The following is a 576,716-nucleotide window of genomic DNA, read 5'->3' as shown; positions in this document are numbered from 1 at the left end:
TGATGTACTTAGAAATGCACTACCCAGTCCTCTTTCAAGGAAGTAGTCATTGCACCACTGCAGGTAACCTTCTGCAGGTAACTCTCTGCAGATAACCTTCAGCTCTCAGTCCATTTAGGGATTGGATCAGCTGCAGAGAGCACCTCATCAAAGGCCACGCGTTCCTGAAGTGACCTACATCTAATGACTGATAGATGTGAGAGCAAAAAGGCTCAGCTACTTAGTGCCAATGCAGGACAACTCTGTTGGGACCTTTTAGCCTCAGAGCTCCCCATGGGATTGGCCGAGGCTGTCCTTTGGGTTTGTATTGCAGTTCAACTTCTCCCTCTGCCCAGTCTTCTTTCTTTTCCCTCCCACAGATACTTCCCCAGTGAGCATCCTCCACACTGACCTCCATCTTTGTCTGCTTCCCAGAGAGCTCAACTGGTGATAGTTGGTGCTGGGTGGTCCAAGAAAGCAGGTATTAAGATGGAATTTTGGAGCTAGATGACTTACTACCCATCTGGCAATGGGGACTCCATCACTAGCAGAGCACAGATAGCCCAAGGCACAAGGAGGAAGTTCAGTTACTAAGACTTTCACCGGGGTTGGATTGTATACCAGTGGAAGGGAATGCTGTGTATCAAATGTTTGAGAAATATAGAAGAAATTGTAACTAGAAGAACAATGGAATTGGGCAGCTATTGCTAAGCTCGATTGATGCACTAAACCAGAGGATAGCAAACGATGGCCCATGGGTGAAATTCTGCCCATGCCTGTTTTTATAAATAAAGTTTGATTGGAACACGGCCATACCCCTCATTTACATATTGTTTATAGCTGTTTTTGCACTGCAAAAGCAAGTTGAATAGTTGTGATGGAGACTCTATGGCCTCAAAGCCTAAAATCTTTACTATATAGCCCTATAAAGAAAAAATTTGCTGACCCTTGCACAAGAAAAAGACAGAGAAAGAGTTAGAATGATTAATAAGCAATTAAAAAACCAAATGTGAAACCCAGAAGACGTTTTTGATTGACTACAAGAGGCTCTCATCTCATGTAGTGGGAAAGCAGAGAAAGCTATGGAGCTACACCAGGACTTAATCAGTGGAATAACTGAGCTCCAAAGAAAGTTCAACTCCCCACCAAGAAAGGTCTGTTATGCTAAGGTCAGGGCTCTGGTTAGGACAGAAGGGGACACTGACACATAGGATAGGACAGCTGGACTGATGTGTCTAACAATCTTGAATTTCTAGATTCTTCTGAACCCTTTGAGGGATGAGTGGTCCACCCATCCCTATTAAGAGCTAACATACTCCCTTTCTTGCTTGACGAAAACGCAGAGACCTCTCCCGTGAGAAACAACATGTGTTCCCCTCAGGATATCCCCCCATCTCCCCTCCTGTCTACCTATAACTAGCAGCCAGAAGTGTGCAGGGCCTGCAAAGGAAGGGAAGAGACTACACGTGAAAAGAGCTGCAGGACTTAACCACTATATACTGGCAGAAGCTGGGGGAGTATGTGTGAGACTGGATTCACAGGGTGCTTGATCAAGGGGACTAAGATATATGGTTGGATAAGGGAGATTCTATTGAATTAGTAGTATTCTTCTGAGATAGAAAATTTAGTACTGTGTCAAGGACCCCAGAGATATGGCAGACTTGTTACAAAATCTGGGAGCATGAAAAATCAATAGCCCACACCTAGTGAGGCTGAAATCCCAAAATTTCCATGGAAGAAGCTGGAGGAAATTATTAAAAGACTCTGGAAAGTAGGCATGCTGAATGGATATACTATGTAAAGTCTAGGAAGTAGGCATGCCGAATGGATATACCGTGTAAAGTCAAAAACACCACCAGATGATTCTGTTCCGTGGGAAGACCCAGAAGATATACAATTTGCCAAGGCTACAAGGAAAGCTCTGATGAGAGGGTCACCAGCATCAAGAAGTTCAGTGTTGCCTCTTGTTTATAGGCCATGGATAATGATAGGAGAAACCATCACAGAACAAAGCTCACTGATAGCAATGGGATGATTGGATCCCTAAAACATTTGAGGGCAGGTGGCAGCACTTAACAGTCAGAAGCCAGGTCGATGTAATTTTCATAAAGAACAGCAAGGTTGGAATGACAGCCAAGAAGATGTGATCTGCAGAAAGTTATAAATTGTTAACAGACCATGGCATCTATAGGGGCAGAGTAGATATGCGTCCAACAAAGGTATTATTCAACTTGTACCATCAGAGGAAATCAAGGATGGATCATCAAGAGGCTGAGGGAAGTCACTCCAATAAAAGGTTGTGGTTCTTTGCCCATTTTCTGGACCTGAGCCAGTTTTTGGACCCCGAACTTGTTGATTAAAGAGGAAACAGGGCCTCTGTGACAAAAGCCTATAACACTATGGCAAGGTATGCAGTAATGATTCCTGCAGTTCTTCCCCAAGGGATGTATAGCAATTTACTCAGGGACGTTGTGGAAAGAGAATACTCAAATATTTCAAGGACTGTTGGACACAGTGTTGGAGTTAACAGCTGGAGACATGAAATGTTTTTGTGGTCCTTCCGTTAAGAAACTTACAGGGCCCAGGTAAAACATGGACTTGGACAAAGGTCTAGCTTGTTGTTGGTTCCTTGGGTTTGTGAATCACTCTGTGGTAATTTCCCCAGTCTTCGAAAGTATAATTGGGCTAGATATACTTGCTAATTGGTGCAACCTCACATTGGGTCCTTGGCCAGTGGGGTAAGAGCTATCTATAATAATGGGGAAGGTCAAGTGCAGGTGCCTAAACTTCCCTTCCCCTGGACAAGATATTAAGTACAAAAAAAAGCATTCCAGGGATGGGGAGAACAGAAGTTAGTGCTACCATTAGGGATCTGAAGGAATCAGGAGTAGTAGTGCCCATCATATCTTTATTTAAGTCACCAGTCTGGTACCCATAGAAAAACCAGACTGATCCTACCACACATTCAACCAAATTGTACCCTCTATTGCAACTGCCGTGCCAAATGTGGTATCTCGTGCTAAAAAATGTTAACATGGCCTCAGGTACATGAAATATGGCCAATGATTTGGCAAATGTTTGGTTTCCTATCCCTGTTGGAAGAGGATCAGAAACAGTTTGCGTTTCTGTGGACTGGACAACAATATTATTTGCATTTTACCTCCAGGGCTATGTTAATTCTTCTATCTCTGTCGTAATACAAACCAAAGAGATTTGAGTCATCTAGATATCCTGAAGAACATCCCATTGATATGCTATATCAAACACATTATGCTAATCAGGTTGAATAAGCAGGAAGTGGCTAGCATATTGTAGACCTTGGTAAGACACATGCTTTCAAGAAAGTGGAAGATAAACTCTATGAATATTCAGGGGCTTGCAATATCAGCAAAATTTGTAGGAGTACAGTGATCAGGGACATTCTATGACATTCCTTCCAAAATAAATGGAAATTATTGCATCTTGCTCCTCCCATCACAAGAAATTACAGGCCTATAAGCCTCTTCAGGCCCTGGAAGCAGCATATTTCACACTTGAGACTACTGCTTCATCCACATAGTAGGTGATACAAAAGGCTGCCAGCTTTGAATAGGGCTCAGAGCAGGAAAGGGCTCTTCAGCAGATCCAGGCTATGGGCCAAGCAGCCTGCCACTTGGGTCATACAATAGAGCAGACTTTATGGTATTAGAAATATCAGTGGTGAGAAAAGATGCCATGTGGAGTTCATGGCAAGATCCAGTAGGAGAATCACAAGGCACCCTGGGGTTCTGGAGCTGGGACCATGCTATCTGCGGTGAAGAATTATACTACTTCTGAAAAACAGCATCTGATGTGCTACTGGGCCCTGGTAAAGACAATAGGGATGCAGATCATGAAGCACCAAGTGGTTATGCATCTAGAACTTCCCATCAGGATCTGAGTTTGTTCAGGCCTACCAAATTGTAAGATTGGACAGGTCTGGCAACGATTCGTTGTAAAATGTAATTGTATATTGCACATCTGGATCAAGTACAGGAAGGACAAGAGAGCATGAGCAAGCAGTATGAACAGGTAGCCTAGATCCCATGCCTTCTACCACTATTGCACCAGCACCCCTCTCTCAGTTCATACCAATGGCCTATGAGTCGTCTTAAAACTAGCTCATAGAAGGAGAAAATAACTGAGCTTCGTTTAAGGATGGGTCAGCTCTTTATGTGGATGTATGCTGAAAATGGATAACAGCTGCAATACATGGTCTCTCAGGTGAACTTGAAAGATATTGGCAAGAAAAATCTTCCTAATAGGCAGAACTTCAGTCTGAGCACAGTCATACACTTTGTGTTGAGGGAAAAGTGGCCCAAAGTTAGAATTTATATGGATTAATGGGCAGTAGAAAATGACTTGGATGGCTTATGAGGAGCCTGAAGGAAAAAATGTGAAGATTGAGATGAAGGAAGTGTGGGCCTGAGGCATGTGGATAAATATATGGGAGGGGACACAAAGTGTGAAGATCACATGTTAAAACCCACCAGAGAGCATCCATCATGCAAGAGACTCTAAACAAACAGGTAGACAAAATAACTTGTCCAGTTGATGTCAACCAGCCTCTGCCATTGATCACCCCAATGCTAATCCAGTAGTCACATGTATGAAGTGATCGTGGTAGCAGAGATGAAGGCTATGCATGGTCCCAATAGCATATGCTTCTACTTTTCAAGGCTGATCTAGCTACTTCCACAACTGAATATCCAGACTGCCCACAAAGGAAATCAATGCATAGCCTCCAGTATAGCACCATTTCTGGAGATCAACTGGACACTTGGTGGCAAGCTGACTACATTGGGCCCCTTTTGTCCTGGAAGGGAGAGTCATTCATTCAGACAGGAATAGACACATATTCTAGGAATAGATTTTCTTTTCCTGCCTGTAGGACCTCAGACAACACCATGAGGACTTACAGTGTTTGGTGTGCTCACATAGGATCCTATATAACATCACATCAGACCCAGGGACCCATGTATAGTAATCAAGACCTTCATATGATGTTCTGTCCCTATTAGCAAGAATACATGAGTCTGGGAACCAGAGAGTGGAAGCAGGAATGGCCCTGGCTACCGTCACTTCCAATGACCCACTTGGGGAATTGGTGCTTCTGGGAACTTCAGGTTTAGAGATCTTCTTCCCCATTGGGAAACACTTTCATCAGGTGATATAGCAGGAGTCCCATTGACCTGTAAGTTATGATTACCACCTGGGGACTTAGGATTCCTTGTGTCCAACTAGGGAAGGGAAGAGGCCAAGAAGAGGCATCATCTTGGCAAGAGTAATTGACACTGATCCAAGAGGAAGTACTGTTGCTGTTACCCAAGGAATCTATTTGGTGACCAGGTGATCTGTTTGGGTACTTCATTATTCTCTGTTGTCCAGTTTTAATAAATGGACAAGTGTAGAAAACAGCCTGAGAAAGTCATGGTGACCAGGAACTCAGACTACTCAGGGATGAGGGTCTGTGTTACATCATCAGGTAAGCCACTGGGAATGGCAGAGGAGCTAGCTGAGGGTGAGGAGAATCTAGAATGGATAGTATAGCAGGGACATGATTAGTATCAGTTTTCACTCTTAGACCAACTACAGTTTATACCATTAACCAGGGCCATGACTAGAGTGTGCCAGCACTCCAGTGGAAAATTTAGGGAGATACTCTCTCTCAAGGTCATGCATGTGTTGATTGTGTACTTGCATTACTCTGGGAGTGAGTGTGTGCTTAAGAATGAAGAACCTCCAGTCCATCAGGAAGGCATAACAATTATAAACATACATGAACCTAAAAACAGAGCCCCAAAATACGTGAAGCAACGACTGACAGAATTCAAGGGAGAAATAAACAATTCAACAATAATAGTTGGAAACTTTAATACCTCACTTTCAATAATGGATACAGGAATTAGGAACAAGCTCAACAAGGAAATAGAAGACTTGAACAACACTATATTCCAACTAGATATAACTGACATCTATAGAGCACTCCATTCAACAACAGCATGATACACATTCTTCTTAAGTGCACACTGAATGTTCTCCAAGTTAGATTTATATGTTAGGTCATAAAACAAGTCTTAATAAATTTAGAAAGATTGAAATAAAGTGTGTTCTTCAACTACAGTGGAATGAAATTAGAAATCAGTAACAGAAAGAAATTGGAATAATTCACAAATATATGGAAATTAAACAACACACTCTTAACCAATGGATCAAAGAAAAAATCACAAGGGAAATTAGAAACTATATTGAGATAAATGAAAATGACAGCACAAGATGCCAAAATGCATGGTATGCAGCTAACACAGGGCTTGGGGGAAATTTATAGCTGAAAATATGTTAAAAAAGAAGAAAGAGAGCCAGCCCTGTGGCTTGGCGGACGAGTGCGCGCGCTCTGCTACTGGTGGCCCGGGTTCGGATCCCGGGCATGCACCGTCGCACCGCTTCTCCAGCCATGTTGAGGCCGCGTCCCACATACAGCAACTAGTAGGATGTGCAACTATGACATGCAACTATCTACTGGGGCTTTGGGGAAAAAAAAGAAAGAGGATTGGCAATAGATGTTAGCTCAGAGCTGGTCTTCCTCAGCAAAAAGAGGAGGATTAGCATGGATGTTAGCTCAGGGCTGATCATCCTCAAAAAAAAAAAAGAGAAGAAAGATCTCAAATCAATAACCTAACTTTCCACCTTAAAAAGCTGGAAAAAGAAGAGCAAACTAAACCCAAAGCAAACAGAAGGAAGGAAATAGTAAAGACTAGAGTGGAAATAAATGAAACAATAGAGAAAATTAAAAAATAGAAAGTTGATTATTTGAAAAGATCCAGAAAATTGACAAATCTTTAGCTAAACAGACCAAATAAAAAAACAGAAAAGACTTAAATTACTAAAGTCAAGAATGATATAGGGGATATCACTACCATCCTCACAGAAGTAGAAAGGATTATAAAGGAATAGTGTGAGTAATTGTATGCCAACAAATTAATAATAACCTAGATGAAATGGGTAAATTACTCGAAAGATAAAAACTAATGAAACTGAATCGAGAAGAAATAGAAAATATGAGTAGACATAAAACAAGTAGTGAGATTAAATTAGTAAAAAAAAAAAAAAAAAAGCCCCCAATTAAAGCCCAGGCCCAGGTGGCCTTACTAGTGAATTCAAAAATATGTTTAAAGAAGAATTAACACCAAACCTTCACACAATCTTTCAAAAAATTAGAAGAGGAACTAATACTTCTACCATTCTATGAGGCCAGCATTACCTCAATACAAAAATTATCTCAAAAGGGAGGCGATACCGAAACATGAGAGCTAAAACTATAAAATGCTTAAAAGAAAACATAGGTGTAAATCACCATAACCTTGATTAGGCAATCGTTTCTAAGATATGACACCAAAACAAAAGCTACAAAAGAACAAAATAGATAAATGGGATCTCATTAAAATTAAAAAAAAAAAACACACCTTTTGTGCTTTAAAGGACATCATCGAGAAAGTGAAAATACAGGCCGTATGATGGGAGAATATATTTGCAAATCATATGGCTGATAAGGGTCTAGTCTTCAGAATATATAAAGAACACTTACAATTCAACAGTAAAAAGACAACACAATTTAAAAATGGGCAAAGCATTTGAGTAGAAATTTCTCCAACAAAGATATACAAATGGCCAATAAGTACATGAAATGATGTTCAACGCCATTAGTCATTAAGGAAATGCAAATAAAAACCACAATGAGATACCACTAGACACACACTAGGATGGCTATAGTAAAAAAATGGAAAATCAAGTGCTGGTGAGAATGTGGAAATATTGGAACCCTCATGCATTGCTCTTGGGAATGTAAAATGGTGCGACTGCTTTGGAATATAGTTTGACAATTCCTCAGAAAGCTAAATTTAGAGTGACTAGATGATCCAGAAATTCTACTCATAGGTGCAAGAAAAACTAAAATATGTGTCCACGCAAAAACTAAAAACTAAACAGAAAAACTAAAAACAACTGAGATGTACACTTTAAAAGGTTGAATTTTGTGGTGTGTGACTTATAAGTAAATAAAACTGTCCAAAAACAAAAAAGGGAGGCACTGAGGGTGCAGAATTTAAGGAGGCACTTATTCTCAGGCAAGTACCTCCTTAAATTTTGTGCCCTAGTTGTCTTACTTGCCTCACCCTGTTCCTGGATCTGCCACTAAGTTTCCCTTCTGTTTCCTACAGGAAGCGAGCCCATGGAAATGCTAGAGAAGCTGTTCCCCAAGAGCATATGCAAAAGTTGACCAAGTGATACAAGGGGTGGGTTGTACTGGGCGTGGGCACATGCCGTCCAGATTTTTTGAAGGAGTGACTTGTTGCACTAGTAGTAGAGAGTGCTGTGAGCAGTCTGCAGCTGTCAGCCTCTTCAGAGATTGCCTGAGCTGCAGAAAGCCACTTTGCTCAAGGTAGTGCTCTTTCTGAGGCATTCCGCATCCAATTGTGGATAGAAGAAACAATCTAAAGGCTCTGCAAGTTCAGCCCAATGTGGGATAACCCTGATGGGTCATTTTGGCTGCATAGCTCCCCTATAGAGTAGGCTGAGGTTGTCATTCTGGCCACCATCAGGGCTCAATTTCCCCCTCTCCCAATCCAGCTTGCTTCTCTTCTTTCTGCTGTTGTCATCCCGAGGGTACTTCTAATAGACATTCTGCACAGTAAACTCCATCTCAAATTTGCTTTCCTGAGAACCTAATCTTCTACAGGGTCTAGGGAAATTATAAGCAAGCAAACAAATAGATGATCAACAAACACACAGAATCCATTAGAGTTAACCATATCTTTTTCTTCAGAAATGTGATACTCGCTTATGAAGGTGGCAGACCTCAGAATTAGAGGTTCATCCCGCCTCAGTTTTTCATCAGTCATTCAGAGAAATCGCCTGAATTCCTTTTCAGAATAAAATGAGGGGAAGGAAGCAATCAGTAAGTAAATAATTATAGATACTGAGTGCAGCCACAGATGCTGGCAGGGATGGTAGAGCATGGTGGGAGGGATGTGGTGTAGGGGCTGTGAAAGGATATGTCACCTTTCCTGCCCTGAAGGAGCTCACAGTCTTTGATAGATGTGGGTAACGATCTACATAATTATACACCTTTGGTAGAGAGCTAATGATTATAGTCTGGAACTCCTTTTTTAGAGGTTTTCAGCTACTTCTCCTGTTTCTTCTCCCCTTCCATCTTCCTCCACTCACTCACCTACTGTAGACCCCATGGTTCCTGCTGCAATATATATGCTTGCCCTGAGGGTTAGGTGGCCTCCCAGCAGATCTGTAGAGCAGACTACTGTGTCATGGACTTAGATGCAGATTCTAGGAGAAATCTATCTGTGATGAGAAGCTGTGGTTTTTTGATGAGCAGGCCATGGATCTCAGGGCATCAGCCAAGACCCTTACTCAACATATTAATGTGGTTTTGTAAAGAGTTCCCAACATCTCTCATTCCATGATCCTTGCTTATAGACTAACTCTCACTACATATTTAATCAAAGAATCTGGAATTGGTTACCATCTTACCTCTAACTAGCCCTGGTCAGCCATAGGTGTAGGGGAAGAGAAAGCAGTCTAAACAGCATTATTTGGTGGATTTAGAGAGGTCCTTTTGGCTATATTCTAGCTCCATGATTAGTACTGCTTTCCTTTTAGTTTTAAGGTTTTGCTTACCCATCCAAGCATAATCTTTTCTTTTTTTTTTTTTTGAGGAAGATTGGCGCCATGCTAACATCTGTTGCCAATCTTCCTCTTTTTTTTTTTTTTTTCTTTTTTTCTCTCCAAAGCCCCAGTACATAGTTTGTGTATCATAGTTGTAGAGCTGTAGCTCTTCTATGCGGGATCCTGCCTCAGCATGGCTTGATGAGCAGTGAGTAGGTCCGCGCCCAGGATCTGAACCGGCGAACTCTGGGCCACCAAAGTGGAATGCGCGAACTTAACCGCTCTGCCACAGGGCCGGCCCCTAAGCATAATCTTTTAAAAAGTGAAATGGAAAAAAATTTTAAAAAGAATCTGAATTGAAGTTCTACTGATTGTTACTTATATGATTCTGGCAAAGTTACTAAACTTCTGTGAGCTGAACTATTCTCAGGTGTAAAATGAAATGAGAGTAGCTGTGTGGCCCAACTCAAAGGGATTGTTGGAAAGATAAAGATAATGAAGGTGAGAGTTTCATAAACTGAAGAGTACTATATAATAGTAAAGGGTTATTATTTTCAGCTATTCCCACTTCATTGTAAATATTGTGAATAATATTATGTGTCACTTTTTTTCTTTTTATCTCAGGACATTGAAAGAATGGGAGTTTTGAAGACAAAGAAGGAAAGGGTGATTTGGGAGAAGTTACATGATTTACTTGTCGAGGGTATGTCTGGGTAAACCCAAGACGTAGTGAATTGGTGGTGGGGAATTGCTGGCAACAATGAATTTAATCACGTTGCAGTTCTGCAGGAGAGAGCCCTGGACTACAGTATCTAAAAAGAGCCAAGTGCAGATAACTTCACTCATTTATTCATTCATTCATTCAAAAAACATTTAGCCGCCTTTCATTTGTGCTTGATACCAGGAGAGCTGAATAAAACACAGTTGCACAGAGTGGTAGCAGAGACAGGCTAAGAGATCACCCATTTCAGCATAAGGTGGCAAAGCTGTGGCTGAGGTAGCAAGGCTGCGAGAGGAGCACAGAAGAGGAGCATCTATATCAGATTACGAAGCTCCAGAAAGGTTTCTGGGAAGAGGTGAGGCTTGAGCTGAATTTAGAAGGATGAGCAAGTCTTAGATGACGTGGGGGCAGAGAGAGTGTTTTCCTAGATGAGATAACAATATGTGCAAAGACTTGGAAGCCTAGAGCAGCCTGTTGTATTTTAAGGAACCACAAGTAGTTTCAAATGACTGTTTTGAAGGTGTGTGGTGCAGGGTGGGTGGAAGGAAGAGAGGGGTGTGTGGAGGTGGGAGAACAGAGAAATAGGGGAGGGCATAGTCAAAATACCTGAACTTGATCCTGACAGCTCCATGGAACCTGAAAACAGGGTGACAGTGACATGGTCAGAACTGCATTTTAGAAAGAGGGCAGAATTGATAGGAAGGAGTTAGTCCCAAGGCAGGAAGCTTAGTTAGGCGTCTGAGCAGCCGCTATGAGAGCAGGAAGGAAGGCAGTAGCCTGGCCATGGGGATGGAGAGAAAGGAGTAGAGCGAACAGAATCGGCAGGAGTTGATAGTACAGAGCGCTGTGACTGAATATGGAAGTATTAGTGTGACAAGTTAGAATGCCTCTCAGAAGCTGAAAAGTACAGATAATTTGGGTTTGGTCACTTGAGACTTTCTAGTAAAATCTTCCTTTACTCCATTGGGAGGATAGGTATCTGCTGATGGTCTACCTACTTTCAGGTTCTGGGAGGGGGACCAAGCATCATCTCCAGCTCCACTCAGCTATAGAGGACCAATCCCACCATCAACCATGCCCAGTCCATTATTTACTCTAAGAAATCAAGCTCATTTAAAGCAGACTGTCCCATAGGGGTCTCCAGTTTCTCACATTCTCTGCAAGGCGCCAGATTCCCCACTTCTCCCACAGAGCAGTGGGTGGTGACCCAGAGCAGCCTTCTCCATGGGGTCATCTTCTCCAGCTTACACTCCCCCTCCCAGCTCACATGCCATCCTCTGTTGTTAGTGATAGATGACTGTTTCGATCTTGGGATTTCCTCTTCAGAGTCTGTCTGTCACTTCTCCAGTCTGTGATGAATGCATTAAAGAGCTTAAAGGCTGTTTGACTGGGGCTGAGGCATCTATTTTAGGTTGCGATTGCTGACATCCAGGAGCATTTTTTTAAATAGAAAGAACAGTGTTAGAAAGAGCTGCCCTGCTCTCTTTTACATAGCAACATTTCTAGGCTACTTAGTGATCTGGGGTGGCATGGTACACTTTGGAATCCATAAATTGTGGCATATGATGACTTACAAGAATGGCCACAATGTCTTCCCAGTATCCATGCCCCTGCAATGTGACTTTGTATTCCTCCCATCAAGAAGGGAAGACTTTCTCTTTTTCTCAGAACACTGAAAGAATAGAAGTTTTGAAGGGAGAAAAGGAAGGGAAGATTTGAAAAAAGTTATGTGACTGACTTGGTGCAGCATTCAGCAGGGCGGGTCCGGGTATGTGTCTAACTAATTGGGAAGTTGCTGGGGAAAATAAATTAATTGCCTTGCAATTCTCCAAGAGAGAGCCCTAAACCACACAGTGTCCAAAAAGAGCCAAGTGCAGATAACTTCACTTATTCATCCATTAATTCATTAACTCATTAATTCAAAACACATTTACCAGCTTTCAATTTATATCCCTCAGGCACTACGAGAGTTGAGACAGGTTAATAGATCATCCATTTGAGTGTAATATGGCAATCCTAGCTGAGATTCCCTGAACCACCCCAGCCCCGGCCAAAAGAACCACCTAGAAGAATCATGAGTTAAACAAATGGTGATGTTTCTAATCCTCTGAGTTTTGGAGTGGTTGATTGTGCAGCAAAAGCTAATTGAAGCATGATCTAAATCTAAAGGATAAGTATTTTGGTCTTTATTTCCCTAGAAACCTCCCTGGGCCTCCTCTGAAGATGGGTGATGCTAAATTTTAAAGTAAAAATGTTCTAGGCGGTAGAGCAGAGCAAGAAAATTTCATGAAAGCAGAGGAAAATGCTTGGACGACCATCACTGTTTGGAATATAGAACACAACCAGGATTAATTTTTAAGGATATGCAAGGAAGGCTCAATAACCTTTAGACTTTAGAAGCTTACAAATGTAATTAAAGATATTCTTTTAATTTTTTTATTGCCCCAGGTAATAATTGATTTGGTGATTTTTTCTATTATCTTTTTATTAACATTTTAACTCATAAAAACTATACGCTAAGCTTATTTATCACAGAAAAAATTACCTTTCCATTTCTTCTGGATAATCTGCAAATTCTATGTACTTTACCAAAATGAACCATGTGATACCCTGGGACACTGTGAAACTTTCAAAGGTTCTCTTTGAGAATAATAACATAAAATAAGGGAATAAAATGTCAGCTAACTATTATTGCAAATTTACTAGGGACCGGGCACACTTCTTAGGGCTCTCCATTCATTATCTCATTCAATCATTTCATCAACTCATATGAGGTAGAAACTACCCTCATCAGTGATTCCACTTATGAGGAAGATCCCAGAAGGCAACTGTGGCATCCGACAGTGTTAAACTCTGGATGCCGTGCTCCTCGCCATCACTTTGTACTGCTGTATTTGACCAGGATTGGATCCACACTCTGCCATTGTTCTCCATTACTGCTTCTGGGCCAGCCATTCAACTTCTCTGCACTTCAGTTTCTTCATCTATAACATGGAGGTAACAATATACAGACGCAGGAACTGAGAGCTGAAAAGTGCCATTTTATATCAGTGTAGCAGCAGATATTTTGTGTCCCTGCAGAGATTGCCAAGGTAAGCAGTTAGAGCCTGGATCTCAACAGATCTCCACATTTTTCTGTCTCTTCGCTCTTTCTCCACACTATATTTAAAGGATGTTCTATAAATATGAACCAGTTCCTGGTTCTGGTCCACTAGACTGAGACTTAGCCTTCTTTGACCCTAACAGAAGACAACCCCCTTGTCTAGAAGCTCAGGGACTCCGAATGATCTGTCATTTTCCTATGAGAGATGCAGAGACTGGTAGCATCAAGGATGTTCAGTGAGGGAGAGTGGAGGCAAAATGTCTGTGAAGATAAATGGTACTTACTGAGTGGGAAGGTTCAGGAAGCTCGCAGATGTGGCCAGTGTATACAGCAGGAGGTAGCTGTTCTTTTTGTGCTTCCTGAAGAATGTAAACCTGCTTCAGGTGCACAGAGGTTGAATGGGATGGGTGCTTAGAGGAAACGGAATATTTTTTATCTAAGACTAGTATTTGTCCCTCGTGTGGTCCCAAGTGGTCCCAACCACTCAGACACACAGATGCACACGCGAACACACACGCATACACAGCTGCATAGGGATAGACATATGCACACAGACCCATGCACACATCACAAAAGACGCACTCAAGAAATATTTCTTATTTTTTTTAATATTTAGCAAATATAGTAGAAGGAAAGGAAAATCAATAGATAATACAAGATAAAATGAATCCTCAATTCCTTAACAAGGAAGAAGGGAAAATGTATAAAACATTGACATCAGGCTCAAGGCCGGTGATGAGGGCTGCCCCACTGGTCTCATAAATCCTACGTAACACGACAGAGATTACCAGCCATAAAGCATCTTGTTTTCACCTGGTGTCATTTCCGTAAATAGAGTATATAAAGAACACAATGATGAGTGCGAAGTCAGGTCATTAGGGAAAACAAATGTTCATAAAGGAGCTTTTGTTGTCAAATCAAGGTTTTAGAACTTGTCTCAAAAGGATGTTACGAAACTGCTATGAAGAAATAAATACGTTCATATACATGTATGTATATATATATATACATACATGTGCATAAATATATATATGAATAATTGTTTTTCTTTCAGTATTTCCCTATCAGCAGGAATCTAGACTGCTGAGTAAGGAGGCAAAGGGACATGATCCTTGAGTTCGCAGCAGCACTAAGTGTTCTTTTTTTCCTTATGTGTGTCCTAAATGATGTCACTGATCTCTTTTTACCAGGTCACACTCGGGTACTGCTGGAATACAGTTCAGGCTTGTTGGATGATTCTTGTCCAGGTCACCAAAGCCACCTTTTGGTTAATGATGGTCTTTCTAATTAAGAGAACTTCCATCAGCACTCCATGCCCATGAACAAGAGGGGACCCTCTATAAGAGGAAGTGAAGCCAATCTTCTAAGTCTGTTATTTCCTAGTGTTTTTAACCCCTTGCCACCTCAGACAACTCCTAATATTCCAGGCTTACCTCTGGCCCTGTCAGGTATTTCATAACTTTGAACAGCTGATTCTCTCTAAACTAGAAATGCTGAGGGTGTGGAGACAGCTCAGTTAAGCTCCCTCTGCCTCACTTCCAGAAGGCTGTCGGCTGACCTCCCATGGACAGCTGCAGAATCACGTAGATCAGGCAAAGAACAGTTTCTTTAAGAAAGTTTTTCCTGTGGGAAGAAACATCCCTTCCCCCACTCCAAAAACAAAAACAAACGAAAAACAATTCTGCCTGCGTGCTTAACTTTTCTGCCTATCTACCTCATCTGTTCTTTCCTCTTCTGTCCTAGGACAAGAGCAGACACCTGACTAGGGGGCTCAGGTTGAGTTCCCGTATTCCCTGAGCATCCCTTAAGGTAGTTGTAGTAGGGGTTCTGATCAAACTTGGGTATCCAGGGCATTTGGCAACAGACCCAGATCCCTCCTCACTTAAACCTGTATTCCCTCCCCTCCCCACAACCCCCACCCGCAACATCTGCCATCACACACACAAACCATCCACACAGAGCCCAGGGACACCTAGGCAACCTGGGTCTCAATGAGGGTTCCAGAGAACTGGGGTGACACACACTCACTCTTTCATTCACTCATCCATCCAACGGAAATTTATCCCGGGCACTGTGCTGGGTGCCGTGAAGTTTCAAAGATAAAGATGATATGTCTCTGCCCTCGATGAGTTTAAACTCTGCTAATGACTTGGGATTACATTATATCTGGACTTTCCATAAGAATGTTTTCAGGGACTCATTACAAGGGGGAAACACTCACTGATTTAAAGGACAGATAAAATTGGAGGATTGGAAAATGGGGATTATTAGGGAAAGCTAGAGGGAGCACTACTATTTTTTTTTTTTTATAATTTTATTTATTTATTTTTCCCCCCAAAGCCCCAGTAGATAGTTGTACGTCATAGCTACACATCCTTCTAGTTGCTGTACGCGGGACACGACCTCAGCATGGCCGGAGAATCGGTGCGTCGGTGCACGCCCGGGATCCGAACCCGGGCCGCCAGCAGCAGAGCACATGCACTTAACCGCTAAGCCACGGGGCCGGCCCAGGAGCACTACTATTTAGCACAGAAGGAAAAAGCTAAAGTGATGACTTAATAAGAGTATTTAAGTGTACAGAGGATGGACTCTGTTATGGACCTATCATCCATGAATTTTTCTAAAACCCTTTTAAACCAAATTATCTTTTCTTAGTCTGTGCTATCGCTAAGGGTAATGAGTTCCTTACATAGTCTGCCTGCTGTGTAAAATAACACATCCTTTTGCTTCCGCAATTTCGTCCTTTAAACTTATAGGAATTCCCACTAATTCTGGGTTTCCAGGATTTGGTGAGTAGGTCCTCATGTTGCGTGCCCTACCTGGACCCTGCAAGATATTGCAGGGTTTTTTTCATATCCACCCTCAAACCCCTGTTTTTCTGAAGAGTCCTTGTTTTTCCTCATAGAGAAGAACCTCAAATTTTATTATTGATTTTAGCTACACAGTTTCCTGGGATTTCCCTAGCTTTTGTTTGTCTTTTTTAGGCATATGCTAAAAACAAACAGGTTTATCATTTAATCTAAAACACATTTCCCCCCACATTTTAACATCTCTAAAATCAAGATATGTTCTGCAATTAATGTTAAGAAAACAATGTGTCAAAGTTTAATTGGTAGCATTTTTTTTTTCTTAGCAGTAAGGAAAGATAATGGTGTGTCTTGACTGTTGCCTTCAATTTCATGAAATAAGGTATTAATATATTGTTGGTCTTTGTGGAACAGTGGATGCTAGGGCACAATGGTAATGTTTGCAGGATGCCTCTTGGATGCCCCAGGATTTAGTTAATTTGGGTTTTTGTTCATTGTTTATTCAGGTGCTTTTTTTCCACCGATGTATTTGTTGTCTCAGAGGCCAAGCCAGCTTCTCTATTATTTAAAACTCTTGGTATAATACAACATATCCATCAGTACTTAAATGATGCTAGGCAATAAGACTGGTGAGGAAGCACCTGGAACCTAGCTTCAATTCCTAACCTGGCTCCCTAGGCAAACCTCACAGAACATTTTTACCCTGTTAGTTGTATCTAGAAGTAGAGAGAAAGAATCTCTACCCCTCATCCTCCGAACTGGGTTTGAAAATAAAAGCAAAGACAATGTTGGGATGGTACTCTGAGTTCCTTGGGAAAAGGAATTGTCGAAAACAGCATGATATCATTATTGTTATCACATTGACCACGTCCCTTGAAATCTAAGCCATTTCGGAGAATGGATTTTCAACTAAAGTACAGCTCTATAATCGGAACTTAATTGGAGGCAGAGTCTGTTCAGCAAGCTTCTCGGCGTGATTCTCCTTTCTAAGGCAGATTGTATTTCACTTTGTATAATGAGGCAATCTTTCTATTTACTGATTATTTCCTTATATAACTTGATCACTGAAAAGAAGTCACCACCAAGACCTCAAACTGGCTAAGAAACATATTCCCATCTCCTGATGTGCAGAGCACTTAAGGTCTCTCTCTCGCTTGCGGATTAAAGTTTGTGCACACTATATGTCAGAGGGCACATTTTGCAATAAGGCACAGTTTACGTTCCTGACATTTTATATAGAAAGCCAGTAGGAAAAGAACAAGGTAATGTCTCCATTGCTGGCATCTTGAAGGTATGAGATAGGATGTGAAATTCCTGGGGTTGACCTATTAATAGCACAACTGACATCTGTATTGCATTTTGTAATTTCATATTAATTTGCTCCTCACCACCACCATGATAGAAATAAGCAAAATAGGGCCGGCCCTGTGGCTTGGTGGTTAAGTGCACACGCTGCGATGCTGGCGGCCCGGGTTCGGATCCCGGGTGCGCATCGAGGCACCACTTCTCTGTCCATCCTGAGGCCGAGTCCCACATACAGCAACTAGAAGGGTGTGCAGCTATGGCATACAACTATCTACTGGGGCTTTGGGGGCAAAAAATAAAATAAATAAAATCTTTAAAAAAAATAAAATAAAATAAGCAAAATAGGTGTTATCCCACTTTGTGTATCAGAAAAGCAATAATTGAAGGAATTGACTTGACCAAAATCACAGTTTGCAATTGACAGAACCAAGAATTGGGTCCAGGCATTGTAATTCATAACCGTGAGTATCATGCTGCCTCCCCCTGAAAGCTGACTATATTCCAGGCCTTATCCCAGCCATGTCTGTCTCCCCTATGGAATGTAAGGTGCCTGTGGGTATATATTGTTACATACCCAGGGCCCAGTACAGTGCCTGACACATAGTAGGCATCCAACAAATATTTGTTGAATGAATGGATAAAAGGTGCTTGAAATGGCTAAATTTCCCAAACAACACCAAAGTTAACAGCATAGACTTTTGTAAGTGAGCCATTTTATATAGATTTTATTTCCTTGAACAACAAATCTGTGTTCAAGGTGGTCATGGTATTTTGTAGTGTCAGCCCAGTTTCTTGAATTGTACTGCCAGGAATACCGTATCATCTACATTTAATTATACATTTACAGTATTATAAACCTTGGTTATCTCATTACAACTAGAGGGAAATGAAAAGGAATGCCAAACAGCACACTAGGGACCACTGCAGCGAGATAGTCTAGACTTCAGAATAGCAGTGGTCATGTTTATGGTCTTCTTCCTGAATTCAAGTACTTTCATAATTCTTGATATTAACTCAATGAACCTTCCAATTTTCCCAAACTTATGTAAGCAACCTTGGCAACGTGGTAAGGAAAAAAAAAAAAAACCTGTATTCAATGTAGCATGTATCTTGTACATTCAGCAAAGCTAGCTCTCTCTTCTGCCCATAAACCATTTCTTGTAAAGCTCAGCAAAGCTTCGGGAAAAAATCTCTATCCTCTCTCAACAGCATCAAGTCCGTCTGTGCAGACACTGTGCTGTGTTGGTCGATGTGCTTGTTAAATTGACCCCGTGCTTACGTTTTAGTTAGAAGTGATGACACTGACATAGTCAATATCACTGATCACTGTCCTGGATCTGCTCCTCAGGATGGGAACTGCATGCATCTGCTTCCAACAGGTTGGACGGACATCAGTAGTAAATGATAAATTATAAACATAGGTCACCTGCTGATTGCTGGCAGCCACTGACAACTGTATGCTTGCTTCCCAGACTGCTGAACCAATAATTCTCCTTCACCCATCCTTCCAAACCACCCCCCTTTCCAAATGTATCACTTTGTTTTTAAAGAATCTCATTCATCTCCCAGTAGAAAAACACAAAATCTAACTTTAACCCTATCTGCCTCCAGGAGTATGATCCCTAATGCTGAGACACTTTAGGGTGTATAAACATATTTTTGCTAAAAATAAAATTGCTTAGGGTCCTCAACTTATGAGAATAACAAAATTGAAACAATGTGCTTGCTTTAAAATCATGGTATGTTTGAGGAAGAGAAGTCCACGATAATTCATCTGATCTAATAATCCAATATTCGCTCATCACAGATGAGGAAATGGAGACCTGGAGGAGTGAAGTGGTTTGTCCTAGGTCATGTGGTTACTTAAACACAGGAATGGTGTTTCTTTATGTCCAATTCAATATGATTTGTGGATGCTAGAAAGGAGGATATGGCTGGGTTCGTAGATTTGTCAGTCTTCGGCTTGTTCTACTCCCTGGGAGTAATATTTCTAACATTTCTTTCTGAGTAGTCATTCTTAGTTTTTGTGAGGCTATGGCTCGCTTAACTATGACCTCGAAGCTGCATGGAATTAAGACAGTCTTTGGGAACTATAGAGGGTCTTTGTTGTCATCTGAGGAGAAAGTTATCTGAGTGAATTGCCTTGTGTTTGTGGTGGGGGCTGAAGGGAGGGAGGGGGCAAAAGGAGAATGAAGAGAGAGCCAGACCTCTGTGGATCAGGGAGAATTAACCCTTAGTGGCAGAGAATGCCTGTTCCTTGTTCCAGCTGTGTTACTAGAACAGACATGAAGAAGAATCCCTTTGTTATAGCTCCTGTTGGGCCGGACCCAGGAATAGGAATGGCTTAAAAGGAAAAACTTGCCTGTTATGTCCTTCTTCAGTTTCAGGCTAATTGCAGAGGCTTCGCCTGCTGGTCAGTGCCCTTGATTTCAAAAAGCAGCTGCTGTGGGGAAAAAAATTTCAGACACATCCCCAGCATAATTTGGTTAAATCCTTAGGTCATCCTCAGGAGATTTATCCATCTGCAGCAGACTTTGGTTTTCTCTTATTTCCTCAAAGGATTATGCCTACAATACTTTATGCCTCTGGAATTTTGGCTATTCCAGATTCTGTCTGCTTCACGTCCTCAGCCACTTTACCGTATAATATGTCAGTGGGCTGAGCTGAGTCATTGACTCGCTGAAGTTTCTTTAAATGTGAGCGTCTAGTGACTTTGGGCAGAATTAGCATCAATGAAGTGATAAAACTTGGTGCAATAACAACTCTGTAAGTCTTCTTTAAAAAAGAATTAGTCCACCACCTCAACACCTAAAACGTAACATTCCAAAGTGTGATTACGCTGAGAAGTCAAAAAGCATGGCTGTGGCACCAATTAGTCTGTGTATATGAAAGGGTCAGAACTTACCCAGTTCAAACCAGCCCAGAATTTGCCAGGGTTACTTTGTTGATGATGAATGTCTAGGATGTGATGAATTGCTTCACGGGTAACCTTTGCTGTGGTGGTGGGGACTGGCTAGTCTTTGGTGGCCCTAGGCTGATCCTAATAGAGATCCAATATGGGTGGATTTTGGAGAGAAGGTGTAGCAAAGTGGTCAAGAGTTTGGACACTGAAACCAGACTGCCTGGATATGAAATGTGGGCCCACTGCCTATTAGATATATGACCTTAGACAAGTTGTTTGTGCCTCAGATTTCTCACCCATTGTCCATAAGATAGAATCAATAACATCACTAACCTCATAGGGATGTTGAAATAATTAAACGTATTAATACATGTAAAGCATTAGAACAATTCCTGGCACACAGTAAGTGTTCAAATGTTACACTTAGTATTAATGATAGTTAGGTCAAGCTGTCTATCTAATAGCAATGTCGAAGAGGAAGCAAACCATGAAAATTCGTCAATTTCTTGGCCTTCGTGAAAACTGCTGTACAAGTGCAATGGAAAAATCATTGATTTAGACATTACTTCCACTGTGCTATCTTGGGCTCATTACCTTACCTTTATAAGATGCAGTTTCTTATTTGTAAAATAGAGTAGTAATATCTACCTCATAGGGTTGTTATGATGATTAAATAACATCATGTATAGGAAACATTGTCCCTGATACAGAGTAATGGTCAATGTATGTCACTTCCCTTCTCTTGCTCTCCCCAGCCAAATTGAGTCAACCGGGAAAAAATGTGATGTTTTTGAATCAGAGTTTTTCAGAATGAGGAGGAAAAATGCATTTAATTATTAATCCAATAAATACTTATTGAGAACCTGCAGTGTGCCAGGTGCTGTGTTGGGCACTTGGGATACAATGGAAAATGGGCCCTGCTGTCTTGGAGCTTGCATTGTACTGGAAATGGCCAGCCTTAGTGGGAAAGAGACCCTCACTGTGATATTTTAGGTACAGAAAGAAACATTGGTGAGTATCATCTCATAAAAGATCCAAGGAAATTTTTGTTTGAGAAGGAAGTTGTCTTTGGATTCTTCTCTCTCCTTGAATTGGACTGCCAAGCTCCATCACGCCACAGCACCTGAGCTGGTAACTGCATGTCACTTTTTAAGCTAATTTCAGTGTCCCATCTGTCTTCATGGCTCAAGATCTTCAGTCAGAGTTCCAGAATCCTTCAGAACTCAAGACCAAATATTGGTTCTCACTAAGAGCTTACTGGCTGATTTAGCAGAAATTTGAAAAGGTGACTACATGCCCAAGTGCTTTGTAGAGCTCAGAATCACGAAGTTTTTCTCCTAGGAGCTTAAAGTTGAACTTCATCAAAGCTATCTCAAACCAAATGAGGAATTTACAAGAATAAAAACTGATTTGTGGGAGGGAACATGTGGTAGTATGGAAGAAGTATGAGCTTGGAATTGGAGGACCTGGAGTCAGGAGAGGAAAGTGGTTAGATGTACAGGCTTTAGAGTTGGAAATACGTTGGTTCCATCGTCTTACTAGCTGTATGACTTGGAGGATGTTACTGAACCATTCCGTGCTACAGTTTCTGGATCTGCAGCATGGGCATAATATTAACAACTTACCATTAACTGGAAAGACATAATCTAATCAAGATCCAGTTGAACATGTTCTAGGGGAGAGGAAGGAGGTGCTGTTCCAGGATCATTCTGGGCAATGTAAGTGGGGAGGGTGCTACAGCAGGGGGAAGCCACATGTTTATTGAGTATCTACTATGTGTTATGTTCTTTGCTGTGTGACGAGGAAAGAGGAGATACAGGGGAAAAAGAAAACAGTAATTGAGTAGCTGCTTGCCAGACACCTTACCTACATCATTTAATTAAATCTTCACAGTTTCCTTAGTAGGTGGTAACTTACGAGAGCTATAGTTTGCACATGAGGAAATGGAGACTCCAAAAGTTTATACAGCTGTTAAATGACAGAGCTATAACTCAAACACCAGAAATCTGTCCTCTGCCCACTCTTCAAAAGATGTACAAGACCAAATCTTTCTTCTAAGAAGCTCATAGTCTAGTACAGTAAAAATGCACTATAATTATGTACCTATTTAAGGTAAACACAGTCACTTCTACTCTTTTTCCTCCCAAGTTTTTTGGGTAAATGTTCAGTCAGTGTAGAGTTTTTTTCTCCTTTCCTTTAACCCAAAGGTGGTCTAAAGTCCAAACACTCAATTTCTGGTGTTTTGTGTGTGGCCGTTTTCTGATGTTGCACACCTTTGCTGAGGAGAATTCACCCACCTCTATACTCACTGCTTCTCTGCTGATGCTCATCGTCCATCACGGTCCAAGCCCCATCTCACTGTTGTGATGACAAGACTCCTTCGTGATACTCACACAAATGTCCTTTCCTCGTTAGACTTTCAACACATTGCAGTTCTTCAGGAAAATGTTGGATTCATCACATACGATAGTTGATGACTGGGAGTATAAACTGTTAGCCCCTAAGTTGTGACTCTGGGCTTCACTTGAAAAAAGGAGAGCCCTGCATATGCCTACATCAGACCTGTTTTACTGTCCTCTCACACTTAATGAGCAGTATTCAAGTTTCCACTTACATCTTGGTCTCTTCCGCAGAAAGAAAGAGTCTTCAGGTCAAGGACTTTGGGTGTCTGGCACGTGGCTCAGCAGCTGGTACACGGTGAGTGCTCAATGTCTGTTTTAAAACAATGTATGTATGAATTCACAAATACCGAAAAAACACCTAAAAACCAAAGACAGATCTTCCTGGGAGAATGTTAGTGATATCCACAAGTTCTTCTTTGATGATCTTATTTTCACTTCGTTCATCTCAAACGAGCGAACATAGGGGCTAAGTTAAGGAAGAAGAGTAGAAAATCAGGGAGATTACTTGGGGGAAGAAACAAGGAGACCAACATTGAGCGCTAACTCCATGTGAGACCAATGTTAACTCTCTGCGTTAACTGTACAAGGAAGGCTGTGCCTGTGCTGATGAAGTTATGATTAAAAAAATATAGCTGAAAATTTTTTATTCTTAGTTCAGATAAAATGATTTTGGGCTTCTTTTTAAATGCCTTTTATTAAAACTTGAGGGAAAACATCATGACAAACTATCTCACCTATGTAAGCATACAGATTTTCCAGATGATAGATGTTAAATTCAAATTGGGATGAGATTTTGTTATAAATTGGCTTTGATGTGAATGTTTCCATGGTACTACACTTTGAATCAAACTCACTAAATCCTGAAGCCCAAAGGGTTAATTCTAGCTGGTTTTTCTCTGGTGAACTGTGTCCCTGGTAGGCAATGATGTCAGAGAGTCAGCATGAGCAACCATCTTGAACACTAAGCAAAGACCAGGTAGAATATCCAGAAAAAAGGAGAAGAGAATAATGTTTATTGGGTCCCTATTAAGAGTATGCGTCTTAAATTATTTCATTCCTACAACTATAAGAAGAGTATTATATCTGTTTTACAGGTGAGGAAAATAAGGCTCATAGAGTTTAGAAAACTTGCTCAATTAGTAAGTGGCAGAGCCAGATTTCGCACCTGAGGTCAGTGTGTGGAGAATTTAGACATGCTGGGAGGCATAGCCTGAGTTGGAAAGCCAGGCCTGATGTTCAGAAGGCCCAGTTGGAAAGAAAGCACAGGCAGAAACCTGGCCAAAGCAGACCTCAATATTCAGAATCAGAATTTGTGTACAGATGAAGCCTGATGAAAGGATTCAGGCTAAACACAAGGAAAAAAGCAGAATTCAGACTTTACCAGCTTGAAATAGAGTGCTTCATTCAGGGCTTAGAATGCTCCAAAGTAATATCTGTCACACTGAGTACTGATCCTGGGGCAGGGACCACCTGCCTCATGCCTGGATTTGATGCTACTTTCTTGGCGTGAAGGTGTAAGTCAGGTAGGTGGATGAGGCAAGTGTCTAAAGAGGCCCCTCCTCCTCTGAAGCCTCATAACGTCTTGGGTGACACAAAAATGAGTTTGATGAAATACAGTAGTTTTAGCATTAAAAATGTAAATTTGGGTAAAAGCTTGTCTCCAAGATAGGAAACAGAAATGTGGAGGTCAAGGGCAGAGCAGTGCAGGGCCTTTGAATCTGCCTAACAAGAAGGTGATGAGGAATTAGGTCAATGATAGAACTCTTGACCTGGACTTGGAAGTTTCAGGGGAGATCAGTGAGGGTGGAGTATGGGACATAATTTACTTGTCAGGTAACTGATAAAAGGGAACATTTATATCCTGGATTTGGAAGGTATTCTTAGTATCACCTGTGAAAACCAATAGCTCCTATTGTTCCTCAAGGGTGGTGTTTAAATAAAATGAGCTACCAGCTTCAGTGTGAACTAATTATAATTGGAGGGATAGTGTTATGACATGGATCATTTGCTATAGAGATGGGGGTACAGAAAAGACTAGGTTGTGCGTCCAGATTCAGAAAGGAGTGCTCTCTTCATCCTTTGTTGATGACAATGGGGAGCCTTTAATTTGCGAACGACCTAGTTTTTATAAAAGTCTGAATTCCCCAATTTTGTCTGGGGCTGCTCCTAAGTTTTCCCCTTTGAGAAATGAGATAATGCTACCTTTTCCTGTATCCACTAAACAGATAAAATACAGAAGCCCACCCAATAGGTCATTTGTTAAAGCCACAACATGTCAGCCCACAACCGGCTTACCTGGTACCTTCTATACTTAGTGATGTGAGCATGAGCCTTCCTTTAATGGTAGAAAAGCCATCACTAGAAGAACATACCTTGGCCTGGGGGTGAGAGTTTCAATTTTCTATGAAACATCCAACTCACAATCCAGTTTCTTCCCCATCCCCAGGCTGGAGTGTTGCTATTGGTTTGACTGGAGAGGTGGTGTACTCCTCAGGTGGTGTTTGGAACCACTGTACTGCTTTATTGAATACCAGCGAGAGCCTCAAGTCCCTGCTCTGGTGTTTTACACATCTACCACCAACATCAGGTTTTATTAACATGGGAGACCTCTTTCTAATGAAATATGGCCCTTAACTTCTTTTTATATTTGGTAACATCCTCAACTCTTTATCCAAATGAAGCATAAAGCACTTACAACTGTGTTTTGCCATTGCACTGACCGAGGAATATATTCATTTGCAGTAACATGGGATTCAATGGAGTGGAAAATAAGCTCTGAAAATTGCTCTTGCCACCAAATTATATCAATAAATAGGAAAATCCCATTTAGATTTCACTAACCAATCTCCCCCCTGTGACAAAAATTAATATGGCCAAGTGGTGTGTATTGAAGGTAAGAAGCAGGAGGCGCCAGGGGCTGGGCAGCCACGTGTTAAGGCCTGCCCGGTGCAGCTAACCCATTTTACTGTTCACAGAGCCAACTGAGGGTGCCTTTGTGGATGGGTATGGGGGCAATGAGTGGGAGGTAGGCAGAAGCCTCCGGGCGTGAGGCAGGAGGAGAGGTGCTGGAAGCACCCACCTAAGGCCATTGACCTCGCTCTTACCATTGTATCTCGGAGTCTGCACAGACTGAAACCTTTCCCCACAGGTGTCCAGCCCAAGTGAAGAAAATGAAAAGCAGTCTCATATTCTTCTTCTTTGAGTCAGTGTGACTTCTGGCTGCTAATTTCAATACACCATATTCTCATAATAAAATTCTAGCAGACACATCCGAAAATAAACACATGGTTGATCTGTGGCTTATTCATGTGGAGATGAATAAAACATCAAGTTCAGGTGTAAAATAGTCAATTATGATGTTAAAAATTTGTGGAAAATAGAAAGACTTGTGATTGATGGTATGGAAGTAAAGTTAAACTAAGAGTCAGAACTGACAGTTTCTGCGTGTTTTTAGGCAAACCATATAATCTCTGTGAACTCAGTTGCCACATTTGTAAAATGGGCCTCATAATGGCTGTGCTGCTTGCTTCTTGGAGTGGTAATCAAATGAACTGTGTATGTGAAGGTAGTTTTGATGGTCTGTAAACATTTAAGTTACTCCTATTACTCTCCATCAACTCACCACTGATGCTGATGGGCAGTAATCATGGAGGTAAATTACACCTTTCAGAACTACTCCTTTGTGCCATGGGCAGTAATCATGGAGGTAAATTACACCTTTCAGAACTACTCCTTTGTGCCACTAGAGCAGAATTGTGTGGTAAAAGATGATGGATCCCGGAACCTGATCCAGAACCTGAGGATCCTCGGTACCTGAGGATCTGGATTCTAGTACTGCCTCTCCTGCTACAATGCAGCGAGCCCTCGAGCAGCTAAGTTAACATTTCCACTTTTCGCATCTGTAAAATGAGATGGCTGTACTGGATTATCTCTAAAATTCATTTCCAGCACCAAATTTTGTATGTATTTGATCAAAGAGATACTATAATTGAAATCCAGATGGTAATCTAGGAATGAAAGAGCAAATGTTGTAATTTCTAAAATAAAAAGATCACAGCTCTCTTGTAATTTGATGTTAAAGGACAAGGTGATGGAGGAAATTTTGGAAGAGTTTTTAGAGAGCTGTACTCTCTAGGGTAAACTTATCCTGAACCAAAATCACAGCACTTGTGCTGTTATCGGAAACCTTCACATTTCTCTTTTCTCTCCCTTTGAATCATCGGTCCAGAGTCAATGAAGCTTGCTAGAGGTGGTAAACTCTCCTTTCCAGATACCCACTGAGATTCTTAAGTCTTGGCAAAGAAGTAAGAACTATGTTTGCTTGTGCCCATGGCCACCATGGTAGAAGCTGGCTGTATTACCTCCTCTTCTTGCCAATAGAAGTGCCTTGGGGACCTTCTCTTATTCTGGATATGCAGAATAACATACAGGAGAGCATCCCAGGCCTCTTTCTTGTTGACTAAGCCCCTCCCAGCCCTTTAAACGCTTGTCAGGAAGCCTTGACAAGTAGTAATTCCATGAGGCACTCAGCATGGCAGAACAAGACCATCTTCTCCCTCTGTATGCTCTTGCCAGACTGCCCCTTCCGCCCTGCAGGGTTTCTACTGCTCTCATTAGTCAGAGTCTAGCAGATGATCACACAGACTTGTAGCAGGTGGAACATGGAAGGGAACATTGACTTGTAGTCTGTGTCCCATTAGCAACGTGGGTGAAGAGAGTCTGTGCTGTGTTCTGTGGCTCCACTTGCCAGTTATGCCAGTTATACTCTTGGAGAAAGTGCAACTCCTCAATCAAACTTTGAGAAAATTTATCAGTGCAGAGTCAGTGGTGCTCAACACAATATGGTGGTCAGGGTTGAGATTCCAGCTTTGGCTGCCTTGGTTAACCCATCCATGGTATCTCTATAGGCCAGTCAGTATTCATTTGAGTTAATGAATAAAATTTGTGAAAACATTCTCTTTGCAAAAACCCAAACAATACAGACAAACTAAAGTTCGTTTACCACCATCCCTGTCCCTACCCAGAGGAGAACACTATCAATCAATTAGTTTTTATGAACATATAGCTATATGTAACAGGATGATGAATGGGAGTGCAGCTGGGGAATCATTGGGGACCTCTCTGCAGGTTTCTATAAGAAGCAGTAGAAATAACCCTGCTACCATCACCCTGCAAGTCCCTCCTCAAGATATCTAAGAAAGGAAATGGAGATGTGATTTGTTGAGTGAGAGAGAGAGAGAGCTGTGGGTCTTCCCTTCCATCTCCATGGGGAATTAGAGGAGGTGCTTTAGTCTAATTCTCAAGGCAAAGGAGGAAGGCTCCAAGAGAACCACTTACATTTGGAGGGTGTCTGAAAGAAAAGGAGACTGGCCTCTAATTCCCTAATTGGACATCTGCTTAGAGAGTGGACTTGCTGATCTTCACTCAGCACCTATAAGAGTAGGATGAAAAGAGAATTGGATAGAGAGGGCAAATGAAGCAGCTACATGTTGTTTGGCTTGGCAAGGAGAAAGGAGTTTTCTATGCCTCAAGTGGACATGAAGGAAGGTAGCTTGAATGCTATTGTTGTTACCCTGATCAAGATGGCTGACTTCCAGGAGAGGCGACCCTGTCAGCAAGAAAATGTGGTTTAACCTACCGGGAAGGTAAGGCAGAAGAGGTCAAATCAGAGCTTTTCATGTGCAGTAGTCCCCCCTTATCCACGGTTTTGCTTTCCATGGTTTCAGTTACCTTCAGTCAACCATGGTCCAAAAATATTAAATGGAAAATTCCAGAAATAATTTATAAGTTTTAAATTGCATAGCATAGCATGATGAAATCTCACACTGTCCCACTCTGTTCCACCTGGGATGTGAATCATCCCTTTGTCGGGTGTATCCGCACTGTTTACGCTACCCACCCATTAGTCGCTTAGCTGTCTGGATTATCAGATTGACTGTTGCAATATCGCAGTGCTTATGTTTAAGGAATCCTTATTTTACTTAATAATTAAAAGTGCAAGAGTAGTGATGCTGGCAATTTGGATATGCCAAAGAGAAGCCGTAAAGTTCTTCCTTTAAGTGAAACCAACATAGTATGTATAGAGTTCAGTACCATCCGTGGTTTCAGGCATCCACTGGGAGTCTTGGAACATATTCCCTGTGGATAAGAGGAGACTACTGTATTTCAGGAAGAACTCACTCATGTATCTCAAGAAAGATGCCTGCCGACTCAGTGACATCAAAGGCCAGACCACGTCAACCAAGAGCGGACCTCAAAGGCACAGAGACTCCCATTCCACCTCTCTACTTCAGTACACTGGAGGAGAGAGAGAGAGAGATCTAGAAGAGGGGGGAGGAGGGGAAGAAGCAAACGAACAGACCAGGCATCCTCCCAACTCTTAGTTTCCTCCAGCTGGGGTCAGGCTGAACTAGGTGGGAGGAAGAATGTGAGATTGATGGTTTAAACTGGGATAAATGGGTAAGACTAAAGTGGAGTATTTAATGTGTGAAAGTGGTCAGAAATTTTTGCGATCTGTCCTGCACATCATTAAGGGTTTGGAAAGTGAGATTTACACAGTTAAAGGCAGTGAGTGAAAAATAATAATAAAACAATTCCCTATTTGCAGAGCAATAAATCAGATTTTTCAATAAATCAGTTGTGTACAGAAAGATATAGTGTGGCTTGTGTTTTTTAACATTGATAATGTCATAATGTATATAACATACTGTAACTTGCCTTTTTCCCACCAGAAATATGTCTCAGAGATCTTTACATGTCAATACACTTGGATTTTGTTGTTATTTATAACTGCTGCATAGACTTCCACAGTACAGCATTCCTAGAGTTTATTTAGCCTTTCTGTGGCTGGTGGGTCTTCAGCTGTTGAGGAATAGCCTGATGATTGGGCACAGTTAGACTGTAAGAGAGGCCAGGGTTTGGCATAAGGTCTCTAAAGTAGGGCAATGCCTTCCGAACTGTTTAAGAACTTGTCCAGGATTTCTGAATCCCTGGTGCTCTCTAAGGTTGGATTATCTATAAGAAAATCTCTAAGGTGGAGATTTGGGAAAGTGGCAGAACAGGTTGCATAGCGATAGAATGTCTTCGCCTCTTCATCCTCCCAGTTATTGTTCTTCAAAACCTCCATCTTAGTGAGGTAGAAGCAAAGCCAGTGATTTCAGGTGAATGTTCTGTTTCCTCACCTAAAAATTGAAGTGAATTCATTCCTTCTAAGTTTTGGTTTTTGGCAATTAACTAACAATGTCAGAAAATACTTGGAAAATCTTAAAATAGAAATTTATTACAAACTCAAGGATTTATTAAAACATTCTTTTACCAGTTAGATGCAATATTTCATATACATTTGTCAAATACATATATTTTATCCTCTAACTTGATTTTAAAGTAATACATGCTCATAACAGCAGGATATTTTTCTGGTGATACTTTGCCTCATTGCCAGTAATTACTGAGCAGCTGTAAGGATATCCAAATAACTATATGCAATATCAAACATACGATGCTGAGTACAGAATATATTAATGATTTCACGTTTTGTAGGACTCCAGTCATCATGGTCAGACATCCATAAATACATCTTAAAATTTAGTGAACTCCTCCTCCTAATTGTAAGAATTTGTTTTTTGATTGGCCTTTTACAGGCTCCCTCATGAAGCTTTAAAATGAGAGTATCACACTTCCAGCCAATGGAACTCTCTGAAATATCTCTTCTTCTCTGTTTTCTCCTAAGAGTAGAAGAATCTGGCATTGTCCATTCTTCCTGGGCAGTTTTCATTGATTTTTCACATTGTCTTTTGTATTTGGTTCTGTTCACGTTCTAAAACCTTTGTGTTAAATTTTTAGCAACAAATACATTATTGTTATTATCATGCACTGACCCAGATTTCCTGATACCATGACTGTGTTCTTAGTCAATGTTAGGAAAAACGGCTGCTCCAGATATATTCTCTTGACTTATAATTCTATTCTAGGTTCTCATTTGCAGGTGTCAGTCAAGTCCACAGGCTGGCCATTGGGTATTTATTCAGGTGAGGAAAGGCCTCCTTTCTCCTGAAAACTTGGCCCTCAGATGAGCCACCTGCTAGTGATTTTTAGCTTTTTTTTTAAAACTCAGAGTAAAGAATAAACAAAAATTACTTGGTATATCTGACAATCTTCAATTAGAAGGATTTATAGAGTCACAGGGCCAGAAGGGAACCTAAGAGCCCATGGAGTCCTTTCCCCTGCCTTCATGTAGGTCGGCAATTGGCATCCCAAGTAGACTGGCCCTCTTCTCTCTTTACAGCTTTTCAGAATGAGAAATTGTATTCCTCTGGATGAATCATTCAAATATTTAATAATCCTCATTGTAGGATATTTCTCTCTTAACCTCTCTAAGAAGTAGAGTTGGAAACTGTTGACTTCTTGTCTGTATAGATCCACAGCCCCTGGCTGAGACTTGGCATTGGCAGGGGAGGTAATTTGCTATATTTGAAGACGTTATCTTTTTTCACTCAAATAGGTTTGTGTTTTTATGATTTTTGTGGTTTTCTTGGCTACTTTCTCCAAGTGCCCAGGGTTAGATCTGGAGAGGCTACCCCTGCCGTGTTGCCGTGGGCAGAGTGGGCCAAATGCTAAAAGGACCCTCAGGATTTCCTAACAATAGGTGTGTGTGGAAAAGACAGATGGCTTCCTTTGTATCTGATAGATTCCCACTGACTGAACATCTGTGAGAGAAATGGAAGGTATTTACTTTGAGATCCCGTTTGTATCAGTAGGAAATCAAATGTAAACTTTTGAACAGTTTCCATGGAGGTGAAGGCAGAAGGCTCTGCACGTCTGTTGCCTCATTCCACCTTCCAGCCACCATTTCCCTCACTGCTTGATGTTAGCAGAGCTTGCTCTATTGTCACATCCTTTGTGATGATACCAGCCACCTAAAGTTAGTTAGCTATAGGACACAGGTCAAGCCAAAAACCATCCTGACGGAGTCACGTGACCTATGTCCTGGGGGTGTATGCCACAGTTCAGAGCTTGATTTTTCTTTTAACATTTTATCCCCTCATCTTCATCAAATCATCTCAGAGGAAGCAATCTTAGAATTGATTTATGATGACTGATTAAGCATAGAGTTTGATTGATAACTCAGATTCTTTTTTACAATGAAAGTTTGCATTATTAGTATTAGGGATGCTTATGCCCTCTAATCTAGATTTCTTCTCAATATCAAGGTAGCAGGGTACAGGAATAGTAATTTGAAGTTGCTCAGAGAGCTTGGAATAAGAAGGAATTGAAAAATTTTATAAGAAATGTCACATACTCTATGAAAGACCAGAATTTTGAAATTGAGCATATTCCTATTGAGCTGCTGTTACGTGCCGCACAAGACATAGTACCTATCTTCAAGAGCTTAGCCTAGTCAGAGAGGACCTTTACAATATGTGGTATGTAGTGTTAAATAATGCTACGGGAAGATGTTTCAAATCAGGTGTTCCTGAGTTGAGTCTTGAAAGATGAGCAGGATCCACTTAGGTAAAAGAGAAGAGGAAGGGCCAGGGCAGGTGGTGAGAGAAGAGTGAGTAGCTTCTCCAGGGAATTAGGAATTGTCCAGGATGGTGGGATATAGAGTAAAGGGGAGGAATGAGATGATGTGAGGTTGGAAGGGCAGGATTAGGGGAGAGTTTAGAAAGAATTTGGGAGTTAGCATGAAGGCATTAATGAATCATTGCAGGACAAGGGCATCATCATATTCATGGTTTTAAAAGTCATTTGGGTGGTGGGGGAGAGATTTGAAGAAGAATGAATTGATGGAAACAAAGTTGGAAGCAGGGAAAGCATTTAGAAAACTGTTGAAATAATTCATGAGATAGCATTTGTGTATTAGCATTTGGGATGGAAAGATCCATATTGGAGATGGAGTTTGAATCATATTACAGAGGAAGAATTAATAGAATTTGATTGATTGGCTGTTGCAGTTGAGGAAGAAGGAACTCCAAGTTTGGGTCATGGAGGAGATGGCACTGAATTCAGTTTTGGATCTAGGAATTGTGAGATGTCTATGGGATATCCAAGTGGCAATGTCCAATAGGTCTGGAGTTTGCTTTGGGAGTCACCAGCATATATGAAGCCATAAGGGTGGGTGAAATTGCCCAGGAAATATGCAGAGAATGTACACTGCCCTTGCTTTACCCTGTAGCACAGCTCTCCAGGTACTGAATATGGTGTTCAACACTTACAGTGTCATTTTCTCTTGGACAGTGGTGGGCAAACACTCTTACATTGTTATTCTGCTTTCTGGACTCTACACACTCTCACCTTCTGTTATTACAATCTCATCAATATTTCATGATCCATTCTAGTTTTCAGGATGATATGGACAAATGTCTTCTTCTTGACAGCATAACTAGATGTCTTTATTTGGCTGTTAGCCATGCTCATGCACCAAAGTAAGATGAAATTAAAGAAAAGCCCTTCCATGGTATGTTGATGCCTCTGAGGCAGCTTACCAGTGACAATTCCGTGTTACTAGATGTGGAGATGGTTGTTTTACTTTTAGTTCTGTTTCTTGACTACCAGAACTAGGTTCTGAAACCTTTGTCATTGTGTTGGTCTCCACAGAATAGTCTATATATCTATTCATTCGTGACCACTTGTGAATTGTTGTGAATGTTTTTAGAAAAGGGGGTGGGGAGAAAGAGGGGCTTTCAAAACTTCATTTTATAAGGCCTGACAAAAGAGTAAATATTTTTAGATTGAAAAAAACCGAACAATTTAGAGCAGCAAATGAATGCATCTTAGTGTTCTGATGATTTGAATGTTCTAAATGAGGAAGCAGTGGAGCAGCATCTGTGCCTGTCTCCTTGCCACATCTCTGATTCCCTTTGAGACACAGAGAAGTAAGATGACTCTGAGCACCAATTGCTCACAAATTTCTTCTTCTCTTCTGAAATAAATTCATGCCAGCAGATCTCCCAATATGCAGATGCTGCCTTGTTGAGTCAAAGAACATGCTAAGTAGAAGCATTTGCATTCTGGGGATTGGGCTCTACCCTTCTAAAATGGGACTCTGTGGAGAAGGCAGACATGCTTCCCAAATCTGTTAGGTTGGATAGAATGTGATTCCATGCCCATTTTATGCTAGTTTACTTGTGCTTGATTTGAGACCCTGTTGGAGATACATGCCTATGTATGAGAGATGAGCCTTGCCCAGATTATCTAGGTGATTATACCAGTTCTCTGCCTTCCTTGACTAGTGAAGACTGGACACAGCTCTGCCTGCACATGTGGGAGATGTGGGGACAGGATAGTGTTTCTGATGTGAACTGGACTCTCATGACTCACCCCCAGCTAGTTTGACTTTGAGGACATGGCTTCTGTACTATAAAAAATGCTGTCAATGAGAGTGTCATATTGAAGGGTTCAGTACATTGTGTCTAGAATATTCTTTATTTAAATAGCAAAAGTGTTGGGAAAAAAGAGCACAACCTGAGTCTAATGGGTTGATTGAACTCAAGACAGAAGTAGCTAACTGGAAGCAGGTAGAGGGGGAGGGCAAAAGAACAGTTTCTAGGTGGAAATGTGTCAGTCAAGACGAGTTCTGGGGATGGACGAGTCATTTATCATGGCAAAAAGACATACGAACTCATTTTGGAGTTCAGAGTGGCCCTGGAAACAGAAACTAAAGAACTGTAAAAATGACTGAAAGTTTTAGTAAATGTGTCTGATTTGGTATTTGCACCCAAACAGTTAACTACGTAGGTTAAGAAATGGCCGACTCTCTGCAACCAAAGTGGAAGTTGATTAATCCAGAAGTAGCAGCCTAGCATTAATGATGGCATCAGTGCCAGTGAAGATGGCAGGCAGCTTTCCGGGGACTGGTGTTGCCAGGGGCGTTGTTGGTACGTACCCGTGTGGGTGTTTGCATAAGTTGTAGTAGCAGTGGGTACATGCAGTGGCCTGAAAGCTGAGAGCATTCCCAACGAATAACTGGCTTTCCTGACATTATTCCCAGGCTCAGCCTGACAAATTAATTTTTACTTTAGGTTATATGTACTGTGTACTGTGCTATGGCAGGGCATGGTTCAGGTTCAGCCTCTCTCTCTCTCTCATACACACGTACACACACCTGCACGTCACATGGCTTTATTTGAAGGCTATAAGACTTCTCTGGATAATCCAGAATTTTACTGGTATAAGTCACCACAGAGTATGATTTCACCTGCCTTAGAATAGACCATGACCATCTAAACAGGTGGTAGGGGATCTGGAACACTTGAGCCTGGTAGACTGAGAAACGTCAGCTTAAGTGGGAAAGTCAGCTGTATAAACCAGGACAGTTAGTGCACAAAAGAATTCTTGGAGCTAGATTCAGAAATGGTGGGAAAACCACTACGACTCCTTTACCTCTGAACTACACCCAGTTATGTTTGGTCACAGCCCTCTGGGGCAGCTATTATTCTCTGTCTTAGGTTAGGTTTCCTAAAAGCAGAGCCTAAGTCAGGGATTCGAGTGTACACGATTTATAGAGGGGACGCTCTCAGGAGAAAGAGAGTGAGGGAAGTAGGATAGGGCAGGAGAAAGAGCTAAGTAAGCATTTGGTCTCAGCTTGATCCCACAGGAGCTCTGGAACATAAATGGCACCATGGAGTTGTTATACCTTGAAGGGAAGGGTTGTTTTTTTTTTTTTTTTTTTCCTTGTACACTGCCCTCCCTTCAATCAGTCATTGGCTGCCCCCAGGGTAGGGGTGGGCATGCCTTAACATCTTAGATGAGGCAGCTTCTGTTTGGCTGAAGGCAATTCTCCAGAGAGGATCACCAGCCAACACTCACGGCTGCTGGGAGAGGGTACTATAACCCAGGACAGAGGATCTGGCAGGGGGAAAAATAGTGTTGACCCTGTCATTTATTTTACAGATGGGGTAACTGAGACTCAGATAAGCTTTTGCTTCCAGCTCTTCAACCAGTAGCAGAGCATGGACTCAAAAGGAGTTGTGAACATAGATTACAGGATGGAGGTTGATTGATATTTGTCCTATACCATTCTGTCTATGCATGTGACCCTGGGTCCACAGTTAGTGTTGGTACCAAAAGCAGAAATTAAAGTCCTACATGAATCCTAGCTCTGGCAAAGGCCAGCACAGAGTGGGCAAGGTTATTTTATGTTGTCAGGACACAGTTCTCCATGAATCTCTTGCATTTCTGTACTCTTCTGAGAAGAAGCACTGACTATCTTTATTCCTGTCTTTTCAGTGATGTCGTATAGCCAAAGCCTTGGAAGATAGAGATAGTGTCTCTTCCCATAGGAAGGGCAGGCATGCTTATTATCTATTGTATAAGGTTTGGGTTTCCTAAGCTCAATATTCCTCTCAAGTAATGCAACACATGGAGTACACAGATGTCACTTGGCCCTCTGAGCATTGCCTTATGGGAATTAGGCTCAGGGAACTGATGCAAAAATGATATTATTCTGGCTGCTGCTATTGCTGTGAGTAATAAAATGTTCTTTGTTTCTGATCCAGGAATCTCATGTCTTCCACCAGTATGCGTGAAACTATGGCAGGCTAACTTGTTAGCATGCAAATAAGGTAAAATCTTAGACCTGTCAAGCTATTGACCAATATATTACCTCTTCTGGTTTTGTAAAAAGAGATTTAACTTTGTGATTGGTGATCTGACTTTCTAGGAAGGCTTTAAAAGTTCTTTTCTCCAGAAATAAGTATTTATTTCTGCGCCAAACAATGGTATATCTGTGATGTGCTTTAAATAATTATTTGCTTTCACAGGGATGAAGAGCCTCTTCATTGGATTAGTCAATTAGATTAATGCAATTAGGTAGATTGCATTAATAGCCCCAGTTCTTCATTCCTTTGATCAATGAGATGTTAGCAGATGTAACTCAAGCAGAGCTTTGAAAATGCTTGCACTTGTTCCTCTGCCATCAAGATGAGATGAACAAGTCTGGATTATTCTTCTGGTTCTAGGATGACGATTTAGAGGCACATGGAATAGACACTATCCTAGCCTTACCTAGGCTAGGTCAGCTGAACCCCCGCTGGCCAAAGGCATGTGAGAGAGCCAAGCCAAGACCAGCTAAACATTTCTGCTAAGCCCAGCCTAGATCACTCAACTTACAAACTTGACAGCTAAGTAAATGGTTGTTTTGAGTCATTAATTTTGGGTATAGTTTATTACACAGCTTCCCAACTGAATAGATTGCTTTCTTTTTTTCATTTTCAAAGACTTGACATAAGGATGTTCAGAGTGAGCTGCTGCAGCCCCAAACTCTGCATCTCAACTCTCAGAGCTTCATGAACTCTGCTAACTCTTTATATGCTTTATATGAGCAGATGAGGAGGTTATTTGCCTGCCTGCTGCCTGCCTGCCTTCCTTCCTTCGCTTCTTTCATTTATTGGTTAATTTATTAAAGATTAATAAGGTCTCACTTTTAGTGCACAGGTGCTGGGCATGCAAAGATAAAAACTCATAAACTAGTGAGGACATCGATGGAGGAACATATTACATAGATTTAATAGGTGCTAATGAAGATGTGTGCAGTCTGATGAGAACACAAAGCACAAATCAGCTGCCTCTGAGGATTGGGCATGAGTAGCTTCAGTGAGGAGGTGTGGTTTCAGGAGTATTGAGTAGGCACTGCCACAGTTATTCCCCAGCTCACTTGCTGGTGCATTCAACATAGATTTTCCAGCTCAGAAAACTTACTCTGTGCTATGTACTTTGCTAGGCATAAGGCATACCAATACTAATTAGATTCAGTTCCTTCAAAAATTTTATACTTTTAGCTTAATTCCAGTAGCTTGGCATTTTCCCGCTTATTTATAATACAGCTATCTCTAAGAGGAGTTGCACTTTAATCTGATATCAATTTTTTTAACCTTATAGTGAATGTTTCAGTTCCTTCGTCCCTTCCTCCCTCCCTCCCTTCCTTCCGTCCTTCCTTCATTTCAGTTGTTGACAAAAAGGGTCAGACTGGGTTGTTGCAGGATGGTCCCCTCATACTGGGGAAAGGCAGAGGCTCAGAGACTATATAGATTCGGTGGGTCTAAGTAGTAACTAGGAAAGGTCTCCATTGTAGACTGGAAAACCTGTTTTTAAGTCCTTACCCTTCTGACTGTTAAAGATGGTTTAAGTATACTGTACTCTATCTTATTAAGTCGGTCCCTATAACCAAGGAAATGGCCCTCGTTCTCAACCCTAAGATACTGTGAGATGGTATCTCAAGGACTTATTGTCCTGATAGCTGGTTCGTTTGCTGACACGTGTAACCTCAGTTCACAGATTACTGCTTAACATGTTCTGTGCTCATTAGTAAGGCTACCTAAGGCTGTATCAACAGCAGCTATTCTCACACTTTCTGTTCTGCCTCAGCCAAACACTGACTTGAACACTTTCTGTATCTTATTAGTTAGCATTTGGAGGAATAATTATATCATATGTACAGACTAACCAATTTCGTTCAGTTGTAAGTGACAGAATTCTTTTGAAGAAACAAACAGATTTAATTACCTAGACAACCAAATCATGATAGGATAGCTCTGACCCTTGGAGAAACTGGAATCAGAGCCATCGTGTACAATTGCACATATTGTGCACTGCAGAGGTGCCCAGCCAAGGAGGCAAATAGGAGCTGGAATCCAGCCCTTGCTCCATTCTCCGATCTCTGTTCTTTGGCACAAGGTTATATCTACCCAGAGGTACCTTCTGCTCATCTTTAGGGCTAGATCCTCCCAGAGACAGTGCATTTCTCTAATTGGTCCCCTCAGAGGAGATGCCCATCTTCAACCTCTCCTCTGTTCATCTTTTGTTCTTCTGTTTCAATAGGAGCCTCACTATAGAGCTTATGTGAATGAGATTCTCACAGCTCAAGCATGTTTGCAGGATCTACCTCAGTAGCTAACCAAGTGTGATAATTGAGTTGGCATGGTATTAGCATTAGTGTTGGTGTCATTCACAGTCATTAGATGATCTTTAATACTAGTTTAGATCATTACTGTGATCATGAAAAGAAATATCATAAAAATTGTGGGGGTGAGGAAGTACAAGTCTAGGAACTATAAATCTGGGTCTCCTGTGGAAGAATTTGATTTTGCATCAGAGGCACTTAGGAACAGAATTGATGCTGAGAAAAAAAAAGTGAATCACAATTGGCAAGAGTAACTTGAGAAGCTCTTCAGATATGCGGAGGAAATAGGGGAAAAAATGAGAAAGAAGATTATGAATACAGATGATAAAAGCAGCTTTACCAGATAATTAGAAATGCTTCTCAAAAGGAAACCCAAACCATTGGAACTAGATTAAGTTAGGAAAGATATTATTGAAAATGTTTCTTGATTTGAGAAAAGATCTCACACTGGGATGACCAAAATTGCTTACCTTTATAGGTAAAATTAATAAAATGATACCTACATCTAGATATAGTCAGGCACAATTTTTGAATTATAAAGGTGAAAAAAATCTTATGAGAACCTCTGACAAAAGGAAGAAAACAAATGGAGAGTTTATCTACAGAGGCATTAATATTAATCTGGTGACAGCTTATTTTCTTCAACATAAATGCTAGAAGAAAAAAAAAAAAAAGGGCCGGTCCCATGGCTTAGCGGTTAAGTGGGAGCACTCCGCTGCTGGTGGCCCGGGTTCGGATTCCGGGCACGCACCGACACACCACTTCTCCGGCCATGCTGAGGCCGAGTCCCACATACAGCAACTAGAAGGATGTGTAGCTATGACATACAACTATCTACTGGGGCTTTGGGGGAGAAAAAATAAATAAATAAATAAATAAAATTAATGCTAGAAGACAATGGAACAACATCTGGAGTTTTGGTAGCTGTGAGAAGAAGGATTGTCAGCCCACATTTTATACCCAACTAAACAGTTGTTCAAAACATTTTCATATAGAACTAGTAAATATACTACCCACTAACCTTTTTTGAAGAAGTTAGTTGAAGACTTTCTCCAATTGACTAATGAATTTTTAATAATTACATGGGAAGTCGTTATTAAAATACAAATCTTAATATAAAACTGCATAGGGAACCATTTGGCACTGGTAGATTTCATATGTATGGTTTTAACTCTTTTCAAGCAGTCCTAAAGACCTATGATATGTAGCAGTTTTTAATTGTGTTGAAAGGCGAAAAGTGAATCACAGAGCTGGGGAGCTATTCTGATCAGCATCTGCGTCTTCATGTATGTAGTGTTTCCCTTAACTGAGTAAACGTTAAACTCTCCTAGAGGGATTAAAAATAAAATCATTTCTTTGTTTAAAAAAAATGACCATCAACTGAGAGAAAAACAGTAGCAAAATTCAAAAGGCAATTAAGTAATGCGGTGAGGATATGTTCAGTAAACACATACTACATGTGTGTCAGTTATTTTATTCTATAAGTATTTATTGAGCATTTACTGTGTACTGGTCATTGTCCCAAATCTGGGAAAATGACAGTGAATAAATCAGATATGATATTTGCCCTAATGGAACAAGTGGAGCAAACTCTTCTCACAGTTAAATAAACAAATGATTATAAACTGTGAAAGGTTCTTATTTAAAGAATAAGGATGGAGACTTACATTAGATAAGATGGTAAGGAAGAGTGGTCAGGAAAGGTGATTTTCAAGTTGAGTCTTGAAGGGTGAGATGTTTCATCATGGAGATAGTTGGGACCCTCTTACACCGTATGAATTTGTCATTTGTTCAGTCATTAAAGCAATAAGCAGTGGAATAGGATGATCTGGTTTACATTTTGAAAGATCACTTTGTCTACCATAAGGAGAAGGGGCAGAGGAGGGGAAAGATGGACTCTGTATTCCAGGTGAGCGATGATGACAATCATGTGAAGGTAGAAGAATGGCATAGAAAAGGGGCATAGCAGTGGAGAAAAAGAGATAAAGTGTTCTAGCTTGGGGCGTAAATCTGAGATGTCTCTGACGCATTCAGATGGAGATATCAAGTAAGTAGTTGGGGATGCAATTCCTGAGGTCAGAGAAGAAACTGAAGGTACAGGCAGAGCATATAGTTGAGAACAATTATCATAGAGATGACATTTGAAACCATGAAAATTGATGTCATCGAGAGTGTGGGAAGACAAAAGGACGAGAAATGAGTACTGAGTACCATGCAAAACAGGGCAAACAGCAAGCCAGCAACCCTACTAGGCTTATCGGAGCATCATTCCTTGGAAAAAACTCTTGAATGTAGGTTATGTAGCAGGGATTCCGGTTCCCCATTGCTTGCTGTATTCTAGGTCAAGGCCCAGAAATTTAGTAGGGCCAAATATTGGACTCCAGCCCTTGTGCAGTGGGACTTTTACACTATCTGAGAAAGCATCAACCACTCACCTGGTACGACCAGTGGCCTCTATTCAATAACATCTGAGTGGTGGAATTTTGCTCTAGCCCAATTCTGCCAGCTCCACGTTTATGGTTGATGAAGCACCAGCCCTACGCCTGATATGAACAGGGAACTGAGATCTAACACTTGGGGTTGCAGCCATGTGACATGGTGATTTCCTGGCAAGATTTCCTACATCAGCATTCTTGATTGGAGAAGCATCAGACCCTCCCATGGTTTGAACGTGTTCCTGGAGTCCATGCCTTCTGGTTGAGTAACATTGATTGACTGAAGCCCTGGGCTATAGCCAGTTTCTATGGCTCTTTGCTGGAGTCCTGCAGGAGATGAGCCTCAACTCTCAATCTACCTTCTGATTCCCAAAGGTACATAAAGGTCTACACACTTTATCACATTGTCAGAAACCTATATCCTTTCGATCCTGAGAGCTCTGAGGCTAGTCACTGACATCACTTTAACAGACACTGGAAGATGATTAGTGACGGTCAATTTACTACCCGCAGGAGGCAGGTCCTTTTCACCTAAGGCATACAAGGAAGTCCGCACATAAGAAAGCTAGGAGGGGCATATTCTTCAGTCTGTGAGTATAGCTGGGTCAGCAACATCTGCAGCCGTAGCCCAGGGGTGGAGAAATGCTAACTAAAGTTTGGAGCATTATTCTCAAGCCTCCTCCAATGACTCCTGAAGGGAGAAGAGACATCTTCCATGGCTTGCTCAGTCTCTAATCCTTGGATTCATTGTTGATACTTTCATTGGTAGGGTGCTAAGTAATTCAGTGGAGTTTGCCAGAAGGCATCAGAAGTAGGCGAAAGCATTGGTGTTATCAGCACACACCAAAATGGCTACCAAGTCTCCCCCAGCACAACCAGTACCAAATAGCAAGTCCAGCATCATGACAGAATAGCTGAGGTCACCATCTGTGAGAAACACACCGAAGAACTCGTAATGGCTTACGTGACAATTCTTCTGGAAGTATTCAAGTTCAGTTATTATGTACCCCCATTCTGTCTTTCATAATTTCAGATGTTTCCTTTTGGATAGGTGAGAGGCTTCTCCTTCTTCTGGAAGTATCCTTGCTGTCTGTCCCATACTTGGGGCCAATCATCTTGGCGGGGACATTGGTGTCATCCCATCATCTCCATACTGCTCCAACCCAGGGTTCTCTGATTGTCGAATGCACTTTTACACTTAAGATGAACAAAGTGGCATCATGCCGGTACATAGAAAGCACATGGTCAGATGCCTGGGTCCAGAAGGTCAGTATCACATAGGATAGGGTAAAAGTAATGTGAGTTCCCTTGAGTCACCTGATTGGCTGGGCTACGCATAACCAGTCGGGAGAAAGCAGCGCCTCTCAGTGGCGTCTGCCCACTCCTTAGCACAGAGTGTGGTGTGAATTTCACAACCCTCTGAGGGAGTCAGGGTGGTCAGAGTAGTTAGTGCCTCTGATTAGCAGAATCTAACTGGAAACTGGCTTATAAGGAAGTCTGAAAAACGTTATTTTAGGCGTTACACCCTTAAGTAGAAGAGCTGAGAATGGCAGCAGAGGTACAAAGTGTAATAAATAATATCTGGTACAGTCCTCCCCTTTGGCTTCTCGGTGTCCAAACACACCTTTCTATCCATATTCAACCTCTAGACAACAATATCAGCCTCATGCACCCACCTAACAGCATAGATTTATAAGTTGTATGAATAAGAAGTTACTCTTCCTCTCCCTAAAAAAGGGAGATCCAAAATCCCATGTACACATGTGTGGAGGATGTTCATTCCAAATTCCTTTTGATATTCTGTAATCTAAAGAGTAAATTAATAACTACCAATATACCATATATAAGATAGTAGGGAAAGAAAGTCCTGAAAGTGGGGTAAATCATTTCTGCTCACATTCTGTTGGCCAAAACTAGTCATCTAGGCCAGAACCTAGATGCAAACAGCTGGGAGGGCTGTACTCAGGAGAAAAATAAAAATTGTTTGGTGAACGATAGCATTGCCTGCCATACTAAGAAATCAGAGTGCTTTAGGAAAGAGAGACTTCTGATTAAGCATTCATCTTTTATTTCCCCAACCCTGGAGTAATCCTCTGAAATGATGATAAAGGTGTAAAAAAGGTAGAAGTTGGGAAGGGCAAAGAGAATGGGAGGGTGAAAAACTGTGAAAGAGAGATTATAACAAAATTTGAAATGTGAAAATCAGATGGAGAAGTGGTAAATGTTTGAAAAGAAGATGACAAAGAGAAAATAGATGATATTCCCAGCCACCCCACTCCCCTTGAAAACCTCAGGTACTGGAGGAACAAGGTACATTGGTTAGGTATAGCCACAATAAAAGTGTGTAACAATCATAAAACCCCGGTGGCCTACAATAGCCTTTTGTTGTTCACATGGCCGTAGATTAGCTGGATCACACGTGCATTTGTAGGTCAGCTGGACGCTTTTTCAAGGCTGGGTTTGGCAGGGGCTCCTCAGCTAGGGCAGCTTTGCTCCACATGTCTCTCATCCTCTTCCTGAGGCCAGCGCACTAGCACAGTCATGTCTTTCTCATGGTGAGGGCAGAGGCACAGAGCACAAGTGAAAAATTCCAGACCTCTTAAGGACAAGGTTCAGAACTGGCATGCTGTCACTCACACCTCACTCTGCTGGCCAAAGCAAGTCACATAGCCAAGCTTAAGTTCGAGGGGTGGGGGAATAGATTCTGGCTCTTTAGTGAAAGGAACTACAAAGTCACATGGCAAAGGCCATGGATGGAGGGAGGGGTGAAGAACTAGGTCCATTAATACAATCTACAACAGAGGATGAGAGGGTGAGCTGAAAGTGAGCAAACTGCATGCAAGTCCTATGAAGAGCAGTTAGAACCCCGGATTTCTCTGTCCATTTCCATAAACAGAAGAGGGTAGTGAAGTGATTACTCATACAAGGGGAATAAGTAAAGGTCTGTATTTAGAAAAGTAAAACATGGGCCTCCTTTCCCCATTTATCTCCAGCAAGTCTGGAGAACAAATTGATGGTCTTTTCTGGAGAAACTGAATGAACCCAGAGAAAAGACCTACAGATAATGCTCCCTGGGAGCTGAATTTGTGGAGGTACATGGAAAATGAAGTAAAATTTTAAAACAAGCAATTATTAATTATATATGTAACTATATTACTAATAATTATAATTAAATAAATAAAATATAAAGTTATATATATACAGTAATTTTAAAGCAATAATAAATTAGAGATGAAGTGGCATCAGCCCATGAAGACAATTCTTTCAGGAGGTGGAGATGAGAAATGAGGTGGTAGGTGGAGGAATGTGTGGGTTTAATTAAGATTTTTAAATCTATTTCATGATGCAGAAGAGATAGGGAATAAATGAAAGCTCAGAATCTTTGAGGAGATAAGAATCTGATGTCAACTAGAGCACAGGTAGTTCTGGAGACTTCAGGAGCCTCAGCAACATGTATCTCTGTTCAGGAATTTGGAGATTCGTAAACGTTTGTGTTTATTACTTTGCAATGTCATTGATTTATCTCAATATATATGTACACACACATATATATAAAGCATGAAATCAACATATGAAATGCTAATAATGGTCATATCTGTGCAGTGGGTTGGGTGATTTTGTTCATTGTGCTTTTCTGTACTTTCCAAATTTTATATAATACACATGCACTAATTTCAAATCGGGGGGGAAGTATTATCCATCTATCTATTTATTTACTTATTTCCTTCAGAAAATGGATGTTCCTGAAAGGGCAGGTAGACTACCAAGGAAGTGGTACTTTAACAAAGTTGGCATAATTTAAAATAACCTGTCTTTTTAAGAATGATTTTGCCTGAGGGGATGAATGGATGGTTTAACAGAATTCCAAAAAAACCCGTTCCATCTCTTCCCTTCACCCGCTCCTCTCTCTTCCCTTCATGGTGCCCTCTCTCCACTACATCACAGTTGTCTCAGCCTCCCTCTCACTGTTCCACATGTGTTGTCTCGCACTCCCTCAGGCTATTTTCGGTTTGCCCCCTCCCACTGCCTGATCTATTTTCATGTAAAGAAGATGATTTCTGAGAGTCCTGCTTCCTTTTTTCTGATCCCCCTGTGGACTGGCCTGAATGTATGTCATCAGAGAATTATGTTGCAGCAACTGCAGAGGATGAATTAAATTACTAATAGATCATTCTCTCTCAGGACACAGAAAAAAAATGCAAATAAACTGGCTGGGTCGTCTCAACTCCCTGTGATTCCGCTTTGGTATGCTGGGATCCCAGACTCTGATTCTCTGGCTCTCTGGCCTCCTTGCTGAGCTCTGAAACCAAATGGACTTGGATTAGAAACTCTGCCCCCCATTAGGCTGGGACTTTGGGGAAGTTCTTATGCTCCGCAAGCCTGCGAGTCCTTCTTTATAGATGGGCGTAATAACACCCACCTCACTGAGTGCCGGGGTGGAGAACAGCTGCCCTAGCCAGAAGAGGCATCCAGGAAATAGCCATTTCCAGCCTTTGCTTCCTACTTGAGCTTCCTACTTCTTCTGCTTCAATTTATTTTCTTAACTAGCACTCTTGTGCTAGTTATGATGCTCCTGTCACAACATAAGGGATGTCCTGCCCTCATCTCCACAGCTGTGTTTGGGCTAAGCTCAGACACAAGTGGAGACAGAAATCAAGGCTCTTAGCTCTAGGGGATGGCAGTTGAGAGCTGCCCTGTTAAGGAAACCTTTCTCAATGAAAACAGACAGACACACGACAATCTGCCTCTTCCACACTTCCCTGGATGATGTTAGGTGTTTGTTCCGACCCAGGTACCGTGATAGATTCTTTTTATATTTAACCTTGTTTAAACCTCAAGCAACCCTGTGAGATATTATCACCCTGATAGCACAGAGAAGAAAGTGAAGCTCAGAGAGGTTGCTCAAGTGCACTTGCTAGTGAGTGCTGGAGATAAGATCTGAACCTACAAGAAATTTGTACTCGACATAATATCTACATGGATTCACCTGCCTTGATTTTACTGCTATTTCCTGTCTCTATTTGCAGGTAGGGACACAAGAGGAAACCAAGTTTAACAACACTAATTAATCCAAAACACTGACATCTCTTTAGTTATTAGCCTGTTCTCTTTGAAAAGTCTCTTCCCTCAAGTTCTTATTTATTACCTTCCTCTTAATAACTTGTGATTCAGTGGGTTGGCTTTTTGGGGTTACCAAGGGCTACATCCATTCATTTGTTCATACCTTCTACATCCATCAAGCTGTGGTGTGCTGGGAACTGTGCAAGACACAAAAGACACACAGATATGGATGAGGTCCCAGTCTTGTGGAGAGAGAGAAATGTAAGTGTGCTGTGCCAAAGTCCTATGGAAGAAGAGCGTAGAGGAAGGCTAACTGTCTCAAGGCAAGTGAGAGTGGATGCCTTAGGTAGGAGGCATTCAGCTGCAAGTACCAGAAAACCCAAACCAACTGAATTAAACAGTAAGAAATTTATTATCTCACAAAACACATCTAAGTCATGGTAGGCAAAAGTTAGTATGGCCAGGGCTCCAGCTCCATTTCTCTGCTGTTCTCTCAGCTCTGCCCTTTTTTGTGGGCTGAATTTGACCTCAGTTTCCCTCTTCCTGCAAGATGATGGCCAGCAGCTTCCTTGTTTGTGTCCAATAGGAGAGAGAGAAAAATCTCTGCTCAAGAAAATGTCTTCCCTTCAGTTAGTTCAGGTCATATACCCACTCCTGGGACTGTGACATTCACCTGGGACATTGTAAGGGAAAGCGATTATCCTGATGGGCTTTGGCTAAAAAGACCTTTTCCCTGAAATCAGCATCTCTTGAGTCATATGCGTGGTATAGGAAGTGATACAAAGGAGAAATAGATGCTGAATGGGTAACCAACCATGTCAACAGCAGTAGGATTCAGAGTGGAAATGACATTTGAGCTGGGTGTTGATGGATAAATAAGAGCTCACCAGTCAGAGAAGGGTCAAAGTGCATTTCCAGCAAAGAAAACAGCTTGTGCCTTTGCCCAAGGACCTGACACCCTTGACATTAAATTGACATCTGTGGTGGCAGTTACGTGGCAGCAAAGTGGAAAGAGACAAAGAGGGCTTAAAAGAGGCGGGGGCAGCCTGGGTAGGGTTTTGCATCCCTTGTAAGGTGTTTTCAGGTCACCAGCAATGGAGAAAAAATGGCAGTTTTCATTTTACAACAGGGAATGTGAGGTAAAATTTCTTTTTTTCTTTTGAAACTTTATTTATTTTTCCCCCCAAAGCCCCAGTAGATAGTTGTATGTCATAGTTGCACATCCTTCTAGTTGCTGTATGTGGGACGCGGCCTCAGCATGGCCGGAGAAGCGGTGCGTTGGTGCGCGCCCGGGATCCGAACCCAGGCCGCCAGCAGCGGAGCGCGTGCACTTAACCGCTAAGCCACGGGGCCGGCCCTGCGGTAAAATTTCTTTCAGGATTGTTAACTCCATAAACTTGAGTGTAGAAGAATGGAGAGGTTAGCAGCAAGAAGACAGCTACAAAGTTTCAGGTGAAAGATGGTGATTTCCTGGCTAAATCAAGGTAGGCATGGATGCAGAGCTAAGGAGGGAGAGGGGGGCCTTTGTGGGGTCACATTTCCTCCTGAAGTCCCTAGTCAGGGTTTCTGAAACACAAGAATGAATTGACTGTGATGACTGCGTAGGAGAGCAAGGCTAGCAGTGCATACATCTAACCCCAGCCGGAGGGCCAGGGATCTCGGTGTAGGGAGGGAGGGAGAAGAGGATCGCATTCAGCTTCCTTCCTGCCTGGGTTTGTCTGGGTCTGCTGTGTTAATCCTTTGCAGAGGGGCTTCTGAGTTAATATTCTGGGCCTTGATCTCAAGAAGAGATGGAGAGAGCCTCAGCACCCACTCGGTGGAGCATGGAGTTCCTCTCTCTGGTTCCTGGTTGGATGTTTCTTCTCTTCACTTTCACTCACCCTGGCAGATTGCTGATCTTGTTACCTGAGGCTGTTTCTGCAATTGCTGAGGCTGATATAATAGGTGGTCAGGATGGGTCTGGGATTTGAGGATTGAGCCAATTAGAACACATCTCAGGCAAAACCCACTGCCAATGGGTAACAGAGGAGAAGGCTCTCATCCACTCCTGGCCTGTGATCTAGAGGTGCAAGGACTGGAGTATGTCTTCCTTGGTGGTCTTTTATTTTAGAATTCTAATTCTGGAAATTTTTTTTCCACCCCAATAGATCATTGAGCAATTTCTACACCTTTACTCTCTAGGATGGAAATTTAGTTTGGTGGCAGGCAATTTACTAACTGCAATGGAAATAGTGAGTAGGAGCGGTGTCCCACCCATGGCATAGCATCAAGAGGGCATCTTCCTTTACTTCCTGAGTTTCTTCTCTGTAGTGGCTCTTTCCTGCCAGTGTACAAACATGCTATAGTATCTCACGTAGAACAAACAATGGCAATCAAAACAAAGACCTCTTAGACCTCTGTACTCTCCAACTACCACGCCATTTCTCTTTTTCCCTCTATAGGAAAGCAAATCCAAAGAGTTGTCCAAACTCTGTTTCTGCTTCCTTGCCTCCCATTCTCTCCTTAACCTACTCCAGTCAGGTTTCCATCTCTGCTGCTCAATGGCAACTACCCTTACCAAGACATCCGTAATCAGTGGTCAGTTCTCAATCCTCATTACATAGCCTCTTGGAACATTTGACACCTTCTGTCATTCCTCCTTTTTGAAACTCTTTTTCCACTTAACTTTCAGGTCAACAGACTTTTCTGTCCGTCTGCCTATATCACAGGCCACTTCTTGATCTCCTTAACTATATCCTCCTCCTCTAAGTGATCCCTAAAAGTTGGAGTATTCCAGGTCACAGTCCTTGGACTTCTTTCCTTCTCATATTTACTCCCTGGATGAGCTCATCTAGTTCCATGGCTTTAAGTACCATTCATATGCTGAGACTCAAAAACGGACTCCTGCAGTCTTGAGCATCATCCTTGGGTATCCAGCCACCTGCAAGATGCCTCCGTGTGGATGTCTACTAGGCAGGTTGTGATATTGTCTGTCATCTACTTTATGATACTGTAACATAGAGAGTGCACTCCAAAAGTGTGTGTTAGTTACTTCAAGGTACAGACAGTTGCTCTAATCAGGAATTCGCACTACAGCTGGCTTCATTGCAGAAAGGCCATTCTCCAGAGGCAGCTACTACAAGCACTTCAGCTATCTTTAACTCTGATCAACACCAGACATTTTGCTAATTAGCATGCTGAAGTAAAAACCGGGTTTTCATTTGTGAAATTAGTGGCTTGTTAATCAGCATAATGGATGTTCGAAATGGGCTTTCATAGGTCAAATTAGAGGTAATCAAGATATGGGAATTGGCTAAAATATTTTACAGACATTCTGTACCCACATAAAAATAGGATATAAGAATCTAGCAAGGCCAATAGGCTGTACCTTTAGGGATAGTACCTGAAGCGTGATTTTTAAGCAGTTCTGTTTCCAGCCATTAGGGCAAAGGATTTCTGGATGTCTGACCCTACCTCGGAATATGATCCTCTGCTGAGTGAACTCCTCATAAAATGCAGTGGTTGGAGCACTGGAAGGCCAGTGAATTGGGACTATGCCAGGTTTACAGAGCAGATGTATAAATTGCTCTGTACCTACTTGTAATGACATTATGTCTGTTTGTGTGGTAAAATCTGATCTAAGACTTGCTTTCATTATAACTTGGTAATGAGGTTGTGGGGAGAGTAACTGATTCACTCATTTCAACGTTTTTCATGGCTATAGTTGTATACCACAATGAACCTAAGAGTTGTGCATTATCAAACTGGTTTGTGTCAGTTTTCAATACAATTCAAACATAACATGGCCAAAATAGAACTCTGTATTCACCACCCCCTGCAGTGTGCTCTCATCCAGGCTTCCTTTTCACAGTAAACGGCACCAGCATTCACCCAGTTGCTCAGGCCCAAACATAGCACCTTGCCCAAACCTAGCCCCACACCCACAGCCTATCCACCAACAGGTTGTCCCAATCCTATCTTCAAAGGATATTCTCAATTTGTGCACTTTTCTCCGTGTCCACAGTTCATCTCCCATCTCTACTACTATAATAGCCTCCTAACTGGTCTTTCTATTTCTACCGTTGCCTCTGGTCAATTCCCACAGAACTGCTAGAGAGACTCTGTCTGAAATGTCGATGAGATCACACTACTCTCCTGCTCTAACCCCTACAAAGTTTCCTGTCATGCTCAGAATAAAATTCCAACATGTTACCATGCCCTCTATGACCCCCTGCAATCGGGGCCCTGACCACCTCTCCAACCTCGTCTTCTCCCACTCAGTCTCACTGCACTCTTGCAGTCTTCAATCTTCCCTCTAGTCCTTTGACCTCTCAAACTCTTTCCTGTCTCAGGGCTGTTACACTTGCTGCTCCCTCATCAGAAATGCTCTTCCTGCATCTGCTCACGTGTCACCTCTTCAGAGAGGACTTCCTTACCAACCAACCACTCCACAATGGCCCCATTCCTGTCCTTCTGTATCCTGTTGTCTGCTTTGCTTTTCTTCTTAACGTATATCTTGTAGAATAATGTCATAATATATCTTTACTTATTAAATATATTGTGCTCTGTTTCCTCCATGAGAACAAAAGCTCCGTGAGAGCAGAAACTGTACACCTTGTTAACTGCTGTGGGGACAACAGTGTTGTTAAATATTTGTGGAATGAATGAATGGTTCCAATATTCCAACATATTTCTCTGTTTCTCCCATGTTCTAATGTCCAATCCCATTGCAACTGGAAAGGCAATTGGGAAGTGAGATGTCTCTCTGTGAGGTGTGCTCATATCCACCCTTTCTTTCACGTGACTAATCTTTATCACATGCCTTCGATCAGTCAGACCCTGTAGGAGGTAACAATGCAACTGTGAGCAAGCCAGACAAATTTTCTGCCCTCAAGGAACTTACCATCCAGTGGGAGTCAAAAACATTAAATAGTAAACAAATAATTACAAATTAGGATGAGAGTTATAAGGAAAAAAGCAATAGAGTACCAAGATAGAGAATGGCAGGGAACATTATAGAAGCTGGTTAGAGGCAGCATCTCTGAAGAGATGACCTTATGCTGAGGCCTGAAGGATGAGACTGAGGACGTGGTAAAGAGGACGGCAAGTGCTGAGTCCCAAAGGCAGGAAAGAGGTCAGCCAGTTCATAGGACTACATGGCTGGAGAGTTGTGAGTCATGTTTGACACTGAAAAGAGAGGCAGAGGCTGGGCAGCCAGGTCTTTCCCAAGGGGTATCATATTTTATATTAATTGCAAAACAATTGAAATATTTGGGGCTGTAGTGAAATTATCATATTTTAAAAATTGCACTTGGGGCTTGGTGAAAAAGGGATTGGGTGTGAGGTTTGGGTCAGGGTGAAAGCAAGGTTAGAAGGCAATTGTGATGGTGAGCTAGAAATGCTGGAGGCTTGGACTAAAGTGGTGGCAGGGGCCAGGGAAAGACGTAGCCACATTACAGATCTGTTTTGGAGGTAGAATCAATAGGAAGTGGAGAAGGATGGAATGTGGGTAACCTGGGCTAGATGCGTGACAGATCTTCAATAAATATGTGATTATATTGTATTTGGGGGGAAGGAGGAGAAAGGAGAATACTTCCCAGATTTCTGGCTTTCACAACAGGGAGGAAGGGCATTGTTGTTTTCTGAGAAGGTGGGGAAGACAGAAACAGCTGTGAAAGGAAAAATTCCTTCTGATTTAGACATATTAAGTGTGAGATGGGTGCAGCACGTCATGTTAAGTAGACAGTTGAATGTGCAAGTGCAGAGCAGCAGGGGTCTGACTATAGCTAGCCAGCTTGTATCAGTGAGAATGTAGATGGTATTTAGAGCTATGGGAAAAGATAATGTTATGAAGGAAAGACTAGAGAAGAGAACACATCCCAGAAGAAGGTGCTGGAGAAGTCTAACAACCTCAATCGATTAGAAGAGGAGACACTTAGGAGAAAACTTGATGAAGGTGAATAAAAGGAAATCGAGGATAGTGTGGTATCCTGGAGACAAAAGAGGAAAGTGTTTCTAGTCAGAAGTTTGTCTGTTAGGTTGAATGCCGGTGAAACACTCAGAAAGATGAGGAGAGAACAGTATCAGTTGCATTTGGCAACATGGAGGTTGTTAACTTGGACAAGAGAAGTTTCAGTTGAGTAATGGAGATGGCAGTCAGACATCATTGGGTGAAGAGTAAATTGGAGATTCAGAGAGTGAGACAGCTTGTGTAGAAAAACCTTTTAGTGAGTTTGACTGTGAAGAGGAGCAGAAAAATGTTGCGGTAACTAGAGAAGTAGGTGGGGTCAAGGGAGAACTTACCAATATGTTTTTAAGATGGGAGATTATAGAACTTGTTTGGCACTGATGGGACTGTTCCAGTAGAGAGGGGGAGATTGTGCAGAAAAGAGAGGGGAGGATGCCTTTAAAAGTCCACAGGGAATGGGATCCAAAGTAGAAGCAGAGACTGACTGGCTTTTGGTAGGAGGGGAGTTTTTATTTTATGGAACTCAGACTGTAAAGAGTACTTATTTTCCTATTTCGTTGCTGAGGCCCAAAAGCTGAGAATAATAGATGGTGATTATTCCTGCATCCTCAAGTGAGGCATGGCATCATTTATGTAGGACTTGGAAAGAGGTGAAACAAAACCTGTTTTGCCCCATTAACCAACTCCAGGCAATACAGGAGAAGCTGGTGGTGAGTGAGGAATCTTGGGCGAGAGTGAGTTTGCTGTTCCACTGGACATGAGAGAGCAGAGTGGTGCTTTCCCCTCCATTTCAAGCCAGTGAGGGAAAGGCTTCATATAACCACTTGGGAAGCTTGATATGTTTCCCCTGGAGCTTGGGGCACTCAGGGACCTACCCGACTACACCTGAAAAAGTCTGCAGATGAAAGGCTGTGTGGAGTGGTCAGTAGCAGCAGATTAAAAGAGGGCTTTGTTGGAATGGCCTGCACTTCTCAAGTTACCAGGTTCAAAATGTTTTTGTTTTTCCTGTGGGCCATATGTGGTCCCCACAAAAAGTAGGTAGTCTTAGGCCTTCTTAAAAGGAACTTTCCCAATAGGACAGTCTGGAGAGCTGAAGCACACCAAGAGAGAAATTCTGTGTCACTGGGCCAGAATCCAGGGGATGACAGGGGAATCATAAAAGTCCCACAGGAGAGGATATTTCCCACATCAGGGAGTTGCAGATGGGGAGATATGTGAAGGACCCACAAAAGCGGCTTATAAGGGAAAGACTTACATTTGGGCTTCTGACACACAGAGCCCTAATACCATGATACAAACACATCAGCAAAGGAAGATTGTGGCTTTGTCTCTGATTGCTCGTCTCCTGAGCCCAGCTCAAGAGGGGCCAGAAACAGGGTTTAGAGAGTGAGAAAGAGGCAGAGAAGAAACTTAAAAGTAGAATTGGACAAAGAGTGAAGAAACCCATCTCATCCTCCTCCTCCATTGCAGGCTTCTGGACCTGAGTGAGTTTCTGGCTCATGTGTGGGGCAGAGCAGTGGGGGCACCAAAGTTGCAGGAGAGACTGAAGCTTTGATGTCAGACTGGATTGGATTTTCTAAACACTTTAAAACCCAGATTTTTCATTTATGCCTAAGAGTGATGGGAAAAACCTTAATTGTCCAGTGGTGGGGAAGAACAATTCCACAGACGGAGTGTAAAGGGGCAGTGCTGAGAAAGAATAAAGTTGCTTTCTGCCTGCCCTTTTTCCTTCCAGCTTGTTCAATAAACTGGTTATAGTTTACATTTGTTTCTATCTTAAAACTTTGTGATATTTACACTGTTGCAGTCCAAATAAAACCTGCATGTGACAGTTTATAAGCACTGCCATATTTCCTGTTCTATCATGTTTTAGACCAGGTTTGCACATTTAAAAGTATCCAGAAATCTAGCAGGTAGCAAAAATGAATGACGCAGGTCAGGAGCAATCCACTAGAGAAGAAGGAGGACTGGAGAATGCATGGCTTCTGAAGGCTTAGAAACCCGCTCTCGGTCAAACAACATACACGTGGAGACTACCAGTTTACGACTTTGTGTTAGATGTTAGATACAATTCTTCCCCTCCCTAGACATTGCAAGCCTACATTGCAATGAGTGTGGCCTTGGGAGGGGGCTGGGGGATAAGGCAATGTGACATGCCCTCACCTCACAGTCATACATACTAAGCTAATGCCATTTACTGGGTAAGTGTAGAAATACTTTGAGATTTCCCTAATCTGTAATTTATAATTTCTTGTCAACGTTCTTGGTACAAATAGGAAAGCATCAACCTGTCATCTTAACATTAACAGGAGGATAGATGAGAGAAGAAACAGAAAATGTGCCTCACAAAACTCCTTTCCCCATCGTATGTCAGATCCTGGTAATGAACACCAATACAAGCCCTTTGCTTTAGCAAGGAAACCACTTTTTAAAAGGCTTCTGTTCAATTCATTAAATATTTACTGAGCACCTACTAGGTGCAAGAAAATATTAGGAGGTCAGCTTAGACCAGAAGGATCTGAACTCTCTGGTATATAATCTTGTCATTTGGAATTATGCCTGAGTGACAATATGCTAGCCTCAAAGCAAAATATCCTGTCAGCAAAATGAGAGATTCCTTAACCGAAAGCAAAACATATGAGAGAAATATAAAAACAGAATTTCAGAAGGAGAGTATTCATAAGCTAGAGAAAAAGAAATGTATTTCACTAAATGTTTGCTTTCCAAATGATTCTCTAAAAAGGAACCTGGGATTCATTTTTTTACATTGTATCTGAAAATACCAGAGTCTTGGGTATTGGCAGGGTCCTCAAAGGCCATCCATATGACACTTCCATGTGGGGCAGGTGTCTCCCTTAGAGTAGGGCCCTTTCCAAGTGGTTCATCCCACCTACACTTGGCCACTCATGATTATCATAACCAGGTTCTGGTGCTGTGAGTTGTCCCAGACCAGATGCAACTAGGTGCTGGAATCTAGAAAGATCTGTGGTGCTGTGCAAAGGTTAAGACTGGTTATACAAGACACGTGGATGTGAGTCTGAGAGTTGGTCTATAATCAAGAAGTAACCGCAGTTATAGCAAGAAAAACATTCCTGAAGACCTGAGAACAAGGCAGGGAGCCAGCATTTGGGAAAGCAGTCTCCCAGAGAACAGTAATATCTTTAACACGAGTGCCCAGAGGCAAAACCCTGAGCAACCAATAAACATCTCCCTGTCCCTTCTTCAGCATCAGTCCTGATCTTTGCCTGCTGGTAGGGTTAAATTGCTTTCCTCATCCAAAAGAAGAGAGATGTGGAACGGTAAGGGCTTCACAGGGGACTGTGAGATTCCTTCCATGGTAGGAAAAAATGTAATATTTTTTTTTAGAAATAAGCCGTGGGCCTCTTTTATTTATTTATTTTTCTTATTTTTTATAAGTTTATATTTTTTTTGGTGAGGAAGATTGGCCCTGAGCTAACATCTGTGTCCATTTCCTCTATTTTTTATGTAGGATGCCACCACAGCATGGCTTGATGAGTAGTGTGTAGGTCTGCACCCGGGATCCGAACTTGTGAACCCTGGGCTGCCGAAGCGGAGCACACGAACTTAACCACTATGCCACAGAGCTGGCCCTGGAAAAAAATCTAATTTTTAAGGAATTTTCCTTAAATGGAATGATGACTTCTTTAAATACTTCTTTTGATTTTCGTTATTCCACCTTCTCCTGGTTTTTATCCTATCTTATTAGCCATCCCTTTTCCTGACTCTGCCTCTTCTAACTGACCTCAAAAATTGAAAGTTCCCGAGGCTCAGTTTTGAGGTCTCTTTTATTTCCTTCTATCCCTAGTCCCTTGGCTCATATCCCATCTACATGTTGATGACTCCCATTCTTTGTTTCTCCAGCCATGACCTCTTCTCTGAGCTCCCGACCCATGTATCTAGCTTCCTACGTGGTATATCCACTTGTGAGTCAAACTGGGATTTCAGCAGAATATATCCAAAACATAACTCTAAATCCCCTCTATTGTCCACAAGCTGCTCCTCCCAGTCTTTCCCATCTTAATAAATGGCAGCACCACCCAACTGAACAGTTAAGCCCAGAACCTAGGAGTCATTCTTAATTTTCTTTTTCTCACTGCCCCCACCTGCCCAACATCCAGTTCGTCAGCAGCTCCTGCCGTTTCTATTTATAAATGTTTCTGGAGTCCATCCAGTTCTCTCTATCTGTGGCGTTACCACCCTGCTGCAAGCTACTGTCCTTTGTCCCCTGGAGTTCTGCTCTAGCATTGACTCCCCCACACTCCATTCTATGCCCAGTGGCCAGAGTGAAATTTTCAAGTATAATTCAGATAAGTTTACTGCCTGAACAAATCCTGTCTATTCAAAACTTGTACAATAGTCTCCCATCACACTTGAGATAAAATGCAAAGAGAATTTGTATGAGCTTCCTCTGTTGACCTACCTGACTTCATCTGATAACCCAGTTGCCTTCCTTCAGCCCCAATGGCCTACCTTCTGGTCCTTGGTAGCCCAGGCTCAATCCTGACTTACAGCCTTTTCACTTGATTTTTACCCTGCCCAGAAAGCTCTCCCCAAGACTGGCTTCCTGTTATCATTCTGATCTCAGAATGTCACCTCCTTGGAAGGGCTTCCCCTGCACCTGAACTGATGAGCTCTCCTCACACCCCATGCTTGTCCCCTTGGCCCTACTCTCTCTGTACTGCTCTCCTTTCCTCATGGTACCTGTCAGACGTAGCTCAAGTCATTTATCTTGTTGATTATCTGTCTCCCCATCACTAGACTATGAACTTCAGGAGAACAGAGACTTTATCCATCTTGTTCCTCGTTAGATCCCTGTACCTGTAGCTAGAACAGAGTCTACTAAACGTGGGACCGTAATAATTATTTACTGAATAAATGTGAACTCTACCTGCGTATAGATTCCTCTCATTGATCTTCTGGAGTATGATCATTAAGTCTATTGTTTATTCTATGTGATGGCCCTTTAAATATTTGGAGAAAGTCTTTATTATATATGCAGATATATCTGTGTGTGTGTGTGTGTGTGTGTGTGTGTTATGTATGTGGTTCTCCTGGATAAATCTCTGCAGGTATTTGAATCAATCCTCATATGAAACAATTTCCAGATACTTCACTGTCCAGGTCACTCTCCTCTGGATAAATTCCAAGAGAAGATTCTCCAAAGTTAATTCCAGTGGCATCTAAAAATAAACCGAATGACACCAAAAATAGGTAGTGGAAAAAAAATGCTTTCAGGCTGGGATTAACAGCCAACTCCTGTCTTGGTCTAAAGCATTTTTCTATATTGCAGAATTTAAGGCATAGAAAATCTTAAAAGATTTTCTTTACTCTTCTTTCCTAGCTCTCCTCCATGATCCCCAAGCAATCAGCCTTAGACTTGTATTATTTACTTCCTTGCTTACTACTTCCCAAGCTCTGATCTAAGAAAGGAGAACTACAAGACAGAGTCTCTGCTTGTACTTCCAGCCCTAGCCTCTCCTCTGAACTCCAGACTTGGACATCCAGTATCCTGTTTGGCATCTCTCCCCGTTGTCCCACAGGCACTTCGAATGCAACACATATCCCGAATTAGCCTTTTCTTCTCCTGCTCCTAACCTTTTCTCTTTCATTTCTGGTGCCTGTAAATGATACCACCATCCACGTAGACTTCCAAGCCTCAAACTTCAGCATCATTTTAGACTCCTTCTTCTCTCTCAATATTCACATCCAATCAATTTCCAACTTGGAAATTTCACCCTTTCCTTCCCCTTTATTTCACACCATCTCTCAGTTGTAGCCTCCTGAAGTGGGCTCCCTATATTCCCGCCTCCTGCCTTGTTCCCTACATTGCAGTCATGGGGACTTTCAGTGCAGCTCCTTTATGATGGGGCCTAAACCTCCTAACATGGTGCTCAAAGCTTCCATAGGCCTGACCTGTCTACCTCTCCAGCAGCATCTACCATTTCTTGACTTCCACTTAATTCTAAGAAACTAAAGTAAGAATTCCCCCCAAATACCACGCACTTCTATCATCTGGGCCTTTTCTTTTCTCTCTACCTGGACTTCCCTTCACACCTTTCTTCACCTCACTAACATTAATCTTCCAGGCCCAGAGGTCTCCTGCTTCTCTAGGGAGCCTTTCGAACCCTCTGCCTGGGCTATGCACTCCCCTTTTCTGCTGGGATGGTGCTGTGTGATTCTCTGCCTAAGAACCCACATTAGTGATTGAAATCATCTGTTTTGCCCCCCTCACAAGGCTGACAGTGCCTTAAAGGCAGGAAAAGTGTCTTAGTTATCGTAGTACTTACTCCATAGGACCCAGCTAAGTGGGCAGCACGTAGTAGGTGTTGCACCCTTTAAAAGGCTGAAACTTGAAGAGTTCTAGATATGGAGCTTTTAGACCTAAGATAACATCAGAATACCCCTACATTACAAAATGAAGGTGTTCGTAGTTCTCCATCATTCATAGTTCCTGATATTTCAAACCTTGTATTCAAAATCACTTCTAATATGATTTCTCCTGCCACAGCAGCAGGATTCAGGAGACTTAGGGTGGCTAGTGCCACAACTATATGCTGTCTTTCACTTTTTTATCTGTGGCTAAACCCATATTAAATAAGATGGATGGTAAGATATGTGTCCAAGGCCAAGGCAATGAAACTTCATGTGATCTAACAGTAGGTAGTTATTAAACAATAGAGACTCCAGTGTATTATTGTTATTTATGTACGTGTCTCAGTCCCTACTACGATATTTCCACCTGGAAGACAAGGCTTAGGACTCATTTATCCTTGAAACTCTGAGAGTCTCTATCACAGCGTCCCACACGGAGAATGACCTCCATAAATGTGTACTGAATAGAAGTGAAGCTGCTAAGTGGAACAAAGCTACTTGAGGCACCACCTTTGTGTGCGATGGTCATGGGAAAATATGTGGTGACCATTTCTTTCTCTTTACAGTGAGTTTTCTTGTCAAATGCCTCTTTAAAAGACAGGTGAAGATAATTGCAAGTCAGCTGGAAGTGCTGCCAAGATATGACCTCTGGGAAGGCCTGGAAGACAAGTGGTGTTGTGCAGCACTGCTAACATGCGGTGTCCAGCTGACTCAAAGTAAAGAATCAATTTGAAATTAAGATGAATAACAGCATCAAGCACTTAGTCATAGTGAAGGGCTTTGTCCCCAGGCCCTGGGAGAGATCAGGACACCTCTCTTCCTTTCTCAGTCTCCCCTTGTCCTGTCAGAATCCAGCTGCTTGGACTCTCAGATGCTCGGCCATCTAGAAGTGTTTGCTAGGAAAGCATAGCACCTCTCCTACCTTTTGAATTCAACAATATCAATCTTTCCCAACATTCATTTATTCATTTGGTCAAAAGTCATCCATCAAATGCAAGTCACAAGTGAAAATGTAAGGAATTTATGGCCAATATTCTTCATGGCATTTGCCATGGATTGTCTGCAGGCACATAAAATGTAAAATGAGGACACTAGTCTAAGGGATGTGGCATGCGATGAAATTGGGGAAAAAGTGACTCTGAGTTCAAAAAGTTCTCATTTTTCTAGAGTCTGCAGGGTTTCCTAAAGACCCCTGGAAAAAAATTTGTAGAGTGTGTGAATATTAACTTACTCTCGCCTTCACATGAGGAATCTTTCCAATATATAGAAGAGAAACAGTGACTATTCTGGATAATAGAGCCTAGCAAGAATTCTCAGACTGATAAAACCCTATCTCTATGTACCATAAAGGCAGCTGGTAGGCAGTGCTTCTGGAGGATGTAAGAATCACACTTTTCTTTTCCTCCTTGTCTCTGGAGGCTGGAAGCACTGTTATCTTGCTGTAATGTAATTGAAACAGAGCTGGATATGGAACCAAAAGCCCTGATTTTCCTCCCTCCTTTGTTACTTAAAAGCTGATATTAGAAATATTATTTAACTTTTAGCCTCAGTGTCTCATATGCAAAAGGGGATTATAAAATGTACCTCACAGGCTAGCTATGAGGATTAAATGAAATGAAAAAATACTTGTTTGGTATTGAATCCTGGTTTGGTCTAGTTATCAATAAAGCTCATTAAGATATAATGTTCAGGAATCCACAACATTTTTTTTCTTTTTTTGCCAATTACTGATGTTTGAACCAAAAAATGGACTAGAACATCTAGAATTTCTACAGAACTTTAGTCCATGAGAACCCATTTAAATCTCCATTTTCACACAGGTGAAGCAGAGCTCAAGCAAGCCAGCCAAGGAAAGACCTGGGCTGCTGCAGCTTCTGTGGCTTCTCAAGACGAATGACATAGCAGCATCTAATGAGGACACACTCTGGACCAGGCACTAGGCTGTGCACTTGACATGCGTCCTCTCCTCGAATCCTCAGTGTAACCCCAGGAAACTTGAGCTCCTCAGCACAGCACCACGGCCCCAAGTGGAGGCCACACATATGGCTAAAGCAGACCACAGACAGCTGGCTCTAAGAAGGCAGGCTCGTTATCCCGAGACTGAACCCTGAAGGATGCTAATTAATGAGCAATCGGTGTCCCTAGCTACCTTGTTTCCTTTTTACTTTATTCTCTTTCCCGATCTAGTATGGCTTCATACAGGGGCCTCTTGGCCATCTGCCTCTCTCTTATTGCCTCTTCCACAGCTGCCAGGGTGATCTTCTGAACCCAGGCCACCCATGGTGCTGGGAAGGTCTCTGGAACCCCAGGCCTTCGGTCTTTCCACCCTCTGAGCTTCCATGGCACTTGGCAAACAGCACTGTGGTTGCTTTCATGACTTCCTTCTCAGGAGAACAAGAGATCCTGGAAGACAGAACCTATCCCTCATTTATCGCTGTATCTGCTGGGCTGCGTTGGGGGGCACCTTTCCCCCTCATTTCCTATTAGGTGATTCTCAACCCCTGGATGACATTTAGAATTCCATGGGGAGTTTTAAAACATATCCCCGTTCGTGCCCATGCCCAACCAAAGTCCAATGGAACCAGAATCCCTGGGTGTTTGGGGACCAAGTCTAAGTTTTGCTAAAGCTCCCAGGTGACCCTAACCGATAGGGCTGAGAGCCACAGTATTTGTGCATATGTCCTGGTCTCTCTCTCTTGCCCCCTCATGCATCTGACTGAGTTTAAGAGGAAGACTGGTCTGTAGCCAGCTCTACCCCTCCTCTTCCTCTCCAGGCCCTGCTGACCTGTAAGGAGCCTGCCTTACTCTGCTCTTGGCCAGGCCTTGACATAAATAGTCAGTGCTCTGCCGTTGTGGGCAAGGCCTGCCATCCTCCAGTGCTGCCTGTGCTGGCAGATAGGCCTGTTTAATTCTGGAGTTCACCACTGGGAAACCCATTCTCACCCAAACCTAACACTGGATGCTGGAGTATTTGTTTTTAATAGCGTATTTGACGTATCTGCATTTACCTGACCCCCACCCCATCAATTGATTTAGAATTTAAGAAGGGAAGATATTTATTATTTCTCTCAAATCAACAACATCCTCTTTGTCTTGCCTGGTGCCCAGGCCATAATAGATGCTCAATAAATATTTGTTGATTGAGTCAATTCCCTGTGCACTTCGAGTAATATCCATTCTCTAAATTCCAATCTCACTTTCTCTCTGTCTCTTTCTTCCTCCACAAACTACAGATGGTATAAATGCTGCAGTCCTTGTGAAGACTGAAAAAGCAGTCAGACAGATGTGTTGTTCATAGCTCCCTAGTCAGGCATAACTAAACATTTACATTTATTACCAATTAGAGGGGAAACAGACTGTAGTTTTATGCACTGTATATGGCTGGATATATTTCTTTTTGGGATCTCACTAAAAACTTCAAAATGTATCATTGGATCTCATTCTCTTACCAGCTCAAACCTCACTGAAAATGCCATTTAAATAGAGGTCTGCCAGTGACAGTACAAATCTACACGTCATTCTCCTACCCACTCACGGAATGCCAAAGGGGTGGACAAACAATGTCACAGAAGGACAGCTGACCCAGTGTGATTGCGTTAAACCCACTCCACTAGGAGTCTGTAGCACATGCAGATTGATGGAGTTACGGTAGACTTTGTTGAAGGGGATGCATGTAAAATTGTTGATGGTACACTGTGTACAATAGTGTGTGTGAGCACACAGAGTTTTGCTGTGTTTATAGCCGTTTTTTCACTTAGGGAAAAATAGAAAGCGTGAAAAGAATACTAGAAGTGACTTTGGAGTCATCAGTTCCACAGAGCATCAGACCCCATGCTGGAGAATTCACTGTTTTTAGCTGAGTTCCACCTAATCTGCTATACATCTGACATATAAAATACTGACCCAACCACATCAAAAAGTTAAAGGAAAGCACTGGCTGAGGTAGAGACAACCTGAGTTCTGACCTCAGCTCCTGTTATCTCAGTTTCTTCACCTGCAACATCAGATGACTACTTCCAGGAACTTTTGCTATGGAAATGAGATTTAATTAGAGATTTATATATTATATAAGAATTTATCACTACTCATATTTTATATTCATATTTCATAGCTATTTATAATAAGGACAATTTCAAATCAACCTGAATGGCAACCACAGGGTAGGGACTGGTTAATATATTATGAAAAAAACAGATGACATTTAAAAATTATGGTTTTAACATAATGAGGTACCACTTCACACCCATTGTAATTGATGACTATAATGAAAAAAAAAAAGCAGAAAACAAGTGTTGATGAGGATGTGGAGAAATTGGAAACCTCATTCATTGCTGGTAGAGATGTAAAATGATCTGAAAGCCATGGAAAACATTTTGGCGGTTCCTTAAAAATTTAAATGTAGAATTACCATATGACCCTGCAATTCCTCTCCTCAGTGGATACCTAAAAGAATTGAAAATAGGCACTCAAAGAAATACATGCACGGGGCTGGCCCTGTGGCGAGTGGGTGAAGTTCTGCATGCTCCTCTTCAGTGGCCCGGGTTTGCAGGTTCCGATCCTGGGCGCAGACCTACTCCACTCATCAGCTGTGCTGTGGAGGCATCCCACAAACAAAATAGAGGAAGATTGGCACAGATGTTAGCTCAGTGCTAATCTTCCTCAAGAAAAAAGAAAAAAAAAGGGGAATATTGCCAGTGGATGTTAGCTCAGGGTGAATCTTCCTCACCAAAAAAAAAAAAAAAATTACATGTACAGACACGTTCACAGCAGCACTATTTACAATAGCCAAAAGATGGAAATGGGCCGGCCCAGTGGCACAAGCGGTTAAGTGCGCACCCTCTCCTGCGGCAGCCCAGGGTTCGCCGGTTCAGATCCCGGGTGCTCACCGACGCACCGCTTGTTAAGACATGCTGTGGTGGCATCCCATATAAAGTAGAGGAAGATGGGCACGGATGTTAGCCCAGGGCCAGTATTTCTCAGCAAAAAAGAGGAGGATTGGCATTGGATGTTAGCTGGTCCTCCTCACAAAAAAAAGAAGAAAAAAAAACAAAGATGGAAATAGCCCAAATGCCCATTAATGGATGAATGGCTAAACAAATTGTGGTATATACATACAGTGGAATATTTTTCAGCTATAAAAAAGAATAAAGGACTGATACATGCTACAACATGGATGAACCTGAAAAAATTATGCTAAGTGAAGGAAGCCAGACATAAAAGGTCACATATTTTGTGATTCCATGTATATGAAATATCCAGAATAGGTAAATTCATAGAGATGGAATGCTGATTGGTAGTTTCCAGGCATTGGTTGGGGGGGAAGAATGGGGAAAACTGCTTAATGGGTATGGGGTTTTATCTTGGAGTGACAGAGATGTATTGGAGCTAGACACAGGTGGTAGTTGCGCAACATTGTGAATTTACTAAATGCCACTGAATTGTTCATTTTAAAATGGTTAATTTTATGTTGTGTGAATTTCACCTCCATAAATTATTTTTTAAATTGTAATTTTTGAAGGATAGTTACTGACATGGGAAAATTCACATCATGTACATATTGTTAAAAACTAGACTTTGCATATAATCTCAGTTTTGTAAGCCTAAAAATGTCTGAGTATGTATATGTGTGTGTGTATATATACATACATATATATATATGTATGTACACACACATGTATTTACCCATATATACAAATATTTATATTCATGTACACCATCCTCCTCCCCTCAAAAAAACTAAGAAGAAATTCAGAACTCTGATAATTATAGGTTATTTCATTTTCATACTAATTTTTATACTCCTTAAAATGAGGACATGTCAATTTTATAATTTTACTTGATTTCCCACTAGAGGTTGGGCAAGAGCAGATAAGCCTTTGGGTAGGCACCTAGGAAATGATGATTTAAGGCAGGCAGGCAATATTGAAGCACAGAGACATTTAATATATATACAGTTGTAGAGGCAATCTGCATGCAGGACTTCAGTCCTTGTCACATTGTTTATAAGTGGCCCCACTAGAAGGACATACATATCCATTATCCAGCTCCATAGCCCATTCTCTCTGATGGCTCCTTTAAGAATGATGGTAACATTCATGGCTCTCATGTGGACTTTTTCCATAATACATGCATCTGAAAATAAAATAAATGTCCCTGTCCTGCACAGCTACGCTAGCTGAATTCCTACTAGTAAAAGCAAATTGAGTTGCTTGACTTTTTCTTTTCTTTATTTTCTTTAAATAACGTACTCCAGTTGCTGTATTCCAATAGGTGTCTTCCCAAGATGATCATCTCTTGTTTGGCTTGTCACTCATTGTGCTAACCTGAACTTTTTCCTATCCTCAGTTCAACCTCTTTCTCTTCCTATCACTTGCTATCAATGTGATTTATTAAGAACACTGAGAATTAAAAAGGAGAGTTTGAGTTAGTGTTCACACAGTCTGAACATTTTACTCCATATTCACAGATTTTATTTGTCTGTTTTTTATTTTTACCATTTAATCATCTTCAGTGATTCTCCTCAAACGCTAATTATCTTTATGGATTAAGAATCCCCACTCGTTATCTCACTACCCTTGGGTCAGTAGGTATACAAAAAGAAGCTGGATTATTAAAATATTTGTGCTAAGATGGTAGTAGGAGGTTTATTTCTGCTTCTGGAAAATTCCTGTATATGGAAGGACCATGTGTTTGGACATGTGAGAAGTGTAACACTTCATTTAGTGTCTCCAACAGAGAGAAGATTCATAAAGAAAATGAATTTAGGTGCTATTTCAGAAAGACTGAGAGTCCAAATATGAAGTAATTCATAACAGAAGAAGATGCAAAAGGTTGAGAATGTTCACAAAAACCTGAAAACACAGACATGAAGAGTCATTGACTTTTCTCGTATCCACAAAAGAGGAGTTTCAGGGAAGTTCTGTTGACAGAATTTAGGAATGTGTCCAAGCTGAGTTTTGAGAGGAAGGGAGGTGAGCCATTTTGAGCTCTACTAAGCACTAGTTCCATAAAATTGGGAGACAACGGAGTTGGATTCCTCAGTCACTAAGAAGTCTGAGACATTGCTCTAGGTTCTACCTAGAGAAAAAGCTGGAAGGACAAATGGAGGTGTTGTCCAAAACCTGACATATGCAGGGGCCAGCCCGGTGGTGTAGTGGTTAAATTTGCATGCTCTGCCGCGGCGGCCCGGGGTTCACAGGTTCGGGTCCCTGGCGTAGACCTACGCACCGCTTGTCAGGCCATGCTGTGGCAGTGTCCCATATAAATTAGAGGAATATGGGCACAGATGTTAGCCCAGGGCCAGTCTTCCTTAGCAAAAAAGAGGAGGATTCGCAATGGATGTCAGCTCAGGGCTAATCTTTCTCACACACACACACACACACACACAAAAACAAAAAACCTGGCATGTGTCAACTTCATGTGTGTCAAACTCAAATGAATAATAAGACTCATTTCTTATCATTCTAGATTGGATTGGACTCCATGCATTCTTTGCCCTAAGACAACACTTCACAGTTGTCTACACTAAATTACACTTTCTTTTCTCCAGCCTCAGGTCACCCAGAAAAAAATTGTTTTAAAGTCCCTCTGGATCCAGCACATGGGATCTAATTAGTTGCTTGATCTGCAAGTGTAGTTTATCAAGAGGAAGATTTGATACTTTCGAGTTGATGTGCTCCTCCAGCGTCATTTCCATGTACAGGTTTTGTGAGCTGCTGTGCTGCAAGAGTGGCATATTGTGTGATTTAAGCAACATCAAAATCGGTGTGTGTTCTCACTGGCAGCATCACAGATATATGCTTCTCCTGTCGCATTACTCAGAGAGCCTTCACTAGTTATCTGGAAACTCATTACTAAAGTGAAGAGACAGGAAGCAGTGCCAGGCACAGCAGCTCTGAATGGACATCACCCCAGTGCTAACAAAATCTCTCGTTCCCCAGGATTTCTCTGTGTTAGTAATACCAGGATATCTTCCTCCCATGGTGCTGTCTTTACATTTCAAAGAGTTAGTTGAGGGCAAAGAACAAGAGAAAAATGAGGGATTTGCTTCCTCCAAAGTGTCTTCATTTTAGAAAATGAATTGGGCTGTCCCTCACATCGGATCTGGATGCTACTGGCTCATCCTTCATATAGTGTGTTTGGCTTTGTTTTTCTAGCAGTCAGGATGGGTTTATGTGGAGCCAAACACACACTGTCTCTTCATCTCCTTTGTGACCAAGGCTCTAAGACAGCTGGTTGGAATTAGAATCAGAGTACGTTATCATCAGAAGAAACAGAAGCTGCCATGCCCAGCGTTACACAGAACTAAGATCAACACCATGGGACATTCAGGTTTGCCCCAGGGAACCAGAAAGGCGTTGAACTCAGTTAATAATCCAAAAGGCAGGGTCAAATGATGGGAGGGCACTGGGAGATGATGGGACAAGCCAAATCAGTCTCGAGGGGTAAGAGGAGCAAGAACTGGGAGCAAAAAGGGGGAAAACAGCTGGACTCAGAGAGACAGGACCTAAGGAGATCCCAGTGATTCCCCCCATGGCATCTCCTTGGCATGGCTCAGTTTTTGATGGGCTGGGTGTAGTGTAGCTACTGATAATTTTTCTACGTCAGATGTGATGCTGAAAGCTAGAGTGGCTATGGGATTGATAGCAACAGTCAGCTCTCTGCTGTCAGTGTAGGGTCATGAATACCACATCCCTGACTCTCAGGCCAGTGCTTGATGCAGGGCTGGTTGGGGGGCTTAGCATAGGGATTTTCCTCTGGAAAAGGTGACATTATCAAAGGCTCTTGAGATCTGCGGGATCTGAGGAGGTTAGTTATCTATTGCCTAGCTCAGGAGGGTATGTGCCTCTTTCCTCTTCCTCACAGGCAGAGTAAAAATGAAGCATGGTAGTGGGGCAGAAATTGCCGGAAACACTCTGAAGGACCAAGATAGAAATGGCTGCATATGACTGTGGATGCGTTTGTCTCCACTATGCATCAGGGATCCTGTGGCCTGAGAAGCCCACTCTGTTCAGAAGCCACGGGTTCCAGACCCTTCCGTCAGACCCTCTCCTCGTCTCTTCCTCCCACAGCACTCTCCTTTTTTCTCTCCTCTGCCCTCTCCTCTACCCCTCCACATACACTCTTGTTCTTTCTTTCTATTGATTCTTAGCCTTATTTCCCCAAAGCTCTAAGTTTATCTTTGGATTTTAGCTTTATCATAGTCTTGCATCTTTTAACCTCCATGTTTTAATCTCTTACCTTGATAGCTCTCAGCTTCTCTTTGTTTTCTCTCCTGATATTTTGCTCTGCCTTATTTTTCAACTCTTAATCATTTGAAATGTTTAGCCTAAGATTTAACTCTTTCCTTTGTCTTGTTGCTTTCAGTTGTCTATAACTCATTTTAAAGTTTCTGGTCTTTCGTTTTATTTCCTAGTCTGTATTTTATCTGTTTTTTAAACTCTTTGCTCTTTTTTTTCCATTTTCTGTTTTAATTTTTATCTTACTGTTTGCCATGTTCTGTGATGACTCAACAAAATACCAGCTTGGAGGATGTACAGTATAGAGGGCCCACATTACTGAAAGGGAAATAAGAAGCCTCTCTTACTCCCATTTACTCCCAGCTGCCCCTATATATGTCTTTTCCATTTCCCTCAATAGATTTCCTAGCTTAGTTGAAGATGACTTGGCAAAGAATCTTGCCCTAGGAGACTTGGGAGACTTAGGGGTAGAATCGCCTAAGAGCTCAAATCCCACTGTTCACAGAGCGTGTTTTCCTTGCTGAGTATTAGTTATTTATAGCTCATGCTACCCAGGCATTTTCAGAAAAGTCATGCATTTTAAAATCTATGTTCTCCAAAGTTCCATCCTTGGCTTATGAGTAAATCATTTGAGTGGTTTGCCCTGGGTGGGTTGGAAATGGAGCAGAGCAGTGGCTCCCAGGCAGTGCTTCTGGCCTGACTAGGTAAGGACCCAGGTGGGGCTGGGTAGAGAGAATAAGGATGGCATTCTGATACCACATTGACATCTCTTTGCTCCTCTCTGAGCTGTTTCTCTGCCTGTCTGGGGAGGATCATCGGAGGAGCCTAACTGAATGGGACTCCTGCCATCCTACCATCTTTTCTTCATCATGAGAACAAGGAGAAGCTGTGTATAACAAACACAGTTATGAATAGGGTTTCTAAATGCGGGCAGATGTTGGCCCTGCTAGGTGCTTCTTTCAAACCACCAGGCCTCATACCGGACAACAGAGACCTGCCAGAAGGGCTTCATCTACTGCTCCTCTCACTTTCTGATATGGCTAGGTTTCCCAGTCCCCACCGCCTCCAAACTCAGGAAATCCACAGTGTACAGGAGAATAGTTGAGGGTGGTGAAGTCTAATTCTCTATTAGATTATCTGAGGAAGAAAGGATGGGAGTCCCCATCACCTGCATATTATGACCCTCATCTTGTCAACTAAGCCAAGTGGCCTAGCGAGATATCCCACCTGAGGGCTCGTACTTTTCCTCAGAGTTTGACGACTGCAACACATCAAGATGGGGTTCTCCTCAGTATCAGCCAGTAGGTATTGAGTGCCTGTTGCAGACAGGTCTTAAGATTAGGTGCCAAAGAAGTGACATGGTGTGTGTTTTAGTCCCTGTCTTCAGGGATCTTATGATGTAGTTGGTGATACAAGAAATATGCATAAAATAGTTACATGACTTACAAGGTCCCTACATCTCCAAGCGGTTCTCTCCCTCCTTCCTCCTGCAACTCATCTTCAGGTCAAACTTCAAGGTTACTTTCTCAAGGAAATTGGCCTTTCCTGGGCCAGGTAACCTTCTTATTGGCTTTCACTGAACCCTTTCTGACTTTCACCTTTGCACTTTGCAATTTCCTGTGTTTCTGGCTGTTTTCCTCATTAGACTGGAAGCTCTTTGGAAGCTCTTTAAGAGAAGAGACTGACCAGCACAATGTTTTATTACCAGCATTGTGTATAGAGAGATGCTCAATAAATATTTTTTAACGAATGAATCAATCAACAAACAAGAGGTAGTATATGTCACATGCAAAAAGTATCGAAGAGACAGCAAATTCTGCAGGAATTTAGAAGGGAATGGAGAAAGTGATTCATTGAGGTACTATGGGGAAATTGTGGAGCTCAATGCAGTATGAGTGAGTGGCAATTTTTGTGACCCTAGGCACCTGCTTGCATGCACAGGAACTTCTCACCTGGTGTCATGTTAAGTTATGGAGTCCATTGATCACAGGAAGTTGATTAACATTCCTCTAGAAGAGGTGGCATTGTGAGTCTAACTGAACTCAGTACTTCCAGATCTCTGTGTGTGTGCGCCTGTGTGTGACAGTGACAACTGGGCCAGATGATCTCTTTCAGCCAACTTCCATCACTAGCACTTCCTGAAAGCCTCTGCATGTAGCCGTCTGTGGAGTGACAGAAAGGACCTAATTACCACAACGCTCCAGCTTATGTTCTGGTGAGAGAGCTTGGGCATACGTAAAACAAAAAATGTACAGAAATAACTCTGAGCATAAGTGATGCACACAGAGAAATCTTCACAAACAAGCTCAGTGCAAAAGGGACGTAGACATGAAAACAACCAGTGGGCAGCTGGCTCAAGTTGTATAAATAGATCACAAAAAAGAGGGAGAGAAACGTCTGGAGACGTAAGGACCTTGTAAGCCGCGTAACTATTTTAGGCATAGTTCTTGTATCAGCAACTACATCGTAAGGTCCCCAAAGGCAGGCACTAAAACACACACCATGTAGCTTTCTTGGCACCTAATCTTAAGACCTGTCTGTAACAGGCACTCAGTACCTACTGGCTCCTGCTGAAGAGAATCCTATTTTGAAATAGGCCACATGGAAGGAGATATGGTGAGGGTATCTGGTGGGCTCCTGCTGAAAGTGACTCTGGGCACAGTTCTAAATGGGAGAAGGACCTGGTTTGCTGAAGGAGACCAGGGAGGGAGGTTCTGTGGGGGTAATGGCAAGTAGAAAGGGTAGTGGAAGTGTGTGCAGGATTAATAGGGAAGGAGATTCCTGCTACCAATCCAGGGAGGGTGAGTGGAGGTGTGAATAAGAGGGGAGCAGCTACAAGAAAGGAGAAGAAGGATATGTCATGAATGCCCACCCCCACTGGAAGTGCTGCCTTTATCCAGTGTCATAGACAATATTCCATGGAATCTGTGGATGTTAGGCTTGGCTGGGAATCTGTGAGCATGTGTGTAACAGCTGAGAGGGGAAGTTGGAAGGGTGGTTACTTCGTAGGGTTCAATATGATTCCTCTAACTTAATAAATTTATATTGAGGATCTAGTGGGGGCTTGGTACTATGCAAAGACCTAGTAGAGACAGTGATAACTGACATAGTCCCACCCTACCCAACCTGGGGCTCTGCAAGGGTGGGGGGCATGCATTAAGAGGTTCAAACTCCATGAAGGGGGCTTCTAGGCAAAGAAGCAATCAGAAGCTTCTCGAGGTGTTTGAGAAGAGCAGTCATCTGCTCACATGATGCTTGAGGAAGATGATTTAACATTGGAGTCCAGATTGGATTGGGGCAGGGATGACTTGAGCCTGGAGGCTGGCTGAGTGCTGCCACAGTCTTCAGCAAAGAGGGGTAGCATCTGGCCTTGAGTGAGGATAGAGACAAGAAATGACTATGAAATGCTTCCAATTCTGCTTTGATGTGGGGACGCTGCATGATGAGAACAGAGAAGGGGGAAAGGCAACCCCATAGTTTCCATCCTTACAAGACTCATCTGCCGAAGGGAACTTCTAGGAGCTGCTTCATGGAAGAAGCACAGGCCAGGAGGCTGAAACATAGCTCTACTCCTGGCTGTTGGACCTTAGGAGACATCATTTTACATAATCTTTGGCCTATTTATCTTAAGATGAGGCCATTTCAGCCTTAAATGGCCTATGATTTACAACAGTACTTTGGTGAGAAAAGTATGTAATGGATTACAAATTAATGATATGCTAACTTACACTATTGATGGCAATAATGACTGAGATTTGTACACTGCTTTACACTTTACAAAGCATTTTTGCATGCGTTATTTAATTTCATCCTTACCAAAACCACTGAGGTAAATATAATTGTTTCATTTATATTTTGTAAGTGAGGAAACAGAGACTCAGAGCCTTGTCCTAAGGCCATAAGGGTAGTAAGTGGCAGAGCCAAGACTCAAACCCCCAAAATCTTGGCCTTCTGTACTGTGTGGGAACTCAGAGGTCTCACTTATTTATTAAACATCAGCTATGAATTCTTGCTGTATGGAAGACAGTATTAGACTTTATTATCATTTTTATTATTATTATTGTCTCGGGACATTTGTTTATTCATTGATTCCCCCATCCAGTCATTCCTTACATGTTTGCTGATCACCTACCATGTGCCAGGCATAGAGCCAGGCACTGGGGACACAGTAAAGAATAGAGCACAGTCCCTACTCAGGAGGATCCCAGCCTAATGAAGGAGCCAGACTTCAAAGGTAAATGGATATTGACAATACAGCGTGCCAGGTCCTATCACTGAACCACACATGAAGGGTTCTGGGAAACGGTGTGTGTGTAGGTCTGTTTCCTCTGGGGCTGGCACCATATCATTCCATTCAGAGAACAAACCCCTGACGACCGGTGCACAGACCCCTCCTTGATCAAGGCTCCCCTGAATTCAAGTCGTCACACTCCACTTGTCTCAGAACCCTGCTGCACACTCTGCTACCCCCATTTGGTCTATGGTGTCTCAATTTTCATTTTCTCTTCATCTCTTTACTGTGCACTACATGTTTTCAGTGCTGCTTCTGTAGAAGGCTCTGTGGTAGATACGCAGTATTTTTTTGTAGGTGGGTACCACAGGTAACATTTGTTTTGTTTTTTCTTTTTTCAGGATGTAGCTCCTTTATATATATATTTTTTTTTTTGTGGTAACGTTGGTTTATAACATCGTATAAATTTCAGGTGTACATCATTATACTTCTATTTCTGCGTAGATTACATCATGTTGTCATGTTCACCACCCAAATACTAATTACAATCCATCACCACACACATGTGCCTAAACATCACTTTCACCCTCCTCCCTCCCCACTTCCCCTCTGGGAACTACCAATCCAATCTCTGTCTCTATGTGTTTGTTTGTTGTTGTTTTTATCTACTACTTAATGAGCAAGATCATACAGTATTTGACCTTCTCCCTCTGACTTATTTCATTTTGCATAATACCCTCAATGTCCATCCACCTTGTCACAAATGGCTGGATTTCATCGTTTCTTATGGCCGTGTAGTATTCCATTGTGTATATATACCACATCTTCTTCATCCATTTGTCCCTTGATGGGCACTTAGGTTGCTTCCAAGTCTTGGCTATTGTGAATAACGCCGCAGTGAGCCACAGGGGTGTGTGTATCTTTATGCATTGGTGTTTTCATGTTCTTTGGATAAATACCCAGCAGTGGAATAGCTGGATCGTATGGTAGTTCTATCCTTAATTTTTTGAGGAATCTCCATGCTGTTTTCCGTAGTGGCTGCACCAGTTTGCACTCCCACCAGCAGTGTATGAGAGTTCCCCTCTCGCCACATCCTCTCCAACACTTGTTTCCTGTCTTGTTAATTATAGCCATTCTGACGGGCGTGAGGTGATATCTCATTGTAGTTTTGATTTGCATTTCCCCGATAGTTAATGATGTTGAACATCTTTTCAGGTACCTGTTGGCCATCTGTATATCTTCTTTGGATAACTGTCTGTTCAGGTCTTTTGCCCATTTTTTAATTGGGTTGTTAGTTTTTTTGTAGTTGAGATGTGCGAGTTCTTTATATATTTTGGAGATTAACCCCTTATGAGATATATGGTTTGCAAATATCTTCCCCTAATTTTTAGGTTGTCTTTTCATTTCGTTGATATTTTCCTTTGCTGTGCAGAAGCTTTTTAGTTTGATGTAATCCTATTTGTTTATTTTTTCTGTTGTTTCTCTTGCCCGGTCAGACATGGTGCTTGAAAATATGTTGCTAAGACCAGTGTCAAAGAGTGTACTGCCTGTGTTTTCTTCTAGAATTTTCATGGTTTCAGGTTTTACATTCAAGTCTTTAATCCGTTTTGAGTTAATGTTTGTGTATGGTGTAAGATAATGGTCTACTTTCATTCTTTTGCATGTGGCTGTCCAGTTTTCCCAACACCATTTGTTGAAGAGACTTTCCTTTCTCCATTGCATGTTCCTGGCTCCTTTGTCGAAGATTAGCTGTCCATAGATGTGTGGGTTTATTTCTGGGCTTTCGATTCTATTCCATTGATCTGTGTGTTGTTTCTGTGCCAGTACCATGCTATTTTGGTTACTATAGCTTGGTAGTATATTTTGAAATCAGGGAGTGTGATACCTCCTTGTTCTTTTTTCTCAGGATTCCTTTGGCTATTCAGGGTCTTTTGTTGTTCCATATACATTTTAGGATTCTTTGTTCTAGTTCTGTGCAAAATGTTGTTGGAACTTTGATAGGGATTGCACTGAATCTATAGATTGCTTTAGGAAGCATGTACATCTTAACTATGTTAATTCTTCCAATGCAAGGGCACGGAATATCTTTCCATTTCTTTGTGTCTTCTTCAATTTCTTTCAACAATGGTTTGTAGTTTTCAGTGTACAGATATTTCACTTCTTTGGTTGAATTTATTCCTAGGTATTTTATTTTTTTTGTTGCAATTGTAAATGGGATTGTATTCTTAATTTCTCTTTCTGTTGCTTCATTATTAGTGTATAGGAATGCAACTGACTTTTGTATGTTGATTTTGTATCCTGCAACTTTACCACATTCATTTATTACTTCTAAAAGTTTTTTGGTGGATTGTTTAGGGTTTTCTATATATAAAATCATGTCTTCTGCAAATAGTGTGTTTCACTTCTTCCTTTCCAATTTGGATCCATTTTATTTCTTTTTCTTGCCTGATTGCTCTGGCTAGGACTTCCAATACTGTGTTGAACAGGAGTGGTAAGAGTGGGCATCCTTGTCTGATTCCTGTTCTTAGAGGGATAGCTTTCAGTTTTTCACCATTGAGGATGATACTAGCTGTGGGTTTGTCATATATGGCCTTTATTATGTTGAGATACTTTCCTTCTATACCCATATTATTCAGAGTTTTTATCATAAATGGATGCTGTATCTTGTCAAATGCTTTCTCTGTATCTATTGAGATGATCATGTGATTTGTATTCTTCATTTTATTAATGTGGTGTATCACGTTGATTCATTTGTAAATGTTGAACCACCCCTGCATCCCTGGCATAAATCCCACCTGAGCATGGTGTATAATCTTTTTAATGTATTGTTGTATGCGATTTGCTAGTATTTTGTTGAGGATTTTTACATCGATGTTCATCAGTGATGTTGGCCTGTAATCTTCTTTTTGTGTGTTGTCCTTGTCTGGTTTTGGTATCAGGGTAATGTTGGCTTCGTAGAATGAGTTAGGGAACTTCTCTTCAATTTTTTGGAAGAGTTTGAGAAGGATAAGTATTAAATCTTTGAATGTTTGGTAGAATTCACCAGGGAAGCCATCTGGTCCTGGACTTTTATTTTGGGGGAGGTTTTTGATTACTGTTTTGATCTCCTTACTGGTGCTTAGTCTATTCAAATTCTCTGTTTCTTCTTGATTCAGTTTTGGAAGGTTGTATGATTCTAAGAATTTATCCATTTCTTCCAGATTGTCCAATTTGTTGGCATATAGCTTTTCATAGTATTCTTTTATAATCTTTTGTATTTCTGAGGTGTCTGTTGTAATTTCTCCTCTTTCATCTCTGATTTCACTTATTTGAGCCTTCTCTCTTTTTTTCTTGGTGAGTCTAGCTAAAGGTTTGTCAGTTTTGTTTATCTTTTCAAAGAACCAGCTCTTGGTTTTATTAATTTTTTCTATTGTTTTTGTAGTCTCTATTTCATTTATTTCTGCTCTGATTTTTATTATTTCCCTTCTTCTACTGATTTTGGGCTTTGTTTGTTCTTTTTCCAGTTCCTTTAGGTGCATTGTTAGATTGTTTATTTGGGATTTTTCTTGTTTGTTGGGATAGGCCTGTATTGATATAAACTTCCCTCTTAGAACCTCTTTTGCTGTATCCCACAAATTCTGGCATGTCGCATTTTTATTTTCATTTGTCTCCAGGTGTTTTTTGATTTCTCCTTTGATTTCTTCATTGACCCAATCCTTGTTCAGAGCATTTTGTTTAATCTCCACGTATTTGTGGCTTTTCTGATTTTCTTCCTGTAGTTGATTTCTAGTTTCATACCATTGTGGTCAGAAAAGATGCTTGGTATTATTTCAGTCTTCTTAAATTTATGGAGACTTGTTTTGTGGCCTAATATGTGATCAATCATGGAGAATATTCCATGTGCATTTGAAAAGAATGTGTATTCTTTGGTTTTTGGATAGAATGTTCTGTATACATCTACTAGGTCCATCTGTTCTAGTGTGTCATTTAAGGCCAATGTTTCCTTATTGATCTTCTGTTTGGATGATCTATCCATTGTTGTAAGTGGAGCGTTATGGCCGCCTACTATTATTGTGTTACTGTCTATTTCTCCTTTTACATCTGTTAATAATTATTTTATATATTTAGGTGCTCCTACGTTGGGTGCATAGTTACAAGTGTTATATCCTCTTGTTAGATTGTTCCCTTGATCATTATGTAGTGCCCTTCTTTGTCTCTTGTTACAGTTTTTGTTTTAAAATCTATTTTGTCTGATATGAGTATTGCTACCCCAGCTTTCTTTTCGTTGCCATTTACATCGAGAATCTTTTTTCATCCCTTCACTTTCAGTTTGTGAGTGTCTTTAGGTCTGAACTGTGTCTCTTGTATGCAGCATATATATGGGTCTTGTTTTTTTATCCAGTCAGCCACCCTATACCTTTTAATTGGAGCATTTAGTCCATTGACATTTAAAGTAGCTATTGATAAGTATGTACTTACTGCCATTTTTTAACTTTTTTTTTTTCTCAGTGTTTTAGTAGTCCTTCTCTGTTCCTTTCTTTTTCTCTTGCTTTCTTCCCTTCTGGTTGATGGCTTTCTTTAGTATTATGTTTGGGTTCCTTTCTCTTATTTTTTTGTGTATTTATTATAGGATTCTGGTTGTGATTACCACAGGGTTCATATATTGTAACCTATGTATATAGCAATCTATATTAAGTTGATGGTCTCTTTAGTTTGACCTCTGTCTGAAAGCTCTACTCTTTAACTCCTCTCCTCCCACATTTTATGTTTTTGATATCACATCTAACCTCTTTTTTGTGCATTTGTATCCCTTACCCTCTTATCATGGAAATAGATAATTTTTCCTATTTGTGGTCTTCTCTTTCTCCCTTAAATAAGGCCCTTTAGCATTTCTTGTAGTACTGGTTCATTGTTGACAAACTCCTTTAATTTTTGCTTGTCTGGGAAACTTTTTATCTCTCCTTCCATTTTGAATGATAACCTTGCTGGGTAGAGTATTCTTGGCTGTAGGCTTTTTCCTTTTAGCACTTTAAATATATCGTGCCAATCTCTTCTAGTCTGTAAGGTTTCTGCTGAGAAGTCAGCTGATAGCCTTATGGGGTTTCCTTTGTATGTAACTTGTCTTTCTCTTGCGGCTTTTAGGATTCTCTCTTTATCTTTAATTCTGGACATTTTAATTATGATGTGTCTTGGTGTGGGCCTCTTTGGGTTTATCTTATTTGGCACTCTCTGTGCTTCCTGTACCTGGATGTCTGTTTCCTTCCTTAGGTTAGGGAAGTTTTCAGGTATTATTTCTTGAAATAGATTCTCTGCCCCTTTGTCTCGCTCTTCTCCTTCCGGGACACCTATAACATCGATGTTAGCGCGCTTGATGTTGTCCCAGAGGTCTCTTTGACTGTCCTCACTCTTTTTAATTCTTTTTTCTTTTACCTGTTCAGCTTGGGTGATTTCTTCTAGTCTTTCATCCAGCTTGCAGATCCATTCTTCTGTATCCTCTACTCTGCTTTTGCGTCCCTCTAGTGAATTTTTCATTTCCAGTATTGTAGTCTTCATTTCTTTTTTTTTTTTTTTTGAGGAAGATTGGCCCTGAGCTAACATCTGCCAATCCTCCTCTTTTTTGCTGAGGAAGACTGGCCCTGGGCTAACATCCATGCCCATCTTCCTCTACTTTATATGGGACGCTGCCACAGCATGGGTTAATAAGCGGTGCGTCGGTGCACGCCCGGGATCCGAACCAGAGAACCCTGGACCGCCTCAGCAGAGCGCGTGCACTTAACTGCTTGTCCCACCGGGCTGGCCCTATGTATTCTTCATTTCTGATTGGTTCTTTTTTATATCTTCCATTTCTTTGTTGTCGTTCTCACTGAGTTCATCCATTCTTCTCCCAAGATCAGTGAGCATCCTTAACACTCTTTGTTTGAACTCTCTGTCACGTTGGTTGCTTATTTCTCTTTCACTTAGTTCCTTTTCTGGGGTTTTGTCCTGTTCCCTTACTTGGAACGTATTCCTTTGCCTCCTCATTTCACCTCTTTCCCTGTGCTTGTGTCTATGTATTAGGTAGGTCAGCTATGTCTCCTGCTTTTGGAGAGGTGACCTTATATAAGTGATGCCTTATGAGGCCCAGCAGTGTGCTTCCCTCAGTTCTCAATGTTCCAGGCGTGACCCCTATGTGGGCTACGTGTGTCCTTCTGTTGTGCAGGGTTGCTCTTCCTGTAGGTGCCTAGGGAGGCTGAGCTGTCCCCCTGGCCAGCTGTTGTAATGCTCAGCTGCTTGTAGTTGTGGTGGGCCCTTCAGTCTCTTTATCGGGTGTGGGGACCCCCAGCACAGTTGGCTGCAAGGTCTAATAGCACATTCCCGTTGCAGTCTTTCTGTTAAGTGAGTAGGCCCCCAGCGTGGCAGGTTGTTAGGCTCAGGGGCTTACAATTGCTATAAGCCTCCAGCCTTTAAGTCTCTTGTCAGCTCTCTGAGGATTGCAGCTGGGTGGGGCTGACCTCAGGCACGAGAGCACCCAATTGTTTCAGGCTTTGGAAGGTAGGGTCCAATCCCCTATATGGCTCTTTGAGAAGCACAAGTCTTCTGCAGCTGACAAGCCCTGCCGCCCCCAGGTCCACACACACAGTCAACACAGTCCTACCCCATGCACATGCCCCTACCTCCTGAAGTCGACCCAGTCTCTCCAAGGCGGGAGCTCCACACACTCCACCACCACCCCACACTCTCCCCCCACTCCTTGCACACGCCCTGCCCCACAGAGGTAGACCCACTCACCAGCCTGCAGAGAATCCAGGCAGTTCACTTAGCAGGCACACAAGTTGCCCAAGGGCTTGTTGTTGGGTGGGGCCAGTCCCTAGGGTAGGCTGCCTGCCCTGGCTGAACTGGATTAAATTGGTGCTCTAGTGGGTGGGGTAGACCCTGGGCTAGCAGGCCCGGGGAAGTACTCCAATGGTGCCTGCCAGCGCCTGCATAAGCACGCCCACACCAGGCCACAACAATGGCTGCTGCCAATGTCCCAGTCCCTGGAGAGGTCTCACCTCTCACTGAGATGCACTCAGAGCCTGTCAGGTGAGTCTCTTTTCACCAAAGGACTGTGCACCTTTCTTTCTGGTGATTTTAGGTTGCTTTCTGAAATGGGAGAATTTGTGTGTGGGCCCTTTAAGAGCTGGCTTTAATTTCTTTGCGAACCAGCTTTTCTGTGGGTATTCCCCAATACTGTTAGTAGCAAAGAAAGTCAGATATTATGCCACTCGGTTCAGTTGTGCTGGGTCCAAAAATTGCCTATAGCAGGCACGATCCCCAGTTCAGGTCCCTGCTTCTCCAGGGAGGGCTGCGTACTTCTGGGTTGCTCCCGTGTGGCTGTGAAGCATTGGGGCTTGTGAAGATGCATTTTTTCCTCTCCAGAAGGGAATTTCTGCCTCTTCCACCTCAACTAGGATTGTTGTTTGTTGCAGGGGTTCCTCTTATCCAGTTTTCAGTTCTCTCTTGGGTAATTTTTCCAAGAGTAGTGGTAAATTGTCCTGTGTCCATGGGAAGAGGTGAGTTCAGAGTCTCCCTATGCTGCCATCTTGACTCCTCTCTGCATAGGTAATGTTTGTTATTCAGTCATAGCATTAGGTCTGAACATGGTAGACAATCAATAAACATTTGTTTGATTGATTAAAATTCCAAGATTGAGAATCTACATGGTTGGGAGGTGCTGAAATGAGTCCCCTTAAAGCACTGCCATTAGACCAGGGGAGTGAAGTCCAGAGTGGCTACAGTCCTGTTAGGGAGCATTTTAATGTGATGACTGGAGTCCACAAGCCCACCTGTGACCTCCCTCAGTCCATAGTGTCAGGGGCTTAAACAAATGTGTTCAGAGTGTGCAAGCTCACTGTATTGGGGAGAAAGGGAGACTTTGGCTCTTTAAAGTAAAGTAGATCTTGATCCAGCAGGGAAGATGTTAAGAAGCAATAAAAAAAGAAAGAAAGAAATTTATTGTTGTTATTTTTACCTGCATTCTGTTTCTAGCTGTGCCACTGCTCTGTGAAGGGGCCTTGGCACATATGCTGCTTTTGAGTGCCAGTTTTCCCATCTGTAAAATAATCCCTGTCCTTGATTCTCAGCTCACAGGGGTGTTTGGAAGCCCAGGGAGGTAATGCCTATGCTGTGCTTGCAGGATCCTGGACAAAAGGCATTGTATAAATAAAGGCGAGCACTCCTATTATAGTGTACATAGAGGTTCAGAAGTGTATTTACTGCCCTGTCCCCTTTCCTTACGTCTCCTTGCCCTAAAGTCTCCCCTCTGCTTGTACCCAGAATCACAACTGTTCTGATTTAGCCGCAGTCAGATTAATTGAACAAGATCCTTTGAAATCCCATCCAGTTTACCCAGCCTGCCTGTCTTTCAGGGCTTTCGCAAGCTCATCTCTTTATTGAGAAAAGGAAGAAGACCTCACTTGGAATGGCAACTCCTTGGTTCCTTATCAGGTCAGCTTTTCTCCCGAAGGCTCCCCCTGCCCCTCAAGCAGTCTCGTCTGCAACTCCCTTCACACCCCGTGGCTGGATGCCGGACTCTCTGGTTTGGTTGCCTTGGCAACAACTTCTGTTTGTTTTGAGTGCAGTTTAGTGTTGGGTCTTATTGTTTTCCCCTCTGTCTCATAGTACAAGAAGGGCAAAGAAACTCTGTGGAGTAGGTGAAACAAAGGAAGCAGTCCAATAAGTGACAGGAGAAGGGGAAGAGCAGGCACAGAAAATGTCTAGAAAGGCCACCGTTGGGCCTTTCGAACCTACTGGGTAGTTACACATTTAACAAAAACTGTTAACACCAGGAGCAATTTATCTAGAATGATTTTAAGGCAGATACATAGAGACCTTGACATGACGGACCATATCCTATGAGAATCATCAGAACAGGGGACTTCATAGGCAGAGCTGACTATCTCTTCAGAGTAGACTGTAGAACTGCACTTGATATATTTTCCTCCCCCTCAGAGAACTTAGACTTTGGGAATCCGCTGCCATTTACTGAGGGCCTGTTCAGAGCTAGGCCCTGTGGTTAACTGTACAATTTGGCAAAAACCTCCCCTAGTGTCCACATGGCACACATCCTTAAAGCACAAACATACTATTCAAATGATTTTACTTAGCGTTAGCTTGGTATTTATTCCTGTTTTGATTTTTGATTTTTCTTCATTTGGAAGACTTGGCATAGCTGTGCAAGAAAAGAGAACTTCAAGACTTGTGAGTTTGAGAGAGAAGACCATTCTGACCCCTTTCTACTGCTAAACTTTGACACCTACATATGTAAGCAACTGTGTACTCTTCGTGTTGTCACCAAGAACAACTCCTGTTACAATAAGAGCAAGGTGGATTTAATGGACATGAGTTAGTTTGAATGTCAACTACGAGTTTAAAAAATGTATATTTACAGACATTTTATCCTTTTATTCATTCATTCATTCACCAAATATTTATTGGATTCTAACGTTTGCCAGGCACTGTACTAGGCACTAGAGGTATAGTAGTGAAGAAAACAATAGAACGTCCCTGTCTTCATAGATGTTGTGTCCTCTTTCAGTCCCATAATCAATGTTGGTGGTCACATAAATGCTTCTGTGTTAGCAGAGAGATTAGATGGGGGATATAGAGTTGACACACCAAATTGACCATAAAATTACATAACTTTAGGGTTGGAAGGGTCTTCAGAGACCGTTATCTCCAACCTCCCATTTAAAGCAAGCATTCCTGCTTCAAGCATCCCTTGGAGATGGGCACTACCTTCCCTTCCACTCATTCCCTCATCCATCACTTCTTATCTAGCAGCAACTCCACCTCTGGAACTTTTCCCAAGTCTGTCCACCACGTCTCCCACCTGTCTCACTCCAGTGGTCTCCTAGCCGGTCTACCTGCTTCCGTTCTTTTCCTACCCCATAATCCGTTCTCCACACAACTGACAGAGTCATCTTCTAAAAATGCAAGTCAGATCATGTCTTGTCTGCTTAAAACGCTCCAAAGGCTCTCTGCACTTAGATTAAAATCGTAACTCTCCACCCTGCCCCATAAATCCCTGACATGCTTCGGCCGGCACTGCCTCCCTGACCTCACTTCCTGCATCCCAGCACAGTGCTTACCACTACCTGAGACCCAGTGGTTTGACTGCTTATTTTCTGTTACTGCCCCTAAACCACCACACACACACATGCACACATGCGCACACACACATACACCAAAACACACACTAAAACCTAAGCTCCTTGGCACCCTGTACTTTGATTTTTTTAATTCTACTTATAAACATGTCTCAAATAGTAGGCATTCATAATTATTTATTGAATTAAAAAAATATCTAGCCTCTTTAATGCCCCTTTGAGTGATAAGGGACTGTCTGTATAAGAGTCCCCAATGTATATATTATTCTAATATTTTGTTTAGTTTTTTCTTATATTGTACAAAATTTTCTTTCCCTGTCATATCCATCCATTTGACCTTGTTCTCTTACGTGAAATTAACCTGTTTCTTCTCTGCATAAGCTCTTTATATGTTGTGTGTAACTTTTAGGTCTCATCATGTCTTCTGTTTTCTAGGCTAAACACTCAATTCCTTTAACCATTTGACCTGTGCTGATTTTCAAATCCTCTTCTCTTGTTTGTTTTCCTTATAAAAACTACCAGTTTGCCTAGTGCTTTCTTAAAGTGTGGTGATGGTTTTGTTTTATATCGTAGCCACCTAGGGAAGACAGGATAAGCCAATTAACAGGAAACGTTTGGCTGGTGAAAAAGAAGCTTGATCCAATGTTATAAAATGTTTATCGATCACTTGCATGAAACTAGTTTAATGTCTGACCAATTAAACGTAATTGAAAGCTCTCCTCTGCCAAGCCAAGTGCACCTTCCATTAGATTTTGAGCAATGAACCAATGTGCATATTCGTGAGAGGAGGTGAAACTAATTCTCTGTTCTTAATCACTCATAATACATGCTGGTCCTCAATAAATATGATATCAAAATAATTATAATAAGATTATGAAGAATCTAAGACATGGTAATTAATGAAGAAGTATTTGAAGTGTCAGTGATGTCTTGAGCCCTAAAGGGAAAAATAATAACCTGACAATATAAGTGAAATGTGAGATCAACCAATTAATTAGCAGAATAATTTAATCTGATGCTCTGAAAGTAGGCCAATTAAAATGCACTGTTACTATTTAACATTGATTAAGCAAGGTGCTAGATCCTGAACACAGTTTGAAAATAGACCTTATTCCTACCTTCAGGGAACTTAAAGATAATTTAAGCTGTTGTATATAAAAAGACAAAGGAACAGGCGGTGTGGTGCTGACTGGATTTACTTGTTGGAGCTCCTTCCTCCAGTGTTGGGCAGGAGGAGAGAAGGGCTATTACCACCACTACCCTTTTCCAACCTTCTCACTCCTTCTCCAGCCTCCTTCTTCTAACCTTCATTTGAGAGTGGGAGGGGTCAATTTGAGGTCAATGGAAGACCAAAGAAATGACTTTAAAAAGAAAAGCTTTCCAGAAATGCAAAGTTTTCTATACTTGAGCTAGTCAGTGGAATATAGGAGCCCATATATCATTAGTGCCTTTGATAATTCATTAGGAATAATTCATTGGTTACTAATGAAACAACAATAACAGCAATAAATACAAAAAAACTGAAACCATCTTGCCTTCCAGCATACTTAAGGGAATGCAGGTACCCTCTCTGAAGTTTAATGGTGATACAAAGATAAGCCACAAAGTAGCCCATTAACTGCTCATTTAAATTTAACAAATTCTGATCTCTGAAATAAATAATAATAATAATATTTATAATTTGCAAAATGTTTTTTAACCTCTTGTAAGCCTTCTCCTTGTGAAATACTTAAGTGTTATGGTCTCCCCTCCAGCACCTTGCTCACAGTGTTGGATGACCAATATGTTGGTGTCCTAACACTGTCCCAAAAAGAGGATCTTCCATTCCTTCCATCTCACTAGAAGGAAACACGGGAGAAGGCTCTCCCTCTCTCTCTTCTGGGTTACATGTATGCTGCTGGGGTGTCCTTTGCTTTTGTAGCAGTTCAAGTAGATCGTGTTGAGGCGTTCATCCTCTTCTTTTCTCCTTGGGAGCCAATGGCATTCATATAGGAGATGTGGGGGAGAACTGCTTCTTGCTGGACCAACCATGGTTCTCTGTCTCAAATGATTCCACCCTAAGGCTGAGGACTGACAAACAGCGTACTTTTTTTAGAGCATTCGGCTATGTAATAGGCCAAAATGGATGATAATTTGCCTAAATGTGTTGTAGGTTGTTCAGACACACTAAATTGTTGTGCGTAAGCACAAAAGAGCTCTGAATTCATCTACTGAAACTATTACCAGCTCACAAAGTAGCATTCACCAACATGTATCTATGTTCCACCTATGTGTCCATGACTCTAGGTCAAGAAGTGAGTATTTGCCTAAACCAGTAGCACTGTCCACAGCTTGACTTGATTTCTTGGTGCATATTTATGTGAAAATGGAATGGCAACACTAATAAAAACTATGAGTAATTGAGCTCTTAATAAAGTTTACTAAAGCTAAGTACTTTCCATGCATTGTTTCATTAAATCCTCACAACCTATGAGGTAGACATTATCATTAATTCCTACTTTATAAAGATAAGAAAATTGAAGCCTAAATATTAAGTAACATGGTAATTAGCAGAGGAAAAATCTCAAATCCAAATCTGTCTGGTATGAATTTTCCTTTTCAGAACCTCTGTGCTTTATTGCCCCCTTGGGAATAATATGCCAGCATATGAAGGCTATAATCCATTGCTTGGACATACATGGTTTTGATAACTTATACAATCATTGCTCTCCCTAATGCACTCATCAGCCCTTGTGTCCACTGACTTAATCTCTCCTTATAATCTTTACACGCAATGTACATATACTTAATTATTATAACAATTGTACAACAAATTGCTGAAACCTAAGGGTGTTCAGCATCTCCATGGTGACCACTCTTTCTCCATTGTGTCCATGGTTGCTTTTGCACTATGTTCTCAATCATCTAATTAATTGATTTTACTTATTTAAAATTTTACATTATTTTCCTCATCAGCCTAGTCTGAAATTAGCAATTTGTACCTCTACCTCTGCTCAGAAAGAAGAAATAGAAAAGAAAATTGAGTAGGGGTTTCTTTGGAATGTTTTTTTTTTTTGACAGTTGCAATGTATCACTTTATTTGTCCTGAGGGATAAAATAATGTTTGAAATTGGGATCTCACAGCGAAATCTATCTTCCTCTGTAGAGTTTTCTACTCTTCCTTGGAATTCCCTGGGGTTTCCCATTTATTTAGTGGTGCAAATTTAAAGTCCAGATCCCCCAAGTAGACTGTACAAAAGCCCCTCTCTACCTCAGTTTCCCAGCCCTGCAACCACAGGCCAGACAGCCCCAGGGAAGCTTTGGTTTGCTTATTTTTTACCTGACACTCTTGAATTTAATATTTCTTACCACTCAAAGGCGAAAGTCTAGGGCGCAAATGACATGGAACGTGGAGGAAATTATCTGAGTGTTCCTTGGCTAGTGAGGTAGTAGTGGACTTGGGTAATAATGAGTAAATTATCCAGTTACTGCCTCCATTCTCTGAGACTGTTGGTGGAGAGAAATTGTGAAGGAATAACCAGAAGGCCTTGATGACTGATGAAATGTGGAAGACAAGGGAGAAAGAGGAGTCCAGGATGATGGAAATATATTGAACTTAGATTACTCGGAGAATGATGATGCTGTTATCTGAAGTGAAAAAGACAGGAGGAGGAGCCACAAGGGATGAAGGGAGGAGGGAAAAGAAATGATGAATTCAACTATAAAGTTGTTGATTTTGAGGTGATGCTGGAAAGTTAAGTACCAAGTGTCTGGAGGGCAGTTTGAATGGTGGAAGTGGAGTTTAGTGAAAAGGTTTCAGGTAGGAGATGAAAATGTGAAGGTTATGTGTATAAAAATGGATGCTGGAGGCTGGCCTCATGGCCTGGTGGTTGAGTTCGGTGCGCTCTGCCTCAGCAGCCCAGGTTCACGGGTTCAGATAGCAGGTGCGGACCTACACCACTCGTCAGCCATGCTGTGGCGGTGACCCACGTACACAATAGAGGAAGATTGGCACAGATGTTAGCTCAGGGTGAAGCTTTCTTAGAAAAAAAGAAAATGGATGCTGTCTTTGGGGTAGAGAAGAGGGAGGAGGCTTGAACTTTGAGAAATACTCACCCTTAAACAAGCAGCCAACACAGAAAAGCCAGTTAGGAAATTAGAAAAGGAATGGACCACACGTGGAAGAATACATACAATAGTGCTATGTGTTGGAAGCCAAGGAATGCGAATGGGTTTTTTTCTGATGGGGCTGTGAGGACTCAATCAAATTAAATGTGTTGAAGCAGTTCGTAAGCTGTAAAATGCTATACCAGTTTTCACTTGTAAAGTTGTTATTTAAAACCAACATTTGATGAGGAAATAGAATGTATTGAAAGGAATCAGCACCAGAACCTCTAAGACCTGTCTAACTACCCATACCAACTCGACCCTTTGCTGAGGAGGAGACCCAGTTAGGACACTCCAGCAAAAAACACACTTTATAACTAAATTGAACCAAATGAAATATCCATTTATTTTGTCATAGAAAAATGGCCCTTTCATATAATTCATCCTAATACCTTGAGCATGGTTTGCCAAACCTACTCTGATGAGTTTGGCCACCTCTGAGCTTTAGGAAGTGGTTTTACCTGATCTAGACCCACACCCCTTTCTCTTGGCCCTCATCCTCGTTCCTCTGGTCATTCTACCTGGGGTCTTCTGAGCACTGGAGAGGGCCTATGATTGATTAGTGTTACACAACTAAGTAGTCACGAGACTTAGAGCAAAAACCTGTTCTCCTAAATCCTACCTCATTCACTCTTTTGGCCTCCATTCCATATCCCTTCTCTAAGCTAAATGAGCATATTCAAGAAATCAAGACTGTAGAAAGTAATGACTCTGACTCTATCTTTCTCCAAACTGAACACGAGAAAAATTCTCAGTGATCTAATATGCCAGGTACACCCTTGCCACCACAGAGCAGATAACCAGATAACCTGGAAGTGCAGCTTGGGCAGAGGAAGGGTTAAGGAGTGTCATCATTCTGACTGACATGCAGACCCTCATCCATGGCCCCGTGAGTTTTATGGTCAGAGTGAAGCAGAGCACCAAGGGAATTACTTCAATTATGCAAATCAACGACCCAATTAAAAACTTCCTTTTGTACATAGAGTCCCAGCATTTGCATGCCTGGTCAGTTGTTCAAATGACCAAATTTTACTTGGTTTCATTAACATGTAATCCTTAAAATGGATATTCACCCAACTAATGTAATAGCTTGGTCTCTGCAAATGGAATTCTTCCCAAATGTGTAAGTGGCTCTAAGTAGTTTAAAAAGTTTAAAAAGCACTGTAAGTACCTTGTACATAGCCTGTTGATCATTAATAGAAGTTCCAGGAAAGGGAAGTCAGCAGAGAGAACCATTGAAGCGCAAATGGGGCAATTACAGACGGACTGCCAGCCTGACTCTCCCTGTCGCTGCCTGATTGCTGCTTCTTGCCAACTCCACTGCAGTTTGAGGAAGGTGACATATATTCTTGATTCTTTGGTGTGGTTTCAGGGAAGGGAGATATTCCAAGCCACATCTTTATAGCTGGAGCAACACACAGAGGTTGAAATCATGCTTGATTATTCAAAAAAGTAAGGCTGGCCTTATATTTGACCCTCGAAATGATCATTGGGTTCTGACTTGATCTTTGCCTCTTCGCTTTGGTTTCTTGTAATATTCACCCTTCTCTTCCCCTATGGCTGCTTCTTTTCATAAGTGCAATTTCATGATGCAAATTTGAAAATAATGTGGCAGCGACTGATTGCCAGGGAAGGCAGTTACCTCTGCCTTTCTCTTCTTAGAGACATGTTAATAAAACACCAGTGAGCTTTTTCATTTTAAATAACCAGAAAGAAAGATGTATATGTAGAGAAATTGATATCGTGTCACATATGTAATATCATACCATAACTGTATTAACAACTGTATATAGTTTAAATTTGTATACATTTAATATGTAGGATGCCTATTTTATTTAAATATACAGTCTTAGGAAAAGCCAGCAATATATTTTAGAAAACTGAATGTTAATTTTAAAAAAGCCTGTAATTTCTGCACCTATAGGATACTTCAGAAAGTTAATTTTCTCCACAGACTGTGGTAATTTTAACAAGAATATCCTAATATGACTGAGATGCTCATGAACAACTTCCATATATTGAAAATTGGGTTTGAAATAGGATTTGGGACTGTCATTTTCATAAAGGAGATTATATTTTGTGCATGTAGTCCCATTTTTAAGTCTGAAGTTAATAAAAAACTCCATTGAAGTTTTTTAAGGGAAAAGGCACTACTTACCTTCCTCTGATTGCTTCACTCCATAAATTTCTCTTAGGGCTTCATCTAGGCATTGCACCTTTTCAGCAGCCATATTACTATTACTTTCTTCCTGTATTTTATAAAGAAAATAAAACCAAGTATATAGATTTGCTGTAGGTCGGAAGTTGCCTAGCAAGTTGTCTGGCAAGTCATAGCTTGTTTCTGAAAACATCATAATTAAATTATTCTTTGAGGGATGTTGAATGCTTGTTTTGTCTACATCTGTTTAATAATAATTTAAACTTTTTATAGTACTTAAATACTTATTTGTGAGGTTTGAGCTGAGATCACTAGACTGCTAGGACAGTAGATGACTGTTTCCTGTTCCTGAAGAGTCAAGGACATGATTGGTAGACGTGCCTCCATGTCAGTCATTCCTGCAAGTGAAGAAAGGATGAATTGAAGGTAATGACCAGGCTTGAGGAAGAGAACGTTTTTATGGGATTAGTTTCTCCATCTTTACCGTAACCTCACACCTTTATTTCAGTGATGTTTGTGAAATAAAGAGGCCGGCATGGAGGGCTTGTGAAGTATGCATTGTTACTTTCCTCCTCTCCACTTCAGACTTCCTCCTGTGGTCTTCTCTGCAGATGGTTTAAGGTCTTCCCAGGTTCTGGGCGTGCAGATTGTTGGATGCATCACCTCAAACCATATCAAGCCTGTTTGTATATTATGTATGTATTTAATGCATCCACATCCCATATTAAATCATATTTATACATGATTATAGAACACTTAAATTATAGTTGACTATTTAATATAATAACTTCTGTAGATATTTAAACATTTGTTATTTTTGCTTTCAGTTTTCTTTTCATATTTTAGAATTTTTTTTTTTTTTGGTCTCAAATATTTTTGAAGCCCTTGAAAAGCCTGTAGGTCCTAGGCACTGAGTCTAAAGGTCTTCGCTTCTCTCCTGTCTTAGAAGAAAAGTATCATTCCTGCTGACCAAGACCAGCCCCTTCTCTTATGCCTTCAATACTAGCCCTGGCACCCATCAACAAGCATTTAGAGAATGCCTACCATGTGACCACATGACTGGAAGCAATGGTGATGTAGACTGAGAATTCCTATGAGAGAGAACAAGACTAACTTTTCTTAGGACATGGCTTAGGATGGCTTCACAGAGGAAGTGGCATTTACTTTGAACTTCATGGATGAATTGGAATTGGCTAGATGGAGAGGAGTAGGGTGGAGTAGGCATTCCAGACAGAGAAACAGCATTGGCAGAAGTGCAACTTTCTCTAAGATCTTGGTCTATAAAGTATCTCTACCTTCCTCATTTTCAAAGACTTGAGAGACATTGGACCAATTTTATTTTCTTCCTACCTCTCAGGCAGCCCTTTCTCTGGATGTCATTTTACTACTACTCTCATGAAATTAGATCCAGCCCTCAAGAGCCTGTCCTTGTCTCCTTTTCTTTCTCTTTATGTTCTTCCTTAGTAATCTGAAGCTTTCTAAAGGCTGTCAACCATTACCTTATGTAGAACTCTATCCTTCTCAATTTCCAGGGTGAAACTTTCTTCTAAACTAAAGATGTTTTTTTCTTTTTTGGGTTTTTTGTTTTTTTGCATGATGGGCATCTCCGTGCATCCCAACTAAGCATATCAGTTCTTCCAGAAAAGTCTGCCCTTTGTCCTGTGTTCCTTATTCAGGTTACTATGAGATGTTCTTAGGCATTTGGAGCTAAAGCTTCAGAGTCATCTTTGACTTCTTCCCCCCTTGGCCCACCATATCCAATGAGTTAATTGTCCTTCAGTTAACTCCTTCTTATCCCTTCCCATCCCACTCCCTCCCCCCACTAGTTGATTATTCATTTTCCTCTCACCTAGATTATCACCTAGCTTCCTAACTGGTCTCCCAGTCTCCATTACCACCAATACAGGCTGCACACACCCCTAAGTTACAAAATGCCCATTTATGATCATATCTTTCCTCTACTAAGGATTTTAGGGACATCTACTATCTAACAAATAAGATTTGAAATGCTAAGGTCATATTTGAGGTCTCTACTATCTACCTTTCTGATATTAAATCAAATATTCACTTTTATATACCCTTTGTCCCATCAAAACAGACTCCTTTGCTGCCTCCTATAAGCATGTAGAATTTTTCAGTCCCCATCTTTTTGTCTAGAAGACTTTTGCTTCCCATGTTGAAATCTGACTTCTCCTTTAAGATTCAACTAGAAGGCTCCCTCCTTCCCAGAGCCTCTCCTTATGCTATGCTTTCCTCCCTATCATTCATTCCTCCTCTCCCCCAGCCCCACATTGTATTGGAAGACAACGGTCCCTCTTTTGAATTCACACTTAATTTTTGTGTGTGTGTGTGTGAGAAAGATCAGCCCTGAGCTAACATCCGATGCCGATCCTCCTCTTTTGTGCCGAGGAAGACTGGCCCTGAGCTAACATCCGTGCCCATCTTCCTCTACTTTATATGGGACGCTGCCACAGCATGGCGTGGCAAGTGGTGCTCACCCGGGACCGAACCCGCGAACCCCGGACCAAAGCAGAGCACGCGCACTTAACCACTGTGCCACCGGGCCGGCCCCCCACACTTAATTTTTTAATTAATAAACTTTATTGTGTTTTTCTCTTTATAATCCCACAGCATCTCACCCATAGCTCTTAGGGCAATTATTGCACTTTGCATTGATTCCGGAGACATTCCCCCATAAATATCTGGTGGATGAATCAGTGCAGCTTATATAGATTTTTTTTCCTCTAACAAGTCTGCCTTCACATCTCTAAGTCAATTGAAAGAATATTTTACGTGGAGTGAATTTATGTATGCTTGCAACAAGTTATTTTAAAGGATAATTTGACAGAGTGCCTATTTCTAGTGTGGAATTGTAATGATCTATATAACTATAAAAAGAGAATTAAGCTGGTGATTGGATAATTTTTGTGATATCCTCTTACAGAATATTTGAGTTAAAATTTTGTGTAATGAAGCAGGGGATGAGTCAAGTACAATTAACATCAACAATAATAATTATTCAATAACTGTTGTTTATTGAGAACCAGATAGGTGCCATATACTGTTCCAGATGATATGTACACATTACTTCTATCCTTACATTTTACAGATTTACAAATTGAGGCTCAAAGAGATTAACTTCTTTAAGCACTTTATTAGGTACTCAAGATTACTATTTAAAATCCACACTTAGGTCTTATTTCTCTGGATCAGAATCTACTCCTCAAAGTACCTCTAGTTACTTAAACATCATACAGTTCCAGGTACCTCCCCTTTTCTCTGGTAAACCTATTCCATTTTTGGTCTACCTCTTGGGACTGTTGTGAGGAATAAATGAAACAATCCTTATAAAGCATTTAATACCATGCTGGCATGGAGTAAATGATCAATAAATTTAGGGCAATTATTAATATTGCTTTCAATCCATAAACCTATAGAGGTATGATGACAAATAACACCAAGTCCAGGCCTCAAGTGTCTTACAATCAGGCTAGTCCCCACAGTGTCTTGGGTTGTGTTCTGTCCAAAGAAGGAACTCAATACCTTGGAGGTGACTAGCACTAGGAGTGGGCTGTGAGCAGATCCAGGCCATACCTATAGTCCCCAGGGGTACCACAGAAGAATCTAGGTGCTTTTTTTACAATCCCAAGCACAACCTGGAAAATCATGCTACCAGCACAGAGCCACTATGAAGATTCTCAAACTTGTTTAAGAATATGAATCACCTGGAGGCTATTATTAAAATACAGATTCAGAGCAGACCCCCAAGATAGACGAGGCACCTGGTCTATATTTCTTCAGCACCCCACACTCTGATCCTATTCCAGTTATTTATGGGTGTGTAACAAACTACTCCAAAACTTAGAGGGTCAGAACAACAACCGTGTTATTATATATGGAGGTTTTGTGGGTCAGGAATTTGGGCAGGGCTTGCCTGGACAATTCTTCTGTTCCGTGTGGTGCTGACTCAGGTCCCTTGGTGGTATTCAGTTAGCAGATAAGCTGGGCTGGAGGGCCCAAGGTGGCTTCACTTCAAACGTCTGTCACCTTTTTAGGGATGCAACTCAAGGCTCCCAGAGAGAGTATCGCAAGAGACGGGAAGAGGAAACTGTCAGTTTCTCAAGGCTTGGGCCCCGACACTGGCTTAGTATACTTCCCCAGTATTCTATTGGACAGAGCAGTCACAGAGCCCACCCAGAGCCCAGAGGAAGGGACACAGCCCACCTCGCAATGGGAAGAATGCAAAAAACTATGATTAAAACATGTGTAATGTGCCACATAGCCTAGGCAGAGCCAAGAATCACTGTTTTACAAGAATATTAAATGGCTAAGGTCTCCAATATGGACAGTTTCTGGGTGTTCTAGAAAAGAGGTCAGCACACTTTTTTTGTCAAGGGCCAGGTCTTAAATATATTAGTCTTTGTGAGCTACATGTAGTCTCTGTCACATATTCTTCTTTGTTTTATTTCTAGTTCTTTAAAAGAAATGTACAAACCATTCTTAGCTTGTGGGCTGCACAAAAGCAAGCTGCAGGCCAGATATGGCCCATGGACTGTAGTTTGCCTGCCTCTGTTCTAGAATAATCTTCCATGACACAGAGTCTGACTGAACTGTATGGTATATGGTGAAAGCCTCTACCCATTGTGTCCCCTGAGTAGCAATAACTCAGAGAACCTTAGAGCTGGAAAGGACCTCGAGAGTCGCCTACTCCAATCCATTCATTCTCTTTTATTTTTTTTTGTTTGTTTATTGCAGTAACATTGGTTTATAACATTGTATAAATTTCAGGTGTACATCATTATACTTCTATTTCTGCATGGATTACCTCATGTTCATTCTAAAGATGTGGAAACCGAGGTCCAGAAAGGTTTAGAGACATGGCAGAAGAACCACCACTGATTAATGGTAGACCCACAGAGATCCCTAGGCCTCCTCTCTTCTAATCCAGTTTTCTCACTGCATCAGACTCTGTCTCAAAATGCTGCTTTTGTAGTCAGCAGAAATAGCAGATATCTAGGAGTGAGGGTTAAACATAGCAGCAGGGAAATAAGCTTGGACCCCACGCACTCGGAGTGTGTTTACCCCTGGCCATGGCCCAGGTGATAAGGGGAGGCAATCTTGCAGCAGCACTGCTTGGCCTGCCTCTGCCTACAGGCTGGAGAACCAGAGTGCAAGCTGTCATTCCTGTTAGGACGAATCATCGGCACGGTAAGGATGCAGAATCCGTAAGGACAGGGGTGGGGAGAGGTTACACGCAGATCTGCAAGAGGTCAGCTGGGTTAGCCATGCCTCCCCTGGAGAAAAGCAATCAGGGCTTTAAGAATCACTTCTCATCTCCTTAGCGGGTGGTGCTGTTTAGGGGAGGTTCTCACTTGGCGGAGTACCTCAAGAAGCCTCTGACTGACTAGTGGTGGCCTGCAAACACCATGCCTTCTCCCATCTCCACGCCTCTGTGCGTGCTGCCTCTTCTGTCGGGGATGCTCGCAACCCTGTATGCCTTTTTAGAAAACTTAAATATTATCTCCTCTGAGGAGTTTTCCCTGATCTTCTTAGGAAGATTAAGACACTTGTTCTAGGCTCTCTCTCCTTTTTTATTGTACATAAATAACCTGACCCTAAGTCACCTAGTGAGCTTGGCACAAGTAGTAACTATTTCTTCCATACATCTTTTTTATAGGTATTATCTAATTGTGTTGTGATCATTTATTTTCATGTCAGTTTTCTTATTAGATTATAAGCTGATTGATGGCAGGGATCATGCCTTTTTTTTTTTTTTTTTTTTGGTCTCTCCAGCCCCTACTATAGAGCCTGGCACAAAGTAGGCATTCAAATGTTTGCTGAATGAAGGAACACATGCATGCATTTATGAAAGTGGGCTATATCTGCAGTAAGCAGAAATACATTCCTCCTGGGTCGGGGTGCTGGACGACTCTGCCTGCCTGGTTGTTCGTGCCAACATTTTCTTCATTATTGGCTCTGAATAGCTGGAATCAATTGAAATAGTTACCATAAGGAGCTTATGAAGTATTCTCCTTTGGGTCTTAAATGTTGGAACCATTTCTTTAAAGAGTTGCTCAGGCATAATTCTGTTCAGGTGGCCTGGCAAGGCCTATCTTTTAAGTTGTGATTTGGGTAGATCCATCTTCCCTCCTCAATGTCCTAGATACTGAGCCTCTGAGGCAATCATATGTTTTGGCTCTTCCTAAAGGAAAGCACACAAGGTCAACAGTTGGCTTTGGATAGCTTGGTTCATGAAACATTTGAGAACCTTTGCTTCACATATAACTCATACTTTAGAGGAATATAGTCACAGACTCCTACTGGGATGCTCTCAGATGTATCTTGGCAGTCTTAGCTACTCTTCGTATGATCATGTATTTTGATTCAGAGTAACTAGACTCTGGCTGATCATTATCCCTTTCCACATATCAATTTTATCTTTATATTGATTCCTGCCTTTTGCCCACATAATGTGAGCTTTTCTTAAATCTGTCCTGACCTCTTTGCAGTTGCAATGCAGAGTAGCAAGGCATTATTGTTTGTCCAACAGTTTTCGGAGACTTGACCAATTGTTTAATACTGATATGGATTCTAGGCCCCTGGAGGGATGAATTCTCTGTGCAAAGGAAGGAGGCTTTGCTTGTCTGCTTGCAGGAAGAAGGGATGTTTGGTGATTGGTACAGCCCTTCATGGCTGCCCATCCCTAGAGCTATGCTGCTGTTGTTTTGCTGTGGTTAAAAATAACTAGTTGGAGGGAGAGTGTGGGCTGGCAGTGGTATCAGACTCTGTAGAGAGATTTAAAATGCTCGAGACATGTTCAAACTTCCACCAACTCTCAGAAATCTCCTTTTGCTGATTGGTTTCTTTGCAGGTGTGGCTCATTCGGCAGGGAGCATTGATCAGAGGGGGAAGGACAGCCCCAGAGAGAGAAGACGACTTTACATTTGTATTTACAATGTGTACTTGTCTGTAGTTCTGTAGTTTTGCTTGTTTTAGATCTAGTCTAACTTGTCCTACCCCCAGAACCTGGGAATGGAAGTGGGGGAGACTTAGAATATGATGTTAATTTAGCATTTTGGCAAACGTTGTGGCTATAGAAACCCAAGAATGCCCACCGAGGACAAATAAAGTAACACACACTCACCCAGGACTCCTGTAATAGCGACAAAGGACTGGTAATAGAGAGAAGTCTTTTTGATTTTCTGCTGCAGCTGGATTTCATGTTCCTGTTGTGGTCATATTACTTCTTGACTTTGAACCTCAGTGTCCCTCTCTGCAAATTGGGGGTAATATAACACTTTGCTTGGCCCCTCACATATCATTTAGCTCTGGTAAATGCTTTTAGCCTTAGAAGTCAGGGTTGGCCTGAGGCAAAGTGGTACCCCATGCAATATTCATGCGCAGCATCCTTGGAGGTCCACTTCCAATTCCAGCTCAGTGCTGGTGGATGAGAAAACCAGAGGCAGAGATGCGGCCAGTCTCTGAATGTCTCCCTTTTGCCTCCCACTCACAAGGGCGGCGCGAATGTCAAAGTGGACTCTGGAGATGCCCCAGCAGGGAATTGGTATGGGGGAGTGTTAGTACCTATGCTTTGTGAGACCCTATTCAGGGGCTCAAATGGCTGATCACGTCCCCTTCCCCCTCCATACATTCCCCAAAGGGGTGGCTCTGGTTGTATTGTAGGAACGTGTAAAGGAACATGGGCGATGCTGAGGTACCAGTTCCCTAAAGGCTTTTGCTGCCTCCCCGCTCCTGAATGGAATAAAGGACTCCTGTCATCTGGAGGCAAGAAGCAGCTTGTTTGATGAGGGTGTCCAGAAAGGCATTTCTTCAGTGGCATTTTCTAGAGGAAATAACAGAAATCCCCACGCTAAACGACAACACAAACAAAACAAGGACGCCACAGATACAGAGAGAGTGTATCTGGCATATCAGTGAGCCCCTGATAACTGTGGGGGGTGGGACAGGCCGAAGCTGGGAGGTGGAGAAAGGAAAAGGAAGAAAAGAGGTAGAGAGGGGCAGAGAGGAGAAGGCAGGGCAGGGAGAGACTGACAATAAAACATTCATCATCAGGGTCTGCAAACTACTGCCTGCGAGCCACATCCAGCCTGCCACCTGTTTTTGTATAGTACACAAGCTACGAATGGTTTCTGCATATTTAAATGGCTGAAAAAAATCAACAGAAGAATAATATTTTGTGCCATGTGAAAATTATAGAAATTCAAATATCAGTACCCATAAATGAAGTTTCATTGGAACCCAGCTTTGCCCATTTGGTTATTGCCTGCTACTGCTGTCACGCTGCAACGGCAGAGTGGAGCAGGTGTGACAGAGACCATACGGCCCCCAAAGCCTAAAATTTACTATCTGCCCCTTTACTGGCAGATTTACTATCTGCTGACCCCTGCGCTAGACAGTATCTTAAACGCTGGTCTGTCGATTCGATTTAGTAGTCTACATTTCCCCACCAAGAAGCACTTAGCAATTGTCTGTTATTGTGTAGGGCCCTCGCTGCAAAGGCAGGTAGAGAAAGGCCTTCTGCATTCTCTCTCCAGCGCTGCTCTGCCCTTCAGCTGCCTGCACAACTCCTTGCACAGCCCGTGCTGCTCTTTTGGAAGCCAGTCTGCCGGTGGAGCTCAATGTACATGAGATTTTCATTTGAGCAATCACATGGGGACTACATCCAACTTTTTGAAATATCACAGGAAAAAAAGTTATATATGGAAATGTGTGAAATGTGTTACAATGATTGCCATCTTTTATAAAGAAAGGATAAGCACAGCACAGCCATATTTGAATAATGGGATGTGTATTAATTACCGTGTGGTATGTGATGTTATTAAACTTCATCATGAAAGCGAGTTTCATATCATACGGTATAGCTGGTCTTTGGCTAATTGTTCACACCCTTGGCATATTCTTGGTGTTGCTGCAGAGAACACCACTGTCTTTGACCCAGTCACTGTACTCGGGAAGCACGAATCAAGTATCACGTATGCGTATTTTCCCTGGTAGCATTTTTTATCCTGTTAATGCTTGCAAAATGGCTGTTGGACAAGAAACTAACATTTCCCAGCCTAGAATTGCCTTATTCCCACTACGTTCCACCAACTAGATCTTTCTTTAATTAGGTTCCTGTGTAAACTAGCCATTTTTTAAAATAGCTTTTTTTATTTTGGCAGTTTGCTTTACTTCTAAGTGACTGGCTGAATCCTCATGTGTTCCCCAAGGAACTTATTACATAATCCAAAGTCGGGTTTTTAACTCAGGGGAATCTAGTTCAGTTGGAAGGACAGGAATATATTGAAAGAGAGACGGAGCAATAAAATAGTGATAAGATTGCCTCGTGTAGAAGCTTCCTGTGAGCGCCAGGAATTGGGGGCACTGATGTGGCTGCTGAGAGGTGGAGAGAGAGAAGAACGACAGTGGAGGTGGGGGTCGGGGAAAGGGGGAGAGGCAGAGACGTTTCTCTGAAAGACTGGGTGAGAAAGGAAGATGGAGCAGGTTCAAGGTCAGAGAGACAAAATGGCAAATGTATGTGTTTGGAAAGAATGTGGATGGAAAGAAGAAAGAGGCTGTGGGTGTAGCTGTGATCTGAGAGGGCATATGAGTGTGTGGTACACGTGTGAATGTGGTTTCTCCTGCAAGTGTACTCTGCGAGAGCCACTGTATAAGGGAGAGCATGCTAGAAGGTGGAGGGTATCAGAGAAAGAGCTTGTGAGAGAGCATTTAAGTGAAAGCAAGAGATGGCGCCGGGTTTGTGTGAGAGTGTTGTGTGGGTGCTGGGAAGGAGAGACAATAGAAGGACAGGGGCAGTAGGGAAGGCATTCATTGCTTCCCTCCTGTTTCTGTAACCTGACCATAAACACAGTTTCCCCATCAAGCTTTTTAATGGACCGCTGAGGTGAACGTGTGGCTCTGTGCCCTGTCAGGAGTGATGGTATTGAGGTGGACGGCCCTGGGGCTCTGCTTTCCCCCTGCAGTTCATCATGTCTGAATTAAAAAGGGAATTGTTTGGACAAGCCTGTTAAGTGAATGTTTTTCCAGCATTAGTGAGAGAGCTTAAGGAGCTCCCATTGGATGGAAACAGCATCTAACCACCTCAGGCTGTGCTGGGAGAGAAAATTTATATAACGACATTCACATAGCATCTTTCCTTTGCTTCCTTGGTTTCCTGCATTCAGGTTGGTCTAAGGGGTTGGGCACCAGCCCAAACCTCTCCCCCGTTGAACCTACCCTGCATCCATCTCCTAAATTGTCCAAAACCATAAGGCCTGTTTGCACACCCTGATTTGGTTCTGTTTCAGTAAGTTTCTGAGTGAGCATGCGGACACGTGTGTGTGTGTTTGTGTGCATACACAAGTGTGTAGCACTGAAGAGAGAGGTGCCCTGGTTATGGAGACTCTCCCAGCAGCAATTGCTATGGGAAAGAGTTCAAACAAGATTATCTACATGAATTTTGTGCTTCTCTCTGTAGGAGCTACACTGAGCCACAGGAATCCCAGCTCCTGGGATGTTCCCAGTTATTCCATACCCAGGCTGTTTCCAGCAGAATGCCCCAGGGGAAGCCAAAAACAGTAAGTACAATTGTCCAAGCTTGTCTTATGTAGAAAAAAGAAAGTCATGCCATAAATAGTTTGAGCTGTTTATCTTGGGAAGGGGAGGAGGAAGCTAATAGGAAAGAAGGTAAGACCCAGCTGCTCATCTAAGGGGAAAAAAATGCTGGGATTCTTTTGTGCCTTGGATCGGGCCTCTCTCAGGCTGCCTAGCCAGGGGCATCTACACACCTCAGCAGCAGAGAGGCCTGAAGGAGAAGTTGACATGGAACTGGAGAGAAACCTGCTTCGCCAGTAGAGGAGGTGGGGCCAAGGAGGACAGAGATTGTTGTTGTGGCCAAAAGCGTTCCTGGGTTCTGCTTGCTCCATTAAGTCTGCAGAGGGAGGGCCTCGGTCCCAGGCAGTGCAGGTGTGAACACTCAAGTCATCATTTGGAAAATTGGGCCCTGGAGGCGGGAGCTGCCAGCTGCTCGGTGATGGGCTCGAACGCCTTCCAAGTCCAGGCTGTGCCCAGCATCTCCACCCCTGCTCCCCTTTCCCGGCAGTGTGCTTGGGCCCCCGCCGCTATCCACCCCCCCCCCCTTTGCAGCTTCCCATGTAATTTGCTTGTAACAAGCTTCATAAAGTTTGATTGTGCTTGCTAGGACTGCAGACGGACAAGTGGAATGAGCTCATGTTTCTGGCAGTGGAGTACAAGGGTTAACGGACGTGCCAGAGGGAGCTGCCTGCCTGGGCTTTTTCAGGAATGGGAGGCAATTTAACAATCTGCAAACTTTCAAAGGGTCAGGAAAGTAAAACCTGGCATGCTCTTGGTGGGGAACATATCCCTGTTCTCTGAATTCTTATGGTTTATCAGCTCCCTTTTACAAGTCCAACCCACTCTCTTCTCTGCCCCCAGCTCCTGGGACCTTCAAATCATGGTAAAACAAAACCTTTATTGTCATCTTATCCCCTTGAACCATTAGGCCCATCCAGTGTTTCACTGTTTCCAGTCACTCTCCAACCTCCCAACCTCTCCTTTCTCCCTCCCCATCGTTGCCACATCCTTCCTCTTCCTTCTTTCCCAAGACTGCTTACCTCCTCCTCCCTTCCCTTCTTCTCCTTCCTCCTCTCTCTCTCATTCTCTACTTTTTTGAACCTCTGCCATATGGCTTATTGGCTTGGCATCTCAGTGGTACATGGACAGATGGACAGAGACCCGAGCAATGAATAGGCAGTTTTCCAAGGTGAACTAAAAAGCTTTGCTCTTGATTCTTCCAATACACCCAAGGCACGTATCAATTTAACAGTGTGGCACACCATTATGTACAGCCACCATGTTAAATACTGGGGCTCTCTCTATTGTATACCTTGGAACCTGAATTATCACAGCCATTATTACTGATATTATCACTAAACTGTCTTTTGTAAATAGTACTATTATTAATAACTACATTTTCAGGCTTATTAAATAACTCCCCATATATTATTCATTCACATAAATACATCTTTATTGGGTACCTTCTATGTGTCAGTCATTATGCTAATCATGCAGATATAAAGTGCCCTTCATGGGACTTACAAAAATCTCTGGAATAGCCAGGCAGCAAGATGTTCATTGGCTAGCCCAAGGTTACAGAGCTAATGAATGGACAGCTCAGGTTTTTTTCAGTTACAGCTAATGCTCGTTCTTTAGCATGGTTTCTCAAAGTTGGCTGTACATTGGAATCATCTGGGAAACGAAAATATCCTGATGTCTGGGTCCTGCTCCCAGAGACTCTGATTTCATTTATATGGGGTATGGCCTAGGCTCAAGATTTTTAAAAGTTCCTCAAGTGATTCTAATATGCAGCAAAGAACCACTGTCTAGAGCACTTTGTACCATCTGCCATTGTGTTCTCTTGTTTTCACACTTATTTGCACATAAGTCACCCTCGTTTCCTCTGTGAGGCTGTAAACAACGTGGGTACACAACTGTGTCTCCTGCATTTTCTATATGGCCTGTAAGGCTTAGCACAATGCTGAATGAACCATACATGGACACCACATACTTGATGGATTACTACAAGTATTACAACAAGTTGTGGGGTGGGGTTTGGTGACAGGAAAGACTAGCAAAGGAGTTCCTAGTCCCTCACCTAGTGGCAGGGAGCCTGAGCCATTTTTTCTGACAGCTCTTACAAACACCGTGCCACAAAATGCCCCTCCTTTAAACTTCAGACAAGCTCCTTTATCTGCCCTTTCTCTCAATTTCCCCCACTTCTATCTCTTACAGGATTCCTTTAAATTTCTCTCTCCATTTTAAATTTTCTATTTTCCAAACTGCAAACAGATGCCAGGTTGGCTTTCCAGAACCCTTCCCGCTTTCAAAGCTGGCACCTAGAAGTCAAGTTTTGCCACCAGGACAAGGAGGAACCAGTCCTTCTGCCTTTCTTTCCACCATTGCCCATGCTACAGATGAAGGACCTCCATGTAGAGGAAGCATAGTTGTGAGCAGATCTCAAAGCCTTCAAAGGAAGATGACCAAGCCAGTTGCTCCCACACTGTCTGAGTTCTCATCAGAATCACCTTTAACATCCTTTCATGGCAATATCAGCTCTTTCTAGCACGCACCTCAAAACTCTTCCGGCCTCTACCCATTACCCGTTCCAAAGCCATTTCTACATGTCTAGGTATTTAATTACAGCAGCACTCCACGATCAGTACCAATTTCTGTATTAGTCTGCTCAGGCTTCTATAACAAAATGCCATAGACTGCCTGGCTTCAACAACAGAAATTTATTTCTCACAATTCTAGAAGCTGGAAAGTCCAAGATCAAAGTGCTGGCTGATTCTTTTTAGTGAGGGCTCTCTTGCGGATTGCTGCCTTCTTGCCGTATCCTCACATGGCAGACAAAGATCTCGTGTATCTTCCTCTTCTTAGGAGGGCATTAATTCCATCACGAGGACCCTACTCTCATCACCTAGTCTAACCCTAATATATCTCCCAAAGGCCTTATCTCCACATACCCTCACGTTGAGGATTAGGGCTTGGGGGGATGCAAACATTCAGCCTATAGTACCCTATATCTGTGGGTGGGGGATGGGATTAGAGTATTTAGCTTTGATAAACTCGAAAGATCACCTGTCAGCACTGGTCCTCACCCCAAATATCTCTTGGTTATAGGAAAATGGAAAGTACTATAGCTCCGTCTCCCAAAACGTAGAGTTGTGAGAGATTGGGGGAGAGGAAGGTGGGAATTTTACTTTTAAGAAGCTGCTTGAAAGGATGCATTCATCGATTCATTCAATGAGTCAGTCAGTTAACATTTTTGAGCCCCTTTGAACAAGTGCTAGTTCTAGGAGCAGAGATGAATAAAGCATCAACTCTGCCTTCAGGAGCTCCCGGTTTAATGGGGGAGAAAGACATGTATATAAACAAATACATCTGTGAATGAAGTGTTATGGCAGAGCACAAAGGAGAGGTTCCTTTCCAGTTTGAGGGGTAGGAAGTTGGGTGGTTATGGAGGTTTCAGAGAAAAAGTGAGGTTAAAGGTTAGATGTGAAAGAGAAGCAAGTGTTGGCTAGGTGAGTGGGTGCAGGGGGACAGTGTGGTGCCCCACTGTGACCACACAGAACTGCATTTGATGAGTGAGGGGTACAGTGAGTTGTGGAGGAGTGGGACAGGAAGAAAGGATAAGATGGAGAGGTGGGCCTGTGGCATATCAGGAAAGGTCTCATGTGTCACTCTGGGGAACTTGGGCTTCATTCTGATTACTTGTCATACCCCTAGACTTGGAGAAGTGACTGGCCAGCCTCTGCCACAGGATCTCTTCTGCCACTAAGCTTTTAGGTTGTGAAGGTGGCTTCAAAAGCAACTGCTCAGGTATTCAGTTGGTTATCAGATGACAGTACCACTACCTCCTACAAAGACTCTCTCGGGTTGTAAGGTTCAAGGACATTCCCCCCATTGTGTTGAGCTTGTCTGCAATAAAAGAAAAAGTAGGCAATTTCTGGTTGGGTGTTTTATCCTTTTTGAGAACTGTAGTTATGCCAACAACAGGTCACAGGTCCACCAAGATATTTTAAATAACAAAGACTCCCCAAGGGAAAAAAAAGAAAACCCACGTTCCCAAAGGCACCTGCCATATCTGCTCTCTATTGATGTCAGAGATTTTTATGGATGAAATGTTCCATAACTTTATTTCTTAAAGTTCCACCCAAAACATGGGTCAGTTGTTCTCCCATCTGACACTGCAGCTTCACAAATCATTTCCTCCCCTAAGTCCCTTCTTAGCAGAATGAGTGCAAAAAACATTCCAGAGCTGAGGCCAGAAGAGACCCTACTGAGTATACCTTTGTTTGCTTTTTAACATCATCACAAGAGCCTCTGGACATTCCATGTGTTGTGTTTGCTGAAGGGCCGTGAGCTCTCAATAAAGCTGAGTATGCAGAAGCCCCAAGGGAATTCTGTGTCCCTGGCCACACACCCAGGGATGGGTGCCGCTGTCTCATTTCTGGATACATATACGTATATTTTTAATGAGAAATCTGTTGAGCTTTTGGAGCAAGTAAAAAGCTTATTTCTGTTCATTCTGGGTAAACTTCTACTAACCTGATTTTTGCCAAATACAATGGAGACTTCAGTCTCTGTCATAAGACGGTCATTGTCAACTGGAGGAGAAGGACATGGAGAAAGAAGAGGGACAGGACCTGTAGGTGAGAAGAACCAGGCTCCTATGAAGTAGTAGGACTTAAAAGATTTTATCCTCACGGCAACCAGGGAGGCAGGTAAAAGCATCCCCATTTCACAAATGAGGATATAGAAACTCAGATAATTTGAATAGTTTGCCCAAGATCACAGAGGTGGGAGGTAGCAGAACTGGGTTCTACAGGTCTGCACACAGGGCAGGCTCCTAATTAATGTCTGTGGGTTTGAAATTCCATGTGCAAAATTAGCCAGGAGAAGAGAAACCCTTCTCTGATTAATTTGGGAGAGTGATTAATGAGGGATGTAAAAATTGATAAAAAGAATATGCCATCAGATTTGTAAAGTGCTTTTCTACCTTACAAAACCTTCTGCAGCTCTTGTCTCATAGGATAGAAGGAACAAATGAAGTGTGGATTTTTCAGGCAAGGAAGCTGCAGCTTGACAAGATCATTTAATGAATTAGCAACAGACTAGGGGAGGAACCCAGGCTCCCACACCTAAGTCAGAGGCCTTAACACTACGTTTGTGCTTCTCGAGCCTGACGTGTTTCAAAATCAATACAGATTTCCAGATACCACCCCAAAACCACTGTATCACCATTTCTGGAAATGGGCCATAGGGTCTATATTTTAAGCAAACTCCCCAGGTGATTTTTCCTGACACCAAAGCTTTGTGAACACATGCACTATTTTCTTTTGGTCACATAGACTTCGTGAGTTGGAAGACCTGGTTTCTCCCTTCCAGTGAGGTAGAACCTCCCTGTGCACCCGCTAGTCTATTGGTGTCTTAAGAAAATACTCCTCATTCTCTCTCATTTTTAACAAGCCTCACTGTTAGTTAGTTCTTCCTTGTGTCTAACTATAGCTTTTCTTTATTCAGTTTTTTTTTTTATTAGGAATAGAGCACATATGGTCTCCATCCCTCGTGTAATAACAGTCCTTATAATTGAAAGCAACTCTCATGTCTTTCTTTAGAATCCTCTACCTCAGACTGAATACTCTGTCCTTTTAGCATCAGAATTATGAAATATTTTAGACTGAGGCAGTCCTGAGTTATGGACCCCAAGGATAGCATCACAGAGAAGCTCCAAAGATATACTTTTTTCCAATGCAATATATTTTTAACAAATGTTATTTAAGATTCCCACTGATTTCACTTAAGAATGGAAACACATTTTCCATTTCTTCTTGTTGCCCTACATTTTATTAAAAAAACACTTAACATAAAGTTATAAAGCATATAAACTGAAATGATAATTTATAAAATCCTTGATCATAATGATATACTACTAATGCAAATCAATGAAAGTAATTGGACTAATTTTACCCCTTGAGCAGTCAAGATTTATAGCTGCCCATTATCTTGGGGAAAAGGTTGGTCAGACAAGCTCACATTTTTTCCCACCTTTCTGTGGCTTTTTTTTTTCTTTATAAGAAAGATAGTGTCAGTAAAGGTGGGAAAAACACCCTCTCTTTCTCTCATCCTTGCTCCTCCTCCCCCCAAGACAAACTATTTCTTTTTCCAAATCCCTGGGAGGTAATTACAGTTTGGGCTTAAAAAGACGACTCGTGTGTCTATTTTCTCATGACACAAAAGATCATAGAAATGCCCTAGGAAAAAAATAAAAAACAGCTTGGAAGGTATGACGAGGTTAACAGAAATGAGCAGAGGTCTCCATACATAGTCAAGTCACTTTGACAAGATGTCCCTCTTCTAGCACTTGGCTAATATTTGTGCTCGCTTATTCTGTGACACTTCTGGTACCACAGGGAGCTTGGGACTTTCTTGTCTCTATTGTTGAATTCTAAAAAGTTTGTATAGGCAGTAGGGCTAGATTCCATACCCAGTCAAATTCTAAGTTCTGAATCTAGTAAAAGAAATGAGTAGTTAGCGTCTGTTTATTTCCTTTTGTTCTACCTTCTTGTCTTACTTTGTAGAAAAATGGAAACATTTAGAAATAGCCAACTAAAAAGTAAAATCACTGAGAAGGTGTTGAGGTCAGTGCACTCGTCCCTCCTAGCTCTTCCAAAGGACCTTCCACAGGCAGCATTACTCAGCCAAAAGACCTGGATGCCCCGTGGAGAAGGAAGTACTGACATTAACGCATGGGATTGGCACACAGAACAAGTGCCTGTCAGCAGGAAATATGTACAGACACAGGGCTTTCTGACCCATAGATGCCACTCTTCCCATCACCAGCCAACTTTATCTGGAAAGACCATTCTGCCTGATGTCCTAAATATCACATACAAAGGGGCTTTTTTGTTCCTAAAAGATCATTTCCTTACTCAAGGCTTTTGGCCGCCAATGCAAAAAATCTACAAAGAAAAACAACAAACCATGCCTGGGAAAGACATCAATAGCAACACCTTCCTCTGGCTCAGGGGATCAGGGCAGTAAAGGAAGACAAGACAGAGGTAGCCAACCCCTTTCCATCACAGCCAAGAAACAAATGTGGTTTGCAGATGCCTTGGACAGCAATGGACATTTGGCTCAGAATTGCCTACATTTGTTTCACGGTCAACCTCAACATACTCTGATGGAAGCAATCAAATGCTCTCTCTTCTGCCCTTCCCTGACCTGAACACATGTATACTTAGGAGAGCTCTGCACATACATACCCTGCTGAGCAGATCGGACATTCCACCAGCCACCGTGGGAAACGTCATGAAGGGAAGATGCTCAAACGTCCCTTCAACCCAATGAGTCCTTTTTGAGAACCATGGCTATAATATCTCTACAGAATGAGGTGGATAATTCAAAAGCAGTTTCTTCAAAATAAGACATTACTGTTCCACTGGGGCCTAGAATGCCAAATTAGATCAGAACAACACAGGGAGAGTCCTTGGCTCCTTCAGATTGTAAACTGATGAGGTGTTATTGTGTGGTTTCTCCTGCTTGAGGAAACGCAGTGTCTTTAATCTACATATGCACATGTCCTCACAGAAATGTACTCAAGAAGCATCCCCAAAGGTTGGCCTAATAATACAACATTTTCTATTGGCTCCCTCACTTCATTCCTACTTCCCTGCTTTCCTCACCTTCTATGTTTTTGTTCATGGAGGGCTCTCCCTCCTTAGATCTGACCTTTGTTCGTTCCTGAGGAGATTCCTATGGGAATCTAGTTTTCCACCTGGTTTTTTATCAGCCTAATTGGAATTGAGTTCGGGATGGCTGGCAATAACAGTGTGTATATCCTTCCTAGATGGCATTTATTCTTTAAAAGCTTTTGTTGATATTCACAATCTGAAGACACGTCAATGGTGGCCATGCCAAGTATGGGGTTAGGGCCCATAGGAACCCCCACATAAATCATGGTCAGGGGTTCTCATTTCTCCAAAGCCTCCTGGATTCTAAAGATTTTTTTTCAGAAGATGGTCTCTGTGTGAAATCCCTCCTTTCAATTCAATTCAGCAAATGTTTTGCTAGTGGTAACAGAACCATGTGCTCAGTGCATCACTGACCCAGGTACTGTGGAGGAACTAAAGAAGTGTGCCTCAATTTCTCCAAGATACCTGCTGGTGCAAATGAGACTCAACTGCACATGTGATAGCCACAAAGCAGCAGGATAAACTCATAATCAGACACTAAACTCTGATGCAGAGTTGACAATACTACATGAGTTCAAAGAAGGATAAACCAGTGTGACAGCTGTTCTGGAAGGTTGAGTGGGTTTGGGGTCAGCAGGCAGAAGAGGAAGGCCATTCAAGGTATGGAAAATGTGCTCGGCTATAGTAGAGATCAGAGCTAACCTAAAGCTGCTTCTCTGAGCCATCTCTAAGTACTAGTGGAAGGCTGCCTCTTGGATTTTGTTTTGCCCCTTTAGAAGGCTCCCAAGGTGAAGGCATGGCAAGATGCCATTTGCCATGCACAGGCAATCAAAACAGACAGTGCTGGTGATCTTAAGGCCTGGTTCTCTAGGCACAGCATGAGTAAATATCTGTCAAAAACTTGGGAAGTGAAATATTTCCAAGTGATCAAGTGCCCAAGTCAAGGGTTCAGTCCTGGGGAGGCTAGTTAGCTTTGCTGTTTCATTACATGGGTTTGTGCTGCTAACCCTGGGCCAACTGTTCCTTGTTAGTCATAAGAAGCCTGGACAAGAACATAAATGGATTACCATAAATCTGCCATCACCATTAAAAAATCCACACTTTAATACTCACCGTGTTTACTGATGTTGTGTTGGCATATCTCAAAATTTGTGGGTTTTTTTGTCCGTTTGTTTTTGTTTTTATAGAGCACATCATTAAAATATACTCATAGTAGCAGTATAGCATAGTGGCTGAGTGTAGGCACCAGAGGCAAATTGCCTCGGTTAAGATCCCAGCTCTACTCCTTCATTGTGCCTTAGTTTTCTTAATTTGAAAAACAGGGATAATGATAACAATCATACTTCCATAGGATTGTTTTGAGGAATAAATGAAATAGTACATGTAAAAGCATTAGAAGAGTGCCTTGGTATGTATTGGGCATTCAATAAATATTAAGTCGTCATTATGATAATGGTCATTATTGATCCAGAATGGATCTTAGAGGGTATCTAGTTAAATACTACAATTTTACAAATAAGGAAACTGAATTCTGAGAGGTAAAGTGACTTACTGACAATCATTATTAGCAGAATGGATACTAGTACTCTCAGCTTCTGACTCATGAAAGAAAAATTTACATTTGTGTTATCTTAACTGTTAACAAACAAAGCACATTCACACACATCATCCCTAAACTCTCCGTGTTATTCCACGTTGCCTCTCCAAATTGAATTGCCAAAGCATTTTTCAGGCACCCAAGTATGAGAGTTCCACAGGGAACGATTCTCAGTGAGTTCCAGAAAGAGGCGCTTGTGTAATGAGATGAGGGAAGGGCATAGGGAGGGCACGTCCCAACAGTGCAACAGACAAATGTGAGGCCTTCAGTGCTGTGGCAAAGTTATGTTCCATTATTAATTTGATGCTGTGTTAAATTAGCCATTTTTATGAGCAGCAGAGAGAATTCCTTCAAGGGAAGCTGCACTGTATTCCATGAGCCCAACTGTCCCAACAGGCTGTCAAGACAGTGTCTGTTTCTCTTTGATGATTAGGAGTAGGGGACTAGAATGACACCAGGTTTGCTTCATTTCTTCTTTCTTGAAGAATTTACTCTGGCCTTTGGGAAATAATATTTGCTTGTCTTTGGTAACTTGAAGCCTACATCTCCCTCTACGCTTGTTCCCTGCTTGAATCAGCCCACCATCCACCAGTGACTAACAAACTGGTGTGCCACAGTCATCCACCTGGGGGTGTCCTTTTGACTGAGTGTACCTGTCTTGTACAGACATCAAACTCCTTTAACAATTCTATTTTTCTTGAAGCAAATGGAGATAAGTATGTTTTACTAGAACTTCTCTGAGGGAGACCACTGTGTGTTGTTTGATAAATCACTTGGGTTGGTGGGCTGAGACTTCATATTTCTGTTATATTAAATAAAAGTAGCCTGATAAGGTATTCAAGTTAGGGGCAGAATTACTTGGGACAAGAGAGGAACAAAACCCGACTTTGGGTGTGGGAATTCTGTGTGAGGACCACACAGGAGTATAGGGGAGTTATAGCTGATGAGAAGACTTGAAGTATTTTGCTATGGGATGTGCAATGTAAACTCTCCTTTCTGTTTCTCTTATGATTCTTCAGTAAAATCTGTTAACCAACCATGAACTGGATTTCTTTTGCAAAACAGTGAAGGAGTCAGTATTGATATATAATCTGGTAAAGACAAGACAAAGACATTCTACATGGTTGATGGGAACCAGAGGTCAGGAGGGAAGTTGGATAAAAAATATGCAACCTGAACAGTAGAACAATTCTTCTTTCTACCAATAGCTGGCTAATCCTTAGGAGGAATGGCCATCCTGCAACTTCTCTAATTTCGGAAACATTTTTCTTCTTTTTGTTCATTAAATGTGTTTTGGACTGAATTGTGTCCTTCCAGAATGCATAGGTTGAAGCCTTAACCCCCGATGTGACTGTATGTGGAGAAAGGGATGTGGGGGAGGTAGTTAAGGCTAAATGAGGTTATAAGAGTGGGGCCCTAATCCAGTAAAACTGGTGTCCTTATACGAAGAGGAAGAGACACCAAAGATTTCTCTCTCTGCACACACACAGAGGAAAGGCCGTGTGAGGACACAGTGAGAAGGCAGCTGTCTACAAGCCAGGAAGAGAGGCCTCTTCCTGAAACCAACCCTGCTGGCAGCTCGATCTTGGACTTCCAGTCTCCAGAACTGTGAGAAAATAAATTTCTGTTGTTTAAGCCACCCACTCTGTGGTATTTTGTTATGGCAGCTCAAGCAGACTAATACAATGTGTTGTTCCATTAAAAGAACACCCTTTTCCTCACTGTTGGACATGGCTTTCTATTAATTTTTCCTCCCCGTTCTTTTATTTAGAATGCTGTACCAGTCAGTGTCCCTTCCTCTCTTAGAAAGGCAATTCCTTATATAAGCCTATTTAGCTGGTGGACAGGGCTGGCCTTCAAATGAGCTTACTGTGCTGTCCCTCACTGTTTGTATCAGTCAGAGTATAAGCAGAGGAGCAGAGCCAGTAGGAGATGTACATGTGTGTGTGTGTGTGTGTGTATCTATATATATATGATTTATTACAAGGAATAGGCTTATGCAGTTGTAGGAGCTGGCTTCATAGTGCTGAGGTCCGCAGGGCAGGCTGTCAGGAAGGCGAGGAGGAGCAATTAGAGCTCCAGCTGCTGCTTCATGTCAGAGAGGTGAGGCAGCAGATCTGCAACAATGAGGTGAGTACAGAGGTCTCAGAATGTAGAAATATTTTACAGTTTACCTTCTCCTCTCTTGCTTCGAATCTTTGATATTCAAGGAGGGCTTAGTCCCTCTTTAAAGGCTTCCACCTAATTAAGTCAGGCCCTTCCAAGATAACCTCTCTTTTGATTAACTCAAAATCAACTGATTTGAGACTTTAATTGCATCCAAAAAATCCCTTCACTGCAGCATCTAAACTAGTGTTTGATTAAATAACTGGGAGAAGGTGTGCGAATATTACAAAATGGCTGCTGTCTCCCTTTGGCACTCCAGTGTCAGTTTAGCTTAGCCCAGTTGACACATCACGAAGCCTTCACAGTGTTCAATGCTTACATGTGTCCTTCTGCTTTATGCTCACGTTTTTGTCCCACAACACATCCAGGGCTGGTCTCTGCCAAAAGAATCTTCCCTGAATTCCATGGAAAACACCACCAGGCTTTAGAGAGACACATTCTCCTCTCTTGTTCTTCCTTTAGTTGTCCTCCTTGGGTTTAAATTCTGTCTGGTCTCACCATGTCAGTCTTTGGCCCTGTTTGCTGGAATGTCCTAGGGAGGAAGGATCTACACTCTTATCCTTGTGGTTTGCTTTTTTGTAGTCCTTCCAGTTATAAACTGGGATTGAATAATGGCTTTCCCACTTACAAGCTGTGTGAAGTTGGGCCAATCTCTTACTTCCCCAGGGCTCAAAGAATAATCATCTCTTAGGGTTGCTCTGTAGGTTAAGTGACCAGATAAAGGTAAAACACTGTATGTGGCCTACACACTGTAGAAGTTTGATAAATGATAAGACATCATAATCATTATCATTTCAATATTATTTTTTATTATTTTCTCAAAGTCTTTAAAGACAATCACAGAGTAACTTCTTTACCCAAACCCAGAGCTGAAAATTTATATCAGGTGGTTTGCTCCCCACGCCGTCAAGAGTTACCTCAAGTTTCTAGTTATCTTAAGACATTCACTTAGAGGTGCTAACTCATATCAGCCCTTCATCCTCTTCTCAGAGATATTGCCTACAGCAGCAGCAGCAATGATAAATATAATAATGATAATTCCACAAAACCTCAATGTGTGCTAAAGGATCCAGTGACAATCTGAACAGCAGGAGAGAAAATTTCTTCCTACCAATTAATGGGAAGCCAAGTCTAATTTGCCAGCTGCACAGCACTTTTGAACCTGTCAGGGAAAAAGGAAACCAGTGAACCTTCATCTTGTCACTAGTCTTCTTGGGGACTGTTCTCTAAAGCAAATGAAAATAGCATTCATGAGAGTAAAAAATAGAAAGCCTGTGTCAGTCCCCTCTGTTCTCTTCTTGGCTAGAGGCAAAGTCCATTATGGTCAGTGAGGAGGTGGCTCTGAAAGCCCGCTGGACCTGTGCGCTCATCTCTTGATGCTGGAGAATGAATATTCCCTTAAACACTTTAGAAAAGTTGCGAGTGTTAAGTCATTAGTTCTCCAGTGACTTATGAGTCAAAGGACATGGTAAACATAAGAGTTCCACAGTTTCAGAGTCCTAAATTGAGAAAATTCTCTAAAGGCCAAGATAAATTCCAAGTAAAGAAGATAGAACTTATGAGATGGGTTTTCTTTGGCTCTCTAGAATCATCTAGAATAACAATACAAATGTTTATACACTCTATTGTTAGTGGATTCATTATTAAAACAAAAAAAAAAACAAACCCACAAACCCCTTCCCAGTAGTACTGACTAATACTTCAAAATTGTGAAATTTCTCTTCGTTTGGCACCTTGCTCACAATTAGGAAGGCAGATGAAAGTGTATAATATAAGATCATGAGGTTAAAAATATGGATTACCCCTTATTCATTCAGTAATTCATTAATTCCACATGTAGTAATAGAGCTATCCTGCCAGGAACATTGCAAGGTGAAACTACTTACATCCTGGCAAGTTTGCCTTAGACGAAAATAAACATATATTTATTGCTACATTTATATAGAAACTTTATACTATCAACTTCTAATTTATTGATGACGTACCTAATCAGAAAGAACAAGCTCTTATAGAACATTTCTCACAAATTATGGTAATCTAATTCTCATCTTCTCCTCATACCTTGATTAAAATTACCTCCTTCCTTTGTTATGAACTCTGCATCCCATCACGGTGCCGCTCTTGTGACCTAGCACCTCACTCTGGAACCTCACTCTGGAACCTTTTTGCCACAGCAGTCCCTCTGGGGCCTTTTCTTAACTGCCAGAGACCCAGGGACTTTTTTCCCTTTGTCCTAGGATTACTGATCCATTCGTCATGTTTGGAGTTTAGAGCAAGGTGCTAGGCCCAGGAGCAACCCAGTGCCCTCTCTGCCCTGACTCACCCCCCATCTCCTAGAGAAGAAGGGGAGACATAGATGCACCCAAGTCAAGGAGATTTATTGAGCCAAGGTCTGAGGCATTCTCTTTATCTCTTTGGGGCTATTTCTTCTGAGGTCCCCTTTCTCATAGGATGTCACTTAGAATCTGGGACTGCTCTGAGAAGGCCTGGAGTATGTGGCTTACACCAGCTGTAGTTTCTGCACTAGGGGCACTTAGAATCTAACTCCTTGGGAATTCACAGAGCAGAGTGGGTGAGGAAAGACAGACTGCTGAGTCCTGATTGTGTCCAGCTGTTTATTATTATCAGTTACCCAACTTCTTTTGAGTTAGATGGACAGATTTTATCTGTCCTTGAGATCTCTGGGTCTCAGCTCTGTTTTTCCTGACACCCTTGTGTCTTCTCTCCTGTAGGCTAGGCTGACACCGAGTGAGAAAAGCCACATAACAGAACCTCAAGACCCCTCCCCTTGCAATTACAACAGTTTTCCTTGCCATATATATGTGTGTGTGTGTGTGTGTTTATATATATGTATATTTTTTTTTGAGAAGTGCTTCAAGTTTCTGTCTTTCTGATCAATACTTTATTCACAATCAGTGACTCAGGTTGCCTCTAGCAACAGCCTTAGCTTAAGCATATCATCAGACATACCTTCTTTCAAGATTTGCTCTCCATAAGCTTGTATTTCTCACCACAGAACATTTTTCAACGACATTTATAACCAGTAGACTTAATGAGTCTTAATAAATGGGAGACTTAAAGTATTTTTGTCAGGTCAAGCTATCACGATAAGGACATTTTATTGGGCCGAGGCATTTATTATGGGATTATCTCTCAATTTATATATATATATATACACACACACACACATATATACGTACATAGATATGTACATATATTACATATGTATATGCATATGTAATATATATAAAATACCTAAGAAAATGAGAATATTGCTTTTGCCTGTCTGTAATACTGGGCATAATAAGGACATATTAGAAATATACTAAGTTCATAAGATGTTAGGATGAAGAAATAAAAAGGTAAAATATGAAAAGAAAAGATAATTGAGTATATTTATCTTGCTACTTATTTTCTCCAAGGGTAGAGCATGAATGCAGCTAGTAGCTTAGGACTTTCTTTGGCTATGTGGGCATCAGTAGATATACCATATGGGCTCCTTTGTGCATGAAATCAGAATATTCCATACTAGCACCCATTTAAGCCTCTGGGCTGCCCAGGTCCAAGGAAGCTTAGGGTAAGAAGAGTAAGAGTATCTTGAAATCCAGGAAAGTCTACTGTGAAGGCAGTCTGTCCACAGACCACTCCTCTTATGAAGGAAAGATCAAAGAAAACACCCCAAGTTAAGTATATTCTAATTTGGAACACCACTTGCAATTGGATACATAATTTTTTATTTTCAAAGGCCATTTAGAGCTCTGCCTTAAATAGGTTTCATTTATATATCCATACGTATATTCATATATATGTATATATATAGTTCTGTTTCATTGGCAGAAGGCTTTTAAGACAGTGAATCATGATGGGTAAAACTTCAATAAACTTTATATCTCTCACTAGTTCTAGAAAAGTCTAGGAATGACTTTGAACTACCTAAGAGACTTATAGGTCAAGAGTAGTAAGGCTGAACTCAAAATCTCAAGAGAACAAAACCTCCCATGATTTGCTTTGTCCCTTTTCTTATCCGAGCAGGACTGGCTAAGATGGACAGTCAGAGACTTCAGGCCCCAGAGGGAGCCCTTTGACCTCATTAGTACCTTCCAACTGCAGAATTTCACTTACAAGCCCTTCAAGAGATAGCATAGAGTCCTCCTACAACTGTGGTTAAAAATCCCAGGGAAGCTATCTAGACAGTGGATGAGGATTACTTCTGTTAAAATATAAATGTAATATCTTCTTGACTTTTTAAAATCTTTCAAAGATATACAGGTATTAATTTTTAAATGCAAAGTGCTATGAAGCCATGAAGGAGAAATCCCGAGTTAAAAATGATCTCCAGATTGAGGAAGGAGTTGAGAGGCAGCAGTGCTGATTCCCTTTGGACAGAGAGACAAGATATTACAAAAGTAAAACTGAGTGTAGAGTGGACACGGGAAGAAAGGAGTGAAATGGGAAAAAAACAAAAGAGAGGTTTGAAAGGAATGACGTGGTAAATAATAACTAAAATTGTGGCTGAATTATGTAGAAGCTAAACACAGTCTGCATGAGGACTCATGTCACATGTTGAAGAAAGGAGGCAGATAAGTCAAAATGTCCCAGGTAAGAACCAGGTCCACATGCTAGGCTGGGAAGCCCCAGTGCTATCAGCCTACTGCTGACCAGGTGCCGACTGGTGAACTGATGAAACAGAGGAAATGGGATTCCTGAAGGAGTATTATTTGTTGAGCTATTTACCAATATTAGCAACAGCCTATTCTATGCTTTAACACCTGAACATGTAGAAAACATTAACTTCTTCTTTTGTAGAAAATATTAACTTCATTAATATTGAATGAATATTTATTGAGAACTTGCTATGTGCAAGGCATTACGGTAGGTGCTGGAGACACAAAATAGAACAAAATAAAGCCCTTGCCCCGTGGAATTTTCTTCATGTAGGGAAGATATAATACAGTAAATCAATGAATGTATAAGAACATATGCTGTGATTAGTGCCGTACGGACAACAAACAGGGAGCTAGATTGAGAAAAAAGAGCAGAGATGGGCCTACTGTAGAAGTGTGGTTTGGGAAGGCCTCCCTGAGAGAACCGAAAAGTCAGCAACCAGTCGTAATAGAACTGTGGGGAGGGAGTTCCAACCAGTGAAGGCAAAGGAGATAGCAGGCCCAGAAGCCCAGAGGGTGAAACAGCTGGGTATATTCTAGAAACTAACAGAGGGAGCCTGGTAGGAGATATGTGATACTGTTGAGGTATGAAGGGACAATAGGCAGCTGGAGATCAAAATGGCAGCTTTATTGCTGAAAAAAGCTAGATTAGAGGGTGAGGCATAGGTCTCTGGGTAAGAGGCTTGCTAACACACCTCGGAATTAAACTTTTCTACTCAGGCCTAGTTGGAAGATACCAGCCTCCCTGGTTGTACCTGCATCTGCAGTTTACCCTATGGAGAAACAGAGAATGAGTCTTCCCAGTGAGCTGCCACCCCAAAAAGAGAGAGAAAAGAAGGGGCTGGACCACATAACTCAGTTCATTCTCCCAAACCCACTCATCAAAGAAGTCATTCCTCTTCCCGTGAGGAGCAGAGGCAGGAGGCTTACTCAAATGGCAGTCCCTTCATTTGGAAACTGGAAGCCAAAGAAGGTGGTTCCTTCACAACAGCTTCTTAGATTTATGCCTGTCTGTTTGGACTAGAGAAGGCAGAAAGGAAGAAATAAGATCCTGCAGTGGAATGGAAAGGACTGTGACTTTTGATGGGAGAAATCCCCCACAATCCTCACCAACATGTTTTCCCTTTGCATGGTGCCAACCAACAGCATCCATTGTGGCTGAGACGGGTAAGGTAGAGCTCTGTTTTGGTTTTGATCACAGTTATGGGTAAACTGGATTTACAAGAGGAAATGCTGTCCATTCAGGATTTAAGTGAGGCTAATGTCTTAGCTGATTCCTAGGATTTGTAACTGACGGAATTGCAGTTATATGCATGCAGGCAAGTGCCTGGCCCGCGTGCATGCCCTGCCCCTTCCATTAGTATGTAAACCTCGTTGGCTGCTTTTATATCTATCCAGAGTGTCTGGTTCCATTATAGAAATTCAATTTTTGCTATTTGACTTACTGATTAATAAGGTTAAGAACAAAGCTATTCAACATTGTTGAGTTCAGGCCAATGAGAACAGTTACCGCTTCCCTATTTCATCTGAAACATTTATCTTCCTTCACTAAACTTTGCTGTTGCTGGGGAACAACCCGCACAGAAGGGAAATATCCTAGTTAGAGTGAAAAGAGCGCTTCCTCCTTTGGGAAAGCAGACCGGGCTCGGTCTGATTCACACACAGTGAAATCCTGCTTACCCCAGTGTTTCCTGTGGTGTCCCCTAGGATCCATTAGCAGTGGATTTCTTGGCATTTGTGGCTGGCAGAAATGAGATCACCCAGGCCCTACAAGCTCCAGCCCACTGAGGGTTGAATTTCAGCACAGCGGGCTGAGTCCCCTTCTCTGTTACTGGTTGGGAGCAGCTCCCGCGCTGAAGGAGCTGTAGTAGTTCTGTCAAAATGACCCTTTAGCATCCATTGGATACTGCCTTCAGTAAGACAGTTCTAGTTCTTTTTTAAAAAACATCTTAATTATGACAAGATGTGCATAGTTCAAAAAGTTCAAATGGTTCTATAAAGTTTACAATAAAACCCTCAGTCCCCTGCCCCACCCCCAGATTCTTACTCCCCAGAGGCACTTTCAATTATTTAATCCTTCCTTTGGTAGTTACTTCAATAATTTTCAATAACATTCTCACACTGCTAGTTTTTCAATTTTAGGCATAATCTATCAATTTCCTCCTCTGAAAATTTGAGATTTGGCTCTCCAATGCATACACACATACACACACACACACTCACACTCACACACACACAACTTCTCTTCCCCTCATTCTCCCACTACAGTTACATCACGATTTTTCACTGGATCAATATGCATCGTTGACATTACTGTGAGGTTATAAATAAGATGCTTACACTGCTGACTTACATGGAGTCCTATGATTTTGTTTTCTTGTACAATTTTTCCCCTGAAGTGAATAATTTGCCTGAATTTTCTTTTCATTCAGTTATACATACAACTATCTTTAATTCATCCCCCAACCAGATCTCCTCTCAACGGCTTCAAAACCCATGGGGTAATCTATTGGTGTCATTCCTTTCCTTGGAAACATCCCTCCTGGAGCCATTTGATGGTTGCCGTCCGGGGCTGCTGCCAGCTGCCCTCCTGGCTCGTCTTCAGCCTACAGAGCACTCAGGAGTTACACTCTCCTCCATGTTGGGTCTCTGGTTTCCTAGATCACATTTCTCCTTCTTTCTTTATTTACTCTCAGATCTTCCAGGAGCTTTCCAAAAAGGGTACATGAACTGGAGATAAATTTTAGATAACTTGTATATCTGAAAAAAATCTTTATTCTATTCTAATAGATTGAACATAGAAATAATTTTCCCTCCAAACCTTGAAGTCATCTCTCCGTTGTCTTCTAGTTTCCTATGTGACTCTTGAGAAAGTCTCAGATTGTTATCCCAATTTTTTATTTTTAATCTATTCTTTTTCTCTATGGGAAGCATTTAGGATTTTTATCATTTTCCCAGCATCCTGAAATTTCATAGTGCTGGGCCTGTACATCTTTTTTTATCCTGGTAGGTACTTTCATTCTAGAAACTCAGGTCTTTCCGTTCTGGGAAATCTTCTCAAATTACTTCTCTAATAATTTCCTCCCCTTCATATTCTCTTTTCTTTTTCTGGAACACCTATTTTTTTTTTTTTTTTTTGGATGGACCTGCTGGGTTGATCTTATAGATTTTTGTGCACACGAGTGGCTTTTGTTTGTTTGTTTGTTTTTATTTTTTCTCTCTCTGTGTTTTGCTTTCTGGAATACTTCCTCAACTTTATTTTCCAGTAACGAATGTTTCATTTCTGCACTTGTCGTTTTAATTCCCAGTAACTCCCTTTGGTTCTCTGAATGTTCCTCTTTAGGGCCTCTCACTCGCTTTAGAGCAGCATAGTTTGCATGGCGGTTGAGCTTATGAGCTGAAGAAGCAGATTACCTGGGTCCACACCGCAGCTCTACAGCTTAACCAGCTGTGTGCTATTCGACAACATAGGTAAACCCTCTGTGTCTCAGTTTCCTCAACTGGAAGTGGGGATGATAACAACACCACTGCATGCAGGGTTATTGTAAGGATTCAACAAGTTACTGTGAAAGCACTTGGGAGCAGTAGCACATAGTCAGTGCTCACTACGTGCCAACTCATTATGTGGATGTTATAGCTTTTCTCATCTTTCTGAAGATATTAATTACAGAGGTTTTTCTTGAAAATATTTTTCTGCTTCCTGATTTGTCTCTGCATTTTTTTTTTCTGTTTGTTTCAGTCCCTTTCTTTCACGAGGCTTTCCTCAAACATTTCATGATATTTTCACAGTGAGGAATTTAAATGCTGGTTGGATGCTCTGTGTGTTTGTACCCGGCTTGCGGATGGGTGGGCTTCACTGTAGGTCATCTGCTGGACATGTCATTGTCGAGCCCCCAAGTAGGATAGGTCTTGGGCTTCTTAGGCCCTTGCCTGGGTCTAAACTTGGCAGCCAGGGTTCTTGGAACTGAGCTGGGGAAGGGGCCCAGGCCCTCTAGTGCGCTGTGCCAACTCTCCCTCCAGCCCACTGTTTTCAGCGCATGCCGCTGCCTCTGCCGGGCCTCACATCCCTGAGTCTGGAGCCCCTCCTCAGAGACTCCACATCTGGCCTTCCACAGGGGTTAGAGCTGACAGTTGCCTATTTTGCAGAATAATAGAGGGGATCTGGGAACCTATCTGCTTCATACATAGACATTTAACAAATACTTTTGTTTTTAGCCCTGCCTGCACTCCCACTCCCAGAGGTATCATTGCCCACAATTCCTGGGCTTTTCTGGGCTTCTAGGGTACAAACCTGCTGGCTTCTGGACTTTTCTCTCTGCAGGCTTTGGTTTCGGCCTTCTCTGACATGCCAAGTTTATTGACCACTTGTTCATCTACTCTCTAGTGCTAAAATTTTGTGGCCATTTTCCCGTTTATTTTTTCTTGACCCTTATGACTGCATGCAGCCTTTTAAAACTCCTTTTGTTGTCCTATTTGTGGAGTTCCAGGAGGATGCAGAGATAACACAGGTGTGTTTATCTACTACTCGTTGCAATTATACTTCTCAGTGCATCTCCTGTGATTCTGGATTCTGCACAGTGAACCATAAATAATGAGGGCCACAATCCAGATAATTAATAAATAGATTCCCTTAGTCTATGAAGATGCTGCTACAAGTCATCAGTAATCAGAGATTGGAGCTTTGAGTCTTGAGAGAGGATTTCCCTGACCTGCCAACAAGCTCTCAGTGTGTGATCAGCAACTCACATTTGTGGACTGGCTGGCAAGGTCAGGTGAACAGTATGTTTTCCCCTGACTACCATTCATTGGCTGTATAACCTTGGGCAGTTGAAATCTCTGACTTAATTCCTCCCCTTGTGAAGAAAACATGTCTCTGCTTCTAAGTTTTGTGTCAGGCTTAGAAATTATAAACTGTAAAGCTCTGCACAAATAATGAGAAACATTCTATTTTAGTTGCTCCCCCTTCTTGTCTCCCAAATGTGTCAATGTGTGCCCATTTATTTCACAGCACAAATCACACGAATTAAATTTATATTGTGCTGTCCTCGTACATGAGACTGAGTGGCTTCTGGGCACATGTATTGGCCGTGATTAACTCAGCTTGGGATCATCAAGTCCTAGCTCTGTGCATGGTACTTAATAGGTGTCCACTAAAATGTTGGCTGAATAAAGAGGAGATGGAGCTATCTGGCACCAGGATTGAACCTGGTCAATAATCTTGACCTCTTTAGTTATAACTTCTAACCAACTACATATACCATTAAGAGAACCCACTTCCATGACTGAGAAGACCCATTCTTCATAGGCTCTCAACAGCCACAGGCTGGTTGGCACTGCTGGCCTTGAATACCTGGGGGCAGACCTGAAAAATGAGACTCCTGCTAAGCCTGACTCCACGTCCTGTTACCCATCCCTTGAGCCATATGTTTAGCAACTTATATTTAATAAATACAGCAGCAGAATCCGATTATAGCGAGCCCAGTGATAGTTAAACTCGATTGCCAGGGAAATAGAGTTAGAATCCTGAATTGTTTTTATGTATTGCAGTGGGCAATTGGAATGCCTGTTCCATATGGCGCTGACTCTGTCTGTGGATTGCACAGCCCATTCCACGTCAGATGGTCCCATTTTGGGTCAGTGATGATGGCAGGGAACAATGTGTAGAGGCAGGTGATCCCCAAGGGGTCCATTAGATTTCAATTGTTTCCTCTCCATTGCTGTCCCACTGCAGACCAATGGACTTTGGCACAAGTGGGCTTGCCTCCTTACATTTTTAATTGGCACGTTGGTATTTATGATGCTGGCTCTGTCTGGGGCTTCAGAAAGGCAGAGACAATGGTAGGAACAGAACAAATGCCTCATATAAAGGTTAGCAGAGATTGTTTTCATGCTTCCAAAGGCAGGAGTAGGTTCTTTTATCTGCACCAGTTCACCTGTTTCCAGCTGTCAGAGTTCTGAGGAGCATCCGCAAAGCTGCTGAATGCTCAGCCAGAGGGGAGAGTACTGCCTGCTGCTCAGCCTTCAGAGTGACATTTTTCCTTCTCAGACCACCCTGCCAACCCCCAGAATGCCTTCTCCTTCCTTCTTGAGGTTGCCTGGGGAGCATTTGCCATCTTCTGCCCTGGCAGGAGGAAGTGGCTTCCTCTCCCGTCATTGAATGGAAATTATGGAAACTTCCTTAAAAATGTTTCCCTCTGGCTCACCTATTCAGCTTATTAATAAAGCAATTCTGCAGCTTCTGGGGGGAAAATGGCCTGGTCTGAGCCTGAGGTCACTCTTTGAAAAAAAGACTCCATTCAGATCCCAAGAAGAGACGCACACCTCTCTCATGCCGCTTGCTAAGGGTTTTGTGAATGCTTTTAGAGTCTATGACAGGGAGGCTGGTTTGGCACATTATGAATATCAATAGAGTTCATGTCACCATTCTCCCCATCATAAAGGAGCATTCATTTAATATTCACCAGCATGGTAGAGACAATAAGTCTGCTTCCCTCCCTGGCCCCTTTCCCTTCCTTGTCAAGAGGAATCAGCTCATTGAGGAGCGTGGGCAGTCTAGCTTTCAGTAATTGCTCTGAAACCTGGCCTCTTGAGCCAGCAGCCGCTATTTTCCGCATCTGTCACGTGACCTTCATGGGTTCCTTCTTCTCTAAACATTCTTTCCATCTTGCTGTTATCTTTCTTTCTTTCTTGCCCAACTTCTGTGTTTTTTTCTAGGAATTCACAGCCAGGCTAACGCATACAGGCTAACTGTTGAAATGTTTTGGTGACCCACTTGCTCAATGGCCAGGACACCAAGTCCTTTGCCCTCCCCAGAAAGGCTGAATACCTTCCAGCTAGAGTTTACAAATGTCTTGAAGTCATAGAACCTTCTTATTTAAAAATAAAATTAAGCCTCCTTGCTTGAGCGGTAAAATCTTAATGGCCTACATAAGGGAAACAGCAGTAAAGCAAAACAAGTGCAGCTTTATAGCCAACCATTCATGTGAAAGAGGTGTGTGAAATAATAATAGTCACCACAACAAGCAGATATTAGGGAAGGAAAGCTGGAAATGGAGGCTGTAATAAAATGCATCTTTCCCATTGTGGTTGTGGTTCTCTTTGTAACTCCTACAAAAGGAGTGATGCACCTCCTTCCTGGTTAGGGGAGGGGGATACTTGCCCTGTCTTTTGCCTCCGTTTTGACTTGGTCCTTGATTATGCACAGCTGCATGGTGAGGACGAGGCTGTCATCTGGAACCAGGTGAAAGGAAGAAGTGGGTCTCTTGCTTTCTACCATGTTTATCTCTTGCACTAATGCCAAAGGTACCCTGCCGTAGTTGGACACAGTTACTCTATTGAGGCCCAAAGGCCATTGTCCAAGTCTTGGTCATTGCAGAAGAGCCATCTCAGAGAGACTTCCTGCACAGGTGGGGCTTGGTCTCTAGTGAGAAGGCTAGAAGCATTTCAGTATGCTCTAGGGTATTGGAGTTTATAGATGTTTTTGGCCATATGGCAGTGGTTAGGAGCTAGGCAAGGCAATATCCCTACATGCACCCACCCCAAAAAGTCCTTTGGCTGCAGGATCATCTAGTTTTATGTTTACATCCCTCTTGTTTTTCCTCTTTTGCTACCCCAGCCTTTACAGAAGTCTTATTTAAATATTCCCCCTGGTCTTAGCCATGCTACAGAGTTGGCAGGACAGGATCCTGGCTCATGCTTGGTCAGAACATTAAGTAGGAGGAGCTCTGTTCCCAGATGAGCAGTGGTGGCCCTAGTAATTAACAAAAGATTTCCCTCAGGCAGCATTTTCCGAAGTGGGTTGCATATAATGTGAGTTCTGTTTGGATATTAATAAGCCTTATGGGGAAAAAGAGTGCCATGGTCAACCAAGTTTGGGGAATGTTGGGTTAAACATCTTAAAGGAGTTGACTCCTAGCAAGACTTCTCAAGGCCATTTTACTAGTTCCCTGTGGCTGCTGTAACAAATTGCCACAAACTTGGTGGCTTGCATTCTCTCGCAGTTCTGGTGCCCAGAAGTCCGAAGGCAGTATCACTGGGCTGAAATCAGGTGTTGGCAGGGCTGTGTTCTCTCTGTGAGCTCTAGGGGAAAATCTGTTCCCTGCCTCTTTCAGTTTCTGCTGGTTGTCCGCATTTCTTGACTTGTGTCCACATCACCCCAGTCTTCAAGGCCAGCAACTTCAGGTCTCTGTCTGCTCCATCTTCATATCGTCTTCTCCTCTGTGTATGTGTGTGTGAAACCTCCCTCTGCTTCCCTCTTATGAGGATACATGTGATTGCATTTAGAGCCCACCTGGAAAATCCAGGCTAACCTCCTCCTCTCGAGATCCCTAATTTAATCACATCTTTTATGCTGTTGGGTAATACAGGCTCCAGGGATTAGGCAGTGAATATATCTTTTTGCAGGGTCACTATTTAACCCTCCACAGCCTTTAATACGTCAACTCTTACCTCATCTCTAGGATGAGGTAAGAGTTGAGAAGTGTTTCTCAAACTCCTATGACAAAGAAAGCCTAATTTCAGGAAATTTTTGTGGTACTGTTGTTCTGAGGAACACACTTTGGGAAATTTCACCAAGTTAAGACGAATCTTGGGGAAAAATCAAAGCTCATCAGTTCAGCTGCCCTTCTCCCTGTAGATCTGGGTTTTATTTTAATAAGAAAGATGGCACTTGCCTTGCCTTGCTTCCCCTCAAGGGATAATATTATTGCACAGATAAAATATGAAAAAATGTCAGCAATTTCACCAGGACTCCACAGGTGAAGTGTCTCTAGGGAATAGTTAAAATAGCATCATATTAGGAGTTTCAAAACCTGGATTGGCTACCCGGTCCTCCATACAGGCTAAATGATGCTGGGGAAGTAGTTAAACTTTTCTAGGCCTTGGTTTTTTCATCTATGAAATGGGGATAATAACCATACCTACTTTGTTGTATCATGTGAATGCCATGTGTAAAATCACTTTATTAAATGTAAAATTTTATGCAATGTAAGGAATTATTTTTATTCTGTGAAACCCCAAATTAAAAAAAAAAGTCCTGGTCCTATATGATGATGGTGGTGGGGGTAGATTTCTACTGGTTTTGTCTAGGTCAAATTGTTTTTGCTCAGTGAGAAACCATAGCAACATGACTGTGCTTTCTTATCCACTGTTGTATTTCCAATACTTGGCATCCAGTATATGCTCAATAAATGTGAGATGAATGAACTCTCCTTGCCTAGATCACTGCTCCCCAGTGTCAATTCCGCAGAATCCTGGAATCCTTGGGTTGGAAGGGCCCTTGAGATATCATCTAGAACAGTAGTTCCCAAATGCTGCTCTGGGGACTAGCAAAGGCTGGCTGCATGAGAATCCACTGGGAGCTCAGTAAATACAGTTCCCAGGCACCACCCTGGGGATTCTGATTCAGTAATCTGAGGTGGTGCCTGGGAATGTGCATTTTTAACACGTTCTCCTGGAGATGTGATGCAGCTGGTCCATACAGCAATCTAGCCTTTCCCACCATCTTCATACAGAACCAATCCTAAAGCCTTGCACTAAATTATCTATTTTTTTTAAAGGTCTCCATGGAATTTTTGCAACTTCCTTCACTAGAGATGCTCTCTGTACCAAGTGGTCATGTGAGATAGCCACAACTCAGGGCATCTTGGTTCATTCATTCACTCATTCATTCGTTTATCTATCTATTCACGTGAACAATTATTGTGCATCTACTATGAGCCTGGCGCTGTGCTAATTTACTCCAGTGCATTCTTTCTTAGGAGATCCCTTGTCATCATGAACCCCATGATTTGAAGCCTCTTATTTCTTCTTTTTTGCCTTGAATAAGTAGAGCTATAGGAAGACTCGCCCTCTGCTTCACTATTTGCTTTTCTCTTTTCCAGAGATTAAAGTAAGAAGGAAGCTTTTCTTCCCTTAAATGATGAATCCTTGAGTGCCTCAGAATCATGGATCATACAGTTGGGAGGGGCCTCAAGAGACCCAGTCCTCAGAAACGTAAGGTAGCATCATCCCCATTTCCCTATCTACAAATAAACTCAATAAAAGTCAGAAACATGAAGTGATTTCCCAGCATCAGAATCAGGAAACGTAGGGCTTAAATCTCCTATCTCTCCCCTTTCATTTCTTAAAATAATGTTTATTCAGAATTTTTTATTCTAAAATAATGTATGTGAGAGCAACATTCTCCCTCTTAAAAAATACTAACTTTCAAATATTCAACTGGCTGGCTTAAGGATTGGGCCTTTTCTTCTTTTGCAGGGCTCATAGTTACTTATTGACATCTGATATTCACCAGTATATGCTTATAAATAAATATCACAGGCCCCCAAACTGAGCCAGCCAATTCCTGTTAAATGGTGGATGAGTAAAATGTTGTTAGCTGTAGTACCTTATTTTCCTAGGCTCCAATGGGGCCTGTAGTTTTTTTCAGAGTCTCTCCAGCTCTGGAGGGTGAACGTACCTCCCCGTGAGCCCCACTTCTGTCTTTACTGCATCTCTGTTCTAGGGATGCTCCTCTCATCCACCAGCAATCTCCAGAGTCGATGGGGAGGCAGGTGTCCAGGTAGTTCTGAAAGCTGTCCTGGGATCTGCTGGAGTAGGGGTGCAGCAGCTGGGAGCCCCACTATCCCTTTTCCTCTGGGTACTCAACTCAAACTTCCTAGGGTCCAGGATGGTACTGCCCTCCTGTGGCAGGTCACATCCTACGGGGGCAAAAGAGGTGGACCCATACCTCTGACCTATGTGTCAGGGGATCAGGCTCATCACAGAATTTATATGTTTCATTTTAAACAAAGTTCTACCATATCTTATTGTATTCTTCTTTTTAAGGGTTTCTAGATAGAAGTGCTGCCTTCTTTTGCTCACTTATCCAGAGGTCAACAGAAGGGATGTGTGGGCACCAGAGAAGGCCTCAGGGCCAACAGCTGGGGACTCCAAGTCCTGGGATAGATTATGGGAATAGGATTGTGGTGGTCTTCATAAGGGCAATGGAAAACTTGAGATTTGCTATATTTTCTGGGCCAAACAAAATTAGGTGGGTCAAGGAAAGGGCAAGATACCAAGACACTCTACCTTTGTGTGTATGTGTATGCCTAGTATACAGAAGAAACTCTTGATTTGGTGAGCCTGGTGGTCTTTTTTCTTTTTCTTTCTATCTTTCTTTTAAATTGTTGATATTTTTATATACAATTAATATCATGAATTTTCACTCCATTTACTGGGAATGTGATCATTCAAAATAGCCCCTTATGCTTTTAGCAGTAAAATCTGAAATTCAGAGGATCTAAAGAAATTAGCTGTTTGAATGTCAACAAATAGTACTAAATATGAAATATATAAAATTCCCACCTTTTTCTCTCCCTTTTCCCACTCTCTCACTTCATCCAGTTATTCCACATCACTTGAAAAGTGATAAAATTGTTTCCTGTACAAATATACAATGCCTTCCTCTTCTCCCCTCCCCAGCCCACCACCATCCCCCACCACCTCCCCTATCCCAAGAGAGCCTGGATTAGGAAATTTTTTGCTCTATTTGCAAAACTGTGAATTTGGGACCAGCCCAACAGCAGACCTGACCCTTGGTGTTTGTCCCCCTGAGTGTTCAAAAGGATATTTGCATATTTCCTGAAGAGGAGAGTCATAGAGAGCCACCAGGGTCAGCCGTCACCCTTCCAGGATAACTAGAGTGGAAGGACATGCCTCATTGTGTCTCAGCTTTGGATTTATTTTGATGCTGGGTAATGGGGATGGAAGGGGGAAGTGTAGGGCAGAAGGCAGACAGATGAATGGTTAATGGAGGCTGAAGTTGCAGATTGAGAGAGAACACAAACACAATAGACACACCGATGGATTGATAGATTGGACCCGGAGATGTAAATGGGATAGTTTATCTAACCTGTTTAGGGTCTCTCCTTCTTATCTGTCTATCTATTTATCTATCTGCCGGGGGCAGGGACTGATGGGGGAACAGACAGATTACATGAGGAGGATGGATTAGCGGCAGGCATGGGAGCCCCCTGGCATCCCGGACTTCAGGAGAGAGAAGAGGCTTCGCGACCTGGAGGGAAGATGACAGGTGCTTCCCTGGAGAATTCCTGTCCCTTCTGTGACAGGTGCTTCCCTGGAGAATTCCTGCCCCTTCTGTGCCCCAAATAAAAACATGATCAGCGCCCAGCCAGAGGAGGTTACTCAGGCATCAGAGTGCCCCACTCACCCGCCTTCCCACTCCAGACCCCTCCTCTAACAATTTGCAGGGGCTCTATTCTCGGAGCCCAGAAGCAGACAGCTGTCAATCTGAGAAGGAAGCTGAGAGAGCAGGGCTTGGTGCTAGCGTACATTTTTATCCCAAAGCATTGCTTTAAATTCCAGTCAGGCTTCCAGTCTTACAGCAACAAGAGGGGAAAGGGAGAGGAGGAAAAAAGAGAAGGAAAGCTAACCATGCTCCGGCTGTTCCGGAAAGCTGTCAGCTGTCAGGTCTGCTTAACTGACAACCTGGTCTCCAGAGCCCTGGGAGCCCAGCCCTTGGAGAGGTGATGGCTGGCCTGGGGCTGGGATGGGGGTTGTTGCTGGCCGCCACACTGCATGGTGGGCTTCCTCCCTAAGCTCACCCTGCCTAGGCTTGTTGGGGGCAGGGCCCTGGGCCAATATGCAAGCCTGGGAGAAGGGCACAGGGAGTGAGGTGGGCATGTTCTCTGTTCTACCAGTCATCCTGGGGAAGAGGGTGCCACAGGGCAAAGAGGCAGCTGTGTTGCAGAGAAGTCAGGCCATCTCAGGACGTCCCTCCTTTGTTGGCATAGGAGAGGTTCCTTAGGGCTAGGGAGGGGTGGAAGTGGAGGAGGAAAGCAGAAGGAGGAAGTTGAGAGATTTCCAGAGCTCACTCCAGGCACACAGGTGCAGGGGACTGTCACATTGGGATTGAGTAATAGCCATCAGACTAGCTGGCAGCCACTCCAGGGACTAGCTGGCTCTCTCCTTTTCTCGTCTACACAAGCTGGCTTCCAGGATCCCCATCCTTTCCCCTCCTCTCTTTCCTTCTGCAGGGCCCAAAAGCCTAGTCATGAAATTTCTGTGAATCGCAGGATCACCTTTTCAGGACAAACTCTTGTGTCAAGTGGGAAGGTGTAGCTGGGCTCCATTCTGATCCCCACTGCTTACTCACTATGTGACCTCAATGCCAGTCCCCACGACTTAGTATGTGACCTTGATCCTAGTCACCGCTGCTCACTATGTGACCTTGATCTAGTTCCCACTGCTTACTAGGTGACCTCGATTCCAGCCCCCACTATTTGCTACGTGACCTTGATTCCAGTCCCCACTGCTTACTCACTATGACCTTGATCCTAGTCCTCGCTACCAACTTCTGTGTGATTTTGAGCAAATAAGCCTTATCTCTAGAAGGGAGATCATCTTTAATCCACTGATCAAACAAAATTGCACGTATGGAGACATTTCATAAACTATAGGAGTCTATAAGACATTATTCTTCCCTGATTTATCTTTGTTTCCTTGACAGCCCCTAGCACAAAGACTTATACAGAGTAGGCACTTAATAATAGTCAAAGGAACAAATAAATAACTGGATGAAGGGATGAGTAGAGAAATGTTTCTTTAAGTTTGATCATGGATCTTCTGGGCCCCACTGCAGATCTACAGAATCAGACACTCTGGGATGGGGCCTGGGAGTCTTCACTTCAGCTGGCAGCACAGGTAGTCAGTGTTGCAAAACCGGGAAGTTTCTCTTCTAAGAAGAAAAGTAGAGGGCATATAAGAAGGTTTTGTGCTATTTTTTAAGGACTATTTTTTTATGGACCATGTCATTGTCAAGTCCCCAGCACACAGCACAGTGCCTGATAAACAACAGATTGATACCTCAGGACAAAGTTTTATTTCATGAGTGTCACAATTAATGTTCTGGCAGAAAGCAGACTGCTGGACTTTCTCTAATGAGTAAAGCATGGTCCCTACCCTCAAAACAATCACATACAGAGGTAATTTTAAGACATTGTTGAAGTGCAGCAGTAGACTTACACGGGGGCATTACTGGAGAGGGAGACAGGCGGGGCAGGGCCAGGACTAGGGTGAGACCAGTGAGGCACCGCCCGGGACACCAAATATAAGGAGGCGCTACTCTCAGGTTTGTGGAAGCACCATCCTATATGTTGTACCATAGGGGCCCTTCCTGCCTTACCCTAGTCTTGGCCCTGGGGAAAGGAGAACAGTTAGAGAAGGCTCCTGGAAGGAGTCATCAAGTCTGGAAACATGAACAGGGAGGAGTTTTCCAGGGGCCTCCTAGGGGGAAAGATATTTCAGGCAGAGGAAGAGCATAAACAAAGCAGAGGTACTAGAAACATTATGGGGTGGGTGAGGAATCACCCACATTTGGACATGGCAGAAGCATTAAACGTGGAGAGTTGGGAGACATGAGAGAGATGAGGAACAGAACGTGGAGGGTCCTGTTAGCCATGTTAAGGACCTTGGAATTTATCCTACTGGCTATGGGAGCAGGAGAGTGACATGGTCATTTTGTGCTTCAGACAGCACATTCTGGTCAATCTCTAGACACTACACCATCTAATTCATAGATATTAGGAACCACAAATGCAAGCCACATGTGTAACTTTAAATTCTCTAGAAGCCACATTAAAAAAGGAAAAGGAAAACCTAATTTGAATAATATATTTTATTTGTCTTAACATATCTAAATGTAATCATTATAACCATTTCAACATGGAATCAATATTAAATAATATTAATAAAATATTTTATATTCTTCCTTATTATACTAAGTTTTCAAAATCTGGTGTGTAATTTATACTTATAGCACATCTCAATTCTGTCTAGCCACATTTCAAGTGCTCAGTAGCCACGTGTGGCTAATGGCTACAATATTGAACCATGCATGTCTAGAGGACGGAATGTAGAAGCTAAATCACAGAGACAGGCTTTTACAAGGTTCAAGGGAAGATGATAAGTTTCTAATCCAGGATGTTGGTAATGGGAATGGAGGGAAGGTGATAGACAAATTGTCAAGTGAGTTAGCTTTTCCAGCTTCTTTGTGAAATCAGGATACAGTATTTACCTTCCTGGGTCATGTAAAGATTCTTTGAGATGATATATATAAGGGATACTCCCAGGCTGACATGGAAAGTATGCTCAGCCAGCGTTCTCCCCACTACCCAAGCTGTGTACTCTTCCCAGGAACAAGAATTGACATCCCACTTGGATAGGTGGTGGTAAAGCACTGAAATGGTACCGTACCAGGTGTAGACCACAGGCGCTATAAGAAATCCCTGCATAGTAGCCACCCCCCCACCCCACCTTCCCAGGTGTCTCTCTTGATAGCACCCAGGTGAAGGGAAGTTAGTGCCACACTGTCATGGGGAGGCTGGAAGAGTGCAGTGAAGCCAGTCCAGCAGAGGCAGAAAAGCAGAATTGCTGACATTCCGGCAGCAGCCGCTCTGACTATCAGCAGCCAGCAGTTGGCAGCAGCTCCAGATGATTGAGAACTGAACAGCTTAATTGGAGGAGCACAAATTGTGGCATGCCAGGCTGGCATGGTAAGTGCAAGAATGCTTCCCCAGAGCCCACCTTCCTTGCTTTAGATTGATGTGCCCGTATCCTCTTGGGGAATGCCCCCAGCCAAACCTCTCTGCACAGATCAACAGCTTCTATTTCCTTGGAAGAAAAAAAAAGTGCATTTCTGAGTAGATATAGGATACAACCCTCCAGACAGAGTTGCTCGTGGTGATGAGAGAGGCCGGGGTAGGGCGGAGGGAAGATAGGTCATTCTCTACTCCATGAGAACTCCATGCAGGGTGTCCAAAGAGTAAGACAGAGGCTACAGAAAAATCTTACCTGCATTAAGACCCTTCTGATCACAGGGAAGTCCTGCCTACCTCCTATTTCCACCAAGGTGACTTTCAGATGAATATTTGTTTATTTTCAAAATGATTATTTTGGTCAGCTGAAGTCACTGGGTGGGTGCTGAGAATCTAAAAGTGTTACCAAGTAATTAGCAGCTAGAGCTGGTGAGAAGCACACCTCAGGTTCCCTTGGGATCCTTCTGACTCATGTTAATTTGCTATCTCTGTATTAGTCAGCATAAGGCAACTGTTGTAACAAACAGCCCCCAAATTCCCCTGGGATAACATAACGAATGATTATTTGTGTAACAGTCTGATTTGTAGGAGCAGCTCCCCTAAACAGCTTTCTTCCAAGCAGACATCCAAGGACCCTCTTAACTTACATCTCCTGGCTCTAACCTTGATTTCTCAGAACCTTTTCTTGTCTTTTCAAAGGAGAGGAAAAAAAAGGAGAGTTGCATTTGGGAGCATTCATGGGCTAGGCCTGGGAGGGGGTACATCATCTCTGCCCAATTCCTTTGTCCAGATTTTAGGCACATAGCTGCACTTAACTTCAAGAGTTAAGTGGCAAATACAGACTAACTATGTGTGAAAGAGAAATAGGAAAAAGGTTTGTTGGATATCTAGTCGGTCTTTGCCACAGTTATTCACGATCGCTCTCTCTCTCTCTCTGTCTCTCTCTCTCTGATGAGACTAAGATAGACTGTTTTGGGCTCTGACTTGACCCTGGAGGTTTGAGAGTCAGGATACTGCAAGAGAGGGGCAACATTAATTAGAGGGTGATGCCCTGGAGTTTCAAGGTGATGATTAATCAGGACAGTGTCATGGTCAAGAAGTTGTAATGCCAAACTAAATTTTTTCTCTCCTGTATTCCAGATCTATTTCATCAGTTTCTGAGCCGAAGAAAGGAAGGTGCTACAACCAGAGTGCCAACAGTGTGGAGGGCTAGGCTAGTCTTCCCGTCACTAGTTGGCACCAGCTTGTCACTCATGGCCCCCACTTGATAGCTGAGCTTAGTAGATCGTTTGTGGTGGTGACTGTGGCAGCAGAGTTTCCTTTTTGCTTTAAAAAGCAACCCTGAATGTCCAGAATAAGCAACATATGCAAAAGTGTGGAGATTCCAGCCTGGTAAAACACCGTGAAAGACAGGCAGTGGTCCTGGTGGGGTGATAAGAGAGATGGTCATTGTAACAGATGTTCTGGTGTGCCACAGAGGTCCCCTCTTCAGGGTTGACACACACATCTCCTCGCTTCTTGAAACATTGACTGCTGACTGCTCACAGTTCATAGTTATGCCTCTCGCTAGGAACTGCCTTGCCCAAAGTTATACCTCCTTCCATGCATAACTCCTCCCAGGTAACCTATGGCTAATGACTGTCGGCTTGGAGATTTAAGAGCCTAGCCCTCTTGCCTCAATTTGGGACAACTCTTAAGGGCTATTCAGGCTCCAGAACTCCCCATACAATCTACTTAGGTCTCAGTTACAACGTCATTACAAGTCAGCTTCTCCTTCTGCCCAAACTTCCCTTCTTCACTTCCTCACATATGTATCCCTCAAGAACTCTTCCCACTAAGCCCTCTGCATGCAACTTATCTAAGTAGTTGATAAAGTGTTTTTAGGAAGCTAACTTCCTAATGGGGTTTCGGAGACAAGTCAATCATTGGCTCTCTGGCAATGCAAACCCCATCACTGGTAGTAGGTGAAGTAGAGCTAGCCCCTGAGATGTTATAGCAGTGCAGTTGTTAAAAGCAGGGAAGTTTCTGTGCAGTTGTTAAAACTTTCACCAGCGGTAGACTGATATGGGATATCCAGAGAAGGAGATACATGTCCTGGTGCAGTGTTTCTCATGATTGAGAGGGATAGGGAAAATGGTAATTATAAGGACCATGGAATTGGGTAGCTGTTGCTGAGCACCATTGATTTTTGAAAGCTAAATAGTGACAGGCTCAGATGACTAATCACCATTTCAAGGCAAAATATGAGAGCTAGAGGGCTTCCTTAGCAGCATTTAGGGAAACCCCAATCTCTGACAACCAAGTACCAAGAGAATAGAAAACTAGGCTCAGGGCTTATCATTAAAGAAGTTGAGCTGCAGGTAGGATTGAATTCTCAGCCTCAGGAAGTCTCCTATGCCAAGTACAGGGCCCTAAAGGGGAAGAAGTAGGATGCTGAGACTTGGAATGGGCTAAGTAGATACAGTTAAGTACCTTGACTTGCTGGGCCTTCAGAAGTCCGCTCCTCTCCTCTGCCTTATTAGAAGACAGTAGCCCTCCCCTTGCTTGAAGATGATGCAGAGACCTCAAATGAGGCGCGCACTTTACAAGACAATGCTTGCCTGCTTCAGGATCACACCACTTTCCTTCTAGCAACCAGTCCAATAAGGAAGATGGAATCTCGGTACAACCAGACGAGAGATATGCTGGGTCTGCTATGGAAGGAGAGAAAGCATACACCAAAGGAGCTGCAAGACATGGCTAATATGTACTTGTAGTAGCTGGTAGCATATACGTGGGACTGAATCCTGGAGTACTGGATCAAGAGAGGCAGAACATAAGGTTGGACAATCAAGAGTTTATCAGTATGGAAACAGTCTCCTTTTTATATGATTTGACACCTTGGCAAGGACCCAGGAGATGATACCAATATGTTGCTAGAAGGGCTGTTAGGATCTGGAAAAGGCAAAGGCCTGCACTATGTCAAGTAGAAATGCTAGAACTACCATGGAGAATGGAGAACGAATAGATCAAAAGTTTCAAAGAAGTTGGCACACTAGAATATATATACTACATAAGGCTGGAAAGCTACCAGTTGAATATGTTCCACAGGAAGGCCTGAAGGACACTCCCAGTGTCAAACCAATAAGGAATACACTAGTGAAAGTGGGATCGGCTTAGTGATGACTGTTCTCCGTAGGCCAAGGCTGATGATAGTAGAGGCTAATATAGAACTGGGCTTCCTAATAGCCTGATTAGATCCCCAAACAATAAAGGTCCAGGTGGTGGCACTCAACGCTCAGAAGCAAGGTAGTTCCAATTATTGTAATGAGGCAAGCTGGCCACAGATACCACATTATGTGGCAAAATCCAAGTTGCATTTGGGTTGGGCTGGAGAGGGAATCTAACTATTAAGGAGCTGTGGCGATATTAATGGAACTTGGTGTTTCCAGAGGCAAGTTAGGGGGTAACTAGGCAAAGGGGATATTTCTTAGTTTACACAAGCAAATATGTCAAAGATGGATGATAAGAAGGCTAAAGGAAGCCTTTCAAATTAAAATTCATGTTACTTTGTCCAGTTTCCAAACTTGAGTCAGTTCTTAGACCCAGAACACAGGGGACAAAAAGAGATGCTGGTTCTCTATGAAAAGGAATACTGCAACTCCATAGCAATTGTATTCAGTTGAAATTCCTCCAGTCCTTCTCCCAAGGACTATAGCTATTTACTCAAGTGATGGTGCATTTGGGAAAAGGGAATACCCAAACTCTGCAATGATTGTTGGACAGAGGGTCAGAATTGACATTGATACCTGAAATAGGACCCAATGTGCCATAGTAGGTCTCCTCTTAGAGTTGAATCTAGAGATCAATTTGTGGAGTATTGCCATACAGTGGGGCTGTATGGGCCAGGAAATACATGAAATCCTTGAATTCTAGGTCTGGCTCACAGTGAGTCCACTGGGTTCACAGACCCACCTGATGGTCATTTGCTGGTATAATTGGAGTAGACATACTTGGAATTTGGCAGAAACCCTTGGAGTTGGCATTGGTTCCTTAATCTGTAGAGTAAGAAATATCGTAGTAGGGAAAGCTGAATGGAAGCTTCTGCAACTGTGCCTCCCCCCAAGCCAAGATAGTAAATAAAGAGATAATATTGCACCCTGGGGAGAGTGGTAGACGTTAGTGCTACCTTCAAAGATATAAAGAATGCAAGGGTGATAGTCTGTGACAAATCCCCATTTAATTCAGTAGAATGGCCCCTATAAAAATGGGATGAATTGCAACTGAATGATTCACTACTGCAAACTTAATCAACTAGTGGCCCCCAACTGCAGCTGCTGTGTTGGATGTGATTTTACTAAAGCAGATTAATATAGCCTCCAACACGTATTGAGTGGCCACTGATCTGGTGAGTGCATTCTTTTCCATCCCTATAAGAAAAGAGGATCAGAAGCAATTCATATTCATGTGAGATGGATAAAAGTATACAGTTATGGTCTTGCTCAGGTTTTGTTAACACTTTGATCTTTTTAAAAATATCGCTAGAAGGGGGATGAAGTGTCTGACATTCCATTGAACATCACATTGGCCCATTATATTAACAATGTCATGCTAATCAGACCATATGAGCAAGAAGTGGCAAGTATGTTGGAAGCTTTGGGAAAACAGATGTGCTCCAGAGGGTGGTGATTAAAGCTTCAGAACCCCAGCACATTAATGAACTTTTTAGGGATCCGAAATTTTGAAGAAGGCCAGAACATCCTTTCCAAATGAAACAACAAAGTATTGTATCTTACACCTCCTGGTACTAAGAAAGTAGCATAAATCCTAATAGCCTTTTCAGGTTCTGGAGGCAGCATATTCTGCCTTGACCCATTTTTTGGGTAACACTAAAGGCTGTGACCCTGAGTAGTGTCCAGAGCAGGAAAGCTCAGCAGAAGGACCAGGCTCTGGTAAAATGGTCTTGACATTGAGCCGTATGACTGAGGAGACTGTATGGGACTAGCAGCATCTATGGTGGGAGAAGACAGAGTGTACAGTTTATGGAAAGCCCCAGTAGAAGAATCATAATGTAGACCTCCGGGGTTCTGGAGAAAGTCCCTGCCATCTACAACAGAGGACTGTCACCATCAGAAAGCAGGGACTGATGTGCTACTTGGCCTTGGTAAATATAGAGCTTCTGACCATGAGATAGCAAGAGACCTTGTGGCTAGAGCTATCATGAGCTGGGTTTGGTCAAAGCCACCAAGTCTTAAGGTGGGGCCAGTCCTGCAACAATCCATTCTAAGATGGACATGATACATCCAAGATTGGGAACAAGCAGAGCTGGAGAGCACAAGTAAGCTAAGCAAGCAGGTGGCCCAGAGCCGAATGCCCTTCATTAGTGTCGTGCTAGCATATCTTCCACAGCTCACATCTGTGACCTAATGGGAGGGCCTTTATGACCAGATAACAGAGAAGTAAAAAGGCCAAGCTTTATTTGTAGGTTGGCTGTGATGGATAGTGATGAGGGGAAGTCCTCTCAGTGGGCAGAGTTTTGATGTTAGGTGCAATTAGTCATTGACTTTATGTAGAAAGAGAAGTGGCCTGACATATAGATGAACTCATGGGCTATGGTGAATGGCATGGTTAGTTGATCCAGGGCCTGGAAGGAGAAAGATTGGAAGATCAGAGACAAGGATGTCAGAGACAAAGGCATGTGGATGGATCTATGGAAGTGGACAGGAAGTGTGCAGGGTTTTGAACTGCATGTTAACACTCACCAGAGAACATCTACTATGGAAGAGGTACTAAACAATTAGACAGAATGACTTGGTCAGCTGGTGGAAGCCAATATCTGTCATTGACCACTCTGGTGCTGGCACAATGGATGCCTGAGCTAAATAGCCATAGGAGCAAGTGTGGAGGCCATGCATGGATCCCATTCATTAAGACTGATCCCATTACTGCTGCTGTTGAATGGTCCTTGGAGGCAGCTGAGAACTTTGAAGATGGGCTAAGGACTTTGAACAAACACTCTAGATTATTGATTATTCTCACTTTTTCACCATGTTAGCTTTTGGATGCCTTTGTGTGCCCACAAATAGTGCTGAGAGTGATACATTTTCTGTAGCACAATCTGACTCTGCAGTGAAACAGTTTTCTCCATCCAGATCTTACTGGGAGCATCTGAGAAAACAAGATCAATATGTGAAAATCAATTGTTCTATACACAAATAATGAACGATCCAAAAATGAAACTAAGGAAACAATTCCATTTATAATAGCATCAAAAAGAATAAAATACTTAGGAATAAATTTAGCAAAAATGTGAGACTTTTAAGACTAAAACCTACAAAATATCATCAAAAGAAATTAAAGATTGGGGCCGGCCCGGTGGCATAGCAGTTAAGTTCGCACACTCTGCTTCTGTAGGGGGAGGTTCACTGGCTCGGATCCTGGGCAATCAAGGATCTCTGCTCATCAAGCCATGCTGAGGTGGCGTCCCACATGGAGGAGCTAGAAGGACCTACAACTATGATATACAACTATGTACGAGGGCTTCGGGAAGAAAAAAGAAAAAGAGGAAGATTGGCAACAGATGTTAGCTCAGGGCCAACCTTCCTCAAAAAAGAAAAAGAAAAAAAAAGGAAAGATGTAAATGGAAGACGTTCCATGTTTATGGATCAGAAAAGCTAATATTAAGAGGGCAATAAGCCCCAAATAGATCTACAGATTCAACACAATCCCTATCAAATCCTATCTGCCTTTTTTGCAGAAAATGACAAGCTGAACCTCACAATCATATGGAAATGCAAAAGACCCAGAATAGCTATAACATCTTGACCAAGAAAGACAAAGTTGGAGGATACACATGTCCTGATTTCAAAGCTTACTACAAAGCTATAGTAATAAATACCAGTGTGGTACTGGCATAAAGATAGACATATAGATCAATCAAATAGAATTGAGGGTCCAGAAATGGAGCCATCCATTTATGGTCAACCAATTTTCAACACATGTGCCAAGATAATTCCATGGGGGAAGAAAAGTCTTTTCAACAAATGGTTCTAGGACAACTGGATATCCACATGCAAAAGAATGAACCCCTATCTCACACAATATACAAAAATTAACTCAAAATGAATCAGAGGCCTAAATGTAAGAACTAAAACTATAAGACTCTTAGGAGAAAATATAGGCATAAATCTGTGCGGCCTTAGATTAGGCAGTGGATTTTTAGATATGACACCAAAGCAACAAAAGAAAAAATAGATAAATTGGACTTCATCCACATTTTAAACTTTGTGTTTCAAAGGATACTATCAAGAAAATGAAAAGAAAATCCACATGATGGAAGAAAATATTTGTTTTGTAAATCATATGTTTGTGCATCACACATATTATATGATTCCATTTATATGAAATGCTTGGAATAGGCAAATCCATAGAAACAGAAAATAGATTAGTGGTTGCCAAGTGCTGGGGGTTGGGGAGGAATGGAGAGTGACTGCTAATGGGGACAGGATTTCTTTCTTGGGTGATGTAAATGTTCTGGAATTAGAGTGGTGATCTATGCACAACTTTTTGAATAAAAACTACTGAATTGCACACTTTAGAGTGGTAAACTTTATGATATGTGAATTATATCTCAATAAAGCAGTTATTTTGAAAAGAATGAAGAGCATGAGGGTGGATATGGAATGAGAACATTAGGCTGAGTTATCATTGTGTCTATGAATATTCGCCTGGATATATGCTGCTCCCACTTCTTAGAACATGTTCTCCATCTTTCTGCCTATCCACCTCTTATACTTCTAATATAACTGGAGTATAAACTCTGCTTTCCTCATGTCTGTATCTGAAAACCTTATGGCAGTACTATACTCTGATTCTCCATCAAGGAATTCAACTAGGAATTGACTGCAATCAGGTGCTTGCTAAAAGTACACTTAGGATGTGCTATTTGAAAGAGACAGTCTAATGGGCATGTTAACTAGCCATTCTCTTAGATACTGCAAGGTCCATCACTGTAATAAGTTATCGCATCAGAAACAATGTACCTGGGCCACATGATTCAGCCAGGCACAGGCATTTTGGTGATGGGTGATGTTACTATATTGTCTCCTTTTATAGCAGGTCTATATAAGAAATATCCGTTTGATGGCTTATCTATGTCTGCCACAAAACTGTAATTGAAGACCTTTTCCATTATATTACTCAATGATCCTATGTAAGGGACCAGATGATAAATTTCTTTTGTTTCCAGGGAGAAGTTTGCTTCTGCAAGTAAGTAACATGGATATTTCTTTTTCCTTTCCTTTGCTTCCCTTCCCTTTGCTTCCCTTCCCTTTCCTTTTCCCCAAACACAGGAACTATCTAGCAATAATACAACCCACATGTATGGAGCATTTTCTGTAAGCCTGCCCCTGCCCTTTATATGCTTTACCTTATTTGACCATCACAACATCCTGTCATATACATACTGTGATTGCCCCTCTTTTACAGAGTGCAAACTGAGGCTGAAAGAGGTTCATGACATATCCTGCCCCTCACAACTTGTAAGTGGCAGAGATGGGATTTGAATCAAAGCAGCCTGACTCCAGAAAGCATGCTGAGCCAGCTTCTGCTTTCACTTAGCTGGATAGCCTCTCCTGAGTTTCATCTTCTAAGTCATCTGCAAAATTTTTGAATTAAGGCAGTATACATACTAAATACATGTTTTCTTTATTCCCCACATCTCCTAGCTGAAAAAGCTCAATAAATAACGTTGATTGATTTACTCCTCCAAGTTCTGTGATCCTTGGAAGAATGACCTCACATAAATTCTGGTGGCTGTTTTTATTAATGATGTAAGGGTGGTAATTGCACAGGCTGGAGGAGAGGAAGACAGAACTGAAAACAGAAATAATTCATTTTCCTTCTTAGATAAGGTGCCTAGAGGTTGCATGCACCTTAGCAGTCTAAAGTTTGGGGCCTCTGGGTGCTTGCACGTTGCTGGTGTGGATTTAATCATCTCATTTGATGTATGTTTCCACAGAGTGACAGGTGCTCCCTGTCCCGCTTCTGAGCAGATTTACTCTGATAGCCTTGCGGGAAAAGACCTTTCTTCAGCCAACATGATTCAGCTGGTCTTTGGGGCTGCTTGTCTGTAAACACATTCATAAGCAAGATAGTTCTCAGCCTGTAGAGTTTGATTTATTTGTTTCCTTTCTTTTCTTTCTCCTCTCTCTTCTCTCTTCTGACCTTACTCGTATATATAGGTCAGACGCCTGGCCCCTAATTGGTTGAGAGATTAAAGGCCAGTAGAGCACCAAGATTTTCATAAGTGAGGTCCTCACCTCCTAGCCAGACGTTATTGACCTTTTGGTTTCTTAGCCCCTGTACTTCCTGGGAGGCTCCCGTTTTAGAGTCCTGAGCACTGCAGGAAGATGACAGGGACACTCTCTGCGGGCTTGCTCCTCAAAGTGTGGTCCATGGACCAGCAGCAGCAGCATCACCTGGGAGCTTGCTCGACTTGCAGAATCTGGGCCCACCCCAGACCAGCTGAATCAGAATCTGCAGGGGAATCATTTGCACATTAAAGTCAGGGAAGCTCTGGTTTTAGGACACTGCCACCTCGCTTGGTAGTCCCTGGAGTGTGCCTTGGACTAAATAACAAGGTGCTGACGTGGTGCACAGGAGTCATAAGTAAGTCATAAGTCACTGAGCAGATGTAGCATGTGCCTTCTGTGGGGCTCTGCTGCTGCTGTTACTCTTTTCTGCTCCCTGACAAGGGATGCACACTTATATGTTAGATCTTTCCCCTAACTGATATGTAGAACATCTGGAGACGTGGAGTATTGCTTCCATGGTTATTAGAAGGTTCACAATACATGTCATTAGTGTCCAGGGAGTGATTGCTTCCTTTCTGCGCTCCATCAATACTTTGCTCTTCTCTACTAGAGAATGCACTGCTCTGATTTGTTTATGCATCCCCACACGACCCCCCACATTATATTGTACAATTCTTCATGGCCCAGAAACATGTTCATAGAGTTTGAATATCCTGCACTTAGCCTAGTGCCTAGTGCTTAACACATGAAGGAAGGAAAGAAGGAGGAAGGAAGGAGGAAAGGAGGGAGAGAAGAGATGGGATTGAGTTTTAAGGAATTAAGGGTACACGTGTATTCTGGAAGTTGGTAGATAATGGAGCAAAAGTATGCAGGGAGGTGAGTGGTCAGAAAGAAAAAGGAAAGAAAAATCTTAGGGAGATGGGGATGAAGCAGTTGGGTTACAGATTAAGGGGACAAATCAGGAATTAAGGTCACTTAAATTTGTGTGGCGCCAACATGCAAATCCAAGTCTGTCTGACTTATGGCCTACACTGTCTCCTTTACCACACTGCTTTTAACACCATAAAAGGATAGTGCTAGAAGGACCCCCAGCACCAGCATAGGAAATCCAACTCCCTCATCCACAGGGAGCAAACCGGGGCCTAGAGAAGTGGCATGACTTGCTCACAGCTGCAGAGCTGGCTGGTGGCAGAACCAGAACAAGAAACCAGAAGAAGGGGTGTGTCTACAGCCCATCATACCACCTTAATTTTCCAACCTATCCTTCCAGGCCAGGAGTGCAGGCCACAGCTTTGTGGCTTGGGTGTCTCCTCTGGTCCACGTTCTCTTGGTCTGCTGCTGGAAGGAGCAAGAACTCTCAGTGCACAGCAGAGCCTTGCCTCGTTACTCTTCTCTGCCATGGCCCTAGACCTAGGTCAGACACTTGCCATAGTGACTGCACAACCTAAGGCCTTTGGATGCTGGTGGTACCCAGATGCCTCTAGCTTTCACAAGGAAGATGTTTTGCAGAAGTTATCAAATTTATAAAGACATTCAAACTCTAATTGGTGGTCTATACAGAACGTCAAAAAATTGGAGGCAGGATGTTGTAGTTTAAAAACATTGAGCTGACAGAGTCATCAGGAAACCAGCAAGTTGATCCCTCTCTCTCTAGCCTAGATGGAAACACTCTACTCTGTGCTTAAAGCTTCTCAGGGGAGAAACTTCAGTCTTTTTCTTTCACCTGTTATAGCAGCTAGCAAGCCCTGCGGGTCTAGTCGTTAAGATTCAGTGCCACTGTGGCCCAGGTTTGTTTTCTGGTCAGGAACCACACCACCCGTCTGTCAGTTGTCTTACTGTGGCGGCTGAGTGTAGCTGTGATGCTGAAAGCTACGCCACGTGTATTTCAAATACCAGCAGGTCACCCATGGTGAACAGGTTTCAGCGGAGCTTCCAGACTAGAAAGACTAGGACCTGGCCACCCATTTCCGAAAAAATTGACCATGAAAACCCTGTGAATAGCAGTGGAGCATTGTCTGATGTAGCGCCAGGTGAGAGGATGGCGCAAAAAGGCCGGGCAGCCTTCCGCTCTGCTGTACACAGGGTCACTAGGAGTCAGAATCGCCTGGAGGGCACTAACAACAAGTTAAAGCAGCTGATTATTTCCTCTAGAACCAATCCCAGAGAGAGATGTGAAGATACTCCCACCTCTTAGTAGTCCTCTTCTGCTTCCTAGAAAATTGTCTTCCCTCCTCCACCCTTACACTCCTAAGCCCTGAACTGGGTCCCTGTTGTCTCCCAGAACCCAGATATCGTATAGCGGCAGAGAGAGGTAGAGAAGGAGGCAGATTAGACTGCTATTCCTGGCTCTGCTAATGGATGCAACCTTGGGCAAGTTCTGTAACCTCTTCTTCCTCATGTCAGAAATGAGTAGACTGGATGACCTCTAAAAACCTTCCACCTCCAGAAATCTAATCCTCTATTTTGCCAGTGGGTTAACTTCTAAGACTTATTTCTTCCCAAGGGCATTTTAATTTTCATACAAAATATAATGGAAAAAAAAGATCTCTCTCATATGCAAGAGAATAGACTTACATGATGAAATTACAGACTTTGGAGGCGATATTTTGGGGCAGGACATCAGGTAGGCAATGTATTCCATCTACTCATAAGGCAGCTCTGGCCATCATGATGACTATTTTCATATTTGTGCAAAGAAGCCAAGAAGTGGATCTGAACTATTTGTGATACCCAGTATTTGAAGCAATCTTCATTTATATTTTTGGCTGTGGATGCAGGAGTGTGTTTGCAGAGCAGAGCATTATATTATTAGCAGCAGGTATTAAATATATTATTTAGTATTAGAAGTATTAGTCTCAAGCATTAGGGCAGATTAGCATTTGATGTATTCGTTCTTTGGGGTTACAATTAAGGCTTGAATTCCTGATTGTTATATCCAGTAACTGAATTGCAATTTGGTTCTTAATTCCACAACAAGTTCACCAACATTGACAACCCAGTACTAATTAATTAATGACAATTCTTTATTTGCAACTGTGTTTTAGAATAGGTGCTTCACATCTTCTGATTATTATAGACTTTCAAGGTGACAATTTTGACTGGGGACAGCCTTTACTTATTATGGCATTCCTCAGCCTAGCTTTCTGAGACACTCTATGCTGAATTCATGGTTTCAAGCCTTTAAAAGCTTAAGGAATCCTGCCCATCCTTTATTCCCCTCTCTTCTTCCACCTGCCTTCTAGAAGCAAAGTCTTTGGTCTGCTACTTTGACTCAAGCTCTTCTACACCAGACACCCATCACTGTCTCAGAACAGAGGGGTCAGGCATCCATCACAGGTAACGGATGAGTAGGTCTAATATAAACATTTCTACTATTGTAATTAATTAATAATGTCTTTTAGGCCTTCCATCAATATGGTACTTGCATCTTGGCTTAGAAGGGCACTCCTAAATATTTACCAGTGTGTAATGGTACATTTAGATGGAGTCGATACACTCAGCCTCATGGTTTTAACTTTCAAGCAGGCAAGAAGTGGAAATCTTTCTAACTGGCTGCGTATATTTCTAAAGCCATAATACATCACACCGTCATCACCCTGGAGCCTTTCTTAGACGGGAGTCTGATAAGGAGACACGGAATCCTTCCTTAACTCTATAGGTGTGCTTTTCCCCACATCTGGTCTCTGATTTAGAGGCTGACATCTGAGGTTTTCTACCCCTCAGCTGTGGGACTGGCCCAGGCGGGCATAAACCCTCATGTACTGACTCAGTTCCCACCAGGGCAATTACCTTCATGGTACTGAGGGTCCACACTCCTAACTTTGTGCACAGCACATTCTTGATTGCTTTCCTCCCCGCTCTGAATATTGCTGTGCATGGTGGGTCTTTAATTCATGGGTGAAAGCCTCTGCCCACCCAGTCCTACATACTCAGTGTAGACATTACACTCAGAGTGCTAAAATCAGACTCTAGTATCCACCTTACACCTCTCAAACCCCATCACTGGAAGGTATCAAAGCCTTCCCACCACTTGCAACCCCCTTCCCAACAAAAGCACATTCCTCGGGCAAATCAACTCCCCCACTGATGAAGACGACATCTGCTGGTTCCATCTTCCACAGATCAGGAGCTTGATACAAACTCCCCAAACTCCCAGTAACTCTTGTTCAGTGGCTGGACTAGAAATAGCCAGCCAGTACTTGTGTGCACCCCTAGATCATCCCTTCACTCTAGATTTCTACCCCCAGAAGCCTTCAGGGAGTTGTGAAGAAAGAAATGCCCTGGGCTGCTTATCCACCAAGGATTTCAGGTCCTTGTAGACTGAAAGAAGGTGCAATTAAATAGAATGCTGAAGTCTTCTTTATGCGACAATAAATGTAGAAGGCTCTCAGGCAGACAGACATGACCATCCTTCCTATCTCCCAGTTCATTTTGTACCAACTGAGATGAACCACAGGTCGGGAATGAGGTACTTAGTATTTAGGCGGTGACTTCCACCTGAATAAAATGGGGGTTGTCATGCCTACGCATTGTACTTGGAACATGAGAATAGACAGAGAAGTGATTCTCCAAAAGATTTGCTATGAAATGCTTCCCATACCACCTGGGGAGGCACTAAGGGGAGAATGATGCCTTGTTCTTTGTGGTGTATGTCAAATCTGCGTTTTAGGCTGAGAAAGTGGCAATCAGACAGAATGGAGAAAACCAATACCACATCTGCATCTTTCTCAAGTTCCTTGGACGGTGATCCTAGACCGTAAGATGCAGAGTCTGGGAAATTCTCCTGATGTCTGCCGCAGTATAGGCAAAAAGGAGCCCCCCTGAGCAGGCAATTGCCCAGAACAAAGGCTGCAGTTCCTCTTGTGAGTAACAACTTGCAGTGCACACTACTCTCCTGAGAGTGGGAAATCCTGGTGTAGGATGTGTGTTAGTCCTCACTCCTGGGAAAAAAGGAGATGGGAGTAGCCAGATAACTCTAGGAGAGGTCTGCCTCACTCCATTCTTCATTGAATACCCGCCCCCACCACACCACCCACCCCCAGTCAAGCCAGACGTGCATTCCCTTGTGTATACACTCATCAACCAGCCTCCCACACAGCAGTATCCACCATCCATGGACACCCACATTTCACACAGAGAGCAATTTAAAAAAAAAATCCAGGCAGCCCCGGGAACTACACTCTTTTTTTTGTTTTCGCTCTCATTTTTCCCCTAAAAAAAGGCCTTTTTAAAAAATATATTAAACCAGGTAAATTTTTACTCATATGTTCATGTGGCTGGAGCAGATTGACAAGGAAAACAATCACAAAATAAATATTTTTGTTTTTTGTTTTTTTCTAAAAAAAAAAAACATTTCCCTGTACATTGTCTCCCTTTAACTTGACAGAGCTGGTTTCTTGGACAGAACGGTGCTGTTGGAAGAGGAGCTCTGGCTGGACCACAAGGGGGACAAGGAGCAAGCCAGGGCCCCAAAACTGGGGAGGCCGAGGAAGCAAGGGGGCCAGAGGGAGGGAGGAGTGAGGAGGGGCAGCCAGCCTGGCCGCCTGCCCTTGGAGGTCTTCTGTGGGTGTCACTTCTGAAGTTTCCCAAGGGAGCCAGCTGGAGGAGCAGTCAGTGTCCGGGAGGGCACAGAGGAGGCAGTGTACAAAAAGTAAGAACCAATGTGGGGAATCACGAAACAACACCATTTTAAGAAATCTGGTTAAAAAGAATACAAAAGTGACTCCACAGAGGGGAGGAAGAGCTCCTCCTCTCCCATGGTTGTCCCCTCTGGCTTTCTTGAATGATAAGAATCACTTTTAAGGATTTGTTTGTTTCATGGTTTGGCTGGTTCTTTTTCTTAATCTCTCCCTTGGCCCCTCTCCTTCAACTGCATTCATTTTAGAAAGCACTGACTTGACAGATTCGAGGCTGCTGGGTTGTAGCCTTCCCATGTGAGTGTGTGTGTGTGTGCACGCGCGTGGTGAGTGTGTGCACGTGTGCAGTGGCTGTTTCTTTCTCTCCTGCCTGCTTCAGTCCAAGCCCTGAGGTCCTTTCTGCTGGGTGCTGAAAGTCTCAGCGGAGCACCCTGTTGGCGCTAAGGTGAGGGCTTGGATGATCTTTGCACTCCTGATTCATGGATCCCCTCCCTGCCCAGTACTGGAGTAGGCCCCCCATTAGCTACAGAGTTTGCCTGTCTCATACTCCACAGGGTTTGGCAGCTTGGAATTGAAAGCCCTCAGGGAGGACTGGATTCTGCCCACCTCATTGTTGGCCAGCTTGAGCCGATGCCGGAGCAGGCAGGAGAAAAGGTCAAGCCGGACTTTGCCAGGTGGAGAAAGCTGGTTCACCCGGTCCCTAAGCTCTATGAGCTGCAAGAGGGCAGAGTCCTGGGAACCTTGAGTATACGGGTAGTCTAACTGGAGAATTAAGTCCCGGATAGCATCCGGGTCAAAGGGCAGGCTGTAGCCAAAGACTTGCAAGGTGTTGATTTTCATGTAGCCCAAGTTCTTGGAGGGATCGGTCATCTCCAGGGGCTCGTAGTAGATTGTCTCGTTGGAGCTGTCATCCAGGGACTTGATTCGGCTCCGCAGGTAAACATGGACTGTCTCAAAGAAGGTCTTCCACCTGTTCCCCAAGGTGATAGTCCAGTTTTGGCACTGGGCAGCTGCATCCACGTTAGTCCTCTCCCAGTCAGGGAAGTTGCCCTCATTTACGGGCATGAACCAGCTCTCAGAGTGGCTGCCCCCAAAGGGGTTGACGTAGATGGCCATGACAGGCTCCAGGGTGCTGTTCTTGGTGAGGCAGATCTGCAGGGACAAGGCCAGCATCACGTGCACCAGCCCAGGCTTGTACTTGTTGCTCTTCAGGGTGAGCAGCATGCGCTTCCTCCAGGAAGGGTCAAACCAGCTGCCCAGACGCATGTCATTGCTGATAAAGATGGAGTGCACCTCGATGCGGCTATCCCGCTTCTGCAGCAGGTACTTCAGCTCCAGGTCCTGCAGGTCTGTCTCTAGCCCCAGAAAGTTCTCCAGGGACTCGGCCACCTCTGGCCGGCACAACCCCTGGGCCAGCACATAGCCCGGGTTGCAGCTCCCACAGCGTGTGCTGTTGTCTGGAGCACAGTGGGCACAGGCAGGCCCTTCACCCAAGGCACATGGGATGGGGCCCTGGCAGGAAGATTGGTCATAGGGGCAGGTGCAGCTGTGGCTCTGTTCCAGGAAGGTGCCAGGGAAGGTGCTTTCTCCACAGTAGAGGAGAGACTGGATTCGGTTCCACCAGTAGGACAAGGACCTTTGGGAAGGGAAATAAAATGAAGCAAGAGTCACAGGAAGCCACACACTGCTGTCTTCCCTGAGGGTAGCAGGATATTGACTAATAGGCAGGGAAGGTGATGAGGAGGATAAAAGGCCCAAGTTCTCTGAACGATGGAAACCCTACTGCACCACTTTGGAATGATTGAGTAAAGCCGGGAGCTTGGTGTCGGACAGATCAGCACGAAAAATATCTGACATCAAACTTGTACTGGAAGCAGCCTAGCTCATCCTCCCAAGTACCACCTCATTCTCTATTCAAAAGCCTACAGAAGATCTCCAATATCTTTCGTATCAAATCTAGTTTTCAGCCTTCTAAATAAGATCTTCCAACAACTGGCTCTCAAAATTTTCCAACGTCATGCCAACTTCTTTCCCACTTCACGGTCTCTGTCCTTCCTATTCTCTCTGTTTCTATCACTCTTCCACCAAGAATAGGAATTTTCTATGGCTCACTCCCTCTTGAGATTTAGATTTCAGCTCTTATGATACCTCCTCAAAGAGGCCTTCCATGACTCCCCTTTCAAAAGAGCCGCCCAGTCATTCTCTATCACATCATCCTGTTGTTATGTAATCCACAGCAATGAGCAGTATCGGAAATTACTGTGTTTATTTGTTGTTTTCTTGTTCACAGATGACCTCCCTGCAAATGCCATGAGAGCAGGGACACTGCATTATTCACCAGTATATTCTCAGAAACTAGGATTGTTCCTGGTGTGTGGTAAGCATTTAATAATTATTTGCTGAAAAAAATAAATGAACCCTTCTCAAAAGCCGCTGATGGTCTGTGCTCTCCATACATGCTTCCTTCTTCCCTGTCCCTCCATTAGAGTTGCCCCTCTGAGTTGCTCTGAGGGCAGCTCCCCCCTCCTGGAATGCTCCGACTCCCAGTCCATTTCCGTCTCCTCCCACACAGTCTGGCCAAGACTTCCTTCTCCAAAGTGGCTTTTCTCCTTTGCTTTTACTATACCATGCCTTTGATTTATATTCCACAAATGTGAATTTAAGTGGCTTTAAGTGGCTGCCACATAGTTTTAATTTTCTAGTTTTTATGTTTCTGTATATTTATCGTATCTTCCCAATTAACACATATCCCCCACTGCATAATATTAGGACATACAATGTGGTCTTAATAAAAATTGTTGAATACATGAGTGAATGAGTGGCAGAATGAGTGAGTGCCTATGAGGATACAGCCCCACCCTGTCCTCGAGGCCCTGGGGCCTCAGCTTTCTCTCCTCCTGCGACTCAGAGCAGCCACTTGTTTGAAACAGTTCAATGTGCATATTCCCAACATATGCAATTGGTGTATGAGCTTTAACTCCACCCCTTTTTTTCCTAAAAGACTTACTAAAATGGAGATGAGTGAGAAGTAGAGTATTATTAGGATAACAGTTGAATCTACTATAATTTATATAAAAGTAAAATTAGCCTCTCTCTTTTTTCTCTCTCAGTTCCCACACAACTCATAATGGAGAAGGACACACAAGTAGGTCAAGATAACAGGAGACTCAAAAAGGCTGTGTGTGGCTCACCACTCCCAGATCCCCCATGTTGGACTGAGGGTTCTCCCTGGGGAAGATGCTGAGGTCTGACTCTGGGGTCTAGGGTGCTCACCGCTCCTTGGGCAGGCGGAAGCGAGGCTGCCGATGGCAGCGCTTGCAGAGGTTGAAGAGCCGGCGGATGATCCGATGGGTCTTCTTGAATAGCACTTTCAAGCTGGCTCCCAGTTGCTGGTAGCGGTGCTGGAGGCTGGTGTCCATGGCCCAGAACTGGGAGATGGCTGTGGAGTTCAGGAACCTGTCATCTGGCAGCCGTTTCAGCAGGGCCTGGAATTCCTCTGTGGGCAAGGACACAAGGGCTGAGCTGAAGGGGAGCCATGCAGACTCTGGGAGGGGCAGGAGGACACTCCCCAGACCCAGCTGGCCCTTCAGAGTCACTGCATGAGGAAGGATGCTTCACATCCTCACTCCCAGACCCTATATTTCTTTTTAAACAGCTTTATTGAGAAATAATTACCATGCCATAAAATATGCCTTCAGGATTCTTTCCCATCCTTCCTGTCCCTATGTGCTTCTGAATTTCAAAACAGATCTCTCTCACCACCCAAAGGGCCAGAGGTCCTGCTTTTGCTGATGACATTGGAGCACATCTCTTTTCCTTATAAGTCATTCACAACACTGTCTCAACCAATCTTCTTCAGTAATACCACAACACCCTTATGGACCATGTGAGGCACTCATGGTGGTGACAGTGCACAAGACTGGCCAATGTGGACACAGAGAAGATCAAGCACCCAGCTCAGAACTCTTAGAAACCTTTCAGTCCCTGAGACCAGCCTACCTACCCCGCCCCGCCCCCCGCCCCTCCCAATCCTTCTCTTTGACTCTAGGATATGCTTCTTCTCTTTCGAGCTTCAAGTCTTGGCCAGATCCCTGTCCTTTCCCGAAGCTAATCCAGAAGCAACACACTTGCTGGTTCTTGGCTCCTACTGCAAGTCTGAGTTCTTTTCAGAGCTTCCTGGGCACAACATGTTTTCTGAATTCATGCTCCGATCTCTGTCCATGGCTCTGCTTTTCTTGGGACCTGCAGCCACCCAGTCTCCTGGTGGGGGCCCAGATAGCCCTCATTTACTCATCAGCAGTACCGTATGGTGGTGAAAGCCCAAAATCATCTCCCACACAATTAAGAGTTATCGAACACATCCCACCACCTTTAGTCCAATGCAGCTGGGTCGGGGGACTGGACTGTGATATTCTCCTTAGCTACTAAACACCTTCTCTGGGACGTGAAATGGCAATGCCTGGGGCCTCAGCTCATCTTGATTTCCTAAGCACCTGGTTCTTCATTCCCCCACCAGGTGATTGGAGAATCACACCTAGTAATGACATTAACAACTAGCATGTGCATAGTTCTTTTTATAAAACATTTAAGCATACAAAAGAGCATGGAGAATAACAGGGTAAACTCCCATGTGCCCACCACCTAGATTTTGCCATTTTGCCATATTAGCTTCAGATTTTTTTTTTTTTTTAAGAAATAAGGCAAAGCAAATATACTTGAAGGCCCTAAACTTCCCCTCCTTCTCTATCTAGATGTAACTGCTCTCTTGGATATTTTTTTATCATTGTCATATATTTTTTAATGTTTTCTACAAATATATTTATCCATTAAAAATATTAAGTACTGGCTAGTATGTTTTTAAACATCATATAAATAGTATTAAATAGGTACTATATTAAATAATTTAAATATATAAATAAATATTTATTAAATATTTATTAAATAAATGTAAATATATAATACATAACCTTTTTCATTTTGCTTTGTTTTATCCAACATTATGTTTTTGAGATATATCCCCATAACTGTCACTTATTTAGTATTGAAATGTATGAATATACCATGCAGAGTTCTTTATGCGTTAATTTTATCTACATTATCCCATATGAGCCTTCCATCCACCTATTATTATCACTTTCCCTCTTTTACAGATGAGGAAACAGAGGCATTGAGAAGCTACATGGCTAATACAGCTGGTCAGGTAACAGAGTGTCTTAGCCAGTTTGAGCTGCTATAACAAAATACCACAGTCTTGGTGGCTTATAAACAACAGAAATTTATTTCTCACACTTCTAGAGGCTGGAAGTCCAAGATCAGGATGCCAACATAGTCAGGTTCTGGTAACAGCCCTCTTCTGGGTTGTAGATGGCTGACTGTGTCCTCATATGATGGAAGGGATGAGGGTTGCTCGGGGGCCTCTTCTGTAAGAGCACTAATTCCATTCATGACTCTCTGCCCTGATGACTTCATCACCTCCCAAAGGCTCCACCTCCTAACACCATCACCCTGGGCATTAGATTCCCAACATACGAATTCTGGAGGACACAAACATTCAACCCTAACACAGAGCAAGGATTCAAAACCAAGTCCTGTGAATCTAGGTCTCAGGGTGACATTGATATTAGTTATACCTGCAACAAGCAACATGTACTGGGTCTCTCCTAGAACTAGTCTATGTACTTCATTCATTCAAGAAATATTCATTGTGCCCTCTATGTGCAGGTACCGTGGAATCTGTAGCAAACAAGACAGACAAAGCCTATGCCCTCCTTATGCTTACCTTAGCTTATTAAGTCCTTAAAACATATCTTTGGTAGGGATTATGTCCATTTGCATATACAACAAAAAACAACAACTTGAGACTTGGGGGGTGATTATAACCTGCTAGAGGTCACTGAGACAGCAAGTGGCTGAGCCAGGATCCAGGCTGAGTTCCCCATGTTCCTGTCCTGCTCCTCACCCATTGAAGGGAGGAAATCTGGGCTGGCTGACTGCTCACCTGAGTCCTCAAACTGCCGGTTGTGAGTTGCCCAGGAGACCTGGATCTGCAGCAGGCTGTCCTCCATGGCCTGGATGTCGGTGTCAGGGCAGTTGCATTCCGGGAAGGTGGGGCTGCACTTGCACCAACAGTCATTCTCCTTGCAGACGAGCTCGCCTTCAGAGCTGCACGTGATGTAGCTGAGCGCTGCGGCCACAAAGCGCTCACGTAGGTACTCGGGCAGCAGCACCTGCAGGCCTAGGGAAAGGATGCATCAGGGAACTGCTGGGCAGGACCACTGGGGACTCAGTTTCCCACACCCAAGGCTGCAGGATCCCCAGCTGGGGTTCTGCTGACTTGTGCCTCCTGGGCCCAAGAATGGTCACCCCAGGGCCTGATCCTGCTGAGCTGGTTGGGGGAGAGGGTTACTGCTGCCCCCGTGACAGATGGGGTAGGATCTGAAAATGCAGATGAGGAACATCAAAGCCCAAGGCTTAGTCAAGCCCCTCACATCAGCCAAATTGAGGGCATGTATATCATATGAATGAGTTTATTGGCTACACATCAGCATTTCTCAGATGGAAATGGGAAGATGTTTCAGATAAAAGAACTTACAGCCCTCGTGGGGGAGGAATCAAGGCTTGATGGGCTCTGCCTCTGATAGCCATCCTGTTTCTGGCTTCACTGAGATTGGCAGGAAGCATCCTAGGATGTTACTGAATGCTGACCCTCCTGGCCTCCCACCCCAGCCCTGATGACCGAGGAGGCTGCCCTGGTTAGGAGGTAGGGACAGGTATGTAGTGGCCAGATGCTAGACCAAGTACTTTCCATATACGATCACAAGCCACACTTGTGGTCACACTGAGGCTCTCATAGATGAGGAAATCCAAGCCCAGTGACCTGCCCAGATCACAGTACTAGTAAAGTCAGCTTGATGTCAGACCCTGTCCTTGTCCCATCAGGTCAGACTACATAACTGGGACGGGCTGCCCCATCTCAATATGATTAACTCTTAAGGAGATCTGAAAGTAGGATGGTGGTAGACACCCCAAGTTCAGTCAAGCCTGGATAGAGATGAATGGCTCTCAGCTCTTTTCTAATTGGCTGCCTCTGATCTTGGCCATAATCTGCTAAATTGCTCCAAGCTTCACTTTTCCTAACCATCTGTGGTGGATATTAGTTTACCGAAAGCAGAATATACTCCTAGTTGGCTTCAAGCCCCACAGGGTGGCTGTTGGAAGCCTATCAAGAGATGAATGAAGGACAGGCATGCCTTTGGACGCAGCCTGGGGCAGGTTTGAGGTCAGACCTGTGGGAGGCTCCCCCAATAGGGACCTTGTGAGACACTGTGCCAGGAGAGCGAGGGACATGAGCTCCCCTTTCCTCGGATGTCTGCCAGCTCTTTATTTTCACACCCTTGACCTTGTCCTCAGCAGGAAATCAGAGAGCCCAAAGTATGTACCCCAATCTCAGCAGACCTCACAATAGAACTCGGAATTGCAGCGGCAGTGGAAGTTTGTTGTTCTCATTTGAGGTCGACCTCCTGTTCGGAACTGCTCCTAAATTTTCCTTTCTTGACGTGGCTGCAGTGGCCCTTGAGCAGCCCTCCCCACACACCCTGTCCACATGCTGGCTTTCAGCACTCACCCTTTTCCAAGTCCTTTCCGTTCACCTCCCCCATTACCTCCCTCCTCCTCACCATAACATTTCCCATTGCTATAAAATAAGTGCCCCGAGCAATGTCTGCATGAGTGATGGGCTATAAAATTAAATGGCATAAACTATTCCAAATGAACCACCAGACATTCTGAACTTCACTCGTCGCTAATTTCGCGACACAAACCCAGCCCATCCAGGGACACAGGAGAAAAGGGATGCTAATTGCATTAGGTGGCTCTAAATAAAGGAGTCTTTTACTCCTTTTTATTATATATTCCTTGGTTCCTAAAGCATTGATGGGTTGCATCTGGCTCAGGTTGCCTGGAATTTGTAATCGTAGATCCTGGGTGAGGGCTATTGATTTTATAATACCAAGACAATAATATCTTAAACAGAGTCCAATTCAGTTAGGCTTTAAGAAAAATGAACTTTTCCCACTGCCAAACAGCTCTGTCTGAATCAGTTTGCATAGCTCTGCCCCCAGGATGCTTGGGGGACAGAGAGCAGGAGCCCAGTGCCTCCCCTTATCTCCCAGCCTCCAGACCTAGTATCATTCCCTTTCCTTGTGCTTTCCTGTTTAGGCTTCTTCTGTCTCTAGTCGAGGCTCCCGTTCCTCTCAAACTCTTCTCCTGGATTTCTCTCCCATGGAAGACCGCAGACTAATAACAGAAAGCAGGCACCACTCTCCCAGGGTAACCAATGGTCCCACAGTTTGTATAGCTCCTAGTTGAGCTAGAGATGGTGGCCCCGTAACCATTCTGCAAAGGCTAGCTGTTCCCTAATGTGTCCTTAGAATAAAGCAGAGGGTTCTTTGGATAACGAAGGACATCATCGGACTAGATCAAGGCTTATAGGGATGGATGTGCTGGTGCTGTAGGATAGTGACAGAGGTCTTGGGAAGGACCATGAGGTAGGAGGATTTCGGTGTCGGGTGGTATAAGCAATGGTCTTGGGTGCAGGGTAAACCATGTCAGAACTTTTCTTAAAAGAATGATGGAAAGTCATAAATACAGGTCCCAGAACTCTTAGTAGTTCTCATCTCAAGAAAGATTTAGCCAAATGGAATGGGCAGGACTTTTTCCTGCTCCTTGGTGATCCAAGTCTTACACCAGGTGTGAAAAGTGTGAAAACCATCACTATGCAGCTTACCAAGTAACTGCACTTTGTTCTCCGGACTCTGCACCAGGACAGAGCTGACAGAGTCCAGATTGTCATAGTTGCTGCAGCCCAGAGGGCCGGTCCTGGTCTCCGAGACCTAGAGAAAGAAGGGCAGAGTGTGGATTTAGACAACAAGCAGAAACTTTCCCTTTGCGCCTCCCTTCTCCAGTCATCCAATCTCAGGCTCTGTGTCCTGCCTTTGACCAGCCAAAGGAACAGCCTGTGTTTCCCTACCCTACGAGCATAAGGCCACTTTTCTTCTTTGGTCTAAGACAGTGAGTATCAGTGGTGCATGGCTGGCAGCAGCAGTTATACACAAGTGGGAGCCTTTCAGAGGGCGCCAAAGGGAACTTGTGTCTGGGAAGAGAAAATTCAGTGTAGTCAGAGGAAGCTGGATGTTTAAGCAGGAGTCCCCCATTCTCCTCCCCCAGAGGAATACAGGAGGCCAGATGTGGACGCTGTCAGCCTGCTGGCAAGCCCAGCTGCATCCACTTGATGTGGTGCTCACAGGCTTTAGTGATCCTGAAGATGAAAAGCACTAGAGAAATTTGAGTTATGAGTATTATTATTAGTATTAAACATTTAAGTCCCACCTCGGCACTGAGACGTCCTTAGAGAAAATCAGCCGTGGGCTTACTGCATATTTTAATAAGTATATTAAATATACATAAAGTCTTAGAGCCATGTAATATTCCAAAACAGCATAAAGCCATTTTAAAATATTATAAAGTTGGCTTATCAGTTTTTCCCTGATGCTTAAAGTATAAGATGAAAAATGGGGAGCTTTAAATGCACTGAAATAATTATGTAACAAGAATGATGGGGACCTGAGGCCCTTTTTTCTCAGGATCTCTGAAGGCTTTGCCAACAATCAATCAACCAATCAACAAGTATTTATTGAGCAGCCACTGTTCAATTCCATACAATTCATCAAACATTCAGAGAGTGCCTTTCTGGGAGTTCTTCAAGGAAGTCTGCCCTGGTGCCTTTGACCTTCTCTCCCAGCTCCAGGCACCTCTGTTCTGCAGCAGGCATATGAGTTGCAGTTTTCTAACCTTTTCTACAAGTATTTGATTAAAGTCTGGGTCCTCCACACATTAAAGGCTCCATAGAGGTGAGCTCACATTTATCTTGCTCACTATGTTGTCAAAAGCAATTAACATAGTGTCTGGCACATAGTAGGTTCTCAATAAATTAGAGAATGTATGAGTAATATGGTCCAGGCTTTGGGGGGTGGAGAGGTGGGAACAAAGATGCACAAGTTATATACTGTGTCCTCCAGGAGATTACAGCCTGTGGGGGAGGCAGGTACATACGCAACTGACTGATACACATGCAAGGGGAGCAGAAGCAACGTGTCATAATGAGCACTGAGAAAGCACAGCGCTAAACAAAGGAAAAACAAGGGAAGAAGTAGCAGAGGAGACATCAGCTGAGTAGGTTCATAAAGATAAGTAGGAATAGGACGGGAAGAGAAGGGAGGGAAAGGTACTACAAGGAAAAGAAGGGCAGCATGATCGACAACCCACCATCTCAAAAGTGTGTAGTGCGTGTGTCTAGTGCCCTGCTATTTATCATGGTGAATACCAAAGTGTAAGTGACATCCTTATAGGGAATTTAGTATACTTAGGCTTAAAAAATACACATGGAACAGAGTAATCAAGTGAGAGATGGTGTGATACTGACTAAAATTATAGTAGGGAGAGAGATGGGAGAGATCCTTGTAGCTTAAAGTAGTCTGAGAAGGCTTCATGGAGGAGGTAAGCCATAAGTTGGTCTTGAAGGATGAGTGGAGATGGGAGGGAAGAGGGGAGAATTGGGAGGAAAAGAGGTAACTGCAGACAAAGACCAAGGGGCAGCGATAGACACAGTGCATGAGAAGCAGTAAGACCCAGCCTGAAGGAAGAGTGGGACCAAGACCATCACAGGGGCAGGAACAACCTCTCTACAGTTTTCCAGGTCATCCTCCAGGATCATCCCCTTTAACCTTCCCAGTAAGTCCTTGACATAAATCTCACTACTACCACTCTGCAGAGGAGGAAACCGAGGTTGGGAGAGTTACAGAGCCCGAGATCGCAGAGCTGTTGTGTAGCCGAAGCAGAATTTTAGCTTTTGAGTCCTCAGACTCCAGTTCACTGCCCCCCAAGCCTCCTGTGAGGGCACGTCAAAGGACGGCAGAAAATGAAGTGAGTTAAACCCCTTTAGATGACATCACTCTTAAAAACAAATATTTTAAACAGACCAGTCCACCCAACATATTTTAGTGATCTGCCCTCTCCTCAGAATGTGAACCTGGGGCAAAACAAACTGTGTAGACTTGAGATCGTAGTATCCTTATATTACAGATGAGGAAACCAAGGCCCGTTGGTTAGATGACTTCTTCAAGGTCACACAGCTAGTCACCTGCAGGGCTGGGATTCATTCGACTCATTCATTCATTCTTTCATCCACTCTTTTGTTCCTTTAACAAATATTAGAGCAACCAGAACTCACAATGAGTAAGACACATTCACTACCTTAAGGAGTTTACAGACACGTGGAGACATGTTTCCATAATCCCAGTGGTGGGGCTGTTTGTTATCCATGGGCCTGCCTCCCTCCAAAGGTGGGGACTAGGTGCTGAATAATGTCTCTATTGAGTGAGTGGGTGACTGGCTAAGTTGCCCCACTGGAGTGGTGAAGGCAGAGCCAACCTTTTTTCAAAGTAGAGTCTTCTTTATCTATATGGTGTAAAATCCCTAGGAGACGAGTCGTGGCTAAGCACAACCCGGATATCCTGGGGAAGCCTGCCCCTCTTGGAATGAGGTGGGCAAGGTGGGATGAGTGTGGTATTTGGGAGACTTCCCTGTCCCCACCTCCAGGCAAGCTGGCCACTACACTGTCACTGAGGTCTGCACTGGATTTTCCATCCACCCACCCTTGAGTTGGTCACTCACCAGCATCAAGTCCAGGCTGAGAGGGAACTCTACACCTTATACAGGAGTAGGATGACTCCTAAAGAGGAGAACAGAGACCAGCCCCTTTCCTTTCCTTTGTCCCGCCACTATCCCTACCCATCTACCACCAACCCATCTGCTTCCCTGCCACCACCACCATCTTGTTCAGCATTTTTGAGCTGGCTCTGATACTGTTACCTTTACTTCGCTATTACAAAAGGTCAGTTCCACAAGAGGATAGTCAATTAGGTAAGTCACTGAAAGGGTGTGAGTATCTTCCCTTTGTTAATTGTGGCAAAAGGATGGGAATGAGGACGAGACAAAGGCCATGATCCCCCTGCTCCTTTCCTGTTAGAGGGAAGGATCCAAGCCAGATCTCCACGAGTGAGGAAGGCCCATCAGATTTCACTACATCCCCAAGTCATTGCTCTTGCCACTGCTCTTCTGCTCTGAGCCACCTCTGTCCTCCCTAGAGAAGGAGGGAGGTGGGAAGGACAGAGGGAGCTGGAGAGGGTCCTCCCACAGACAGTGTCTGGGCACGGACGTGATAAGCAGGATGGCCTGAGGACCCCCTCCCCCAAGTGCTGAAAGTCACAACGTCTCTGGAGGGTTGGTGCAGAGAACCCTGGGCCTTTCTCTGCTGAAGAGGCAGACAGCTTCGGCAGATTATAAAGAGGGCCCATAGAGGTAATGGAAAGTGCAGTTCACTCAGGCGTGTGTGTTCAAAGAGCGCCTCAGATAAGCTTTCAGAAAGGGAAAATAATTGTGTGCTAATTGGTCTGTTGACAGCGTCCTGCCTTCAGAAAGCCCTGATGGATCTCAGGTTCATTAGCACATCCAATTTTCCATAAATACCAGATCGTGCAAACCCTGTTCCAGCGAGCCTACTCCCTGCAGCCGCCCTGCATTTCCCGGCTGCTCTTGTCCTACCTCGGGGTCACCTGCAAAGCTAAGAGCCCAGCAAAATGGGCTTCTAATTGTGAGCGATGGGGCCAGGCAGGAAGAGCACAGCTGATGGTGTGTGTGCTTGAAAGAGCTGAAAATTGAAGCCCAGGCTGCTGCGGTGAGGAATGAGGACAAGTCAGTTAAGGATGCTTTGCAAGAACCGCTCCCTTTCGCCATCCTGGGATCCACCTGGACTTGCGTGTGGGCTCTGTTCAGTCAGCCCACGAGCATCTCAAACCCTCCCCACCAAATCCTTCCTCAGCCTTTGATTAAGTACAGGGTGAGCTCCAACTAAGAAACGGCCCCTCCCCTCCTTTATGGCTCTGATCCCTTCCCGGGAATTATGGACAGGAGGTATAGGTGTTCAGCCCTTTACAGTTTGCAAAGTGTTCCATGTGGACTATATCAATCATGTGGTGTCACCCCAACCCTATGGTAGAGTCAGGGGTGATATTCACAATATTTATCAGCAGGTAGGACCAGAGTGTGCTGATTAATCAGAAGAGGGGCCAGCCATAGCACCGACGCAGGGTTCTGGAGGCCTCCCGAGGTGCATTAGCCCTTTGGTTACTAAGAAGGGGAGATCTGCGGGTTCAGGGAAGGGATAAAGGTGGCTAGGGTGGCACACAGGGGTCGGGGTGAAGACTATCTACCAGCTGGTATGAAGATGTTTTCATATTTTCATAATTGGTGCAGCCATATCCACTGAATGTAAGCCCTGGGTACAGGTGGGTCAAATAGTTGGTAACTCCATATCAAGGAGTTCAATAATTTCTCAAGGTCGTAGAAATAGTAAGCATCAAGGCTGAAACCCAATCCCATCTTTTCACTTGAGTAAGTTTGTTTCTCACTAAACTATGTAGCCTGCCTTCACCCCTCAAGCATTTTATTGAGTGTCTCACCACATGCCAGACACTGTGAAGGGACCTGGGACTGTATGATGCTGCAGAGTCTCTACTGCTCTAAGCCCTCCTGTCGTGGTGGGGGTGGGGAGGAGGATATGGGCATGTAAACAGCTGCAATATAATGTGACAAATCCTAAAATAGAGGTGTGTGCTGATCAGAGTAAACCTTGCAACAGAGGGGGATGTTCAGTGGGACTTGTGGGGGTTAAACAAGGAGGAAGTGTCTGGTAAACAAAAGGGGGCAGACTGCCTCTTTCTCCATGTTGGTGAAAAGAAGTTTCTAACAAAGGGTGACAAGTAGGAACACACCTGCTTAGAGAAACAAGAAACAGGCAGATATGCTTAAGGATTTTTCCTTCACCAAGGCTGAGCAGGTGAGTAGAGCCCCTCACCCCCCACCCACCTCCATCCAGAGTAATGACAGTGGTGGAAGCCAGCTCCACTACCGCTAAGGTGTGTTCAGTAGAGGGAAGTAGGTGACAGGTGCTGCAGCACTAACAAAAGAGTGTAAGCTAGCAAGGATGTGCTGCAGGGTGCATCCAGCCTGCTGGCCCTGGCTATATGGATCTGTAAATGCTAAGTATGTCAGAGCAAAGAGATGCTTTCTGGTGGAACACCTTTACTGTCAAGACAAGATGGGTGGGTCAACCCTATCAAGTGAGCAGAACTGTGAGATGGGATGCCAACACCTCCCTTTGCTCCTAGTCTAGCAGAGTGTCCTTGGACAGGTCATACAGGTCTCTAGACCTCACTAAGTTATGTGGCGACGAGGACCTGGAGGAGTGGAGGTGGAAGAGAACACTAAATGATCCTTGTTTTCTCATGGTTCTCTGAATTGCATGCCCTGGGGAGAACCCATTGTACTCCTCCACAGAGAAAACTCCAGGTCAGCAGCCCAGTGGAAGCTGAATAGTCATCTCACATTCCATGTGTGACTGGAGGAATTTGAAAAAGAGGCTTCCAAGGATGATGACCTGTCTCTTGAGGAGATGGGAAGCGGCTCTAGTTCTGGAAAGTGCATCCACAGGCACTATAATAGACGTGACTTTGGGTGCCTGCCCACCTCTTAGTCCACCACCCCGCACGCTTTGCTAAAGAGGTGAGTCCCGTAAGCCATGTTGAGACTAAATCACCCCTACTCTTTGTATTGGACTAAGGTGGACCCTGAACCACATTCTTTCTCCAGGGAATTTAGAACTGTGATACTGAGAGAAAAAATTTAAAGGCTGACTGTGGACACTTAAAATTCAGAATAAATCATTATCAAGCACCTACTATGTACCAGGAACTGAGGATACAACAGTGAACAAGAGAGTGGTCCCTGCCCCAATGGCCCCGGCTGAGAGATAAAACAGAAAGATAATATTCAGTCAAGGCCAGAGTCAGTTCCAGAGCAAGGCAAAGCTTAATGTAAGCTGATGTCATTGGGGTACAAAAAAGTCTAGAATAAACAGAGGACAGAACTTGGACAAGAGAAGCAGGAAGATGAAACAGATGGAGATGAAACAGTAGAGACGTGTTCCAACAAGAAACAGAGAGAATAACCCGGGAGTGTTACTGTCCTGTTACGAGGCCCACATGTCTGGATTGGATTTAGTGTCTTGTCTTTGGAGACTGTGATATTCTTCACCAGACTCCTCTTAACCCATCTTTATACTCAAGCTATCTTGAGTAGGTTTGTTTCTTTCAACTCAACCTGCTTATATGCACTTGCACACACACTGAGAAAAGCCTAACCCATGTGGAAAATGGGGTCAGTGGCTCATTCATTTATTCATTCACTCATTCAACAAACCTTTACTCATTACCCATAATGTGGCAAGCTCTGGAGTCTTACTGGGAACTACAGATGAATAAGACCCAGTCCCTCCCACAAGGACCTCATAGTCTCAGAGATCATCATGTTAGCTAGCAATTATAGTTCAAATGATAAGCCCTACAGAAGAGGCATGTGCTTGAAACACTGAAGAGGGGCATTTGATTATCTTGGGAGTCAGGAAAGGCTTCCCCAAAGAGTTATCTTTTTGAGCTGAGCAAAGAAGGATGAGGAAGAGCCACTCAGGTGCACAGACAAGCATTGCAAGCAAAACAAACAGCAGGTGCAGGGAAGGGTGACAAAGCATGCGATATTTGAATGAAGACTGGTAGATAGGACTGCGTTACATGATATAAATGGTTAGTGAAGGGTTAGGAGGGAAACGGGTCAAGAAGAGTGTAAAAGGATTTTTTGGAGATGAAACCGAGAAGACAGCAGGGATAGACCTTCAATGGCCATACAGTTTTGTTAAGAAGAAGAGGAATTATCTCTTTTCAAGCTCCAGTTGTGCTGTGGCTCATGCTTTCTCTATATTTTCTTATTTGATCCTCACAGAAATGCTTCAAGGTAGAAATTCTTCTAATTGTTTGACAATTTTAGGATGAGCAAACTGAGGTTCAGAGACATTTGGTAACTTGTTCAAAGCCCCGCCATGAGCAGTGGCAGAAGTCAGACTCTTGGGTTTGAGCCTCTGTTCTTTCCATTGCAACACACTGCCACCCTGGCTGGGGTACAGTGGTGTGGGCTCTGTCGCATGTACAGTCAGGAGCCACTGAAGGATTTGAAGCAGGGGGTGATATGATATGATGATTTTCACTCATGCAAGCAGCATGGAGGGTGAATCAGGGAGAAGAGCTGAGAATGGAGACAGGAAGACTAGTTAGAAAGATAATGCAAGAAAACGAGGTCCCGAATTAAGGGAATGGCAGTGGGTAGGAAGAGGAGGCAAAGGGCAAATTGAAGATACAGGTAGGGGAGTGATTATAGTGATTGATCAAGGAATCTAAGCTAGGTGAAGAGGGAAATGAGGCCATGAAGGGGTGATAGAAAGTGAAAAGTTGATCAGGTCAAAGGATAGGGAGGAACATTAATGGGATCCTTGAGTTGTTGATCCAGGCCTACCTTTCATGTCAGGATAAGATTAATTCTTCTCCAACTTGGACACAGCCCACTACAGGACTGAAAGGGGCGGGGGGCTTCCACAGAGGTCTATCTTCTTGGTAAAACCCACTTCATGCTACTAACAGTCGTCTTTCATCATTTTAAGCTGCCTGAGATACTAGCCTCCCAAATGTACCATATATCGCTGTTAACGTCAGGCATCCTCCTCTCTCAGACTCTCACTCCAAATGCTATATATCCCCTAAATGGCCCCTTCTCTTCAGTTAACTTCCATCACGCTCTCTGAATCTCATGATCAGTCCTCAGCAAGATCTCCTATCAACTCAATCTCTCCTCAAGAGTCTGCTTCACTGTTTTGTGCTAAGCACAACCTAGTGGATCCTGAGGACATGGTTTCCCCTGCCGTCTTCTCTAGGAGTGGCTGTCTGCTTCCCCACACCTCGCCTCCTGGGCATGGAAGTGAGGAGGCTCTGCATTGTTATCCTGAACACTGTTCCTCCTTCCTCTCTAACGTCTCTGGCTCCTTTGAAGCCGGAACCATCAGGACTCTATCACTCACGACCCCTCCTTGTTGCAGTCTATTTTTCTCCTTACTCCCCCCACCCCGCCCATTGAGGATTTTCAATATTAAGCTTGCTTATCACCATCTTCCTTACCACCACCAGGTCTGTATCATTCCTGTTGACTTCAGCATCCATGTAGATAATACTTGACTACCCTGGCCTCTCAGTTCTCTGGCCTCCTCACCTCACCTCCTCATCTTGTCCTCCAGCCCCATCTTAGCCACCCACACCCATGGCCTTGCCCTGGAATGTAATTTTTTTGGTAACTGCACTTTCTCTATAGTCTCAATATTGAGCATCACACACTTGCACCTCCTCTAGTCTCTTCCCTTTAACAAGTCATCAAACCTACTTAAACTTTCCATCTTTTGACTTGACCAACTTTTCACTTTCTATCATCCTTTAATGGTCTCAAATCCCTTGGTCCATCACTGTAAACACTCTTTTCTATATACTCTCAACTCCCTTGCATCTTTTTTCTTTTATCTTGTCCACGCGCACGCGCGCGCGCGCTCACACACACACACAGCATCTTGATTAAATCCAACTCTCCATCTATTCCATGCCTGCCTGAACATGAAGTACTGAATGTAACTGATAAAACTCACAACTCTGCTGACTACTCTCATGTAATAATTACGACTATGAGTCTCAAATGGGCCCTCAGTGCTGCCCAGCAATCCACCACATTTATCTAGTCAATTAACATACCTAACTCCTACTGTCTGAAAAGACCCTTTCAAAAACTGTTTTCTCAACAATTCCTTCTTCCTTTTAGCCAAGGACTTTGCTTCTTGTTTCATCGAGGAAATGGAATCAATCAGAAGAGAACATCTGCTTCCTCCCACCACCACATCTACCATCCCACTGCATTTGCCCTTGTGTATTCTGTAATGCCTCCTGTTACAAAGGATGAAGTGTTTATGCTCCTATGTAAGATCAATCCCTCCACTCATGCATGGAATATCAACCTCTCTCACCTACTCAATCGCTTCTGCCATTATCTCCTATCTCTCCTGCATCGCCACTCTCTCCCTTTCTACTGAATCATTTCAATCAACATACCAATATTCTGGAATATCTTCCATCTTAAACAAAAAAACACAACCTCCAGCTATCACCCGTTTTTTTGTGTTTGCCTTTACAACAAAACCCTTAAATCATTGTCTCTACTCATCTCTGATTCCTCACTTTGCTTTCTCTCTTGAACCTTCTTCAGCCTTTTGTACACTTCATGCCACTGAAACTACTCTTATCTAGGTTACTAGTTACCTCTATGTTGCCAAATTGAAGGTCGATTCTCAATCTGACTGCTCAATAGCATTCAGTACAGCTGCATGCTCCTTCATTTGTGAAACACTTTCTTCACATGGCTTTGTGATCTGACCTGGGTTCTCTTCATACCTTTCTGCTCTGTCTCAGCCTCCTTTGTTGGCTCCTCCTCCTCTTCCCTATTTCTGAATATTGATGTGCTTCACAACTCTGCCTTAGGGCCGCTTTACTAGCTACATTCACTCCCTGAGTGATCTCATCTCATCCTTTCCCATAGCTTTAAATACCAACTACACATGTGTATATATTTGTATACCAAATTTATACCTCAAATCATGACCTTTCTCTTGAAATCCTGGTGTTTACATCCAACTGCCTGTTAGATATCGCTACTTAGATGTCTAATAGGAATGTCAAATTCGATATGTCTAAAACCAAACTCTTGATTTACCTCTTTCAGATCTGCACCTCCCCCCAGTGTTATCCTTCTCTGTAAATGGAATCACTCTTCATCTAGTTGCTCAGGCCAAAAATCTTGCTGTTAATCTGGACTCATTTCTTCCAATTCATTAACTAATCCGATAGGCTCTGTCATCAAAATATATTCTTAATCTGCCAACTTCTCACTACCTCTATACAGCCGGTTTTGTCCAAGCCACCATTATTTCTCACCTTGACCACGGCAATAGTCACTGCATTGGTCTTCAGGATCCCCCTTTGCCCTCTCTTCCCTAATCAGTAATGCCCTCATGATCTGGCCCCTGCAACCTCTGCAGCCTCATCTCCCTCTTCAACCCTCTCTTGACTCCACTCCAGCTACGCTACACAGTGTTCCCGGATCCTACCACGCACACTCGCACTTTAGGACAATTGCACTAGCTCCTCTCTCTGTCGAATGCTCTCACTCAAGATCCCCATGTGGCTCACTCTCTCACTTCATTCAGACCTCTGTTTAAATGACATTTCTTCAGACATATCTTCCCTAAAGTACCATGTCCCCATCATTCTCTGTCCTCTTCCCTGGCTTTATTTCTTCATACCGTTAATCCCACCTGACACTGTATATTTATTTTTGTCTCCACCACTAGAATTTAAGCTTCATGAGGGCAGCAACTTTATATGTTTTGTTCACTCATGGATTCTCAGTACCCAGACAGTGCCTGACACATAGTTGGTGCTCAATACATATTTATTCAATGAATAAATGAACAAAACTTCCTCATGAATTTTGGGTGTGATAAAAGCAGGCTATAAGACAAAATTGACCTCAACTCACCCCCCCTAACTTTATATTTAAAATTTAAAAATCCAGCATTCTCAAGTATTTTCACTGGTCTTCTCTTCCCTAAAACTATGAACTTTCCTAGAAATCTCCTAGACGTGAGGAGAGAAGATGGGATGGAGGTTATAGTTATTAAAGTTACAGTAACTCTTGATCTTTTTCAAACATACTTGAGATCATATCTCTCCTCTGTTTAAAACTCTCCTATTGCACTTTGACATATTTAAGTTCCTTTTCGTGGCCATGTAGTCTGGTTCCAGCCTACTTCTGAACCTCGTCTTGTACCAGCGTCTTTCTTGTTCTTCTTACTGCAGTCACAGCAGTCTTCTCCACCACAGCACCATGCTGGTTCCTGCCTCAGGGCCTTAGCACTTACTCTTCCCTCTGCCTGAACACTCTTCCCTCAGATCTACACACAGCTGGCTCCTTATCATTCAGATCTCAGCCTCAAAGTCTAAACCCAAAGTGCCCTCCCTCGACCCATCTAGCTAATATTAGCTGCTTGCTTCTCTCACCCCAGGAAATCTGTATCTTATGACTCTGTCTTTTCTTTATATCATTATCTGAAATTACTTTGCTGATTTTTACTTGTTTATTATCTTCATCCCCCACTAGAATGTAACCTCTGGAGAGTAGGGACCTTGTCTACCTTTCACAACAGTCCCTTAGCTGGCACCTGCCTCAGACTGGACAGCACATGACTATTTGCTGTACAATGAAGCCCCAGACCATGTTTCAGGGCTGGTTGTGCCCACATCAGAAAGCTTCTTTAATCAGTCAGTCCTGGCTGACTTGGAGCTGGTTAAGACTCTTGCCTCCCCCTTGGTTTCTCTCTGCCTGTCTGCCCTCCCTCTCCAGGTACCTCTCAGGCCGTTACCTTGATGGCCCCTGTGGCTATCTGGATATGGTGCAGCCGTCGCAGTGTGCTCTCTCTGTCGATGAAGTAGGAGGCTGCCAGCTGGTGCAGAATCTCCAGGGTCACGGCAGAGCTGTTCCCACTGCCCCCGACTATGGGGCCACCTCCTGCTGTCTCTGTCTTTCGGCTCAGTTTCCGCTTGTCCACAAAAATGGTCAGGGACTCTTCTCCTACAGCAAACAACATGGGTTCATTCGTGAGGCCTTCTGCTCCTTAATCCCCTACCAATAAGAACATGAAACCCTTGGCCAGGATAGATGGAGCTGAGAGTTTGGTGCCCCTGCTGATGTCCTCTTCCCTACCCCTTGCCATCTTGAGAACACTCTCTCCTGACTGTGCCACAAGGTAAGAGGCGTCACTGCCTGAGAGGCCCTTCTCCACTTCCTTAGTTCATCTCCCAAATCTCATGCCCCTCCCCCTCCAGCTTATCCGTTTAACATCCTTTATTGATCTCCGTCTCAGGCAATCTGCCTCCGTGGGGGAGACAAAATTCTCTCTCTCAAGTTGTTTACGAGAAGTCACCCTGGATGTTTCTGCTCCCTCAGAAAGGGCGAAAGCCTTGAAGCTCAACCTCCCTCCTCCCATCAAACATTCAACGTCTACCACATGCCAGCAGCTGGCCTGAACTTTTGGAGAGCTCCTTTTCGTCCATCAGACAGTAAGCTACATGTTATAATAAATCCTGCTTTCGTCTTCCCAGGGCAGAGAGAACTCTGCCTCTTCAAGGCTTTTGATTCTGCCCTGGGTCCCAGCCACAGGTTGTACCATCCCCACTCCCAGCCTCGCCCCCTTCCAGCCCAGAATCACTGGAATTGGTTTGGCCGGTAACCAGTCTTTATAGAGAGGAAGCAGGGGTCAGGGTCTCAATGGACCTTTACGTCTTTGCCTATGGGTCTGACAACTGCAGCCACAACAAATATTAGGATGTGGAGAAGCCTCGGGGTTAGATGCCTCGGTCAAAAGAAAACTGGGAGCGCCCCCTGCTGGCACATGCTTAGTAGGAGCCTGTCTGTCCCCCAACCTCCTTACCCCACACCCCCTCCTCAGGAGGATGCTTATAAGCAAATACAATGTTTTGGGGTGAATTTGGATGTCAAGAGACTATGCTGTTCTCAAAGACATCAGAAAGAAAACATTTCTCAGGCAATAATAGGCGAGGAAGAACAAAGACCCAGGAAGACTACTGAAGCTGTACTCAAGGATCTTAAAGCTATTGCCAATGATCTGGCAACTGATTAGTGTGGGATCATGATGTTGCTTACCTCCAAGGGTGGCAGAAAGTAAGAAATGAGTGCCGTACTTTTTGATCAGGTTTTCGGTAACCTGTTGCAGGTTGGGTCTCCTTCCAAGGAGGCGGATGTTCCGGATAAACTCTGGGGCAAGAGGCAGTGGCAAACTGAAGAAGTCCTTCCTTTCCAGAGCCAAGTTGTTCACTTTCCAACGGGCAAACTCCCTACAAGAAAAGTCAAGGGATAAGGAAAAGCTCATTGTATTTCGGAACAGGAGGCATAAAATCTGAAGTAGGTAATGTGCTTCCTCCACTTGCATTCCTCATCTCCTCTCTGCACACGTCTCTCCAGATGGAGGCACCCAGTGCCTGAAAGAGACCCTTTGGCCTCCCAGCTGGCCTCTCATTCCCAGGCTGTGAGACAGCTCTATCTCTGCTGACCTCCATCAGAGCCTTCTCCCACCCAGCTTTCTCATTGGAGAGTAGCTGTTCAGCTTATTCATATGAAAGTAGTCACGGGAGTAGTGTAGTAGGGGAAAACAAACAATGAAAACACTGGAACAGTGGTTTGCAGAGATATGATCTAGTCACAAGTGCCACTCAGTGGATGAGTCACCTCACCTGTCGTGGCCTCAGTTACCCATTTGTAAAGTCAAGAAGTTGGTGTAGAACAGCAGTCCTCAAACTTTGTGGTCTCAGGACCCCTTCACATTCTTAAAAATGATTGAGTCCCTATATGTATGTGGCTTATATCTATTGATAATTACCATTTTAGAAATTAAAACAAAATTTAAATTTATTTATTATTTCATTTAAAGATAACAGCAATAAATCCATTACATATAACATAACATTTTTATGACAATAATTCTATGTTCTGAAACAAAACAAATTTCTCAAGAAGAGTGGCATTGCCTTGCATTTTTGCAAATCTCTTTAATATCTGGCTCAGCAGAAGACAGCTGTATTCTTGTGTTTGCTTCTGCATTCAATCTGTTGTGATAATTGTGGATCTTCTTCTTTGGTACCACACCAAACTCAACATATGTAGTTTCTTAAAGGTTAGTTACACTGTGGAATCTGAAACTACATCAATGAACTTTTCATACTCTGTAACATTAAAATCCAGTGTTCTATATTGTACTTTGAATGGATCCTTTTACCCTTCCTGATTTTGTAACATCATGCATTGCTCATCTGGAAAATATGAGATCACTGAGGTATTCAGATCTTCCACATTTTGACATTCTTCATTATATAATATCAAGACATAATTTTTGTTAATATCACCACAAATCTCATCAGAAAAGTCTTTAACTATTGGAGAGGTGTCAAGCTCACGATGACAAATATGAGTTTTCCAAAATTCTAATTTTTGTTTGAAAGCTCAAATTTTATCATTGGTAACAAATGCTGTCAGCTGTTTTCCTTGAAGAGGCAGGCTTACTTCATTCTTTTTTTTTCTTTTGAGAAAATGTCTGCCAAACACTAAAATCTGAATAACCATAGTTTGCCTGTTGGTTGTTCTTTCAAGAAAAATTGAGTTCCATGAAAAAAATGGCTAGTTCAGCTCACAACTCAATCACAAAAGTATTTTTCCCTGAGAAAATCATCATTCTTCAGTAGCCTCAGACGTGTTCTATGTGTACTTCCCATTTCATCATACAGAATATTAAAAAGACATGTACTCAAGGGTCAAGATTTAATTAAATTAATAAATTTTACTGCTCCAAGGACATTCTTATGTGAAGCTAGCATGCATATATGAGTGCATGCGTTTACGTGCAAGTGAGTAATGATGAGAATACTTGACGACTACCGTCATTTGGTGAGACTGCCTTTATTCAAGTTAAGATGCCAGCAGTTTTATTCACCTTTGCTTTTGCACCTTCAGTGAAAATGTCAACATGGACATCCTGAAAGGAACTAAGAGGACCCACATTGCAAGAAGCCCAATTTCAGAGGATGGAGAAGTTCCTTTCCAGTCCCATCTAGAATTTTATTCTTCATGCTTTGCTCTTCACTGAAATGTATGTATTTTAAAGGGGACAGATTTCCAAGGGGAATCTGTCCTGGGAATTAATTGAAATGACCATATCCATTAGTAAGAGAGTGGTTTTCCATCGCCTCCCAAATTATACTAGTAAAGACCAGCTCCACTGCCTTAGGAAACAGCAAAGTGGAAAGTCTTCTCAACCTTCTTACTCATCCCAACTCTGCTCTTCATGATAGTGCTAAACCTTGACCTAACTTTCCCCCAAACCCATGGAGTACAAGTGACAGGGCTGCAGAAAAATAAAGAATTCAAAATAAATAAATAAAAATCCATGTCCAATTTGAGGCTATAGAATCCCCCTATCTAACTCTAGAAACTAAGACAGAGGCGGGGGGCAGGTGCCAAACATTACCAGCGAAACAAAAGAAATGGGATGACTAATCATTCGTGCTTCCAACAAAGTCTTTTTAAAATTCCCACTGTGTGGTTTTATTTATCTAAGCAGGTAAGTTCATAATAATACATTATCATTTATTTCTTTTGTGCAGGAAATGCTAAACTTTAATTCAAGTACAGGGTATTTGTCAAAATGTTTTCTATCCCAAATCCCATTGCAGCGTAAAGAACAGTTGCTTGATCTCATTTTTAATTGGCAGGATGGCCAATCAAAAGACACAGAATGGCTTAATAGATAAAAAAACATGACCCAACTATATACTGCCTACAAGAGGCTCACTTCAGCCTTAAGGAAACATATACAAAAAGTGAAAGGATAAAAAAAGACATTCCAGGGCCAGCCCCATGGTGTAGTGGTTAAGTTTGGCACATTCCATGTTGACAGCCCGGGTTTGCGGGTTCGGATCCCAGGCACAGACCTACACCACTTCTCAGCCACGGTGTGGTGGCAACCCACATACAAGGTAGAGGACGATTGGCACGGATGTTAGCTCAGGGCAAATCCTCCTCAAGCAAAAAAAAAAAAAAAAAAAAACCAGAAAGATTGGCAACAGATGTTAGCACAGGGCTAATCTTCCTCAGCAACAACAACAACAACAAAAATATTCCATGCAAATGGAAACCAAAAGAAAGCTGGGGTAGTTATACTTAAATCAGACAAAATAGACTTTAAGCCAAAGATTGTAACAAGAGACAAAGAAAGTCATTTTATAATAATAAAGGGATTGGGGCCGGCCTGGTGGCGCAAGCGGTTAAGTGCACGTGCTCCACTGTGGTGGCCCGGGGTTCGTCGGTTTGGATCCCTGGCGCGCACCGACGCACCGCTTGGCAGGCCATGCTGTGGCGGCGTCCCATATAAAGTAGAGGAAGATGGGCATGGATGTTAGCCCAGGGCCAGTCTTCCTCAGCAAAAAGAGGAGGATTGGCAGATGTTAGCTCAGGGCCGATCTTCCTCACAAAAATAATAATAATAATAATAATATCAATAAAGGGATCAATTCATCAAGAAGGTATAACATTTGTAAATATTTATATTTCTACTCAACATAGGAATACCTAAACATATAAAGCAAACATCAACAGATCTGAAGGGAGAAATAGACAGCAATACAGTAATAGTAGGAAACTTCAATACCCTGCTTTCACCAATGCATAGACCATCCAGACAGAAAGTCAACAAGAAACATTGGACTTAAACTACATGTTGGACTAGAAGAAATTAACAGATATTCACAGCACATTCCATCCAATAGCAGCAGAATACACATTCTTCTCAAGTGCACATGGAACATTCTCCAGGATAGGTCATATGTTAGGCCACAAAACAAATCTTATTAAATTTAAGAAGATTCAAGTCATATCACGCATCTTTTTTGACCACAATGGTATGAAACTAGAAATCAATTATAAGATGACAACTGGAAAATTCACAAATATATGGAGATTAAACAACATGCTCCTGAACAATGGATGGGTCAAAGCAGAAATCAAAAAATATCTTGAGACAAATGAAAATGGAAACACAAGTAACAAAACTATGGGATGCAGCAAAAGCAGTTCTAAGAGGGAAGTTTATAGTGATAAATGCATATACTAAGAAAAAATAGGGGCCAGTCTGGTGGCACAGTGGTTAAGTTTGCGTGCTCCACTTCAGCAGCCTGGAGTTCATGAGTTCAGATCCTGGGCGCGGACCTCTACACTACTCATCAAGCCATGCTGTGGTGGTGACCCACATACAAGACAGAGGAAGATTGGCACAGAAGTTAGCTCAGGGATGATCTTCCTCAAGCAAAAAGAGGAATATTGGCAACAGATGTTAGCTCAGGGCCAGTATTCCTCACCAAAAAAAAAAGAACGATCTTAAATAAATAACCTAACTTTACACCTCAAGGTACTAGAAAAAGAAGAACAAACTAAGCCCAAAGTTAGTAGAAGGAAGGAAATAGCAAAGATCAGAGTGGAAATGAATGACATAGAGACTAAAAAGACAAAAGAAAAGATCAATGAAAGTAAAAGCTGATTTTTTGAAAAGACCAAAAAAAATATAAACAAATAATTAGCTAGACTAACCAACAAAGAAAAGGATAGAGGACTCAAATAAAATTAGAAATCAAAAAGGAGACATTACAACTGATATCACAGGAATACAAAGGATCACAAGAGACTACCATGAACAATTATACACCAACAATCAGACAACCTAGAAGAAATGGATAAATTCTTAGAAACATTAAAACCTACCAAGACTGAATCATGAAATAGAAAATCTGAACAGACCAATTACTAGTAAGGAGATTTGAATCAGTAATCAAAAACATCCCAAAAAACAAAAGTCCAGGACCAGATGGCTTCACTGGTGAATTCTAGCAAACATTTAAAAAAGAATTAATACCAATCTTTCTCAAACTTTTCAAAAAAATAGAAGAAGAGGGAAAACTTCCAAACTCAATTTATGAGGCCAGCATTACCCTGATACCAAAACTAGATGAGGACACTACAAGAAAAGAAAATTACAAGTCAATATACCTGATAAGCATAGATGCAAAAAGCCTCAACAAAATATTAGCAAACTAAATTCAATAGTACATTAAAAGGATCACACACCATGATCAAGTGGGATTTATTCTAGAAATGAAAGGATGGTTCAACATCCACAAATTGATCAATGTGGTACACTACATTCACAAAACTAAGGATAAAAATTGTATGATCATCTCGAAGATGCAGAAAAAGCATTTGACAAAATTCAACACCCATTTATGATAAAAACTCTCAACAAAGTGGCTATGGAAGGTACACAGCTCAACATAATAAAGGCCATATATGACAAGTCCACAGCTAACGTCATACTCAATGGTGAAAACCTGAAAGTTTTTTCTCTAAGATCATGAATAAGACAAGGTTGCCCACTCTCACCACTTTTATTCAATATAGTACAGGAAGTCTTAGCCAGTGCAATTAGGCAAGAAAAAGAAATAAAAAGCATTCAAATTGGAAAGGAAGAAGTAAAATTGTCTCTATTTGCAGATGACATAATATTACATATAGAAAGCCCTAAAGACTCCACCAAAAAACCGACTGTTACAACTAGTAAACAAATTGAGTAAAATTGCAGGGTATAAAATCATATATAAAAATCTGTTGCACTTCTATAAACTAATAACAAAATATCAGAAGGAGAAATTAAGGAAATAATCCCATTTACAATTGCATCAAAGAAAATAAAATACCTAGGAATAAATTTAACCAAGGAGGTGAAAGATCTGTACACTGAAAACTAGAAGACATTGATGAAAGAAGTTGAAGACACAAATAAATAGAAAGATATTCTGTGCTCATGGATTGGATGAATTAATAGTGTTAAAATGTCCATATTAGCCAAAGAAATCTACAGATTTATTACATTTCCTGTAAAAATTCCAATGTCATTTTTCACAAAATAGAAAAAACAATCCTGAAATTTGTAAGGAGCCAATCAAGACCCCTAAAAGCCAAAGCAATTTTGAGAAAGAAGAATAAAGCTGAAGGAAATCAAAACTACAATGAGATATCACCTTACACCTGTCAGAATGGCTATAATTACCAAGACAAAAAATGACAAATGTTGGAAAGGATGTGGAGAAAAGGCAACCTTCATACACTGCTGATGGGGATGCAAACTGGTACAGCCACTAGGGAAAACAGTATGGAGATTTCTCAAAAAATTAAAAATAGAAATGCCATATGATTCAGCTATCCCACTACTGGGTATTTATCCAAAGAACTTGAAATCAATTCAAAGAGACTTATGCACCCCTATGTTCATTGCAGCATTATTGACTATAGCCAAGACATGGAAGCAACCCACGTGCCCATCAACTGATAAATGGATAAAGAAGATATGGTATATATATACAATGGAATACCACTCAGCCATGAAAAAAGACAAAATCGTCCCATTTGCAACAACATGAATGGATCTTGAGGGTATGATGTTAAGCAAAATAAGCCAGACAGAGGAAGACAAACCATATGATTTCACTCATATGTGGAAGATAAACGAACACATAAAGAGAACAGATTAGTGGTTACCTGAGGGGAAGGGGGTGGGGGGGGTGGGCAAAAAGGGGTAAAGGGACATAAATGTATGGTGACAGATAAAAATTAGACTATTGGTGGTGAGCACACTGCAGTCTATACAGAAACTGATATATAATAATGTACACCTGAAATTACACAATGTTATAAACCAATATGACTTCCATAAAATAATTGGAAAAAAATAAGAATAAAGCTAGAGGCATCACACTTCCTGATTTCAAACCGTATTATAAAGCTATAGTAATCAAAACAGTTTGGTACTGGCATAAAAAAAAACACATTGATCAATGGAACAGAATAGAGAGCCCAGAAATAAACCCACATGTATATGGTCAATTAACTTATGACAAAGGAGACAAAATATACAATGGTGAGAGGATAATCTCTTCAATAAATGGTAATGGGAAAACTGGATAACCACACGCAAAAGAATTAAACTGGACCCCTACACCATACACAAAAATCAACTCAAAATGAATTAAAGACTTGAACTTAAGACCTGAAACCATAAAACTCCTAGAATAAAACACAGAGGCAATAAGCTCCTTGACGTTGGTCTTGGCGATGGTTTTTTTAATCTACAACCAAATCCAGCCTCCTTGCTTTGCAGTAGGCCACACCTAGACTTCATTAACTAATAAAGAATTTATATCTTATCATTTAGATTGCTAGGGGGAAAAAAAGCAGGCATTCTTCCATTTTCCATAATTTCTTACAATGGTCAAAGCCCCTCACTGAAAGGAAAGGCCATCTTACCATAGTGGTGGCTCTCACTTTAGTTAAATCTAATAAATAAAAATTGGTGGTCACATCACATGCTCAGTCATTTCATTCAGGACTACTGAACAGTATCTCCTACAAGAGGCTTTCCCTGACCTTCCCATCCAGAAGAGCACCCTCTCTCTCTCACTCTCTGTCCTCATGCTCTGCTTTATGTATCTTTTTAGCACTTATCACTACCTGATGTAATGTATTTTTTTAGTTTTCTTTCTCTCCCATTAGAACATAAACTCTTCAAGGGCAGGATTGATTCTTTCTGTCTTATTCAACAGCAATAGAACAATGTTAGATGTTCTAACAATAGAACAATAGTAGATGTTCAATATATTTTTGCTGAATGATTGAGAGATTCTCTCATTATTTTATTTATTTAAAATAGTCATCTATTTCATGTCACAGTTCTCCTAATCTTTTGGTCGTTTGCAAATTATTGACAACTTGATAAAAAAGAGTTGCAGGATGAGAAAACATAGAAGCAACAACCAATTAGTGATTGATCTGAAATGAAAGTAAAGCATTCTAAATGTGTATACACACCAACGGGAAAATTAGGTTTGATTTAAAAAATATATATAGGCATAATTTTGTGCATTTTTTAATACATAAATCAAGGCACTGATGGTATTTTCTTATGCTTTGGTGAACTGAGTCTGGGTTCTCTTCCAGTGTCTCTAGTGGACATGGACAACTTCCATGACTGTCCACAGTCCACACGCTGAAGCCCAGTGAGTATAGAGCTCCCACTCCTACTTTGCTGTGCTCTATGCCCAGTGTTAATCATCAACAGCTCCAATCTTTTACGCTGGGTCTAACAACAACTTCTGCGACACTCATAGTGTTCTCAAGTTCCCCCCGAAAAGCAACAAGCTTGGAGTTTTGCACTTTTCCTTAAGTCTTAATCTTCTTTTTTCCAACATCAGACTTGGAAAGTCATATATTTTATCCAAAGCATAGTGAGTTTTTGAGTATATCTTACTAAAATGAATGAGGATACCAAAGTTCAGAAAGCTAAGTAATTTGCCTGATGTCACATGACTACCAACAGGGAAATTTAGGCTGTTAGAATTAGAAGAAACATTTGAGTACTATTTGCCAGTCTTTTTCATGTTACCACGTAAATTGAAAATTCTCTTTTTGTGATACATCAGAATCAATGAATGAGGCTGCTCAGACCCGAGGAGACAGGCACAGGGAAGTCCTGCTACCCCAGATCTTGCCCAGTCGCCCCAAGGGCTGAAGGGATCGATACATGGCCATGCATTTAATCCATCTGCAGCGCCGCCAGGTGCCAGCAGGCGTACCCGTTGAGAAGTCTATTCCATTCCTCTTATATTATGAGAAAACCATGAAACAGGGAGGGAAGGGTTTGCCTAAAGCAGTATGACCAGCTGGTACCAGAGCAGAGAAAGCTAGTGTCCTGGCCTCCCGAGTGCAGCAGCTACCATGATGGTGGCAAGAGCAGCAAGGAGGCCCAGAGAAGTTAAGAAAGTAACTGGCACGAAGGCACACGGTAAATGGCAGAGCTGAGATGAAAACCCAGGTCAATGCCACACTGCTGTTGCTACGACACTACTTTCCCTCGTGTAGACTAGTTTAAGTGTATTTTATTGCGTTCCAATTGTTTTAAATGCTCACCATCTTTTAACAAGAATATTTCATTACCCAGAACAAAATTTCATTCCTTTAATTATCTACATGAAACATGAATTTCAAAACACAGTGCGACATATACACCAAAGCAAAACCTTTTCAGATTAAGGTAGTTTCAATCCACCCATTTGCAGGAGGAGAAATTGAGACCTCGAAACAACATCAAATCCATACACAGGGTACTACGGGGGGAGTCAGAGATGAAGGCCTGACTCCAGCTCCCGTGGCTGCTTAGGATATCATAACACAGAATAACAAATGACTTAGAAAAATGAATGATACTGTCTAGGAAGCTTTTTATGAGCAAATAATAAAAAATAATGGTTAACATTTAATGAATTCTTAGTATGTGCCAGGCATTCCAAGCATCTTACAAGTATTAACCAACATAACATGTGAAACACCCCTATCAAGGGAAAATATAATTATCCTTATTTTATGGATGAGGAAATTGAGGCACATATAAGTTAATTTGCCCAGTAGGTAACACCCAGTAGGTGGCAGAGTCAGGATTTAAACACAGGCTGTCTGGCTCTGTGATCCACAGACTTTACCACCTCCCCTGTGAAACGCAAAGGGGCAAGCAAGATTTTGTGAGTGGAAGAGTGAGTGTGTGTGGGTATGTGTGTGTGCATGCACGCGTGTGAGTGTGAGAGAGACAGAGAATTTCATTGAGGAAAAAATAGATGCAAAAAATATATTTCCAAAATAAAAACCACCCCCCAAAACAGTAAGCAAAACCTGCTTCCATAAACTAGAGTGGGGTGTCAATTCAGAATAGGCATCAAGCTGGCTGCAGGAAGGCTCAGGCTCTGAGGGCACCCGGTGGTTTTCTCTTCTTTTGTATCTTCACTGCCTTTGGGGCCATCATTGAATCAGAATAATGGGGGAAACATCTGTGAATGGAGTTGGAGCCAGAAAGTGGTAAAAATGTGCTGACAGAACTTATTAACCTGGTTCTTTCCAGTATCTGAAAACCTCAGAAGGCAATACTGGAAGGCAGCCTGTGCTCTTCAAAGAATAAATGTTCATTTCTGATTTTTCATTTAGTAGTTTTTTTCCAGTAATAAAATAATCAAGGTTCTTTTTTTTCCTAGGGATAGGATGTTTTCTATATATCAATTATATTAACACACACTACTTCAATTAAGCCATCATCTTTGTTTCAATTAAGACATCAAGTAAATCTCCATTTCAATTTAGCCATTTCTCCTAAAATCTTCTCCCACTGTGTTTGTTAGGCGGTAAACAATCTGAGAAAGCAAACATTTAGACAGTAGTGAAGCCCCTATGGAAAGTGCCTTTAGAACAGCAGAAGCCACTAAATAAAGGGCTCACAGGTTAAGGGTGATCAGAGCTCTCCAATGTAGACTCTGCCTGCAAAGGTGTTCACATAGCCCTTGAAAAGGGTGCTTCAGCAAACTGCTATAATTAACGGAAGTTTAGTCCATTTTTTATCATATTTTAGATGAGCCTAGAGTAAACAACATCTATTTCTGTCAAAGGGTTGACATACCTATAAAATCATTCAAAACAAAGTTTAGGAAGGTATAATCCAGATTAAAGGGTAAAATCCAGTGTGTTATAGCAGCTGTGCACACCGACACTGAGAATGTTGTAGACATAACACAAAATCCTTCTATATATCTATATTCTGAAGTGATCGTAGTTATCTTTGCCCCAAACTGCCTTATGCTAATGGTCCAGATTGCTAATAAATGATGCTTCTGGTTGTACATGAGTTTAGGGATTTTCCCAGAACCCAAAGGGGCCAGCAATAAGAGAGGTGAACCACAGCCATGCCAAGCCTCAGGCAACAGGAGCTTCAGCAGGGCTTTGGGACTGGGCCAGCTCTGGGTTTGAAGCAAAGGGGTCTCCACTGAGAATACTAATGGCTACAAGGTGTTCCGAATTTGAAAGATGTAAAGAAAAAGGGACGCCTCCAAGTCATAGCTACCAACTCGAATGTTGCCAACCACCCTACAGCACTGTGTTCCTCCGCGTTACACAAGGTCAACCAGAACTCTGCCAGCAAGCGTCCCCTGTAGGGTCCCGCGCTCCTGGTGATGAAAGATTCAGGAAGAGCTCAGCTGGGGTCTTCCATCCCAGGTGCTGTTTCCAGCAGCTGCAGGCTGAAGCACCACCTTTCAGTCTTGTAAACTGAGAACACTGATCCGGCCTCCATGAAGTCTCCCTCCCGATGAAGCCTTAAGGGAGAGAGTATTTAAAAAAAAACCCATAGTTTAAAAACAAAAACAAAACTATACTTCAATGAGGCTGAAACCTAGTAGTAATGAATACTGCAACCTGCAATGTGGGTGGTTGTGCTGAGACCTCATGCTAACAGCCAGATTATTGTTACCAGTTTTCCAATAGACATATCTTTCCATCTTTGTGTGGGAAGCACATTCAGGCCCATTTCCAAGGCCACCAATATGGCTGTCATTTGGAAAGTCACATTTCCTGTATCCTGAGTATGCAGCTCTCCCTACCCCCCTCTGCTGTGGCACCCCTGCAGGCTTGGCACCATCCTATCCCCGTGTCACTGTGCCCCTGAGTGCTGGAAGCCCGTTTGTTCCTCCTGAGTTAGACTCCAGACTGGGTTTACTAGAGAAGGAATCAATGCTCTTTCCAGCAGAGCCAGCCAATCATCACCTGCTCACTCAGGCGGCAGTTCTCAGAATAGGTTCTGGGACTCCCTGAGAGGTTGGGAAGAAGCCTTAAGGCAGCATGGAGCCCAGGATGTGCAGCTCCAAACACCACTTTGGAAGCAATGGCAGGAAGAGTGGGCTGTCATCATAGGGAATATTGCCCTTCTCTATTCTTTGGCCCTCCTGATCTATTTCCAATAACCTTTTTTTGAGGGGCACCTTTCTCCAACCTTTGGTGTTCAAATGGACTGCTGTGCTGAAAGGGACGTGCTGTCATTCTTCAAAAAGTTGTTTTGGTATGAGCCATACTTGTAAGAAAAAAATATATGACTGATTTTCCTTGACAAATGAAGGAAGACATAGGACAGGTCATTGAATAAAATATTTAAGAACTTTAGAGGAAAAAAGATGGAATGGCCTTAAGCCAAGGACACAAATAGTTTTCTCATCATTTTTCCTGTGACTTGACTTTGTCTATGTAAACTGTCAACCAATGACCATGGAAAATTTTCTCACATACCAACCAGATCTGGATAAATGCAAACATCTTTGTTCTCAGAGCCCACCTTTCTCTTGGAGAGTTGCCTGTCCCTAACTAGCTTGAGACTTGCCAATTTGACCTAGGGGTCTCAATAAACACCACTGAGTATTGCACTGCTGATTTTCCTGAAGAGTTCCAGACACAAAGAAGCCTTCTCTTTCCTCATCCTTCTACTAATATACCTCACATCTGGGGCTACTGTTCCCATCACAGAACTCAATCCACCAAGATAAGACATGACCATTTTTTTTTCCACAATGCTCACATTCTTCATCTTGAAAAACTCACATGAACGAGAATAGGTAAAGCCAACATATACATTGAGGGATGCCAGTTATTTACCTCAGCAACTCAGCTAAGATGGTTTCATGTTCTCTAGCTGGACATTTTAGAGGCTGGGACATATAGCATGCTTTGGCTCCTGTACAGAAGGCAGTATTTCTAGACACTTCACATCATCAGGAGATTTCTATCTCAACAACAGATGACTGTAATGTACTTGGCTATTAGAGCCTTTACTGCTATAATGAATAAGACATGATTAATATGAGCTATAAAAAGAAATTATAATAAAAAACATAATCTCATATTGGTGTAGAGCTTTCCTTTAGTTTTTTAAAAAAATTGTACACAATTTTCACACAAGCTCAAGTATTTTATCTATATAAGGACCTTGGGAAAGAGGAAGCAGAAATATCATTACTCAACTATTAACCTTTTATAGAGACCATAAGTTTGTTTGTATAAGTTTGTTCTTATTAACAAACGAAGAGACAGAGAAACTGAGAGGAGAGACCCACATCTCAGTTGGTCGGTGGCAGAGTTTGATGAGAACCCAGACCATGTTACAAATGATTTCTGCCTTTGTCTATGACCTGTGCTCAAGTTCAGAGGCCACTGTACTCCTTTGTCACACTTTCTAGGAAATCCTTTTGCCTTGTTTACCACTGTGGCTGGGAGAAATCCCCAGGCAGGAAGGCTGCAATCTAAGAACCCTTTGGTTAAATAATATCTCGGGCCCTGTAACTCTAGGAGGCACAAAAGCAGAAACAAGGCTGGCCCTCCCCCAATGCCCCAGTGTCCCCATCCTTCCCACTGTCTGGAAGAATTCAAGAAGCCTGGCATGGAGGTAATTTAGCAGCCTGCTGTGTTCTCAAACAACGGCCCACAAACAATGATTGGCCAATTGCATTCTAATCTTCCCAATTTTGCTCTAATTAAAATCAAGCTGTAGCTTTCAAACAGTTTAATTAAGGCTGATTGGGAGAAATGGGGAGGGGAGACTCAAGCTTAAAGAAGGAGGAAGAGATCACTGCTGGCGAATCTCACACTGCCCGGTTGGGGCTTGGGGGCGTGGAGAGGGCACTGAGTGGGGTGTTCGTAGAGTCAACATGAAATGCAACAGACACATTGGAATGAAGGACTGTGAATCTATGAGACCAGAAGGAACTGAAAAGGGAGCTAAGATCTGTGTTTTCCCAGGCACAGAAACCCCAGCTCTGCCTTGACCTCCCAACCTGCTCCCCACAGCTCATCTGTTCCACTGTGGAGAAAATAGCTCTGTTCACCACTCATCGCCTCCTGTTGTGCTCATCTTCGCTCAGCAAGCCGACAGCCCATGCCATGCTTCTCCCCAGCAAATGTCCATGGGCTTTCCATTATCTACTTAACTCTAAGAGAATCCCTCCAGACTGGCAGTTCCTTCCATTATCCTACAAGTTTATTCCTTTTGCAATGAGATAGCCCTTCTGGCATTTGGGTGCATTTACTTTTTATATGGGCCACTCTTCTTTGGACTAACTATTTTTAGTTCCTTCCATACAGTTTCCAGATCCCTAGGCCCTTATGCTCAACCTTCTCTGCTTGCAATCTAGTTTGTCAATGTATTTTCTTTTTAAAGATGGCAACCAAAATTAAACCCAATCCAGTAGATGTGTTCTGAGCCACCAAGAGTAGAGAATATACAATATCTGAATATATCATTATCATCAGCATTGTAACTATCATCATAGTGTCTATTTACTGAGCCCCTGTGTTGCCAGTCATGGGACTGGATGCTTTACATATTTTTTAATCACCACTACAATCTTACAAATGTCAGTGTGGTAGAGTGAATCCTCATTCTCGCCTGTGTTAGAATGCCCTTTGACATGTGACTTTGCAGTATCACACACTGATATAGATGGAGCTTATTTCCCTCCCCCACTGACATTGGGCTTGGCTATGTGAATTTGCTATGGGCTCTGTGAGAGTGGACAGATATGGACAGAGGTGAGAGTGTTCTGGGCCAAGACCTCAAGAGGCACTGCATGTTTCCACTCTCCTTCTTGCATCCCTGCCCTCGCCATGAGAATTGCTTCCCGCAGGTAGCTGTAGGTGCTGCCCTTTTAGCCTGAGACCCATAATAAACATCATTGGAGTAAAGACCTAATGGCCCCCTTGCAGACCTGCAGCCTGCAGAACAGTTATCTCAGCCAACCTATAGATAGATGCATGAGTGAGATAAATGATTATTGTTTTAAGCTACTGAGTTTTGAGGTTATTTTTATATCCATAATTGTGGCAATAGCTAATTGATACACTGATACACAAGCTTTAGTCCTATTTTATAGCTCAGCTAACTGAGGCTCAGAAAATTTAAGTATCTTAGTCAAGGACACATAGGTAAACAAAAGTGAAGATAGTCTATCGTCTTTCTATTATACATATTTCCTTTATTCATGCATCTAAATATTGCATTCCTTTTTTTTTTTAAAGACAAAAATATTCCTGGCTAATGGTAATCTTATGGTCAACCAGAACCCCACATTTTTTCCAACCCTAGATATTTTTTTTCACAGCTAAGCCAGGCCTCTTATATTCTATGTTTGTGAAGTTGACAGTTTGAACTTAACTTTAGGGCTTTGAGTTTCACCTTCTTCTTGCATTCTACCCTTTGTGGCAGAGACTAGAAAGTTATTCTCTGAGCTATTTCTGTTTTCCTCCTGGGCTCACAGACAATTTTTCCTGGCTTCTTCTTCATTTAAGAGTAGCCATGTGACTGAGTTATGGTCAGTGGAATGTGAGCCCAGGCCTAGCCCTTAAGACCTCCCAGAGGAGGACTCTGAGGCCCTAGGTGATTACACAGTGACCAGATAGAATGAGTCTTTGTCCTGAATGATTTCATGAAGCAATCTCCTTTTAACTCTCCCATAAATTATATTGGACATGAGCAAAAAAAAATAAGCTTGCATTAAGCACTGAGATTTGGAGACTGTTCGTTCCAGCAGTTAGCCTACTCTGACTAATACTACCTTGATCTTGCCAATCTCATATTCCAGCCTGGCAAAATAATCTTCACTCTGCGTTTTATTGCCTAGCTGGATGAGGGTCCCTTTCAATTACCTGATTTTATTGCCTATATGGTCAAACATCCATGCTCCCATTTCTCCTCAGCTCAGTAACATTCCCATATGGGGTCTCTCTTCTTCTTGTTTTCTGAGTCTAGATGGAAATGGTGTTGGTCTTTAGGCCTTGACTTTTATGCTGTGGGATCATGGTGTGAGTCGTGCTCTATGGGGAAAGCACCTGTCCCTGGTAAGGATTTATTTTGGACTATCTATAACTATAAAATCAATGAATAGTTAACTCAGGCTACAGTTAGGGAGAACAGTACGTGGATTTTAAGTGATAAATTTAATTGATGTATGGAGATTGCAGTAGAAAGAGTTTGATAGAGTAAGACTGCCCCTTCTTTGTTTCTTCTTTCTCAATTAACCTCTCTGCATTTTCTCTTCCTTCCTCTTCTAAAGATTTCCCACTCTATTGTTTTCCATATTTATTCTCAGGAGACTCCTCACAAAAAGAATAAGCACTTATCTTAAAATAAACCAAATTTGTTTTTTGGTTATCACCAAATAATCCTATAAAGAAAGTCCTATTATTCTACCCATTTTACTGAAGAGAAAAATGAGGCTCACATGCAAAATAACCTGTCCAAGTTCACACAGCTAGAAGTAGCAGAACTTCAATTTAAACCCACATAGTATGATTCTAGACCCTGGGACCTCAGCCACTTGCTTTCTGCTGCATCTAATTCAGTTCCAGAACATCCTACTCTTACTGAGGGGTTTCATTCTCTTATGATACCCTTACGTGTGGCCAACATGGGACTGAGAGCTGGAGATATAAAGACGAAATAAAACATGTTTTTTGCCTGAAGGAGCTCAGAGCCAAGTGAAGAGCAAATAGAGATAGGTAAACAAATAAATGAATGCACAAAATAAGTTCTATAGCAGAAACATGAACAGATTGATGGGGAATCATACGTAGGAATAACTAACTCTCTTGCAGGAGCCAAGGAAGATTTCATAGGGAGGTGATATTTAAATGGGTTTGAAAGGTGAGTAGGAGCTCAGCTGGCAGAGAAATTGGAAGGAGCTTTGCAGGAAGAGGGAATGGGAAATGGAAAGAGCCTTCTGTGTCTGGTGAATCTGGAGCTGTTCACTGAGGCTGGAACAAGGGATAAGCAGGAAGAAATGGTGGTGCATAATCAGTGGCACAGGGTGGGTATTCATTGAATGTTTGTTGAAATAGTGGATGAATGGATTTGGAAGGGACTTTCATATTAAAAAAATGCATTTGGGTTTATCCTTTGGACACAGAGAGACCAGCAGAGGACTTAGGCAGGTTGGATTGGAGAAGAGAGGAAAGTCCAAGTGGTAAATGATGAAGCCAGGAGGAGAGAGAAGAGGCTGGCTTTGAAAGACAGTTCTGAGATGGAAGCCACACAACTCAGTTGGGGGATGGGGATGGGGAAGAGGCAGGAGTTACAGCAGCCAGGTGGCTGGTTATACCAGGAAGCACGGCAAAGAACATGGGAGATAGAGTAAGTGTAGTAGGAAACATGCTGAGTGCCGTTCTGGCTATGATTTTACCACAGATACTCAACCGAGGTGTCCAAAATCAAATCAAGTGAAGGTAGATGCAATTCTTTGAGAAGCTGAGGAAAAAGTCAGGATTTTTTCCCACATTTAACTTGAATGAAAAACTCGTATTCTCTCACCATTAGCCCAGCATATATTTCCAACTTTTCTGAAAGCACTGATGCTTCAGTTCCAGAGCAGAGTCACCACATTACCCGAGGTGTGCTATGACCTAGAACCACCATCACTAACCTTCAAGAGCTGCCTAGAATTCAAGGGGTTAAAGAAGTCTGTGGGAATAAAAATGCCTGATCTGAGAAACTCCAGAATGGGGAACTGATATTGATCCGTGAAAAAATTTTTGAGTATTTTGAAAGATGAGCCAGCAGCAAGAATTTGTTCAGGAGGAAAATCTTATGTCAAAATAAATTTCTTATATTTTCCTTATGAAGAAAGATCGAAAAGGGAGAATCAGAAAAAAGAAACAAGGAAAGCTTGAAAGAGAGAATGTGAGAGGAGGGGGAAGAGAGAGAAAAGAACTTCTAGAGTGCTAACCAGTCTAAGAATCGGGGAGAATAATAACTATCCTCAAATATCTAGAGACCTGATGTGAAGAAGCAGCATTTAGACTTACTTTACAGAAATTAGAGAAAGCAGAGTCAGGACCAATAAATGGAATTATGGTAAGAAAGACTGTGGTTCAATTTTAGAACGATCTTTCTAGTGTTTTGGGGTATTGAATGGAAATTGGCTTCAGTGAACATACAGGTCTGGAACTGCTCAAGCCAGGCTTGGTTGACCACCTTCTTGGGGATTTGTAGAGTGGTGTCTGCTTTGGGTAGGAAATAGATGATTTTAAAGTTTCCTTCTAACTCACAGATTCAAGCATCACTTGGTTCTGTTCTGCCATCCCACGTGGTCAGGCTTCCTTGCACAGCCAGACACTGTCTTTGCAGCTTTGGCCTCTTATCCCAGGCCAACGACTAAGTGTGGTTCCAAGATTAGTCTCCTGGCCTACAGGCACCAAAATGGACACTGCTCTACTTAGTGGTAACAGAAGATAAAAGAATGTATCAGCCTCTAAACCCACATTTCTTCTATCAAGTCCATTTGAGTCTGAGTTTCTAGATGACTAAGGCTGACATTCAAGGACTTGCACAGCCTCCCTTCCTCTCCATGCCATCTTCATCAGACTGACAATTTAGAACACATACAGAACAGCCAAGCAAAGGCTGGCTTACCGTGCTCAAGTTTACCTCCGTTACTAGTAAACCAACCATGCAGCCCATGTCGAGGGATCAGTAGGTGTTTACATGCCTCTGTGGATCCAGGAGAACTTACTCCCCAAAGAGTCTTCCTTCCTGTCCCTCCTCCGTCACTAGCATGTCCCCAGGTAAGGCACAGGCTCTGCCAGCACACAAGAAAAATGAGAATTCTCCCAGGCCCTGGGGCTGGTAATGAAGAGCTTGGTGCAGCACGGGTTCTGGCTACCTCGTTTTTCTCCCACCAGGGCCTCCTGCCTCGCCAGTGAGATTTCGTGCTCACTCTGACTCATTCTGACGTCCAGAGCTTGTTTGTTCTTTGCATGGGGGGCAGGGAGAAAGAGGCACATTTCTGGACTCAGGGGAGAGCCTGGCATGGCAGCAGAACCGGGAAGCATTAAATAGGTGAAGAGGAAAACACCACAGGCAGAGGGAGCTCTGCCAGATTCCTGCATCTTCCCCAAACCATGTCCCAGGTATGACGGCCCTAATCTGCCCACACCTATACCTACGAATCCTAAAACTGACTCGGGAGTCCCAGCCTCTAGGTCTCTTTCAGTGCTTCATCTGCTTCTATGGTGCTGTGGGTGCAGAGGGTAAGCGGGAGGGACCCAGTGACATATTGTCACTCTAAGAAAAGCCAAATTTGCGAAGGAGCCCAATAAGCAGAGCTTATTTGCATCACCAAAGGTTTCTTCTGGCTTTATGAAAATATTCCTTGAAATATAAGACATTTCCAAGTGGATATGTGTGATCCTAAAGTCAAGGGCTAGAGATTTACTTAACACTGAATTTTTATAAGTCACTGCCAGGCAAAAAAATAAGATACCGCATTTTAGAAATGTCATTAAGTGTCCCTACAATAGAGGATTCGATTTACAGAAATTCAATTTACACTGCACCCTTATAGAAAAACACCAGCAGTGCAACGCCGACACATACAGAATTTGCAGTGGGTGAACTGCTTCAGGAAGATTCCTCTGTAACTTCCTCCCACTAAGGGTTCCCCAGAGCCCAAGTGCAGGTGGAGAACTCTGGTGGAAACAGAGGACTGCAGGATCTTTGAGTGGGATGAGCCACCCTCCAGCCACCTGAGGCCCATCTTATGTATCCCAAAGAGCTACTGGAATGCCAAAAGGAAGAGTAGGAGGGGCAGAGGGCACAGGTGGTTACAACTGGAAGCACCATTTCTCTCAGAGCGTTAAGAATCCCAGGCTCAGAATGTGTATTTGATTCAATAGTAATCACTTAATGGTCAGACCCTCTATTGTAGGGGTTGAATGTTGGCACTTCCTCTTGCCAGTTGTGTGACACCCTCTAAAACTCGGTATCTTCATCTGTAATATATGTATACAGAGGGTATCTCCCTTGTAGATTTCTCATAAGAATAATTTTAGTTGCTATATATATATATAGCAACTTAATAAAATGTTGGGCATATGATGAACACTCAATATATGTAGTTATTATTATATATTAATGTTTTTAATATTTCATAGTATAGAGGCAATACTCGGCTTTCTTTCCCTAAGTTAAATAGAAACTTTGGCCAAAGTGTTTGCCCTCTCAGAACAATCTATTTTCCTTGCTCCCTTACTCCTTTCATCTCATGGGGAAGTCGGGGAGATTGGTGAGAGCCTGCTGTCCTGTGGTCCAGGCTTCAATACTGTGTAGTCGATGCACTGAGATCCTTGCTTACAAAAATCTCTTGTCTCTTGGACATCAGTGGACGGTCCCTCCAAGGGTTTCCTCCTCCTCACAATTAACTCACTTGGTGCAGCTCCATCTGAGGCCACCTGCCCAGCCCATCTGCAGTATGCAGCGATGCCTTCTCCAGCTGCTTCACTTAGGGTTGAGCAAATCAGTCCGATGGACCAACCGGCTCCAGCCATCTTTAATTTAAGTGAGTGATGGATTGTAAGGATAGGAATCCTTGTCTCCAGTTCAGGTCCAAACCTTCATCTCCAGCCCAGCTTTATGGTAATAAATCTGTCCCACCTGGCCTCAGCTCCCTGTGATTGCATTCACCTGTTTCTAATCCTGGAGGAGAAGATGGATGATTGGCATAGGAACCAAACTCCTCACACACCACTCGTTACTGCTTCACAGACCTCAGCCCACTTCCAGCCATTTGCTCCTGTGGGTCCTCCTTGAGGGCAGAGCTCCCTGAGGCCTGGGCCATGTCTTGTTCACGGCTGTGTCTCCAGCACTCATGGGAGTGGCCAGCACACACAGATGCTCGATAAATATGTGCTGAGTGACTAAATGCCCCGCCACGAGCCACTCACTGTTCTAAGCAACATGGACTGAAATAGTTTTCTTGTGGGAGATGTGGGAAGCCCTGAGGTAGGATAAATGTGGTAGAAGCTGAATAAAGAAAAAAAAAATTGAGAATCTCTGACCCAGATAAAGCTCTTCTCTGGAGGAGAAAAAAAAGAAAAAGGAAAAGAAAAGACCACATGACTAGCCAGTGTCCCTGTCTGCCTGCATGCGTGCCATGACGGTTTCTAGACTAAGCCTACCTCACTCCTTTCTACATATACACGTCTCTAAGTAGCAATTCATTCATGAATAAAATTAATTATTTCTCGAAGCAAAAATTAATCCTCTTTTTTTCTGCCTGATTGACTCAAGATCTCTCTACTAAATCTCATCTGAAAACAATACTAGTCTTGCCTTCTCCCCTTGGCCATTCTGGATTTTCTCTTCATTTCTTGCACATTTTTATTTTTACATTTTCTCTTTACAGACTATCTTTGCAATCCTATTTCAAGCCAGAGTGGATAACCTGGATATAGCCCCAAAAGACATGGGAAAATCTGGGGCAAGAGTCATTTTGTCATGGGGGAACCTGGGACTGGCATCCTGAGAATTCATTCTGACATGGCATCCATGGACCAAATTTATCCATCCATCACTGAGAATGTACTAAATGTCGTCTTCTCCCCAGTGCTTGAGATGCTACATCCCAGTGTGTTTTCTGGTGTGTGTGCTGTCACTCAAGCTGGACTGCCGAACCCCTGGAAATCAGTAGAACCCTGTTTTCTCTACCTTTTGTAGCCTGCTGTAGTGCCCAAAATAATGCATTGCACAAAAGACATGCTCCATAAATACCTATAAGAGGACCAAGTGAGCAAATACACAGTGTGGTAAGCTTACCCTGAATTCAATTTTTTAAGTATAAGTGATGCTGGATTTTCAGTTGAACCACTAGCTTTAAAAGACTTTAAGGCACTGCTTGCCATTTTCTCACCAGGTGAAAATTCACACTCCATTTTTCCTAGGTAGAAACAGAAGGAACTGCCTTTGGTCCTTCCTTCTCCAGATATGCAATTACTTTTCCTTCATTTTACTAACCCCTAATACAGGAAAATGACATTCCCCTCCAGGTGAGAGTTTTTGAAATTGCACCTTGGAAGAAATCAGGGTCTAAGAGTCCCTTCTGGCATTGTGGAGGGACAAAACATGGCAGAAATAGAAGTGTGGGGCAGAGCAGAAGGAGGGACACAGTCACATGCTTCTTGACATTTGCCGTAGGTGCTCGGGCTGGCTGCTGAGTTCCTAAACCACACCCTGTGCTGCCTGTGGTTATACGGCCCCTGTGTCTACCACACCATTCCCCATGCTCTCCACCTGGAGAGCTTCCACTCATCCGTCCGAGTCGGGCCTATTCCTCACCTTTTATTCCAGCTTCCCTTGACCTTTCCGTGCAGAGTCATCTAGCACTTTCTCCAACTGTACTTATCTGTAAATTCCATCAGATCAAGAACTGTGTCCTCCTTGTTCATGGTTTATTATCAGAATCTTGTAGAATCATAAGCACAGAGTTGGCCCTCAAAGATATTGGTTGATTGAATATTGCTCTTCTTATGCTCTTGAATTGCAATTGTTTGTCTATGTGCTATTTCTCCTGCTGCAAGAAAGCAGAACACTTTCTCATTCAGTTCTTTGTACATAAGGGAAGCTTCACACAGGTCTGTTGCACTCATGTGGTATTTTCCATGTCAGAGATGGAGACAGGATTCTGCACCAGGATGAAGATACGCGAGGCCCGAATCAAGGGGCCCTTGTGGAGCTCATCACCAGACACTTCTGGAATGAAATTCCTTGGATGAAGGCCTTATGCTGGGCCTACAGCCTAGATCAGATATTATATGTCAGAGGTGCTGTACATTTAGCACTGAACTCTTGGTTAAAGCAAATTCTAAACATTTTGTTCTGTTGCTCTCCTACTTACCTCTGTGGACTGAGAAACAGTGCCAGGGACCAGAACTGCAGGCTCATCATCGCCACATTATCTCTCACTTCTCTAATTTGTTTTGCTCTAGTGTGCATTCCTTTCTATCCTTCCATTCCAACGAACTCCCTTGTTGTTAAAATATAAACCCAGTGAGAAGTGCAGAGATCACCCAGCTTACTCGGGTGATCGTCGTTTCTCCCGAAGGGCTCACCTCCTTCCCTGCCTGTCCCATCCACCTGAGAACCACGCTTCCCTGTGGTGCCCTGCAGCTGCGAGATAACACAGCCTTTCTCCACCTCAGGAGCTGTAATGGACGCCTAGGAAATCACTGGGATTTACCCAGGCCCACTGAGGTTGCCTTTGATTGCGTTTATGTACGTAGATTGTGATCTCTCAGTTGGAGATGGTGCCTCTCCCAGGGTTCACTGTTTATCCAAATCAGTTAGTCCATGAGACGTGGTCTGGATGAAGAACCAGCTCTGGAGCTCCTCCTGTGACTGCTTCCACAGCTGTTCTCTGCTTCTTCACCTCCCCATCCCCCGGGAGGCAGCCACAGGCTGGTTCTGGGCCCTGCAGCCTTTTCCGCTCTTAAACTTTTCTCCCAGCTGCTGGATCTATTCTTATGAGTTCATGTACCTTGGCACCAATAATTCCTAAATTTAACCTCCGTTGACTACTATTACTACTATTACTACTCTCATATGTAATATCTCTTGTAAATATTCTCACCACCTCAAATGCATTGTGAGGGGTGCTGCCTTACCACTAAGCCTTCTGTCCTTCTCCACCCTGGTCATTTCTGCTCTCCTCCCCATCTCCCAAGCATTCAGTGTAATCAAAGACAGTACTTCTCAGGCTTTAATGCCATACTGTTCATCTGGGGCTCCTGTTAAAATACAGATTCTGATTCTGTAGGTCTGGGGTGAGGCCTGAGGTTCTGTAATTTTTACAAGCTCTCAGGTAATGCTGATGCTGCTGGTCCAGAGACCACACTTGGAGCAGTATGGATCAAATATTTGGTTTTTCCTATTTCTCACTTCCCTCACATGTAAGCTATTGCCAAATCTTATTTTTCATCCTGATGAATTGCAAACAGATTGTCTTCTCTTAGGATCATTGCTCTCGTGCCTGCTGAAAAGTTCTTTTGTTTCAACTGCCTTCATTCACCACATCCTCTGATTCGATCCCTGCTTGCCCTACTGGATCTTTCCAGATGCACCTGCTAAAACACATTCTTGCCTCAACACCACTTACCTTTGGGTACAACTCCACCCTCTTGTTTTTCAGCTTTGTTCTACTTTGGTTCTCAAAATTTGCAAACTTTGCCCAGAAAACGATCAGAATATAATGCCCCTTTTTGTCAATGAAGATATCTATTTAATTTCTTTTTTTGTTTGTTTTCCTCCCAAAAGACTTCTAATGCATCCCCAGACCCTTCCCTTCTAAAAAAGAGGCATATAGAAATGGAGGTAATAATGACTAAGGTCAATAATTTGGAATTATACCTAGCCTTGCGTCTCTCCTAACCACCATATTATGCTCATTGTTCTGTATGATTTCTAACTTTCTCTCTTAATCTTAATTTATTCTTTCCGAGTTTTAAGTGTTTCATCATAGTGGCTTGGATTTTTTCCAATCTCATGATTATCTCTCTATTAAAGTCTTAATACAAAAAGAAATTAAAAAAAAATAAAACCAGACTACTCATTACTTTGATTTGTAGCAAAGAGAGAATGGAACATTACGACTAGAGTGTTTCGAGAAACCATATTTACATTTGCATCAGCTCAATTTAGGTGCCTGATTAAGTTGCGTGTTATGATGAAGATGCACTTACCAGTCAAAGGGAAGTGGCGTGGTCTAGAGTAATGAGCAGGAGACTTCAAGTCAGGAGCCGTGAGCGCTATTTCTGGCTGTGACTGGATACCTCTCTGACCTTGAACAAGTCCATCTCACTGCCTTGGACTCTACTTGCCCCCATCTGCCTCATAGGGCTGCTATGAGAGGTTGATCACTTAAGTGTTTATTGTATTGGGGGCCATAGAGTGGAGCAAGGGGGTTGGGCTTGGGGGTCACAAACGGAATTGGAGATGGGATCTCTGCTCTTATAGTTCTTACCATTAGCCTGTTAAGAGACAGTGTCTGAGAAGTGGGCTGATCGCTTAGATATTGGTCTAACAGGGCTTGAGGACATGCTGAGAGGGTGGTTAATGGAATTTAAAAGCTTGCCAAAAATTGGGTGAGATGCTGAAGCCCATCCTGTTATTTAGGAAGGCTTAACAAGAGTGCATATTGTCTCTCTTCTCGTAATGGGGTATCCTGAGATTGCTCATTTCATCCCTGGGACCAGGGAGCTGACAATAACTGGTTTCTGTAGGATGTCCTAAGGAAGGCCTGCTCAGTTGGCAACTCCTGACTTTAGGAAAAAGATCTTTACTTGTGGGGACTCTAAAACATGCTGGAAACCATCTAGCTGGTAGCCCACAAGACCAGCAAAAGTGTGCCCCAGAGAAGATTTATTCTTTCTTCAATTGAGTTTCTCTCCCAGCAGAGAGATAGATTGAGGGGTAAAGGGTTAATATACATTAAAAAGGAAAGTAGGAGAACAATTTTTTCCTCTTCTAATATAGGTTGTCTAATAAGCCCTCAGCAGACATTATCACAAAGATAGCACTCATGGCTCTCATCTCATTACCATTCTTGCACTGGCTAATATTTGTTGAGGACAATCTAATAATAATAGGTAATATTTATTAAGCACTGTTCTAAGTGCTTACATCAATTAAATTAATTACATCAATTAAATCATTTAATTTTCACATCAATCCATTAGGTGGGCACTGTTATTGTCCTGATTTTACAAATAAGGAAATTGGGAAACAAAGAAATTAAATAATTTGGTCAACGTTATACAGCTAGTAAGCTGCAGCTCCAGGATTAGAACCCAGGTCGTCTGGCCCCAGAACCTTCTCTCTGAAGCACCTATGCCTACATGAATGCAAACTTGAAATGGAGAGAGCAATAGTCTCCAGGGGCCCATGGTTAGAGAGGCCAGAGCTATTCTAGGACAACCAGTCATCTCCTCAAAGTGAGAGCACACTCTGATGTCCAAATAAGAATAGGTGGGATTCGGAGCTTAATATTAGAACCTTGCTGTGTAATAGTTATGATCTGTTCACACAACTAGAAGGGAAGGAGGGTCTCTCTCCTGTTGTGTTTAGGAACTGAGCTTCATGTGGGTGTGTGGTTCTGCACCAAATATCCTAGCCCCATTGGAAAGTCTTATCCGTTCCCCATCATAGTGCATCTCCTTCCTTATATGGAAGGCACAGGTGGATACCATCTGATTTCTATGTACCAAAATGTTTCTTAAAGAATTAAATGAAAGACCAATTCTGTTCGAGACCCAATATTTCACAACAGAGCATTTCTGATATTCTCTGTAAGCTTTTTCTCCCTCTGTCCTTCTAGACAAAATGCCCTTCTGGTCATTGAGGATGACCCTCAGCGTATATTTTGCCAGTTTTCCGTGACTTGCTTTAGTCAGAGTGAGCAAGGTCTTGAATTTGCCAGAGGGAATTGCCACTAGAGACAAAAGGGGAAGGGATAAAAGTGAATTCCACAGGGATAATAGAAAGCCCTACAAGTATCCATGGATCCACCATTTTGCTTAATAACTAAAGGCAAAACTCCCAGAATGCTCCTGGAGCAGCTGTGTGTGACCATTCTCTCGCCACCCCACCGAAGGGTCACAAATCAGAATGCTGCATTCCTGTCAGAATGACTGGTTACTGTTTCCCCAAGTACAGGTTCATGTGCAATAACTGACCCAAGAGAAGCAGAATGGCACAGTGTAAGAGCCTGTCACATTAAATGATCAGAAAACCATTACCAACTGATAGGACAGTCGATGGTGCAGAAGTGATTACAGACAATCCCCAGGGGCCAGCTCTGAGTTGCTGCTCAGGCATCCAGGGGCTGCTGGGCTTGGGGCTGGGGCTTGATAAGAAGAGAAATCTATTGAGGGGGAGAGAAAACTGATGGTTTATTCCCTCTAGTTCCTATAGCCCTTTGAAGTAGATGGTGGTGTTGGGATGCCCAGCCTGATATTTCAGTTCCAATATACTTTTAAAAAACATATTTTTGGTGATAGCAGTGCTTCTGAAAGATTCGGGATAAACAGAGAAGTCTAAGGTAAATTAAGTCTTGTTTTCCTGGACTGGAGGGATTCACTGCTTAAACATTCTAAGGGGGATTTTCTCTCTCTCTTTTTTTGTTTTGGAGGGATGGAAAAAGAAATTCCTTGATAAAGAGAAGCATCACTCTGAATTTACTTTATAGAAAATTTGTGGGAGGCATATGTCTAGCTTCTCATATATTTACTGAAAGTTGAGTTAACCTCTTCTGCTCATTTTCACCTGAGCAGGTGTTAACTCAGTCCCTCCCAGCCTGAGTCAGCTACTCTGCCTCAGTGGCCCTATATGAATTTCCACTGCAGTCTTTGGAGGATGGCAAAGACCAGAGCCACAGGAGCAGAGAGTGTAACCGCAGTCCCTTCCAACACCAGACGGCGTCCAAGCAGAGTGGAAGAGATAGGGCCTGAAAGGAGAGCTGGGCAGAATATTCCTAGGGCAGGATTTTGTTTCCATCGACCTCTGCACCCATCAAGCACCAGACCCTCAAATACCTGACCTTGACCTTCATCTGCATCCGAGTGTGGGAGTCGTGGACCAGGAGAATGGCCTCTATAAATGGCTGCTCTTACCATCTAGGCATCTTCCAGCGCTGAATACCTTAAAACCTTATATCTGAGACCCTGTACTAACCTAAACAGACTGCATGATTATTGCAGAAGTTAAACAACTCTCAGAAACAGAAAAATATCTCTAAATATATTTTAAGAACCCAGACTCTGGAGTCTGACTGCTTGGGAGCTAATCCTGGCTACACCACGTACTAGCTGTGTGCCCTTCAGCAAGTTCCTTAACTTCTCTGACCTCAATTTCCTCATCTGTAAAAAGGGGAGAAAAATTGTTCTTCCAACACAGGGTTGTGGGAAGGATTAAATGAGTTAAGGTACATATGGTTTGTAAAGTGCTAGACCCAGCAAGAGGGCCCAAAACTTTAGTATGTTCAGTTGACTAGAAATGAGGCGTGTGCCAAAAGGCTAACGATAGCATTCCCAGGTGCTGAAAGAATAGGTGATTTTCCGGTTTTGTTTCTCTTTGTGCTTTTTCATGTTTTCTCTCTCTCTCTCTCTCTCTCTCTTTTTTTTTTTTCTGCATTAGAAACTAATTTGTAATTGGAAAATAAATGTCTTTAATAAAAGAAAAAAATTTCAGCAAAGCTCCCAGGGTTGTCTAAAGACTACGGTTGTCTTTAGACTACTCCTCTAAAGTGAGGAGGAAAAGGGAGAGATGATGAGGGGGCAGGAGGGCAGGGGATGAAGGAGAGTGAATTCAAGGATACACTCGTGGGAGCCCTGAGGCTCCCGGGCACCCGAGGTGAGGATTTCGAGGAACCTTCTGCTTTTGAAGTGCTGGTCCAGCAGCCGGGAATATGTGCAGGGTTTCTCCCTCCTCAGACGGACCAGGCAGGTCTCCTGTTTGACTTTGACCTCTGATGCTCCTGAGGGCGGGCCTGAGGGGCCAGGAAGACACAGCCCACTTCCTCAGGCAAGGCCAGTGGAGGCTGTGGTATTGAGCAGGGTGAGGGCAGGCTCATCCCTGACCCTGCAGGGCTCCCCAGACCTCTAAGGCAGGAAACCGGAGCTGTCCTTCCTTCATCTGCATGTCTAGGTAATTACAACGCGTAAAAGTATCTAACCCATTAGTTAAAACCCGGCCCCAGCATTTGACTCTGACCTCCTGCCGCAGCCGGGGGCCACACGCTGACTATGCCGCCAGATTTGTCCTCAATTTATAAGCAGCAGAGCCTATAAATAGAAAGCCTTTTGCTAAGTTCCCCAGGAGGCATCAGCAGGTTTTCCAGCTTGTATGTGTTTTCTTCTTTCTTTTTTTAAAAACCAACACGGTAGGCGCTTTTCCCTGCCTGCTGCTCCCCCAGTCCTCACCCCCAGTTCAGGCAGCGGGCATTCCGGCTGGCTTCGCGGTGGGGGCCCACCCACCAGCGGGGCTTGCCCAGGCTGGGTTCTGAGGGAAGCCCCTGTCTCGGGCGGGGAGCCCCCACTCACCTGTAGATCCTGTACCTGGTGGTGAAACCCTGGCGGTAGCGCTCCATGAAGTCAGCATACTCCTGGGCGCGGTGGAAGGGGCCCCGGTCCGTGAGCAGCCAGTCCAGGGGCGGCTGGCCGGCCGAGGAGGCATGCTGCTCGGGCACCAGCGCGGCGGCCGTGGCCGAGACGGCCAACACCCAACCGGGGAGGCCCAGTGCCAGCAGGGCTGCCCATGGGGCCGCCGTCGGCCGAAGCCCTCTAAACCGAGTGCCACACGGCCACCTCATGCTTCTCCCGGGCGGTTGGTTTCTTCATTCTCTCGCCACACTCTCCCGCTCTGTGCCGCTCCTCCGGGGCTCCTGGAACTAGAGAAGGACAGCACCGACATGTCAGTGGAACCCCCTGGTCTTACCCCACGGGCTTGTGAGCATCAAACATCATGGGGCAGGGCCCGCTCTAGAAATCCTTTCTCCTAGTAACACAGCTTCATTCTAGGCATTGAGTGCTTGATGTATATTTCTCTCTTAAAACAATCCTATGGGAAACATCACTGCCATCATTTTATGGAGGAGAAGATGAGGTTTAGAGAGATGAAGAAAGTTGCTTAAGTTCACACAGCTTTTAAGTGAAGAAACCAGAATTTTGAACACAGGTGGACTGACTCAACTCTTGTATTATATTGCTTCCATGTTTCCTGTGTTGACTCAACACCATCTACTTCTGTTTTCCTCTCTCAAAAATGTTCCCTATGTTTCAGTAATAGCCCCGTAGGTTGTGAGCTGCCTCTAGAAGCTTGGTGGAAGGTGAACAGCAGCCCCCTTTTTCAGATGGCGAATTGTGGGGCAGAGAAGTAGAAGAGTAGCAGTCCCACCGCTGATACGAAGCTGGGTGAACTTGGGCAAATCCCTTCCCTATAGAAAATAAAGAGGCTTGACCAGAGAATATCTAAGACTCCTTCCAGCTTTGAACACCTGATCCCTTCTTTTCCAGAAGGCCTTCCAGGGATGGAGTTAGAGCTGGCAATCGAACCACCCCATCACCATCATCAGAGAGCAGGTGAATGCAGGCAGGGGTCCCTGTGGGGTCTTTCTCTCCTCACCGTGCAGCGTGAATGCTCCCTGAGGGCAGGCTGTATAGCCTTCTATCCTACCTCTTGAGAGCACACAGCAGGCCTTCAGAGACCCTTCTTGAAGGAATGAATGAGTACACGCCCTGTCTTCTCTGAGAGAAGGGAAGGTGCTGAGAAAGATTTTGGCCACAAAACTCCTGGCTGCTTTGTAACTCATCTCAGGCCTTTGATTTCCGGTGCCTGCACCTCGTCTGAGGACAACCAATCACCTTTGTAAGCCTCTGGGCAGATGCATGGGACTGATCCAGTGCTGTGGGGGTTCTTGCAACGGCACACATTTCTTGAATCCTTAATTTCTAGCACGTGCTGTCCGAGTCTCACCCACGTCCCCTTGCCAGCACCACTTCAGTGTGTGCTGGGATGACTTCCAACCCCCAGAACCTGTAATTTATGGCTTTGAGGACTTTCTCTGGCTGCTAAAACCCAGAGATAGGCTCCCTGGAGCTGAAGCAAGGGGTGTTAATTCCCTGGCACTTGGAGAGTCCCATAAGGGTGGGCAAAGTGGGCTTTGGCCTTTGATTCACAGCCCCTTCCAGGGTCCCCCAGTTCAACAAAACCATCAGACTTCCCTTGGAGCAATGGGAAGCCTGAAGAGGCTGCCCAGAGGCTGGGGCCAAGTATTAATCCTGGATACTCCCAGCCTAAAGGCTGACCGGAGTCGGAGAGATCCGAACCTCAGCATTTGTCCAGGATACTTTCAAAAGAGCTGCAGTCGCTGCTCCTAAGGACAGACGGACAGAAACGTGGGTGGCTGGACCTTCAGAGTCACTCCTCCACTCCAGCTAGGGGGTACTGACCACCTACTACATGCTGGGTGATTCTTAGAAGTTGCCCCAGTTAATTCTCACAGTAAGTTTGTTATATAAGCGTCATTGTTATAGGTTTACATTTCACTGGAACTCAGAGGAGTTGAACTAGGAAGATGCAGAGGTAGAATATGAACCTAAATCTGGCTCCGTGTCCAGACCTTGCCAAAGATGCTGTGCAGCCTAAGGAGCTAAAGGGGGCAGCAAGATAGACCCTTGCTTAATGAACTGGGTGAGAGGGGGGCTGGGGAAAGGAGAAGAATGAGGCCACCAGCTCTTAGAACATATTATAACATTCTAGTAATCAAAATAGGCGATACTGGCACACAGATTGGATGGGCTGATCAATGATATAGAACAGAGAGCTCAAAAAGAGAGCCTATTATACACAAGAACGTTGTATATATATAAAAAAAGGCATTGCAGACTAATTGGGTAGGGGATGGAAAATTTTATACATCATATTGGGAAATTAGTTCCAGATGGATTAAAAACTTACATATAAAAAATAAAATCATAGAAGGAAGAAAAATCCCCAAGTGTTTCATAATAAGCATGCATTACTTTTAAATCAGGGGAAAAAGTGATACAAACTAAAAGGAGGAATCCGCCTTGCACGTAGGGAGGTAGGCATTTTTTTTATAGGATGTAATCTGATGAGGATGCCCAAAATATTTCTCATTTAATAAGTCATGCATTCGTTTATTGAGAAACATAAACTGAGGGCTCTTGAGTGCCAGAAACCATGCTAAGCATTGACAGTACAAAAGCTGGTGCTCATTCCGTTATCTGAAACTCTACCGTTAGTGATTAATTCCTCTTAGAAAATATTGTTCCGTTTTTAAAAGCAGATTGATGGAGGGGAGGGGAGAATGTTCATTTTGGAGACTGGGGCTACTTGACACAGAAGCCAAGGCAGCAAACAACGGTAAGGTGGACATGCCCTGACATGAGTGGGAGGGCACTGTGAAAGGCAGGATTCTAAAATGGCCCCCAAGATTCTGTGTCCTTTTGTGAATGCCCTATGTAGTCCCCTCCCCTTGAGTGTGGGCAGGATCTGTAAATATGATGGGCTACTACTCCCATGATCAGGTTACTAATCGGTTGACTTTGAGTTAATGAAAATGGGAAAGTATCCTGGTGGGCCTGACCTAATCAGGTGAACCTTTACAGAAGGTGACATGTCAGAGAGACAAGCTCCTGCTGGCCTGGAAGAAAGCAAATGGCGATGCTGTAACAGCCTATGGGGGTCATGCAGCAAGAGATTGTGGGTGGTCTCTAGGAACTGAGAGCAATTCCCCATCAACAGCTAGTAAGAGAGTAGGAATACCATTTTCAGTTATACCACTACAAGAAAACAAATTCTGCCAACAACCACTTGAGCCTGGAAGAGAGCCCTGAGCCCCAGATGAGGACCACTTCCCTGGCTGACACTTTGATTTCAGTCTGGTGAGACCCTGAGCAGAGGACCCAGCTAACCCATACCTCAACTCCTGACCCACAGAAACCATGAGATGCTACACTCTTTATGGTATTGTTTTATGCCACTAAGTTTGTGGTAATTTGTTACACAGCAGTAGAAAAATAATAGAGACACATAAAAGAAAAAGGAAATGACGTCCCTCTCCCATTCTGCACGAGGCCTGGCCTCTCCCATTCGTGCTCCCTAAAGGAGACTAGTTGTTATTCTCGGCATGACAAAAAGCTAGCGTGGCGGTTTCTTGAGCAGAGTGATGCCAATCATCTCCCTTAAGTCCGATCACCTCCACTGCATCATACCACACCCCCCCGCCTAGATTGTGGACCCCTCAAGGTCAGGGGCCAGGTCTTTGTTTCTGCAGTTCCAGCATTCACACAGTCAGTCCTCAACAATATGTGATGAATCAATCCACGCATTTCACAGAGGGATCACTGCGGGCCTGTGATAACACGTGGCCTGGGCTCAGGCACTGAGCCTCTCGGTGCCCTGTGCTGTGACACGGGGGTGGTGGCCGCCACCTCAGGGCAGGTGAGAGCACGTGTGTGAGAAGCTGTGCGCTCTTTGAAAGGAGCGAGCTATATTAAGTCAACGTGAGCTTCTTGTCATTCTTTGTTTGTAATTACGCTTTTTCAGAGCTCACAATGTGCTGGAACCTGCCTACTTACAGAGTATCAGCTTTAGAATCAAAGGGTTTTGATTGCGGGGCCAAGTCTGCTGAGCGCAGCAAGAACACCCGAATTCAGCGCTGACTGAGCCTCTGAAAAACCTGGCCTGGGAATCACACGGTTTCCGCTTCATTGGTTTTCCTCAGGATCTGAAGACATTTTGACTAAAAAAATCTTTTTTTTAAGAAAGAAAAATTTTAAACAGCCTTTCAAACTTTCTTTAAAAAAAATCCCTGGAACATGTCCCTTCACCTTTAAAAAAAAAAAAGACAAAATAATTGCTGCATCGACAGTTGTCAAAATTAGGTTTTTAAGGAGAACAGCTTTTGGCCATTTCCTGTTTATGCTCCACAAATAATATCACTAGAGATTTTGTAACAGCAACCTGTCAAGCAAATTTTAACCGTCTAAATTCTCACGACTTCTGGTGGAACCGCTAATATTCAGCAGTTAAAACAGTTAGCACCTTCCCCATGAGGCTCCCACAGATCCTTTTTGTCCTAAAGCCGCCTGTGTGAGTAAACCTCCACGTTCCCTGTGAGGCTATCAAAGTAAGGTAGCTCCTCGACGAAAAAATGATAAATTTCCCTGTGAAAGCCGAATACTCAGACCATTTACTCACATCATCCTTAAGACAGAGTTTTACACCTGCACAAACAATAAATTAGCTTGGACCAAAGGTTCAAATAAAATAAGTTGTGCGTTTTCCTCTGTGAGTCCATTAGCTCGAATCTGTCCATTAAGCCATGAATTACATGGGTTACAGTTTTGTCAATAGAGAGGATCAAGTACGGATGAGGTCACATGAGAAGTAGGCAGGGCGGTCTTCAAAATGGGAGAGCTTATGAGAGTCTCACTCCTCCACTCTGAGATTGTCACCCAGTGGAGGATGTGTGGGGACTCTTTTGTGTCCTCCTGTTGGTCTCAATCTCTGTTTATGCGAAGTGGGTCAATAGAGCAATTAGGATTTGGGGCATCAGCTGCTCATGTACTAAATCTTGCTGCGTGAGACAGAAGTAGAGGTTCCTCTTGGTAAATTATTGCAGAGGACGGGTTACATGGTGGAGGAGCAAAGGACATGGCTAAGCTGTTGTCAGAGGCCAGAAGAAAAGGAGAAATAGGTGTGAAATTCTTTTTAAAATTAACAAAATTGTTAATGTTGTCAACAATCATCATTAATAAATGTTAGTGTAAATCATTTAATATTTGTGTGGGAGTTACTGCTTATGAAGCACGGATAACAAAATTATACTCAATCTTCATTTCCCAGATTTTATGTTCCCCTTTTAACAGATGAGAATACTGAGGCTAGGAATCTAGAAAAGAATTGCACAAGGTCATGTCTTTCAGTGGCAGACCCAGGTCTACCTACTCTAGATCTATAGTAATTACACCTCACTGCACCATTTACATGATTCACAGCTATAAAAACATGTAGGCTTTGCCACTTACAAGTTGGAGCCCTTGGGAGCAAGTCACTTCCCTCTGGAAGCCTCCCTGTGGTCATCAGTAAAATGATTCGAGAAGTAAGATGATCCCTATGGTCCTGCCCAATGCTGCAATTCCATAATTCCTTGCAAATATAAGGGGCCCAAATATAAGGGGACAGGCATCAAGATTTTAGTCTTCCTTGGGAAGAATCTCTGTGTTTCAGAAAGGGAGTCAAGCATAAGAGAAGTGAGGTATAAAACAGAAATTCTTGCCTATTGGAGCAGTGACATTTAATAAAGTGATTAGGCAGTGACATTAAATAAGTTTTCAAGCCATTTGAGTGGTTAATTGGCCAACTCTACTGAGATGTTTTCTTGAATAAATCTGAGGGCGTCAGTGGTAAAAACTCACAGAAAGTGTTATTTGTTCTTGTCATCCACAACATCTTGATGTAAAACCTCCTGTTTTGACTAGAAAGGGAGGAAAAGTGACAGCCCATTCTGGGATGGAGAGTTCTAAAGAGCAAGGGTGGACGTGGGGTGCTATCAGTTCAGATCAATGACTTTCATCTTGTTGGGATGATCTGCCAGCCTCCACAGAGACTAACCACGGCCTTTTTCCCCCAATAACATGCACCTCAGAGAGCCTCAGCCGTGCCCACCATGCCCCCATGGGAACCCAGGCAGGGGTTACACCCCTGCCGCCACTGTCCTCTCCAGGCTCTGTGACATGACCTTCAGCTACACCCCTAGAGCTGGCATGGAACTGGCCAGCTACATCTGATGCCTTTCCCCACTGCTAGTCAGGAAACGACTTAAAATAGTGAGGCATGTGGATATTCTCCCTTCACAGAATCAGGTTAACAATATTAATGCTTATTTGTGCAAAGGGAAGAGGAATCAGAATTACTATGTACTAAATGTTCTTGCATTCATCCGAGACCTTTGAGAGGAAAGGCTGGGAGAGGTGAAGGGACTTACTGGAGGCCACCCCACGAGGAAGCAGAAGGGAAACTCGGATATTCTGACTCCAAGACCTGTAACTTAGCTCTCCTCATCCTCACTCATCTCTGTCCTTCGAACAGTCAATCAGTTATTAGGCAATTTCTATGCACCCTTGTGCTAGACAGACCCCGCACTTTCCCTCGTGGAGGAGGAACAGAAAGTAGGAATTGAGGATCCTGGAACGAGCTTAAAAGAATGATACACACACATACAGCTTTAGTGACATTAGATCTTGCAGGCTCCATCCAGCCCCTCAGGGCCCCAAATGTACAGGTTTCTGCTGTGTGATAACCAGGCCTTCACTTATCAAGGACGGTTCATCCGTCAGCGGCAGAGGCTTCATCCCTGCCTGCTGGCTGTCCTTGCCACTGTCCTTGGGGAGACAAGCTAACTGACAGGCTGGCCCAGAGGCTCACAGGATAAAGCCCAGACCACAGTGTGCAGACCCCTCTGCCCCAGAGCTTCCCTTGAGGTCACGGGGTCTCCAGAAAAGAGACAGAAGGCACTGCCAATCAAATAGAACCTCTAAATGAAAAGTTGCACATTTCAAAGCCTTTAAACCCTGATCTCCATGCAGAGTAACCTTCCTCAAAACCATTTCCATTATACTCCCTCTTTAAGAAGCCCCCCAGCTCTTTGTGGGCCTGAGAACAAATCTGCCTTCCTCTGCCCAGCACGGAGCACCCCATGAGCCGCTCCATAGCTGCTGAGGGGTTACGGGCGTGGACCGCAGAGCCAGGATGCCCAGCTTCTCAGGCTGGCTCTAGCTCTCTCACCTCAGCTTCCTTACCTGATGAAAAAAAGAATAATAGTGCCTCCTCATAGGTTGTGTGGATTAAATGAGTCAAAAAGTGCCTGGCATGGGGAGAGTGCTATGTGTGTTCACTGTTATTTCTTCCGATGCTTCAACATAGGTTATTAGAGACAGAAAGAGTCGAGAGTCCACAGGCACCACCTTGGTTTTTTTGTTGTTGTTGTTTCGTTGTTGTTGTTTACAGGTGAGAAAACTGAAGGCTGAGACGGTAAAGTCTCTGCTAAAACATGTGTCCTCATCAGCCCTTGGGGGTCCCTACAGGTCACTCCGAGTGACTTACTGGTCCTCTTCCCCTGATCCTCCATAGTTAATGACTGTAGAAGGGGGCAGTCCTTTTGCCTTTTTCTGTGGCCTCTGTCACTTAACCCCCAAGTGCCTGGCTCTGGGCCCTGCCATTGTACTCACTCCTGCCTTCCTTTCCCCTCTGTGGGTCTACATCTGTCCATCACATCTTTTAGACTCATTTTCTCCAAGACACCTTTCAGAGAGAGGCCATGTGTTGGTTACTTGGTTACTTTCCCTTCCTACAGCCTTTGGTTCCTGATTAATTTCCACCTGATCATGTCATGGAACTGAGGGGGAAGGGGTGAGATCCTAGAGGTTACCTGCCCAGTGGTTCTCAGCAGCCTGAGGTATGCGGTATATGTGTGTGTGGTGGGGGGCGGGGGGTATGGAGTCAGGGAGGGAGGGAAAGAGAGAAATAACTGATACCTTGGGTTGGGATATATTTTGGAATATTTTGAAAACTCCTCCAGGAGATTTTAATACAGTGCGAGCCAGTGATGGAATCCCCTTCACGTTGTACAGTACATGAGAAAACATAGGGCCACAGAAGTGCAGTGAGTTATTCAAGGTCACACCACTGATTTGGGGCAAAACCACGACTTTAACCTGGGTCTCTCAACGCTAAGCCTACAGCTCATTCTGTCTCTATTTCACATGTGTCAGTGGTAAATTGACATTTTCATAAGCTGGAACACATGAGTAGTCCCAGAAGTACCATCATCATCACTGTTGATTGTGTTTAGATATTGGTTACTATGTGCCAGACACTGGTCTAAGCACTTTCCACTCATTGACTCATTTAATTGTCGTAAAACCCTATGAGGCTGATGTTGTTATTAGGCCCATTTTACAGAGAAGAAAACCCAAAAACAGAGAAACCAATAATGTTCTCCTAAGAAAGTCCTCAATACAGTCTAAATGACCTGTAAAACTAAGATGCACAGACTGAACTCTGATAAGGGAGCTGTAGTCCCAGGAGGTTATCCTAGATTCCTCTAGGTCACTCTCACTTAAAATGTTGCTACAGATTGATGAAAAGTGTAAAATCCTAGAATACAAAAGCGGGACTTGCCTAAAATCATTTTCCTGGCTTGGATAAGGACCTTGAAGCCTTCTGCTTTGGAGGAAGCTGTGTGGCTCCTGTTTAGATGGCCTGTCAGCATGGCCTCATGAGAAGACAGTTATATTTCACTTGTGCTGTCCTAAAAACCATCAGATCAGGCATGTTCCCCTAACCTGGGCCCCAGTGGACAACCCACAAGTGCTGGTTTCCCGTGTGCCCCTGAGTTACAGTGCTCTTCCCTCGGACCCCCAAACCCAACTGGGCCTGTGCTCAAGTTCCCCCTCTCCTTCCTTTCTGCTTAGTTCTGAATCCCACTCCTTTCTGCTGCATCTCAGAGCGTCCATCTAAGGTGTAAAGGGCACGTACCCTTGCTGGCTCCCGTACCTCCAGCTCTCAGCTCCCCTACTTCATATTGTAGGAGACTGACCTCCAAGATTTGCCTGCTCCTTTGCCTGACTCCGAACTGCCCCACCACCTCTTCACATACTCCTCTTGACGTATTCTGGCCAATGGATTGGTCCTCTTCTTACCAAGATTGCCTGAATCACGCCATTTGCTCCCTGCCTCTGGGTATGCCCCACCACTCTCCCTGAGTCCAGCTACTGAAGCTGGCTTAGTCGTCCACCCCACACCCCTGGCATACAGCTGGTTCCATCCTCCAGAGAGGAAACCTTCTCTGTCCCTGCCTCTTTCCAAGCAGCCTGGCTTCCATTGCTGAAGCCTCCGCTCACTTCCCAGCAGAGCAAGCCTCTGTATCCACGTAGCAGTTTAAGTGTTTCTCTTAGGCCTGGGAAGCCAAAATAAACCTAAGCCAATCACATAGAAATTGCTCATCACTGTGCAGGCTGCAGAACTGAGGCGGGGCTGGCAAGCAACGCTCTGTTCTGACCTGCAGCCCTCAGTGTTACTCTTGCTCTTGGCTTTCTGCCAAGCCTGTCACGGACTCTGAACTTTCAGTCCAAGCTCTGCCCTGTTTGGGCCTTGGCACAGACCAGAATGTAAAATGATAATACCCTGAGCTCTGCCAAACAGCACAGAGCTCCTGAGATGTTACAGATGCAGCTGTGACCAGCAAACACATTGTTTCCGGGATTGTGTTTGTAAATATATGAGCTGCCCGACAGCTTGTGGAATTAAATATAGATGCTACATCACAAACTCTAGCTAAAATAAACTATATGCTGCTCAATGAATGTCAATAAGTACACTGAGAAAGAATCATTGTCCCTTTTGGTAGTGTCGTCTAAAAAACTCATCCCTAAGTGGATTTTTTTTTTTTTTTTTTTCCTGATGAAGGAGACTTTTTCCCCCAACAGGCTTTTGACTGGTGCTAGTGGGCAGCTGGGTGGATGGTGATGTGAGGAGACAAAGTAGGTGCAATCAGTAAGGTCGCTGTGTTGGTTATGGTGTGTGTGGTGTGGCGGCAAGAGCCAACTTGTAGGTGCAACAGGCACAGTAGGAAATCACAGTGAACCTTTTGGGATTGCTGGCCTTGGGGCACCATTCCTAAAAGTGCTGGTCCGCTGCTGGTTTGGAAAGACCTTCTGATGGAGAGCAAGATTATCCATCACTGTGAGTCCTCTTCTCAGTTCTGGAGCCAAATGACTCTCTTTCCTCACATTGATTTCTACAGGTTGCCTGTATATTAGCACCCTCTTAGATTAATGATGACGGGTTACCAGAAGTTGACATTCATACACTAAAATCAGCACTCTGGAAGTTTACTGAGGACTCTCATTCAGTCTTCAGCTAAGAAGGCTTGTTGCCATGCAGTCCTCTGTGTTGATGCAAAGATCACTCTGCGCTGCCCAGATCACCAAAACCCCCTGCTAGGAGGTGGTGCAAAACGAAGGGTGCTTTGAATTCAGGGCAGCTTTGGTGTTGTCCTGAGGAGTTAAGGTTTTACTTGTGTGAATTGTCATGAATTTATGCAATTGCTATGTTGTTGCCAATTTCATTAATTTGTTTATTTGTTGTGTTCCTCTTAATTCTTTAACACCATGTTCTTTCTCCACTAAGAAGTGGAGCTGCAGACTTCCATAAACTGCAGCGATTTGGGCACTGTCTGGGGGGTCCTTTTGCAAAAAGGTTTAAGAGCCTCCAATGGAAGAACTAGAGTAATTCTTCAAAAATCTTAATTCAGACTTCATTCTGGCTCACACTGCTACTGACTACCTAAACTATTTTTGACAAATTAAACCCTTTGTAAGATGTGGTAATAAGTTTCCCACTTCCATCCTTTTAGGAAAGTTAATAAATATCTACTCACTCATTCCACTAATGTTTATTGGACAAGGAACATTCCATTTAGCAACAATGTAAAATGCATGAAGCAGACGGTAGAAGAAAAGACTAGAAGGCAATGCTTGGATTTCTTTGAAAGAAAGGTAACTGCAAATCCTTGTTATAATTCTCTTATGGTGAGCCTTATTAGCAATAAGTCACATTAGGAAGACTATGCTGACCGGGATCTGCATTCATCTACAACTCAGTGATAACTGAGGCTCGAATCTGCAACTTCTGAATCAAAACTATTATTTTCAGCCTAATTTTGAATTGTCAGTGATTTTCAGCCCAAATCTTTGGAAAAATAGTATAAAGTAACTCTGTTAAGAATTTTAAAAATTAAATCAAATATTCCATTCCTCAAGCATGGTGAATAATAGAGACTATACTTAAGACAGAGCCAGCCATTACTCCAGTGGTTCTCAACTGGGGTGTGTGTATGTGTGTGATACTTTTGCCCCCAGGAAACCTTTGCCAATTTCTAGAGAAATTTTGGGTTGTAACGATTTGGAGAGGGTTGCTACTTCTAGTGGGTTGAGGCCAGGCAGCTGTTCAACGTCCTATAATGCACAGGACAGCTCCTACAACAGATAATTCTCTGACCCCAAATGTCAGTAGTGCTGAGGTTGAGAAGCTCTGACTCAAGCCAACAAATTCCAGTGAGCCTGGACTCATAAGGGGTCTCTCAACAATGGAAGACCCACTTTTTAGGACAGGTTTTCATGCATGTCTGGTTTGCTAATACATGTCGTGGTGACAAACACCAAAATTTCTCATCTCCACAGCCTCTCCTTCTAGGCCTCCTGTTTCATGGATTAATTGGTCCTTGATAAAAATAACAACAAAAAAACAGTGAAAAGTCCTGTTTATTGAGTGCTTATTTTCCATTGGGCACTGAGCTAAGCACTTTGCTTCCATCAAGTAGGTATATTAATCCATGAGCAATTAACATAAGGAAAATGAGATTCTAAGAGATTAAGAAACTTGTAGAACTTCCTTCTTTCCTTTCTTCCTAATTCAGTCAAAAAACCAATAGGCTGGCCTGTGTGAGGAGGTTGATCTAGCAAGGGTCTGAATCCACGTGAAGTTGGTGGGTGAGTGGGGCAGCAGCCCAGTGGAGTCAGGAAATTTGTTACATACAGGGAGATTTAGCCAATAAGTAAATATATTGAGGATAATAGGGGCTAAGTTTCTCAAGACGAAAGAGAGTTATAAATATGGAAAGGGCAAAAGCTAGAACAAACCCTGTGGTGTAACCTTGGGATCAGAGGTATGAACTCATGGTTCTAAATATAGGTAGAGAAGCAGAGAGTTAAAGAGATGGAGAGGTTGAGAGATGGAGAGATAGGGAGATGATAAGTAAAAGTGTGTGTGTGTGGCCGCGCACGCACGCGCTAAATACAATGTGATATTCTGGATTGGATGCTGGAACAGAAAAAGGATATTAGTGGAAAAACTCATGAAATCTAAATAAAGTTTGCAGTTTAGTTAATACTATTACACCAATGTTAATTTCTTAGTTTTGACAAATGTACCATGGTTACGTAAGATAGTAAAATTAGAGGAAGCTGGGTGAAGAATACACAGGAAGCCTGTGCTCTTTCTGACTATTCTGTAAACCTAAAATTATTCCAAATTATTTAAAATTATTAAAATTATTTAAAATTAAAGTGTATATATGCATATATATGCACACACACAATACATATATTTCCTAATGTATGTGTATACACATACACACACACAAGCAATCTTTTCCAGTTCTGTCCACCTCACGTATGCTCAGTAGAGCTCACCTAGCTTCCAGATCTTGGTTTCTAAGTCCTGTTCTCCAGTAAAAGGAATCAGGGATCCTTGGAGAAATGGATGATTACAGGCCTGTGGTGGTTAAGGTATAAGATGAGCCTGGGATATCTTTTTGTGACAAAAACATTGGTGAGCTGGCAAATTTTTAACAACCAGCTCTCTGGAGGAAAATGTTCTGATTATAGCATTTGCCAATTTCCATGGTGTAAATACTCCCAACATGCTTTATACTAAGCTACCAACTTGATGTTAATGACTCGCAAATTTCCTGAAAAATTTACCATGGGCTCTTCTCATGAGCCAATGTAAGAAGCCAGCTCTAGCAAACCACTGGATTAACAAAAATACTCAAAGAATGATGGGTACGTGTCAGAAAGACACAGAGCCAGCTTGAAAGTGTTCCCTTCATGAATTCTAGGACAATTTGAACATCAGAATAAATAGTAATAGTAATAGTAATAGTAATGGATTAGATTCCTTTGAATAAAATGGGAATCCATGAGGCCACATTTTATACACACACACACACACAGGAAGAAAATACTTTTTCTTCTTATAATAGAATGCCAACTAATAAATGTAGAAAAAATGATAGAATTAGAAAATCATCATTTAGGAATTATCACAGTGATAATCCATTCAGGCAAGAAATATAAATCAGTGCTAAACTAGGAGGTAAAATTTGGAAGAATGGGGTATTTCAGAGTCTCAAAATATCTCCCTTGAAATACTTATTAATTATACAGAGAAAGAAAATAACTCCACAGTGGACAAACCTGACAGCCACCATCTCATTCAAATAATCAAAGTTAACGTCACCAGAAATTAGACAAATAGAAATCACGTGCCACCTGACAGGATCCAGTGAGATCACAATATCACTTCTATGATAATCCAGCCAAAAATTCATAACTTGAATTCAGCATGAGGAAACATCAGGCAATCCTAAATTGAGGGATATCTTACAAATTAGCAAGGCTGTAATCTTAAAAAATATTAAGGTTAGGTGAATAAATTAAAGGTATGCAAAAAAATATTAAGGTTAGGTGAATATTAAACTTAGGTGAATAAATATGGAAAGCACGTAGCATAAGGATACCACAAGGGAAAGTTCTTTACAACTGAAAGGCACTAGATGAATGTTAATTGTGCAGGTTATTTTTATTATTAGAGGCCAGAACCAGTGGACAGAAGACATTGCCATCACAAAGGTCAGAGAAGGACTGAGGAACTCATTGTTCCAGACTGAAGGACACTGAACAGACACGACAACTGCATGCAATTGATATAAAAAAACATTATTGGGTCAGTTGCAAAACTTGAATGGGGTCTCTGGGTAAAGGGCATATGGGAGCTCTTTGTACTCTTGTATAACTTTTCTATGAGATTGAAATTATTACAGTGTACAAAGGAAAAAAGAAAGCCGTGCTTGTTTACACAGCTCATGCAGCCAACATTGAAATCCTAGTATTCTAACTCTGACACCTATGCTATTTACCAATCCATGATTCTAAAATGTTTATCTATTGAAATAAATGAGAGATGTCTCAGATATAGTTTTAAGACAGACAGACTCTCATCGTTTACAGCTTAGAAGATACAACTGGAGACTTGCCACATGTGGCTATATCCAGTGTTGTCCAATAAAAATATAATACAAACTACATAGATTTAAATGGACTAGCAGCTACATTTAAAAGGTAAAATGAAATAATTGCAATCAATTTGAATAATATATTTTATTTAACCTAATGAATCGAAAATATTGTCATTTGAACATGTAATTAATATATGAAAATTATTACCAAGGTATTTTATATTTTTTCACACTGATTCTGAAATCTGGGGTGTATTTTACCCTTATAGCACATCTTAATGTTGATGCCAATTTTTCATCAGAAATACTTGATTCTGGTATTTAGATTTGAAATAATTTACAGTTGAAAAAATAAATTCACGTATTCAAGTTATTCCAAGCATACTTAAAAATTTTCTAACAACTGAATTGATATGTTTTAAAATTTAAATTAATTAAAATTAAACAAAATTAAAAAACTTAGTTTCTTAGTTGCACGAGCCACATATTAAGTGCTGAATAGCCACACGTGGCTAGTGGCCACCATAGTGCACAACACAGGGTGAGATAGGTCCACAGTTATCTGCTCCTATATATTGCTGTGCGTACACACCATTGCCATATATAGAGATGCACTGTAACTTTATGAGGAGCAGAATACTCTTTTCATTTTGTTGCCTTAAGCATAAAGATGTTGAGTGAAGCATGGTTCTACATGAGCGAAGGGACCAAAGGTCCTGGCTCGTGGTTTTCCACCTCTGGCTACTAAGTTAATCTCCCTTAAATCATGGCTCCCTCTGAACTAGAACTTAGGCGAACAAATATGGAAAGTTCATAGCAGAATGATACTACAAGGAAAAGATCTTTACAACTGAAAGGCACTAGACGAATGTTAATTGTTCAGGTTATTTTGATTATTAGAGGCCAGAATCAGTGGACAGAAGACATTGCCATCACAAAGACCTTGAACAAGTCAGCGAATGTGCTGTTCGACTTTTCCATAATGATGATGGAAAAAGGAGGCACTACCCTCTTCCAACCATCCCTTCACACACCTGCACTGCCGAATGAATTAGAAAATATCTGCAAAATGCTGTACTCTCCTGAGAAAGGTGTTGCAAGTGAATCTATATTGATAATCGTTGCTAAGTGCTACAATTATGGATACATTTTATTTTCTTTGTTAGGATATTATGTATTCTACAAAACAATGCATTATTTTTGTAATCAGAAAAAAACCTTTTTTCTAATTAAAAAAAATGAAGGTAAGGTATTAGAAGTACTCTTCTGTCTCCATTTTTCTCATCATCTATACAACTGAGCAAGACCCGAGTCTTAGCTGTTTCGACTGGAGAGCGTCAGCCACCAGTTCGAACAGCTGGTCAGACCCTCCTTTCATCTCCAACCATCTCAGCCTCAGGCTTGGTTGCTCCACTTGTGTGAGGCAGAGCTGGGGTTGAGTCGAAACAAACAATTCATCACGCTCATTCACAAATGTCGCTCCTTCAGCTCTCACCTGGCCCCACCATCCTTGACATTCTGCCAACTCTATAGCCTCGCGCTGAATCAGGCCTTGGCCAGGCAGTCAGGGGGATGGTCCAGGCAGATCCTGGAACTGGCACTGGTGATTCAGCAGGACGGGGCTTCCTGTCTCACCCCATCCATCCTCACGCTCTGTCCTAATGAGCTGCCCAAAGTCTCAACCTGCCCTACTGACATCACAGCTGGTGTGGTGGGCCTAGGGAGCAATTAACCATATGCTTTCTGTGCTTGTTGTCCCCTGAAGTTTCAATTAAAGATGGTCTCAGTTCTTGTGTGTGGGTTTTTTTTTTTTTTTTTCCCCATCCTGTCTCAGGACCCTCCCCTCCCCTCCAGGGTCACTGCATAGTGGTTCAGATTGCCCTTGCACAACACCAAGAGACACCATTCACATTGTAGTCTAAGTGAATGGCATCCTGTGTTGTTGAGCAGAACACAACCTGTGCGGTCACATCTGGGGCCCTGCCACATCCTACATTTTCTTATCCTCCAGAACGACAATTAAGACTCCCTCTTGGTGATGCAGCACAGTTGCAAAGAGGTAGGGAGCGTATGCAAGAAAAGACCCAAAAGGCAAAGAAAATCATGAAAGTGAATTTGTCTGACCATGTAGGACATCTCTGGGTACCATCAACACACCCCAAGAAGGGAGTCCTCTGAGGTGGCTTAACAGGGTTAAAACATTTGAGGCTGTGATACAAATATAGAATGTTGTGAAGGAGAGGTCAGGAGTAATGCACACTGGTTATAGATTCAGTACCTGGCAGATATTTCTCTGAAGGGCAGTTCTCAGCAGTTAATGGGTCATAACTGCCTCCGCACAGGGGGCGGGGGGATGGTAAGCACACTTCTTAAAAGACTTATCTTCCCATTTCCGTTGGTTTAACTTATTTTAGAGACACAAAACTATCCCTCCCCAGACTGCCTCTCGACACTGTTCTTGAACCTACTCATGTCGCCCTGCCCCCATTCCACAAACAGCATTAAGCTTGACTTCTTCAAAACCCACAGCAACTTTCCAGTCTCTGAAATGGAGAGACTTTTTAGTACCTGTGGCTAATACTTATTGAGTAATAACCGGGTGCCTGGCATCGTTCTCATTGCTTTACATACACTGTCTCATTTGATCTGAGGACAATAAATAGCATTGTGTTCTAGTGTTATTTTCTTTTTATGGATGAGGAAATTAGGAGCTAAAGAGATTAAGTAACTTCTCAAAGTGCCAGCGTTTTATAGCCAGAGTGGGTTGTCTGGATCCAGAGCCCAGGTTGTAAGCACTCGGGTCTGCCCTCCTCTGTCCTGACTTCTCCACAACTTTGGCACTGCCGGCCTCTCCCGCCTGGCCTCTCTCCCCTTGCTTCTGAATTTCTGCCTTCTCTTGCCTTCCCTGCCTCCTCCTCCAAATACAGCTTCCTGAGCCACTCCCCTCACTTATCATCCTCCATCCATTCAGTGTGGGCCTGTTCTAACTCTCAGCCCCGGAAACCAGCCTTCTTGAGGGAGTGGGGAAAAAGAAACCAACCAGAAAAAACTGTAAATGATACAGATAGAGAAAAATCCCAGGAAGATGGCTACCACATCAGCAACTGACATCTGAAATTCTGGACTTGTAGAAAAAATGGCCCCTTGTTTCACAGAGGAAGAACCAGAGTCCAGAGTATGGTTACAAGGTTTAGGCTGATGTAGCCAGTTAAAGGAGAGCTGGGATTAGAATCAAGGCAGGTTTTTGCACCTCAGCCCAGAGACCTTCATGGCACTCCACTCTTCTGACAAATCTACGGTTCCAACAAAGACCTGAGAGACTCTGTTATCCAACAGGAGTTCTACATGCCCGTGCCTACATATCTGGATCCTAGGGCAACATTTATTTTCAGCAGCCCCACTATTCCCCTTCAAAGCCCCTTTCTACCCTGCATTCCTATCCTCCCTTTGTCTTAGGTTCTCAGTTCTCTCAGAGCCTGTCTTCTGTCTACCTGCCCACCTGCGATCTTGGTTTTTCCAAGCTGTTAGCCACTCTGGCTCTGGGTAACATCTTTCTTCTTCTACAAGGTTGTTTTCAGCAGGATACAAAGGCCATTAGTAAATCAATAACACTTTATTTAGAAAAGAGGGGAGGTAGGGACCTGGAGTTTTTAATTCAGATCTAGCAACTCCTGGGGCATTATCAGGCATTCTAAAATTAGGCCTTTGAAAAGCCTGATGCTGGTACTGTTGGAACTTTATAGCTTCCTGCCCATAAGCAGGAACAGCTTGCTATAGGTGGGATCATTAGCTGAAATCTCCCTCTCCTGTGGTTCGTTATGTCTTCCTCTAACTCCAACACCATATGTACTATCTATTGCCTTGGGCTTTTTGTTTCTTTTATTCTTGCCTCCTCCCTCTTCTCTCCACGCATCTCTTTCCCGGTCTCCGCATCTGTCCTTTTTCTTCCTTCTAGGAATCTTTGAATTTCCGTCTATCAGTGTGTTTCTATCTAACACACCAAATGCTTCTGCCAATGCCTTAAGTCTCTTTTGTCAACATAGCTGCATTGAGTATCCATAAACACATATCTTTCTGATATATTTACAAAGATGGTCCTCTAAAAGTCAGCACATGCCCTAGGACCCAGCATGCTTCCTGCCAACCTTTGGGGACTCCTATTATTGTTCCGTCCTTGCTCCTGTTCCAGTCCAACTGTCTTCACGCAGAAAACAAAGACACAGTTCCGCAGACAAGTGTGCGAATGGGACCAGATTCACAATGGTGTAACCTCATGCTTTAAGGCCAATGCCATGATGTCTCAAATAACACACTTAAGATTTAACCATATAATATTGGAATTCTGCATTTCCTTTGATCTAGCAAGTCTATTTCTGGACAATTATTTTGAAGATGTACACAAAGATTCAGTTACAAGGATATTTATTGCTTGGCAACTGGGAGAGAGAAAGCGCCATTTATGTTTCCAAAGTATATTAATGATCTATTACTGTGTCACAAATATTCACAAAACTTAGCAGCTGAAAATAATACAGAATATTGACTATCTCACGCAATATCTGTGGGTCAGGAATTTGGGTGGTTCTGGTTCTGGGTCTCTCATGAGGCTCCAGTCATGATGTCAACTAGGGCTACAGACAGGCATCTGAAGGTTTGACTGGGGATAGAGGATCCATGTCTATATTGGCTCATTTTCAAGGCTGGCAGGTTGGTGCTGGCTGCTGGTAGGAGGTCTCTGTTCCTCTTCACATGGACCTCTCCATAGGGTAGCTTGAGTATCCTCACCACATGGAAGCTGGCTTCCCTCAGAGCAAGTCATCCAAAAGAAAGCAAGACAGAAGCTGTCGTGACTTTCATGACCTAGTCTTGGAAGTCACACACCATCATTTTTGCTGTATTTATTGCTCATGTAGACCAACCCTGATACATTGAGGGAGGGGACCACACAAGAGTGTGGATACTAGGAACTGAGAATCATTAAAGGCCACCTTGAAGGCTGGCTGTAACAAAGGGGAACACGTCACCAAAAGAAGTACCCCTGGTCTCTCTCCTCACCAAGAATTGCTTGTACTGTGAGTCTGAGAGAAGAGCAGAGCTGGTCTGGCCCTGTTAGTTCTAGACTTCTTTCTCTGTCTGCCTGCAGTGGATGTGCATTCTGCCTGCTCTGTCATCCAATAAATTTAGCATGGCAAGCTTTGCCTCTGTTGCACGGTAGTAGGTTAGAGGGGTAGCGATGGGAAGGCTTGTCTTGTCTAATCTTGATTTAGTTTCAGAACTAGGTCACATTCTCTACTTATCTCTTCCAAAAATGAAGCTGATCGTTACCTGTGTCTTATTCCTCAATTGGATCCCAACTTTCCAGTGCTTTTTCTTGACCCCTCACATTCGCAGTTATGTTTTATATTTTATAATGTGATCTTTATAAGAGTGGAAAATTGAAAATAACTTAAGTGTCAAACAATAGATTGCTTGAACAAATTATGGCATATCCATACAATTCAGTATAATGCAATCATTTAAAAGTATGCTGTATAAGAATATTTAACGATATGGAAAATTGTTTAGGATTAAATGAAGACTACAGATTATAAACAGTATACAAGTTATTATTCTGTTAAAAATAATGTATATCTGCTTAAAAAGAACTCCAAGGATATATATATACACACACACCAAAATACCAATTCTAGTTATCATTGGTTGGTAGGTATATGAGTAGTTAAAATTTCCTTCATTTTGGCTAATCTGCTTTTCCTAAATTGCCTACATTTTACACTCATTCCCTTTGTAATGAGGGAAAAAGGAGAAAAAGTTTGCGGATGCTAGTCCGGGGTTTAATTAAAAATAATTAGAGCTTTCTAATACCCTTTACTAGGGAGAGAGTCAGGCATTTGAGTGTCCCCCAGCCCACTTCCATAAGTTCATTTGACACCATTGACCATTGCCTCTTTCATAAACACTCTCTTTTCTTGGTTTCCTTGACCCCCTACTCGCTGTTTTTCTGCTTTCTCTGTGGCCACTCCCTGTAGACTCACGCTCCTACACCAAGTCACTACAAGTTGGAGTTTATCAAAGCTCAGCTCCAGGCCGTTATCCCTTCTCACTATCTTCTCTGCCCCACGTGACCTCACCCACATTCATGGCTACACAAGGCAGTTACCCACAGATCATATGAAATTCATACCTCTAGCCCAGGCCTCCTTCCTTCCTGAGCTCGTATGATTTGTGTACAGCCTAAGTGAGTACTTTAACCTTCAAATTCAACATACCCAAAACTGGCCTCATGATCTTCAGTAGTTTCCTATCAGAGTAAAGGGCAAAATAATCCGTCTATTCTTGTGGTTCTTAATCCTGGGTGCATATTGGAATCATCTGGAAAACCTTTTAAAAAAGGTTTATGACTAGACCTCCAAAGGCTCTGGTTTAAAAAGTCTGGGGTTGGGCCCTGGAATGAGCATCTTTTAAAAGCCCCCCCATGGGCCAGCCCTGTGGCTTAGTGGTTAAGTGTGCATGCTCTGCTGCTGGCGTCCCGGGTTCAGATCCCGGGCGTGCACCGACGCACCACTTCTCCGGCCATGCTGAGGCCGCGTCCCACATACAGCAACTAGAAGGATGTGCAGCTATGACATACAACTATCTACTGGGGCTTTGGGGAATAAATAAATAAGTAAAAAAAAAAAAAAATTATAAAAGCCCCCCCCAATGGATTTTAATGAGTAGACAATGTTAAGCACCACTAATCTACTTATTCAATAGAAACCTGATAATCATTTTTGACATCTTCCTCTTCTTTGCCCATTACATGTAACCCATCACTAAGTTCCATCAATCTGACCTCTAAAATATTGCTCAACGTTAACTGTAAGTCTTTGTCCTCTCTGTTACCACCCTAATCTAAACTATTATCACGCATCTGGACTTCCAATGCATTCTCATAATGCATCAGATGTAAACATGTCATCTCTTTTTCCCTCCTGTGGTGGATACACCTTAAGGTGGCCCCCAAGGAGTCAGACCCTTGAAAAGTTCCCTCCCCTTGAGTACAGGGAGCACCTGTAACTTCTAACCAATAGAATGCAGCAAGGAGATGGGATGTCACTCTCATGATTACCTTACGTTATGTAAGACTCCACTTTAGCAGACTGGAGAGAGAGATTCTCCTGCTGGCCTTGAAGAAGTAAACAGCCATGTGGTGAACTGCCTCTGCAGGGGGCCATGCGGCAGGGACCCATGGACAACATCTAGGACCTGAAGGCAGCCTCCAGCTGACAGCCAGTAAAAAACTGGGGCCCTCAGACCTATAACTTCAAGGAAATAAATTCTGCCAACAAGCTGAAAGAGCTCGGTAGTGGATTCTTCCCTAGAAACAGTCCTTTATGATACAATTGATGAAACTGAAGTTGCTGGAAAACCCCTATTCAAGCCCATCGTAATTAAAAGAGGGACAAGTTAGGAGAAAATAAACTAAGGGCATAGATGCGCCATCATAATTTAGCTTTCTACAACTCTTAGACATCCAAGTTCTATTCAATGCCTGTTTTATACACTATGAGACACAATAAATATTATTTATATATCTTCTATTTATTCCACAAAATATTGAATAATTGCTACCTGCTAAGCACTAATCAACTACTTCTTTAATTTACATTCTAGTGGGGGAGGTACAGACAGTAAACACATCCACAAATAAATATGTAAAGCATCAGGTGGTAATAGTTCTATGAGGAAGAAGGAAGCAGGGCGAGGCTGGAGAGCAACAGTGAGGGTGTGCTGTTTCTCTAGAGCACTAAGTAATAGGTGTATTTGAGTGAACACTTGAAGCAGGTGAGGTAGGCACCTGAGAGGGCATTTCGAGGATGAAGGCATGCCAAGCCAAGGGCGGAGTAAGTGCAGGCAGGAGCTGGCTTTGCCAGCTAGAGGCTTGGCCAAGGGCTGGAGGGGCTACAGAGCAGTGAGGAAGTGGGAGAGGGGGAGGAATTGAGGTCAGACAGGTAGCAGACAACCAGGTTTTGGAAGACCCTGTAGGTACTTGAGCTTTAATCTGAGTGTAACATTATGTTGTACCAAGCTTGCTCTGGCTGCTATGGTGAGAAAACACTAGGATGCCAAGAATGGAGCAGAGACCTGTCAGAGGTCAGAACAAGGGACCAGGTAGAAGATGATGGTGGCTTGGACTATGGCAGTAGCTGAGGAGATGGTGAAAAATGGGCAAATTCTCTGTATATTTTACTTGTAGAGCCATCAGTATCTGCTGATACATTGGTTGGGAGAATAAAGGAAAGAAAGGAGTTTGGCCATACTCTAGAATTCAGTGCATTTTTTTTAAGAAGACATCCTTCAATCTCTCTTCTGCTCTGCATTCATACGACATTAACAAAACAATCTTGGGACCTGCCTGAATCCCAAATTTCTCAACCTAAATAAATTTAAAAATTAGAATGCTAATAAGCACTTTTTACCCTGAAAATGCTATCTTTTTTGTATCTCCACCAAAGAAAGATGAGATAAAGCGCTTCAGCTGGAGCATGGTGGAGTCTACTTGAATACAAAGGAAATCCAGATCGGATGCTGTGTGGGACTAAATATGGGAATGAATCCTTAAAATAGCCCTCAATTCCAATCTGCCTGGGACATTCGGGGGAGGATTGGTGGCCCTCCAGTTTCCTCCTGTCTCTGTGACTCGGGCTTCAGAAGGAGCTGCTGATCACAATGATCAGATCCTCCTCCTCTCTGCTGGCCTGCTGCTGTGCGAAGTTGCCCTTAAAAAGTCAAACAGAAAGTGCTCCAGTGTGTGCGGCCAAAGCTAGAAACAAAAACCACCACCCCGCTGCAAATAGAGCATTGATTTTCTTCAAGTCTGGCCTACAACTCCCGTCTCTAAGAGAATTATCATGCTGCCAAGTTTAAAGGTTTATGACTTCAACCGTTTGGGAGCAATAAGGTATAAAGGGTGAAAGATCTTTACCTATGCTTAACCCCACCTCCAAACCCATCTTGCAGTGAGAAAAATCTCCAAAGGTGTTTTTTTTTCCTTTCCTAAAATATGACCTCTGGGATAAAAATGGAATGCAACGTCCATGTAAAGCTTCTGTGGATGGTGTGTGTTTGTGCATCTACAAGCGCATATATCTCTTCAGGATTAGGAAGGGAGATGTCAGATACAAGAAATGTCTGAGAGAGAAGAAAATAAAAATAAAAACGGCCTTTCTCTTGACTCTCAGAAATCTCCTAATTGCCAAATTGAAAGGGCGTTTTGCAGGGCTAGCCCGGCTTTTCTAGCAGCATGTGGCATCGATGTCACTCCCCTTGCTAAAACATATTCTTTCATTGCACAACTGTTGAATGACTGGCTGAGCATCTCTTAGGTTCAAGAAGGCCTGGAGGTAGAATGAGGGAGGAAGAATCTGCTTCCTCGGGATCAGGGACCTTCTTGTCCTGCCCCTTCCCTGGCTAGTCCTTCTACGCGCCTATACTTTCTCTGCCCGCCCTTTAGATAGGGTAGGCCCCAGCCTGCCATCCTTGGAGGACTTTTCTCCTCGTCCCCAAGGTTTCCAAACTTTCACAGTTTTTACTATCACCTATACAGCAATGTCTCCCAAATTTACATCTCATGCCAAGGTCTCACACTTCAGTTCCAGAACTGTACGTGTGTGTAAGTGTGTGCACCTGTGATCGTTATTGGGTTTGTTCAAGAATTAAATAGGTACTGCATGCTCGTTGCAACAAGTAAAACAATACAGAGGTATAAGGACATGAGGATTTCTTCTTTCTCTCTTCAGTGTCACTACTCTGACCTCTGATTAAGAAATGTTAACAGCTTAGTGCATGTCTTTAAGCAACTTGCTCCCATCCATTCTCATGTAAATCTACACGTGTCTGTTTACATGTTATATATATACATACACACACACATTATACGTAGATGTATATACATATATATGCATTTCTATATAAATTTTCCAGAGGCATCTTAATATCAAAGCATCTTATATTGAGACTTTAAACCCAAACTTCTATGGCCTTAGTTTATGTTTTCTTTGCTTTGAACCTGGAATCATCTAACAGTTTCCTAACTTATTAAGCTACCCCCCAAATCACCATATTCTGATCCATTCTTTTCTCCCCTAATAGTTATTGTTCTAAAATGCAAATCTGATCTGCCTAAAATCCTTTAGTGGCTCCTCATTGCTCCCATAAAAAAGTTTAAACACCCTTCCCTTGCATACAAGGGCCTTCAGGATCTGACCGCAATCTCTCTAGCTTTAGTTTTTGTCACATCTCACGCTCCATCATGTGCCCCTCATCCAACACCTTATTCCCCATCCTATTCCTTCTATGCTTCAGGGATATTCCATGCTCTCTCTTGTCTCTGCTCCTTTGCACATGCTCTTCCCCCTTCCCGGGTTGGGGTATGCGCTAGTCAGCTTGGGCTCCTATAACAAAACACCATTGACTGGGTGGCTTAAACAACAGATATTTTTTCTGTCACAGTTCTGGAGGCTGAAAGCCTGAGATCAGGGTGCCAGCATGGCTGGGTTCTGTTGAGAGCTCCCTTCCTGGCTTGCAGATGGCCACCTTCTTGCTGCATCCTCACGTGGCAGAGAGAGAGGTCTTTCTCTCTTCCTCTTCTTATAAGGCCACAGTCCTATGGTATTGGAGCTCCACCCTTATGACCTCATTTAATCTTAATTACCTCCTACGGATCCTGTCTCCAGATACAGTCACCTTGGGGGTTAGGGTTTCAACACATGAATTTGGGGAGGACACAATTCAGTCCATAGCAGGACTGAGGATTTTCCTTTCTTCTCAGCACAGAGGCTGAGTGGGTACTCTGAGCCAGACTGCCTGGGTTTGAATCTTCCTTCTGCCATTTAGTCTCCGAGTGACTTTGAGCAGGTTACTTAACCTATCTGTGTTTCAGCTTCCCTACTGCTGTGGTTCTCAAGCTTGCGCACACATCAGAATCAAGGGCTTATTAAGACCCAGGTGACTGGACCCCAGCCAAAGAGTTTCTGGGTCAATAGGTCTGGGGTAGGGACTGAGAATTTGCATTTCTAACAATGTCCCTAATGACCGTGACGCTGCTACTGGAGGCACCACATTTGGAGAACCACCTCCCTATAATAAAATGGGGCTAATGTTAGCACCTACCTCATGAGTTTGTCATTGTAATGATTAGACGAGTTACAAGGTAAAGTGTTTAGAGCAGTGACCGGTTGCACTAATTGTCCAATGAGTGTTAGCTGTCATTATTCTTCTCTGCCTGGCAAAATTGTATATGTTTGTCATGACTCATCTTAAATTGCACATTTGCTGAAAAGCCTTCCTGATATTCCCTGGCAGAATCTGTAGCCTTATACCTAAAGCCTCCTCACACCATTACACTCCAGAACTGTGACACACGCAATTGTAACTACTTAACCTCACATGAATGCCTATGTCTTCCACGGACTGCACTGCTTAAGGATGAGAATTTTGTATTATTTATCTTTGATTTCCCAGTATACGCCTGACACAAAGCAGTTGCCCAATGAATATATTTTGATTGAAGAAATTCATGCAGAGAGTCTCACGCATCTGCAAGTGTATATGCAGGGTTAACTGACTCAGGAAGGGCAGTTGTCTGGCTATCATTTAGCTTTTCATCTAAATTCTAACAGAGGAGATTTCCTCTTTGGGCAGTGGTTCTCAATTCTGACAACACAACAGAATCACCTTTTATACCAAACTGATAGCTGGGCTCCACCCAGACCAATCAGTGCAGGATCTCGGGGTACAGGCCCTGGGCACTGGGAAGTTTTCAAAGTTTGTCAGGTGATTCTAATGTATAGCTAGCGAGGGAAACAACTGGGCTAGGAGAATGCAATCTATTAAAATGTGCATTTCATTCAACATTATCAGTCTTCTACTCCTGACCAGGAATTTGTTTCTCTTATCCCAATATAAATTGCCAGCTTTGAACAGTTTTGAAAAGGGGTAAATAGAGAAATTAGCATTTGTAGAGCACTTTACAGTTTTCAAAGCACTTTCATACTCAGTGTGTCATCAAAATCTTAAAATAACCCAGTGAGGAAGGTATCATTATTCTTTACAAATGCTTTGAGGCAACAGCCTAGGGAGCGGGGTACACAACAAACCGTTTTAAAAGAAGCAACAAATCAGCAGAATGCCATCTGCCAGGCTTTTTTTCTCTTGGCCTATCTGTTATCAACAATGCTCCCTACAGGCCATCTTTGCTGCTCATCTAGCACTTGGATTCCAAACATTTTTCTCCGCTTGGCTTTTGGCGTACCTTGTTCCACGGCTGGTCAATGACTTCTGCTTTGCCCCTTGGCATCCCTAGGTTGGCGTGGCTCTTTGCCAGCTGCTTTTCAGGGACTGACTCCCTCCCCCACTGGCAGGCGTTGGTGTTGGTGTGACTTCACTCTGCCCACAGTCAGCATCCCACAATTTCCCCGATCTTATGGCTGAGGAAACTTCAGTTCAGAGCAGTTAAATGACTTGCCTAGAGGCACAAGGTCAGAGGGTAGCAGGACTGGGATTCAAACCCAGATGAAGTGAGCAACAACTCAGGAGGACTAAGTGCTTTGAGGTAGGGAGTGGGCACAGAAGAGGGAGAAGGATGCTGTAAGGAAAGAGGGCATTGGACACATGCTTGCCCTACACAAGTCTGCCTGGGCCACTTATGAGCGTAGGCGTAAGATTAGACTATAAAATAGTAACGATACTATTTTAAAATGGATGAAAGGGGTCAAAAGGTAAAAAAAAAAAATCAGTTTGTCACTCAGCATAATAAAAGAATCACAATCAAGCCATAAACCTAACTTTATTAAATGTTTCTTTTGATATAGCTGTTAAGTGCTTAAGTAAGAAAATACTATCAGCCTGGAAATAAATATAGCACAGAGATTGGGTAAAAGTAGAATGAAAATACTCATCATGGTGCATTGGCAGCACTTTTTCCACTTAGCAATCAAGAAGTGGGTAAAAACAGGGAAAGTAGCAAAAAAAAAAAAAAAAAAGTAAACAAATAAAAACACATGTAATAAGGCTGTTTTTAAAAGGGGTGATTGTAGGATACTTTGGAAGATTGTCATTTTGGGGAATGGATGTGATAGTTCTTCTGTATTGTATTTAGGGAAGTGTTTAAACACATGTAATAAAAAAATAATAATATAAATGACAGTGTCAGACAGAGCGAAGACCTTTGCACCGCAGTGCACTGCAGTGAAGACCCCTTACTGGGCCATGAGGCGAGTTGTGGGCTGTTAGGGTTTGGAAAGGGAATATTAGACAGCAGCCATCCTTGTAAGCGTTGGCACTATTTGGTGACCTGCTGGACTCAGCTGTGTGTGTGCGTGAGGGCACAGTCAGCACGTGAAGCCCATTCCATATGGTGGGACGAGTCAAAAAATCATGAAACCAATGGTGTAGGTGGAAACGTAAAGATATGAAATAGGATTTAAAAAATAACGTAAAATACTAACAATAGTTTGCTAAATATGCTAGAATTTAAACATCCAAAAAGAGTATTTTGCTCATTAAACAAGTCCTTTAGGTCCACTGTTTTATTCTAGGAATGTGGCAATGACCCAAAAATATTTTTGGAAATGCCTCCAAAACCTGAAGCACGTCCTTGTAAATGTAATTAGTGGTGGCAAATATTTCTCCTTTGAGGGGATAATTTATGTTTAGAAAAAAAGTCATTTAGAATCAAATATGATAAATAAGAAAGATGATGAAGATGAGTGGGGTTTACTTAGAAAAACCCTGTGCCTTAAGCTTCTCAAGAATGGTGAGCATGTCACGTTTAGTTTTATACCTGCAGGCTCTATCATACTGCTTGATAAGTGACCAATAGGTGTTTGCTGAAACAATGAGCAAATTAATAAATGAGTGGAAATATTTTGGTATGAGGCCCAGAAGGTGATATTTTAAAAAGGATACCCAAAATGTTCTAATTAGTAGAGCGTCATTGGAGAGAGTGTTGACCCTCTCAAGGAGACTAGAGGCTATTTGAGAGCCAGCTCTTATGGGGTAACGCAGGTCCTGATGTATATGCTTCACACTTATGCCCACACACACAGACAGACACACACACACACAGCCTCATTCTTTAAAGTCCTACCTTTTCTATCCATATGCAAATACGTATGAGACATCCCTATTTATATGGAAAGAGAGTTAAATCTTCTTAGTCATGGGTAGCTGTTCAGGAGAGAGGAAAAAATGAAGGCTTATTAAAATCAAAAAGGGGATAGAAGGAGATTTGATACACTGAATGGTTAGACACAAGGTTTTGCCTGCAAATTAAGAATGTGTCTTATCCCTACTCCTGATACCAGGCAAATGAACATTTCTCATCTTCCTTGCTATCCTGTCCATTTAAACCATACGTATCCTGGTAAGCTGGGGTCCAGGACACAGCACAGTGTCCTCCGTCTGGACCTAGGTTCTCAGAAACATTTTATTGGGAGAAAGAACCCTATTATCTATCCTCTTTAAATTGTGGATGACAAAACAATGGCAAAGTAAAATATCTTGTTTGTGGAAAGAAGCAAGACTAAGATCATATTATAAAGAGAGATTTTTAGGGTGTTAGCAGGAATAGAAAATTTGCTTTCTTACAAGTTACCATAAAAATGTTACTGGGACAAACAGAAAAAAACTCCCATGTCTTGCCTTTTGAATAATAATGGGAGACAAAGAACATCAGTGTTATTCTTTTCTGCATGGTACAGACAATAAGATATACAGCTAGACATCTCATAAGCATCATTAGCATCTTCTTCACGTGTCAGTCTCTGTCTAGTCTTAACACCAGCACTTCTTTCACAATTGTGGCATGTAGAAGTCCAGGGTCATGGACCAGGAAGAATGGAACCTTGGTTCCAGTTGCAGCTTTCGCCAATAACTAGCTCTGTGACCTCGAACAAGTTACCCCCCTGAGCTTTAGTTGCCTCCTGAATAAAATAAGGTGATGGGAGTAGATAACGGCTGGGTCTCCTTCTAGCACTGGCAGGCTGATAGCCTTTAAACACAGTTTCAACATGTGATGGGAAAGACAGGCAGGAACAATACAATCCTGTAAAGGCCCCAACAGTGTCTGCTGAAAAGACCTCACCTTCATTGAGGGCACATGCTGGACACAACCAGGTTCTCACTGTTAAATTCTACCCGAGGGATGCTTTAGTGGCACGGTTCAAGTTCAAGAAAGGACATATTTTATTTCCTTCCCCATGCAAAGAGAGGCAGATAAATAAAGACTTTGTTAAATTGCCCAACAAGGGGGAAACTAAGAATTTCATGCAAATGTATGGTTTCTGAAGCTTCTTCTAATTGAATTACCACAGGCACCTGTTGGGCATTCCTGGCCACATCCCCTATAATTTCATTAGTATTACTTCTGTGGATCCTATAAATGCCATTAACACAAGGCAGATATTTGCTTTCAATAAGATAACACAGATGATTTTGTCTAATTGTCTCCCTCCCCCTCACAGCCTGGGAAATCACTTGCAATTGCTCAAATTCAGGCATTTATTATTGCCGATGAAAACTGCTTTGGAAACATGACAGCATTATTTAGGAGATTTGGCTCCTTTCCTTCACCCATCATGTACTCTAGTCTTCTGACCTGCTCTTGTCTTCCAGGTGGGTGAAACAAACTGTTGTACTGAGATTCCCACACTGAAACCTAGAGGGAGGAAGGAGAAAGGTGGACAGAGCCTGCCCCGTCCTTATGGCACTGCCTGTGGACACAAGACTGGTCTCATGAGCAGTTTATGCCTCACAGCACAGGTGGGTTTCCTCTTCTGAGGCTCTTCTACCCCACATGAGCACTGGTTTGCTATTGTTGGTTAGTTGCATCCACTGGAATGGACTCATCCACGGGCAGTGATTTGCCATTGTTGGGTAGTTGCGTCCACTGGAACAGGCTCATTCGGCAGCCCTTGGAGGCTGGCTTTTGGCATTCAGTCAAATCTTTGTTATTCTTGGGCTGCTCAATCTTGAAGATTCCTAAATCTAAATTTTTAAGTTATTCAGGGTCTTTGCTTGTTTACCTTATGTTTTCAACTAACTGCTCATTCATTTCTGCACATTGGCTGAGCAGGGTAAAACCTGATCTTTTTTGCTCTTGTTAATTGCTCCAATGAGATATTTGTAGGAAGGCTAGGGTAAAACAAGTTTTAAGTGTTCTGTGAATTGCATTTACTCATGTTCTGACCTACCACTATAAATAATCTAAAGTTGAACATAAGGTCTGGCCACTGGTCAGTGGTAGTAATAAAAGTTGAAACTCAGTTGTACCAGGGAGATGAGTGATGTTCTTAATAAGAATAGAGCTTGGATGGGCTCATTTTCTCGCACAAACCAACATATATGCACACACCCAGGCAGTGTAGTAAGGGGAAAAAAATAAGTTTGACTGAATTTGGGACCAGACGGCTCTCACAGTGGGTCTCTCTAATCTCACCTATATTTCTGCAAAGCACTTCCCTCTTAGACTAATCCTTTAATAATTACCAGGACCATCCGCCCACAGCCTAAGTGGGCATGGGTATGCTGAGAGACATGATGACGTATGCAGTGGGCTGTCAATTAACGACTCCAGGTCTCTTGTCTCAGCTGCAAAAGGTCTACCCTTTCCATGTTCAAGGAGGTTCAAATCAGAACACTCCTTACAAGACTGGTGAGGAATTTCCATCAAAGATGGGAAGTAATGGGAGGAAATGAGGTTTGCAAGAGACCCCTATTATCTCGCTCATAGCAATTATTTGAATAATTGCTCCACTGTGAACAAGAATCTCACACTTAAAGTTGTTTTCCCATTATTTTCATTATTCTAATTGATCGATGCCACTTTCAAACCTATTTGAAAGAAATATGGTCTTTCATTATAATCTTTTTTTAATGTAAAATTATACCAAGATATGTATTAAAGAAAATATTAGATGAAATACGTATTTTATATAACATAGAAAATAGACCTGATCTCTGTAAAGTTTATTCACAGCAAATTTTTAGCTTCAAAATATGCAGCTAAAGAACTGAAAATTTTTTTGTGTTTTCAGTCTGGGTTTCTTCTGTAATTAGAGGTGAAAGGCACATGAATCAAATGAACCAGATTTGGAAAGGGATCACTAGGCCATTAAGTCCTATGTCCCCAAGGGCTATTGTAGTGTGTTCCCATCCTCATACTCTCCAGAGTTTTATCCAGTTTAGTTTGAAATGTCTTAAGCAATGCATTTCCCAGAGGAAAAGGCCTGGGTAACAGAGCTTGCCATGAGAAAGCCTTCCCAACACAAGCCTGGGCTGCTTTTTGCAATTTAGCCCCAGAAATACTCTACCCACAAATTACTACTTATTAAATTAGGACACAAGTTTTGATAGGGCTTTTTAGTGAGGAGATCCTGGATTAGTAAACCAGTATAGGCATACCTTGTTTTATTGTGCCTCACTTTATTGTGCTTCACAGATACTGCTTTTTTTTACAAATTGGAGGTTTGTGCATCAAGCAAGTCTATCGGCACCATTTTCCCAACAGCATTTGCTCACTTCACGTCTCTGTGTCACATTTTGGTAATTCTTACAATATTTCAAACTTCTTCATCATTATTGTATTTGTTATGGTGATCTGTGATCAGTGATCTTTGATGTTACTATTGTAATTGTTTGGGGGCACCATGAATCACACCCATATAAGATAGTGAACTTAATCAATAAATGTTGTGCATGTTCTGACTGCTCTGCCAACCACCTGTTCCCCTGTCTCTCTCCCTCTCCCCTGGCCTCCCTATTTTCTGAGACACAACACAACACTATTGAAATTAGGCCAAGTAATAACCCTAACAATGGCCTCTAAGTGTTCGAGTGAAAGGAAGACTTGCATGTCTCTCACTTTAAATCAAAAGCTAGAAATGAGTAAGCTTAGTGAGGAAGGCATTTCAAAAGCTGAGATGGGTCAAAAGCTAGGCTTCTTGAACCAAACAGTTAGCCAAGTTGTGAATGCAAGGGAAAAGTTTTTGAAAGAAATTAAAAGTGCTGCTTCAGTGAACACACGAATGATAAGACCTCAAAACAGTCTTATTGCTGATAAGGAGGAAGTTTTAGTGGCCCGGATAGAAGATCAAAACAGCTACAACATTCTCTTAAGCCAAAGCCTAATCCAGAGCAAGGCCCTAACTCTATTCAATTCTGTGAAGGCTGAGAGAGGTGAGGAAGCTGCAGAGGAAAAATGTGAAGCTGGCAGAGGTTAGTTCATGAGGTTCAAGGAAAGAAGCCATCTTCATCACATAAAAGTGCAAGGTGAAGCAGCAAGTGCTGATGGAGAAGCTGCAGCAAGTTATCCAGAAGACCTAGCTAAGAAAATCAATGAAGATGGCTACACTAAACAACAGACTTGCAATGTAGATGAAACAGCTTTCTGTTGGAAGAAGATGCCATCTAGGACTTTAATAGCTAGAGAGGAGAAGTCAATGCCTGGCTTCAAAGCTTCAAGGGGCAGGCTGATTCTCTTGTTAGGGGCTAATGTAGCTGGTGACTTCAAGTTGAAGCCAATTTACCATTCCAAAAATCCTAGGATCCTTAAGAATTATGCTAAATCTACTCTGCCTGTGCTCTATAAATGAAACACCAAAGTCTGGATGACAGTATATCTGTTTACAACATGGTTTACTGAATATTTTAAGCCCACTGTTGAGACCTACTGCTCAGAAAAAAAGATTCCTTTCAAAATATTACTGATACTGCTCATTGACAATGCACCTGGTCACTCAAGAGCTCTGATAGAGATGTACAATGAGATGCATGTTGTTTTCATGCCTGCTAACACAACATCCATTCTGCAGCCTAGGGATCAAGAAGCAATTTCGACTTTCAAGTCTTATTATTTAAGAAATATATTTCGTAAGGCTACAGCTGCCACAGATGCTGATTGCTCTGATGGATCTGGGCAAAGTAAATTGAAAACCTTCTGGAAAAGATTTACCATTCTAGATGCCATTAAGAACACTTGTGATTCATGCGGAGAGGTCAAAATATCAACTTTAACAGGACTTTGGAAGAAGTTGATTTCAACCCTTTGGATGACTTTGAGGGGTTCAAGACTTCAGTCGAGGAACTAACTGCAGATCTGGTGGAAACAGCATGAGAACTAGAATTATAAGTACAGCCTGAAGATGTGACTGAATTGCTGCAATCTCATGATAAACTTTAACTGATGAGAAGTTCCTTCACATGGATGAGCAAAGAAAGTGGTTTCTTGAGATGGAAACTACTCCTGGTGAAGATGCTGTAAAGATTGTTGAAATGACAACATAGGATGTAGAATATTACATAAACTTAGTTGATAAAGCAGTGGCAGGGTTTGAGAGGATTGACTCCAACTTTGAAAGAATTTCTGTGGGTAAAATGCTATCAAATAGCATTGCACGCTACAGAGAAATCGTTCATGAAAGGAAGAGTCAATTAATGCAGTAAACTTCACTGTTGTCTTATTTTAAGAAATTGCCACAGCCACCCCCGTCTTCAGCAACCACCACCCTGATCAGTCAGCAGCCATCAACATCAAGGCAAGACCCTCCACCAGCAAAAAGACTATGACTCGCTGAAGGCTCAGATGATGGTTAGCATTTTTTAGCAACAAAGTATTTTTTATTTAAGGTATGTACATTGTTTTTTTAGACATAATGCTATTGCATACTTAACAGACTACAGTATAGTGTCAACATAACTTTTATATGCACTGGGAAACCAAAAAAGTTGTGTGACTTGCTCTTTTGTGATATTCGCTTTATTGCAGGGGTCTGGAACGGAACCCCTAATATCTCCGAGGTATGCCTGTACTCTGTGGCTAAGAAACTAATTGGAGACATTATACTTTCCTGGAGGGATAATGCTGCCCAGACAAGTGATGACAGAGCCAGGGCTCTCTGCAATATGAAAGTGTTGGGGTACTTCTCTTGACTGTTGAGGAAAATTTTGGGCTTTTGTCCACTGGTTTGGGATGATATTATAAAAAGAGGTAACATTTATGAGCCAGTCAACTGTACTAAGCTGTGAATTATCTCATTGAGTCCTCCATAGCCCTAAGAGGAAGACACAGTGACCATCTACATTTTCTATATGAGGAAGCTTAGAACTGTTAAGTGACTCACCCATGATCACATAACTAGTGGAGCCCAGAACTGAAACCAGGCTGCCTGACCCTAGAGTCTGTTCTCCTAGCCACACCCTACTGTGTATCACTTTGTCTGGGTCCAAGTAAACAGACTGTTACCCCAAAGCTCACTTCCCATCCTGTGAAACTGCAGTTCATTAGTGAAGAAGGAACCATCAGATGGGTCCAGTTTGCCTATAGCTGCTTCAAAGGGGATCCACATGCTTTTCTTGACTGACTCCCACCGGGGAAGAAAGAGAGGAGAGAACAGGAGCCTGCCAACCTCGACAGATGGTGTGTAGGCTGTTTTGGAGATGAGAAGAGAGAGATTTTTGCTGGCTGACAAAGAACAAGGGGAAGAGATGGGAGAGAAGTGTGACATAAGCAGAAAGAGCTAAACTTGAAATATATGTGGAAAAGAAGAAGACTGAACGATCGGGACTGATCTAGGGGACAGATGGGTAAATAGGCTTGAAAGGACATTTTTTAAATGCCACATAACTCCAGTCTAGTGAGGAAAAGTGAGTGAGGAGACATGATTAGAACAAGAGAAGCAAGCTCCTCTCCATAGTATTTTTGCCATCTCCCCAATGGAAAGATTCAAAAGACCTGTGATTGGTCCCCCCCTCCAAGGAGTTAAGGATCCACATTCATGTCCAAAGAAAACTTGCCCTAGTCATTCTAGTTTGGAGTCACTTGCAGAATAGCAAAAGATGAGACTATTTTGAGGAAGCTTAGAATTGTATCAGTCCCCATCTGTTGTCAACTGAGTTCCAGAAACGGGACAATACATGTAATGGAATTTCTGTTCAGTCAAACCTTATGGATACACCTGCCACCAAGCTCCAAGGACCTTCCCAAATCTTGGCTGAGAGGCTACTGATGGTGTGATCAGTGCCCCACACATTCCCCTTTCCTTTCCCCTCACAAGCCTAGCTTAAATTATTTATGCACATGACTTAACACTAAGATGGTTTATTCATGAGGTTGCCTTAGGAGACAGGAGACAGACAACCTGCTTTTGTGAGGGTCTCTCTGAAGAGTGGCAGCTGCACAGTGTCTTACTCCTTCAGGCTCTAAGCGGACAAAACATCTCAAGGTAGAGGCCTCTGTTTAAAATAATGATCGATGTTGCATAGGTCCCAAGTTGAGAAGAATTTATATTGACACAGTTGTTTGAAGAAAAAAATCAAAAGATTGTTCAGTACCAGACATGGCAAGTCTGTGTTGAGGAGGACAGATCAGTACCGCTGACTGGTGGGATCTGTAACAAGCCTGAAGGGTAATTTACCATTGTTGGTTGTGGTTCTTCCTGAGATCAGGGGCTACCTAAAGAATCATTCTGCCACCTCTCTACAGGATTCACTGTGGACAGGGGCAGGGCTATCTTGGACTCTATTCTGGGAGGTTTAGTTACTAAAAGACCCGATCACCAAATGGACCTTGTTGACCTGTCAGATAACTCCATGCAGAAAATCATGCTGACTGCATCACAGGAAAATATTGTTTTTTCAGGTATCTTTTTTTCAGCTTCCTTAATAGCAGGCTTTGGTCATTTGTTTGAATTTTTGGAATCAAATCTAACAGGGACGACTGCTTTCAATTGAGGTCACATAATGTATAACTGCAATTCTTAATATGCATTAAGACTTTTTAAATGTCTTGTCACAGTTAGGACTGCATTAAGGACATCAGTGTGTTTCTCCCTTATCCTCCTATACCCTGGCCTTTTTCACCTCTCCAAGACTTCTCTCGAGCTACAGATTTCCCTACAATTAATTTGTGCTTTGTCCTGAATTAGCTTAATTGAAAACATCAAGCTAATAAAACTTAGAAAAGATGAACATTTTATAAAAGTACAGGTGAAAGGAGTGAGTTTTATTATAACCTATATATTGCAGTTTCTGCTCTTAAAAAAAAAAGAGAACTCTCAGGAAAGATAGGTGTGGGTTTATTTTCTATAAACAATTACTGAGTTCTTAACCTACGCATAATACTGAGTAGGGAGCTCTGTGAACTTGCACAAATGTAAAGTATAATACACGCTCTGAGCTCTCAAGGAGCCTACCGTGGGATAAATCATGCACACCCTGGAAGTTAAGAGGTAATATAAGAGTTGAATAGGTACCAAAGAGTTATTAGACAAAATATATTAATTTCCCACTGTAGGGAAAATTCTCCAGATATCCACCTGGCTCATTTCCCCACCTTCTTGTAGTCCTTGCCCAAATGTTACCTCCTCACTGAATCCTAACCTGACCATCCCATTCAATCTTGCAGCCCTCCTCCAGTGCTCCAATCTTCCTGCTATATTTTTTCCCATAGCACTTACTACCTTCTAACAAAAAATACAGTCACTTGTGTATTATGATTTTTGCTTATTTTCTGTCTCCTCCCACCAAAATATAAGCTCCATAAGGGTGGGATTTTATTTTTTGTCTACTTCATTCACTGCTGTATCTGTAGCTCCTAGAAAGTGCCTGGCACCTCAGAAGAGCTCAATAAACATTTGTTATTCTCATTATATGAGCCTGGAATTGAACTAGATAGAATGAATACGAAGCTCGATAAGTTACAGTGCCTGCTGTAAGAACTCACAAAATGATACTAACAACAAAGATACCCAATAATAACAGGACAATGAGAGTCGTTATTTATGGAGCACTTATATGGGCTCATCACTGTGCTAAGCTCGTTATTTCACTATTTCATGTAATTTCCACAATAATCTTTTTAGATAGATATTATCTACATTATATTGATAAGGAAACAAAGACTCAGAAAATTTAAAGCATTGGCCCCAGATACACACACACATACATATATATATGTATGTATGTATATATATGTCTGTGTGTATACATATACACTGTACATATATATACAATGTGTATATATACACACAATGTATATATATACAATGTATATGTGTGTGTATATATATACAATGTGTGTGTGTGTGTGTGTGTGTGTGTATATATATATAAATTTATTCCTTATAACATTGTAGGTATCATTAGTCTCCCTTCTTCTTTTTTTCTATTAATATTAGGAAACAGAGGGCCAAAGAGGTGAGGTAACTTGCCAAAAGCCAAAATTGGAATTGTGTCATCCAGCCCAGCTTGCCCCTTCAGGGACACCTCCCATGCTCAGGTACAATGAGGGGGTTGAGAGTGAGGTAGAGTGACAAGGGCCAGGCTATTGCCTTCCATATCAAGGTGTCAGCAAGATGGTCAGATCTTCAACCCAATCTGGGGATTTGGTAGGCACAGGATTCTGCACCTAATGGCTCTCCATGAATCATCGTTGTCAGGTTGTTTGGCTAAGCATATTTTGTGTTTAAGTACAGCTAAATCTTTCAGAGGTTCAGGCAGTCATTATAATAAATTCTCTGATGAACAAGGGGCAATGATCACACACTCTTATGTTTAGAAGAGAATCCTGAGGCAATGAGGTAGCATGGCTCCTGAACAGGCTGTCTGCTGGAGCTGTCACTTCTCCCTGGCAGAAATTTCCAGAACTTCGCTTCTGAAGGAGAGGCTGTCTGATAGAGTGGTTAACAGGGCAGGCTATGGAGGCAGACTGCTTGGGTGCAAATACCACTTCCTAACTCTGTGATTTTGAGCATATTATTAGCCTCTCATATCTCAGTTTCATCATAAGTGAAATGGGGTTAATAAAAGTGTCTGATTCATAGGTTGTTCTGAGAAGTAAATGAGACAATACATATTAAAAATGGAGAATTGTGCCTGGTAAATAGTAAATGCTTAACAAATTATGGCTATTATAACAAACACTTCTCCAGACTATAAGAATCCTCCGTGATTAGTGATTCCCCCAACTCCACACTCACTTTGTTCATTCTCTCCTTTGGAAATTTAATAGTAGTAAAGCTGGGTTGCAATACCACCCTTGTCCAGTAGGTGTTGCCTACTCCCTTTGAGCAATGTTTTCCATACTAAATTCATGAAAACTTAATAGGTTCTGAGCAATAAAATCAAAATAAAAAAATAAGAGTTTCAAGGTCAAGACATATTGGAAATATTTGGTTAAACCAAGTTAAAACATAGTTCTTTGTTGCTTTGGGGGGGTTTTTTTGTTTTTGTTTTTTTTAATTTTTTTTGTTTATTGTGGTAACATTGGTTTATAACATTGTATAAATTTCAGGTGTACATCATTATACTTCTATTTCTGCATGGATTACATCATGTTCTCATGTTCACCACCCAAATACTAATTACAGTCCATCACCAAACACATGTGCCTAATTATCCCTTTTGCCCTCCTCTGCCCTCCTCTCTGGTAACCACCAATCCAATCACTGTCTCTATGTGTTTGTTTGTTGTTGTTATTATCTACTACTTAATGAGTGAGATCATATGGTATTTGACCTTCTCCCTCTGACTTATTTTACTTTGCATAACACCCTCAATGTCCATCCATGTTGTCACAAATGGCTGGATTTCATTCTTTCTTATGGCTGAGTAGTATTCCATTGTGTATATATACCACATCTTCTTCATCCATTCGTCCCTTGATGGGCATTTGCTTCCAAGTCTTGGCTATTGTGAATAACACTGCAATGAACACAGGGGTGCATGTATCTTTACACATTGGTGTTTTCATGTGCTTTGGGTAAATACCCAGCAGTGGAATAGCTGGATTGTATGGTAGTTCTATCCTTGATTTTTTGAGGAATCTCCATACTGTTTTCCATAGTGGCTGCACCAGTTTGCACTCCCACCAGCAGTGTATGAGAGTTCCCTTCTCTCCACATCCTCTCCAACATATGTTGTTTCCTGTCTTGTTAATTATAGCCATTCTGACGGGTGTGAGGTGATATTTCATTGTAGTTTTGATTTGCATTTCCCTGATAGTTAATGATTTTGAACATCTTTTCATGTGTCTGTTGGCCATCTGTATATCTTCTTTGGAGAAATGTCTGTTCAGGTCTTTTGCCCATTTTTTAATTGGGTTGGTAGTTTTTTTGTTGTTGAGATGCATGAGTTCTTTATATATTTTGGAGATTAACCCCTTATCAGATATAAAAACATAGTTCTTTATTGCAGGACTTCTCAGAACCTCTAACATGCTAGGTGCATGGTAAATCTCCAATTGTTTATGAGGAGGTGGGTGGGATAGGGGAAGAATACCATGTTCCCCAACTTCTCTAAGCACAGAACCTTTTTTTCTACATGACATCCATTAACTACTAAAGGAACGCTGATGTTCTACCACATTGAGTTGGGTATCATTTCACTTGGATTGCCTTAAAATGATGTTTCTTAAAGTGTGGTCTTTCATCATCTGCTTGTTAAAATGCAGTTTTCTGAATTTTACACAAGACCTGCAGAATCACACTCTCTGAAGAAGGGGCTGAAGATTCTGCATTTTAACAACCTCCCCAGGTGCATTCAATTTTGAGAATCACTGCCTTAAAGAAAACACTTCCCTAATTTTGGAATTCTATAAATTTGAAATCCTGAACACTAAATTTTCCTTAATAGGAAGGATACTTGTTGACTTCCCAGAAACCCATATTTTAATGAAAAGTAGGTGCTGTGGGGTGGATGGTGAGGTTTGTTTGTTTAATTGCATGAACATTAAAAGTTTTCCCTGTGCTAGGGATTGTGCCAAAGAGCTGGGGACACAATGACAAATAAGACTCAGATCCTGCCTTCGATGTGTTTCCAGTCTATAATTACGAAAGCAACCAGGGACACTGCTTAGTCTCTCACCTGGCATCACTGTAGGGCCTTGGCTGCAGTCGCCTTAGCAGTCAATTTTACATGGGATACAGGCAGCTCATTCTGGGAATCAGAGGAGGGAGAGAAAGAATTAATTTCTCTTCTAAACGGCTCAGTCATGAGTGAACCACCAAGATATTGTTTTGTTTTTGATATCCTGAAAAAAATGCAGTAGGGAATAGGACAAAGAAGTCAAATGAAGCAAAGGATGAGAGTGGAAAGTAAGGGGAGGAGAAACCTAATAGCTAGATGAATTATGAGAAGGAAAAAAAACCCAACCCTGCTGACTCTGTTCGGTTTAAGGTGAGAAATAACAGGATTAGAATGTCAAATTGCTGAGTCCTGCAGACCTGAATCATAAACCTTCTCTAAGCTGTTCAGCTTTTTCCCTCTGCAGTCACTAATTAAATATTGCCCTAAAAGAAATAAAATAAAATAAAAACCCAACAGCTTTTTTGAGTCAAATAGAATGTGTATTAGCCTGTAATGGGGCTGGGTATCTGGTTGACCTATCCTGGGAGCTGAAAGTGGAAGGGATCAATAGGAGGGACATCAAGATACCAGAGACCATAGCTCTGTCTTAAGCTTTTCATAATCACTTCTTAGGTCATGTGCAACCGTCATAGCATTTTATTGTCATAGGTAATCTCTTTGCCCTAAGTAGCAGTAATTGAGAATATGTGGGATTCTCCTTTCAGGATGATTTATGCAGAGCTGTAAACCAGAGGATCCTAAAGGACACTATAAGCAGTACTTAAAGTCCAAAGATCCTCTATGTGTCCAACAGGAGAAAGGACCAGGCAAAGTTCAGGAGCTGCTTCAAATCAGGGTGGCTCAACAATTCAGTATCCTTTGCACTATTCTCACTTTTTATCCAGATAATATCTTTATAAACTATTAACTTTCTTGCACCTGAAGCTTGCTATATTGGCAGGTTCCTAAGTCTCTTCTCACTCATTTCATGAAGACGCAGTGTTTGTGTCCCAAGCTTGGTAGTTTGTATCTATATGATCAAATATCGGACTCCAGCACCTGAGGCCACAGTGAGTCCATCTTCCATTTCACCCTCCTCTCCTATGTGGACAGGTCTGCTACCAAATAAGAATTTAACTGGCTAAAACTCGAACAGAGATATCACCGGCCCTGTGCTCTTCTGGTGTTTGCCTGAGCAAAATCTATCATTACTCTATATGCATACGGCATGTGTCAACTGTTTTAAAATTAGCCAATTTTCCTAAGCATAAAAATGGATTTTCGTCATATCATATGAGCCATATATCACAGAAACAAACCAATTTTTGTTGTGGTTTTTTTTCTTTCCAAGATGCATTAAGTCTTTTTAAGTCGCTGCCAAATCCATTTTGCTCACTGCATTGAGAGATACGTTTAAAGAAACCAAGAAGAAGAAGAACAACAACAACAACAAAAAACAAAGAAAATCTCATGCAGTGCTGTCACCTGGAAAGAAATCTAGTTCATTACCACACCAACCATGCCTAGGAGGCTGGGTTGCTTCACTTGTTTTTAAATAATAAATACGGCATTTGTATGCTTCCCTGAACTGAAAGGTCGGGATAGGGCAAAAATAATAAAAATAAAAATAAGATGATTAAGATAAAGAACTGGCATTTATTGAGCACTTTCTATGCACCAGACATTATGGGAAGCGCTAATTCTGCATTATTTCATTTCATACTCAAAACAATCCTGTGATATGACTCACGGAATATATCCATTTATAGATGCGGAAACAGAGGCTTACATCATTACGTAACTTGGCAAGGTCACATAGCTAGTACATAGCAGAGCCTGACAAAGATTTGAACCCAAGTTAATCATCCCTAAACCTATCCCCTCGATGATTAGGTTATCTCATGTGTGAGTGAAGGCCCATTAGACTTGTAGACACATAATATTAAGACACCAGTAGGCACGAATGTCAGCTCTTGCATTCTAAGCATCTCTTTTTTGGCCCTGAGCTGACATCTGTTACCAATCTTCCTCTTTTTGCTGAGGAAGGTTGGCTCTGAGCTAACATCTGCCCATCTTCCTCTATTTTGCATGTGGGACGCCCACAGCGTGGCTTGATGAGCTGTGTGTGGGTCCACGCCCAGGACTCGAACGTGCGAACCTTGGGCCACTGAAGCTGAGTGCATGAACTTAACCACTACGCCACCGGGCTGGCCCCCAAGCATCTCTTCTTAATGAAGGTTACATGGGTGTCATCGTGGACTCAGTTGCCTTGGGTTCGTCACAGTCAAATAAATCCTCTTTGAGCTTTGGAGGAGGAGGTGGGAGAGAGGGGGTCTCCCATGTTCCTCCACCACCAGCACAAGGCACTGTTTCTAAGGACTGTGGATTACAGCAGCTCTTCTTTGGGAAACTCTGCTTGAGTCCCTGCATAATGCCTCCAAACATTGCTAAGACCAGGAGCGACGCAGCATATGTACTGAATAGGCAGCTGTCTGTACTGTTCCTTTTGAGGGGCTTACGGTTCTTCTCTAAAGGGAAAAACACGAGTCTCCTTCTTGGGTTAAAATCTGTGAATTTCTCTTTCGAAATGCTGGAGTGTTAATTGAGAGGGCAGCACATTAAATCATTATTAGTCATTAATGCTTCAGCACAAATTAGTTGATCAGGTTACTGAGAGGTGTGAAGGGCCTTGAGGGAAAGATAGCAGTCGTCGAGGTGGAGGGGAGTTGCCGCTGGGGAGGGCTGACTTTGGGTCTACAACATACACACACACACACACACACACACACACCCCCCACACACACACACACACACACCCTCCCTTGTCCATTTGGAGCTTGCAGGACTGTACTTACAGTCAAAGGTTTTAGGAAAGGTACCAGCCACTCCTCAGCCACCTCCAGGTTGAACCTCGCCAGCACCTCTGCGCCCAGGGGCTTGTAACACAACCTTTTGCCTCTAGGGGTCTCCAGTGCCCCGAGGCTTCAGGAGAATGCTGACCTTGCTCGTTATCCCGCAGAGCTCAAATCCCAAAGGGGAAGATTTCGGAAAGGGAAACAGGCGCGTGCAGGGAGCCCCGAGGCCCCCATCACCCACCGGAACACTGCTTATCCATCTCCCCTGCTCCTGCCTGACGGCGTGTTTATAGTATAGTAAATGGCTGAACACCGAGTGCGGGGGAGGCAGACATTAACTGCACCCGCACTCCTTACTGCATGCTTAAGCATTCGTATACCTCAAGGGGATTCCAAGGACTTCCCTCTACAGTCACACCCCACTCTCTTCCAGTAAGCCCCATCTCCTGGCTACCAGACTACAGCTGAGCTAGAATCTTCCCCGCTCTCAGCCAGGCAGCCTCGTGCTCAAGATGCTGCCAAGGTGCAGGAGTGAGGGATGGAGTAGGGTCCCCCTAATCAACAAGGTCCCCGCTGTCACTAGGGCTAGACCCTGATAGCCAGACTCTTCCTGAGGTTGGGAATGAGGAAGAGAAGGGACGATGACCCAGCCTGGGTCCTGAGAGACCTTAGTACCCTATGAAAGCGATCATGGAACGCCAGAGGGTCCAGAGAGGGTTTTCCTGTAAAATCTCACAACTGAGGACTATTGGAAAAAGTAAGAAACTTGGAGAGAAGCAATATTACTCCCAATCCGTGCTTGAAGAGGCTGCAGGGGTTGGTGGCAAGACTCTGGCTCTCTAATCCATCCTATGTCCTGGGTGTGAATCCCAGCGCCACTACTCACTAGCTGTGAGGTCTTAGATAATTGACTTAACCTCTCTGTACTTAATTTTTCTCATCTTCAAAATGGGAATAATAATATCTACTTCATAGCGAGTTGTTAGAATTGACTAAGATCTTACAGCTAGGAATAATGTCGAGCACTGTGCCTGACGCACAGCAGGCATTTATTCATAGGCACTGACTTCCATGCATCTTTAATCATTGAGAACAACAGTAATTTGTCCTAGGCTCACTGAACTTCACAGGTGTTTCGGGGTTGGTGAAAGTCTTACATTTTAAAATCAATTTTAGCATGTCAACTATTTTAAATGAATCACAAGTCTTGCTTTTTAAAGGAATTCTGTAGTGTGGTGGTTTTCAGTGAGCCTTTAGGTTCCAAGGAGGTACCTCAGGGACCACTTGTGGGTGAGGAAAGTGAAGTGAAGGTCCGGGAGCTCCAATCAGGGAGGTCCACTTTTATCTGCTTCATATACGGAGTTCTTGGCAAGAGTTTATTTGATTCGAGTCTTCTACTGCTTTTTTAAAAGGTTAAAAATCACTGCTGCTACGTCCTTGTGTAATTCAGAGAAACCTTTTCCTCCAAGCCTAAGGACACTCAACTCTTATTTTATTTGTTTTGAAAGCCTGCTCTTTTGAAAATGGAGCACACCTGTATTCAGAAACAGAGGCACTTGAAATATTCAGCCCACACATACTAAGTACTCAGTATGTGTAAAGCATTGCACTTGAAACTCTGCAGCATTTCTGAACCTGCCCTAGAAATCCCTAGGGGGTCTATCAGCGCTTCCATCTTACTCCTGACTGAGTTAGCACAGACCTCAGAGCAGTTGCCCCTACCTTGACGGCAAAGGTGCCCTTTCCCCTGGACGTGACCTAAGGCAGTGACCACATTGCAAAGCTCAGTGTCGAAGAGCATGGGCTTTGGGATCTAACAGACCCAGGTTCAAATCTGAGCTCTGCCACTTTCAAGTTGTGTGACCTAGGGTAGTTATTTAATCTCTCTGAACTTTAATTTCCGCATCTATAAACAGAAGACAACAACCCGTCTCAGAGGGTTTAGACGATTAAAGGAGACGATGCCTGGAAAGCACTGAGCACGGTGCCTGGCATACGGTAACTAGCGCCAGGAAGTTCCTGATCCACTGCCTCTGACAGCAGGTACTGAAGCTACTGCTGACTCTCATTGACCACAGCTGAACGCCACCATTGCTTTCCATGGAGGTGAGTGTCTTCTGAGCTTTCACACTCGGGGACACAAAAACAACAGCTTCCACTTTCTGAATGCCCATTGTGTGGCAGCTACTTCGCTGATATTTTTCAATCATTATCTTTAATCTTCATGATGTTGGCACAAGATAAGGGGTTACTGTCTCCATTTTACTAGATGGGGATACCGACCCTCAGAGAGGTTATGTCATGCATCTAAGGTCACACAGCTAGTAAGTGACGAAGACTAGAGTGAAGCTCAAGTTTGTCTGACCCAGAAACCAGAAGCCTTTTCTCTCCGCCTTGCTGATTCTCAGAGCTTTCCTGCGTGGAAGGCAGAGGGCCTGGGGCAGGGGCAAGAGCCTTGGGTCTGAACATCAGCTCCTCTGTGCTTTGTCCTCCTCAATTTCAGTCCATAAACAGGAATGACACTTGATTCATAAGGTTGTAATAAAAATTAAAGATGAAATAATAAAAGTAAAAACAAGCCTAGTACAATTTTTACCATAAAGTAAGCTTTGGATGTACATTAAATAGGTATGAACTTGCCCCACCCAAGTTTTATTTGATCTCCAAATCATTCCTTTTTGTAACTTTGTTATGAGAAATAGTCGTAGAGAAGATACATATGTATACATGTGTATATATGTGGTGTATTGTGTGTGTGAATATGTATGTGTGTGTATATATGTGTATATGTGTGTGTATATATATATACACGTATATATGAAAAATTACAGTGCAAACTGCCACGCTGGTCAAGAAACAGAACACGGCCATCATCTCAGAAGCACCCCCTCTGCGTGCTCCTCCCTGATCAAATTCCCATTTCTCCCTCCAGTCCAATTCACTTCTCATCTTGTTAAAAAATAATTTTCTTTTCCCCTTCTGCTCATGCCTCTGGGTTGTCTCCAGCCTTTTGTCTGTGCCTGTGCCTGTCACTTCACTAAGGTTCTGAGTGACACGTCATTCACAGGAGAGGAGTGAAATAAAGTGGTTCGGCAGAGCAGGGACGTGCATGCATGTGTGTGTGTGTGTCCACATCTCCCACCTTTGTGGAGAGCAGCAAACCAGACGCCTCGTGAGATATGTCTTAACCCAGAAGAACAGAAGGGACAAGTGGACTGATGGGAGAGAGGTCTGGGAACATTTGGACGATTTGCTGCTCCCCAAGACCACCCGGGACCGAGTCTGGCACCGCCAGTGGGGAGGGGGAACATCTCAGCAGCTGGAGCCTTGGTTATACAGAGCACACTATTTCTCTGCTTTAGATCCCCAGATTCTGCCCTACCCTGGGATTACTACCTTCCTCAATTGACAAATCAGATCTCAATTTAAATGTTCCCTCCTCACAGAGACCTTCTCTGACCACCACCTCCATCACCCTCTCCTACAATACTCTAATTGAAGATTCTTCTTCATTATCAGCACCTGAAATTATCGTCTTTATTTGTTTACATGTTTATTTTTCTGGATACCATCGTAATAAGCAATATGGACTCAGGATCTAAACTGGGTTAGAAGGCCACCTACCCCACTTACTAGCTGTGTGACCTTGGACAAACTGTTTAACCTTGCTGGGCCTCGAATTCATCATCTATAAAACAGGAATATAGTTTTCATTAAAATGGGGATTATAGGATCATTAGGTGGAATAAATGAGTTAACGTACATAAAGCCTTCAGTACAGTGCTGACGCATAAGTACTAGTAAAGTGTTAATGATTATCAGCAATGTCAATAATAATCATCATTATGATTGTCATCATGTCTTCCCTCTAGAATGTAAGCAACTTGATGGCAGGGCTTTTATCTGTTGCTCACTGCTGAATCCCCAGTGCCTAAGAAGAGCACCTGGCACATACTCATAACAATATACTGAGTGATATTTCTTGAGAAATACATCTTAGAACCCCAGCCCCAACTCTGCCTCTGAGTGCAGGAGATAGCCATAGAAACAAACCACACAGGGTGGTGGGTATAGCACAAAAAACAGAGCGTGAGTGAGATGGGTAGCAGTGTAGAGGAGAAGGCAACTAATTCTTCCCCAGGGTCTCAGGGAAGTCCACACAGAGGAGATAATCTTTACACAGTTTTGAAGCTCAGCAAGCCCCAGGAGACAGAGAACAGGGAAGGGGAAGGTTCTGCAGGAAAACCACACCACACATCTAACAGCCTTGGAGTTCTGAGGGAGCTGCCTGTTGTTTCAGTGGGGGAAGGGGCCAGTGGAGAGACTGTGGACCAGCTCATGAAGGATCTCCTGTTTGTCATGCTGAGAAATTTGGATTTTATTCTGACAGTAGTGAGGAGTCATTGGCGAATGACAATAAGAGAAGAAGCATAATCAAATTTACATTCTAGAAAGATCTTCCTAGCGGCAAGGAGGAGACTGGACTGCTAGCCTTCAAGACAGGAAACAGGGAGACCAAGTATTGGGAAAGAGCACGTGAGAAGAGATGAGAGCCTACAAGGAGAGGGGCAGGAGGAGGGGATGGCTCTGAGAGATCATGAGGAGGTAGACCTTGTCAGGTCTTGGGGATTGACGGACGTTGGGGCTGTGTGAGAGAAAGTGGAGCCCAGGACAACCCATATTTCTTTTTTTCTTAATTAATTAATTAATTTGTTTATTCAGGTAACATTGGTTTATAACATTATATACATTTCAGGTATACATTAAATTATGCCTCTGGGGGTTTGGTTGTGCCATTAGCCAAAGCAGGGAATTTGGAGAGGGGAATCAGTCTATGTGTGAAATTAGTGGATAATGAGTTCACCTTTGGAGATCTTAATCGTGGCCCTATCAAAGGGAAGACCTTTGGTAGGAAAGAATGATGGTATTTGTTGAGCATCTACCATGTACCTGGAACTGTGTTTGGCATCTTATGTATTTTATCTCATTTAACATTTAGAACAACGCTTTGAGAAACAGGACATGATTATTTTGTATTTTATAGATGATGAAACAGAGGCTCAGACAGGTAGTGATCCCTGCTTTACATAGTTAATATTGAAGAACACTAAGTAGACCAGTTTGATTACACAAGACTGAATAAAGTGCATACAGAGAGGATTAGAAAATAAAGCAATAAAGGTAGTTTGGGGGCTGTTCACAGAAATCTTTGAATGGAGATAATAACCACCCCACTGGGGTGTTGTGAGAATCAGGAGAGAAAAAGCTTGTAAAACATTTTGTAAATGCTGAACAAATATGAGGAATTTGAGTTGTGGCCAAACCTTATTGCAATGGATAATAATTATTAATAAGATAATAATAATGAGTAAATTATAATGTTCAAATCTGTCATTATTAAATAAAATCCAATCATGATATCTTCTCCCCATTCTTCTTACTGATAGGCCCACAAAAGAATCTTTAACACGTAGCAGTGACTTTTCTTTCTCCTTACCACACTATCAACATGTCTGGTTTGGGGCCGGCCCCGTGGCTTGTGGTTAAGTGTGCGCGCTCCGATGCTGGTGGCCCGGGTTCGGATCCCGGGCGCGCACCGAGGCACCACTTCTCCGTCCATCCTGAGGCCGAGTCCCACATACAGCAACTAGAAGGATGTGCAGCTATGACATACAACTAACTACTGGGGCTTTGGGGGGAAAAAATAAATAAATAAAATCTTTAAAAAAAAAAAAAAAAAAACTTGTCTGGTTTGAAGGAAAACTCTCATAAGGAGAGATGATAATGTGGAAAAGATGAGAAAGAAGAAGGGGATTTGAAAATCAAACAGACCCAGCTGATCCCAACTGTTGTGTCCTCACACTTTGGAGTTAGAGCCTAAAATAATTTACTTGGTTATTTCTACTGTCAGGCAGCAACTCGAAAATATTAGGATAAAATTACCAGGCCTCCCATCTGCTAATTGTTTGCATGTGAACTGAGAGCTGCAATGCTCTGCAAAAGCTTTGAGTGGGCTCAATCATAGTTGATAAGGTCCCTCTCAAAGAAAAGCCAGTGCAAGCTATATGTGTCCTCCTGGACTTTAGATTTCAGAAATACCTGCCCAGAGGCTCTATAGCTGCTTGTCATCCCTCTCTCCATGTTTTTTCTCCTTTTATGTCTCTGGCTCCTCCTGTCTCGTGCCCCTGCCCTTTCTCCACATTACCCGTCACTACTCTGCAAGGCCTAGACAACACTGTCCAAAAGAAATACAATGTGAGCGACATATATAATTTCAACTTTTCCAGTAGCCATGTTGAAAAGTAAAAAGAAAAGGTGAAACTAATCTTAATATATTTTATTTAACCCAATATATCCATAAAATTATCATTTTAACACATAATCAATATTGAAAAATTATTGATGAGATATTTTACACTCTTTTCTTAAAACTAAGTCTTCAAAATTCAGTGTGTGTTTTACACTTACAGCACACATTTCAAGTGCTCAAGAGCCACATGTAGCTGGTGGCTAGTGTATTGGTAGTACCGTGCAGGTTAGAGCTCAGTCCTGAGAGACATCCGATTGCCCGCTCCCTTTGCTCAATCCAACATTCCAAACATATTTGCATGTCATGTGAGCCTCAGTAAAAGGAAGGATGGAACTGGCTGTTGAAGATTCCATGCTGTATTCATATTACTCAACTTCACTTCCGTCTGCATGGTGGAGTGACAATTTCAAGAGAGATCAACCTGCATCCTAATTGGTCAGATGAGACCTGTCCACTGCAGCCCCCAGACTGAAGCATAACTGAGCCACCTATCTCTTCACTCCCAAATAGAAGAGGCTTAAACCCACAATCACTAACCACACACCCATGGGCCTGGACCTCTACCTTAGCCCCCAAACATGGCAGTGGATGCTTGTTAATAGTAAAGAGAAAAGGCATTGGTCTCAGCATCCAGCTACATGGCCATTTCACACAGGAAACAAAGGTGACAAGGCCCGCGGGAGGATTTTCAAGAGAAAGTACGTATCCCTCAGGACTTGTCCCAGAGCGAACTCCTGGGGCTAAGCAATCAGACTGCATACTTGGGGATTTTCCTCTTGACCTGAGAGCAATTATGGTGTGACTTTAGGCAAGTCATTCCACTCAGTGCCCGAGAGGAATTTCCTTCATGTTGGAATGGGGCCACCCAAGCAACCAGTGACATACAGGATGAATAGATAGACCAAGTGAAGACCAATGAACAGGCTGGTTGTGTCACCAGTTCTCTCACAGGAACTATGCTTTGCCTCCACCTTTTCTCAAGGAGACAGGCTCACTGCTGGAGCAAATGTGTGTGGCTGACTGGTCACGGCCATTTCCTGGTGGTCTGCAGCCTTTGGCCCTTTCTTGCCACGCCAGGGCTGGCAGACTGCCTCTCCCCTCTGCGCTCAGCTGAGCAATCACAGTACCCTGTGGTACAGCTGCAGGCAGTACCACACCCCACCGTCCTGCTTTGTGGTCTCCTCCTTTGTGAGTGCTACAGCATATGTTTTATTAAAAGGGAAAGAGGAGAGGAGACAGGAGGTTGTGTACATGGGCATGCTCAAGAATCTTAAGATTGAAAATCTCCTGCTCAGTGCTAAATGCCTAAGGGCTTTGGCACTTTGCCAGCTCCAAGTAAACCCCAATAGGGACAGTTGGGTGGGGAAATAGGGAATAGAGGATAATCAAGACTTTCTTTGGCGATTCTGATTCTAAAAAATATGAGAAGATTTTCTTATGTTCTCTTGAAATTTGCCTGCTTTTCCCCCAATATCGTTATCTAAATTTTTTGATATGCTGTTGATAAGCTCCCTGACCTTGAGCACTATTTTCCCCATAATATATGGATTAGACTTGAGGGTGGGTGGAAGGCTAGGTAACTTTCAATACCTAATGAGATGCCCAACATTTCAGAGCCCTCCGCCTGGTCCGAGGGCCGCTTCCTCTAGGCCAATCTGTGCTTCCAAACCCAGGTGTATGGTATTTCCAGGATCCAAGTGAAGAAGCGGTCCTGGATAAACCCTAAGGAGACTTGAAAGCCTTGAAGTTTCCAGCCTTCTCAACTGTGCTGCAGTGAGCATCTCTGTCAGCTGGAGTCTTCTCCCCATTCCTCCCTCTCCAAACAAATCCCACCCCATCCCCTATGGCCCAACTCAAATTCTCTCTCCTTGGAATACTGATCGCTCTCATTATCAGTATAAATCAATTGTAGATTAATTAGGTCAGCCGGTGAATCTCTTGTATTGAACTGCTATTTAGCATGTATATTGTCATGTACCTTTTTCTCAGATGTAAGCCTATTTTCCTAACTAGACTGTAAGATCATTGAGGGCAAAGACAAGGTTGTATAAGACTTTTATCCCTCACAGCCCTTAGGTCAGTGCCAGAGGAGAAGCCCTATGTCCCTGCCACCTCCCATTCCTGTAAAGTACAGAACAACTGAATCAAATTAAACCCTTCCGTAGAAGTCAGCAGAGTCTGGGTTGGTTTAGGAGTGATGAGACCCTGACCCCACTCCATAGGTTCCTTTATTCGCCGTGTGCCCCAGAGTAAAGCAGTTCATCTTTCTGAGGTTCTCTGCCCTCCCTTTCCCAAGAAGGAGGCTAAAATCACTCTAGCTCTACTTCTTAAGGTGATCAAAGATACATGGCACAATAAGCCATGTGAGGATTAATTAGATGAGCTCCCTAAGATGCTCCCAGTCCTTTGGAAAAGGATGCCATTATAAAATGTATACAAGGTCTTCTTATTTAAGAGAAAGAGTTGAATCGCCAAAAATACACTGCACAGTGGAGAAAACAAAACCCTAACCAGGAAACCTCAACACTAAGCATCGCAGTCAGCAGAAAGTGCCCACGCAGATGTCTCCAGTCCCTCCAGATTACCTCTTGTTTGTGAGCTGGGGAGGGATTTCGGAGCACGGTCTCAGAGGGGATCTTTTTCGTGCAATGCTCTCCAGTGGCTGGCCAGTGCCTTGGGAAAGGGGATCAGAAGGAGTTGATGACGCAGGGATGTTCTCTGCCCTCTGGCCTTGCTCAGTAAACAACCTGTTAGGAGGCCAGAAAGGAACACCCAGAGGATGATCGTAAGGGCCAAAAAGAAGAAGATGCTCCTCATCCTTGAGACTGGCCCAGTGCTAGCAGAGCAGGAACCTTCCTCCCTCTCCAGCCCTTCCCTCCTCTCCTCCTTTCTTGTGTCCACACTGCAGCACACATCACTCCATTCTGGGAGACAAAGCCAGCCCCATTTTTGGTGAGGAGGGAGAAGCAAGAGTCAAGGATGCTTCTGTCTTCTCCATGGCTGCAGCCCAGCTGTCAGACCCTTTGGAGCCAGCTGCTTTCCAGCAGGCAAGACCAAGGTCTGAAATTTGCTTCCTTTCTCTCAAACATTTCATTCCATGCTCTGCACCTGCTCAAATCATAGCCCTCCTCAAAGAAGCAAAGCATGCATCTTTCTGCAGAGTAGGCAGCAGCTATGATATTGATGCGATTTCAGGATCATTGTGGCAGCGTTGCTTGGTCATGCCCCCAGTGCTGCAAAGCAACTTATTCTGGGTGAAAGGGAACCCCAGAGGGTCCTGCCTTAAACAAATAACATCCACACAACTGTGTGAAGTCAAGAGGGAAAACACACAAACTCCAGCATCACTTTGCTGTTGCCTGATGTCATCAGACTGCCCCCCAGGGGATTGTGTAAAATACTTTAGCTGCTTGGTTAATACTGGCATAGCATGTATTCTAGAGAGTGTGGTCAGAGAGTGCACATGTCTGGAGAAGGAAAGAGACAGAAATACTTGACTTACAATATACCTTTTATCCTCCTGATTGGTCTATGCTGACATATCGTGGCGCCTGCTGGATAAGGCCCAGATCACCCAGCTATAAGCATGGCTTGTTATAATTGCTATCCTTTTAACAAAACATTTGCTCCTGCTCAGGGCACCTGGCTCCCAGAGCTAGAAAGAGCACACACGCAGTTCTTTACAGAGGGGTCTGTTCAATCATGTTACAGTGCATTAGCTTGATTATTAGTTAATATTTGACCTAGGTCTATATACTCTGGATAAATATGTACCAGGCAGAGGGACTGCTTGGTGAGGAGAAAACTCCTCTGGGCTGGAACAGCAGCTCTCAAGTTCATGCTCCTACTAGGAAGGAACACTCCAGGCATCTGGGGCCCAGGCAGAGAGCCACACATGCATGGTTCTTCTGTCGGCAGCCTGCTTCCTGCATACAGCTGTGAGCACAGGCACACATACAAACACACACACACACCATAGGCAGCCTTAGACTGTGTACCCAGATGATCACAGAACCAGGAGAGAGATCGCTAGATAATCTCAGCACACCCCTTCTTCCAGCAAAGCAATGTTCTCCCCCGTGTCTCCAGTGCACTGCCAGGCTCAACTCAATCAATGAGGTTTCTGCCACCATCCTGGGGAGACTATTTGCAACCTACAGGGTTCACTCTTCAGAATCTTTCTTCTTGGCTGCATGTGCATGGGAGAAAGAGACAGGCCTCTAGAGACATGTCACAGAGCTCTAGGAACATGTGAATATAGCTCTATGAACATGTGAATATAGATATATGAACGTATCACGACCTCAGCTCTTTGGGGTCCTTCCCAAACATAGTGACCCACGTACAGTTCAGTCCAGCATTGGCTCGACAGGCAAAAGTCCTCGTCATCTTCTGCAATTATGCAGCCGATTGGATTTTCGGAAGCTAATGGGAGTTGCACTAACTTTGAGGACTTAAACCAGGCAAAAGCAATTTAGGTCAGGCAGAGCGCCCATGCTGTGTGACGGCCGTGCAACACCAGGAGGCAATAACAAGCAGATCTCTAGCTAAACCCCAAAGTCCACTGCTCAGCTCACAAGACAGAAACTAAGAGGTGGGAGCATTTCCCTTGTCTGCAACTGCCAGGCACCAGAGCAAAGGGTTGTAGGGGGGCAAAACGATCCCCTTAATAAGGGGCACACCGAAGGACAACGAAAAAGGCGAGAGAAAAATCACCGAAACCCTGCACTGTTACCTTGAAGCCTTGCAAGAGCCCTCGTTGTTGTATCAGCTGCTCCCCAAACCTCCACCGACTGGGAAGAGACTTCTGAAGGATTCCGGGTTTTTGTGCAACATCTCCAGTGGCAGCTCTCCAAAGTTTTTACTTCATGATTTCTTGTGGCTCTTTCTCATTTGGGGAAACGCGAATGCCTGCCCCTCAGCGTGTGAGAGGGAGCGGATGTCTCTTTTCAAATTATCTTGCTCCCCGCTTGGCTGCCGCCGCCGCCGCCTCTAGACCACTTGCCTGCTGCCTTTCCGCTGAGCAGCGAGGATCCCAGGCACCCAGAACATGTCTGAAGTGGGGCTTCGGCGCTGGGCCGGAGCGCACGCGGATGGGAGAGGGAAGGAAAGTGCCAAACCCAACCGGGGGAGTCCCCTGTCCTTCCACCGAAGAGAAACCCGAGATCTTGCCTTCCTTCCAACTCTAAAGAGACTCACCCGCCCTCTCTCCCGAAATCACTGCCTTGCACATGGGCAAAGACAGTTCCTCGGCTTCACCGCTCGCTCGGCTGCCTGCAGACCTGCCTCTGCGCTCTCACCGCACGGCAGGTGCACATCCCGGGCGAATCCTAACGGGATCCTCCGAGCTCAGCGGAGGCGCTGCCCCAGCAGCCGCCCGCAGCTTCCGAGGCAGAAGGATTCCATCCCAGGGCTGCAGCCCGGCGCGTCCCTGCTCCCACTCGGCGCTCCGTACCTAAGCAGTGTCACCTGCAGACTCAGACACCAGATGAGTGTCTTAAGATAACAATGCTGCCCTGCCTCTCTTTCTTTCTTTCTTATGCATGTAGGTCGGCAGCCAATGGGACGCTGCGCCACACTCCCCGCAGGCGCCCATTGGCTGGGCGGCTAGGCAGGGGGCGGGCTCGGAGCCTCCCGGGCTGCCTCCTTTGGTTCGCTGGTAGGCTGGGGTACCAGCTTGGTTAACCCTCCCAGCTTTGCAGGGACTTTTTGGTGTGGATAAGGAAGCCTTGGATAAATTCACGGCTGGGGAGTTGGAGAGTGTAAGAAGGCTGAGGAACAGGAAGAAGCTTGGGAGCTAATTGCATTTCTTCTCATCTTCCTGAGTTACAATAATCATTTGTCCCAGACCATTTTGTTTGCTTGCTTAACCAGAACCCCCAGACACAGGGACCCATTTGAGCTATTTTCCTTCTAATTTAAGGTGTTATTCGGTTGTTTTGTGCATTTTAGCCTCTTGGTCCTGAATTACTTAATTAGAAATGAGCTCCCAAGTGAGAAATACCTATCTCACAGTGTAGACACACACACACACACACACACACACACACACACACAGAGACAAAGCAGATAGGCAAAAGATAGCAGGAACTCAGTAAGAAGAGTAGAGAGAGAAACAGATTTAGAGACTCTGAACAGCTAAATCAAGAAACACTCTGTCCCCAAACCAGGATTGTGAAGACAAAGGCAAAGAGGAGAACTTGAGATTTCTGGGGAGAAATTAAGGGGGAAAAAATGTCCAGCTTCCAAAAAAGGGAATTGTTTTGCCTGTGATGTTTTCCTTCTGTGTGTCCCCTTTCACTTCTGTGTATGAGGAAGAGGGACTGTGGATCTCCGTTTGATTTTTAAAGAAAGACTAGAGAAAGCAGAACAGAACCTGCCTTGTTTCTGTGGGGCAGATGCTATTGCTGAGCCTGTGAACTGAGAGGAGATGGGGGGTGAGGGGCCTGGAGAGAGAGGAAAGAGCAAGGAAAGAAAGTATTAACTTTGAATCAAAGGGTGTGAAATATTTTCTTGATTTCCTAACCAGGATGCAAAACTGAATTACGTCTAGCTAACTAGCACACTACACTAAATTTTGGCAAGAGCTTGGGAGAGTAATAGTTGAAGGAAAATCTAATTCAACAGAAGATCTGGGGGTTGGAGCTGGCAAAGGAATTTGTGGGGTTCACTCTAAGTCATGTGGTGGGGGAAATATGGAGAGAAGAATACATAGTCAGAAAGGGAGACAAGTGTTTCAATTTAGTTTCCTTGAATGGAGAGCAATATCAAAGATTATTTTGTAAAAAACTAGAAAAAAGAATAAAAGAACACAGAGGTTTAATGAATGCCAAAGTAATAAAAACTAAAAAGCATCAGGGAGCCACATGTTCTGAATGAATGAGGAAAAATTGGAAATATTTCCCACATACACACCCTGAGCCCCACCCATCCATCACTTTCACCTATATTTCCTCCTCCATATCTTATACAGGTTTGACCTTCCTTCTCCATACTGTAGGTATCTGTTTGCCTGAGCTACAAAACATGTCCGAGAGCGGTGGTCCCAGGGGGTCCCCAGCTCTTTTATTGGATAAAATACCCATGTGAGCCAGCAAAAGCCTGCATCTGTTGCTGTCCAACTGCTGAGTTATTTACTCAGCTTCTTAGAGACAGAGGCCCCCTGAACTTGTCCCAGGTGACAAGACACCAGATGTTGAGACTCTTGTAAAATGGAAGGAGTAGTTGAACAAATGGTTATCAATCTCAATGGACAGAAAGTTAAAATTTCCAAGATTTCTAAAGGAGAAGGAAAGGGGGTAGAGTTAGGAGACAAAAAAACAACTTGTAAAAAGGAAAACTTGACTGTGCTTTCTTCTCCTATGGAGGCCCAAACGATGTAAAAAATAATTTAATGAGATATTACATTAAAAATTTCACAAGTGTACAGTTTGATGAATTTTTGCCTGTATGTGCACCCATGTAACCACTACCCACATCATTTCCAGTGCCCCAGGAAGCTCGTCCTGCCCTTCTCAGCCAAAACCCCCACCCTCCAGAGGTAACCACTACTCTGACTCCCATCATCAAAGATTAATGTCACCTGTTCTTGAATTCATAAATATAGAATCTGAGTATACACTCTTTTGTGTCTGCTTTCTTTCACTTATCCTTATGCGTATGAGATTCATCCATGTAGTTGCATGTTTATTTTTTATTGCTGTGTAGTATTCCATTGCATGACTATATGACATTTATCTATTCTTCTGTTGATGCATATTTGAGTTGTTTCCATTTTTTGTCTATTATGAGTAAACCTGCTCTGAATGTTCTTGTCAACTTCCTTTAGTGGACACATGCAATCATTTATCCTTGGTTTGCACCAAGGAGTGTAAATCACTTAATTTGCTTTTGGCTACTACATGGGAGAAAATCTCATGAAGAAGGTTCTGAAGCCTACTTTCTCTCTGAAATAACTGAAGAAGGGGATGATGTCAAAGGTTATCACGACTGAGCACCAACTAAATGCTTATAAAATGTCAGATCCTTTACATGCATAATCTCATTTTCTCCTCATAGTTACTTTAAAAAGTAAGTAATATTGTTTCTATTTTGCAAATAAGAATACTGAATGCAAGACACTGTATTAGGAAATGGCCCTTGGCCTCCTAAGGTGGTGTGTGTGTGTGTGTGTGTGTGTGTGTGTGTAAGTGCTCTGTGAGAGGAGCTAGGAGAAAAGGAAATGATGGAAGATCTCACTGCATAGATGAGGCTGGAGATTGGTCTGTGGAGATGGGACGATCTGGAGAACACAGAACGGTGCATTCCAGGTGGGCAAAATGGCATGGGAGGAGTGAAAATGGAAAATGGACTTTAATTTGATTGGGATGTATATGTGTGTTGTGGGGGGAGGGGAGAGGGATAGTGTAGGAAGCAATAAATCTAAGAGAATAAATAGTGTGAGATTTGGAAGAGTTTTAAAATTTCCAAACCATGTTTGAACTTTATCCTGTAGGAAAATTTTAGAAAGGCATGATGAAAGCAAGATTTCATGAAGATCAACCTGGTAATTGAGTAAAGAATAGGTTAATAGCAGAGAAAGCATTTGAAAGCTATTATAAGAGTCAAGGAAAGAGGCCATTTGTACTTGAATATAGGAAGTTGGACCTCAGGAGAAAAGTCAGGATTGGAGATAAGTGAACCTGCTATTTTATAGTGCCTTAGCAAATGTAAGTACTTACACTTATATTATCTGTGGCCTGTGGGTTGGGCAGAGATCACAGACCCTATTTTATTGATGGAGACACTGATAAGAATGGTCCAGGCTCACCTGCAAATAAGCAAATTATGGAGTTGAGACTTGAATCCAAGTCTATTGTTTCATTACATCATGTTGCCTGTACACAAAAGAAACGATTGAGATGCATACAAGTTTCTCCCGGTCCCATTTAAATGTAAAACATCACATATTATAGATGGTCTGGTTTTTTTTTTTTTTTTTTTTTCAGGTGTACATCATTGTACTTCTATTTCTGCATGGACTACATCATGTTCACCACCAAAATACTAATTACAACCCATCACCACACACATGTACCGAATTATCCCTTTCACCCTCCACCCTCCCCCCTTCGCCTCTGGTAACCACCAATCCAATCTCTGTCCCTATGTGTTTGTTTATTGTTGTTATTATCTACTACTTAATGAAGGAAATCATACGGTATTTGACCTTCTCCCTCTGACTTATTTCACTTTGCATTATACCCTCAATGTCCATCCATGTTGTCACAAATGGCTGGATTTCGTCGTTTCTTATGGCTGAGTAGTATTCCATTGTGTATATATACCACAGCTTCTTTATCCATTCGTCCCTTGATGGGCACTTAGGTTGCTTCAAGTCTTGGCTATTGTGAATAAGGCTGCAATGAACACAGGGGTGCATGTACCTTTGCAAATTGGTGTTTTCAAGTTCTTTGGATAAATACCCAACAGTGGAATAGCTGGATCATATGGTAGTTCTATCGTTGATTTTTTGAGGAATCTCCATACTGTTTTCCATAGTGGCTGCACCAGTTTGCACTCCCACCAGCAGTGTATGAGAGTTCCCTTCTCTCCACATCCTCTCCAACACATGTTGTTTCCTGTCTTGTTAATTATAGCCATTCTGACAGGCGTGAGGTGATATCTCATTGTAGTTTTGATTTGCATTTCCCTGATAGTTAGTGATTTTGAACATCTTTTCATGTGTCTGTTGGCCATCTGTATATCTTCTTTGGAGAAATGTCTGTTCAGGTCTTTTGTCCATTTTTAATTGGGTTGGTAGTTTTTGTTGTTGAGATGCATGAGTTCTTTATATATTTTGGAGATTAAGCCCTTATCAGATGTATGGTTTGCAAATATCTTCTCCCAATTGTTAGGTTGTCTTTTCGTTTTGTTGATGGTTTCCTTTGCTGTGTAGAAGCTTTTTAGTTTGATGTAGTCCCATTTGTTTATTTTTTCTATTGTTTCTCTTGCCCGGTCAGATGTGGTGTTTGAAAAGATGTTGCTAAGACCGATGTCGAAGAGCGTACTGCCTATGTTTTCTTCTAGAACTTTCACTAGATGGTCTGGTTTCTGTAAACTCCAACCTCTCCCCCTCCTCTAGGTATTTAATTCCTTAAGAGGATGCCACATGACATTGTATCCATGTTTACAGGAATCCAGTGCCCTAGCAAAATACCATCTCTTTTTATTTGTACAGTTCTCTTGCTCAACCTTTTCATAGAGAGATGCCTATAAAGCTTGAGACACCAACTTTTGACAATTTCCAACTCAATATACATTTTAAATGGCCATTTAATCCATGCTTTCCTTTTCTTATAAAAGTGAATAAGAAAACACGTACAAATGACTACAGATAGGCAAAGATACTAGATTCTGACTATCAGAAAATCAACACTAAATGGTTCACTTGGGTTTTCTAAAATGACTCAACACACTATAAAATTAGAAAGAAAGATTTCAAAATAATAGTAGATTATATGTTACTTAAGAGCAGGAGGACTATTGTTTCTCCAGAATCTGTCCATGCCTAGCCTAATGCCCAGTATATAGTAGGTATGCAAATGTTAACTGAATGAATTACTGTGACCCATAAAGTCCAACGATTATCTCTAGGGGCATCTAGATGTACCATAACTGTGTAGTGGAAAGGGCACTAGGCAAAGAAACCTTGTTTGTGGTCTTAGCTCCAACCCTTCTTAGCAGATTGATCTTGGATAAATCACCTCACTATTTCACTGACTTCAGTGTCCTCATCTGTGAAAAGAGAGATTGGACTAATAGATGATCTGGTAGTTTCATGCCATTTCTCACATTCTAGGACTAAGTTGTGTTTTCCCAGCATCCACTCTACTTTTCCAATGGTAAACCTTGCATAGGTAAGTTTAATACTGCTTTTTATGCTAGGGAGACTAGGAAAAAAAGGTTTCATGGAGTCTTTCTCTCCTTCAGTATCTCCTAGGGGAGCAATGAAGATGAGAATGAGTTTTAGAAAGGTCATTGGCTGAATAATCTTTTTTGCAGTAGTTTGCAAAGCTACATGGTAATATACCTCTGGGTTAGTTCTCAGGTGTGTCAGATTCAAAAGACTCAACTTGTAATAAAGTATTTCTGTTGTTTTTTGCGGTAAACAGATTTCATCCCTTAAACATGACCTTAAATATGGCTCATTTTCTCTATTATCCATCAGCTAGAGTAACTTTGTGAAATATGTGGCAAAAACTTTTTTTCTTTTAAAAGATATACACTCTCATATGCCAATAAATTGACACCAGGTAGAATGAGAATGAAATTGTTTCTAAAACGAGGATCCTCTTTGAAAAGGGTGGTGCATTAAATTCCTAGATAGTAGGAACTACCTATAATGCAGTCTGTATCACCTTGTATTTATATCAGCATTGAATAAATGATGTTGCAGGGGCAAACTTTTCAAATAAGTTCTTGGTTATCATGTGAGAGAAAGTTCCGTTAAACATCAGATTCCAGCACACATAAACGTCACTTTTCTACCACTGTGTATTTATTGCATACTGCCATCATTTTGTTAAGGCAATACTGCCCAGCACTAATGGGAACAAAATGTATATGGGTTTTTGTTCTTATCTACCCTGTTCTACTCTTGATTGGGCTGGGATTGACTTGGTCCTTCCCCAAAGACATTCTTTTTTTCCTTTTCCATTTGTTAAGGGTGCTTAGAAACTTTAGTATTTCTCACATTTTCTTCCAGCTCTGTTCTATTTATTGGAGTCTCTAAAATTATAGGCTCAACATTTCTTCAAGCTAGCTCTACTTTTTCTATCAATTATAGCATTCCCCAAGTCATCTTTATATTGGTTACCATAGATAATGTTTGTTAACAGAAATGAAACAGAGGCAGTGAGAAGTTGCCAATAAAAGTTCTGGTCTCCTGCTTAACTGTATGCAGTACATTGGCTTTGTTCTTTGTTGTTCATACCTACCTCTTGTTATATCTATATCTATATCCCAAATATTTCCTTTAAACATTTCTGCAAAGTTAGTGCTGAGTAAAAATACACCCATGTATTTATTCCAGCACCCGCTTATCCAACATACAAATCCAACTAGTGCCTAAAAAAAGACAAGAATGGGACCACCTACATCCACAAAATAATTGGGGGTGGGTTTGCATCTAGAGAGACCCCCCCACCCTCAACCTGCTCTGAGGAAGCGCCTTTTAAGGTGTGTGCGTGTGTGTGCCCTTCCCAAACCAATTGGATGATGATGCGAGAGGGAAGATTTTGCATTGCAAAGACCAATTTAAAAAAAATGCTGGGCAGGTAGTTAATAGCCAAGAGCGTGCTCTTGCTGGGGGATGCAAAGGAAGAGAAACGCAGCAGCACCGGCAGCCTGCTGGGGGCTGACCTGATTCCCTAGAATCCTCAGCTCCCTTCCTCTTTCCTCCGACGTCCTTCCTTCCCCTTTTCTCCTCTTTCCCCCCCTTTTCTCCTCCCCAGAGAAGCAGCTCCCTGAAACAAAGAACGCGGGCTCTCCAGGCATCAGCGCCTAAGCCCAGCACACTGCCAGCGGCAGCTCGTTCCGGGGACCAGGGCTCTCCCGCTCCGCATCCCCTCCCCAACCTCCCCCGCCTCCCGCGCTCGCTCGCTCCCTCCCCGCTCGCTTCCTCCCCCACCTTCGCGGCGCTGGGAGGAAGGCGGCCCGCGCTCAAGATGGCTTTAGCCGGGCTCTGCGCCCTGCTCGCCTGCTGCTGGGGGCCGGCGGCGGTGCTGGCCACGGCCGCCGGCGACGTGGATTCGTCCAAGGAGCTGGAGTGCAAGCTCAAAAGCATCACGGTGTCGGCGCTGCCCTTCCTGCGCGAGAACGACCTGAGCATCATGCACAGTCCCTCGGCCTCTGAGCCCAAGCTCCTCTTCTCGGTGCGCAACGACTTCCCGGGAGAAATGGTCGTGGTGGACGACCTGGAGAACACGGAGCTGCCCTACTTCGTGCTAGGTGAGTCCTCGGGGAGGTCGAGGCGGCCTGAGGCGCTGGCTCGGCGCCCCCACCCCCACTCCGGCTCGCAGTACACACCTACTCGCCGGCGACCTCCCCTCCCCCACTCCTACCTCCCTGGATCCGCCCCAGTGGCACACCGTTCTCCACACCCACTTGCAGGCTAGTGCCTCAGCGTGCTTGACTTCTCCCCAAATCCGACCTGAATACTGGGCCCCCAACCTCTCCTCTGCCGCCTTGCCCCAAAGGAACAGGTTGCATGAGTCTCTGAAACCTTTCCCAGACTTGACCTCCCAGCTCCCATTCAGGAGCACGTTGGCGGAGCACTTCTTGTCTGCTACCAGCTTAACTCCCATAAGCCTTCTCCCCACTCCCTGGCCACATGCTCAGTTCTTTGCTTCACACCCCCTGGACACCCATCCCCACCCACAGCATTTCCTGAGGGAGTTAGAAACAGGTATCCCCTGTCACCTTGCCAGGCGTGTGCAGGCCAGATTGCTCTGGCTGGCTCTCTAGTCTTCACTCACTGAGACCTCTTTATCTGTCACCGGGTTACTGACGCTGTCTGGCCTTCCTTCAGGACACTCAAGTTTCCTTTACTCCTGGTGTCCATCCTGGCAAGTCCTACCTCCACGCCTGCATGTCACAACCTCCTCATTCAGCCACCTCCACATCTCCATGTCACATCACAATTCCTTGGATAAAGAAATTATCCAACTGTAGTCTGTTAATATTGGTATCTTCTTTGTTCCCAAGGCTGCCTTAGATAGGCATAGACATTCCCACACACAGAACGACTTTCCTGGGCAAGAGGCTCTTCCTTCCTTCCTTTGCTTGTTTGTTTACATCTCTCTCTCTCAATACCCCTATTTTAATTTTCTTAAGTCACAGAACTCCTTCAGATAATGGAAACTCTACATCACTTCTAATCTACCCCTCTTTTCCACTGCCAAAGATGTTGCAAGGATATTGTCCTGCTCCAGCATCTTGCAAAGCCCCACAGGTTCATGTGACTTTGTTAACTAGAATTTCCCCCGCTTCTCCATGTGCCGATGTATCTCTCACCTTGCTGTGCACGCCCACCATACAGTCCGTTTCTGTAGTGATGCTGTCCATCATTCTTATTTTGCTCAGGATAGAATTCAAAGATAACCACAAGTAAATCTCTGGATCCAAGAAAAACAAATGAAAGTATCCAGGAGGCTGTTCCATCTACTGCATGCCCTACCAACTAGAATCCACTTGCAGGAACATGGCTTCCTGACAACCATACGTAGGCTAGAGCCACAAGTGGAACACCATCTAACATCTCCCTCTTGCTTTTTCTTTACAAGAGTTGTCTTCACACTGAAAACATTACTAAGTGGATGAGTAGAGCCCCACTCTCCAACCCCTGTAGCAAAGCAATTTCACCAATTGCCTGGTCCTTTGAAAAGTTGGTTTATAGTTCCTGGAGTGCAGCTCAGTCAACCCCATTAAGCCCAACCTACGCTCTTGGTGGGTTTATTTATTTTTGCATTAAAAAATACCAATAACATAATAAAAAGTGGGGGCTGACTGGGAATGGGGACATTGTGAGTATGCCACTCATTAAAATGTACAATTGCTGGTTATTCAGTGGATGTGAATTTCATGTCGAAGTCATGCTGATATGCAAGTACAATCTATTCATCATAGTATATAAGAATGAGAATAGGAATTATGTGTTTCTAAAGAGCCTGTTTTGGGCTCTCCTTGCAGTGTTTACTGTGCGTGAAGAGGGACATGAGGTACATGAAAAAAGGGAGATTGGACTAGCAGGCATTCAAAATTCCACTTCCTTTTTTGCAGAATCCCAAAGCCAGGTCCTAAAGCCGTGATGTACCTACTAGTATCCAGTGTGCACAGCAAAAGCCCAGATGTTAAAGAATGGGTTTTCTGCACCTCTGTGCAAAGCTGCCCACTGCAGCACCCTGCTGGAGTTGCTATGGTAACCTCCTGCAACTTGGCATTTACACACAAGAACAGACTCTCACTTCAAGGCCAGATGCATTTGTTAAATGCATTGATTGTTCCCCTCCATCCCAGTCAATGGGGTATGATCAGAACCAGAGATGTGCTGATGCCTATCCCTTCTGGCCCGGGGAGTCCCAGGGGGAGTAGGAGTGAATCTCAGCTTGAGTGGTGGAGCAGAGCTGGGCAGAAAGGGATGGGAGTCCAAGTTCTTGGAGGGTAGACTAAGGTGTAAGTGCTTTTGAAGTTAACTTTTGTGGTCCTGGATCCTGTCACTCATGGCCAATAGTAAGGGCTGTAGTGACTTTGGTTTAGAGCTTTCCCTACCTTTATCTCTGGAACCTATGGTTTGCTTAATCCATCACCTGGAGGAATCTGAATCCCTCAGTCCTGGGAATTTATTGAGCATTCACTTGCTGGCACTCTTAGGCACTGTTAGGATACAGAAGTTAAAAAAAATAAGAGGTCCTGCCCTCAGGTACTCTCTAGTCAGTGGAAAGGCAGACTGAGGTACCTGTCAGAGCTGTACATAGTAACACCTGATTGTGCAGGGTTGATGTTAAGGGTATAGGGATGCTGAGGAAGGAGATGCTTGCATGGTAAGAGCAGACCCAATGGAAGACATGGGCTTGACTAGGGGCCTTGACCAAAATCAGATCCTTTGGCTTCCTTTTGTCTTCAGGACCAAGTTCTGTCACTTCCATGAGGCAAACAAGGGTCTTCTCTCTGACTGGAGCAAACTTCTCCAGCCTCTTATCCCTGCAACCTGCTGTGGCCTTTCAGGATTCTTTCAAGACTTTGCACATGCTGTTCCCTCTGCCTAGAATGCTCTTCCCCTCTCTCCACTTGGCAGTCATCCCTTCTTCCTTATAAATCCTGCACACATGTCACCTTTCTGTGAAGCCTTCCCTACCCTCCCAAGGCAGTCGTAGTCCATCCCACGTCTGTGCTTTTTTTCGTGGATTAAAAAAACAAAACGCAAATGAATGAAATTAAAGATAGATTAGATTTGGCTTTGCCTAGAAAAGGTGAAGCCATTTGAGGTCATGGAAAAAAAATGAGCAAAGGATGGTGGTGGGAGTGAATATGGGAACGGAGTGTGTACGGCGCCGTAGGGAGATCTGCCTTGTGGTGGGAGAGTAGTGAGGACCCTGCCTGGCTCTGTGGAGTGGGGCGTGGTTGTCCACTTAAAAGCCAGGCAGGAGAGGGCTGATGGTGTAGGAAGCAATGAGGCCTGGCTCCCAGAGGCTAATGTCAGCCATCAGTGTTGTCAATTCTGCTTGGGGGATCATCCTAGGAGGCAGTGAGGGGATGGCGGCATCTCCTGTTCTCTGAGGTCTGGTTTGCAAATTGTGGTGCAGGGGCCATATGTGACTTTCCGTTATGTTTTGTTTGGCTACACATAGTTTTGAAATGTTTTGAATGTGAATGTTTTGGTCAAGGCATGCCGTCTCTGGATCGCCATACTTCCCGCAAATGCTGATCGTACTATGGCTGACCCTCTTTATGCTACTTGTCTGGCAACTCCAAGCCTTGTAATCTAAACCCCTGCTTTCAGAAGTGTTGTAAAACTCTCTACAATATCACAAAATAACTGTAATTTCTAATTTTAGATATTTATTTATTTATTTTAAGATTTTATTTATTTATTTTTCCCCCAAAGCCCCAGTAGATAGTTGTATGTCATAGCTGCACATCCTTCTAGTTGCTGTATGTGGGACACGGCCTCAGCATGGCTGGAGGAGCGGTGCGTCGGTGCGCACCCGGGATCCGAACCCCGGAAGCCAGCAGCGGAGCACGCGCACTTAACCACTAAGCCACGGGGCCGGCCCTAATTTTAGATATTTAGATACATAAGCCTTATTAGTCTCTCAGTAGAATATAAAAGGTTTGCCAAATTAGTTGGTTAAAATTTCGTATCTCAACTAAAATTTCAGCTCTCAAAGCAGTAGACGTTCCTGCTTTGGAGGCATATTTGATTTTGAGACAGCTGGTTAACCTGAAGAGTGGCTTTCACACTGAGGTGTGGTTTTCTGGGCTGTGAACAGAGCATGTTTGTCAGTCTCATTACTATTTGAAGGGGGTGCTCCTCTGTCTCAGACCCAGCTGCTGGGCTTGTGCATGTGTAAGACTTAGTGAAGAAAGCTGTTTCTCTTGTGCCTTGGAGTTTAGTCTAGCTGTCGTGGCTTTTGATTGAAGGAGGTACTCCTGAAGAGGGATCCCTCAGCCTGCAGAGATGTAGTGAGTTCCCCCAGGCCAGGTGATGTTGAAAGTGTCTGGAGCAGTCCAGTGTGGTGGTTAAAAGAACAGGCTTTGAAGACAGATCTGGTGTCAACTCCTGGCTTTTCACTTATTTCAATGGAGGAGGAAAGTAAGGATCGGAGAGGTTAAATAACTTACTCAGCCTCACATGGCCAATAATTGATGGACCCATCACTCGAACTCAGGTCAATAAGCCTTTTTCTTAGTTACTATTTTATACGCCTTAAAATTTTTCGAAATCTGTTCTTTTTCACGGTTGGATAAAGGGAGCCCTGGCGATGTTTAGAACAGGGAAAGCACACTCACCTAGTTTGCTTAGAGGAGTCCTTTATGGTTTTGGTGTAAATACCTTTTGAATTTCCTTGCCCATTGAGTGATTTCTCACATAAGCCTTAATGCAGAAGAAGGTGAACTTCATCAAGAAATATTTATCTAAGTAGGGATACTTTCCTAAGCAGAATTGGGGAAATCTTATTTCATTCATCGTTTCCAGGTTTGGGTAGCCATGTTCCATGGTGTGTCATGGCACCCACAGGGATAATGAACAAGATAGGATCCATGGGGTTGAAGATCACATGTCTAGTGCTCCTCCTAGAAGGGCCCCACAGAAATGCAAACTAGGAATCCCAGAAAGAACGCTCCACTGTTAAATGGAGCCGTCCAGAAGGTGCTTCTTGTCCAAGGCCACTGACCTTCCTGTTAGGTGGCCTTGTACTTAGAGTCTGGCATCAGAGCCCAGTGGAGCTGCTTGAGTAGCAGTCATTGAGCTTTTTGATTGGCATCAAATGTAATATTAGGTATAATTTGCTACTTACTGGTGAGTTTTTGCCTAATAGGAAGCATCCCTAACTATTTTTGACAAATCTCTGCATCTCCCCATTTGAGAAGAAATTTTAAAATTTGTTTCTTTTCCTTCCTTTTGCTCTGAGCTACACTGAGCCCCCTAGGTTAGCAGTAAACAAATTCTTATAGCGTGGCAGCCACATCCAAGCCATAGGAGGATGAATGGTAGCAATCTTAAGGTAGGGTCTTCAGCACTTATATAAGCAGAATGCACTAATTTATAGTATTGAGAGCGTTATTATTTACTGTTACTCTACAGAAATGTAGATTTTTATATCAAAGGAATTTTGAATGTAAGAGTGATGAATTTTGCAACACTTTAGATGCTCTTCTGGATATTCTGATATGGCTTGAATTCAAGTCATTGAAGTTTTGAAGGGAAGATAAAATACAAGCTTAATTTCTTTATTCGTCTTTGGAGGAAAGACTGAGGTCTTGTTTTATAGAGCTTATATATATTTTTTCTTTCTTTTCTTTTTTTTTAGGAATGTAATTAAACCTAAAAGGCTAGTAGTTTCTCAGATTAGGGCCAGTTTACGAGAACAGAACTTGGCACCGTTTCAGCAGGGATGTGCCAAGTCTTTATTTCTTCACTTTTACACCAAGTTCAAATATATGCATGCAGATGGCAGAAAACGCTCTATTTCGAGCAAGTTGATCTCCTAGGACAAGTTAAGGCCTATAGTAATTTCTAATGTATCACAATTTGGATCTATCCCCATTTTTTATTAAAAATATGAAATTGTTTTATTTTATTTTTTAATCACATACAGTTTAAAACTTTGAGAAAAAACAAAGTGCCTCTATTGATCGCTAGGTTTCCAAACAAAATTTGGAAATATTAAATTGTTGCTGATGGTAATCTAAATCGACGTGACAACTTTCGTAATTTTGTATTATGTACTAAAATTGAAAATGTGCATGCCTTATGACCTATCAATTCCACTTCTAGGTATTCAGTACACAAGAAATCTTACATGTATACACAAGAATATTTGTAGCAGCATTGTTGGTCATAGCAAAACCTGGGAGCAACCTAATGTCCAGTAACAGAAGGCTAGAAGTATATAAGACGTTATAGTCATCCAATGACCTATTATCTATCCATGAAAATAAATGAGCTGCAGCCACATATACCAACATGGATACATCTCAAAATGTAATGTTAGGTGAAAATAAGCAACTCAGTGAAACATACTTACAGTACAATTTCATTTATCATAAAATTTAAAATAACAACATATGGTTTAAGGATATATGCAGACGTGGTAAAATTTTTTATTAAAAGCAAGGAAGCAAAAAACACAAAATAAAGAATGGACGTTACTTCTGGTGGAAAAGGAAGATGATGTGAAAGAGGAGGGAAAGAAGAGGGGCTTCAAAGTTTCTGGCAGTACTTAATTTTTTCTTCCTTTGTTAAAAAAAAAAACCTTAATTTTTAAGGACAGTTTTAGATTTATAGAAAAATCACGCAGATATTATGGAGAGTTATATATACTCCACACTCAGTTCCTCCTGTTATTAACATCTTGCGTTAGTATGATACATTTGTTACAATTAAAGAACCAATATTCATCCATTGTTATTAACTGAAGTCCATACTTGATTCATATTTTCTTGGTTTTTACCTATTATCCTTTTTCTATTCCAAGATCCCACCCAGGATACCACATTACACTTAGTCATCATCACCTCTCCTGAGGCTCCTCTGGGCTGTGTTGGTTTCTCAGACTTGTGTTTGATGACCTTGACAGCTTTGAGGAGTGCTGGTCAGGTATTTTGTAGAATGTCCCTCAATTGGGATTTGTCTGATGTTTGTCTCATGATGAGACTGGGGCTGTGAGTCTGTGGGAGGAAGTCATAGGGATAAAGTGTCATTTTCATCACATCGTATCAAGGGTACCTTTCATCATTATGACTTGATGTTGACCTTGATCACCAGGCTGAAGTAGAATTTGTCAGGTTTCTCCACTGTAAAGTTACTCTTTCTCCCCTATTCATACTGTACTCTTTGAAGGAAGTCGCTATGCATAGCGCATATCAAAGGAATGGGGTGTTAATGGTCCACCTTTTTGAAGGCTGAGTATCTACATAAATTATTTTTAATTATTCTTCATGAGAGAATTGTCTCTCCCATTTATTTATGTATTTAATCGTTTATTTATGTCATATAGACTCATGAATATTTATTTTATACTTTGGGTTATAATCCAATACTGCTTTATTGATTTTATTGCTCAGATGGTTCCAGCTTTGGCTAATGGGTGCTGTTTCAGTTGGCTCCTGTGTCCCTTTGACATACCCCTGTCAATGTGGGTCTTTGTTTTTTGAGCACTTTGTTACTTTCTGTCACTACAAGCTGCTCCAGGCTCATCTTGTGTATTGCCTGTCCTCGTCCTAGAATCAGCTGTTCTCCAAGGAACCCTGATTCTTTTCATTGGAGAATGGTATTAGAAACGAAGATCTGGGCACTAGATGGATTTATACTGGGGTGTTATTGCTTCTAGGCCCTCTCAGCTGACAGAGCAAGGAAATATATGTGTGTATACTAACTCATGTGTGTACACATATCTATAAATATTTCTATATGTAACCATCTGTATCTATCTTAAGCTAAGCTTGAGTTCATACCAATGTCTCAGCTCTGATCCATTATCTAATTGTCACTACCTAATTATCATTATGTAATCCCTGGATTATTGTAGCCTCCTCCTCTTGATTATCCCACTCCAACTGTGAGAAACCCAGCTCCCACTATCTTCTATTCATTTAATTGTTTAGTTTTACTGTGCATGTATAGCAGTATCAGAATTGTTTTCCCTTCTCCCCATAAGATAAAACTTTATCAATTAGAGTACAATTGTTATGTACAGCTTCTTTTGTCTTTAGTCTTACTCACTCCACTCATTGCCAAAGTTACTTAGGTCAGCACCTCCCTCCTCTCCCCCCTAAACCTCCAGTGAGGTTGTTTCATGTATTTTTGATATAGTGAGTGTTTTGTACATTCTGCGTTCTATCCTGGGATCACCCAACCTCCCAAATGATTTCTTTTTTTTAATTTGCACACGTTAAGGCTGGCACTTTGTGTTCTAAAGTTCTATGGGTTTTAACAAATGTGTCCACATTATCATTTATCCACAATTATAGTATCATACAGAGTAGTTTTACTGCCCTACAAAATCCGCTGCCCTTCACCTATTCATCCCTCCCCTCCTTACCCCCAAACTCTGGCAACCACTGATCTTTTACTGTCACTATTGTTTTGCCTTTTCCAGAATGTCATATAGTTAGAATCCTACAGTACGTCGCCTCTTCAGACTTTATTTTCTCTTGCACTTAGCATTATTTAAGATTCATCCATATCTTTTTTCTTTTTTCATGGCTTGATGGCTCATTTGTTTTTATTGCTGAATAGTATTCCATTGTATGGATGTACCACAGTTTGTTTATCCATTCATCTGTTGAAGAACATTTTGATTGCTTCCAGTTTTTAGCCATTATGAATAAAAGTGCTATAAATACTAGCATACGGGTTTTCGAGTGCTTCTTTCTTTTGTTTTGCTTTAGTAATCTCAATGCAGAGGTTTGAGTTAATCATGCTCCTCAGTTTACAATACATTTTATCATAGGTCTCTGAAAGCCTTCCTCTTTTCAATGGTTCATCTCTTTGCCTGTTTGTTTCTCTTTGTCTCTATTCCCAGTTCCCACCTACCCTTCCCCACAGGCAGACATTTAATTTTCCTAATGTTTATTTGTGTTTTTTGGGGTATGTGTTCTTGCAAAATGTGAATAGTTGTTTTGTGTTCATGTAATTTTTTAAATTTTTATTTATTTATTTTTCCCCCAAAGCCCCAGTAGATAGTTGTATGTCATAGCTTCACATCCTTCTAGTTGCTGTATGTGGGACGTGGCCTCAGCATGGTGGGAGAAGCAGTGCGTCGGTGCACGCCCGGGATCCGAACCCGGGCTGCCGGCAGTGGAGCGCGCACACTTAACCGCTAAGCCACAGGGCCAGCCCTGTGTTCATGTATTTTTAATTTAACTAAATAGTGATTATATCATCACTATTATATTGTTATTATATGTTATTATATCATAACATTCTGATTCTTGCTCTTTTTAGTCAGCACTATATTTTTAAGATCCACTCATATTACTTGGTGTGAATATAGCCCAACACTGTCCAATGGAACTTTCTGCAATAATGACACTGTTCTATATCTGCCTTATCCAATATGGTAGTCCCTAGCCACATGTGGCTCTTCAGCCCTTGAAATGTAGCTAGTGCAACTGAGGAACAGAATTTTAATTTTTTTTAAATTTTAATTAATTTAGATTTAAGTAACTGCATGTGGCTGGGGGCTACCATATTGAACAGTGTATATATAGAACATTTCCATCATTGCAGAAAGGTTTATTGGACAGCACGGTTCTAGTCTGTTGATTGACTGCTGCAGAGCACTCCATGATGGGCATCCCCCACATTTTACCAGTCCTCTCAGTGATGGACACTCAGGTTGCCTGCAGCTCCCCATCACTATAAATAATGCTGCAATTATCATCTTTGTGCATATTTCCTCAAGGACTGTTGTGAAAATTTCTCTGGGATATAAGCAGGAGTGGAATTGCTAGTTCATAAAGATTACGTATACTTAATTTGACTTATACTAAATACTGTCAAATTGTGCTCAGAATGGCCATACTAATCTGCCTCTCATCAGTAGTATTTGAGGGTTCCTATATCCTCATCTCCCTCCAACACTTGGCATTATCCCGTGTTCTAACATTTGTCAATCCACTAAGTATAAAGTGATATCTCATTGTTATTTCACTTTGTATTTTTAGCAGCACTTTAAATACTAAGGAGATTATCTCTTGGACTGTAATGTGAGTTAAAAATAAATTTTTTCCCAGATTGTTGTATATCTTTTGGTTTTGCCTATGTTTTTGTTTAGTTGGTTGGTTGGTTGGCTGGTTGGCTTCCCAGAACCGTTTGAATTTTATGTAATTTAAGTTATTAATTATTTATTTATTGTCTTCTACATCTTGAGTCTTAGTTGGGAAGTTCTTTCTCACTTTAAGATTATAAAAGCATTCACCAAGTCTTGGCTATTGTGAATAATGCTGCAATGAACACAGGGGTGCATGTATGTTTACGCAGTGGTGTTTTCATGTTCTTTGGATAAATACCCAGCAGTGGAATAGCTGGATCATATGGTAGTTCTATCCTTAATTTTTTGAGGCATCTCCATGCTGTTTTCCATTGTGGCTGCACCAGTTTACACTCCCACCAGCAGTGTATGAGAGTTCCCTTCTCTCCACAACCTCTCCAACACTTGTTGTTTCCTGTCTTGTTAATTATAGCTATTCTGATGGGCGTGAGGTGATATCTCATTGTAGTTTTGATTTGCATTTCCATGCAGAAATAGAAGTATAATGATGTACACCTGAAATGTATACAATGTTATAAACCAGTGTTACCGCAATTTAAAAAAAAAGAAGCATTCACCAGTTTCATTCTTTGCATTTAAATATCTGATATATTTTGAACTTATTCTCGTATATACTATGAGATAAAACCTTATCCAGATGTACTGTATGAAGTACCAACTTTAGCTCTCCAGATGGCTACTTAGATGTCTCAGTGCCATTTATTAAATAGTTTGTGATTTCCCCTCTGACTTGGGATGGTATTGTGGGGGGAAGAGGGTGAATCCCCCTCTGCCCTTTTCTTTAAGGTTCTTATGGCTGGCCAAATAATCAACAAGACAGGTTAGCAGGAGAAAATAATACCAAGTTTAATAACATGTATACATGGGAGAAGCTCAGAAATGAGCAACTCGTCCCTCTGTCTAAGCTGCTTGCTTAAGTATTGCAGCTAAAGGCGAGGAGCGTGTTGGGGGTAGGTAGTGGCCTGGGACTTCAGAGGGCAGGAGGACAATTCTTTTCGGGGTCATCTATAGATAATGTGGTCAGGGAGAGACAGAGTTTTTGATAAAAGGGGCTTGGTGCCCCTCCCATTGTAACATCTATTTTACATTATCTTTATAGCCATCATGATAGAAGATCTGTTCCAGGAAGGAGCCACCATGTCAAATTCTTTAGGCAGTTAGTGGGGGAGGTCAAATGTCCTTCAGAGAAAACAATCAAGGTGAAGAGATATATTTCAGGGTGGCCAAATTTTGATCTCCCACAGTATCTTATACTAAATTCCTTAATACCTTTAGGTTTACCTGAACTTCTGTTATATTACTATATATATCTATTCCTGTGTCTGTCCATATTATTGTAATTATTGAAGCTATGTAGTATGTTTTCGTATCTGGTAGGACTAGTCACCCTTTGCCTCTATTCTTTTTTAGAGTTCTTTTAGCCATTCTCTCCTCTCTCTCTTTTTTTTTATATATAACTTTCAAAGAAGCTTGTCTAGTTCAAAAAGAAATAACAAGAATAACAAAAACTAGTGGCCCTCAAGTTTTCATCCGTTTAATTTCATTTTCTTATCTAATTACACTGGTAGTAACTCCAGTACAATGTCAAATAAGAATGTGATAATGTGAATTCTTTTTTTTTTCCTGACTTTAATGGTAACAACACTGATGTCTTGCAGTCATGATAATGCCTTTTGCGTTAGCCTAGATAAAAATTGTCATGTTAAGAAAGAATTGAGTGTTTTTTTCCCATATCAAGAATGATTTTTTTAAAAAATTAAAAATATTTTTCGGTATCTATAGAGATAATCATATGATTTTTCTCCTTAGATTTATTAAAAGGATAAATTATAAATAGATTTTCCAATATTGAACCATCTTTGCATTCTTTAAATACCCCTCACTTGGTAAATGATGAATTATTCCTTTAATATGGTGATGGATTCAGTTTGCTAATATTTTATTAAGGATATTTTACATCGATATTCCTAAGTGAAGTTAGTCTTAGATTTTCTTTTTGTGTGCATGTAATCTTTGTCAGGATTTGGTACCCATTTTACATTTACTTCATAAAAATAATTTTTGTCTTTTTTCTTTGCATGCTCTAGAGCAATTTAAATAGCATTGAAATTATCTATAGAGCCTATCATCTGAGGGTGTACTATACAGTGTCGTGAATGTAATGACTGAATTAAGAACTGGTTATTGTGTTAGTAAATAATGAATAACTAAATCATACAGGAGACTAGGAAATTCTTTCCAGAGAAAATGATCTAAATTAAGATTAAAGGATGATGAGATTTAATCTGGTAACCAAGGGGGTTCTGAGTTTTGGGGAGAAATTATGAGCTCCAGCCTAAGGGAGCAGGAAGTAGAAAGTATAAAAACCAAAATGGATGAAAGGATGTGCAGTGCAGAAATATTGAAGTGCCATCTTTGGCATCTATGTCAAAAGTTGACAGCCTTTGAGGGGGCATGAAACTAAGCATATAAACCATAGAAATGCCCACTGAAATTCTTTTACTGTTGCCAGTTCTAGGTGGCTTTTGTAATTCTAAATAGTGAGAGAATACTCACAGTGAATATGCCGCACTACATAGCTCTGTGAGGCACTGTTCCCAATGAAATAATGTCCATATAGCATTGCCTGGGGCTGTGCAGTTTGTCTGTGCATATTTAGTGGCCCTGACTGATGACTTCAGATAGTCCTGTTCTCCCTTGGATATATACTTTCCTCCCAAATTCTGAGAATTAAACTTCTCTCTCACTCATTTTCCCCCGTCATAATCTCATCCTGTGCTTCGCCCTTATTCTCTTTCCCATGTCCCCTCTCCTGTCCTTCCCAGTGTGCTCTGGATGGCTCTTTTCAACCTAGCACTAATCATGGATATATCCTGAAAGAGTGCAAGGACAAAGAGTGGCTACTTTATTGAAAAGTGCCCTCTGCACAGTTTCTTGGAACGTTCCCCAAGCACATGGGAGGAGTGGCCATTCCCTATTTTCTTCACAGATGCTCTATACCGAGTGTTCTTAGGCTCAGGACCATGTATGGGCTCCAGAGGCCGTTGAGTATAAAATTTATGTGTTAGTGCAATTTCCTGAAAAATGAGTCCATAGCTTAAATCAGATTTTTAAAGGAGTACTGCAAGTAGGAAAGCAATTAACCTTCTGGAACAAAGAGACCTTAAAAAATTGACTTAAAGAAGAAGAGTTTTTAGATGGCAGTTCTAAGGTGAGTGGTTTGGTTCAGAATGGCAGCTCTACTACATGCAGTTGTCAGAAAGCCAGGATTCTTCCATCTTGTTGCTCTGCCATCCCCAAGGATATTATCTTCTCCTGCCTGTGAAAGCAAGTTCAGCAGCATGTGTGTTTCAGCTCACAGGAAGGGGAAAGGCAGAAGTCCAGGGTAACAATTTTCTTTTTATTTAAGGAAAGAAGGAAGGTAGGAGTGAGGGAAGGAAGGAAAGAAAGGAAGAAAGAATATAATTTTTTGGAGAAATAGCAGTCCCTGTCACAGGGACTTCAAAAAAGTTAAGAAATGTCCTTTTATTTTTTTTTTTTTAAGAGTTTTCAAATAGATTTTTCTTTCTTTCTTTTTTAATTTTTTGTTTATTGCAGTAACATTGGTTTATAACATTGTATAAATTTCAGGTGTACATCATTATACTTCTATTTCTGCATAGATTGCGTCATGTTCACCACCCAAATACTAATTACAACCCATCACCACACACCTGTGCCGAATTATCCCTTTTGCCCTCCTCTCTCCCACCTTCCCCTCTGGTAACCACCAATCCAATCTCTGTCTCTATGTGTTTGTTTATTGTTGTTATTATCTACTACTTAATGAAGGAAATCATACAGTATTTGACCTTCTCCCTCTGCCTTATTTCACTTTGCATAATACCCTCAATGTCCATCCATGTTGTCACAAATGGCTGGATTTCATCGTTTCTTATGGCTGAGTAGTATTCCATTGTGTATATATACCACATCTTCTCTATCCATTCGTCCCTTGATGGGCACTTAGGTTGCTTCCAAGTCTTGGCTATTGTGAATAACGCTGCAATGAACACAGGGGTGCATGTATCTTTACGCATTGGTGTTTTCAAGTTCTTTGGATAAATACCCACCAGTGGAATAGCTGGATCATATGGTAGTTCTAGCCTTGATTTTTTGAGGAATCTCCATACTGTTTTCCATAGTGGCTGCACCAGTTTGCACTCCCACCAGCAGTGTATGAGAGTTCCCTTCTCTCCACATCCTCTCCAACACATGTTGTTTCCTGTCTTGTTAATTATAGCCATTCTGACGGGCGTGAGGTGATATCTCATTGTAGTTTTGATTTGCATTTCCCTGATAGTTAATGATGTTGAACATCTTTTCATGTGTCTGTTGGCTATCTGTATATCTTCTTTGGAGAAATGTCTGCTCAGGTCTTTTGCCCATTTTTTAATTGGGTTGTTAGTTTTTTGGTTGTTGAGATGCATGAGTTCTTTATATATTTTGGAGATTAAGCCCTTATCAGATGTATGGTTTGCAAATATCTTCTCCCAATTGATAGGTTGTCTTTTCGTTTTGTTGATGGTTTCCTTTGCTGTGCAAAAGCTTTTTAGTTTGATGTAGTCCCATTTGTTTATTTTTTCTATTGTTTCTCTTGCCTGGTCAGACATGGTGCTTGAAAATATGTTGCTAAGACCGATGTCGAAGAGCGTACTATGTTTTCTTCTAGAAGGTTCATAGTTTCAGGTCTTACATTCAAGTCTTTAATCCATTTGAAGTTAATTTTTGTGTATGGTGTAAGGTAAGGGTCTACTTGCATTTTTTTGCATGTGGCTATCCAGTTTTCCCAACACCATTTGTTGAAGAGACTTTCTTTTCTCCATTGTATGTTCTTGGCTCCTTTGTCAAAGATTAGCTGTCCATAGATGTGTGGGTTTATTTCTGGGCTTTCGATTCTATTCCATTGATCTGTGTGTCTGTTTTTGTGCCAGTACCATGCTGTTTTGGTTACTATAGCTTTGTAGTATATTTTGAAATCAGGGAGTGTGATACCTCCAGCTTTGTTCTTTTTTCTCAGGATTCCTTTACCTATTCGGGGTCTTTCGTTGTTCCATATAAATTTTAGGATTCTTTGTTCTATTTCTGTGAAAAATGTTGTTGGAACTTTGATAGGGATTGCATTGAATCTATAGATGGCTTTAGGAAGTATGGACATCTTAACTATGTTAATTCTTCCAATCCAAGAGCACGGAATATCTGTCCATTTCTTTGTGTCTTCTTCAATTTCTTTCAGCAATGTTTTATAGTTTTCCGTGTACAGCTCTTTCACCTCTTTGGTTAAGTTTATTCCTAGGTATTTGATTCTTTTTGTTGCAATTGTAAATGGGATGGTATTATTAATTTCTCTTTCTGCTACTACGTTGTTAGTGTATAGAAATGCAACTGATTTCTGTATGTTGATTTTGTATCCTGCAACTTTACCATATTTGTTTATTACTTCTAAAAGTTTTCTGGTGGAATCTTTAGGGTTTTCTATATATAAAATCCTGTCATCTGCAAATAGTGACAGTTTCACTTCTTCCTTTCCAATTTGGATCCCATTTATTTCTTTCTCTTGCCTGATTGCTCTGGCTTGGACTTCCAGTACTATGTTAAATAGGAGTGGTGACAGTGGGCATCCTTGTCTGGTTCCTGTTCTTAGAGGGATAGCTTTCAGTTTTTCACCATTGAGGATGATATTAGCTGTGGGTTTCTCATATATGGTCTTTATTATGTTGAGGTACTTTCCTTCTATACCCATTTTGTTCAGAGTTTTTATCATAAATGGATGCTGTATCTTGTCAAATGCTTTCTCTGCATCTACTGAGATGATCATCTGATTTTTATTCTTAATTTTATTAATGTGGTGTATCACGTTGATTGATTTGCGAATGTTAAACCATCCCTGCATCCCTGGAATAAATCCCACTTGATCATGGTGTATAATCTTTTTAACGTATTGTTGTATGCGATTTGCTAGTATTTTGTTGAGGATTTTTGCATCGATGTTCATCAGTGATATTGGCCTGTAATTTTCTTTTTTTGTGTTGTCCTTGTCTGGTTTTGGTATCAGGGTAATGTCGGCTTCATAGAATGAGTTAGGGAGCTTCCCCACCCCTGAATTTTTTGGAAGAGTTTGAGAAGGATAGGTATTAAGTCTTCTTTCAATGTTTGGTAGAATTCACCAGGGAAGCTGTCTGGTCCTGGACTTTTATTTTTGGTGAGGTTTTTGATTACTGTTTCGATCTCCTTCCTGGTGATTGGTCTATTCAAATTCTCTACTTCTTCTTGATCCAGTTTTGGAAGGTTGTATGATTCTAAGAATTTATCCATTTCTTCCAGATTGTTGAATTGGTTGGCATATAGCTTTTCATAGTATTCTCTTATAATCTTTTGTATTTCTGAGATGTCTGTTGTAATTTCTCCTCTTTCATTTCTGATTTTACTTATTTGTGCCTTCTCTCCTTTTTTCTTGGTGAGTCTAGCTAAAGGTTTGTCAGTTTTGTTGATCTTTTCAAAGAACCAACTCTTATTAATTTTTTCTATTTTTTTGGTCTCCATTTATTTCTGCTCTGATTTTTATTATTTCCCTTCTTCTACTGATTTGGGGCTTAGTTTGTTCTTCTTTTTCCAGTTCCTTTAGGTGGATTATTAGATTGTTTATTTGAGATTTTTCTTCTTTGTTGAGATAGACCTGTATTGCTATAAACTTCCCTCTTAGAACCACTTTTGCTGTATCCCGTAAATTCTGGCATGTCATATTTTCATTTTCATTTGTCTCCAGGCATTTTTTCATTTCTTCTTTGATTTCTTCGTTGACCCAGTCATTGTTCAGTAGCATTTTGTTTAATCTCCACGTATTTGTGGCTTTTCTGATTTTCTTCCTAGTTGATTTCTAGTTTCATACCGTTGTGGTCAGAAAAGATGCTTGGTATTATTTCAATCTTCTTAAATTTATGGAGACTTGTTTTTGGCCTAATATGTGATCAATCCTGGAGAATGTTCCATGTGCATTTGAAAAGAACGTGTATTCTTCGGTTTTTGGATGGAATGCTCTGTATATATCTACTAGGTCCATCTGTTCTAGTGTGTCATTTAAAGCCAATGTTTCCTTATTGATCTTCTGTTTGAATGATCTATCCGTTGGTGTAAGTGGAGTGTTAAAGTCCCCTACTATTATTGTGTTACTGTCTATTTCTGTTTTTATGTCTGTTAATAATTGCTTTATATATTTAGGTGCACCTACATTGGGTGCGTAGATATTTACAAGTGTTATATCCTCTTGTTGGATTGTTCCCTTGATCATTATGTAATGCCCTTCTTTGTCTCTTTTTACAGTTTTTGTTTTAAAGTCTATTTTGTCTGATATGAGTACTGCTACCCCAGCTTTCTTTTCATTGCCATTTGCATGGAGTATCTTTTTCCATCCCTTCACTTTCAGTTTGTGAGTGTCTTTAGGTCTGAAATGTGTGTCTTGTATGCAGCATATATATGGGTCTTGTTTTTTTATCCAATCAGCCACCCTGTGCCTTTTAATTGGAGCATTTAGTCCATTGACGTTTAAAGTAGCTATTGATAAGTATGTACTTACTGCCATTTTTTAACTTTTTTTTTCTCAGTGTTTTAGTTGTCCTTCTCTGTTCCTTTCTTCTTCTATACAGAATTGATGGTCTCTTTAGTTTGACCTCTGTCTGAAAGCTCTACTCTTTAACTCCCCTCCTCCCTCTTTTTATGTTTTTGATATCATATCTAATCTCTTTTTTGTGCATTTGTATCCATTATCCTCTTATCATGGAAATAGATAATTTTTCCTATTTGTGGTCTTCTCTTTTCCCCTTAAACCAGTCCCTTTAACATTTCTTGTAGCACTGGTTTCTTGGTGACAAACTCCTTTAATTTTTGCTTGTCTGGGAAACTTTTGATCTCTCCTTCCATTTTGAATGATAACCTTGCTGGGTAGAGTATTCTTGGCTGTAAGTTTTTTCTATTTAGCCCTTTAAATATATCATGCCATTCTCTTCTAGCCTGTAAGGTTTCTGCTGAGAAGTCAGCTGATAGCCTTATGGGGTTTCCTTTGTATGTAACTTGACTTTGTCTTGTGGCTTTTAGGATTCTCTCTTTATCTTTAATTCTGGACATTTTGATTATGATGTGTCTTGGTGTGGGCCTCTCTGGGTTTATCTTGTTTGGGGCTCTCTGTGCTTCCTGTACCTGGATGTCTGTTTCCTACCTTAGGTTAGGGAAGTTTTCATCTATTATTTCTTGAAATAGATTCTCTGCCCCTTTGTCTTGCTCTTCTCCTTCCGGGACACCTATAACACGGGTGTTAGTGCGCTTGATGTTGTCCCAGAGGTCCTTAGACTGTCCTCACTCTTTTTAATTCTTTTCTCTTTTTTTTTTTTCTGAGTTTTTTTTTTTTTTATTGATGTTTTAATGGTTTCTAACATTGTGAAATTTTTGGGTTGTACATTTTTGTTTGTCCATCACCATTTATATGACTCCCTTCACCCCTTGTGCCCACCCCTCACCCCCACTGCCCCTGGTAACCACAGTCCAGTTTTCTCGGTCCATGTGTTGGTTTATATTCCACATATGAGTGAGATCATACAGTGTTTGTCTTTCTCTTTCTGGCTTATTTCACTTAACATAATACGCTCCAGGCCCATCCATGTTGTTGCAAATGGGACGATTTTGTCTTTTTTTATGGCTGAGTAGTATTCCATTGTATATATATACCACATTTTCCTAATCCAGTCGTCAGTCGAGGGACACTTAGGTTGCTTCCACTTCTTGGCTATGGTGAATAATGCTTCAATGAACATAGGGGTGCATAAGCCTCTTTGGATTGTTGATTTCAGGTTCGTTGGATAGATTCCCAGTAGTGGGATGGATGGATCATAGGGCATCTCTATTTTTAATTCTTTGAGGAATCTCCATACCGTTTTCCATAGAGGCTGCACCAATTTGCATTCCCACCAGCTGTGTATGAGGGTTCCTGTTTCTCCACATCCTCTCCAACATTTGTTGTTTTTTGTCTTGGTGATTATAGCCATTCTAAAGGGTGTGAGGTGGCATCTTAGTGTTGTTTTGATTTGCATTTCCCTGATGATTAGTGATGTTGAGCATCTTTTCATGTGCCTATTGGCCATCTGTATATCTTCCTTGGAGAAGTGTCTCTTCATTTCCTCTGCCCATTTTTTGATCGGGTTGTTTGTTTTTTTGTTGTTCAGTTGTGTGAGTTCTTTATATATTATGGAGATCAACCCCTTGTCAGATGTATGTTTTGCAAATATTCTCTCCCAGCTGGTTGGTTGTCTGTTCATCTTGATTCTGGTTTCATTAGTCTTATAAAAGCTCTTTAATCTGATAAAGTCCCACTTGTTTATTTTTTCTTTAGTTTCCCTAGTCTGGGTAGGCATGTCATCCGAAAAGATTCCTTTAAAACCAATGTCAAATAGTGTGTTGCCTATATTTTCTTCTATGAGTTTTACAGTTTCAGGTCTCACCTTCAGGTCTTTGATCCATTTTGAGTTAATTTTTGTGAATGGCGATAGCACATGGTCCACTTTCATTCTTTTGCATGTGGCTGTCCAGTTTTCCCAACACCATTTATTGAAGAGACTTTCCTTTCTCCATTGCATGTTCTTAGCACCTTTGTCGAAAATTAGCTGTCCGTATATGTGTGGTTTTATTTATGGGCTTTCAATTCTGTTCCATTGATCTGTGTGTCTGTTTTTGTACCAGTACCATGCTGTTTTGATTACTATTGCTTTGTAGTATGTTGTGAAGTCAGGGATTGTGATGCCTCCTGCTTTGTTCTTTTTTCTTAGGATTTCTTTAGCTATTCGGGGTCTTTTGTTGCCCCATATAAATTTTAGTATTCTTTTTTCTATTTCTGTGAAGTAATTCTTTTCTTTTACCTGTTCAGCTTGGGTAATTTCTGCTAGTCTTTCGTCCAGCTCACAGATCTGTTCTGTATACTCTACTCTGCTTTTGAGTCCCTCTAGTGAATTTTTCATTACCAGTATTGTATTCTTCATTTCTGATTGGCTCTTTTTTATATCTTCCATTTCTTTGTTGACATTCTCACCGAGTTCATCTATTCTTGTCCCCAGATCAGTGAGCATCCTTAACACTCTTTGTTTGAACTCTCTGTTGGGTAGGTTGCTCATTTCTGTTTCACTTAGTTCCTTTTCCGGGGTTTTGTCCTGTTCCCTTACTTGGAATGTATTCCTTTGCCTCCTCATTTTGCCTCTTTTCCTGTGCTTGTGTCTTTGTATTAGGTAGGTCAGCTACGTCTCCTGCTCTTGGATAGGTGACCTTATGTAAGTGATGCCTTAGGGGGCCTGCAGTGTGCTTCCCTCAGTTCTCAATGTTCCAGGGGTGGCCCCTATGTGGGCTACGTGTGTCCTTCTGTTGTGGCCTGTTTGCTCTCCCTGTAGGCGCCCAGGGAGGCCGAGTTATGCTCCTGGCCAGCTGTTGTAATGCTCAGCTGCTTGTAGTTGTTGTGGGCCCTTCAGTCTCTTTATCAGGTGTGGGTAGCCCCAGCACAGTTGGCTGCAAGTTCTAATACCATATTTGTGTTGCAGTATTTCTTTTAAGTGAGTAGGCCCCCAGCGAGGCAGGTTGTTAGGCTCAGGGCCTTACAATTGCTATAAGCCTCCAGCCTTTAGGTCTCTTGTCACCTCTCTGAGGATTGCAGCTGGGTGGGGCTGGCCTCAGGCGTGGGAGCACCCAATTGTTTCAGGCTTTGGAAGGTGGGGCAAACCCCCTATGTGGGTCTTTCAGAAGCAAAAGTCTTCTGCGGCTGACAAGCCCTGCCGCCCACAGGTCCACACACACAGTCAACACAGTCCTGCCCCGTGTGCGCGCCCCGACCTCCTGAAGCGGACCCAGTCTCTCCACGGCGGGAGCACCACACACTCCACCACCACCCGACACTCTCCACCTGCTCCTTATGCACGCCCTGCCCCACTGAAGTCGGCTCAGTTGCCAGGCTGCAGAGAATCCAGTCACCAATCTATGCAGGCCCACAAGTTGCCTGAGGGCTTGTTGTTGGGTGGGGCCAGTCTCTAGGGTGGGCTGCCTGCCCTGGCTGAGCTGGATTAAATCCATGCTCTAGTGGCTGGGGCAGACCCTGGGCTAGCAGGCCTCAGGGAGAACTCCAATGGCGTCTGTATCAGCACGCCCACACCAGGCCACAACAATGGCGGCTGCCACTGTCCCAGTCCCTGGAGAGGTCTCACCTCTCACCGAGATGCACTCAGGGCCTATCAGGTGAGTCTCTTTTCACCAAAGCACTGTGCACCTTTCTTTCTGGTGATTTTAGGTTGCTTTCTGAAATGGGTGAGTTTGCGCATGGGCCCTTTAAGAGCCGGTTTTAATGTCTTTGTGAACCAGCTTTTCTGGGGGTACTCCCCAATGTTTTAGTAGCAGGCAAAGTCAGATATCATGCCACTCGTCTCGATTGTGCTGGGTCCACAAAATGCCCGCAGTGGGGTCGCTCCCTGGCTCAGGGCCCCGCGCCTCCAGTGAGGGCTGCGGACCTGTGGGCTGCTCCTGGGAGGCCGTGAGGCTGGCACGTGAAGGCGGCATTTTTCTCTCCAGAAGGGAGTTTCTGCCTCTTCCACCTCAGTTAGGATTGTCCATTGTTGCAGGAGTTCCTCTCATCCAGTTTTCAATTCTGTCTCGGGGGTAATTTTTCCACGAGTAGTTGTAAATTGGCTGTATCCGCGGGAGGAGGTGAGTTCAGAGTCTGCCTATGCTGCCATCTTGACTCCCTCCAAGAACTGTCCTTTTAGATTTAGACAATTCCACTGTCCTTCTAGAAAACGCTTCCTTTTTGGAAGCACACATCTTCAGCTTTGTCACCTTCTGTCCCTCCTTTTTGCGTCCATTTATCAGCTTCCAGGCCACTCACCAATCTGCTTGGCACTGCCCATCTCTGATTTCTATCTCATATCCTGCCTTTATCCAAGAATATTTCATTAACTATATTGACCTGGGTGAGCAAACCTATTCTTAAAGGGTAAGATAGCAAATATTTTAGGCTTTTCAGGCCATATGGTCGTTGTTACAACTACTTAATATCTTCATAGCAGAAAAACAGCCATAGACAATATGTAAATGAATGGGTGTGGCTGTTCCATTAAAACTTTATTTTCAAAAACAGTCAAGTGGCCCACATGCCATAGTTTGCCAACCCCTGATGTGGACAATACATCCAATTTCCTTCTTTTTGTGTGTGTGAGGAAGATTAGCCCTGAGGTATCATCTGTTGCCACTCTTCCTCTTTTTGCTGAGGAAGATTGGCCCTGGGCTAACATCCGTGCCCATCTTCCTCCACTTTATATGACAGGCTGCTGCAGCATGGTGCGGTTCATCGTTGCGTGCCCGGGATCCAAACCCGCGGAGCACGTGCACTTAACTGCTACGCCACCGGGCTGGCCCCTCAATTTCCTACTTTATAATTCCTTGACTCCCACAACTCCATTGACCTTCAAAACTCCATTTCATTCACCCAGAACTATGGTCACAATCCCTCATCCCTAAAAGTTCTGCATCTCTGAAACTGGTCCTACTCATACCACAATTTCTTCTTTCCAGCTTTTTCATGCCCTCCCTTTCACTCTGACTGATATTTGGTCCTTTGAAAGTCACCATTTCATTGATCTTTTTATTTTCCTCATGTCTATTGGAATGCTTCTGGCATCTCTTCCTTCTCCTGAAGTATCTTTATATCAGAATCCTCAATTTCATTGCTTCTTGTCATTACACAGCAGCTACTAGTCAAATGTCCAAATGTGGATCAATCCCCCCAAATCCATATGCTTTGCTTCTACCTCCAGACTGAATGCCAGAATCTGCGTGGAAATTCTCCTGTTTGTGTGGATTGGAGGTACTATAAATATCTGCGTTCTAATCTCTGTTTGGTCCTAAACATTGCTTATTAATTTTTTATTTCCTTGATCAACCTCTCCTCTCATTGCCCTAAGGGACTATTTCAAACCCTTAGTAAGATAGTTAAGCTCCCAAATTAATTTCTACATCTTTACACTTAGGATAAGACCTTGCCTCATACTTTACCTAAAAATTGAGGCTATCAGGCATAATTTCTGTGTACCCTCAACTCTCAAACTTGTAGACCTGCTTTCACATTCATTCTTACCTTCTCATCTCCAGCTGCCAATATTTTCTGAACAGCTGCTAAGTCCTGGTTGTGATACTAGGCTCTCAGGTGCAATGAGAAATAAAAAAGACACAATCCTGTCTTCACAGAACCAAGAATTCTGTCTCTTCTGGGACCTCACTGTATCTATTATTCCTCGCTTCTAGATTTTTACTTTTTCTTTCCCTTTCTTTTTCTTAGATCTTCCCTACCAGCCTATAGATATAGTCATGTCTTTCCTATCTTAACAAATAGGATCCACTTACTTGTGTACCCTCTTAGTGAGCACATTATCAGTCCCTCCCTCTTCACAATGGCTTTTGGCTTCCCGTCTGCTTCGTTGCACTGAGGTTGCCATTGACCCCCTAAAGTTAAATCCAAGGAACACTCTTCTGTCCTCATGTTAATGGCCAACTGTTGCATTTGCTACTGTTGATCTTTCTTGAAATTGTCTCCTCCTTTTCTTGGGTAATGCACAACCTCTTTATAGGTAGGAAGGAACTTTGTAAAACTGAAAGAAAGCCGTTGTGGCCAGGGCGTAAAAATAGAAAGAGTCTTCCCGAAATCAACTGGGGAACCTTCAAAAGCCTGGCTATTTCCAAGTTGGCACACTGTATTGACTCCCAGAACCTGATGGAGAATGCCCAGGGTTCTTAGCAAGGCATGAAAGGTACTCCATGACTTGGTTCCTACCTCTCCAGCACCATCTCAATTATCTTCCTATTGGTTTGGAACTTCTCCATTGCAAATAAGAGAAAACTTGACTCGAACTGATGTAAATGATAAAGAGGATTCTTAGGCTCAGGTCAATGAGAGTGGTAACCAGGCTTGCTTTTAGCAAGGCTCCAATTGCCTGTCTCTGCATTTCCGACGGCTTTGGCCTCCTCTGTTTGTGGGCTTCGTCCTTAGACTGGGAGTAAGATAGCTGCAGCAGTTCCAGGCATCACATCGCTGTGCAAGAATGTCCAGAGGAAGAGTCAGGATTGTTGTGAGAACTCTTTCATGAGAGGAAGAAGGCTGCTCTCCCCCAGCAGCCCTTTGTAAGCCACTCCTTCAATTCTTTGGCGTGAGTCGACTGAGGCCTCCCGTTCCTGGACCCATCTCTGTATCAAGAGGGATGCAGTAACTGGTCAGCTTTGACTACTCAGGGCCCGTTCCTGGAGCTGAGGTCAGACTCTCAGACTGTGTGGGGAGAGGGAGGTGAGGAGGGAACCGCAAAGTCGCTTCACAACTCCCCTCCACTTTATGCTCAGGAATGATGACTTGTTCTTCTCTGTTTTATTTCTTCCCTTAATTCCTTTCATTCTTCCATATACATCTTAGGTACAACCTTCTCTTCTGAGGGTTATGCGCCCCTCTTCTATATTCTCATGGCACTCCATGCGTACCTCCCTGGTAATATTCTGTCATTCTAAAATTATTTTCCTCCCCATTTGCCTACCCTTGAGAGATTAGGCTCTTTAAAGGCAGTTTCATACTTACCTCACTATCTTCAGCATCTAGCACAGTGCTTGTCTGGCACGGAGTACCTCCTTAGTGAGTACGTGTCGAGCTTGGCTTCACTGAACTTCACCAGACAAACTCCTGAGGAGCCCTCAAGTCCAGCTCAGTGGTTCTCTAAGTGTTCCACAGATCTTCCCAGAATTGATGAGAAACTTTTCAGAGGTTCTTTGAAGTCAAAACTATTTTCCTTATAATACTAGGATATTACTTGTTTTTTCCCGGAGTTGATATTTGCACTGATGGTGCAAAAGCAGTGGTGACACTAACTGCAGCACCATAGCAGGAATTAGTACAGTGACACCAAGCCTTTCTAGTAGTCACTGCACTTTTCACCACACTCAACAGGTTTTTTAAAAAAATCCAGTTTTACTTAGGGATATCCTAGGTGAAACAGTACAAATTACTAATTTATTAAATATTGACCCTTGAGTACATATCCTCTTAATATTCTAAGTGACAAAGTACTTTGTACTTAGCACTGTGTATACACATATATACACTGTGTATTCCGCTATAAGCTGAAGTGTGATTGTTTGAGTTGCAAGCTGAACTGTCTGCTTTTGTCTTGTACCACAGTTTTTGTTTGAAAGACCGACTTGAAAGCATACACAAACTATAGTTATTCAGACTTGGGTATTTCACTGACATTTTCTTGACGATGAACAAAGCGAGCTTGGAAAACAACTGGCAATATGTGTTGCCAATGATAAAATCCAAGCTTTCAAGAGAAAAAAATTGAATATTATAAAAACTTATCAATGCCATGGTGAGCTTGACAGCTTCCCAATACTTACAGACTTTTCTCATGAGACCAGTAATGCTATTAATGAATGAGAGTTTGTGAAATGGTATAATGAAACGTGCCAACATTTGGAAGATCTGGGTGACTCCATGAGCCGATATTTTACAAATGACCAATACATGATGTTTCAAAACCGTGCATGAATAAAAAAGTACATTCAAATTTCAACATGGATAATGGATTTTAATGAAGAGTGTACAAAATGTTCAGAGTATGGTTTCTGTTTCCACATTGTCACTCACCTGTAAGAAATTAATACTCATTGAGTTTTGGTGTAGTATTAAAGAATATCCACAGTTATCTGAAGGGGCTATTAAAATACTCCTTCCTTTTCTTCTAACTTCATATTTGTGTGAGGCAGGATTTTCTTCATATACTTCAGCCCCAATAACGTTACAGTGTATTCAGTGCAGAGACAGCGATGAGAATACAGCTGTCTTCTATTAAGCTGGATATTTTAAAAAGTTGCAGAAATGTAGAACAATGTCACTCTTCTCACTATTTCTTTTATCATAAAAATATTTTTTTTCGTAAAATATATGGTTTATGTTAACGTAGTGGATTTCTTGTTGTTGTTCTTCAATAGATTAATACATATTTAAAACGTTTCTCAGTTCTGGCTTCAAATATGGTACACATTGATTATAGCCTAAATAAACAAAAGCTCTTTGTATTTCTCAATAATTTTTGAGAATGGAAAGGGTTGCTGAGACCAAGAAGTTTGATAACTGCTGACCTAGCTCACCTGGCACCTCAGCTGGGAACTGACCCTGAAATCCTAGGGAGAATTAATTTTCTTTCATGTGAATGTAGCAGCACTTGGTTTGCATGTCTATTACAGCAGTCCCCACAGAGCAACATAGTAGTTTGTATGTCTGTTTTTTCTAGCCTGTGAGCCTAGTGCTGGTGCATATCTCATACTCAGTACTTGATAAATGAACAGAAGAATGAACAGAAGAATGAACGAACAAATAAAGTTTCCTGGTCTCCTCATTCCATTGCCAGCTCTGTTTTTTGTTACTGAATTTTAATAAGTATCTTGTGTTTCCTATTGTGTAATAACCTATACTAATTAAATTTGCTGTGTTTTAGCCCCCACCTCCTTCAGCCATGTGGGGAGTTTCTAGAGGTAAGGAAGGAAAAGTGGTTGATTAAGAATCTGCGAATCATGGCACTTTAAGGTGCATTCAGAGGTGCTTTGCTTTAGCCACGTTGGAATTTTGGATGTACAGCGAGCCTGGAAGGCATCCTGTTATCATTACTTAAAGGTCACGGGGGAGGCCGATTGAGAGACTGTTACATTTAAAGCAATTTGGGTTTATTTCCCCAGTGTCTTGAGATTAAAGGCTAGGGGGATGGTTATTGTTCTAGAGCCACTTGCAAGAGTTTGAGCTATTTTAAGACAGACTCTAAATCCAAGGCATTTTCACCTTCATTTACCACCAGAGGATCAGAGCTGAAAGTTGATTTCTCCAAGGTTGCAGGTTAAAGGAAGCTAGTGAATAATCTGAGTTTCTCAAGTCTTGGACTATGCAGTCCTGGGGATTAGACACTTGGAGACTCAGAGATTTAAGGATTTAAGGCACTCTGAAAGCTTCTAGGTCAGTGCTGCACAAACTTTTTCATGGCAGGAGAGCTCTAAAAATGATGCTGTCTCTCTGTCTCCCTAGAGTCAAGTACATGTCTTCTCGTGGCCGGAGGTGATGGGTTTAAGGTCTGTGGTTTACACCAGATTTCACAAGTTATCCCAAGGGTTGGAGGTGAACATCACACACATCTGCAATCCATTTGCAGCCTTACCAGTATGCTATGGCGTGCTTACTGGGAAATTCTTTTCTGGTCTAAAGTGTCTTTGTTGGAAGAAACTGGAAACTCATTTTACTCTGTGTGGATTCCTTATGTTCAATGAGAGATGAATAGTAACCTTCCCAAGCATGTGATCACTATGGCACATCCAAATTGGACCAGATTACCCCTAAACCTTTGGGGCTGTTATCCAGCGGGTTAAACCAGCTCAGAGATAACACTAAACCGTTGGGCCCCACTCTTGCCTCCTGGCCTGTTTTGGGCTCAATCTTAAGTATTATTCATATTTTAGTTCAGTAATCTGCCTAGAGAGCACGTTCCGGAATTTCTCATGACCTCATCAACAACAAGTTATGGTCTGTGGAAACATGTAGTAACTATAATTTCCACAGGGACTTGATAAAGTTCTAGCCTGACCTGAAGGCAAAGAAACTTGACATTTTGTTTACCTGTGGGACCTTGTTCAATGTCAGCGTTGCCCAATAAATGGTAACTTATTATTTTGAAATACTGTTAAGCCTACAGAAAAGTTGCAAAAATAATGCAGTGAATGCCCACATACCCTTTGCCCAGCTTCTCCTAATTAACATCTTGCCCAACTGTAATGAATGATCAAAACTGAGAAATTAGTTGAGAATATTTTTAGGTGGTACATGGGCTATCATTTTAAAAATATAATATTTAAATATATATTATAAAATATGTGTGTTAGAAAATAATAGGCATATCAAACTCATAATTTCATTGATTTTGTCACTAAGATGCAGATTAAGCAAAAAGTTGATTTAAAGTAAATTTTAATTAAAAAGCAGGAAAGTGACAAAAATTTCAGGTGGTATGTGGACATGGCAAAATTAAATTATGAAGGTATTACTTGAATGAGTGACATTTGGGAATCTCTGTCAAAGTAAATGCGTGATTTGGAAATTTTAAGAATTTACCTCCTTCGCCTTACTACCATGGATGCTGGCTTCCCAGGGCGGGCTTTACTGCTTCGGAGTGCCACTCCTGAGTGATTTGTATTCTCCATCTAGCAGGCTGATGATGATCAAGCCTGGAATAACGTCCCTGCACATGTCCATAGCAAAGTTGACTTCCCTATAATCCTCACATTACAATGTAGATTGATGATTATGGTGGTAATCATGGAAGTTAATGTTCTTCCTAAGACTGGACATTGACAAAAGCTTGGAAATGTTCGTACTAGAGGGAGATTTGAGAGGGAAATGTAAATTATCCAGTTAATGGGTTTTTCCCAATATAAATGCAAAAACTGCTTTCATCTTCAGGTCACCGTGTAAATCACACTGCTGCCTGGCAGTTTTACGTTCTCCCAGGTTCTGTACAGAGGTGATTACCAAGAACTTGGGAGCAGGGTAGCTATTTGAGGAGTTTAGATAGCCATGAGGGGTGTGCAGAAGGCTAGGAGTACTTGTGTTTAATCTGGAAGGGAATTTGCTGACCACATCTGTCTTCTGAAGTTCAGCCTTTCTTCCTCCCTCAGGAGTCAAGAACACTTTAAGTAATTTGTGACCCTTGAAACTCAGCCTTCCTTTTTATATTTCCTCCCTCCTTTCCCCTGGCTCAAAGAATCCTGATTTCCCATGTTCTCATTGTTATTGAGTGAAAGCTTGGTGAGACGTAGCACTTACGTTAATGTCCCCCCCGTTGTCATTATAGAAGTCAGGAATTTGCTAGATTAAATAATGACCTCCAGATAAAGCAAAGGTGCTTTTTGGTACAGGGTATACTTCTGGAAGTTTCTTATTTTTTTTTTATTTTTATTTTTTTTGTGAGGAAGATCAGCCCTGAGCTAACATCCATGCCAATCCTCCTCTTTTTTTGCTGAGGAAGACTGGCCCTGGGCTAACATCTGTGCCCATCTTCCTCCACTTTATATGGGACGCCGCCACAGCATGGCCTGACAAGCGGTGCGTTGGTGCGCGCCTGGGATCCGAACCCGGGCTGCCAGCAGCGGAGCGTGCGCACTTAACTGCTATGCCACGGGGCCGGCCCCTGGAAGTTTTTTAAACCAGAGTCTTTCTCAGTAAAAGTAGACTGAGTCTCACTGACTTTCAGATGCTCTTGCTTTTCCCTATTTTATTTTTTATATAAAATCTTGGACATGAAGAGTGACAGTGATGTATAAAGGACTATTTGATTGGTAGTTACTACTTGACAGTCTTCTTCTGTGTTTCTCTTGTTTTTATTGGCCTGGCTTTCCAGATCATTCCACATCATCTGGTATTCCAAAGTAATACCAAGTCCTGGGGTGCTCTGAAATAACAGGAGAAGGATTTTGATTTCTAAATGTCGAGCATGTGAACTGTAGTTAACTCAATTCTCTATTTCTGCATTTGTTTTTATTTGTTTATTAATTTTTTTATTCTTTTGTTTCATTTCCTGGGTTTGCTTATCAGGTAACAACTGCTGGCACTACTACTAAGCATAATTTAAAAAAATACAGCAGCAATTTGACCACTGGGCCTCATGCTCACCACCTTGCCTAGAATTTGTAAATTTGCCGGTAATGTGTAATTATTATTTTTATTGCCTCAAACAACAATAGCTACAGAATAAATATGACCAAAGGGAGCCATCATCGAGCATGTCTACATAACCATTAGAGCTGGGGTTCATGGTATAACAATGCGCACAGTCCCCTGTGGCTGTTGTTATACTGTAGACGCTGATACTGCCCCCTGGATACATGAGGGGCATCCAGTAAATTGGCTCATTTGTTCGTACTAACTTGGCAGATGGGAGCCACTACATTCATGTGCACTGTAATGTCCTGCTAACCACTGACACTGGTACAAACTGATCTGTTGGGTGACTTCATACAGTCAAGTGAGACAGTATAGAGCATAGCTAGGCTTTGGTTTTGCCTCCAGGTACCATTTGTATGTAAAACTTACTGTTGGGCTTGAGTGGACCCAATGAGTCTCACCCAAGTTCAGGACCAATTGAGAGGCAGAGACGAGATAGGCAGTTGGAAATGAAAATATCACCTTTAATACTAATAAAACTATACTGGGATACATGGCTTAGATATGGTCAAAAGCTTATCTAATATTCTTTTTAACTAAATGTATGTTCCCAAATGTCAGGTCTCCCTCCTAGGAAATAGAGCTGGCCCTGCTAAGCCCCCTCAGAGTGTAGAGAGCAGAGCAGAAGATACGCTTTCCCCATGCAGACAGCAAAAACATAGCGAGGAGCAGAAGGGCTGAGCCCTGTCGGCCCAGCTCTTTGCCATATTCGTCATTCAGATCGGTTCCCCCCACTTCTCACGAGGAGGGCAAGGGCAGAGAGACCAGCAATGCTACCCGAATGGAGATTTCTTGCATATGGAAGCACAAAACCTCTACCATTCACTGTGTGCCAGGGCCTGTGCTAAGGACTCTACTTCCATGATCCCAAGCACCACAACTATCCTATGAAGCAAGTGCTATTTTACTAATGTAGAAACTAAGGCTTCATAAGGGTGGTTTCCCCAAGATCACACAGCTAGAAAGTGAGTGAATAAAATCCATTCTTCACTCTGCCTGATCCCAAAGCCTGTGCTCTTAACCAGAGCACAGTGAAGTCTCAGACATTTTACATTTTTTTAATTGATGTCTTAATAGTTTATAACATTGTGAAATTTTGGTTGTACATTATTGTTTGTCAGTCACCATATAAATGGCTCCCTTCACCCCTTGTGCCCACCCCCCCACCCCCTTTCCCCTGGTAACCACCAAACAGTTCTATCTGTCTGTGTGTTGGTTTATCTTCCACATATGAGTGAAACCAAGTGGTGTTTGTCTTTCTCTTTATGGCTTATTTCACTTAACATAATACCCTCCAGGTCCATCCATGTTGTTGCAAATGGGACGATTTTGTCTTTTTTTTATGGCTGAGTAGTATTCTGTTGTATATATATACCACATCTTCTTGATCCAGTCATCAGTCGAGGGACACTTAGGTTGCTTCCACTTCTTGGCTATAGTGAATAATGCTGCAATGAACATAGAGGTGCATGAGCCTCCTTGGATTTTTGATTTCAGGTTCGTTGGGTAGATTCCCAGTAGTGGGATAGCTGGATCATAGGGTATTTCTATTTTTAGTTTTTTGAGGAATCTCCATACTGTTTTCCATAGAGGTTGCACCCTCTTTGCATTCCCACCAGCACTGAATGAGAGTTTCTGTTTCTCCACAGCCTCTCCAGCATTTGTTGTTTTTTGTCTTGGTGGTTATAGCCATTCTAACAGGTGTAAGGTGATATCTTAGTGTAGTTTTGATTTGCATTTCCCTGATGATTAGTGATGTTGAACGTCTTTTCATATGCCCATTGGCCATCTGTATATCTTCTTTGGAGAAGTGTCTGTTCATTTCCTCTGCCCCTTTTTTGATCAGGTTGTTTATTTTTTTCTTGTTCAGTTGTGTGAGTTCTTTATATATTATGGAGATTAACCCCTTGTCGGATATATGATTTGCAAATATTTTCTCCCAGCTGGGTTCAGACATTTTACATTTAATAGTACTTCTCACCTTAGCATGCACCTGAACATAGTGCCATGTGTCTCTAGTTCTCTGCTTCACTCTCTGCTCAATGGGGAGAACAATCCTGGCTTAGATGAGAGAACTCTTATAAACAATAGATAGTAAAGAATGGTTCTAAATTACGGGAAGCTGACACACACATGGATACCCACGAATGCACATATGGATGGATGCTCAGGACTGTGAAGTTCCGTACACACCCGTAAAAGGAACGGTGGTTTAAAAGATTATGATATCTGCTCAGCTATGGTGGCTTCTTGACAGATCTGTTTTCAGCTAGCATAACTCTCATTCTTCTCAGAAACACTTCCACTGTGTTTGACTGCTAAAAGAAAAACACTGTTTCTACTCACAACACTTCTGACACCAAATGTCCCACACTAACCAATTTCCCAACTCTCTGGACACCAGCTGGGTGTGCTACAATTTAATTATGACAGTAACTACCTGGATTTAGTGCAGACTTCACAGGTTAAGGGCTCAGTCCCACAAGACTGCCCCCTACTTCAGATGCCAGTAGCAAGTCCCAGGTTGTCACCTGTACAACCAGCTGCAGATTGGGTTTCCCACAACTCCCTCCTCAGTTTCAGGAGTTTACTGTAATGGTTCACAGAATTCAGGGAAACAGTTACTTACATTGACCTGTTTATTTTAAAGGATATAATAAAGGAAACAGATGAACGTCCAGATGAAGAGGTACCTAGGATGAGGTCTGGAAGGGTCCCAAGCACGAGAGCTTCTGTTCTCGTGGAGTTGTGGTGCACCACTCTCTTGGCACTTGGAAGCTCTTCGAACCTTGTACTTTAGGGACTTTTTTATGGAGGCTTCATCCTGTAGCATGATCAGTTATTAACTCAATCTCCAGCCCCTCTCCCTTCCCCAGAAAATGGGGGGTAGGGCTGAAAGTTCCAAGCATCTAATCATGGCTTGGTCTTTCTAGTGATCAATCCCCAAGAGTCACCTCATTAGAACAAAAGATGCTCCATCACCTAGGAAATTCTGAGAGAGTTAGGAGCTCTACGTAAGACATTCCTATTACCCTCATCACTCAGGAAATCACAAGGGTTTTAGGGGCTCTGTGTCAGGAACCAGGGGCGGAGACCACATATGTATTTCTTATTATGTCACAACTGCCTATAGCATGACCACAATGATAGAATTCATTCTTTCATTCATTCAGTTACATGCTTGAAGGTGGCTGTGAAGCCATATGTTTATTTCTCAAGATTCTCCTGGATTGGGGCCAACTGGAAAAAAATTTTTGAGTTCGAAATGGCAGTGTTTTGGGAATGCTGTCACTCATTTGGTGGTTAGTGAGGTTTGGCTTATTTACAAGGATATTGTTTTCTTTCTATGCCAAATGCAACATCTCTCAGCTCTATATGGAAAACTTTCCTAAAGTGATTTATTTTGTAAGTGAGAAAAATACCCTGAGAAAGAAGCAGTGAAAGTGCTAGGGAAGTTAAGATGGAACAGACCAAGGATCTGGGACTCACCGTGTTGGGAATATTCTCCCAGTGGGACCCTGGAAGAGAAAGAGAAAGAAGAGAGGTTTTCCTGTTTGTCATACCCTCTTGCTGCTGTCTGTAGACAAAGCCTCTGGATTTCTGTCCACTTTTGAGTAAAATTAGAATAATTATTACTATCAGATAAATCCTAAAAACTCACTAGGTTTTTCCCTCATTTCTACTAGACTTCCTGACATTCAAGATTCCTGGTCATTTCCAGTGTATCTCTGCTCCAGCAAGGCTGTCCTCACCACTGCATCCAAAGTGCCCTCCTTGGTTCAAAGTCTAAGCTTTTGTTCAGGACAGATGCATTAGTCCTGATTTAGTTCATATCATGTCTTTCTTTCTGGAATGTTCTTTTTCCTTTCTCTATTCCCTGAAATACTAGTCATTCTGCAAAGACCAGCATTAGTCCCTCTCTTTGATAAAGGCCTCCCATAATTGCACTATCTCACATAGATATTCCTTATTTCCAAAGTCCCACAGTTTTTACCATCTAACTTGCATTATTTTATCTTACTTAACTATTTGCTCTGTTTATTTTTCCTTCCAGCTAGACGATAAGTTCATGTACAGGCAGTACTATTTCTCTGTGTCTTTTATTAGAGCCCTTGCCTTTGTTAGAGCCGAGAACAATGCTCTGCTCATGGCAGATACTCAATAAATGCTACAGAATAAATGCAGGAGTCTTCATCTCCTGAGATTCACTAAATCCTGAGCTCCATTGGTGACTCACACTGGGAAGGGTTTTTCAATGGATTGTCATTTTCTTCCTAGCTTTTCTGCGTGGTAGGGTGAAAAGAGCATAAACTTTGCTGTCAGAGAATCCACCACTTGCTTACTCATTAAATGACCATGGCCAAGTTTTATTCAAAGCCTCTAAACACTGGAGGCCTCATCTGCATAGGAGAGAGAATATTTTTCGCCTAAGAGTGAAGGAAACCACTTTCGTCGGGAAACTGGCACAGTGTTTGGCACCGAGGAGATGCCTCTTCTTGCTACACGCTTGGACTCCACACAGGCTGTGCCTTCTCCTCTGCCTTTAATCAGGTAGCTCCCGGTGCCCATTCTGTTCAGTGATATCCTGATTAATGAAAGCTTTCTAAGGAAGCTCAGCTCGGTGCAAACAAACTCACTAAAACCTCCTCTAAATCTTGTGAAGCAGAGCTGTCTGGGTGCATTAGCATGACAAAACCACCTCAAGACACAGCTATTTGTCCAGTCCCACTGAAGGGGGAGCCGTGTTGGCTCAGCAAAATGACCAAGTGTTCTAAATATATCTGGACTCACAGCCTCTTCTTTCTATGCTTTCCCTCCTCCTTCCCTCCTCAGCAACCAGAGATTCCTCAACGACTTCGCCTCCACCTCGCCATGAAAACTGAGGGATCTGATATAATTAATGCTCGTTGATTAACTGATTATAGTTGAATGCAAATTAGTTGTAGCTAGTGTGTTACCTCCACCAGCAGTTATATTTTAAGCCCTTTCTGTCTATGGTAGTATAAGAAACTTTTTCCCATGGTAAGAGATCTCCAGCATTAGCAAGCAGAGAAATTTTCTGGAGCAGAGAAATTCTACAGACCCAATCTGCAGGCTCTAAGATTGACCTTGAACATAACCAAACTTAGCATTTTTAAGGTGATAGGGTATGTTCTCTCAGAAGGAGCATCTCTCTTTTTCCCCAATGGTTTGGCTCCCTCCTGTCCTGGGGAGAGTTGACATAAGCTGGGTTCTGGAGCTTGGTCTGGTGGCTGGCAGGGACTGAATAAAGAAGTAAGTACTGTATCACAGGCCCCTTGCAGCCTCTGGAGGGTTCTATTCCCTGCCATAGGTATCTTGGAAGGTACCTCCTCCCTTCCTCAAGTGAGGTATCTTAATTCATTCTAAATTCTGTCCTCATTGTTTTCTATTCTAAGACCCATAGATGGACATTTTGTGTTTTCCAATACACTAGATGCTGTTTTAGTTAGTGTTTTATTAACTGACTTTCCACACTTTAAAAATCCTCATAAATCACAACAGGCAGAGTGGCATTATAGAAAGAGTATTAGGCTATGAGGCGGGAGATTCAGGCATAGCCATCATTGGTCCTCAGTATTCTCCAGGCCCAGCATCCATAGCTGGGCCACCAAAGACAATTAACGCTGAGCCTGAGCCTTCACAGACTTTGGAGGTTTGTGTCCCAGCTCTGCCTGCAGGTAACTGTGACCTCGCACAAGCACGTTTACCTCTCTTGGTTATGTGTAGAATGGCGGCATTGGAGTAGGTGAATCTAATGCCCATTCCAGCTATAGATTTTACGAATCTATGTGCAGCCAACCTGCCTCTGAGGATGAATACTTCAAAATGATATTTTCATACTGTAACAACCCTTCTTGTCTGACGTCCTTGAACTCTTTTCTTTGTCTCTTAACGTTATTTGCATCTTAGTTAATAATGTCTGTGACTGAGAAAAAGCCTGTGATGAGGACCTCTGCTCTTCAATAAGAGATGTTTGCTGGAATTAGAGGTAGCCTGTTCCCCTTGGTTTCTCCTTTCTGAATCATGTGTCTCTCTTGATTCCTCCTCCTGTCTTCACCAGGCGCTTGACTTGCCTGTGTTATTAATACCTCTTTGTTTATTTCACCCACGAATATAATTGCTCAGCATTTGTGAATCTTTCGAATCACATCCCCATAGACTTCTTCCTTACGCTTTCCTGATTGTCCACACTAGTTCACCCAGTGGTTCTCAACCAGGGGTGATTTTATTCCCCTTCCCCAAGGAACATTTGGCAATGTCTGGAGACATCCTGGTTGCCACAACTGAGTGATGACTGCTATAGACATCTAGTGGGTACAGGTCAGGGATGCTGCTAAACATCCTCCAATGCATAGGGCAGCTCCCACAACAAAGAACTGTCAGGTCCAAATGTCAATAGTGCTGATGTTAAGAGACCCTTGTATAACCATTTTTAATTACTTAAGGGCAGAAACCAGATATGTCCACTTCCATATGAATAGCATGTAGCACAGGGCAACATAACAAGAAAGGGAGGAATTATTTACTATTGTTTGACTAACCCCTGGGTAGGGGAACAGAGCCACCATGACTGTAAACTTAGTCATGGTACAATCTCGAAGCACGTCCAGGAAGGGAGGTATGCCTAGAACCACAGTTTGATACTTCATGTAATTCTTTGACATGTCTGAAGACTCTTCTGTTGGGATGCTTACCCAAATGCAATAAGGCTAAAGAACCTCAGGCAGTCCAGTTGAGAACTGTTCAAAGGAGGACACTCCATGTGAGAAGACCCACAGGGACTGTGGCAGTGGCTTCTGAGGCGCAGAGTGTCTGCTGTGAGGGCAAACAGCGAGTAGGATGGGATTTAATTTGGTGACAAAGGTTAGCACAGTGTCAGGCCCTCTTAATGGGCAACAGTGATACTTTCTTCAAGAGGAGAGGTCATCTAGTCTGGCATTTGTTTTGCTTTATTTTATAATTCTCAAGTTAGAGCTGATAATTCTGTATAAACCTGTGATAAAATATCCTAGAACAATGCTTGTAAAACTTTAATGTGCATATGAATCACCTGGACATATTGTTAAAATGCAGAGTGTCATTAAGTACTTCTGGGGTGGGGACCAGGATGCCATGTTTCTAATAAGCTATGGGTGATAGTATTTATACAAGTGCTGCTGGGCTGTGGACACACATGGAGTGACAAAGTTTTAGAATGTTAAAGCTGGAAAGTATTTTAAAGGTCATTTAGTCCAAGCCTATATTTCACAAATGGTGAGATTCTAGCGCAGTCATGGCCAGAGTATGGTGACCAGATGTCCGTGCCCAGCCCAGTCCCCACCCCTTCCCCACTCCAGCCTCGCTGCACATCTTTGGCAAATCACATACTGCTGCTGGGTTTCTCTTTTTAGAGACATGTGGGCTGTGGTCTCTGTGAATTCTGCTGTAGCCAGGATGTCATTTCCTCCAAGCTCTGTCATTTGGATGCCGAGGGTCACCACTGCTCATATCTCTTTTCCTGTTGCCTGCTGCCTCTAGGGAATGAATCTGGGAAATGTGGGAAGCAGGGCTGGGTGGGTAGAAGATTGCTGGGGACTGGTAATGGGGTCCTGGCAGGATAAGCAGGTGCCATCTTCATTGGGTGAGCGCACCTCTTTGAGATAGGCTCTAACTTTGGTCACAAATGAATCCCGGCACCCGTCAAGCTGGCTCAGGGCCGCTGCTGATGTGATGAGATGCACAGAGCTTAATGTGAACTGGCATTGCTTGCTGCTGAGACGCAGACAACAAAGCAAAAGCAGCGTCCTGTGGCAGTAAGCACATCTACCTGCCCCTCTGCATGTAGCAAAGGTTCTCTTAGAATCCCAGGGACGGCACTTCTATTAATATTGCATTGAAGGGCAGCGAGGAGAGAGAAGGATGGAGAGAGAGGAGACCTGCACTTGCGTTCACTTGAACCTCTTCATTATTCATCTGCTATAATGTGTTCCTTGGCATCTTGTTGTTTTTCAGGTCATTGTTATAACTAACCACTGTGGTTAGCTTTGGACATCCCTCTGGGAATTACTAAGGCACTTCTCACAACTCATTTGAAAATAATGATTATACTTCTTCTCATAGGATGGTTATTATTGCTCAACTTCTCTCTCCCTCCTGTATGCATTCTTAACACTTCCTCTTTGCATTCTGTAGTAGCATCCAGTGAAACCATTTTTAAAACTTGAGGGAAAAAAATCAATATTTTAAGCAATAAAAATCCATTGTTTTTCACAGGATTTTTCTTTGAGAATTTGTGCAGACATCAGATAATAAATCTCCTTCGTTTCCCTTTAAAGTATTAAGAGAATACTCTTTTCATTCCACCTTAAGTAATAATAAGACTGAAACATAGCAGTTTAGTGTTGGCCTAAATTCACTCCTGTGGGTTGGTGGGGAGTGGACCCACATCAAGAACAGAACCAGCCAGAACTTCAGGTTATCTGGCTGAAGTCTAGATGCCTTGTGATTCTCAACTTCGGGGAGGTTGCTCCCAGTAGTCTATTAGGCAGGACTCCAGGGGTGGGAGACCAGTGTTTTCTAACAAGATCAGGACTGTGAGAGCTGATTAGACCTGTGAGATGGAGCAGGAGTGGGTAATGAGTGGTAGAGAGGTCAGTTAGGTGCTGCTGCTTTCCCGGGCCTGCGTTTCAAAAGCAAGAGGGCACTCAGTGAAATGAAAATGTAACCCGTTTAGTGTTGATGAAATGACATTCTTAGGTTTCCAGTCCGTTACTAATCTGTGGATCTCAGTGCTCCTTGGAAGCACAGAGGCCAGCTACGTACATGGAATGATGAATTTTATAGGTGTTACAGCAATAGGTTGAAATTTGTGGATCCAGAGATCACTGCCCTCATTTCTGCTAGTATTATCTATAACCAATAAATGCTTTCAACATACATTCTCTGGTGACTAACATGGACACAGCACAGTCCTAGGCACAGATGATTTTGTCCCCCTGTGTCTGACACATGGTAGGTACTCAGGATAAGCCCATTGAATAAATCAATGTATGAATGAATTAATATATAAACTAAGGCAAATGAGACCTGTTCCTTACCCTCAGACAGCTTTCAGAAGTGTGTAGTCTGTAGCGAATTAGTCATGTTCTTGTTTCTCATTTTCTCCACTTTAAAAATAAAAATAAACTAGACCTTTATAGGGCTAACCTGTGAACTCATCCATTCGCACCATTTTGGGTAAGTAGAAATGCTTGCCTACAAATTACTGTTAGATGTTTAAGTCTTTATATTAGCTGGACTATAGGTAGAATAATGGCCTTCATCTTTGTTCTGATGGTATTCAATGTGCAAGTAATATTCATCACAAGATATAGCCCCATTCCCGCCCCATCATATGCTTTGCCCATCTCTATCCTTGCTTTACCCATCACCAATTCGAGAGAAGAGAGAGGCAACGATGGGGTTTCTGAGATTATAGGGCAGTGACGCTTACGTGCCACATGGATATTGTACCATGGGTTTTGTTAGGTAGAGGGGAATTTTTTCAGTCTCAAAAACAAAATCTCTAATATTTTTTGAGATAACAGAATGTTGCGGAAAGAGAAGAACTTGGGCTTTGTATTCAGACAGACTGTTGTGAATTCTGTCTATGGGTGATTGCTGCACAGTTACTTAGCTTCTCTGAGCCTATGGTTTTGTTTTTTTTTTGACCATGGGGAAGTTTAGAAACGGTAAATTGCCTAGCACATAATTGTTTATTAATAGCTCTTCTTATTCTGATGATTACTTAGGTCAGTGCTTAGAGATATCTTTGCAGATATTTACGTTGGACAGCTAAGGTGATGAAAACAAGATCCAACAGGATGGGTATATATGTTCATGACTCTAGAATATTAGGGCCATTCTAAAAGCTATCTTTAAAAGTATATTGTGTGGGCCGGCCCCGTGGCTTAGCGGTTAAGTGTGCGGGCTCCGCTGCTGGCGGCCCAGGTTCGGACCCAGGCGCACACTGACGCACCGCTTCTCCGGACATGCTGAGGCCGTGTCCCACATACAGCAACTAGAAGGATGTGCAGCTATGACATACAACTATCTACTGGGGCTTTGGGGGAAAATAAATAAATAAATAAAAATTATAAAAAAAAAAAGTATATTGTGTGATCAATTATGCTTTCTGAACTAACCTAAAAGGATTCTTTTCCTGGAGAATCTGATCCAAGCCGGGTAACACAGAGAGAGAGAATACCAACATTGGAACATCTCCCTCGTCTTTTTACCCCCTTCTCACTCTGAGTATGAATATCCATTAACACCTATAATCCTGCTTGTGATCTGCATAAGCAAACATATGTGATTCCAGGTCTTCAGTGAACAGCTTTGTTGGCGTCTTAGCAGTTTACACCTGTTCAACAGTTTGCTAAGCAAATGCTAGAACATATACTGAGGCAGGGTACTAGGTGGTTTGCAGAGAGGAATTCCATTAGCTTCGTTTTCTATTGGGGCCTTTGGAGTCCAGGGACCCAGCTGGCCTTGGTGGGATTCTGGATTATTGCTTCCAGACCACTGTTTTGGATTTTCTGTTGAAAGTGTGATTTTAACAAAGAATGGAGCCCCTGCTGCTGATAGACCTGCACTTTCCTCCTGATGAGTGGCCGTAGGAGATGCTGGGGTCGGCAGGGGGCAGGCAGGGATTCAGCTCCAGAATCACAAAGCTGTCTGAATGAAGCCACGGGATGGTGAAGACAGACTGTCACCATTCCTCCTTGGTGACTTTATTTGGTCCCTATTGTACCCAATCTACTTGGTCATTATTAAGTCCAAATGGAAGATAGTAATTGGTAGCCTGAAAGGCAGAAGTCAGTCTTCTTAGCCAAGAAAAGAATCACAATTTCTACTAAGGGAGAAAGGAGTTGGATAGATTGTATTTATCTTTGTTTATTCACTTGTTTTTAGAAATGCAATACTTTCCCCACCTCCTTCAGTTATAACAATGTTCATGGTATTTGTGTCAGAAAAAATAGGAAAGCATAAGGAAGAAAAAAAGTCACTCTTAACCTCACCAATCAGAGGCCACCCTGTTGACACACAGGTGTAATTCCTTCTTTTTAAGCATAGTTTTTACCTACTTGAAATACTATTGTATATATAATTTTAAATCTTGGGTTTTTACTTGAAATTTTAAAATAAACAAATTCCCATATTATCAAAATCTAAAAGCATTAATTTTATAAATTCTGAGAAGGCAGTGGATGGGTGTAGATGGTTTACTATTAAATTCTCAATAGCTAGCAAATAAATATTTGTTGAATAAAATGAACAATGATATTCTAACATAGGGATGTCCAATCTTCTACGGAATAATATTGACATTTCAAATTTGTTTACTTTTATATATGATGCTGCAGCGAATATCTTTGCTAAACAAACTTCTTTTGTATTTCTGATTATTTTCTTTGGATAGATTTCCAGAAGTATAATCATACACTCGGTCAAAAGGATATGAGCATTTTTAAAGTTTTTGGAATGTATTACCAAACTGCTTTCCATAAAAGTTGAGTTAATTTATCCTTCCACAAGAAGCGCATTTCACTGTGCCCCAGGCAGACAGCGATAGCGAGGGGACGTGGACATCAAGGACCACTTGGGCAGCTCCGTCCATCTGGGAGGACGGACAAGAGCAACTTCTGGTGAATTGAGGGGAAGGTGTTTTTAAATAGGATCTGAAGAGTGAAGTGTGTGAGGTACTTTAATTAAAAAACCCAATAAGTGCAAACTGAGGCTCAGAGTAGAGAAAAAACGTTTTAAGAAAACTAAAATACATGTAAAGCTTTCTCCTGATCAAGGGACCTAGCAGCCAGCAGCTGCAAGCCTCAGAGAGGAGTTTCCATGCCAAGAGCTACCAGTAACCTTGTCTGCCTTCACCACTCAGTGTCAAACGCTTTAACGTGGCCCAGGCTCACGCCAAACTCTCTTGGTGACACTAATCCCTGATGTAATTACCTTTGACAGTCTGTGATGGGCCTTAACGAGCTAGGGTCCCTAATGAGCTGCATCTTGGGGTTTTAGAGCATTACCTGCTGGGTGTGGTCCTCACCTAGGCTAACTCTGGCAGATGCAGAAAACCAGCTCCCAGCCCAGGGACCCCAATGCGAGTGACAGGGCAGCATCTGGTGACCTGCAGTGTGATGCTTCTAAGTGAGGTGACACATGATATTTTCTTGGCCCTAAACCATTAGAAAGGAAGCACTGCAGGGACAATTTTAAGAGTGTCAGTATTATTGATGGTGCCATGTCACCTTCCCTGTCACACAGTCATCTTTCTGGGGACAAGGACCATTTTGCTTTTTTGTTCTTCATTAAAAGTCTCTTTATTGACTTACCATAGGGCTGGGGTAGGAGGGTGCACCTGCTGACTACTCTGGAGGAGTATCCCGACCTTATAGCCAGGGTCACGTAGACCACCCTGTCCAGCACTGGCAAGGTTTATCCCTGGCCTTCTTTGTTAAATGAGGCAAGATTACTGTTTGAAAGAGGAACTTCAACAACAAGAAACTATAGAAAAAGAAAAAGTCAAATGAATTTGAAAAAGTAGATGAGTTTACAGGTTTAGCCGTGAATGAGGTTGTCTATTCATAAGCTCTATGACCTTGGAACAAGTTAATTAACCTTTGTGGGCCTTAGTTTCCTCATCTCTGAGATGCAGATAATAGTATTCACATTGCAGGACTCTAATTAACATTAAAAGATAAAATGCACAAAGAAGAGAGTAGAGCACCTCTTTTAGCACTTCCGTAGGGCTCAAGAAATGGCAGGAGCTTTGTTGTTGTTGTTAGATTGTTATTATTATTTTGCTGTTCTTTTCTTTATTCAGCTTTTTCCTCAAGTGCATGCTATACAATAACACTACGCCTCCCAGTCTGAGGAAGATTCAGGTTGACAGTGCATCGAGAGCTGGTAGTGACAGATCCTTTCCAACAACCTACTTCCTTGTTTGGCGGGGTCCTCAGATCCTACAAAAGCTGCTCTCAAGTCTTATTTCTGCATGTTCCACCTCCCTATACTATTCTGCTGTCCTTAAACTGATTTTTAGTTTGACTTTGAAATTATAATTATCTCTTCCATTCGTGTCTGATCCCCAATATCCTGGATGTGACTTTCTCACTTGGAATTCAGACAAAGTTGCTTTATGAACTCAGTGATTATGCAGCCCTGAAAGTTATACCCTCATCCCTTACACAAATTTACCAGGAATTTTTTACATTGCCTGAAGCTTGTTCTTCAGTTTGTTTACCCAGTAAGATTAATCCTAGCGTTTGATGAAATGTGGCATCTTCACCTGCTGGTCTAGTTGGGCACATTGACCTCATCTTAAAGCCTGAATAATCCTGGCAGTGGCACCATCTTTTCTTGGAGTTCATTTACACTTTTGACAATCAGAGCTGATTCACTCTCTGTTCTTAGATTCACACTTCTTTTTTGACTGTTCATCACATTCCTATTTCATGCTGATAAGAAATTCCAACCCTCATATCATATTCAGAACAGAGACTGCTGTGTCCTAAAGCCAGTGGCTGATCCAGACTTTGCTGGGCTGGGTTGCTAGTTCTACCCACTTCTCTAGTTTCTCTTCAATCCATTCTGTAAAATTAAATAACTCTTCCCCTTGGGGACCTCCACAGGGGGTTAGTCTTTTAGACTCTTGTCTGATATTCAAAGAGCATAAACACACTGTTGAAATCACAGAAGAAAGAGAAGAGTCATTTTATCACAGATGTTTCTTCTCAATTTTAATTTGGGAGCTGCTTATAGGATCTTGTATTTGGTGCATACACGCACAGACAAACACATACCAACTTCAGAAATAGCCACTGTACTGTAAATTCCCCCAAATAAGGGGGAGAATATTTTAAAAATTGTGGGCTTTCTCAAAAGTAACTTGTTTGACTTTTGAAAGCAATATATGGAAAATTTGAGGGTAAAAATTTTACCTCTCTAATAATGTTTGAGAATTTTGATTCAATTAAGCAAATATTAAATGTGGTTTGCAGTCTTTGAACTCACCATAGAAAGACTGGTCCCAGGCACAGAATCTCTTTTGGGCGTAATAAGAAAATTTGGGGTGAGTATAGCCTAGAAAAGTAAGAAAGAATCTCGAGAGACTTATGAAAAGAAGGATATGGATACCTTTTTGTTTTATATTTTATACAGTACTTGCAAGTTGTGACTCCTTTTCAGAAATGTATTATTTGTTCAAATTCATCTAATGACAAGAAATTATGTGAATAACCTTAAATCCTCATGTAGGGTTGTAATAAGAAATGATGAAGGCCCCCAAGCCGTTTTACTGTTCCACTGAAATTTACATTTGCATTATTATTATTATTTTTTATCAGAACCTGATGATTGCTTCACCAGGGCATTGCAAGTTACTATTTGTAAAGAAATTGCATCTCTCTGGAATAAAGGTCATTTTCTGGTGGTGCATAAGTTGACATGAAAAATTGCATCTACAGCAAACATTTATGTTTTGAATCATATGCGTACAGGATGTGGCTGACCTGACAAACTGCTTAAATAAATCATTAAAATGGGATGCCATCTATCCAACAGTTTTGAAAGAACTTGAGAGTGAAATTGTACAACTATGGGCCACATGTGTCAGATGGCTCCTACAGGAGCAACCTGATTCACTGGATTGCCTCTGTAATGGTCAGAGACACCCAGGGCTGTGCAGAAGGGACCTCTGGGCCATCAGATTACCCTTCCATTGCAGGAAAGAGGTGGAGCACTTATAAGGAGAGGGTCATTGAATGGATACAAAACTATAGCCAGAGTTGAAGGACAGTAGAGTGGTTAGGATCTTGGGCTTCAGACCCAGACACAGTGGGTCAGATATGGCAAAGCTATTTGATTATGGAGAAGGCACTGGGTGTGGACAGAATGGCAGAAAATACTGTGACATGGGTGAAGAACTGGCTTAGATGTCAAGGGAGACGATAAATGGGTGCTTCTCGGAATAAAAAGCATTAACCGTGGGGCCTTCTAGAAACCACTACTTCAAAATTTTTAATTTAACATTTTAATATTTTTATAGAAGAGAGAGGCCATAATGAAATTTCTTTAGTGTGCAATCGACATTAAAGTCTTCCACATACAGGAATGTCAAGCCAATAGAAATAAATTTCAGAAATATCAAAGATTAGATGAGGGAGTTGAAAGGTAACTTTTGTAAACCATTAAAGCTTCGTTCCTTGCCACCCAGATGATCATGGCTTACTTGCACAAGGTTTGTCTGATGCTTCCAATAATTGTTCACACTTCTGAATGCCTTTAATGCCTGTTGTTTATTTGGCATGGAGCATATGTTATCTTTAAGATGTTATTTACCTTTTTCCATATATATTTTAAATCTCCAGTCACATTGTCTTTTTCCTTCTGTATCACTAGAACCTACCAGACAGCCCAGAAGCCACTAATTCTTAATAAGCCTTTAGTGGTATTCTTCATGATTACTTTAGTCCAGATTCCCTAGAAAACAGGGGTGAAGGACTAAGTTCTCATGCTTTATTTGCAAGGCAAGGACCATAAAAAGAAAGAGAAAGGGCAATGAGAGAGGCAAGAATGAGAAGAGATGTGCAATGATGCATTATCATCACGGCCCCTGCTTCATGACACCATAAAGAAGACACAGCGGGTCACTTGGCACTCACCTTTGGCTCTGCCAAATGGGAAATCTTTGGACAGGGCTGTTCCACACCTTGGAGCAGCCCGTGGGAGGGAGGAAGGAGAGAGAATTTTTCTGCCTGGCTCCTTCCCTTCTCCTATTTCTCATTGGTCAAAGTCTGCACCAGAGGAGTTAACTCCGCTGTGTTTCTGGGTTGCGTCACCGGCCCCTGCAATGGCCACTCAGCAAGATCTCAGAGATCTGATCCAGAAGTTGCAGGAGATGCCAAGATTCAAGGGGTGCAGCTAGTTAGTCTGGTTATATGTCCCTAGCCAAGGGGGAAGGTCTGTTACTCCCGGACAGTAAGTGGTTGGCCTTGTGTTGGCTTAGGTCAGTTTGTCAGTCACAGAGATAGCTGAGGTGGGGCAAGCAGCTGAGGGTCTCAGAGGCAGGTGAGGCCAAGGCAATCAGATGAAGCTCCTAAGATGTATCTAGTAGGGTGATGTTGGTGGTGTTGTTGATGACGATGATGATGATAAAGAAACACTGCCAGCAAGAAATATAGCCAAGAAAGCCCCTGAAGAGGCCAACAAGAATCAACAAACAAGTAGAAGAAATTTTTAATGTAAGGATAGGTTCAACACTCTTCCATTTAGAGAGGTGAAAGCCAAGAGAAGTTCTAATTAAATGAATATAGATTTGTTCACATCTTGGAATATTAGAAATAAGGGGCATCCTTTGAAGCTTGAAGGAGATACTTAATTTGGGAGAAATGAAAGTGGGTATTATTATTATTTAACACACAGAATGTATTACCCTCAGAGGTGATACTGTCAGAAAATACAAATTGGTTGAAGAATAATTTAGGTGAGTTTATATTTTATGGAGCCATAATCGGCTACTAAGAGGAAATTAAGGGTATTTAGGGTACTAGCCTTAACCTTTTGAGATTGAGATCACAAAAGACAGTAATGTCCTTCCTTTAATATATTTGGTGTCATTTTCAATGACTGAAGCCTGGTCTGCATGGCTCATTGGTCTGAGCCAATATAGTGTTTTACATACCTATTTTTATCATTAATATCCATGGTAATTTTAGGGACTTTTTCTCTTGAAGGAGGTGTGAGAGATGTGGAGGGTGCATCCGAATTGTTGTCTCCAAATCTTGGGAAGCATCCTGCATTCCCATAGAGGGACAATTTTCACTTTTAAGGATTACTCTGCCTTTGTCAATACGCAGTCTATTAGCATTGAATTCTTCTCTACAGACCAGTGGGGAATTTAGTGGACAGTGAATCCACTTGATCTTTGCATAGTTGTTTGAAACACAAATATAATAAAATATTTTAGTTTCATCACATTCATTCTGATCTCTAGTTCTTTGCCTAAGTCAATCTCTAAATTAATCTGGATTTCCTTTTCTGTTTATCCAGATCCATGCACTGAAAGGCTTAGGCCAATTCCCATTTCTCCATAAAACCTTCTCTGACCACTTCATTCCTCTTGGCCTTTCACTGCTTTAAATTATTTGACATTTATTGTCTTTATCATAAATACTCAGCTTTATGCTGTCTTGAATTGATTGCTAATCGCTTTGTGTGTACATAAGTCATGTCGCTCTAACTAGATTTTAAACCCTTGTAAGACCGGGAGTGAGGTCTCCCAGTCCTGTCAGGTCCCCCAGCACGTAGCACAGTGCCAGGCACTTAGCTGACGCTCGGTGAACACTTGCTGAGTGACAGGTCGGCAGGTGAGAGGAGCGTGTGTGCTGCCATCCAGACAGACTCGGCACAGCGGGCAGCTTTCTCTGTAGCTCCATGTGAAAATGCTTCCTCATTGCTCATGGATAATGAAAGCAGTCCTTAATTTTCACTGAGAGTCATAAAAGTTACTGCCCCTTTTAGTGGCGCTAACTCACTCCCACTCCTCCTCCTCCTCTGTCAAAACATGCTGGTGAATCCTAAAGACCTCCTAATTGATAATAAAGAGAATTTAATCTCCTCCTTGATTTTAAAAAAGAATTTGCCTGCCCTATCTTTGTCCTGTTGTTCCTCTAGGCAGTGGCTTCTGTGGTAGTTGTTAGCAAAATGCTTCAGGCAACAATACATCAGATACGGAAATCCATCATTACTAAGTTCCTCCCAAGCTCAAATTTGCCATGATACCACTGAGTTTAGCCAAAGCAATATCAGCTCACACTCACACTCACCCTCACCAAATGTGTGCTGGGGTCTCAAGGGCCTTCTTCGTCTTCTCTCTCCTGGAGAGAATTTTGAGGGAGGGGATTCATCTGCAATAGGACAAAAGCGGGAATGACGTGAACACTGCAGCCTGGAACATGCTGCCGAACTTCTCTTAGCCTCAGTTTCATTGTCTCCCAGATGCTTCTTGGGAGGATGAACTGAGATGAAAATACACAAATGCACGGGCAAGTGAGGAGAGTTAGTGCTTCGTTGGCAGGTTGAGCCTCCCAACCAGGATTCTGGCTACCTGCTTTAAGCTAATGTGTTCTCCTAGCAGGGAAGAGATGCTGAACTCATGCCCTGTGCTTCTTAGAAAGAGGACTGTGGTGTACTTGGAAGGAAGAGTCAAGCTCTCGGTGGGAAGCAGCTCCCGAAGCCCTGAGATAATCAGATGCGCGGCTGAAAGGCTTCCTCGAAAACATCTCCATCGGAGAGAACGAAATTAAATGCCCTTAAATCAAACCTTTTACACAATGGACCTCTCCCTTCCTAGGCAAGATGGAAATAGACTTACAATTCTGGGGCTTAATTCTTTTATTTCTCCTCTCCTCACTGATCAGCTGGATTCGGCCTCCTGCCCGGGGTTAGCTCACGGTTGATCCTTAGGCCTCCCAAACGCTTGGCTGTGCCAGTTGCTCGCTGCACCACCAGCCGAGATGTAATCAGCTCACAGAGACCGGGTGGGTGAGACGCAGCCTGAAATGAATAACTGCTATCCGTGAAGAGTGTCTGCTGTCAAGAACCCTGAACTCCTAACACAAACAAAGAAGTAGCCCATGGGCCACCGAGAGCCCAATGGGTTGGGTTGAGTGTAGGAAGGTAGGGTAGGAATGTGAGGGTCTACCTTCTGTGATCTGCGATCGCCATCTTTGGGACGTTGGCTTAGGGTTACATATTTTGGAGCCTCTGTTGCCTATCTCATCTGTAAACAGGGAAAAATAGTACCTACCCTGCTTCCTCCATGGGGTTCTGCTGAGGAGCAGATGCTCCAATGCATTTGCAAGAACTCAGTAAACCACAAAATGTGTTGGGCAGTTGTTGGGTATTAGTTGTCATTAGTGGAAATAAAAGTCTGATAATGATCATTATTTGGTGAATTTTTCCTCTTTCTTTTAAATGAATGCTTTGAAAAATTTTTGTGCAAATTGTGTTGACCTTCCATATTTCCCGTTGACTGTTGGAATGAAGCCATCACTGTACTGTGAAAGTTTGCTTAGGACCACTGATAATGCATTCTACTCAGCATATGCTGGTTTCCTTGACTCGCTCTATGAAGCCTCATGGAAGAATGTGTTTCTTTACTCCTGACTGGTAACTGACCCTGTGGTCAAGTCCGACTGCATGTGGCTGATGTGTGGTTTTAGAATAAGTGAGGCAGAGCAGCTGCACTGGGTGTTCCCTAGAGTGTTGAGAGGTGTCCTGGCCTTGAAGCCGGGGGCTGGCGTTCCAAGGAGTGCTTCAGCCATGATAATCCCTAGAGGGAAGAAGGGCGAGGGGTCCAGAAGAGGCAGTGTAGTTTAGTGTTCTGATTCCAGCTCACTATCTCAAGGGATCTCCTCTCTTAGCCTTTTCCATAATTTATGGCAAGCAGCTGAGAAGACCTTTTAGATCCTGGGCATTTCTGCCTCCAGTTCTTTGAAATAAGGAGGATAATTCCCGTCACCTCCCTGTGGGAATGCAGTGAATCTGATGAGTTAGGTAATGTCTGGACAGAACGCTGACCATTGTGAAGTAAGAGGGAGTGTAGGGTGGCCAAATGCAAAAAACCCAAGCGGTGACGCGAGTGGTCAAGTCACCAGGATGAGGAGTGTAGCCCTAGCCTTGCCAGCAGGAGTCTGGGCTGAATGTGGGGTTGTGGGTGGTGAGGGGTGGGATAGGGGAGAGAGAAATGGAAGTGTCTCCATTTTACTCCATAAAAGTCTTCTCTCCAGCACCCTTGACCTTGCAAGCTGAGGCTCTGCCCTGCTGCCACATTCCAGCAGCAGTCAAGTGCTTTTGAGCTGTCATTGCTCAGCTCCAATGTCCCCAGATATTACAACTAATCAGGTTGACAGGAAGCAAAGACAGTCCCATTCTCTGGGTTTTGTTTTGGTGGCATCATGCTCTGCCTCTCGAAGAACAGGCGAGATGTGGCTCCCGTCACTTCTGGTCCCCGTCTCCCTCCTGCTCCAAGCCTCTGGCTATCCACGTTAATTCCCTGGGCTTTCTCTCAGTCCCTCAGTAGCACACGGTTTACCCTCTCTACCACTTTGTTGCAACTCATTTTAAAACCACTTTGGCTCGAGGAGAATGGGATTTGGCAGGTAAGAGTAGGGTCTCCATCGATCTCGTTTTTAACCTGATAACCCCAAAGTGCTCCAGGTAGCAGCAGTACTTCCTTCCCTCAGCATTTATGCCTCAGCTCAAGCCAAGAATGAAACTGCCAGCTCTGTGCTAAGTGGATCAAGAGGTCCTCTCCTTTGCTCGCGTCTGCTTCGACCCTGTTGAAAACACCCTGTTCTGTTCCACCAGCAGGGCCACCCTTCCAGTTTTTCCACCAGGACCCCCCTGGCTTGAACTCTTGACATGTTTACCCTACCTCCTGGCTCAAATCTGGGTCTTCACCACAAAACCCAGGCTCTTGAAAGGGACACGTGGAATATACTCCCTAGGCCTGCCTTTTGCCTAATTTCAGGGCCTCTCGGATCAGCAAATCACATGTCATGTGAGGGCTAATAGAAGCCTGAAGGAGTTGGAGGAAGAGGGGAGGTGGAAACGCTAACTTTTACAGATCACTTCTTTTATGCTATGAATAATAAAATGCCATCTCCCTTCATTTTCACTCCAAATCCCATTAAGTGTAAGAGTAGATAGATGAGAAACTTCAGGCTCAGAGAAGGTAGTATCCTGCCCACCATCACACAGCCACCAAGGGGCAGGATCTGCACACCCAGGTCTGTGTGATTTCAAGGGCTGTGTTCCTCCTCGAATGCTCTTTTCCTGCCTTAAAGTTCACATGGGCCCGTCCTTCCAGTTCCCTGCTGAGCAAACAGAATGTGTATCGCTTGTTCAAGGTCACCGGCCTTTTTTTAGGGACATAGATCTCAGTCTTTTACCCAGTGTCCTTCCTGTAAGGCACCCAGCACTCCCTTCACCTCTGCAGGATTGTGAGGATGTCTGGGGGCCCTATCTCTGAGGCACGATCGAAATTGGAAACCTTTTATCCTCATAGAGCTCACATGCAGTTTACCTGGTGCACAAGGTCAACTTGGATGTTCTGACACTGGCAAGGCTGCTCCTTATATGAAGAAAACAGCAGTGCAGCAACCCACAATAAGCTAAAGCAAAAACAAACAAAACCTTGCCTACGGAGGGTTTTTTTTTGGGGGGTGGGCGCTGAGGAGGATTGTCCCTGAGCCAACATCTGTGCCAGTCTTCCTCTGTTTTGTATGTAGGTTGCTGCCACAGCATGGCTGACGAGTGGCGTGTAGGTCTGCACCTGGGATCCAAACCTGAGAACCCGGGCCGCAAAGCTGAGTGGGCGAACTCAACCACTAGGCCACCTGGCCGGCCCCACATACAGAGTGTTTAATCACAAATCTTCTGATTCCTCTGGGATGAAAATGCTTCATGCTTGTAAGCCTCCATTTCCAAACCTCGGCTCACATTCCAAACCTCTAATGCACAAGCAGTGGGATGATCAGAGGATATATTGGTAGTAGATCCACTGAGCTCAGGAGAGAGAGAGAGGCCCTTGCTAAGGATCCCTTAGGCACAGGCAGGACCCTGGGCCAGGGAAATGTCTTCACACGGTGCAGCTGGAGCACGTCGTCCGGTCACGTGAAAGTCCTCTTTCTAACGGCTGGACGTGCGGCGTGGGCTTCTCCCATTGAATTCCTGCGGCTAAGAGGAAAGCTAAGGCCAGCACCAGCTTAGAAAAACTGAGAGACAGAGCCTGTGTGCGTGAGATAGGAAGGGCGAAACTCATTATACAGGAAAGGGCTGTCTTTTTGCAATGGAGGACCCTCCTTGTGTCTGGGAGTCATGAATATTGCATCAAAAGAATAAGCTTATTTAAGAAAAGGAAAAAGAAACCCAGAAGCTGAGAGAATTAAATAACTCCTGGGAACTGGCCTTAGGAAGGTCTTTTCAGTTTGATTGTGGAAGTAAGTTCCTGTCAAGGTTTTGCCTTGGATTTTTCGCTTTGTGTGAATACAGATCAAGAAAACCCCTGTGGGATGCCTGAGGAGAGGAGAGAGCCCATCGTGAAAAGATGGGGGGCAGGCGACTTCAGAACCAGTGGGGCTCACGACACCGATCAGACACCGATCAGGCTTCTCGATGCTTGGTTTCTATAATGTTTTTATGTAACATTTCCCAATGTTTAGATCTCACCAGGGTAGTTGAGGATGTTTTAAGGTGAATATCATTGTTGCAGCTTAGCATTTTAATACTTTAGTTAAATATCAAGTAATCAAGCAAACATACTTCTAGGGGGCTTCCCAGCACGAGATCGGAGACAAGAGTTCCACTGCTGCTCCATTTCCCAGCTCCCAGGCCATGTTGTTGCTGCTTTTTGTGTAATGTGGAGCAAACAAACATTGGCAAAATGTCACTGCTTTCTGATGTCACCTAGAAGCAGGAGGAGGAGGCAGTTTCCTGGATTATTGGCCAAGTTTTTGACCATGACTCTCTGGTGGCCCATGCAACAAGGCATCTGGCTTCTGTACGAGGGGAATGGGTTCTTTTAACAGCTTCCCCTCAAGTCCGCCCTATATCTTTCCCTGCTACTGTGGGAGTGAGGGGCAGCTTCTGCTTGTTGATAGTCATCAAGAAGAGGCAGGCTGTTAATGGACATACTTGGGGCAGTTCTGTGTCATATTGAGAATGAGGCAAGGTAGAAGGAGGAACAATAATAACAACAGCAACAAAAGGCTGAAGGAAAGTAAAGGAGGTACAGAAGGCATTAAAAATAGTCCAGAGCTAAATCCACAGTGTTCTGTGTAGGCAAGGCCATTCCAGGAGTATATGGAATTCTAGGAGAACTGGCTCCCAGAACTCAGCTGGTTTCAGTTTTCACACTGCTCAAATGAAAGGTTTGGGAGAAAAGGAGAGAAGGAGGGGGAAATCAAAATGCCCCTTGCATTTCTGTAGTTTCTTTTAAGTTGGGAAGGGCTCTTTAGCCAGAGCCACCATCCAGAACCTTGTTTCCATGGCAACATACTTGCAGCCTGCAAAGCTGTGACAGCCCACTCTGGAGCTAGTGTTGCTGAACCAGAGAATGGAATAGGAGAAGTTTCGTTTCCTGGGTTATTAGCATTAAGTGGCTACACATAGAGGTATATGAGAATCTGTGTATTCAGTAGCAAATGCTGTTTTTCTTCCTTGACCTTAAACACGCATTCTGTACATTTCTTCAGCCTTTACCATGCACCGGCACTGGATAGGTTCTGGGCATACAGAGGTGAATGAGACGTAGTCTTTGACAATGATGAGGCTGCTGTCTTGGTGGGATCACTACACCATGAGATCTGTGCTTCAGAGCATTTGCCTGCTGGATGCTTCACCGGCACAGAGGAGGGTGCAACTTTGGTAGGAGTTGGGAAGGCTTCCCAGTGACAATAACATTCAAGAACTGACAAAAAGGAGTGAGTAGGAGTTTTCCAAGTGGAGAATGTGAGGAGAGGGAATTCTTATGGGAATAACATCTATTAAGCAGAAAATAAACCAAATTATGATTTTGTTTCTTCACATGTTCCTGAGATGCCCTGCCCCCCAGTAGATTCTGCCCTCTCTGGAGCTTCTGCCCACCAGCTCCTGAAGGTCTGGCTGCAGCATTACCACTTTGGGTCGATTTAAGTCTGTGGACTGACAGCATATCCCAAGCCTTCATGGGGCTTTCATTTACATACTTGCTGTAAGGGACAAATGCATTTCTAACATTACATGGAAATGTAATACTGGAAACTAAATGCCATGGGGGCCCAGAGGGTAGTCAGGGCTGATTTTTAAAGACAGCTTGTAATTAAGTATTTGAAAAATCATTTGGGGATTAGTATACTTTCTTCCTAAGACATCCCCACCATTAGTTTGACTCTCCATGTAATGACTTTTTTAAAGAGGGACGTACCTGTTCTGAACTACCTTCCTGGTCTTTACTTTAACTAGCTGGTTTCTTTATGCTCCTAGGAATATACTAATTTGCATATTGACACCAATAATATAAAGATAAATTACTTCTTTCAGAGCACTGGAGAGCAAGGCCCACCTCCATAATGTTCCACAGAACCCCCCTCAGATCAATGCCAGTCATCCTGCGAACATTCTATGCATATTAATTGGTGATAATTGAAAAATAACACCCGACATCCTTAAAGAAGAAAATCTCCTCAACTGATTGCACTTTTATGCAAAGACTATTTTTGTTACCTAGATTCACTAAATAATCAGATTCATTATCACACTCAATATTACAACTAATATGTATTTAGTCTTTTATTCATTCATTCAACAGTGATGTTCAAGGCAATGTGGTGAGGATATAAATATGAAAAAGAACAAGTCCTATTCTCAAGAATCTTACAATTTACTTTGTTTGTGGAAGGGAGGGTGGAGATGTATAAATAAATCTGATACAGAGCAGAATGAAGCAATTGCTATATATGTGTGTGTGTGTATATATATTTATATATATATATATATATAAAGCTAGCATTGGCCTCACACGTAACACATTTTATAAGTGTAAAATGATTGATAGGGTAAATAAACATGCTGTAAACATGCAGAACTGATTCATTTTGATGGGTATCCGGGACTTTCAGGACAGAAAGGCTTTATAGAGGAAGTAACATTTATGTGGAATTTCAAAGAGTGAGTGATATTTTGTAGATAATAGAGGAGAAGGGCGATACTGGCTGAGTTGGCAGCCTGAGCAAAGGCTGGGAGGCGGGATACCGTGGGGTGTGCCTGAGAAATGGTGAATGGTCCAGTGAGGAAGGTGGGTTACTGTGGGGTGTACCTGGGAAATGGTGAGTGTCCAGCGAGCAAGGATACAGTGTGAAACACCTGGAAATCGAGTACTGGATTTTGGAGAATCTTGAACGTCATCATGCTTAGCAGTCTGTATTTTATTTTTATGGAGGGGAGGGCGGGAAATGAGTAGCCACTGAAGATGTTTGAGGGGGGAATTGATGGTGGTATGTTTATTGCTTATTGTCTCTGTGCTCCCAGTAGTACATAAGCTCCACGAGGTGAGGCTTTTTGTCTGCTTTGTTGGTCTTAAGGGCTTAACCCAGTGCCTGGCACTCACTTGAGCCTCAATAGATAACTGTTTAATGGGATTCTACCAGGCTTTAGGGACTTATTTCTGGGGATGATGTGAAAGTAAGGAAACAGGAAGGATTTCAGGCAGGAGATGCAAGGTAGAAAGCTTTTCCAGAAGCTCAAGAGAATACCTATGAGACTGAAGTTCTCAGAATTATAATGTCCTGCCCAGTGTTAATGTGCCTGGGACCTACAGTGGTAGTGGTACTAGTTTATATGGGAAAGAATCTCATGGAATTTTATGTGACTGTTCTTTGTTTTGGCTAGCAAGAGAGTAGAGTTGGCATAGAAAAAATGGGAAAACATTTTTCCTTTTTTTTATTAACCAAATAATATCGCCTAATAGAAGGAAGTAAATTTTTTTATTCTTTTCCTGGAAGTTGAAGATTTTATCTTGTCCTGTGTCTTCAGAGTGCTGGGACAGAATTATTGTATAGAAATGTGAAGTTGGCTGAAATGGGAGTGGAAAGGATTCTGTACATTTCAAGGCCCTCTTCAGTCCAGAATCTGGAGACCACTGTGTTTGGATCAACATGGGCGTCTTGGTGTAACAGTTGAATGGAGAAGCACACTGGTAAAACAGAAGTTGTTAGTTTGTGGAAAAGTTTGTGGGCATCGTTGATAAAATGCACCAGGACCAGGAGAAAGACAAAAGGAGCATTTTGACCATGGCCACCCAAATCAGGCTGTTTAAAAAATTGATTAAAAAAATGTGTATGTTTGTGATGATGAAACTGTTGTGCATCTTGACTATGGCGGTGGATACATGAACCTACACATGTGTTAAAGTTGCGTAGGATAAACACACACACACACACACACACACACAAAGGAGTATAAGTAAAAGAGGAATTCTGAATAAGATTGGTGGGTTGTATCAGTGTCAATATCCTCGCTGTGACATTGTACTATAGAATTTTGCAGTTTGTTACCATTGGGGGAAACTGAGTTAAGGACACATGTTATCTCTTTGTATTATTTCTTACAACTGTAAGTGAAACTGCAATTATCTCAAAAAGTTTAATTAAAAAATAAAAAGTATGTGTGAGCCATTCATGTCATGTAAGATCCATTGCCCATGTGGCTCAGGATTCTGCTCTGATAGTAAAAAAAATAAAAGGGTTTTAAACAAATACCTATTAAGAAATTATTATGTATTAGGCACTATGCCAACTAGGTACTTTATATGCATTATTCTCTTTTAATCAGTTAATCAACCTTATGATGGGTGTTATTATCCTCATGTGACATACAAGGAAACTGAGGCTCAAAAAAGTTAAGTAACTTGCCCACGCTCACCCAGCTAGTAATTGCAAAGTAAGGAACCAACCCAGGCTGTCTGACGCCGAATCGTGTGCACTGCATCACCGTGCTGTACTCCCTCCGTGTTCTGTCGCAGAACGTGTGAGCCTTGATTGATATTGGACTCAGATAGTGAGCGGTGTCTTGTCTCCTCCCAGCCATCATTTCTTCACAGTGATCCTTTGGGGCTCGTTCCCCTATGAGTTTCTCTAAATACTTACTATAGTTATTTATATAATCAATTTTACTCTCTCTAGTTTACTATCTCAATTTTACTATCAATCATGCTTATGCCTGCTCTGTAGAGACATGTCTTTTTAAATGGAACTCTTTCTGTTAGGTTTCTATGGGAAACTCCCCACTCCCTTTCCACCCACTAATTAATTGTCCAGGTTAGGTGGGGCTTGTCTGTATAATCTGCTAGTGCGGGGCATGTGATCTACTACAGATGAATCCTGTAGCCGGAACTGGGAGAGTGTGGCAAGGCTGGGAGGACCTGGAAACTGGTATCAGGGCAGAGCCTAGCTTCTGGACTAGGGCAGTGGTTGAGTGCATGCAGATGAGAGCCAAGAAGTGGGTTTAAACCAAGTAGGTGCACTGGAAGGGGGAAGACAGAAAAAATAAAGACGGCAGCAAGGCTAGCTCCAGAACCGGCACATCCAAGGAAACAAGGTGTTTGCAGAGGAAGGTAACTGGGAGAACAAATCCAAGGTCAAGAGGAAACTTTCTCCCCAGGTGGAATTGTCATGGCTGCTTCCCATGAGAAACAGCCAGCTCCAGGACATGGACAGCAATGTGCGTCAACCAGCTGGCCCTGGCTCTGAGTTGGTGTAAGACTTTAATCACTGAACCTTGTCTGTCCTAATATTATAGGATTTTTTTTTTTAGTTCTGGGGGAAAATGGCCTCTTTTCTGCCACGAGGAAGCTGGAAACAATCTGAGGAGTCTGTGTCCTGTTTGGGAGCAAATGCAGTGGTTATGAGTTATTGTCTCCTGTGGCGAATTGACTGCCTCATGCCACTTGGAGCCTGAACTCCTTGCCGTAAAGAGGCGGTTTCCAGGCGATCGCTGGGCAGATGCTGAGCGTGTGCAGAGAAGGCAGGAGAGTGGGAAGGGCTGCTGGCCTCATGCGGGTTGGCTTTGTCTGTGCTCCAGTGTGCCTTTTCATGGGATGCTTTGTACAGGGTTGGGAAAGAATTGGTTGACTAGTTAAAGTTAGCTCTACAAAGATTGCCTTGCAGGGAAAATGAAAGAGAACCTTCACAACTGGTCACAGAGCAGAGAGGTCATTGCAGAGGGAGGAGCAGGAGATGATGTAGGGAAAAAATTAATGAAAAGAGCGCTGAGCATGATAACAGACTGACTCGAAAAAGGGAAAAAAGGAAAGAATTCTGGGCTGCTCTGGGACTGTCTAAGCTGTGTGAAGTGTGGAGATAAAAGGTAACGGGGCCATCTTATTAGAATTGGGGGATGTCTGCACCACATGCTTTTCTCCCCTGCTCCCTTCTCAGGCTAAATCTCAAACCCAGGGGCATTAGAGATGTGAGATGAAGAGAGAAGAAATGCCTGTTTGGCAGGGTGCAAAATCCACTCTTTGTGGCAATATTGATCAAGTGCAGTTTGAAGCCATTTCCCCCATCAGACCTCATTAACCGCATCTGCCTTTGAGTCATTGTTCCCCAGTCTGATTGTCACCGGGTGGCACTATCCCCTGCTGGACATGGGCTGAGTGCAGAATGTCCTCTAGGAACTCCTCCTTGGTGAGGAGAGCTCAGCCGGCCCATGGAGGAGGCGTGACGGGTAAGAGCGAGCAGTTGTGGAAACAGCTGGCGTGTGTGTCATCAACATAGTCCCTCTTTCTTTGATGTGAATGATTCCCTACACAAAAGGCACTGTCAGCCGCAAAAACATGGTAATAAGTATTTTTTTCCTGCTGAAATAAAGCAATTACCGCAGCTATGCAAACACCTAAGTGACCCCGGTGGTAACCAGAGCAATTTGCTGTGAAGTTGGTTTCCACTGAAATAGCAGAACATTCCATGGAAGCCCACCTTGAAGCCGAACTGCAGACATGGAGGAGGGTTGCTTGACATTGGGTTCTGATAAGGGATAAGGAGGCTGTCTGAAACCTTGGAGGGAGAGGGGGCAGGAGGGAAAGGAGTGAAATGCACAGCAGAGCAGTGGAGCCTGCCAAACAGCAAAACAGCTTTGCCCCAAACCCCTCCAAGTTGCCAGCCCCTCTCTTGGCTGAGTGCTGTGACCCCTGTGGATGCGGGCCTGATGCATGGGATTGTGATCATTTGAGAACTGCTGCAGCCTCCAAGATCATAGGGAGCACACCAAAATTCTCCCTGACAAACGGGGACTCCTGCTGTAGAATCTTTCCTTTGCTGAGCAGTTGTCCACGTGTTTGCAGAACTGAGGTCAGGGCTTGAGGTAATATACATAGGGTACACCTAAACCCCCATCGCAATCTTCTGTGTGCCCCCACTATCTATCTCAGCAGCTCTATCAGAGAAGGTTACCATCCCATCACTTAGAGCAATAATTGAATACTTTGGGAAGCACAGAGTTTCTGCTGAGGCCATCTAGCAGAAGAGTGCCATGTTCGGGCACACACTTGTAGGGTTTGCTTTGTAAATACTTACATCATTTCTTAAGAGGGGTCTACAGACCAGCAGCATCAGCATCACCTGGCAGCTTGTTAGAAATGCAGAATCTAAGGCTCCACCCCAGACCTAGTGAATCAGACAGGTGTTTTAGCAAGATCCCAGGTGATTCATAGGCACATTGAAGTCTGAGAAGTACTGCCTTAGGTGTCTTCAATGCTGCTTCTCTCAATGGCATTATTGTGGAGCAAGCCTTGTCTTTGGAATTAGCCCTAGAGCCACGTCTTAGCTCCATTGCTTCATGACATTGATCAAGAAACCTAATTTCTCTGAGACTCAGTTTCTCCAGTATAAAATCATAATACCAGGGTGATTGTGAGAATTAAGTCAGCTAATGCATATCAAGTGCCTGGCAACGAGAATGAATTAACCATATCCCTACTACCAAGTCTTCTTGTTAAAAAGACCTTTGAATAAAATACCCTGCCGCCATCCTAAAACGCTAGCTTTTATAGAAACTGGTGTTTTCAAGTGTTGTAAGAGGGTTACACAGAATTTTACTTTGCTTGATCGATCTTACTTCTCTTAAACTCAGCCAGGCTTTCACAGCAATCTTTTTCTAAATCATGTCTACTTCATAATTAAAGGTGAGATACCAGCTTATTTCCTGGTCTGTTGAGCCCGTGTTCGAGGCAACCTGGAATCAGAGGATTTTCCACATTTCCTTTTCTCTAAAGTGGACCGTGGTGCAACTGCACAGGCTTCGGGCTTTGACAGTCTTGGGTCCAGACTCTAATTCTGCCGTTTACTAATGTATGATCTAGAGGAGTTGTCTGATCTCTGTGAACCTTTGTTTCCTTATGTAGAAAATGGAGCTGACAAGTTCTTGTCTCATAGAGTCATTGTGAAGAGTTAAGTGAAAAGGTATATACAGCTGACAGAGCAGAACACTGCACACAGTAGGTGTTCCATACATATTTATTTCCTCCTCCTTTGTATCAAGAAATAACTCTAACCATTTTTGGGGATAATTAAACTAATATTTATTCTAGAACATCAGTGGAAAAGGAAAGTTTGCATGTCAGGGACACATGCATAATTTTTGATCCTCTTTTACTCACTGGCCACTTCAGGATCAGAGTTAATGTTATGTTAGACGCTGTAGCCAAAAATAGTATAATGATGTATTGGTCTTATGATTCATTTAAATAAATTAACTTTGAGATGTTACCTATTTTTACACTTAGGAACTCATTCTAACTTAGTCCTCATTTGATCTTTATAACTTATTTTAAAGGTCTCTTTGTACGTTGTCTTTCCTCGATAAGTCTGTGATGGCCTTTGGCCAAAAGCAATAAAATCCTGACCTAGTAAAATCCGTATTAATAATTTTTTCATTTGTCTCACATGTTATGTATCATTCATATTTACCCACCAACTTTGAGTTCTCAAAATACGATACTTCGGTGAGAAAGAATCAAATATTAATGTGTTTTACGGGTAGATAAATAAGGTAGGCAAAGGCTGGAGAAGGAGGGCAAATAAGTGAATGATAATAAGTAGTATAAGAGAGAAATATTCAGAAGTATAATTAAGGATGAAAGATGCCTTCAGCTGAGCTTTTCAAGGAAGTGGAAAAATCAGTGAGTCTGAGAGACTTGGCTGGGCTATCTATTTTGGTAGATTGGAAATTGGAAAGATGAAAGCCCTTCCCCCAAAAGCGGTAAAACAGTGGAGAGAATCATATAATATTATGAAAGGAAGGACCCATCTGAGATCTTCAAGTCTGTCTTCTTTATCTTGAGGCATGCCCACATTTGGACAGTTCCAGACAGATGAGAACCCATTTTTGCTGTTAAACAGTGTTAGAGGAAGATATTCTCTAGTCTCTTGATTCCAATCAGCATTCAACAATTTTGAATGTTTTTAACAATTTCGAGTCACAGAGTGCTTTTTCTGAAATCTAACCTAAGTCCCATGTTTCTTGCTCAACAATGATTTTTATAGATGGTATACTGCTAAGGGCTGGAGTTTAAAAATGCCATCCTAGGGCATCCCCACAGTGAAGTTGTCTGTCTCTGGGGATATTTTTATCGTGTGTGTGTGAGAGATTCATGATTTCTCACCTGTAAAACCACTTTGAAAGTTTCATCAGGTGTATCTCAAACATCTTCTAACAATTTGTCACAAATGTAACATCAGTGATTTTATATACACCTTCCTAGTATTTATATTCTTCTACTGTTTCTTGAACAAATGAGCTTCTTAGATTTACTAGCTATTTTCTGTAAGCTTTAAGTAGATAGTTTTAAATGTGGCATACCATATTTGAAAAATGAGTATTCGTAATTTAATGAATTTCAATTGTGTCTATTCTCAGTCTTAGCTTTTACCGAACTAGTGAGGCCTGACATCCTCTATCTATTCCAGATGTTCTTCAGAATTGAATAACCCCACGCTCTGTTGAACGTCTACTTTTCCCTATGCTGTTCTGCCTCCTTTGCTGGCTCATCCTCCTCTACCTCCCCACGAGGTCAGAGTTCTTCAAGACTCAGCACTAGGCCTTTGCTTTGTGCTCTGCCTGTTCTCCATCCGTGATTGCATTCACCCTCTTGGTTTCCATTGCTACCTAAATGCCTACAACTGCTAAATCTATAACTCCAGTCCAGATGTTTATTTAAGCTTGAGAACCATACGTATATTTGTACACTGAATATAAGCATTTCTATATTTCACAGGCACTGAAAGTTAACATGCCCCAAACTGAATTCACCATTTCTCCCTTCCATTACCTCTTCCTTCTGTTTTCTCTACCGCAATAAATGACACCACCCATTATTCAGGTGGAAGGGAAGGTAGAAACCACCCCAGTGTCCATCAACTGGTGAACGGATAAATAAAATATGCTATATACATACAATGGAATATTATTCAGCCTTAGAAAAGAAGGAGATTCTGGGGCCGGCCCAGTGGTATGGTGGTTAAGTTCACATGCTCCGCTTTGGCGGCCCGGGTTCACGGGTTCGTATCCTGGGCTTGGATCTACACGTTGCTCACCAGGCAATACTGTGGTGGTGTCCCACATGCAAAATAGAAGAGGATTGGCATAGATGTTAGCTCAGTGACAATCTTCCTCACCAAAAAAAAAAAAAAGAAAAAAAGAAGGAAATTCTGACACATGCGACAACATGGATGAACCTTGAGGATGTCATGCTAAGTGAAATAAGCCAGTCACAAAAGGACAAATACTGTATGAGTCCACTTATATGAGGTACCTAGAACAGTCAAATATATAGAAGCAGAAAGTGGAGTGGTGGCTGCCAGGGATTGAGAGGAGAGGGGAATGGGAATAGAGAGTTACTGTTTAACGGGTACAGAGGTTCAGTTTGGGAAGACAAAAAAAGTTCTAGAGATGGATGGTGGCAATGATTGAACAACAACGTGAATGTACTTGATGCCACTGAACTGTCCACTTAAAAATAGTTAAGATGGTAAGTTTCATGGTGTATGTATCTTACCACAATTTTAAAAAGACAAGAAAGTAAGGGAACGTGTTAAAAGACACCACAGAAAGCAATCAGCCAAATCTAGAATGTGGAACATACTACAGGACAGATGACTGAGTTTCTCTAAAAAATCAAAGGCATGAAAAAAAAGACAGAAAGAGGGAAGGACTGTTATGGAATAAAGAAGGCCTCAGAGACAAAAATTAATTAATTAATTTAAAAAATGAGTAAATAACACCACTTTCCACCTGGCTTCCTTCTGAAGCCAGGAGCCTAGAAGTCATGCTTGAATCTTTTTGCCCCATATATCCATATGTTTGCACATGTACTCTGCTTATAGGAAATCCCCTGGATTCTGACTTAGAAGCAAGCAAGCTCCAAAGGAGTTGGATAAGAGAGAAATTTTTATGTTTTAAAGTTGCAAAGAAGACTTAGGCGGGCCTGCTGAGGGCCTTGGATGCTGGATAATGCTGAATTACTTAAGAACTGGTTGTTGGAGATAAGATTCTAGTGAGAGGGACAGAATGAGGATGTGGTGGGAACAGTCTTGATGCATGAGTGGCAGTGATGGATGGGGAGCTGCTGGGAAGCCTTTTTCGCTGACCAGCCTGGTCGTGCTGACTTCTCGTAGAAGTGGGCCCTCTGGAGTGGTGTGTGCCATATTCCATTCAGTTGGAGTCACATTTTATTTTGTAGGTAGGCCAATGAGTGTACACATTTGACATTCTGTGATGTAAGGGAATCAGAAAGAAATTTGATCAGATCTAATTCTGGAAGTTTCTGGAAAATAAGGGTCATGCTATGCAAGGAATAGAGGACCTGAACAAGTTGATTATGAAAGGATAGATCTTACAGAAAAACCAGTGACTTTATCTAATCAACTTTGTACTTTAGAAGGGTAGGAGAGGGGACATTTTTAGGAGATGTCTTATCTTGCATGGAGCAAGCCAGATGAGCACCTAAAGGGACATTGCTGTTAGAAGACACAACTAGTATATACTCAATAAATAGAGAATCTGGATTGAAATGCAGTGGAAACCCCATTTTGAGAATTAGTGTTCTTTAACAGATGAAGGGTAAGCTTATTCTTGAACATGTTTGGAGCATGTTTCCTGTGTTTGACATATAATGTGATGGAGCATCAGTCCTTGGTTTATTTGGTTGCAACCTCTTTCCTCCTGGATCATTCTTTATTTTAAGTTCTCTCCCCTATCATAGATTATTGCTTTCCATTCTTTCTTTTTTTGAACCAACAGTTTTGTTTAAATCCATCAATCAGGCTCCCAGCAGAAAACAGGTTATATACTCCGAGTTTTATAGAATTTACTGAGGGATTATTAAAAGGGTATAGGAGGGAATAGTGCAGTATACAGAGGCTAATGACAATGAAGTGTTGTGACCAGCCTTAGGCCTGAAGGGGAGGAGAAGGAACCCAGAGACGGTGAGGGCCGTTTGGAGGAGCTGTGACCTCCACCGAGGGACACAGCCAGCCCAGGGCCAGCCCATGGGGAATCTTACTCTTCTTTTTCCCTCTGCTCTCATACAGGTCAGCCTCTCTGGGCACAGAGCAAGATGAAGAAAAGTGGAGGGTGGATCAGAGCAACAAATGGAGTATCCCCGTTGGGTTTCCTCGTAGATTTCTTGCCATCTCTACTTTGGAGTCACTACATTTATCCTGAGCACAGTTTTTAAATTTTTTTCCTTTCCTAATTCTGCTTTTGTATTATCTTACATGTTACTTATTCCTTTGAATCTTCAAAATGGAGTCTATTTTATAGCTAGCTCGGCCTGCCAGTCTTAACCTGAGCTATGAATCCTCTACCAGAAGCTCTCAATACGTAATGCACTCAGGAGTAACCTGCCCCTAATGTGGGTTCTGATTTAGGAGGTCTGGGGAGGGGCCTGAGGGTCTTCGTCTCTGACACATTCCCAAGTGATGAGCATGTAGCTGGTCCATGGGCCACGTTTTGAAGAGGAAGGCACTGCCTGATTTGAAAATAGTCTTTAGATAAACTACCAGCTGCCCCAAATTAGCTAGGTGAGGTGGTGGGAGGGTCCACCTTTCTGCTGATGGCCCGCCATCTACTGCTTCATTATTTCTTGGCTTTTGCCACTAGTTCCAAGGATTCAGGTGAACCATGTACTTCTCCAAGCCTCAAAATTTCTGCCTTCTACATGGGATTTAATTCTGCTTTTCTTCCTGGACTGGTGAGGGAACAATTGACAGCAAATTACTATGATTATCTTCTGAGAACGGTGTCTTATAAGTCCTGCTATCTGCCTCACTGTTGCTGTCATTTGTTTGAACATCATTCAGCTTGATGCTTACCTGAGCCAAAGAAGCTGATGATGTTTTGGTGATTGGATCAGTGAGTTACAGAAAATGAGGCGTCTGTAATCTTAGGGTAAGCTTTCCTTTAGCAGGGCAAGGTATCGCAGACTAAACTTTTGGGATATCTTAACGTATCCTTGGTCCCATGTTCAATGGAATTTCAGCAAAACTTATAAACAGCACTTATAAAATAAGTGACCAGTTTATCAGCAGCTGAAGCTCTACAAATAGTGGGGAAGGTATAGGGGAGGGGAGAGGGACTTGTTCCTCTGAACTCTGTTTCAGACAGTAAGCTGGTATGTCAGTAAGCAGAACTCTGAAAACCAGAACCTAAGGAAGTCACAAGATGGACTGTAAGGGAGGTTCACTCTGGACGACTATGAATGACACTGGGCATTGTGTCCTTGGGCTGAGACCACAGGAGGCCAGTGGAGTTAAAAATATGGAAAGTTAAGGTAGAGAAGAGGAATATAAAGGATGAATTTGTGTCATAATCAATTGGGAAAAGCAACAGAGTTTAAGAAAATAGCTGTTTTAATCTAAATAATATAAAAATACTATTTACTGAGCGCTTGCAATGTGGCCAGTTCTCCACACATATTCTTTCAGATCATCATGCCAACTCTGAAGAATAGCATGATTAAGAGCCCAGGCTCTAAATTGCCTGGGTTTAAATCTGGCATGCACCAGTTCCTGGAAATGTGGCCTTATGAAGCTTTTAACCTCCCTGTGCTGCGTTTTCTTTACACAGTGAAATGGACACGAAAATAGTAACAGTCTCATAGGGTTGTCTTGAGGAATAAAGAACTTGATAAGTGAAAATTACTGAGAACAATGCCGGCATGGACTAATTTCGCAATCAATGCTAACAATAATTATTATTATCATCTAATCAAGTTCAATTTCCTGCTTAAATGTGAGTTTTTCCCATGAAGCCGTGTTGTCTCTTCCAGCTTGGTGAAAATATAGTTTATAATGGGATGACCAAGTTAGTTAAGATGGAGGGCGAGTCTTAATAGTGTCGAAATACCCATAGGATATTTCCCTTTACGTTTACAGCATAATAAGCATCTACCTAGAAAGGAATATGGGAAAAATGACTTGAGACTGTAAAACATAGTGGTCATGATTCTTTAATGATTCTGAGGAGCTAAGGTGAAGGAAATCCATTCTTTAATGGTATATCAAGGCTCTCAGTTTTTGGCATAGTTCTTTTGAGAACTATGAGAAGATACTAAACCCTCTTAAGCAATCATTTAGCCCTTGAATCTGGAAGGTATTTCGGGTGAGTTCTGTGAGACTCAGAAGGTAATTATTACCGAGTATCCAGTGTAACATCAAGTATTGGCTAAATCCCATACAAGCATATTATTTAATCCTCTCTCACTCTTTCGTGGCAGCTGAGTGTTGTCACATAATCCCCTATCAGTGAGGAAATGATGGGCCTAGAATTCCTAAGTGACTCCCTGGTCAAGGACAAACAGCAAGTCAGAGAGAACCATTGCTTGACTGCAAAGCCAGTGGGTCTCCATTCTGCCTATTAACTCTGTGAGCCAAGCTAAGTAGTCAAGAGGCATGCCCATTTGGGAAAAAAGAAACTCATTTCAAAATGATACTTGGCGAAAGGTAGTGGTGATCAAGAAGGGATGAAGATAAGGCCCAGAGGAATACTATTTTACAGCTGTAAAGCTGGGGAAGACGTGGGCCTCATCTCGCCTAAGTCTTTTCATTGTACTGGTGAAGAAGGAAGGGTCTAGACCTCAAGGGCATTTGCAGTTAGTGTCAGTGAGGAGATCAGAACCCCTTCTTGGACTAATATTCATTTTACTCTCTCATTTTCCTCACAAAATGCAGTTACTGCAGCTGGGAAGGAAATGCTGTGAGTATAAGCATTCGTGGCATCTTTCAGTAGGAAATAGTTAAACCAGGCAAATCATACTTCTTAATTATTGAAATCGTTTATTGATGCTGAGACACTGGTGAACATATGTGGAGAATATTAAGAGATATTATATATTCCTAAAGCTCCCCCTTATTGACTTCTGCATCACAACATAAACACACATAGCCCAATAAAACATGACTTTGTCTTAATAGCATTATGAATAAATTATTAAGGACTTTTTCTTTCTTCTGCAGTAGTTTTACTAGTTTGGTTTTTTTAAAAAAAGTCAAACTTTCCATGAGACCGTAATTAAATGTAAAGGAATGTACAGCAGTTTTTCACCATAATCTTCGGGAGATTAATAAAGAACTGTCAAAACTCAGACTAAAGAATATGCCTGTTTGCTGTGGGGCTCCTTGAAAAGGACTTTCAAGGGGGCCATAACCTCTGTGGTGGCTCATGCATCTCGCCAACTGTGGCTGATGTCTGTGCTGTGGAGAACTTGCCCAGAATGGCTGCCATGCTGTCCTTGTTGGATGCCAATGGGCATTGCCAAGGACAGGGAGTGGGTCTTCTTTTTCTGCATCATCCTTGTCTAGCATAGCCTGGCCCGCAGTAGGCCCTCCTCAAATGCTTGCTGGATGAGTGACTGCACTCCAGGCTATGGTTTGGATTTCTTACTGAGTTGGCCTAGGGATCTGCTCAGAGCTAGTATACACTGTGAATGACTGTGATAAGAGACAGGAGGGCCCAGTTTAATAAGCAAGGGCTGTTGTGTCAGCCAGAGCTATATTTTAGCAATGGCTTCACTATCTTAGGCAAGTTACTATGTCACTTTGACCCTCATTTCTTTAAAAATGATAATACCCACTTTTCAGGGGCTGGTTTGAGGACTGTGTAACAAACGTGTAAAACGACCTAACTCAGGACCTGGGAGGTTGTTCTTATTGTTCACTTCTGCTTGGTGTCAGATGAAAGCCTCAGAGGAGAGTCACCTGATCATGACCCAGCTATTAAGTTTGATATATCAATTGTTTTGCTATTTTTGCATAGCCGTTGAGTATCTACTGGCCTGTCTGTGTAGCTCAGTGTATCCTCTTCTTTGTTCTCACGGTAAATCAGTTTTAGTTCAAAGAGTCTCTGTGGCTGCTCTCTCCTGACCAGCCCTCCAGTGTGGTTTCAGTCAATTTTCCCAGTGCCCAATCCTGCTAACCCTGCCAGAGATAGTGCAGAGGACAAATGTCCATCTTGTGATTTTGCATGCAAGGGCAAGGCTTCCTGTAGATCTCCTCTAGTCTGGCAAACTTCACTCTAATCTTTTTTTTTCTGCTTCTTGATCCATTCAGTCCCCAAATATAACTCCACATCATCTGTTCGCCTTAGTGTCTCATATTATGAGTTAGGAAGTTGCTCTCAAATCTTCTCTGTTGAGAGCTGAGAACATGTGTGATCTGTGCAAGAGCAGCACCAGTCTGCATTGCTCAGGGCTCCCTGCGCTGGTGGTCACGGAGTCTTGGCACCTACATGATGCTTTTAACAGCCTGGAGGACAGATAGGACTTGTTACCATCCTTTTGCAGTGTGGGGAAACTGCAGTATGAGAGTCAGAGGCTTATTGTAGGTCACAGCAGCAGCCATGATGGTCAGGGAATAGCTTTCAGGGGACTCCCGCTCCCAGTCTGAGTTCTGATACCTCAAGGCAGTATATCTGGTTTATGGTTTCTCTGAAGTCTTTTGGGTTGGCACCATTCATTTTTTTTTCTCTTTGGATGTTGGCCAGTTCTATAGTGCTTGGAATGATTTCTTCTTGGGTCTAAGAGAAGTTAGACACGTTGAACATGGACAGCTAACCTTTTGAGGCCTGCTTTTTGGAAGGTCTCTTATAGACCACAGCTTAGAAACCATCAAAAGGAATGTTGGGCTGGATTGAGAAAGTCGTCTACCCAGCGATGACAATTATTATGTAGTCTTATACCCTCACTGCCCCACCGATTTAAGACTTCTTTTTCAGGCAAAAGGGTGGTTGTGTTGTTCCTTGCACTTGGAATGCGTTCTGACGTTAGGAGAGAATTGAGCAGAGTTGAAAAGAAGCCTTTGGTTCTCTTCTCTAGGGAATGTAGACATTTTGTCAAGGGGCTATTGATCGCGTGAGAAGCTGTGTGATATGGAAACTCCCACATTTGAATCGTTCTTCCCTTATTTAGTAGAAGTATAACTTGCATAGGCTTCATCCTCTCAGTTTGTTTCCTTCTCTGGGAAATGAGGCCAATAGTACCTACCTTTGAAAGCTGTTATGAAGATTATGTAAATGTTTAACATTGTATTGACTCATAATATATACTTAAAAGTTTATTCCCCTTCCTGCCTCCCTTTATTAAACCTGAGGACAGAACTCTGTGTTCCCCCAATAGACCTTACAGATGGAGTACAAAGGACAAATGCCCAATTAGTCCCAAAATGATGTATATTCCCTGACTGTATCTGACTTCTCTTTGTAATTAGTGGGATACGTCTCAGATACCAGAGACTGCCAGCAATCAACTTGAAATGACAGATGTGAACTCATTCATTATCCTAATAGGTCCATTTTTAGTATATGAAAACTGAGACCCAATCTTGCCTTGGGGCAAAAAGAAGTGAGTGCCTTGGTTCCTGCATAAGTATGTGACATTTATACATTTGTATAAATGTATAAATGTATTGTTCCTCATTTGCAGGGTGGTGACCAGTTTCATAAGCAATGATGAGGGAAAAACAGGGCAAGAGAGGAAAAACTGCCTGTGGGTGCCGTCAGTCATCTTATTGACGGGACATCTCTTCTATTGCTTTGTCACTCTCACGCTATCATGTTTTTATAGGAAAATTTTTAGGGCTTCAGATTTTTAAAATGACATATACATACACTCATATAAACTTACAAATATTAAGTGTATAGGTCAGAGCATTTTAACAAAGATAGCAACACTGTATAACTAGGACTCTGATCAATAAACAAAATAGCATCAGCCACCGCCCCCCTCCCTTGTGCCCCTTCCAGTCACCACCACCGCTAGGAGAAGCACTAACTTAATTTGTAACACCACACATTAATTGATCAGTTTTAAATTTTATATAAAAGAATCATACAGCGCGAACTTTTTGCATATGTGGCTTCTTTTACTCTATATTATGTTTTTGTGAAAATTTGTTTGTTATTGAGAGTATCTGTAGTTCACTCATTATCACTGCAAAGTAGTATTCCGTTTGGTGAATATATAACGATGTATTTATCCATCCTACTACTGATGGCCATTTGGGTAGTTTTCAGTTTGGGGCTATCTTGAACAAGGCCACTACGAACATTCTTGTGTATGTCTTTTGACTCATATATAAATGCATTTTAGTTAGAAATATACCTATGAGTGGAATTTCTAGCTTATAGTGGATGCAAGTGCTTAGCTTTCATAGCCATCACCAAATAGTTCTCCAAAGCTACGTCTTTGGTTTTTACCAGACAAAGTCATCTTAGTGATAACACTGGGAAAGGACCCCAAGACCAAGCTTGCATCTGTAATCAACTTATACTTAGAAATGGAATCAAATTCCTCAAGTTGTAGTTTATGTGCTACTCACAAGTGGAGTTTTAATACCCAAGTTCTATCACAATATCCTTCCCTAATGGTCATGATTGTCTCTCATCCTGGACTCGTGAAGGCAAACATTTTCCTTGGAGGTACCAGCCTTTCCCTGGATGTGAAAGCCTCAGCTTGTTCATTTTTATGGTACAATAAAAGCCCACTTTTAAAAATTGGCCAGCAGGGGATTAGGGTAGCTGTAGAAAAATTCTGTGTGTATGCAGTTTCTAAGCTATCTTTATCCTGCTTCTTCTGTTCTGGAAATCTATTACTAGGAGCTGTCACTTGTCTTAAATGTTTTAGTGAATGATATTTAGTTGCCTAAGGCTTTTTTTTAAGCAAAGTACATAGATTTTTTTTTAAACGCAGAGAGAGATGGAAAATAATAGATGTTCTGCTTTAACAAAAGCATCACCAAATGCCAGCTAACTGACCTCATTTCCCTGTTTCCAGCACAGTGAAATTTCATTATCGTCATCATCTGCATTAACCAATTTTTATTACCTGTCCATAAAGCACTAAGGGGTTTATAGTAGAGTGCGGTGAAGTGGAATACGTGTTGGAGCTGGAATCAGGGGCCTGGGAACAAGTCTGTTGGCCATTCACTAGTTTTGTATTTTTGGGACAATCGCTTAACTTCTTTCGCTGCAGCTTCCACAATTTTAAAAAGGACGGGTTAGGCTCCATGACGTGTAAGAATCTTTCCAGCTTTACAAATCTTGTGATTTGAATTTTAAGCAATTTGGATATTTTGATCAAAATGCATGTAACCAAATTCTCCTTTTAATGAAATATGTAATTCCTTGTTTTGTTTTACCTTCTAGCTTAAGAAGATAGACGCCCACATTTCTCTGAGCTCAACAACCTTTTTCATGAACATGAATAAATAAAGATGAGAATGCTTCTCCTAAGTGAATTAAGGCCAATAAGAACCCTCCTACTTCCCAGTGGTAGTTTCTTTGAAATTGCTCTTTCTTTATTTAGCAAAGGGAGAAGTGGAGCAGAGGAGAGGAATATCCACTAGGCAATCATATTGGCAAAACATTGAATTGTCTCAACCTCAAATATCTTCTTAGTTTTTATTTTTAATATTAATATTTATTTATTCAGAAAATATCCATTAAGCACCAGCTAGATGTCCGGGACTTATGATGTCGAAATAGGTTAACAGAAACCCACACAGTTAATGAAAGTCTCTTGTGTCTAAAAAACACAACCGATCTGATACTTTACGTGATTATCCTTTTGAAAATAAAAAAAAATAGTGGAAGATAGTATATGTTCATTGCAGAAAACTTCAGAGCTGGCTTTTTTTTAACAGATCATAAAATATAAGCTAGGACTTTAAAGAAAGATTATATGTTAATTTATTCTTTTTTGCTTGCCCGTTTTCCCTGGAATATAATTATATTGAAAAGCTGGTAAGAATGATGTTTTGGGAGGGAAAAAAAGAGTACTTAAAAATTAGCTTTGGAGTTTCTTCAACATAATACTTCGTGTTTAATTTTTAATTATAGCAGTACAAGAGATTACATCCAGTGTGTTGAGAATTGATGTTGCTTAATGGGAATGTATATTCTTCCATAGTAGTATATGTATTATTCATAGAAAAAACAGTCTTTCATGAAAGGGCAGCTGGTCCTTTAAGAGACAGGAACCTCCCGAGTTGGAGTAGCTGCTAAGAGTGGTTTTGATTTGCTGCCCAAAGTGCACTTACAGGCGCATTTAACATTCATAGAAAGTGATCCGGGTTCCTTCATGACCTCTGGGAACCTAACTCACAGACTGGTCATTGAAGAGAGTTGGGTTGAGTAGACAGCCCATTAGCAACAGGTCATGGAATGAGTGTTCTCACCTTTATTTCCCTCATGGATCCACCCAAAGAGATTCACTTCCTCATCCTGAAGCAGACAGAGAGTGGGAATGGAGATAGTTTATCAGAAGAGATTATAAACAATGATTTTTTTTAACATTCTTCTACTTTGTCCTGTTCCCCTTCATTTTCCCTTCTGTATTCCTAATGTTTCTCTTTGCTTCCTTCTTCTCAATTGTTTGCTTATTTCACATTGATCACCACTCCTAATGCCACATAAGGAAAAGTCATGTTATTATGATATAGAAAGAGACCATGAGACAGAGCAAAGTTATTGATCCAGAGGATCCAGCGAAGTAGATAATAATAAATAAGAATAGCTACTATGTGGGCTTTGCTAAGTGCCAGACTGTATGATTTTATTTCATCTTTATGACAAACCTTTGAGATAGGTATCATTATTATAGCCACTTTTAGGTGAGGAAATTGAGGCTCAGATTCATTAAATGAGTTGTATAGAGACATTCAGCTGGTAGGTGATGGGGCTGGGATTTAAACCAGGTTCTACCCCCAAAGACTGTGTTCATGGGAGCTGCAATTGTCAGGCGGAACCTATATCAAGAAATTTATGTATGAAATAAGGTGAAAGTATTCAGCAGGTGGTAAAAAAATAATAATGGGGCTTTCTCTGAAAATACCACAGCATTTTCCTAGTGGTGGTGATGATTGGAGAAATGATAGTGATGTGTAAAAATGGTAGGAGTTTTGTCAAGACTGGGAAAGAGGTGAGGAAACCATTTAAGATCTCTGTATGGGTTGTTCCATACTGGATTTACTCGTAGAAGTTAGCTATGTTGGACCTGAGGTGTTCAAGCAGGCTTTGGTTGTCTGGGATTCATGCATGTGAATGACCTCCAAATTTCCTCTCAAAGCTAGTGTCCAAAGAGAGAGTGTGTCACAGACCTGCAAAAATTCCTGCTGTGCTCTTGTTAGGGGGTTGATCTGCAGGAAACAACAAGAGTAAAAGCACTCATGGAGCTTTGTTCTTTTTTTTTTGAGATTGTTTTGGCTATTCAGGATCCTTTCTGGTTCCATATGAATTTTAGGATTTTTTTTTATATTTCTGCAAAATATGCCATTGGGATTTTTAGAGGAATTGCATTGAATCCTTACATCACTTTAGGTAGTAAGGACATTTTAACAATATTAAGTCTTCCAATCCATGCACAGGGGATGTGTTTCCATTTTGACTTCAAAACATATTACGAAGCTATGGTAATCAAAACAGTATGATATTGGCGTAATGACAGACATATACACTAATGGAACAGAATAGAAAGCCCAGGAATAAATGCAAGCATACACGGTCAAATGATCTTTGACAGGGTTGCCAAGACTACACAATAACGAAAGAAGAGTTTCTTCAGTAAATGATGTTGGGAAAACTGGATATCCACGTGCAAAAGAATGAAGTTGGATCCTTATCTTACACTATACACAAATATCAACTCAAAATGGATTAAAGACTTAAACATAAAGACCTGAAACTATAAAATTTCTAGAAGAAAACATAGGGGAAAAGCTTCATAACATTGGTCTTGGCAATCATTTCTTGTATATGACATCAAAAACACAGGCAACGAAAGCAAAACTAGGCAAGAGGGACTACATCAAACTAAAGAGCTTCTGCATAGCAAAGGAAACAGCCAACAGGGTGGAAAGGCAACCTATGGAATGGGAAAAAATATTTGCAGACCATCTATATGATAAGAGGTTAATATCCAGAATATATAAGGAACTCCAATAACTCAGGAGTAAAAACCAAATAACCCGAGTTAAAAATGGGCTAAGGACTTGAATTTACATTTCTCCAGTGAAGACATACAAATGGTCAACAGGTATATGAAAGATGCTCAACATAAGTGATCATCATGGAAGGGCAAGTCACAATGAGACATCACCTCACATTTGTTAAGATGGCCATTATTAAGAAAAATGGAAAATAATGAGTGTTGGTAAGGCTATGGTGAAATTGAAACCTCTATGCAGTGTTGGTGGGAATGTAAAATGGTGGAAAACATTATGAAGATTCCTTAAAAAGTTAAAAGTAGAACTCCCATATGATCCAGAAATCCCACTTCTGAGTATTTGTCCAAAAGGATTGAAAACTGAATCTCAAAGAGATATTTGCATTCCCATGTTCATTGCAACATTATTAACAATAGCCAAGATATGGGCACAATCTAAATGTCCATTGATCAGTGAGTGGGTAATGAGAAAATACATATGTTACTCAGCCTCAAAAAAGAAGGAAATCCTATCATATGCTACAACATGGATGAACCTTAAGGACATTATGCTAAGTGAAATAAGCCATCACAAAAGGACAAATAGTGCATGATTCTTCTTATATATGAAGTAGCCAAAGTTGTAAAACTCATAGAAGCAGAAAGCAGAGCTGTAGTTGCCAGAGGCTGGGGGGAGGAAGAAATGGGAAGTTGCTGTTCACTAGGTATAGGGTTTCAGTCATGCAAGATGAAAAAGTTTTAGATCTCTGCTGTGCAACAATATGTATATAGTTAACAATACGATACACTTAAAATTTTGCTAAGAGTAGATTTCACATTGTGTTTTTTACCACATACATATACACACAAAACCACACATTGATCAGGAAAGTACATATTGAGAATGTGAGAAGGATAAAAAGGAAAGGTAATGGGCTTGAGATTCTGTCCATTTGAGCTGGACGAGTCCAGGGCACGGAACTGGAGGAAGAGGAGCAGTTGCTTTATATTCAGGGCATAATCATGTGCACAGACAGTCTCTCTTCATTCAGAACCACACTGTGCACACTTATGGTGCATTACAGCCTTTTGAGAGGCAAGATGTACAGTGGCTAAGGGCATGCACTTTGGTGTCAGATAGACCTGAGTTTGAGTCTTGGCTCTGATTATGAGTTGAAAATTGTCTTAACTTCTCTGAGCCTTGCTGTTCTCATCTGTACAGCAGAGGACAATATCTATCTCAATTGAAAATATTAAATGAAATAACTTGTGTAGCAATCTCAAATGAAAATGATGATGGTTATTTAGTAACATGGACGCAGCATTGATACATGAGCCTGGAATGATAGAACTATAGAAATTGCCTGAAAGTTCCTGAAATTCCAGGCAAGGGTATTTCTACAAGGCAGGATCTCTTGGGAGCCAATGTCACTATCAGTATTTGTATGTAGATCTGCACCCAAAAGGTAAACCCCAAAATATAAACCTTCAATTAAGTTCAGATACCTAACAATCCCATGTACAAACACAGCTGAAAAGTCAGCTGTCATGTACAATTAAGGAAAGAACTGGACTTTGAAAAAGAAAAGTCTGTTAGACATTAATCTGTGGAAAATGATTGAAGTCTCTCCTTCTCTTTGTGGATTTTTCTTTCATCTTTTGATGAAATCTGCCCACTGTGTTATTTTTCAGCCATCCGGGTCCCATTCAGAAGCAGGAAGAGCCCTGGCAGAGCCACTCTTGAGGGTGTTTGCAGGGTCTTGCTTGTTTTCCATTGCTGCTTCCTGGGCTTGCTCTTCCAAAAAGGGCCACTGTGACATCTTGGAGTGAGTATTAGCTCACTAGACAGCAGTTTTTCTTTTTCACTTAAACTACCAAATGGTATGAGTGTGGTTGCCCTAGGATTTTACAGTTCTTCTAATTTGGTAATAATGGTTTTAGGGGATTAGGTAATAGAGGCGTTCCTTCTTGAATCACCAGGCAAAGTCCTGCCTGTGGCAGGAATGGTGGAAGTCATTGTTCTTTTGTTAACTCTAAGGTGATGGATGTCACATACAGTATTCTGACACTGACAGTTAAAATAAATGTCCTTGAGACTTCAGCAAGGCGTTTGGCAAGGTCTTCTGCACTAGCTTTCCAGATACAATGGAAGGAGAAGGCAGAATGCTGGTCCAACTAAGTAGATTCATTCAATCATTCATTCAACATCATCAAATATTTATTCAGAGCTTTACCGTGTGTCAGACCCTTTTCTAGGTACTGGGGATGCACAAGTAACCAAAGGAGACAAAGCTCCTCCTTCATGGACCTTATCCTTAGTGTCATGCCCCAGGGCTCTTTTCTCAGTCATGTCTTGTTCAACATTTTCATAACTGACTTCTGTGACATTCTAAGACACATTGGTCCTACAAAGCCAGAGTAGTAAAGACAGTGTGGTACTGGCATATGGATAGGCATGTAGAAATGGAATAAAATTGAGAGTGTAGAAATAAACCCTTATATTTCTAGACAATTCATTTTTGATATGGGTGTAGAGACAATTCAATGGGGAAAAAATGGTGCTAGGACGCCGGCAAAACTGCATATCCATGGAAAAGAATGAAGAATTCAGTACCTCATACCATATACAAAAACTAATTGAAAATGGATCTAATATCTAAGTGTAAGAGCTAAAACTGTAAAACCCTTTGAAAAAAACATAGGTATAAGTCTTTGTGATCTTGGATTAGGCAGTGGGTCTTAAATATGACACCAAAAGCACAAGCAACAAAAGAAAAACAGATAAATTGATCTCCATCAAAATTTGAAACTTTTGAGTTTCAAAGAACACCATTAGGAAAGTGAAAGTACAACCCACAAAATAGGAGTAAATATTTGCAAATCATGTATCTGCTAATGGTTTGTATCCAGAATATATAAAGAACTCTTACAACTCAACAACAAAAAGACAAATAATCCAAATAAAAATTGAGCAAAGATTTGAATAGACATTTCTCCAAAGAAGATATACAAACGGCCAATAAGCCTATGAAAAGATGCTCCACATTATTAGTTATTAGGGAGCTACAAATAAAAACCACAAGGAAATACCACTTTATAGCTGCTAGGATAGCTGTAATCAAGAAGAGAAATAATAATAAGTGTTGACAAGGATGTGGAGAAATGGAATTCTCATACATTGCTGGTGGGAATGTAAAATGGTTCAGCTGATGTGGAAAACAATTTGACATTTTTTCAAAAAGTTAAACATAGAGTTACCATATGACCCAGCTATTCCACTTTTAAGTTTGTTCAGGAGAATCGAAAACATCTGTCCACACAAAAACTTACACATGAATGTTCACAGCGGCATTATTCATAATATTTAAAAAATGGAAACGCTCCAAGTGTGCGTCAACTGATGAATGAATAAACAAAATGTACTATATCCGTACAAAGTACTATTGTTTGCCTATGAAAATGAATTAAGTATTGATACATGCTACAACATGGATGAATCGTAAAAACATTATGCTAAGTGAAGGAAACCAGACACAAAAGGCCACATATTGTATTAGTCCACTTATATGGGATGTCCATAATAGGCAAATCCATAGAGACAGAAAGTAAGTTAGTGGCTGCCAGAGCATGGAGGGAGGAGGGATGGGGACTGCTAATGGCAATAGAGTTTCTTTTTGGCATAATGAAAATGTTCTGGAATTAGATAGTAGTGATGGTTGCACAACTTTGTGAATATATTGAAAGTTACTGATTGTACCATTTAAAAGGGTGAAGTTTATGGTATGTGAATTACATCTCAATAAAAAAAGACATGCTTATCATAATTATAGGTTCCATGAAACTAGCAAAGGGAACATTTGCATTGAATGGCAAAGATAGCAAAGTCGGTACTCAGAAGAATCTTGACAGATTGGAAAGATGGGCTGACTCTGACAAGGTGAAATTTAGTAGGAATAAACATAGCATCCTAAAACTGCATTCAAGAAAAACAACTAATAACAGCCCTGTAAAAATAATTCCAGGCTTTGGTTCACAGGGAGCCTGGTGTGAGTCAACAGAACGTCACATCCTAAAAAGTTAATGTAACGTTTGCAGCATTAATAGAAGTGTAGTTACTCCAATGAGGAATTAAAATCATTTTTATGAGAGCTGGTCAAATGACACCCAGACTTTTGAGGTCAGTTCTGGTGGCCGTGTTTCAGGAAGAATCTAGTTCAGTGGGTGACTCTAGTCCACATATATATTATATTTGGCTTTCACAAAGTCTGTTTTCTCCTTTAAAGGCATTTTGGTAAGACAGGCCTCTGCCTTCACCACCAGCCCCTTCACTCCTTCATTACCTTAAGCAGTGCCAGATTCACACATGTATGTCACCGCCTTGCTTCTTATTAACATTTGAATTTAGCCCCACTCTCCAGCCAATCTCGAAAACAAAGACATATAAAAAGAATGATAAAGGGGTCCCAAAACATGTTGAAAGGATAAGGAATAATTAAGAAATAATAGAATGAACTAGTTATGTTTGATCAGAAAAAGACCTGGGAACTATGGGGAGCTGACTTAAAATATCTGAAGGTCTTTCATGGAGATGTGAGAAAAGACAAATGAGTAGAACATGGGATTGATGGGTTGAGGCTTTAGAGGAGAAGATGTTTTGACTCAACATAGAGAGCATTTCACCTGAGCTCCCCATGGATGGGTGGTCTTTATCTAAAGGTAGAGTATTGGTTGAGCTTTATTGGCATAGACTGATGATCATTTAGATGGGATTTATGATCAGATGGATATAGGGTCTAGATGACCTTTGTAATCTCTTCTAGTTTTAAGATTTCATCGTGATGCTAATCTGTCAAGCCACTCTGCTGGTTTATCTACTAGACACTCTATCAGGGACTGGAAACATAAGACTATTTCATGGATCCTGTCCTTTAGGAAGCTCACAGTCTAAAAAAGGAAAATAAGAATGCCAACACTATTGAATTATTTGGAGAATTAAATGATGTAATGTTCATAAAACAATATCTATGTCTAGCACTTGTATATACTCAATTCATGTTAGTGATATTTTAAACTAGGGAAGACAGAGAAACTAAATAATATAGTATATGAGATATATATGTATAGCAGACAAACGGAGTGCTATTGTGTGGGTTACTGGTTGTTGAGACTGTGAGTTCCCTCCATCTAGGACATTGTCATATGGTGATGGTGGGCTCTTATGGTAAAAATGGATTGCAGAGGTTATCACTTAACTGTGGGTAAGTCATAACTTTCTAACTTGCTGGGGCCTTTGTATTATGTAGTATTGTATTAAATTGCATTGATGATAGTGGTGGTGACTGGGGAGGGGGTGTGTATTTTACAAGTGTGTACATTTGTGCTCACGTGAGCAGGACTAAACCAATAAATGTGCTACTAATGTTTTCGCTGTCAGAAGTGAAGAGGATGCTCTGTTTTTTATTTCCAGACTTTTTTTTTTTTTTGGTGAGGAAGATTAGCCCTGAGCTAACATCTGTTGCCAATCTTCTTCCTTTTGGTGAGGAAGGTTGGCTCTGGGCTAACATCCGTGCCTATCCTCTGCCACCTTATATATGGGACGCCTGCCTCAGCATGGCTTGATAAGCGGTGTGCAGGTCCGCGCTCGGGATCCGAACCCGTGAACCCCGGTTCACCGAAGTGGAGTGCGTGAACTCAACCACTATGCCACTGGGCCAGCCCCAGAGGATGCTCTATTTTTATTAAACAAAGTAAAAGCTTTGCGCAGCCACTGCCTGATAACACCTTAGGAAACATAACCGTTTTCAGTGACTTCTAATTTCTATTTTAGTGTCTGATTTCAAGCCCTTTTCTAAGGGTCCATTTTGATGGGGTTTGTAGGGTTGTGGAAGCACCCTAGAGGGCCCAGTGCTGACAGTGCTGGGGAGAGGGTGACACGCGGGTGGAGAGCAGGCTCTCGGCCTGGGGCAGTGCAGGGAGGAGGCCAGAGGGTGATGAGAACCCTTCATACATGTGCCCGTGTGTGAGTAGTGAGTGTGTGTGAGGGAGGGTGGTAGGAGGTGTGTAGGTATGTATCTCCCAGGGGCATCACATAAGATTTCTAGTGTTTTGTGAACTGGACTCTGAGAATTAAGGAGTACTTGTACTTGTTGACCTTATTTGTCTCAAACATTTTCAGGGTATCATGTCCCTATGGTGCGTCTCTCTTTCTCACCCTTTCCTTCCCATGACAGCTATGGATCAAAGATTAATACATTAACCAAATGATAAAGAATAGCTTTAACTTCCCTCCATAGGAGGTTTTGTTATTGGAAGTGTCAAATCTGGTCTCATTCAGAAACAATCCAGAAACTCTCGTGGGGCCTTCAAGGACCACTGAGCTTCCCACTGAGCAGGAAGACTCTTGGCCTCAGACAAATCCCAGAGATCAGGGAGCCCCATGCCTCCACATTGAAGAGACTAGGGTGTAGGCTCCTGGGTCACCTCCTCTGCTTTTGAGGAGAAGGACTGGCTGTGGTTAGTCACATAAACCAAGGAAAATCACCATCCTCTCCCCCTTGCTCACTGCCCATGTATCCACCCATTGTCCTTCCCATAAAGGGGAGGGGAGTGTGGTGGGTGAGAGAGAGAAGAAACACATGCAGACAGAGAAGAAATACTCTGAGCAAGGTGAAATAGTTCATATCAAATGAGTATTACTGTTTTCTAAACCTTACTGGAAGCATTTTCATGTTTTTAATACTCTGTTTTATTGAGGGAGGAAGAAAAGAAGAAAGGAGAGAGGGAAGAAAAACTCCACATGTGTTTGTATATACTCACGTGAGCTTGGAGAAGGTTATGCAAAGATATATTTCAAACTTTAGTATCACTTACTTCCGGGAGTGGGATTGCAAGGCAGAGGGGCTGAAGTTTTGCTTCAAAAACCTCTGGATTGTTTGACTTCTTAGCATGAGCATGTTACATTTTAAAACAGAAATGTTTAAAATAATTTTTAAAACAGTATAGTGTCAATAGAGTGTAGGGTTTTTCAGAAAAATTAAAGTAGCATCTCTTGGTTTATTAACTCCAAAAAATATGTATTTTTCCCTGTGAACGTCCACCTTCTTAATTTTACTGATGGCAACACTAGCCACATTCAGCAAAGTGTCTCATCAGGCACGTGGTGAATGTCATAGCTGTTCCAGCTTCTCTCTGTCTTTGGCTTATTGGCCTGATTCCCAAGCTCAAGGGAAGTAACTCTGTTTCCCCCCTTGTGAAGTGGGGAGCACTAAGGAAGTGTGGCTGGACACTCAGGAGTGAATATTATTCAACTCTGGTGATGGAACTTTGTCTTGGCTTCTCGGTGGTGGCAGAAGTGGCAGGCAGGCGTCTCCACGCGTAGCGGTAGGAAGCCTTCCATTCTCCTTAGGTGCTTTAGATTTCTAGTCCAATTCTGTCACATCTGAGGGGTTCAGATATATTTTCAAAATCCAAGCCTTTAGGCTTGTACTAAACCGAAACTCTGAGGCACGTGAGGTTGGTTCCTCATCACTATTACTAGAGTTGAAGATAGAAAAAGATTAGGTGATAATAATCCCTTACAGGTGTACACCTTCTTTAATCCAAAGCTCTTTGCAAACAGCTTGGCAAACCCCAGGACAGAGAGCCCAGCTCAGCTGGTGCCGAAATGCAGCCATACCCTGAATGAAGCTGCCTCCGGGGTCAGCAAGCCACCCTCAGAGAGACCTTAACTCCAGACTTCACTGGGTGAGGTGAAAATGAAGACTGCATCTAACAGCAGCAGCAGGGACACTTTTTTTGAGGCAAAATGTAATTACCAGAGTAGGAGCTGGCCTCGCAAGTGGGAATTAACACTCCCCAGCTCCCACACGCACCTTGGGCTCTCTGAATGGCTTCAGCAACATGTGGGGTTTTATACTTCCATCCCAAAGTTGGCTCTGCATGAAACATGGTTGAGGACTAGCACGCTACAGGGACATTGATTCATTGCAACGAGGGAAAGGATTTACTATTATTTCCTGTAAATCTAGGCAGCCTGAGGGTGGAGGTGGGGATTAGAAGGGATTCACAGAGTATGAAGGTTGCAAAAGAGGCCATGGTCACCTCCAAATAATAAATAATGTTCGGGTTCTTGCTGAACGGGCAGAATTGCACATATGGCTTGCTGAGCGCACTGCTGAGGACGGCTGACTCTTCACGGTCAGCATCACGGGTCCCGTTATAGTCTTGGATCCCAAGAACATCACTGACAGATGCTTTCCACTTTTAGGCAAGTTTCTAATGCAACCAGCTCAGGATTCTGAAAATGGGAGTTTTCTGTTTTGCCCTGGTCAGGAAACCTGATGACTTTATGCAAGTCGGTGCATCCTTGGTGCCTGATTCTTTTATCCGGGACGTGGAGAGGTTGTACCAAATCAGGATCATTACAAATTATGTTTCCCAGAGTCATAGGGATTTCACTAACATGCTTCAGCTGCCACCAGGAGGGCAGGAAGATGGGAATGATGGGAGTCTGGGCCCATTATCCCTGCTGGGATGAGGACTGCTCTTCTTTTATCTTTGTTGACATAATAAGCATCTCTTTAAGGTTTCTTTTTCTTTTTTTTTGTGAGGAAGATTGGCCCTGAGCTAACATCTGCCAATCCTCCTCTTTTTGCTGAAGAAGACTGGCCTTGGGCTAACATCCAAACCCATCTTCCTCTACTTTATATGGGACGCCGCCACAGCATGGCTTGACAAGCAGTGTGTCAGTGTGCGCCTGGGCTCCGAACCTGCGAACCCTGGGCCTCCCCAGTGGAGTGCGTGCACTTAACCGCTTGCGCCACCGGGCCGGCCCCTCTTTAAGGTTTCTTTTGAAGAAAGAGTTTGCTGTTAAAAAAAATAGTTTGAGAATAGGTGCTCTTTTCTAGTTCTCTCTAGCTATGATAGTCTATGCCCATGCAAATAGCTTTGGCAGTTTTACAAACAAAACATCCAGAGTGTGCATATTAGTTACCATCGAAGATACCCAACAATTGATGGTGTCAAAATAAAAACGGTTATTTTCTTTTCATTAAAAAATATTTATTGATCATGAAAAAGTAGATGCAACACACAAAAATAAAGAAATTTAAAATCATTCATAACCCCACTCTCCAGAGATAAACTGTAAACATTAGTTGCATATTTTACCAATTTTCTATTAATATAAAATTTCTTTTTAGAAAATGAGCTCATATTTTACACGATTAAAAAAATTATTTGACCTTATATTGTAAGTGATTTGCCATGTAGTTTAATGTTCTTTAAACATATGATGGTTAAAGGCATTTAGTGTTATGTAATATTTCATCATATGTCTATACTATCGTTTATCCATCCAATCTTCTGGTGCTGAACATCTAGATGGATTCCAGTGTCTGCAAGTTGAATTCTAAGAGGAACATTTTTGGAATATTCTTTGTTTACTACATGTATATATTTAAATTTTAATTGTTGATGCTGTTGTTGTTTGATTCATTTGATTGTTTAGTTTTAGGATTACGGCTATTTTTTCCCTTCTTGAAAATTTGTATTTATGTCTAAAACTAGTTGACATGAGAAAAAAGCTAAAGGTAGAGAAAAAGAGTTGATTGAATGGATCCATGATACTACAGAGAAGGTACCACTAGAGAGACAAGGAGGAAAGAAAAACACTAGGAAAAGGTGTGTTGGGGGAAGGGGAGGGTTTATCTGTGTTATAAAAGACCAGGACATCTGAGAGCCTCAATAATACAGAGAAATCTTCGTGTGGATCATAATTATAGAGTTTGAAAAAAATATTCCATTTCTGAGGGACACAAAATCGGCCATGTAGATCCCTCCAAGGAGCATTGTGAGGGGCTTGAATAAGAACCACGTGAATAGTAAAAACACCTCGTTGCTAATCTTTTTTTTTTTTTTGTGAGGCAGATCAGCCCTGAGCTAACATCCATGCCAATCCTCCTCTTTTTGCCGAGGAAGACCGGCTCTGAGCTAACATCTAGTGCCAATCCTCCTCCTTTTTTTCCCCCAAAGACCCAGTAGATAGTTGTATGTCATAGTTGCACATCCTTCTAGTTGCTGTATGTGGGACGGGGCCTCAGCAGGCCGGAGAAGCGGTGCCTCAGTGCACGCCCGGGATCCGAACCCGGGCCGCCAGTAGCGGAGCGCGCGCACTTAACCGCTAAGCCACGGGCCGGCCCACTTCGTTGCTAATCTTGATGCTGCCACTAACTAATCCCATGAACTTGGGCAGGTGGCCACACTCTGTTATTTCATCATATAATGAGGGGGTTCCAGCAGGTAAGTCGATTCCCATGAAAGACACCAGCCTACCCAGGAGCCACTGAGAGAGTAAAGAGTGTCTATGAGGTATTTGCAGTATTTGTGAAGAACCTGATAGAAACTCTGCCTTTGCTATTGAAGGAAGAGGAACCCAGGGAAACTCCTATTTATTCCATGCTTCCTCTGTGGTAACTATCGTGTGAACCAGGCTCTTGATCTCAACCATCTCTCACAACAATCCTGGGAGGCAGGGATTTTGCAGGTGCACTTTACTGCCTTAGCTGCATTTTACAGGTGAGGAATCTGGGGCTCCAATGAGTTTAGCCTGGCCAGGGTCATATGGCTAGTAAGTGGCAAAGTGGGATTCAAATTCATACTGCCTGGCTTCAAAAACTATGATCTTGTCTCTGGGTCCTATGGCCCCAGACATATATGTCTTTAAATAAAAAGAGAAAAAACAAATTGTTACCCAATAAATAAGTTTGGTAAATAGGAAGAAAAGTATGATACAAGGCTAACTGTTAGATTAAAAAAAAAGATGCCTTGGAAACTTTCATCTCTAAGTTCTACTCTAACATATACAACCAAATGCTTTTCCTACACGTCTTGTAGATGTCAAGGAGCATGAGAAATCTTTTGATTGAATTGCTTTGTTTTATAGATAAGAAACTAGGGTCCAGAAAAAGGTAATTCAATATCATTTAGATGGTTAGGTGCAGAACTGAATTAAGAACCAAAGTCACCTGTGATCAAATGAGACAAGTATTTGTGACACCTAGCACAATGCCTGGCATGGCTTAGTACCAGTCATTCAACAAAGGTCATTCTTTGTACTTACCCTCTGCTATTCTGTCCCTTTCCTATGTTCATGCCTTCGTCCAATCAACATTCACTTGCTGTGCCCCAGCCATGTTGTCAAGAGGCTCTTGGCCCTGTTAGAACTCTTCTGCTCACACCGCATATCATTTGGGGAAGAAGCCAGAAGTTAGTGGGTTAAAAAGTAAATGGGGGAATGAGTAGAGAGAATGAATTCATAGGCTCAATTTTTGAAGGGTTAAGCAATTAATGGAAAAAAAAGGCAGTAAGAAAAGTCAAAATCAAGGTCAAAAGTTTTTTTTGGAGGAAGTGGAGGTGAGAATGACTTTTAGCATTAGTTTAGACCAAGGAGGAAGAAATACTGGAAAGACAGATTGAAGGAAAAAGAGACAGGATAATAGAGCAAAATCTTGAGAGAGAGCAAGTGAGGAAGAGGATGAAGGGCCCACATAGAGGGGTTGAACTTTGGGAAGAAATAAAATAGCTTTCCCTCTAAGATGGAAAGAATATGAAAGGAAAAGTGAAGAGATGACAAATCTTGAAGTGAACAGCAAGGAAGTTAATGGAGTTCATCTTTCCTATAGATAGGTTGGATTGGGATAATAGGTTTGAGTTATGAAAACAGGAATTAGACTCAGAATGTACCACCCTGGAGATTTTTATTTTGGGAGGGACACACTCTTTGGTTGAGAAGTTACATAGACCCTGGGAGCTCACATGGCACCCTCTGTCTTTAGCAGGAGACGTGTGGGGTCTGGGCATGTGGTAAAGCATAACTAGATGGTTGTCTTGTCCTTGGTCAGTGCAGTCATTTGCCTTTCTTCCTAAGTGGAAATTGTGACACCTCCCACCATTCACTGCCTGATGGAGTTTCAGAAGTGTGACTACGAGAACTTAGCTTCCTCTTGTGATGGGGAACTGGAGCAGGGCTGTACTTTGCAGTCAGAGGCATATGGCGCTCCAGAGGGCAGTGGTCATGTATTTGCAGATATTATAAGGAGGCTCCAAAGTAGTTACTTTCCATTTCCACAGAAGACAAAGCTAAAAGGAACAGATTTAAATGATAGCAAGGGAGAATTTACTCTAACAAAGAAGAAAAATTTCTCAGTAAGGTAGGATAAGTATGCTGCGGAAAAGGATTGGAGGAGAATGTGGAGCATCTATCACTAGAGACCTTCAGCCGCTCATTGGTCTGGATACCTGAGATGCAGAAGAGCTTCCTGCAGAGGTTTCGTCCAGGGGGTGTTAAGACTCCATATAGCTTTATATTTCATTTATAATCTTGACATCCTGACCCCAGGTGGTTATTGCTGAGAGATGTCCACTTAGAAGACCATTTTGACAACTGAGGATTTGAGGAAGAGTTCCACAAAAAACAAAAGAAAAAGAGCTCTTCTGTTGCTTTCCTGATATGTAATGGGCTTTTGCAAGAGGAAAGTGTTTTATTCCAGGGATTAGAAACCTGATGCCTAGTCACAGTTTATACAGGGAAAACCCTAGTTGCTATATTTTCATTCATTTCTGACTTTACACTTGAAATTTTAATTTCCAATACCTAAAAACAATATTTTTATTTATTTTTATTTTTTGTGAGGAAGATTGGCCCTGAGCTAACTTCCGATGCCAATCTTCCTCTTTTTGCCGAGGAAGATTGGCCTTGGGCTAACACCTGTGCCCATCTTCCTCTACTTTATATGGGACGCCGGCACAGCATGGCTTGACAAGCGGTGCATTGGTGCACACCCAGCATCTGAACCTGTGAACCCCGGGCCGCCGAAGTGGAGCATGCGCACTTAATCACTACACCACCGGAGCAGCCCCAATATTTTTATTTTTAAAGATGAGATGAAGCATGTTTTCTCAACGGCATCTGACCTGATTTAGCATAGAGAATGGACCTACAGATTTCCTACAAAAATTGTAGAAAATCCTGAGGGCTGTCATCTCTTGATATTGGGTGGTGCTGGAAAGAGGGCGATAGAGCACTAGTGTTGAATTTGGATGTGATGAGCAATACATTTTACACTCTGCCCAGACAACCAAAAACATATGGCCCTGGACTCACATAATAAGGAAAATATACTGATCCATGGCCAGTTGTTGTCACCAGGTCACTAAACCTATTTCTCCACATACAAAATGAGACTATCTTGCCTCTCAGTACAAATGTAATAAAATCTAGTAATTCAGCCATGAAAATAAGCACTGGCCCATAACCTGAGGGGCTTAAGAAGTCAAGGCTAATGAGAAAAGGGTAGTATACAAAAACTAAATTGAATTTCTTCCTCTTTATCCTGAGTTTAATAGGAATTTGGGTATATTTTCTACAGAGAACATCTACATGTGCCTTATGCAGGCGGGATGTAGAAAAATAGAAAATACTGTGCATTGATAAGAGGAAGAGTGAGTAAAATTATAAATGGGGATAGGGCCAATGAAAACTTTATGGTACTAATAATTTTTAAATCTACTAGCAAGTAATGAGGTACCAGTACCTTAGGCACAAACTGTAGTGTAGGACTCCCTCCAGTATAAGGAGGGAGAGTATTGAAGGGAAGCGAAGAGTATTTAATGCAAAGTGCCGGTTATTATTCTGGTTTGTATCAAAAACACCTACCCTGAACAACTGAGGAGTGGGAGGGAAATCCATGCTCTTGTGGCTTCTTTGAAGGCATGAGAAGGGCCACGTCCTGGCGCTGAGGCCTGCCCTGATTCTCGCTTACCTTTTCTTCTTCTGCAAAGTCTCCCTGCTGTACTCTTTGTATGCGTGTCCTTGTGACAGAAAGATCAAGGGGCCACTTCAGAGGAGCTTAAGCTTCAAACAACCTTTTCCAAAAATAACAAAGATGGAAGAAAGAAAAGAGAGCCGTTTGTAAGTGAAAGCCTGAGCCAAATAAAAAAGCATGAAATGAGACATTGTAAAGGAGAAAGTAACCTAAGAAGGCACAGAGCCCATTCCTCTCACTTAACAGAAGAGGAAACTGAGGCCCGGAGAAGCCTTTCCGTTAAAGGATAGTGTTGTCCCTGGTATCACGCTTGGGCCCTAACCTTTACAAACTGCACACTCAGTGGTGAATTCATCCATTCCCACGACTTCAACTTACCGTAACTTGTGCATGACCATGGTGAGAATTTTCCCATGTGCTTCTGATGTGTCCATTTACATATCTATGGGATGTTTCTACCTGGAGGTCCAACATGTAACTCAAACTCAGCCTATCCCAACCTCCACTCCCTCACCCACACCTGCTTGCATCCCGTGTTTCTCTATGAGTGAATGGCGTAAACCTCACACTAGCCTTTCAAGATTATCCACCACGGGTCTTACCTCCCCCTCGTCCCCACATCCAAGCAGTGACTCACTGTTAGTTCTTCCCCATCCATTTCTCTTCTGCCCTTCCCCTCTTCTCCTTTCCATAGGGCAAGCCTTTTACCCCTCTTAGCTTGACTCCTCAGTAGTTGGTCTCCCTGTCTTTGATCTCAGCCCTTCTGGTCCTTCATTCCACAGGTACCTTTTTAAAAGCACAAATCAGGTCTTGTCTTTTACTCCTTTTGCCTGGAGAATAACGTTCAAACTCTTAAGCATGGCACACAGTGTAAACTGGCTGCCAGTAAGCTCTTCAGCTTTGTACAGCCTGCCACGTGCCATCTTGATGTTCTAGGAGGTGCTTTGCTACTGTTACGTGGCTCCACATCATAGCCAAGAGTGAGGCCAGCATGTCTTCCCCTTGCCACACACACTCTGCTTGGATAACCACACTTACCTTTAAACTTAGTGCAAATATTACCTCTCTTTTGAAACCTTTTGAAACCTTCCTGATGTTTCAAAATGGGCTGTTCTTTCCTTACACTCTCACTCCATCCTGTGTATACCTCTGCCACAGCCCCTTCACTGCATTCTTAGTTGTGTTTGTTTGTTTTTCCCTGTCCATTCTAGAATGTAAACTCTTTATGGGCAGGCTCATTCATATTTGTAACCTTTAGTATTTGGCATGAAGGTAGGATGCAGTAAAATACTTTTTAAAGAAATGAATGAATGAATGAATGAATGAATGAATGAAAGTTCAGACAACCCACTAGTGGCCAAGTCAAGCAAGAAGATCCTTGGTTTTCCTTTTTCCAGTTCACATTTTCCCTACTCCATGCTGCCCAGTGAGAAGACTCTAGTATTTAAAGTGGTACCATCGGCGCATTTTCTCTACAAAATTTATCTTATTTTCACGTTGAAATGTTAGAACTCACAAGCTAGTTGGAAATATGTGAGGATGGGTCTCCAATTTCTAGAGTTTGTCATCTCTCTTTTGTGGCGCAGTTATATTTTGATTGTCCAAGAAAAAAATACAGACAAGAAGGATGCACACATGTATTGAGTGCCTGCTGTACCCTTCACACCTGGTCTCATTTAATCCTGAGACACCCTTTGAAGTATGTGTTATTATCCACATTTTACAAACGAAGACACAGAGGCTCCGAGGTTATGTAACTTGCCTGGGATCATATGACTACGAAATGTCAGAGTTGGGAGTCTAACCACGTCTGTCTGATTCTAGAGTCCATTCTATTTCCCCTTCATTGCACTTCCTCCCTAGGGAAACGGAACAGAATTAGGGACATAAAAATCTCAAGAAGTTCACTAAAAGACATTCCTCTGTGACTCCAATAACAAATTGGACAGAAGAGGCGGGAGCTATGAACCCTAACTCTGTGATTTTGAGAAAGTCAATTAACCTCTTATTTTCCATCTATATTCACAAATATGGGATACACAGACTTTCCTCATCAATCAATGAAAAAGAGTTAATTCATAAAGGGAGTTTGTGTCATTTGCTACAGAAATGCATTTGATGCAATTACTAACCATAAAAGTGACCTTATTTCTATGAGAACCTAGTATTGGTCTAAAGGAGATAAAACAGCTGATCTAGTGAAAATTAAGCATTGGATAAAAAAATTGATTCCCTTTTTATTTAATTTTCTATAAAGTCTTTGTTTAGATGTGTGATGTCTATATTCTTTTATACCTGGTGATGGGGCAGGAAATGGAGGAATGAAGAGATGCTTAGGAGGGGAAGAGAAAAGACATAGGAGTGTGGCTGTTGAATATCTTAAGGGCCAAATTGATTTTTTCCCCCCTAGGTCTAATAACTTCAAGGTGGAAATTGACATTTTTGCTTGAGCATTAAACACATAACATTCACAGCATTCGTTGGACTGCAACAGTTACTGGCTGCTGACAGATCTTGAATTTTGACAGCACTTTATACAGTGCAGAGAGTCTAAAATTAAATATACTGGACAGAGCAATAGAGAAAATATTCAAAGTTGAAGCATCTTAGAATATAAAAATTATATTTTCAATTTTTTCTGGATTTTGAGAGGCAATATAACAGAAAGAGCCTTGGTCTGAGATTCTTTCTCCGGATTTCGTAAGAGCTAATGCTCCGTGTGACCTTGGGCAAAATCCTTAACTCTCTGAGCTTTTGTTGCATTTTAAATGGGGGGGGTGTGGAGTTTATTCTGTTGAAGGATTGGACATCTGTAAAATGAGGACAGTATCTCTAAGTTCTTTGTAGGACTTGTGTGCTTAGGTTTTGTGATGGCTGGGATACTCGATTTGGTCTCCAGCCACCTTCAGAGCACACCTGATGAGGTGACAGCAGGGAAGCAGAAGAAGGGAAATGTTTGAGGGCCCAGATAATAGAAAACAATGGGAAAATGGTGACTGAGTCTTTTCCTTAAAATTATGGTACTTCTTTCAAAATAGAGCCGTATATAAAGAGATTTTTAATTTGGAAGGGAGAATTAACCCCAGCTCCTAGAAGCTAAATTCCTAAAGGATGAAACTCCATGAGACATTTTTATAAAAACCCCCATGATTATGGGACACAAAGGCTGGGATAGATCTAGCTTGGCCCGAACGCTTGGGCTTACAAATTTCTTCACACCCCATGCTGTCATTCTTCTGGGACCTGGGAAAGACACCAGTTCCTTCACCAAGGGTCTGTCATTTTTACAGTTGGAATATTCTCTCAGACCTTCAATCCACTCTTTCCTTGTTTTATAAAAAGTCCAACCTTTATACACCTAATATGATTTAGTCCTGGCTTCATTTCCTGAATCTTTACGTTGCTTTTTCTTCCTGGATCTCATGTTCAATGCTGCCAGTTTCTTTGTCCCTGCAGGTGCAGACAAATTAGCATAAAGAGTAAGTTGCAGAATTGGAGAACAGCAAATTTGATTTCAAAAGCCATTTCGGATTGAGATCCATTTGGTGGCATTAGGAGCAAAACTAATAAACAAACCAGACTTTTTTCTACTCAAATTGATTTTTTTTACCTGACAGTATCCCTTTAGAAGTAGCATATTTTATCAAATTCTGATTTTAGCTGTCATGTACCGTGCTTTTTTTGTTTTCTTTCTCATTATTGCTGACTGTTAAGTTATGTGGGTTGGCAAAGGAAAATCTTTTCTTTTATAATAAAGGAGAATGCATTACCTTCCAGCATCATTATCTGCCTGTGTGTTTCACGACCTTACAGATGCCATGTATTGTGGTTTGACAGTGTTCGTGCTATTATAACTTCCATTTCACGGATGGAAAAAAAATTACAGAGACTTCAGGGCCATACCTAGACTTTGAAAAGACAAAATTCTGAAGAAACTTGGGTTCTGTTTACTCTCTCACTGTCCAAAAAAACATTTTTTTTATGGCTTCTCTCATATAGAGTAATATATTTTTACTTGTTGTTCTGGGGAAATTAAAAAAAAAAAAAAGACTCTTCTGTACGCTGTGGTGGACTATCAGAGAAGGCCTGTGCTGGGTGCTGTGATCAAGGCCATCTGGTGAGGGGCCAGAGTTCAGAATCCTCTGAGCTTTGCAGATCCTCTGCAGGGTGTTCACATCTCAGTGGGTGGGCCTCTTTGATTGCAAGGCACAGGGACTCACTCAAGTACTCAGTGATGGGGAATCCTGGTAAGGACTTACACAGGTCAGCAGGAGGCAGTGGCCTCACAGGGATGAAGGAATGGGAGCTGTGCTCCTGCCGGGCCTCAAGGCAGGTGAACCTGGACCCAGGACGGCTCTTGGGGCTCCATGAAGGGCTTTAGGGTATTCCCTGTGTGGTCCTACGTTAATGTGCCTCATCTCTGGCCGGGCATCTGCTCCTTTTCCCCTGCCATCTCGCCTAGCATTTCCCTCTATGCCCGATGTCTTTTCTCTACCTCAGAGCTTTGCTTACTCATGTTTTTTCTATTTCCTCATCTCTCCAGCTTGAAGTGGCCCTTATGGCCCAGACTTTCCATCTGTGCTTTTACTATGCATCTCTCTAAGCTCTGCTTCTGCTAATTTATGCCTGATTTCTTCCATATTCTCCATTTCAAATTCCCAAGAGTGAGAATCTGATTAGCTCATCTTCTTGTGCCAAGCCATGTCATCGGTCACTGCCCAGTCTATACACAGGCTGCTCTTGGGGGAGGTGCCCACCCTGAGGGAGTCAAGTGGAAAGAAGGGCCTAAGGAAGGGGCTGGGGAGGAGGGGCAGCTTCCTCTGGAAGGAGCAGGGGGAAGCATGAGAATTGACATGCTCAGTGTACTGGCCTACCCGTCTTTTTATTAACCTTCCTAATACTCTTCCTTCCCCTGAAGTAGTCTGGCAGCCTATGAGGAATGACTAGAAATTAATTTCTAGGAGCTAAAATATTTTCGGGGTCAGAAAAGGAGAAATCATTCAAGTGACCATAGCTACCAGACAGTGTATTGAAAGCTTTACGCGTATTACTGCATTTCCTGCTCACAACAGCTTTATCAAGTAGATATTATAATCCTTATTGGGCTTAAATAACTTGTTCAGGATAAACCAGTACTAAGTAGAAAGGTTGATATTCAAACTCAGTCTGACTCCAAAATCATGCCTGCAAATTATACTCCTTCCACATCTAACTTGGTATCTTTAACTAGTATTTTCTTCACCTGAGTCAAATTAAGCATCTGTGAAATAATTTGATTGGATTTGGAGCCGTGTTGAGAGAGCATCCTAAGCCAGCGCTGGCGTGGAGAGGTGTAGTTTGATGAGGTTGTGGAGACATCTCCCTGTGCTCGGGCTCCCTGATGCCAGTGTTCTGGAGTTGCAGTGCCTCCTCGAGGTCGTTTGACCCCCAGCAGGTGTGAACGTGCCATGTGGAAGCCTTCTGTGACTTATATTAACACAGATCCATCATTAAGATGACAAATATGCACACCTGCAGACTTAATTACTTCAGTTTTCTTTAGTCACTGATAGGTTTATGGCCTGCTTCAATTCCAGTAAAACTGAAGCAATCTAGGTTGGACGAAAAAGTGTCTTACTCCCATCAATCTCCTGAACAGACCGGGACTCCAGCCCTGATGACAGACTTTCCTTCTAGACAGGGTAATTAAAGGGGCAGAGCCGGCTACTTGTAAAGTCCCTTCATCTTAGTTTTATCATCTATATCACAGTTGTAGAAACTCTAGATGGGAAACATCTTTCCTTCTCCCATCCCTCCTGAAATGATTGGCCCTCCGTCTTGACAAAGACTATATTTCCCCCTCCATTTGTCTCATTCCAGAGGCCAGTCAGTGGAGCTTTCTGATTTTCTCCTGTGAGGATAGTGGATGTGGTGAGGGGTTTCTATTGCAGTTTAGGGATCCCTCACCTAAGGTCGAAAGGTTTGCCCAGAAAAAGAAAAGCTGTCTTTATACCAGAAGCTTTTTCCCACCAAATCCAGGTCTGGCTCTTCATGAAAACCGAAGATAATACAAAGGGGGATATTAATTATCCCTTAAATGATTGCGGAAACCTCTGGCAAAGAAAGCAAAGTTACTTAGTTTATGTTTTGCACCAAAGGAGTGTTTTAAGTATCAAAATAAAAAATAAATAAGGCAAGGACTTGGAAAACTCTAATAGATTATTAAATGACTATGTATGAAATAATGCATGTGAAATAGAAATTAATCGACCAAAAACAGATTTTTGTAACCATCAGGAGTGTAAGAAATCCCCACAAGATATGAAGAAATGGTACCAGTCAGAAACCCCTTCAAATTCTTCCATGATTATGGAGGAGGAAAATGAGAAAAGTAACTCATGGAATGAATTTTCTCAGTTTTTATTGAAGAATTTGTGAAATTTCAACAAGCATATTACTTCCTGAAATTTAAGTACTAAAATAAGTAATAGAGAGTACTAAGAATACCCCAAACCAGGTAACAAGAATACATTACTGGTGCTGCATAAGGTACGCCCATGCATCCTGAAGAATTACAGCGATGAAGTTGGGGAAGGTAGTGTTGACGTGTCTAGTTCAACCTGATCTGGCAGACTGTCCATGTCTGTAAGGACTCTGAGCCCTTATTGGGGGCACACCACCAAAGTTGATGATGATGAATGAGATCTATAAATACTCCAACACTAATCAAACCTAGTGTGAGTGTAAGGGGTGGACACAGCGGTAGTGGTGGGACATGGTAATAGTGGGAGTCTATAAAGGAAAATCATGTGAATGATCACTGTTCTGTAGGGGTGTACCATACATGCTGATCAAGGGGAACTGCTTATATTTCCAAAAAGCTTTGGCAGGTTCTAGCTTTAAAATCTATTTTTTTAAATGGTGAGTTACCACCACATTTGTTGGGCATGGAGCCTCACTTATGAAAATAGCATAATTAACAGTCTTTATACATGATTTAGATGATGCTTAACTTTATATTCTAAAGAGTCAAGTTAGTGGAGACAGGACTGCAAGAAGATCATTAGAATCTATGTTAGAGGACAGAAGAGAGGGAAGTGATTTTCATTTCATCAACTTCAAGGTAATGCCCTCCCAGGTAAAGGCTGAAGCTAGAGTTATAAAATAAAAGGCTCTCTATCAAATCATTAATGACTCAGGAAAATAACCTAGAGTTCATTAAAATGATTCTCTGAAAACATCAACACAGTATGCTGTCCTGGCTAAAAAAGGGGAACAATGTCATCCTGAAGGGCATGGAAACACAGCAGTAGACTACACTTATGTAGAATATTGATTTCTTACCAGGAATAAAATAAGTTATTCTTGTCACTAATCTCTAATGATCATATTAATACTAATAATAACTACAACTCATATTTCTCAGACTTTGAAGTATTTCCCTGTGCATTTTCACTTTAACGACACTGTTTGTATTATTCCCAGTTTTTGAAAGATGGAGAAACTGGGACATAAAGATTTCAGAGGTAGTATGTGCAGAAACCTTGTCTGAGTCGTAGGTTTCCCGATATTAGAATCCTTCTATTTCTGTTGTGTTGCATTATGCCACTCTAGGGAACGCATTTAATGAGCCCAGAGAAAGTGCACAGAAAGCAGCTGTAATGGTCAGTAGGAAGTAGGTGTGGTTCTATGAAGGCAGAGTAAAAAGCCTGACACGTACTAGTCACAACAGCAAATATGGTTGAAAGATATATGAAGAGTCAGCTGATACAAAGGCAGAGACTGAGGGAGGAATGTGATCCCTATTTATCACATGAAGTATATGTGACCTTGTTCACCAAATACTCAAGTGCTAGGATTCAAAGCTCTATTTGAAACCCACGGAAGGTGAGTTTAGGGCAAATGAAATGAAGTACTGCTCCACCCAGAAGGTATTATTCATGTGGAACTTATTTCCCAGAATGTGGTACAATCAGAAAATATAGATGCAGTGAACAAAACAAAAAAGATACTGAAGGAGTGACATCAGCATCATGGCGGAGTGAGCTTCCGACACAACAAAAAGGACATTCATATTCCAACAGAAGCTATTCACACAACACAGGGGACGTCTGAGGCACCCAGGCAGCCATACACCCGAGGACTGAGGTGCTGGAATCCCCAGAGTAAGTGGAAAGAGGTAAGAGGAGCTCCCTTCCTTCCCCAAGGACTGCGACCCAGAGACTGAGACCACGTGGCTCTCAGAGGAAGGGGAGGAGCAACTTGCCATGTGAAAAATGGCACTCTTCAAGACCCCTCACAGCCCGAGGGGATCCCCCTATGGAGGGAGTGGAACTGTCATTAGGGTAGTTTCAACAAGCTAGCCCCTCAGGAGAGCAGAGAGCAACAGCGAGGCGAGAAACCTCTGAGATCAGGGAGGCGAAAGTAAGCACTCCTCCCCCACCTGGCGCTCCTGACTGGCGCTTCAGCACAGTGGTGCTTCAGTTCAGCCCCGTCCCCAGAGGCAGTGGCCCCCAGGTGCTCGGGCCCCAGCAGCAGGGGCAATGTGACCGCGCCCCACCGCCACAGGCAGCGGCCCCCAGGTGCCTGGGCCTGACCAGCAGCGGGGTGAGCCTGCACCCCCACACCAGAGGCAGCGGCAGCTCAGGCCTCACCATGCCACAGCCCCAGCTGCTCCAGCTGGACCAAGCCACGGCCCCAGCTTCCCCAGCTCCACTGTGACATGGCCCCAGCTCCTTTGGCTGGACTGTGCCCTGCCCCCAGCTCCTTCGGCTTGACTGTCCCCCCTCCTCCTGGCTCCAATGGCTTTGGCTTGGCCTGTGCTCAGGCTCCAGCTGACTTGGCGCCAGCAACTTTGGCCCACCGCACTCCAGTTCCAGCTTCTTTGGCCCAGAGGCACTCCAGCTCCTCCTTCTTCGGCCCAGTGCCCTCCAGTTCCAGCTTCTTTGGCTCAGCAGCGCTCCAGCTCTTCCTTCTTCGGCCCAGTGGCGCTCCAGCTCCTCCTTCTTCAGCCCAGCACAGTTCAATTCCAGCTTCTTTGGCCCAGCAGCGCTCCAGCTCTTCCTTCGTCAGCTCAGCTCACTCCAGTTCCAGCTTCTTTGGCCCAGCAGCACTCCAACTCCTCCTTCTTCTGCTCAGCGCACTCCAGTTCCAGCTTCTTTGGCCCAGCACACTCCAGTTCCAGCTTCTTTGGCCCAGCACACTCCAGTTCCAGCTTCTTTGGCCCAGCAGCGCTCTAGCTCTTCCTTCTTTGGCCCAGTGGCACTTCAGCTGCAGCTGCTTCAACCCACCTGCACCCGAGCCCCCAGCTGCTTCGGCCTAGGTGTGCTCCAGTCCCATCTGTTCCCACGCTCTAGCTCCAGCTGTTCCCACACTTCCCCCCCAGCAGCCTCCACTCAGCCATGCCTCAGATCAGCCAGGAGCCGATGACAGCGCCACGGATTGAGGCGGGCCAGAATACACAGCCTTTGACCCCCACCCAGCAGCAGCAAGAGGAAACTGCGACCATATATTCTCACTATGAGGAAAAGTAAGCCAACACCGACAGGCACCATGCAAAAATATATTAAATCCCCAGACCAAAAGGGAAATGACAAGCACCCAGAAGTCAACCTGGAAAGCACAGAAATGTATAAGCTTAATGACAGAATTCAAAATAGCCATCATAAAAAAGCTTAATGAAATACAAGAAAACACAGGCAGACAATTCAATGAAATCAGGAGTTTCTTCACAAAAGAGATTGAAACTATAAAAAAAAAAAATCAGAAATTTTAGAGATGAAAAACACAATAGAGGAGATCAAGACAAATCTGGAAGCCTTAAGCATCAGAGCTGACAATATGGAGGAAAGAATTAGCAATATTGAGGACAGCAATGCAGAAATGCTCCAGATGGAGGAGGAAAGAGAACTAAGACTAAAAAGAAATGAAGAAACTCTCTGAGAAATATCCCACTCAATTAGGAAATCCAACATAAGGATTATAGGTATTCCAGAGGGAGAAGAGAGGGAAAAAGGAGCAGAGAACTTGTTCAAATAAATAATATCTGAGAACTTCCCAAACCTGGGGAAGGAGCTGGAAATACCAGTGAATGAAATCAATAGATCTCCTAAATATATCAACATGAAAACACCCTCTCCAAGGCATATAGTAGTAAAGCTGGCAAAAGTCAACGACAAAGAAAAAATATTAAGGGCAGCTAGACAAAAAAAAAAATAACAAACAAAGGATTTCCTATCAGGCTCTCAGCCAATTTCTCGACAGAAACTTTATAGGCTAGGAGAGAGTGGAACGATGTATTCAAAATTCTGAAGGACAAAAACTTTCAGCCAAGAATACTCTATCCAGCAATAATATCCTTCAGATATGATGGAGAAATAATAACTATCCCAGATAAACAAAAGCTAAGGGAGTTCATTGCCACAAGACCCTGACTACAAGAAGTGCTCACAAAGGCCCTCATCCCTTAGGAAAAAAATAGAAAGGGGATTCAAAGTTTTGAACCAGGAGGAAAATAGGTTGACAAAACCAGAAAAATTGCAGTCCTCTATCAAAATAGATTAGCAAACACGTAAGTATAAAACCAAAGATCAGGGGAAGGTAAGCACCAAGCATAAATATAACCTCATCATGTTAAACAGGAACTTACAACACAAGAAGGAGGAGGATGTGACAACAATAACTTAGAAGGAGAAGAGGAAAGGGATCGAATCGACTTAGTCTAAGGGAATAAGAAGGCATCAAAAAATGGACTATCACATCCATGAGATTTTTTATACAAACCTCATGGTAACCACTAACCAAATAATCAGAACAGAATCACACACGATAAAGAAAGAGAAAACTAAGAGAACCCCCATACAGAACTACTAAACTGAATTGGTAGTCTTAAACACATGGGACGAGAAACAAAAGAAATGCAAAAGAACCGGAAAAAGAACGATAAAATAACAACAAGCCCCCATATATCAATAATTACCCTAAATGTAAATGGACTGAACTCTCCAATCAAAAGACACAGAGTGGTGGGATGGATTAAAAAGCAAGACCCAACAATATGCTGCCTCCAGGAAATACATCTCAGCTCTAAAGACAAACACAGGCTCAGAGTGAAAGGATGGAAGACAATAGTCCAAGCTAATGGCAAACAAAAGAAAGCAGGTGTTGCCATACTTATATCAGACAAAGTTGACTTCAAGATAAAACAGGTAATGAGAGACAAAGAGGGGCAATATATAATGATAAAAGGGACACTCCACCCAGAAGACATGTCACTTTTAAATATATATGCACCCAATAGAGGAGCACCAAGGTACATAAAGCAACTATTAACAAACCTAAAAGGAGATATTAACAAGAACACAATAATAGTAGGGGATCTTAACACCCCACTCTCATCAATGGACAGATCATCCAGACAGAAAATAAATTAGGAAATAATGGACCTAAATGAAAAACTAGATGAGATGGACTTAATAGACATATACAGAGCACTTCCATCGAAATACAGCAGATTACACATTCTTCTCAAGTGTGCATGGAACATTCTCATTAATAGACCATATGTTGGGAAACAAGGCATGCTTATATAAATTTAAGAAGATTTAAATCATAACAAGCCTCTTCTCAGACCATAATGCCATGAAGTTAGAAATCAACTACAAGGAAAAAACGGGGAAGGTGACAAAGCTGTGGAGACTCAACAACATGCTACTAAACAACCCCTGGATCATTGATGAAATTAAAGGAGAAATCAAAGCATATCTGGAGACAAGTGAAAATGAAAATACACTGTACCAACTCATATGGAATGCAGCAAAAGCAGTCCTGAGAGGGAAACTCATAGCAATACAGGGCCACCTTAACAAACAAGAAAAAGCCCAAATAAGCAACCTCAAACTACACCTAACAGAATTAGAAAAAGAACAAAGAAAGCCTAAAGTCAGCAGAAGGAGGGAAATAATAAAAAACAGAGCAGAAATAAGTGAAATTGAAATTTAAAAAAACAGTAGAAAGGATCAATGAAACAAAGAGCTGGTTCTTTGAGAAGATAAACAAAATTGACAAAGCTTTAGCCAGACTCACCAAGAAAAAAAGAGAGACGGCTCAAATAAATAAAATTAGAAATGAAAAAGGAGAAATTACAACAGACACCACAGAAATACAAAAGATTGTAAGAGAATACTATGAAAAAGTATATGCCAACAAATTGGACAATCTAGAAGAAATGGATAAATTCTTAGACTCATACAACCTCCCAAAACTGAATCAAGAGGAAATAGAGAACCTGAATAGACCAATCACAAGTAAAGAGATTGAAACAGTAATCAAAAACCTCCCAAAAAATAAAAGTCCAGGACCAGATGGCTTCTCTGGAGAATTTTACCAAACATTCAAAGAAGACTTAATACCTATCCTTCTCAAACTATTCCAAAAAATAGAGGAGGATGGAACACTTCCCAACACATTCTACGAGGCCAACATCACCCTGATACCAAAGCCAGGCAAAGACAATACTAAGAAGGAAAACTACAGACCAGTATCCCTGATGAACATGGATGCAAAAATCCTCAACAAAATATTGGCAAACCGAATACAGCAATACATTAAAAAGATCATACACCACGATCAAGTGGCATTTATACCAGGGACACAGGGATGGTTCAACATGCGCAAGTCAATCAATGTGATACACCACATTAGCAAAACGAGGAATAAAAACCATATGATCATCTCAATAGATGCAGAGAAGGCTTTTGACAAGATCCAACATCCATTTATGATAAAAAACCCTCAAGAAAATGGGTATAAAAGGAAAGTACCTTAACATAATAAAGGCCATATATGACAAACCCACAGCCAACATCATACTCAATGGGCAAAAACTGAAAGCCATCGCTCTGAAAACAGGGACAAGACAAGGGTGCCCACTCTTGCCACTTTTATTCAACACAGTACTGGAGGTTCTGGCCAGAGTAATTAGGCAACAAAAAGGAATAAAAGGAATCCAAATAGGCAACGAAGAAGTGAAACTTTTGCTGTTTGCAGATGACATGATCTATATATAGAAAACCCTAAAGAATCCATTGGAAAACTATTAGAAATAATCAACAACTACAGCCAAGTGGCAAGGTAGAAAATCAACTTAAAGAAATCAGTTACATTTCTATATACCAGCAACGAACTAACAGAAAGAGAGTTCAAGAAGACAATCCCATTTACAATTGCAACAAAAAGAATAAAATATCTGGGAGTAAAGTTAACCAAGGAAGTGAAAGACCTATACAATGAAAACTGTAAGACATTACTAAGTGAAATCAATGATGACATAAAGAAATGGAAAAATGTTCCATGCACTTGGATTGGAAGAATTAAACATTGTTAAAATGTCCATACTACCTAAAGCAACCTACAGATTCAATGCAGTCCCAATCAGAATCCCAACGACATTCTTCACAGAAATAGAACAAAGAATACTAACATTCATATGGGGCAACAAAAGACCCCATATATCTAAAGCAGTCCTGAAAAAGAAGAACAAGGCTGGAGACATCACAATCCCTGGCTTCAAAACATACTACAAAGCGATAGTAATTAAAACAGCATAGTACTGGTACAAAAACAGACACACAGATCAATGGAACAGAATTAAAAGTCCAGAAATAAAACCTCATATCTGTGGGTAGCTAAACTTTGACAAAGGAGCTAAGGACATACAGTGGAGAAAGGAAAGTCTCTTGAATAAATGGTGCTGGGAAAACTGGACAGCCACTTGCAAAAGAATGAAAGTAGACCATCTTTTTTTACCAAACACAAAAATTAACTCAAAATGGATCAAAGACCTGAAGGTGAGACCTGAAACTATAAAACTCCTGGAGGAAAATATGGGTAGTCCACTACTCATCCTCAGCCATAAAGGGATCTTTTTGAATTCCATGTCTACTCAGACAAGGGAAACAAAAGAAAAAATAAACAAGTAGGACTTCATCAGATTAAAGAGCTCCCACAAGGCAAATGAAACCAGGATCAAAATGAATAGGGAACCCACAAGCTGGGAAAAAATATTTGCAAACAATATATCTGACAAGGGATTAATCTCCATAATATATAAAGAACTCACACAACTGAATAACAAAAAAGAAACAACCCAATCAAAAAATGGGCAGAGGAAATGAACAGACACTTCTCCAAAGAAGATATACAGATTGCCAATAGGCACATGAAAAGAGCTCAACATCACTAATCATCAGGGAAATGCAAATCAAAACCACACTAAGATATCAGCTTACACCCGTTACATGGCTATAATCACCAAGACAAAAAGCAACAAATGCTGGAGAGGCTGTGGAGAAATGGGAACCCTAATCCACTGCTGGTGGGAATGCAAACTGGTGCAGCCTCTATGGAAAACAGTATGGAGATTCCTCAAAAAATTAAAAATAGAAATACCTTATGATCCAGCTATCCCACTACTGGGTATCTACCCCACGAACCTGAAATCAACAATCCAATGGGGCTTATGCACCCCTATGTTCCTCGCAGCATTATTCACTATAGCCACGACATGGAAGCAACCTAAGTGTCCCTCGACTGAGGATTTGATAAAGAAGATGTGGTATATATATACCATGGAATACTACTCAGCCATAAAATACTCAGCCATAAAAAAAGACAAAATCGTCCCATTTGCAACAACATGGATGGAGCTGGAGGGTATTATGTTAAGTGAAATAAGCCAGAAAGAGAAAGACAAACAGTGCATGATTTCACTCATGTGGAGGATAAACCAACACATGGACAGATAGAACTGTTTGATGGTTACCAGGGGCTGGGGGGTGGGGGGTGGGCGCAAGGGGTGGAGGGATGCACTTATATGGTAACTGATAAACAATAATGTACAACAAAAATTTCTCAATAAAAAATAAATTAAAAAAAAAAGATACTGAAAGTTTCATGAATGAAAAAGACATAGTTGCTAAGAAGCTGAGTTGGACCTCAGCTTTCAGAGTGATGTCAGAGAGAATACGTGCCCCTCACCCAGAATTGCCTCCTAGATCTCTGTCTTTTTGGCCACAGAATGAGGACTGAATGAAAAAGCTATCAGCTGTCTCTTAGTTCATGTCTTTGTGTCCTGACATAAGCCCAATAATTCCCTCATTCCAGTTATCATCACTAGTGTTCACAATGGCTTGATTATGAAACTTACGGCTGTATTCCTTTATAGTGTGCTCTTATACATCAGAAGCAGAAAACCCAGCACTTTTTTTCAGTTTGCAAAAGTCAGCTAACACTGTTTTAGTTACAGCCTCTAATTAATGGGCCAGTGCTACTAAGTAGGGAATGGAAATGTCAATGCCACCTCCACCTGTTACTTTTCTAATTTTTGAGACTGGTAAGGTGTGCCAGGATCAGCTAAGAAGGAGAACTACCCTTGGGGGGAGGGTCACCTTGCAGTGGAAATATGTGTAAAGCATTGCTGAAAATTAAAAATTAAACTCCAGAAGAAATGTAATGCCAGTTAAGACATGAGAACAGTAACAAGGCTGTGGAGAAAGTTAAGAGAAAAAGGGCACGGAATACTTAGTGAGCAAGTAGACTGATTAGAAATTAGTCTTATAACAGGGAATATATATTCGGATGTCCCATAGAGAAGAGGCAGGGGAGTATAGTGGTTCAGAACCCAGACTCTGGAGCTAGACATCCTGTTGGAACCCAGTCTCCTCCACTTGCTAAATGTATGATGCTGGGCAAGTTACTTAACTTTTCTGCATCTCAGCCCTCTCACCTGCAGTTGTTATCCACCTCGTATAATGACTGTGAAGATGAAATGAGCTAATATATTCAAAAGCCTTTAGATAGAGCCTGTCATGTTGTAAATACTTCATAAGCATTAACCATTATTGAATATTGATTTGATAGACAGTGTTTGGGGGCCAGTGTTCATACATGCACCTATGCAGTGTCTTCCTACTGTTGACTTGATCAAAGTCAAAGGAAGAGAATATATAGACAGATTATCACGTCCCGATTCATGTGTTAACAGTGCCCATTCTCATGACCATGGCGGATGATACCAAGGACACTGCCTCACTTATCGCCTTACCTCGGTGTGTCTGGAGCCTCTTCCTTGGTCAATGGTGGCAAGAGTTGAAGTCTCTTTGTTGGCCTGCATATTGATGATCCCTCACTGGACCTATCCCTTACTAATTGGCAAGTGGAAAGAATGAGGCTTCAGGAGGAGTGTGTTCCTTTTCTAGAGTCACAATGCCAAAGGCATATGACCAGTTACCTAGCCTCTTTGAGCCTCACTTTCTTAATCCTTGGATAATAATAGTAGCGACCTTATAGGCTGTCAAGTAGCTCAATGAGAATGTATGAGTTTAGCCCATTACCTACCACACTGTTAGTGCTCGATAAAAATTAGCTGTTGTGAAAAATAGTAAGAATTATCAATTGCCCTATTTTATTCTTGTCAGATTCAGCCTGATTGTCACATCACTCGGCACTTTATGAACACTGGCCTAGGCCTGTGCATGGCATGAATTTAAACTCTTGTAAACAGAGATGAGAAAAAGAACACATCTCTGACACCATGAAGTATATATGATAATATAAACACACAGGTTCAGACACGCACCGCGGAGCAGTGACCATACAATGAAGGGGTGGAACAATAAAGTAGGCATGAAGAGGGGGCTATTGATGAATGCAAAATGGCAGGCAGACTTCACCTGTTTTCCAAATATGTGGAAATGAAGAATGCATGGCTCGCATTTCTTGCTGCCAGCCCCTTAATGGGTGTTTTGTGTGGAGAGCCTGTAGAGGAGGGAGGGCTTTAGCATTAAAAATAGAGAGGGCTATAATGAAAGGAGAAAAGTGGAAAGGTGTTAGCAACTGGTACTGTCAAGGAATGCTGTTCCCAACTGAGCAGTAACATATTGTAGCAATCAAGTGACCTTGTATTTCTTTTAAATCATTATCATGCGGGGACTAGATGGCTAGATCAACATTTCCATGGGGATATCTGTCAGGTCATTTAGAGGTCATCTTGACCCCTTTTGTAATGAGCACTTAGACAAACTAGCCTGCAGAAATGGGCCCAAGGCAATGTCAAGAGAGTCTTCAGACCAGTAACTGGAATCTAGGAAGAGGCCGATCTGATCCTCCAGGAGAGTCTGTCACAGGGAAGTCACATCAGATTGCCATGTGATTTGTGCAGTAGTGTGAATTGGTTAATAACTCAATTTCATTCCTAGGTCTATAAGCCCAAACTCTTCAAACTCCTGACAGTGTTTACTATTGATGCGTATCTTTTGTATATCCAATTCATTAAGCTGAAATACAAGCACAGTGGTTCATGATTTCTCAGTATAAATAAACATCGCTTTGGTAGACAGCACAATTTGGTAGAAAGAGCACTGTGCTGGGAGTTGGAAGGCTCAATCTGAGCCCTGTTATCTCCATTTCATGGGCTCTAACTCTCGAGGTGGTCACTTACCCTCTGGCCTTCTGATTCTAATTCTGTAAAACCTACCACACAGGATTGATGAATGGAAAGGGAGGGTACCCGATAAGAAAGGCCCTTGTAAGCTGTAATACAGTGATTATAATAAGGAATTTTGCATTGCTTGAGTCTGTAGAATTCCCTCTCCACTCCCCTTTCTCAGACTGAATAACACAACAGAGATACATAAGATTATTACCACTTCTCATCTTCACTTTGTAGGAACTTAAGGTTCAGCCCCCGAGTATGGCAATTCTAGATCATAATAAGATTAAAAAATAAAATCAGAGAATTTTAGAGTGAGAAGAGGCTTTAGAGTTCACTTAGACCCCCTTTTCTTTTTTTTTAAACTTTATTAAGGAACAATTGACAAATATAATTGTATTTAATTAAAGTGTACAGCGTGATAATTTGATACTTAGACCTCCTTTTCTGTAGGAGGAAATGATTTAAGAGAAGAGCCTAGAGAAATGACTGACCCACTGAGCTTTGGGCTCCCCAGCTATGTATGTGCAAGAAGGCAATGCTTATGGTCAGAAAGGTGAGCTCACAGGTCTGTAGGAATGGGGTGGAAAGCCTTGTTCCCTAAGGTGAAGATCAGAATGGAAGGTTCCACTTGAGTGCAATACTTCTTGGCATTTATGATGACAAGCACTTACACAGATGAGTCTGCAGAAAGGGACTCAGTTTACCCTGAGGGAAGCTCAGCTGTTATTTTAACACCACCTTCATTTGCTCCTTCCCTCTTCCTTGACCGCAGTCACCACTCCCATGTTCCTCCGGGAGAACCTGCCCATTTTAATTCATGAGTATCTTGCTAAGTGCCTGACAGCAAGCTCACTGAAGCTGGACTTGCGTGCCAGCTTTGAATGGGCATGGATGGCAAGGCATTCCTCTGTGAAAGCCCCTGTGGCTGGATCTTAAAGCAAAGAAAGTATAAGTGGAGTTTTATCAGGGATATCTAAAGAGTATTCAATTTGCTAATGACATTAAAGAAATGTACAAGTATGACTTGGCCTAGGTTCCTCACTGGAACTGAACAGATTCCTGGACTTATGGTTCCTGGACTTATGAGGACTCCTTTTTTTTTTTTTTTTGAGAAAGATTGGCCCTGTGCTAACATCTGTTGCCAATCTTCCTCTTTTTCCTTTTTTCTCCCCAAAGCCCCAGTATATGGTTGTGTATCATAGTTGTAGAGTTGTAGCTCTTCTATGTGGGATGCCACCTCAGCATGGCTTGATGAGCAGTGAGTAGGTCGGTGCCCAGAATCCAAATGGGCGAGCCCTGGGCCGCCGAAGCGGAATGTGTGAACTCAACCGCTAGGCCACTGGGCTGTTCCCCCGGGACTTATGAGGACTCTTAAGCAGCTAGAGTCATTTAAAGGTACTGTTTGCTTAACTTTGTCAAGGATTATTGCTCAGTTTTAGAATTTATGTGAGTGATACTAATAATGACAACGATAAACACAGTATTAATAATGATATTGATTGCTGTTCATTATATACCAGATACTGCTAAGCACATATTATTCCGGGGTTGGGATTTGCAAAGTGAGAGAATAGGAGTAGAAATAGTGGAAAGGAACAGTAACCTTGAAGCCAGGAAACTTAGGATTTTATTCCCTCTAATTTTAGTATTACTAACTGGTGAACTTGGTCAAGTAGGTTGACTTTTCTGGAACTCCTTATCTGTAAAATGGGGATATAAATACCCACATTAAAGGGTCATCAAGGATTAAGTTAGCTCATAGATATTGAAAGGGCTTCTTAGCAGAGCCAGTGCATAATAGGTACATCATTACTTGTTGAGTTGAATCATAGATGGTAAGAACACAAATACAAGTGGATGAAAACTAATTACAAATGGAGATGAATCAAGACAGTTTAGGACAAGCAATGGACTATTCTCCTTTTGTAAGTCATTTACAGATGATATTTTGTTGTTATCAATTTATTTTTCCATCTGTTTTATAAGGTGAGAGCCATAGAGGGGACTTCAATGAAATAGTTCAAGATCAGAGAATTATAGCAAGTACTAAATTCTTTGTTAATGAAAGACTAGAGTACAAGACAGAGGATTCAGTGTTAAGAGAGCTGTCACTAGTTATAGTAGGCAGTTTCCCTGTAGTCACCTTGTAACCAGTGCCCCAGCTTCCCAAAACCCAGGCGTCCAGATTGCTTCCAATGCCACAAGGAAGTGCCCCCCAAGGACTCGCAAAGCTCAAATCAGAATTCCATTTGTGAAACTGCAGGCTTCAAAATGACTTATTCTCATTACAATGTATGAAATGATCCGTAAATACATATTTTAACATTACAGAGTTTAAATATTATTACACATCTTACTTGATGTCAGATTTTGTTAAATGCGTGCCGTTATCTCAATTTACAAAGGTCAGTCGGGTGGCGGTGGAGAACAGAACTGGATATATTTAAAAATTTTCTTACCAGTACATCTGTGGCTCAGATAACCCTACCTTTTTCAAAGAGCTTTGGGCTTATTTTTTTCCCTTTCAAATGAGACTTTAATGAGTATCATGTGGATAAACTCTTTGCAGAGGTTTGAAAAGATCCAGAGAAACACTGTGATAGGAACAAGCAAACCATTTTGGATGAAATCATAAGCCATTTGAATGCCTCCTCATCTCTCTGGTTGTGTCAGAACCTTTTGGCTGCATTTTCCCCCCACAGGAATGTTTTCATCTCCATGGCTAGGTAAATAGAATGTTCGTGTATTTGCTCGATTGCCATTCATGCCAGCACAGAGTAGCGGAGAGTGACCTACTTCCAGCGTATCCATAGAAAGCTCCGCTGCTTTCCATCAAGTCTGATTTAAAAAGGCACCCTCTGCTTTCCACAGCTCCTGCGCTCACCTGCCCCCGGAGACAACTTACCATGGAACATCGAGGGTCCTTATTTCTTCTCTCACATCACTCCTGCTTTCTGTGTTGATTCATTTTAGTCCATCTTTAACTATTTCTGGAAAAAGAGAAGTGGGTGGGTGGGCAGCTTTAAAGAAAGTTACATTTCTGATTTTTAGATTATAGCTCTATAAAGGGATATTGGTGGGGCTGCAGAGGGAGATCAGATGAAATTTTCTTATCTAGACTATCCTTGTCCATGTAAACATAATTGATCAAAGGTAAATAACTCATTGAAAACCATTCAGAAGCATCTATACGTGGATGATTCTTTCTTATTGGGGACCACTGATTGGTGTTTCTGAAGGTCACTATGATGAGTTTAAATATAGCCAATCCTTACTTTATAAGCTGATAGGCTGGACTGAGCTGGGAGCATTCCAAACTCCAAGAGGAAAGTCTGATTTGAGGAACTTGCACAGAGACTTTTTTGCAGTTGGCATGTAGAGATATACTCATATACCTGATTTGGGGTCTAACTAGAGCCAAGTGTCGTGTGTGGCTTTGTGTCGTTAAATACCATGGTTAGAGCTGGGAGTCCTTTGAGACCTTCTAGTCCCATCATTTGAAAATGAGAAAAGTGAGCTCCAAAGAGATTACAGAGTTACAGAGCCTTATTCTCCTCACTCCCCGTCCAATGCTGTCTTTAACCTGCCATTCTGTTTCTTCATCACTGGATCATTAATGCTTTGAGGCTTTCTTGTTTTTGACATTGAGAGCAAATGTCACGAAGCAGAGGAAATAGAAATTCAATTGTCCTTCTCCTGGTCACAAGTAGAAATTTCTGTTTCAAATCTCAGCAAGTCAAGAAGGTTCTAGGTTACTTGAAAAAGGAACCTACTGTGCTTCTGTTGGGTGAGAGATTCCTGAAATTTTAAGCCATTTTGCTATAAAGCTTTTGCTCACATAGTTCTGTGCCCATTGCTCAAGTGTGTTTGGAGGCAGAGAATTGAGAATGAGATGACAAGAAGCAGCAGAGAGTGAGTTGAATAGAGGAACCACAATGGGAGTTCCATTCCCAGTTGGACTCTGAACATCTTCACAAAAGAATTTCCTGGCTACGCTATCTCCCATTTTGTTCTTCACTTAAGCCAGGCCTATATAGACACAAACTTCAAGCAAACCATTGGTGTTCCTGGCATCTGTGCTGGTTGAATTCAGGCACAACAGAGAGCCTTATTTTATGTGGCTCTCACTCTGGGATGTGGGGCTGTACCACTTTAGAACTCAATACCAGATGGTCCCTGTGGCGAGAATTGTGGAGGCCCAGCCAGCTCAGCCAAAGGGACCTTGTTTCTTTGGCTAGTCTCCTCTCTTTACTTCTCTTGACTTTGTCCTTTCTCTCTCATTCTTCTCCTTTGTCTGCTTTTCGTCTGTCCCTCATCTTTCTTCACAGATGGCTGGGACACTAATGTGCTGCTGTCATTATGTTTATGGAACAAGTTGGGGTCTTTAGAGGCTGACGTTCCAGAGACATTAAAGACTTAGGTCACGTTTGATACCAGGGTAAGCATTTGCAGGATAATTAGTGATCCTCTACTGTTATTAACCCCTGACTTGAGCGGGTTATTTTCTTACAAAGGTGTTGAAAGTTAATGCCATTGTTAATAGTTTCAGTCGGAAGACCATAATGAAACCATGTGGGAAACTAGACCTACCATCACTATCTTTCAAACTCTGAAATTAGGCAGCGGGGAGGGAAAGTAAAAAAGAATAGAAGAAAAGAGGGTAATTCTATCACAGGCCTACCTTTGGTAACCTTAATGATAGTCACTGATGTACAAAAGACCTATTTGTTATTCTTAGTCTTGGACAGTTGGCTTATCTACTAAAGTTTTGAGCTTAATCCTCATACAGGGAAATCTGAATGACAGCTGAGATAGCATAGGGTAGAGGGATGGCTAGATTCTATTTTTGGAGATGTTCCCTTTCCCTTATAATTCTTTCATAAATAATATGAGGCTATTCACAATGCCACACTTAATAGACTTGAAAAACAACCAAGCAACAATAATAACCCATAGACTCCTGCCCGCCCCCCCAATCCCCTAACAGCAGTGAATTTCGAGGTAGTGCATTTTATTTGTCTTCCAATTGATCCAGTTCTTTTCTAACTCTGCTCTGGGGAACCTCCTCAGCAGCCATATTAGATTTGGTTTGGAGGAAATGTTTCTAAGATTAACAGCAAGTTTGAAAATCCTGATCTAAGCAAGGTCTTCTCATAGCCAGTAATGGCATCAGGGGGTGTCACCCTCAACCGTGAAAGACGGCAGGGTCAGTTCATCAGGTGCCCTCAACATGAGGCTAAGACTGGACAATTATGCTTCCTTCTGGCTTGACCTTACCACCTGAGCAACCTCATTATGACTCAGCTGGATTCAGCTTGAAACTCAGCCTTTCCAGGAGTGAAAAAGGGGCCCAGAATGCCAGGACTGCTATAAGCCATGCTAAATTATTCAGTGAATTAAAGGATCTTTGAGAATTTCCCCAGTTCAAATCCATATTTGACTTTAAATTGCCAAATTCTTTGAAAGAGGGCATCATGGTTCTTGTCCTCAATGAAGTTGTCTTCTGGGGAAATTCTGATCCTGATATGATGTGTTGTCTCAGTAGCTTAGCTCTGGGACTCTCAGCATGAGGGGGGTGCCCAAAGAAGGACCAGGGCACTTGAGTGGCATAAGGAAGTTGTAATGCCTAGAAAAGGAATTTTTGTAGCAAGTTTTGGGTGTCCTAAGGTAACCCCATAAAAAGACGGTACTACATGCTCACAGCACACAAGCTAACGTTAGAACAATGACTAAGGCTAATTTAAAAGTGATTTCATCTCACTCTCCTTCTCTCTGCCTTTCCCCATCCCAGATTATTCTCGAGTGTGACTTTCCCTGCCCAAGGTCCCGTCTTCCCAGTTCTCTATTGCATGTAGGAGCTCTTTCTTTCTTAGAAATTACACATTGGTGTCAGCATGAATGAGAACCTTTCTCATTCATGGACCTCACTGGACCTCAGCCTGAGGTCCAGTCTGAAGATGGGCCTGGCTCTTAAAGCCCCTGATCAAATCATCCCAAACCTGTCCACCCAGTGCTCAGAGGGAAAGGAGAGGTGGAGTGCAGGTTAGACTTGAGAGAAGATTAGACATTGCTTGGAACATTGAAATTATCATCTTTCAAGGTGGTCCTGTGAAGCACAGCACTTAGAATTGTGAAATGTCAAGATATGAAAGGATCTTGAAATTCATCTATACAGCTCTTCCTTGTACAGTTGAGAAAACTCAAAGCTAGGTGTGTCATTCCAGGTTACTCCAGACCCAAGTCTCCTGAATGCCAGTTCAGTGTTTTGGTCACTGCAGAATATAGGATCAGAGTTATAGTGAGACTGTGATTGAGTCTACTCTGTCTGCTACTCTCTTTGTGGATCTTCTTGATCTTTTGAAATCGTGGCTTCATTTGCTCTTCTACCTAAGAAAACCATGAGTGACTTTCCATTGACTCTAAACTCCTTAACCTGGCATTCACTGCTGACATCAATCTAGATTTTTAGCCTCCGTCCTCCACTCCTCCTCTTCATATCCTCCACTCTGCAGTGTAACCAGACCTCCTGCAGTTCTGCAAACATGCATCATTCTGCTGTTCCTTCACACACACTGTTCCCTTCATCTGGAATTGCCTCCCAACATTTCTTCCCATTTTATCCCTTCCCACGGTTGACGCCCAGCCAAGTTCCAGCCTCTCACTCAGCACTGCTGGGACTGCTTAGAGTATGTCTTCATGGCCATGTCCTCAGTTTCTTTTTCTTTTTTTTTTTTTTTTTTGTGAGGAAGATCAGCCCTGAGCTAACATCCGTGCTAATCCTCCTCTTTTTGCTGAGGAAGACCGGCTCTGAGCTAACATCCACTGCCAATCCTCCTCCTTTTTATCCCCAAAGCCCCAGTAGATAGTTGTATGTGATAGTTGCACATCCTTCTAGTTGCTGTACGTGGGACGCAGCCTCAGCATGGCCGGAGAAGCGGTGCGTCGGTGCGCGCCCGGGATCCGAACCTGGGCCGCCAGCAGCGGAGCGCACACACTTAACTGCTAAGCCACGGGGCCGGCCCTGTCCTCAGTTTCTTACTACATCAAAGCTCCTTGAGAGTGGGGATCATGTAGCACAATTTGCTGAAGGTGGCAAATACAGTGTGCTCCAACAATGTGTGTTGTATACAAGAATAAATGGCACCCTGGTTTCTGTGTATCCCAGGCAGTTCCAGAATTTGGAGAGGTGCTGAGAGATGTGAGGTTTGTGGAGGGGAAGAATGGACACGCTAAAAGTCAGGGCAGCTCTCAGTCCCCCAGTGAGCTGGTGGCTGTGGTGCTCCAGCCACCTGTGGAACTTGCGATGACTGTGTAGGCTCCTGTTGGCACTTGTTTTGTTCAATACACAGTGACAAAGGCTCTGCGTGAGCCTCATCCACAGCCCTCAGGAAACCTTGGACTAGTAACTATTCTATCACCTCCCATATTCGTTCCTTGGGAGTCTCAGGGCAGGCTTGCATTGGTAAAGCGATTTCTGAGCATTTCCTCTCCTTGAGACATTCTGCTGACATCCAGACCACCATGATTACATTGATGTTCCAAGCTCTGATCTCAGCCCCATTGCGATGAAATTCACAAGACATTTACTGTGCCCTGTGTGGTTTTTTTTATTAGTTGACCGAGGCCAGATATAGCATAAGTAAATAAGTTCCTGGTTTAGTATTTTAGCTCTCCCATGTCAGATCCTGCCAGGAGAGGGGAAAAAAGCCAAGGAAGAAGCTATCATACCATAATTATTTTCAATCTAAAACACAACAGGCACCTTCACTGGCAGGCATAGTTCCCTCGTTCTTTCTCCCTTTGCCTCTATGATGATGCTGATCTGAGCAGAATCAGGATATCACCGTCAATGGGGATGGGCATGAAAAACCTGCAGAGAGATTCAGAGGGCCGTCCTGGAAGCCAAGGTCAGAGATTCTGTGCTCTCAGCCACCTCTCCATGGGAACATTTTGTCAATATTCCCACTGTACCTGTTCTTTCCTCGGTACCATCACTGCTAGAACCCTGGAGCAGAGCACCTTCCTTATCAAAAAAAGTCTTGGACTGCTAGTGGGTACAGGAACTTTTGGGGCTGACGAGAATGTTCTGGAATTAGAGTGGTGATGGTTGCATAACTTTGTGAATATTTTAAAAACCACTGAATTGTATACTTTGAAAGTGTAAATTTTATGGTATGTGAATTATATCTCAATTTTAAAAGAAGTCACGGAATACTAAGACCTTGCGCGAAAAATTAAAATACTGCAGCTCAAAAACTCCTACAAGACAATATGGACTTCCTACTCAAGGGCTTCCTCACAATGTGTGTGTTTGAAGGTCAGGTCATCTGGGGTGCATGTTGGAGGCGGAAGGGATCTGATGGAAGTTCATCCATCTTAGTCCCTGTTCTGTGTCAGGCTGGGGTGAGCTTCGTCCCCATATTTATTTGTCTTTGCTTCCACAGTTAAAACAGAGGTAATGAGCCTGACCTACTTGATGAGGATCTCCTAGGAAATGAAAATCTGGTTTGTTAAGTGCTTTAGAGGTATGAGGTGCTAGATTCCTCCTGAACGGTTACCGGCAGGACTGAAGTGGCACGCGGCCTGTGTGGGATAAAGCCCAGGCTGAGTTAGAGCGGGTGCAGGCAGGAGGCTGGACTGTGTTGCCCTGGGTGATTTAATTATGCCATTAGGTGCTGTTAGAAGCTGTTGCTGCTTGTGAGTTTTATGTCTATGGTGAGAAGGGGCGGGAGTTTGGTTTCTGTGCAGTGGCAGGAAAGGGACTTGGGAGAGGAGGATGTGTTTCCCTGGAGGACTCCTCCCGGAGCTTTGATGTGAAGGCTTGATGAGAGGTTAGAAAGGGTAAGTGCCATGGAGTGGGGCCTGTGATTGGAGGGCTTGTGGTGAAGTGTCACATGGCTGCTGCTTGTCAAAGGGGGCACCCTCGGAGGTGTACCCAAGGGTTTCTCTTCATGGGGAAATCTGGAAAGGCTCCTTAGAGGAAAGGTGAACTCAGGAAGCCTATGACATTGCCTCACTTAACAAATGGGGCGGTGCCTGTGGGAAAACCAGGAACGGGATGCAGGCAATCTTCCTTTCTCACACCCTCTGCCCACTGCAGCTTCCTGGATGCTTGTGCCCATCACTTCCCAGAGCACACACAGCTTGTCAGCCCAGCGGGATGACTAAGTCCTCTGGGTGATTAGGGAGAGGGGCTGGGATGAAGGGGACTCTGATCACCTTGTCTTTGCTGCCCTCTTGTCCTCCCTCACACTCCCAAGTTTACCCTGCTCCCTGGTCTGTAGGATGGAAGGAGAGAAGGAATCATAGCAGGGTCTTTTAGGGCAGGCTCATGACCCATGGCTCACACAAATCCTTCTCACTGACCTGCCCTGAGAGGACCAGCCAATATTCTTCCTCCTCCTTATCATTCTTCTTTTCCTATCAGTGTCTGAATGTCCTCTCCCCAATCTCTGCCCATTAAAAGGAAATCCACTCACACTTCAAGACTCAACACCATTATCATCTTCTTCTGAGAAGGCTGCTTTCCTCCCCTCTTCCACCCTCTACCCAAGATTACTCTTTCCTTCTTCTATATTCCCACAAAACTTGGTTATGTACTTGGTGTGACACTTACCACATTCATTCACAGTGGGTTGCTTTGGAGAACTTGTTGAGGCCTCATTTAGGTTTGTACCTTAGTGCCTAGAACAGTGCCTGGTGCATAATACATCCCCAATGTCTGTCTGTTAAATTAATGAATAAATATATAAGTAAATAAATAAAGCAGAACATCATTTGTGCCCTCCCACAAATAGTGAAATATATTTATAAACTCCATAAATATTTAAAATTGCTTTCCTCTTTATGATTGTGGTACTTGATGAGAATACTATTCTAAATGTGTCTTATTAAATCTTTTTTGTGTGTATGGAATTATTATTTTTTTGGCCAAAGGTGATAAATTTTGAGAAAAGAAGCCATGCCTTTGAAAAAAGACGAAATTTTATAAAGCAATGCCTTGCCAAAGTGTTCAGCAAAATATTAGTTCCTGAGGGTAGTAATAGTTGTTAAGGAAAAAAAATGGTTTTGGGGCCAATGAAGTTCAGGAAAGCTGTGTTAATCAGGTCTCTCTACTGTGGAATATCTCAAAGCTTTGGTATGATATTGCTTAGGAATATTAGAGAGAGGGACACATAACAGTATACTTCTGCAACATGGGCCAGCACCTACAGTGCATAGCACACAGTAGGTTTTTGATATTTTGTTATTAATTTGTTATTGCTAGTCCAGTGCCTCGATCTAGGGCCCTGAGAGCAGGTGAGTGCTTGTGTCTGTGATAAGGGCCCCCTTCTTCACCTCCCTCTCCACATACACCACCTCTGCTCTGGAAAAATGAAGAGAAAAATTAAAGGGAATTAAAACATTACTTTACCTGCCACAGCAAGAATCAAACATCTCCAGTGGACTATGCAGCAAATGATTGTGGTTTTAGAAATAACCTGTCAGCCATAGTTGCTCTGCAGTAACCTTCCAGGACTGTTCTGTAAGTGCCAGTTCTATGCACAGTAATTACCAACTCTTTCCTTGGTAGATTCACTGGTGTCTAGGAGTAATTGCTAGGAGACTCACACTTTCAAATGTACAAGAGGCAAACAACCTTATATTTACCCCAGGGGTTATCGGGGTATTCAAACTGTGCTGGGTAAAGGATGCTATTGATCAGAGAAATATGGGAAAGAACTTGAATTTTCACCTTGATATTTTTCTCAATGGGTGAGAGCCTGGCTCTCTAGATTATGGTGCAAAGACCTAGAGGGGATAATTCTCTTCTTCTCAGGATCTCTTCCCTTCCTTGAGATTTGGAGCAGCAGTAAGCCTGACCTAACTATCGTTGGAACTCTTTGTTGTCTTCACGTTAACACTGGCCAATTGGAACCAGCGTCTAGGAAGAAGATGAAACAGAAGATTCAGACTGGTCCAGTTGTAATTCTGACCTGTGCTTTTGGTATTGGTCCTCTAGAGATCTCAGGGAACACGGAGGACATCCCTCTGGTGCGCTGGAGGCAGCAGTGGCTGGAGAATGGCACTTTGCTTTTTCACATCCATCACCAGGATGGCGCCCCGAGCCTCCCCGGACAAGACCCCACTGAGGAACCCCAGCATGAGTCAGCAGAAGAGGAGCTGAGGATCCTCCACATCTCAGTCATGGTAAGAGCAGCGTGGCCTTAGCCTCTCAGCCCGTAGCTTATGTTACCTTGACATTAAGAGTCTTGGTGCCATAGACATAGCTCTATAAGACCCACCAGCTCCATAATGATCATTGATTATGTTAATAAGTAACTTCCCCGTTTATGAGAAATGCCTCCACCTGTGGTATCAGTAAAAGTTGTGATTATTTCTACAGCACCATTATCCAACTGTTCTCTCTGGGAACATGCCTAGACGTGGAGTAACTTTTATAAACGAGAGGCATATCAGATAAGGGTAGTGGATTGTCTTAGAAAGGAATTATTCAACTAGTAAATCAGAATATCTTATAATAATTGCTCCATAAATGTTTGCTTAATGACTGAATTGCCAAGCTGCTTGCTGCTACCAAGCCCTCTTCTCTCTTCTCCCAGCCAGGAGAAAGTCAGCATCCTGGCTTTCTCTCCTCTTACAATAAAGAGCATGTCAATAGGTACTCCCTCTAGCCCAGCTCAGAAAGCTCATCATCAGCATCCTTTCTCTTATTCAGAAATTTGAGACCTCAAGAAAATTATATTTGTCCTAAAATTCTAGGAACTGTGTTTTAGAAAGTAAGTGCTATAGTGGCGGGCAAGGGTTTTGTTTGATGTTGTTCTGTTCACTGATGTATCCTCAGCACCTAGAATAATGTGTTCACTTAGTTAATGCTTAATCATTATTTGTGAAATGAATGAATTTCCAAGTAGGAATAGAAAATACCTGTTTCACTTGGTATTTTATGTGTTGGTATTGTGTTGGTAAAACCAACATCATCTGCTCCTAGGGTAGCCTGAGAGCAGGTTGAGACTTGACTGATTATCCGTAGGCCACAGGTATGGGAGGGCCTGGGCTATTTCACTGTTAGGAAACTCAACAGAGAACCAGTCTAGGTCTTGTCTAAACTTTAATTCATCTATTACTTTGGTACCATCACTACATGCTGTTTAATTTTGTGTATCAGATTGTTAGAAATTGGACATATTTTAGATATACAAAAATTTCCATTATCCAAATATTTGGCATGAAAAATCTCCCCATAAAATCTCTGATAAAATCTCAGAATGTAAGCCTTCCATTTCTTCCTCAACCAGTGTCCCCATGAATAACTGGCTTGATAGATTACCTGTATATACACAAACTACTCTATTTAAACTATATGATCAAGAAAAGAGTCCTTGAATCACGAATGGTAAACCTCAGTCTCCAGATATGCCGGAAGGCGAGCAGGAAAATGAGATTGCTGTGCCTCACATTTACAAATCAATTGAGGTTTTTTAACATGGGAGTTATAGTACTTGTACATCTTTAATCGAAGACCAGTGTTTCCTCTCTCAGGGAAGGCTGTCTTCTTCAATGTAGCTTGTAATTTCCAGAGAGTAGTGAGACCAGGCAGGTCAGCCACATCAGCCCTGGCATTGACTGGAGTGACAGATGTAGAGGCCACATTGTCTTCACATTTATGATATGGTCTGATTGACAAGAAGGGCACAATGGTGGAATTTCCACCAGCCACCAACATCCTCCCATCAGTGTGGGAAGCACTTATGGTCATGGGTGGATTTGTTTTGTTTTGTTTCTTTTGCTCCAAAACCATTTCAAAGAGCCAGTCATTGTCACACCAAAGAAACATTTAGGGTGAAGAAAAGTAGATAGAGATTCCCAAAGACTAATATTGGGCGTGGTTGTGTCTGACAGAAAGACCTTGAATACAAGAGGTTAAGACAGGCAGTGTGTCAGAGGTGTGTTTAACGGGGGCTGGGGGAATAGTGTGAGGATCCATGAAAAGACGGCTAAAGCTTGTCCTAGTTGCTACATCATATCTTCAGTGTACCAAGGATGCCACCTTCTCTCATCAGAATGAGGTGCTCCAATAAGTTCTCTAGAGAATGTGTGTGTGTGTATATGTGTGCGCAAGAGTGTTGTACATGTTTGTGCAGGTAGGTGGCAGTGAAGATAGAAATATGCTGATCAAGGATGCCAAAGGATTTGAGGAAATTGGTTGTGCTCTTAAAATAGAGCAACCTCTGTGAGAAGCCCTACATCACTAATGCTTTTTTTTTGGAGACCCCCTGGGCAGGGATTAATAGACAGTGGATGTTGAAATGGAGAGAGAACAAGAATCAGCCTTAAACCTATCTCTGAGATCTTTCCTTCATATGCTACTGGTCACCCTTGGCAGATTACCAATGATGATGTTCTGTTTTCCAAATAAAATGGAAGAGATGATTCCTTCAGCTTTATTTTAGTTTATTCTATGTTATTTTCAACTAGGCTGGAGGAGGCAGAGGTTAAAAGGGCATGGGCAAAGGCTGAGGGTGGACGAGTCTTGTGTTTATCTCTTACTTGGCCTCTTGGATGTGGATGGACCCACATCTCCATGAAAAATTCAGGAAGGCCTTTGATTTCTGCAGGAGAACAGGGATCCCAGGGTGAACTGAAGATATAAATACTCCCTCTCATCTTGTTAAAGACGGTTTGGGCAATGGAGTCTCCGGCAGCCCAGCTTGCCATCTCATCTTCCTCCATTCCCATTCCATGCCACACACCTGCACACCCTGCCTCTTCTTAACATTCTATTCTAGAAACCGTTTCAAAGTCTGAAGTTGCGTGTCTGCCCTCAGCTTAGAAATCAAGCCTGAGGATATCTTATTTGAAGATGTTGTTCCTAGAGTCTCTGATAGCTTCTTCTTAAGAGATTCAGGGATTGGTAGACTTTATTTGATACACTTTATACCACGTCCTCTGGAGGTAAAACAGGCAACCATTTGAGGCATCTGGAATGACAGCATTATAAATGTCAGAAGATAGCAAAATCCTTTGACTAGTAACAGTGTTGGGCAGCGAAATGCACTTAAATGAAATCTTGTTACCCAAACCCTGTTAGTTATGAAATAATAATAGTGGGGCTATTTTTCATTAACTATAACGATCAATATGGGTGCAATTTTCAGTTTGGATCCAAATAGCATAATTCAAAAGAAAGAAAAGTTAAAGTTATTATCGAAACATGAATACACCCAACCTTTTCTCTCTTGTTAAGAAAATGTATATCTAAAAGCTTAACTGATAATCCTAAATATTTCCAATATGTGCAGAGGGAATTAATGGTTCTGTGAAAACTTTAAAGTTTACATTTCTCTCATTTTGTGTTTACACTTTCCTCATCCATATTGCCTCAATGCTGGGACCACTGTTTATTTTTATATTTTGCATTTACTATGTTTTTGTTTTAAACACAAAATGTAAGTAATGAGAGAATGAGATGCAAAGAAAAACCTTTTTTGTATCCTTATGACATTGTATGGATGAGAATTTGTAAGTCCTCTCTTGCACAATGTAAATATACTATCAGCAAAATTGTGGTCTTGCAGAAAACCAATACCTCAGCTGGGAATTTAAACTTTGGCGATTTAAAACTTTGAAAGACCTTTTGCTTTTCTTATTTTTCAATCACACCCTAAAATTTTTGAATTATTTTTTCCAAAGAAGTTCTATTTCTTCCTTGCATAGAATAATTGGATTTCCCTCCTGAAATCTTATATTATTGCTTTGAGAGTCAAACAATGTTTTTTAACCTCCTGCATGATTCCAACTTGGCTAAAGAGATTTATTTCGAATTTTGCAAGATAATTGACATTTAAAACTACAAAAGTACACAAGGGTACTCTGGCAAACTCTTAAACAAGTGAAAGCAAAATCATCAAATGAAAATTGATGTGTGAGTTTAAACCAGAAGTCAAGGAATTCTTCAGTTATAAGTAAATTATTTACTCCATAGAAGATCAGGTTCTAATATAACTTTATATTAAAAATTCAGACTCTGTATGGGTTTAAATTTCCATATTGTACTTTTGCTAATCTGCCACATGATCTACATTTTTTCTTCTTAAAGTATGCAAAAGAATTTAATGGTGTGTAATAGAATTTTAATGTATTATCTATATATTTCATCTTTGTAATTAAAGATGGCAGTGTTAATAGACTTCCTATATGCATATAGGTTGGTTAAGTACATTTTTCACAGCAAGTAGCCTTTCAAAAATGCTTTGGTTTGATATATATATTTTGTAGTGATATCTCCCACTGGTAGATAATATCTTTCGTAGTTCAACCTTCTTAGGCACAATTCACAATTGTGGAAAAAGATAATCTTTGAGCATTTGTCTATCCCCCTGAGGATTTTGTGAATAAAACCCATCAATCAAGCCTGGGTCCTGCTCAGGACCACTAGCCCCAGCTATGTGGAGCCCGTTCGCCACTGTCTGCAGGTTCCTCTGGCCTTTGACCACTGGCTCCTCATGTGTCTGCAGGCTCCTTGTTTCTGAGAGCCCCAGGTGAGCCCAAGACACAGAGTTTTCTTTTGGGAGAAGCAGTGTAGAGGACAAGGCTAGAGGACAAAGAGGCCCCAGGTGCTATTGTAGAGTCCCAGAGTCCAGGAAATAGAAGGGGAGTTCCATTCTGGGGAAGTAACACTTGGGGCTGAGTTAGTACAAAGCCCACAGAACACACCCATAGGAGCTCTAGGATTGTGTTTCCAGGACTGCAGACAACTTGGTGCCAGAGGACCCATCTTCGCACTTACCTACTCTTACTCGAGCGTCCTTGCTCAAGTTCAGTTCAGCTGCCTAAGCATCATGTGTTACTTGGCTTGAAGCTGTCTTCATTTCACTCCTAAAGCTCTGCCTCTTGTAGAGCAGAGAAGAAGAGTTCCAAGTATGGTCATTGCTATGTGCCACCAGGATCATCCAGTACTTATTAAGTGTCCGTGGGAACAGGAGAGAGGGCTAGATGCTTCTTCTGTCAGCACCTTTTACCTTCAGCAAATCTCTTACAAAAATTCATTAGCAAATTCATTAATTTGTTAATCAGGGTCACTTTTGCATCTTTATTGTCAATTGATATTATTTGTTTAGTTCAACTGAGGATGCTCTAATTTATCAAGGCCTATCGCTCTGATCTTTAAGAAACAAATAGAGGAGTTTAGACATGACTTGTGTTACCACAAAAGACAGAACTAGAGTAATAAGTTGAAAGGTACAGACAGGTCCTGATTCAGTCCAAGGAACTTTTCTAGCAATTTAAGCCATCCATATGGGGCTGGACTGACTTACTGGCCATACTGCTCACCTGTCAAAGCCATCAATGTGTACTTGGCCTCCTGTTGAGAAAATGGTGGGTGGTTTCTAACGTAATCAACAAGATACCTAAAAACAAAACCTCTTTGCTCTTGGGTTGTCTCTGACAGGCTGATGTGCAAAAGACTGGAGATGCCAGGGTCCATTTGGGGGCTATTCCAAGTGCCAAGGGAAGGTTGGCTTGCAAACCTCCCCCACCTGGCACTATGGTTTGGCTGTGCACCTTTTGCCAAGATACGTTAAGTGCAGGTACATGTGAGTCCGTTAGCCATTTCAATTGCTCAGCTATTACGTCTTGCTTGCTACCCTCCTGTATTCCTGTGGAGTGGGAGCTGGAGTGTAGTGGAAAGAAATACTGGGTTTAGAGTTGGAAGATGGACTTCAAATCCTGGCTTTACCGCCTTAGGTGATCTGCTGACCTCTTTGGAAGCTTCATTACCTTGTCTGTGAAATGGGTGCATTGGTTAGGCTTTTTAGTTTTCAAAAGACCAGAGATACACTCAGGACTTCTCCATAATGGAGTTTTACTATAGAAATTATGTGAAGGTAAGGGAGACAAGCATCTTCTGATTTAAAAAAAATCCAAAAAGCAGAATTTCACAAAGCCTGGAGCTGGAAGGTTGTGCAGGATCCAAGTCACCTTGTCAGCCTCGAGGCTCTGCCGTTCGTGGTTTGGCTCTTTTGCACCTGTTTCTATTGCTCCTGTTGCCATGAATTAGCTGCTTTGTCCAGTCTACTCGGTAAATCTTTCCCCCAATTTAATGGTTTTATACGTGTGTACTATCCATTTACTCTTCAGGTCACCTCGCTTATGACCCCTCCTGGCTTCTCTCAGCTTTACAATGTTTCCAACTTTGTTCCTATGGCTGCGAGAATCCCTGCTTTCCCCCTTATTCTAACTCCTTAGGGAGACAAGCAGATGGACTATCTAGTTACCGTTGTTCCTGTTTGTTCAGACCTTTTCCTATCGAGTTATCCCATAGGTGGATGTAACCCTAACCTTCTCCTGTTGGCTGTGGTTATGGGGAGGTTGGCTTAGGTGGCACAGAAAATGACCACTCTTGCTCCAGACACAGCTCAGACCCACTTCCTTTAGTAGAGGCTGAGAAGCCAGGATTCCATGATTCACTTGCTCAATATGACAGGCATACTACAGTCTAACTTGTAGAGATGTTAGGAGCATTGAAAGATATCATCATCATCATCATCATTGCAGTCTTATTTTGTGCTTACTATGTGCCAGACACTGCTCTAAGTACTTTCAATATATATTAGCTTTTGGTTTTTATTCTTATCCCAATGCCACAAGGTAGGGTTTGTTATTATCCCATTTTACAGATGAAGGGACTGAGGGCCAGACAAGCTAAGTAGCTTACCTAAAGTTAAAGAACTGTTATGTTGCAGAGCCAGGATTTGGATTGATGCAGTTGACAGAGTCTAGACTATGCTCTAAGAAGCACCCAGCTCATATTCTGGCCCATAATGAGTGCTCAATATGTATTTGTTACATGTCATTCTACCACCTTTCACTGTTTTGTCAACTTGTGTCTGCTGACAATCATCTGAGACTTTTCCATTGTTACTTCAAAACTAATAATTCTGTGAGCACTAGGACCCATAACCAAGGTGGGATATGGATCTTTCTTCCTGTGACTGCACCAGGCAGCTAACCCCAAAAGCTCAGATTCTGTTCAGCTCGGCTACACCCACCTGCTAACCTTGGCTTCAGCAACACCATCTCGCAGCTGGCAGTGGGTTTATTGGCAGGGAAGGTTGGTTGGGGACTTCCACCTCTAAAATTGTGACTGTCATGTAATAATAAGATTTCTTCATATACTTACTTTCAACTCTTGCAGTACATTTTTAGAAACTAAAAAAGCTTTTTAAAAGCATTATTGACCTATCATTGATTTAAAAGAATCATTGATTCATTCATTCATTTGGACATTGATTCTTTCATTTAACAGTATCTGTCAGGCTTCAGGTATTTTTTTTTAGCTACTAAGGAGATAGAAAATTAATAAGACAAGATTCTGCTTTCATGGAACATTTAATCATATTATTAATACTTAACATATGAGGATAGCCTTTGGCAGAACTGAGACTCAGGTGCAGTGTCTACCTTCTTTTCCATTCTTTACATCCGCTTTACAACTCTGTTCTGCTCTTTCCTGGAGCTCATAGAGGCCTTAAGTTACCCTCATTTCTCCAGACAGCAAGAAAAATAAGCAAGAGGCCAAATTTTCACAAGTTGTCTTTTAACAACTTGATATAATATTCTGTTCAGCAATTTAGCTCACGATATAGAAGCCAACACATTACTTTTAAGTATTTAGTTCCAAAAATTCCTGAATATTCTTTTGAAAACAGGGGTCATAATCTCTGTGGGGTTTAAGTCAATATAAAGAATGGTAATATTCATAGTAATGAAGCTATTATTTCACTTACTATGTCTCAGGCAATGTGTGGGATTATTTTTAGGCATAATATCAATCAATTCCCATAAGAACCTTGTGAAATAAATAGTAATGCCCCCATTTTTCAGAATGTGAACACTGAGACTTAGAGAAAGTAAGTCACACACCCAAGGACACACCAGTGGAGCCAGGATTACAGGCAAGCGTATCTGACTTCAGACTTCACTTTCCTGCTTGGTGGCATCAGAGTTGGCTGGTTTCTCCAGTTTGGGCTGTGGAATAAGTTTGCTTCTTTTAGCTAGCACAGCAGAAACCCTTCAATTGATGAAAATTAGGAAGGCACATAGAGAATTGGGCAAGATGCTGTCATGGTGGAGTCTCTGACTCACTTCAAAAGGTGAAGAGCTAGATTGGACACTAGATTAAACATTGCAAGGAAGCCTGGGATTGCCTCTGATCAAAGGTCATTGAGAAACCAAGAAGCCAATGAAGACTCTAAGTGCTATGGTATTGAACTTTAATGAGGAAGTTTATAGCAAGGACTTAGCTATCAGAGAGACCAATTTAAATCCTAGTTCTACCACTTACTAGATTTTCTAGTGTCCTTGGACAAATTGGTTAATCTCTATAAACTTACTTTCCTTATTTATAAAATGGGGATAATAATAGATTCTACTTCATAGGGCTGTTTTGATGATTAAATGAGATGATTCTTATCAAGCACTTCCTATAATGCCTGGCCCATAGGAAGTGCCCAGTAAATATTAACTAGGTAAACTCTTGGGGTGCCATGCAAGCTGCCTGTAACAATGCTGTGTGCATTGTGTTACCCCAGGGCCCACCACCTCAGGGAGCCACAAAAGCAACTGGGATCATAGCAGCCTCTTAGAGGAGTCCTAGAGGGTTGTGCTCAGGGAAAAGACCAAGGCAATTAAGGGTATCAGAGCAACAGAACGGGCCCGTTACAAAGCCAGGTTGTGGTCATGTACATCCAGGGCATTGTTAAGCCACTTCTGTTTCATTGTTTACAGGGTCTTCTAGCAGCTAACCTATGGTTTAGGATGATTATCCCAGCTCCAAACTTCTCTGGAAAACCTTCACTAATTTATTTATTTTTTCATCAAACCGAATGATGTCATTGTTGGAATTCCTTTTCTGCCCAAGTATCCACACATACAAAGATTGTTATTACATTCACAACAGGGAAAAGAAGGCGTAGGATGGTGGGTGACGTTCATGGCCAGCATTTGTGGAAAAACTGAGAGAGTCTCATTCCTAATGCTGTTATCTTTCCTCCAGATCATGCTGTCTTCCCCTCGCTCTCTGCCCATCTCTCAAGTTTTGGGATTCTCTCCCAGACCTGAAATGTGCCTTTAACTCTGACCTCAAACCCACACCCATGGGCCCTGGTTGGAGACAGACTAGATTTGAGTATAGTAGATGTAGCCAGCCATATGCCCACAGAGAGAACCCTAGCATGGATAATGGCAGGGAACTAGGCCAGAGGTCTGTAGAGGGCCAAATGGCAAACCTGTTCAGCTTTGCAGGCCATATAAGCTCTGTTGCAACTACCCAACTCTTGCCATTGTCATGCCAAAGCAGCCATATACAACATGGAAATGAATGAATATGGTTGTGTTCCGATGAAACTTTATTTATTTACAAAAAGCAGTGGTGGGCCACATTTGGTTTAGAGGCCATAGTTTGCTGACCCTGATCTAGTGCATTCTCCTCATTTTGTCTACAGAGCCTAAACAGAGACTAAAATCTAACAACTTGGCAGAAGTGATGTGGGTCCAATTTGCAGTGTGAAAGATAATAGTTTGCTAGTTTTAGTCAGACTTCCATAGATTGATTATAATTGTCACTTAAGGCAGGCATAGACATAGATTGTTCTTGCTACAAATTCAAGGCATGTGGTATTCACCAGTTCAGGTGAAATGCAAGCACATTAGCCTCTCCTGAGAGGTACTGATGGGTTTAGTAAAGACAAAAGTTGCTGAAAACAAAATATGCTTAGATTTGATAAGAAAAGTATTAACAGGATAGCTATTAGTACATATGCTGTTTTTTTCCCCCTGTGACGTTGATGGCTCCTGCTTAGTTTCAACTTTTACATACACAGTAGACTATTATGAAATGCCTGGATGTGTTAGAAGAGTCCCTTATAGAAAATACCTAATATGAGTGTGCATGCATGCATGGAAGTAGAATTATGCTTCCAGACATGTCATGATAAAGTCTGTTTGTGGGGAACTTATAGGTAAGGACTTTAAGAGTTAGTGGTGGTTCTCCACCTTGTAGATGAGGCTGAGGCTGGACAAAGCACTTTAAGATTTCGCCTCATAAAATCAGCTGTGACTCTCTCAAGTTTCTGCTAGAGTTCATGGAAAAATCTTGCCTATATGAGAGGCTGATGTCAGTAGCTCTCCTCCAGGTTGCGTAGGGGTCTCCATGGTACACCCAGGGAGGTCAGGAGCTTCTTGCTGCTGCCTTGCCATTTATGATTCTCTTGCTACCTCTGTTGCTGCTGCTGACATCCATGAACAGCAATAGAGATGAGTCAAAGAGCCTTCTAACTTGGGATGAATCAGATGCTCAGTTTACTGATATATTGTACTGTGGCTGACAGCAGTGGGTGCCTCACAGAGCAGTATCTGGGACCTTCTGAGCTCTGGCTCCCAATCCAAAAGTTGCTTAAGGTGAACTTAAGGTGAGTTCCATTGCCCTAGTACCATGAAGAAGACAGGGCGATATGAAATCCCTAAGAGAGATCAGACACCAATGTTTATTAAAGGATTCCATCTTTAGTTTCTGCCCTTCCTATATCTTGTCTGAGGAAGAAGATGGAAGGCTTTGGGACTAAGACGTGTATGCATTTTGAATTTATAAGAGGGAACGTGTCAGAATTTGGGACTTATGGGCCTTAGACGCATTCTTACAAAGTAAGGTAAGCTGCCGTATGGAACAAACTCAGAAGGGTTCTGCACCCCACAGTGATGTTAAAGCATCCCTCTTTTATTCTCTTTTTATTTCCCTAAGCGTCATGGAATGAATCCATCCAAGTCACCATCCCAGGCTTTCAGCTGGCTGTGTTAGTCCCCAGCCCTACTCACCTCATGCTCTGTGGATCCCAGCCAGCAGCCTTGGCATCTGAGGCCTCCAGCCTCCAGGGCATGATTGCCTTCCTTGGATTCCACCTGGGGTTTAGAGGGGCCAGCACCAACATGTCCCAGTGAGGGCTCTGCTCAGAGCTTTCATAGCAGAGAGGTGCAGCCGAGAACCCAGCTGCACTCAGGTAGACCACATCTTCCCTTCCTCTCCCCGCAGTGATTAAAGCTGGGCAAGGAGACGAGCAGCCTCATGTTGGGTAAGACTGCTGAATTAGAAGTCAGGAGGCTTTCACTGTAGTCCTTTTCCCCCAAAGTCTGTGGAACCTCGGGCAAGCTCCTTCACCTTTCTGAGTCTCAGTTTTTTCATCTGTAAATGTGTGTTCTCAAAAATTTAGGCATTCAGGGCTTTTGCCATATTTTTATACAATCTGTATTAGTATTTTCTGAGTATTTTTATTTAAATCGACTGACTTTTCCAGTTTGAACTTATTATAGCCTTATCTTAGATGAAAATGCTGATAAAAATCATGGGTTTGATGTTATAGTAGTTAATTATTTCAATACAGATTAAGAAAAATAATATTTTATAAAATAAGCGATAACATCAAAATGGTCCACACTCTTACCAGCCATTGGCATGCTGTCAACCAGGAATATGTAGATGGGCTGTGGGTACTCTGCCTTGGGAATCCCAGGCTAGACGATCTTGCATGTCGCCTCCAGCTCTCACATTCTAGGAGTATGAAAATGAAGTTAAAGCAGACTTCAGAGTAACATATGAAGAAACTTTATTCCATTCCCTGCAGCAACTCTGCATTTTTTTTTTCCATTTATGAACATGAGATGATGGTCTATGGGGAAAATGGAGGCTCGTGTGCCTACAAGTTGGGTTGAATGGAAGCAGTTCTGCCCTGGGAGGGAGCTGTCATGTCCCACTGTGCTGATCCCTTGAAAGGAGTTTGGTGGCTGTCAGCCCTTTCCCAAGGCCCAGTGGGGTCTCTCTGCAGGCATCCTGGGATTTGCTGAACTGCTGGCCCAGGGCCCCTATGCTCAACCAGCTCTGCTCCTCACAGTCTCCATGGAGTCTCCCTAGACATGCCCCCATGTTTGGGGTTGGCCTCAGGATGGAGGGCCTGCCAGGACCACGTGAGGGAGCAGGTGATGGGAAGGGCCTGCAGCCTCCAGGTTGGGGGATTTGGTAAGGGAAAATGTCCCATGGAGCACTGTGGTATCACCTCTGGAGGACTTTGGGTACTCAAAGAGGAGGACATTTATCCTCCTACCTAAAAGGACTTCAGTGAAGACAGAGAGTGATTCCTGGCAAGCACAGCAGAGCCAGTGGTTTTATATTTCTTCCTCACCTGTTTCTTCAGTTGTCCTATGTACTCTGTTCTCAGGACAGCGTTTATATCTTAGAGGGAGAAGTCTAATTTAGAAGGAAAATTCCTGAAGGATAGTGGAATCTGCTTTGCCAGGTAACAGTGCTGGACCTACAGGGCACCTCCAGACTTCCCTTCCAGGTGGGCCTCGCCGGTTCTCAGGACAGCCTCCAGACTAGGGCAAGGACAAGTCAATGCCATATTTCCATCAGGAACGAGAGGTCCTCTCTGAGCTGTCTCCCTCTTCCCTGCTTCCCTCTTCTACATGCCCTTTTTGAGTTCATTTGTCTCTTTGTTCAAGCTTGGATCTGATGCTCATTTTCATCTGATTTCATCTAATGAAAAATTTAAGGGTGGGAGGTGGGCCATGTAACTATTCCTAAGTGATACTATGAGTACATTCAAAGGGCTGTTTCTTCATCCAGAAATTTTCACCAGCATCTGTGTTAAATGCAGCCTTACCCAGCTAATATCATTCCAGGTCTCGAGGGTTGCAGAGAAAGAACAGTCGAAAGGAGAAAGACAGTTATTTCACTTGAGAATAATCTATACAAATAGTGCATTTTATTATTTGGGGACAGAAGGATCTCAATCTTCATTCTTATTGCCCAGGATCCCCCTTTCTGCACCCTCCTGCTCACTGTCCCTGTACCTGCCATGGCCATGGCGTTGTCCTGTTGTGCCTTCCGTCCACTCCATGTGTTTGTGTTTAAATCCTACCTATCTTTCAGGTCCTACCTCAGACTTCTCCACCTGGCCACCTCCCCCAATTTTTCAACTAGAGACCATGCCTCCTCCTTGATTTCCTATGACTCGGCCTACAGGAAGGACTTCTCGGAGCCTCTCTCATGGCTGCTATCTATTTCCAACCAATGAGTTAGTGTTTTGACAGGTCTTTTCTTCCCAACTAGACTTGAGGCTCCTAAATGGCAGGATCTGGATTGAGTCTGATTCATCTTTATATTTCTTACGGCTCCTAGCACAAGACTTCACACAAGGAGCGTCTCTAGTTGGTGTTTGTAAAATGAATATAATTTGTTTGTATCATTTTTTTTCATTTGATCCCTACAACTCTGTCAATCTCCAGCCTTGGCCTCTCTCTCTCAAGCTTCTGACTTATGGATCTGTCTGTCTGGTTGTCCAGTGTGCATTCCAGACAACATGAGTCAAATGAAACTCCTCATCTATCTTCCCAACCAGTCTCTCCACCTCTTGTGTTCTCTGCCTTAGTTGGTGCATGACCAATGACATGGTCACCCAGGCTAGATCCCCTTTTCCCCCCTCCCCCTCTTCATTCAATCCGGCACCAAGTTCTTCTCATTTTATTTTACAAATGTCTCTAAAATCCCTCTCTTCTTTCCCTCTCCACTACCTCTGCTGGTATGGGCTCCCATCACCTCTCATCAGGCTGCTGCAAGGGTTTTCCAGCTGTTCACTGTGCCTTCTGGCTTGTTGCCCTCAAAACTTGCCTCTCACTGCCACCAGGCTGTTCCTAGTAAAATGCAGTTTGAACAATGTCATCTTCCAAGTGAAAAGCCTTGTGTAGGTCCCTCCACTCTGAAGGGTAAATTCCAAGATATTAAGCCTTTCATGACCTGACCCTCAATTCCTATCACTCCTTGGTTCTACTCTCTGTTCTAGCCACACTGACCAGCTCTGTCATCTTTCCTGGACCTCCCTTGCTGTTTAATACTTCTATAATTTCACTGATTCTGTACTTTTGGCTTAGAATGTCTTTCCTCTGAGTGGGGTCGTTTCTAACTACTCTCTTTAAAATTCGCACCATGACTTCCTCTAGGAAACATTCCTGACACCCCTTCCCTCGAGGCTGGACTGAGTAGTGCTGTGCAATCCCTGGTGCATATTCCTGCCATCATCCTCTTCTGTGCATGAGGCTGTCTCCCATGAGTGTGAGCTCCTTGCTAGGAGGGATTATGCATCTTTGTATCCTAGTGGAGGGCCTGGCCTTTGCTAGGAGGCCAAAAGGGACTTTGGGAATGAAAGGGCAACCCTGTGAGGAAGGCTGAGCAAGTCTGACAAAATAGAAAAAACTGAGGCTCCAACAGGTCAAGGGGCTGAATGACCTCTAAGTGGCACTGTTGGGAGCGGGAGCCAGGTGGTCAGTCAGTGCCCCTTTCTCTGTGTTGCAAGACCTTCAGTGGAATGCTCTGTTCAGGTCTCTTCTCTGATTGTTGTGGCTCCTTCTCTCCACTAAACCCCGACCTCTCTTCCTCCCTTCACATAATCATAGAAAAGGAACCTTAGGGAAGACTGTCAAACACACCAGAGCTGACTAGGTCACAAGGCCATTTCTCTCTATATATCTTTCTTTAAAATATATATTTTTTTTTGTGAGGAAGATCAGCCCTGAGCTAACATCCATGCATACCCTTCTCTTTTTTTTGCTGAAGAAGACCAGCTCTGAGCTAACATCTATTGCCAATCCTCCTTCTTTTTTTTTCCCCCAAAGCCCCAGTAGATAGTTGTATGTCATAGCTGCACATCCTTCTAGTTGCTGTATGTGGGATGCGGCCTCAGCATGGCGGGAGAAGCGGTGCGTCGGTGCGCCCCCGGGATCCGAACCCGGGCCGCCAGTAGCGGAGCGCGCGCACTGAACCGCTAAGCCATGGGGCCGGCCCTAAAATATTTTTTTTAATTGACACTGAGCAAAATAGCTGTGGAAGACTTTTGGAGTGAGAACCTCAGTTTTGAGTGTTACGGGGCACGGTATAAGGACCGGGGTGCTAATGCCAGGTGTTATACAATGAAGAAGGTCCCTCTCAGGACCTGAAGACTGGATGGTCCCTGACCCAGCCATCTAGGCAAAGCAAACGGCTCCTTGTTCCTGTCCTCAGTGGCCGCGGTCACACCTCTGCAGTTGGCAGCCACAGCACCATGTTCCCATCAATTGTGAAGTGTGGCAAGTGAATTTGACACTAACAATAGCTAAAGCGCTGAAATTTGCGACTGGTTGCCTTTTTTTCGTTGGAGCGGAGTCACCGTTGTAAATGGCCTGTAATCAGGTCGCGCTCCCTCAGCTTGCGTTCTAGTCTGGCTTCTTGACTGAGAGAGAAAAAACGGAGTTACGGCCAGTGCGGGAAGTGCACTGAACCCTCGATGTGCCTGTGGGGTCCACCCAGTGTTGAGCCCACATTTGTGTGGTGTGGTGGCAGAGAAAACTGTTGAAAACTATTGGTCCTGACAGTGTTTGGCTCTCTTGCTAAGCCATATGTAGTTGCTCCCACTACAGAATGGAGTTAACGAGGACTTCTCCATCCTGCCTACGGTCACTCTGCAGAAACAGAAATATAAACGTAAATATAGACACATACATAAATACATACAGTGCATATATTAATGAAAACAAGAACTAAAGCTTTAGTTTCTAAAAGAAGGGACTTTTTTTACACCATTCTTTTCGTAAAGCACGTAGTATAGCTCTTTTTATAATTAGGTGCCAAGTAGATGTTTTAAATGCGATGACAAATTTCTTTGACCTCTGGTAATGAGACTCTCTTTGTGCAGAGCTCTGTGGAGTAGAGCAAGAACAGTCAGATCCAAGTATAGGTCAGTTAGTTTTACTAGAAAAAAATCCCTGTCATTTTAATTGAGCCCTCTGCCATCTCACAATGGCTTGCTAATGGTACAAGAAGGTACGAGCTAGAACGAGGTTGGATAAATATACACCATCCCATTTTCTGAAAACATAGCTAGGATCCTCTGGATGATGGGTCTGTAGCATGGACCTCCCATTCAAACATCCTCGGGGTGAGGAAGCTGACAACCTACTGTGGCTGACTTCTCCCTGGGAGGCTCTGCAGTGGACGGAGCACCTCAGAGCTGGCCAAGGAGCCAGCTAAGAGGAGCAAAGATGGACTTCCAGATGGAGGCCTTAAGTCTGAGCTGACAAACAGTGTAAACGTCATGTTATTTGTGCTTTATCAACCTTGCCAAGCCAGCTGAATATACCTCTCAATAATTAATCCAGCAGTGCACTATTTACAGAGGGTCATCTGTGGGCTGGGCCCTCCTCTGAGGCTGGGGCTGTAGAAAGTTGTTGAAGCACGGTCTCTGCCTGCAAGTGTAGTCAGAGCTATAACATGGGAAACAGCAGAATTAGGGATTAAAGATTAAGAAACACCCACGTATGCTTTAGGAGTTGGGAGAGAATGACATGCCTGAGCATTGGAGTAATCAAAGTAGGTTTCAGGAAGGGAAGAGACTTATGCTGGGACTTAAAGGGTGCGAAGGACTGAGGTAGAAGGAGGATGAGGAAAGACATGTCTGGGAAGGGAGAGGGCAAAGGCTCAGAGGTCGGTATAGACAAGCATTAGCACCATAGGCCTGTTCTCTCTCTCACCCTCTCCCTGCTCTCCTTCCTCCTCCCAACCTGCCCAACCCTTCTTTTTCTCTGTTTCCCTTACAATAGAACCGAGTGTTAAGACTAGAGAAAATAAATCATCACTATTAAAAAGTAGAAAAATGAAACCCCATGAACACTATGATCTGAATTAAGTCATATTGATGTTGCAGGTTGGCTGGGAATGGCCCTTATGGGGTCAGGAACACATACCACCCCCCACCCCCAGGTACAGAATTACACATTGGCTGGCAGATGACCTCTGTCTCGTCAGCTGCCTTGGAAGCAAGAATCCCTGACTGTTTTTATATCATGTGAATGTCTCTGGCCAGGTCAGGCTGACCTGTGGATTCACTCTGCATGATCAAGCCACTGATCAATAAATCAAGATAACAGCAGAATTGGGTCTTTTGTCCCTTTCCACGGCGGGTGGCGCAGAGCTGGGGCTCAGCTTCCAGCTTCGTTTGCGCTGGCCCATCTTTGGCTGGTGAGCGCTGGGCCTGTGCCCAAGGTCCTGGTATATGTGACCAGTATCTGGCCAGGAACAAAGTGAGCAGTGGTCAGCTGGTGAAGAAATCAAGCTTACAGGTGACAGGTTCTCTGCTCCACCTCATCTCCTCCCCCTCAAAAGCCTAATACGAGAGAGAAATCCTGGAAAACCAGAAGAACAAAGCTGACAGCGTGCGGAGATGGGTGGGTGGGATGCCAGGGAGGTAGGAGGCAGAGCAGGGCAGTTGTTGTTGTTTTTTTTTTAAATTAATGATGGGAAGGATTTGAAGACTTGTACAATAGCTTTGCCAGCAAAAATGTAATTAGCTGAAGACAATATGCTGCTGATGTTGGAGCTGGTGGTTTAACGAAGCCTGCCCTAATGAGCACATCAGTGTCTCGTTCAGAGATTGCCTTCACAAACCAGGCCTCTTCTCCAGATTTTGTGCTTGATTAGTTACAGAGAAAAATTGAGTTATAATAATTCTTTAAGAGGGAGAAATAAGAGCCACAGCACTTAGTACGCGGCCCAAGAGGAGTCTGTTTTGACTGTCAGTCTTCCCGCTTCCTCCCTTCCTTGATGCCAGACAAAGCTTGCAGGCAAGGAGTGAGGGGCTTGCAAGGGATCTTAGTGTGTGATGCACTAAATGTGTTTGGACGTCAACATCTCCTCTAGTCCTTAATCCCCTCACCTGTTCCCTTTGCTGCAATTCTTCAGCTCTAATTTGCATCTTACTTGGATGCTAAGATTGAGTCACAGCTGGAGTGTTACAAGATATGTGACCACGGATGCCCGTTGTTCTCCTCAGAGTTGTGGGTCAAATACATTACAAGTTAGAGGAGCTTTATGAGCAGAAAGCCATGTATAAGAGTTTTGCTAACCTCTGTGTTTGACCAGCATTGAATAACTTGCATTGGGAGTGACCATTATCACCCTTTGGGTCCTAATGCAAGATATGACCTGCAGGGTTTCTCCTGCCTTTTTCAAATCTATTGGCCAGCAATCTTTTGGGTGACCTGACCATGATGCAGTTCCTAATTTCCCTGAAAGTGTTCAAGGCCAATATTTTCTCCCTAGTCTGTGTTCTACATATATTGTTATATTGTGGAAAACATCTCCTGTTCCTCTTAGATCTCTGATTTCAGAACAAGGACTTATAGACAGCAAAGAGACCTGAATCTCTGTGCATGTGTGGAAGACTACTCTCAAGGAAGTAGTTGAGCATCTGTAGATGTCGACCCTGAAGACAGTTGATTTCACTTAGAAAACATCTATTCAAGAACAGATATCTCCACAGATTTTCTCTGCCCTTGTCAAAATGGCAGCCTGATAATATGGCCACCCTTGGCACAATTCAGTTTTTGCTTGAAACTATGCATTTGGTCAATTCAGTGATCGAACTTAACTGAGGAAGACTGGGGGCATCTGGGGCAGGCAGTGAAGATAGTACTGACTATAGACATTTGGGAATCCTCACTTGCATAACTCCAAGAGTTAGGTGTAAGAGAAAGGCCATCCAGGGCTTACTTTAAAGGAGATGGGAATTGGGGCCCAGGCTCCAGTGGTGGCCCCTTTCTACTCAAAAAGGTCCTAAAACAACAACCTTAAGATCAGTGGTTGAGTCTTGGTTTGGCCTCAAACTACCACATAAACTTGGGCAAGTTTCTTAACCCCTCTGATCTTTTTCCTCATCTGAAAATGGAAATAGTAATTTCTACTACTTATATTTATTGGTAAGATTAAATAAATTAATGAATGTAATTCACCATGTGCTGTATTTGGCGCTTGGTAAGTACTTCACAAATGGTGGGTTTCATTATTATTCCTTCTCCAGTGGGCTGATACTATAGGAATAAGGCAGGGTGTGCATTAAATAAGGCAGGAATTCAGGGGAGGAATTAAGCATCTATATGGGATTGCTATAGAAAGCTGAGAAATGCTCTCATAGTGGGTTGTAGCCGTTGAGATCTTTACAAAACTAACCATCAGCTCTGTAGGGTCATCACCTCTCCCAGTAGATACTGGAGATTCCACTGTGAAAGAGAACCCCAGGGCAGGGCTCTGAATACTTGACTAGACTCTGGCACACCAGACCTCATGGCAATCGTGATGATGAAGTTGCACCTCTCTGTGTGGGATAGGAATATGATCAAGGCCCCCATTCTACGTAAAGGGCCTTCCCCAGTTGCCTGAACGGCAGGCGTCTCTGAATAGCGCAGCCTTTAAGGATCCATCTCAGTTTTTAGCTGGGGAGGAAATAGACTTTTTAAATCTTCACTGGTTAAGAGAGTGATATTGATGAGTATGTACCAAATTCAGGGAAATCTTCGCATCTTGACTGTCTCTCCCCTTCTGTTCCCAATTGTTTTCATCTGCGGGTATTGGAATCCCCACAGGTGTCTTGCATAAGGTCTGCCCTCAGTGACTAGTTTTTAATGTTGATTTGCATTTGCTGAGCCCCAGCTACTACGTACGGTGCTATTAGGTCTCTGAGACCTCATCTCCTCCCCTTGGGCTGGATGGCCTGACTTTTGAGGAGACAGGAGGGAGAGGGGTTTAACAACTCCATTATGTTCAGAGAGAAAGAGGGTTAAGGTCTGATGGTCATTGGTCTACACTGTGCCAGCTGCCTCTTCTATTCCTTGGTCAATAATTCCCTCAAGGTTTGGTCCTAATGGAGCAGATTACTGTTATTATTTTATTTCATCAAGATCATCTACTGCATAAAAACAAAGAGGAAAGGAGGAAAGGAACATGGCCAAGAATAGGCATTGAGCATTATCAGCTGAAGATATTTATTTATTGGCTTCATGCTTGGCTTGTGAAGTTTTGAAGGGCTGATGCACATAGCCCACGGAGGGAGTCTGTCTCACGCAGCTCTGTCCATGGGTTGCTGAGACAGTGACCCAGAGTGCTTTTGCTTTTGTGTGGACCCTTTTGTCTCCTAGCCTGCCTGTCATGCACAGTACACACGTTCATATATGTGCACACACACACACACACACACATACAACGGGTTACATGTGAGGCCAGCCTCTTAACACAACACTGATTGGGGTCCCAACCATAATGTCTGACTAGGCACTGTCATCTCTCAGAAAATTGCTAAGTCTACATCTAGAGGGATAGGAAGACCTCAGCTTTGCCCTGGTAGCCTGATTCCTCACTACTCTCCCACTCTGCAGAGATTCAGGCCAGTCTTTGGAATTAGGGGATCTATTAGGGTAGCCTAGGACCTGGAAAACCCAGCCCACAGTAAGCTGCTTCTCTGTCACCCTGCTTCACCCAGCTCCACTCTGCCTTAGCATTCTCATTAAGGCAACCAACAGGTGACCAAAGCTACTAATGATCAGAGAGCTTTGAGCTCCTTATGAACAAATTCACTCCCTTGCTTTTGCTCTGGGACGGCAAAGTTAAGGCTCTGAGGCAAGAAAAATCCAAAGAACCAAAAAGGCAGATCTATAAAAAGAATCTGAAAGAGGACAACTTGAAATAGCCCAGGCTGACTCCAGCACGCTAGCCTCCAGCCACTTTCCCTGTAGGGCTTCAGGCTCTCGTTAGATGAAACTCCTGAAGTCTCATAAAGAAACTGAAGACACACTTCCCAGATTAAAGAAGTAAGACCGTGATCAAACCTAACAGAATTAAAACTTTTAGACCTAGGAAAAGCAAAAAAATAAATAAGCAATTAAGAATAAAATAGCTCTGAAGTTGAGTTTCCTACTGAGAAGAACTTCATGCTCAAAGCCTCTTCAGCTTGGAAGGGCCTTCAAATGTCAACCTGCCTAACCTGGAAGGCTGTTAGTCTTGGAGTTTGTCTCTTGCTTACAGAAGGTTGCTTGGTCCCTATCTTTGGTCCCTAAAATGCCAAACAAATGGCATTTTAATGAGACAGAATCTTGGGGGATGTCTTATTTCTTCCCTAAGCTTTGGATACTTGGACCTTGAAGAGTGAGGAAGGGGTTCTACAGCATCTCAAGGCAGCAGGCCAAAGTAGTATCATGCCCCAGTGAGAGGCTAACCAGGAAGGGCGGGTCTGCCCCCTGCCAGTGGGATGTGCAGTTCATGTCAGAAGCCCCAGAGGACATATGGAGGCCTCTTAATTAACGTGGTGGCCCGTGGCAACTGGAAAGCATTTCCACACCATTAAAGACTTCAGGAAACCCCTAAGGGGAGGTAATGTCCCTAATAATTTATAAATTGAACTCGTTACTTAATATGCTTCAAGTGTTTCTCTCATCTTGCATTTGGAAAGGAGATGGGCAGGGGATAATGGATTTCTCTTCACCAACCACTACAGGAAAGAGAATTGCCGGAAGAGCTAACCAAAGAGCTTTCTTTTCTAGTTTAGGTGACTCCTTTGGGCAGTAAAGGGATCCTCAAGGTCAAGAACATATTACTACAATTTCGATGACATCGTCTGATTTCAAAGACCTTATTGTGCTAATGTGGAAGGGGGTGGGTCTGCTTCTCAGGGGCTCCATTGGCTAGCTGTGGTTGATCCTGCCTCTGAGGATCAGTTCCATCATCTCCTTGGTCTGTGGTTTCTGGCATTACTTGGCAGGAAGAGATCATAGACATTTTCTCTACCATTAGTTAACCAGTTGAGAGCTATGTCCAGTTTGATAGGGATCAGTGTTAGAATCAGGAAAATTTCAAGTTGGAAGAGGCAATGCATTTCTCTCAATCACCTCATTAGATAGATGAAGGCTTGGGGTAGGTTCAAAGAGATTATGCAACTTGAACCAGTGGTTCCACTGGTTAGCTCTGCTATTTTATTGGTGACGTTCGTGCTATTAGTGATTTAGGTCTAGTTTTCGATTGGGCTCATAGAAACATAAGATCAGAGGAGACCTTAAAAAGTCATCTATTTAACTCGTCCATTCCCTACCCCTGGCACATGGGAATCTAGATTAAATGTGACCAGCGATGCCATCTGTGGGCTTGCACAGTTTTTCTCCTCTTGGTCTGTCTCCTTTGACAGCTGGAGATAAAGGTGAGTGATCACTGTCATGGATGAGAGAGGGCCTTTGCCCCAGACCTTCGGCATTATTTTGGGGGAAATATAAGAGACATGGGCCACCAAACTTGTCTATTTGATTCTTTTTTTTTTTTTTTTTGAGGAAGATTAGCCCTGAGCTAACATCTGTTGCCAATCCTCCTCTTTTTGTTGAGGAAGATTGGCCCTGGGTTAACATCCGTGCCCATCTTCCTCTACTTTATATGTGGGATGCCTGCCACAGCATGCCTTGATAAGCGGTGCATAGGTCCAAACCTGGGATCCGAACCTGCAAACCCTGGGCCACTGAAGCAGAGCACGTGAACTTCACCACTACACCGCCAGGCAGGCCCCCTGATTCTTATTTTTTTAAGCACCATTTAATTCCTTTAGGAATATAATTTGAATTCAGCTTGTCCAGTTGCCTTGAGGGATAATTAATTATGTCTCAGATTCACTCTTCTGGTTACTTCTAGGGTGAAACTAAGCTTTGCAATGTGAGCTGATTGATTGGCTGCAGTCCCTTGACAGATGGTACCTGGAAACATAATCTCAGCTTTTCCATTTCTCTGCCAAGGGTTCACAAAACTCAGGTGGCTCCCTAAACTTTGGTGACATTTGATAGATCCAGATTCTTTATTCTAGGATTTAGTGACTGTAGAACACTGATTTGAAATAAGGGAAGGATTCCACTGGCTGCTGCAGTGTCACCCAGACTATCACCGTTAGCCCAAGATATCTTTACCTATCACAGTTTCTTCTGTTAGAAGAAGAAGAGTGATGACTGGCTATTTCCAGCCCTTGTGATCTGTTTTTATCTTCCTTTTGTGCTTGCATTTACTTTTAAAAACCAAATTATACCAATTATTTCCTCTAACTTAAATGTAAACTCTGTGAGATCAGGACCTATACCTGTGTTATTCACTGCAGTACCCCCATAATGGTGACCACTAGAAAAATGCTTTGCTAAAGTGAGTAAATACTTGTTGAATGATTGAGTAATGAATTGAGTGAGTGAGTCACATAAGCAACTAACTTATATAAGCTTTGCTTGCAGGCACATAGAGGATGCCCGTGTTAAATATATTCAAAGCTGACCTCTCCTTCTTCCCTCCCTCCCTCTCTCCCTCGCTCTCTCCCTCCCTCCCTCCCTCCCTTCCTTCCTCCCTCCCTCCCTCCCTCCCTCCCTTCCTCCTTGCCTCCCTCCCTCCCTCCCTTCCTTCCTTCCACAAACAATTATTGAACACCTGCTTTATGCCAGGCATTATGCTTGGAGCCATAACAGATACATCAGCATGGCCCCTGCTCTCATGAAGCCTATAGTCTAGTAAATGTGATTGAGAAGCAAATCAAAGGTAACAGTACTTGTGGTTGGAGTTATGTGGAGGGTTCTGTGGGGGGTTCAGTAAGACTAGGGAAGAATTGGCTGAGGTTATGTCACTAAACTGATTTTGAAGGACAAATAGGAGTTAGTTAAGGGAGGGAGGCAGGACCCAGACCCAGGAGGAAGACACAGGTCAGATAATGAGATAGTCTTGTGGTTGGCCTGCATGACTGGGATGAGCATAAAAGGGAGATCTCCCTAGAATTTTCTATCCCTGGGCAATCACCATCAATGTTATATAAAACATTGTTACATAAAAAATTCAAAGTCTGCAAATTGTCTGACAAATCTCATACTACTCTCTCAGGTAAGTGCCGAAAATGTCAATCTCATAATAAAATAAAAGCTGATTTCATTTGTTTGATCTCTGTTAAAGCCAGTAGAAATGATTTATTGATTTTTTAAAGAAAAATATGTTTTTAAATGCCACTTTTCTTGCAAGCAACTTGTTGATAGATGTGGGGTTCTCATATACCTCAAATGAGCTTCTAGTTACAAAATGTTAACAGTTTTGAGGAAAATCAATAGAATAATCAGAAAACTCATGAAAAGATGAATAAAGAGCAAAAAAAATTCCATATCTTGTAGTCAGTGCTATTTTTTTTCTTAATGTTGAAAGTTTGCAACTTGTTACTTGTTGCTTGGCTCCAGGTGTACCTTAATGTTTTTTTGTTTTGTTTTGTTTTGTTTTTAATGCTATAAAAATGGAAGCTGACACACATAAATGAAGAACACACTCTGAGCACAGCTGGGTAATACAGAAACTGAAAGCCAGGCATGAGTGCTTTGTGAAGGCCGGGGACGAACTCGTGCGTGCTCTCTGTGCACCTTGTGTGATGACATAGCCCACTGCACTTGTCAGTGTGCTGGGGCTCACACGCCACATGGACGTCCATTTGGGGTTGAATGCTTGGAGGTAGTTTGTTCCTCTCAATGAACTTTCTTTTGTCAGACTAGAAGATACCTGCAACTTGCCTTTCTCTTTTTTCCTTGGTTTCAGGAAGCTCCCAGCTATAGCCCTCAGCCTGGGCTTTCTTTCCATTCCTCTGCTACCTCTTGGTTTCATTAGATTATTTGAAAGAAAAATCCTAGAGCATCTGTGACTTTCTTTGAGACTGCTTAAAATCCCCCGTGGAAGTAAAAGGGTTAAAATAATGATACTATCAAAGAACTGTGGTTCTTCACAGGAATACAAAAGTAATCGAATGTGAGCACTGCATTTCCAAAAGTCCTCACTGTGGAAGTAAAGTTATCAAGGTGGCTACAACCATACCTTTTCCTAGTATAGTGGAGGGCCTATATGTATATTTCTCCCACCAACGACCTTCTCACTGGATAGAGCAGATAAGCAATTCAGATGAATTTGCGTGTAGTGATTTTACAAATTATTATTATTACAAGATATTATTACTAAATAATATTACATATTAATATCATATAACATTATGTATATTATTATTTGCATAATAGTCTACAATTAGTAAGTCATCACAAAGTGTTGTGACACCTGCCACCAATTTGGGTTGTCCCACAGCTTGGGGCCCTGAGAATCCTTTTTCATATGCCCATGCTGAGTTTCACCTGATGGCTGAAACTCGTTACTGGTAACTGATTATTAAAAAGCTGAGGTCGTTGGGAGTCACTGACTTGAAGCAGAGGAAACGTTTCGCTAAAGCAAGATTAGAGACGCTAAATACACTGACTTAGCCAAACAAAAACTTGTGTTCTAGCTCCCTATAAGTTTTTAAAAAAATAAACATAAAATATTTCCAATTGAGTGTCTAGGCTCATACGTGAAAAGGGAACTTCAGATTAACCTAACAAAATGGTGCCAGGAAAAGAGTAGTGAAAGAGGCTCTGGGTCCAGAACCAGTTCTGCACTGTCTGGTTCTGTAGTTTCTCTGGGCCTCGGTTCTTGGGAAAAGGAGGGGCTGAACCTAGAGAATTTCAGTGGGTCTCACAGTTGAAGGAGAACACAAATTACTTTGTTGAAATTCAACTAAATTGAGGGCCTCGTGGTCTCCTCCAGGCACGTGGCGATGTGTGATGCACCTCGTCTTGTTTAGCACAGAGACCTTGGAATGCGAGTGTTGTCTTTGTACCACCAGCTGATCTTGGGTCTGGACACTTAGTGGGTGCCTTGTCAAAGGTCCTTTGTTGATGATGATGCCTCTGTTGACCCACTGTTAGCTAGATGTGCACTTTGAATAGTTTCTCTTTTTTCTTGGAGCAGTGAGGATGGATCTAGATGGAATCACCTATAGTCTCCCACTCTGCCATCTCATGAGATAGACGCCGGGGTGAATGTCTCCAGGGAGCAAAGCTCCTTCGGGAGCTGTAGCCTAGTGGTTAAGAAGGCAGGCTCTGCAGTGGGAGTCATTTTGTTTCTATTCCAGCCCTGCTATTCATTTGCTCTGTGGCCTTGGGCAAGTTATTTAGTCTCTGCATCTTAGCCTTTTCAGATGTAAAATGGGGAACTGGTTGACCCTCCCTCTTAGAGTTAAAAGTGTAGAGCACTTAGAACAAATGTCTGATACATAGTAAAAGCTCCGTAATGGACAACTGTTCTCGTTGTATCACTGCATTGCAAGAGGAATGAACCTACAGCCTGGATCCTATCACAGCCCTGTTGTGACCATCCGAAAGGAGGAGTAGAGAGGAGCAGTGGAAGGCACTCCTGAAACTTCTGTGTGGGCAGGAAGGATGGTGTTAAACCCTTCCTGGGAGATGGATGTTTGTGCTGCTCTTACAGCTCTGTAGGGAATAAAATTGCCTCTCGCTTTCACTAGCCTAATTCAATGTCTGACAACTTCTCTCACTCGGGAAGTTATTCCTTCTGTGTGGCTTAATTACCTATTGTTGCAGTTTCGATTTGGGGTGAAGGAAAGGATAATGGGTCTGACTGGGAGATAAAGGGTCTGCCGAAAAACTCCTGGGTTGGACTCAAACACTCACTCTCAGCAGACCAGAGCAGGGCTGGGTTATGGCTGTCGAGGCGCTCCGGGTCTCTGTGTGCATGTCTGCAGGGCTTCCAGGAGGGACGATGGAAGGCGGGAGCTGGCAGTTGGGCAGGACCTAGAATTCTTGGCTCTGGACGCCCCCTGTAAGCTGAGCAGCTTTGTACTGACGCTTTGTCTGTGCTTGGGCACTAGAGATTTCACCAGGAGAAAGGGTTCCGCTGATAAAAGAACAATTTGAAAACCAGGAGGCCAGCGTATATCTCTGACAAGCCACCTGACGTGACCTGTCACTTGGCAGCTGACTCTGTTGCTTCTTGCTCAGCTCCTCTGTGCTGCCTATTTGAAAAGTGGCAACATTGTGTGTGTGTGTGTGCGCGCGTGTGTGTGCATGCCCCTTTGCTCACGGTGATAGTGGGAGAAGGAGGATAAATGGGAAGATTTACAGGGCGAGGAACTTTATAAATCCAAGACATAATTATTATGAGACTGGAAAAAAAACCCTTTAGTGTCTTTGAGGGAATAATCTTGACCCAGCCTCGTGTGGGTGGGCCTCCTGGGTATTGATAGGGGGTTTTCATCTCTAGCCTATATGATGGGGTGGCAGTGATTGAAGCCCAAGGTTGAGAGCAGAACCATTTGGCACACCCGCATCTAATGGAATAGGTTTGGAGGGATATTGACCAAAATAAAGGGAGTGAATACGGATGGTGCAGGGGAAGATTTATGCCTGCTGAGTGCTGTGCAGCAACGGGCTTGCAAGGCCTTCCCTCCAAACCCTGTCCAAGGTGGGTGGCAAGGTGAGGTTTCAATCTCAGCGAGCACTGCATCCTTGTGTCTGACAGACAACTGAGTGGTGTCCTGGTGTTTTAAGTAATGGCCAGAGGACGGCCTTGAAGCACGAGAAGGTTCAGAAGGAAACTCGTCTGCCAGCCTGACTCCAGAATGTGGGTCTCAATTCCTTCCCTCGAGCTGCAGCAAGAATGGGAGCATCACTCAGGACTGTGTGACTGGGAGAAAGCTGTCTCCTAAATCAGTAGTGCCCCAAAAAGTCATGTTCAGATGGGGAGATTCCTCTGCACACTTGGTTGTAAATACCTGATGGATGGAAACTTCTCTTTGGCTTGGTCGATGGTTTTCCCTTGATGGTGCAGTTATTCTGATGGAGACGTTTTAAGATTGGGCTGAAGACAGCCTGGATTCCTGTGATACACTCCGTTGGGCACTTTCCATAGGTAGCTAACTCAGTCCTTACCACCACCCTGTGAGGCTAAGTGGTATGTTCTCCATTATACAGGTGAGGAATCTCAGGTTTAGAATTTATAGGACTCGCTGATCGTTAGTGGAGCCAGAGTTAGAATCTATACACGATTGATTTTTAAGATGCAAGAGAGGAAGAAACCAGATGCCATCCTGCTGCTAAAAATTGGCCTGAAACCAGCTTTACATGTAGTAGATTTGCCTTAGCAAAGCCTCTCCCGTTTTTCTGCAGCTGAAATGACAGACACACACACACACACAATCACCAAGACTTCTTTCTTCAAATTGTTTGCTAAGCCAGAAGCACCCATGGATCACTTGGAATGATGCCCTGCTCATCCCATTTTTCTCTCACCTTAAACACTGATCACAGCAGATTGTCCCTCTGCTGCTGAGTGATGCTTGCTCTAAGTGCTTACCGTACCTGAATGAATGAATTAATGAGTGAGTGATGGATGGTAGTCGTGGGAGGGGTGATGCCTCTTTGTGGGACGAGCTCACCTGTCTTCCCACATCCATCTGCTTGTCCTCTCTCAACAGGGTGGCATGATTGCTCTGCTGCTGTCCATCTTGTGCCTGGTGATGATCCTGTACACTCGCCGGCGCTGGTGCAAGCGCCGCCGGGTGCCCCAGCCCCAGAAGAGTGCCAGCGCCGAGGCAGCCAACGAGATTCACTACATTCCTTCTGTGCTGATCGGAGGGCACGGGCGGGAGAGTCTGCGCAACGCCCGCGTGCAGGGCCACAACTCCAGCGGCACCCTGAGCATCCGGGAGACACCCATCCTGGATGGCTATGAGTACGACATCACTGACCTGCGCCACCACCTGCAGAGGGAGTGCATGAACGGAGGGGAGGACTTCGCCAGCCAGGTCACTCGCACCCTCGACTCCCTGCAAGGCTGCAACGAGAAGACTGGGATGGACCTCACACCAGGTGGGGAGGGGAGAAGGACAAGGGGCGATTTGGTCCTTCCTCACAGGGAGCTAGGGAGTGAGTAGGGAACAGCCGTTTTCTAATTTTGTGGCTGGTTGTCACACATAATGGGACATGCCGGTGCCCTTTCCCAAGTGGGCAAGAAAAGTGAGCGTTTTCCTGAGATGATGGGAGCTGTTTTCTAATATAAGAAATCAGAAGAATAAGTGTAAATTGGATCCCTCTCCACTTCCACTTTGCATTGGAAGCAGAGACACTTTTACATCCAACAAAAGAGTGGTTTAGAGCCTTTATAGTATATGATGAGCAATCCTCAGGAATATAAGGACACAGCAAGGAAGATCAACATGTGTGTGAGATTTTTGTGTATAGTATGTTTACTTAGGCAATTTAATTTTCCACTGAAGTGGAGAGGAGAGAGGTATCTGTTCTTTTCTATAACTCCTGAGACTTTGGCCTGGGGTGTTTTAGTTGTGTTGTCTTGCCCATGGCTCAGTGGTCTTTACAAGGGATGTACTTTTTCAAAGAAGATGAAAGAATGCAGTCAAGCTGTCAGACCTCAAACACTTTGTGTATCTATGGAGACACTGCAGGGAAGAGACTTGGACCTAATCAGCTGGGCAAGACAGGGATCAACAAAATTCAGAGAGGAAACAAGTCCTTTTCTTTTACAGTAGCCCACCTGTCTCTCTCTCAAACTTCTACAAATAAGCATCTCCCCATAGATAAAACCCCAAGACGGCGATCCTTTAAGGTACTGCCCAATCATCTTTGAAGAAGACATTTTCGATACTGAATATTACATAAGATATATGGGCTTTCAGTGGGGCTTGAAAAGAGGGAAATTGCATCCTAGAGATTTCCATTCTGCTTGTTATCTAGAAGAGATCCTATATGAATAGCCACTTCCTAATAAGATTTAAAGTCTGGGAACTTCCTGAGAACATGGCACACATCTTCAATATCTCATATTCCCCATAGCACCAGGTGTAGTGCTAAGCCCATCAAGTAGCCATATGATACTCAGGGATTACAAACAAATGCATCCAGGGCAAATAGCACAAATTTGTGAAATAGCTGGATGTCAGACAGTAGGGAATGGTGCAGACTGTGGTGAAAGAGAGAAGGCATGTTCTGCCTGAATGCACTCAAATTCAAATTCTTTTAAAGCTCTGTACTGACCAAAAGAAAGAAATCTGCAGTCTGTATCTCACCAGAGGGCCACACGTGGTGACCCTGTCAATGCAGAATTAGTTGAATTAGATTTTCAGTTGTGATCACTCTTACTTCACTTCTTCTCTTATAACTCTGTAGTCCTCTAGAAATCAAAGAGGAATATTTCAGTCTCTGCCAGTCTCTCACTTTAAAGGTTCTTTATTTCAATTCTGTGAAACTCCATCTCCTTGGTTCATGCAGATTTCCTTGCTCTCACTTTCTTTTGGCCTTTTCTGTTAAAATCTTTGCCTTGACTTTTCCTTATACAGGAAGTGACAATGCCAAGCTGTCACTGATGAACAAATATAAAGATAACATCATTGCGACCAGCCCTGTGGACTCCAACCACCAGCAGGCCACCCTGCTCTCTCACACCTCCAGTAGCCAGAGAAAGCGGATCAACAACAAAGCAAGAGGTACCCATGTCTGCTGGTAGGGCTTTCAGGTGGATTCCCTAGTATCAGTAGAGGCAGGGCCGTTAATATCCTCCACCCCCACTCTCAGGCATGGCTTGGGTGTGTCCTGGCACAGTCTTTCTAGAGGCCTGTTGAGTGCTGCTTACCAAAAAATTTAAATATGCAAACCTTTTGACCAAGTAATTTCAAGAACAAGAATTTATCCTTAGGAAATAATTGAAAAATGCGCAAAGATGTGTGTAAAAGGCTGTTCATCACAACATTGTTTAAAAGAGTGAAAATTGGAAATAGTTTAAATGTCCATCAATAGGGAATTGGTTAACTAGCTCCACATCTGTCTGCTGTCCAGTGGCCTATAATGCAGCCATTCAAGATGATGATATAGATCTATATTTGTTAACATGGAAAGTTGCCCACCCATCTATTAAATGGATAAAAAATGAGATTATAAAGTAGAAGGTATAGCAGACTGCCATTTTTAAGAGGAGATTAAAAAGCCTTTATCTATTTCTGAATCAGAAAATGATGGAGGGTATATACATCAAATGTTAACAGTTTTTCTCGGATTTAGAGGACATCAGAGTTGTTCCCTTTACACATTTTTGTGTATTTTCTTTATTCTTTTTTGTTTTTTCCATATTAAATCTATATTAATTCTAGAACCAGAAAAAAATATCCTATGCCCCTCTTTACATAATTGCAGTATCCTATCAACCAGAATCATGACCTGTAAGGAGGGAAGTTTCCCTTTTTTGCTTTTCCACCTACCTTCCATGAACGTCCTCTCTGGCGGATAGCTGCCAGGAACGGCCCTCCTCAGTAGGAGCGTGGGCTGGTGGGTGTAGGACCCTAGTGATTGCTGTTATGTAAAGAGCTCCTTCTCCAATAAATCTTTATATCAGGAAGCTTCAGTCCCCAAGGCTACTCCTTCCGGATTGTCAGTCAACCCACTCTGATTTTTACCGATTTTTCTCTTGAATTTGCCCAGTGATTTGGTGTCATGAAGACAAACCTGAAGGTCTTGTCTTTGCCGTGCTTCTTTCCATTACAGCTGGTTCCGCCTTCCTAAACCCTGAAGGGGACTCTGGCACAGAGGCAGAAAACGACCCCCAGCTGACGTTTTACACCGACCCCTCTCGGAGCCGGAGGCGCAGTAGAGGTAGGAATGGTGGAGGGCCAAAGGGGAGTGAGAGAGGCTCTGAGGAGGGAAGGCAGGGAGCTGCAGAGGTGCTGGGTCAGGCTGGGGGCTCTGGGGAGCAAAGCCAGTTTCTGCAGGAAGAATTCCTGGACCACAATTGGTGTTCCCTCCTAAGGAAGAAAGAAGAGCCTAGAGTGGGAACTTGCAGAGAATCATCTCTCCCAGATAATGGCGCTCTCAAACAAGTTTTCAAGTTGTTTGAAAGGCTATTTCTTGGTCAGAAGACTCTCGATTCCTTCTGGAAGCCTCAGGAGTCATATTTTGCTGTTTAGACACAGGAAATAAAGTTGATAAAGAGTTTTGTGTGAAAAAATGGACAGTATAGGTACCCTTGCTCACCCAACCACAGTGGCCTTGGGATCGGGCGAGGCAGGGATTGGGGGTCAGGGTAGTTGAGGAATGATCTATGGCCTGAAAAACGTGTGTAATGGTATTTGGCCTTTAGTCTCCTGCCCAGTAGAATCACGAGACCCCAAGCCTGCGAATCCCCTCCTTTCTCCTGGCAGGGTCCAGGTTAATTACTTCATCCTCCTCAGCATTGATAGATCATCCTTTCATGCAGCCACTGTCTGTGCCACTCCACCCTGATACTTAGTCTAGGCTTCAGGTGTAGCTATTGCACCTGTGGCTGCTGCTGCCTATGATTTTGCTGGTATCACCATCATCACTGAGGGAGGTCTGGGTTCAAGCACCATTCAGCCTCCATTTACTTGCTGTGTGACATTGGATAAGGACAACACATTCCCTGAGCCTCAGTTGCCTCACATATTAAATGAATTAACAATACCTCACACAAAGGACTCCTGTCAGAATTAAATTATATTAAAATGTGCTTTTTTGGCGACTGACAAAGCACTATGAAATTCTTGTTATTGTTGCCATTAGAACTCTCCCCAGTGCAGCCTTTGGTTTCTACAGCACTCTGTCTTAAAGAATTTTGGACAGGGGCTCCTTGAGATACAATGGAGGATGTTTGAGTGACCCCACCTCGTGTTGTACTCAATAGCATCTTCCCCAACCAATAACCAACCAATGCCCCCCAAAAGACACCTATATTTTGGCCCTCTCCTCCCTCCACTTGAGTTCTTTTCATATCGAGGGCATTCTTCCTAGAGATTGGAAGAACCCCTTTCATTTCCACATTTCCACTTTCTGTAGGCATTGCTGCTGTCAGTACAAAATTTCTTCCCACCATTTTTTCTTAAGAAATCAATGGGGCTCTGGGCAGCCTAATGTCTGATGCCATAGTATCCCTGAGGTGAGAATGTGGATCCCTTGATCCTCATTACATATTTATATACAGCAAATAGTCAGCCTAGGCTACAGCAAAGCAGGGTGTGTTCTGCTTTAATAAAATCCTGTTTTAAGAAAATCCATAGTAATGAATCAGAATGAGTTTCTTTGCAGCATAAAATTGTTCCTTTTAAATACCAAGTGCGCCTAGTCCATCAACTGTTTATTACTATTAACTAGACTGTAAGCTTCTTAGGGATGGGCATGTCTAATTTATTTTTCTAAAGTGACTAGTGAAGGATTTTGCTATAATAGAAGCTTGTAAGGGTTTGTTGAATTGATCTGGATACATCAGTCAGGCCAGCCAGAAATTTTATAACCTACCTGCCATGGGTCAGTCTTTGTGATAGGTGGTGGAAACATGAAAACAGGACACAGTGAAAGGCTTAATTTAATAATATAAATAAAGTGAAATGAATGCTCAGAAGAGAGAACAGTTAATTCTACCTGGTAGCAATAGGAGGCAAAAAAGGAGAAAATAATTAGACCTCGGTTATATACAATGTATAAGATTTCTTGAAAGAGGAAAATTAGGGTAAAGGCGTTCTAGTAGAGGAAAATAGCGTACGAAAAGCCTTGAAGGCAAAAAAGAACATGGTATTATCAAGCAAGTAAAAGCAGTTCAACATGGCAGCTGTAATCAGGGATATAAACATACAGACACGTGGGGGTAGTGGGGATGGGGCTGGATGACAGGCTGGCTACCAAAAGACCCCACATACGCCATGTTACTGAGTTTGCACTTGGTTCTGTAGGTCATAGGAAACCACTGGAAATTGTGAAGACAAGTAGAGATGCTGGATGATGGTTTGATGATGCAGACAGACCAGAGAGACAAGAAGATGAGTAGCAAGTTATTCATGTGAGAGCAGTGGCAAGTGCCCGTAAACAGTGACAGCACTGTGTGACGAGGGCTATAACAGCAGGGTGCACCAAGGGCTAGAGGAACAGCCAGGAATGAGTGAGAATCTAATCTTGAAGGCTTCAGGGAAGTGTTTACAGGGAGATGTTGTTTGAGCTGAGACTTGAAGAGTAGGTGTGTACCAGGCTGACAAGGTGACAAAATGGCATTCTGTGGAGGAGGAAATAATATGTGCAAAGTCAGAGGGACATAAACGATAATGGTCTAGTCAGAGAGCAGTAAATAGTTTACTAAAATGAAGCTTATGGTGCAAGTTTGTAGTTTGCTTAGGAAATAAGGCTGGAAGATCAGGAGAAGGTACATGGCCTTGACTGAAGGACTTGGACCTGACACTTCAGTTGGAGTCATTGAAGGCTTTTAAAGAGCATTGCACTTGTCCACTCTGCTTCATCTAGGCCACTGTGGAGGATAGGTGAGAGCAGGGGGACGTTGAGGCAGGGAGTCTGGGTGGATGGCTATTGCCATAGTCTAGGCGTGAGATGATAGGTGTAGGTAGGGATGGAGAGAAAGGAGGCAAGAGAATTTTGGACACAAAATGAAAAATGATTTAATAGCATTGGTCATGGAGAGGGTGTGGTTTATGAAAGAGAGGGAAGAGGTAGACGTGATGGGGTTTTTGGACTTGAGAAGCCAAGAAGATGACAGTGCCATTCGCTGGGCAGTGGAAATAGGAGGGGGAGGAGGGTCTGAAGGAAGGTGGCGAGAGTTTGGTTTTGGATATCGTATTTGAGTGTCTGAAGGACATTCTAGTGGTACATCTGCTGCTCAGGGCTGGTCTGGGCTAGTGTGCGGAAATAGACTCTATGTTGAAAGGGTGCTAACATGAATAGAATATCTCCAGGTAGCAAGGGACAGAGGATCCAGAGGCTGCTGGCCACCCTGGAGTATCTCCCTCCAAGCTACTGCCAACACACCCACTCAGGGAACCTGCTCCCATAAAGTGTGGGTGCAGCCATGAACCAAAACCTTCCCTGCACTCCTAAGAACAGCGGTTCCAAAGGCTCCACTGGGTCCAAAGATTGATTAGTGCATTGTCTGGGGCTGTAGCCTCAGCTGGACCTGTGCTCTGATCTCGGCTCCACTCCTTAGTAGCTGCTTGACCCTGGACAAGCCTGTAGGCTGTCTAACTCACTGCTCTTCTGCAGGAGCCGCCTCATCAGATTGTGGTCGTTGTTCAATGATATGAGCCGTGTAGAAGCCTGGGCACTGGTGCCTGACGCATACTTACACTTCATAAGTGTTAACTATCACTATGAGGTTAATCTCTTTGAGCCTTACTTTCCTTACCTGTAAAGTGGGTAGTTACTGTACAGACTCATAGATTTATTGTAAGGAAGCAAATATTAAATGTAAAATAAGGTATGTGAAACACTTTGCTCACTGTCTGACATAATAGATGCCTTTCATTTCTATCAATAATAAATATTAACACAGACCATAGAAAATTCCAAAGGACCGATATTTTGTTGGCAACTTGCCTTGCTTTCTTACCTTCTCGCATCTGTTCTGCCTCCATGTGAAGGGTCCCTCTTGTCACTACCATTTTATCCTTTCTACCAAAACCAAACCCCAAACCCAACAAACAAAAAACACACCAAAAAATCCTCCCTTCCTATCCCTGTCCCCTCCTACCTGGGAGTGTTTTTTATTCCTAGCGTTATTATTATCTCACTAAGCTTCCATTTATAACCTTACCCCACTGGCTGCAGGACTGGGGAGAGCCTTCAGGTGCGACAATATCCTCTACTCACGCAGAGCAGACTTTCCTCATTTTCCTCCTTCCAGGCCCTACAGAGCAAGAGTCACTTGTAGGACTCCCACCTATAGAAGTTCCTCTGGAGAGGTAGTTTGAGCCCCGGGAGTGGAGGAGCTGGTTTGTGAGAGCGCCCTCTATGGCAAGCAGTGGAAAGTGCAGGGAGCTCCAGCGTGGGGTGAAAGCGTTCCTGCCACCCTTGGGCAAGAGGTTGGAGCTCAGCCAGGCGAGTAGGAGGGAGAATGCCCTCCTTTAGGATTTCTCCTGTGAACCTGGCCCAGGAAGAGTGCAGAAGAATTGCATACAGCTGACCCTTGATGACCTCGAGGGCCACCAGTCCCCTCTGAGGGCCAAGTCCCCTCTGACTCAAACGTGGCATGCACTCCATGAGGATGAAGGTCACTGAGGTCGTGCATCTAGAGACGTTTCCCGCTGGGCTAGGTTTGCCAGCTGCCTCGCCTATTTGCCGGGCTGGGCAACAAAATGCCAGGTTGGCCTGTCACTGCCAAGAGTTTCACCACCATGGGTCTTGCTTTTGTCTTGCTTTCAGTGGGCTCTCCCCGAAGTCCTGTGAATAAGACCACCTTGACATTAATCAGCATCACCAGCTGTGTGATCGGCCTCGTGTGCTCCTCTCACGTCAGCTGCCCTCTCGTTGTCAAGATCACCCTGCACGTTCCTGAGCACCTGATTGCCGATGGTGAGCCCACTTCTGAGGATGCAGCCTTCTCCCTAAAGAGGAAGGTTTCAGGTTGGGCAGGGAAGATACAGAGAAGCCAGAGGTCACTGTTACCTCTTACTATAAGTGAGGAAAAAAATAAACCCAGATAGTAAGGCTTAGGACAAAACTGGATCGGCCACAAATGAAATCAGAAAGCAGGTTTAGAAAAAGAAAAAAAAAAAAAAAACTGAACCGCTCTCCTCTTCTTCTCTGTGCCCACTCCCATTTTCCGTTTCTGTTTGTTTTTATATAAGCCCTGTCTTTGTAAAGAAATGCAGAGCGTACTGGCTACAAGTAGGCAGCCACCAAGATTCTCGTAGCCTTTGAGAGGAGAGAAGCTAAGTGGAGTAGTAGAGGTTTAAGAATCAGACCCCTCTGGTTTTGTATGCCCAAGTGAGACATTCCTAATTGTGGTAACTTGCTATAAGCCTAGAACTCTGAATCAATAATTTACTTTCATCCTGGGGGACCCCAATCTAATGAGGGAGTAACATAGGTTCTGAGAATCATGAATTAGTTAAGCCCAGAGCACCTGACTGACTTGTTAATGTCTGTTTTCTCGGTGGCTGTAAGGCTGCAAACAGGTGGGGACTGTCCGCAGTGTTAGAGGGCCTGCTATTTCATGGCAAGTGAAGATAGGCAGCAGGTCCCTGTTCCTTGGACAAGTGCCAATGCCCGTGGCTGGGTCTGATGGAGCCGTGCCACGGCCATCACAAAGTGGCTCTGTCTCTGTATCCCTTAGGTCCACCCTGCTAGAGATGGGAAGGAGCAAGGCAGCAGGGGACGAGATGGCGGGAGGTCCAAGCAGTGGCCGAGCCTCCATCTGCTGATCCCTTGCTTGGGGGCTCATGAGAGGCCAGGACTGGTGGGAGTAATGACCTCGGTTTGGGGCTAACCTGTAGAGTGTCCCTTACTCTGTCTTCAGTGATGTGTGTGTGTGTATTGTGTGCACACACGGCATGCCTCCTCTCTACCTGCAGGAAGCCGCTTCATCTTGCTGGAGGGGAGCCAGCTGGATGCCAGTGACTGGCTGAACCCTGCCCAAGTGGTGCTCTTCTCTCAGCAGAACTCCAGTGGGCCCTGGGCCATGGACCTCTGTGCCCGGCGGCTCCTGGACCCCTGTGAACACCAATGCGACCCCGAAACTGGTAGGCGGGAGCACCGGGCAGCGGGTAACTGTCAGAGTTCATGCCTCTTGCAATCACTCCCTTGACACCCAGGCCAGCCCTCCTGATTGTCCCACTGCCACTGGGAGCCTAGACTGTGCAAACCGCCAGCATGTGGTTGGGCCCCTGAGCATGTTGGCTTAAAATGTGGGGTCATCTTCTAGCATGGAAGCTTCTAGAATTTTTAAGCCTTGGAAGTATCCTAACTGTAGCCCCACGCCAGACAGGTCAGTTGAGGATGACCTCCATAGCCCACTTGCCATCCCGTCAGGGGTTATCAGCTCCTGGGGCTAGACTTTTCATGCTTGCTTATTGTAAAAAATTTGGAAAATCTAAAAAAGCTTATAGAAGAAAATGATAATCATCTATAATTCTATCTCCTGGAGAAATCATTTTAAAATTTTAATGTCTTCCCTTCCAATCTTTTCTCTATGCATGATTTTTAGAGGCTTGCAAGCACACTAAGTCCAGTTTTTTTAAATGAGTTTTTCATTTAACATTCTATCGTGAGAGTTTTCCAGAACCATTAAATAATCTTCAATAACATAATTTTAATGGTCATTTGGTATTCTATTGTATGTCTATATCATAGCTCATTTAAATAGTCCTCTATTATCTGACATTTAGGATGCTTTAAATTTTTAATTTTTACAAATACTGCTAAAATGAATATCTTTCCACATAAATACAGGGCACATTTGAAGTTATTTTCTTCAGATAAATCTTGGAAGAGAGATTACTGGGCCAAAGGGTATAGACATCTTTCAGGCTATTGTATTATCAAATGGGGCTGGGGCTTCTCCGCGAGAGGGTCCAGATTCAGATACAGCATGCACCAGGACACTTACAGTGCTTCTTGAGCTCCAAGATATCCAGGAGTATGGATCCCTCACTCCAAGCTGCTTTGCACTTGCATCGTAGAAGGGGTTCGTCTAAGGTAGTCTTTATAAAAACCTGTGTCCGGTAGATTCAGTACCACAGACAGATCCTTCCCAGAGAAGTGATACAGTGTCTTGGAACACAGGAAGGGGATATAGTGATATCTATGACCCCCATGTGCGGTGATGCTGCAGTTGGGGGACAACTCCTCTAGCTCTCTGTACCTCATGTGTAGCCCCTCCTCCACCACATACACACGCATGCGCGCACACACACACGTATATATGTATGTATACACACACACATCCCCCTACAGCTGCATCTTCAGGTGCTGGGGGTAGAGGGGTATTAGTAGAGGTCGAGTCCAGGAGATCCAGCCCTTGCTTCTGTTATAATCCATGGCTGCATCTCTGAGGGAGTCACAGGTAACCGTGATGTTTCAAGTTCACCTTCTTAGGTCTAAAAGTTGCTTTTACGTGGGCCCGTCACAGAGATTCTAGGCCCCCATATGGAGGAGAACGTACAACATTTCAAACATCTGATGTCTAAGACTGTGCTTACTTGCTGCTCCTCCCACGCTGTCAGGCAAACACCAAACCAAACAGATGGGCTGTACACCATGCCCAAAAGCCAGTGTGCTCGGGAGAAAGGAAAAAGGGCTCATCTCAGAGGTGGGGCCTCTCCATGCAACTGAGCTCGTCTCTGGTCCCCCCGCTGACTTGAGTTAGGAGTCCTTGGATAATCTTAGTGGTTAAACTCACTTCTGAGAGAAGCATGATCTTCAGAGAGCCTTGCAAGCTTCTACTGAGGTTTTAAAGAACAAGAAGCACTTTTAATTACATGTAGAAAGAAGGGATTGAGGTTTTAGGTGTCTTAGAGGGGAGGGGTCTTAGAGATAAGCTGCCTTCTTTCTTTAGATCAATGCTTGAGTTCCCAAGAAGTTACATGACTTGCCCAAAGTCCCACAGCTACCTAAGGCAGCGTCTGTGTTCTCTCCATCATGAAATCAGAGCAGAGGTGTGATTGTAAAAGGTTGCTTAATTTCCCCAGACATATCAGATCCAACATATTTGTCATTCAAAACTATTTAAGCAAGCATTATTACTGAGCATCACTGCTTACCAAGCCAGGAGCTGAGGAAGCTGCTTGTCCACAGCGAAGCTCCCATCACCTCTTCAGTCCTTCTCAGATGTCTCATTTCTTTTCTTTTTTTTTTAAATTTTTATTTATTTATTTTTCCCCCCAAAGCCCCAGTAGATAGTTGTATGTCATAGCTGCATATCCTTCTTAGTTGCTGTATGTGGGACACGGCCTCAGCATGGCCAGAGAAGTGGTGCGTCGGTGCGCGCCCGGGATCCCAACCCGGGCCGCCAGCAGCAGAGCGCGCGCACTTAACTGCTAAGCCACAGGGCCGGCCCAGATGTCTCATTTCTAATCCTTGCTGAAAATGACTTTGGGAAGCTCATGCCCTTGCTAGTGGCTTCCCAGTATCTGTGACAACTGAAAAGTCATGGATGGAGAATAAAAATAAAGACCCAAACCCCACAACAGAACTAAGGTGCAACATCTTCATTTGGGGTAGCAGTTGAGAAATGATGCTGCAGAGGATTTTATTTTCATTAATGCTGGAATTGGAAATCCTCCCCCTTCCTGCCCTGCTTCTTTCCACACATGGGATGATGTGGTCATCCCACACGCTCATCAGTAAGAAACTTTATCGCCTCCCACACTCCATCCTAGAGCCTTTCTCCAAAGAGCTGAGTGTGGGAATTGGCTGCAAGTCAAGTCGACGTTATTTTTGCAATCCTCCAGCTAACTCACTTGGAAATGTCATAGTGTTGGGACATGTGCTTTCCCAGCCAGGCTGAGTCGTCTGCTTATATGGATGTGTGGAACTGTGCAAGTGCACGTGTATACTTTTTCACACACACACAAACACAGACACTCAGTCACTGCAAAGGAGCAACCTCTGGGGCCTGGAGCTCTCCGTAGGCATCCTTCCAAAGTGTTCCATAGTTAAACGCGTGTTTACTCATCACCTTCACAGCGTCCGGAATACCAGGTGTGGTAGGCAGAATAATGGGTTCCCAAAGATGTTCATATCCTATTCCTCAGGACCTGTAAATATGTTATGTTGCATAGCAAAGATGAATTCAATTTGCAGATGGAATTAAGGTTGCTAAACAGCTGACTTATTTTAAGGAGATTATCCTGGATTATCCAGGTGTGCCCAATGTAATTGCAAGGGTCCTTAAAAGTGGAAAAGGGAGAGAGAAGAGGAAACAAGAGTGATGTGATATGAGAAGGACTCAACCAGCGCTTGCTGGCTTTGACAATGGAGGAAGGGGGCGTGAACCACGCGTGGTGAGCGACCTCTAGAAGCTGGAAAGGGCAAAGAGACGGAGTTTACCCTCCAGCCTCCAGAAAGGAACATAGTCCTATGGACACCTTGATTTTAGCCCAGTGAGACTCGTGTCAGACTTCTGACCTACAGAACCGTAAGATAATATATTTATGTTGCTTTAAACCACTAAGTTTGCGGTAATTTTTTACGGCAGCTATAGAATAGTAATACACCTGAGAAGGAGAAACAGGACAGAGAAAGAACAAGCAGTGTTATGTGACTCTTTATATCGCCCCAGCCCAATTCATAGAGAATGGCTACGTAGACCTTCTGAAGATGTGTCAGGAATCTGTGGAAGAACTGGAGCTGGAGGAAACTTGCTGATCTCTTTTCCATTCCAGCCTTCCTTTTACCTTCTAGCAACATGCTAATCGGGAGGGACGTAATGTACCTAAAGCTCCTAGCCCAGTGCCTGGGAGCCCAGTGCCAACTGCACAGTGACATTCTCCCCAGATCCTTCCAGGTTTGTAACCTAGGTGTGTCTCTGGTCAAGTTGGGCTAACAGCAAACCACTAAGGTTGTAAAGTTTATGGATCCAGCGAGAGGTTGACTTTTCCTATCCTTTCTAAAGGTTTCTGTTGTGTTTGTAGGTTTGTTTGATTGTTTGTTTTTTGTTGGAAACACAGACTAACTGGTTTCAGTGACTTCTCTCTGTACTCCATTCCTGGCCTTTGTTCTGCCATATGGGCAGCTGTGGAAGCTTCACATACCTGCTTAATTTCACAGTCCCCGTCAGTCCTGCCCACAGACCCTCATTGCCCTTTTCAAGATATCTAGCTGTTATGGGTCTGCAAGGAGCATGGGCTTCCAAGCTAAATCAAGTTTTAATCACTATCCAAGATGTTCACTGAAATTCCTTCTGTCCCAGATCTCTCCATACATTGGTCCCAACTATGTAGAAGTGTGTAAAACCTGATGAGGGGCATTGGAGCATATTTTCAGATTCAATCTAGCCCTCTTCCCCTTTCTTGCTCAGAACCCTGCCTCCCTCTCTCTAGCCTTTCCTGGTTTTTTGAACCCAATTTGGCAGGAGAGCACAGCTTCCATTTTTTTTCTCATTCCAAACTCCCTTTTTTGGCCCAGTTAAAGCACCTTCCTTTGAGATGTCCTTTTGGCCTGTTTCCCTCTGTCTGCCCTCTTGGAGTCATGTGGGGCTGTTTGACTCTGGGCCTGCCTCTTGCCTGATGTCTCCATGGGGGAGGAGACCAGGCATTTAGATATGGCCCAAGTTCAGACGTCTAACAAAGATTGCCCTTTTTAGATGAAGCACAAACAATTCCATTTAATAAAAGCCAACAGCTACCTGAAGGATAGAGATGACTCAGGGCTTTTGGCCTTGATCTGTATTTACCTCATGAAGAACTTGTGGTGAGCCCAGTCATAGCTGAGGAGCCTTAGCTTTAAGGTCTTCCTTTAATCCTTTGATGAGATTTGTGCCTAAGTCTATAGACTGGGAAATGACCAAAGGCAGTGTCCATCATACAAGGCGCCTCAAGGCGTTTGCCCTCAGGATACCAAACACAAATCAAAGTATAGCCGTCTCCAGGCCCTGCCTGGATCTCTTCTCAGTGGGCTTCTACTCTTTAGCAGCGTGGTTGCCTGTGAGTGCCTCCTGCAGGGCACACTGCATCCCTGTTGGGCACTTCTCTGTGGCCATGACACGTATCTCCATTGGATTCCTATGAGCACTACCACAGAGTCGGCACGTCATGTGTTCCCCGCCATCTGTCACAGCAGATGCAGAGACTGTAACACTTCTAGCTTAGGAGGGCATCCAACACCCTTGTGGGGTCTTTAAAATTCACAGCTAACAGTCGGAGCTTGTGCTTGCACGAAACCCCTCTTAAAGTCAAGATTTAGCAGTTGGTTGCCATAGCAACTTTCCTCATCAAGTCTGAACTTTCAATATAGATGGCCAAACTGGTTTTGAGGAGAAATACAGAAGAGGGAAATTTGGTGGGTTCTGGAAATGAGGATCATTTGAGAGGCAAATTTTGGATATCCTCAAACTCGAGCCTGATGTGTTTGAAAATTTCTCTGTTGCTCTGACTTTGGGCTGCATATGACACTATATGGAGAAAAGCTTTATCTGTCGTCGGCAGTGTGTCCCCACATAGTAATGAACGATGGAAACCTCATAAGGAGATAATGACTAGGAAGGCAATTTGAGAAAGGTAAAGGTGCTCTACAAATGGTAGGTAACGCCATCATTAGGAAAATCAGGCTCTGCTTGAACTCTGAGTTGTTACTGCATTTATTTTTATATGTTTCATGGTAACTAGATATTAAATGTGGAAGAAGGACTGCCTTTTTTGTCAATCCTTACTTCTAGGCAAGGCACCCAGCCAAGACCATTCTAAGAGTCAGAGTGATGGGTTCGACAACCTCTTCAGGTTACTTCCTGTTTTTTAATGTCATACCCATGCCTAATGTCCCCAAGGACAATCGGGAGGGGATCTCCTTAAGGGAGAAGCATATCTGGGCCCTTGACCCATTAACTGACTTAGATATCTGCATCTTGGGGAGAGGTGGTGGTGGTGTTATCTATAAATTTACAGCAAACGCTTTAATATATTTATTCTCCATGACACAGTATTTATAAAAGGCCTCTTCATATGGGGGGAAACTAACCTCGTTCCTGCCCTTGTGTAGCTTATAGTCTATGCTTTCTTTGGCATTGATAAAGTATGAAGCCCAGCTCCTAGTACTTTCCTACTTTTGCTCGCTCTGGTTCTTGCCTTCTTTATCTTTTGTTCTATTGGAGAAGCAGCCTTCATCTGAAAGCCTTATCGTCCACTACCTAATTTCAATCTGTGTTTTCCAATGTTCGACTCATAGCTCCCTGACTATTCCCCACTGAAGCCAGTAATTCAAGCCTATTGCGAATCTAACCCATGTGGAAGCCTGAATTTGCCGTACAAGAGACCAAGTTTTGATCTACTACTCTCTGTGGATCCCCCACAAAGAAGTTACTCATTTTCACTCCACTCCTCAGCGCCTTGAGCTGAGCAGGTGTGGGGGAAGAAGATGAGTGTTATTTGGTAGTGAGGCCCTGATGGGCAGTAGCTTATAGGTCAATCATGAAAGGAATGGTTGAATTTAGATCCTAACAAAAAACTTCCTGCTCAGGTCCTACCAATCCCTTCCCTCATGACTGTGAGGCCCCTTCACTTCATTTTTATTGGTTTTTATCATTAAAAGACAAAATAGCAGTCAAAGCTATTATTCTATCTATATCCTTTTTAAGCATCTCTTCCTAGGGAGATAGAGAAACTGTGTGCCCCTTGTCTCATTAGGGCATGCCACCTTTGTTATTTATAAATTTCAGGAAGTCACTCTCTGTTCTTTCACTACCTACAAACTAAATTACCAGCCAGTGAAAGAGTTAAGACTAGTGCTTTAGTGGAACTGGTCTCAGTGGTGTAGGGATGTGTAGCATTGCCTAAGGAATTATTCATATAAGGAAGCAGCAACAATTTTCTTCAAAATTAGTACTAAGTACAGCAATGATTCTTAATCTTTGGGGATCTTAGATTAGTTTCTAAATCAGATGGATGTTATGGAACCCTGCCACAGAAAGATGCACATACGCACATATATGTACAGTTTTGCATACAATTCCAGGGGGGTCGTGGACCTCTTGGTATACTAAGGGAGTAACTAATGATCATGAAGCATAGTAATATCCTAAACAAATAGAGAATTATAGATGATCTTTCTGTTTGCCAGCTCCGAGATAATTAGCCATTTTCACTTAAAAATGAAAACCCGGAGTTCCAATAAAACCATAATAGGTGTAAGTGGCCTCCTCTAAATATAGTAGTAGTTCTGTGGGCTAGCAGCATGGCATGGTGGGGAAAAACGGTCTGGAGTCAGAAAGACTCCAGGGATCTCCAGATCCCTTAATTTTTCTGAGCCTCAGTTTCCCCCATCAGCATAGCATAGTATTAATACCTACTTTTCAAATTTCTTAGAAATATTTGATGAAATAACTCACTTATGTGGTCTTTAAACATTTATTGATCACCTAATAGGTGCCTTGCAGTAAACTGGGCACTGAGAAGGTAAAGATGCAAAGTCCCTTTGCTCAAGCAGTTCTTGGTCTTTGTGTTTACAAAGCACATATAACAGGTGCTTTGTAAAGGTTGGGTTCCTCCGCGAGTGAAAATTATCACATAGTGGAAAATGGAGAGATTGGTGTGGCGTGTTCATTCACGTGGGCGGTGGAGATGGCAGTGTATGACATAATGGGATTTATTGTCTCATCTTTGCCTCTATTAGAGCCAGAGCTTAATCTGATCATTTCATGTTAATTTTCTCAAACACAGACATGTTAATCAATTCCTTCATGTTTCTTTTTCTTCCTCCTTGCCCTGCTTCTAAGGGGAATGCCTCTGCTACGAAGGTTACATGAAGGATCCAGTGCACAAGCACCTTTGCATTCGGAATGAATGGGGGACAAACCAGGGGTAAGTGAGGGGATGGGAAGTTAGCCGGTTCCCAGATGTCACCATTCCCTCATGCAGACGTGACGTGGAGCAACTGCCTGCAGAGGAGCAGAGCTGAAGGGTGGTTATATTCTGAACAGCGAATGGGTAAAACTGTCACTGTGCATTTCCATATTTATACCAGTCCAATGACGTCCACATCATCTTTTTCTCCATTTACGAGTTCAGAGATGATGCCTCTGACTCGCAGCCCCACAGCCTCCAGCTGGGATCTGAAAATCAAGCTGTCCCTCTCTTCCTTTTCACATCACCGCCAGCAACGAGGATTCCACAGGCAGAACTTATTTTGTTGGAGACACGTGAAGCCACATAGACTCCAGTGTAGCTCTCCCAGAGCTTGACAAGCTTTGCAAGACTGACATGAGTAGAAACTTGTTTTTACCAGGACTGTTGGCAGGGGTGAAGTGCAAAGATTCAGGGAGCACTCGGTGTTGAGTAAGAGTACTTTTGCCTGATCCCTAATTACCCTGTCTCTGGGAGACCTTTGCTTTCCCCCAAGCACACGACTGGGATAAAAACGATACTTTGTCTATTGCTTTTTTCATTTTGTTTTTTTACATTTTTTTGAATTTTTTATTGTGATAAAATATACATAATATAAAATTTACCATTTTAACCACTTTTAAGTGTACCATTCAGTGGTGTTAAGTACATTCGCGTTGTCGTGCAACCATCACCACTGTCCTTCTTCTATTGCTTTTTAAAAGCAACTTTCTGCTTTGTTTTGGGTGCTGAGAGCTTGCTTTCTGCATCGGCTGGGTCTTGGAGGAGGCTGAGAGGAGAAGGGGATCAATAAATGCTAACTAATAATAGCAATCAATGGAACAGGGAAAACTAGAAGGAAATCAAGGCAAATGCCATCTCGGAGTGATTGCTTGGACTGCAGATTAGAAATGCATTTGCAGCCAGAGAAGGTGGAAAAAAGAAACCACTGTCATTTCACACATTGCCAGTGAGAACTCATGTCCCTGAGGTCGATGATCAGCCCCCTCTGTGAGAATCTGAAGAGACCAAGCCTAGAATATTGAATGTAGTTCTGGACTCTCAAAGCAGTAAATATGGAGACAAATGGGTGAGAGTTTGGAGAAGAGCAATAAAAATGATTGAAGAGCCCAAGGGAGTGATTTATGATGAAGGGATAGAAGAACTCAGCTCGGAGAACTTGGCCAGCTGATGCCTAAGTCAAGGCATGATAGATGCCCGTAGAGTTAGAGGAGGGCAAATGTTCTGGAACGGGTTGAGGTTGAGGGATAAGGACAAGAGAGAATGAAGTTAGAGAAAGGAAATCTGAGTCACAGGTCAGAAAACTTGGGGAAGTCAAAATGCCATGAAATTTGTCTATTGGTAAAAATGAAGGATTGCTCTGTCTCCTCTCCACGGAGAGGCAGTCCACAAACTTTAGAGGGAGATGTTTGTAGAAGGGTAAATACATGTGAGGTGGCCTGTGGTTGGAAGACTGTTGGGGAGGGCAGAGGCCGTGGCTAATAGATGTCAAGCAGGGTATGAATAAAGAGTGCCACTTGCTATTTAAAGTCCCTTAGATGCCCTACTCTCGGACCCCTGAAATGTTTGCATAGTTTCTAGGGGTTTTAGCGTATGTGATGTCTGAGAATTGTAAAGGGTGATGCATATTGTAAAGGGTGATGCATAACCAGCGCTCTTTCTCTTAGCCTGCAAACTTGCTGCTGAAGAAAACAATGACAAAATATCATTTCGCTTTTTGCCCTGAATGATCCAGGCTGGCTCTCTGCAGTGATTGGATTTGGTGGCTAATCGCTCAAGCCTCCACATCCCTTGCCTTGTAGACAGATCACATGAGGATGGGCCTGACTTCACTTGGTAATTGCGCAGAGCTTCATCATTCCCCCTGGCTGTGTATAGAGACAGTCTTAGGATGTAGACAGGAGCCTCCAGGGATATGGCGGAGGCACCACATTGGTGTCATTTAAAATAAGACAGGCGAAAGCACTGAGTTACAGACTGACAGGAACATTAGCCCCAGGAAACAGACAAGAAGACCTCATCTGTCATTTCCATCTCTAATTTCCATTATTCTCTGATCATCACTGTCTACGAGGTCTCATTTTGGACACTAATAAAATAATGGAGCAACTGTTAGGAGGAAAAAGAAAGTGACTATCTTGAGGATAATGGAACCAGGAGTGATAAGCAGCATGAGTTTATATATATATAAAAAAGTGCCAGACAAATAACTGCATTTTCCTCATAAAGTGACAAGAGAAATGAAAAGTGGAAGACGCCATACATCTTGATTTAAATCAAGGATCTGATGCCACGTTTCTTTAAATGATTCTTACAAAGGTAATCAAAATTTATTTGAATGTGAAGACCGTCACTTGAATTGAAAACTCCCTGACAGATTGCCAACTAACGATACGTATTGGGGATTATGGAAAAATCAATGGTAGAGCAGATTTTCCTGAATATTTCATTTAATTTTCCAGAAGGTGGAGGTAAGCAGCATGTGTGGTATTTGTTTTTCACTTAGCATTATTGTATTGCATACATTAAAGTAGCTGAACATTCTTTTGAAGTAGGACAACCAAATCCTAGGCCAGTAAAAGGTGAAGTGAATTCCCTAATATACCAGGACAAAAGTAGCAATAAGCACTCATGACTTTCAGACAAGGAAGAAAACTGATCAAGGACACTAATACCAAAAATTACAATGGATGATTCTGTGAGGCAGAGGAGTTACACCTGCAACTTATCCAGCCTCTGCCTTGTGCTCCAGTTTCTCTGGACGCTGTGTGTGTGTGTGTGTGTGTGCCAGTTTGTTTATAGAAATCCTCTCACCACTACATTCCATCATTTATTCTCTCACTCATTCATGTTTTCAACAAATATTCACTCCATTACCTATTGTGGCCCAGGATAAGCTAGGTTGCTAATTATAAGATGTTGTCTCTGCTCTCAAAGAACTAATAGTCTAAATAGGTATATGGGAACATAACAAAAAATTACAATGAATTCTGAAACCTATTAAAATAAAGGTGTGAGCAAAGGTCGGTGGGATTATAGTTTAAGGAGTAATTTATGGGAATCTAAGAATCTGGAATAGGGCTTCACTGAGAAGTTAGATTTTGAACTGTTCTATTTAACAGGTGACAAAGGTAGTTCTAAGCAAAGGGAACAGCATATGCCAAAGCATGGAGACATAAGAAACATGATTTTTCCAGGAATGGCAAATAAATACCTCAATGTAGCTTACGAGGGCAGTTTATAGAGACAGGAGAAGAGGCTGATAAGGTGGAGAAAGACTAGATCTGGAAGAGCTCTTGCTTACTAAGGCTTTCGACATTAAAGCTCCATGTACTGGCCCCTAGAATTGTTAGCAGGAGGGAGAAGTTCCAAGATGAGTGTATATTTGGTGAGATATCCCCTCACTTCGCATTATTTTTCTGGACCCTTCAAATTAAATTAAAATAATACTAAAAAGAAAACAAAACACACACAAAACCTCTTCAGACTGTCTAAATTTTTATTTATCTGGATTCTGCAAGTAAAGCATAGTCCTAAAATTATCCTGTAGATAAAGTTTTCAAGACCAAACAGCCAAGAGTGATAGGGAATCGGGGACCATATATACAAGGTTTGTGAATCGAGGGGGTTGCAACCATTTTTTGGAGCCTCTGGTTCTGCCAAAAATGCTCAAGGAGAACAAGGCAGGTTGAGACATTCCTGTGTGGACCTGGGTGGTGACACCAGTCTCTGTAGCTCTCCCAGGTGACAGGATCCAGGTGGCAGGTTGTAAAATCATTGAACTCATTACACAAGAAGCTCCTATTCACTAAAAGTAAAAGTTACTTCAGAAAGCTTTAAAGTCATGGATGACAGATTTCTAATGAGTTAGTAAAATCACATGGAGTGTTTGGGGTTACAGCCATGGTCCTTGAGGTTGGCGATGAAATCTGTCATTCCCTGCCACAGCACCCCCAGTGACCCGGTGCCTGACGGAGGACCTGGGATGGAAGGGTCCTGCCCCACCACGGGGCTTGACCTCGTCTTCTGTCTAACCAGCAGGAATTCACTGAATAACTCCTGGGCCTCCCGTCCCTGTGGCTGCACAGACACAGCCAGGGACTGTGATAGTTGTTTGCTAGGGCAACAAGGACAAATTGAAAATTTTCAGACAAGAAATGAGAACAATAAATGAGGGTGGAGGAGGCAAGAGAGATTGATTTCCATGAAAATCTTAGAGGAGCAAAAACAAGTTTATTCAGCTACTTTGGAGATTATTAAGAAAGGCTATAATGTTTTTTGTTAAATTAAAAGTGTGCCCAGGGCCTCTAGATACTTTTTTCTGAACACCGCAATTAGATTCAACTCATGCATTTGAAGATTCCCGGTAAATAATAGTCCGATTTCTTATTCTGGCATCTCAGATACAGAGGACAACACCAAGGAGACCCCCACTAGAGAACTGTGGCATCTCAGTAGATTTCAGTCTTGAAGGGTGCTGGTAGAATGATAATTCATGAGATGGGAAGAGACCTGCTGTAGAAAATGAACAGGTGTTTCTCCACGGTTTTAGAAGCTATTGTCAGGAATGGCCCTGCTTAACACCTCCTTTTTTTACTACCTACTTAGGAGGCAACACACTCACCATGACATCCCCAGATTAGTACACGTGTGTGCATGGGCACACACACGTGCACTCATACACAGCCCACACTGCCTTAATATGTCCTTTCCATTGTCCCAGGTGCTACTGTTCTCTTCTTTTATTCCTACAACTCTTCCCTGCTGCTCAGCCTCCCAGGAGTGACTGCTTAGGGATTCTAAATCTGTATAAAGAGCGACATCCCACGCCGTAGAATCCAGTTTCCTTTTCAAGCCAAGAATGAGGACAATGTCTGTTATGGTTTGCCTCAGCCCCTCTGTCTTGCTTAAAACACATCCTTGACAGGAGGTAATTTTATTTGGGCCTGCCTGGATGATGCCATCCTTAACATTTCCCTAGAGCCCACTCACAGAACCATGACCAGAGCCCATTGGGAGGATGCCATTGTCTCTGGGTTCTAGGTATTGAGCAGAGACCAACCTCCACTGATTAGTCAAAGTCACACCAAACCCATCCTCACTTGTCCCAGCCACTTAAAACTGAACAAGAACCTCCTCTCACCTGTCTGCCAATCAAAGTGCAAATGCTGCACCGTTGTAGGGCTGGACTGAAATGCTGCGGTGTAGCATTGACTCCAAGTCTGGGTGTTGGGCAGTGTTTGACCTTCTTTGACCTGCCCAAAGTCTCTTCAGAAGTGACTCAGATGGAGTCAGACCGTCCTGTATGACATACGACATTTCCTGACTTTCATTTGCCCATTTCTAGCTCATCATCTGGCTTTTCTTTCCCCACCCACATGCCTGTTTCTGTGTCACTGATGCCCCACTCGCACTCCTCCAACCCCTCAGACAAGATTTGCAGGCCAGCCTCCTGCTGCTCTTTTATCTCTGGGCGCCCTCCTCTCCTGCCCTGCAGCCTGACTTCATTGTCTAGGCTCAGCTCCTGTCATTGCCATGCCATGCACAAATGGGATTATCTTCCCATTAGCTGTCTTTTTATTCTCCTTTTCTCTGTTCTCTGTGTGTGTGTGGGGGGGGGGGGCGGAGGGGGAGTGTATGTCACTCTTTCTAATTACTCCTAACTTAATCACTTATTCCTAACAAGGGTTTCCAGTGTATTTATTTGGCCCTTTATTTCTCATTCTTCTTTTCTTCTCTCCTTTTTTCTTTACTTCTATCTCCTCCCCTTCCCCCAGGAGTCAATGGAAACGTGGCGGCCCTTTCTCCCACCCATTTCAAGGTCAAACAGATGAAGGAAGCTCTTAGAATTCTACCTAAAGTTCCCAATCCCTTCTCTCTCCAGAAGCCCCCCTGTAACCTGATTCCAGCTGAAATATTGCCCCTTAGAAGGAGAACTGACACTTCCTTAGGTGAGCAGGCAGGAACTGAGTGACTGAAAGTGGATCTACACCTACCAAGACCTCCCCAGACAGGCTTAATGGGGTCCCAGTTGGCGTGGGAAACTCTGAACCTCATTCTCAGGGATTTTCTCAAATGCAAACATGTTTAACTTGACCCATTTTCACAAACAGTGTGGGGTCAGTCAGCTGAGTACAGTGATACACTTTGTACATTGCAGATAGACATCTGGCTGAGAGAGCAACCAGGGCTGAAGCCGAGCCCGTGCTTGCCAAGACAAGCAAACTCCGAGACAAAGGGTACATTTGTCCAGATGGCCGCCTCTTTCTGATTTGACAAAGGCACCTGGTAAGCTAGTGCTGACCCTGCTGCAGTCATTTTAGGTGATGCCCTTTGCTCCCCTTTTAGAGGCAACTGTAACCTTCATCCTTACTCAGGATGATACAAGAGCAAAATGTGCCCTAGTAATTGACTGTCTGATGCCAGTTCATGGAGCAGATAGTTAAGAATCATCTCAGGAGCTTATTTAAAACACTGATTTCTGATTTCTACCCCCAGAGATGTTAATTTCATAGGTCTGGGAGAGGGCCAGAATCTGTATATATGAAAAGCTCCCCCAAATGATTCTAGAGCACAGCCAGACTTCAGAACCCTTCCTAAGCAAGGCGTGGAGTCTCTAGACCCCTCAGGAGGGCATCCTTTTACCAGCGTGCCATCCCCTCCAAAGAAAATAACGGGTTTGTAGACTAATGGCTGAGTGCATCCTAAAGGATCGTTGCATTTTACTGATTGGGAAATAGAAGGTCAGAGAGATGAAGCAATTTGCTCAAGGTCACATAGCTGGTGGCCAAGCTTTATAGTGACGGGTGGGTATTGGAGATAAATCAGTCAGGTGAATACAGATTTCAAAGAGAGCACAATATGAAGAGCATATAGCACTCTGCAAGTCAGTAATCAGCTGTCGATGAGAGGTGGACATTCTGTGATCCCCACCTGCTCTCTGCGTCCTCCTCTCCCCGAGACTGAGGGGACTCATCTTCATTCCCACCCTTCCCTGAGTGACAAATGTCTGCAGTCCCCCTACCGTACTGCCTACCCTCTGGAGGAGGGTGAAACTACCACAGTGTTCCCTCTGACTAGTCCTGTCACCGGCATGGAGACTTATTTTAAACAGTGCCGGGGGCGGGAACACTCGTATTTCCTCCAACATGACCACCAGGGTGAAAAAAAATCAACCTCAATTTACCCTCCCATCTGCTCAAGAATGGAAGATAAATTGTTTCAATTTTATAGAAATGAATGTTTTATGTCTTGCCCATGCTTTCCAGATAGTGTCCTGAATTTATATATTCTACTGAATGCATGGATATTTTCCACTAGGATGCTCGCTGGACCTTCAGCTTCCTTGGGTTTCTGTCTAAGAATACTAGGTTTGAGAGTACTGTCATTTTCCCTAGCTTTGGAGATCTTGGCTATTTACCTTTTTTTCTTTAAAATAAATAGAAAAAAATCCACTCATTGTCCCATGCTCAGAGAAAACTACCTTTACCGTTGTGGCATATTTCTTCCCAATTTCTTTTTCTATGCTTCAAAAGTTTTGCTTCCCACTCCCTCCCTCAATTCTATTTTTATTATATATTTTTGTTCTCTTTCATAATTTAACAATGAGTATATATTACTTTTATAATCACAAAATTTTGGAGAAAAAGATAAAGAAGGAAACTTTAAAAGTATCTTTGTGGTACATTATTTTTCTCAAAACTTTTTCATGGAGAAGTTATTATTAATGTCTAACTTAAAACCCTCAATTTTAACCTGATTTTGGAGGAAAGAAGAAAGTGGTTCAGGGTCTAGGATTCAGGTGAGACTCCTCTACTATAAACATCTCTGTAAGTCTGTGTTAACAAAGGGTTGTGTGGACACACACAGTGACCCTCAGCTTCGGCACAATATTTGATGCAGTGCAGCTCCAATGTCACTGAAGACTTTGAGCAGCCCCTCTTGGAATGCTGATTAATAGCTGTCATTTATTAAGCGTGTAATGCTGGGCTCAGTGTTTGGTTTTTTTTTTTTAATATCATCACTAATCTTGATAAAAATCCTATAAACTGGTTAAGAGGTGAGCAGTTAGTAATGTTTATTCTACCTACAATTTCTGCAATTGCTGTGAAAACAATTTCAGTACAAGTAATCTTTTTTTTTTTTTATAATTTTATTTATTTATTTATTTTTCCCCCCAAAGCCCCAGTAGATAGTTGTATGTCATAGCTGCACATCCTTCTAGTTGCTGTACGTGGGACGCGGCCTCAGCATGGCCGGAGAAGCGGTGCGTCGGTGCACGCCCAGGATCTGAACCCGGGCTGCCAGCAGCGGAGCACGCGCACTTAACCGCCAAGCCATGGGGCCGGCCCTCAGTAAAAGTAATCTTAAAGTTTATCCTTCCTGGATAAATACTTGGGATTTTTGTTCAAACTTTCGTACCGTAATTATTTTTTTCCTGAGTATATAGTTTCAGAAATTGGAGAGCAAACATTTTGTCACTGCACATCTAGATTTTACTTTATCTTTTTTGTATGAGGAAGGCATACTGACAGTAGCATTGTTGGCATGAGGAGATGTAGCCCAAACTAGGCCTTCCAGTCAAGGTTGGCCTTTGGCTCTAAGACCCATGCATGTTGGAGGGTCCCCAGATTCCTATTGTGCAGGACTGTGAAAGGAGGCCATGAACAGCTGCTCAAAGCCCCAGTGCTGCACCAGCCCAGTTAGCCCCAGAGGCGGAGGATTCCCATGGGGCCACCCAGACCACAGTTCTCAGCACGCACTTCCTCCCATCCTGCTGTACAGCAGGGACTCTCTTGTTTATAACCACATGAGAAGAGGGACTTGAAATGGAGCAAGAGCTCACCACTGTGGGATGGTCACAAATGGGAACATATTCCACACTGGGTGAAGCCTCCCTGGAGTTGAATGAACATCAGTATTTTGCACGCCTGGTACTATAGCACTCCCCACGATCTGCCTGTCAGGTTAGGTAGTAATAGAGTGATGTTAATATTAGTAATAATAGCTGACACTTATACAGTCCTTGTGATGCACCAGCCACTCTTCTCTTTATATAGTACCAAGGTACTTTTCATATACCAACAAATTCAATTCTCATTTCAGCGCTATGAGGTAGGAGCTATTATTGTCCTCATTCTACAGGTGAATCTATTGAATATTGCGGCAATATTGAGAGTCTCGTAGACAAGAAAGGAGAATCTTGGTCCCTGAAGAGAACTTTCTCTTGCCAAACCCCTCAAGGGCTACTGTTGTGTGAGTCTCAAAATGAAAGCAGGAGAGAAGCTGCAATTCAGCCTTGAGGCTCTGGGGGGAGGGAATGCGTGAGTTGATGCCTAGATTAAAACAATGGCAAGTAGGTAGTCTGTAGTTAAGCATCTCTTTCAGAATGATGTAGAGTGCTAGGGAAAGTGACAAGTCACCAGAGGGACCTAGCTGGAGGCCTAAACGCAGTAAATGCCATTGTCTGCTACCCAATCTGGGTAAAAGGAGCGCTCAGTTAGACACATCCTGGGGGCCCCAGGGTGGTAACTGTCTGTTGGGGACAGGTGTCTGTGATGAGTAGCTCTGTGCTGTGGCGAGTGTGAAATCATGACCATGGGTTCAAGTCAAGATGGCTCATTGTAGCAGAGGGAGTGGCACAGCACCATGGACTCTATGCAGGAATTGCATTTACTGGCAAAAATGTGGGAGAATAAAACACCTAGGCAGGTCCTTGCTATTGGCAAAGATTTAGAGCCCTTGCCCAGGGGGTCAGGAGTTACATCTTCACATCTGAAGGATGTGGCCATCCATTTTCCAAAGCTACTTGCCTAGGAAGAAGGTAGTCTGGGATATGTTTAGAGATTTTTCTTTCTAGGTATAGTCTTGGGTATTGTTAACCAGACTTCCCTTAATAGCCTCAGTCAAACTATTTCATCCTAGCCAGGAGGGCATGGATACCTCACTTCCAAGAGAATTAATGTTCACCTGCTCACATTATTATCTGTATGGGAGGCAACAGAACATACTGGGAAGAGCACAGAGGTGGAGGCAGACAGACTTGGACTCAAATCTTATTTCTTCTACTGTGTTTTTGGCTAGCTTCATAACTTTTTTGAGCCTCAATTTCTTCATCAGTAACAATAATGTTAATAGTATCTACTTCATAGAGTTATTATACGGATTATGAAGAAAGCCTAAATAAAGTATGTTGCACTCAATAATGTGACATAAAATCTGTAAGCACTCAGTAAGTGATGGCAGTAAGTATCCCACTGATGGTGTTTTGCATTGGTCATGGACTTATTTATGTTCTTTGAACTGCCACCAAATGATGTGATCTTAACCTCAATTTGGCAATTTGAGTTTAGAATAACCCAGTTCTAGAAAGTAAATTCCATGAGGGCATAAAAAATGTCTCTTGTATATCATTGCATTGTCATATCCTAACAAACTGCCTAACATATAGTTGGTGCTCATTAAATATTTGTTAAATAAATGAAGGAATGTGTCCATCTTTGGGCAGGAAGTACACAGACCTCTGTTTTCTGAACCTAATTGGATCTTTAGATTTTCATGAGAGTGGTGAATCACCTCCCCAATTTCAGAAGGTGGGAGTAAGAATATCAGCTGAGTCACTGACAATTCTGCACACTCAGGGTTCAACTCTTAGTGACAGGGCTATATTTTCTGAAAAGGCAGCTCTTTCCATTGTTGAAATGCAGATTCTTAGACAGTTATTCCTTAAGCTGAGCCAAAATGTGTCTTCCTGTAACTTCTACCTGTTTGATCAGCTCTGTCCTTTGGGACAATAACGCATATGTTGATTTCCTTCTTCTGTGTTCAGGACTGCTAGCTTATACGGTGCCTTCGTGTGGATTAGAAATTGTGCCCATCTGCTGTGGAGTAATGGTGTGGATGCCTGTGAACAAATAGGACCACCGTATATGGGCTGCTACGTGTTAAGGTTTCAAATAATTGTGATGATCTCTCCACCAAGCCTTCTGTTCTGAATATACCCAATTCCTTCAACAGTTCTTTAGATTGCAGGTTTCCTGAATCCCTTGAAGATCCTACTGACTCTTTTCTGCATCTCCCTGGTTTGTCGTTAGACCTCTCAGATGATGTTGCCCAAGGCTGATCAAATCTCCCCATAGAACATATCATGCCTGTTTCTTCCTCTGCATTTTCTATTAATGAATTCTAAGCTAAGTTTGTGTTAGGTCCTTTAAGAGAAGAGTCATGGTGGTAGCTTATATTCAGTTTATGGTCAACTGCAGATCTTTTGCACAGGGACTGCTGTCAAAAAGAGAAAGTGTATTCAAGACTAAAGTCACTTGTCTTAACCTAAATGCAGGTCTTATGTAAAATTCTATTAAATTTGAGCTTGTCACCATTGAAATCCTTTGGATCTTGACTCTGTTATCCCATGTATTAGCTATCCCTCCTACTTTGTTATCTATAAATTTATTAACATACCTTCAGTGACCTTCTGCAAGTAACCAATGAAATTGTTAAAGAGAACACTGCCAAGCTTTGCTCCAATCAGAGACCTTCTTGCAGATTGACTTTGACCCCTTACTCGAAACTTGTTAGTTACACTTGTTCAACTACACAGGAATTCATCAAATGTACAGTCATTCAACCAGGATATTTCCATCTAGATCATATAAAAGATTTTGTCAAGTGCCAGACAGCCCAGAATGGGTACTCAATAGATTTTCTAAACCAGTGAATGCGTGCCTTTCTAAAATCAATGTAGATAACTTCTGTGCCACCCTTTGAAATGCCCTCTTAGAGATGCCATCATAAATGGTCGTGAGCTTAGCTTGAGACTCCTTCTTGTAGGTGAATCCATTCCAGCTCTTAGACATCTTTATATTCTTGTTTTTTTATATTGATCCATCATCTTTCTCTCAAGAGCTCACATTTGAAAATTTGCCTCCACACTCCCCATGTGGCTCTTAAGCTGTCATCTCCTTCAGGCCATGCAGTTTTATCTCATTTAGAGTCTTGCCATACAAGCAGTTCCAGCAATGTGATCCTTAATAGGTTCCTTCTCAATAAGTGAAGGTAAAGATCATGATAAAAGCTAATATTTACTGAGAGTTTACCCTGTGCTTGGCACATTTCTGAGAGCTTTATGTGTTTTAATCTTACCACAACTCTTTGAAGCTATCCCCTTTTTACAGATGAGAAGACTGAGGCACAGAGAAGTTTGGCAACTCGCCCAAAAGTTACACCAAAGTAAGTGGCATAGTTGGGATTCAAACCTAGGCAATCTGTCTGGAGCCCATGCACTTAACTCCCAGGGTGCTGCCTGACAAGGAAAGCAGTGTACTCTGTGGACAAGCAGATTGGTGGGTGGCAAAAGCCCCCTCTTCTTGTGTCTTGTCCCACCCCATACGTTCTCTCCTTTGAAGTGCAAGGTAATGTGAGTCAGACAGCTGAGCTGGTTGCAGGCACAGTGGTCAGGACTGCCCTCTAGCCCGGGTTTTCCAGCATTGGGGGATTGAGCTAGTGTAACCTTCTCTCCACTGTCGGCCTCTTAATGGGTTTTTCCTCCCAGGTCCCAGGGCATTTGCACTTTGAAAGAAGCCTGTGGAGAGATGGAGTTTAACCCAGAGGAATGAACTGCTTCAGGCCTCAATGAAGTACATTTAGAGAGACATTTGGGGTGCTCCATGGGAGCAAGGGGAGGAGATCAATGTGTCATGGGCTCCTTTTATGGGTCAGACACTCTCCCAGGTGATTTATATCTGTTACCTTTTTTAATGATATTTATTGCGTGTTTTCTATGTGACAGGCATTATTTGTAAGTGCTTTGTGAGCATTCATATCATTCCCTCCTGACATTGGACAGATGAGGAAGCCATGGTACGGAGGGTTCCAATAACTTGCTCAAGAGCACACAGTAGGAATGGCAGGAGATGGAGTGACCCCAACAGTGTGGCTCTGAGTCCAGGCTCTCAGTGTTATGTATGAGGACGAGTATGGCTGCAATGTAGCCTCTCAGGATAGGTCCCTCCTGGCACTCAAGGCTCCTAGCATTTGTTTCCAGCCTGATTGAACTGCTTGCTCTTGGCAGACTTACCTTTTACTTTACCCACACTCCACTTTTGCTCAGGATATTTCTTCCCCTCCAGCTCCTTCCCTCCAATGCCCCTTCTAGTTAATTCTACCCATTTTTCAAGGCCCAGCCCAAATACCTGCTTCTCCATAAAGCCTTCCCTAATTCCTCAATTGGAAGCCACCTCTTCCTCCTCCGGGCTGCCACAGGCCTGTAACTCTTGTGGCAATTGCTCATTGTGCCTTGTGTTATTTCTGTCCCTAGACTTGTCTTGACCCCCAGTAGACCATGAGACTTTTGGAGCAAGGGCTTAATTTTGAGTCTCATTCTTAAGTACACAGTGTCTTACATATAGTAGGGGCTCAATAAAAATCAAATAGTTGCTACTGGTGAGCTTTCAAGCATTATGAGAAATGGACTAACTGGGAAGATATTTATGTTGAGGGCAGGAAGGAGGGAACAGCTTGATACCATTCACAACATATCACTTCTACTGAGGTCTTCTGTGCCAGATACTCTGTTCGATCCTCACGACAGTCCTGTGAGGTCCAATGCATGAGGAGCTTAAAAACACAAGGAAATGAGCCCATAGAAAATAATGGTGAAGACCTTACAAGCAGACCACCTGAGTCCAAATCCTGGCTCTGCCATTTACTGACTCTACCCACTTCCCTTGGGCAAATTACTTAAGCTGTCTGTGCCGTAACTTCCTCCCCTGTGAATTAGGGATCATCATAATACCTACCTCGTGAGGTTGTCCTGAGAGGTAAGTGAGAATCATGGAAAGCGAGTGTCTAGCTCATGGAGGGGGTTTGGTAGTACCAAACAGCAGTGGCAGAGGCCCTTCCTCTGAGAATCAGGGCATCTAGCGTCAGGCATCATAAGATCTGTCAGGGGATGGTTTTCAGGGGGAGGTCCTGCTTTCATCATTGAAAATCTTGCGATTTTGGCCACTGGCCGGCAGTCCCTGGCTGGCTGGGCTTTTTTGTTGGGTTTCACTTGGTCTGGTTGTAACTTTTCTCTTTCTCTCCGCCAGTGTCAAAGCAGCCATCCTGAAGACACACTCCTGCTCTTCAAAAGCTTTGTCTCTCCTGTCCCCAGATTGTGCTTTCCACTGGGCAGAGGAGGCTGTTGTTGGACACACTAGCCTAAACTCAAGTCTCCTGCCTAATTACACTGCAGTCAGATTTTCCTCGCAAGCCCTTAGCGTGGCGGGATGCCCTCTTTGAAGTCATGAGTCTTCGCAGCAGGGAGAGCACATCATCAAAGACTCCGTTTCCCAGCAACCCCTGCTGTGCCCTTGCACACCAGAGGATTGCAGAGCAGGAGAGAGAAAAACCTACAAGTGCATTAAGTCTACTGTTCTCTCCTCTGGCCTTGAACCGCGATTCCTTTGAACTGAAGCCCAGAGAGAGGGCTGGTTGATGCTATCGCAAAACCTCTCCACATCCTTTCAGTTTCAACCAATTTAGCAATTAAACTTGCCAGGGCCAGGGATATGGGATGTAGGACATGGTTGAGGTTCCTGTTGGTAATCTAAGGTGCTATGGGAGGGGGGTTGGGAAAGGAAAGAAGGTGTCTCTGAGGCTCTAGATTCTGAGAATGTACTTGATCATGACTATGAGGAGCCTGCTGTGAAGTTAAAATTTGTTGTGTGTGTATGTATAAGACAGAGAGAGAAAGATTGAAAGAGAGAGAGAGAGCACACCTGGACTTTGATCACACAAACCTGGATTTTTATCCTGGCCTTGTCTCTTACTTGCCATTTTCCTGGGTAGTCTCTTTATTTCTGACTTTCAGTTTCTTGATCCCTTCGAAGTTCAGTGACTATTGTGAATGAAATAATGTTTAACAAAGCCATTTACTCAGACCCGGATTTTAGATTTCAGCATGAACCTGGGCTCTAGATTTCAGCCCGGAAGTCCAAGGACTCTGACCAGGCTCGCTTGTTCCTTCCCTGGAAGGTCAGTTTGTGGAGCTCTGTCATGGCATTCTTAAGGGCGGGGTTTGAGTGCAGATCTCTGGGGGGCCTCGCCAAAGACCAGGGGATGCCCCCAGTGGCTCCAGCGTTGAGCATCTCCTCTTCACCACTGTCAGACTTATCAGATTGGCCCCTCATACACGCACAGTCTCCCATGCACCACCACTCTCTCAGGCCAGCACTTTATTCCTCACCTTCACCACCACGATAGGCTTCTCACCTGGCTCCCTGCCCCCTCACTTGTCCTCAAATCCTTCCTTTGCAGCCACCAAACGGATCTATTTAAACAGCCGTCCATTTTACACCCTGCCAAAGACTCGCCAGTGAAACCTGTGGCCTTGCAGAATACATTTGGAGCTTCCTAAGGTGGCCTACAGGCTCTTTCTGGCCTGGTCCTGCCAACCCCTTCAGCTCTATCCTCTCCAATCCCTCTTTACCTGGAATTTTATGTTCCAGTGACCCTGAATCTGTTGTAGAGCCTGTGCAAGCACATGCTATCCCACGTGTCCGCTCATTTGCGTGTGGGGTGTGCTGTGCCTGGAACGGCTTTTCCTCCTCCCCTCCCTCCCACTCCAAGCTTTTCTGGCTATTCCCTGCTTACTGTTTACGTGTGCATCCAGATAGCCCCCTCTGAGATGTCTAACTGATGTTACCCTGTCTTTACAAAGTGGCCCTGTTCTGTGACCCTGTGGCCCCGTGCATATCTCTGCCATAGTTTTCACACCGTATTATAATGATCTGGTAAGCCTAATCATCTGTTCACTTATCTGCCCTGCCCCAACTACCCCAGCTTGCCAGTTCCTCAAGTTCAGGACTGTGTCTTATTCACCTTTGTAAGCCTATGGCCTTTCCTGTCACATTCAATATTAAGCACTGAGTACATGTTTGTTGAGTAAATAAGTGAATGGTTGCATATGAGGTTATACCTGCAAGTTTCGTGCAAACCTCTGCATGATTTTCTCAGTGCATTTCCAGGTGCTTTGGTCTCTCCATCCACAAAAGAGAAATCAATTTATATTTAATTTTGGGCATGATGTTCTTTTCTAAGTTAACTCATTTGTCTTCCAAGTGCCACTAAAGTGGAGTACATCCATCATTCATTCATTTGAAAAACATTTACTGATGACTTCCTGTGTCTCGGGGATTGTGTTCAGTACTTGGAAAACAGAGATAATAATAATAGCCAACAATCTTGTAGGACTTATTAAATGCTAGGCACTGTCCAAAGCACTTAATATTAACTTATTTAATCTTCACAACAACTTTATGAAGTCGGTACTATTACCATGGACCCTCAGTTTACAGTTGAAGAGATTGAAGAACATAGACTGTCCTAGCCTGAGTACCCCAGACACAGAGCTAGTGTGTGAAGGTTTTATAGGAAGGTGCAATCCCAGGGTAGTAAGAGTGAGGGGAAAAATAATTGAGACAGGGAAGGAAGAAAAGCAAATGCTAGGTGGTGCATTCATAAGCTAGCCACAGCTTTATGAGAAGCCAGGTTTTGTACACACAAGATGTAGTATAGATAGGCCTTATGGAAATCCATGGGTGTGGAGGATAGGCAGGAAGGCAGAGGAATTTATCTGCTGGTTGTCTCCAATCTCCTAGTTCTCACGGGGTGTGTTAACTTGCACCAACATCCATACTGTTAGAATTAATGGAGCCTATGCTATCCACTTTCTTCACACACACACACGTTACCACCCAGGTGAGGCTCTGATAGGGCTCAACCTCAAGTGAGGAAATGAGGGATCTCCATCAGAATTATGACGAAAATTCACATTTGGCATGGATCAATCTGTAATGTGCAAGAAGTATAGGATACAAGAGAGTTGAATATGCGAATGTTGGAGGCTGACCACAAATATAGTCTGTTTAATGAATGAATGAATAAGTTGTGATGAATGAAAGAATGGGAAGGAAGCATCCTGAAGAGTGATTTAGATAGAGCAGAGGAAAACTGAGTAGTCCCACAATGGCTCCACTGATAACCAGAGGACTAATGCAAGTGGGACAATGGCTATCACTGTGGTGAGATGACGGGCTAATAGACCTAGGTGAGGCCACCCACAGTGCATTGGTGAGATGGATGCAGCCAGACTTTACAGCAGGTGGTTTTCTGGGAGGAGAGTGTTCCTAGGAGAGATCCCACATTTTTTTTTTTTTTGCGGGCAAGGGGCAGGGGGCATTGTGTAAGGATAAATATTATCCTGCTCCTATTTACCTCTGACTCCTATTCCAGAAAAACTTCCAGAACACTCTTGCATTTGTTCTGCTCCTCGTCTACGGTAGTGGATTTAAAAGATGTTTCCCTGAGGTTCCATAGCACCTACATATAGCCAAACGAGAGCTCAATTCAGTGTAATCATTGGTATTCTTGTCTGTTTTCCCATTGGACAGTACAAGCAGTGAGAAACTCCTTAAGGACACAGACTCTGTACCTTTTGGGGGCTTTTTTTGTCCTTTTTGTGTTTGCAATGCCTAGTCCTCTTAGTCATACGGTAGGTGTTCAAAAAACATTAAATCAATGACAGAATCAGTGAACAAATAGCGCCAGATGGTTGATAGCTCCACTCTACAGTGAGAGGGAGGAGTACCAGCAATTGTTCTTGTCCTTCTGGATCTCTCATCCACTCTTATACCCACAACCAAAGAACCCCCGATGATGGAGACTGCAATAAAGGTCATCTCAGAAGAGATGCCAAATCTGATTGGAAAGAGAGGAAGAGAGCCAAGAGTTTCTTTTGCTATTTCATTCCAGACAGTTGAGAAGGATGCTTTCTGATCCTCATCTAGCCTGACTTTTCATGACAGTAGCCACAAGGGCCCAACTAGGGGTCCTTAATAAGTTTGGAAGCAGAATTCTCACTCTCTAAGGTTGTCTTTGTAACTCTCTTTCACAGTGTTCAAGGAATATGTTTTTTAAGGCAGGGATCAACCCAGGAGGTCCCTTCAATTTTCTTCCAGCTCCTCCCGACCTGTACTTAACATTATGGAGAAGCAAACGAGTCTGGATGGGATCAACTTCAGTTCACTTCTTTAGAGTTTAGATGCTGGGGGATATTCTGATTGGTAGCAGAAAGAGCTGCCATTTATTGGGTCCCTACTCTGTCCTTGCCAATAACTTTACCCACACTTTACTTCCATGGTTCCCCAACCAAGCACCAAGGGACGTGGGGCACCACAGCGATCTTACAGGGGCTCTGTGAGATATTTTAAATTGTTGAGGGAAACAGGGACTTCTGTCAGATACCACTCAGACTACTTTCAAATTATGGGTATTGTTTTTTCAAATGGCTACTAAGTTGTTAGGATGTAAATACTTAATTAAGTTGTTTGGACCTAACTAGTAGATAGTAGATATTTGGATCTTGGACCTAACTAGTAAGTAGTAGATATTTCTTTGGACCTAGAGGAGCTGTGAAAATTAAGTTGCTTTGGGTGCTATGAGCCGAGCAAGTTTGGAAACCTCTCTTTACTTCATACAGTAAAGACATACAACCCCATTAAGGTTGGCATTATTTTCTCAGGTTTATCTCTGAGCACACCAAGGATCAGAGGAGTCAAGTAAATTGGTACACAGTCAAATGGCTTGTAAGTGGTGGAGCCAAGATCTCAACCCAAGACTGCCAGACTCTGAAGTGCACATGCCTCCACAGAGTCGCTCTACTGCAGGGTTAATGAAGATCAGATCTTAGACTGTCAGAGCTAAAATAGGCTTCAGCAGTAATTCAGCCCAACTGGCCCAACTGGCCCAATCACACAACTGATTAGTAGTAGAATTTAGTCTAGGGATCAGGTCTCCTGACTCTTGGTTCTGCGTTACTTCCTCTCCATTGTACACTCTTTTCTCTTCCCAGCTTTGGACAACCACCCATTATTGCTCTTCACATTTCATGATCGAAATGTTGAAGGTGCTTTATTACGTGAAGCACAGAGAAATGAGGGGCTTTGGGGAACAGCCCTGACGCTATTTATGGCGGCAAAGGATTTGGTTTACAGGGAGAGATGAAAGGAATGATCATGCAGTGTATAATTTGGGTTAAGCAAACATCAGTGGGATGTGGCGTCATCTATTAGTGTCTAAGTGGTATAAGTGTCAGAGGAAAGGGCACAGAAGTTATTTAGGAGATATAACTAGGAGATAGGGTAAGAAGGAGAAAGAAAAATTTAGGCTGAAAATGTGATGTTGATATTTAGTAGCTGGTGGGCGGAGGGGGCAGTGGAAGGCTCTGTGGTGCCTGGCTGATGTAAAGTTGGATTGGACGAAGCTTGGTGGAAGGTACCGAGGGGATGACTACACTGACCCCTGAGGGATTACCTAGATGGTCTTCCTGTTAGCAATTTTTATCGTTCTTTACTAGCTGTAGTTTTTCATTTGCCTTCTACTGTGTTCCTTACCGTTTCTGTATTTTCCCTTCCTGTTTATTTATATCCATTTCAGGCTCTTCTTTCCATTTTTCTTCTTCTCTTTTACTTCTTTTTGCCCCTCATCCTCACGGTCACTTTTGATTTGCTCTTGCCCCTGGTTATTCTCTCCCTGCCCATCTTCCTCCTCGGCTACGTCTAGTACCTGGCATATTCCAGGTTTCCAGGCCATTGCTCTTCCTCTCTCTTCTTCCAAAATAGAAGACAAAATTCGCCACTCTGACAAAGAGAACAAAAGCTGAAAGTCCCTGCCAAAGTTACAAGGACAGCATTTTCTCTTTTTAGGGGGTTTTAATTTTAAAAGGAAAAAAAATTGCAGCATCTTCTCCCTCCCCTGCTGTGCGTTCACTGCTTTCTGGGCTGTGCGCATCAGTTGAGGGACAGCCAGATGAAAAGCCATTCCTTGGTTCAGAGCATCTCTGCTTTCATGTTCCCTCCCAGGCTCAGCTCCTTTTTACTGCGTTTTTCTGAAATCCAGGCAGAAAATGGTAGCATTAGCATTTTTAATCAAGGAAGCTGGAGAAGAGAGAGGCAGCTCAAGAGAGCTGAAGGATGGAATGCAACCCAAATCCACTGACAGTCAGAACTCCCTTTTGGAGCCAGAGAGAGCTCAGGGTGGGGGCAGGGGAAGGCAGACAAGAGAAGTAGTCGTCTTAGGAGAAGCATTCAGGCTGATATAATTGGAGCTTTGAGCACAAGCAGACACAGTTGGGAGGTGGCAAATTGCAGCGCTGGATTGAGTTTGGCTCAACTTGCTACTGAGGCCTAGCATTGTGAAATGTTTTCTAATTTAGCCCATTTTCTCTGTCTTCCTGGAATGAGCCATTATTCGTCCATTACTGGCAAAAACTCATGGTCCTGGATAATCCCTCCTTTTCTCTTCTTCCTCCTCTCCCTGTGCTCTGTAGGAAGGGAGAAGAAATAAACAGGAGGGAAGGGGCCACACATATTCTTGATTTAGAAAAAGAAAGAGAACTCGGAGACCCGGAGTGGCTGACATCATCTTTCCCTGTTTCCTTTTCCAGGGATATAAATGCGAAAGTTTAATGGAGTTGCTAGGTTTATGTTTTGTCTCTTAGGCAATTGTACCTCTGCAGGTTGAAGCTTAATTGGCTCTTTTCCCACCATTGAAAAGGAGAAAAAATATCTCCTTGCAGAGGTTACTGTTCTCTAAAGAAAGTGGCAGTGATTAGATCTAATGCCTTTGACAGCTGGATAAAAAGTTGCTAAATAAGAATAAATTGAATGCCCAAACCTGGAGTCAATCAGAAGGTAATGCAAGTCCCAAACACTAAAATGAAATGTCTTGTCATAGTATTCTTCCCCCATCACACTTATAATCCTATGTGAGTAAAACAGTGGCAAATCTGCTTTACTTTCCCAAATCCAATTCCATAGAGGGCCAGGGCAAAGTCAACATACAAGGAATACCCCTTTTTACTCCTGGGTTTCAGCCTATTAAGTGCTTAAGACCTCAGCGTTGGTGAAGTGTCAACCCAGATCATTGTAGACATTGCATACATTTAGACAAGATGTTAATTCCATCGTTCAAAGCCTTGCAATTTTAACAAAAGAGTGACTATCACAGTCAATGTTCCTTACACATGAAATCAATCCTTTTAGCCTCATCTGAATAGACAAGAGAATGTGTGTGCTTCTACAACCTTTAGTTGCATCTGGGCTCTTCATCTCAATGCTGCATCTTGGTTTCCTTCATCGGTGAGTTATTTCTCTTGCCCCTGTATTTATGGCTGTGACCTGGTACTAGGTGCGAGGCATATGAATATACATATTGTTACTAACTGCAACTCTGAACAAGTTCCAAGATCTTTAAACCAAATATCTTTGAAGAGTGCAGACAGGCAAATGGAGTTGCATCTCTTAGGTTCCTTCAAGGAATAAATGCTGCTTCCGAGCTTCATATCCAAGGATAGAATTAATATCACTTGGAGACTCTTGAAAACATTTAGGTTTGGATAGAATGTAGGTTTATACTCAGAGCCAAGTTCTTTTGAAGGAGTCAGGAATTAATTTGGAAGTTGCTTTGTTGCTATACCTAGGAATAAGAGTTTATTTTTTTTTTCATGTCTATTAATTTGAAAATAATCTGAAGTGAGACGTTGGCCTCCAGCTTTCCCCACATTAAAACTGTCCTGGACAAATGTCAAATATTTGAGCGTCAGAAAGGGAAGTTTTTTTCCAATAGCATCCTCTGCAATCCTATCTCTTCCTGGAGGTTTTGCCAGAGTCCTTGGTTCCCTTCTGTTACTAGGTTGTCCTTTTTCCCTGGGGTCTCTCCCTCTCCCACAACCTCAAATGTGATCTATATATATGCTTGTGTTTTCCAAATCTCTGTCTCCAGCACAAATCTCTTTGCTTGGTTTCAGGCCTCCATTTCCAGCTGCCTTTTGGATATTTGCTTATGGATTTCCTACACTTATCTCAAATTAACTTGTTCAGACCTGAACACGAAACGCACTCCCACCCTGATACCTGCTCTCACTCCCACAATTCTTGGCCTGTATAAATAGCATCAACAATCACTCAGTCTCGCACATGAGAAACTTCAGGAGCCTTCTCCATAAGCCCCCCACACTTAACCCTCTCCTCTCTCCCATTCACACACCCACTGTTAGTCACCAAATCCTCTTGGTTCTCCTCAGAAATGTCTCTCAAACTCAGCTGCTTCTCTCTAGTCCCAAAACTATTGCCTTACTCTAGGACAATCCATTACCTTTGACAATTTCTAACATCTTCCCACCTGCTCTCACTGCCATTAGGCACACCTGTTGAAAGGGAGGGAGGAAGAGACGGACAGAGCCTGGGAATGAGAGGATGTGTATGAGAGGGAAGTTACTAGGCAGAGCGCAAGGGGAGGAGGAAGAAATGCACGTGGCCTGCTCAGGAAATAGTGGATGTGATGGGGCAGTGGATCTGATAGGAGAGGCCTAGAGGATAGGGGTGGGAAGATAGGCAGGAGCCAGAAGGCTGTGAATTCTAAAGAAGGAGTTTAGATTTTACCCATAGAATAGATATATATATATATAATATAAAGTATATATCGAGCAGGGGAGAGGATGATGAAGCTGGTTTTTCAGGAAGGCACAGGAGACATTAGCTCAGGGTTCTGCAAACTTTGGCCCTCAAGCCAAAGCCAGCCTGCTGCCTGTTTTTGTAAATAGTTTTATTGGGACACAGCCATACCCATTCATTTGTGTATCATCCATGGTGCTTTCCTGCTACAATGGCAGAGTTGAGTAGTTGCTACCAATGGCTGCAGAGCCAAAAATATTTACTATCTGGCCCTTCGCAGAAAAAGTTTGATGACTCCTGCATTAGATCAGGATTTCTCAACCTCAGCACCATCGACATTTTGGGCTGGATAATTCCTTGTTGTGGGGTCCATCCTGTGTGTTGTGGGATGTTGAGCAATGTCCCTGAACTCCACCCACTACATGCATGTAGCACTCCATCCCCAGTTGTGACAGTCAAAAGTGTCTCCAGACATTGCTCTGTCAGGGGAGGCAGTCAAAATCACCCCCATTAGATTATGGTGAGGCCAGCAGTGGAGGAGACAATTCAGAAGGCAGGTGCAACAGGTAATGATGATGATGATAACGACAGCAAACACTGGTGTAGTGCTCATCATGTTTACATTGATTAACTCCTTTAATCTTTTCAACAATCCTATGAGGTGGGTATTATTTTCACTTTAGGATCCTATCAGGTGAATATCATTATTATCATTGTTTTACATATGAGGAAATGAGACACAGAGGTAAAGTGACTTAAAGTCACTCCGCTAATAAGTGGCAGAGCCAGGTCTTGAACTCAGGCGCCCTGTCTCCTGAATTCACATGCTTAACTATTAGACTAGACTAAGTCACGTGAAAAAAGAATTGATGTGTCCTGGTGGCTTTAATGGATACTGGAGTGGTTAGAAAATAGACATTTTGAGCTATATCCTTCTCCCCACTTCCAAACCATTTTTACTTCACTCTAACCACAAGCAACTGGAGAATCTCTTCAGCTATCTGCACCTTTAAGGCATTACACCCAACTACCCCCTTGCACCCACCTGCATACACCCGCCGCAGAGACGTACATAATTCAGGCATAGTACACACGTTTGCACTGTCAAGATGGCCATGGTCACTTTTCTCTTGTTGTTCATATTCTTTATCATTCTACTGCATTTTTTAGGTCGTCGTTTTGTACTCTTATGAAGTGACTACAATCCCTTTCCCTGTGGTTCGGCACCATCTTTATTTCCTGTTTGGACCTGGCGACAGTCTATCATCTTCCTGGTTATTCTGTCCACAGAGCGTGCAAATGTTATAAAGACAAACGGGTGGAAGATGAGTCTGGGAAAATGAAATAAGCAGGAAGGAGTTCATAAGGGGAGACAGTCCTGCTAGGGACAAAAGGGCAGGTTCGAGCTTCAGCTTCGGAGGCGGTGCTGCGAGCCAGATCTTGGCTGCCACCTCTGGAAACCTGTCCTGCAGTCCTCCTTGCTCACGGGCCTGCTGAGTTCATCAGGGCTTCAAGGTGAATGTTGGGGTTGGCAGCCTCCGCAGCGAGAAGAGAAAATTCCCTGTCTTCCTTGCGCGTGGTAGATCCTCTTTTATTCAGCAGATGGCCTGCATGAGAAGAAAAAGTGTATGTGTGTGTGTCTGTGTGTGTGTGTGTTGGGGAAAGGGTGGCAATGAAATAGCTAGGTCTCAAGATTACGACTTGAAAGTGAACTGGCCCAGCTAATGGAGAACAGGGGTCAAGTAGCTGTAGCCCAGAGGGGCAGGGTGGAGGGGATGGGTGGTCAGTTCCTGTCCGGGTAGAGGGGTTTTGAGCGCCTGGAGCCTGGGCAGATGAATGAGGCGCCCAGGAGGAATCACACCTACAGGCCTGCCTCCTTGGCTTTGGGCTGGGCCTGGGGAGCTGCCACGTAGCAATAAGCAGCAAAGGGACGTGATGAAGGCAGGAGCCTGTCACTCGAGCCTCCTAATCTGCTCGATCCAGCCCAGACTGCTTGTGGGATCAGCTCCAGTTCTTTTTCACCTGCCAAAGTGTGTCAGGGGTGCGGTGACTGTCAAGAGCAGAGCACACACAGTAGAAGCAAGAAGCTGCAGTGATCTTGAGACTGGAAGAGGGGAAACGAGGGTGGGGTGTGCGGAGAGAAGCATAACAAACCTGGGGTCAGTGGGGCATCCCAGGACAGAACAGTGCTGGAGGAGGAGGACCCGGAACAGTGGGGATAGGGGTGGAATTCTGCGGGTAAGTGGAGAATGGGCTCTGGCTCTTCCTCTCTGAGATGTCTCTCCCCTAGGAAAGACTTTTCATGTCATCTAGGCCTTGTTTTAGCCCTAGGAGGGGAAAGAGAAAGAAGGCCTTCAGTGCACACAGAACAGACGATTTCTCCAGGCCAGATAGGTGTTCAGGCAAGGGACGAGGGGGCGGGGGCGGAGGCTGTGTGAACCTTGCTCTGTGGTACACTGATCTGGTCAATCACAGATTTCAGGGTTTAGGTCTGGACAGTTCAGGACAAGCTGGACAGTGTCCAGGGGGGAGTGACCAGAGTCTGGTCAGTCTGGGCAGGACTGGGCAGAGCACCTGGCGGTGTTTAGAGAAGGAGAGGTGAAGGGAGGACGTGATGATAGCTGCCACGAGAAGTTAGACTTGCTCTGTTTTGCCCCAGAAGGGCAGACCCAAGACTAAGAGGTACAAATTAGAGGGAAGTAGATTTTAGTTCAAATCAAATTTGAATGCTTAACACCATCTCAAAATAGAATGCTCTTCTGTAGGAGGCAGTGCGTGTCCTGTCCTCTGAAATCTCTCAGATTTGGCAGCCGAGGTCCCGTGGTTCCGTGGACATGTGGTGGGTTTGCCATGAGGGATGTGGTCCGTGAGGGCAGTGATTCGATGATCTCCCAAAGTTCAGTCTTCCCCTGGAGGCTCTGATCGTCTCAACATTTCCAAAAGGGTCCGGCCTCGCAGCTTTCAGCATGATGGTGACCTCACTACCTACAAGGCAATGATTTTCATTTCTGGATGGTTCTAAAGGTAGTAAAGTCCTACCATTTCTTTTTCCCCAAAGCTTTGCTTACCATTCCCCATCACTTAAATTGGAGGGAGAGGAGATCAGAAGGCAAATGCTGCAGAATGGCACTTTGGAACACTCCACTCTCCTGGCTGTCAGTACTGAACAATTACTGAGCCCGGCCTTTATTCCTGGCTGCTGCACCAGCGGTGTGGAGGGAGAATAAAGGCCCCATCTTGGAGAATGCCAAAAGACCCAAGAAATCCTGAAGCTTTCACAGTATCAATGAGGCACAGGAGACAGCCTCTGCTCTTGTGTCTTTCTCTATCTGGCCTCTGGCTGGGCCGTTACAATCACTGCACTTCCTCAAGTCTCCACTTGCAGTGGGTTGACAGAATGGATTAGGCTCCGGCTGGAACATTCTACAGCGGCACAATCCAACAGCGGCAGGCCCAGCAGCTGTCGTTTGTATGAGTGGATTTGAGGCTCGTGGGAGATGCAGGAGGGACACCCAGTGGAATCTGAAACCCTTTGTTAGTCCAGAGGCCGGAGGCTGCCGGACCACTGTGCCCAAGTGCAAGGTCAGAGAGAATACTTTCCGGTCTTGAGAGAGAGAGGGAGAGAGGCTCGTGCGCATAGCACAGGGGCACTGAGATGCAAAAAGTAGAAAACGCATTCTGAGCTGATGAGCGAGTTGCCTTCAGCAAAAAATGGCCTCCATAAGGAAACATCCCTAAACCCCAAATCAGAAAAAGTTTTGGGAGAAAACAAAACAAAAAATCTGTGAATTTTGACTGTGTCTATGAACATTTTTCATAGAAAAGATAAGGCCAGTGAGTGCAGAATGAGTTAATGCTGCCAATAGGATTAAGAGGAATAAAAACAAGTGTTTACACATATACCAGGGAAAAGAAGCACTTGGGAAAAATAGGTCCATAAATAAGTAAGGGGGATTGAAATCTGCTGCGAGTCCAACAAGACCAAGGTGCTGAATTGCTTTTTCCTATCTGTCTTTTACATGAAAAATAACAAGAAAATGCAGGGAGTTGTGAAGATTTTCAGTGGAGGCCATGACAGTGAGGCAGGGACAGGAGCCTAGTGGGAATGCCAGGGACACTGGAGGCAGCTCTTCAGGGCTCCCCAAGACCTCCGGGTGGCCCAGAGCCTCAGCCTGCCACACGTGCTGCTTCCTGACCTACGCCCTGCCAGCCCAGCCAGCCTCATCCCATCTGCCTTCCATGGCCCTGGTGCATCTGCCACTTTGATCCACTTGCATTATCCATACAGACCACATTGTCACACATTCTAGGCTCTCTCCCCTTCCTGGACTGGAAGCCCCCTGTCATCATCACAGTTCACCCACCCCAACATCGCTGCTGCCCTCCTTTTCTCCATCTGTCAACCTGGAGAAGTCAAACCTTTCTCTCTTCCAGTCTCCCTTTCCAAATCCCACCTCAATCATCATCAACTCTGTGGCTTTCCCCTGCTTCCCCTCAGCTTCTTACTGCACTTTTCCAAACCTCCCTTACATTATGTATGCATACCTATCATTCTCCAAGAGCTGAAGAACTCCTTAAGGCCAGGGCCACTCTGTGCTCCCTGGTGACTAGCTTGGTGGCAGGCACAAAGCAAGGCTAATGTTCTCTACCCACACTGCACATTAGAACCTCCTTGGATGTAGTAAAATCTGTGCACCACCACACCCCATATCAGACCTATGAAATCAGAACTCTCTAGGGGTTGAACCTGGCATTGGTATAGTTTAAAAGCTCCCCAAGTGATTCTGATGCCCAATGAAGGTTATAACCACAATGGTTCTCAAAGTGGCATCTCCAGACCAGCAGCATTAGCATCACTTTGGAAATTGTTGGAAATACACATTCTGCAGCGCGCCCTACACCTGCTGAATCAGAGGCTCTGAGGTGGGGCCCAGCAGTTCGCATTTTAGCAAGCCCTCCAGGGGATTCTGCTGCACACTGAAGGTTGAGAACCACTGTTGTACCAGAGGCAGGCTGATCAACAATCACAGAATGGTGTCGTTGACGCCTTCACCTGGACTGTCTGCCCTCAGTTTGCATGGGCTTCGTTACTTTCCAGAATACATGCAGTTGATAGAGCCATAGTTTGAGAATCTTGTTCTCTGTCTTCCTCCTATTTCTTCCCCACAGGAATCAATTCCAACACTATATAACTCACAGGACTTTCCTGTGGATTGGTCAGCTCCCTGGAGAAGGAAATTTCCGGAGACACTGCCTCACACTTATGTTGCAACTGGAAGATATGGGGCATGGTTAGTTGTAAAAACCTCTTTTCTAATTGAATTCTGCACACTCAGGCCACTTCCATCTTTCTGCTGACCCGTCCTTCCAGTTACGTACTTTCTACTTCTCAAGACTCTTTTTATTTGATGTAACAAAACAGGACAGATCTTCACCTTTTTGCCTTTCATGACCTCATCCCTACCAGCTTAAACAATTCAAACTCAGTGTATCCAAAACTGGACTCTTAGTTCCAACGTTTTCCTCCTTTAGATCCCATCGCATCGTGAATGGAGCCACCACCACCTGGTTGCTCAAGCCAGAAATCTGGGTTCCATCCCGACTTCCTCTCTCTTCCTCACTCTTGCGTCCAGTCAGTCACCACGTCCTGTTAATTTCTACTTCCTTAGTATCCCTTAGACCTGTCCCCATTTCTCTGTCTAGCTGCTCCCTTTGTCCCAGCCCTTCTCGTTTCTCATGGGGATTACTCCAATAGCCTTCTAACCACTCTTCTTGCCCCCACAGCTTAAAATCCTTCAGCAGCTCTCTATTACCTTTTAGGATGCAATTCCAGCTCCTTATGTTTGCACACAGAGCCTTCGCTATCTGGCTCTGCTCAGGCTTCCTCTCCGGGGCTTGTCCTCTGGCTGCTGGGCTTCAGGGGGACAGATCCATGTGCTGTGCTAAATCTCCATGACTAAATGCAGGGCTTTGTCTCTCTGGGGACTGCACTTCTCCACACCTTTGTTAAATGAATTCATAGTTATCCATCAAAAGTGGGTTTCTTCCACCTTCTCTGCAAAGCATGCTTTGGCCCACTGGCCCCAGTAGATACATTTCCTCTGTGGATCCATAACGCCTCAAATATCCCTCCGTTGAGTACACTTTACCAAGTGTGTGAGTTTCCCAGGGCTGCCATACAAAGTGCCCCAAACTGGATGGCTCAAAACAACAGAAATGTATTGTCTCACAGTTCTGGAGGCCAGAGTCTGAAATCCAGGTGTTGGCAGGACCATCCTCCCTCTGAAGGACAGGAAGGAGGGACCATCCTTCCTGCCTCTTCCAGCTTCTGGTAGCCCCAGATATTCCTTGACTTGCAGCTGCATCACTCCAATCTCTGCCTCTCTCTTCACCTGGTGTTCTCTCTGTATATCTGTGTCTTCACATGGTCATTATTATTAAAACACCAGTCATATTGGAGTAGGGACCCATTTTACTCCACTATGACCTCATGTTAACTAATTGCAGCTGCAAGGACACTATTTCCAATTAAGGTTGCATTCTGAGGTGCTGAGGATTAGGAATTCATCATAACTTTTATGGGGGACACAATTCCACCCATATCACCAATTATGACAATAATCCATTGATTTATCTGGGTCATTTATTAGACTGTAGGTCCTTGAAGAGAGGGGCTGTGTCTTACATTTATTTCCCCAGTGATGAGGGTGGTGTTTGACACAAAGTAAACCCTCAATAATAGTTTGCAGGAATGAAGAAACATACATATTAATTGCCCTTCTAACAGATGTCTCAGTTCATCAGTACCTTCCAATTCTTCTCTATTTAGGTGGTTACCAGCAAGGCCACTCCTTGATGGCGTTATTATTTTAAAAGCATCTCACCATTAAGGTTTTGAACTCTGAAGTTCTCCACAGCCTCCTCAACTTTTCCTTGCCCCATTCCATCCTCCGAAAAACTCTACTCTTTGACTTCATTTTTCAATATCCATCAAATCCATTGTCCCTTTCCTGTCTTCATTGCCTCCTCAGCCAGCTTAGGCCCCATGTGAAGCCATTTATAAAAATACATTCATAGTCACTTCCAAATCCTTTTCCTTTTTATTTTCTACCACTCCTGCCTGGCCCATTCCAAGCTTTATAATAGCTTTCTGCTTGCTTCTCTGTTGCTCTGGGCTTCCTAGAGCTAGGAAGAATCCCGTAGAAACTTGCTGATGGGTATCCTTTCTGTAATTCCAACCAGGGACTCAGAGCAGCATCACCATCTTCTTAGTCATCTCTTGTCATGGGCCAAAAACTCTTCACTTCCAAAAACTCTCAAGCACCCAGCTCTGTCCTGGCCCCTCACTCTCAGCCCATAACCTCAGATCTAACTTAGCCAAATCAGAGCCATGTGGCACAGGTTCCCTTACCTTCCTTCCATCTTGCTTTCTCTTCTCATCTGTACCCTCTGTCACTCCTGTCTTTGAAATGGATGTGTCCTTCTCAGTGCCACAGTTAAATTCTCCACCTTAATTTGTGATTCTGACTCTTTTTACTTTCTATACAGTCTTGCCCCCCAGCCAACTATTTCTTGCATCTACTATTATACCCGGACACCTACTCTCCCTTATTCAAATGTCAGATGATCCCTTGGCCCTATTATCTCTCCATATCATTTTTCTCATTTACTTTAGCAGCCTAAAGGTCTTTTAAAAAATCCACATATTTTGTCTCTGTTTTTATTGTCACTTAATTTCTTAACAAAGATTGTTGATGCTGGTGTTATAATTATTACCTTGAAACTTTAGACTCAGTTTGGTGATCTCTCTCTCTCACTTCCTCTCTTCATCTCTTACACACACAAACACCACACACATAGAAATTGCTCTTCCTAGTATCACATACTTTTGCTTATTTATAATCAACAAAATCATTCATGAAACAGTGATTTTTTTTTCCTGAGGGCTTTACTACGTGTTGGCTCTGCTACAAGCTGCAGATACTGCGTGGAAAAGACTCACAGGGCTCCTGCCCTCAAGGGATGGACACTCTGATGGGGAAGGGACTAGAACAAACAAGTAAACAAATGCATCATAGAATACGTATGGGCTGTGAAAAGTACAATGAGGGAAAATAGACAGAGGGCTAATCAAGAATGATAATGTGAGGGGAGGAGCAGGGTAACTTGAAATCTGGGAACTGGAGCCTCTGAGGCTGTGTTTCAGTTGAAATTGAGAGAGGAGAATGTTCCAGCTAGACCCAGAGGGAGGGTAAGGTTTCCAGGGCTGGCACACCCTGGATGGTCCTGGGGGAGGAAAGAGCCCGGCCCCTTCTAGGACTGTCAGACACCGTGACTCTGGCCTACCGAATAAGCAGGAAGAGAGAGGCTATGGGTGGTTGGCGAGGTAGGCAAGGGCTAGGTTGTGCAGGGCGGGGCTTGAGGGCCAGGACAGGAATTTAAAGGAGGGAGGTGACCTGATCCAATTTGTATGTAAAAAATCTCCTAGCCCAGGGCTTACCCCTCACCTTCTGAGACAGGCTGTCTTTGACTTGGCACACTCTAGGACCACGTCCCTTTCTCGGAGCGCTCACAGCAGCTGTGACTGTATATTCGTTAGTGCAAACTCCAAGAAGCAGAACCTCACCATCTTTGCTTTTGTTCACCTATGTGTCCCCAGAACACAAGCTTGGCACATGCCAGCTGCTGAATACCTTTTTTGCTGAATAAATGGATGAATGAATAAATTAATGAATGATATTACCTCCTTTATCTTCTAAATGATTTTTGGCAATTTCACCTCTCTGAGTTTCAGTGATCTGATCTATGAAATAGGGGTAAATAGGGAGAGTAGATGCCCGATCAGTGGCTGCGTTGTTGTTAGTACTATCTCTTCTACTCCCAGGGCCTTGATTTTTCCCTCCCAGTCTCTGTACCTCCCTCTCTTTTAAGTGCCAGCCTTGCTTGTCTAGCTACCTGCTGCACATCTCACCAGATGCTCAGAGTTAAAACTCAGTCTTTTTCATCCTACCTTCTCATTTCTGCCTGGGAATATGGATGTGTCCTCATCTCATTAACCCTTCCAGCCATTGTAGCTCAGTGGCTCCCTTTGTGGTCCAGCAGCACCCGGGGGAGACAGTGCATGGAGGTCAGAGGAAAGGCTTTGGCGTCTGAGAGCGCCGGGCTGGAGCCCTGGCTCTCCATGTGTTAACTGGGAGACTTTGGCTAATGTTATTTAAGATTCTTCAGCCTCACTTTCCCCATCTGTTAAATGGGAATAAAATAATGCCTATGCCTCATGGTTGTTATGAGAATTAAGTGAAGTAATAAATGTAAAGCCCTTGGCTCACTGACTACTAGTAAACGTACATAAATAATGGCTTTTACTTGCTCTTTCATAAACATTGACAAGCTCAATGCCATGGATTGTTTACTTGTCATTCTTATCCCGTTAGACCATGATCTGGGACAGTGACCCAGCCTTTACTGTGTTCCAGTGCTCTCCTGTGTCTAGATCACCAGATGTCTGTAGTAACTGCTTGAGGAATGACTCATGACATTAATGAACTCCTTGATGGCAGAGAACATGTATTAATCATTTCCGTGTCCCTTGACAGTGTTTAGCAAAGTGTTTTTTACATGGTAATTGGTTAATTAATATTTTTCAAGTAAATACAGAAATGATTAAGTGAATGAGAGATTGAATTAGTAGTGAAACTTGCTAAATATATGTTGAATAGAAACTAATTAGTAGATAGGAAAGTACTTTGGGGAGAAGGTAAAAGCTGTGTTCAAGTCTGTGATGGATAGTATGAGTCTTCCCTGGTTTGTTTACATGGTTAATTTCCCTTGACATAAAATTGTAGAGATGTAGGGAGCTGTCTCTTCTCCTGCACATCCTCTACCTCTAATCTTTTACTCTTCTCTTTTGTTAGTGCTTTTCGCTCTCCTACCTTCTCGCTGGAATTGGATGTATGTGTCTGTGGAGGAGGAGGGAGCCCCAGGTTTGCACCCTCCTTTGTACAGGGAGGTCACACACAGCAGTGAATAGGTGTTGAGCTGTTTTTCTTGGACAGGGATGGATTTGCACAGATCCATTACCAAGCTTGCGTCCTGTTCATTTGTGAGCAAAGATGGGTATCCAGGGACGCCCAGCTCAGGCTGTGCCCGTGGACAGGAGTAAGCAAGACTAACAAGCTTTCAGGAGGATTGAGCTGGAGACCTTGGTTGCATTAGCCCAGAGTAAAAATCAACTGAGCCTTTAGATTCGGAGTCCAGAGAGAAATGGGAGAAGGAGACTCACATTTAGAAAGTGACAACTATATTTCACTCATTGTACTGGAATGGTATTTATTCATTCGTTGACTCTTCTTACGATCCTATAATTAACAGGTAGTTTTTAGTATCACCATTTCACAGAAAAAGAAAGAGAAGCTTGGAAAGGTTGAATATCTGGTCAGTTTCACATAGCTGGCAGGGAGCTAGAATTCAGACCTTGGACTCAAACAGAGATCTGTCAGACTCCAGAGCCCACCCACAAAACCTGAGCCATAGTGAGACCTTTCTGGGGTGATTTGTGTGAATGACTGAAGGCCCGGTTGTGATCTGCAAGGGACCCTGCTCTCAGTGGCCCTGTTCTGCAGGACTGCTTTCCGTGTCCACAGCAGCTGCCAGGAGGTTGAGAGAGGGGGAGGAGAGCACCTTGAGTCCTACCAGCCCGCCACAACCCCAAATGTTGGGGAAATGTTGCAGCCGTGGCAATGTGTGTGAGTTTGTGAGTGTGTGTGAGTCTGTGAGCATGTGTGTGTGTGTATGTGGAGCATGTGCACGGGCACACGTATGTATGTATGTGGCGTGACAGCTGTGCCTGTGGATGCATTTATAAATGTATGAAAGTCTCAATTCTCTATAATACTGTTTAAATGGAAATGTTGATCCACTAAAATCAAAATGACTGACAATTAAAAAATATATGTGTCTTATATAATTGTAATGAGGTTTGGGATATCTTAATTCATCAATAAAGGGGACAGGAAGGAACTCAATATGCTTCATCTCTCATTATTATTCAGAAATTTAAAAAGTGGTTTCCAGTGACTTCTCAGGCTAGATTGTAGTTTCTGTTTGTATGGCAATCATATTTTATAGAATACCAAACTCATTCATAAAGATTGGCAAAGGGCGTGGGTGGGCACGTGTTAGGTTGATGATTCTCAACCTCCTGTGTGTTTAGAATCATCCATCTAACTTTTTAAAAATACTGATGCTTGACCCCATCCTAGATATACAGAATGAGAGCAACTGAAGTTTGAGAACCATTGTGCCCATATGTGGGGTGAATCTGATGTATCCCAAAGCCCGAGAGCCATTCTGCTAAATGTCCTTTACGAAAGACGCAAAGATAAAGGAGATTCAGGAGCTATGTCAATGAGAGAAGATTTAAAGAGAAAGACAGATAAGCAGGTGACTTGAATACCACATGGAATATGTACCGTTACTCTATGAAAACACAGGCATGGGAGCAGGTAGTTCTTGTGCCCCACCCACCACCCTGCTCCTAGAGGCCGGTAGTGGGCAAGCCAGGCCAATACCCAGGCAACGTCCCTGCCTGTAGACCCGATGCTGTCTTTGTATGTTTTCTCCAGCAGCTCTATGCCCATGATGGTGAGAGGAGGAGGGCAAGGTGGGGGAAAAGTAGGGGCTATGTGATCCATGATAACACTCACCTCTGTCCCTTACTAGCTGTGTGACCTTGGGCAACTTATTTAACCTTGCTGAACCATTGTTTACCTTTGCAACCTGAGGATAACTGTATAGCTGCATAGCTTCCCAGGTGGTGTGAAATGATGCGTGGATGGCACTGAGCTTGGTGTTTGCCTGCCACGTGGTAGATGTTCATTTGGTAAATGGCAACTACTATTACCCGGTTTTTCTGACCATTCAAGGTTTCTTCCTGTTGCTTTATACAATCCTTGATCCCAGAATATACAGGGGGACTGCAGGTTTCTGGGCCAACTTTCCCCATCTGAGGACAGCTGGACTCGTCTCTGCCTTCTATAATGACCCCTGAGTCTACAGAAGCAGATGTCCATCCTTTCTCCCCGTAAGGCAGGCGTTAGGGATCAAGGTACTAATGTCTCCTATATACCTGGGGTCCATGCCCATGTCGCCTCACTTCCCTTATTCCCTGACATGCTTTGTGTTGACAAAAAGGTTAAGTGTGGATTCTGTATTTGTGTATGTATGTGTGTGTATTAGTCAGCATTCTACAGAGAAACAGAACCAAGAGGATATAGAATATATAGAAGGAGATTTATTATAAGGAACTGCTCATGTGATTATGGAGCCTGCAAGTCCCAAGATCCACAGTCAGCAAGCTGGAGACCCAGGAGAGCCGATGTTGCAGTTCTGGTCTGAGTCCGAAGACCTGAGACCCAGGAGAATTGAGGATGTTGTTCCAGTTTGAAGGCCAGCAGGCTCAAAACCCAAGAAAAGTCACTGTTTCAGTTTGAGTCTGAAAACAGGAAAAAACTGATGTCTCAGTTCAAAGGCCATCAGGCAAAAAGAATTCTCTCTTACTCAGGGGACAGTCAGCCTTCTTGCTTTACTCAGGCCTTCAGCTGATTGGATGAGGCCCACTCACATTAGGGAAGGCCATCCTCTTTACTCAGCCTACTGATTCAAACGTTAATCTCATCCAAAATGCCCTCATAGAAACACCCAGAATAATGTTTGACCAAATATCTGGGCACCCCATGGCCCAGTCAAGTTGACACATAAATTTAACTATCACACTGTGTGTATTTATCTTTATTGCCACTTTTTAGGGGGACGTTGTATCCCTGAATTCCAAAACTGGGGGGAAAAGTCACAACATATTGTTCATTATCATCATTTTCAAAGTCATTTTATTTACTTCTAAAATTTCTTCAGGAAAAAACCCTTTTCATCATTTAGAACCAGCGTTCCTAATAATGTGTGAATAACAACAGCTAACATTTATTCAGAACTTACTATATCCAAGGTTATAAGCTATTTGCATATATGAGATCATTTAATCTTGTGCACTTGGTGGGCTATTATTATCCCATTTTATAGATGAGAGAACTGAGCAACAGAGAGGCAGGGGTTGGGTCAGTTTTTCACTATCCTATCTGTACATGAGATAATTTATGTTAAAAACACACATGCCCATATACAAAATATAGAATGAAAACTACAAAAAAAGTTGATTAAGAAATGAAAAATCAGGGGCTGGCACAGCAGCGTAGTGGTTAAGTTCACGCACTCTGCTTTGGCGGCCCAGGGTTCGCAGGTTCATATCCCGGGCGCGGACCTACGCACCGCTCATCAAGCCGTGCTGTGGCAGGCGTCCCACATATAAAGTAGAGGAAGATGGGCACAGATGTTAGCCCAGGGCCAATCTTCCTCAGCAAAAAGAGGAGAATTGGCAGCAGATGTTAGCTCAGGGCTAGTCTTCCTCACCAAAAAAAAGAAAAGAAATGAATAATCAAAGATTATCAAAGATCTGAAATTTATTTATATACACTTTGTCCAACAATGTGAAGTTTGTGTGGAGTATGCTGTACCTCATGATTTCCATTCTATATATGAAGAAATTGAGGCTCTAGGATGCTATTGTTTGCTTGAGGTCATAGTAGCAGAGGGGAGTTTGGACTTGTACCTCCATGTGGGCTTCCTTCCCTTATATCCCAATGCCTGCAGATGCCAAAGGGTGAGTTGGGATGGCAGCATTCTAGACAAGAACACAAACTGTTCCTGCCTAATTACTGGAAGGAGGGCCAAGTAATTGGCACAGGGGAAGGTAGGTGGGTGGATGTGGTGGTGAAAGCTGTTAATCAGACGACCTCTGTTTCTCAATTATATAGGAAGCAGGTCATTAGCTGAGGGTGAGGATGGGGGAGGAGGTGTTGGAGCTTTGAGGAGAAAAAAGACGGTATGAAATAATGATCTAGAGGGTGGGAGAGTGAGCAGACAAGGAAAAGGTAGTTTGATCACTGGGCAGTATTCAGAGCCACTTGAGGTCAGTGGTGTGGGATTTAAAATGAGACCAGTCAGTGTGATTGCCAATGGCTTTCATCTGTGCAAACACAGAAATGGAGCCAAAGGGTCATTGAGTTTAACCCATGTTGGAGTGTTTCAGACAAGCATGATGAAGCAATGGAGGGCCGAGAGAGCTGAGGTTACGGGAAAGGATGTGGTTATATTAATGGATAACAGAATTTAATCTGAGTAAAGAGAGGAGACAGTACGTGAGGTGGGTGAGTGTCAATAAAACGGTGGTTAGATGAATGGATTTTAAGTCTCGGGAGGGTGGAAAATTGTTGTGGCATTAGGAGGAGTGAGCTGGGTGGGTAAGAGGTGATGGTCAAATACTGGGTTCTTCAAATTGTGACCAAGGAGGGGTTGCAGATATTGGTAAGGTGGGCTATGACCATGGGACCGTGGGTGGAGGATAGGATCGTTGAGGAGAAAAGTCAAGGCACTGAGTGGTTTGAGCATTGAAAGGATCTTCTTAGTGGCTACTGAAGTCACCAAAAATGATGGAGAAGTGTTGGAGAGGACAGTGATCCAGGCTCTGAAATGTGGAGGGAAGATGGGGGCAGGGTGGTGTTGGCACGACTGTAGCAAGGAGAGGACGTGGATAGAGTGGTCTGACAGCAGGAATTAACGACCTTGACCAAGGGCACAGAGTTAGTAAGTGGTACAGATAGGTTTTAAACCTACTCAGTCTGGCGCCAGAGCCATACTCCTAGCCGCTTTGCTAGTTACTGACAAATATGTATGTTATTTTTCTACATAAAAAAATTCTAAATGAATTTGTTTACCTATTAATAGACAAATAGTGCCTAAAATCACATCCATACTTAATTTTTCTTTACATGAGATTTACATGTTTAAAGATAACACGAGTTTGTAAAATATACCAGATCATTACGATTCATTTTTAAAATGTAATGTTAGAAATGCATTTTCTTTTTTTTTTTTAATTTTTTTGTTTATTGCAGTAACATTGGTTTATAACATTGTATAAATTTCAGGTGTACATCATTATACTTCTATTTCTGCATAGATTACATCATGTTCACCACCCAAATACTAATTACAGCCCATCACCACACACATGTGCCGATTTATCCCTTTTGCCTTCCTCCCTCCCCCTTTCCCCTCTGGTAACCACCAATCCAATCTCTGTCTCTATGTGTTTGTTAGAAATGCATTTTCTATTCTCCAGATGGGAATGTTAATTATAATGAACAATGACTAATATTGGGTGAGCTGGTTCTGTGTGGCAGGCCCTGTGCTAGGTACATACATGCTCCCTTAACAACTCTAGGTACTATTTTATCCACATTCTATAGATGAAGATACTGGGACCGAGAGAAATTAAGTGACCTAGCTGAGGTTGTGTAGAGCAATGGACCACCTCGTGCAGGACCCAAACCCCGATCTGCCCGCCCCTCAGCCTCCTTGGCAGCGTAGTCTAGTTCTTCACTGAGTCTCTGCTGTGTGATGGTGCTAGGCTGGCCGGTGAGGATCCAGCAACACTGATGGCAGGGTTCTTTATGTCTGATGAAGGGAAAATATTAACTAAATACTTCATATACTAATTACAGTTGTTGGTTCTATAAAGGAAACTGCATAGTGCTTTATATAACAAGGGGCCAAAACCTAGACTTGGAGCACCAGGGAAAGCCTATTTTGAGAAGTAATTTTTAAGTCAGACTTAAAGAATAGTGTAAGTTATCCAAGTAAATGAGAGGGGGAGAAATTCCAGGTAGAGAAACAACATCTGCGAAGACCCCGCAGCCCTAACGCATCCTATAGAAACACTGGACACCATTATCCTTGTTATTGAACTTCTGACAAAGCCACAGATTTACCAGATAATCCAGGCATCAGGCATTCCAGTACTTGTTCCTCCCAGAGCTGGTACTGGTTGTGAAGACGGTGGCACGTGATAAGCTCCCCATCTTATCGTTAGGGTAAATGGAAGCATGGAATGTTTCAGCCAACTGCACAGCTGGAAAAGTCATTTTTACCATTTTTCTCTTTACTTTTTCTCCTGTATATCTTGCAAACTACCTTTTCCAGAAGCATTTTTTAAATGAACCTCTATTCTCTCTTTGTTTCACTGCCCCTTCCTTGGAAATGCATTTACCTGGATAAGAAAAGGAAGGTTTGCATAAAAGCTCTCACATTATACATGGATATGAATTCCTATAGGACCCCAAAGTGTTGTGAATAACTGGGCAGAAACTTTGGCAACCGTGCTTCCCCCAGAAACTTAGCCTAATGGGGGCCAGAGGCAAGCTTAAAAGGATGTCCTTTCATTTAACTATGGACAAATTATTATCCTTTGTAAAATGCTCTCTTTAGTGACACGTGGAGGAATGTATAAGTTCAAAAGAAGCTGCTGAGTTTCTAAAAGCTCATCATGAAATGCCTTATTCACCGTTGCCTCCAGCTGGAACATTCCCTCTACACTGAACTATGTATGCACACACCCGTATACATACATACGTATGTACATACATACGTATAACCATGCATACATACATGTGTTCTGTCTCGCTCTCTCTATATCTGCACCTATTTTTTATCTATCTGTCTATCTATCACGTATCTATCTACATCTATTCCCCTGTCCCCACCAGTGACGAGTCTTAAGCTCTCCACAAGGAAGCTCATCACTAGGCACACTGACTAGAAGCTTCCAAGTTCTGTTTCCAGGTGCCGTAGTTAGGTGGAAAACTGGGTCTAGCACTTAATCAAAAAAACATCCTTTAAAGGGTTCTTGTCCAGGCGGAAGTGGTCTCTTTCGGCACTGGGAAGGCCAGTCTGAAGGGATCATCCAGTCAGGCTGGCCATGCAGAGTTTTTACTCACTCAGTTGGGTCTACGTTACATGGTGAAAGAAATGCCCATGCAACCAGGTCAAGGCCACAGCCAACTTATGGCCTAGCCCAAGGCCAAGACTAAAGGAAAAAAACCCTGTGACAGCTGATGTGTCTTGGGGAAGAAGAACAAGACTTGAGGAGAGAAGCTGAAAACTTGGAAATTGCCAGTACGTAGGGAACATTCTGCATGAACTATGGGTATTATGTGAGACAGGGAGAGAAAAGAAAAGGCAAATAAAAGATTACTAATAGTTCTCAGTGTATACAATTTGCATGTGTGTCCTGCTGGCTGCTGTGTTTCCATTACAATGGGGCTCCTCTGTGGCACAGATTATGTTCTTGCTTGAGGTGATGGGTCCCAGATGGTTCCTGTGCGGCCCTGAATTTAGACCATCTGTAGCTCCCACAGGGAAGGACAACCTTCAGCGTCTTGATTTGTCAGAATGAAGATATTAACGAATGAACAAACAAGCAAACAAACTTTATTCTGACTTCTGATTCTGCTAATTTTCCTAAACTAAGAAGATGTGACTGGGTTGCCTAATGCAGGACAGAGAACATTGGAGACCACATATCTAAGCTGAAGTCAAGAGACTGAGGGTTCCTTCCAATTGCAGGGTTCAACCTCCTGCCCCCATCTGACCTGACGCTATCCTTGAGCTCCTCAGTGGGTGCTCTTTCCACAAAACTGATGTTGGCATGGTCTGCTCAGTAATGCCACCCACTCCTGATGGAGGCAGCGCTCTTGCCACCACAAGTGGATAGAAGCTGAGGTGGAAATTATTGTTTTATTTGATATTCCCCCTCCTCCCAGCTCCAGCCCTGAAAACCAAATGGGAGTCACCATCTGCTTAGATACCTCTGCTTCCCTGTCACCAGAGATTTGTCCAGTTGCTCCTCTGACCCAGGATGTGTCAAGCAGTTCTACCAGGGATTACTTTTTCCTAATGAGGAGGGGGAGTGTCTCCTCTGAGCCTGTAAAGACATGAGCTGGAGCTGCCAGAGGCCACGTTTCCACCATGTACTTTAGCCATTTTGAGAGAATTGAGTTTTTAGAGAGAGAAACAGAGCAAAGAGAGGAGAGGAACAATTATAAAGGCCCTTAGATCCTGAATATTCCTCTACCCTCTAGGTTATCCTGGCTGGTCTAAAAATTAAATTGACATGAGACAGAATAACAGGTAAAAATCAAACAAAATTTAATAACATGTATACCTCGGGGAAACCCAGGAAAACTGAGTAACTCACCAAAATGTTGAAGCCACCACTTTAAATACCCTCTATAGCTAAAGACAAAGGAGAATCTTGGGGGTAGTGGTATGGGACTTCAAAAGGAAGGCAGGCAATTCACATGGAGATGGAAATGCGTATGTTTGGTAAGCAAATGTTTGCCATACCTTGCAAAGACAATGGGACATGGGGAGGACTTTGATCAAATGGGCCTTGCTAGGTTCCTTCCTGTCTACCACACCTAATTTACATTATACTATAGTTATCTATGATGATAGCTCCCTCCTGGAACAGACCTTCTATCTCAAATTCTTTTTTTTTTTTTTTTTTTTGGTGAGGAAGATCAGCCCTGAGCTAACATCCGTGCTAATCCTCCTCTTTTTGCTGAGGAAGACTGGCTCTGAGCTAACATCTATTGCCAATCCTCCTCCTTTTTTTTTTTTCTCTCCCCGAAGCCCCAGTAGACAGCTGTATGTCATAGTTGCACATCCTTCTAGTTGCTGTATGTCAGACGCAGCCTCAGCATGGCCAGAGAAGCAGTGCATCGGTGCGCGCCCCGGATCCGAACCCGGGCCGCTAGTAGTGGAGCACGTGCACTTAACCGCTAAGCCATGGGGCCGGCCCTTTTAGGCAGTTAGGGGGAAGGTCAAAGTTTCTTTCAGAGTCTTTTGGTCTTAAAAATAATTAAACCAAAGAGACACATTTTGGGGTGGCAAATTCTGATCCCCGACACAGGCTTCCCCAAGGCAACTTCCATCTGAGCCTGGATATATGACTCAGTGATGGGCCTCTTTTTGGTGAGGCCAGTTCAGTGTTCTTACTTGGACTGACACCCAGAGAGCCCAATATAGAGGCCTTTCCTCGTTCACTCTGCCTCAGGTAATTCAGCTCCAAAGTGTTTTTGGTGCTTTTAGGTCCAGCTCTTCATCACTTGCCCCCGCCTCTTCCTGTATGGCCTCTTGTAGCCTCTCCACTCCCCCTACTATCATTCCAACACCCAGCCTTCCTGGCACCCAGGACGAGTGATCTAACACTGCCGCTGCCACTTAACTCACCTCCTATAACTCTACTCCTCTTCCCTTTCACTCATTCTCTTCCCTTTGTCTAGACATATATGTGTTTCTTCAGAAAGACTGGAGGTTCCTTTGAGGGCAAGAATCTCTTTATCCCAGGTCTGTTGCCTCATATCACTGTTCACACACAATAGGCCCTCTGTAAATATTTGCTAAATAAATCAAATAAGAATTCCCATCTCTCTGACAGATCTTCTCTGACTAGTGGGAAGAAAATAAGTAAATTCTCTTTTATTCCTTTGCTGGAGCAATTTGCAGCTCTCTGACTTCTCTTGCCATTTCACAATATGCTCTCCCTCCCCTCTCTGTATGTAATGTCACTACTATGCAGTCATTGCCCTGTGAAGTGATTGCCGGGTGGGAGGTGGGGCTGGGGGAGGTGGTCTTCGCACATCATCATTGCCTCCTCTCCAGCCAACGCAAATCCGTTTACAATCTGAGTTTAAGCCTGGTGTTGACTTTACATTTGCACCTTCGGGCAAGACACCTCTTCCTTAAATTTGGGAATCTCCTTATTATAGTATTTATATTTGATTCAGGTAACCAGTAAATTTAACTTATTTAATAAATGCTTGTATGGCACTCACTAAATGCCAGACACTGTTCTGAACACTTTAACTATATTAACTAGTTCCTCCTCATAACAACCTTACCAGGTACATACAGTTATTACCATCAGCCTCATTTTACAAAGGAGGAAGAGGAGACATAGAATGATTAAGGAAGGGACTTGTTCAAGGCCACACAGTGATTGATAGCTAAGCTATCAGATATCAGAACCCACGTCCTACCACTGTGCCCTGCTGCCTCCCAATGCAACGGGGGCGGGGTCTAGGCTGCACATCTGCCCCCCTTGATTGTGAGTTGCCTTTCTTAATGTTCAGGTCCCTCGAGAGCAGGAAGTCTCTTTTACGTGACCTACCTAGCAACATGCTGACTTGTGCTTAATCAATGTCTCTGGGCTCACTGATTCATTACCTATGGCTTGAATGCAGGTTTATTTATGTTATTCCACGCAGTTAATTGTTCATGCTGTAATCAACGCTCGTCCTAAAATTTGGCTCCTCAAAATATATTTTCAAACAACCTAGGAACCGTGCCAAGAATTAACTCTAATTACACATTGTACCAGTTTTGAGTACTAGAGATGACTCGAAGGCAAAATGTGTGTTATTTGAAATTATTAAACTGTTAGTAAATACAATGTGATTTTGCCCAAGAAAGAGACAAAGTTGCATGTCCGTCTTCTCTTTTAATTGCCCTTTCTAGGTGTCTAGGAACAGATGAGACATTTTTTCTCATAATTTCTAGACTTTTTCTTGAATTAATACATATTTTTTAGCTGCCCATAAGCCACCACTTACTGTTCAGCAAAGAAGAATCAGATTCCAACCCCACTCTGTGGGTTCACCTCCAATGAACAGAACAAACAGGAAGAACACATGGGGTGAGCTGTTCATTTGATGCAAGGGTCATTCATAGTACAGTGTTTGGGTGCTTTTGGGAGCCAATTCTAGTTGCCTCAGGGTATTTCTAAGATGAATTCCGGAAATAAAGTGTTTATAAATAGTAAGCATAAAAAATGAATGCATTCATCCCAGCCACTCCCTTATGTAGTCCCAATGGCCTCCCCTTGCAGCTAGTAGTTAATTGGTTAGCTGGTTGGGTTAAGTTGGCGGTTTTCAACCCTATCAGAGCCAACACTCTATTTTATGAGAAATTTTTTTTAACTCCTTTTATAATCCTTAAATGATATTCATAAATAATAAAATCTCTATACACAAAATTTCAAAAGATAAATATAATAGCTTATAATAAGTATAACAGTAAATAAAAGAGAAATAATAGGAAAGTAATTTATAATGATATAATAGCTATTTTAATGAATAAATACTCTGTTCTATTACAGGTGGAGAAATTATAAAATTGACAGACATTTGCACCTAATGTAGATTCACCATAATGTAATATGAAATATATGATATATGTAAGAGCAGTATAGACTGATATCGACATGCTGTATTGGTGATTCAAAGACCATGAACATCATTGCAGACGATGATACTATTTTCCAAAATTATGAAGAAATCTTGGTCAAAATTTTAAGTAATAATGTACAATCTTCCCTTAATTTACGTGGTAGTTATACCCCTAGAAAATTCGTCATATGTTAAAACAGTATAAGCTGCTTTATGCTTATACATAAATGGAATTAGCTTCTAGGCTCAGGTAATTGTGAGCAGGTTTTCACCTACATAAACATGCAACAGGACATTCAAAAGTTTGCAGGACATGGGGAAATTTTTTGTAGTGCAGAGCTGTCCTGAGCACTGCACTATTCCAGCCTTCCTTTCCCTGCCTTCTAAATGCTAGTAATGTTCTCCAATAATTGTGTCATTCAAGAGCAACTGCCATAAATTTCCCCAAATGCTCTCCATTGGGTGATACCACTCGCATTGACAACCACTGGGTTAATTCCTAGTATTAGATTTAGTCTCAAGTAATTATGTTGATTCATTCTCCTGACTTTTTGTCGACCTTGAAAACCAAAGGCATGTCTACAGTAAAATCCTCAATACTTGTATAATTGGGTTATACATGGAGACTGTGTGTTCCATGAGAACAGGGCTCAATTCATCCAGTGTGCACAACATCTGGTAGCCAACACAAATCCAGGCTTTGCTAAGTCTTGCTTGAATGAGTAAATAATTTGGGGGTTGGACGTTTGGGTTAGTGAAAAGATATATCCTATTTAAAAGAAATAGTTTTGTTATTTTAAGTACATGCGACAACACCTAGATGCTCACTAGAGAGACTTATAGTTAAGGATTATTTAAAAATACCATTTCAATTGTTTCTGTTTGAATGAATGACATTAAAGTGTTTGAAACCATCTGGAACCTGTCAAAGACTCAGAATATTTATGTCATTTTGAATAGGGAAAGGGAACATGTTAAGGACCTGGTATGAACTGTGGCCTTGGACTAAAAGTCTTGCTTAATCTTCACAGTGGTCTATGAGGCAGCTATTAGTAACTGTGTTTTTACAAGTGATGAAATTAGACCCAACAAGGCCATTTATCTGCCCCAAGTCAGACAATTGGTTCAACAGCAGAACAGGGTTTGAACTCAGAACTCTCTCATTCCAGAGGCTTTGTCTTTTCCAAGAAATCAAGCCGTCCCTCTTTCTTAAGTGAGGCAAAGCTAAGTTTCTGTTAAATTTACATCTGAAGGACCATGAATTATGGCTATATGAGGTCTACATTAATATAATTTTACTCTATATGTGGTTCCAACTGTCATTTCTATTAAATTCCACTTTCCTAGTGGGTCGGTGATTTTTACATTGATCCTGTTCTTGGTTGGGTTCCAGCATTCAGGGTCTTGTGTGAGTTCACATTCATGGGATTCCTGAGGACAGAGACTAGGTCCTCTTTGTCTTTGGGTCTCCAGAACCTAGCATGGTGCCTGGCACAAAGTGGATGTTCAGGGAGTGTTTGTTGAGTTGACTTTAATTGAATGATGTTTCTCCTTTTAGGCCTTGGCCTTACACAATATTTCAGCGAGGCTTTGACCTGGTTTTGGGAGAACAGCCGTCTGATAAAATATTCAGGTAAGTGGTTTTCCAGGAACTTGCTTATGTACATCTGCAAGCCCCGGGTCCCACTTCTCACTGAACTTTCTTTCCTACTGGTAAAGTATAAAATAGGAACTACTTTGAGTCCTTCTGCTCTCCTAGTAACAAAAGTGCCTGCCCCTCGTCGTGCTCAGTGACAGCATGGAGGACTTGAGGTCAGACAGATTCTGTTTGGGTCCTGGCTTCCTTCCTTGCCTGCTCTGTGAACCCCAGTAATTTACTTAACCTCTTGGAGCCTCCAGTTTCCACACTTGTATAATGGGGCTACATTACATGCCTGGCTCTATTGTTGTGAGGAATATATGAGATAATGCAGGGAAAGCCCCTGGCACAGAAACTGGCACAGAGCAGGCAATTAATGTCAGTTTCTGCCTCTCCATTTTGCATCTAATTTGCAGCTTCCTCATAATGTCTTAAGTTGTTCAAAATGAATCTCTCCCGCCCACGCCTCCCTTTTCTCTAATTCATTATTATTTTCTTTTATCTGCCACCCTCCTGATCAAATTGGATGTTTCTAGTCCCTCCCAAATTTCTACCTACATACCTGGTAATAGCACATGTTAGAAAAGTCAATAGGCAGAGGAAGAATTTGGGTGCTGGCCATGAACTATTGGGTTTTCAAAAAGTGTAATTCATCCCAGGCCTTAGCTGGAACACAAGTTTATTTCCAAACTAAAATCTTATCATTTATGTTGTCAATCTATCCTTCACTTAATGTGCATTTGCTGAGTCCCTACTAAGTGCCAGAGACTGTGGTTGGCCTGGCAGTGTGGACATGAATCCCAGCCCCCTGGGAGAGGAAGTGAGTAGTCCTGCACGAGTGTCTGATGTCAAAGGATGCAGTAAGCTACTGCACAGCATTGTTGGAGGAATGGTGAGCAGCATGGGACAGCAGGAAAACTTCCTTTGTTTTCACTCACTCGTACAGTGTGCTGAGTCTCGCGTATTCACTGCTGCCTTTCCAAACTCCTTCCCCAGACCCTCCCTCTCGGCCAGTCCCGGCCTAGGTGGTAATTTTACTCCTGCATTTGCCTCCTAGAGCTGGCTTCCCTACCCCAGCTTCTCCTGCTCCTCCCTGCTGACTCTGGATGGACGGGGCTTGGCCACTGCAGTGTTCTCCTAAGGCATGCCCCTAGCTAGACTGTAGATTTCAGAACCACTTCCTCACAGGGCCTTCCCTTGCCCTTTTTCTCCCAAGTGTCTCTCCCGGGGCAGGCTGGGTCACATTAATGGCATTGGCTGCAGGTTACCTTTGAGGATGTGTGCTACAAGAGATGTCAGCTATATTCCTTAGACTATGACTTGGATATTTAAACTTTCCAACAATGATTTATCGTTTGGCTGAGTTTTTTCTCCCTTTTTCCTGCTGCTGGTCTGCCAGGACCTAAAAGGGTGATAAAGATAAGGCAGATGGAGAGTCTGGTGGAGTTGGGCTGATTGACATGAATAAGTTTTCTCTCCTCTAAAAGTCAGAAACTAACACTTTGAAAAGCAAGGGCCTTAATGAAATTGCTCTTAGGACCTTCACAAAACCTGTGTTTCCATCCCCACAAGCACCATTTACTCTTTTCAAGTTTGTTAGCTGCCAACTGGCTGTGATGTGCAAGCACTCCAGGGGAGATTTTGTATGGTTTGACCCATGTAGTCAACTATCTCAGGAGCCAATGGGTTAATCAATAAGTGATTAATTATTTTGGACCCTAACATGAAAATAACTAGTCTCTCAGATGAAAGCAATGGTTCATGATCTCCTTATTTCAGGTATTAAGAACTTTAATAGAAACCTGGAATCTGAGTAAACCAACTGCCAGTGGCCACTCTGGAAAATTCTGTGACCCGGTCAGTGAATGTAATTTCTTACAGAAGCTAATGACTATTTAGTTGCTACTCTCCTCACTTATGATTTAGTGTCCTGATGAATTCCAAGCCATTGTACATTTGCCTGGACTATGGAATAAAGTTTAAATTCTGACATTCAAATCTTTCTGCAATTGAGTGCCGATGTACAACTCCCTTTTAATAAGCTACTCTTCTTCTCTAGAACCTTCCATTCTTAGTCAAATGTATCTTCTAACTGATCCACTGCCCCAACAACTTGAACATTTTCTGCTCTACACATTTGCTCATACTCTTTCCTCCAGCAAGAATGCATATTCTCCTCCTAATATAAACACCACCCATTGTCATCGTCTAGACCAAGTCTCAGCTGAAGCCAACATCTGTCAAGCACCTGCTATCGCAAGGCACTGTTCTAGATGATGTAGATGTGACCAAACAAAAATGACCATGATAGTCCCTGACTTCAAGGAATTTACGGTCTCATCCAAAAATTGTTCTGCAACCCTGACCCTCATGAGAATCCCCAGTGTGCTTTAAAAATGACAAATGATCTTACCTGGTACAAACCATTTAATTCAAAAGTTCTGGGAGGTGGGACCAGGGCATGAGTGTCTTTTGGAAGCACCATGGTAATGCTGATCTGTGCCCAGCATTGAGAAACACCACTCTAAAGCTTCTCCAATCCACTGCACCAATCCACAATGACTTTTCCCCCTCCAAATTTCCACAACATACTGACTATAATATTTATTTGTCAACTATTGTATTTCATGTTTATTTTTAATTTACCTATTTGTTTCCCCAATGACATGGCTTGTCTTCTTGAGGGAAGGGGTAGTTCCCTATATGGCTTTGAATGTTTAATATCTAACATACAATTTTAAACACAGTAGGTCTTTAATAAATATCTGTAGATGATCACATCAGATTTCCTAAGAACTTGAAACCAGATTAGGAAAAGACCTGATACCCAATCTAACCTTGGTAATCTGCAGTCCCAAAGATCCTGAGAAGGGTCCAAAGGGACTCTGAACCTCCAGCCTGAGTCTTCTCACCAAAACCAGTCTAGTGCTAAAGACCTCCTTTCCACTGTGGCTAGGATCACTCCATTCCACTAGACCCTCTGGTGGAACGGACTACTGTAGACCAAATTTATCTCTCAGAGACCTTCCTCCCAGGTGTGTACCTGCATCCCTGGGAACAATACCTCATCCCGGAATGCTTTGGGAAGAGTGGAGATGCCAGGCTAACAGCTATTTGTCAGTTTTCCCACAGTCCATTTGATGCCAAGCCACAGTGAGAGCACAGGCTTGTTCTGTCCAGTGCCCTCTGGCGAGTGTTTGCCTCTGAACAGAAGTTTCAAGCTCTAGTTCAACAGGGCCATGTGTAGGACTCAGGCTACAGCTGAGCCATCAACTGCAGTGGTCACTGCCGGCTGTCACGAGAAAAGGCCCAACTTGGGAAAGCATTCCAGATGCTCACCCAACTTCTCTTTGGTGGCTTTTCGAAATAATTCCTGCCAAATTTGCATGAATGAGGGACAGATGAGATTTCAGGACACAGCTTTTCTCTGACAGTTTGTTCTATATTTGGTTTTTGGAGTTAGTAGATTTTGCAGATAAAAGAAAACTTTAGAATTTCATAGGCATGAGCCAGCATGGATTGGAAAGCTTCTGTGAGCCACACTTGAGAATCGGACCGACCCCCATCTTTCCCACTTATGGAGAGGTGACCTTGGGGAGGTTGCTAAACTTCTTAAAATATTAGTTGACAAATTGGTATGATGGGGCCAAACGGCTAACCTCAGAGGGCTGTTGTGAGGATAAATGAGGCAGTCTGCAGAGCACCTGCCCTTTTGAGAGTTGTCAATAAGGATAGTCTCACGCCCCCTCCTGACTTTGATTCCCCTATAGGGTTTCACCTTGATCTCCCAGAGATTGAAGATTACACTCTTTTTCTTGTTAACCTGGTACAGTGTCACGTCTCAGAAGCTGCTGTGCACTTTGGAAATCCTCACAATATCAAACCCAGATCCATCTTGACCATTAAATTCATTTAAACCCAGAGATTAACCCATATCCTGCTCTAAATGGGGGATAATCTTCACCACCGCTCCTACCTTTAAATTTGAACTTTGAGTTTGTATACTCCAGTAGCCTGTGCAAACTAAAGAACATAACTAAATATTGATCAGTCAATAAATATTTATGGAGTGACCTCCTTGGGCCAGAAATTGTGTTAGGCAGTAGGGATACAAAGATGACAAAGAACTATCCTCTCATCCAAGAGAGCACATTCTTCTGAGGGTGATGGACACGTGAAAACATGGGCACAATTCAGCGTCTTAGGCGGGGCAAGCGACTGTGTGCACGTGCACGGAGGAGAGTGTCTTGCTCAGCCTGAGGGTTGAGCGTGAAGGTCCTGGAGGATTTTCTGGAACGGTGAGACCTTAACTGAATCTTAAAATGAGTGGGAGTCCTACAAAAAAGAGGGAAGAAAATTCAGAAAGAAGGCATATTAGAAGCAAAGGCAAAGGGCGTGAAAAGTAGGATGTCTTTAAGAACCACTGTCAGAGTGCATTGTAGGAGCACAAAGTGTGCAGCAGAGTGTGGTGAAGGAAGGGGTTGAAGAGGTGGGCGGGAAGGATGTCTTTGGGGATGTGAGCTTTGTTCTGTAGGCCTGGGTGTCATTAAACAGTTTCAGTTGGGAAAGATCTGGTTTGCTTTTCCCTTCAAAATATTATTGCACGTACAGGAGGAAGGAAAAACTGTGAGGTGGATGGACATGGATCTCTCTCTTCCAAAAGAAAAATTAATCGTCAGAAATACGCTAGAACTCCCAACAGTTTCCCAAAATCTGTTGCATAAATTATAAGGTACAGGTCACAGATTGGTTCTTCTGCATCAATGCAAAACTTGTCATTTTAAAACCAAAATAGAAAACAAAAACTCACCTTTATGTCCAAGTAAACTGCCTCCTCCCTGCTACCGTTTAAACTTGTGTATGTTCTTTCTGAAACTATATATTAGATATAATATTAGTGGTGCCCCTACCCCAGCCTGCCTATAGTAGTGTTGCTCTCTCAAGAACGTCCATTATGAAATGCAAAGTCAACACAAATACTTGTGTGTTGTTGCCTTCAACCCACATTCATCCTTAAGTCCCAGGTTCCAGGCACCTCGGGGCAATCACTTGCCCTGAACTGGCTCCTTAATCTTGCCAGATGACGCGTGTGTGTGTGTGTGTGTGTGTGTGTGTGTGTGTGTGTGTGTGTGTAAAGGGGCTGTCATGACTTCAATTTTGCCTACTGCTTCACAGAAGAGTGAAGTGGGGGGTCTCCATTCTGTCCCCCTAGTAGTGTGCTTCCCTCACATGGTGCAGACTCCTCCCTGTGCAGATCTAGCCACACCTATTGCCTCCTGTCCCTGTGGGTGGGAAGAGTTGAGTGCCTCCTTCAGAGCAGTAAGCATCTGTGATATTTCAATGCTGCTTAAGGCAGAGGTTTGCCCAGCAGGTCAGAGACGTAGGGGTCCAAGAGTAAGAGTGGGAATGGGGAAGAAACCTCCCAAATCCTGGCCACATCCCACTTGCTCAGTGGGTTGCCCTCCCCTGAGCACCCGCCTGTCCCCTTTCATCTGCTCTAGTGCCTAGAACTCTCTTTCACGGAGTGGGTGAAAATCATGTGGCTTGGCTGCTTGTAATTCCTGAGCCTCAGTCAGTGGGTATTCTCTGCGGCCAGGGTTCTGGAGGGGGCTACATTTCTCATAAAAGATCTCACGTCATCAATCTTGTTTCCTAGCATCTCAGGCATCCCAGGGAGTGGGGAGGGGAGTGGAGAGGGAGGCATGTGGGTTCAGGGAGAGAAAAGAACAGCATTCTGAAATGCTCTGTGACCAGCATGCTGATGGAACCAGCTCTGGGTTCTGTTTAATTGCGTGCATCCTTCCATTGTTCCTCCCTCCGCATTAAGTTGGAAGGGGACGTCAGACTGCCACAGCCTCGTGATATCCCACCCACACTGGCTTTCAGCCCATAGACTATTTTTGACTGTGAACACAGAGCATTTGAATGCCTTTGAAATAAAATGAATGTATAAATAAACAAATAATCTCTCACGGTTTCCTTAAGCTTTCCCTTGAAATGCTGATTGATTCTTTTATTCCTTTTAGCCCTTGTTATAAGAATAAAAAAAAAAATCTTCCCTGTCTCCCCAGGGTTAACACCCTTAGCTAAGGGTGTGAGTGGGAGTGCTGCAGAGAATACATCTGGGCCTGTCTTGTTCATCCCTCTTCTCTCCTCCCTGGAGGCTCCTGGCTTCAGTCACTTCTGCTCCCATCACACAGAAGCCAGAAAAGGGGAGCTTTTCTCCTTTCTTTTTCTTGGTAGGGTTCCTCCAGGCACAGAGAGAAACCATCGCTACCACTGTGGGTGTGCAACCCGAGGGAGGGGGGTGGTGGGAGGCCGGTGTGTCTCTTTGATTAAAATGCTTCCAATTATATCCGACTTAAGATAGGGGAAGCCCAGCTTCAAATCTGAAGGAAACTGGAACTCGGTTTCTTATGACTTGATAAAAACCACTTCTAGCAGCTGGTGTGTGGGTGCTATAATCAGTTCTCCAACTGCCTGGACATGTGAGCAGGAGTAGGCCTCTCTGCCTCCCTCAGTCTCAGTCATCTCATCCATAAAATGACAATAAACTCTCCTTTCTAGACTCAGTCATCTCATCCATAAAATGGCAATAAACTCTCCTTTCTGAAGAGGACTACGAGGGGTGAGAAGGAAGCCGCTGGCAGTAGAATGCCAGGCCCTCCAGTGGGGACGGTTGTCCCCTCAGTCATAACCACCTGGTGTCGGGTGTCCCTGCAGGTTCACCTACACCCTTGGGGAAGGCATGTGGCTGCCCCTCAGCAAGAGCTTTGTGATCCCACCAGCTGAACTGGCCATCAATCCATCAGCAAAGTGTAAGACGGACATGACAGTGATGGAAGATGCTGTGGAGGTCAGGTGAGTCCGGCCTCAGCATGCTGAGGCCTGCACTAGGCTTGGGAGGCTGAGAGAGAAACTACCTGAAGGTCCAAGGTGCTGGGAAAGGAATCATGACAAGCTGAAAGGAGAAGTTGGCAGGCTGCCTTCCAAGTCCCCAGACGCAGTGCCAGGATCTACTCCATCTGGGTCAATACCGCACACCCCAAGGCTCAGGCGCTGGGAGAGGACATAAAATTAGAGTTTGTAAGCACTTGCTACATCCCCGAAGGACTGACAGGCAATAAAATATTAATTTCCTTGCCCAGGTTTAGACCTCCTTCTCTGACCAGACGTTACAGCCTTGGCTCATTTCCCAGATATGGAGAATGTCCATAATTTGTTAGTTCAAGGCTCAGAGTATGGTTGATCTTTCATTTTTTCAAGAGAGAGTGAGACATGATCCAGTTGGCCGGATAAGAAGGCGGAATATGATGCTACTTGTTGTACCTGGAGCCCTTGACTCCTCCCACCGCCCACTGTTTCTCCCCCCAGAGAGGAGCTGATGACCTCGTCCTCCTTCGACAGCCTGGAGGTTCTCTTAGATTCCTTTGGTCCAGTGCGTGACTGCAGCAAAGATAACGGTGGCTGCAGTAAGAACTTCCGTTGCATCTCAGATCGCAAGCTGGACTCCACTGGTTGTGTGGTACGTGTGCCCTGTCAAGCTTGTAATTTCGGGGAAGGCGGGGGGTACAGGATAAAACACAAGGCAGATATATAGATGAAAATGTATTGTGAATAAAAGAGAGTCAAGGATGATCCCTCCCTAGTTGTAACCACCATCTAGTCTAAATTATGAATTTTCCCTTGGCAGAGATGAGGAACTAATCATGGTCAGTTAATCAAGAAGTATTTATGGAGCACCTACTGTGTGTACTGTAACTATCCAAAGGAAATGTCATGAATTATATAGCATGATTCTTTCTTTCCAGTCTTTCAGGCTAGTTGGTGAGGGATACTCCAAATAATTTGAGAACTAATTAACTGCTAAATAGAATAATATTGACTCTAATAGGAAATAAACTGTATTTACTGTAATAGGAAATTCTAGAAGAAACCTGCCTTTGACTAGAGTCCAATTACATTGACTGTAATAGGAAATTTGAGGAGAAACCTACCTAAGGCTGGGATAATGAAAGAAGTAAGTTACTCCAGGAATAGTAGAGGAAAAATAAGAATATGTCCCCTTTGAGACCATGGCAATGAACTCCTGCTTCACTAAAGGTGGTTTTCTACTTTATCAGCTATATGATCTTTGGCTACCTTTAAAATACGTGATGCTATTCACTAGAAACTATTTGGGCTACAGTGGACTAAGATATCTCCCGTGCTGTGGGTATGAAGACTGATTGAACCAAGCAGATAAATGGAGGCAGGAGCAGATGAAGCCATCAGCTGCTGGTGCCTCTATGTTGGTCATCTTCATGCCCATCAAAACTATTGTCTGTTTCCAGCCGTCTCTTCTTTTAGGGGCAGAATGATGCAACTGTCACAGAGAGGAGAGGGAATGGGGCAGAGAAGGCAGGCAGGAAAGCCATACATAAATTGGGCACAAAGGAGAGGGAGAGATGATTTATTGTGACACATAGTTCTGCAGTGTTTTGGGGGCAAGGCCAGGAGCTTCCAGCTCTGGGGAGGATATGGTGCCTCATCTTGCCTCCCAATCTGACAGCTGTGCTCTTGTAAGGGGACCTAGAGCAGGGGCATGCTGTGAGGATGCTGGGCCCATTCCATCTTTCACACCCTCTTCTTCACATTTCTGAGCACCTGCTCTGTTCAGGAAGCTGTTCTCCATCAAAGATGCATATGTACCTGGGCTCCAGGGTGGGACTCTCTCAGCCCCCAGGCTTCCTCAGACTTTCACAGATTACACAGCAGATGACAGGAGCCTGATTCATCTGAGAAGGGAGAGAAAATGAGGAAAAGAAAAAGGAAAAAGAAAGCACTGAGGAGCAAGTACATGGAGAACCTGGCAGGTCCATCAAAAGGAAGGGAAAGCAGAACAGAGAGGACTGTCAGGAAAATACCAAGAAAAGTGCTCTGTAGGTCATATCTTCCAAAGGTGACCAGGAGGTAAGTTGATGCCCCACAGTGCTGCCCTCCCCGTGGTTGGTCCACTTTCAGATGTCTTAAGCAATGAGCTTCCCAACTGGGTCCCACAGGAGACAATTTCACTGCCTAATGGAGCTCCCAGCTGAGACTTTTTTTTTTGTTTTTTTTTTTTTGCTATTGAGCCTGCATTTCTTCATCCAGATTTCAAGCTTTCATTCCTCATTACTCTCTTGGGTCATTCTAAGTACTAAAACACTGTGTGTGCACGTGTGTGAACATCCCTCCCCACCTCCCAAAGCTACCCCCATATGAGTTCGAGCATGCTCACACATTCACACGCATGCACACGGATATACTCTCCATCTCTTCCCACTTATCTGCCCCTTTCCTGAGCCCCTAAGGGTTTGCCTGTCAAACGCCTTCTGTTGGTGATCCTAGCCCCCTTTACTTGGCATATAGCCATGCTGATGTATTTTTGTATTTTTAACACTGTGATCTGTGAGACGGAGCTAGCAGGAATAGTTCCGATGAATATGCATTTGCAATAAGATTGCTGCATTTTAGAATTGGAGCCGCTGCAGAAAGTCACCCAATTATACCAGTGCCTGGTATTAGCATAATACTTTGAAGTCACTGGTGCACGTGGTTCTTGGAGGGAGGAGGCGGCCAGGCTCCCTGGCAGGCCCATTCAAATGACTGTTTCTCATTGGCTGTGAAGCACATGATCCCTGAAGCAGGAGGACTGATGGGTAGAGAGCTGATGTGTCGTATCATGACCTTTATGACCCTAGTGAGAAGGTCAGAGACTTGACTTTGAGCCGAGCTGACTCCACTGGGCATCAGTACTATCCCAGAGCCCTGGTGTGTTAGCAGAGCGGTCCTGTGTCATCTGGAGGTGGACCAGGGACGAAGGCATCAGCTGCACCAACTGCAGTTTGGGGAGATGTGGCCTTCCTTCTCTCCACATAAACCCTGACATTCAGTTCTCTGGGTGCTGAACTGAAAGGCTTCCCAGGAGCTCAGAACATGCTGGCCCTTAAGGAACCCGGGAAACAGGCAGAGATGTGGGAAGAGACAGAGTGTCCTCGTATATTTGCCTGAGTGAATTCAAGCCAGACAGGTGGGCTAGGTCCACACCAGCTGCTCAACCTTCATTCTTTCCAGGAAGGCAGGGCATGTTTCTCAGTTATGCATGGACTCCCACAGGGTTAATTGCTACCCAGTTAATTGCCTTGTTGTTTATAGAGTCTCTGGGGATAGGAAACAAATACCCGTGAAAGGCACAGACCTGTACAAGCCACAATCACTCCATTCCAAACCAAGCCACTCTCCAACAGCAGGATTGCTGAGCCTTTGGGAGGGTTCCCGGAGCAGAGGCCAGCCACCTACTGGTGATAAGCGGGTCTTACTTCTTCTATCCATTGTCCTTACTGCCAAGGTGGGGACAGTGGTCCCTACCTGGAAGGCACAAGAGCAGTGGTTGTCTGTTCTGTGGAGCCCCTAGGGTCCTGCAAAGTTACTCTATTAGTTTCCTATGGTTACTGTAACAAATTTGCACAGATTTAGTGGCTTAAAACAATGCACATTTATCATCTTACAGCTCTGTAGATGAGAATCCAGTATGGGTGTCACTGGGCTAAAATCAAGGTGTTAGCAGGGCTGCATTCCTTCTGGAGGCTCTAGGAGAATATCCATTGCCTTGCCTTTTCCAGCTTCAAGAGGCCACCCATGTTTTTGGTTCGTGGTCCCCTTCATCCATCTTTAAAGCCAGCTATGTTGCATTTTTCTGACCATTCTTCTGTCGCACATCTGCCTCTCTCCTCTTCTGTCTCCCTCTTGCACTTTTAAGGACTCTTGTGATTACATTGGGCTCACCTGGATAATCCAGGATACTCTCCCCATCTCAAGAGCCTTAACTTGATCTGCAAAGCCCCTGTGGTCGTGTAAGGTGACATGTTCCCAGGCTCCAGGGATTATGTCACAGACATTCTTGGGGGGCCATCAGTGGTAGATGGCAATGGGGATTGGAGCAGACTTGGTTGGCAAGACTCTAGTTTCCCCACTTTCAGCTTTAACCAGGGCATCCTTATTCTTATCAAGCCTACCTATTGAGGTTTAATATAAAACTTTGTTCGAAAGTTTGAAAATGATTTACAAAGCCGCAAAAAAAATGAAAAGCCCGTGCTCTGATGCTCCTTTCTCATCTTCCTGAAAGTAGCCAAAAAAAAAAGTGCCTTTGCTTCGTGAGATGTCTGCATGTACTTAGGTGAGCAGACTGTGGCCTTGGCAGGGAGAGGTCGGCTGTCTCGCTTTCTCGTGTATTGAACATATGACCTTCCCTGCCAGAGCATTATGTGCTAATGAGCTTTGAATTACCCAGTGACCCTGCTGCCCTTCTGTCCACATGCTGTCCACAATGGTTTCCCACAAAATGTGTCATTTCACCTCTATTGGAGCACAGATGTGTGGAGCCCATTACAGATGACCAACTCGCTTTCTCTCGGTAGGACAGTAAGCAGAAGAGTATGCCTCAGAGGCTTCCAGAGAAATGGGGGCAGGAAGCTGAAATATAAATTTAATTCCACCAAACTTTTCCCCTTGGGAGAAGGCCTGTATGGCTTGGGCTCGCACATCAGAGCTCATCCAAAAGTCAGGGAAATCATTATTTGTGAAAGGAAGAAGACTGCCATGTAATAAAGGAGAACCTATTTTGAGTAGGAATTATGGTTGCATGTCTTACGAATTGTCCAAGTAAGGAGAGGCAAGCTCAGCTGCAGGAAGTTGTTCTCCCTCTCTCAGGAGCCCTGGATATGCCCATGTGTCCATCACTCATATTCATCTGCTGTCAGAGCATCCTCATCTGGAACTGAGGTGTGTGTCTCAGGCTTAGTGAGATTTGACTGGACACCTAAGTAATTAATCAACCAAAAATCAATGGTAGAAAAAGAAGAGAAAGACAGTGAAGAAAAGGAGTTGAATGGGGAAAATCATTTTAATCTCATTAGCAAATTATGCCTTAGACCATTACTAAGTCAAGAAGCCATAAGCATCTCACGAAAGATGATTAACCTTGTGTATTTTAGGGGTCATTGAAATATGGGCTCATTTATTAGACCTTCTTGATGAAGGAGGGTTATTGCCATAATAAAGGGAGTTTTCTTCTTAAGCCTGTAGTTGATAAAGGCCCTGGGTCTGCTAAATGTAACCTATGCCAAGAGAGGTTAATGTATGACCTTGGGGCTCAATCCTGAACAAACAGTTCTATTTTAAGGAACAACTGGAGGGATTGTCCATAAGCCAGGAGAAGAGAATGGCCAGCAATTGCAAAGAGAAAATAAATACAAGCTCCTCCTGGAGACAGAATTTCTCTCGTGACAACTGGGCTCTGGCTGCAAATACTTCTAGGAAGAGGGCATGGTTTGGAGCCTGTAGTTTCCTTGTATTTAGATAAAGATTTTGAGGAGTCCAGAATGTGAATACCACAGCACGGGGAACATTTAAGCAAAAACAAAAACAAATTTATACCATAGGAAACTGGAGTGATCAGACTCTTTGGGGAATGGATGTTCTGGTTCATCAAGGGTTAAGAAGAAAACTCTATTTTTGATTTCAGTCTTTTATTTTCTGGAAATCTTTCAAAAATGTTTTACTCTGAACTGCAGCCCGAGTAAGTTACAGTGTGGTAAAGATAATTGCATCTTTTTTGGTGACTGAGGATCTTGTCTTGCCTTCAAGGTCATCACTCTGGACAGTTTGCAGTGTTTGCCCTATAAATATATGCACTCATAATACGGTGTGTGTGTGTGTGTGTGTGTGTGTGTGTGTGTGTGAAAGAGAAGAAGAGAGGGAGAGAATATTAGGCTGAATCTACAAATCCTTGATTGATCCCAGAATGTACTCCAGGAGTTGCTTAAAACAGTCAAACAAGCAAACAACTGATCTACAGGATTGCTTTACCGGGTGACACATTGACTTTATTTCTTTAGGGATTCTAGTGAATCCAGGTTTTCTCACACTTGAGAAGCAGCATGGCAGAGTGGAAGGGAAACACATGAGCTCTGGAGTCAGACAGATCTAGGTCCAAAGTCTGATTCTGGCATTTTCCACCTCTGTGACCTTAAACAAGTCACTATTTAATCTTTCTGAGTCCAAGTTTACTCATCTGAAAAATGAGGGGAAAAAAGTCTACCTGTGTTGTTGGGATTGAAGGTAATATATGTAGATTGTCCTGCACATAGAATTGCTTAATTCCTGATAACTATTATTATTTTTAGTTTTGCTTATAAGAACTAAAAAATCCAACATGGACAAGGCTGCTAACTGTCTTCTCTCCAAAACTCCTAAGAGAGTGTAAATATCAGGTGGTCCAATTTGGCACAGCAGTGGTCATCTAGATATCAGAGCCACGCAAGGCGTGGATGTGCCAGGTTTTGGAGTTCTGGAACAAAGCCTGCTCGCGTTTCATTTGGTGAAGTCTTTGTCAAAAATCACGCTTGATGGGGCATTCTGAAAAAAGCAGGTGGTTGGGAAGATGGGGAGTCCTGGCTGGTGACTGAGATAGCTAGCTGGTATAAGGTTGAATCAACGTGAGGTGGGACTAGGAGGACTGGCTTTGTCTCTACTTTGATGGCTTTTCCCAAACTTTATAGAAGGAAAAAGAAAATGAATTCATGGCAACTAGTGCAGCCCATTTAATTCCAGTCAAACTTCTGTGTTTCAATACCCACATCCATGCCTGGGCAGCCTCACAGTGGTGAAGCCAGCTCCTTTCTGGTGGCACATCTGGCCTAACAGCTGGGTGGCCAAGGAAGTGGATGGGTGGGGGGCTAACAAAATGTAGGGTGCAATCCTCAGCTGCCTCATTTGCTTGTTTACCATCATCTGGAACATCTGGATTTGCACAGCACGGGGCAGCCCTTGGAAACTTCTTTAAATGCTGTCACCTTCCAGTGTTCCAGCTGGCTTCGTGGGGAGATAGCGGATGGACCAGGCTGGGAGCCTGGGATGCCCACAGGGGGGCCATTTGTTTGGAAAATTGTAGAATTAGTGTCAGCAAACTGCACATCCTGCTGCGATCTTCGATTGGGAAGTGGGGAAGGAGGGGGAGTGGGTTTTCAGAGGCACACCTGTGGCAGCTCCAGGCTACTGGGCCAAGGTGCTTGGCAGCCAAGAGAAAGAGGCAGCCAGGCAGCAGGGCAGGAGGGGAAGAATTTAACACTGTTACACCAAGTTTTGAAAGATTTTTTTGGTTTGGTTTTGGTTTTGGAGGAGTGTGTTAGCTAGCTGACAGTATGTGTATAGCACAGTCATTAAAAGCAAGTCAGATCTAGTCAGATCCCCCCGGACTGCCCCATGCTAGCTGCTTGACCTGGGCAGGTTATTTGCCCCCTTCCAGCCTGTTGGCAAGAATCAGCTGTAATGCAAATGTGCAGGATCTGGTGGCAAAAAATATTTGTCGACTTTTAGGTGGAGTCCAGTGCAGTGAGAAGTTCCTACATTAATTGGCAATATTAATGGTTTCCACATCTATTAAATGAGAACAATATAGGGTGCTGTGAGATGAAATACCGAAAGCGCGTAGCATAGCGCCCTGCTCCCAGTAAGTGTTTGGTAAACTGTGACTGTTGTGTGAGAGACTGACCATGGTGTAAGCTCATGATGGAGCAGCTAAGTCGTGGACTCCATAGCTAGCCTCCAGAGTTTCGGGTTTGGTCCTGCCATGATCAGCAGTGTAACTTTAGGAACGTTAAGTTCTCTGTACAGTGGTGTCTTCATATGTAAAATGGGGATGATCACACTACTTACCTCAAGGGCATGTTGTGAGGGTTAAATGAGTAAGATGAATGAGTTGGACACTGCCCGGGTATAGTGGGTGCTGTGTGAACGCTCCTCCTGCTCACCAAGCCTCTTTGTCTTCCCCAGAATCTGGCTGACATCTCTTCCTGGATTATCTCCTTTGCTGTTATTCTTGGGGAGTTTATTGAGGACATGGCAGTGCAGAAAAGCTAATTGTTTCACATTAAGAGTGTCCAGGGCACTAGGATAAAGCACAAGCCCAGTGCAGCACCTGTGGGTGCTCATGTAGCAGGTGCCCTGTCTGTGCATCTTCTGCAGGGCGTCCTTGAGGGAGAAGGTCATGAGTATGGCCACTCCCACTAGGAGAGCAATCAAACCTCCCTCCAAGGTCACAGAGAAAGTCCACTTCCTCCTTCCAGCTGGAGGCCCTGGCTCTGTCCGTTCCCTCCAACACCGCTGTCTGGTACCAACGTTGACAAAGCACTTTGGACATTAAAATAAAAAAGTCCTATTAATACTAAGTCCAGACAGAAACACTCCTTTCCCCTAGCCCAAAGGAATCTCTGCTAATGCATTTTAATTCTAGCCCATCACTTCCACTCTTCTGCCAGCCTAGGCTCAACTGAGAGGCCAGCACACCTAGCTCTATCTTGCTATAACGCTCCCTTCCAGACTGTTTGGAGGAATTGGCTTTAATGCAAATATGTGTGATCTGTGCCCAGAGAAAAGAAGCAAGATGTCAAAAAAGGTCACTTGCTTTTAAAGGGAGCCTAGCGTAGTGGGAAATTCATGCATTGCTTGCCAGAGTTAATGGTTTCAAGGCTGAGTGCTAAAAATAGCCATCAGTGGTTACACTCTGGTTCCCAGAGAGCCCAGTCCCCTGATTGACCCAACTGTGTGGATGTTTTCTGACTGTGCCAGTGCCCATCCGGACTCAGCCCCATGAAGGACAGCTCTGGCTGCTATGACCGCCACATTGGAGTGGACTGCTCAGACGGCTTCAATGGCGGCTGTGAGCAGCTGTGTCTCCAGCAGATGGCGCCCTTCCCGGACGACCCCACCTCGTACAACATCCTCATGTTCTGCGGGTGAGTTGAGCTGCCCGTGAGGCCGACTGTCTTGCTGGGATGCGGGACTCTCAGTGCTAAAACCAGGAAAGTAAATCTGAATGAACTGGTTACCCTAGGCCAGCTCTCAGACTCTGAGGAAAGAGCCTGGAGGACTGGACCAGGAGCACTTTTAAAGTCAGAGTTGGGAGGACCCTCATCCACCCCTGTAGATGAGGAAACTGACTGCAGCCATTGCCTGCTTACACCAGAATTTTCCAAACTGTGTTTTGTGGAACAACATTAATTAGGTGTTTTGTGACAAAAGGATTCCATTGTCCAAAAGCTTGGGAAAACTAATTAATTATCAAAGAAGGAGAGGGCGACATCTTTGGAGGAGTGGAAGCATAATTAAATTCTGCCCTCAAAGTCCCAGCGTTTTGTGAATGCGGCCACCTTCCCTCAGACTAGTAATTTCTGAGTGTGGTTAAAGGGCCCCCACTGTGGATCACCTCTTTCACCCACCTCAGTTCGTTTGTTCTCAGGATAACTCTGTGAGGGAACAGGGCAGGCAATGCCACCCCATTTTACAGATGAGAAAACTAATGCACAGCAAGGTTAAGTGACTCCCTCAAGTCTGGGCAGCTGGTAAGTAGGAAGATTAGGATTAGAATTCAGGCCCTCCTTGGTTTTTTAAAAATTCTGGGGTTCCCTCAAAATTTAAATTTACACCACTGACTGGAATTATGTTTAAAGACATTTTCGTGTTATATTTATAAAGTAAATAAAGATTTGGCCCATTCATCTATGCCCATAATTTGCTTGCTGTCCTTCCCTCTGCTTTCCTTCCTCCCTCCCTTCCTCCTCCCCCTCACCCCCTTCCTGCCTGTCAGGGAGAGTGCTTACTTTAGGCCTCACACCATGCTGGCCACTAGGCTACAAAGATGAGTGACATGTAGTTCTTGCCCTCAAGGATCTCACAATCTAATAGGCTTGCAATGGAAATCAATATTTATAATAATAAAGCTATGCCGATTGTTGCTAAAAGCCAGTGCCTGCTGAATAATCATGAAAAGATGATTTGGTGGAGTAGTAATGTTATTTTATTGTATTTCATTTTATTTTATTTCTTTTCAGTTGAGCAATTTTCATATTCAGTTTCTTGTAAAATCTCATTCCATAAATGGGAGCTTGATCTACATTTTAATGTCTCTCTAATGTTATCATTATGGTTGACCCACTTCAATTAATAGAGGTAAATTCAGCCAAAGTTGCATAGCTTTATTTATTTCATAAACATGTATTTGAGCATGAGTTTGTGCAGAGAAGCTAGTTACGTGTTAGGTATAGGAGAGACGCCAGGATTCGAGACCTGGTCTCTGCCCTCAAAGGTGTTCACAGTGGGACACGTGGCCGTGAACACCAAGGAGAATGGGGGAGATGGGGCAGTGTTGGGAGGGGAAGCTGTCAAGACGCTCAGGATGGACTGAGAGGGAACCAATCACCTTCAAAATTCTTTCCAGAAACACTATGTTATGGCTCAAGGAAGGAGCCCCTTGACTTTCTTGTCCCAGACTTAGGCTGGTGCCATAGAGTCCTTTGTGGGTCTCAAGTCACATCTGCCCACACTAATGCAGTAGATCCCTAACTGGACTTTCTTTCCTACTTCAATCAGAGTTTGGTACACGTGTGTATTTAGCGCTCTCCAAGCCACTCTATATAGCCTGCCAAAAGAAGTCCTTCATTTGAGGTTCTTATATCAAGACCAAATCACATGCACTTATAATTAAAGAGCTCTCCTCACAGCTGTTCACACAAATGTATAAATGGTAAATGGGAAAAATGAACAGTTAAAGTGGCATTAGCCTGGGCCCATTTGTACCTCTGCTAATAATAATGACAGCAGCATTTAATGAGTCCCTGCTGTATGCTAAGCACAGTGGAAGTTCCTTAAGTTCATCATCTCACTTAATCTTCTCAACAACCCAGTGAAGCAGCTAGTTTTTCCCCCTTTTACAGATGTGGAAACTGAAGCTCAGAGAGTTTAATCAACTGACCCAGTAAAGGGCAGTGTCATTGCCATTACAATATTCCTTCTCACCACTTAAAACTGTGATTATTTATTCCGCTATATAGAACAGAGATTTTTATCTTATTACAACAGTTATCTCAGATAGTAATAAATGCTGTGTTTTAATGTCATGAGCATCTATAAATTGTAAATCTGATATATTTCTAAGAAGAGACCCAAATTAAATTAATATGCTTTTTAAACAACAGCTTTATCAAAGTAGTTCTTACTTGAACTAACAAATTATATTCTTCTCAATATAACTACAAATAAGGTCAGTTAATGATTTAAGGGTCACTGGCCCACATTGACCAACCTTCGTATCGCTCTTCCATTAAAGCAACTACATGCTTAATGGGGAGGACGCCAGGGAGGTGTTCACACTGCGTGCCCTAGCGTCTATTTAGTTCAGGGAGGCTACTCCGCATGGAGGGGGAGTTAATATGGGTTGATCTTGTGTCAAACAGAACATTTCTTAGTTGACTTGTCACAGGACCAGATTAGAAGGTTATTAATTTCTTAGGCACAGTGTCATTCCTTTTGCAGCCTAATTACCCTCCAAACAAATGCAGGGTCTGGCCGTATAGATGGTTCTGGAGAAAGGCTCTAGAATATCTTGGATTTAAATGTGTTAACTCATTTACAAGCTTATCTCCAGTGATTCTTACCCTGACCTTTCTGGGAAATCATGCACTTATCAGAGGAGAGAGCACCCCCAAGCTCTGAAAGCACTTATCTATCTGCAAAGGAAAAGTGAGAGGTTCTGTGTGATCACATAATGGAAGGAGGCTGGGTTTATAAGCTTAAGAAACTGAGTTATAAAGGGGACAAGATCAAACTGGGATATTCATAATCTTTGGCCATCCAACACTCTCCCAAAGGCATTTCTTCCCAGTCTATTGGGTTGAGATGACTGCACAGCTCATTGATGGAATAACTTCTTATCTTGAGTTTTCCACCGTGTCAGGTGCATCGAGGATTACAAGCTTGGTGTGGATGGACGCTCTTGCCAACTCATCACTGAGACCTGCCCAGAGGGAGGTGACTGTGGGGAAAGCAGGGAGCTTCCCATGAACCAGACCCTCTTTGGGGAGATGTTCTTTGGTTACAACAACCATTCCAAGGAAGTAGCTGCTGGACAAGTGCTGAAAGGCACATTCAGGTGAACCTCATGTCCATAGAACTGATTATTCAGGGCTGTTGATGGGTCTTCTTCCTGGAAGAGCTATAAAGTCAAGATAAAGTTTTATATCTTGGAGGAAGATAAATGTGATCCTAAAAGGATAGGTTATGTTCTCTCCCAAGATCTTCTCCAAGTCTACATTCCTCCTTTCAGAATCTGAGACCCATGCTTCTTCTGGGTGAACAGTAAAGTGTTAAATAAATTTTTATCTTCCCCGGGCAGGGACTGCAATATTTTCCATGAAAGCTACCCCTAAATGCTCAAGTTCTGTTTTCCCTCTGAGTGGAAGAATCAGTGTGTGAGTCAATCTAGAATATCAGTCCTCAAGTATGGTGACAGGGTCCCTGAGATCCTTTCAGGGGACATTCAAGTTCCTGCCTTTTCCAGCTACAGACAGGCTGGATTTTCTTCATATCGTTCAACTCAAACAATATGTTGCAGTAAGTTGAATGCAGAGGCAAGAATTCAACTGTCTTCTAAGTCAGACATTTTTAAAACTTGCAAAAAATGTAAAATAATGCCACTCCTTTCATTTTTCATGGCATATGTTAATATTTAATAAATTTATCATTGTTATTTTTAAATGAGTTAATATTTTTAAAATTTCTCTTTCAATTTATAATATGGTAAATGTTAATAGATATAATTCATGTAAACAAAAGCTACTTGGGGCCTTCCATTATTTTTAAGAGTGTAAAGAGGTCCTGAGAACAAAATATTTCAAACCATTGATTTAGAATATTTCTAGGAGATTTTCCGTTTGATCTCTGTCCCTGTTCTGTCTTAGGCTATTTGAATACATCTTCCCCAGAACCCAGGCTGCTTTCCAGGAGATGATGATGATGATGAAAGTGTTATAATAAGGACCAGCAGTTGATAGCAACCTGGGCCTAGGCACTTATGAGCAAACTGAGAGTGAATTTCCGAGCCAGTTGTTAGAGTCAGTTGCTTTTTCTGTTACAGACAGGAGACTTTATTAATAGTTCCTCTTTTAGCCAAAGGCAAGCAGTGAGGCGTCATAACTAATCTTGTGATGGCTGGGGTCTTCACTGTAGTCTACAAATGAGACTGAGTATGTCCAGATCTTGTGGACAGAGGGTCAGGGAGTAGGGACTGGGATGTGAGGGAGGGAAGAATATTTTTATCTTTTGAGTAGACTTTTTCAGCTGGTTTATTTCTCATTTCCCTGAACCCTCATCCTACCTCTCACACCTATGTCTTACTCCAGGCATGTACGTCAAGTAGAGTTCAGGGGGAGGGGAACATTTGATCCGGAAAGAATTTTTTCATTGTGGGTTGAGATATAGATTGCCCACCAAGGAGTGGGGTTCACCTGAACACTCAGAAATGAAGGTCTGCCTCTGTTTCCAGGCAAAACAACTTTGCTCGAGGTTTAGACCAGCAACTGCCAGATGGTCTTGTGGTGGCCACTGTCCCCTTGGAGAATCAGTGCCTGGAGGAAATCTCAGAGCCCACCCCCGACCCCAACTTCCTGACTGGTGAGTGTACCTCTCACCCTTACTTAACTAGCAAAAACACGCAGCTCCCTATGGTTTCATAAAATCAAGACTCTTGACCTCACTTATTTTGATTTCAAAGCCAGTGATTTCCTTGATACACGATAAAAACTCAGTCCTAAAACTGAACACTAATGGGATTATTTGTCAGTAAAATTGCCAATATTATTATGTAATCATCTGCAAAATGGTCATAATAATACCTTTCCCTGCTAGTCTCATCAGGATGCTTTGAAAACAAATGGGATAATTGATAGGTAAGAGTTCAGAGCTCTCAGTGGATTAGCGGAAGTGACCAGGTCACAGTAGAGGCAGAGAGAAGGTAGATTGCTACTATTGCCTAAATATCTGACACTGGGACTGCTGGGTTCCCTGGCAAGTACTTAGGGAGCAGTGTGAGGGACTAGAAAATGATAGAGCTTTGTTGTCAAATGACCCTGGGTTTGAATCCCGGCTCTGCTTCCTTCTAGCTGTCTGACATTAGACAATACAGTCTCTAGGGACCTCATGGCCCTCATCTTAAGATGGGAATAATACCACCTGCCCCTCAGTGCTGTTTTGAGCCCAGTGGCACTCTTCCCCTGGGCTCTTGATGGAATGAAGGTGTGAGTTGATTGGAAGAGGCAGGAATCTCAGGGGATGCTTCTCCTTTCTGTGCCTCTGTAGACCCCTAGTTAGCACCTCCTGGACCAAAGAAGACACATCAGAGGGTTCCATGGACCCATAAGAGGCAGCCAACCAGGAACCCAACATCACTTGCTAGAAGGCTGGACATGAGCTCAATTCCACTGCTGGCTTTGTTCTTTTCTCCATTACTTCTCTCCCTTTCTCATTCTATTTCTTTCTTATTCTATACCTTTCTCTCCCTTTTCCTTCCTATTGAAGAATTGATTGAGCTGAGGGTAAGCCTCTTTCAGATGTCAGTTATGTTCAAAACTTTAGCGTAGACCTGAATGGGATTAGAAGGAGGTCTGTCTGAGGTAGTAGAGTACAGTGATTAATAGCATAGGCTCTGGTGCCTGACAGCTGGGCTCAGCTCTTCACTGGCTGCGTGATCTTGGACAAGTTGCTTACCTTCTCTGTGCCTCAGTTTTTTTTACCTGTAAAAATGGATATTATAATACTGTCTTCCTTGAGGGATTCATATACAGAATAAATAAATTAATATTTGTAAAGTTTTTACAACAGTTTCTGATACATAGTGAGATATACGTTTGTTAAATAAATAAATATACCAAGGAAGAAAGAAAATATGAACATTCAAACTACCAAATAGTGTTTTCCTATAGAAGAAGGAGAGGGAGCAAGAGAGAAAACAATTAGATATATTCTGGCCCAGAAATAAATCTCATTGAAATCAGTTGCCCTCTGAGAGACTACACACACACACGCATGCATGCACGCACGCATGCACGCACACACACACACACTCAACTGAAAAAATTAAAATGCAGCCTCTGGGCATATCCCTAAAGCCTACATCTCTAGTGTTAGGGAATCTAGTTTTCCTGTTTCCATGTCTTTTGCTGAGAACACTTCCCTTGCGAGTGTAAAATGCATTGTAAAGGAGGTGTGAGATGGCACACACAAAGAGGACAGGCTCCTCACCAACAATAAACTACCTGGCTTCTGTTTAAAGAGCCACTGGGACCTCACATATTATAACTCATTGTGGAGGTGAGGAGACTGCTTCAGGCACCAGGCTGGGTGGACACGGAGTAGTCCAGGATGCTACCTGAAGATTTTGGGAGGTGTGGATGGTTAGATCTGAGAAACATCAGAAGAACCGTGTTTGAATCTACATCTGTGGAAATAAGGAAAAGACCCAAACTTGGTCCTCATCCACAATAGAAACTTCTTTCTCCCTCGTGCCCTGGACCTCTCCTAATTTGGCATATTGGAGGCAAAAAGAGTAGAAAGATGTCCTTATGGGGTCACTTCTATTTTTCATGGCCTTGAGGAAGTAAAGTCTAACATTCTTAAAAGTGTAGAGAGAACTCCCTTGACTTGCTACTTTTCTACCCAGCCTTTGTTTTTAACCTACTTTGATTAAGAAGTGGTCCCAGTTAGACCAAGAGCATGCATTTCCTTTGATGTGCGAAGGAATCAGTTTTGTTTTTTTAAAAGCCCCAAGTAACTAGAAGAACCAGTTAAAGAGATGCTTGACCAAATTTCCTCCATATTAGCTTTCTAGTTCTGGTAATATTTTAATTGTGTCTTTCCTGAGAATCATACAGAAAATATTGTATTGTGTCTCACTATCTGCTATTATAGGTCATAATCCCCATAAACCTACAAGCTTAGAAGATTTTAGAACTAAAGTGATCTTCAGAATCTTCTATATCAGTATTTCCAAGCATATTTTTTTCTCATGAAAAACCAGTGATCCACTCATCAATAGGTTCTGTCTTCAAATATGTTTGGAAAGACTGTAGTGTCTACCTCTCGGCAATTTCCAATACCTTAGCATAGAACAGGTTCCCAAAAGTCCCCAGGAAAGAAATCACTTTTACTTTATTTAATCCAGAAATTCCCAAACCTTTATTTAACTAGAGAATCCTTTTACATGTAACAGCTATTTCCATTTTTCAGAATTATTGGTTTGAAGAACATACTGGAAAAATACTGATTTATGTGTTTTTTCTTGCTGATTGCTTCCTCTTCATCAAAATAGATCTCGAGCTTCACCAGCACTTTTGGTGTTATAAGTTGTGTGGAAATAAATGAAGACCAACCAAATGAAAACAGACAAAGTGCTATTTATGCACAGCTTGCTATAGCAGGGGAGTCAGCCACCATCACTTGTATTTTGGCAGAGACTGAAAGGCAGGCAGAGGAGTGGGAATGCTTTAGAGTGGAAAAAAGGGAGGGCTTCAGACATGCCCTGACTGGAGGCTGTTGGCATGTAGGTGGGCCAACTAACCAGGAGTGAGGCATTCTATATAGGTGATTAGAGGACATAGTTAACTTTCTCTGGTTGGACTTAAGTTGGCACCAAGAACAAAAATTAGGGAAGCTGTCAGTTATTAATAAAGTGCTGGTCATTTTGGCCCAATTGTTACAGGGGTTATTGTTTGACTTCTTGGACTGGTTGCTAGAGACAGTGGTCTGACTTCCTACAAGTCCTACTTACAGATGGGAAACTCGCTTCTTTGGCTGGTTACTGTAGGTAATAGGTTGGTTTCTTGGACTGGTTGCTCCAGATTGTGGGTCAGAGTTCTGTTTTTATGTGTGGTCTGTCCGTTGTCCATTTATGTTTTTAGTCTTGTAGTTGAGAAAAAGAGAGTCCAGAGGCAGACCAAGGAGGTAGAGGAGACTGCTGGCCACATTAGTGGGCCTGTTGGGTGGCACAATTGCTAAATCTATGTGAAGATTTAGAGTTTCTGAACTCTTTGGAACTTCTTCAAGGTCATCCAAAGGAAATGGACTCTTGGCTTTAGAACTTTGGGAATAATACATCCCCTTGACATTTCAAATAAATTACAGGAGAAAGCTTCTTTCCTTCCTTCCCTTTCTTCCTTTCTCTGTCTCTTTCTCTCCCTGTCTCTCTCTCTCCCTGTCTTTCTCTCTCTCTCTCTGTCTTTCTCTCTCTCTCTGTCTCTCTCTCTCTCTCTGTCTGTCTCTCTGTCTCTCACTCTCTCTCTCTGACAAAATACATTCTTTCCTGAGGAAACATAGTCAGAAATATTTTGTTTGAAAAAAGAGTCATTCAGAAATGTCTCGAACAGTAGTAACATAAAATAAAAAACTAGAGCTGACTGCGTGTCAAGGACACACTGAAAAAGAATCGTATGACTCAGCAAGAAAATATATTTTAAAAAAGTACCTTTCTTTTTAACTAATGGCAATATTATCTGTAAGTGGGCACAGAACAACATTTCTCGAGCACTGACAGTTATGTAACTGTTTTCCTGACTGTGGTGGAGCGTAAGTGCACCCAGTGGAATTGTTCTTCAGCAGTTAAGTAATGGAGTTCACTTGTTTGCCTCATCCTGGGTGAATGTGGGTACTGTCATCCCTTCCCACCCCTGACATCCCATCCATGCTTCCTTTATTTTTTCTTTCCTCTGTTGTTCTGAACTAAAGCCTAGGAATTTATAACAAAAGCATCAATTAAGAAATGTTTGCACAATTAGGGGTGAAGAGAGAGGTGAGGAGGGAGGGGGAGGATGACAATGTTATGGAAGCCATATGTATGTATACAGCACTTTATCTTTTCTCAACGGACTTTTATACCCATAACTTTGTTTTGTTCCGACAACCTACCTGTAAAGTAGGCAGGATGAATACTACTACCCCCACTTTTCAGATACGAAAACTGAAAGAAATGGATCTCCTAGCCCAAAGTCACACAGCTGGCTGGAATAACAGAATTGAAAAAGAAGCGAGAGATCATCTCAGCTAAGCCTCTCACTTTCCAGATGAAACAACTGACATCCAACAGGTACCCTAGCCGGGTCACCAGAGAGGAAGCTCAGGCCAGTGACGGGCGGGCAGAAAGTGCCCCCTGCAGCAACATGGCCATTCTTAGAACTCCAGCCTCCTGATTTTCTGTTCATTTCTTTTCCCACGAGGAATTCAATTCAATTCAATTCAAGGGAACGTTTTCTAGTATATTGAAACATCTTCATTTATTGTGCTTGCTTTTTTTATTGATAGACTTTTGGAAACAGCAAGCTGATGAGCTGACATAACTAGAGAATGCATGTTACGTAGAACAGTTCTACCAAGCGTGCACATTTCACGCTCTGATGAAACGTGCCTTTGAGGTGTGTGACTGGAGTCTGACACTTGTGAAGTTAGAATTTCATTTATATGCTTTTACAATTAACATAAAGGCTAAAAGCCAGAGTAGGTAGTAGTATGACTGTCGTCACAAAGCTTAATGTTAACCCTCAAAGAAGAACATTTGAAAGAAACAAGTACTACAAACCTTCTCTTAGTTTAACTTATCTTTGATTGTCTGAGACAAAATTTAAGCAATTGATTCACTAAGCACCTCTCCTGACCTTTTCTCTTTTTGCCTTACCAATAATTATTCCCATATGATTCACACAGAAATGGAAATTTGGCAATTACTCAGCTAATTTGATCAGAGTTGACAAGCAGCTAATTAATCCTGCCCACTTTTCATCCAGTTTAGGTAATAAATTAGTTGATTTAGCCTGAAGGGAACATGGGTCAAAATGGCAAGATAATTCACTATGCATGTATTAGTGCCATTATATTTATACATACACAATATCTATCTATCTATCCATATTTATTATATATATTGCCATTACATTTGCATATTTACATATATAGATACATACACGTATGCCTATGTGTATATGTGTGTATATATATTTATTCCTATAACGTACACACATGACAAACATTAGGCACAGAAACGAAGCTAAAATTGGTTTTCTAAACTTAGCAAGGTGATTTTTTCTTATTTCCTGTGGCCTAATTATTTTGTTTCTGTAGCAGTTTATATTTATAGTAATGGCTAGGATTTAAATAGTGTGCCATACTTTCTCCAAGGTGCTCAAGCAAAAACAGCCCATTATAACATCTCTTAAGAGGCTACAGGATGTGTTTATTGAGAGGGACCTTGGACAAGCAACTCGGCTTCTCAGAGCCTCAGTTCTCCCATTGGTCAAAGGGGGACCACAAATAAAGTGTCTATCACAGTGTCTGGCACTTAGACGGTGCTCAATACTGGGCCATCCCTGCCCGTTAGTGACCTAATCATGCTGACACTGTCCCTCCTGATAAAGAAGAAATAGCATTATCAGCTTCAGAGTAATTAAAACTTAAATACTGAACACAAATCAGTTAAATGGGACAGAAAAATCAATGTTATCAGGTATGTGAGCTGAGTCAATTACTGCAACTATTAAAGAGAGTAAAAATCTGGTGTGTTACAGGAAGCTGAGAGTTTCGTATGAATGCATTAAGGGAATATTATAGTAGAATGGTTAAGAACCCCAGCCCTGCCTCGGACACATCTGAAACTCCATCCTGGCTCTACCTGGTGGCCTAAGGCCCTTATGCAAACATCCTTTCTGAGTCTCAGTTTCCACATTTATAAAATGCAAATAATAACACCTATCTCGCCAGGATCTAATGACTTTATATATGCAAAGTGCTTAGCAAAATGTCTGGCACAGAGGAAGTGTTCAATAAATGATAGCTGTTGTTACTGTGATTCCAGAAATTCTCTCCATCAAAGCACCCTTTCTCATTCTCTCACAATTACACCCCTAACCTGGTTGACTTGGGACTCGTGAATCAGTCGCACACGCTGAGCCGCGTCTTCTCTGTCCCCAGGGATGGTGAACTTCAGTGAGGTGTCTGGATACCCCGCGCTGCAGCACTGGAAGGTGCGGTCTGTGATGTACCACATCAGGCTCAGCCAAGTGACCGTCTCGCAGGGTGAGCACAGCAGCGAGCCGTCCCTCCCCCCTGCTCCCGGGGCTTGGCATTCCTTTCCAAGGGCGCAAGCCTTTTATCCTGTTGTTAAAGATGCAGTCTGAAATGTAGCCACTCCGTGAGGTACATAACCCGTTCACTCGGAGTCACACTTGAGCGCAAATACCTGGAATCGGATCGTTTTCTAAGTAGAGATTACGTTGCAAGTTTTATCTTGGACTATCGAAGAGATGCACAGGGCAAGGCGGGAACTAATGAAGATAAACACCTACTTTGTTATTTTTCCTGGGGTCACACAGTGGGTAAAGAGGGTACGCAAGAGCAGATTTTTTTATAAATTGATGGAATAAAACTTCCAACTGCATAGAGCATAACTTAGAGTCTCTGTACAATGAAAGAAATAAGGGAAAGAGAGCAAGAAAGAAAGGGAGGGAGGAAAAGTAGAAAACAGCTTATGGTTCCTAATATATTTGGGGGGCGGGGGGATTTATCTATATCTACATCTAGTAAGTTAAGGAGTAGTGAATTCTAAAGCTTAGGACAAATTGTTCCAAAACAGAACTGTGAGGCCCCTTGTACAAGTATTCTTTAAATTTTAGTGGTAAATGCCTTGCATCAAGATTTTCCTAGCACTTGAGCAATTCCAATGTGCAATTTGAAATGAAAAAATTTCAACAAATAGGGCCTTAATATAGGTACACATCTCTATTCCACCTCATCCCCTTGTACTAGGAGAACATTACTCAACTCCATCCTCTGAGGCTACCTAAAGAATGTACCAGATGTGAAGTTTATGTCATAGAGTCTGGCTTCTCCGTGTTGGATGGAGGGTAACTAGAGCCAGAGGATATGTTGGCACAGGGTGACAGACAAGGAGAGGGACCTTAGGGAGGCAATAGGGAGACAGAGCCTTAGGGCCAACAGGAGAGACATAAAGGGTAGGGGACGGATAGAGAATTATAAAGAGAAGTGAGACATATACTCACAAAAGGTAAAGCTTCGTGCATAGAGAAAGAAAATGCATGAAGGATATAGAACATTTCCATAGACATGAAAGGACTTGAGAACTTTTTTTTTTTCACATGAAAGAGTTCTTGGCAAGAAGGGATTGGGATGGGGATCTTACTGAAGTAAACTCTCCTGGTGCAGAAAACACCTGGAAAGAACTAAGCTACTCCTCATTCCAGGGAAACACGGCAATAGAGACTCGGACCTGTTCACATGCTGAGTTTGCACAGGTGCTGTGCACATCAGGGGTTGACAATGGTTATCTCTGCTGCCACATGCCTTTCAAAGCCACACGTGGTATCCCGGGTGATGTGGACTTCTGCACTTGGGGTCTCATGTCTGGGCCAGGCTCTGCCTTGTCCTGATAGGACACAGGTGTGTAGAAAGGAAGGCTGAATAAAGCTGGCCAGGTTCAGAAGGTACTGGATTTGGAAAATTTGCCATGGACTATCTTTCTGACAAGTATAACTTTCTTAAAGAGGGAAAGCAAATCCAAGGAGCTTTGGCTGGGGAGGAGGGTGAGGAGGCAGATAGATCCTTTCCTCCATTTGCCATTTCCCAATCCTTATACTTCGGATTTTCTGAAATAAATATAAGCAGTGTATTAGTGACTTTTCTTACCTTTCTTCTTCCATTATCTTCCCGTTATCAATTTCTATGTTTGAAGACAATATTCTACAAACTTTTTTGGTTTACACCGTGACCTTGTGCATATGCACACTCCCACATACACACAACAGAAGTTTCATGAAGTGATAACTTCATCTTACGATATGAAATGTTCTCTGCTAGTATTTGTGTTTCTATTTTAGACTACGCTATTCTTTTTCATTTTTTTCAAGTGCTATTATTTGAGCTCACAAAATTGATTTAATGTCATGACTTGTGATTTGGAAAAAAAAAACATTGCCTTAAGGAGGGGTGTAGTGGGGATTTGGCAGTGTTCTGCTTAACTTGCACGCAGTTAACAACATAACCAACTGGCTTGAAGAGATTTTCATTTAGGAACTGAAAAGTGTGATTTAGCTAAATGGAAATACTCACCTGACTGTTTCAGCCTACTCTCCAAATCACTTTGGGACCCACGGGCACTTCCCCATTTGAGGCTGAACGGCCGCGGAATCCAGATACCCACATTGTGAGTCCTCACTCTCGCTCTTGGGTGATGTTTCTCTACAGCCCTCAGCAATGCTCTCCACTCCCTGGATGGGGCTACGTCTCGTGGGGATTTTGTGGCCTTGTTGGACCAGTTTGGCAACCATTACATCCAGGAAGCTAGCTACGGCTTTGAGGAGTCCTGCTCTATCTGGTACCCAAACAAGCAGGTCCAGCGGCGACTGTGGCTGGAATATGAAGACATCAGCAAAGGTGAGTGACAGACACATCAGCAAATTCTACACCCCATGCAAATACTGGCTGCATAGGTGCAATGCATAGGACCAAACTTAAGGAGTGTGTAGGCGCAGAACTAATTCAGGCATTGCCTCAATGCCCTGTGGCCATCCTTAAAATTGTCAAGATTTGCTTGCTAAAACCAAATCTCAAAATGAGAGTATTTGGGGAAACTTTAGATGCAGGATGGGATCTAAACTGTATGGTCACTGTGTTAGTTATCATAGAGAGAGTCCTCTACAGGTGTTTACCAGTCCCCGTGTGTTCTGCTACGATAGCAAGGGCGAAGTATTAGACTGCTCTTATGGGGTAGGGGAGAAGGAGGAGACTGTTGCAGTCTCCCCCTGCTTCCTGCCCCCAGCAATCCCAGGCTACACTGGCTGGCAACGCCACACGGTAACTACATAGTAAACCCCTTCTCACTCCATCCTGCCCTGACTTGAGGCCCATTTTTCCTCCTGATTTGTGCTATGAGGAAATCTCCATTGGCCCAGGTGTTTATACAGCTCTGGATAACAGCCTCACAAATAAATCCTTGTCTACCATTTGATGGCAAGTTAGTATTCAGTCCAAGTAAGTATGAGAAATTGGAATTTTTCAAACTTTCTGCATTCACCTTCTGATGTAGGAGGAGTACGGGAAGGTAAATTTGTATTCTGATCAACCAAGACTGGTTTAGAATTGCCATTCATGGAATTTCTTCTCCTGAGCTTATCCCCACGGCCAGCATTCTGATGAGGCCAAGTTATGGATGTGTGAGTTGCTAAAGAGCAAGTGATGAAATTAGCACAATGAAAACTTGAGAAGTAGGTCATCCTAAGATTTAATGATCAAGAGTTCCTCTGAGAAAAGGGACCCTCTGCTGTCAGCAGTGCTGTAGTGGGCAACAATGTGCCCCTGTGGCTGAGAGGCTCTTGGTTCTCTGAGCTCTGTACAAATTCCTGCTTTGTCTTGCTTAAGAGGTAGCAGAGGCATGAGAGCCTCTCTTCTGGCAGGGTATTTTCTTCCAGAAGTAGCAAGAGGCTTGTGTCTGGGCTGCAGTTGCTGCAGGCATTTCCCCCCAAGCCCTGATTCCTCTAAACTCAAAGACACACTCACAGGCTGCTGGTATCCCTTCGAACTTCAGTATCTTAAAATTGTTCTGATTCCAGTGTGCCAAGAAAGGATTGTAATGTAAGCAAATGTAGATAAGACCAGTTCCAGCTGGCAAAGCTTTCTTATGTTTCCGTGCCAGAGCCTGGTGATTGAACCAAAGGGCTAAATCCTCCTCTTTTTCTGTTGGCCAGTGGTTCAAGGATTGCCAGGGAGATGAGAGTCTGACCTTCCCCAGAACTCCTGGTTCTACCCATTGCTTCTCTCTTGAACATTGCAGTCTTCTTAAGGTTAAACACTGAGCCAAGGAGGGAAATTTGTCCATGACCTTGGCTCTATGCCCCATTCCTCTTGATCTCAAGCCATTCTTGCCACTCAGGAGCTAGTTTTGTCATAGTCTGTTGACTTTAGTTCTTATAAATATGATGTATACAACCCCTTCCTTGTTATTGATCTTAAAAGATATTCAAACATTTTAGTATGTCTGTTTTGATCTCTCTCAATTGTCCATGTATACCATCCCCCACTCCTGAGTCTTACCTCCACGTCATAGGGTTTATCTTTCTTATTGTTTGGTCTGATTCTTACTCTTAAATATTTTTCTCCTCCCTAGGCACTAATTTCCTTTTATTCCAAAAGCCTGCATAGAGGCATGCTACTAATAAAGAATTATAAGTGCATAAGACAAAGGAAGATTGTTTCCGCTTTTCTGCACTCTGAGAGGATCGGTCCAGAATGGGATTTAGGCACTAGTGGTGACAAGTGTTCTGAGAGGACTATACCTACCATGTCATAAAAACAACACCTTTTTGGACTCGAGTCCTTTGATTATATGTTCTTGCCTGTTCTAACTTTAAAAACCTTCCTATAGTGAAAAGGTTTCTCTGTTCTTTATTTTTGTGCGTATGATCAGATACCTAAAATTGCTTATGGATTGAATAGGAAAGGAGGTTGATCAGGGATGAAATGAAATGGAAAGAGCACAGGACTTAGGGTTGGGATGCTAGAATCAGCCAGGTAACTTTTGTTTAGTAAATTAACTATCAGGACTTCACCTGTAATGCCCTCTGTGGTCCCTTCCAGCTCTGGAGGATTATGGATCCAAGAGTCCCTTTTATATGAGAAGCTTTCTCAGGTCAGGCATTTGAGCAAAGATTCTCCTCGTCTCTCTACAAATCCCTATGAAACTTCTCAAGGGTAGGTTCCATACCTTATTCAACTTTAAACTCCCAGAGTCTAACACAGAACCAGCACATGGTAAGCCCTCAACAATTGTTTATTGTTGTTGTTGTTGCTGCCATTGTTGTTGTTGCTGCCATTGTTGTTAGCGACGGTGGTGGTGGTGGTAGGAATGGTGGTAAAAGCCCTTCTGCTGTGGTGATTTCCCATGTGGGTTTTGTTACAGACATGTAAAATGCTTCAGTTATGCCTGACTGATGAAAACGCACATGGATTTTTGGCCATTTCGTCAGAAGGCAGCCTTCCACCCAACAGGCACTTAATTGTCACGCTACTACTCTATGGTTTGGCCATACGAATATTTAGGAACACCTGTCTCTAGATAAAGCTCACTGAAGCCTATGAGAAATATACTTCCTTTCTCATTGTCTAAATTAGCCTATCTCAATTTTTTTTTGCAGAGCAAATAAAGACTATCAGAATTGAAATTTCCCAACCACCCTTCTCTCCACTTCTAAACTTACTTATGTCTTCTCGCATCGTCCTCTGCCCTCGCACCTCAGAAAATGTGATGAGTTCCTCCTCTTCAGGCTAACCTCTCCACCTGTGCCCCTGCTCCTCTCCCTCCTGGCTTCCTCCTACACCTCACTCGTTCAGTACTCTTCCTTTTTAATCTTTACAACCTCTTCAGCCACTGAATTATCCCTTCCCCAACCTTATATCTCCCCCAAAATAATATTTTTATAAACATGTGTCTCTTGTACCACCGTTTCCTTTCAACATATCACCATCAAATTTTTCGAGCGAGTAGTTTATACATCTTTTCTCTACTCTTTACTTCTTTTCACTCTTCAGATGATTGCTTTCAACCACTTGACTCGACAGAAAACAGCTCTGAAGAAGGAAATAAAGCTTCTTAATCAGAGGTTCACTTTTCTGTTCTGTGACCATTTATCTATCTCAGCTGAAGAATTTATCCCTCCTGAGCAGGTCTGCCTTCGAAAATTCTCTCTTCCCTTGGTGTCCCTGACGCTATTCTGTCCAGATTCTCTTCATAAATCTTTGTCCTTTATTTCTTATTCTTTTTTGCCCTTACTCCTCTAAAGAAATCATTTATATTTTGGTCATTTTTCAGGATTTCATCCTAAGGCTCCTCTCTTCTTCACTGTTGCTGGGTGATTCTCTTCTGTGTCTACTCAACCTACATCTCTAATCCTTCCCTTTTTCCTGAAATTCAAAACCTCATTTGCCCTTGAGTGTTTAGCATTTCTACATAGATATTCTAACATCTCTCTTCTCTATATCCACTAGAAGAATCGTGAACTACATGATGGATCCAAGTATAAAGGGGGAGTCTTTGTTGATGCTCTCTTCCACTTCCACATTCAACTGTTTGCAAAGTTCTGTTCTTTTTACCACCTAAACATTTCTTCAACAGGTGTCTTCTCCTGTCCATTTCTCAAAATTGTATGAGCTTACAGCATCAGCTCTCATAAGAAGTATTGACATGGCATCCTCATGTGTCTCCTTTTCTTCAGTTTTCTGCCACTCTAGTCCATTCTGCATTTCACCATCTGTTATCTTTTTTAAATGTCACTTAATGACATGACTCTTCAGCTTGAAGCCCTTCACTAACTCCTCACTGCCTTCTCAGCATAAACATGACTTCACTCCCTGTATTAGTTTCCTATGGCTGCTGTAAAAATTTACCACAACCTTGGCGGCTTAGAACAACATAAATTCATTCCCTGACAGTTTCGGGGGCCAGAAGTCCAAAATCAGTTTCAGTGGGCTAAACTCAGGGTATCAGTAGAGCTGGTTCCTTCTGGAGGCTCTAGAGGAAAACCCCTTTCCTTGCTATTTCCAGCTTCTAGAGGCATTCTGTATTCCTAGGCTGTGGTCCCTTCCTGCATCTTCAAAGTGCATCACTCCAGTGTCTGAGTCACATGGCCTTCTCTCTGACTCTTCCTACCTCCTCTTATAAGATCCTTTTGATGACACTGGGCCCACCCAGATAATCCAGGATAGTCTACCAGTCTCAAGAGTCTTAATTTAAGCATGTCTGCAGAATTCCTTTTGCCATTGACAGGTAACATTCACAGGTTCCAGAGATTAGGACCTCAGCATCTTTGGGAGCCATTATTCAGCCTGCCACGCCCTCTGCCCTCTCCAGCTGCTGCATCACTGACTACTCCCTGCCCCAAGCTTCCTCCACTCTAATGATACAAGGATACTTGCTATCAATCCCAAACCCTTGCATTTGCTTCGAAACAGTGTAAGGCCTAGAGACTGCCTCCCTGCCCCTGTCAAGGCCATGGATAAGCTCCCACTCTGTCTCACTCAGGAATTTTCTCCTGGGTCCCTCTCTTGCCCTCCTCTAGGAACTCTCTTTTCTCCTTTCCTTGGTGTCTGTCTGGTTCCCTAATGTCTGGGAGGATCTCCCTCTCAGGCCCTTAGGATCAGCAAATTCATCTTCCTGGCTGTGATTTCTGTTTCTTGTTTATGTTTTTAATTGCCCCCTTCAGCTCTATAAATTGCCATTTGCAATTAAACAACACCCCGTCCCGGTGTCAGGCCCCAACTCTGGTCCAGGATTAAGGTTTGCACTGGTTTGGAGGAGGGCACTGAGCCTTTAACACACTCCTGAGACTTTGCAAATGCGTTGCCTGTCTGCCCTCGTCCTCTATTCCACCTCCGTTCTACCATCTCCTCCTTCCTGCTCTTCAAGAGCCAGGTCCAATGTCACCTGATGCTCTAGGCAGAGTTCCTTACTGCCTATTTTATGTTCTTATAGCTCCTCTACATGTCCTTTGGCAGCACTCTTCCCATTTCCCTCTATTGTCATTTCCCTGGACGACTGTTTCCTGTGATAATAGACTTGACAACACTTAACATATTTCTCTTCTTTTTTTAATTTAAAAAGCTTATTTATTTAAAAATTCAAAATGTCTAAAACAGAATAAAGTGTAAAGTAAATCTTCCTCCCACTCTTATTTCCCAGTAATCTAGTTCCACTCCCCAGAGGCCACCAGGCCACCATTGCTACCAGTGTACTGTCTATCCATTCGGAGATAGTGTCTTCCTAGCCATTTGGAGGTGAACAAAGCAAGTTGCAAAAGAGTAGATATAGTAGGGTCTTGTCTGTTTAAAAAATTTTACATATAAATATATGCATATACACATATGTATAAATAATCTTTTAGCCTCTCTCTATATGTATGTTTTTATATGTGTGTGTATACAGTATATATATTATGTGTGTGTGTTTATATATATATATATATAAACAAATTATCTGATTGCTCCAAGATTAGGGATAAGGGGGTAGGGACTTTTATTTTTTGTACTAAAATCTTCTGTGTTGCTTTTCCCACAATAAGCATGTGTCACTTTTGCAAAAAACTCAACATATTGAAAAATATATTCTGAAAAGTTTGTGTTACCTTGAGTGAAGACTTGTAAAGTTAACTGAAAAAAACAGAATGCACAATTGTATCTACAGAGAGCTGAACTTTGGATAGAAATCTTGGAGGAAGTGCAAAACAATATGACCATTTCTTACTAATCTTTGGGTCTTCATCGCTGACACGGTGCCTGGCATATAATGAGCATCCCCTGTTTGTTGAAGGAATGAATCCTTTATTTTGTCCTTACTTCAGAAGAAACCCGTAAAGAGGTATAGATCTGTAGATTCCAGAGAAGTATCCAAAAAAATTGAACCTTCTTCAAATAAGAACTTCCCAAGGCTTAATTTTAATCCTGCACCTGACACACTAAGCAGAGTACATTTTCTTTCTTTTTGATGCTCCATTCAGGAGTGGATGTCCTCGGGTCTTTCTTCCTTCCCTTTTCCAATATCACTTTCATTGTTACTTTAGGTCTGACCTTTGCCATTGCCTTTTCTTGCTGTTGCTTTTGGTGCATAGTGGTGGGGTTATCTGGGTTGACAGTTGACAATAACAAGCTCTTCCTTTCCACTGCACCTTCTAGTCCATAATCCACTGTTTTTTGTTTTTTGCTTTTTTCTAGCCAGTTGCTTCCTTTCCATGGGGAAAGCTAAGAAGAATAGCTTCCTCTTCTTCCAAGATACAACTGAGAGTTTTTCTCTTAAGGTGACCCGCTAGCTCTGAGAAGTCCTAAGTCAGATTAGAGTCAAAGAAAGAAGTAACCCACCTCCATGGCATTATACTTTTACCACACGGGATGCTATGTGTTCCACTTTCCATCAAGTTGTTTTTGGGTGGATAGAACCCAAGACAGATTCAGCTGGTCCCTCTCCCCAGGATAGTGAACAGATTTCTTCTATCACTGAACCAAAAACAATAGCTGAACCGGCAGTCAGCCTTCCGACCCTGGTCTGTGAGTGCTGGTCAGCAGAGTCCCAGTCTTGTGTATTTGATGCTGGTGCAGTTCGTAGGCTAACATGTATAATTGTGGTACAGGGCATAAAACTCTGATTAAGTTAAGGACAAAACATATAGAAATCCAACAAAGAGTGATAACTTAAGTTTCTAGAATGCTTTATGTTTTACAACCCTAGGGTTGCAAACCAGTTCCAAAGGCTCTTTTTATGCACATTTACAATAACGAAGTTAGCACTCAAATGGCAAAGCAATTACGGCATATAGCTATTGTCTTTAAATGATTAATTAATTAATTCAACAAACGTTTGCTGAGGGCCTGCTGCATGCAAAGCCCTGTAGCGAGCCGAGAGCCGGTGTAGAGGAGACAGCTGTTCTATGGCATTCCCAGGCACACAGGCCTGATGCAGGTGCTGCTGAGGCTGAGCCTGGTGGTATCGTAAACAGAGGCTTCGAAGAAGATCTAAGCTTTCCTAAACATATGTGTGAGGGTTTAATTTGAGTCTTCAAGTCCCTAGGCTCTGATGCAGAGTCCAGAGGAAAGTGGGTCTGTAGGTTGAGGGAGGAAGATACTATGAATAATATTACCAAACAGCATGTTACATAGCTTTTCTCATTTAATCCTCAAACATACTTATCACTTAAGTCTTACCCTCCCCATTTTATAGATAAGGAAATAAAGTCTCAGAAAGCTTAAATAACGTGCCTGTGTCACGTAACTAGTAAGTGGTAGAGCAAGGATAAGAACGCCTCCACCCAGTGAGATAGCCTGCAAATGGCTGTGTGCCGTTTTGCCTGCCAATGGCACAAGAAGAGATTAAGGTAGGAAGTTTAGTGGACAGAATGGAGGTAGGATCAAGACATAACTGAAGCCAGGCCGCTGGTCTGTGGTGAACGCAACAGGGCCAGATGTCAACCTCATGGTGGGTCCACTGCCTTTTACCTTGAGTTTTCTGAATTTTTGATTGTTTGTTGTGGGATTTTTTTGTTTTGCTTTGTTTTTGGCCATGATCTGTGATGACAAAACAGTTGCTGGAGTAGTTTTTGTTTTCTTATACAGCAGTGCTTCTCAAAACTTAATGTGCATTTGTATCACCTGGGATCTTGTTAAAAGGGAGATTCTGATTCAGTAAGTCAGGGTGGGGCCTGAGATTCTGCATGTCTAACAAGCTCTCAGATGACACCAAAGCTGCTAGTCTGAGGACCATATTCTGAATAGCAAGGCTATGTACTTTTATCGAAGACCAACAGGGAGCAGGCTCCCCCATCATCCCTGTTCATCCTGTCCAGTCCAGGAAGTTCAACACTGGAGCCATGGCACGGTGGCCTCCAGGGATATGTCCTGGTGTCATCTCCACAGAGGAGTGTCACAGACAGGAGGACCAGCCTCAATGGTTTTCACTTTGGACCAGGACTTTTCTCTGATTAAGCCATTGATCATTAGGCTTGTGTGCAGAATTGAACAGTCTTAAGCCCTCGGGCACTGAAACATGCCAACAATCAGGATTAAAGGTGATAAGCTGATTTTTTAAAGCTTTGTCTTGTAGGCAACACTGTCCTCATCTTACTGCCTCAAGCATTCACTCCAGGTTTTTAACAATAGTATTCAAGAGGCCCCATTTTTTTTCCTCTAGAAGCCACAAATTGTTATAGAGTTTCATATTTTAACCTGGGTAGTATTTTAGTTGATGGGATAATTCTGATGATGATGTCAAACTCCTTTCATATAATTATGGGCTTGACAATAGTGACATATTGTCCATAAAAAACAATTTAGTAGTTAATTTTATGGTATTCTGTACTCCAACTATGTAAGCTTTGTCTTTACAACTTGATTGATTGCTTCCTGGGAGTGGGCTTATTCATTCATTTATTCGCCATCTTCTATATCTAAACACTGGTCTAGGCACGGGGCATATAATGGTGAATGATGTAGAGAAGTTTCCTATTTTTATGGAGCTCATGTGCTAGGGAAGAGGGACAGAAAGTAACAAGTAACAAATGAAAGCAGTAATTCTAGATAATGATAGATATCGTGAAGAAACTAAAACCAGGTGATATAATAAAGGTTGGGGCTGATTAAGATGGCAGGTACAAAGAAGGCCTCAATGATGGTGATGAGGGGATGAGTTTGAGCTGAGACCCAGAAGACAAGCAGGAGCTGGCCATCTGGGGGCAGAACGATCCAGGCAGAGGAACTAGCAAACACAAAGGCTTTGTAATTTTTTTTGAATTCTCATAGCTTCAAGCATAATGTGGGGCATATAGAAGTTACTTGGTAATATCAGACTGATGACCAACATGACTGCACAGAAGAGAGAGGCCTGGATTCTCTGATGAAACATGAAGAGAAGAAACTCTGCTTCTGGCCAAACTTGTTCTGTTTCCCAGATTCAGCAAGCTAAGATGGACTGATTTGTTTAGCCCCCCCTCTTTTATCCCACATGTAAATCAATGCTCAAGTGGCCTGGCCATGGTGATATAGACCCAAGAGAAATAAACATATGGCTACAGGCATAATAGTACAATACATATATCTACCAGGACTTTTACCTTGATCTTAAGTTATGGACTCCATCCCACAATTAATAGTTTATCTTTGCAAAAGATATGTTGGAAAAAAAATGCAAGATAAATGTTGATGCAAGGAGAGATTCTACATCAGATGTGACAATCTGAACTTGACATCACTTGGGGTTTTCACATCTTTGGGGATAAGTGCCTTGTGTCTTAAGCAGTAATATGTCTATATTGACCATGGTACTCTAAGGCAGCAGGGAAGGAGACTGCAAGGGGAGTCAAGAGACCTGGGTTCTTGGTCTCAGTTGAGCCATTGGCCAGCCAGCTGACCTTGAGTAAATTACTTAACCCTCTTCAAAATAATCTTCTCATCTGTATAATAACTAGCTTGAATTAGATGATACTTAGCATTTCTTCTACTTCTCATGTTCTTTGACTCTATGTAGTCAGCAAATGATTTCTACTTCTGATAACAGAATGCAGTATTTAATAATGCCTGGCTCAAGGCTGAATAGGTTAACTCAACTGATGTTGCAATGGAAGGAGTTTAATGTAGTTGTTTGTAGCAAAGGTTTAGAGTCAGACAGGTTTGCATCAAAATTTTTATTAGCTGTGGCTCTTGAGAAGTTTCCTTAATGGCGATGAGCCTCAGTTTCCATGTCTATAAAATAGCGCTATTAATACTTATCTTACCACTAAGGATTACGTAAGGATTGAATACAATATTATATATAAAGCACAATGTCTAGCATTTTGTAAGTATTTAATGCATTGTGACTCATATTATTATTATTAACACTATTTTAATGGAATTTGCAGTTCAGTTCACTATTTTTGAACAAAATAGCAACTGATAAAAATTTCAAAGAGATATCAGTAAAACTTGCCCTGGGTAAATTCGCTCTTCACAGAAACACTGACATATGTTTTAGAAGTCACAAATCACCTATTAACCAAGCTAATGGAACAGGGGGTCAAACCTCCATTCTAAAAATCAGGATCAGCATCACATCTTTTGGCAATGATTTTCAGTCCCAGTTGTAGCCCCTTTGCTGGGAAAAGATCAGGAAATAAGCACAACTTCTCCCACCCATATGAGAGGGCTATTTTTTGGTGGGGGAAGGAGTTAGGGACTATAAGAATGTGTTCTCTGTGGAAGAGGATCCCTTGGGAAGCTTCTTTGATAAGCAGCCTGGGTATTACTACCTTTTAAGTGCAAAGGAGCTGTCAGGTGCATTCTCCAAAGGGAGAAAATTCATGAAAATGTCCAGCTGTATCGGCCTTCCCATTTACCTGTGATTCAAAGCCTGTGCCTTCGGCTCCACTGCCTGCCTACAGATGCAGACCCTGATTCCTCTTGTGCCTCAATGGTGGGACCCTGGCCCCATTAACAACCCAAGTGTCAACATAAGTGGATTTTTGGGGTTGAGAGACAACTTATTTTAGTAGTTTTTGTTGGACTTCTATCTTTTCCTGATTTCCATTAATAATCTGCTTTAGAGGAACACTTTTGTATTCTCAGAGGCATCAGGGGGTCAGCAATTGCTGAAAGATGGCAGCTACAACTATGAATCTCTGAGTTCGCTCTCTACTCCTACCCTGCTTCTTGCAATGCATAACACCATGCACAGCATCGAGCAGGCAGTCAATAAATATTGGTTCAATGAATAAATGAATGAATGCCATACTTTTTCTCTTCCTCTTTCCTTTTAAAGAGAAATGACAGCATATTTTCTAAGACAGCATCTCCCCAAACACCTTCCCCTCCAAGCCCCTGGCACCAGCCAACCCTTTCATCATCCCTCCTCCATACCTCCAGGTTTGATTGGTGTGTGTGTGTGTGTGTGTGTGTGTGTGTGTGTGCGCGCGTGCATGTAGGGGGCATGGGTTGGATAATGTCATGTGCTGGGATTTGGCATTAGAAAAATAGGCTAGACATTGAAGCCGAGTGATCAACACAAGGTAGGACTAGGATTAAATACCAGGACCCGGAGTATATCCATGTGTGGACCTCCAATTTGTGATTGTTATTCCAAGTTTCTGGCTACCAGTTAATGCTGTACAAGCCAACAGTAGTCTTTCTTTTACCACCCTTCTATAATTGCGTTTCTTTTACAAAGCAAATCAGAAGATTTGCTTTGTGGAAGGAGGGGGTAAGGGGATATGTGTTAGGTCTAACATGCAATTTGTGTTTAAACTGAAATACAAGACACAAAACCGCTTTGACCTAAACCAACAAATCAACAAACCCCTTTCATCTAAGCTTAACTGTTTGGCCATTAGCCATTTCTGGTCCATTCCTAATTTCCATTCCTCTGTTGTCAGAGCCAGTCTCCCCGAATCTCATGGAACTCTTTGGAAGTTGGTTCAGTTATTAGAAGGTATAAATTAAAGGGAAAAATTAAAAATACATAAGAAAAAACTAATGTCAAAGAAATTAGCAAGAAATGGATCAAGTAAGTAATTAATTTTGAAAAAATGAGAGTAGTTGACATCATTTTCAAACCTGGCCCCAACTGCCAGCTACACTACAAAATACAGATGATTAATGCTACCACAGTCAAAGGCTCCAGAATACATCATTTCTGTTTCCATTACTGATGAGAGGAAGATAGTTTTCTAATCAGATCATCCCCTCTCTTAAAAATTCCCAAGTGCACTTTGACTTTACAGCTGACTTTATTGCTGTCGGCAGAGCCAGTGACACGTGGACCTCAATTAGCAGCACCTTGAGGGAAGGTTATGAGTTCCTTAGCAAGGTAGTGAGGTTTAGGCATTCATTCGGAAGTGTGTATTGAGTGTTTACTGTAGATCAAGCAGAGTGCTAGGCATCGGAATACAGTGGTTAACAAAAGAAGGCTCCTAACCCCCTATAGAATTCTAGATGTTGGAGGTAAAGCAAAACTATCTTACCTCTTCTCTCTTTGCAATTGGCTAGTGATTATCTACAGGATAGCATGGTTGAGGCCCCACGGGGACCTCAGAAGAGGCAAAGAAAGCCGTTGCAAGGTCCAGAACACACTTTCCACCTTGAGAGTTCATCCCATTCCTTGGACAGTTTCTCAGGGGGCAGGCTTGTGCACATTCTGTCAATTAGCCAAGTGCCTATTCTGCAGGTGGCTGCCCTCAGGAGGAATCTGTGAGACACTGAAGGGGGGACGCAAAGGAGCACGTGGGGAGAGATTTAGAGGAAAGACCCGGGTAGCGTCACTCATTTCTGGGGAGAGGAGCTGTTGGCTAGATGGGGCCATTCCTGGGACCCGTGGGATGCCCAGACCACTGCCCTGCAGCTTTGTGAAGCACTGTTTATAGACTGCTATGGTCTGATGACTGACGACTGAGGCCAGAGAGGGGACAGTACCTGCCTACACAGAGTTCATGCCCTGAGCTGCAGAAAGTGGTCACACTGATCTCCTTTTAAAGCCCAACGTAATCAGAAAGGACTAGACAGCTCAGCTAAGTCATACCCACACCAGGCCCATCGGCTTGGTTAAATCCAGCCAGGGACTGCGTCCATTCCGCCTAGTTAGAAGGTATTACCACAAGGCCCTAAAAATGTCTTTGCCTTTGCTGATTAAAAAAATAACAAAGAAATAAAGGAAGAAAAAGAAAGGTAGAAAGAAGCATTTCTTCAGCTCGATTTCTCAATAAATCTGCCAGTTAAAATATGTGCTTTGTGGGTGAAATGTGAGTGCCAGTGACAGGGAAAAACAACCTAATGGGGTAGAGCACCAGCCTGGACTCCCCTGACATTTTTCTGTTTCCTTGGTGTTTTTCTTTAGTCAGATTGATTCCACAGAGGCGGCTTATAAAGTCACTCTCTGTATGTGCCTCCATTGCCGGTAATGACAGCTACAGCCCCTCCTGTCAATTTGTTACGAGTCCAGTCGATTACTGTGGTAATTGGTTCTATATAGATTGATGTGTTTGGGGTATTTACAGCTTTATATATTTTTATTTGGTCTGTTTGCCTCCTCCCTTAGAGAGCAGTGACTCTGGGCCCACTTCTTTGTAACTCCCCGAGGCATTGCTATGTATTCTGCTCACAATTGGTTCACATTCAATATTGATCACAGTACTGTAGATGAGGGTAACCAGGAGATGCCAGCCCCCAATCTTCCCCGGTCTGTGCATTCTTTTACGGGGCTGGGTAGAAAGAAGAGGTGTGATTCCTTCACAATTTCCATAATATCTCTCTTCAAGGGTAATTAACATGTTGGCACATGTGTAGATCATATATCCTGCATTCACTGGGCTGGTAAAGGTCATTAATAATCTACAGATAAGCATAAAAGCAAAGTGAAACCAAAGGAAATCTCTCTTATAATTCAATCAGCCATTCTTTTGCTTTTTAGTTCTTTCATCATCCTTTATTTTCTCATCATTCAATGAATATTTGTTGAGTTTCGATTTGTGCAGGCATTGGGCAAACAGCACTGTGAAAGGGATGTGATTCCCGCTCTCATGGAGTGGACAGGGAAGAGACAGAATATAAACAAGTAAATCAAGGGTAAACAAAATAGTAGGAACTTTGCACAGGCTATGAGGGTAATGAAGAGGGTGCTGTGATCGAGAGTGACGGAGGCACTGCGCACTTTGGAGAGGGCCATCAGGGAAGGCGTCAGTGGCACTGTGCTGAGATATGGAGGATGAGCCGGAGGAAAGACATCTCAGGAAGAGGGAATGGCCAGTGCAAAGACCTGAGATGGGGAAGCCTAGTGGGGTTGGAGCAGAGTGACCGAGGAAACCAAGGCCTGGCTGGAGGCTGGAAAGGCCAGGGATGGCCCTGCAGAGCCACATAGACCCTGGCTAGGACGCTGGAGAGGAAGCCACTAGGGCAAGTGCCCCAGTCACATGTATGTTTTAGGATCCTTGCTGCACTGGGTGCAGAATAGCATCAAGGGAGGCCAGAGTGGACATAGGGACACCAGTTAGAGACCTAAAGGAGTAACGCACGCAGTGGACACGGAGAGGAAAGAGCAGAGCAAGGTCTGGTTATGGAATAGAAAAACTTGAAGACAGGTGGGTATGGGGGAGGGACGAGCAGTGGAAGAGGAATCAAGATAATCCCTAGCCATTTGCTTGAACTAGTGATTATGCTGAAGTGCCATTTACAAATTGGCATGACACAGGTTGGGGGAGGGTGGGGAATAAAGAACATCATGCATACTTGTCGATTTTGAGTTTCCATAGAGACATCCAAGTGGAGAAGTTAGGTAGACCTTTGGATGTGCAGGTCTGGAGCTCAGAGGAGAGGTTAACTAGAGATGCAAATCTGTGAGTCTGCGGAATTCACCCAGTATCTAAAGCCCTGGAATGGACGCGCTCACCTAGGGAGGAAGACAAGACAAGCAGGCCCAGGACCAGGCCCTGAGTTGCTCCCACAGTTAGAGATTGGGTAGAGGTGGCAGATTGGGGGGAGTTCAGCAAAGGAGACTGTGAAGGAGCAGTCAGGAGGTGGGAGGCTCAGAGGAAGGCTGTGGTGAGGAAGAGAGTGGGCAGCTGTGTCCTTTCCTGCTGAGCGGGCATGTGAGATTTGTAGGTCGAACATCATTGCCCAGTTCACTTAGACAGTCATAAAATATAATAACTGCAAAAGCCCTGAGAAATAATTATAATGGTAATATATATGCAGGAACTTACAGTTATTGGTATTTTTCACATATACCATATTTCGCACCCCCCTATGAAGTGAGGAGGTAGGTTACGTATTACAACTCTTGGTGAAGGGTCTTTTGTGAGTTGTGCTCAGTCACTTTCAATTGTGAAACCACAAAAGGCACTTTGCAAAGCAGAGCTCTGTCCCTTGGGGTCTCTTCAGGGTGAGTGTTGTCTCAGATCCTCAGGATGCTGAGCAGACCACGTGCCCTTGCAGTAGGACTCTCTCACTCCTCCCGCTGGCACGCCAGCACCCCTAATTCCAGAGGAGAGGAACCGAGGCCCACAGCGTGAAGATGCTAATCTGTAGTCACACAGGGAGTAGCAGAACTGGAAGTGGAAGCCAGGCTTGATCCTTCATCATCCTTGTCTCACAGAACTGTGCATCTGTCTCTTCATGTGCTAAAAACCAGTAGGGCTCTGGGGACTTGGCCACTGCCCAGGTGCATCTCCTTGAATTTTAGATCTGCCTGCAGTGCTGCCCTGGGATAAGCACCCCCTGCCATAAGGATGCCAGATCCGACATGAGATCGTCTACTCTTAACAGTTTTATTATTACTAGGCATTATTAACATAATAGCAAACAAAATAAAATCCTTACTCTGCCCAGGTCATACCTTGCCATCCCACCCCTGGGGAGAGAGTTCCATTCCACAAGTTAATAAACACTCACTAAATACCTATTGCTAAAAGTGTGTTGAGTGTCAGGCCCTATGCTAAGTGTTGGGAATACGCTGATGAATTAGAGCCGTGCCCTGCCCTCAGGTTGTTCATAAAATATGTAGGAGGGTGTCCAGTAAACCAGAAATTATAATAATATGTGATAAGGGCTATAAGAGATCTAAGAACAGGAAGCACCAAAGATGGGCTTCTAATCCAGACTGGGGCAGGATTGAGAAAACCTTCCTGGAGGAAGTGTTGCCTAGACGGAAAGATGGACGGTGAGTGGACATTGGTGGGCAGCCTCTGGGGAAAGGGTATTCTAAACAGAAAAAAGGCGAGGAGTGTGAAACACGAGGGTATGAGAAAACCAGTGCACCTGGCACGTGTGGGGCAATGTGGGGAAGTGAGGCTAGACAAGGCACAGGGGTACAGGGCCCGCTGGCCATACCCTAGTCTCTTTATCTTAAAGTAATTTTTGAGTTATTAAGGATTTCAACAGAGAGAGGACATGTTCTTGTTGTACTTTAGAAGCATACATTTGGTGACAGTATGGAGGATGATTGGGAGACGTAAAAACTAGAGAGAGGTTGACTAGTTTTGGAGGGAAATTTTGGAGTAGGGAAATTTTGGAATAGACCAAGTAGGAACCACTGAGAGTCTGGACTGAGGGAGAAGAAATATCAAGTGTAGGGTGGATGGGACAGTAATTCTGGAAATATCACCAACAGGTCACTCTTTGGATGTGGAGGCTGAGGGTGGTAAGCTACGGCAAGGCCTACCCATAGGCACCTCCTAGGTAGACACAATTGGAAAACCTGTGGTGATTTCCCCAATTACAAAACAGCAAGAATTTAAAATTCTTTAGCCCAGACATTAAACTAAGCTGCCATAGATTGCTGAGTAGCAGAATTTTTGCTTTTTATGATAGTAAATGTGATTCTGGATGCTGACATGGCAGGGGATGCCAAGGGCTGCAAACTCACCTTTCTGGAGTGTCCATCCTAGCAATATCTCACTTTTTAGGGGCTCCCGAACTGCAGACACACCTTGTTGAGGTGTAAGGGAGGATGGGGAACCTAAAGAGTCTCCTGTATCCTTATGTCACGAACAGCCTGTACTTGGGCAGGAACACCAAGGAGAAGCACCTTGAACCCAGCCCAAGTCATTGTTCTAAGTCTTTCCGAGCCCAGCCCAGATTCAGTTATCTGACCTAGGGCCGGGCAGAAGGACCCACAGTGATCTTCATGAGCTCTGGCTTTCAGATACAAGTGAATCCATCCCCCGTAGTAAAAATCACAGTAGTTTTTCCACCAAAAGCCATTTGGGTGAGATGAACTAGGGACGTGAGAGAAAGATGGAGAATGGGTCGGGGGAGGATTCAGGTTTGTAAAACAAACCGATGTTTCCCTACAGTAGCTAGAGGTCATATTTCCATAAACACTCTGATTCTTGCCATTCTGAGCATATGTCTGTTATCTTTTAATTGGTTTTTATTCTAAATTTAACACTCAACAGTTTGTGATGATAGCAACTGCGAGCACTGGGGTGGTACATGTCAATTCTAGGGACATGTGAGACATCAGGACCTTATTGGTGCCCGCCCTCTCCTCCCCACATCACACCCGCCTGCATTAAGAAGCTGGAGATTGCTCATTGTGGCCTTTCCTGCCTGTGTTGTCATGTTTGTAGATGTCAGGTTCTGGGGAACAAAGGGAGAGGAGTAATCTAAAATCCGAATGATACCACCGGAAGCCGTGTATAACGGCAGGTGAATGCCAATAGATTGGAAGCTGGTATCAGCAGGCCCATGATGCATGAAATCCTGTGTCCCAGGAAAGGACTTCAGAAATTGTTGAAAACAACTCAGCAAAATGCAGTAATCGGGTGTTCTGGAGAAAGCCAGGGAGTCTGATTTTGAAGATCTTGTCTATCTATGATGTGGAAGGAGCATGATGCAAAGGCAGAAGGAGGATTTGGGAGTTAGACACTCGGTGGCTGAGTGATTTTAAAACCAATGACTTAAAGCCTCTGAGCCTTGGTGTCCTCATCTGCAAAGTGGGAGAATGAGAATATCACAGAGGATTGTCAGGACTGAGAGTCTTAAGGCTGTCAGAGCATCTGGCCCATTGTAGGTCCTCAATAACGTAACTATTAGGTTATTTCCCAGAATGGTCTCTGTAGCACACTAGTCCAAAAAGATGTTCTGCAAGAAATGCATTCCATGTTCAAATTATTTCTGACAACACTGCATGCTATATTTCCTTCTTGGAGATTTGTAATACATATGAGAATTTTAAAGGCTTTTCGAAGATTTACAAAAAACCTGCTTACCTTTCATTCAGGTTGCCCTTTCACATTAGAGCTTGAAAATCTTTTTATTTGTTTGTCTGTTTGTTATTTTGAGTAATGCTATTAACAGATCTTAAAAACAAAAGTTCTATGAAATCTATTCAGAAAAATTCTGAGTCTTTGTTATGCAGCTTCTAAGGTAGAAGCTTTCTCTTTAAATGCCTCCATCCAGATCTGGCACCAAATCTTATTTCTTCTGAAATACTCCCTTGGTTTGCCCCTCATTCTCTACACATAGTTGTCACTCCAGTCTGATCGCCAGACCTTCAAGCCTGCGTTGTTTCTACAGCCTCCTGGCTGGCCATTTCTGCCCCAGTCTCCCATTCCTTCAAACATCCCTCCATTCTAAGTCAGTCTGCACTTCACTGCCTGACTCATCTTCCTCAGCCATTTCCATCCTCCATGCCATTTCCTATCCAGCTCTGGCAAAGGCTTGCTCCCAACTCTTGCTTCAAGTCTAAAATCCCTGGTCAGCTTCTTCAGGGGCCCAGTCAGTATGGCCCTACCCTATCTATGTAACTTTCATGCTCATTATTTTTTCAGTGAAAACCTCTGTGCCACAGAGTTAAACTCTTTAATGACCTGCTTGGTCACCTTCACCTCTATTTTTTGACTTTATTGCCCCTACCCTGGTAATCCACGTTGTTCCTAACTACCTGCTCAGCTCCTGCCCATTCTTCAAAACAGTCTTCCAAGAAGCCTTCTGTGACTGCTCTGGCCCTCACTGGTAGCCTCTCTTCTCCAAACTCCTGTACCACTTGCAGTCTCGACCATAAATGTAGGACCAATTGTAGCCCTGGAGCCAGCAGACCTGGGTGCAAGTTCCACCTCTTCTCCCGATAACTCTGTGAACTTGGGCAAAGTAAATAACCTCTCTGTTGCTCAGTTTTGTCATCTCTAAAGTAGGGACAATTTCAGCACCAACCACTAAGGTTGATACAGAGAACTGACAGTGTTGAATCTTACCTGGAGATTAAGAAATCCAGTCATCCCTTTGTGTTCTGAAAAATGGCTTACTGCAAAGAACCACCTTTCCCCAAGAGACTCGGAGAAGACTCACGGATGCCCCCCTTGTTTATCGATGATAAGGCTAGGCACAGACCCTCAAAATTCCCATTCTTTGATGTATAAATGATTGGCTGAACTGCTTGTCCCCACTGATCAATCAGAACAAAATTCTTGTTAATCAGACTTTGGTGAAGCTTCTCTCCTTCCTCCAGGCCCCTGAATTTTGGCCCATCTTCAGTCTGAGCCAGTATAGAGCCTCTCCTGAGAATAGGCTGGCCTCACACCGCTTCTCCACACCTTGGTCTTTCTAACTTTGTTTACTTCTGTTTATAAAAGAAAAACTCTTTTTGCCCAACTCTCAAGGTGCTTGCAGACCTTATCAGAGCATTCTCCCAGTTGTAATAGTTCTGGTCCCCATACTGAAATAGTGTCCCTCACCCTTCCTTCTTGCAATAATCTTATTGAATAAAGCTCTCCCTACCAAGTCTAGATTTGTTTTTTACTTGATAGAATATATGCAAAGTGTTTAGTAGAGTGTCAAGATGTCTTCTTTCATCTCTCCAAATAGATTGCAAATTCTTTGAGGTCAGTAGCATGCTTTAGAGCTTCCCATAGTACCTAGCACAATGCTGGGCACATGACAGATCTTTAACAGACACGTACTGACTGACTGATGAACCTGTCAATGTTGTATCTGGAAACCACAACCCGATGTGACCCTACTCACATTTGTGAAAAACTCTACAGACAGTGTAAAGGACACTTAAGCTCTGTTCAGAGAAAGAAGATAATCAAAGAAGAATTGAGACCACCACCTGATGTAGTCTTACCATGTGATGAGAGACCATGGCCACTCCTGTTTTCCTTCCACATAAAATTGCTTTTAAACAAGAGACAGTCAAGAACCCAGGTAAGAGAGAATTGTTGCTCAAAATGGTGAGGAGAGAAGGAAAGAGAGAAACTGAAAAGCTAGCAACTTTGAGAGAATTGTGTCTCCAAGCATACCCATTACCTGCAGGGGCCAGCAAGACCTTCCACGTATGGGCTCTGGGCAACCATGGGGGCGAGTGAGGGGTGGAGAGGTTGGAACAAATGCTAGAAGGCTGCTTTTTTTCCTTCAGATATGAGAGACTATTATATTCCAGAAGGTAGAAGTTATTAAACATTATATCCATCCCCTGCATGACTTGTGAAGAGAGAACATGGTGATAACAAAAATCTAAAATGAGTTTACTATGAGCAAGCCATGATAGCGAACTTCATATTCTTTGTCAAAAGTATTATTAGATTTTAAATGCCTCTGGTTGACGAAAACCTATTCATTCCACCATTCCCGTGAGTTCCTTACCATTAGCAGGAGGTAGTCTGGCCTAGTGGAAAAGAAAGGTCTTTGAAATCTGTTCAACCTAAGTTCTCTAAGCTTCTCTTTGGATATCTATAAAATGAAAATGATAATATCTGCATCACAGGTGTAAGAATTCAAGGAGATCAAGTATAATAAAGCGTTGCACTTACAGTGAGAACTCCGTGGATCAGGGGTCAGCAAACTCTGACCCCAGGCAAATCTGGCTCGCTACCTGCGTTTGTACGGCCTGCAAGCTAAGAATGGTTTCTGCCTCTTCAAATAATTGAAAAGTAAAAATAAAAAGGAAAATAATATTTTATGATGTGAAAATTACATAGAATTTAAATTTCAGCATCCATAAATAACGTTTTATTGGAAGAGCCCTGCCCATTTGTTTATGTATTGTCTGTGGCTACTTTCGCAGTACAAAGGCATAGTTGAGTAGTTGCTACAGAGATTGCATGGCCCACAAAGCCTAAAATGTTTACTATCTGTCCTTTTCCAGAAAAAGTTTGCCAACTCCTACCACCAGTGGTAGCTCTTGTTAGTAAGGATGCTCTTACCCTTCGAAGCCTGGCCCAACTCCGTCCTCAGTGAAGCCTCTCCTGGTCTAACCATCCTGATATCATCTGGTCCTTATTTGATCCTTTTTTAAAAAAATAGTACTTAAATTTTGTATGTCTGTCTTATCGCCTCTCCTCTATAAGCTAATACATCCTTTGAATGTAGGGATTACACGTCATTCATTTTGGTATATTCAGAAGACCTGCACAGTACCTTGTAAATAGACATTCAATAACTTAGTATTTGCTCTATCAAATTGAATTGAGTTCCAGTTTGGGTCTTCTGACTTTTGCCTGATGTCAATCAACTTTTTGATGGAAAGAAAGTCCTGGGAGGCTGAAGACAGAAGCACAAGAAAGGTCTAGAAAGATTTGCACTTGAAAAAATAAATAGTGGTAACAGCCTCGAGATGATTACTTACCATCATACACACATGATTTCAGCATCAATTACCTGTTGACAGCATTCACTTCCTACTGTTTCTGAAAGTACAGAGTTAGATGTGCCTCAGGGATCTGGAAATATTAATGATAACTTTTCTTATCAACCATTTTAAGAGTCCTGTTCTCTCAGCTTTCTTTACACCATTTAAGTTCCCGGAAGTGAGAGGGAGGTTGTATTTTGTTAGATGCATGAGTGTGTATGTGCACACATGCACACAGGGGCAGACTTTGTTCCATTGTGTAGCTTTATTTGTTTGACACCAGACTAGAATAAAGACAATATCTGAATTGTCCTCCAGTAGACTTGTTACTGTAGGAATGAAAATTAAATACAAGATCCTGTAGCTACGAGCTTTAGAAACAGATAGGATTCATGACTTAGTATATCTGAAGTGGCTTATTTTCTGTATTTCTCTGTGGGTTTTTGATTCCAGACTGATGCAAGGGAAAGATACCCCTGGGGTCTTGCTGATACCTAGGAGGGATTTGCTTTTTCTCTTTTCTGTGAAAATAAAAAAGAATCTAGAAATCCTAGCATTCCCACACCTAAGTGTTATAAATAGTTATTCAAAACATGGAATGGAGGTCCTTAAATGCTGTCTTTTATATCCCATCCACCCCATGCAATACCATCCAAGTAGTATTGCATTTCAGGGAGAAATATTTTGTAACTAGAAAGGTTGGCTTGGGGAATCAAAATTTAATCTTATTCCACTAATATTGCATTTTTTATTATTTGGAGTACTTAAAACTCACCACAGTCAACAGCATCCTTTCTACTCATCTTTTTCTTCTAATATTAATTAAAAAATCACCCAACTCCCAGAGAGATTGGTTGCCAGCTATGAGGGTCCCCTTGGGACCATAGGAATCATGTCACTCTGATCAAGCATGCCATCAACCACAAGGATGCCTGAGAGACCACCATTAGGCAAACCAGCCACATCTTTTGATTGATGTCATGCATCACATCTGTACATGGAAGCATATTGTCACAAACTAATTATGAATTTAGCATCATCTTCTCCTTCCCCTTTTCCCATCCTGTGTTGCTCTCGGAGACTTTGTAGCTCTGGTACTGAAGCCAGTAGGTCAGCTGGGCCCATATTCTGGTTCTACTCCCTCCTCCCATCTCCGTCAGGCAACTCTGTCCTGTCAGAGGCATGGACTAAGTCATGGCTTCCTCAGCCTCATTTTGGGGGGCAAGTGATGGAGCCCTTCCTCAATCCTAGTTTTGTTTCCCCACAAGGTGGAAGATTTCTGATCCCTTTACTATGTAGGAACTGACCTCACAGCAACCTTGGGGGGTTAAGTTCCTGCAGACTGAAGCCTGCCAGTTTAGTCCTCACTTACTACTGAGTATTCCTTTCTGTCTCTAGCCCATGGAGATCTTTGTTTTGTTTTCGAGCATCAGATGGTTTTTTCATTCCTTATGTGTGTATTGAGTACCTACTGGGTGCCAAGGCTGTGCTGTGTAATGGGGATATAATGGTCAACAATGGCTACCATTGAGAGCCAAGATGCCAGAGGCCATGCTGAGGGCTTTGTGTGTATTATCCCATTTAACTCTCAGAACAACCCTATGAGATAAGTTCTGTTACTAACCCATTTTACAGATGAGGAAACTGTAGCCCAAGGAGTTTAAGCATCTTGTGATGTGTCTCAGAGCTTTGAATTTGAACCCAGATCTAACTGCCTCATATCATGAGATAAGGAATTCTGGGTGACGATGGATCTTTGCCAGATGAGGTAGTGGCCTCGGACATGGTATGTTCGCAGCATCTGACTCAGCTCCTTACTCTGAGACTAGACAAGGCTGGTGCACCCTTCTCCAGCCTTCTCCTTCAGTTCTAGGGCCAGACGTCTGCTTTCCTGCTTTCACTGGTGGTCCAACCTCAAGGGTCCCAGAGACTCTGGGCTCCTCATAGACTACATCCTCACACGCCACTGGGTCTGGGAGCCTCTGCTGGCTCAGTGGCTGAGCAGGCCAGGGCTGGCTTGCTGGCTGTTTGCTGCCATGACTGCTGCTTCCCATCAACCATTGCCCAGTAGTTTCTTTATTGTAAAAACAGTGTGTGTGCATGAGAGAGTTAGATGTTAAAGTAGACTCTGGTGTCAGGGGCTTTAATAGGCAAAGTGACAAGATGGCCATCTTTATTGGTTATCATAACTGCCAACTGGACCCTGGTCCATGAATAATAGCCTCCTCCTTCCTTAGCAGGGGGCTATGCCAGAACCACACAGTTATATCATATTAACGTTTGTAATTATTTTAGTATCTACTATTGTTATAAGTATGCAGGGAAGTAACGTAAAATCACAGCGCCATCTTGGTTTGACATAATGATAAAGTTTTTGAGTGAGAGGAGTTAATAATGTAATCTGTTAATATATACACACCTTTTTAATCATTATCTGGGGGAGAGCATTAAATGTGGCTTCTACGTCTGCCCCTCCCTTTGTTGTCCCCCTGAAGGGAGTTGTATGCATGGGTATTGCCTTCTTGTCTTGTTCTCCATGAAGTCCTTTCTTTATGAGATGAACTGATGTGATTGAGTAAGTCTATTCTTGGTCAAGAGTATAAAAGTTTTCTGACTTTCATTATTACCCCCTAAAGTGGGACTGACCACACAGTGCTTTTTGTCTAACAAAATCGAAGAAGCAAAGTGACACTGGATGATCAGTGATGGAATCCACTACTTGTGGCAGTACCCTTCTCAGGGCCAGTAACTGGTCCTCTGGGCTGGGAAGCACGCTTGGTTACTTCTGGAACAGTTCAGACCAATGTCATCAGAGTCTGAATCAGTAGTTTTCAAATTAGGCTGCTTGTGCCCTGGGGCTCTGAGTAGATGCTTGAATGGCTCCATAAACAACAGAGTTGTTATTTTTACCAAACGTAATGATGTTAAATGCCTAAGGAGTCTATCTCCCACTTTTCTCTCTTTTACATATTGGAGTTACTTGTAGAATTTTTTAAAAGTGTTCTGATGATCTTTATAAAATAAATTATTCTTGTTTAGGGTAGTGAATCCCCAAGTGTTATCTGAAGACTGCCTGACAGAATTATTAGGTGTGCCTGATAAAATGCAGATCCCCAGCTGCACCCCACTGATTTAGGGAAATACTGAGAAGATCAGGTCACAGAATACTACAAGTTTAACATTTGGCTGTGAAAAGGAACTTAGAGCCTGTTCTTCTGAAATGCTCCCCCTGCTGTGACATCCCTGACAAGTGGTTGTCTGGCTTCCACACGAACACTTCTGCTAGCCCAGAGCTCACCATCTCCAAGGCCGCCCATCCTACTTTGTATCATCTATGAATTCTTACAAAAACTGGTCCTAAAGGAATCAAGAGTCTTCATTTAGCCTCTTCCTGCCCTCCAGAGTAGATTTCAAGACTCTCCTGAGTGTGCCCAAAGCCTCTCTCTCATGCCTCCAATATCACTCCTTAATGTATCATTGTCTACTCTTCTATCCACTGCCCCCACCACACTCACTGGAAAATGAGGTTTTTCTTAGTTATCTGTGTGTATGAATACTGAGTACTGTATCTTTCATTGAGTGCCTGACATAGTAGGCACTCAATGAAAATTTGTGGTTCAATAAACTCATCTCCCTGTTCTTTCCCCCCTTGGATCTTTCATTCTGCCCTCTGAAATATACAGAATTCATGTGATCCCACTTCCATGTGACAACCTTTCAAATATTTAAAGAGAGAGAGCTGCTTCCAAGTCTCCTTGTATCCATTCTAAACTTCTTCAGTGCCTCCAACCATTATTCATAGGACACTGTCTCCAGGTGCCCCGGAATCCTGACTGCCCTCCCTTTTGTTAGAGTCTCTCTCCACTTGAGTCCCATAGAACTGAATCAGTTCATGGTGTGTGGCTTGACACAGCATTGTTTCTCTCCATTGCCTTGCCTACCACATTCTCTTAATACAACCTAATCTGTTGGCTTGGCAGCCATGCTGCCAGCCTCTTCATCTTATAACTTTTGCTTTCCCATGCATCCAGCTCTTTCCACCATTGACAAACGGTGTTACAACCAGACCGAACCACGGAGTCTCCCTCACAAACCAGTGTGTGTTGCCACTCTGCGTGAAACCACATCTCCTAACAAGAGTTTCATTAAAGTTGGACAGCCAGCTGCAGAGACCAGAGTGTCCAAGAACAGAGGGCACAGGTCACTGAGAGCCAAAAAGAGGCCAGTCCCCTCAGCCCATTTTAAACTCAAGAGACGAGGACCAAGAGGAGAGAGACTTGTGCAGAATCCAGAATTAGCACCAAGAGCCACAATCTATTTGAGCTGGTGGCTCCAGTGGGCAGGAAAGCAGTGTAAATATCAGTGAGGCAAAGCTAAGTGGTAACGGACTTTAACTTCTGTCATATATAGTTAATTTGCGGAATAAATTGGTCAGAGCGGCAAAAGGATTTAACATCCAAATTCATTTGAAAAACAGAAGCTAGATGAGTATCGAGAGGAAAATGGAGACAGTTACAACATTCCCTTGCCGGTTGGAGTAGTATTATTATTGAATAATATTTTTATTAAAAATTTCTAGACCGTTTGGTAGTTAAAGATATTTATAAGCTAGCCTTTGCAGTGTCTCAGCAAGGCATTGAATTTCTTGCTATGGAACCACATAAGCCCCAAGAGACTCCCACCTGCATATAACTCATGTTAGCATATAACTCATGTTAGCATCCCTGGCCACACAAACGCGCGCGCGCGCGCACACACACACACACACACACACACACACACACACACACACTGTACACACAAGGTGCAGCCCAGGTTTTGTAATGTGGAGCCAAGGCAAGTAATGGTCCTGTGTCAGCTTTTCCATTTCAGGATTATTGAGGGGTTTCCCTAGACTTTGCTCCTCTTGTCCAGGTTGGAAGCCAGAGATGAAAGAGAGATGACGAAGCAGGAGCTGGAGCATGGGGGCAGGAGATGGGGTGGATGAAGTAAGGGGTAGATGGGTCACAAAGAGAATGTCACTGAGCTGACGGTTCTGGCGAAGCTGAAGGGACTCCTGGGCACCCCCTAGCTGAGAAACAGTGCACGGGGAATAGAGGGAAGCGCCGTGGATAGGGCCAGAAGCTCAGAGAGGCCCCGGTGAGCCCTCAACATTAGCAGAGGCCGAGGCTGGGGCTGGGAGCTCCCTTTCCTCTGCATGCTGCCTGTCCTCTGTTTCTTTCTGTTACAGTTTTCTCCCTCTACTTGTCCCTGGGCTGTTGCCCTGCGTTTTCCTGGCTCCTTCTTGGGGAGATCAGGAAAGAGGGGAGGCACCTGCTCCTGAGTGATCTGGGGGTGCACACTTGGCTTCTCAGCTCAGCCTCCTGGAAAGGAAAAACAAGCCCGGGAACAAAAGCCTTAATCTCCAGAGAAGTGCACGGGAGCCTCTTTCCTGGTAGCCTGCTGAGCATGCCCACTCATTCACGTGGTCTTTCTGCTAATGGAGAGTTGAAAATAACAAATCCCGCAGGTGTTCCTCATTTTCACCGCTCTCAGCCACGTCCTCTCCCCCCGTCCCTCCCTGCATGCCGCTCTGTCTGTGGTGAATCAGCAGGGATAATCCTGTGCAGCTCTGCGCATCCTGAAGGCTGTGACTCTGAATCTCGATGTCAGGTTTACTGTGATGTTGACAAGAAGCCGCACACAGCTGCGGCTGGGCCTCGGGACGCTGATGGAGCCAGAAACTTTTTCCCTCTTCCTATTGCCTGTTGCCCTGGGAGGAAGTTGAGGGGATGGTCGGCCAGCTCCCAAGTGGCCAGCAAATGAATTGTCACCGACTTTGGGTCAGGGGAGGGCTCATCCATCTATGTCACCATGTTGAAGGCTATGGGCACTGCAGTGAGTTGAATAGTGTCCCCTAAAATTCATGCCCACCTAGAATCTCACCTGGAATGTGACCTTATTTGGAAATAGGGTCTTTGCGCATGTAATTAAGTAAAGATGAGATTATCCTGGACTTAGAGTGGGCCCTAAATCCAATGACTGGTGTCTTTGTAAGAGAAGGGAGAGGGAGATTTGGACACAGACACACGGAGAAGAAGGCCATGTAACAACTAAGGCCAAGATTGGAGTGAGGCAGCTACAAGCCAAGAAATACCAAGAAATGCTGGAGCCACCAGAAGCTAGGAGAGGCAAGGTAGGATTCTTCCCCAGAGCCTTCGGAGGGAGTGTGGCTGACACCTTGATTTCAAACTTTTAGCCTCCAGAACTGGAGGAAGAAATTTTTGTTGTTTTAAGCCACTCAGTTGGTGGTAATTTGTTATGGCAGCCCTAGGAAATGAAGAGCGAGAGGCTCGATGAGAACAAAACCCTTGGTGATCTGCCCAGAGTTGCATGAAAGGCATTTTGGTGAATAAAGAAATGGGACTGTAAGAGGCAAATGAAAAAAACAGAATCAGGCAAACATTACAAAAGGTGAGTGTCAGTGCACACACCAATTTATTACAGTTCAGCCAAGACGGAGAGAGCGCCTACAGAGTACCAGGTGCTGGGCTCTAGGGACACGTGGATGAGTAAGTCCCCACCCTGGAAGCGGGTGGGACAGACAAGACATAAAACCAAACTCACTCTGATACAGTGTGGTAGGTGCTCCTCTGGACACAGGCACGAATTTCCAGTGGAATTACTTCTGTTAGGGATGGTGGGAGCAGATTGGCACTCAGTAAATACACAGGAGGGAGGGAAGGAAGGAAGGGAGGGAGGAAGGAAGGAAGGAAGGGAAGGAAGGAGGGAGGGAAGGAGAAAGGAAGCATGGGAGGAAGGAAGAAAGAAGGAAGGAAAGAAAGAAGGAAAGACTTTTTAGGGGGAGAACAGTGATGTCAGCCCACACCCTCCCACACCCTTCACTCGTGTTCCCTTAGTGAGTACTTTCGGATAACCCCTCTGAGCTCCCTCAGGTTTCCAGGCCTGGCCTTTATGGCAAACCCTAATGAAGCTTTGGACTGCAGCCTAGAGGAGTTGCAGGCAATCAGAGATTAGAAAGAGCTAAAATCCCTTTGCTTCTTTCCATCCCTGTGTGTTTGTTGAACGCTTACTAAGTATGGGACACTGGGTGAGAGCCCGGACAATCCAGCAAACATAAGGCAGCTTCTTGCCCACTGGGGACTAACAGTCTAACTAATTAGAAGAGTCCATTTTTGAAGTACAAGCTTTAGGGCTTCCCAGTCATTCTTGGATTTTGTTTTTGTTCCTCTTGAGATGCCTGGGCTGTGTGGAGATGGCTCTCCAGGCATCCTTTAAGTGGTGGGTGCATCACTGAGCTGTCCTCATTTTTTCTTCTTTATACTAAGTTTAAGATTAAAAAGGGGTGCAATCAGAGTCACTGCCAGGTGAAGGCTATCTTTGTGTTTTTATTAATGCCTGGTGGATGCTGCTGTCCTGCTGTTTCTTGGACTTAACCTCTCATTCCAAATGGAACGTCACTATTACTGACCAAAGAGAAGCTGGCGGAGGCTTTGGCGAATTTAGTCAGTCTGTTATTAAATTAACTGTTCCCGTGCCAAAGCTGACTAACAGCTTTTGGCAAAGACAGAGCACTGCACCTACACCAAAATTTCAGTTTACCATGAACCTAATCCTCCAGGAACCTCAACCAGGCAATTAGTTGTTTGACAACATGCCCATTAAGAGGGGGCAATCTTAAGAAAATGTAACCTCATATTATTGATCAGTTTTTTTAAAAGCCATTTGGGGTATAGATACCATTTCGTTTCTGTCTCCCACAGCTCCCAAATCTGCATAGTCATAGTTGATGAACAAAACCAGCACCTGAAGTTCCCCTGGGGCAAAGGTTCATTCTGTTTGGCAGGCAGTGCTTGATGGGGCAGGCAGAAAATTGGAAAACTGCATTTTTAGAGAAGAAAAATGTCAACACGGATTGGAGGAAAAGTAAGCATTTTCTGGCTAAGTATCAATTAAACAAAAAATTCAATTTTCCAGAAGACACCTTTTCTTGAACCTCCCAGTTAATGGGGCTTTGCTGAGGGGCCCAGTGGGTATTTGATGACTGCTAATTATGACACTGGACCTCTCCACATCCGGGGATGCTGCTCATGCTTATAACAACGATTATCTGCTATTTCCAGAAACTTCCTGAAGAAATACCAAAGAACTAGATCCCAAGAGTACAGTAACTTTAATCTTAGAACAAAAAGCCAAGGATACATCCTGACAAAGGATTTTTTTTTTAATTGTGAATTCATTTGTAGGAAAGGGCAAGAATATAAACTCTTTGGAGTTGGGACTGTGTCTGCACACGTTGGACAGTTGTGAACCAGTGGTTTTCCAGTATTTAATCCTAAAAGAAAGATGTGCTTCCTCTGAGCTAATGGGTACTGATGAGTGTGTGGCTGGAATCATGGATGGGATCCTGTGTGCGGGCTGAGACTGGGCAACATAGAAAAACTGCAGAAGATGAAGGTTTTCATCTTTCCTTCTTATGACCATCCTTGGGGTCCAGAATCTCTCTCTCTCTCTCTCTTTCTATCACAACCACTGCCTTTTTTGCTGGTGAAGTGGAGCATGTGATGAGGAATCTCAGTATGACTGCTGTCACTTCTCTCCCAGAGCTGCCTAAAGCCCCCACAGTGATGTCCCTTCCCCCTCAGCCACTACTTGGTACCCATGGCCTCCCAGGCCCAGGCACCAGTCACGTCCTTTCGCCATTTTGTGACATCAGTGGCTACAACTTTCTCACATTTTCTAGCCACAGGAGAACCACTGTCTGCTCTTCAGTGCCATAGTTGGCTACTCCTTTTCTTAAGCTTCAATCCTCAAATCCCAGGGTAACAACCCAATGCACATGAATGACCTTTGAGATGCATGTGTATGTTTTATAAAATTTACAAAATGTACTTTCGCAGTATTTCCTCAAATCTTTGCAACTAGGTTATCTCTGACCAATTCCCATTTGTACCTGATAGTAGTGAGACTCACTCTGGATTGATGTCCCTCTTCTTAGAAGAAAACTAGAAAATCTCAAAAGAACCCAGGACAGCAAAGCAAGAAATGAATTTAAACCCACTCTGTCTAGCTAGTACCTGCAGAACACAGAGAGTAGTCACTTTGTATACAAGTCATTATAAATGATTTATTAATTCAACATTTGTAGGCGTTCAATAAATATTTGTTTAATGAATTGCCCAACGCAGTAGTAACGTTACATGTTAGGCACTGTGGATTATTATAGTGGAGAATAAGACACAGTTTCACCCCTCAAGGAGCCCACCATTTAATGGTATGGCTGGTGGGCAGGGCAGGTAAGTAGACAGGCATTGTGAGAATAATTAATTTTAGAGAGTACTCATTATGTCCCAAGCACTGCTCAACTCTTTTCACGGATTGTGTCAGTTAATCTTTACCACAGCCTTACTCAATCAGTTCAGTTATTGTCTCCATTTCATGTATGAGAAAGCCCAGGCACAGAAGAGTTAAGACACTCCCCCCAAATGACACAGCTAGCAAGTGGGAAGGTGAGAAATCAAACCCAGGCAGTCTGACGCAGACCTCACACTTTAAACTACCATACCCCTGGGGCAGCAGAGGGCAAGCAGAGAAGTGGATGGCTTGGGGAGGTCAGAAATGGAGACTTGAGAACACTGGGCGATTGATTGGGAGAGCAGGACAGAACCAACAACGAAGCCAGGATTTCCGGCTCGAGAAACTAGGAAGTTGGTGCCGTTTGCAGAGCTAGAGCCTACAAGGGGAGGAACGGGTTCTGGGGAGAGTGTGAAGGAGCGACGTCAGCAGTTCGGGACGTGTTGACTTTGAGGTGCCTGTTGGACATTCAACTGGATTTCAGGCAAGCGTATGAAGGTTCTGGTAAACTTGTGGAAAAGATCCCAGCTAGAGACGCAGAGTTGGCTGTCATCAGAATAACACGTTGTTCTTGCTGCTTGATTGTTTAAAGCTTTAGTAAGGGACTAGAGACTGTTGACAAATGCTTTATGTTTGACTTGTTTTTAAAATTTAAATAGATGGTCATGACTTACTGTAGTGACTCCCCTTTCCCCTCCAAAAAATATGTATATCCATGGATAGATATAGATAGAAAGATAGAGATATGGATATGGATATGGATATATACACCTGAACTAGGGAAAGGAATTTCAAAGATGAAGAAGACACAGCCCCTGACCCCAGAGCACTCATCATCTCATGTAGAGGTGTGGAGAGAAGCAGCCAGTTTACGCCCTACCCTCTTTTCCCTGATTATTAATGCGTCGTGTTGTATTTTGTTCAAGTCTCGGAGAGTGTGTCCCATGGCAGGTCTAGGAGTTCAGATTAAGTCCATCCAGAGTGACCTGGACCTCTCTGTCTAAAGACATGATTAAACATCCTGAAAGACTGATTTGAGCCTGAGCATATGGATGAAAATGTGAATTCAGATAACTCCAGGTCATCTGGTATGAACAGGAGTAGACTGGGGTGGGGATGGCTGGGGGTAGGACCTGGAATGCAGGGTGTCAGTGGGCTTCAGCGCGCAGTTTGCTGTGGCTGTGCTTCATTTGCCCCATGTCACGCTTTCTTTCCTGTGGATCCTAAGCTATCTTCAAAAACTGGGATCTGATTAGTTTGCATTTGATTTCTTCGCTGCCTAATGAACTGCCTCTGTAGTTCTGGCTGTGATGTCATTAGCATCTCATTGCCTTGGGCACCAACTCAGGAGAGAGATTCTTAAGCAGTCCCAGAATCCTATAGGAATTGTACCAATTTACTTCATGACAATGAATTCACCTTTATGACCCATCAGTTGCCGCCAGCAGAGTAGAGCCTGCATGAGGATGGGACAGTCACTTTTATCACTCTCAGATGCTCCTGAGTCTAGGTGGGTCAATATGTACATGCCTAAGGCCATGGGCACATCCACAGTGAGATTTTGAACATTGCGGTTGCCAATATTCTCATACTACAATATTCTATTGGGGAAATTCATCCACTGAGTGCTGTAGGATACAGATTTAGCCTAAAGCAAATGGCATTTATTTATAGCAAACTGTATTTGCAAAATGCTTTGCAGTTTTATGTTGTTAACTACATTCCAGGTTGGCTGTTCTTCTTCTTGCAAGAAAGCTAAGTGTCATGGCTGCACTCCAGAGCCTCCCCTGAGAGCAATGGGGTAAATTCTGCAAACAGGAGTGAGAGGGGGGCCACACCTGGGTAGTCTTAATCAGAACGTACTTTTGTCCATTATAATCTTTTAAGACCTTAATTGTAGCTTATTTCTTATGTCCAGAGACTGTGTACTTGTTGAAATAGAATATTCATTTTATTAAGACAATATAGTGTCTCACATTACTAGAGCATTTCTACCCAGGATCCAGAGGACAGAGGAGGGAAGAAGTATTTTGGAGGGGGCAATGGAAGGGGGCATCACTGAACCGGAAGGAAGTGAGGTGGGGTCTCCTCCCTGGGACACTCCACACATAGACCTCTCTACCACCCACTTCAACACTGAGAGGGAGTTAAAATCAAGTGTCAAAGATCAGACTCCTGAAGCTTTTAGGATTTGAACCACTCTCACTTGCCACAGACATGATGGTTATAGGTGCTCTCTTTGGGCAAAGGGAGATTTATCTGGGCTTTCACTGCTGGACTCCATCGTTTTAAGGAGTATTCCCCCATTGTATCTTTAACTGCACATGGAAAATGCGTTTCCTCTTTGAAAAATCTCCTCCTCACACACATCTCTATTCTTTGCTGGAGCCTGAATAGATGGCTTGGGGGAGTTTGCTGCTCATTACTTCTGTGTAAATCCAGCTCCTCTCTAGACAGCTCCATCCTGCATGATGAGGAGACCAGAGGGGCAGTTAGTCTTGGCCTCTAGCAGGGCCCGCTTTATATGGACCTGAATATTTTCAGGAGAAGGAAAATACGATTCTGAATTCAAATAAGAGTTTGGAGACCTCCCACCGACTTCTTCTGTGACCTTCTTCACATGCCTCTCTTCTCCCTAGCCTTGCACCTCTCCAGGGCTGAAGGATATTGAGATGGTTTAGCTGCATCTTGATTTTAATTGGGATAGCCAGAAGACAGCAGCAAGGGGAGCAGCCCCTCAGATGTTTACAGCAATTACAAGCTTTAATGATGGAGTGCTGGAGGGCAGGGAGGCTTCACTCGTGTCCAGGCTGTGTTTGGGGTTGCAGTGCCCTCTAGTGGCCTCATTTGTCTGTCAGAACGGTACCTCCTATGTAATGAATGGGCAGGGGGTAGGTATGTAGAGAGACATGTAGATAGGGAGTGGAGGGGAGTTCCTGGATACTTCGGGATTAGAGGTGAAAGAAAAGGAATTTGGTGACATATTATTTCTCCTGAGGTAACTTTTACTCCCTGTGAAGGATATTGAGGGGCATTTTTATTTTCCCCTGTGAGTTTTATTTGCCCTTCATTATCTTGTGTCTCTCACAATTACTTTACGTCTCTCTCTATTTTTCTCCTTAGGAAAATTTTATGGAATTGTTTTACTTACCAAATTTTTTTTTTACTATTCTATTAAAAAAAAAAAACTGTGCCACCACAAATTTTTTCAAGTCACCAGGTGTTACTTTTCCATAAATTTATTTTTTCTGGTGCTTAAGTGGCCACACAGGATTTATCACACCTTTTCTTTTCTCACTTGATTTCTCAAAATCAAGTCATTTTAGACTTGATATCACCATCTAGTGGTCATTTCATGGAAATGCTTTGCCCAGCCTCTGTTGAAAACATTCTCAACAAGGAGGGCTGTGGGCTGATAAGGAAATGCATCTGATTGTAAGGGGCATGAGGGTCCGCTAAGAGACCCTCAAGCTCTCTGGCAAGGCTTGCACGGCAATGTTTTAAAAATCTCATCTTGAAAACAAGCGCCATATTTTTACTGTTTTTTTTTTTTTTTTTTTTTTTTTGGAATTTTATTTACTTTCCCAGTGAATGAAGGCCTGTTTTTCTAGAAATCACATCAAGGATGGAAAGACCTCACCCCACCCCCACTTATCCCTGCCCAGTCCATACAGCCGGTTGAAGAAGTTTGGAGGCCTGGCCAGGGGCTGGGGGAGGAGAGTCCTGCCAGATCATGGCCACTTCACAAACACTCCCAGCCGTGAGTTGCATAAGTCTGACTGTCAATCAAGATTTACGTGGCTTGGAGCAACTTGGGGGCTAGCTGGTGGGGGCTCCTGGGCCTCCTGTTTGATATCATCAGTCTTGGTTTTGGTGTGGGCAGTTATGCAGTTCTCTTATAACCTAGGAAGGGCTTGAGCTCAACTCTGGGTTCGTTATTAAACAAAACGCAAATGAGAAATGAAGTATACCCCATATTTATAGTCACTGAGTGAATCCTTTGCCTTAGTGCCCGAGAGGAGTCCCCATGTCACTGGAGCTTCTGGGTAAAAGTGCCTCATCCACGTAATGATGATGCTTATCTGGGAAACAACAGGGCTGAAATGCCTCCTGAGGATGCAAATGGGCTCATAGTATATAGCAAACGAGGGAGAAGCGCAGAGAGCTCCCTGGACCCCATAAGAGAGAACTCTGTTGTAAAGTTGAGGAGTCATATCTCACAAGCACCTTCTAGAACACTGTGCAAATCCTTCCAACCAGTTCCCCCAAAGATCTGGCCCATCAAGTATGGCGTTCTTGATGGGTCAGAGAGGACCAGAGTGAATATTCTGTATCTGCCCGTAGTTTCCAAAAGCTCAGGGTTCTCCCTGGAATTGTTTAATATTCCACATGACAGCTGTGCCACAGAGGGTCAGGGATCGCTTAAGGAGCCCAGGGCTTTTTGTCAGCAGGCTCTACTTCCATCTTCCTTTAGAATTAACAAGTTAAATGGAAGATCATGAAGGCTTGGAGGAGAACTATCAAGCAGGGCCTTCTTCCATAGGGAACAAACTATTATTTTCTCGTAGGCATTTCCCATGTTTGTCACCAAAAATAAACCAAGAACCTCCCTAACTCTCTTTTACTTCTCAAGCAAGGGTGACACAAACCTGTCTCTCAGGCTTTGGAGTGCAAATCTTTTTGAAAAAGCCAGAATTCCCTCTCCATCTTCAATACATTGACTAATGATGAAGCAGAGAAGTCCTGTTCTTCTCCTATGACTTAAAGGTTTGGGAATCAGACAAAATTGGATTCAGATCCCAGCTCTCACAATATCCTAGCTGTGTGATCTTGAGGCTGTTGGCCTCACTTTCCTCATGTATAAAATGGGTGTAATGATAGAATTCCATGCAGAGAGTTGTTGTCAGGGTTAAAGAGGTCTTGGACAGATGTCGCTTTCATAGCACAGGCTCAATAAATCTTACCAATAGTTATGATTAAAACTATGATGATGATGAATCGACATGCGCTAGCCACTGTATGTGCTCTAAAAACATTTTGCCATTTATTCATCACACGATACTAGAGGTAGGTACTATTAATATCTCCATTTTATGGATGAGGAAACGAGTCACAGAGCAATCACTGCTGTTATTGTCTGTATCGTTGATGGCAGTCATAGATCCTGCATAGATACTGCAGAAACTTCCCTCTGAGAGATCAGTGGAGCTGATGAGTCCCAGAAAGGAAACAGCCTGGCCTCACATTGGAAAGGGCCATTCCCAACTCTGTGGGTCACTGGGAGGATGGGCTCCCCAGATTGAGTGGGATGACAGAATCACACTCTTACCCCCTCAGTGGTGTTTTCTGACCCCTCAGGGATTTGACTCCAGCACTCAAGAGCCACGAGGTCATGCAAGTCCTTGCTTTTTCGCCTCCCTCACTGTTCCTTTTCATTTTGTGTCTGGCAGGCAACTCCCCATCTGATGAGTCGGAGGAGCGGGAAAGAGACCCCAAGGTGCTGACGTTCCCGGAATACATTGCCAGCCTGTCGGAGTCTGGCACCAAGCGCATGGCGGCTGGAGTCCGCATGGAGTGCCAGAGCAAGGGACGATGCCCCTCGTCCTGCCCTCTGTGTCATGTGACATCCAGCCCTGACACCCCTGCCGAGCCAGTTCTGCTGGAGGTGACCAGAGCAGCCCCCATCTACGAACTGGTGACTAACAACCAGACCCAGAGGGTGAGAGGCCGGGGACTCTTGGCTCACAGAGGTCAACAACTACAGAGGGCTCTCCAAATGGCCTGAGGAGGTGAAGGGCACAGTTGAGCTCCATGCTAGAATACGGATAGTGAGACTTTTTGTTTAGCTAATCCAGACACTTAATTTGCTTAGATTTGCATGTTTGCATATTAAATCAAGTCAATGCATCTACAACACCCATGGTAATGACTCGGGAGTCACAACTCAGCATTTGTGTAGGTCTTCTGCTGGAAGGCAGAAGGTAGATAGGGAGGCATAGTGTTCGCAGTCACCAAAGTCGTTGTTCAGAAAGCCTCGGGGGACAGTCGTGGGAGGAGGCTCAGCTCTGCCTCCCCTTGTTGGCATGGGAAGTGGACCAGCTCCCCTAACTGGTCCAAGCCTGGGACCAGCTACAGCTAGACTGGAATGAGCACACGAGGCACAGATCCTAAAGGGAAGGATCTGGCTGCCTTAGCCTGGAGGGGGTTGGTTTCCACTCTGACTCTAAGAACAAAACGCCAGTCCGTGCAGATCTTTCTGCCGTATATTATGTGGCTAAGTCATGACATTCCCAACCACCCCTCCTTTCCCCCTGCTGCTCCCTTACCAAAGGTGCTGGGAGGAAATGAATGGACCCGAAAGGGTAAGCTGGAGAAATGTGACAGAGGCACGGACTTAGTGCATTTCCTAGCTCTCCAATCTCCTCAAGGACATAAAGAACAGAGTGGGTCAAAACACACACAACAACAACGACAACAATGACAAAAATAAAAAGATGAAAGCTCAGGGTGTGGAACTTCTGAGACTATAAGCAAAGGTGACCATGGGGGACAAGACATAGTCACAGCGGTGAGCTGCTTACCTGCCTGAGAGGTGTGCCCATCCAGGTGGGGTGATAATTGCTTTCTCTTTCCTCCTTTAAGGGACACCTGGTGTGTCACAGTTTGTTTCATAAGTGATGCTCAAACCAACAGGAGGGATTTTGCATGTGTGTGTGTTTCTCTCGCCTATCTGCCTCTGCCACAGATATTTCACTGAGTGTTTGAAAATAAGGTTCTTCACAGGACCAAAAAGATAAATTGTTCCTTGGGCCTACAAATTCCTCTTGAATCTGATAGAAGTGATTATAAGAAGAGGAGTGGGATAGAAGAGACTAATGGAGGGGGCTTGAAAGGATGAAGAACAGGAGGAGCTTGTGTCACCATGGAGACCCAGAGCTGCAGTGGCTTTAATCCAATGCCCAGCCCTCCCCTTACCTGCCCCACTTTCTCTTCTGTGAGCCCCCAAGGCTGCTGCAGCTGGCATCCCAAGAGCTCCTGTGCACCTGCCTGGGAACAGCAGAGTCAGGGAGCTCACCCGCAGAACCATCCTATGGGACGGGACATGCAAAGCTGCAGAATAGAGAAGAGCTTGGTGGGAGAGGAGGGCAAGGAGTGCCTGCTTCCTGCAGGGGCATCATGAGCCAAATGAGGAAGCTGAAGGAAGTTTTGTCTTTCAAAGCCCCCTTTCTGGATCCTCTACTTGCCAAACCTTGGCCCTTCCCTGTCTCCCTGCACTGGTCTTAAGAAAGGGGTTGAGTGATATCTTCCATCTGGCCATCTTTTAAACACTTTAATTTCTAAACACATAGACAAGGTGGCTCGAGCTGGAGTTCAGTCATCGTCATGTGTTTCTTCTCTCTCTTCTTCCTTAGACATACTCTGTCTTCACTATTCCCTCTGCTCCTCTGCTTTTCGTTCTAATTTTGCCCTTTCTTCCAAAGAATAGAGATGAGGAGTGAAGAAGCAAAGGAGAAGGGGAGGGGTGCTAAGTCATGGCATTAGTAACTCAGTATGTGTTCTCATCTCTACCTCTCTGGTGCATCTTTGGGCGAATTTTCTAACCTCTCTTGGCCTTCTTGTCCTCCTTTTGTTGGACTCGATAATCTCTAATGCCATATTTCAGTCTCTCTGTGATTACAGTCCAGAAACAAGTAGGTCAAACCATATAACCAATCAGGTGTCTCAGACCCAACAAACTTGAACTCACCATCTTCCACCCCAAACTGTATCTGTTGTGCTTCCATCTCAGTGAATGGCATTATTTTCTACCAAGTTACCCAAACTGGAGACCAGGTATGCTTCCTAGACTTTTCTTGTCACTCCCTAACATCTATTCCATCACCAAGGGTGAAAAATATCTTGAATCCAGCCTCTTTTTATCATACCCCCGTCACAGTCTAACTAGTTCGGTCATCCATTGTACTACCAGGCTACCATCCTCTTATTACAGTAGCTTTCCTACTGGTTTCCCTGTTAGACCCGTCAGTCATCTGTCTAATACGGACTTCTGATTATATTGCAGCAAGGTAATTCAGTGGCTTTGCAGAATCTATTGAATACAATTTAAAGTCCTTAGCACGTCATTACAAGCACAGTTCATCAGCCATTTTGTCTTCACTTACTGGTTAGGTTGTAACTGCTCTATACTTATACTCTATCCTCCAAAATTTGACTCCTTATACCTGCTTAAACACAACACATTTTCTCTCACGCATCTGGCCCTTCAGACTTGCAACTCTGTCTCCCAGGAATGCCCTCTCCCACATTCCGGCCACTGGCAAACTCTTACTGTTACTTCCAAGTTTCAACTCAAACGTCACCAGCTGTTGAAAGCCCTCCCTTACTCTCCCAGGCCGACTCAGTGTCCCTTCATGTAGCTCTCATCGTATACGTACATACGTCTCTTAAAGCACACATTACCTACTATCATAGCCATTTACATAGTTGTTTACTCTCCTCTAGACTATGACAAATGCTTTTTCTTCTGTGGAATTCCAGGGCCCAGCAGTAGTTGACACATCATTGGCACTCTGCTCAATAAATGAATGAAATGATGAATGAATGGAGAAATGAATGGAAAGATGAACTTGGCTTGAAAGTTCAGCAGCTCTCCTTAGAGAAAAATAATAACAAAAATGGGAAAATCTTATTTCTTTGCCGGAATCAGGATTGAATCTAATAATGAATGAGGATTCCTCATCTAACACCTGGCACATTGTAGGTACTAAGGAAAAATGTAATTTTCCTTTCTCTTCCTTTCTCAAAAGGGTTCCTTCTTGATTCCTCTCTTCTACTCACATCCTACCTTCTACAGTTACCTATAGCCTATGATTCAAGGAGTAGGAACTCCCATGGAATGGTGTGAATCCAAGGTAGAAAGTTAAAGCTTTTGAAGAAATGGCATTTAAAATATTTGTCATCATAAGCATTGGTTCTTACTCCTTTGGATTGAAAATCTGACCATGTTGCTCCCCTGTTTAAAACATTTTAATGGCTTACCGTTGCTCTTAGAATGTGACACCACCCCCCTTACCATGGCCCGCATGGCCCTCTGTAATCAGCCCTGTCTCCCTCCACTTGCTGAGTGTCTCTTTGCCCCCAACTCTGTCTCTTATAGCCAGACAAGACTTTTCTCAGTTGATTTTAATTTAATTTTTTTTTTTTTTATTTTTCCCCCAAAGCCCCAGTAGATAGTTGTATGTCATAGCTGCACATCCTTCTAGTTGCTGTATGTGGGACGCGGCCTCAGCACGGCTGGAGAAGCGGTGCGTTGGTGCGCGCCCGGGATCCAAACCTGGGCCGCCAGCAGCGGAGCGCGCGCACTTAACCGCTAGGCCACGGGGCCAGCCCTCAGTTGATTTTAGAAGTCAAGTTTCATCCAGGCTGAAATCTTCTTAATATTCATTTTTCCACCTGGAAAACTTCCCCAACTTTTGTGACCAGATAACTCTTTATCCCTCTGAGCTCAGATAAAAACACACATCCTCATGGAGGCCTTCCCAAATCCCTCTGTGAGATTGTTCCTCCTCCTTGTCCCTCTTGTCGCCGTTACACCCTTTTCCTTTGGAGCCCTTACCACAGTTGTGGTTATTTGTTTATTTATGTAGCTTTTGTGTGTCTGTTTGCTTGCTTATGATTTGGCTGTAAGCTTTATGCGGGCAGGGGCCGTATATGTCTTATGCACCACTGTATCCTTATTGCTCTGCGTAAGAAATGGCCCCTTAGAGGTGCTTGGCCATTTGTTGATTGAAGACTGTAAGGCAGCAGCCACAATTCCTCTTTATTCTACCTATCTCCAAGGAAGTCTGTTTTCCTGGTTTAAAAAACATACCTTTTAATTTGAGTTTGGTTCAGTCAGGCTGAGCATAAAGTTAGCACCTAGTGCGTACCGGGCTTCATGCTGGGAGCTGGTGGCTACAGTGTTACCTGAGAGAGCCTGATGCAAAGAGCCTGAGATGCCAAATTGGTCCCGTTGAGCACAGGTTCGAGCCCAGGCCCACTCACTAGCCTGTGATGCTGAGCGAGTCACCTAACCTCTTGGACTCTAAGTGTCCTCCAGTCTATCATGATACTGCTTATCATGGAGCCCAAACTAAAGTGTTAGCACCTAAAAGGGCCCTGTAAATTCTAAAACTCTACCCAAACACAGTGATGATCGTGAATTGGTTCCTGCTCCCTAGAGGCTCCCAATCTGAGGAGCGGGGTCAGGATGCACCCTTATTTCAACAGTTCTAACCTAGGATGGCCTTTGTTAAGTTCTGAAAGAATGGAACATAGGATACTGGCTTTGGGCTTGGACATCTTCATTTTTGTAAGTTTTGTCTTCTTTTTTCCTTATTCTCTTTTTTTTTTTCTTTTTTGTTTTTTCTTTTCCTTCCTTCCTTCCTCCCTCCCTCTATCTCTCCTCTCCTCCTTTCTTTCGTTCCTGCTTTTTAATTTTTTGGCCTAAAATTTTCCAGGATAGCTGCTTCCTTTCTCTAATTTACCAATTATGTGTGGATGTGGTGAGAGTGGGACAGAGAAGAGAATCATGGGACAAGCAGAGGCTGCAGCTGTTGAGCTGACCCAGAGAGAAAGCTCTGACCTTGGCCAGCTTGGACAGCCATGTGCCCTGCGGCCAGTCTCCCCCTCTCCCCACCTGGGCTCACCCCACCTGGAGGCAACAGAGTCCCCTTGCAAGGTCGGCACCCGTCAGGATCCACTTCTTCAGTGGGGAGTCGCCCCTATCACGAGTTCTGTTCCCTCACTGGTCTAATGTTATTCTTTTGTCCTTGTATTTGGTAGTGCATATCTGCTGTGAAACTGCATGTGAGGAACTGTTCTAGGTTTCATGGTATTTACAGGCTTCCATAGAAGACCCAACCCTGTCATTCAAAGACAGTCATAACTGCTCGCTGTTACTGATGATCAATGTGTACTATTTATGTGTAACTAATGTGTGCACAGCATAGACCCCGTATATTATCTCATTTAATCGTCACAAGGACCCGATGAGGAAAGTGCTATTTTTATCCCATTTTACCATTGAGGAAACTGAGGTATGTAACTTGCTCAGGGTCATGTGGCAGTGATAGGCGGAGCTGGAGTTTTCACGGGGCAGACTGCTCCCAAGCGCAGTTCTTAGCCTGTGTGCCACATTGTTTCCTCCTTCTACCGGAAAAGAGAGGCCTAATGCATAACACAACCCAAGCAGAACCACATAAACATTGCAAGTGAGATACAAGGCATGCTGAAGGAATGCAGAGGAAATACTGGGGCACGGTGAAGATGAGGATGCACAGAGAGTCATCTGAGAAAGGGCTAAGTGCCTCTGGGCAGAGGGAAGAGTGGTAAGGGCAGCCCCCTCGAGTGTATGGGAAGGAGGTCATTGCTGCTAAAGGCTGAGGTGTGGAATAGTGGAATGGAATAGGAGGGAGATGGGAGGTGGAGTAAGACTTGCTTCTAAGGTGACAGCCCTTAACCACAGGGATGAACTGTTATACTAATTAGCGAGAAGTGCCCTTGAGGTCCTACAAGGTCTAGGCTTCCCAGAAACCACCTCCTCTGGTAGGAATTTTAGATCAAAAAATGGTGAAGTGGTGCTACAGCCTACTGGCTGGAAGTTATTTAGGGCCAAGCAGAGCCTTGATGCTCTGCCTCTTGATTCTGTGACCCAGGCCTGGCTCTCCGACACTCAGTCTTTTCTCTGCCCTCTCTTGTAGCTCTTGCAGGAGGCCACCATGAGCTCTCTGTGGTGCTCAGGGACTGGAGATGTCATCGAGGACTGGTGTCGATGCGACTCCACCGCTTTCGGAGCTGATGGACTCCCCACCTGTGCGCCTCTCCCACAGCCTGTGTACGCTTCCCTTTCTCTGCCTCTCTCTTGCATGCATGCCTCAGCATCGTTTTGTGAACGTGTGCTATAGAGTGTCTACTATTTGCAAAGCCATAGACCGTGTACTGGGGAACAGAAAGTAAAACATGGTGCAGACCTGCCTTCAGGGGGCTTTCAATCTTCTTGGCACTTGAATTTCTCCTTGAAGGTGAAGAAAGTAGGACAGCGTGACTAAAAGATAAGAGGGTAAAAGTGCTGCTGCGGTGGAGGACGTTAGAGCTCTATAATGAGACCCTTACTAGGCCATCAACACACTTACTAGCTGTCAGGCACTGTGTGGAGCAGCTAGGTACTGTTTTCACCCCCCATCCCCCCCACTTAATAGACAAGGACATGGATTCAGATGGAATGAATAATTTTTCTAAGGTCATAGAGCAGGAAGCAGAGCCATGGCTAAGAGGCCATGATCTTAGCCATCATAATATGGCGAGGATACAACTGAGAGATGACTTTGGGTAGAACCAACAGGGCTTGGTGACTGATTGACTGTAGGAGTGAGAAGGAAGGAAAAGTTGAGAATGGACTTAAGACTAATGACCTGGGTAGCTGGGAAGATGAATAGGCCACAGCTGAAAAGAATAAGCAGGTTTGAGGAGGAGGCTGGTTCCGTTTTGACCTGCCTTGGCGTTATAGTTGATAGTCCTACAGAAGTGTTCAGTGGTCAGAGGGAAAGATGGTCTGGAGCTGTAAAAACGTGAACACTAGAGATAAGACGATTTAAATCAACCCCAAAGAAGTGAGAAACGGAGCCACAGCTATGAGAAATAAGAATAAGTATCACTGGGAAGAGCAGAGAGTCAGGGATGAGCATTAGAGGGTGTCTGCATTTGAGGGGTGAGCAGAGGACAAAGTACTGCAAAGGTGGCTGAGAATGAATGCATCCAATTTCCTTCCCCTCTGGGGAAGGCTGAACAGACTGGCTGAGGTCATGTAAATTCTCAGGCTGGGGCCCGAGGCAGGAGCCCCTTCTACCCTCTAATATGGCATCTGCCATGGGAGTGAAGCACAGAAATATCATGTCTACTAAAGAGTGCTGGTAGGACAAGCTGGAGGAGCATGACTCCACGGGTTTGTAAGGCAAAGAAAGCCCGAAGTGAGGATCAGGACCCATGGTAACTGGAGAGCTGAGTCACCAGGAAGAAGATGGCAGCAGGAAACAAGCAAATAGAGGCTGATCTTGGTGAACACTGCCCTCTGCCTGGCCTGTTACGTGGAAGTGCAGATGGGCTTTAAAGGGCCAGGACTGGGGCCGGTGGCCCCAGTAGTGGTTAAGTTTGCGCACTCTGCTTCAGTGGCCCGGGATTCGCAGGTTCGGATCCCGGGCACAGCCCTACACACCGCTTATCAGGCCATGCTGTGGTGGGTGTCCCACGTATAAAGTAGAGGAAGATGGGCACGGATGTTAGCTGAGGGCCAATCTTCTTCAGCAAAAAGAGGAAGATTGGCAACAGATGTTAGCTCAGGGCTAATCTTCCTCACCAAAAAAAAAAAAAAAGGTGGGGGGGCCAGGACTGAGCAGCAAGAAAACTGAGAAAGAGGAGAACACAATAGTAGAACGTCATTATGAGCCAACGTCTTCTCTGGTCCACAGGCCTTCTCTCTGTGGGTAGTTTTAGATACACCAGCCATTGGCTTCTGGCTCTTTATAGCCATGGCTTGGACCTCTTGAGTCAAAAGACAATCAAGCTCATTGTTAGTAAAAGTCTTCTCTTTTGGTAGAAGGGAGCCAGTAGAAGAAGGTGGTGCTTCTAGACTGATGTATCAACTAAGAAAGCTACCTTTGACACATAACGCTGAAGCCACCAAACAGTTATCATCAGGTGGACTCAAGATCCAGCCATTAGTGTTATAGGGCTGATTTCATTTCTAAACCTGTTTACTAAATGTCGTAGCTAAAGATCAAATTGGGCTAAATTTCCATAAACAGGAACATCTATTAAGGACTTCACTTTCCTCGTCAACTCTAATCACTTCTTTCAGTGGCAGACCTCAGATTCTTGAGTTTTTATGGGTAACTGGAAATAGAAATGCATTCTAGTTTTACACAAGTCTATGTAAATCATACGCACTCATTTCTTAGTAGAGGCCTTAGTCCATATTTTCACAGAATCTGAGTTCTCAGAAAGGCTTAGTTACTTCCTTAAGCTTCCTAATGCTTTGTCTTCAAAATAGCACTCTGCATATGACTCTAATTAATGAATTTGTCAATATCCGCACTGTTTTGGGTCTATTCCATCTTTAATGTCATATGCAAACTATGCACTCCTTCATAGTAAGCCACTAAAGAGCATGTGTTTTGCATTATTTTCCCACTAGTTGAATTCCTTGCTATTGCTCCCACAGCTTCCCACGATTTCTTGTTAAAGTTCTTATCACATATTATTATAATCACATGTATAATTGTATGTTTGTCTATTGACCATTTCATAAAAGAAGGGGCTGGAGCTGGCTTGTGCACCACTGCATCTTCAGCACCGAACATATTCTTATAAATAATGTGTGCTTAATAAATATTTGTTGAATTGAAATTAACATTTCTTTGGTGTCATCCATCCACCATATCTTGCCCAATGATCCTTGAGAACAGTGGCAGTCATCTGTGAGCTGAGTGGAGGCTAGAGGGCCAGGACTATAGGTGGTTATAAAATATAGGAGCCAAGGATGGAGTGAATGTAGGGATGCACGTAAGGAAGGGAGGCTGGAGTGAGCAGGAACTGGGAAGATTCCCAGAAGCCAGTGGTCTAGGAAGAAACAGGGAATTGGAAGCAAGTGAGAAACCTGAGACACACACATGAAGTCAGAGCTAGGCAGCGAATTGAAACCACTTGGACCATTAGGAGATCCATACCAGTGAATGTCAATGATGTTTATTGAGTCTCTTCAAGGTACAAAGAGATATGAGACGGCAAGGCAAAAGAGTGGTCAAAATGGACAATTCACGTGGAATGAGGAGACCATGAATTGGGAAAAGCAGGGCAAGACTGGAATCAGGAATCAGGATATTCATAGGAACCCAAGAGCAAAGACTGAAGTCAGAACCTGAGTTTGCAGACACAGGACATCAACCTGAGGAGAACTTGATGTGTGGCCAACTTTCTCTTGCCCAGTAAAGCCCCTAAGAGCATTACCTCCAAACTGAGTCTGTTCCAAGGCCCAGACAGCAGAAGGCCTGGGGAAGAAGATGTGTTAGTACCCTTAGCAAGAGAGGAAACAGGTCCAGCAGCAGGGCAGATCTGGGTAATGCTATGGGAATGGAGCTGACTGTGGCCTTGTTGATGCCAGGCTCTCTCAGACACCACCTTCAATGGGCCTTGGTATGAGCTTTATAGGCACATGCTCTTATTTTCCAGAGTAAATCCAGATATTATATTTTCAAGACCTATAAAAGGCTATCCCAAAAGCCCTATCCACTGACCCTGTAAGATGCAGGCGTTCATTCATCTTTGACTCACCTACTTATTTATTTATTTATTTACAAATATGTGTTGAGTTCCTAATCTGTAACAGGCACTTAGATAAATAAAATGTAGATTTCAAGGATCTTCAAGAACCTTTACCCTCTAGTGAAGGAGACAGGCTTTCAAAGAGATCATTGTAGTGGTTGGTTAAGAAAGGCTAGAAAGAAGAGTTTACGGTGTAACCATTGAGAAGGTGGCTAGTGGTGGCATCAGAAGACCATCTCAGGCCTCAGCTGGGTCCCCGTTTCATGTTTCTCCCTGTCTGCGTTCAGGCTGAGACTCTCCACGGTTCACGAGCCCAGCAGCACCCTCGTGGTCCTGGAGTGGGAACACTCAGAGCCTCCAATCGGGGTGCAGATTGTCGACTACCTCATCCGTCAAGAGAAGGTCACTGACAGGATGGACCACTCCAAAGTGGAGACAGGTGAGCATCTCCCACTTCGTGGGTTCACCTTGATCCAGGGTGGTAAAAAGGAAAGAAAATGTCCTGCCTCCTGGCTTTGCCCCGGTCCCCCGTATCCCAGGGCAATGCAGGAGGAGCAGGGAAAAGAAACAGCAGCCGTCTTGTCGTCTTGTCCGTTTAAGAGTTTTTGCATGGTGAGCATCTGACAAAGTCTTGTTTTGATTCTGTTTTTCTTTTTGTTTATAAAAGAGGTGTCCATTTCATTGCCTCTAGGCACACTCACAAAGAAACAACAATACCGTACACTAGTTATCCTAGCCCACAATTAGGAAACAATTCTGTGCTAACCACTGCCATGATTACAGAAAAAAATTCCTTTGCTAATAACCCCCCTCTAGGCAAAAGCATGTGCAAATAGATGCGCTTACCCCATGTCTTGTCCCAAAGCAAACCCTGCTTTTGCCAGGTCTAGCTAGAAGAGGGAAGCCTTAAAGGAGTGGAAACACCCCATGAAAAATGTTCCGTGCCTTAGTGTTTTGCTCTCTACACATAGGGAAAGATCGACATAAATCACTCCTAAAACTTACGCATGAGTGTGGTCATCAGCAGGACGGTGGTGTCCACGTTCTAATTCAGGGTAAATAGCTTCTGGTGAAACTATCACCGAGGCTGGGAGACATGTGCACTGCCATCAGGCATGGAGAGCTGTCCACTGCTTCCTCCGAGGCCCTTTCCCCTCATGCGCACAGGTACTGTGAGGGTCTGGCAATGGCCATTGACCAGAACAGCTGTTCTCTGCCCGTGCCAAGAACACTTCATTAAAGAGCTTGCAGATGTGGTATGTGCATCTTGCCTTAGTTGTTTCTGAACTAACTCTGGACAAATGGCTCTAAATTGACTAGTTAAATATGAAACAGTCAGAAAAGACCATTCTTTCTAGGTCTTCTTTCTCTACTGGGAATCTAAGAAGACTGGGGCCCACGCAATTTTATTGTTAAGTTCTCGTCGAGTTGATCCCATTCCTCACGTCGTCTCCTTTCCTTCCCCTCTGGCAGAAACGGTGCTGAGCTTTGGGGACGACATCATCTCTGGAGCGAAGTCTCCTTGTGCCATGCCTGCTCAGCTGCCAGACCAGCAGCTCACCACCATCTCTCTGATTATACGATGCCTGGAGCCCGACACCATCTACATGTGAGTGACACACACCTGCCCGGTTATTCCTTACTCTGAAGGTCCCAGGGCTTTTAGCTGGCTCCTTTTTGCTACTTGAGTTCCTTTAGAGACCTGGAAGCATATTTTGAGTTTCTCAAGTCTTGTCCCAGTCAGCATTATAGAGAACTTTCCAGGCAGTGGAGGGAGAGGATCAAGAAAGACAATATAGCCCCATCCTTCAAAGAGTTTGCAACCTAGAGGGGAACTATATAAACAACCAACTTTAACCTCAGGCAGAATGAAATAAATGGTAGATAGAAGAGCAAGGAACATGTTGTCGAAGAGAAAAGAAAGACGTGATTAATTCTCACTGGAGTGGACGTCGTCTGAATTGGGTTGTGGAATTTCAGTAGGTAGAGTAATGTTGGAAAAGGCACATCAGGCCAAGGAAACAGCAAGGGCAAAGGCAAGGAGGCACGAAGGTGAGTAGAAAGTGGTCCAGCGGGGCGGAAGCAGACGGCAAGTAAAAGGAATGGAAGAAAGGGAGGCTGGGAAAATCGAGTGAATGCTGTTAGTCAGGGGAGATTGTTAATTTTTCTTGGAGGAAAGGAGTAGAATACCAAGAACTCTGCTTTGGAAAGCTAGCTGAGCGGCATCAAAGTAGAGAGTTTATAGAGATTAGAGAAGGTCAGCATTTTTTCAAAGAAAATACAGTGAATTCCTATATCATGGAGCTAGGAACTGCCCTGTTCTCTCTGGGAGCCCTTCCCCATTTCTCCCTGTGCGATGGGAACAATTGTAAAATCTTTGTGAGGCAGAGACGTAAAAGACACCAAAAGAGGAGAGATAGTGATGGAATCTAAGTCATGATGGGAAAATGTGGGGGCTTAGGCAGAATCCATAGTGATGTACTTCTGGAACCTTTTGACCCCATCAGTATGAAAAACATTTAACAGTTTACACATGACATCACAAGACTAGAGTCAAGGTTTCCAGAATAAATCATTTCCATTTCCACATTTAAAGAGGTCAAAGATGAAAAGCCTAGAAATGTGAGTGGCGTTGATTGCAAGATGAACTCAAATGTTCAGGCTGAATATCTTCGATAGAGGAAAAAGAGATGTAACTAGAGGGCCATGCTGATGAAAGTAAAATACGTAAAGACAAAGTGGTATTCTAGAGGAGCTGGAAAATATAGAGACAGAAGTGATAATACTAGGACAAAGGAAAGTCAGTCCACTAATGGTTCTCATCAGCTCGCTTGCTATGGGGCATTTGTGGCCCCTCATTAGGAGGAGAAGAGGCGAAAGGAACAAAGATTTGGGAGTAGAGACCACCTAACCTGGTGTAAAATGCCTCGAACTCAGTGAAACTGGAATGATCATTTATAATAAGGGCTCAGTAATTCCTGTAACTGTCACAACTGTTAATTAGGAATTTCAAAGTCCCTAGGAGCCTGAGGCTGGCATGGTTATCTGTGGGAACTGCCAGCTCTTACCCACCCTGGGGCCCTCCTCATGTTGGCCTGATTTGGCTTTGTTTCTTGATCAAAGATCTGAGGCTGATACCTTCTCCCACTCCTACTATCCTTGGTGAAGTTCCAGTACTGCGCTCTCATGTCTTGTAAAATAGGAACTTTCTGTCAATGTTGATTATTGAAGAAGTTAGAGACAATGCCCTGGCTGAGGGGAAAAACAGCCAACCTCCACTAGATGGCGCTGCAGATCACACAAAGAGGGCCCGTGGGAGGGCCTGGGAGAGAGCTTCCTCTCCATAGAAGGAAGGAGTGAAGCCAACTTCAGTCCCTAGAATAAGGAGAGGGGCCTGGATTAAGAGTTAAGAACACATGGGTCCCAAGCCTGGTGTTGTTTCTAACCAGTAAGTGACTGTAAGTGAGACAAAGTCTCTGCAACTAAGTTTTCTTATCTATAAAATGGAAGAAGGCAGCCTTCATTTATGGAGTACTTACTATGTGTGGGTGCCTCTGGGGACTCCCTAACCATGCCAGATTAGGGTTATTGTTTCCATTTTACAGTTGAGGAATCTGGGGTTCAGCAACACTGAGTTACTTCCCCAGAATCACACAGTTGGTTGTCTGGGGCGTGGCGGGTGGTTAAGAACTGAATCAGGGTTTGCATTTTCTTCACTCACTGCATCTCACTCCCAGCCACTCAGGCCACTGGAAGGATCTAGTCCCATGATCTTATTACCTCAATTAAAGCATAGAGCTGCCTCTTCACCTGGGGTCCACGGAGGTAGAGCTGCATTTCAGCGGAGCTGGCTTTCTTTGTCATCCTGTGCTTTTTATTTAATGCATTTAAAAAACATTATTCTGAGAAGGGTCCATGGTACAAAACAGTTAAGAATCCCTGGCTGAAAGGGATCTTAGTGTGTCTGGTCTAACATCTTCATTTTACAAATGAGGAAACTGAGGCCAGAGTGGGGAGGTGACTCCTCCGCCTTCTAGCCCACCACCCCCTCGTCACCGCATGCGCTCACAGGAGAGCTGCTGCCTTTTTGGGCATGTGACAGCGGACGGATAATTCAGAAAAAGGGAGCCGAATGGGAGCAGTCAGAAACTGCCATCTGGAGGGAGAGAGCGTGACAGGAGCAGACAAAGGCAGTCGGCCCTTGACAGGAGGCCCCAGTTCACTGCATGCACATCAAGTTTCAGGCCTTAAAGACCCCGGCCCTGGACCAGAGCCAGGCTGTGTGGGTTCACACACACACATACACACACACACACACACACGATTCAGGTGTTGTCACACAGGCTCTAAGGACAGGCCAAACAGTCCCAGCCAGGCAGCTGTGGACAGGGCCCGGAAGCTTTGGATGAGGCAGTCAATGTGCTTACACATTAGCCCTCCGGATTAGGGGCAGGGCTTATCTCTTCTGTCCAGTGATTCCAGCTAACCCTCTTACTGTCCTGTAAGGGTTCAGTGGTGGGATGATGATGCTAACAATAATGGAAGAGGCCTTCCTGAAATGACTGCATGTGCCATTTCCCAGGAGAATGTGTGAAGTCTCCCTGGACTTGAATAGTAAGAATAAGCAGGTGACTCTTTTAGCGTCCCTCCAGGACTGCGGGAGCCGGGATGGCTGAGGAACGGCTCTTAGGACAAGCGTTGTCTTTACTTAGAAGGCTGTGGGACAATTATATTTGTCAATTATTCCTCTATAAAGTTAAAACAAAAAAGACTGTGGGAAGCATTTCCTTTCTTAATACTTTGCTTTGCTTTTAAAAATAGTAAGGTCTTAGGACCCTAAATTTTATACTAATCGCCCCTTCAGAGTAATGTGCAAATTAATTGAAGCACAGGCATTTTCGTCCCAGCTCAGGAGCCCATAGAGTTCAGCTGGAACCTACAGCAAGACAGGAACAAAGCAAAGCTGCCTGGAGGAGTGGGACAAGCTGGGGGGCGGGGGTGTGTGTGTGAGGAACAACACCATCCCGGGCACTGGGAGAGAGGGCCCAGCTGATAGCCAGTTTGGTACCTGAGGCTTAGGATGTTTCCCATCACAGTCCAGGGAGTCTGCTAGAAATTAAAGGCCTGGGGTTAAATAATGGTGGGCTACAAAATGTGGCTGGAGTCCAGCCACAGGCAGCCTAGGGCAGGTGACCCCTAAGCCTGTCAGCACACAGGCAGGCAGCATCATGTGGCCCGTCACAGGTAGCAGGACTCCAGCCCTGACCCGCAGTTCCAAGGCCGTGCTCAGGACCCTGGGAGGCGGACAGGAGAAGACAAAGCAGGGCCGTTTTACAGAGGATGGGGCACCAGGCAGGCTGGATCTCAGCCTTGGAAACCAGGGCAGGGGCTTAGGAGTGCGGGCTCAGACACGCAATTGGGGAGGGGGCAGTGGAGGAAGAGAGCCCAGTGGTGAGAACTGGGACACAGGCTGGGCTCGTGCTAGCAGCCCAGTGACCTTGCCGGCCACAGGGCATCGGCCTGGGGGAGAACAGGGCTTCCTATCTCCTGACTCCAATGAGAACTGACACCAGATGTGGGGTCAGGGCAGAGTCTGCAACGAAGATCAAGTGGCCCACCCCTGGGCGGTGAGATGGACTCCCTACACATCAGGGGCCCTATGGTCAGGCTCTCTGGTGAGAGAAGGGGGCTCACTCAGACCCCAGAGGGCAGTCCAGCGAGGTGTGTAGAACAGTGTCAATCCTCGGACTCTCTCCCTTCCTCTCCCCCAGCACTCCGGCCCTAGGAAGGGGACACAGACAGGTGGGAGGAGGATCTTCACCTGTGTTTGGGAATCCCAGACCATGAGATGCAGGGGTGCACTCTGCCCTGGCTACCTCTGGGCCCATCCCTGACAGTCTGGAGCAGGAGGGCCAAGGAGGGAGTTGAGACTCGGCCTGAGACCCAGGTTGTAGAACAGAACTAGGAAATGTAGCAGGTGCCAGACAGGGCTGGTTGGATGCACCAGCTTCAGGTTGGGTGGCCTCAGTTACAATCCTAGAAACAGTACCAAGAAGCCCATCAGATGTGTGGGGGCCCAATGATGGAAAATTGTGGTGGCTGCCATTGCTAGGGATCCAGGCAGCCCGGTGTGTGGGACTGGGTGCAAAGAGCCCACTGGGACCTAGTAGGAGAGGGATGGCAGAGAGAGAAGGGAAGCAGGATCCTGGATTTTGGATGAGGGTCAGGGTGGGGTTTAGTACTAGGCCAGATGGTAGATCTGAACTAAGGAGTGGGCACGAGGCAGAGGCCAGTGGAACAGACTGAGCCACCTTGTGTGGGTAGGAGGGGAAAGCTGAGGACCTGGTTCTGGTCTGCCTGACAGCAAGGAGGCCAGGCAGTCCTGAGGGAGTCCACAGGTGTGGTCTGGGCCCTGCACCCAGGCAGGACATCACATTCTAAGTCCCGCCAGACCAGAGTTCCAGGTGGGATGGAGCCTCCTGTGTGAGGTGTCCATGACTCCAGCATGAGGACCTGGGGAAGGCAGAAGGAGGGAAGGTCACACTTGGGGAGGACAGGCTCTTACACGGAACATTCTCTGGGCTTCTCTGTGGGGAGGGAGAGGTAGATGCAAGGTTCTCCTTTCTCTGCTGAGACACATATTTCCTGGCGGTCTCATGAGACAATTTCCACTTCTTTTCTACCTCCCTAGTCCAGCTGTCCCAGGGCCAGCCGATGTTTACCTGGGCCACCCCATCTCAGGCCTCTCTCTTCCTTTCACCTCTTTCTCCCTGTAACTCTGCCAAGAGGAAAGAAAATCCAGGCTTGCCAATAAATGCAGACTTCCGTGGCAACACAGCAAAAGAGAAAGGGACAGGAAAGGCAGCGTACCGATTTGCTTTAGACTCACGAGGTTAGTTATTAGAGGCCCTGGGCACCGACATCACAGCTTGTGTTCGTGGCTATATTCGAATCCTCTCTGAGTGGCAGAAGCTGGAGTTCGTTCCTGTTTTTCCTCTCCACCCAGCTCCATCACCCAAGGGGGAAATGTACATGCAGCTTTTGAAAGCCAGGGCTCCATCCCCTTCCTCGGGGAACTCTCAGAACCACATCTTCTCATTGTCAGGGGTGGCACAAGGTTTCCACTCTAAACTCCTGGTCCACGGTGGGTAGTGTCTGAGTGGGACAGAGGAGCTTCATGTAGGAAATAGAGCCCCCAGCCACGGGCAAGTCAAGTCCATTAACTCTGGCTATTTTGCTTTTGACTTTAAAGAGGAAAATCGTCCTCAGTCTTTTGCATAAAAGTGTCAACTGAGCACAAGAGGGAACAGAACAGAATTAATATGAGCTGGGCAATGTCATGGTTCCGGGTGCTGCACCGGGTCTTCCTGTACATTGTTATCTCATTCATCTTCACAGTTACTCACAAGCAGTTTTATTATCACCCCCGTTTCACAGATAAGGGAAAAGAAAGCTCAGAGGAGGTAACTATAACCCTACGTGGCAGGGAGCAGAGGCTTCAGACCCAAGTCCTGACTATCTGTTTCCATAGATACATACTGTCCCTCAGCTCAGTGGTTGTCAGAATGGAGCTGGCATCAGAATCACCTGGAAGGTGTGTTATTGCACAGATTTATGGTCCCCATCTCTAGAGTTTCTGATTCAGTTGTCTGGGGCAGGGCGTGACAATTGTCATTGCTGTCGAGGTTCCAGGTAATGATGATGATGCTGCTCTGGGGACCCCACTTTGAGAACCACTGCTCTAGGCCATGATGCTTTCCATCAAATAATCTACTCAAGACAGCAAATTACCACCCAAGACCCGCCAGGAAGCAGTGAGAGGCTCTAGACTGCACACTTTATGACCTGGGTAGTGCAGTAAGTGTACTGTGGGGTCACGAGAGCAGCCAGGGGCAAACCTGCCTGTTCAGACAAAGCTTGGCTCTCAGCCAGGGCCTCCGGTTCTCCGATAATGATTCCCTCCCCTCCCTGCCAGGTTCACCCTGTGGGGAGTGGATAACACAGGACGACGCTCCAGGCCAAGTGACGTGATCGTGAAGACCCCCTGCCCCGTGGTGGATGACGTCAAAGCCCAAGGTAAGAGACACGGAGGCTAGCAGAGTCTGCAGGGGGATGCCCCGGGGACCTGCCCTCGCCATGAGGAAAGCAGGAGCAAGGGAGGCGAACGGAACAGCCTGGAGTTCATGAGAAGGGGGCAGAATTCAAGGTCCAGCACAGGAGCATCACCTTTCCAGGAATACTCCTCAGCCTCTGCCTCTGGCGGAAATCCTCACCGTGTCCCATTATTCCACACTGCCCGTTAAGTCTAGGAGCCGGTGGGAGACATGATGAAAGCCCCGGGCACACCTGGTCATACACCAGGTGCTTAGGTATGTGGTGAAGTAGCCGTGACCTCTGCCCTCAGGAAGCCGATCAGGTCACTTACTCTCTTATTTTTTGTATATCTGAAAGGTTATTTTGAATTAAAGCACAGACAGCCTACAGATTTGAAATTAAATGCTATATTCCTCCCGGCCAAAGATGTGTCAAAACCCTTAATTCTGTATTTTGGAGTTCCGTGGACCAGTTCTTTGGTAAAGAACCGTCCCTCTTCAGTGCATCAGCGTCGGCCCTTGTCCATTAGGAAGAGTTTGTCTCAGTCAGCATCCATCGCACCTACAAAGAGCACGCTTCTTGGCGCTCCTTTCCTCATGATGCTCCCTGGCTGGTCTTGACATCATGCCCTGCTCTGAGGCCGACCATATCCCCTCCACAGCCAGAATCTAGCTGTGCTGGGCTCCACGTCTACAGGGCTCTGGCACTAACCAAAGTGATCTGATCAACCACTCATATCTATTCGGGAGAATTAGACTATTGCATTTGCACATTCGTGGAGACATTGACGACGCTGGAAATTTAGGCTATGCAAGTTTCAAGAAGAGAAATATTGTGGCCGAGCTGATTTCTGGTACCCATAAAGTCACCTTACATGTGGCTCCTGACTCCAGTTGCATCAGGTCGGCCACAAGGCACACAATCCCACAGTGTTCAAGGGGTGACACCATGGTGACGTGAAAACACACTGCTTTAACTAAAATCGCCCATGTTGTAGCACTTTACAGGCTCTAAGAGGATTTTCACATTTATTGCTCATTTAACATGCACAGCGTGTTAAGGGCACTCTTATTTTCAACACAGAAATCTGATCATATTAAGGCCCCTTCTTAAAACTCTTTAATGGATTGCCGTTCCTCTTGTGATAAAGATCAAGATATTTAACAGGCATATTAGGACCTAAATGGAGTGGCCCTTGCCCACTTCTCCAGGCTCTTCTCCCACTGTCCCCATCAATCTCTGCATTTCAGCCTCCCCGCCTCTCTCAGTTCCTCCAACACACCAATTCTGCTTCTACCACTAGGCCTTTGTACATGTTGGTCTCAGTACCCCAAATGCTCTCCACCCCCACCCCTTTCAACAGATGAGCTCTGCTTACCCTGCAGATTTCAGATCAAGTGTCCCTTCTTCAGTACAGAAGGGGTAAAGCGTTGTTGCTAGATATCATCACAGTACCATGTTTCTTTCATTCATCTCTGTTTATTATAATCATGTGTTCAATATCTACTTCACTGGACAGCGAGTTCCATGAGAGCAGGGTCCTGGTCTCTTTTTGCCCACGATTGTGTCCCTAACACTTAGAAGGCAGCATGGTGACCAGCTGGTTACAGGAACACTTAGGTTCTGGAGTCAGACCACCCAGGTTCAAATTCCTGCTCTACCATCAGACTACTTGACCTTGAGCAGCTTACTTTCCCTCATGCCTCAGTTTACGAACCTGTAAAATGGGGGGAGGGATAATAGTACTCTAGCCAATAAGATTCTAGCAAGAATTAAACGAGTGAATTTATTAGTATTTTTTAAAAAGTGCCCATCCCAGAGTAACTCTTCAGTAAATGTTAGAGGGTATACATTTCTGGGGTTGTGTCCCTCATGGTCAACCTGATACAGCTGGAGCCAGGAGCCATAAATAAGGTGATATGAGGGGCACCAGCAAATCAGCTTGGCGACAATATTTCTCTTACTGAAACTTGCGCAACCTAAATTTCCAGCATCAGTCCGTGTCTCCGTTAATACACGAATGCTCTCATTAACCATGTGTAGACTCTGCTTTCCAATAGGAACTCAGTACGTATTTACTGAATGAATAGAATATTGCCCCCATTTTTAAAATGCAGAAACTGAGATTCAGAGAAGAGTAAATAAGCTGACCAGGTCACCAAGTTATCATCTAAGAGAGCCAGCACTCGGACTCATTATTTAACATCAATTCCCATTTTGCCTACAGTGTTAAATTGGATATTTGAAGGGTTATTATGTAAAAGACTGAAAACCTTTTTGGTCTGTGAGTACTGATGAAGGAAAGACATACATTAAAAAAAGAATGTTCATGTTAGATACCAAAAAACTTCTCCCTTTCAGGACTAAAGTGTCCACTGGGACGTTAAGTGTAAGACAGACATGCTTCTCTCTGGAGTGAGTGCTGCTGGCCTAGAGGGTGTGGACTGGGTGACTTTGAAGGTCTCCACAGTCCCCCGATGATGAAAGCAGAGTCTGGGGTTGAAAACCCCCGGATGAGAGACAGTCTGGAGAGGACCGGTGGCGCCCTTATCTCATTATCTGTTGATTTCTTACTCCAAGCCGGAGAGGAGCAGGTGATAAGAAGGTGCCCCAGCTACTTCTGTGTTGGAGAATTTGCTGATGTCCTTGCCGGCAGTGGTGGGCACCTTGGACTTGCTTGCTGCATAGGCAGCAGGCTGGTGGGACATCAGGGAGGTGATTAGCAGGGACGAGGGATGCAGCATAACGCCATGTGTAGCAATAGATGGATAGGAAGCAACTCTGGAATAAAGAGTGGCCAACACAGAACAGTCTGCCTGGGAAAGATGACTGTACTTTTTCTCTGTGGGGCTTCTTTGGGTTAATCCCAGCCCCCAAAGTGTATCAAGATGTGCTTCTGCCCACTTGTGCTCCCTGACAAAGAAGAGTTTCTGAAACCCCAGCAGACCGGCTGGGAGGACCAGAGGCAATTTAATGCTGAGAGAATGAAATCACATTCCCAGGTGCTCTTATCCTTCAGCTGGGAAGGAGCCCTGTACAGGGCAAACGTGGAGAGTAATGAGTTAGACTAATTGAGGGTAACCTCGCAAATTAATACAGTTCCAGCAGTTCCACCAAAAAACCATATGCTTTGCCTCCTTCAAACCCAGATGGTGATCATAAATCTAACCCACCTGGGTCTGAGTTTAAACCTAATAACAAATGAGAATTATGTTTTAAATGACCCAGAGCATGACTTCAGCTCCTAATTGTATAGCAGGAAGCCAGACTCTATTCCTTAAATGAACACTTTTCCTAAACTAGATACTTCCTCTGAAGAATTTCACCACGTCATGACGCCAAAGCCACCATGCAAGTAAGTTTCTACCAGTGTTTTACTGAAACCACCCTTCCCCCAGTAGCAACAAGCTAGTGTCAGTAATAAGATCAACCTACTCTCCAGGTTGGGGCCTGGCCTTCCAAGAGCTCTTCATGAAGCTTCACTAAGTGAAGGCTAGTTCTCATCCATCACTCGCCCCACATCCATCCTCCTTTCCTGATGCCAAATATAAATTCTTATCCATTCCTTCATTTACTCCTTCCACAGACATTTATTGAGCCCTAGTATTAGATGCTAAAGAAACAAAAATAATTAGACTCAGAATCTATTTTCAAGAATTTTATAATCAGATTTCATGAAGTTATCAATTCATACACCATATATTAAGCCCTTACTAAATACCTGGTCTAGGCATGAGAGGGTAAAACCCCTGCCTCATGGAGCTTGTATTTTAGCAGGGGTGACAAACACCATAAAATAGTAATAAATAATATTTCAGATGGAGATATATGTCAGGGAGACAAGTAAGCAGGGAAATGGGACAGGAGGTGCAGAAGGTGGAATTTAATTTTAGAGTGGTTTGGGAAGAAGGTGAAGGAGAAAGATGCACAGATATCTGGGGAAGATCATTCCAGATAGAAGAGCAGCAGCAGGGAGATCCTTGGCATGTCTGAAGAAGAGAAGTGAGGCTCCTATGGTGGAGAGGGATGGTAAGAGGGAGGGAAGTCAGAGAGGAGCTCCAAGGGGCTGTGGGGCAGATCTCATAGGGCCTGGTCCTCAGAGTAGGGAACGGACTTTGCCTGGGATGGGGATGGGAAGCCCTGGAGGACTTTGAGCAGAAGAGTGACATGATCAGACTTAATGTTTCACAGGATCATTCTGTCTGCTGTGTTGAGAATGGACTCCAAGTAGCAGGTCTAAGGTGGAAGTCGGGAGACAAGTTAGAAGGCTTTGGCAATACAGAAGGGAGATGACGTTGTTTTAAACTAGGATACTTGTGATAGAGGTGGTAAGAGGTGGTCCAGTTCTAAATTATTTTGATGGTAGAACCAAAAGGATTTGCTAATGGACTGGATGTGGAGCAGGAGAGAAAGAAGAGTCACGTCAGTCTTACCATATATTGTGAAAAGCGCCGTATAGGGGGATGTACGGAGTGCTGAGGGATCACGGAAGGAACCACCTAGTTCAACGGCTTGTGATTTTTCCCCAGCAGACCCTGTGAAGACAGAGAAAAGATGGAGCAAGCTAGTTGAGGGCACCAGCAATGGGCCATGTGGATTAGGTCAGGTAGAGAAGGAAGTAAGTACGGGGCTGATGCCAGGAGTAAATGGAGGAGCCAAAGGACCTGGGGTTTCCGTCCCTGAAGAGTAGATTTGGTAGTAAGAAGTACAGGAGCCGTGAAAGGAGGTTGTGTTCACGGTATGTGGTGTTAGGATTCACTACGTCAAAGGTGGAGATGTTCTCAGGGATGACGATGGCTTTTGGTGGTTGAGGGAGTCTAGCCTTAAAGAGATCTTTCACTTGGGCAGTGAAGTCACCCAAAATGGTGATAAGAAATGAGGTGGAGAAGATGAACCAGATGCCAGATTTTTCCACGGGTGTAGAAGAATGGTCAGGAAGTGAGGAGGGGGAAATAGGAAGGGGCAGATGCGATTTTAAAGTGGAGGGAATTTACATATAGATAGAGAATAATCGTTTGCAAGAGGTCATGAGAGGCTGAGAGACTGCTTTTCTCTGGAGCATCAAGAAGGATCCCTCTGTACTGGAGAAGGCTTCAGGCAGGTTTCAGCCAACACAGGGATATGAGGGAAGAAGAGCGTTTGCCAAGGTTAACAGTAAAGGGAGAGCTGTTTGCCATGTAACAGTGCTGGTCCCAAAGGAAATAAGGAAAGTGGGAGAATGAATTAGTATAAAGCAGCAGTTCCCAAAGTGTGGTCCAGAGCAGCAGCAGCAGCAGCATCACCTTGGAACTTGTTAGAAATGCACATTCTCAGGTTCCAGCTGAGACCTGCAATCAGGAACTCCAGTGGGAACCAACGATCTCTGTTTTCACAGGCCTTCCGGGTTGAGAATCAAGTTCGAGAATCATTGGTGTAAAGGAAGCACAGAGCAGCATGAGGAGAAAGGGAGAGGGGAAAGGACAGACAGAGTTGGGGGGTGGAGGGAGGGACCTTGCGGTTTGGACATTGCTGAGAGTGACAGAGATATAAGGCCAGTTGGGATTCATTGTCGTCACGTTTTCATTTGGAATGCCAAGGTCAGTCACTTCAGTGTGGGGACAGACACGTCTCAGGTAGCTCCCGAGGAATAATGAAAGTGATGACTTAGGACCTCCGTTCAGGGAACTTTTGTTATAGCAGCCAAGGAAGCCATTGACAGAAGGTATAGATGCTTCCCTTATTTCACGGTATAAAGAGCAGCCACTACTGGGGGATAAGAAAGCTCACGTCTGCCCCTGCACTCACTCCTCTCCTTTAAATAAGACTATTCCCCCAGTCTCTTGGCCCCCATGTTTCAGTCTGTCTTGCTAATGGCATTGGGAAAAGCATGATCTAGTAGAGAACCAGTGATAATAATAATAATAATAACAATAATAATAACAATCCATTATTGTCCGACTGTTCTCCTCACTCACCTTATTCCAGACACTACAGTTTATTTGCTGTTTTCAGATATGCTGCCCACCATAGGCTGGGAGCCTGCGTGCTGACATTTCCTCCCCCTGGCACGCTCTGCCCAGACGTCCCCGCAGCTCATTCCCTCCCCTCCTCCAAGTCTCGGCTCACGTGTCATCTTTTCAATGAGACCCACCATGACCACACTATTTATGATTGCAGCGCCCCACCCAGCACTCCCAATCTTCCATTTTATTTTTCCCCACTTTCTAACACACTGTATTTTACTTATCTGTTATGTTTATTGCTTACCCGAATGTCTCTACTAGACTGTAAGTGCCATAAGGGTGAGGAATTTTGTTAGAGTTACTCCCTGATGTAGCCCAAGTGGCTAGAAAAACGTCAAGCACGTGGTAAGCACTCAGTGAAAATTTTATTGAATGAATGAATAAATGTATGCATCCTGTGTCCAGACATTGTGCTAAAGAAAGGCTTTGCATTTAATATCACTTTTAGTCTCACAATAATCTTAGAAGATATATTATTAACCAGCATTGAACAGACAAAGAAACTAAGACCCAGAGACGTTAAGTAACTTGTCCAAGGCCACACAGCTAGTGGAGTGGAGCCCAACTCCATTTGATGCCGTGGTGCCTGTTTTTAACCATAGCCCTGGGTTTGAGGGCTTCAGTCCCAGCCCTGTTCATTTATTCTACTGCCTAAGAGATCTTGGCTCCCTTCTAATAACTCAGTTTCCTTTTCTGTGATGAAGCTGTGTATATAGACTCCCTGACATCTTTTCACCTGCATTTTAACTGTTCCTGAATAGCATGCATGTTAAAGAGAGGGAAGACAGATACCTATTTTGGATAACTCAAGACTTCTGTGAAGCTGAAATCTGGATAAAATGATAACTAAAAATACCTTATATTCTTTTCCATTCTCTGAGTTAGTGAATTCTTGAGATGCTATGAAAGCTAGTGAAATAATATGTCTAAATGTTCTCAGTGGAGGTAGGAGGAGCCAGAAATATTCATGCTCTAGGAGCCTGGCATGTAGATCTCTCTGAATATAGCATCCCATTTACTGATGTAGGCTTTTAAGCACACCTTAGAGTTTGATTCTCCTGGTTTTAGGAGATGTATGGTGGAACCCGGGCCTATCCCACCTGGTCTCAGGCACATCTGCTGCTGCTAATGGGAAGCATCAGCCTCCTCTAGCCGGATATTACTGTTGTGTTATGAGAATAGTAAACAGGCCATTAAACACCGTCTTAGCATCACCATTCGTCAGTGGAGATTGTCACAAAGAGGGCCTGGGGTCTCAGATGCTATTTCCCATCACCAGAAATGAGAACAGATTGACATCAGTAAAAGGGTGGAGAACCCCAAACCTCCCTCTCTGGGATCTGGTCTGATCACCCACATTTTTCCGCCCCTGGTCATTCTCTCAGTACACACTCTCTGCCTCTCATTGAATACAACACAGCTCTTAGAATAGTCCCTCTGCTTCTTTCTATCGCAACTCCAGAAATGATGGACTCCCTGCATACCTACTAGGACTCCCTCTTACTTGGCATCTATGGGCCAACCAGAGCAATGTCCTCTGCTAGAAATAGTCACCCCAGAATTGTATCCCCCAAGACTCTGCCTCCTGTATCTGAAGTTGGTTAAACAGTACCATCCCCTGAGCATTGGTGCAAAAGAGCAATGGAAGATAGACATAGTTTTAAATCTTGACTCCAGCCCACACTGGCTATGTGACCTTGGGCAGGCAACCTGGCCTCTCTCTGAATGTCCTCATTTGTAGGACAGGGACATTCCTATCCATCTTGCAGTGGTGGTGTAAGGATTAGAGTTCACATCTCTAAAGATCTCTAAAGTCAACAGGCCATTAATAAATAACTGGGAATGCCATAAATCTTTATATTTCAAATCACTGTCCACTTTGTCTCTTGATTCTATTTTAACAACCTGAGAATTTTAAAAATCCTGAAAATCTAAATGGATTTCTGGACTGAAATTATTTATTTTTTATTTTATTTATTTTTTTTTTGTGAGGAGATCAGCCCTGTGCTAACATTCGCCAATCCTCCTCTTTTTTTGCTGAGGAAGACGGCCCTGGGCTAATATCTGTGCCCATCTTCCTCCACTTTATATGGGACGCCGCCACAGCATGGCTTGCCAAGCAGTGCGTCGGTGCGCGCCCGGGATCCGAACCAGTGAACCCCGGGCCGCCGCAGCGGAGCGCACGCACTTAACCGCTTGCGCCACCGGGCCGGCCCCTGAAATTATTTTTAATGCAGCTAAAGATGCTGGCTACAAGAGTTTAGCTGCTAAAGAATTGGTATAGCCTGGTATGGAGAGATATCACTGGAAACCCTCCGCCAAAGTAGATTCAAATTGCTCTCAAAGTCATGAATTCCATTCATTTTGCTAACCTTTTTTTGATCTACTGTATTGTTTGGCCCTGTGCTAGCCACTCAGGACACTGGGGAAGTAACATCTGGCTCTTGTCCTCAGAGGCAATGGGCAAGATGGAAAAGTAAGAAAATCATTACAGTGTCTGGGCAGAGTAGGGGTGGAAATTTTATCCATTCCAACCCAGAAAACTCCTACAATGATGACTGTGTCATTACCACCAGCCCTGAATTCACTCAGAATTGTGACAAGGAATCAGGTTGCAATGCCTTTAGGCTTACAGGGGGTCAAGTGGGCAAAGTTCTGCCTTAGAAACTTGTAGACTTAGTTTTTTCATCCCCAGATTTAAGACTGGATCTGAGACAAAGAATTGCTCTCCAGATCTCAGTTCCCAGCTGCTTAGGAAGGAAATGTAAACAGATCTCCTTTCTGACAGGTTTAATGGGAAAATGGTTAATGATAAAGTGCTATGAGCTCCATAAGAAAAAAGGCCAAGCCTATCAAATTCATTGCCACTTTGCCACATCACCAAGTTCAGTCTTAGCAATGTATGCCTTGGAGACAAAAATATCAGGGATACAAATAAAATCGCAAGATTACTCATTTGGAACTGGATTGGATTGTACTGAATGTACTGGATTCCATTTATGTGTCACCACAGATCTACAAGCTTGTCTTCATATCTGGTCTGGGCGGTCCTAGGAAGGGCTCTGCATTCCCATACTCATGAGGCCAGGCTGCTTTTGGCACTGCGGCTGCTCCAGGTTCTTCACGTTGCTCAAGGCATGACCTGACAGTGCCTCACTGCGTCGCTGAGCCAAATGCCTGCCTCCTGCTGCCCAGGGCTTCCCTGTTCCTTTGCAGGACCTACTTTGTTCTCAAGCATATGCAACCCAGAAGTGCAGGGGAGTTAATGCCTCATGGGGGCAAATGTGGAAAGCCCCCGTGGACCATTCGTGGCGGGGAGCTGGAGATAAACTCTTCCATTTTTCCCCTGGGTGAACCAGTGGGGATCCAGTAGCGTCATGCATCCTCTCCTGCAAAACGTAGCCACCAGCTCCTTATATTTGTGCTCTCTTATATTTACTCTGCCTCCTTTCTTGCCTCATTTCCCTCAATCCTCTCTCCTGCTTCTCTGGGATTGCACTTGCCAATAAAGTATTAATCTAAGCACTTTTGCCTCAGGCTCTGTATTTTCAGGAAACATGGGTAAAGACAAAGAATATTATAATTGAACTTGACCTTAGAGATATTCTCTTTGAAGGCTTTCATTTTATAGAAGAGAAAACTGAAACCAATGGGGCAGAAGTAAAGTGAATTACTCAAACTCCCTGCTGCAGGCTCTAGGTTCAGTATTCTTTAAGTAACATCATACACCCACACATATATGTGTATATATGTATATACACACAAATACACATGTGTGTATGAACATGTATATGTGTGTATATATGTGTGTGATTGTATATACATACATATATATAAAATCTTATTTATTTCCTTTTCTGCCTTCCTTAGAGATAGCAGACAAGATCTACAATCTTTTCAACGGCTATACCAGCGGGAAGGAGCAACAGACGGCCTACAACACCCTTCTGGATCTGGGTTCCCCCACCCTACATCGCGTCCTCTACCACTATAATCAGCACTATGAGAGTTTTGGAGAATTCACCTGGCGGTGTGAGGATGAATTAGGCCCCAGGTAATCAATAAATTTCATTGCCTCTTTTAAAGACCTCAGCTCTCTGAAATTTTGTACCTCCTCCATTATAATACTGCAGCCATGAATTTGCAGAGATTTCCTGGATGAGCTTAGGTGGTTGGAGAAGTAAGTCCTGTGCTTTTAGACAGCTCAGTTCATACAGAATAGTTTTGGATAAGCTGTGTTTAGGCAATCAAGTCATGAATGCATTTCCTGAACTCTGAAAAAACCATTGCCCTTGACCTGTTTTACCCGCTCTTTATCACGCCGACACAGCATTCCAACTGCTAAACCTGCAGGAGCCGAAAGCTTAGTCTTGTGAAAGAAAATCAGGAATTTTATTGAAGAGGTTATCCAAAAATATTTATCGCATGTGATCTTTGCATATATTTAGGCATTATACAGACGAATCTTGAGCTAAATACCACATTCTCTTGAAAGACAACATGGGGTTAGCCAATGACCCACCTTGACATCTATCCTTACCAAAGTTAGGATAGTATAGTGTTTACCAACTTCTCCTGGCCCTGAGGCTACAACTTCCCGATACTCAATACCCAGTGCTTTTCGATTGCACAACACCAATAGAAGTCTTTGAAAGAGAGGAATGGGAAGAATGTGTAGAGATATCATCTTTCTTTTGTTCTGTTCATCATGGCTGTTTTTTCTGAGAAAACAGATTTCCCTGGAAATACTGGAATTTTCAGATAGACATGATGAAGAGGCTTTTCACATGGAATCTTGGTCCCTATATGTCCCAAAATTCTTTAGGAGCTCATGAAGAAATAAAAAATAGGGCAAGGATGGTGAGAACAGAAAAAGAAGGGAAGGGAAGGGAAGGGAAAGGAAGGGAAGGGAGGGGAGGGGAGAAAGGAAGGAAGGAAGGAAGAAAGAAAGAAAATGAAGAAAATCAACACTGGAGAATCCTCGAGCACTTAAAGAATTCTTGCACTCCAGCCAACAGGGCTGAACGAAAGTATCACCCAAAAGTCACCCCATCCGTCTGACCTCTGAGCAAACTGGAGGGAGACCCAGCCTCAGGGTGCCTCTTGTGATCTGAAATCCTAAACTTTCTTAGAAGACCATTGTTCAGGACATTTCTCCCTATTTTCTTACTTTTGAAGGAAGGAGGAGGTTTAGGATTATCTTCCTGAAATAAAATGATTTCATGTGTAAGGTCAGGAAGAATCTTTCTGCATTCCGTAAATTATTTCATGTTTATAAAGGTTGGTAGCCCTTGAGCAAACAGATGCCACTGCTGTGGACCATGACACAGAGGGAAATATATAAGGGACTTTTAATTTGTTTTATCTCAGTTTTGGTAAAAAGCAAACCCTGAGTTAGAAAGTAGACACATATTGAGAACTATCCTCCTGCTCCATACCTCATCGTTACTCCGGCCCTTATTATTACTCTCACCTAATGTCATCCCCTCTCTCCAACTCTTCACTCCCTTCACCTCTCCCTCCACTCCCTCCTTTCTCTGCTCCCACTCCCCTCTTCTCCTTCCTTCTGATGTTTATTGAGTGTATATCTACAGCTCTTTGTTAGGGAACATGAATGTCACAATTTGAATAGCACTAACATTGCATATATCGTCTTGATTTCCAAGGGCATTTGGATTGTTTTTAAAATTTCTCTCTTGTAACTCAAGAGTCAGGAGGAAAATTAGTTAATGAAGAAAGTGAGCAAGGGAAGAACTGTGGGTCTCACTGCAAAGTAAGGCCTGCTGCTGAGTATACACTCTTTTTCCCAAACTCTCCTCCCAGAAGACTCTTTCATGTGTAATACTGGTTTTTCAAGGCTACATATTAGAAAAAAAAAAAATGTGTAGTTTCATTAGCTTATAGAAAATAAAGATTTACTTTTTAGTGTAGTGGATCTCAGAGAGAACCACAGGAAAGGAAAAGTCCTCTGCCTTGAGATACATCAACACATTTTGGAGTTAGTTGTGAGAATGAATGGAAAAGGGTGTGTGGGGTACATACTTCCTGTGAGCAAGAAGTAAGGGTCCCCTCAGTTCAGTTAAATCCAATTCTGTTAAAATTCTTGGAGGCCTCCAGATTGAGTTGAGGGTTGAAATACTTTGAGAAGCCCACAGGCTCTGAGATGGTCAAGGGCAGACCCAAATTCATTATTATTTTTTTAAAAAAGTGAGCAGTAAAAGTAGCCACAAAGACCCATGGGCTAATTAAATCCATTTGTTTGAAAGGATGGCTGGGATGTGTTCCTGTATCCATTTCTTGAAGATGAGGCAGATGCTGCCCCTCATTCTTCCTTCACGCCTCCTTCCTCTACCTCCCAAGAATTTGTCAGCAACTAATGACATGCAGAGGATAGATTAAGAGGAAGGACCACCAGGGTCCCTGTTGATGACGACTTTTGAAAAGCCCGCGTGGCCAAACTGCAAGGCTGATAGAGGAGATGCCGTCTGCCTAAGATGCTAGTTAGTCGGCAGAGTGTTTGTTTGATTTCCTGTGACCCACCATTGAAGTTGGAGAAAATATGATTTCCCCTCCGAAGACCTCACACTCGCTTAGCCCCTTGACTTTGCTGCTAAAGCGCAACACTTTTCCTCCCCCGTCATCTCCACCCCTCTCTCAGCACGCCCTCTGGAATGCGGTGAGCTGCCAGGACAGAAAAAGAGGAATGAAATGAATGTGGTTATTGTTCTTTGAAAGCTCATACTAAACGGGGTGCAGAAACTTCCAGTTCCTGAAAGAATTGTTGATTAAATTAGAAAAAGAGATGGTTACTCACATGAGAAGGTAGCCTAGAAGTTGATAAATAACTGCAAGGGGTACTGTTCATTGAGCTTTCCAGGACAGCATTTTACAGCCTCACATGAGCTTGTTCAAATGAGTGAATCTTCTTTCATGGTTCTCTGGTCACTTGGTCTTTGAAGAAGGAGAAGAACATGGGTGAGTGAGGGAATCCTGCTCCTTCACTCATCCTAAGTGTTCAGAGTCAAAACCAGTGAGGTCTGAGAAGTGGCTATCAGGTAGTGCCTGTCTCTGACACCAGAAATGGATGACAGGAAGAAGCCCATACACCAGTGTGGTAGAGCGTGGTGATAGCCCATTTCCCCAAGCTGTACACAGAGGCTCTGGCTCTCTATTCTTGGCCTAGAGGGATCACTCCTTTCCAGTGTGTGCGAACTTGGGGACACCTCACCCTCCTCTGCTCTTTTCTCTCTCAGGGATCTGCAACAGCTCAGGCACCCTCTCTTCATCTCCTTTCCCCACTCTTTTAATTGGAGCTCAATGGCAGTGGCCTCCTTACTTCCTGAGGAAGATGGTGGAATGGGGCAGGAGCTCACTGGGAGGTTGTGGGTGATGTATGCCACAGAGAGTCTGCATTTTCCAAAGAATGACCCTGTGTCAATGTGCAGCGAGGGCATTATTGTCCTCGCCCTTAGACTATAATTACCTCCACACAGGCATAATTAGTTACATTTGATATCCCCTGAAGTTCAATATATCGGTTGCTTCTACTCAGTTCAGAAATAGCCTTGAAAAGGAAAGTGTTCAGTCAAACACCTTATTTGTCATTTAATGATGATAAATTACTGGCTTGAAAGAAAATTGATTTGATTTGTCTTTCAAAACTGCCAACTCTATGATTTTAAAGGCCATTAATTTCCACTAAAATATTAGTTATCTTCTCTTCTTTTTTTTTCCTTATTTCATTTTGTTTCTCTGTTTCATTTTGGTGCCTGCCCCACTTTGCACATCCATCCTATTGATTATTTCATTCATTCATTCATTCATTCATTCACTCACTTGACAAATATTTATGACGAGCCCCGTTCTAAGAGCCAAAAACAGAACAGTAAGCAAAACCAACCAGGCTGTGCCGTCTTGAAGTTTCAAGTCTCACACTCTGTGCCTTTCCCGCCTTCTCTTCTTTCCAACCTAAGTGTCCTCCGTGCTTGATCCACAGGAAAGCTGGCCTCATCCTTTCCCAGCTCGGGGATCTCAGCAGTTGGTGCAACGGACTCCTTCAGGAACCCAAGATAAGCTTGCGCCGCAGCTCCCTCAAGTACCTGGGCTGCCGCTACAGCGAGATCAAGCCCTACGGACTTGACTGGTCAGAGCTCAGCCGGGACCTCAGGAAGACCTGTGAGGAGCAGACCCTGAGTGTCCCCTACAACGACTATGGGGACAGCAAAGACATCTAGTGCCGTGATGCCAGAGAGCAGCTGCCAAAAGGAAGCAGGAGAGAGAAGGGGACATTGGGGTTGGTTTGTGGCTTTTTAATATTTTTTAATGGAACATTGAAACCTCCACAGGTGACATCTAAACCAGGGAGAGAGTGATCCTCGCTCCCTGCAGAACTTCTTCAGTCTGATGTTCTCCATCTGCACGATCAGTCAGCCTGCCCGCCAGCGGCTTCACGCGGTGCCATTTCTCTTCAGGGGATTACTTTGGGGCTTGTTTTGTGTGAATTTGTTTTGTTCATTTTTTTTCCAAGAGGTTCTTCAAAATGCTCAAGAGTTCTGTCATGCTTCCCATGAAGGTCCCTCAGGTTGAGGCACCTCCTGCTCCCTGAGTTCCTGAGTCCCTGGCAATTGGGGACAGAGATGAGGCCAGAAGGTTGTTAGACCAGTCTCAGGCCCCAGCCTCAGGCATTCCTCAGGAAGCATCTGGGAACCTAAGCCCTGCTCACAGAGAAAGACAGTAAGAACATTGGGAAGGCCGCCCCGCGTAGGTCTCGTGGTTTTCCCTCCAGGCCTTCCTGTTGCTGTGTTCACACCGCACAGGTGAAGCCAGCCTCCGGTGTGGGCTCCAGTGGGCCCTGGATTTTTAGGTCCTTCCTCATTTTAAGACAGGACTGGAATTAAGTCTCCTTGTGCTTCTGCCCTCTCCTCCAAACAATATGATCTTTAAGAGGCAACAAAATGCTACCTGTCAAATGCACCTTCAGAGTAGTCTTCCTGAGAGACTAGTTAGCAGTGCACATTCTAGAAAAGAAGTGTAGTTCATTGTTTTAAAAATCACCTGTGCCTCCAGGATGAACTTCTCCAGACTGCCAGTATACATCACACGTCAGGATTCTCTTCAGTGTCGCCCCGCTTACCCTGGGCAGATAAGCCTTGGTTGATATCTGCTGTGGTCCAGGAGGGGTTAACACCTCCATGTCAGTGTTTTGGTGAACTAAGGCTATTACTGATCGCAGAAAACTTCTGTCCACTCCCTTCTTGCTGAACTTGCTTAATTATGTTGCTAGTTTTGCAGATCATTGCTCTGGATGACCATCAGCAGGATTCCACCATTTTCCCCTCCCATCTAGTGGCGGGAGGAGCAGTGATTCTGTGTAGACAAGCTCCACTGACTGCAGGTAAGGGCCGGCCCCTATCTCTGCCCCGCTGGCCGAGCGTTGGCGTGGGCATAGTGGTGGCCCAGCTGACAGGAAGCCCAGCCTTGCAGCAAGAGCTTTGCAGGGCCTTGTGGACCAGCGATGGCCTTAGCTGTCCCCACACACCTCAGAGGCCTGAACACACTCTTTCAGCCACCCGGCCTTTGACCAGGGCTCCTCGTGTGGAAACACAGGAGAAAGGTCAGGAAGGAGATGCAGGATCCACAAGGCCGGTCAGTGAGCCATACTGATTTTTTTCTAAACAGTAATAACGACAGATCGCATTCATTGAGTGCTTACTGTGTGCCAGACGCTGCTTTAAGCACTTTACATACCACTGAATTCTCACAACAACTCCCGCAAGGGAAGTGCTGTTCTTGGCTCCATTTCAGTGATGAGGACACTGAGGCAGAGAGAGGTTACGCGACTTGCCCCAAATGCCCTGCTTACTGTCTGCCAGAGCTACAATATGGATTCAAGCGGTCAGACTCCAGATCGTAGGACTTCAACCCCTGTGCCATCCTCAGCACTCCTCTCTGTATCGCCTGGGCAGCTGTCCGAGCTCTGAGCTCCACAGAGGGCCGCCCAGAGAGCTTTGCCCGGCCCGCCCTCCGTGGTGTAGATTTGCCCACAGCGTGGCCGTGGCCAGAGGGGGAGCAAAGTGCACCCTGCGCTCTGCAGCTGGAACGAGCGCCCTTTGGGACACCGTGTCTATAGTACAAGCCTTCCCCGCCGGCCCCTGGAGCGAAGCCTGTGGGAAGGCTGCGAGCACAGGTTGCTCTCACTCCCCTCCCCCTGTCTTTCCGTGGAAAGATGGAAAGGTTTATTTCACACTCTGGAATGTACCTGCCTCAGAGACTCCCCCACTTCCAGAGCGAAGGTGGCAGAAAAGTCAGCCCTGCCACCTGTGGTCAATGTAGGGCCTCGGGTAAAATGCCTCAAGGGACAAGTTTCTCACCTCGACCGGAGAGGAAGATGCCGTGGGCAGCTGGACACCCACCAGTGGGGCGAGCCGCCTTTGCCTCTGCTCCTGTTCTGCTGTCCTTTTATTCAAGTCTGCACAGAAAACGGGGTCTACGTGAGTGGGAGGTGGCCGAGGCTGCCACTACCTTCCTGCCTCCGAAGTGGGCGAGATGCGAGCCATGGGCCAGGGTGAGAGGACAGGGATCGCCCTTTTTTGTCCCCTCCTTCTGTTTTATTTAAATGAAAGAGGCTCACTCTCCCTCCTCTCCTTCTGTCTTTTCCCAGCTCTCCCAAGTCACTCTGCCTCCTTTTCATCTCTTTATCTTCGTCGTCTTCTCCTGTCTATGACCCTTCCTCCTGGGTCCCTTCCTTCTCCATGCTTCTCCTCCTCCTTCAGTGTCCCCTTGTACCTTCCTCACTGCACACATGTATGCGTGTACACCCACACATGCTACATACACACTATATGCACACCCACACACTCCCACACACTGTACATGTACAGCGCACACACTACATGCACACACTCTACACACACCCCCGCACCCTCACACACCATACACACACTCTATACACACACTACACACACACTACACACTACACACACTATACACACAACCCCTACTGCTGCATCCCGTCTACTTCCAAGTTGAAAGTAAGGCCAATGTGAATGGGGCAGGAGAGAATCTTAGGACCCCCCCTGAGGATGTGACAGGAGGATTTTGCCCTAGGAAGACACTAGTGATCACCCGCTGATGACATTTCCCAAAGCTTGCCTGGAGGAACCCATGCTGACTAGAAAGGGTGATAGCACTGGGCCAGTATTCAACCTCAAGTTTCCAAGCTGCCAAACAGGTCTTAAGGGACTCCCTTATATCCACCCACCCTCTCCCAGCTCCGGGGCTCCCACGAGACCACTGGGGTCTCCTCTTGGATGGACAGGACCCACTGTGACAGCATTAGACCTCTGGGTGCGCAATCGTTTTCCATGGAGTCCGGTCTGGCCATTGTTTTTAGTTAACCACACTTCTTGATATTCAAATGTTCTGTTAAAAAACTGAGTGTGAAAAAACCCGGTTTACTTCCATAGAAGGAAGAAAGAATATAATGTGACCAACTTCAGGTATAACAGTATTGTTTAAAGGAATTATTGTACAATTATAAAAAATGGAATAATCAACTAAATAATAAACAAAGCTGTTAGTAAGTGTTGAGTGTGTGGATGTTACCTTGTATCTTTCAATAATCAGAGTGATCTGGTTGGACCCACTGGGGAATTGCCAAAGTTTTAAATGTTACACCTTAGATTCCAAAAACATAAGCCTTCTAGCCCATCATCCTAACTAGAAAAAAAGTCAAATACTTCACAGAAAATTCTAAACTTATTGTTTTGTAGTTGTGATTCTCATCCTCTGTTGCCATCCAAATAATTAGCCAGTGAAATGTATTTATTGCATATCTGCTGTATTCCAGCCGCTGCATGCAGTGCAGAGATATGCTGGTGAATAAGACAATCTTGCTCTCCACCAGAGTGCATGGTATTTTATGCGGAAAGTTAGACAGTGAACCCATCATTACAAGGGTGGAGAGAACTATGACACAGAAGTACAGGATGCTTTGGGAGTTGCTGAAATTGATACTTCGGGCATCTAAGACAAATGTTGCAAAAGGCCTTCCCTGACGCATTGCTGTCTTGCATTCTGTAGACATCTGGGATGGGCTGGCTATTATGAAATGCTTCATGATGGGTAGCCCAAACACTCAATCTTTTTTTTTTCTCTCTAAAGTGTAACTTTAAGAGATGTTATCTCTACTGCCACCCAAACATGCGGTTCCCTTTAAATTCTTCGATAACCAGATATGAAGTGCCCGCACACTTCCAGAGGCCCCGTTGAAAAGTAATGATGCGAGTTCCAGTCCTGCGCAAGCAGCAACCATTGAAGACTGGGGCAGTTTGAAAACATGGCCATCAATTCTTTGACACCTCTCCCATCTAGAAGTGTGTTCTATTGCCTGTCCCCTGAAAGGTTTATGACTGTTTTGACCAATAGATTATGATGAAAGTGACACTGCGTGACTTCCAAGTCTGAGTCATAAAAGCCCTTAGGGCTTCTGCCTTCGTCTCTGGAACTCTTGCTCTTGGAGCTCTGAGCCAGCACCGAAGAAATCTGAGGCCACCATGGTGGGGCCACCATGCTGGAGAGGTCACGTGTAAGCACTGCAGGTCACTGCCCCAGCTGAGCCCAGCCTTTTAGACATTCCTGCTGAGGCACCAGACACGGGAATGAAGCTGTCCTGGACCCTAAAGGCCAATCCCCCTGCCAAGCCCTGCCTGAATTCCTGATCCCTAAATTACGCAACATAATAAAGTGGTTATTGTTTTAAGCCACTAAGGGGATCAGTCTGCTAAATAAAGGGGATCTGATTGGGGGCCAACAGTGTCTATTCCATCCACCCAGTGATGGAGCATTCAGTCAGCCCTGTCCCAGGTGTGAATTCACCAGGAAAAGGAGAGGAAATTTTATGCAGGCTGGGCTACACATGCACAACATCCCTCTCCCCAATAAGGTGGGTCTCTGCTCCAACAGAGGAGAGCAAAAAGAGGGGTGGACACTTCTTCCCAATACTTCTAAGCGGGTGACCTCGGGAGCCAAGATGGAAACCCTGGGGTGGGGGGGCGGACAGTTGTTCCAGGGTCAGCAAAAGACAGAGAAGGGAGAAGACAATCTGAGACAAAGAAGAAATATCGGAAGGGAAGGGTTTCTTGCAGTTACTTTGTTTTTCCGTCCCTTTGTATTTGGAACTTCCTGGATGTGAATATGTACACCCATACCTAATGTATGCCAAACACTGTGCTAAACCTTTTAACTGTGTAATATTCTCCAATCTTCTTGCAATTTTGTGAAATTAACACTCTTAAGAAAGAGAAGCAGAGTCTCAGAGACTTTATGTAACTTGCCCAAGTTCACAGCTAAGTGGAAGGACAGACATTTCAACCAAGGGCTGCCATTACACCACACTGCCTCTGCCATCAATGAGTTTGTTTTTCGTTGAGTTTCCTGGAAAGGGAAAGCCTCTTCTCACTGAGACTTTTGCAACTCACTGGCCAGTTACTCTAAGTCAGGCAATAAGAGAGAACGTGGCTGGATCAGTGCAGACCTACCCCCATCATGAGGAGAACAACACAGGGTGCGTGGCTTGTTTTCGCAACCCAAATATATTGTCACTTTTTGTTTGGCTTGTTTTCGGGTTTGTTGGGCTTGGTTGTTTTGTCTGTCATATGAAGAAAATACAGAGCTAAGAAATTGTGACTCTAGCTCTGTACGTAGCCTGTGTTGGGCTTTAATGGTTCTTGTGGCCTGTTCTCTGTGTTCTGCAGGCATCCATGGTAACACCCAATACTTGAGTGAGACGTTGGGGAACAAAAGCCTCCTGCCCTTCAGGGCTGCGTAGCTTGATATGCTGATCCAGGACCCAGCCTTGGTTTTGATAACCTATTGCCTCCCAACCCTGCTTCCATCATCACCTCCTATTGTCATTTCACCGGAACCAATTAACAAGCAGTTTAGTGTGAAACGCAAGCTCCACATTACATAGAATAAGCTGATGATTTCTCTTGCTACACGTGGGGGTCCAGGACTTGGCTCATGTCTGCTCTTCCAACATGAGAAAGAAATGAACCTCTTTGTTCTGGGGCTTCACTGTGTGCGCTGTAATTGGACTGATTGCCGTAGGGATGGACAGGTTTTGACATAATGTTTCTTCACCAAAACTGCCTTTTGTTTGAGTTCATGAATATGCCTGTTCACACAGGCTACAGATTAGTGTAATTGGTTCCTTACTATCTTTCCCAGTAGGAGAACCTCGGCCATATTCTGTGCTTAATAATTGGGAACGACTTCCTTTGTTTAGAAAGATTCAAATGTCAAGTAACCCTGAGGCTATTGCTGTCCCATGAGTCAGACAATGTTCTGTGACCTACCAACTTAGAGATGAAACCGCCTCACACCATGTCCTTGTGATGTCGCAGGACCTAAGTACCCGTGGATAAGACTAGGCTGGACATGCCTTCGCTGCCCTTTTGTCCTAGTGACTGTTAAGTATAACGTGGTAACGCATACATTCTTCAAAAGCCGACTACCTCTTTGTCCTCAGAGCCATTTCTCAACCTTCTGCTGCCCTACTCTGTGTCACAGAGAGCTGACTCTTGTAAGCTACATTTCTCAGACTCCCTTGTCAACAGGCTTCCAGCCCAGTGGGACCCTGGGAGGCACTGTGGAAGACTGGAGGACAGGAAGAGGAGGAAGCCGGGGTACTTCTCCCTCTCTCTGACTTGGATGGTGTCTCTAGCATCTCTTTTGCGACTCCAGCTGCCTATCTGGCCTCAGAATTCCTCCAGCAAATTCCCCCCATGCTTTTGGCTCCCTTCAGGTGGCTCCAACGCCTGCGCTCAGTAACATCTCATCTCCTCAAAGCAAGGGCTGCTTCTTGCTGCTGCCAATCTTTCAGCTGCCCCACGACTCTCTATATGCCCTTTCTGTTATTCCAAGAGCTTACTAATTGGTTTCCCATTTTGAATTTCCTCTATAGGATTACCTAAAATGTGTTCTGCTTTCCTGGTTGGGTCTTAACTAGTGCATACTTCAAACTAAAAATTAGTACTTATCACCTGGCATAGGAATTTTGTAACTCTTTAGGGTCTGAATGACATTCTGGAAGATGAAATTTTGATGCCAAAAGTAAAGAAATTTCCATGAACTCTGTGATTGGTTGCAGGGATTGCAAATAGGTTTCCACTTCAATGCTAAATTTGTTCAAGTGGTGGTGGCTGCCTGTGACTTGAAAAGGATTCTAAGGATGGATCTGTATTTGACCAGCAAGAGTGGTGAGCTCCATGATCAATGCCTGATATGGGTATAGAAATGGTGAATAGCAAGGTGGGTGCCATGCAGTTGTCTTCCCTAATTTATAGGAACAGAATAGACACAGCATATCTGAAATCAGGACTATCCAGGAAAACCTGTTAGGTATGCATCATATATTGTATGTAACTTATGATACATACAAAAATGAACACAGTTTCATTGTGCATTGATAATGGAAATAGAGTGAGAATGAAAAACACATTTCTGGGACATTCTGGCCCCATTACTACATCATCAATTTCACAGCATTTCATTTATGTTTTCTGAACCGTCATTTTCATTTCTAAATCTGTATTTTAAGATAGTCTGAATGGCGTTAATTCGGTATCTTAGGTGGCATAAAGCAAAAGATCTCAAAGTCTCCATCTGTTTCTGCCACTTGAGCAGTGCCACAGTTAGGATGCAGTCAAGATTTTAACAGAGAGAATTTAGTATAGGAATTTGGTTAAAAGATAGTGGACGATGAAAAAAGCAAAAATATTTGAAACACTGAGATAACAAAGAGGTATTAAAAATAACTGCAGGAAGCAGCCACTACTCTTGGGCTAGGAGAACAAAGGGAGGAGTTGGCTTAACAGAAAGTGGATGCCCTTGAGGAGGAGAGGCCCTTTGCCTAGAGCTGGAGCTTCCTTGTGGGCACATAATGAGGCTGGTTCTCCAGGCACACAAAGATAGCAGACTGGGAGGACGGCTGCTGCCACGCCACTGGGGGATGAGGCTGACATGAACAGCTAGCAAAGAGGCAGGAGCCAGTCCCTTCTCTCTCCTTCTTCCTTTCAGTTTCCCTCTAGTGCCCGCTATAGACAAAACCTAACCTGGAACTGACTGACAAACAGGCACCCAAGTTTGCAGTGTTTCTACAGCAGCATCGCAAAGCAGAGTACAAAAGGGTGGGTTTGAGCTGAGAGTAGGTAGCTTACCAACTGGCACACGCAGTCTGGGGATTGAGTGAGCTGATGCTTCTGAAAGCACTTAGCATGACGCCTGAACACACCGAGGTAGTACTCAACAGTGTTGGTGCCCCCTGGCCCTCTTCAGTGTTCCTTAGACACTGAAGTGGAACCAAATGTGTCACTGATATTATCCTTTCCCAGTTTCTTTCTCTTGACAACATTGTGGGGTAGCAAGAAAACATGTTCCAAGTTCATATTATGCATTCTTTATTATGTGACAAAGATCCTTTCATATCTTTTAAATTGAATCTCCTCTAAGAGGTTGTACTATTTTATGGGAAATTTCTCTTGTTGTGGAAATGCTGTTGTTTTTTAATAACAAGTAGCCTATATTGATTGCTTCTTACATGCCAGGCATCATCTAAGCACTTTTACATGGCTTCTCTTGTCTAATTCTCCCAACAACCCTATGTACAGACACTGCTACGATCGACATTTTACAGATGAGGAAACTCAGACTTAGAGATCTTAAGCAACTTGCCCAAGGCCATACAACAGTAAGTATGGGAGCCAGGGTGTATCCTTTTTCCACTCTGTGATGCTGCCATGTGGCCCACTTAGATCACCTTCTCTTCACCCCTGGGACCTGGAATTTACATTAGGTCAACATAGTGAGTGAACTAAACTAACGGCAAAATTTGAAGTTTTTTTGTCCGTTTGTTGTTTTGTTTTGTGTTCTGATGGGGGGGCGCGCATTTCTGGCATGCAATGAAACTGGCAAACAACACACAGCAATCTTTAAATGTCCAAGTCTTGCTGCCTCACCCCGGTCATCAGTATAGTACCAGCCCCTGCCCTTGAGAAGGCATGGCTGTGGAGCTGGGCCTAAGCACTTTCAAGGCTCCTGGTAATATCGGTTTATTGGCATACCTGGAAATGGAACTCTTCCCATCTCTGATCTCACTGAGTTTTGCTCTATACTGGTGTAAGAGTCAAGATGTAACCCTCATACCCACCTTCTAGCCTGATCAGATTTTCAGACAGACTGTCCCAGCTACTCAGATGTCTATGCAGTCATAGAACAGAAGGGTTCTACCATACCCATTGATCTGTTGTGTCTACACCATGGTAACCCCTGAGCAAGGTCAGTCTAACGCACTTCAGACCTTCAGATCTTCCAAACAGTCTCGCTCTTGGGTATCAGACAGGGGAAGATGTTTTGATCCTCACTCTGTAGCCTCCACGTCCCTTGGCAACTAGGGAGGGATCTGAGGAGGCCCACAATAGAAGTGTTGGTGAGGGAGCTGACTGGAGTGGGGCAGGGAGCGGGTAGCAGAAAGAAAGGGTATTTGGTTGCCACGGCAATACCAGCAAACACTCAAAGGAGAGGGTGTGGCCCAGGACTTAACGAAGTGCCACTGGGTTTGAGCAGCAACTGGAATGTCTGAGTCTAACTGCATTTCTCCCTACAGAGCCTGCAGCCAGGCCACTAGCGAGGACTGCCTGAACCTCTCAGGAATGCTCAGGATGAAGAGACATGGCAAAGATGAGCAGGCCTCCCAGGTGTGGGTTTTCCTACCCCCAGCCACAGAATGGGGGCCTCCCAGAAGAAATTTGGAAAACTCCACAAAGAGCCAAAAGAGACTTGATCTACAAATTATTTTTTTTCCCAAAAAACTGAGCCTGACATTCTTCAGGGTATGAGCAGGCACTTTGAAAGTCCTTCCTTGCAAAAGTTCATTTTTGACTTTTCTTTTGCTGCCTGCCCTTCTCCAAGGTGGTATTCTCATTGTGGGGATGAGCTGGGATCTCAAAACCCTTACAGTTTGAACAAACAGCAGAGAGATTTTTGGTGTGTATTAGCAACGGGAATGTGGGTGGCAGTGGGTTGAAGAGGCAAGTCTGGAAAGATGCTGGATCCAGGAGAGACAAGACCACGAAGATAGTGAAGGGGTGCGGTTGGCATGACATGAAGAGTGGATTTAGAGAGCACACAAAAGCCTGAGGTCAACGCAGGGTCTTGTGTCGGAAGCCCAATGGTTAGATGAGGCTTTCACTAGCAGGGAGAGTCATAGAAAACCTGATTAGAATGCAACAGTGAGGTCAACTGCTGACTAGTTATCCATGAGGAAGGAGGCCTGGAGCTCCCCCTAGAGCCTGGAAAACAGATATTGCCAGAATCTGACCTTGGCTGCACCTCTAGGTCTTGCCAGACTCAACTCTCCCCTTTTCCAGACTCAACTCTTTTCTGTCCTATTTCATCTTCCCCTAAGCCTTAAACAGCTTAGGGGAAACTCTTTGCTAAAGTATAGCATGAATGGAAACTGGAAACAAGTGGTGAGATTTTAAGAATATCTGAAATGCTAATAGGGTGATATCGGGCACTTCATTGAAAAAGAAGGGAGGAAATTCATTCATTAATAAACATTTATTATTAACAGTTATTTATTGAGCTCCAGCTATGTTATGGGAAAGGAACTCACATGGAGCACTTTATGTACCAAGTGCTTTCAAGGGTTACTAATCTTACCCCATTGAATGCTCACAGCAATCCTGCAAATATATACTCATCTTTTAGGGCCTGTTTACAAATGGACCCTAAAAGACGCAGTCCTCTGCCCAAGGTCTCCCTGAGCTGGGAATCCACATTAGGTCCTGAGTCTGAAGTCTATACTCTCTGAACGAGCAAGCATGAATACATAAGCGCCTAGAATGTCCACCGAAGTTCACTCTAAGAGAGTCAAGGGTTGAAATACACAGATGCCTTGGTACCTCCAGGGCTTCATTTGTGTCTGGAGGGAAACTTGCTATTCTCCCCAAGCCACCACCATTGCCTGGGGCCCTTGTTACTTCACGAAGGTAAATTGTCTAACTTGAAATTACTATGGGTGGATACAGATGGCTCATTAATGAGTACGCCACCCGGGCAGAGCCCAGGACATGCTCTGGCATGAGCATGACCCTCTACGATTGTGGGTAAATGACACTGTCTTGCTGATATCGTTTTCAAAAAAAAATTTTCCTTCCCTTAATATTTGGGATCAGGGTCACATTCTAACTATTTAATCTGGGGCTTCAAACTGGCACATGAAATGGCCTTAAATGAAATTATATTTAAAATATAGCCAAAGGGTCATGGAACACTTGATTTTGTGTAAGTGTGTATGTGTGTGCTTGTGTGTGTGTGTGTGTGTGTGTGTGTGTGTGTGTGTGAGAGAGAGAGAGAGGGAGAGAACACCAACCAGCCCATTAGAATAACTCGCATCCTAGGCCAGAAAGTGCCTGGAAACTCAAAAGCCAGCCAGTCACCATCCCCATTACTCTGTTTCCTCTTGGTCCCTCTGTGCCAGGAATACTTCTGTTTACTTCAGGTAGTAATACTTATAACAACTATTTATAAAGTGCCAGCTTCCTGGAAGGCACTTCACATTCATTATAGTAGATCTGCATAAAAAATCTTTAAGTTGGGAATTATCATTCCATTTTACAGATGGGAAAATTGAGTCTCAGGCCATTAAGTAACTTGCTCAAGATCACTCAGCTTCATCTCAGGTCAGGCTGTCTCTTAGATTCTCTATCTTGTTTATCAACAGTCTCTCCTTTTTCCAAATTCATGTGGACTATACGTCTAAAACTGAAATGTGCACATCCATTAGCTGGGCTAAAGCATACCTCAACATAAAAGTGACTGACAAACCCTGAATTCAATGGTCAACTTGAAAATGCATCATTTTGATGCTATGCACTCACAACCCACAGTCTTCCACGTCGGCCTTGTATTGCTATCACTTCTGGACTACTGTTGAAGAACCAGTCAAAGCACGAAGCTCCAGTGTCCAGAGGCTCACCCACCCACCCCAACCCCAAACACAACATCCTCTTTTCTTTTTGTTCTCACATCCGTAAAAATCTGAGTCGAGATTCATTTCAGCAAATTTCAAGGTTTTACTCAGGTAGGGCACTGCAAAAGGCAGCGCCAGAGCCCCCAAACCGAGTAAGATAGTGTTTCCAGGGCCACCTTCTAGAGACATGATGTCTTGCCCAAGGCTGCCTGGTCCAAGGTGTGAATGTGGATAACAATCCTGCTTGTGTTACAGTTTCAAGCCATGGTCTCTGATGCTAGTTTGCTTTTACTCAGATGAAGGGGTGCTTTTTTCTACTTCTTACAAAAGGCATCAAATGGCCTAGTGGAGCCCTGAGTTCATCTGCCTTCAAAGAGTTTACAACTGAGTAGGAAGGAAAGACGAGAACACATCTAACAAAACATCAGTCGACTGGATTGATTATCCCAGGAGGGACAATAAGGGGTCATGGACACAATAAATGTCATCAAACAGGGGGATGAAGAACAACTTCATGAAATTGGAGAATGAGAAAAGGGCCCGAGGAAATGAGCAGGTTCTTGGCAGGTGGAGATAGAGTGAAGGCAGTCCAGGGTAGGGAACAGCATGAGCAAAAGCAGGATGTTCAGGGACTGGCGAGGTGCCCTCTTTGACAGGCAGAAGGAGCACTTGTTCAGAAGCAGTGGGAGGTCAGTGTGACAGGTTGGGTGTGCTGAGACTGGTTTGACCATTAAGGACATGCACAATCTGGGAACTCGTTTCTTTGAGTCACGGGTGACTCAACGTGAGCTATGCTTTCGGAGGAAGGATGAGGACTTCACGTGCCTGGTAGATCGAGGGGAAGAGGCAGGAGAAGGAACTTGTTTGGCGACGTTACCACGGTCTGTTGAGGAGGTAATGGCAGCCCAAGCCAGGAGGAGAGCAGGGCAAAGTAAAGAGGATGATGGATGTGAGAGTTAGGAAGGAGACCCGAGGGATTATATGCAAGTATAGAGAAACTGGAGTGGGAAACGATTTCTAAAAGCCAGAGCCATTACCGTGGCTAAGGAGACCCTCTAGGACTCTCCTGATCCCCTGGACCTCTGCCTGCCTCACTCTGCTCCGGCTGCGCTGGCCTCAGTGCAGACACACTAAGCTCTCTCCCACCTCACACCTGCTGCTCCCTGTACTGGCTCATTCTTCCCCCAGGTAGTCACTGGGTTCACTCTCTCACTTCCTGCGTGGCTCCGAGAAGCACTCAGGGACCTTCCCTATATAAACCAGCACCTCCTCACCCCTGGCCACTCTCCACCCCAACCACGCCTTAGTTCTCTCTGCAGCATTCTCCACCAGTGGACATGTCTGTTTCTGGCTACAGTGTCTGTCTCCCCCAACTTTTCTCCAAGCTCCAGGAGGACAGAGCCTTTGTTTTGTTTACTGTATCCCTGGTACCCAGCAAAGGATAGGTGCTCAATAAATATTTATTGAATAGAACAATAATATCACCAGCTATATGGGTATTTTTTGCTTCACTAAAGTGAGAGAAGTCCAGATATAAATTGTATAGCCCTGGGAGATAGTGAGTTCCTTAATTGATTCGCCACTAGGCAGGACAAACTGTAGAAGGAAACTATAGGGAATAATTTGGTCTTTAGGAGACCCTTTCAAGCCTGAGAACCTACAAAACTACGTACTGTGTTTTATGTGTGTGGTTTTCCAGGAGAGGGAGTGGGTTAATGCACAGACTAGAGCCAGACTCCCGGGGTCCAAGTCTGGCTTGGCCACTTATCAGCTGTGCCACCTCGGGCCTCTGTGCGCTTCTCTGAATGATTCTCACGTCTCATTTTTGTTAAGTGTTTCACTGCTCCTCGGTCACCGTATGATTTCCCAAAGTTAAGGTCCCAGTGGTGACTCTGTTACCTTATCTGTTAAAAACTGCATAGGCTTTATGGAAACTATATGCCAGTGAGAGACATTTTTATTTGCTTTTTTATTTCTGGTTTGAGGTTTCTGGG

At 43.1% G+C, this 576,716-nt stretch overlaps 2 protein-coding genes across 3 annotated transcripts; one reads left to right on the top strand and one right to left on the bottom strand.

Moving 5' to 3' along the window:
* Positions 1-145,365: 145,365 nt before the first annotated feature.
* On the bottom strand, positions 145,366-251,117 carry BRINP2 (BMP/retinoic acid inducible neural specific 2). Its single transcript, XM_004425006.3, has 8 exons — positions 250,421-251,117; positions 196,289-196,635; positions 167,570-167,760; positions 166,269-166,477; positions 154,542-154,647; positions 151,755-151,991; positions 149,030-149,252; positions 145,366-147,392 (listed from the first exon to the last, which is right to left on the bottom strand). The coding sequence occupies exons 2-8, from the start codon at positions 196,555-196,557 to the stop codon at positions 146,276-146,278; spliced, it is 2,352 nt and encodes a 783-aa protein (XP_004425063.1). The 5' UTR covers positions 196,558-196,635; positions 250,421-251,117; the 3' UTR covers positions 145,366-146,275.
* A 6,857-nt stretch (positions 251,118-257,974) lies between these two features.
* Positions 257,975-566,269, top strand: ASTN1 (astrotactin 1). 2 transcript variants are annotated; one of them, XM_087438277.1, is made up of 23 exons: positions 257,975-258,675; positions 374,928-375,115; positions 403,168-403,561; positions 405,046-405,192; positions 406,244-406,351; positions 410,909-411,058; positions 412,060-412,251; positions 419,913-419,997; positions 465,273-465,347; positions 472,077-472,214; positions 472,728-472,878; positions 481,002-481,168; positions 484,165-484,359; positions 485,752-485,879; positions 492,216-492,320; positions 494,505-494,693; positions 530,685-530,953; positions 536,976-537,109; positions 540,879-541,030; positions 542,065-542,200; positions 548,567-548,667; positions 558,558-558,741; positions 562,684-566,269. In XM_087438277.1, the coding sequence occupies exons 1-23, from the start codon at positions 258,393-258,395 to the stop codon at positions 562,919-562,921; spliced, it is 3,909 nt and encodes a 1,302-aa protein (XP_087294403.1). In that variant the 5' UTR covers positions 257,975-258,392; the 3' UTR covers positions 562,922-566,269. The 2 variants fall into 2 exon arrangements, with proteins under 2 accessions (XP_087294403.1, XP_004425064.1); XM_004425007.3 differs by having other exon boundaries at positions 257,976-258,675; positions 412,060-412,227.
* Positions 566,270-576,716: the final 10,447 nt, after the last annotated feature.

Source organism: Ceratotherium simum, chromosome 2 (assembly GCF_057802395.1).
Source record: "Ceratotherium simum simum isolate JZ-2026a chromosome 2, ASM5780239v1, whole genome shotgun sequence".
Classification (NCBI taxonomy): domain Eukaryota; kingdom Metazoa; phylum Chordata; class Mammalia; order Perissodactyla; family Rhinocerotidae; genus Ceratotherium; species Ceratotherium simum.
This window is presented reverse-complemented; position numbering and strand designations above follow the sequence as displayed.

Coding starts and splice junctions, on each gene's coding strand:
- BRINP2 (XM_004425006.3), bottom strand. CDS start 196,557: ATGAGGTGGCCGTGTGGCACTCGGTTTAGAGGGCTTCGGCCGACGGCG. Junction 151,992..154,541: donor GAACAAAGTGCAGTTACTTG/GTAAGCTGCATA, acceptor TCCTTTCCCTAG/GCCTGCAGGTGCTGCTGCCC. Junction 149,253..151,754: donor CCGGCAGTTTGAGGACTCAG/GTGAGCAGTCAG, acceptor CCTTGCCCACAG/AGGAATTCCAGGCCCTGCTG.
- ASTN1 (XM_087438277.1), top strand. CDS start 258,393: ATGGCTTTAGCCGGGCTCTGCGCCCTGCTCGCCTGCTGCTGGGGGCCG. Junction 405,193..406,243: donor GATCAACAACAAAGCAAGAG/GTACCCATGTCT, acceptor TTTCCATTACAG/CTGGTTCCGCCTTCCTAAAC. Junction 465,348..472,076: donor CCGTCTGATAAAATATTCAG/GTAAGTGGTTTT, acceptor GTGTCCCTGCAG/GTTCACCTACACCCTTGGGG.